The sequence below is a fragment of the Schistocerca serialis genome, chromosome 6 (assembly GCF_023864345.2).
Source record: "Schistocerca serialis cubense isolate TAMUIC-IGC-003099 chromosome 6, iqSchSeri2.2, whole genome shotgun sequence".
Lineage (NCBI taxonomy): Eukaryota > Metazoa > Arthropoda > Insecta > Orthoptera > Acrididae > Schistocerca > Schistocerca serialis.
The window spans coordinates 574,454,674-575,031,389 of record NC_064643.1 but is presented as its reverse complement, the minus strand read 5'-3'; the positions used below and the strand labels follow the sequence as shown (position 1 = coordinate 575,031,389).

The 576,716-nt window shown below is 41.9% G+C and overlaps 1 protein-coding gene and 1 pseudogene across 1 annotated transcript; one reads left to right on the top strand and one right to left on the bottom strand.

Annotated features, from left to right (window-relative positions):
- Positions 1-16,006: 16,006 nt before the first annotated feature.
- On the top strand, positions 16,007-16,124 carry LOC126485417 (5S ribosomal RNA; annotated as a pseudogene).
- Positions 16,125-134,848: 118,724 nt separating this feature from the next.
- On the bottom strand, positions 134,849-530,790 carry LOC126484111 (alpha-catulin). The gene is made up of 11 exons (XM_050107489.1): positions 530,704-530,790; positions 321,370-321,571; positions 254,728-255,293; positions 245,834-246,088; positions 244,814-245,062; positions 224,914-225,073; positions 205,092-205,213; positions 178,614-178,664; positions 173,567-173,845; positions 158,850-159,056; positions 134,849-135,746 (listed from the first exon to the last, which is right to left on the bottom strand). The coding sequence occupies exons 1-11, from the start codon at positions 530,788-530,790 to the stop codon at positions 135,609-135,611; spliced, it is 2,316 nt and encodes a 771-aa protein (XP_049963446.1). The 3' UTR covers positions 134,849-135,608.
- Positions 530,791-576,716: the final 45,926 nt, after the last annotated feature.

Genomic DNA, 576,716 nt, shown 5'->3' with positions numbered 1-576,716 from the left:
ATTTGGCACTGTCTGACGAATCCCTGAAGCAGATCTTAGGATCTCTTAATTCTATAAATTACAATCAAAACATAAATGAATGATGAAGGCAACAAATGCTACTAAATGATAAACGTTGTTCCTGCTTATATATTTATTTTAGATTAAAAAAACTGTATATTACACAGTTTACATTTACTAAGTAAAATTACTAATCAATTGCCCAACTCTGCCTCTTATAATGGCTGCACGGTCTAATATCAATAATGCGAAAGGACTGACGTCATCTATGTACCAAACACTAGAAGACACTACATTCAAAGATGATCTACGGTGGTGTGGAACCTCAGTGAAAATAAACTAACGCGATCACAGCTGTTTAGCTTTTATGGCCCTAATAAGCCGAAGGAATTTGCGATATCACCATATTTACTGCGTCCGGTGCATCGAAGTGATGGTTCTCGTACTCGTCTGCGACGATGGAAGAACTCCAGCCACAAATAAACTCTCTCACACACTAGGACGGCAGAAAGCGGTCCGTTGATTAATATACTCTAATGCTGTCTTCTCCTCTCTGTGTTCTACAGACGAGAAACGCGAACTCCCAACCACAAGGACGGAGTTCAGATAACGTCTCAACATAAGTATAGGCAGAGGAAGTGCTCTATATTACTGAACTCTGCGTACTAAACGACGACTTCCAACCCGGAGGTGCAGTCCAGAATCGTATAGGTTCTCAACAGTACAGTACCTAACTGTTCTAACTATAAACTCTCCGCCGCGCGGGATTAACCGAGCGGTCTCCGGCGCTGCAGTCATGGACTGTGCGGCTGGTCCCGGCGGAGGTTCGAGTCCTCCATCGGGCATGGGTGTGTATTAAAGCTGTGAGGACGGGGCGTGAGTCGTGATTGGGTAGTTCAGTTGGTAGAGAACTTGCCCGCGAAAGGCAAAGGTCCCGAGTTCGAGTCTCGGTCCGGCACAGGGAGGAAGGTTTATCTGTTTAGCAAGAGTAATAAAAGACAGATATCAGACTATCTAACAGATCAAAACGAAAATTTCTGTTCTGACACTGACAATGTTGGGTGTTTATGGAAAAAGTTCAAGGCAATCGTAAAATGCGTTCTAGACAGGTACGTACCGAGTAAAACTGTGAGGGACGGGAAAAACCCACCGTGGCTCAGCAACAAAGTTAGGAAACTACTGCGAAAGCAAAGAGAGCTTCACTGCAAGTTTAAACGCAGCCAAAACCTCGCAGACAAACAAAAGCTAAACGATGTCAAAGTTAGCGTAAGGAGGGCTATGCGTGAAGCGTTCAGTGGATTCGAAAGCAAAATTCTATGTACCGACTTGACAGAAAATCCTAGGAAGTTCTGGTCTTACGTTAAATCAGTAAGTGGCTAAAAACAGCATATCCAGACACTCCGGGATGATGACGGCATTGAAACAGAGGATGACACGCTTAAAGCTGAAATAGTAATCACCTTTTTCCAAAGCTGTTTCACAGAGGAAGACCGCACTGCAATTCCTTCTCTAAATCCTCGCACAAACGAAAAAATGGCTGACATCGAAATTAGTGTCCAAGGAATAGAAAAGCAACTGAAATCACTCAACAGAGGAAAGTCCACTGGACCTGACGGGATACCAGTTCGATTCTACACAGAGTACGCGAAAGAACTTGCCGCCCCCCCCCCCTTCTAACAGCCGTGTACCACAAGTCTCTAGAGGAACGGAAGGTTCCAAATGATTGGAAAAGAGCACAGGTAGTCCCAGTCTTCAAGAAGGGCCGCCGAGCAGATGCGCAAAACTATAGACCTATATCTCTGACGTCGATCTGTTGTAGAATTTTAGAACATGATTTTTGCTCGCTTATCATGTCGTTTCTGGAAACCCAGAATCTACTCTGTAGGAATCAACATGGATTCCGGAAACAGCGATCGTGTGAGACCCAACTCGCTTTATTTGTTCATGAGACCCAGAAAATATTAGATACTGGCTCCCAGGTAGATGCTATTTTCCTTGACTTCCAGAAGACGTTCGATACAGTTTCGCACTGTCGCCTGATAAACAAAGTAAGATCCTACGGAATATCAGACCAGCTGTGTGGCTGGATTGAAGAGTTTTTAGCAAACAGAACACAGCATGTTGTTCTCAATGGAGAGACGTCTACAGACGTTAAAGTAACATCTGGCGTGCCACAGGGGAGTGTTATGGGACCATTGCTTTTCACAATATATATAAATGACCTAGTAGATAGCGTCGGAAATTCCATGCGGCTTTTCGCGGATGATGCTGTAGTATACAAAGAAGTTGCAGCATTAGAAAATTGTAGCGAAATGCAGGAAGATCTGCAGCGGATAGGCACTTGGTGCAGGGAGTGGCAACTGACCCTTAACATAGACAAATGTAATGAATTGCGAATACATAGAAAGAAAGATCCTTTATTGTATGATTATATGATAGCGGAACAAACACTGGTAGCAGTTACTTCTGTAAAATATCTGGGAGTATGCGTGCGGAACGATTTGAAGTGGAATGATCATATAAAATTAATTGTTGGTAAGGCGGGTACCAGGTTGAGATTCATTGGGAGAGTTCTTAGAAAATGCAGTCCATCAACAAAGGTGGTGGCTTACAAAACACTCGTTCGACCTATACTTGAGTATTGCTCATCAGTGTGGGATCCGTACCAGATCGGGTTGACGGAGGGAGATAGAGAAGATCCAAAGAAGAGCGGCGCGTTTCGTCACAGGGTTATTTGGTAAACGTGATAGCGTTACGGAGATGTTTAACAAACTGAAGTGCAGACTCTGCAAGAGAGGCGCTCTGCATCGCGGTGTAGCTTGCTGTCCAGGTTTCGAGAGGGTGCGTTTCTGGATGAAGTATCGAATATATTGCTCCCCCCAACTTATACCTCCCGAGGAGATCACGAATGTAAAATTAGAGAGATTCGAGCGCGCACGGAGGCTTTCCGGCAGTCGTTCTTCCCGCGAACCATACGCGACTGGAACAGGAAAGGGAGGTAATGACAGTGGCACGTAAAGTGCCCTCCGCCACACACCGTTGGGTGGCTTGCGGAGTATAAATGTAGATGTAATCTGCCAGGAAGTTTCGTATCAGCCTACACTCTGCTGTAGAGTGAAAATTTCATTCTAAACTGAGTCATTTTTAAAAGAACGCCATGTGTATTTGGTACGTTATTTACAGATGTGAATGTAAATGAGATGTCGCCCTCGTTTCGCGTTAGAAATGCAACTTACAAATAATAATTGGTGTTTCAGCCACTGCCATCGCATGAGACTAGCAGAAAGCAAAGGGTAATCATTCCAGCGCGTGCAGACTGGCTTGCATCTAGTCTGTTTCGTAACCCGTGCTCTTTCTAGTGCATGCAGACATGTTGATGTTGGGTCTAGTCTGTTTCGTAACACATTAGAGCTTACCTAGTTCCCAGGCAATTAAGTGGTGACGAGCGGCCTTCACGGCATGGGATCGTTTTTCGTGTTCACAGCTTGTCATGTGACGCAGACCTTTGCCAATCACTTGTTTCTTCCGCTTGTTTTCTAATACGAGGGAACCTGTCTGGTTATTATATAATGAAATGGAGAAGAAGTGACATGTGACTATCCGCCTACTATATTATATCTCAAGAAACTGATAACTGTGACGCAACTGTTTTTCTGCGAACAGCTACACGGGGTGCAGGCAACGAATTGAGACTCTCCGGGTTGGCTACGCGGGCGCTCAGAATATAATGTCGTCATCGCAGCGTCACTGGTATGACGAAGCGTCCTTGTGCTCGAAACGCGCCGCTCTACGCGAGCGAACTTTCTCCTACGTTCCAGAACACCGCCCTGAATACCGAGCCTTCCTGATGTCATTCGGTTACGTGGCCCGCTGGGCGTTCATTAACCCCAAGTCACAAGTTTTACTGAACGACCAAGCACCGTTTTACATGCACAATACTGGCAATTGGGTAGAAGCCTCCTTCGCATGTACGGAGTGCCCTTCCTCAAGTAAGAGTCGTCAGGCGCACTTTCTCTTGTCTTTCGCCAGATACTTGCAGTTTCGGCTTTGCAATGTGTAGTTGGAGTCAACACAAACAAATACTGTTCATCAAGTGTTTCATACTATTGCCAGCGTCGACGAAAACCTCAGTTTATTTCCCGTTACAAAGAAAATGATTTTTAAAGAGATCCCAAATTACACTACTGACCATTAAAATTGCTACGCCACGAAGATGACGTGCTACAGACGCGAAATTTAACCGACAGGAAGAAGATGCTGTGATATGCAAATAATTAGCTTTTCAGAGCATTCACACAAGGCTGGCGCCGGTGGCGACACCTACAACGTGCTGACATGAGGAAAGTTTCCAACCGATTTCTCATACAGAAACAGCAGTTGACCGGCGTTGCCTGGTGAAACGTTGTTGTGATGCCTCGTGTAAGGAGGAGAAATGCGTACCATCATGTTTCCGACTTTGATAAAGGTCGGATTGAAGCCTATCGCGATTGCGGATTATCGTATCGAGGCATTGCTGCTCGCGTTGGTCGAGATCCAATGACTGTTAGCAGAATATGGAATCGGTGGGTTCAGGAAGGTAATATGGAACGCCGTGCTGGATCCCAACGGCCTCGTATCACTAGCAGTCGAGATGACAGCCATCTTATCCGCATGGCTGTAGCGGATCGTGCAGCCACGTCTCGATCCCTGAGTCAACAGATGCGGACGTTCGCAAGACAACAACCATCTGCACGAACAGTTCGACGATGTTTGCAGCAGCGTGGACTATCAGCTCGGAGACCATGGCTGCGGTTACCCTTGACGCTGCATCACAGACAGGAGCGCCTGCGACGGTGTACTCAACGACGAACCTGGGTGCACGAATGGCAAAACGTCATTTTTCGGATGAATCCAGGTTCTGTTTACAGCATCATGATGGTCGCATCCGCGTTTGTCGCCATCGCGGTGAACGCACATTGGAAGCGTGTATTCGTCATCACCATACTGGCGTATCACCCGGCGTGATGGTATGGGGTGCCATTGGTTACAAGTCTCGGTCACCTCTTGTTCGCATTGACGGCACTTTGAACAGTGGACGTTACATTTCAGATGTGTTACGACCCGTGGCTCTACCCTTCATTCGATCCCTGCGAAACCCTACATTTCAGCGGATAATGCACGACCGCAGGTTGCAGGTCCTCTACGGGCCTTTCTGGATACAGAAAATGTTCGACTGCTGCCCTGGCCAGCACATTCTCCAGATCTCTCACCAACTGAAAACGTCTGGTCAATGGTGGCCGAGCAACTGGCTCGTCACAATACGCCAGTCACTACTCTTGAAGAACTGTGGTATCGTGTTGAAGCTGCATGGGCTCCTGTACCTGTACACGCCATCCAAGCTCTGTTTGAGTCAATGCCCAGGCGTATCAAGGCCGTTATTACGGCCAGAGGTGTGATTTCTCAGGATCTATTTATTTATTTATTTATTGTTCCATGGGACCACATTTAGGAGAAGTCTCGATGGTCATGGAACGAGTCAATACATGAAATTATAACACGATTGTAGAAACAGATAAAATGAAATATAAGAAACATATTCAGGCGACAAGTCGTTAGTTTAAATAAAGAAAATCAAGAATGTAACACTGGAATTTGCTTAATTTTTTATCTCTTCCAGGAGCTCCTCGACAGAATAGAAGGAGTGAGCCATGAGGAAACTCTTCAGTTTAGACTTAAAAGTGTTTGGGCTACTGCTAAGATTTTTGAGTTCTTGTGATAGCTTATTGAAAATGGATGCAGCAGAATACTGCACTCCTTTCTGCACAAGAGTCAAGGAAGTGCATTCCACATGCAGATTTGATTTCTGCCTAGTATTAACTGAGTGAAAGCTGCTAACTCTTGGGAATAAGCTAATATTGCTAACAACAAACGACATTAAAGAAAATACATACTGTGAGGGCAATGTCAAAATTCCCAGACTATTGAATAGGGGTCGACAAGAGGTTTTCGAACTTACACCATACATAGCTCGAACAGCCCGTTTTTGAGCCAAAAATACCCTTTTTGAATCAGAAGAATTACCCCAAAAAATAATACCATATGACATAAGCGTATGAAAATATGCGAAGTATGCTACTTTTCGTGTTGAAATGTCACTTATTTCAGATACTGTTCTAATGGTAAATAAAGCGGCATTTAGTTTCTGAACAAGATCCTGAACATGGGCTTTCCACAACAGCTTACTATCTATCCGTACGCCTAGGAACTTGAACTGTTCCGTCTCGCTTATAACATGCCCATTCTGTCTGATTAAAATGTCAGTCCTTGTTGAATTGTGGGTTAGAAACTGTAAAAACTGAGTCTTACTGTGATTTAGCATCGAATTATTTTCCACAAGCCACGAACTTATATCATGAACTACATTATATGTTACTGTTTCAATATTACACACAAGATCCTTCACTACCAAGGTGGTGTCATCAGCAAACAGAAATATTTTTGAATCACCTGTAATACTAGAAGGCATATCATTTACATAAATAAGGAACAGCAGTGGCCCCAGCACCGACCCTTGGGGAACGCCCCATTTAACAGTGCCCCATTGGGACTGAACATCATTACCACTCTCAATATTGCGGAGGATTACCTTCTGCTTTCTGTTCCTAAAGTAGAAGGCGAACCAATTGTAAGCTACTCCCCTTACTCCATAATGTTCCAACTTCTACAGTAATATTTTGTGGTCAACACAGTCAAAAGCCTTCGTTAAATCAAAGAAAACACCTAACGTTCGCAACCTTTTATTTAATCCGTCCAAAACCTCACAGAGAAAAGAGACTATAGCATTTTCAGTTGTTAAGCCATTTCTGAAACCAAACTGTACATTTGACAGCAAATTATGTGAATTTAAATGCTGCAGTAACCTTGTATATACAACCCTCTCGATAACTTTAGCAAACACCGATGGCATAGAAATAGGTCTATAATTGTCAACATTATCCCTGTCTCCCTTTTTATAAATTGGCTTCACTAACGAGTACTTTAATCGGTCAGGAAACCGACCACTCCTAGAGGAAAAGTTACAGATATGGCTAAGTACTGAGCTAACATACGTGGAACAATACTTCAGTATTCTGCTAGATACCCCGTCATATCCATGAGAGTTCTTGGTCTTTAGTGATTTAATTATTAACTCAATCTCCCTCTTGTCAGTATCATGGAGGAGCATTTCAGGTAACAGTCTCGGAACACTTTTTTCTAAGAGCGCTATATGATTCCCTGTTGGGACTAGGTTTCTATTTAGTTCACCTGCTATATTCAGAAAGTGATTATTAAGTACTGTACATATATGCGACTTATCAGTAACACGGACATCCCCACTACGCACTGATTCTATATTCTCGACCTGTCTCTGCAGACCAGCCACTTCCTTTACGACTGACCATATGGTTTTAATTTTATCCTGAGACTTAGCTATTCTATCTGCATACCACATACTTTTTGCCTTCCTAATAACTTTTTTAAGCACCTTACAATACTGTTTGTAATGGGCTGCTGCATTTAGATTTTGACTGTTTCTAACGTTTTGATATAATTGCCACTTTGTTCTACAAGATATTCTTATCCCTTTAGTCAGCCACCCAGGCTGCCTGTTTGTGCTAGTACCCTGTTTTGAACGTTCTAACGGAAAGCAACTTTCAAAGAGCACGAGAAAAGTCTTGAGGAAAGCATTATATTTATCGTCTACTGTATCAGCACTATAAACATCTTGCCACTCTTGTTCCTTGATAAGGTTTACAAAAGTCTGTACAGCAACTGGATCAGCTTTCCTAAAAAGTTGGTAACTATATTTAACATGTGTTGCAGCACAAAAATCTTTTAGACTTAAAATTTGTGCATCATGATCTGAAAGGCCATTCACCTTTTTGCTAACAGAATGCCCTTTTAATAATGACGAATGAACAAAAATATTGTCTATGGTTGTTCTACTGTTCCCTTGCACTCTCGTTGGAAAGAATACGGTTTGCATAAGATTATATGAATTAAGGAGGTCTACCAGCATCCTTTCCCTTGCACAATCACTTATACAATTAATATTGAAGTCACCACATACAACTAACTTTTTGTATTTCCTATAAAGTGAACCAAGAACCTCCTCTAGCTTTAGCAAAAATGTTGTGAAATCGGAGTCTGGGGATCTACGAGGGCAGTTCAATAAGTAATGCAACACATTTTTTTCTGAAACAGGGGTTGTTTTATTCAGCATTGAAACACACCAGGTTATTCCCAAATCTTTTAGCTACACAACACTTCTTTTCAACGTAATCTCCATTCAATTCTACGGCTTTACGCCACCTTGAAATGAGGGCCTGTATGCCTGCACGGTACCATTCCACTGGTCGATGTCGGAGCCAACGTCGTACTGCATCAATAACTTCTTCATCATCCGCGCAGTGCCTCCCACGGATTGCGTCCTTCATTGGGCCAAACATATGGAAATCCGACGGTGCGAGATCGGGGCTGTAGGGTGCATGAGGAAGAACAGTCCACTGAAGTTTTGTGAGCTCCTCTCGGGTGCGAAGACTTGTGTGAGTTCTTGCGTTGTCATGAAGAAGGAGAAGTTCGTTCAGATTTTTGTGCCTACGAACACGCTGAAGTCGTTTCTTCAATTTCTGAAGAGTAGCACAATACACTTCAGAGTTGATCGTTTGACCATGGGGAAGGACATCGAACAGAATAACCCCTTCAGCGTCCCAGAAGACTGTAACCATGACTTTACCGGCTGAGGGTATGGCTTTAAACTTTTTCTTGGTAGGGGAGTGGGTGTGGCGCCACTCCATTGATTGCCGTTTTGTTTCAGGTTCGATGTGATGAACCCATGTTTCATCGCCTGTAACAATCTTTGACAAGAAATTGTCACCCTCAGCCACATGACGAGCAAGCAATTCCGCACAGATGGTTCTCCTTTGCTCTTTATGGTGTTTGGTTAGACAACGAGGGACCCAGCGGGAACAAACCTTTGAATATCCCAACTGGTGAACAATTGTGACAGCACTACCAACAGAGATGTCAAGTTGAACACTGAGTTGTTTGATGGTGATCATCTCGAACGAGTGTGTTCGCACGCTCCGCCATTGCAGGAGTCACAGCTGTGCACGGCCGGCCCGCACGCGGGAGATCAGACAGTCTTGCTTGACCTTGCGGCGATGATGGCACACGCTTTGCCCAACGACTCACCGTGCTTTTGTCCACTGTCAGATCACCGTAGACATTCTGCAAGCGCCTATGAATATCTGAGATGCCCTGGTTTTCCGCCAAAAGAAACGCGATCACTGCCCGTTGTTTGCAACGCACATCCGTTACAGACGCCATTTTAACAGCTCCGTACAGCGCTGCCACCTGTCGGAAGTCAATGAAACTATACGAGACGAAGCGGGAATGTTTGAAAATATTCCACAAGAAATTTCCGGTTTTTTCAACCAAAATTGGCCGAGAAAAAAAATGTGTTGCATTACTTATTGAACTGCCCTCGTATAAATAACAACAGTAAGAAGTTTAGCTCCACTAAATTTAACCACACCTGCACAACATTCAAACACCTTTTCAGTGCAGTACTTTGAAACATCAATTGACTCAAATGGGATACCGTTTTTCACATACATGGCTACTCCCCCACATCGCAAAGAGCTCCTAGAAAAGCTGCCAGCCAACCTGTATCCCTATCAGCTGACTTCAATCTAAAAAAGGTACAGCTCGAACACCCACAACTACCGCAATTTTCCCATGAGTGATCCCACCACCCCCACCTATGCTGTCACCTATAAGTTTTGCCAACCTCCCCTTCCCATACCTGTTGAGGTGCAGGCCATGTCTAGTGAAACCCGTCCTACTGATAGACTCCACCGACACCACTGAAATGTGACTCATGCCTTCTGTCATCAGCGCACCCCCAAGTCTCATGTTATTACGCCTGACAGATGTATTAAGATGAGGCCGATCGTGACGCTGAAACAGTTCCACGAAATGCACATTTGTGTTGCCAGTCTGAGTGGCTATCTTTTCCAGGTCACCATCTATGTCATACTCCCCATCCCTATCAATACTATTACCAGCCCCACCCACAATCACTACCTGATCCTCTTTAGTAAAATCCCTACATAACCCCCCTATGTTAAAAGTCACCTGAGCCAATCCTGCATTAGGCTTCACAATGCTGGTGACCTGGTACTCACTCCCCAAAACTTCCTGCAACTGCTGGCCTACACCTCTACCATGAGAACTACCTAACAGCAGAACCTTCTTCTTTCTCTTAGGCTTTGCAACTGTCCTAGCCACCGTAACTGCTGAGGTCTGCTGCATACTTCCTACATCTACAGCTACTAGAGATTCCTCTCCACTAGACTCTGACAGTTGGTCATATCTATTACAAACACCAATAGTAAAACTATCTGAAAATCTCCTTCTCCTAGCAGATCTCTTGCCAACAGCCAGCTCCCATTCCTCAACCCCCTTCTCCCTCCTCATCCTATCTAGCTCCTCCTGTGCGTTTTTCAACTGCACCTGAAGGGCACAGATCTTACGCTCCTGCTCCTCTATCAACTTACTCTTGCTACATAACCTGCAGTTCCAGGAGAGGATCTCACCAGAATGCCCACTGGCTTCCCCACTGCATTCTCCCCAGTGAAAATACTTCGAACAAGTCTCACACCGCAATCCACTACTCACGAACCTACGGCAAAGCCCACACTTCTCACTCATGGTAAAATTTTACAATTATTGAAACAAGAAAACAACTTTATCTAAGTTCCGCTACTACAATAAAAAGTGACTACAATTATCACAAACTTGCTCTACAAGGGAAGTAACTACTATTATTGACAGTATTAATCAACAACAAATGAGAATATAACAAAATAATAACACAGAAAGAAAATCAAACGTCTAATGACAGTAACGAAACTGAAAGCAGTTCGCAAAAATTTCTTCTGAAGTTATTTCACCGGAAAACACCAAGAACACCGGTTGAAGACTACTAAAGTTCCTAAATAAACTACTATACACAAACAATTAATTAGTACTTAGCTTTCGATGCGCCGCTACAGCTGCACCCAAATTGCGTGAAAATGTAATCACATGTCAGTTCTAGTATAATATATTTGTACAATGAATACCCGTTTATCATCTGCATTTCTTCTTGGTGTAGCAATTTTAATGGCCAGTAGTGTAGTCTATTCGTTTGATCGGTATGTATTAACTGTGAAAGACGCAAACAAATACTGCTCATCCGTCTTTCATACAACTCCCGGCGTCGAAGAAAAGTATCAATTTGTTTCCCGTTATAGACAACGTTATTTTTAAAGCAATCCCAAATTACTCCCGTGAGACATTCATTTTATTGGTACGTATTAACAGAGATAGTAAAACATGAAATATAACCAGCATTCCTGCTACCCACTGCAAAACTGAAATGACAAATATTTGTCGAAACATCAGACAAACGGGCCTGACGGCTCTTAGTAGGGGAACCGTGTATATGTAGCATTCAATCGCTTTCTCATTCCAGTTGCCCAACAGTCCTTAATTATACCTTGTTATCAGCCCGTTAAGACAAACAGTTGCCACAAGAGCTGAATTATACGTTGAAATTTAGACTGTTGCTCATATTGGAATGGTGCTCCTGTCAGCACTTTTTAAATTATTTTACTGCCCTATGACACGTTTCTGCGAGAATGTCAGTTTCCCATATCACTTAAACCCTATCGTTCCAGATAAATGTCGAAATAATTCGGACAGTTACTACTTCAGGTTAAAAGTTTGTTGCAGTTGTCACATTTTTGTGGTAGCTGACGGATGAAACTACAGGTAATTCAGTGAACGACAGAACAGTCAAGACATTCAACAAAAATGTGTCTCCTTCGTGCAGCGAGTAAAGAATGACGTGAATTGCAGATTCTTTTTAACATGCTGTTGCAGAATCTTCTGAATTTCATGATTCACACTTAATTAGCTGTACAGCAAATATTCATTTTAGAGCCAGTTTCAGTCTTGCAACTTGATGATCATTAGGTATTTGCGCAAAAATATCATCTAAAACAAGATCTTTCAGGTCTTCTCGGTTAACTGATCAATAGGGTGCTTTCGTGTGTTCAGTCAACTTGTTGATTCCATTTCATGCACAATATTCCGATGACCAGCGGAGAAATGTTCTTAAGGTGCTGCGAACTGCGTTTATATGCGTACTCGCTGTATTCAGTCCAACCAGACTGTGAAATATTGTAAGAACTGACATCATCGGGTGAGGAAGACATAGCCATCTATTTTACGGATTATAAATGTTTATGGTCGATCGCAAAAATATGTAAGCACAACTTGATGATTACCTATCTTTGCTAACTAGGAAGAATTCTCAGACGGTGCTTACACTACAATTACTACCTTAGCGGAGACCTTTTAATATTGACAAGTTATACTTAGTAATGATGTTGTCGTCAATACTGTTCGAACCAATTCTAGGGTAAGCATGATCTGATGATGGTTAAAGACAACTGAAACAGGAAATCATCAAGCTGTAATTACATTGTATTGCGATCAAGACTATTAAAATTTATAATATCTGTAAAATATTGATGGCGTCGTGCCGCTGGTTACAGCCGAATCCTGAGAGAGTGAGGGAGAAGGCGCTACAGGCTACATTGCTTTGAATCTGGTGCCGTCATGTTAGATGACCCAATACATTAGCAGACTAATGAGTACAATTGCTAATTGCACTAATTTTATGTCTCGTGCACGCAACTGTTTTTAAAAGGAAAATGCCACAGTGCTTTCGTGAACAAAACACCGTCAGGGAGGCGTTTTCAGACATTTTTGTAGTCTAAAACGCACATTTGATCCAATAATATGATAATATGACGCAGTTTGCCTCGTTAATGTAACTTTCCTTATGCTACATGTTTCGAATAACCAAGAAGAGAAGTATAGGTATGAAACAGTTGCTTTCGTATTCCAGAATTTTTCTCAATGCGGCCTGATGAAACTGACTTCTTCGCTAAACTTCTGAGAACATATTTCGCTCTATTTTGTCGGTTTCCACCCTTTTCCTCACACAGCGTTCACCCGGAGAGCTTTACGAGGTGTACTGACTGGAAATCTAAAGTCAAATGACAGAACCACTACAGCAAAAGTAAATAGAGCAATAAAAATTCATGTATATAAAAGATATTTCTCTTAAAAGAGTCGATTTAAAAATGAAATGTGGTACTTTTACGCTTCAGACTCTAATCAGAATGATCAGTACAATCGTAAATGACACAACCTGGCGATTTTGGTTAAAAAAAAAAAAAAAAAAAAAAAAAAAGAACACTCTGCCTCCATCGGAACAGAAAAGAATAGAAATTTTATTGTCACATAACATGTCATACATAATCAAATGATTGAGACATAGGTGACTCCTCAGTTTAAAGCTACTTTCTAATTGTAAGAATGCAGAATAATTTACAGCTGTTTTGTAATACTAAGTACTACAAAACCATTTAGTATAATCATGTTGAAAACAAAGAAAAATCAAAAATAAATATTTACTTAAAATACTTTTTAGCATGAAATGGAATAAAATCAGACATCAGGCAAAGTTATTTGTGACAGTCGGTTATAAATACTTCTACGCTGTAATAATATTTACTTGCTAGGCATTTTTTAAAATGAGGAACAAATTCGCCTGGCTTAAAATTTTTAAATTTTTCACGGATTTTATTTCACAGTCTCATACCCACATAGTAAGACGTCTTCTTCAGCAATCTTAGCCTATGAGTTGGTAACTTATGCTAAGATTGTTTCTTGTTTCATAATAATGCTTAAATAGGTTATTCTCATAAAGTTGTGGGTTTTGTTTAGAAAACTTAATTGTCTCATAAATGTAGAGGCCGGGAACAGCTATAAGATCAAGGGCCTTGAACAGAGGTTTGCATGATTGTCTTTTTTCTGCACCTGCTATGGCTCTAACGACTTTTTCTGTAGCCTAAAGATTCTGTGTAAGTTTGTTTTCTCTGATCCCCCAAAAAGTATACCATATCTAATCACAGACACAAAATATGCGTGATATATAACTTTTTCGACTGGTGCTTCTACGAGGGTAAGTCAATTATTATCTGCAATTTAGTTATATTTTTGTTTATTTTGGTAGTACTGTCGTTTTACGTTGATGACGCATGCTTTGTATATTTGTTGTTGCATCTTTGCAATTTTCAAGCGGCTAGGTTATTTTCGTTATCGCTGCAATGCTGTTAATCATGGCTACTCCGCTGTCTATTTGCACCTAAGAAGAGCAACGTGCAGTGATCCGTTTCTTTTTTTTTTTTTTTGTGGCCGGAAGGCCTATCAGGGGCCGAAATTCATCGAAGACTTTCGGTACAGTACGGGAACAGTGTTTTTTCACAACGGAGTGCCTGCGAATGGATTGAAAAATTCCGAAATGGTGGCACAAGTGTTACGCACGAAGAAGGAGCCGGACGACCGTTTACCCCCACAAATGAAGAAACCATTGAGCGTTCGCGTGAAATGATTCTCTTAGACAGACTGTTAACTATTGACAATGTGGCACATCGTCTGCAAATTAGTCACGGTTCTGCCTACGAATACATCCACAACAGACTTGGGTTTCATAAAGTTTGTGCAAGATGGGTCTGGAAACAACTCACACAATTGCATAAACAAACGCGCTTGGACATCTGCAAAAAACATTTGGATCGCTTTGGTAACGAAGAGGACAACTTCTTAGACAGGATCATTACTGGTGACGAAACATGGATCCATCATTGCGAGCTGGAGAGTAAACGGCAGAGTACGGAATGGAAACATCCAAATTCGTTGTGCAAAAAACAGTTCAAGACCCAACCGTCCGCAGGAAAACTGATGCTTACAGTTTTTTGGGACGCACAAGGTCCAGTATTAGAACATTGTGGGGAAAGGGGCACAACAATAAACAGTGTACATCACAGTGAGATGCTTACTCCCAGGCTAAAGCCTGCAATTCGAAGCAAACGTCGAGGATTGCTCCCAAAAGATGTTGTGTTGTTGCACGACAATGCCCGTCCGCATACTGCTGCCCACACTGCTGAAACGCTCCAGAAACTCAAATTTGAAGTATTATCTTCCATATAGTCCCGATCTTGCCCCTTTTATCACTTGTTTGGTCCACTCAAACAGGCATTAAGGGGCCGTCAATTTGCCCCGGACGAAGCAGTGAAAGAAGTGATGCATTCGTGGCTCGCAGCTCAACCGAGAACCTCCTTTTATGAGAGCATCAGGAAGCTTGTACAATGATGGACCAAGTGCGTTGAAACGCAAGGGGACTATGTCGAAAAATGATGTTCTTGTAAGTTTCATAATTAATTACAATAAAATTTTGTAACTACTTCGCACATAATAATTGACTTACCCTCGTATTATAGTACTTATAACATTAATTGCAAATTTTAAACTATTTAGATGGCGACACATGGCATCTACATTGTCTGATCACGATAAATTCTTGTTCAGCATTACACCTAGAAATTTGCTAAAGTGAGTGGTGGCAAGGTGATTGTCCTCATATGATATTTCAAGTAAATCCTGTACAGTTTGTTTTGTGGTAAAGTGAATGATTTGTGACTTTGTTAGATTTAGTTTCAGGCCATTATTTCTCATCCAGGTCTCGATTTCAGCAAAAGACTGCTGAAGATGGCTAATCAAATTTTCACTTTTCTTCTAATAGGCTATCGCTGTTTAGTAATCTGCTTAAAGAGTCATGTCTGATTTAATATTAGCCGGCATGTCATTTATATAATACAAGAACAGTATTGGCCCAAGGACAGACCCTTGTAGCACACATTGTTCTTTTTCCACCTTGACAAGAATCTCTTACCATTTTCTTCTGTTACAAAACTTTGTTTTCTGTTTAATAAGGAAGATGACAACCAACTCGGCGAATTTTCTCTAAAACCAATGCTTGTAGCTTACAAGTTAGTAATTTGTGTTCGACTACGTCAAAGGCTTTGGCAACGGCCTTGCCGCAGTGTATACACCGGTTCCCGTCAGATCACCGAAGTTAAGCGCTGTCGGGCGTCGCTGGCACTTGGATGGGTGACCAACCGGGCCGCCATGCGCTGTTGCCATTTTTTGGGGTGCACTCAGTCTCGTGATGCCCATTGAGGAGCTACTCGACCGAACAGTAGCGGCTCCGGTCAAAGAAAACCATCATAACGACCGGGAGAGCGGTGTGCTGACCACACGCCCCTCCTATCCGCATCCTCAGCTGAGGATGACACGGCGGTCGGATGGCCCGATTGGCCACTTGTGGTATGAAGACAGAGTGATTTTTATGTCAAAGGCTTTAGTTAGCTCACAAAAGATGCCCGATACATTCATTTTATTATCTAAACTACTTCTAATTTTTGTAATCAGTAAATTAATGGCTTGCACAGTGCAGTGTACTCTTTGGAAACCATGCTGATTGTTCTGGATAATATTATGCAGATTACGGTAGCTAACTATCTGGTTACATGCTACTTATCCAAAAATTTGGAAAATATCGATAACAATGAGATTGGTCGACAGTTAACCTCTTTTATGAATGGATCCTCTTTCAGCGAACTTCAGTCTATCGGGAAGACATCCTTCCTCGAAAGATTGACTGACTGTAAGGGACAGAGGATATACAATACTACGGGTGACTGCCTTTATTATTTTTGTAGGAATTTCATCCCAGCCTACAGAATTTAAATTCTTCAAGGACTACTTTATGATACCAGCTACTTCCAGATAGGATATGTGGGTGAATTTGAATTTAGTGTAGTTACATAAAGTGGAAACAGGACACACATTTGGAGGTGAAAGTTCATCAGTTTTACATGGATTTGTGAAGTGGTTGTTGAAAGCTGCATAGAATCTGTGTAGAGTCTAAAACAATCACACCTGCAACTACTAGGTTAGGTTTTGGTTGCCTGCCTTTTTTGATACCTATTTCATTCTTTACAGTGGACTATATTGCCTTAGACGTATTTTTAGCATTTTAAATGCAGTTATTATCCGCTTATTTAAGGCTTGTCCGACTAACTTATCAGAGATTTTAGGAATTATGGATCTGGACTGACTTTGACTCCATATGGAGTTATCTTTTCTACATGCTTGATATATGAATACTCCTTGTTATCGATAATCCGTTCCTAAGTATGTCAGATTTTTCAGTTATAAAAGGAAAACATTCATTGCACATCATCGAGTTATTGAAATTTTCATTTACTGAGGACTGGGAAGTAAACAGTCATGAGATGAGGCTGATTTTATTGACAATCATTTCTATATTTTCTTGTGTAAATTTTCTGGCCTGCCTATTTGTGTGCTTCGAGTTAACGCATGGTAATGGCACTAATAAAGCACCGTGGTCTGAGATCCCTAAGTTTATTATACATCTTTCTCATACTCTGTAATTTAAGCTACTAGCAATGTTATTTATGCAGGACGCAGACGAAGCAGTTACCATTGTCATTTCTACAAAATTTAGAATAAAACCACGTGTGGACATCAGCTCCTACATCTTAAAGGCAGATTTGTCGCTTTTTCTTACATCTATATCTATCACCACAGACAACAACTTTCTTACGAAACTTTTCAGTTTTGAGTTGGTGGAGTAAATTTGCAACTTTGACCACAAAACTGGAGGAGAGTGTGTAACTAGGGTACGATATATGCTGAATATCAGAATGTTATAATCCTTCAGTTCTATGCAGTAACTCACAAATGTGCGTTCATAATTCAAATCGTTAGAATTTGCCTAATTTGGTATTTTACTGATGAATGAACCAGAATACAAGAGCCACCATATCGATTATCTCTACAGAAGCTAGCTGCTACTTCATAATTTGTAAGTTTGTTCAGTAAATTTATATTTTCATCCCTGAGCCAATGTTCACTTAAGTAAATAACCTTTACAGACCATTTTGTTCTCTCTAGAAATATTTCTAAGTCATGAAGCTTACTGAGCAGATTACCTCATAAACCTCCAATATTTAAACGTATGATAAAATTATTATTTGCTATTCTAGATGTGATGTCATCAAAATTATCTATTCTAAACTGGCCAGGTACAACTTTTTGTAAGCTACTTATCTTACTATTTCTTTCATCCCAGTTTCTACTAAAAATCCTTAAGATGGGATGGTGATGGAATTTTTCTCTTGTTATGAGGATGAGTGGCTTGTATAGCTTCTTCTGCTGTTGTTTCTTCTGTTGATGTTATTGGTTCTTGTGTTGTTGTTGCTTCTTCCCTTGTTGCTCGTTCTTGCGATGATAATGGTCCTGATTCTGGCAATTCTGATAGTGCCGCCATTGGTGACAGTGGCTCTGTTACTGACATTGATGGTAGTGGTTCAGCTGTTGACTGAGATGATAATGCTTCATTTGTGGTTCCTCCCATTTCTGAAGAGGATTGTTTTGCTTCAGTTGATGGTGGTTTTTCTGCCACTGGTGATGGCTGCGCTGTATCAGCTGGTGGCGATGGTTTTGTTGCAGATATTAATAGTGCTCTTTTTTGTTGCTGTGATTTTTTATGGCTTCACTGCTGTAGTTGGTGGTAGTTGCTGTACTATTATTTATGGCTGGCATTGTAATATTGGTTCTGCTGTTTCCATCAACGTTTCCATAACTTAATGGCTGAGAAGTCTCTTTCTCTTTCCGTTTAAGTTCATTCCATGTCTTGTAAAACTGTCTCTCTCTAGGTAGTCAACGGGTAAAAACTGAGCGTTTTCATACATTTTGCAAATATTCTCGAACTGTTTGATTGCCTTCGTGATTTCTTTATTTAAGCACGAATCATTTGTGAGGTCACGTCTTCGTGGTATTCCAATGATGACCATTGTTTTGCTCTGATAGTATCCAGTATTAATTTCAAGTTTTCGACAGCAATCGATAATTCGTTTTTGTAAACATCGTAGGCTCTCCCCACTATTACTGTGCATTCACTTGCATCTGAAGAAGTTCCGGCTTTTATGTTTTTTGCAATTTCGTGTGTAGGTGCCTCTGGTTTCTCACAACTACATGCGTTTGCACCACGTTCATAACAAAATTTTTGCGAGTCCACGCCCGTAGCTATCCGAGTGTATGTTTACTTTGGAAAATTGCTTTCCTACCTTTCTCGTCGTAATAATAGACGCACTTTTAGTTGTGTTTTCATTTGCACTTGTTTCGTCTAGTCTTTTGTCTACTTCTAAAACACTGAAACTGTTTTTTAATGGCACCTCGCAAACGTTTTCACTTTGTTTTCCAAGAGTGAATTGTTTAGGCCTAACAGACTCGACACAGCTTTTGTTTGGCATAATATGCGTCTTATTTGCACTTTTATATGACTGTAAATACTTCAAATCCTGTTATAGTTCTACAATATCATCACACAGGACGTTAATATTTTGTCTTTTGCGTCTATTTCACAAAGTACTTCGTTTTTGTTTCTCCGCAAAAGTCGACGTTTTGTGAATTGGTCACTGTCACTTTTACTTACACGAGGATTTGCTTGTTCTTTTCTTCTAGTGTTTTTTTTTTTTTTTAGATATGACACAGCACACACATATTTTCATACACTGCACTATACTTTTCGCACAGAGAACATCTGCGCACGCGTTTTTACCATTATATGCAGAGCTCACAATCCGTACATCATCAACGACGTTAAAGTCCTGAAAGTCCTGTTGACAAACAGTTTGTTGGAGCGGAGCCACACAGTCTGGAGAAGGGCGGAGGAGGAAAACAGCTGTGCCCTTTCAGAGTAGACACCTCGACATTTGTCTTAAACGATTTTCGGGAATCCTCTGTCAGGATTGCCGGGCGAGAATTTTAACAGCCATCCACCCGAATATGAGTGAATGGTCCTACCACCGCGTCCCCTTACTCTGTGTCGGGAGTCGAACTCTTGTTATAAATAGCGGCGCGGCACGAATAATAATACTTCACAGTCTGGGTGGAGTCCGCGCAACGAGTGCGCTTACAGCACGACTCACAGCACGGAAAGCAGACGGCTGGGTCGGTCGTCGGATTATTGAGCAAACAAATGGAATCGACAAATGGGTGAACACTCGAGAGCAAACGATTAATCTTCTAAAATAAACTGTGGAATACTGCAGTACACAAAACAGAGGAATTGCCCTTACAAAGCATTTTTTATAAAGAGTGAATATTTACATCTGCTCTCGCAACAAAATGTTCCAAAGGTATATTCGACAACAAAGAGTCAAATAACAGCGCACATCAATTTACAATATCCCACGCGTCGATGTAACAATACGTTTCAACAATAATTATCCGAGGTTGGTTACATAGGTAATTTTAACTATTTAGATTACACACATTTATTCTTGTGTCTTTCATAAATCAATGACTTTCCTTAAATCTCACCCTGGGATACCTACAATGTAATCAACTGTCCCAGAAACCATGTATGGACAAATGTAGCACAGACAAGTGATTCATACATTCATATACATACATTTTCCATATACAGGACGCGGCATGGAAGTATCCCTACTTTCAAGATAGCGCTGTGAAGCGAGGGGAAGTGCTGAAAGGATGGTGATGGGCTCTAATGACGCAGTAGCTGTGGAAGTGTCCGTTAGAGCCACTTTCAGTTGTAAACATTGTTTGGTCGAATGAGGAGCGTGCTTTTGCCGTCGAAACGCACTTTTCCCCAAAACCATTCTATCGTCGTAGTACAGCGTGCAGTGCGTCCTCGTTATCAAATATCCCCTCGAAAAGTTGTTCCTGATCGGTAGTCGATTTTGATATGGGTGGAGAACTTTTGTGTGTGTGGTAGTGATGTAAAGAGAGTTGGAACATACAGGACCAGTTGAACAGACAGTGCTGTTACCATCAATTCTGAATGATGCATCAACAAGATCCAAAATTTTTTGAGCCATAACTCGGACAAATGGATTTTGGACTATCGTGGTTTCAGCAGAATGGTGGCGCGCGGCCCACACGAAAAAAAATTAGATTAATGTTTGAAGAGAAATCTTAAGCAGGTGCTTGATCTTGGAGTACTGTGACATGCCATGGCCCATGCGCTCGCCGTATTTGACCCCATGAGACTACTTTTTATGAGTCTATCTCAAGAGAGAGGTGTATAAGCATCCACCCACGATCCTACGCCCATTAAAGCGTGCAATACGCCTTGAATTGGACACATTCCACAACAGATGCTTCATAAAGTTATGCAGAGCTTCAGAAACGGCTGCAGGAGTGCATTAACAATGAGGGACGTAATTTGCAAGACCTTTTGTTTGAAACGTAATGAAATTGACTTCCAATTGTACCCTGCTGATGTCGAAATATAATTTTCTTCTATAATGTTTTTTTTATTAACCTTCAAACTGTAAAACAGAAGTTTTCTGTTAATGGATCAAATGGCCCTGAGCACTGTGGAACTTTACATCTGAGGTCATCAGTCCCCCAGAACTTAGAACTACTTAAACCTAACTAACCTAAAGACATCATACACATCCATGTCCGAGGCAGGAGTAGAACCTGCGACCGTAGCGGTCGCGCGGTTCCAGACTGAAGCGCCCAGAACCGATCGGCCACAGCAGCCGGCTTTCTGTTAATATAAATCGTTGTGCGTCATGGACGTTAGAAAGTTTATTAGAGCTGTTGATCATAGTTTTCTCCAAGAAATGGATACATTTCCAGTCAACACTTGTTGACCATGCGACCGCGAGAATTTTTTTTACCTCGAACAAGTTCGCTACGCTTTTTTTCTTCCATTGCGATGTATCTAGAGTTAACTGATCAATAGCTACGGCAAAAAAGACAGGGGAAGATGATTTCTCGGTTATGTTGCATATAAAGAAAGGCAGGGACCTGCAGGAACTAGGTAGTGCTATGTTTAGCAGTGTCCGCATTCTTTTCTTTTCTTTTCTTCGCAGACAGAGCGCATATGAATAATTCTCTGAGTCATCAGTCTTCTGACTGGTTTGATGACCGAGCGAGGTGGCACAGTGGTTACACACTGGACTCGCCTTCGGGAGGACGACGGTTCAATCCCGTCTCCGGCCATCCTGATTTAGGTTTTCCGTGATTTCCCTAAATCGCTTCAGGCAAATGCCGGGATGGTTCCTTTGAACGGGCACGGCCGATTTCCTTCCCCATCCTTCCCTCACCCGAGCTTGCGCTCCGTCTCTAATGACCTCGTTGTCGACGGGACGTTAAACACTAATCTCCTCCTCCTCCACTGGTTTGATGCGGCCCGCCCCGAATTCCTTTCCTGCGCCAATCCTTAATTTCGGTGTAACGCTTGCACCCTACGACTTCAATTATTTTCTGGATGTATTAAAATGGCATAATATTCATGAGAACGTAACGATAAAACAAATCCAAATTACATTGTAATCGTCAAAACCACAGTATTTCCTGTTGCACTTAATAGAATCGCAGACAATCATTCTATAAATCCGTGAGAATTTTGTAATAAATCAAAAGTGTATCCGCAGGTTCCGGGACGTGATAAGTGTCTCCTCTTGTTGTCTCTACCCCCCTGCCTCTCACCGCATTTGCGAACGCCTATACCAACCAACTATATCAACTAGATCAAAAAATATGTGAATAAGTCAGAAGGTGCATGGATTGAAAAAGAAGAAAATCAATGCAATGCTCTTCTTACAAAGGTGTTTTAGCTATGGGAAATCAAAGCATTAGATGTAAAAACTGTGAGAAGATCTGCCCTATTCAGTAAATTTGGTGTTTTCTGCCCATTCACAAGCCCAAATAAATTAGAAATTGCTAAATATTGCACTGTACGTCTTCAATTACTTGCTGGATGTATTCAAATGGCATAACATTCGTGAGGAGCGTAACAATTAAACAAATCCAAATTACCTAGTAATCGCCAAAACCACAGCATTTCCCGTTGCACTCACCAATGTTAATCTGCGGTTTAATAGCATCGCAGACAATCATTTGTATAAATCCGTGAGAATTTTGCAATAAATCAAAAGTGTATCCTCAGTTTCTGGGACGTGATAAGTGCCTCCTCTTGTTGTCTCCCCCCCCCCTCCCCCCTTCCTCATCACTTTTGCGGACGCCTGTATCAACCAACTATGTCAACTAGATAAAAAAATATGTAAATAAGTCAGAAGGTGATGGATTGAAAAAGAAGAAAACCAGTGCAATGCACTTCTCACAAAGGTGTTTTAGCTATGGGAAATCAAAGCATTAGATGCAAAAACTGTGAGAATATCTGTTCTATTCAGTAAATTTGCTGGTTTCTGCCCATTCACAAGCTCAAATAAATTAGAAATTGTTAAATATTTTGACTTCGATGAAGATGTTATGTTAGCCACAGGAGGATATTTTCAGATCTTCCATAATCGCAGTTCAGAGGTAGAATCTAATTGCGTAGATACCGTTAGGGCAAGCAACTTTCTCTAAAAGAAGACTACGTCGAGAAATGAACGCTTTTTTTTTTACCTTAAAAACAATTTTCCTCTGCCAGGCCAAGTAATTTTACACTTTGCACTCGTATATTATGAATGATGCTTTACACGAGTTAATTAACCACACAGATAGAACTGGGCTATAAAAACACAGCTCAAATTTTATTCTGCGTGGGAAATTAGACACAGAAAATACACAGCTCTACTTTTATTCTGCGTGGGAAATTACATACGAACAATATGTGAGAGGAGTTGAAGGCCGCAAAAATCCAATGCTACTTTCGCTGCTCAATCACTGGATTCTTTCTTCCGCTCTTCCATTTGCTATTACATAGGACAACGTAAACTGAAACTGAAGTACATTCCGCTAGCAAATGGAAGAAGCCCACATCTTTAATTTCTTAGCTTACAACTCCACCAGTTTAATTGAATAGTTAGTATGAACTGGACCATGCACATGCTATAAGCAATGGATTACACTGGATCGTTCAAACAGTACAAATTTTGAACTGGTTTTCAGTCACTACAACAAGTAGCAAACGTATTTCCGGAAGAAATACAACTGGATATTATAGAAAGCTGCGACTGCGACACAGATGGCTCTGACTTGATCGTACTGCACTATCTTATCAAGCTATTGGTAGATATTAATATGGGATGTCGCCTCCCTTCGCGTATATTATGGCCTGAAGCATGCTGAGGACACTTTCAATGAAGTCTCTGAATTTCTGTGACTGCATGTCAGCCCGTTCTTCCTTAAGATTCGATCCCAGAGAAAGCAGTGATGTTGGGCGCTGGGGTCTGGAGCGAAGACGAAGTTCCATTGGGTTCAAGTCGGGACTATGAGCAGGACACTCAATTTCAGAAATGTTATTGTTCACAAATGTTGTTTCACATATGCTGCTTTACGACAGGGTACATTGTCTTACGGATAAGATCATCTTCTCTGAACTGTTGTTCTACTGTACACATTGCTTGCATTACCAATTATGATAGGTAGTGTTCTCCGGGCATTCTCCATACCCGAATTCTTCCATCGGATTGCCACACGGTGTAGCGTGATTCATCACTCCAAATCTGTCATTTCCAGCTGTTCACACCGAGCGAGGTGGCGCAGTGGTTAGCTCACTGGGCTCGCCTTCGGGAGGACGACGGTTCAAACCCGCGTCCGCCCATCCTGATTCAGATTTTACGTGATTTCCTCCAAATCGCTTCAAGAAAATGCCGGGATGGTTCCTTTGAAAGGGCACGGCCGAATTCCTTCCCCATTCTTCCCTAATATGATGGGGCCGATGACCTCGCTGTTCGGTCCCCTCTCCCGAATCAATTGACCACTCAATCAATCTTTAACCGACTAGTGGCATCGCTCTTTACAGCACCTCGAGCGTCGCTTAACATTGACGACAAAAATGTGTGGCTTATCAGGATCTGCTCAACCGTTGTATCCCATTATTTTTAACCCCCTAGGTACAGTAATTTCCAACGGCCTTGCCGCAGTGGTAACACGGGTTCCCGTCAGAACACCGATGTTAAGCGCTGTCGGGCTGGGCCAACATTTGGATGGGTCTGCCGACCGCTGTTTCGCAAACGGGGTGCACTCAGCCCTTGTGAGGCAAACTGAGGAGTACTTTGACCACCGATGATAAAATAGTTGTCTGCCAAACTTGTGATAAACGTATAGGATGTACGATTAAATCTCAAACTGGTTACGTTTACGAAGCAATCTGCGTGTTGGGAACAAACAAAATATTTGTTCAATGAAACAGTTCTACTTACGCAGCTGCAGGAACAGCCTACATCATATAACAGTGAATTTTACAGAGCACTGTGCTTTACAACCGTTGCAGGGATCATACCCTGGAACAAATTTCAGGAGCAAGAATTTAAACAATTCTTACAGGAATATTACAACCGCAACATTCCCGACGAGTCCTCTCTCAGGAAGAATTACCTGAATTCTTCCTATGTTGACGTAACAGAAAAATCAGGGCTGACATTGGGGAAACACCTATAGTGATTTCTGCTGATGAGACGACGGATGCTGTAGGCTGTTTCAAGGTGCATCTAAACCCTGTTTAATTTATTGGAAGCCTTTGGGAGCAACAAATAGATCAACAATTGGCAGATTCATTAATGATGGACTTAAAGTACTACGGCCAGATGGCGCAAAAGAAGGCAGGGTCCTACTCATGTACACAGATGCAGCTTCAGACATGTTGAAAGTGGGGAGATCGCTTAATGTATTTTATCCAAACTTAGAGCACTTACGGGTAATGCAGTGCACCGAGTTTCAGAGACAACCATCAATTCGCAGAAGTAAATGCACTGACATCAGCAACGAAGAAGGTTTTCCTGAGCTGTCCTTATGGTGTACAACACTATAGGCAGCACCAGCAGCTACCTGATGTTCCTCTGCTTCCGGAGCCGGTGATAACAAGGTCGACAACATGAGCTGAAGCTGTTATTTTCTTCAGTAAACACTTCGAAGCTGTGAAGTCAGAGACGGAGGACTTTTATTCTGATCCTGCAGCCCATGAGTGAATACTTGTCAGCATTCAATAGTTCTAAAGTACTCAGTTCAGTTTCATACCTCGCTGGCTGGCTTCCCGAAAGTACCAGGAAACTGGAGGCTTCAAGTATTCCTGTCCAAGAGGCTGCTGGAATAATAGAAAGATGCAGATCGGTAGTTCAGTGTTGTACCAGGAGAAGCTGGAGTTGTAGATTCCAGTAAATTGCAACCTGTGCTGAATAAGAACCGTGGATACTCAAATCTTGTTAATTTGTCTCGCTTATTTAATAAAGTTGTGGAATCCTCTGAGAATATTATTCCTAGCACAATATCTCTGTATAAATATACATTGCTGACTTCTTGCGAAGAAGAGTGATCTCCCTCTATTTACGAAAATCTGTTGTCAGGAGACTATCCATGGCAACAGAAAATATGGAAAAGTATATTACAATTAATTGTGAATCTCGCTCCAGAATGACTTAAATGCTTGAGTAGGAGAAGCTTGTACTTCATAATTTTGTGGCATAAGCGAACTGATTAAGAATTAACACATACGAGTATTTGACTAGCCTACTTGTGAACCTACATACAGCGGTATAAAAAAAAACTGTGAGAGCTGTTAGTACTCAACGAAACAAGAAAAACGGGTACAATAAAAATGAGTCTGTAAACGCATACTTTCCGAAATACACAAATGTTTATAGGAAAGCTGCGCGACGCTTAGTTGCGTATATTAGCACTGCATTGGCGCTCCGTCAAGTGTGTCGGCAGGAACTGTGATGTCTTACGCACTGTACTCTACCTACCATTAGGTGGTGTGCTGTCAGTTGTGTGATTCAAGTCGTTTTGTAGGCTACGTTAGTTTTCGTCGTCTTTGAGTGCCGTATTATACAGTAACTGTCAACCCTGGGTACTTATTATGGTGTTTTACTTTCTTCAAAACGCGGATTCATTTATGTGTTTACTGTTATTTTGCTGTTTGTACGTGCAAATGGTGTGGTACATTTATATTTTCTCTCTTCCACCAGTTGTTAGCAGTAGGAGCCTAGTACTCGACAAGTGAAATGTCGGATATTATATTCTGCTATGGTTTAGCAAATGGATGTAGCGTGCGAGCCCGGGTCCTCTACGCTGAAAAATATCCACAGCGCAGAGTGCCGTGTGATAAGCTGTTCGGCAGACTTTTCCAGTGTCTGAGGGACACAGGTATCCCTGCACCTAGGAAGACTGACAGTGGATGGGCCCGCACGGTCAGCACGCCTGACGTGGAAGAACTCTTATGTGGGGAAGGAAAAGGGGAGGGGTGAGCTTCAGGAACAGTTGCTGTACTCATATCATCTACAGCGCGTTCAGGCCCTAAGGCCACAGGATCATCATGGCAGACAGCGGTTCTGTCAATGGCTGTTGCAGAAGTGTGCGCAGATCCAATGTTCACATCCAAGATTTTATTTACCGATGAAACAGGATTCACAAGATATGGTGTTGTGAATTTCCATAATGAGCATGTATGAACAGATGTAAATCCCCAAGTAATCATGGAAAGAAGACACAGCACCGATTCTGAATCAATGTATGGGTAGGCGTACTTGGCGATAGATTGATAGCGCCAGACGTACAACCATAAAGGTTGAAACTTATTTATTTAAATGTGTGTATCTGTACTTAAATTGCTCAATGACTGAGAAGATGAAACTTCTACGTTATTTGATTCTGAAACAGCTGAGTAAAACTGAACGTACTGAGCCTACTTTCTCTTTACTTTTTCTTATCATGTCAACACTGACCCACAATATTCTAGCGCAACGCAATCTGACTGCTCAAAAAAATTACAACCTGACTTTAAATAATTAATTCGAAAGAATGGCCCTGATTAAAAAGAAATCTTAACAATAACCCACACATTTCATTAAGCACTTACCTCACAAAAATCTTCATTACGCGAACTACTGCAATACACCGAGCGTCAATACTGCCAGCTAAATAAAAGATTCTAACTACTAAACCCACTAACTACTAGTAGGCATGTGGTTAGCAAAGGAAAGATTTTGTTGCAAACCAAGTAATGTATTTTTTACCCTAATAATGTGACATCCAGTTCAAACACGAATATAAATCGTCATTGACACCCAGTACAAAGATATATAACCATGAATAATTTTCAATCTCCAAGTCGGATAATACGTTAACACTTCAGACCTCTACCCTCCATCAATGCTAACTTCTTACATTCAACACCCATCACTGCTGGCTGTTCACCTCAAACTGCCCAACAGTACTTACATCACTGCTGGCGACTAACATCCAACTGCCAAACACTACTGACGATTAACTTCCAACTGCCCAACAGTACTTCCATCATTGCTGGCGACTAACTTCCAACAACGAGTCCAACAAGCCAGAGTCTCTAACAAAGAAAGCGCAGTCGGAGATCCAATGCAAAGCGCTACACACCGCTGCCAACACAGAAGCAGCCCACTTACATGGTTAAATGGGGCGCATTATCTGGACTTTCTCATTCATCTATTGTCTACTTTGCCGGAGACTGCGCCATTGCCATTGCAGCAATGAATACAAATATGGTTCATGCATGATGGCGCCCAAGCACACTTTCGTAAGAATGTGCGCGAACATGTGACGCAGACATTTCAGCGCCACTGGATTGGTGGAGGGTGGCGGCAGACCTTGACCTGCTCGTTACCCAGACCTCAACCCCCAAGACTTTTGGTTATGGTGACACTTAAAAGGAATTGGTCTACACCCTGCCAATCAACGATGTGCGAACACTACAGGGTCGCGCCTTCAGTGCGTGCCAGAAGATACAACAATCGGGTATATTTCAAAGAATGCGTCATTCCTTGCGCCAGACGGCAGAAGGATGCACTGTCATGAACGGATGCCACCTTGAACACCTCCTGTAAAAAAAAGTATACTTTTCCGGGCCCATGTTTGTTGGACTTATTTTTCTTGTTTCGATGAGTATTCGATGCTTTTTTGAGCACCCTGTATGTTTAGCAAAAACAAATAAAATTTTGGATTTTACATATAACTTCTTGAATATATATTTATTTAGCTATTCCACCAATTTGGTTTATAAGTTTGTGTACATATTTCTTATCTGATACTACATAAAATCCGGACTCTACATCCGACACATATCAACCCTCAGACTCCGTTGTTCGCCACGTCTGAAGCGTATTTTCTCATCACGTCATAAGCAAACTCTTGCGACAAAGCTGATGCGCAAAACATGCGTGTCAGAAGGCCAACTTCTGGAAATGTACAAACAGACTGTGCGTTATAGTCTCACGGCAACGGGCAAAAGTGAAGTAAGCCGTGGTCGGGACGATGTCTACATTCTCAGATAATCTTTTCTCCCACTTACAAACCTGAATAGCCTGATGGAAAGTTCAACAACGCATGTTTGCAGAGAAGTGGAACCACTTTTACTCAGTTCGTCTTCCTCGCAAGTCTCTTGGCCAAGAGTAATCCTCAGAATACACAAAAGGAGTTAACAATGCTCATACACTTCGCGTAAATGATGCTGTTAAATGTCATTGAGCAAAGGCTTTACAAGAAAGATTTCCGTGGGGCCGGCCGGGGTGGCCGAGCGGTTCTAGGCGCTAGAGTCTGGAACCGCGCGACCGCTACAGTCGCAGATTCGAATCCTGCCTCGGGCATGGATGTGTGTGATGTCCTTAGGTTAGTTAGGTTTAAGTAGTTCTAAGTTCTAGGGGACTGATGACCACAGATGTTAAGTCCCATAGTGCTCAGAGCCATTTGAACCATTTCCGTGGGACAATATCGTAGACAAATATTAAAATAAAAAACAAGTAATTTTCTTTTGTTTCGTAGCCTAACATTACCCACTTATATATTAACCGATGCAGAGTTTTGAATGTAGTGGAAAAGCAGGGTGGCGACTCTTCTGAAAAAGTTGGAATTCTCAGGGAATTACATTTTGCTTGGAAATCAATCAAGGAAACCTCAAGATATTTCATTAAGTCTCAGGGAATCCCGTGTTTTTAACATAGCATTGAAACTGAATTTTATTGAGTTTTATAAAGCACAAATTTTAAGATACTTCATCTCAGTGTGTTAATTAACGAACACAATGCCATATAAATTATCGATGTTTAAAAACAGCGGTTAAACTACTAGTTATGGCTGGTATACACTGATGAAATGGCTCTAAGCACTATGGGACTTAACATCTGAGGTCATCAGTCCCCTAGACTTAGAACTACTTGAACCTAACTAACCTAAGGACATCACACACATCCATGCCCGAGGCAGGATTCGAACCTGCGACCGTAGCAGCAGCGCGGTTCCGGACTGAAGCGCCTAGAACCGCTCGGTCACAACGGCTGGCTATACACTGATCAGCCAGAACATTATGACCACCAACGTACTATCGATATAAACCCGTCCAGGCGATTGCAGCATACTCTGGCGAGGACTGGCTGCACGTTAAACATACACACGATGCACGTAGCACCAGTGAGCGTGCTGTCCGTATGTATAACGGGGAAGGCGCGCGATTTGAATTGATTGTGATTGCACGAGCATTTCGGAAACTGCACGAATTGTCGGGTGTACAAAGGATGCTGTAGTGCGTATCTTCAACATTTGGCGAAACAAAGGCGAAACCACATCCAGACGTCGTGGGGTTAGGCGGTCACCCATCACTATAGATGCCGGACGTCGTAGGCTCGCAGACTGGTACAACAGGACAGGCGGCTAATTGTGGCGAACTTTCATCAGGCATTAATGCTGGAGAGAGTAGATGTATGTCTGAACACACACTGCACCGAACACTCCCAACGATGGACCTTCGCAGCCGCCGACACATGCTTTTTCCAATGTTAACACCACGACAACGGCAACTACGACCGAAATGGGCATGTGACCATCGGCATTGGACGGTGTCGCAGTGGCAAAGAGTTGCATGCTCTTATGAATCCCTATACCGTATTCATCATGCTGATGAAAGGGCACGAATCCATCATCTTCCAAGGGAAGAGCCTCTTGATGCCTGTTTCACGGGGTGGAGATAAGCTGGCGGCGGTTTCGTTATGCTCTGGGGAACATTCACTGGGGCATCCATGGGTCCAGTGGAGCTAGTGCAAGGCTTCTTGACGGCCAAAGAGAATCATAGACCTCTTCATGACGATCATGTTTCCTGATGGCAGTGGCATTTTTCAACAAGATAATGCGCCATGTCACAAGGCCAGGAGTGTAATGGAGTGGTTCGACGAACACAGTGGCGAGTTCCAATTGATGCGCTCAACCCTCAACTCGGCAGATCTGAACTTGATTTAACGCATCTTGAATGTGACTGAACGTGGCGTCAGAGTTCATCGCCCCCTTCCCGGAATTTATGGGAATTAGGTGATCTGTGTGTGTGGATGTGGTGCCAGCTTACTCCAGTGACCTACCAAGGCCTCACTGCCTCCATGCCGCGATGCGTTGCCGCTGCTGTCCGTGCCAAAGGTGGACATACCGGCTATTAGGTTGGTGGTCATAATGATCTGGTTGATCAATGTATAGATCAGCTGAAAGGAAAGAAAAATTGTTATTGAGGTATGCTGCCCCCCTCCCCCTCCCCCAATCCCGCTCATCGTTAATTTATCAGGGGCTTCTTGACACCATATTCCTCCTCACACCAGAAATTCACGGGGAATTTTTTTTCCAAATTTGAGTAACCACTCTGAAAAGTATGAATATAACTGAGACTCCAAATCATCTAATTGACCATACCTCAAAGATACGTACCAGAATACCACCAAGAAAATAAAATAAGAAAGAGAGAAAAGCATCGAGACACAAATACTTTTCTCTGAATAATTCGAAACCGAAGGAAGTCACGTAGGTAGAATGCGCCTTTCTCAGCTGTAGCGTGCAAATGAGTAATATACAATAATATTTAAAGAATAAATATTTTTTGTTTCACTTTGCGCAGCCTCTCGGTTTCGTTTCTGTGTGTGTGAAATCTTATAGGACTTAACTGCTAAGATCATCAGTCCCTAAGCTTACACACTACTTAACCTAAATTATCCTAAGCACAAACACACACACCCATGCCCGAAGGAGGACTGGAACCTCCGCCGGGACCAGCCGCACAGCCCATGACTGCAGCGCCTAAGACCGCTCGGCTAACCCCGCGCGGCGGTTTCGTTTCTGCCCTAGTCTCAAGTGTCTCTGTTATAGATAATGAAGTAAATAGGGGGAATATCGTTAAAGCCGGTCATTAATGTTGTTTTTACTTTGGATTGACAATAACGTGATTTCAAGAAAGTTAACAACATTGTCCTAGTTACCTGGGCTAAGACATTTGAAGCAATATTTTCTCGTCTATTTCGCAATTTTCCGAGCCGCTTAGGTTAATGTGGAATTAATGTCCTTTTTCGACGACAGTTCATGGAGGGGCTTCAAGAAATTTACGTAAACGCGGCTATGATTGTAAAGGAATACGACGACACTGCACATACTGAGTGTGATAAATAGACCGGTGGCGTTCGCGCGTGTCGTGTAAATACGTGCTTCTAATGTGTCATTTGAGTTTTCCGTTGTTTTAGTGTTTGTAGTGTGGTAGCAACAACGAGTAACACCGAAAATGATATGCCTCCGATATTTGACAAATCTGTGGTCTTCATTCTATAAAGTAAACGAACAGATAACAAGGCCTATTTTACACTAGATGAGTACAATGAACATATGATACTTACGAAACAATCTAAGGAAACGCTGGAAACTTTTGGAGCCAGGAGATTAATAAAATACTATGAAAGGATACAGAAATATGTTATGTCATTACAAGAGAGAAACTTATAAGACCAATGGAAAAGAATAACGATAAGGTGCTTTATTATACAAGAAATAACGGATTATTTGATATTCTTCATGCAACACATTCTTCTGTAGGTCATTACGGAAGAAATAGTATGCCACTTAAACCAAAGAACAAGTTTTGCAACATCACCTAAGATAGTGTCATGATTTGTGCGCACCGCCAAAAGAAATCGAGTAATTTGAGAAAAGGGACAGTAAGTAAATCTATTCTGCATTCATCGTTTAACTCTCGAACGCAGGTCGATCTGATTGATATGTAATCACAAAGCTGCAATGATTTTTCGATTTAATGCGGTTTATCAATATCATCTGACAAAATTCATTATTTTGAAACCATTAAAAAGTATGCGCGCAGAAGAAATGGCTATTGAATTGCTTGATATTTGTAGAACTTTAATAGCTCTCGTAATCTACCTTTCAATATTGACTGAATTAAGCACTATGCGGAATGAGATAAAAGTCGTCCATGTTAACCAAGAAACAGCCAGCCCATTCAGTTTCAGAAAAAAACGTGCTCTTAATTCGGGTAAGGATTGTAAGGCTAATATTTAAGAAGAATCCAGTTGTCTATAAACTTAACGGTGCTTTTTGTACAATGTAAAACCTTCTTATCTTTGTTAATTTGAAGGAAATGATCGATCACCGTATGAAGCTATGTTTGGATGTTCTCTTAGAGTTGGGTTGTTATCGGCTGGAATTTCTCATGAAGGAATTCCTCATGTACAAATAATAGAGGATATTGAGATTTCATCATGACAATCATGGAGATGAGAACGAGCAATCAGAAAACGAGAATGGAACAGACGTAAATGATTCACAGACTGTCATTAAAAATACTCTAGATGAGCTAATTTTTAATTGCCTTCATTTAATTTACGTTACGATGTATGCTGAAATATGTTGTCTCTCATTCATGACAGAAGAGAGAAAATTAACGTGGAATACGAAAAATCCAGAGAATGTTGGCAGAAACAAGCAACGAAAAATATGAGACTATTATCAAGCAAATTTCCACTAGTTACCAAAGGAACAACTGTACATGAATCCCGTGCCAGATGTGGATCGTGTTGGAGGCTCTGCTTGAAATCTGCTGGTTATGGTCATAGACGTTGTGAGGGGCATGTGTAAGTTCTGTAAGTATAAGTTGATTACAACTTTTTTAAAGATGCATAATGTATACAAAAAATATAAAATTACAGCACAATTTGACCTAACGTATATATGAAGTAAGTTTGAAAATAATTTTTTACTATAACACTTCCAGTTTACCATACGGATACTATCTCTGCAGAATCTTTGCGCTAGTGTAGGTAAGACTACACTCTGTTTAATTATTCAGGGCTCCTATAAAGCCTTGTAGATACCATCAATGGGAAACTCCCCATCGCAGCCCCCTAAGATTTAGTGCTGAAATGGCCAGTGGATAGCCCGTCGAAAACTGAACGCAGATCAAGCATGAAAACAGGAAGCAGGTGTACCGAATTGTGAAGAAGGAAGCAAAATCGAAGCAGTGTACCACGTTGAAGATGTGTAACGTTGAGCAGTTCCTAGCTGTAGTGCGTCGCCGTTCTGTGGTCAGGGTGTTGGACTATAAGGCGAAAGATCCATGTTCAAACCTCTGTCGTTGCCATTTTTTCACAAATTTATGAAGTTCACTGACTTGTCTGTTCTCCTTGTGTAGTCTTGGCAGTTGTCATGCTATATATTGGTTATGGAATATGAGTCACGTGATAAGAATATATTACCTTCGCAAGTACGAGGTGTGATTGGAAAGTTTTAAGAATGGACTTTAAATTGTACAATGGTCTTACTTACATGCTACTGTGAAGCATCTCCTTCAAAATAGTCTCCTTCTGACTGAACACACCGACTCCAACGGCGTTTCCACTTTTGGAAACATTCCTGGAATTTTTTTCCTGAAGTTTGTTAAAGACGCTCTCCATATTTGCCTGGATGTCTTCAGTCGAGTCAAATCGCTTCACTTTCCGTGAAAATTTCAGTTTAGGAAACAGGTAGAAGTCCGCAGCGCCAAATCAGAGGAATATGGCGGTTGTGGTAGCACATAAATTTTGAATTTGGTCAAAAATTCAACGATGCAGAAGGCATGATAAGCTGGAGCATTGTCATGGTGTAGCACCCAACTCCTGTCTTTCCACAATGTAGCCCTTTCCTTCCACACCTTTTCGCACAAACGCTCAAGGACACATATTTCGTATTCCTGGTTAATTGTCTGTCCTCCAGGGGTAAATTCATGGTGCACAATAACGGTAAAATCGAAAACAATCACCAACATTGTCTTCACCTTCGACCGACTTCCCCGTGCTTTTTTCGGTCGTGGTGAACCTGGAGTCTTTCACTGGGAAGACTGCACTTTGGTTTCAGGATCATATCTATATACACACGATTTGTCACCTTTAATTACTATATTTAACAAATCTGGGTCAATTTTAGTCCGAAAATCAGTTCTTGGCACACTTCAAATCGGTATTATCTCTGGTCGCTTGACAACACTTTTGGAATGAATTTTGCGGACACTCGACGCTTGTTCAGATCTTCAGTTAAAATTGACTGAAATGCATAGAAACTTAAGTTCATCAGCAATCTCCCTAATTGTAAGACTACAATCAGAGCGCACTAACTCGCGAACTTTCACATTTTCATTCGTTTTTGAGGCGGAGGGACGGCCGGACTGTGGTTCATCTTCAAGTGATTCGCGGCCATTTTTAAATCTGTTGAACCAGACAAAAACATTTGACTGGCTCATAAAATTATCTCCAAAAGCTGGTTTTAATAGTTCGTAAGTCTCAGAAGCTGATTTCTCAGTTTTAAAACAAAAGTTCGCTGCTCCGTTTTTACGTCCATTTTCATGCAGACAGAATCCGGTAACAAGCCCTAACAGACCCGCACTCAACCAGCTGCCACAACGAATTGAATAAAGGAAATGCAGTTTCCGGTCAAGATGGCGTTCAAGGACAAGGCAATGACTCACTCCCCACTCTCCGTGTACCTGCTCGCCAAATGAGTAAGCATTCTTAATAAACTTTCCAATCACACCTCGTAAATGTAATGAATAGTGAGAGCAGGCGAAATGCCTTATAGAACTCTCACAGAAATGAAAACAACAAATAAAAGGGTTGTTTGTTGCTAAAACAAAGGAATTAAGGAGTCAACAATTCCAAATCGAACCTGGGTATCCCTATGCGCAGTCCAACAGCGTGACCACATAACCACGACGCCAGAGTACTTCCAATTCGCTCAATGTTGCACATCTTGAGCTTGGAGTGTTGACTGTTTTGCTTCTTATTTCACAGTGCAGTACACCTTCTTCCTGTTTTCATGCTTGATCTGTGTTCAGTTTCTGAAGGACCCACTTACCACTAAATCTGAGAGGGCTAGATCCTTAGGTGTACACTCCATTTATTGTTATTGTATTGTTTTAGGTACTCCTTTAGGTATATTAAGGCATAGATATACCAGTTCAGAAAACACAACCTGTACTAACAAATTTCTAGAACTGGAGAAAACAGTGAAGTCGGCAAAAGGGAGAAACATAGGTGTAAGAGAGGCAGCTTCGGCTAAAAGTATGTCAGGATCACAGAGTTATCGGAGATGTCATTGCAAAAGCAGGTGTAAAAGCAATAAGTGTAAATGTAGTGCACTGAAAGGTTTGCGTAATTCAAAATATCATGGAAGTCTGTGTTGTGACAACAAATAAAAGTAATTGTCGTGGAAGACAGTGTTGAAAAATAGTTAAAATATGCTATATACCGAAAAAGAGGTCCGTCCCCGGTAACTGAGTGCCGTCTCCGGTAGCTGAGTGGTCAGCGCGTCAGAATGTCAATCCTTAAGGGCCCGGGTTCGACTCCCGGCTGGGTCGGAGATTTTCTCCGCTCAGGGACTGGGTGTTGTGTTGTCCTGATCATCATCATTTCATCCCCATCGACGAGCAAGTCGTCGAAGTGGCGTCAAATCGAAAGACTTGCAGCCGACGAACGGTCTACCCGACGGGAGGCACTAGTCACACGACATTTACATTTTACCGAAAAAGAGGACGTGTCGTTTTTTAAATACATGCTACATTTTGACATAACATTTTGGTGTTTCATTGTTCATATGTCCGCGAAATAATGTTGTTGCCCATTTTACTTTATTGGCTGTAACTATAACAACGAAATGAAATAGGGCCCAAGTCTAAAAATACAAAATCTCTACAGGTAAACTGCCGCATCATTCTAACATAAAACCAGTGAAGCACAATGCTACCACCCTGCAGCCAGTTTAGTAGTACTACATTTTATATTTTTTAAACAACATCCTTTCCCAGTTATTTGATACGCTATAGCTGGATCTGAGAATGACGCAAACGCCGAAACCGATCGGTGGTGAAAAACAAATTAAAAATCTAGTGCTCTTCCTTTTAAGAAACATAAACAGCCATGAATATTTCTATACACGAAAATGTACTATGAGTGGTCTTGTATTGCACAAATAATGTTTAATGAGTTGGGCCACCACTTAAATGTAGGTGTGCGGTACTACGTAGAGATTGACAGAGTCCGTTCATTTCTAAAGATAGAAGAAGCCATAAATGAATAAAGCTGTCGATTGATGTTGGTGGATGCAACAGCTGGAAATCTGACCTTTTTATTTCACTAACAAAATAGTCCAGTCAAATAGCAGATATACCTTGCAAAAGGTGGGGTAGAAGATTTTATTTTTTCAACTCGTTCATATGGTTGGAAAGATAAGAAAACCGAGTTTTGCCAACAAAATTTCTCATGGGAAAACATTCTGCAGTCAAAAAACTTGGAAAATTTCGACCTTTTTTCAGTTTTTTAAAAATATCTCAGTTTTTTTGCTCCTATCGCTTTAACGTCTAGTTTCTTTTTTAAAGAGCACAAAATTCTCTACAAATTTGATTCTTGTCATTTTTTCTACTCCCAATATCTAAGGCGCTACAGCACCTCAAAAAATACCAATTTTTCAAATTTTTAGCATAGTGGCAGGATACCTTATTTTTGAACACTATTTTTTCAGTTTCTGTTTGTGTAGTATAAATACATTATACATCATGTTATATGTTGGAATTTACCACCTCACTTTCAGGTATTCAATTTCTCTGTATGCAACATGAGGATTGCTGGGCATCCAGCTATTGTGATTCTTACATCACTACCTGAAGTTCACTATGGGCCACCTCAGCCCTGTTATTTGTAAAACTATAAATACAAAAATACATCAGTAAGACATACACACACACACACACACACACATATACACACGCACACAAAATAAATTGTCTCAGGAAAGTGAACTATTACTAGCTGCAATAGGCAACCTAATTAGGTAGGTAATTATTCTTGTGTATAAAAGCCACACAGTTGACATTAAAAATAAGTAGCTTTATTACAATTAAAATCCATTGTCAGTTACTAAAAAAATGTTGACAGTTCTGTGTGTGTAATACTTGTAATATCGCACTTTAGCGCACTTGAGACAGATATGAGCATCACTTCCAACGTTTTGATGGGTCAGGTTCCTCAGTGTGACCAGAAATACCTTGAGTTATGGATTCAGGGTCTGTACATAGAGTTGATCCCAGATTGGCCTCTTCTTTAAACAGCGAGTCAGCCTCAGCAAGTTCGTTCATTTCGTCAGCGGTTTCCTCAACATCCTCCATAACATCTTCTTCACTGTCTTCATATAAAAATTTTGGCACGTTTTCACAGTTGACCCCAATACATTTCTTGCAAATTGAAGAACATTTCAAACCCGCTTTTCTGCAGGAGCACGCTCCGCAACAGTTCAGCTTGCATGAGCATGAAACAATGTGAAGAAGTGCTTCAGGTGCTGGATCTTGGCTCATTATAACGGGTATTGGACCGTGGTCACTGTGATTCCAGCCCCATTTCTCAGGAGGTTTCCAGTTTCCCATCCAATTTTGGACTTGTTGGTAAGTCCGCAACGAATGATGTTGTGCAGCATCTTGTGTAGGTGACAACCGTGCAAGATTCAGTTTGCTTTTTGTGGCACACTTGGCGAATAGCTGGTACCGCAAATGGTCTAGTGTGTGGGAACTGCTGACACCTCCACTATACAATGCGATAGTAACCTGTTCTCCTGCTGTTATTATTTTTTCACGGGTAGCATGTGGTTTATTGAACTTGCAAAGCGCTGAGGTTAGGGGTTCATTTTTCGCAACAATATTGCAGCACTCAATTATTCCTTGACCAAAAAAAGCGGATGTTGAATCACATCCGCTAAAGGCGTGAGTGAACAGAATATATTCACTGTCACCACTTGTCTTCTGCATTTTCTCTTCCTGGCTTTAAGAAAAATAAGTTTTCAATGCCTTGCCCCAAACCGGTCATGAGCACAAGCACGTCAACATCTTCTCCTACAATGACAACACTTCCAAAATCTTTGGTTCTTGAAATGGTAGATGTTACAATCATAACGTCAGCGTCTTCTTATGCCTGGTGCACTTCAATGCAGCACTCCAGAAATTCCTTTTTAAGAAGTGTGATCAAATGCATCTTGTTTCGTTCGTTGTACAAGAACTTGTCCTGAGGGACTTGGTTCACCATCTCTGATTCAACCACAACGTCAACCGAAGAATGTTTTTTGGACCTACGAATCCTCTCAGCACTCTTTGTGCTACATTTTGATATTGAACTGACCTTTTTCCTGCGACCGACGTAGCACGCCTATTGGTTCCTGAGGATGTCGACGGCTAGCTGCTATCATTCTCTCATTAATGTACTTATTGTAGCATGCTTCATGCACCATCACTTCACTGAGCGTTTTCAAAAAACGGGTGTGAGCAGACTCCCTGCGTTTAGCACTACAATCGATAAGTGTGCTCAGTCCTTTCTTTTTCACATTGCGTCCACCACTCATCACAGTTTTTTCTCAAATAAAACACAAATTCATGTCAGACATACTCATTTTCAGCACCACAACATATACTGAATGGAAGCGACTCCAAACTGTAGGACCCTTATTGTTGTGTGCTAATAGCTGTCAGCGCGCTGAAAACAATCATAAGAGATAATCGCCTTCCGCCCACCAAAGAATAAATACGCTTTTGTCCTCTAAAGAACAATTCCTACATACTTTTTCTTATAACTGATCATTACCGTCAATCAACTGTAGAAAATTTACGGCACCTGCTGCACACATATTACATATTGTAACGCAAATAAACTTCACGCAATCCGACGTGAATGTGTTCATAGTTACTGAATATGATGCTGTTTGTCCTGGCCCTGCAGCAGAAAATCGAAAATACACGTCAAAGCGATAGGAGCAAATGAAACTGAGATATTTTGAAAAAACTGAAAAAAGTCCGAAATTTTCGAAATTTTTTGACTGCAGAAAGATTTCCCAAGAGTAATTTTGTTGGCAAAACTTGGTTTTCTAATCTTTCCAACAATATGAACGAGTTAAAAAAACAAAATCTTCTACCCTACCTTTTGCAAGATACAGGCTTTCTTTCTGACAGTTTCAGCGGACTAAAACTACCTTCCTTGTGGCAAGCTTTTACAAGATTATTAACGGAGGAAAGGGCCGTGCTGCTCCATGAAAGTAAACGATTGGTGACCGATGTAACTGAAAAGTAATCCGTACAGAAAAGAAGTGAGGGGCGTCCATACTGATTGCGAAATGCAAACTTGCTCGGAAGCGTGCGATCTCGTCCAACGCCGTCATGCACGGTGCTACATTAACATTGGACATGATTCAGCCAAGCGTTTATAAACCTTGCGTTCATTATCTAAAGGTAGGTCCTACACGAGCGATAGCAGTTACGGTGCTGATCTAAGCTCAGCTGAGCCCTTGCCAGATTCCTACCTCCACCAGCTCGGTAACTTGAAAGCTGCCGTGATCGCTGTTCTCAGAAACGCTTGGTGTCCTTGTAGCAGCAATGACTAGCTATTTATATACAGAGAGAGAACGTGTAAGCTATACGGAGACACCGATACTTTTGCTGTGGACCTTTTCCGGAGTGAGTCATTGTGATAAAAACCATGCAGATCTGGCGGGTGGGAGGGGGGGTGGGGGGGGGGGGGGAAGGGGAAGTAGAAACTTGCTTGTACTTAAGCAGTACTGACAGTGGAGTGCAAATATGTAAACATGCGCAAACGAAGATAAATTTAAAATCCGACGGCAGAGTAATGTGACGTACAAAACTTCAATGTAAGTTCAAACACGTCAACAATCTCGTGACAAACACCTTTGCATTTTAGATCAAAAAGACGCGAATGACGCACTTTGGGAAAATGACAAAACCGTTGCAGAGAGGCATATTGAACCTCGTTGAATTGCTACTCCATATACTTTGGATATACGTGGTTGTTTCTAGTTGTGTTTTGTTTAGGTCTTTTTTTTCTTTGTACTTGCATTAAGGAATGTTGAAGTTTGTATAGAATTAAGTTTTCAGCTTTGCACATTGTAAATATACGAGTACGAATACATTTAGTTCTCTCAACTTAGCTACATAGTGGCCACTTACGTAAGTGGATTTCTTTTTTAATCTACAACGTACAGATATTACCTGATCAAAAATTCATCTATAGAGTATAAGGAGTTATCAAAGCTGAAATTAATTCAATTTTCTCAAAGGTTTCATCGTTTGCCAGCACCTTCAATTCAGAAAGTGGTGATCAAATATTGTTATGACTGCATACTTTGCTGCTTTCCGTGCAAGCGCGAAGTTAAGTTGTGAATAGTGGATTTTGAGCTTTGATTACATTATTGTTTTGTAGAAGTGACTTATAGATTGAACGAATGAGTTTAGTTGCTATATTTAAGAAAGATATCTCCTGAAAAGAAATTTTTTAAATGAAAGAAGAAGTGGACTAAGGAAAAGCCATACAAAACTTTTTTTGTTGCAAAATTATATGACTCTCTAGTAAAAGTTTAAGGAAGGAAACAAATAAGGTGCAAGAAAAGCGTGCCACGATGGTTTAAAAATTTACTGCAGAAATGTAATATACAGTGTGTACATTAAGTTCGGGAACACTTCTAATTATTTATTGGAGAAGAAGTAAACGTTGTACAGATGTCATGCATATTGCATTTTGCAGAGAAACTCTGAAAGTTTTTTTTGCAAATATTCAATATGCGAACCATCAGTGACCCGGCAGACGTCAATACGGTAATCGAATTCGTCCAGGTATAATATTGTGCGGTGCCCGCAACGTAATATCATACTATTTCCCTTTCCTACCGAAATATCAAGAGTTAAAGATATAATTTAACCACTGAGTCAATGAACTGCGCTACAAGTCAGCGAATATGTACGCCTAGGATAATGAGAGCGGCGTAGCATTATCATCTGTATTTTGTTCTATATTAGAAAGCGCGCTCGTCTTTTCTTTCTCTTCTTTAGTCGCGGGCCTTTCCGACAGCATCTTATGTTATCAGACTCTTATTTTCTTCCATTTTGTTCAAATGAACTGAAATTGTATTCCTGTTAAGAATTTTTTAAATTGTGCCATTATTATCGCCAATTGCGAGTACTGATATGACTTTACTATGAATACCATTTTCTTTCGCTCCGGAGTCGGGCTAAGATTGTTGTAAATTTCCGGAATACGGCAAAAATTCTTTGTTATGTTCAAAACTGAGAGATTAATGCACGAGGTGTCAGATGTCTGTATAAAAAGCTTCTTTCGTTAAATAATAATTGTTTAATTTGGCATTTCTGCTTTCATTTCATAGTAACGATCATCAATCCCCAATTTATAAATGTTACTGATTGTGCTTTACTACATTTTTTCTTACGTTGTCAACGCGATACCCACGAAATTAAATTAAACTATTCTGAATTTTCTCGCGAGGCGAGAAGACAGTAATTTCCCTGAAATTATAGAAACCCAAATTAAACGTTTTTCAGCATGCCACGAGTCTACCGACCTTCACTTCAAACAAAAAAAGGTAAAAAAGAGTAGAATTGACTAAGGAGTGAAGTGATTTTTTTTACGCAGTTGATAATATCGTGTGCATTTTCTGACAAAAAATAATTTTCGTTATTGAGACTAAGAAAGTGGCATGTGTGTGCGTGTGAAAGATTTAGGTTCATTTTATTTTTCAGTTAGTAGATTTCCTTTTAATTAATTATTTATTAATTACTATCGATTATTATTATACGTACCTGTCCCAGCATGGCAACGTCTTCTGTGGCAGTCGCTTCCCGTATTCTGTCCGGAGCTCTGCTACATCACGTGGTAGGGGCGGTATATATACCAGATCTTTAACGTGTCGAGACAGAAAAAAGTCACTCGGAGTGAGCTCTGCCGTTTTTGTCGAATTCTCACAGAAAGCTCGCTCCGCACCTGAACTCGTCATGTTTGCCACTAGCGCTGACTATCGGCAAATTACCAAACAAAGTTGTGGCGGTATACATGAAAAAAAAACTTTCAGGGTTTCTCTTCAAAATGACATATGTATGATATCTGTACTATGTTTGGTTCTTGTACAATAAATAATTGAAAGTGTTGCGAACTTTATGTACAGCCTGTACTACTAATGCGGACATTCTTTCAAAGTAAACATCACGAAGATATTTGTCTTATAGTCCACATCGACCTGGTCTTGAATTCACCTACTTGTGTCAGTAGTTGCAGCCATAGGATCCAACTACTTTGGATCACAACTTCTCTAACTCTGCTTTCGCATGCCATACAGTAAATGAAAATGAAGAGAGGGTTGTTTGTGTTTCAAAGAGATATCAATGACTGAAGACGTTCAGTAGTGAAATAAGTTGTTAAAAATAAGTTTGAGATATTAAAAAAAGTGCATAATTTTTATTTGCAGTTTTCCCAAAGTGTTCACATATTTAGAACACAGATTTTGGCAACATTAACGTAATGCATATAGGCGATATGCTCGAATATTATCTAATTCCATAGAGGGGTAACAAATGAGAACAAACTGTAGCCCGTTGTGGTACTTCTAGAAAATGAAACTTTAAAAATTGATTAGGTATCCACAAGTCACTAGTGCGGAAATGTTTAAAAACCACAAAGAAAAGAATTAAAGCAAATCCCACGAAGGCGTGTTAAAGAACAAGCTATTTAAAACTCACTGAATACATGCTGCGGGTACATGTTTAACACTACATAATTTTAAAGGAGGAAATGTTCTTTTGGTATAGATTTATTTCAAGGTCAGTTGTGTTTGGTAGATGTGTGATGAAAAGAAGATACAAGATTTCCAGTAAGATTTGTAGTATTCTGAGAACTCTGAAGAGCCATGCATTGGAATTTTATAGAAAAAAAACGTGCCACTCAGAGGAAGAGTTTGGTTATGGTAATGTTTTTTTATAGTTAGTGCAAATGGTTTAAAACTTCGTAATCTTCACATGGAATTCAAATTAAAACCATGATAGTGTTGGTCATGTGGTCGACCAGATATGCGAATAATTAAATACTATTATTTGTGAATGACAAATGAATATGAATGTAGCAAGAATAGGACATATTACTCTCTGGTGCATCCGCAACTTTTAGTGCAGCAGCCCGGATGATTAATGATGAGGGTCAGTGTGTCGACTCGGTTGGATGTGATTTTTATGCTGTGTCCAACATCCGACTAGTTGAGCGCCTGGCTGATACCCACGTACTGTCTCGGTTACGCGATTCGCAAACGTTGTTCGCACGCTTTCCCATGGTTATATCTACATGCAGACAGATGATGTACAGATTCCATCGCTAGGGGGAAGGGGGGGGGGGGAGGGGGAAACGGAAGTGTCACCCTCTAACATGAACAAATCAGATAACAACCATGCCAACCCCATGTATGTACAGGATAAAGGGAAAAGAAGAAGAAGTGTAGTTCATATTCTTTCGTTTATATGAATGTGTGGTGGTTGTTCTTTTGGACATGTGTGAAAGGACATACACCAAGCATTCATATAATTGATTTGTCTCGATATGAAATGATTCTACAATCTTTAGTGTAGATGCATATCTATGTTCGACCTCCAGCGGGAATCTAAAAATTAGCGAGCACTGAGGACATGGTGTGTAGGTGGGGCAGCGTGCTAAGGTGTCCACGCAGTTGCAAGCCATGCGGCGTCCGGGTGGGGCAGTGGTTAACGCAACTCCCAACTAAGCACGAGATCCTGGGTTCGTGTCCCACTGTGGCACACATTTTCACTCATTGCCCCTGGATTCCGCATAACGTCCCGATGCAGCTGATTTCATTAGTTCGTCCCCTACCCTTTCCTTTATCCCTCCCCTCTACCTTCAATTTACATAACATATTCTTCCAATGGACATTTTACTTTCAAAAATTTATGCCTGTGTAATGTAAATTACTCGTTAAAACATCCATATCAATCTATTTCAGCTTTGTAGAAATACTGTCTGTTGCATACTTAAAAACAGAGGGGGTCATTACGAGTACACAGCAATATTGAAAAATATACAGTATATATATACCAGAATGAGATTTTCACTCTGCAGCGGAGTGTGCGCTGATATGAAACTTCCTGGCAGATTAAAACTGTGTGCCCGACCGAGACTCGAACTCGGGACCTTTGCCTTTCGCGGGCAAGTGCTCTACCAACTGAGCTACCGAAGCACGACTCACGCCCGGTACTCACAGCTTTACTTCTGCCAGTACCTCATCTCCTACCTTCCAAACTTTACAGAAGAGCTTCTGTAAAGTTTGGAAGGTACCTCATCTCCTACCTTCCAAACTTTACAGAAGCTCTTCTGTAAAGTTTGGAAGGTAGGAGATGAGGTACTGGCAGAAGTAAAGCTGTGAGTACCGGGCGTGAGTCGTGCTTCGGTAGCTCAGTTGGTAGAGCACTTGCCCGCGAAAGGCAAAGGTCCCGAGTTCAAGTCTCGGTCGGGCACACAGTTTTAATCTGCCAGAAAGTTTTATATATATATAGTTTCCTTCGAAGCAACATGTGTTTTTAACTTATTGAAATTAACGTTAGAGGTAAGTAACGACCGTTGAAATGTCTTCTTTGTAAGGCTTTTAGTTCACCGGTATTGTTTCATCTAACTTACAACACTCCCTGAAAACTAGCGTTACTGAAAAATGAAACAGCATTAAATTTACTTCACACCAAACAAATCGTGTTACAAACAAGCAATAGAAACTTCAAGCTGCTGCAGCCACATTTCTAATAGAAACATGGTACTTAATCAACTCACTATAATAAGCAATAAGAACTCCTAATTGCTGTGGTGTTAGACCAGATCCCTTTCCTGGTTAAGGGGTGAACCTTTTTCTGAAGTTTGTTCTAGCGAGATATTACACCCAAGTAGAAGATATTACTTCATTCTGGTCAGCGATGTTCACCCTAACTGACTCGTTACTCTCTCGCCATAAATTTTGCCAGATTTCTGACACGTTGTCGCCTTTACACACTTCCTGCTTTACGTCGAACACGCGTACCACACTCGTCGTTAAAGATTTTCACTTCCATTTAAAGGAAGGATGGAAGGAAAGAAGGAAGGAAGACAGGGTTTAACGTTCCGTCGACATCAGGGTCATTAGTGGCGGAGCAAAAGCTTGGATTGTGTCAAGGATGGGGAAAGAAATCGGCCGTGCTCTTTTCAAACTGAACCGTTTCGGCATTTGCCTGGAGCGATTTAGGGAAATCAAGAAAAACTTAAATCTGGATGGCTGTGCGTAGGTCTGAAACGTCGTGCTCCCGAACACGAGTCCAATGTGCTAAATCATTTTACAGGAAAGGGCAATACGAGCAGCTTCTGAGTTGTGCAATGAAAAGAGTAATCTTGTGCTGACTACTTTTATGGTTGTTGAAAGTCCATACATCTAATTCTATCTTGTTTTAATGTTTGTAATTCATACAAATCCACAGTTTTATTCCAATCTTGGTGAAATTTTGCACACTTTACCTTCAAAGCAAGTGGAAGATCACTGTCCACATAAGATTTCGATATTTGACTTGGTAAATATATGTATTTAATATGTAAAGGGTACAGGTTGTTACCAAAAGACTTTGAAAGTTCTTGGTCGATTAACTTCAGATTTCTAGACGATCCCCTAATGAATATTTGGACGGACATAGGTTATATACTTTTAATATACTTAATATATAAATAAATACACTCCTGGAAATGGAAAAAAGAACACATTGACACCGGTGTGTCAGACCCACCATACTTGCTCCGGACACTGCGAGAGGGCTGTACAAGCAATGATCACACGCACGGCACAGCGGACACACCAGGAACCGCGGTGTTGGCCGTCGAATGGCGCTAGCTGCGCAGCATTTGTGCACCGCCGCCGTCAGTGTCAGCGAGTTTGCCGTGGCATACGGAGCTCCATCGCAGTCTTTAACACTGGTAGCATGCCGCGACAGCGTGGACGTGAACCGTATGTGCAGTTGACGGACTTTGAGCGAGGGCGTATAGTGGGCATGCGGGAGGCCGGGTGGACGTACCGCCCAATTGCTCAACACGTGGGGCGTGAGGTCTCCACAGTACATCGATGTTGTCGCCAGTGGTCGGCGGAAGGTGCACGTGCCCGTCGACCTGGGACCGGACCGCAGCGACGCACGGATGCACGCCAAGACCGTAGGATCCTACGCAGTGCCGTAGGGGACCGCACCGCCACTTCCCAGCAAATTAGGGACACTGTTGCTCCTGGGGTATCGGCGAGGACTATTCGCAACCGTCTCCATGAAGCTGGGCTACGGTCTCGCACACCGTTAGGCCGTCTTCCGCTCACGCCCCAACATCGTGCAGCCCGCCTCCAGTGGTGTCGCGACCGGCGTGAATGGAGGGACGAATGGAGACGTGTCGTCTTCAGCGATGAGAGTCGCTTCTGCCTTGGTGCCAATGATGGTCGTATGCGTGTTTGGCGCCGTGCAGGTGAGCGCCACAATCAGGACTGCATACGACCGAGGCACACAGGGCCAACACCCGGCATCATGGTGTGGGGAGCGATCTCCTACACTGGCCGTACACCACTGGTGATCGTCGAGGGGACACTGAATAGTGCACGGTACATCCAAACCGTCATCGAACCCATCGTTCTACCATTCCTAGACCGGCAAGGGAACTTGCTGTTCCAACAGGACAATGCACGTCCGCATGTATCCCGTGCCACCCAACGTGCTCTAGAAGGTGTAAGTCAACTACCCTGGCCAGCAAGATCTCCGGATCTGTCCCCCATTGAGCATGTTTGGGACTGGATGAAGCGTCGTCTCACGCGGTCTGCACGTCCAGCACGAACGCTGGTCCAACTGAGGCGCCAGGTGGAAATGGCATGGCAAGCCGTTCCACAGGACTACATCCAGCATCTCTACGATCGTCTCCAAGGGAGAATAGCAGCCTGCATTGCTGCGAAAGGTGGATATACACTGTACTAGTGCCAACATTGTGCATGCTCTGTTGCCTGTGTGTATGTGCCTGTGGTTCTGTCAGTGTGATCATGTGATGTATCTGACCCCAGGAATGTATCAATAAAGTTTCCCCTTCCTGGGACAATGATTCCACGGTGTTCTTATTTCAATTTCCAGGAGTGTATATATGCAAAATATGTTCAGGAAAAACATTGTTACCAAATAACTCGAAAACTACCTGACCTATTTACTTCAGATTTCTACCTTCAGATGAAACAATGACGAAAATTAATGATACATCAAATGCCTAACGAACGGACTGTAATTCTTGTAACAAGCTGACTGTAATTCCTATTCTATCTCTTGAGCCTTGTCACGCAGTTACCCAGGGTCAGCCATCGTTAATCGGATTAGGCATATTAATGTTTAAGGGGTGGCCGGATACCCTTCCTGCCACCAACCCGTACCCCTTGGGAAAGAATTAGTGTAGCCCAATTGTCTGCGTTGAGCGCAATCTATGGAATAGGGCGAAAGTATTCAGTTGTCTGTGAGCCGTGTAACTAAGGCGGAACATGGGGACCAGCCCGCTATTCACCTAGCGAGATGTGGAAAACCGCCTAAAATCCACATTCAGGCTGGCTGGCACATCGGCCCTCGTCGTTAATCCAATGGGCGGATTCGATCCCGGGCCGTTGCGCCTACCCCGTGTAACCTCCCCACCCTATTATCGACCTTAATGACAGTGAAAAATTAAACTGCGTGTACCTAATGGAAATTTGGGAAAAGCAATCGTCACCAAAGTTAATTTGTCGGTAAAGAGGGAGGAAAGGATTACATCTAAATGAAAGGAAAAATGCACATGAAACTGGTGGAAATTAATTTTGAAAAGGGGTAAAGTTAATAAAGAAAGTAAATGTGCGGCCGTTACGTTAACAATTAACTAGCGGTAATTAGATATTTGAGATTTGGGGGAAATTACGGTCGCCAGTCCTATGGACAATTACTATAGTAACTGAAAAAGAAAGGTTATTGCACATACAACTAGCACTAAAAGCGTGGCAACTGAAGGTTGACACGTGTTGTGTGAAAACTGAATGTTTGTCAGAAGTAATAAATTTCGCTACCCTCTGACTTAATTTAGCAAAAGAATTAATAAAACCGGAAAACTGAAAGTTAATTTAGTGACTGAAATTAATAGTGAGATTTGTTTCTGAAGCATTACGAAATTCAGTATAAATAAGGTTAGTCTTGGGCTACCTCAACAATCATTTCAAAAGCTACTTAAATCTACGCAATTTAGAAATTTGAACTTGGATTAAATGATTCTGAAAAATTAACAATAGTAACATTTAGTACGTACCAAGCTGAGCTGCAGTCACAGGTAAGCTAAAATATGCTAACAAAACTCGCACTCTTAATTTGTGCTTGTGTAATCTAAACATTGTAGCCAGCTATGAATACCTTAACTGAACTTTGAAATTAAAGCAGTGAAATGGAATGATATTACTTTAATGCTGGCGTTTGAATTTCAGTGACACTCGGGTTCATTCCGGAAAAGGAAGGGACCCTGCTTGGTAATGCAATTGGGACAATGAGGAACAAATGTTCATGCTAAGTTGCTGTAATTATAGTTATGCAAATGGAACAGTTTGAAAAGCTGAGGTTTGCCATACAGTTCTAAAACTTTACGTGCTACTAGTCTTCCTTGTTGGTTGATTGAAGGTTTGAAGTCGTCGATCGAGGAGGTGGCGACAGTCACTCATTGTCGGCCGTCGCTGTTGCAGAAGCTGGATGTTGGCGCGCCTTCTTCTCGACACGGTCACCAGGCGAAACGGGCTCTTGATGCGTGCCAGCTAATGCTTCCCGTCTGCGACACCGTGTCAGAAACTATCATAGCAAGTCGAGCGCAATTACATGCTGCCAAACCCCGAAAGCGCGGCAACTAGCGGGAGCGTCACACAACACACCTGCTCCACTGCACTACTCCAGCCAGACTCTCCCTGCTCTACCCGCGCTTCACGCGGCAGAGTTAACGCTACCAAAGATCCTAAACACTTTTGTTCTCCACACGGCCTATCGATGTATTCGTTCGATAGCATAGTTTTCCCTAGGAAAGACCCAGCGTAAAAATACAAATAATATTTACAAAACAACCAATTATACATCGACATAAATGCATAAATATATATATCCAAATAGTAAAACAATTACAATATATAAAGACACAGAAATGTCATACCTTAACGTAACAAAACAAGGAAAAAAATTATAGTACAATATATGGAAATAGGAGGATATGCATTTCTGGCGTTACACGTGCCCCACGTTGTCTGAGGATATTCGTGTAACCTAAACAGACTCTGAAAATGTCCCAAAAAAGAAACAGCGGAAATGCATATGCTCAAAACAGCAACAAAATTTAGCATTTGTCTAATTAAGCATAAATCAATTTTTAGACCATAATAATTGAGTGGAGACACTCCTAATCTTATTCCACTCAGTCATCTTGCACAAAATAAAACAGGTTGACAACGTATTAAAATTCATAGAAAACATAGAAAATGGTTTAGCTATTCTAAAATCGTCAAAATTCCTAACAGTATCAAGAAATGGAATACTATTTACAAAATTAATCAGAGTACATGGTCATAAAAAACAGGTATATCAAAATATGCAAATTAATAATTAATTACATAGAATACACATTTTATATAACCTTTTCATAATTAATAGTCTCGCCATGAGAGTCCACTTAACGCTAAACAAGAAAATAATATACAGCAGATCGAAAAAAACACAAATATTGACAGCACAATTCTTTCACACTAGCTGTCCGGGAAGAAAAACAACTCCACCTTCCGTACCAGCAAGTACAAAGAATGCCGACAGCGGCACAAGAGCCGACAGCGGCACAAGAGTCGACAGCGGCTCCGCCTCGCCAGTATTGTTGCGCCCGCCTTTGCGGCACGCTTGATCTCACTCGCCCTTGTAACGGCATTTCCAGAACGTCCGTTTCACTGAATTCTTTCGGAAAAACTCACTCCCGAGTAATCTCAAGGAGTCCATTAACACTATCACAGTGGATAACTCAACACTGTCCATCATCGCACGCATGTACTAGCCTGAAACTTAAAACAGTGTCTAAGTACATCGGCAATGACTAGTAAAACACATATTCATGAAATCTTACAGCTAGTTACAAAATCATATTTACATTGCTTGATCTACTGTGACTCAGCTGAAAACTTAAACTAGCAGCTTGGATTTTTCAATTGATAAATAATCACTCTCTCTTAAATCATTTAGTAAAAATTAATTACTTATTAATTACAACTTCTTTAATGTCCTCTTGGTCAGGCAAAAGCATGGCAATCTAGCAAATCGTTAAATATTACACTCTATATTTACATACTGTACAAATTACCCATTCTGTGGTATTAATCAATCCTTGCTTGCTACAATTTCAAGTCTACAATGTTCCGTATATCTAATAGTTTTCCTGAGCTTGGATACTCCAAGCAATAAGCATTTGTGTGAGGTATACCAACGACTTCATATGGTCCATTATAAACAAACTTAAATTTAGAGATTTCATTGTCTATCTCGCTCGATTTCTCATGAGCTTTAACAAGTACTAAGTCTCCGATTGCAAACTTAGCAAAACGCGCTTTAGCGTCATGACGACGTATGCGAGCATCGGCTTTTAGCTTCATTATTTCTCGCAAACGATCTTTTTTCACACCAATACTAATGTCAATCCATGGAGGGAATTTGATTATATCTTCCACTAAACTTTTACTTCTGTCATCCAACAGGATTTCCTCTGGAGAAAATCCCGTAGACTCATGTCTCAAGGTGTTCACAATTCTCTCAAATTCTGCTACATATTTGCCCCATGCCCTACGGTTGTGGTGGCAGCAGGTACGGCAAAGTCGGTCTAGCTCGGGCATATACCTCTCAGCGGGATTTCCAGCCGGACAGTAAGCTGAAATATGGATCACTTCGACCCCATTACTTGCCATGCCTTCATTCCACAACTTAGAAGTAAATTGTGCCCCATTGTCTGATAGAATCGCCTTGGGCTTACCAATATGAACAAAATAATCGTTCACAAGCTTGCTATAGACCGCTTTGGCTGTAGCTTTCCTAATCGGATATAGTTTGATGAACTTGGAAAAAGCTTCTAGCACTACTAAAATGTAGGCAAAGTTTCCTGATGACTTGGGCAAAGGTCCGTACAAGTCCACGCACAGTAATTCAAAGGCGTCGTTAGGCCTTATACTTTGCATAGGACCACGACTCGTACAGTTGGTAACCTTCACCTTCTGACATAAATCGGAAGTTTTCACTCTGTCAATAACGCGTTTTAACATGTTGTTAAAATGCACTACTTCACTCAGCTTTTCCGTACATTTCTTTGGTCCACAGTGACCATACGCCAAATGGTAGTAGTCTATTATTTCCGTGACGTATTTGGTGGGCCAGCATATCCGCCAAATATTACTATCTTCATCCTTGCGTATGTACAAGATATGATCGTATATCTTGTAATACTTCCTTAGTGTCTCTCCTTCTGGACTCCTTTCGTCATATCGGGTTTTCACCATATTTAAACAACCGTCCTCGTTCTGATGACGACGTAGATTCTTACAGATGTTCATTATTAATTTACGTCCCTCAACTTCTTTAAAATAGTATAATTTGACCACTCCATCTGACTCATCTTTCAATACATCTTGATTAGACTCGGGCAACCGCGACAGCGCATCCGCTACACAATTGTCGGTCCCTTTTACGTAACAGATGTCATAGTTAAATTGCTGTAAATACAGCGACCACCTAGTCAGTCTTTCGTGAAGTAGTTTACAATCTTTCTGATAAGTGAGCGCCTTATGGTCCGTATGAATAATCACCTTACGGTCCCATAGGTAACCCTTGAACTTCTTGAATCCCCACACGATAGCGAGACACTCTTTCTCAGAAATCGTGTAGTTTCGCTCACTTTTTGATAAAGTTCGACTCGCGAACGCTATCGTCCGGTGTTCCTTATCCTCTCCTTTACCAACTTCTTGGAACAGTTCTACCCCCACCCCGGAATTCGACGAATCCGTTCCCAGGTGGAAGGGTAGCGATAAATCAGGATGAAATAGTATGTTAGATCTTAACAACTCGTCTTTTAATCTCTCGAAAGCGGCCTGACATCCGTCAGTCCACACAAACGGAACATTTTTGCGTAAGAGGTTATTCAAATTTTCATCATTAAACACTTGTCCTTTTACAAATTTACGGTAAAATCCTGTGAGCCCTAGAAAACTTTTAACTGTTTCCTAGACTTGGGTGGAGGACAATTCCTTATTGCCTCTAGTTTCTCTGGGTCCTTCGTAATACCAGCAGTGGTAATTACATGCCCTAAAAATTTCAGTCCCTGCTTCACAAATTCGCATTTCTTTAGCTTTAGAGTCGTTCTGCCACGGCGCAGTGCTCTAAGAACTTCATCTAACAGGTCACAATGGTCATGCCAAGTGGCATTGGCCAACAATAGGTCGTCAACATATACAGTTAATCTTGAACTCAAAGCCGGTCCTAGTACTTTATCTAGGACCCTGATGAATATGGACACAGATATATTAAGTCCAAACGGCAGTACTCTATACTGATAACACCTGCCCGCAAATAAGAAGGCGGTGTATGGCCTAGATTCTTCTTCGAGTTCTATTTGCCAGTAACTAGCCGTCAGATCGAGGCTAGTCATGAACTTAACGTCATGAAAACGTTGCAAAATCTCCTCCATACTCTCTGGTCTGTCTGTTTCGCGTTGAACGACCCTATTCAACGTGCGTGCGTCAATCACAATACGCACACTACCATCCCGTTTTGCTAAAGTGACCAAACCGTTATTGTATGGACTCGTACTTCTGTCAATCACTCCCCATTCGATCATCTTATCTATCTTCCGTTGCACTGCTTCCTTTTTGGACAGCGGTATAGCATACGGTCTCACGAAGAATGGTTCGTGCGGAATTACATGCAACTTGCATTTATACCCTTCCACAAGTCCCGGTTTGTCTGAAAACACACTCTTATTCCTCACTATCACTTCATACAGGCCTCGTCTTTGTTCGTGTGTTACGTTTGACACACCGTCTACAATACTTTCCAATTCACTTTCTACACTATTGTCAATGCCGAGATTCCTCACATTACAGTAGTTCAAATTCATACCTACGTCAATACCATCCGGTCAGTTAACAATGTGTATAGGCTGGTATTGCCTATGTACACCGTCCCCTGCCTCGTCAAAACTAACTACTATTGTTTTATCTTGTGACGTACATGTCAAAGTTTTGCATTCGCAATTAATCACTACACGGTACTTTAATAGCCAATCTAACCCGATAATTACTTCCGTAGTTAAGTCTGGCACGACGACAAACTCTTGTTCAAATCGTGCCCCACATATTTCGAAGTTGACAAAAATCTGTTTTGTGACCGGTTTACTGGCCTTCCCAGTAGCACCGATAATTTTCACTCCTGTTACTGGCATAACTACGATACCAGGTCTGTCTTTCAGTAACTCAAATATTTTCCCAGATACAGCACTCAATTCTGCACCGGTGTCAATCAACACGTTTAGTTGTGGGTCGTGCATATTAACAGACACTGCTATCTGTCTACACTTGTCCTCGACTGTTTCTTTATTTTCCCACAGTAAATCCTCGTCTATATCCAGGTCATTCCAGAAAAAACCATCCGGCTTTGATCCTAAATCCGGCTTATCTGGCGGCCTTTTCAGCCTCTGTTCACATACAGTGTTAATTTCAACACGTTTGTCCTGAGGCTCAGTCTGCAGCTTCGCCTCCAATACCGAAACCTTTTCCTGTAACTTGTCAACTAGTGAGTGTTGCTTTGCTATCAATTCACTAATTGTCACCTTCGTTGATTCCTTTTTGGTCAGATTGATCTCATCTGCCAATCTACCTGGAGGAATGTGCCCAGTAGTATCTGCAATTACTTCCTCTGGATCTGCGCAACCCACACTGCTACCGTCTGACCGTATAACGTCAGCTCTAACCTCATACACGCTGTAATCTGAGTGCTTTTCTACCAATCGTGTCCGGCTATCACTAAAATTCTCGTAATCTTTCTCCTTAATACTCTCGCAATGTTTAAACTGGAGTTTTGCGTCGGATGGGTCGGCTACTTCTACCACTATAACTTTCGGTAAGGTCTGCCGGTTAGGGCCAGAACTTGCCGTTACTACTTCAACATCCAACTTCTGCGGGACGAAACACGACAAATCTTGCTCGTGGTCCCCATTAACATCAACTATGTCTGGTAAAGTCTGCCGGTTAGGGCCAGAACTTTCTATCACTTCACAAACACTATCTTCCTGCGGGACGAGAAGCGGCAAATCCTGCCCACGCTCTCTATAAACACCTCTCCCGCACAGGCCCCCATAATCTCCTAGTTCGTCGTATAAGCGACCGAACTGCCTTAACCAGACCTCACCCCTCTCTGCATCCCCTCGCTCGATGACGGACGTGTTATCCGACATCTGATCTTCTCTCAACAATTGCGAATCATTCTTAAACTCAATCTCCCGTTCCGCTGTGGGTGTTACGGCTGCCACTTTATAATCGTTTTCGGGAACACTACTTAAATTGTTCTCACTGACAGTAAATGTATTTTCTACTGCCGTGTCTACAGCTGATCTACTACTTCTGGGCGCACTCCTTTCTCTTAACACTGGCAGACTCTCCCACCGTTGAATATTCCATACGGAATTTTCGTAACGACGACACCTGGGTTTTCTCCTGTTATTGGGCCTCCAAAATTTCTCCACGCCTGGTCGGCCCCTCACCGGCGCGGCTAATGGTTTCCCTGTCTCGTCCCAGCAGATCCGCTCCCCAGATTCCAACTTGTGGATCCAGCCCTCACAAGACTCCTTCATCGAGCAGCGCGAATTCGCATCGAAAGGCCTCGATACGACAAATTCGCGCCAGACACTTTGTTGTTTTTGCTTTGACCAGTATTCAGCCAGAAAGAAATTTTTAAACCGTCAAAAGTCAGGTTCGTGATGTTGAGGTTTAAGCCCCAACGCTTGGCATCACCAGCCAACACGTCAATAACCGCATTAATTTATCTCTCATTAGTCCATGATCTGGGTAAAATTTTATACTCGTCAAAAGTCAGATTCGTGATGTTGAGGTTTAAGCCCCAACGCTTGGCATCACCAGCCAACACGTCAATAACCGCATTAATTTATCTCTCATTAGTCCATGATCTGGGTAAAACTCTTTCACAATTTTTAATGAAATCCGTCGCGTGTATACTGCCTTTTTTCAAGGGGTGGAACCGCTCCTCTTTCGTCAACAATTCCGAACTATGTGCACAGATTGGCACATAGCTCTGTTTTTCGTCAAGTTTCTTTTCTAATTCCGAAACTCTCGTAATTACTTGGAAAGTGGTTGTCGCAAGCGTTTCCGCTTCCCTCTTTTTCTCTTCGCAGGTATTAGCCTGCTTCCTCACTTTAGTATCTACTTCGGATGCTAAAGCCTTTAAAGTTTCCACCTTCTGTTGATCCTCTTTTTCCACTAATTGAATTTGTTCCGTCACCTTATTCTCGATGATCGGAGCAACTGCTTCTCCTACACTTTTCTCGATTCTGCTAATTTCGGAATAAAAACGAGTATTTATGCTCGCAATTTCCGCCTGAACGCCTCTCATTTCCTGTTTAAGATTACCGATTTCGGTATTAATCACAACAATATCTTCTTTGATTTTATCAACTTTTGTGTTAACAACTCCAACATTGTTGTTAACAACACTAATAGCTTTGTTCTGATTGTCTAGCTTCCGTTCAATTTTTTCAGACTGAGCTTCTTGTTGGCAGACAGAGCTTCTTGCTTGGCAGCCTGAGCTTTAATTTCTGCCGATTGACTCTTGATTTCGTTAATCAAAACATTCAATAAATCAGTTAAATTCCCGGAAACTACCAGTTTTACTTCCGTAGCGGCTTCCTCTTTAATTGTCCCCCCGTATTCGTCATCAAGGGGTTCAGATTTGATTATCACTTCCGATTCCGAAACATTTTCTAAAGTTTGGAATTCCATTTCTGCTCTTTGTTGCATTTCGGCGGTCGCTTCTTTCATGCTAGCCGCCTGCCCCTGAACAATGGGTACCGCGGTGCGCGTTTCCCACTGTTCGACCGACTGTTCCGTATCCATGTCTACCAAATATTGGTAATTGTTGCCTTCACTCATTTTAATAATTTTCAATATAAATGCCAAATCTGAAATATAATTAGGATTACTCCCACTACTTATTCTCGCTGATGTAACGGCCTGTTCGTAACCAGTACTTCGTTACGAGATTTGCACAATGTAAAATTCGTGTCCAGAACAACCTCAAATTTGAAGATTGTCCTATCACCAGGTCGCCACGTGTAACCTCCTCCTCACTTATCGACCTTAATGACAGTGAAAAATTAAACTGCGTGTACCTAATGGAAACTTGGGAAAAGCAATCGTCACCGAAGTTAATTTGTCGGTAAAGAGGGAGGAAAGGATTACATCTAAATGAAAGGAAAAATGCACATGAAACTGGTGGAAATTAATTTTGAAAAGGGGTAAAGTTAATAAAGAAAGTAAATGTGCGGCCGTTACGTTAACAATTAACTAGCGGTAATTAGATATTTGAGATTTGGGGGAAATTACGGTCGCCAGTCCTATGGACAATTACTATAGTAACTGAAAAAGAAAGGTTATTGCACATACAACTAGCACTAAAAGCGTGGCAACTGAAGGTTGACACGTGTTGTGTGAAAACTGAATGTTTGTCAGAAGTAATAAATTTCGCTACCCTCTGACTTAATTTAGCAAAAGAATTAATAAAACCGGAAAACTGAAAGTTAATTTAGTGACTGAAATTAATAGTGAGATTTGTTTCTGAAGCATTACGAAATTCAGTATAAATAAGGTTAGTCTTGGGCTACCTCAACAATCATTTCAAAAGCTACTTAAATCTACGCAATTTAGAAATTTGAACTTGGATTAAATGATTCTGAAAAATTAACAATAGTAACATTTAGTACGTACCAAGCTGAGCTGCAGTCACAGGTAAGCTAAAATATGCTAACAAAACTCGCACTCTTAATTTGTGCTTGTGTAATCTAAACATTGTAGCCAGCTATGAATACCTTAACTGAACTTTGAAATTAAAGCAGTGAAATGGAATGATATTACTTTAATGCTGGCGTTTGAATTTCAGCGACACTCGGGTTCATTCCGGAAAAGGAAGGGACCCTGCTTGGTAATGCAATTGGGACAATGAGGAACAAATGTTCATGCTAAGTTGCTGTAATTATAGTTATGCAAATGGAACAGTTTGAAAAGCTGAGGTTTGCCATACAGTTCTAAAACTTTACGTGCTACTAGTCTTCCTTGTTGGTTGATTGAAGGTTTGAAGTCGTCGATCGAGGAGGTGGCGACAGTCACTCATTGTCGGCCGTCGCTGTTGCAGAAGCTGGATGTTGGCGCGCCTTCTTCTCGACACGGTCACCAGGCGAAACGGGCTCTTGATGTGCGCCAGCTAATGCTTCCCGTCTGCGACACCGTGTCAGAAACTATCATAGCAAGTCGAGCGCAATTACATGCTGCCAAACCCCGAAAGCGCGGCAACTAGCGGGAGCGTCACACAACACACCTGCTCCACTGCACTACTCCAGCCAGACTCTCCCTGCTCTGCCCGCGCTCCACGCGGCAGAGTTAACGCTACCAAAGATCCTAAACACTTTTGTTCTCCACACGGCCTATCGATGTATTCGTTCGATAGCATAGTTTTCCCTAGGAAAGACCCAGCGTAAAAATACAAATAATATTTACAAAACAACCAATTATACATCGACATAAATGCATAAATATATATATCCAAATAGTAAAACAATTACAATATATAAAGACACAGAAATGTCATACCTTGACGTAACAAAACAAGGAAAAAAATTATAGTACAATATATGGAAATAGGAGGATATGCATTTCTGGCGTTACACGTGCCCCACATTGTCTGAGGATATTCGTGTAACCTAAACAGACTCAGAAAATGCAGAAGTAGCACTCCTTGAAGAAAGGATATTGCGGAGACATGGCTTAGCCACAGCCTGGGGGATGTTTCTAGCTCTAGTTCTACAAGGTTCGCAGGAGAGCTTCTGTGAAGTTTGGAAGGTAGGAGACGAGGTACTGGCGGAATTAAAGCTGTGAGGACGGGGCATGAGTCGTGCTTGGGTAGCTCAGTTGGTAGAGCACTTACCCGCGAAAGGCAAACGTCCCGAGTTCGAGTCTCGGTCCGACATACAGTTTTAATCTGACAGGAAGTTTCATATCAGCGCACACTCCGCTGTAGATTGAAAATTTCATTCTATAGGCATAGGTTTGAGATTTGACACTATGGCCTGCTGCAGAATGAGATAATGAAAAGCGGATTACAAATCTGGAGGACTATCACTCATCATCATTAAGAGATACAATGAACAGAGTTGGTTTTTTTTCGCCAGAAAGTCACCCTAATGCTTGGCTATTATACGGGTATCTTCCTCCTAAGCGTCGTCAGGCACATTATCTCTGTTGTGTCAGCAGATAGTTGCAATTTCGTTGCCCTTACAAACTGCGCCTTACATGAGACGTCCCGTGTGAACGGAAAGCGTCTTGTTTGCATGGTCATTCAGTAGAGAGGTCCCAGATTATACTTGCGCAACATGTGTTTTATCGACATGTATTAATATAGGCAGCACATTACAAAGAGTAACCAATGCTCTAGCAAGGATTGAGCAGAGTTGCTGCATGACTGTAGCAGTCAGTGCAGGTCATGGCAGTGTTATTTCTGCTGGAGTACTGATTATTCTTCGTGTTTTGCTGTTCGTGTTAAGACATATTGATAAAAGGATATCGCACAAGACTAATCTGGAACCTTTCTGTCGAATGATCACGTAAAATTCCGCTTTAAAAATCATTTTTTACCGACGCTTTCAGCCGTTAATGGTCGCTGCAAATACACATGATCGGTATGTTTGGGGCCGGCCGTTGTGGCCGAGCGGTTCTAGGCGCTTCAATCTGGAACCGCACGACCACTACGGTCGCACGTTCGAATCCTGCCTCGGGCATGGATGTGTGTGATGTCCTTAGGTTAGTTAGGTTTAATTAGTTCTAAGTTCTAGGGGACTGATGACCTCAGATGTTAAGTCCCATAGTGCTCAGAGCCACTTGAACCTTTCGTTATGTTTGGGCTGTACACATCGAAAAAACGAAATTCTCAATATCCGTTAAAACATCAGAGAAAATGTGTCTGACGACTCTTAGGGGAGCACCCTGTACTTAGCTATTCTTGCTCCTAAATACTTAAATTTTGGAGGCCGCCTTTTCACTTAGAATGTTGCGCTAAGTGTGGCAACACCATGCCCAAATGAGTTTACAGAAGCCCATGTGTGGTTGCTTACCGCCTCAACTACGGATATGTATGAAATTAATCCTCTGAAATTGTATAGCCCTTACAAACTTCGCCGGCCGAAGTGGCCGTGCGGTTAAAGGCGCTGCAGTCTGGAACCGCAAGACCGCTACGGTACCAGGTTCGAATCCTGCCTCGGGCATGGATGTTTGTGATGTCCTTAGGTTAGTTAGGTTTAACTAGTTCTAAGTTCTAGGGGACTAATGACCTGAGCAGTTGAGTCCCATAGTGCTCAGAGCCAGCCTTACAAACTTCGACACAACGGCGGTTCTCCAAGCTGGTATTTAGACATACCAACAAAAAGCAAACTCAGGACAGCAAATACCTCTAAACGGGCAACACTATGAAGAAAAGGAATCTACTGCAAATGCATTTTTCCTGTAATTTGAATAATAAACAATTACTTTCTAAAAAGAAGGAAATGAAGAACTGAAACAACATGAAAAAATATTTCTATGAGAAAAAACAAATCTTTCACGTGCTCCTCTATGCCATGATATATTATGAGCGTAGCATGCTCACAATAGCTTGAACTTATTTTGTTTATTTCTTTGCCACTGTACACTTGTTACTATTTTGCAAGAGTAATGCTACGGAACAGCAATGTCCCCTTAAATCCGTAACCGCTGAGGACAATAGCTCCTATTTTTAGAGTCCAACAATGCTGGCTCTACCGGGAAAGGAGAAGCTATTTTCATCCGATTCTTAATGGGAATTAACATAAAAATGACCTTTGTTCCACAAAACTTGATACGAGCACGAAACTTTGTAACAGTTGACAAAGGATGAACTTCGTAGGTGCCAAATTTAATTTCGTTCTAATTCGTTGACTTCGTATTATAACTTTGCATCTCATAACAGCATGCCGTTTCAAGTTAATGCCATAATGAAACTTTGACACAATCACACCACTTTGGTAGGATTTGTTGTAATTAATTATCAGCTAATAACACATCGGCACTAAAATCGTTCAGGAGATCCCAAGATGAAAGACACTGATGGAGAAAGTTGTATGTGTCAGTGTAGCATAATGGTTAGACATTTGAAGTTACAAACTTCAAAGTAGTAGGCTCGGATCCTGCTATCATCAACTGTTTCTTTCTTTTTCTTATCGTTGCATTTGTAACACATTGTGGGCTTTCTTATTCGTGTAACAGAAGTAAATTCTACAATATGGGTAAGCACTGACGCAAAGTGAGAGATGGAGGATATTCCTAGCTAGCAGGCATTTGGGATGGCTCTCGCGTTCGTGAATGTAATTAAAGTTCATGTATGGTATTAATTAATCGTAGTACAGCATGCTGTATTGCCTTATATGTTGTTTTGAAAAAGGATAATTTTATTTAAATTCGTTTTAATTAAGTCTGCATGGCTAATATAAATTTGTGTTCACAATCCAAGCAGCAACATTTAAAAATTATCTATAAGCCACAATTAATATTGATTAGTATGGACACACAAATTTTGCAATGACAATGACACAAGCTACGATTTAGGACACATGAAAAATTAAACCTAGGCAAACGAGAGAGTTTACAACTCTAGTTGTAACGGACTTAGAAGATGACCTCACGTTACCTTTGATTTGGAAAATGTGTTACGAGTTCGGCTGGTGCGACAGTAAGATGAAGCAACTTGCGTAGTTTAGTAATATGAAATCACATTCGTAGCATCTGTAAAGTTCTGTCAGTGTAGCAGTGACACGAGTTTCAAATAAAACAAAATTTTAGTAAAACGTTTCTAAAATTTATATGACACTAATATGAAAGCTACTCAGCATAGCGCCTTGGAACCACCACCTTCATTAGCTTGTCAGACGGCGATAGCCATTAGAAAAATAATCAGATTGCTAATGACAATGTCATTGTAATTAATAATAAAAATTCATTATTCATGGCAGGAAAGTGAATGTAAATTCTCAGGTTTGTTCACAATTTGCCAAAATGTTGAATCTTATTTGATTTTTTGCTAGAATGTTCCACGATTTCTACCTGACCATTTATGGCCGTCCTATCCATATCACTCCTATCCTCAAATACCTTGGCCTCACCCTCGACCGCCATCTCACCTGGACTCCCCATCTCATTACAATCCAACACAAAGCCCACAACAGACTCCGCCTCCTGAAACTCCTGTCCAGCCAGGCATGGGGCTGCATCCTTCCACCATCCTTCACACCTACAAATCCTTGATCTGCCCCATCCTTTGTATTGTCAGCATTGCTTGAATTTCTGCCCCTCCCAGGTTCTACAATGCCCCCCAAATCCTCGAGCGCAAGCACTCCACCTTGCCTTCTGTATCAGTTTCCATCCCCCACACGCATCCTCTATGACCTGATCCCCTTCCCCCACTTACTCCTTTTCCTTGAACACATCTGCACCCTGTGTATTGCCTGGCGACTCGATCGCCGCCACCCCCTGATGTTCCCTTTCCTCTCTACCCCCAGCCCATTGCCATGCCTTTACTATCGTGTCCCAGCCTCTCTCCATCTCCACACCCTCCACCTCCACACCCTCCACCTCCTTTCCCAGTGCAACTTCCAGCACCTACCCCTCCCAGATGATGAACTTCGCCCTGATGTGTACCACTCCTACCAACTCTAACCCCACCTTCCTCCTGTCTCCTCCTCAGGGCTCCCTCTCCTCCCCCTCCCTTCTCCTGGATGGCTTTCCCCGTCCTACACTCCCTCCCTCTCCTGTGATCCCCTTCAGTGTCTCTGCACTCCCTTCTGCCTTGTCTTCCCTCTTCTTCTCTTGCCCCACCTGTTTCCTGTCTCTTGGTACACCCCTTGATTCCCCTATTCCTTTCATCCCACCCCCTCCCCCACTGCACCTTGCTCTCCCCTCTTTTTCCATACCCTCAGGCCTCTCCTGGCAGGTTTTATTCTTTGTCATGTATGCTTCATCTCTCAGAGTGGTTTAAAGGTGTCATTGTTCTGGAGTGTTTTAATACTGTGGCCAACTTTTAGCCTGTGCATGTGACTTCAGTGTCTTTTTTGTGCTCTACAAATCGCCAACTGTGATTTTTAACTTTATGTAGACTTTTTTAACTGTGCCCCCATGAACATCTCCATGTCAGTGTATATTTTCCCTCCAATGTCTCCCCTTGTTCTGTTTTTATGTTCCCCTTTTTATCGCCTTTATATGTATAATTTTCTCCTTTTATTAACTGTCATGTCACTCGGCTGAAGAGCGGCGGATTGTGCCGCTGCCAGCCCCCCCCCCCCCCCTCCCCCTGCACATATGGGCAGGGGAATGAAATCACAATAAAGCAAAAAAAAGCGCCATTATCGTCAGTCGCGCCTTGCTGGAGTGACAGCAGCAGCTACCGCCACCTGATGGTGTCGAACAGTTGCATCAATGAAATATTGTGTGAGTTACACAATACGATCTGACGGCAAACCCGAGTAGTGTATTTGCAACAGATCTGTCGGGAAAGCATGAAAAGTCACATCTGGTACCTCTATGGGGAGGAGATGGCCAAGGACGTATGTGAGTTTGACAAGTTACGGAATAAGAGAGGTAGACTGCTGTGCACTATGGCGTTTTTATTGAGATGCCGTGACAAGCAAACTGTCCCAACGTTTGCTAAATTTAAACGCCATATTGAATCTGCAGCCGCTGTTAGAATTAAATGACGGGCTAGTGCAGCCCTAGTGAGAGAGAAGGTACATTACACAAGATGGGAACTGCACATGGTGTCCACCAAATTGCTATCACTGCATCTGAAGATCTCTTCGAAACTCTCAGCGTTATCCTGGGATTGGATAGAGAGCGCTACCTGGACGCTAGCTGACTGGTTAAAACAACAAGCCAAGGTTTGCCAAATGCCCAAGTATTCTCGTCTCGAGGCCCAACAGCAAGAAGGGAATGCACCACGTCGACACACCGTGTTTAATCTCACAGATAGAATCCTAGTCGATGCAGCTGTTGCAGTGCTCGAGAAAGGTTTGAGCTATGCACCAACACGACGGACAGCTCCAATCCGAGACGTCACAGCTGGCATAGAACAGGCAATTTTGAAGCTTCCCAGTGACGTTGCAGAAGAGATTAGTAGAGACACCTGTCGAATTTTAACACGAGCCCAACGGGGCAAGTTCAATATCAGCTCAGCAGAAAGGACGGCTCTGCGAGACTTGAGAGTGGACAAAGAACTCGTCATTTTACCTGCCGACAGGGGGCAACTCTCACGAGTTGAATACAACAGTAATATGGAGGCCCTGCTCGACGATTCTGCCTATCGCAACCTAAGAGAGGATCTGACCGGCAAAATCCAGAGGAAAACATTAGATCTCAAGAAGAGTTCTATTCCTTCTAAAGTGACCAAAAGCCAGGCCAACAGGCTGCAGTTCCCCCAAGACTGTACAGCCTACCTAAGATACATAAGGATGGAACACCTCTTCGCCAAATAATGAGCATCATTGGAGCTCCTACTTATATTCTGGCCAAACGTCTTACTACACTGTTGGGACCTCTCATAGGCAAGTGTGATCACCATCTCCGGAATTCAGAGGACTTCATAGGACGCCTGAAGACACTTAAGCTACAAGCGTCGGATATTTTAGTTAGTTTTGACGTTATGTCTTTGTTTACGAAAGTACCTCTGCAGGGCTCGTTAGAGCTTATCAGCAGCCAGTTTGAGAGAGACATTGTGGTATTATTTAAACATGTGCTTACGTCAACTTTTTTCTTATTCAGTGACCAGCATTTTAAACAAGTGGACGGTGTCGCCATGGGAAGTCCTCAGTCTCCCAACGTGGCCAACTATTTTACGGAAGCTTTTGAGGAAAACGCACTACACTCGGCAAGTCTCAAACCTTCTTGTTTCTGGCGGTATGTAGACGATAGTTTTGTGGTGTGGCCCCACGGAATAGAGACATTACCTGTATTTCTCCGGCATCTGAACTCGCTCCATCCCAATATACAGTTCACAATGGAAGTGGAAAAGGATGGCATCTTACCATTCCTGGACGTCTTAGTCAGAAGAAAAACTGACGTTATACCGGGACACAGCGTCTATCGCAAATCAACTCATACGGAGCTATATTTGCAGGCTACAAGTTGCCATCATCCTGCGCAACGCGGTAGCGTCCTATGCTCTTTGGCGCACAGAGCACATGTAGTCTCTGATGCATACAGTCTACCTGGTGAGCTACAACACCTGAGAACGGTATTCCAACAGAAAGGCTATCCGATAGACAGATACGCCATTCATTACGTTCCAAGCAAACTCGAAGCAGGGATGTAAATGAAGATGCGGAGGCACTCACTGCAACAGCGTTCTTGCGCTATTTGGGTGGCATGTCTTCGAGAATAGAAAGAATCCTCAAAAAGCACGACAGCAAGTGAGTTTTTCGGCCACCAGCAAAATTGACGAATTTATTGCGCTTAGGAAACGTGGTGTGTATAAAATCCCACGCCAATGTGGGAAATCATATATTGGACAGACATGCCGAACCATGCAAGAATGTTGCGTCGATTCTCGCTTCCCACGCCCGGGTTCCCGGGTTCGATTCCCGGCGGGGTCAGGGATTTTCTCTGCCTCGTGATGGCTGGGTGTTGTGTGATGTCCTTAGGTTAGTTAGGTTTAAGTAGTTCTAAGTTCTAGGGGACTGATGACCATAGATGTTAAGTCCCATAGTGCTCAGAGCCATTTGAACCATTTTTTTGTTGCGTCGAACATCACCGTCATACACGCCTGGGGCAACCTGATAAATCAGCAGTAGCGGAGCATTGCCTGGACACGGGATATCGTATGCTTTACGAACAGACGGAAATTTTATCCACAGCGTCACCTTTCTGGGTCTGTGTTGTTAAGGAGGCCATACATATCCGTACGGCGGACAATCTTATCAATAGGGATGCAGGTTTTCAACCAAGCGCCGCCTGGAATCCAGCACTGGCTGCCATTAAATCAAAAACAGGGGAAACAAGAACTTCCGATTCATCAAGTGACGCAACGCGCAACTGAGGTTTAGTTCAGACTTTAACCGCAGGAGCGTCCGTCAGCACAGTCATTGCCCATAGCGCACGCGCGGATGGTCCATCTGGTGCTCCCGGCAGTGGGCACCAGGAATGTCACTTTCCTCCAACTACGAGCGTCTTCCCGCGCACGCGTATTGCCTGCTCCTGGCATGATAAATTGCGACGCCGCTGCGCGATAATCATCAGTCGCGCCTTGCAGCGGTGAGAGCAGCAGCTACCACCACCTGATGTGTCGAACAGTTGCACCGATGAAATACTGTGCGAGTTACGCAATACGATCCGGCGGAAAACCCGAGAAGCGTATTTGCAACAATCCATCGGGAAGACATGAAAAGTCACAGTTATCAGTTAGTTTCTTCTTAATGTGAGTTTGTATTTCATTGTTAAATGCCTTTTCAATGAAAAGAATTAAGAGAGACAGCTTGGACGCACAAATGTGACGCTATGTCATTGTTCTATTACTGTAAATAAATAATAAATCACTGAAATAAAGTAAAAGATTTAAGCTGTAATGAGAGGCATTAATATTTTTTGTATATACACTGGTAGATATACATAAGATTCTGCAGTTTCATAAACAGAGTCAAATATAAAGAAGGAAGTTGTATTTCTCAGATTTTAACGTCACCTATAACGTTGTATTCCAAGACATCTTGATCCAGTGGTCGTCAAACTTATTTGCTCAAGAGCCAACACTGACATTATGGAGCAGCAAGCAGCATCTAGGGCCGCAAAGTACCGATCTCATTATTAATTGGTAATTTACATAAATTAGTATGTGATGAGTCCCCAGTTACTTGTAGTGAGGCCACGGAAAAGTGGCCGCCGGTACCCAGGTACTTATCATTTAAACGGAACACTTCGTATCAACTGTTGTTTGTAGCTGGCTGCTTCCGCCCTCAGTAACCTCGAAGCTGTTAACACTGTAGCAGCCTGTCTAAGTGTTGTTGTGACGTCTGTGTGAGCGGATAATCAGTTGCTTAATAACATTATTTCTACTTACATTTAATGTGTTACGCAATAACTCAATTTTATATTACACTACTGGCCATTAAAATCGCTACACCAAGAAGAAATGCAGATGATAAACGGGTATTCATTGGACAAGTATATTATACTAGAACTGACATGTGATTACATTTTCACGCAATTTGGGTGCATTGATGCTGAGAAATCAGTATCCAGAATAACCACCTCTGGCCGTAATAACGGCCTTGATACGCCTGGGCATTGACTCAAACAGAGCTTGGATGGCGTGTACAGGTACAGCAGCCCATGCACCTTCAACACGATACCACAGTTCATCAAGAGTAGTGGCTGGCTTATTGTGACGAGCCAGTTGCTCGGCCACCCGCGACCCGACGTTTTCAATTGGTGAGAGATCTGGAGAATGTGCTGGCCAGGGCAGCAGTCGAACATTTTCTGTATCCAGAAAGGCCCGTACAGGACCTGTAACATGCGGTCGTGCATTATCCTGCTGAAATGTAGGGTTTCGCAGGGATCGAATGAAGGGTAGAGCCACGGGTCGTAACACATCTGAAATGTAGCGCCCACTGTTCAAAGTGCCGTCAATGCGAACGAGAGGTGACCAAAACGTGTAACCAATGGCACCCCATACCATCACGCAGGGTGATACGCCAGTATGGAGATGACGAGTACACGCTTCCAATGTGCGTTCACCGCGATGTCGGCAAACACGGATGCGACCATCATGATGCTGTAAACAGAACCTGGATTCATCCGAAAAAATGACGTTTTGCCATTCGTGCACCCAGGTTCGTCGTTGAGTACACCATCGCAGGCGCTCCTGTCTGTGATGCAGCGTCAAGGGTAACCGCAGCCATGGTCTCCGAGCTGATAGTCCATGCTGCTGCAAACGTCATCGAACTGTTCGTGCAGATGGTTGTTGTCTTGCGAACGTCCTCATCTGTTGACTCAGGGATCGAGACGTGGCTGCACGATCCGTTACAGCCATGCGGATAAGATGCCTGTCATCTCGTCTGCTAGTGATACGAGGCCGTTGGGATCCAGCACGGCGTTCCATATTACCCTCCTGAACCCATCAATTCCATATTCTGCTAACAGTCATTGGATCTCGACCAACGCGAGCAGCAATGTCTCGATACGATAAACCGCAATCGCGATAGGCTACAATCCAACCTTTATCAAAGTCGGAAACGTGATGGTACGCATTTCTCCTCCTTACACGAGGCATCACAACAACGTTTCACCAGGCAACGCCGGTCAACTGCTGTTTCTGTATGAGAAATCGGTTGGAAACTTTCCTCATGTCAGTACGTTGTAGGTGTCGCCACCGGCGCCAACTTTGTGTGAATGCTCTGAAAAGCTAATCATTTGCATGTCACAGTATCGTCTTCCTGTCGGTTAAATTTCGCGTCTGTAGCACGTCATCTTCGTGGTGTAACAATTTTAATGGCCAGTAGTGTAGTTGCCAAGACATGTACAAAACTTGAAAATGACTGTTTCTGTAATGAGCAGTTACGAATCCATAATATGTTTGATGTTTGAAATTTATACCATAGCAGCTGACAGGTACGGGTCGCGTACTCCCATGAGTTCTCAGTACAGGAAGACGAAGAATAAAGACTCCCCTCTCACTTCCTGTAACCCAACAGTGCTCCCGCTTCTTACCCCTCTGTCCCTAAGTGAGCAGCCAGCTGTATTTCGCTCTCGGTCGACTTCTCCAACGTCAGTTAAAATGAAAGACATTTTACAGTATTACTGTTTCTGTAAATACTGTTGTTTGTTACCGAGCAGAACAACTACAGTCTTAAGAAGTTCTTAAAGTTAGTGAAGTTTCCGGAGTCGGCTATTAGTTGCTAGATGTATATTTTTTGTAACATGTGGCTGAGAACCGTGGTCCACACAAATACTCAATTCAGGCCACAGTTTGTCGACCACTGTCTTGATCAAAAACTAAATAAATTCACTTAACGGTGAGAGATCTTTTCTTAACACTTTTTGTGAAGTTTATACCATTTGCTGTGTGAGATATCGGACATCGGACTTGCATATAACATGGGACAAGATAATCGTAGCCAGTATCTTTCCTACTGGGGCATGAAAGGAATTGTGAGTCATCAGAAGACACGCAGTTAATCTCAGCATCTTTAAATTCAAGTGACACCGATGAATATGTCCTAGGAACCAGTTTCCATTGTATTTGAAAACCACATACTGCACCACTTGCAGCTGTTGGAACGAAGCATTTTCTCGAGTTGCCACAGCAACATTGGTCTCATTTCATCTGTTGAAAGTCTCTTCATTGGAATAGCATTTGCAGCAGTGACTAGAAATGCATGGAGAAATCGTGTTCCTGGAACTATCCTCACTGTACTGTACCTATGTTTCAAGATACCTTCATAAGACTTGTTCTACTGCGAAGAAACAAAGAAACTATTGACACCCTGTATTTTGTGGGGCGCCCACGTGTACAGGTCTTCAGGAATCATGATGTATGGTGATGTAGTTTCCTAGCTGGCTCTTCCAGCTAGGCGCTGCTTCAGTCTCAACATCTTAGTGATGGTAAGTCAGGTTTGTGATATTCATGTAATATTTGTACTACTGTGCAGTACAATGAGGACACTTCCAGGAACATGACAGAACAAGCGTTTCTTATAACTGCTACTAACACCATTCCAATGAAGAGATTTTCGATAGATGCAAATGGGATCACTGCTGCTATGACAGATGGAGGAAATGCTTTGTTGGAAGTGTTACAAGTATAGCGATATGTGGTTTTCAAATACTATGAAAACTGATATGTAGGAAGTATTTCTCGGTTCACACGACTTTAAAGATTTTGAGATTAACTGCATATTTCCTGCTGAGCTCCTTTCATGGCTGAGTAGGAAAGATGCTGGCTAGGTTCTCTTCTCTAATGTTATATGCAAGGTCGATGTATCATCACTGCAAGGTTAGTATTGTGTGCTACTTTGTACTTAACGGTAAGGTGACGTAGGCTACAGAGCGGTGCAGCAGCTGTCTTCGTAGGGAAGTGGGAAAGGAGCAGATATGAATTGCGAACATGTAAATACAATGAACAGTAGGTTTGTTTAACTTATAGATTTTTCCAAGTGTTGCGAAGAAACTTTGCAAAAGAACAAACATCAATAAAGTCCAGTTATTACAAGAAGCAAGGAGCATCGCGCAGTGTGAGGCAACCGCTCTTAATGCAAGAGTGAACTGTGGATGGCTGACTCAGACTGAAGACTGGCGAAGACTGCGAATGAGACTCGGGCTGTTGCTTCCGTCATCCATCCTACACCGAAGAGCCAAAGAAACTGGTACACCTGCGTAATATCGCACGTAGAAGTGCCGCAACACGACCTGGCATGGACTGTACTCATCCCTGAAGTAGTGCTGGAGGGAACTGACACCAAGAATCCTCCAAGGCTGGCCATAAATCTGTAAGAGTACGAGGGGGTGGAGACCTTTTCCGAACAGCACGTTGCAAGGCATCCCAGGTATGCTCAGTAATGTTCATGCCTGGGGAAATGTTTAAACTCAGAAGAGTGTTCCTGGAGCCACTCTGTTGCAATTCTGGACGTGTGGGATGTCACATTGTCTTGTGTAATTGCCAGAGTCCGTCAGAAAGCACAATGGACATGCATGGACGCAGGTGGTCAGGCAGGATGCTTACGTATGTGTCACCTATCAGAGTCGTATCTAGACGTACCAGGGGTCCCAAATCATTCCAACTGCACACGCCTCACGCGATTACAGAGCCTCCACCAACTTGAACAGTTTCCTGCCAACATGCAGGGTCCATGGATTCAAGAGCTTGTCTCCACATCCGTGAACGTCCTTTCGCTCAATACAGTTTGAAACGAGAGACTCGTCCGATCAGGCAATATGTTTCTAGTCATCAACAGTCCAATGTCGGTGTTGACGGGCCCTGGCGGGGAGGGGGGGGGTTATTTGGGGGCGGGGGCAGACCAGACTGCGAGGTCATCGGTCTCATCGGATTAGGGAAGAATGGGGAAGGAAGTCGGCCGTGCCGTTTCGAAGGAACCATCCCGGCATTTGCCTGGAGCGATTTAGGGAAATAACGGAAAACCTAAATCAGGATGGCCGTACGCGGGAGCCCAGGCGAGGCGGAAAGCTTTGTGTCGTGCAGTCATCAAGTGTACACGAGTGGGCCTTCGGCTCCGAAAGCTCATATCGATGATACTTCGTTGAATGGTTCGCACGCTGACACTTGTTGATGACCCAGCATTGAAATTCGCAGCAATTTGCGGAAGGGTTGCACTTCCGTCATGGTGAACGATTCTCTTCAGTCGTCGTTGGTTCCGTTCTCGGAAGATCTTTTTCCGGCCACAGCCATGTCGAAGATTTGTTGTTATACCGGATTCCTGATATTCACGGTACTCTCTGATATGGTCGTATGGCAAAATCCCCACTTCATCGCTACCTCGGAGGTGCTGTGTCCCATCGCTCGTGCGGCGACTATAACACCACGTTCAAACTCGCTTAAATCTTGATAACCTGTCATTGTAACAGTAGTAGCCGATCTGACAACTGCGCAGAAAAACGGTTCAAATGGCTCTAAGCACGATGAGACTTAACATCTGAGGTCATCAGTCCCCTAGACTTAGAACTACTTAAACGTAACTAACCTAAGGATATCACACACACCCATGCCCGAGGGAGGATTCGAACCTGCGACCGTAGCAGCATCGCGGTTCCGGACTGAAGCACCTAGAACCGCTCGGTCACAGCAGCCAGCAGCTGCGCCAGACACTTGTTGTGTTATACAGGCGTTTCCAGCAGCAGTACCGTCTTCTGCCTGTTTGTATATCTCTGTATTGGAATACGGAAGTCTATACCAGTTTCTCTGGAGCTTCAGTGTATTAACTGCAATGCAAAATGATTCTCATTGTCGTATTAACTTATTACTACATACTTACGGTACACAGAGGTCTGCTCTGTTTCCTGGTAGAAATTCATTGTTTAAAAAATAATGAATTTAAAGAACAGCATGTAAAAAGCGCTTTTCCAACATTTTTCATAAAGAATCTGAGACATATCTTACTTTTATACATTATGTCATCTTAGTTGCTGAGCTTGCTTAAAATTTGAGGTCTGTAGATCTGAGAGAATCGAGTATTTGGTGCCTGTCTAATGGCTGGGAACACACTGCAAACGGTTTTACTGTTTAAGATACGTACGTCTCCATCTACGAAATGGGACTACATTTTTTAATGGTCACCTTATCACTTCCTGCGAGATTTCACGGAATGACCCTATGGTACACTCTAAGACAGAAGAAAAGTGTGCGCCTCGATTGAGTTATGCAAATTGGTCACAAAGTGATATCATTACAGCAATCGACGGGCAATGTAAAACTGAAAATTTTGGCGGTCGATGGATGAATGTCTGACGCTGGATTGCAATTTTACCGCACAGCTGTGAAGGATATCAAATACGGGACATGTCGATACCAGGGCATAAAGTCTTTATGGATTTCATCCCGTGTACTGAGTTGGACAGTAACTGGTCTCACAGACAGGCACGTGAACAATATACACAGACATCAGCATTTGAAAGAGGACGTGTAATTGGGCTCTAAGAAATCGGTTGAAGTAATCGGTAAACTGCTCGACATTTGAATAGGAGCGATGCTGCTGTTCGACGATGTTGGCAGGAATGGGAGAATCATGGCAGAACATAGCGTCAAGAAGGAAGCGACCGAGGAAGTCAGACATCACAACGAGAGGGCCGAGCATTTGTCAGAGAGGCTCTCTGATCCCCGGAGTCATCATCATCATCGATCCGATTAGCACCTGGTGCTCCAGCGACCACAAGGACTTGTAATTGGCGGTTCACAGAAAGTGAGCGGAGCACAGGGCGCCCCCTGCGTTGACTATCATTGACCACTGCAAATCAACAAGCCCGTCGAGGTTTGCCCAGAAAAAATGCACCGTATTTTTTTCTCAGCCGAAAACAAACGAGTGCTAAACGTTATATATGTATTATTTGAAGTCTGCTGAGTGAGCGCACCAAGTTTCCGTCACTTGCGACAGATAGCGTAACTGTAGGACAGTTTCAAAATGGCGTCTGTAAGTGATGTACGTTACAAACAACGTGCCGTCATTGAATTTCTCACTGCAGAGAGAAAGAAACTGTGTGGAATATTCCTAAGCGCTTGTGCAAAGTCCGTGGAACAACTGCTGTCGACAGGAGTACAGCTAGTCGCTGGGCACGGAGGGTGACGTCATCAGAAGGCGGTTCGGCGGAGCTCCTCGATTTTCAGCGGTCGGGGAGACAACCCACGGCTGTCCCATCTGGTATATTGCAGCGAGCTGATGTTGTCATTCTCGAGGACAGACGCATTACGACTCGGCAGTTGGCGCTGCATCTGTCAATCAGCAACGGAAGTGTTGATACAATTATCTGCCCTCTTGGATATTCAAAAATGTGTGCAAGATGGGTCCTGCAGTGTCTTACGGTGGATCACAAATCGCATAGAAAAACATTTGTTGTGATTTGTTGCAATGATTTGATGCTGAGGGGAAGGCCTTACCATCCCGGATTGTGACAGGTGATGAAACTTACGTTCGCCATTTTGAGCCCGAAACAAAACGACAGTCGATGGAATGGCGCCATTCCCACTGCCCACAGAAGAAAAAATTCAAAGCAACTGCTTCTGGAATGGAAGGTCATGATCATCGTGTTCTGTGAAGGTGTGATTCTCATGCCACAGCAACCCAGGAGATGTTTTGCTGCAACACGATACCGCTCGGCCCCACACAAGTCTGAGGACTGCTGAACACATCGCAAAAGAGGATTGGACAGTGTTACCCCATCCACCCTACAGCACTGACCTAACAAATGGTTCAAATGGCTCTAAGCACAAGGGGACTGAACATCTGAGGTTATCAGTCCCCAGACTTAGAACTACTTAAACCTAACTACCCTAAGGACATTACATACCCGAGGCAGGATTCGAACCTGAGACTGTAGCAGCAGCGCAGTTCCGGACTGAAGGGCCTAGAACCGCTCGGCCAGCACTGACCTAGCCCCCTCGGACTTCCACTTGTTTGGGCCATTAAAGGATGCCATTCGTGGAAGACATTCTGAGGACGATGAGGAGGTGATTCACACAGTAAAGCACTGACTCCGCCACCAGGACAAGGATTGGTACCGACAGGGCATACATGCCCTTGTTACACGCTGGAGGAAGGCCATAGAACGGGATGGCGATCAGGTGGAAAAATACAATGTGTAGATAAAACGCCATTATTTCGTGTGTGTAATTTTCATTATATTCAATAAAGAACTGTTGAAGAAAAAAAATGCGGTACATTACTTTCTGGGCAACTCTCGTATATATCAGCAAGATAATGCCCGCCCAAAAATGGCGAGAGTTTCTGCTGTTTGCGTTCGTGTTTGCCAAACCCTACCATGGCCAGTAAGGTCGCCGGATCTCCCCCCAGTTGAGAACGTTTGGGGCATTATGGGCAGGGCCCCCAACGCGCTCGGGATTTTGTCAATCTAATCCACCAATCGGACAGAATGTGCCAAAGTATCCCTCAGGAGGACATTCAACGACTGTGTCAGTCAATGCCAAGCCGAATAACTGCTTTCATAAGGGCCAGAGGTGGATCAACTGCTTGCATAAGGGCCAGAGGTGGATCAACGCGTGACTTGCTTAGTTTGTGAAGCTCTTTCTCTTGAGTAATCACTCAGTTTATCTGAAACTGCAATCATTTGTTTGTCTGCAGGTGAACATCACACGTACCGATTTCCGTCTTTTCAAATAATTTCTTCGTGGTGAGTCTTGTTTTTTGTCTTAACACACATCAAAAAAGGTTTTCTATCACCTCGATTCCGGAAGTTACCGAACCTGTACAGAGAATTGGAATAGAGATCAACATGAACATTATTTCCGCCCTTTTTATTGCACATGAAAACCATAGATTGCACATTGTACCACTATACAGCGAGACCTTCAGTGGTGGTGGTCCAGATTGTTGTAAACACCGGTACCTCTAATAACCAGTAGCACGTCATCTTGCAATGATGCATGCCTGTATTCGTTGTGGCATACTATCCACAAGTTCATCAAGGCACTGTTGGTCCAGATTGTCCCACTCCTCAACGGCGATTCGGCGTAGATCCCTCAGAGTGGTTGGTGGGTCACGTCGTCCATAAACGGCCCTTTTCTATCTCTCCCAAGCATTTTTGATAGGGTTCATGTCTGGAGAACATGCTGCCCACTCTAATCGAGCGATGTCGTTATCCTGAATGAAGACATTCACAAGATGTGCACGATGGAGGCGCGAATTGTTGTCCATGAAGACGAATGCCTCACCAATATGCTGCCGGTATGGTTGCACTATCGATCGGAGGAAGGCATTCACTTATCGAACACCCGTTACGGCGCCTTTCATGACCACTAGCGGCGTACGTCACCCCCCCCCCCCCCCCATAACGCCACCGCAAAACAGCAGGGAACCTCCACCTTGCTGCACTCGCTGGACAGTGTGTCTAAGGCGTTCAGCCTGACCGGGTTGTCTCGAAACACGTCTCTGACGATTGTCTGGTTGAAGGCATATGCGACACTCATCGGTGAAGAGAATGTGATGCCAGTTCTGAACGATCCATTCGGCATGTTGTTGGGCCCATCTGTACCGTGCTGCATGGTGTCGTGGTTGTGAGGATGGACATCGCCATGGACGTCGGGAGTGAAGCTGCGCATCATGCAGCCTATTGCGAACAGTTCGAATCGTAACACGACGTCCTGTGGCTGCACGAAAAGCATTATTCAACATGGTGGTGTTGCTGTCAGGGTTCTTCCGAGCCATAATCCGTAGGTAGGAGACATCCACTGCAGCAGTAGCCCTTGAGCGGCAAGAGCGAGGCATGTCATTGACATTTCCAGTCTCTCTGTATCTCCTCCATGTCCCAACAACATCGCTTTGGTTCACTCCGAGACGCATGGACACTTCCCTTGTTGAGAGCCCTTCCTGTCACAAAGTAACAATGCGGACGCGATCGAACTGCGGTATTGACCATCTAGGCATTGTTGAACTACAGACAACACGAGCTGTGTACCTCCTCCCTGGTGAAATGACTGGAACTGATCGACTGCCAGATCCCCTCCGTCTAATAGGTGCTGTTCATGTATGGTTGTTTACATTTTGGGCGGATTTAGTAACGTCTCTGAACAGTCAAAGGGCCTGTGCCTGTGATACAATATCCACAGTCAACGTCTATCCTCAGGAGTTCTGGGAACCGGGCTGATACCTTCTCCGGACTTGGCCACATCCTAAAATGCCTACGTGATGACGCAGCCTTCCCCAGACTCAACAGCATTGTGTGGCACCTGCTCAGTGCTGCAACCTTCTCCAGACTTAACTGCATCTTGCAACACCTGTATGGTGGTGTGACCTCTTCCATACTCGATAGCATCATGTAACACCTTGTTGGTGGCACAGCGTCCTCTGAACTTGACCACATTGTGCGACACCTGCTCACTGACGCAGACTCCTCAAGACTTGAAAGCACCGTGCGACACCTGCTCAGTGGTGCAATTCTACAGCCTCGACTGCATCCTGTGACGCCTACCTGGTGGCACAGCCTCCCTCAGACTCGGCATCATCGTGTAACACCTGCTCAGTGGTGCAGACTCCTCTAGACTTGAAAGCATCATGTGACACCCACTCGGTGGCGCAGCCTTCTCCAGACTCGACCCCATCCTGTGACACCTACATGATGGTGCAGCCTCACCCCAGACTCGACAGCATCTTGCGACACCTGTTTGGTGACACTGCCTTCTCGAGACTCGACTGCGTACTGTGACACCTATCTGGTGGCACAGCCTCCCCCAGACTCGGCAGCACTGTGTGACACCTGGTTGGCGGCACAGCCTCCTACAGATTCGGCCACATCGTGCAATGCCTGTTCAGTGGCGCAGCCTCCTCCAGACTTGACTGCATCCTGCGAGCCTACCTGGTGGCGCAACCTCCTCCATACTTGAAAGCATCATGCGTCACCTGCTCATTTGGGCAGCCTCCTACAGATTCGACTGCATTGTGTGACGCCTGCTGGGAGGTGCAGCCCTCTCCACACTCGACTGCATCCTCTGACTCCTACCTGGTGGCGCAATGTCCTCCCATCTCAGCAGCAACCAGTGACATCTATATGGAGGTGCAACCTCCTCCCACCTCAACAGCTTCCAGGAGCAACTGTCGTGCAGAACAGCCGTCAGACTCCGCATTCGACAATTCTACACTGCCACCAAGAACTTCTGCTGCACACGCCAAATCAGAGCATGTTATTTACGGTGATTTACCATCCTCACCAGTTCCTTGCTCCTCCAGAAGTTCAGATAATACGATCTGAAACCAATCTGAAACCAATAAAGCAGAATTTTCTGTTCCTGTTATGGCAATAAATAAATAAATAATTATGGAACATTAATATCAAGTTTTTAAATAACATAGTCTGAACATACTATATTAGAAGTAAGAAATGCTGGCTGGATATTACAAATAATAAATGCTGGAAGATTACTTATCTTAATTCACGCAATTAAGTTCGCACTTCCACAGCCTCTCGCTACGATTACCGCTGTAACAGTCTAAATTGATTGATATATTAACTCTCTTTTGAACAGAACGATATTTACCTCTTCTTTCTTGAAGAAGAAATTGCGGAGTCCAGCTCTGTGATAAAGAATGCACTTCATACAATCATTAATAATGTTGCCGTATGCAGGGAAGTTTGCACCCTGCGGTGTATGCAGGTATCATTTATAGGATGAAGCAATTTAGATATAAACGAAAGTGTCACCCTTTCCAGAAGATATACTGTGAAAACTTTTAGACGCATATATATATTGTTGTCTGATGTGCATGCAATACTTCCACCCAGAACCACGGATGGGAAGAGGCCGATAGTTAAATAGTGAAAACATTTGATATTGGCTTAAGGATACATTGGAATACAGATATACGTTCAGCCTTCTTTTCATACATATATCTTTTTGGCGCGGGCATGTTTATATTTCATATTTGCCCTGCACAGTGTTCAGATATACTCTATTGCTAAGCCAAAATAAGATCTCTCAATATCTACATATCTTAATAGCAAAATCACCAAATAGCACCGTCATAGGTGTAACAATGTTTCATAAATTAAGGTTTGAAGGCTCATTGGTGTGTTCCTGTGTCTAGCACCCATCCCCCTATTTTCATAGATCTAATACCATGTGATGAGTTGAACCTACAGACCTCAATTTTTTCATGCATTAAATACGTAGGCCACTTAGGTTATATAATGAATAAAATGTAGGTTACATGATTTAGTTTTTATGCAAAATGTTGAAAAGAAACTTTTTATATACTGTGGTTTATAGTTTTAAAGAGAAACACTATAGACCTCAGTTTGTGCACTGCAACTCCTAATCCTATTATTAGGTATAAACAACAATGAAAATAATTTTGCGTTGCAATTAATAGTTTATACATGCACTTAAAGATGACTTCATCGGAAAGAAATATAAAATTTCACGAACTTCAAAGTCCCGGGGGCGGGCAGGCGGTGATAGGTACATAGACGAATGAATTTCACCTTGATTTTGTTGTTGAAATGTTTACATACTTTTAGAAATCTTAAGTGCCAAGAAGAGTATCCTTACTCGCTTTATTCATAGGTAAAAAATAACGTGAAAATGCCACTTACACATACCACCCACATTCAACACTGCAGGGAATTGTCAAATTAAAGCCTTATGTTTTCCTTGAAAAATTGTTTCTAAAATATATGTGGTTGACCTGTAGGTTATAACTGTAAATGGGTGAGAGCTGAAAGCAGTTATCAACAGTTTTTTTCTTGACGTATGTTTTGTATTTCACTGCTAAATGTCTTTTTAATGCAAAGAATAAAAGGGACAGCTTGGATGCACAAATGCGTTGGTATATCATTATTCTGTTACAGTAAATAAGGCAGACGTCAGTGAAATAAAATAGAAGATGCAAGCAATAATGACAGACATTAATATTTTTTATGTATAGCCGTAGATACAGAAGCAAAGATTCTGGAGAGAACACTTCCATAACCAAATTCGAATATGAGGAAGAAAACTTGCTTATAACATTCTTTTCCTAGACGTCTTGATGTAAAAACGAAATAAGTTTACTTAAAAGAGAGAGATAAAATCTTTTTATATCTCTTATTGTCAAGTTTATACAACTGTGCACTGTGACTCTGTAACGGTGGGACATCAGCTTTGCACATAACAGTGGAGAAGAGGACCTAAACAGCGTCTTTCCTACTGGGCCATAAAAGGAAATGTGATTAGGGGGACACATGAAGTTAATCTCTGTACCTTTAAATTCACGTGATAACGAATAAGCTGCACGCTAGTTTTCATCATCTTTGGAAACCACGTACTGCCCCACTTGCAGCATTATCGATCTACTATAGCAGCAGTGGTCCCATTTGCATCTGTCGTAAATATCTTCATTGGAATACTGTCAGTTTCAGTGACTAGAAATGCACGGATCAGTCATGTTCCTGGAACTATCCCCACTATCCCCACTGCATCGCGTACAAAGCCTTACAAACGTGACCTACCATCACTAAGAGTTTGAGAGTGAAACAACGTCTGTAGCCAGCTAGGAAGCTACATCACCATACAGTTACAATTTGATTGCTGAAGAGCTGTAGACCTGGGCAGTCCACAGAATACAGGGACTTAATACGAGTATATTCTTTGTTTCTTCACAGTAGGACAAATCATATGAAGGTTCTTTGGAATGCAGGTGTAGTACAGCGAGAACAGTTCCAGGAACACGATTGCTCCACGCATTTCTAATCATTGCTACGAACACCATTCCAGTGAAGAGACTTTCAGCAGATGCAAACAGGGCCACTGTTGCTGCGGCAGATCGAGAAAATGCTTTGTTCGAAAATCTACAAGTGGGACAGTAAGTGGTTCTCAAATACGACGAAAACTAGTTCTTAGGACATATTTCTAGATATCACTTGAATTAAAGATGTTGAGATTAACTGCATGTCTCCTGCTGAATCACAATTCCTTTCATGGCCCACTAGGAAAGATGCTGATTAGGTCCATTTCTCCATTGTTATATGCAATGCCTCTGCCTCTGTCCCATCATTACAAAGCCACAGTGCAAGATTGCATAAATTTGACAATAAATGCTATCAAGACTGGTCGTCAATTTGGGGCTGCAGAATGCATGTGGCTCGAATTGTGTGTTAATGCGGCTTACGGGTTTCAGCCGTATGTTATAAAATTATGCATCTAGCAACTAACAGCTAAATCTGAACACATCAACTAACGTTAAGAGGTTCTTAAAAGTGTAGTTTTTCTCGTCAGTAATAAACAAAAATATTTACATAAACAGTAATATTTTAACATGTGCTTCATTTTAAATGACACTGGTGAAGTCGAAGTTGACCTTGAGCTAAGTAAAGGTGGGTACCTCAGTGATAGAGGGGAGGTAGCACGGCTGTAGGTGGGTTAGTGGAAGTGAGAGGGGGAGTATTTCATTGTTTGCCTTCCAGTACTGACAAGCGTGTCTGCCACTCATACTGATCGGGTGCTATGGTATAAATTTCATACGGAAGAAATATGTATTTGTAACTGCTCATTACAGAAATGGTCATCGTCAAATGTGGTACATATCTGTAGCAAGGTATATAGAATTAAGTTAGGCTATTGTAATACAACGCAGTGGGTACTAGACCACACACTGCCCGAGGTGCAGCTGTTGAAATGAAGCATTTTCTCGATACGCCATAGCAACAGTGGTCCAATTTGCATCTGTTGAAAGTCTCTTTATTGGAATGGTGTTTGTAGCAGTGGCTAGAATTCCATGTTCCAACCGTATTCCTGGAACTGCCCGAAATGTACTATACCTGCGTTCCAAGAAACCTTCATATGATTTGTTCTGCTGTGAAGAAAGAAGGAATATAATAACACCCTGTATTGTGTAGAGCTGTGCACCGGTCTTCAGGACTCAATTGTAACTGTATGTGACACACAAAGAAACTGGTATAGACATGCGTATCCAAATACAGAGATATGTAAACAGGCAGAATATGGAGCTGCGATCGGCAACGCCTATATAAGACTACAAGTGTCTAGCGCAGTTGTTAGATCGGTTACTGCGCCTGCAATGGCAGGTTATCAAGATTTAAGCGAGGTTGAACGTGGTGTTATAGTCGGCGCACGAGCGGTGGGATACGGCGTCTCCGAGAGAGCGATGAAGTGGGCATTTTTCCACGAGTGTACCGTGAATATGAGGAATCCAGTAAAACATCAAATCTCCGACATCGCTGCGGCCCGAAAAGGATCCAGCAAGAACAGGACCAACAAAGACTGAAGAGAATCGTTCGACGTGATAGAAGTGCAACCCTTCCACAAATTGCTGCAGATTTCAATACCGGGCCACCAGTAAGCGTCAGCGTGTGAACTATTCAACGAGACATAATCGATATGGGCTTTCGGAGCCGAAGGCCCTCTCGTGCGCCCCTGATGACTGCACGACACGAAGCTTTACGCCTCGCCTGCTACCGTCAACACCGACACTGCACTGTTGATGATTAGAAACATCTTTCCTGGTCGGACGAGTCTCGTTTCAAATTGTTCGAGCGGATGGTATGGATACAACCTCATGAAAACATAGACCCTGCATGTCAGCAGGGGACTGCTCAAGCAGGTGGAGGTTCTGTAATGATGAGGGGCGTCTGCAGTTGGAGTGATACGGGAACCTAGATACGTCTAGATACGACTCCGACAGATGACACATTTGTAAGCATCCTGTATGGTCACCTGCATCCATTCATGTCTATTGTGCATTCCGACGGAGTTGATCAATTCCAGCAGGACAATGCGACACCCCACACGTCCAGAATTGCAACAGAGTGGCTTCAGAAACGCTCATCTGAGTTTAAACACTTCCGCTAGCTACCAGACTCCCCAGACTTGATCATTATTGGGCGTATCTGGAATGCCTTGCAACGTGTTGTTCAGACGAGATGTCCACCCCCTCGTATTCTTACGGATTTATGGACAGCTCTGCAGGATTCATCGTATCAGATCCCTCTAGCACTGCTTCAGACATTAGTCGAGTACTTGCCATTTCGTGTTGCGGCATATCTGAGTGCTCGCTGGGGCCCTACACGATATTAGGCAGGTGTAGCAGTTTCTTAGGCTCTTCAGTGTTGCCACGCGACCGTTATGGGGCGACTGTCAGACTTGCATTTCCATTGCATATTGTGAGACGCCAGTGGGGATCATATTTATCTATTATACCACAGTCACGGTGCACACTTGTATAAATCTGACAATAAGTGCTGCGAAAAGATCTAATCTCTCACCTTTAAGCGAACTTATATCGTTTTTGGATCAAGACGTCAAGGTAAACAATGTTACATACCCGGTAGAACAGTCTGGAAAGTACATTTGTCTTCTGTACGTTTGAATTTGTATATGAAACTGTTCTTGTAGGGTATTTGTGTTTATATCTACCAGTATACATAGAAAAATATCGGTATCTCTCATTACTGCCTGTATATTTTATTTTATTTCACGGACATCTTATTAATTTACAGTATCAAAATAATTATATATCAGCACATTTGCGCAGCCAAACTGTCTCTTTTGATTCTTTGCACTGAAAAGATATTTAACAGTGAAACATAAAACATACATTAAAAAAATATGATTGATGATTGTTTTCAGCTCTCACCTGTTTACAGTTTTGATCTACAAGTGAATCATATGCATTTTAGGAACAATTTTTCAAGTTTACAAGTGGCTTTAAATTGACATTTCACTATAGTGTTGAATATGGATGGTGTAAGTGGCATTTTCATGTTGTTATTTGCCAACGAATAAAGTGAGTTACCTTTCTGCACCCAAGATTGTTACCAGGCATGTAAACATTTCAGCAAGAAATCAAGATGAGATCCAATTGTTTATGTAGCCCCCTCCTTCCCCCCCACTTTGAAGTTCGTCTAACTTGATGTTTTTTCCCGATGGAGTTATGTTTCAGTGAAAGTAAGAACCTTAACTGCATTACAAAGTGATTTTCATTCTTTTTTTAGCCCGCATCTCGTGGTCGTGCGGTAGCGTTCTCGCTTCCCACGCCCGGGTTCCCGGGTTCGATTCCCGACGGGGTCAGGGATTTTCTCTGCCTCGTGATGGCTGGGTATTGCGTGCTGTCCTTAGGTTAGTTAGGTTTAAGTAGTTCTAAGTTCTAGGGGACTGATGACCATAGATGTTAAGTCCCATAGTGCTCAGAGCCATTTGAACCATTCTTTTTTATACTTAATACTAGGTCTACAGAGTTGCGAATTTAACGCATAACACATAAAAAATATTTTCTCGAACATTTTTCATTAGAAATCTGAATGATGTATCCTACTTTTTATACATTAAATCCACTTTGTGGTCTAAGTATCTGATGATTCAAATTTTATTTCTGTAGGTTAATTCATTGCTAAGTAGCAGATCTCTGAGAATGGGGGAAATTTGTGCCTGACTAATAACCGGGTACACACTGCAAAAAGTGAAATTTGGCAGATTTACTATTAAGATATTTAGTTCTCCATGCAACTAAAACGACGACATTGAAAAAAGACCACCTTATCAGTGAGATTTCACGGAACGACCCTATGGTACACTCTACAACAAAAAACGACGCTTCACGAAGGAGTTATGCAAATTGGTCACAAACTGATATTCGTACAGGGAGCGATGGGCAACGCAAAATTGTAAACTTTGGCGGGAGAAGGATGAAAACGTGACGCTGCAGCGCAATTTCGCTGTGCATCCGGCAAGGATAGTAAACAGAGAACATGCCCGTACCAGGGTTAAAGTCCTTGAGAATTTCATTCCATGTTCTCATTTGGGCGGTAACTATCTCTGAGAGACAGGCGCGTGAACGCTATACGCAGATTTCAGCATTTGATAGGAAACTGGTAGTTGGGCTCAAGGAAGCCCTTTGGTGTAATCGGTGAATCGCTCAACATTTGAATAGGAGCGACGCCACTATTAGACGATATTGGCAGGAATTGGTCAACCACGGCCGAACACAGTGTCAAGAAGCAAGCTGTCAACCTACAGTGGAGTGTCGTCACAACGTGAGGACTGAGCAGTCGTCAGAGAGGCACTCAGGTCCCCGGATTCGTCATCATCATCACTTCGATGTGCAACTCGCGCTTCAGTGAGCACAAGGACCATTAATGAGCAGCTCACAGAAGGGCGCTTGTGACGACTCCCATTGACCTCTGAACACCGACAAGCCCATCTGAATTTGTGTTGGGCACATCCGGCCTGGAATCTCATTGACTGGAATATAGTTGTCTTCAGTGATGAGTCCCGCTTCGAAATGAGCGCGAACGACCAGCGAAGACGTATCAAATGGGTTCAAATGGCTCTGAACACTAGGGGACTCAACATCTGACGTCATCAGTCCCCTAGAACTTAGAACTACTTAAACCTATCCAACCTAAGGACATCACACATATCCATGCCCGAGGCAGGGTTCGAACCTACGACCGTAGCGGTCGCGCAGTTCCGGACTGAAGCGCCTAGAACCGCTCGGCCACTCCGGCCGGCGAAGACGTATCCAGAGACGCCCTGAACGGCGGAATACCAACTTGACTATCGCCTACCATACAACCCTGCAACCAGGAGTGACGATCTGGATGCCATTTTTATTTCACAGAAGGACCCCTTTGGTTGTCATCCGTGACCTCCTTACGGCACGATATTCTATGCCCCTTTTGATGTCCTTCATAGCAAGCAATCCTGGACTTACATTACAGCAACATAATGCCCACCTGCAAGCAACGAGAGTTTCAGCTGCCTGTCTTCGTGCTGGCCAAATTCTACCTTGGCCAGCAAGGTCGCCGGATCTATTCCCAGTTCAGAGCATTTGGGGCCTTATGAGTAGGGACCAACAAACAGTTCGGTAATTTGTCGATCTAACGCACCAGTTGGACAGTAGTTGGTACAATATCCCTCAGGAGGACATCCAACAACTGCATCAATCAATACCAAGCTGAATAACTGCTTGCATAAGGGCCAGAGGTGGACCGATGCGGTATTGATTTGCTCAGTTTGTCAAGCCATTTCTCTCGAATAAATCATCCAGTTTTCTTGCATTTCTAATGCCTCATTTGTTTGTACAGGGTGTACAACTTTGCTTCCACCGTTTTTTCCCCAACATTTGAGGCTTTAATGAAACAAATTGGTTACACATGTATCATTCAGAGTATTTTACTACTTTCTCCCATCTTTAGGGCAGTGTGCGAATCCCACGTCGAAAAAATTGTTCATCTTTTGAAGCGATCCACGAATCGATCCAATTTGTGACTTCTTCATGAGATCGGAACTGTTGGTCAGCCATACCTTGTGCCACTGATCTAAACAGGTGATAGTCATAGGGGGCAATGTCTGGAGAATACGGTGGGTGGGGTAGGACTTCCCATTTTAACGTTGCCAACTACGTTTTGACCTCTTTTGCAACGTGGGGTCGAGCGTTGTCGCGCTGCCAATCACTTAATCGTGCCTCTCGCTGTATTGTGGCCGTTTGTGTTTTAATGCTCTGCTCAAACGCATTAATTGCGTTCGATAACGAGCACCTGTGATTGTTTCACTTGGTTTTAACACCTCATAGTACACGGCCCCGAGCTGGTCCCACGTGGAAGCATGGCTGGGACATCCCCATGATCTTTTGCGTTTACGGTTATCGTAACGAACCCATTTTTCGTCCCCGGTCAAAATGCGATGCAGAAATCCCTTCCGTTGTTGCAATTATTCACGAATACACAAACGCCGTTCAACGTCTCTTGGTTTCAGCTCACACGGGACCCAAGTTTCTTCTTTCTGAATCATGCACATAGCCTTGAGACGTTTTGAAATGGCTTGCTGTGTCACTCCCACTAATCATGCCAGTTGTTCTTGAGTTTGATTGAGTCTTCACTCAGCAATGTCTCCAATTCTGCATCTTCGAAAACATTCTCTCTTCCACCACAATGCCGGTCTACGACGTTAAAATCACCGTTCTTGAAGCGTTGAAACCACTCATGACACGTTATAGCTTCCTTACCATGTGTACTTGAGAGCATTCGATGAGACTGAGCCGCTGTTTTTTCGTACTGAAACAAAACAGTAACACCTCCCGCAAATGACGAGAATTAGGCTCGTAAACTGACATTTTCAATCAAGAACAACTTTATTATGCAGACACAAATGTTTGAGGTCCAAGCTGACTGCCTGACGTCTGCGATCTGTTTCTTTCTACCGCTACTTACCGTTGTCGCCACCTATCGGAAAATGGCGGAAGCAAAGTTGTACACTTTGTACATGAACGTCACATCTTCCGATTACCGTCCCTTCGAGTAATTTAAAATCGTCTCTGTTCTCATACCTTCAGTACCTCACTGCGCGGTAACAATGACACAGATGACAGTGCTACTAACGCAGTTACTAAATACTGTTTTCCAAAGCTCTTCACCAAGAAGACGAAGTAAATAGTTCAGAATTCGAATCTAGAACAACTGTCAAGTAACTTAGAAGTAGATATCCTGGGTGTAGTGAAGCAGCTTAAATCCCTTAAAAAAGGCAATGCCTCCAGTTCAGACTGTATACCAGTCAGGTCCATTTCAGAGTATGCTGATACAAGAGCTTCATATTTAGCAATCATATACACTGCTCGCTCTTCGAAAGTTCCGTACCTAAGGACTGAAAAGTTGCACAAGTCACAACAGTACGCAAGAAACGAAATACAGTTGTAATCCGTTGAATTACAGACCCACATCACTAACGTCGATTTTTCAGTAGGATTTTGGAACATATACTATGTTAGAACGTTATGAATTACCCCGAAGAAAACGATTTGTTCACAAATAGTCAGCACGGTGTCAGAAAACTCTTGTGAAACTGGACTAGCTCTTTATTCTCTCGAAGCAATCTGTGCTATAGATAGGGTTGGTCAAATTGATTCCAAATTTTTAGATTTCCAAAGACTTTCGACGCCGTTTCTTACAAGCGTCTTCAAACCAAACTGTATGCCTATGGAGTATTGCCTCAGTTTTGTGACTGGAATCGTGATTTCCTGTCAGAAAGGTCAAAGTCCTTGCTAACTGACGGATAGTTATAGAGTAAAACAGAGTAATATGTGGCGTTCCGCAGTGAAGTGTTAAAGGCCTTCTGCTACACCTGATCTACATAAACGACATAGGAGACAATTTTAGCAGCCTTCTTAAACTGTTTATAGAGGATGGAGTCATTTACCGCAAAGTGATTTAGACAAGATATCTTATGGTACGAAAAGCGGCCATTGACTCTAAATAATGAAAAATGTGCAGTCACCCACACGAGTACTACAGTCAATGGGACCATAAAAATTGAATTGTTGTACCAGGGTTATTGTTAAAATGAGATTTTGTTATCGTGACTCGGAGCAAGGAGCCATGTGTTCGTGGCTGAGAAGTTCATTATTGTAGTACTTTCTGATGAAAAGTAACATTAAAAGACGAATAATACAACACATTTTGTTCACTTCATTTATTAATACTGTACCTGTAGAGTATCTTACTTTCGTGTACAGAAAAGTTCACGTATTTTCCTTTGTTTCTTTTTTCTTAAAGATTATCTTGTGAATATTGTCTTTATCACCTCTAACGCAATCAATTGCTCCGCTGAAACACTGGAGATTGAAGATGCTACTTGCTAACTGATTTCCAACTGACCTATAAGCCCCATCACAGGAGGGTGACTCGCAGTTATCACATCACTGTCATCTTCAACAAGCGAATTACTCTTTAACTCCTCGATGATAGATTCGTCGGTATATGCTTCAAACATCAACGCCTCATCATCCACTGACAAGTATTCAACTACTGAGGCATCTGTGGTTTTACCAGCGACTGCTAAATAATTCTCCAGATCGCTTTGAATATGATCCTGCGTTATTTCATCTACCACAGCATTCTCACCAACATCTTCACTTTCTGAAATTTTTGCATTTTTCCAGCAGTTCACAATCACATTCGGCTGTACACTGTTCCAGGAACTAGCAATCATGTCACAAGCCTGCTTCACATTGAAACTGTAGGGATTGCTCACCTTTCTTTCAATGTTTGCGATCACGTTTTGAACTAAACGTGAGCAGTATTTTGTTTTAAAGTTCTTAATTATCTCCATATCTAGTGCGGCTTACATTAGAGTAAATACAGTAAGCTGTAGTTAGCATTCCACTTATGCAAAAATTGACATCATTTAGTTCCAATATAATGTACGTAGAGGAATTACAAACATGGTTTACAGATTAATTGTATGATTGTAAATCATACCCTGGAGCCGTAACTGCTGAGCATGTGGACTACGGGTGGAAAAGACCCACTGTGGTTTAATAACAAAATTGGATAGTGCTGGGGAAGCAGACACTGTTACACCTTACACCTTCAGATAAAAAGACACCACGCAAATGTTGACGGCCAAAAGATAATACAAATTTGTGCACCTGTAAAAGATTGATGCATGAAGCATACAACAAGTATCACCATCATAACTTAACAAAAGGTCTTGCTGAGAAGTTGACAAAATTCTGGTCCCATCTAAAATCGCAAAGCATGTTGAAGGCTTCTGTCCAGTCACTCATTGGTCAATTTGGTGAGGTAGCAGAAGACGGCAAAAGGAAAGATGAAGTTTTAAATTTCACATTTAAAAAATCTTTCATGCAGGAGGATCATACAAACATACCGTTTTTGACTGTCACACAGACTCTAATATGGAGGGGATAGTAATAGGCATCCCTGGCATAGAGAAACAACTGAAAGGACTGAAAACAAGTAAGTTGTCAGATCCAGATGGAATTCCAATTTGGTTTTGCAGAAAGTACTCTACAGCATTGGCCCCTTACTGAGCTTGCATTTATCATGAATCTCTCACTCAGAGCCAAGTCCCAAGTGAATGGAAAAAATGCAGAAGGCTCCTTAATGTAAGAGAGGTAAAAAAAAGGGACCCACAAAATTACAGATCAACATCCTTAACATCAGTTTGCTGCAGAATTCTTGAGCATACTCTTAGTTTCGATATGATAAATTTCATGGAGGTGAAAGATCTTCTGTCCACAAATCAGCATGGATTTAGAAAGTGTCGCTTGTGTAGAACTCAATTTGCTCTTGTCTCACAAGATATCCTGTGAACCATGGACAATGGGAACATGTAGATTCCATGTTCCTAGACTTCTAGAAATCCTTTGATACAGTAGCCCATTGTACCCTTATTTATTTGTTTGCTGTTTTCTCTTAGTTTGTTATCTAGATAGAAGAACAGACCAAATGTTGCACATGAATTGCCATTAATAAACACATAATACTTCAACATAATTTCAAATGTGTTAGTATAACTAATCATTATGGTGTTATTGTGGAAAAGTCTACATTTAAAAAATTATAATTAAAAAAGTCTGCATTCCACCCTTTGTCCATCTGGTGCACAGATTTTAGAATTGAGAAGGCAAATCCTACTTGTCTACTGCACCTCTGGATCATATATTTTGTAATTTATAATTCTGGACTACACTACTATACAACACTACACTAAACTAAAAGAATACACTACTGTACTTGATATCAGAACCAAACTAGATTTTCTCATTTGTTTGGATGGTTAGTTTCTGGCACACTGGTGTGAGATTGGGAGATGGCTGTCATAGTCTTAGGAAATCCTTCCTGATTCTCCCTTTGGATCATTTCATCGCTTCTTCCAGAAGGTGGTTGTAGGTGGATGCTCTGCCATAGAGTGTCTTGCTGTTATGATGTATGTCATCTTCTTGGTTGTCTGTCAGCAATGTGGGCTTTCAGCTCATAAGCTAATATTTTAGTTGTCAGTGAGTTCAGCTTAAATCACAGTTTCTCATTCCTTGTTATGTTATAGAGTATTGTATTACCAAAGGTATTCCTGTCCTGAACTGAAATGTCTTGTCTAATGGCACACTCTCGATGTGGCTGTGGTGCATTGCCATATTGCCAGTAAGTAGCTGGTACATGGACCAAGTCCTAACAGGTAGTGTATACCTCCACTGGCTTGAAGAAAATATGACATTCTGGTTCTTTCTTTTTGTTAGGAACGAACTGGTAAGTCCTCCTCTCTGCTTCTGCATTGTCCCAAATCTCTTGCCATTCTCTATTAATGCATGCCTTTATTTCCTTATTTGATGTGGCTCTTATGCCCAGTATCTCCTTTACCTTCACCCATATTGAGCCAATGTTGTGCACTTCATGAGGTCCAGGGGCAGCAAGCCTAATATCAGCAGCAGTGCCTCAGTCAGTATATGTGCCTGTCAGGCTCACCATAGAAACTCTACTGTCATTACCTTTCTTGCTCTATAAGCACAAATGCTTTAACCCTAGCCAACGATAATGATTAAGATTATGTTGTTGGCCAATTTTTATTATTATGTTCATGATTTTAATGTGTCCCTGGCAGACAGTTTCTATACGTGCATGAAAGTTTTGCTTTTTATCAATATTTATACTAAGATGTCTATATACTTCTTTTCTTTTAACAGGTTGGTCATTTATTCTGATGGTGGGGTTTATGATCTTGGTAATCTTCCTTTTAGTAACACATAATCTTTTTTTTTTGTTTGTATCGTTAGTTTGTTTCCTACATGCCAGTTCCTTAGTCTTTCAAGAACTATCCTACTATTTTCCTCTAATGTAACCCTTCTGTTGACAGATATTGTAATTAGTAGATCATCTGCTTAAGTGATGCAGCCTCTTTTTTTCCTATTCTCTGAAGCTGGTTCATTAATGGTTCTGTGCCAATTTCCCAAACTCTGGACCACAAACAGAGCCCTGGAGGCTGCTTTTGGTGATATTTTTCAAAATTTTGTTTCTGGGACATTCTAATTGCATCTTCCTGTCTCTGCAATAATCTCATAGGCTGTTTTAAAGACACTGGGGGCAGTCCATCTATTTCAAGCTTTTGAACAGAGCAGACTACCATAAATTATTGAATGTCTCAGCTATATCAATCATTTTGTCCATAACATACTTATTGTCTGAGGTATTCTCCATGTTTGTTACATGACTTTTCACATCCTCAGCGTTTTCCCTTTCCTGAAACCATACTGCAGGAGGCTTATGCCTATAACATACCTGTGATCCCTCAGCTAGTGGCACAGAAGATTTCCCTATACTTTGGCTACAGCATTTGCTAAACAGACTGGCCTACAAAATTTGTCTCTTGTTTCTTTCTGTTCGCCATTTTTTTAGTATCATAATATGTGAGATTTTCCAGATTCTGGGCACTCGTCCCTGCAAAAGACATTGATTTAATAACACTAGAGGGTCATTCAATAAGTAATGCCCAACTTTTTTTTCTCAGAACATATTTATTGTTAGGAGTCAGAATTTGGTGACAATGTACATCCACATGTCTCATCCATGTCCTATTTTGCTATGTAGTCTCCATCACATTCTGATCTGCAGCTTGTGGTCTAGTTGCTTCCTCTGGATCACTGGGTCCTGGGTTCAATTCCTGGTTGGGTTGGGGATTTTTTCTGCCCGAGGACTGGGTGTTTGTGTTGTACTTATCATTTCATCATCATTCATGAAAGTGGTGAGATTGGACTGAGTAAAGACTGGGAACTTGTACAGGCGCTGATAACCATGCAGTTGAGTGCCCCACAAACCAAACATCATCATCATCATCATCCACCACATTCTATGGTCATTTGCCAATGGTGTGGAAGAGCATGTATTCCCTGCTAGTAAAAGTTCTTGTACTATAGGCATAGTCATGTTTTCACTGCATGACTGACACTCTCTTCATTTTCAAAGTATGTTTCCCACAGAGAATCATTAAGTGGCCCAAAGAGATGGAAGTCCGAGGGTGCCAGGTCTGGACTATAGGTAATGGCATCTGCACAATTCAGCATGTCTGGAGCAGTGGCTGTGACAGTGACATCAAGAGCATGGCTGATCACGGAGCTCTGTTCCTGCATTTCATGAGCCTGTAACTTTCTTTACCCCTCACTCAACTGTACTCCTATCAATGGCAGCATTGCCATACACTACACAAAAATGTTTATGGATGTTCACCACTGTTTCTTTTTCTGCATACAAGAATTCAATAACAGCATGCTGCTTGTAATGTGAGTCATCTGTAGATGCCATTTTCATGCTGTACTATGGCTCTGCCATCTGTCAGAATGGTTTGAAACTTCACCGGAGCACAGAACAAACATCAAATGTGAACCAGCAACAAAGATGTTTGCCTATGTTTAGCAACGGCTTTTTTAAAAAATATGGGGCATTACTTATTGAATGACCCTTGTATATGGTTCAATTAGGGTTGCTAGCTGATGTAACACTTCTGCCATAATTCTATCAGGTCCTGGTACTTTCTTTTTTTTAACTTCATTCTTGCCCACCTCACTGTGTCCTGAGCAAATGGAATCACAACAATATTATTCACATGCTGCTCTAGTAATTCAGAGTGAAGATGCTGATAGTACTTGTGTCTTCCATTGTCATACCATCCAGAAACAGAGTTCTGCATAGCTGTTGCCCTGATGTCTCCCAGTCTCTTCATTGTTCCAACTGATTGTTTTAGGATTGATAACTGCAACATTCACACTAATTTGTCTGCTTTGGTGTCAACATCAAATGTATGTCACTGCAGTGTTTGTAGCTTGAATTCTGCTTTTAACAGTTCTCAATTCACTTTGTGCTGATTGTATAGTCACTCAGGCTGGATGTTAGCATCTAAGTCATTATCTGCATCTGTAATTGTGAAATAAATGAGATTATGGCCACTTGCAAGTCCATCACAGATCTTCCAGTTTGTAATGTGGTCACCAATTTTCTAGTTTGTGATGGTGATTTCTATATTTGTTGTCACATCTGTGCAATTTTGGAAATTAGGGAGGTTGAGAAGTCTGTTTATGACATTTAGGCCAAGTTCTTGAACAGCATCCTGAAGACAGTGTCCTCTTTCATCAGTTACTATGCTATGCCACAATTCTGACTTCACATTTGCTTCCTTTGTGAAAATGTGTCTGTCATGACGACCTCATATTTATGCTGCTTTTAACTTTTCTGTATGTGGTTGTATCCTCTGACTGTATTGAAAATGTTGATTAGTTAAGTAAACTTTTGTAAGGCAGTCATTGTTTCTATTGTCACTGCATGTTCATCAAATGATGATGTATCTTCACCTCTATTAAATCTTTATCTGGCACCATAATGGCAGATGCTCGATGGTGACCTGATGTTATGATCTTTGCTGTAACTGGCATGTGGGGTAATGCCCCATTTGTAGAATATGGCTGTTATAAACATAGTGTGTGTAGGTCCAACTCCTCTAACACTTGCCCGAGTTCTTCCATCACCATGGCACTGTGTATCACATTTATCTAACTGATTTTAATAATTTATCTATTTTCCATGGCCATTGAAATATTTTTTATTTTATTGATTAATATTAATTAGATTACTATTTTGACAGATTAATGTGAGCTGATTGTATGTGAATGCTGTGGGAACCTAATGAGCACATAGCTATGGGGCCATGCACTGCAGACTTTTGAGGATGGTCTGAGCACGTGTATTACATTCCCAGATATGTGAGTGACTTGAAGACTTCTTAAGTTGGTTTGATGAATGTAAAAAGTATGTAAGTCAATGCAGGTGAGTGGGAAAAACAATTCCATAACATTCAAATACAGCATTATTAGTGTGCTGCTTGAGACAGTCAGATAGGTTACATGTCTAAGTGTAACATTATAAAGCAATACAAAATGGAACAAGCCTGTAAGGATGGTAGTAGGAAAGGTAATGGCTGACTTTGGTTTATTAAGAGAATTTTAAGAACGTTTAGATCAACTTTAAAGGCAACCAGATCTAGAACAATAGTGGGACCTATTTTCGAGTGCTGCTCTAGTGTTTTGGATCCCCACCAGGTCAGATTAAATGAAGACATTGAAGTAAATCAGGGGCATGCTGCTAGATTTGTTACTGTTAGGTTCAATCAACATGGGAATATTACTGAGATTTTTCATGAACTCAAGTGAGAATCCTTGGAGGGATGATGATATTCTTTTCACAAAACACTATTGAGAAAATTTAGAAGACCAGCATTTGAATTTGAGTGAAGAACAATTCTACTGCCACCACATACATTCCACATAAGGACCATGAAGACAAGATAAGATAGAAAAAAGTAGGGTTCGTACAGAGGCATACAGACAGTCTGTTTTCCCTTGATCTATTTATGAGTGAAATGGAAAGGGAAATGTTTAGTAGTGGTACAAGGCATCCTCCCACCATTCAAATCTCAGTGACTTTCAGAGTATGTATGTAGATGTAGAAGTAGATCTATGTTAGGAAGTCAGGAGGCTCTCTTTGTTCTGTGAAGATTTTAATCAAATTATTACAGCTCAAGTAGGCATCGAATATTATCTCTTGCCTTGTCCCAACGTTTTTCTAAACTTTAGGATGAAAACTTCTTTTTTAAAATTGTTCTAGTGGTGGTGGCTCTAGGAAGATTTTAGTCTTGACTACACTGCTGCAGCTGTATCTACATAATAGGCTGCCTTTTTATGTGGCTAGCAGCACCACCACATTCCACTGGCTTGTTAAACAGATGACTGCACTGATTTTGTATTGTATGAATTATGTAAATTATATTCTGGGAGTGATCACACAACAAAAGGACATTTGTGGTCCTTGGAAAGAAAGGCCTTAAGTGTAACTTTTCCATATCTGGCTTCTTTTGACCAGTGCTCACTAGATAAGGCTGTGCCAACAGAAACAAAGAATGTATAGAAGCTATTCAGAACATTCCTGTGCCTAAATCCATTAAGGTCCTTCAAGTATTTGTAGGAAAAGTGAATTATTACACACATTTTATTTCCCGGTGTGCCTCCATAGCCCACCTGCTAAACGGTATCCATAAAAAGGCATTCCCCTTTCAGTGGCCAGAAGAGTGCCATCATACTTCACAAAAGTTAAAATCTGCTCTCCAACTTGCACCTTGCCTTGTGACTTACCAATCTCACTTGCCTCTGGTATTGACAACAGATACAGTCCAATAAAACAACGGGGCTTTTCTGTTTCATCAGTTAGAGGATGGAATGGGATGTCAGTCATGTGTGTGTCAAAGACACATACTCCAGATCAAGAATATTATTTACTGATTGAAAAGGAAGCATTAGCCATCACCTTTGATGTCCATGAATCTTATGTTTTTTGGGTGGTAACGAATTTCATCTTTTCATTGGCCATAAACTACCCATCACTTACTGAAGATATGGCAAAATTGCCAAAACATACGGCACATTGTCATCAGCAGGCTCTCTGTTTGACAAATTTCCAAGAACCCATTCACTATCACACTTTTGCTCATCATTTTCATGTGGATGCACTTTCTCCCTTCTGGCAGGTCCATTTCCTGATTTTGGCTGCCCAGAGACAGTTCTTTTATTTTTAGTCATCAGTCTTCTGACAGATTTGATGTGGCCCACCATGAATTCCTCTCCTGTGGCAATCTCTTCGTCTCATAGTAGCAGATACTGTGCTGGCATAACCTGTTGCCAGCACACTGGTTGGCAAAGAGCTTGCAAGAAGATCGATAATAAGTGCTGAATCAATTGTGCCTATCAGGAGAGAGAGAGACCAAAGACAGACTTGCAAGCAATGTGCCACCAAAGCCCTCTTGACTGCCAGTATTTAGGTGACTGCCACAGACAGGAGGGCCCAGTTGGTCACAGACAGCCACCCAGTCAGTCACAAACAGTCAGCCCAGTTGCAAAGAGAGTCAGTCTCAGCTCAGTCACTATTCTAGTTGGCATCTGTCAGTACATTGTGACCAGATTTGAGTTTATAGTGGGACTTGTACTTCACCAGCAGATGATTAATGAATCCTGTTAATGCATGTGTGCAGTTATGTTATAGAAAGAGGATACCTTCCACCAAACAATATCCTTTCTTTTTTCCCCCTGATACAAGACTTTACAGTGGCAACAATGACACAAAACCTGACAAGAAAAAATCCGGGCAGATTGATATTAATCAACTTGTCCAATGTAACTGTGCTCCATTCTCTTGTGTTTAGCTTGCTGGGGTGACCATTTTACTAATATGTTGTTGTGTTCTTGCGTGTGTACCAGGAGGGGTGCTGTAGAACTAATCAGATTTGTCTTTTCAGAGTCATTGCTTGCTTTTTTGCTATATCGCATTTGTGTAAACCATAGCTACCTCGCTCCCTCCAACCCATTTGTCTTTTCAGAGACATTGCTTGCTTTTTTGCTATATCGCATTTGTGTAAACCATAGCTACCTCGCTCCCTCCAACCCATTTGTCTTTTCAGAGTCATTGCTTGCTTTTTTGCTATATCGCATTTGTGTAAACCATAGCTACCTCGCTCCCTCCAACCCATTTGTCTTTTCAGAGACATTGCTTGCTTTTTTGCTATATTGCATTTGTGTAAACCATAGCTACCTCGCTCCCTCCACCCCCTGCCGCCATGCCTCAGCCACAGATGACCAAAGTGATGGATCTAACACAAATTTTCAGTTTCAGAACCAACAAATTGCTGCCTTGCTGATGATAGTAAAACAACTATGAGATGCCCTAGCTGTGTCGGCTGCACAACAGACAAACAAATACGTCCAACAAGTGCTGCTGACCAGCATACCACTGTTCCAACAATTTAATGACACAGAAGAGCAATGGCTCGAATACCTGACACAGTTCCAAGCACATTGTCAAGTTCATTGTGTTAAATGTACTGTAAACTGCAATACTTTCTTTTGATTGAGGGATCCCCAGCGCTCAGGTTACTATAAGAACTATACCTATCTGCATCTCCTGACAAACTCAGCTATGATGAAGTAATTCGTGCATTAACTCAGTACTATGACCAGCAAGTTCAAGTAGCTGTAGGCAGGTATTGGTTTGCTCACCTGCAGAAAACGCTAGAACAGACGTACCATCAATGGTAGACCGAATGAACAGGCATGACTACGAAGTGTAAATTTAAGTGTCATTGTGGAAACGTTTATGGTGATTTAATGATTAGGGGTGCAATAACATTCGGTGTTCCAGGTGGTAGAATATGAGAACACATCCTAAATTACTCTGATCCATCACTTCCTCAAGTATTGCAAATGTTAAAGCAATATGATTTGGATGCCGCAGCGGCCGATATATTTGACCAGGCCCCGATTTATCGGGTCGTGTTGCCACTTACTTGTGACCACCCCAAGCAGAAACAACATTGAGTGTGTACACAGCCATCCAGACAGCCACATAGACACATAAACAGGCCTGTGAATTTAGTGAAGTCTTGCCCTAGATGTTTTGCTTGGCATTAGACAGGAGGGCCAGCACGTAATGCAACGTGTTATATGTGTGGGAAATATGGCCACGCCCAAGCAGTTTGTTTGCAATGGCACAAAAATGCCAATTTTGCTCACTCCCAGAAAAAACAGGCTTGTGCACTTGTAGTGAAAATTGTGTCTTCCAAACCTACAACAGGTTCTGACAAAAGTAAGATCAAGGTTGTCTCTCCTTCTAACCATAGTGCTGTGCAGTGACATTCTAACAAACCATTTGTCTCATTATGAATTGCTGGCCATTGTGTGAACTTTCAGTTCGACACAGGTGCCTCAGTAACTTTGCTTAATCATGCCACGTATGAACAGTTAGGCTCACCATGCCTTTCTAAATCATGCAAGCACCTTACTGCTTACAACAGACAGGAAATTCCAGTGCTTGGACAATGTAGTTTGCCTGCCACCTACAAATCTCTCTCTAGGACAGTGAATTTTGCTGTGTTGAAATCAAGAGACAGTGAGAACATTTTCATTTTAGATGTCTTTGATTTGTTTGGACTTAGCATCCACGAGAACGTACTTTCCATATCAGCTTTTGCACCAAAAGACAGTGTTGGTAGCTTGCTTGAAGAATTTCCTGAACTATTTTCAGTTTTTCTGCCCCCCCCCCCCATTCCAATTGCTTTAAGAGACAAAGTAGCCAGTGAATTGAAAGAATCACAAGATAATGGTGTAATTGCCCCCATTCAGGCTAGTCAGTGGGCAAGTTCACTCGTTTTATTGCCTAGGCCTTCTGATCACATTCACATTTGGGTTGAATTCAAGTCTACAGGCAACCCACAGATAGTAGTTGACACTTATTCATTACCTCGTTCTGAGGAAATCATGGACAGCCTAGTAGATGAGCTGATAATGTGTGATGATCTCAAAAATAAGAGTGAGATTGATATACTTTGTCTGTCTGAGCACCATGTAACTGTGGGGATGGAAAATGTCAATATAAATGGGTATAATTTAGCATCTTACACTTGTAGGTCTAGTATGGATAAAGGAAGAGTTGCCACTTTCATAAAACAAGGGTATAAATACAGAACTGTTGAGGTAAGCAAATCTTGTGTTGATCAGCACTTTGAGGTTTGTGCATGTGAACTTCAGCTAGATAATGTTGTGCTGATATTAGCAGCAGTGTACAGGTCCCCACTAGGAGATAGTGAGTTACTCATAAAAAGTTTGACTCCCTATTGTGCTGTCTGTCAGACAAAACGGAGAAGTTATTAATCTGTGGTGATTTCAGTGTTAACTTTCTAGCAATTCTGATAGGAAAAGTGAACTAGAAGTGTTGTTAACAACAAATAACTTAGAATCAGTGATCAATTTCCCTACACGTGTAGCTCAGGACAGTCTTACTCTAATAGATAATGTATTTGTACAGCAAGAGAATGTAGAACAAACATATGCTTTCCCTGTGCTAAATGGATTATCTGACCATGATGCACAACTGATCAACTTACAAAAGCTAACAGGGTGTACACTTCAGAAACCATCAAGTAAAAGTGTGAGGGTGTTCAACCTGGTATCTATAGATCACTTCAGAGAAAGTTTAGGAAATGTAAACTGGGAAGATGTACCGGTATATAATGACCAAAATGCTAATGATAAATGCAACATATTTCTTGATAAATTTATATTCCTTTTTGAACATTGTTTTCCAAAGAAAATTGCTAAATGTAACACCACAAACTTTTCAAATAAACCTTGGATTACTACAGGTATTAAAGTGTCTTCAGAAAGAAAAAGAAAACTATATGAGACAGCAATAACTAGTAAAGATCCAGAAGTAGTTTTACATTATAAAAATTATTGTAACATACTGAGAAAAGTTGTAAGGAAATCAAGAAATATGTATGTTAAAGAAGAAATTAACAACTCTAGCAATAAAATCAAATCAATATGGAATGTTGTTAGAAGGGAGACAGGAGAAGTAACCACTGGGGTAGGTAGTATTATTGTTAAAGAGAGTGGGACCATCCTAACCAACAGTAGACAGGTAGCCAATGTATTCAACAATCACTTCTTAAGTGTAAGAGAAAAAATTGATGAGATTAGTTCAAAAGAAAAAGCCAGGCAGTACATAGAAGAGTCAGTTTTGAAACATTTTAGTCAGATTAAGCTTCATCTAATAACCTCTAGTGAAATAAGGAAAATTATTAAATCTTTGAAAAATAAATGTTCTGTTGGAGTAGATGACATCTCCAACAAGTTATTAAAACAATGTGGAGCAATTACAGCTGATGTTTTGAGTCACATATGTAATGCATCACTGACCCAGGGTATTTTTCTAGACAAGACAGGTTAAAATATGCCATTGTCAGGCCTCTCTACAAAAAGGGGGAAACCACAGATGTCAATAATTACTGGCCAGGATCCTTGCTTACAGCATTTTCAAAAATCTTTGAGAAAGTAATGTACTCAAGAGTGGTTAGCCATCTCAACAGTAATGGGATACTTAGTAAATCACAGTTTGGATTTCAGAAATGCTGTTCCACTGAGACAGCAATATACAATTTCACTGTCCACATAATAGAGTCTTTAAATAGTAAAATGTCACCAGTAGGAATATTCTGTAACTTATCCAAAGCATTTGATTGTGTGAACCATGACATTATGTTAGAGAAATTACAATTCTATGGTATAAATGGAACAGCAAATGAGTGGTTTAAGTCATATCTACAGAACCGGAAGCACAAAGTCTCTTTATATGCTTCAAGTGATTCAAAGGAGTTTGCCAGTTCATCTAACTGGGGTGAAATTACATTAGGTGTTCCACAAGGTTCAATCATGGGTCTCCTCCTGTTCTTGATATATGTGAATGACCTCCCGTCTTATGTGAAACAAGATGCTGAACTGACACTGTTTGCTGATAATACAAGCATAATTATTAATCCAGTAAAAGAAAGTCCAATTGAAAATGATACAAATAAGGTCTTTGGAAAAGTTATTAATTGGTTTTCTGTGAATGGGCTTGCTCTGAAGATTGAAAAAACACAGTACATCCAATTTTCTGCTGCAAAAAGTATAATTCCTTCAATAAACATAACACATCAAAAGAAGTTAGTAGCCAGGGTAGAGTATACTAAGTTTTTGGGTGTACATATAGATGAGAATCTTAATTGGAAAATTCATATTTTGAATCTCCTAAAGCGAGTAGATTCAGCAACTTTTTCAAGCAGAATAATTGCCAATTTTGAGGATGTAGAAATTAGTAAGCTAACATACTTTGCATACTTGCACTCTCTGATGTCATACGGAATAATATTCTGGGGCAACTCAACACTTAGGCAAAAGGTATTCACTGCTCAAAAGAAAATAGAATAATGTGTGGGGTTCATAGTCGCACATCTTGTAGGCATCTGTTTAAAAGGTTAGGAATTCTTACAACTGCTTCACAGTACATTTACTCAGTAATGAAATTTTTTCTCAACTTGGACCAGTTTAAAATCAACAGTGACATTCAGGATTACAATACCAAAAAAAGAAAGACGTACACTATCCTTTACTTAACCTATCTTTGGCAGAGAAAGGGGTAAAATATGCTGTACTAAAACTTTTTGATAAATTACCAGATGAAATAAAATGTCTGACAGATGGCAGTAATAGTTTCAAAAACAAATTGAAATCATACCTCCTTGACAACTCCTCCTATACCATAGATGAATTCTTGAATATGAGTAAATAAATCTGGAGATATAATATATGCATTTTGTGCCATTTAAGGGAACAGGATAGATAAGAAATAGTTAGGGGTTAGGGGGTGGGGGGGTTGTTTGGGGGAAGAGATCAGACTGCGAAGTCATCGGTCTCAACGGATTAGGGAAGGACCGGGAAGGGATTTGGCCGTGCCCTTTCAAAGGAACCATCCCAGCATTTGCCTGGAGCGATTTAGGGAAATCAACAGAAAACCTGAATCAGGATGGCTGGACACAGGATTGAACCGTTGTCCTCCAGAATGCGAGTCCAGTGTGCTAGTCACTGCACCACCTCGCTCGGTAAATATTTAAACTTGGTACAGGACATTACTTTTCTAAAATAGATTTGCATGATGACTATTTGCAAATTACACTGGACGAAGAATCGCAGGAAGTATTTGTTGTAAATACACTCTTAGGAGTGTTCCAGTATTTGTGTTTGCCCTTCAGCAGTGCTTCAGCATCCACCATTTTTCAACATTACTTGGAAGAGCTGATTGCAAAAGTTCTACTGTGTTCAAACTACCTTGACAATATTGTCATCTCAGGTCATACACCAGAGGAACACATTGCCAATTTGCAAACTCTGTTTTCAGTGTTATCAGAAGCAGGACTCAATTGTCGTCTCAAAAAGTGTGACTTTTTTCAAACTGAACTACAGTTCTTAGGTCATGTGATAAACAGTCAGGGTGTGCACCTCTTCCAATCTCATTTGTTTGCCATCGGTGACCTCCTTGTTCCTCGCAATGTGTCAGAACTACAGTCAGTACTAGGCAAGGTGACATACTACATTCAGTTCATACCAAATGCAGCTCAGATCACGGCTCCATTGCATCACTTGCACTGCAAAAATGTGCCTTTTGTGTGAACTAAAGACTGTCAAGCTGCATTTCAGAAAGACGAAAATGCCTGCTCAGTGACAGATGATTAGTGCCTTTTGACCCTGCCAAGCTGGTAGTTTGCTTTTTCCTAAGGAACTGTTTCTGTGCTTTTGCACAAAATTGGTGCACAAGACAGACTTATTGCTTTTGCCTCAAAGTTGTTAACTCAAACTCAGTGCAATTATTCTCAAATAGAAAAAGAGGCTCTTGCTATTGTGTATGAAGTGACCAAATTCCATCACTATTTGTATGTTTGCAAGTTCTATTTAGTGACAGATCACAAGCCTTGGTAGTCCTTTTTTCATCCAATAAAGCCAGTTCCCACACACACTGCTCAAAAATTGCAATGCTGGGCTTTGTTCCTTTTGCAGTATCAGTATGAAATTGTATACAGACCTATGGCAAAGCTTGGCAATGCAGACGCCCTATCTTGCCTTCCGATTGGTCCAGCATCTGATTTTGATGCATCTGCAACATCTTGTTGCCAAATCAACACGCAGGACTCTGAATTGTTGGAATCTTTTCCCTTGCATTACAGAAAAATTGCACAGGTCATGGAAGCAGACCCAGACCTCATGATTTTGTTGCATTACATTTGAATGTCTTGGCCTCGTTCATTGAACAGTGCCCAGAACTCAGTTGTGTGCTGATATTTTTGCACATCAGCATAGCCTTCAGTTCAACAGGGTGTGATTCTAGTTCAAAATGACAGTGGACAATCATGTTTGCTTATTCCCAAAGTGTTGTGAAAGGCTGTGTTGCGATTGCTCCACCAAGGACATTGGGGAATTGTTCGCACTAAACAGTTAGTGTGACTACACTGTACTTGACAGGACACAGATGCCCGTATTGACCAGATGACATCACAGTCTCGTGCATGCACAGCGAACCAGTGTGCTCCACCACAGACATTCTCAGCTTGGTCTAAGACTCAATTGCCATGGCAATGAGTGCATGTAGACTTTGCAGGACCATTTTGGAAGACCCATTGGCTTGCAGTGGTAGATTCTTTTATCAAGTTCCCATTTGCAGTACCTGTGGCTTCTACCACATCACATAGCACTATTCAGGCATTGTCCTCCATACTGTCAGATAACAGACCACAGTTCACTTCACATGACTTTGAACAGCTTTCAGAACGAAATGGCATTCATCTTCTAACAAGTGCTCCATTTCACTCATACTCCAACAGAGAAGCAGAACACTTCATATGCACTTTTAAACAACAGATAGCCAAGCTTTGCACCACCCACTCACAGAAACAGGCACTGCAACTCTTTCTCGCCTCAAATTGCTCCAACCCATGGGACTGACCATCACTGGCAGAACTTCTGCATTTCAACTGCCATCGGACACTGCTATGCTTGCTACACCCACCATAGCATCATCACCACCCTGCAATTATTGCTTTGTGCTGTATGATCTTGTTCTTTTTTGGGTTTATAGCAACCATGGGCACAGGGAAAGAGGTGTTATCCAGGAACGTATTGAATCTTCTATGTATTTGATTGCAGGTCCCAATGGTTTGCAGTACTGCCACCAGAACCAGCTTTGCACATGTATTTGCCCCATGATTCTGCTGCTTTTCTTCCCCAAGATTCGCGACCTTATGGGAACATGCGGCCTTTTCAGCCATCCACTTGTGCTGCCAGGGCATTCCAGATGGAGCAAATGGGTGATGTGCCCTCGCCCCTGCTGTCCCACTCGCTAATCCATTGGACCTGTACCCCCCATTGCCATCACCCCCATCATCTAGGACACGCCCTCAAGCCGGACATGTGCCCTGGCAGCAGTTTTCCAGAGGATGTTGTTGTTGCCTCACAAGCCAGATGGTGGGGTACGCACGTCAGGAGTATGCCATCCTCCACAGTCATGGCTCCCAGCTCATCTCTACGTCCAGCATTCTGCCTCCCTCCCCATTGTCATTGACAGCCACCCTACATGACAACAGCGCAACATTTTTTTTGGAGGGGGGGGGGGGGGGGTGGGAGGGGTGAGAATGTGCTGGCATAAGTTGTCACCAGCACACCATTCAGTAAAGAGCTTGCAAGAAGATCGATAATAGGCATTGAATCAAGTGCGCCCTTCAGGAGAGAGGCCAAGGGTTTAGATCGCCGCCGTGGACCAGTTGGCCCCGTCAATCACAGACAGCCAGCCAGTCGGTCACAGACAGTCAGTCCAACCACAGATGGAGTCAGTCACAGTCAGAGTCATGGCTCAGCTCAGTCACTGTTCTAGTTGATATCTGTCTGTATATTGCAACCAGATTAAAGTTTGTAACGGGACTTGTTCCTCACCAGTAGAGAGGCTAACACAGACTACTACAGAAGAGCTTATACCACAACAACTTTTTTAAGATAAGTAGCTTCTTGTACTTATGATTAAAGAACCCTGTTAATACATGTGTGTAGTTGTGTTGTAGAAAGAGGAGACCGGCCACCAAACGACATTCTTTCCTTTCTTCCCCTGGTACAAGACTCTACAGTGGCAATGATGACACAAATCTATTTACATTATTTGCTGGCTGTGTTCTAATCTCTTTTTTCCTTTACAGTTTTTATCCTCAACAGTTCCCTCTAGTACTGTGGAAGTTATCCTGTGGTGTCTTAACAGAAATTCTACCATCCAGCAGGTCGCTGTAATTCTTCTTCACTTTCCCTGAGGATAGCAATGTCATCAGTGAATCTTATCATTGGCATTCTTTCACCTTCAGTTTTAAGTCCACTCTTGAACCTTCCTTATATTTCCATCATTGTTTCTTTGACGTATAGAGTGAAGAGAAATAATGAAAGACTACATCCCTGTCTTATACTCTTTCTAATCTGAGCACTTTGTCTTTGATCTTCCATTCTTATTGATCCCTGTTGGCTCTTGTACATATTGTACATTATTTGTCTTTCCTGTTGCTTACCCCAATCTTCCTCAGATCGAGATTGAAGGAGTATGATCTACACTCCGGAAAGAGATATTCGATTCTCATACGAGCCTTGTAGGGTGGAATACAGGAAATTTCAAGTCTCATTCTGCTCTACTTAATAAGATTGCTGAATTTAGGGAGACACATAGGAATCTTCCTGAAGTGGTTAGTAATTTACATGGTGAAGTGTCAGAATTAAGAAAGGTCATGAAGCCTTATCTGTTAGTGTTGCTGGTTTAACTAACCGAGCTTCATAGTTGTCTCATAAGCAAGACGAGGCTCCAAATGAAATACCTACTGCACAGAAAGAGAAATTAGATGATATTATACCTAGCTAAGAGGTGAGGATAATCAATTAATTGGCAAAGTGCAGGAGGAAGTCAACTGAGCTATAGAGACAATTATATTATGGAAAGATAATTTGAATAAAGAAATTACTGAGAGATTAAAGGAAGACAAAACACAGATAGGAGATGATTTTGGCCAATGGTGGAATGAAGCAAATCATTGTCTGGAAGCAGTGAGTCATGAGCTGGTTGGGCTAAATGGAAAGTTGTGTAATAACCGGTTTGCTGTCAATGATAATGAAAGAGGAAATGGACAACATTCCATAGCATTTTCTCCACAATATCAAACCACTTCTAGCAATCCAAATTTGTCAGTCCAATGACACACAGTGTGGAGAGCATGGACAAATTAGTTACTCTTATGATGGACAAATTAGTTACTCTTATGATGTAAGAGAAACTCATTAAACACCATCAGTTTTAAGTGTTCAACCCAGAACAGAAGACAATTCATCCCATCATTTTTATTTGTGCATGTAAAGTTGCACTGCCACACGTGTGACCTAAAGCACAGAAGACTGGTTACATGAGTGGATTTTTACATGGTGATAAAGGACATTGACTGTGGATGCAGCCAATTCCTGCAATACCTGTGAACAATTCAAGAAAGTGTTTATTGTGAAGTATTTGTCAAATGTGACACAGTAGCATTTGCTTAAAGAAGTATTTGATCACAAACCTTTTAATGTTCATCAAGGCAATTTACACAAGTGCTTTGAAAAATATGTTAATAAAACCAAATATTGGACAGAATCAATAGCAAATAAAGATTTTATATGGGTTCTCAAGGCCAAACTGTCCCTAGAAATCAAGGTAAAACTGATACGAATCTGGAAGAGTGCTTTTCTGTATTAGACACTCTTGATATGTTATATGAGGACCTGTAGGTGAATGGATCACAACCTCACCATCAAGTGAACTGTAGTAATCAGAACAACTATCACAGGACAATAGAAAGTAGCAAAAGAGGACTGGGGCAAGTTCACAAAATCCCACTGTAGGTAACATGTACAGCAATGGCAATAGTTAAGGAAATGGTAACTCGAACAACCATAACCACTTCCCAGGTAGGAGGCAAGAAAGGAGATTTAGCCCTGGTTATCAGACAAATCAAGGATGTAACAAGTGGCATCAAAACCAACCTACATCTGCTAACATCAACGATGACTTACGCAATAATCCACTGATCCTCACAGAAGTGGTGGTGGGCATTTGTCCTTGTGGACTACAATCAGTGTTAAACTAAATGCAACCACATCTTTCTCCAATATATTGGTTGACAATTGTTATAGAGGCTGTAGTAGTAGTAGTAGTAGTAGTTGTTGTTGTTTATTGATATTATGGTATAATGATGAGAATGACAAATCCGTAGAACCCTCAATCTGGCATTTGTATTGAAATAGATGGCTAAATTGTAAATGCTGTACTGGACATAGTATCAGTGGCATTATTCCAAAGGATAGATCTTGCATTACCATCCTTCCTACAGTGAACTGTCACATAGCTGGGGCCGTTGGAGAATGTTTTCGATCCGTAAAATTGCAGACATGACTGAAAATAATACTGGGTAATGTAGCAAAATTTTGCACATGCTTAGTGGTGCCGACTTTAGTTGTCGACAGTATACTGGGGCTAGAGTGGCTGCAAGAAAAGGAGTCAACAATAGACTTTTCTTCAGGCACACTGGCATTTGCAATTGAGGTAGTCACAGATGCAGTTAACCTGCTTGCAAATGAACACATCCATGGGAAATACTGCTAAGGATTTGTCATTAAATGGATTAGTCGAGTAACTGCAGATAAGTCTAAACAAATGCGTGGTCACAGAAACATTGTCACTACATGAGCAGATCAAAGCCAAGATTGATGAATCAATATGTTGTTATTAACAACATATAATTTAGAATTAGTGGTCAATTTCCATACACATAATAGCTTAAGACAGTAGCACTCTAATAATTAATGTATTTGTACCGAAAGAGGATGTAAAACAAACATATGCTTTCCCTGTGGTGAATGGATTGTCAGACCATGATGCACAACTGATTAACTTACAAAACCTAACAGGGTGTACAGTTCAGAAACCATTATGTAAAAGTGTGATGTTGCTCAACCTGGCATCTATGGAGCACTTCAGAGAAAGTTTAAGAAACGTTAATTGGGGAGATGTATATAAATGCAACATATTTATTGATGAATTTATATCACTTTTTGAACATTGTTTCCCAAAGAAAATTACTAAATGTAACACCACACACTTTTCAAAGAAACCTTGGATTACTACAGATATTAAAGTGTCTTCAGAAAGAAAAAGAAAACTGTATGAGACAGCAAGAACTAGTAAATTGTAACACACTGAGAAAAGTTGTAAGAAAATCAAAAAATATGTATGTTAGAGAAGAAATTAACAACTCCGGCAATAAAATCAAATCAAAATGGAATGTTGTTAGAAGGGAGACAGGAAAAGTAACCACTGGAGTAAGTAGTATTACTATTAAAGAGAATGAGACCATCCTAACCAACAGTACACAAGTAGCTAATATATTTAACAACCATTTCTTAAGTGTAGGAGAAAAAATTGGTGAGAATAGTTCAAAAGAAAAATCCAGACAGTATATAGAAGAGTCAGTTTTGAAAAATTTTAGTCAGATTAAGTTTCACCTAACAACCTCTTGTGAAATAAGTAAATTTATTAAATCTTTAACAAATAAATGTTCTGTTGGAGTAGATGATATCTCTAATAAGATATTAAAACAATGTTGAGCAAATACAGATGATGTTCTGAGTCACATACGCAAAGCATCACTAACTCAAGGCAGTTTCCCAGACAGTTTAAAATACTGTCACCGCTCTCCACAATAAGGGGGACACCACAGATGTCAATAACTATTGGCCAGTATCCTTGCTTACAACATTTTCAAAAATATTCAAGAAAGTAACGTACTCAAGATTGGTTAGCCATCTCAGCAGTAATGGGATACTTCTAGTAAATCACAGTTCAGATTTCAAAAATGCTGTTCCATTGAGATAGCAATATACAATTTCACTGTCCACATAATAGAGCATTTAAATAGTAAAATGTCACCAATAGGAATTTTCTGTGACTTGTCTAAAGCATTTGATTGTGTGAACCATGACATCATGTTACAAAAATTACAATTCTATGGTGTAAATGGAATAGCATATGAGTAGTTTAAGTCATATTTACAGAACAGGAAGCTAAAAGACTCTTTATATGTTTTAAGTGATTTAAGAAAGTTTCCCACTTCATCTATCTGGTGTGAAATTGCATAAGGCATTCCACAGGGTTCGATCATGGGTCCTCTTCTGTTCTCGGTATACGTGAATGATCTCCCTTCTTATCTGAAACAAGAAGCTGAAATGACATTGTTTGCTGATGATACAAGCATCATTATTCATCCAGTAAAAAAACTCCGACTGAAAATGATACAGGGTGTATACCTGGACAAGGAAAAAAACTTCCCGGATTTCCCGGTTAAAAATTCACTTTCTCCCAGATGAAAATACACTTTTTCCGTGACAGTATACTCTTCCTCGGCACTGTAAAACCCATCAATCCTTTGAATGTTTATGTTTTTATATGCGGGAGTAGAATATCCCGTCACTTTATAAAACGAAACTCAGAGGGGGGAAACACGTTTTGAAAGACCTTTGATGTGCAGCAACATGTAGGCCTACGCTGCATATTTTCATATTACGAAGGTATAAATTTGAATTCCACCAAACACCGCATGTTACTTTCCGAAACATTGAAATCGAGATTGCAATGCGCTTTTGTAAGACAGTTCCTGCCACGTGATCTCGCCAGCTGATGGCAGCATAGGACACATGATGTAGTGGGCCAATAGGAAGATCACTCTTAAGTAGCGCGAACACACAAATAATAAAAGTTAATGGTTTAAATTAATATACACAGCATTCACATATAATTTTGATTTCAAAGTTAAACTGGAAGAGAAGGTAAGCTTCCACATAAAACGTTGATCTTTTTTGTGCGTGTTACACTTTAAGATACATCACACAAATGTGCCAGTAAAACGACGTAAAAGTCCGATCTTTTGGGCTCAAAATTCTTCTAAATGGTCGTCCTTAAAGAGTTGATTTTTAAATGAGAGTCAAACACTTTGTGATTTAAGATATTCATCGTACATTTTCGCCCATAGGGGTCGACAGAAGCGTCTGATCCCACGCGTCGGCTTTGACCCGTGACGTAAGGGTGTTGTCGTGTGTGACGTCATGACGGCGTGGAGTTTGGTTTGTGTGTGGCTGTCTCCAGTTCTGTATTATCTTATTTTATTTACTTTTCTGATCTGTTCGTTCTATCCCATGAGATTTTTTTTTAAAAAGACAAAAAACACTAATCAGCTACTGAAGCATCTTTATCTTCTATGGGTTGCAGGGGTTACGACCCCTGGGTAGGTGGGTGGGTATTCATGCATGGCTGTCTTCACTTACACGTTGTAGCTACGCAAGGCGTCTAAATTTGTTTATATTTAGTTCCCCCCACCCAAAACACCCCATTTCCCGCGCTTGTCCCGTTAGTGTCATTAGGCTTTCTGTGGAAAGTGTATGTGTTTGTTTTTGTTTCCGCCATATGTGTGACGTCATGGGTCAAAGCAGACGGGTGGGATCGGACGCTTCCATATTTCCGCACATAGTTCATCTTGCGTAAAAGGAAATCTGCTTTGAAAGTAACACTTTTCAAACCACCATTCGCAATATTTTCCTGCGACCTGGTAGAAATAGGTTCGTCTCAGCAGTTGCAAGAGAACGACAAATAACAGGCGTCACCGCGCTTGCGCAGCTACGATGACGTAGGAACCCGACATGTTGTTACGTGTAAAACATTAAAAGATCTTACGTATGGCATAAAAGAAACAAGACATCAGATGATACTTCAAGAGCGTCGGAATTTCGTGAACCATACTAAAACGCATAATTCGGCTTAAAAAGTACATTCGTATGAGAATTTTCTTGGAGTACCAGTACTGTATTATCTCATGTTTGGTTCTTTATTATGGCATTATGCACGTGCACTTGAAATGCAGCGAAGAGCTGAAACTAGGCAATAGTGTGAAATTAAACACTTCGTTTCAAATAAATTGATTGCCTCAGCAGAAAAGATTAACTTTAAGCCAAATCTCATTACCAAAGCGGCAAAAATAACTTCATTGTCCTGTCAGAAAGATGGAAATAAAATCTGAAACTAATAACATATTTTAGCCTTCCGTAATTATGCGAACGTATTTTAATTCATTTGATAGCTCCCGGCCACAAAAATCCGTTTTGTTATTTAACGTGAGAGCAATAAATGAAGAGGAAACAACAAAATCACTGAACGTAAACACTGGTCACGTGGATGCTCCCCACCTCAACTCAGACTGCTCTGTGCATCAGCCCCAAATTTACTACCTTTCCGAACCGAGGCAATACTAAGTAGTGGCGCCCAGCCACACTTCTGTAACCAGAAGCGGGAGAAGGTACTACTCGTACGCGACTCAACTGCACATGCTCAAGAGCCCGCCCGCAACAGTTCAAACGAATCTAATTTAAACAGTTGTCACGTCACGCTCATCGGAGGCAGTTTGTTGTTGTAAAGCATTGCATAGTCTTCCTAAAGCCTTTGACACACTTTGCTGTTGGCAGACGCTTGTATAAGCACTGTTTTGTTTTTGTATATGGTGCATTTCCTTTGCAACTTAAGTTTTATTTTCGTTTTCTTTTTTCTCTCGTTCGTGTCTTGTTGCTACAGTATTATTCTGCAGTAGCGGGATACAGTAATATCCTTTGTTAGAGTATTGGTTCTTACCAGTCAAAATCACAAAAATTTAACTGAAAACTAAACAATTCCCGGGTTTTTCCCGGTTTTCTCCCGGATGAAAAAATTCCCGGGTTTTTCCCGGATCTCCCGGTTGTCCCGGGTCGTATACACCCTGTGATACAAATAAGGTCTTTGAAAAAGTCATTAATTGGTTTTCTGCAAATGGGCTTGCTTTAAACTTTGAAAATACACAGTACATTCAATTTTATGCTGCAAAAAGTACAGTTCCTTCAACAAATACAACATCAACAGAAGTCAGTAGACAGGCTAGAGCATACTAAGTTTTTGGGTGTACATATAGATGAGAATCTTAATTAGAAAATTCATATTTTGGACCTTCTAAAGCGACTAGGTTCAGCAACTTTTTCAAGCAGAATAATTGCCAATTTTGAGGTTATAGAAATTAGTAAGCCAACATATTTTGCATACTTTCACTCTCTGAAGTCATACGGAATAATATTTTGGGGTAACTCAACACTTAGACAAAAAGTATTCACTGCTCAGAAGAAATTGGTTAGAATAATGTGTGGGGTTCACAGTCGCACATCTTGTAGGCATCTTTTTAAAAGATTTGGAATTCTTACAACAGCCTCACAGTACATTTAATCACTAATGAAATTTGTTCTCAGCAACATGGACCAGTTTAGAAACAACAGCGACATTCATGATTATAACACCAGAAATAAGAAAGATTAACACTATCCTTTACTCAACCACTCTTTGGAACAGAAAGGGGTAAATATGCTGCTATAAAAATCTTTGACAAATTATCAGATGAAATAAAATGTCTGACAGACAACAATGAAATGAATTGATCATATGGTATTTATTGGTTGGGATATCCCCTTCGGGGTGTGGCCACTGTATTGCAAGTCTTTTTAGCTGACACCACTTCGGCAACTTGCTTGTCAATGATGATGAAGGACACACAACACCCAGTCCCCTGCTGGGAATTGAACCTGGGTTCCCTTGCATGGTAGGCAGTAACGCTACCGCTGTGCTATGGAGGCAGATACAGACAGCAGTAATAGCTTCAAAAATAAATTGAAATCACATCTTCTTGAACCCCCCCCCCTCCCCCCCTCCCCCCCCCCCCCCCCCCCATGAACCATAGACCTTGCTGTTGTTGGGGAGGCTTGCGTGCCTCAGTGATACAGATAGCCGTGCCGTAGGTGCAACCACAACAGATGGGTATCTGTTGAGAGGCCAGACAAATGTGTGGTTCCTGAAGAGGGGCAGCAGCCTTTTCAGTAGTTGCAGGGGCAACAGTCTGGATGATTGACTGATCTGGCCTTGGAACAGTAATCAAAACGGCCTTGCTGTGCCGGAACTGTGAATGGCTGAAAGCAAAGGGAAACTACAGCTGTAATTTTTCCCGGGGGCATGCAGCTTTACTGTATGGTTAAATGATGATGGCGTCCTCTTGGGTAAAATATTCCGGAGGTAAAATAGTCCCCCATTCAGATCTCCGGGTGGGGACTACTCAAGAGGACGTCGTTATCAGGAGAAAGAAAACTGGAGTTCTATGGATCGGAGTGTGGAATGTCAGATCCCTTAATCGGTCAGGTAGGTTAGAAAATTAAAAAGGGAAATGGATAGGTTAAAGTTAGATATAGTGGGAACTAGCGAAGTTCAGTGGCAGGTGGAACAACACTTTTGGTCAGGTGAATACAGGGTTATAAATACAAAATGAAATAGGGGTAATGCAGGAGTAGCTTTAATAATGAATAACAAAAATAGGAGTGCAGGTAAGCTACTACAAACAGCATATTGAACGCCTTATTGTGGCCAAGATAGACACGAAGCCCACGCCTACTACAGTAGTACAAGTTTATATGCCAACTAGCTCTGCAGATGATATAGGGGTAATGCAGGAGTAGCTTTAATAATGAATAAAAAAAATAGGAGTGCAGGTAAGCTACTACAAACAGCATATTGAATGCCTTATTGTGGCCAAGATAGACACGAAGCCTACGCCTACTACAGTAGTACAAGTTTATATGCCAACTATCTCTGCAGATGACGAAGAAATTGAAGAAATGTGTGATGAGATAAAAGAAATTATTCAGATAGGTTTTAAAATGTAAGACATTTCCAGGGGCGGATGTGAACTCTGACCACAATCTATTGGTTCTGAACTGTAGATCAAAACTGAAGAAACTGCCAAAAGGGGCAATTTAAGGAGATGGGACCTGGATAATCTGACTAAACCAGAGGTTGTACAGAGTTTCAGGGAGAGCATAAGGGAACAATTGACAAGAATGGGGGAAAGATATACAGTAGTAGAAGAATGGGTAACTTTGAGGGATGAAGTACTGAAGGCAGCAGAGGATCAAGTAGGTAAAAAGACGAGGGCTAGTAGAAATCCTTGGGTGACAGAAGAAATATTGAATGTAATTGATGAAAGGAGAAAATATAAAAATGCAGTAAATGAAGCAGGCAAAAAGGAATACAAACGTCTCAAAAATGAGATCGACAGGAAGAGCAAGCAGGGATGGCTATAGGACAAATGTAAGGCTATAGAGGTGCATATCACTAGGGGTAAGATAGATACTGCATACAGGGAAATTAAAGAGATCTTTGGAGAAAAGAGAACCACTTGTATGAATATCAAGAGCTCAGATGCAAACCCAGTTCTAAGCAAAGAAGGGAAAGCAGAAAGGTGGAAGGAGTATATAGGGGGTCTATACAAGGGCGATGTACTTGAGGGCAATATTATGAAAATGGAAGAGAATGTAAATGAAGATGAAATGGGAGATATGATACTGCGTGAAGAGTTTGACAGAACACTGAAAGACCTAAGTCGAAACAAGGCCCCGGGAGTAGACAACATTCCATTAGAACTACTGACAGCCTTGGGAGAGCCGGTCCTGACAAGACTCTACCATCTGGTGAGCAAGGTGTATGAGGCAGGCAAAATACCCTCAGACTTCAAGAAAAAATATAAAAACTCCAATCCCAAAGAAAGCAGGTGTTGATAGGTGTGAAAATTACTGAACTATTAGTTTAATAAGTCATGGCTGCAAAATACTAACGCGAATTATTTACAGACGAATGGAAAAACTGGTAGAAGCCGACCTCGGGGAAGATCAGTTTGGATTCCGTAGAAACGTTGGAACACGTGAGGCAATACTGACCTACGGCTTATCTCAGAAGCTAGATTAAGAAAAGGCAAACCTACGTTTCTAGCATTTAACTTAGAGAAAGCTTTTGACAGTGTTGATTGGAATACTCTCTTTCAAATTCTGAAGGTGGCAGGGGTAAAATACAGGGAGTGAAAAGCTATTAACAACTTGTACAGTAATCAGATGGCAGTTATAAGAGTCAAGGGACATGAAAGGGAAACAGTGGTTGGGAAGGGAGTGAGACAGGGTTGTAGCCTCTCCCCAATGTTATTCAGTCTGTATATTGAGCAAGCAACGAAAGAAACAAAAGAAAAATTCAGAGTAGGTATTAAAATCCATGGATAAGAAATAAAAACTTTAAGGTTCACTGATGACATTTTAATTCTGTCAGAGACAGCAAAGGACTTGGAAGAGCAGTTGAACGGAATGGACAGTGTGTTGAAAGGAGGATATAAGATGAACATCAACAAAAGCAAAACGAGGATAATGGAATGTAATTGAGTTAACTCAGGTGATGCTGAGGGAATTAGATTAGGAAATGAGACACTTAAAGTAGTAAAGGAGTGTTGCTATTTGGGGAGCAAAATATTTGATGAAGTGAAAGTTTCTGCATGTAGAATTTTTAGTTCATGTAATCTCTTCTGCTGCTTTACTACCTGATACCAAAAAGATTAGTGCAATCTAGAATGCACCTGTACTGAAGAACTGAAAATAATTTAAAGGATTCTTAGGACAGGCCTCATTTTTTTTGTCATTTTCTCTTAGATAAAGTTCTGAATGCGGAACCTCTGTTGAGTTTGCTCAGAAAGAATGTCCAGTGGCAGTGGACTACTAAGAGTCAATTGTTTGAAGGGACAAAAACAGCTTTAGTCAATTAACCATTGTTGCACTATCCAGTTGTGAATATTAAATTTGGACTAATAACTGATGTAGATGCAAGTTGCCAATTAATTGAGTTTCTTTATAGTAAGATTCAGGAATGACATAAACAATGTAAAGAAGAAAAATATTATGTATTATCTAGATAGGGTGTTGCAGCATACTAATCATAATGAAGTTTTATTAATTAATTTGTAAATTTCTATCAGCAACTAGAGTCTGTTTTTGTGTAGTTACATCATTAGTGATCCATACGTGAACTGTATAATAATAAATAATAATATAATAATGATGATGATGATGATGATGATGATGAACTACTGGCTGCAACATAGCCACGTGAAGGTGTTGATGAGGATATCTGGTTGAACGATTATAAATTTTTTGCAATTAGGTTTCAGAATCCAAACCTTGGTACTAGCAAACAGTCATGATCTGTGTGTGAAAATGTGCTTGTCTATATACTCAGCAAGCAGGTATGTAATGCTTAGGTTCCCAACTAATTCTTAAGTAATGTATCCTTAATATTGAGAAGATGACTGAGTGGTTGTGAACTAAATTCTTAAGTCCTACAGAATGAGAATCTAATTTGATCTTCAGTTGACTGGCTCATTGGTGCAATATGTTCGTGGATACATCTTCTAAGCCCTGAGGTGTGACATTTAGTTGAACAGTTAGCTAACAAGTGATTTATCTCAGAATTTGCTGAGCTGAATGATTAACATTTTGTGAGAAAGGTGAAGTATATACCGAATATCAAGTGTACCAAAATCACACTACGTGAACACTGTTGTAGTATTACGTGATGAGTAAACACTTGAACCATCAAACTGCTAACTGCCATTAAGGAGGAAGGAAGACATTACAAATTAATTGTACTAGTAGTTGATGTAGCAGTATCACCTTGAATCTGAATATCTTCCGACTGTAGTTGAAGTGAAAGGGAGTGAATGATTACCCATATTGCTAAACAAATGGTCTTTTCCACCTCCTCATCTAACTATTCAGTTGTTTCATGTCTGCTACCAACCTTGATGATGTTGCTGGATGGAGTCCACCCCTACCTGAAAGACAGTGCTGCCACCTCGCAGCGTCTTCCCACACTCAATCAGTTCCAAACTGGATCCATCCTCTTGGCTTCCTGACTCCTTGCTAATATCACCTCAAGTCAACACCTTGAGTTGCAAATTTACAATCAATTCAAAGCTAACTTCAAGAAGAATGATGAACTGTATGTTAAAAAACATGGTATAGTGTCTTTTTTTTCTTTAAGCCAACACACCTTCAACTCACACTCATTCTTAACAGTTCAAGTATAATGGATCAATATGACACTACAGCATGCATAGACATCTAATACAATTACGTCCCTCAGATCTGAAGGCCCTGCTTGGGTTTTTATCTTGCTTTCCTTGAGCTGTGCCAAGATGGAGAGGCAGATTTGTTAATTCATGGTTTATGAGCCTTTCCAATTCTAAGATATAAAATAGTGAGTGGGAATGGGCAATGAAAGATATACTATAGCTACACAACATTACAAGAAGTGAATACATATACACACCACTGTATGACTATAGGAATGATTAAGTAGGAGATCCTTCATTTCACTTTTGGTGTGAAATTTCATTGTGTATGTGAACTTTCTGCCATGCCAAACCTACTGAAATAACTGTTACATTCAACAGCTAAATAAAATGGTACACTCGACACATGTCATTTCATGCTTCAAGGATATGTTCCCATTGGGGAGGGGGGTGAGGCTGTATAGTATCCCCTTTCGTATCAGAAATGACAATTCAGCATGTGTGGGAGGATTTGTTAACTGTGGTAATTATGTGTATTGGCCAACAGTAGTCAACAAACAATTTTATATTTATTGCAAATGTACTAGATCCTCTATGCACACAGGTTATTCCATGAATGTTGAAACAGGTTGTGTACATGTATGGAATGTTGTTGATACTGAATTGTGAAGAAAAAGATGAATAAAATTCCAAATCATCATGATGAGAGATTCCAATTCAATTACATCATCTATTCATTTTATTAATCACAAAGTCAATTTTCAGGTGGTATGGATCCTATAGGAAGTTGGACACTGCAGACAAGCCTGCAGTACGGTTGATGTAGTGTGTTGAGGATGGAGCAGTGCTACAGGAACAGTCTAACTTCACTATTTGGGCCCACACTGCACATTGCGGAGTCCCTCTGACTGTAAATGCTCCTGGAGATTCTGTGGAGCATTATAGACTGCATTAGAAACTAAATCTAATATTCATGATAATAGGCAACATACTAAGAGATACTTCTCAATTTAAATCTGTTGTTTCAAAAAGTTGATTTTCATTTAATTAATGTTGTTGTGGCCCTAAAGTGTGAGTTACAATACATACCCAACTTGATTAAAAGAGTAGTGCCCTTACAGATACTGTATTCATACTAGGGATATGCAATGTTGGTAAATCATCTATGCTGATTTCAATTTCATCGTTGACATGTAAACATCTATGATTGATAAGAACTGACATCAGTGATCAGTTTTATTGCATGGCATAAAAACAACATACAAATACATCTAATATACTTATTAAATAATGAATACTGCAATTATTAAACAACATTTTGTCTACAAAACGAACAATTACATTTTTGAGAGGAGTTTCCCATTCAGTCTATTGCATTGTCAACAGAAAGCATATCCTACCTTCAAGAACATTCTTTCAGAAGCTGATGATATGACTATACATCTCAAATATTTATGTGCGTTTTTATGTAGCTTAGGGTAGGGAGCACCAATGCTGTGACTTCATCTTCTTAACAGATCTTGTTGAAGCTCTGGAAAGTGATCTTTAAGATAACTGAACGTAATGATACAGCCATTTCTGTTCCTTTTTTAAAATTATTTTTTTCTTGTTTTATTTTATAAAGTTCACTCCATAATTTATATTTAGTTGCACCATTTTCATGTAATGTGTTGAGGATTGAGCAGTGTTGATATGGCTAATTTGTTAATATGTCCCGTTGGTAGTAAGAACTTTTTCATTTCTAATTTTGTTCTTTAGTTTCTCGCAATGGTCTGTATTTCTTGCATGTTAGATGTTTTGGTATTCAGTATATTAGTTATAAGTATTACCTTACTGTTTGTAACATACTTTTCTACAAAAATTTCTATGGGCTGCAGAATGTCACAAAAATCTGCCAGATCTACAATATCTGGAGCTGGTGGTGCACTAGCATAACAATTGAGGATGTTATTAATCACTGGAGGCAGCTGCAAAACATTGTTCAGTCGTATAAAATGTTGAAATCAATCCAGCAGATACTTCTCAGATTAATTTGAAGTCTGATCCTTTTTGTGACTCATAACATGCTACTATTTTTGTTTAAGCCATAGTACAATCTTTTTCAAAGCAGTAATCAACTCAGGCATTTTATGTGGGCAAAATGTATGGTATAGGATTTCTTTCACGTGCTATTTGCATGCTTTTAACCATATTCCTCCTGTTGTGTTACACTGTTCATGTTTTGAATTTTATTTTGAAGTAGTTCTTAGTATGTTTAAATTTATTTTCCAGGATTGTCTTGAATGTGTGACTTCATGGTACTTTTACAAAAATGTGCAAAGATTTTCAGAGTATTAAAAAAGCCTTCATTTTCCAAATTTTGGAAAGGTCATGTATCTTTGCAAATCATGTACAAAATTGCACATTGTTGGTTGAAGAGTGTTTTTAAGACACTAAATGTGAATTACTACTTTTACCTGATACACATTTATGAAAAATATTCCCGATCACCCCCCCCCCCCCTCCCCTTCCCTGCTGCCCAGGTTTGACAAATCACAAATAATGTATAGTAGTAGTGTCATTATGAAATATATTCATTCAAATGATGAGAAAATTGAAAGTGGTAAAATCAGCCTGATTTTTTGCCAACATCAAATGTTGATATTTTGTCTTCAGAAGTAATTTTATTATGTTTCCAGGCTTCAGATTTTATATTGAAACAATGATGTTTAAACTCACAACATTAAAATTTTCTAAATATTAAACATTATCAAATGTCCTTAACTTATACGAGGGTTGTTTTTTAAGTAAGGGCCGTTCGCGTGTATAGTCCCGTAGTTCATGCGGACGCCGCGACAAGCCACCGTGCCACTTTCCAGCATCCTTCCCGTTCACACTGATGCAAGTTGCAGCTCTGTAGCTGACGTGTACGCATCACTGTGCTACTTTATAATGTTTACAATTATTGAATCGCCCGCCACGTGTGAGATACGGTCAGTGATATGTTTTTTGACCACGAGAAGCCTATCATCTGCAGAAATTCATCGTCAGTTAACAGAAGTTTATGGCTTGAATGCAATGAGTGAAGGTAAAGTGCGTCAATGGGTTAGAGAGTATAAAAATGGCCCTCAAAACGTCCATGACGAAGAACGCTCAGGCCGGCCCGCTGTGATCACTGATGATTTGGTGGCTGCAGTCGAAACAAAGATTCATGAGGACAGAAGATTCACAATTTCCACTCTTTCTTTGGAATTTCCACAAGTTTCAAGATCAGTTTTGTACAAAATTGTGTCTGAAAACCTAAACTTTAATAAACTGTGTTTTCGGTGGGTACCCAGACTCCTCACAGAGGACCACAAAGGGAAGAGATTTGCCACTTTATTGGACTTTTTGATTCATTACGTGGAAGAAGGGGATGACATGTTGAATCAAATTGTCACTGGAGAAGAAACATGGGTATCCCATATCACTCCCGAAAGCAAGCGACAATCGATGGAATGGCGACACACAATGTCACCCGTCAAGGTCAAAGCCAAACAGACGCTGTCAAAGTGCAAGATTATGGCAACTGTGTTCTGTGACCGGCACGGTGTTTTGCTAGTGGACTTTATGCCACGAGGAACGACAATCAACTCAGATGCCTACTGTGCAACTCTAAAGAAGCTCTGCAGAGCAATTCAAAACAAAAGGCACGGCATGCAGACAAAAGGAGTTTTGCTCCTGCACGATAACGCTAGGCCTCACACATCTCAAAAGACTCGGGATTTGATTGATTCTTTTGGCTGGGAAGTTTTGGACCATGCACCATACAGCCCCGACCTTGCTCCTAGCGATTTTCACCTTTCCCGGTACCTGAAACACCATCTTGGCGGGCAGCGCTTCAATGACGACGATGAAGTGAAAGCAGCTGTGAACTCTTGGCTGTCGGAGCAGGCGGCCGAATTCTTTAAAGAGGGAATTAAAAACTTAGTTGTACGGTATGACAAGTGCTTAAATAAACAAGGCAATTATGTAGAAAAATAGGTAAAAGTGTGTAGAATCAGAAAATAAAAGTTTTTTTTACATAAGTATTTGTATCTTTTAAAAAAAATAAAAACGGCCCTTAAAAAACAACCCTCGTACAAGTGGAAATCAAAGAAATAGTGCCTATCCTGAGATAAATGGACTATCAGATAACAGTGCATGGTCGGATACATTACATAACTTAACTACATGTACAGTTCAGAAACATCAAGGAAGACATTGAGGATTATTAATGACAATACAACTGAAGACTTTAAAGTAGTTTACAATGAGGCTCATGCCAGCTCTTAATTTGACATATTTCTTAATGTGTTTTGTACCCATTTTTGGAAGCATCTTTCTTGAAAATAAGAATGGAAGTTATTGAAGAAACCTTGGATTGCTAGGAATATCAGAGTTATCTTCACAATCGAAAAGGGACATGTACAAAACAGATACAGCAAATAATGCTCCAGAAATACTATCATATTGTAAACAATGTGGCTTCAGCTGCCAGAGGTTGCGGTCATATGTGTGAGAGTTGTGCTTGCATTTTGTGTGTGTGTGTGTGTGTGTGTGTGTGAAATCTGAATGGAATATTGTTCATAAAAAAGACAAGGAAAGCAGCAACAGAAATGAAATTATTTCTATTAATGGGAGTGCTGTAAAAGGCTCTTCATGTGTAGCAGATATTTTTAATAATTATTTTTTAAAAATAGGCAAGAACATTGGTGTAAACAGCTCAGAAGAGAAACTGAAATGGCACATGGAAGCTGTGGTACAGAGAACATCTAGTGAAGTAAAAAGTAATCTCATATTCTCGTCTAAAATAAAGAAGAGCTTTGTGACTCTCTAAAGTTAATGTTCAAATAGTGTGAATAATATTTCCAATAAAACATTCAAATGTTGTGGCCCTATAATATTTAATGCTTTTGATCACATGTGTATCACATCATTAATTCATCTACATCTACATGGATACTCTGCACATCACATTTAAGTGTCTGGCAGAGGGTTCATCGAACCATCTTCACAATTCTCTATTATTCCTATCTCGTATAGCGCATGGAAAGAACTAACACCTATATCTTTCCATACAAGCTCTAATTTCCCTTATTTTATCATGGTGATCATTTCTCCCTATGTATATCAGCGTCAATAAAATATTTTTACATTCAGAGGAGAAAGTTGGTGATTGGAATTTCATGAGAGGATTGCTCCACAACAAAAAACACCTTTGTTTTAATGATGTCCATACCAAACCCTGTATCATTTCAGTGACACTCTCTCCCATATTTTGTGATAATGCAAAATGTGCTGCCCTACTTTGAACTTTTCCAATGTTCACCTTCATAGATCTGTTACATTTTCTAAGTGGCCTACCAATAAAATGCAGTCTTTAGTAAGCCTTCCCCCACAACATTTTCTGTGTGTTCCTTCCAAATTAAATTGTTTGTAATTGTAATTCCTGGGTATTTAGTTGAATTTACGGCTTTTAGATTTGACTGATTTATTGTGCAACTGAAGTTTAACAGATTTCTTTTAGCACTCCTGTGGATGACCTCTCACTTTTCATTATTTTCACACCATACAGTTATCTTTCCTAAATCATTTTGCAATTTGTTTTGGTCTTGTGATGACTTTACTAGTCGACAAATGACAGTGTCATCCGCAAACAGCCTAAGACAGCTGCTCAGACTGTCTCCCAAATCATTTAGATAGATAAGAAACACCAAAGGCCCTATAACACTATCTTGGGGAATGCCATAAATTCAGGTTTTTGCCCAAGCATACTGGAATATGCCATTGTTAAGCCTCTCTGTACAAAGAATGACTCCACATCACTTCTGACCTCATTTTCTAAAGTTTTTTGAGAAGGCAATATACTCTAGGTTTGTCATCCATCTGTGTAGTAATGAGGTACTAAAGAATACACAGTTTTGATTTCAAATGGCCCACTCTACTGAGACAACTACTTCAGAATTTACTGAACACATAATAAATGAGGGCTATAGGAAAAGAGGCTATGTTGCATGAAGGCTTACCATCTGCACAATTCAGAAAAGCTGGTGTTGGTGGTAAGGATCCAGTGGCACAGGCTGTGAAGCTGTCACTGAAATGAAGGATGTCATGTTGGACAGTGTGCTGAGCAACAGGGTGCTCCAGATGTACTTCGCCACAGTTTGTCAATGGCTATTCATGTGGACAAAAAGCTTGTTGGATGTCATACCTATGTAGAATGCAGCACAGTGGTACCAGCTAAGCTTGTAGATCACATGACTGGTTTCACAGGTAGCCCTGCCTTTGATGGGATAGGAGATGTTTGTGACCAGACTGGCATTGGTGGAGGTGGGAGGATGTCTGGGACATGTCTTGCATCAATATACCTACATGCAAGACCTGTCCCATACATCCTTCCACCACCAGCTACTCCAGTCTTGTCACAAACATCTCCTATCTCATCAAAGGCAAGGCTACCTGTGAAACAAGTCATGTGATCTACAAGCTAAGCTGCAACCACCATGCTGCAGTCTATGTGGGCATAACAATCAACAAGCTGTCTGTCCTCATGAATGGCCACTGACAAACTGTGACCAAGAAACAACTGCGCCACCCTATTGCTGAGTACGCCATCCTTCCCATCAACACCAGCTTTTCTGAACTGTGCAGTTGGGAAATCTCCCTGCAATATATCCTATGTTCCCATAACCCTCCTGACCTCAGCCTTCATTAGTCATTGTTCTTACTTATCTAGCCCGTTCCCTGTTCCCATACCAGAACTACACAGTCCTGTATTCCACCAATGTATCCAGTCTTTTTACTTCTCTCCTTTTCCACTAATCTCGACCCGTCTCTACCCTGTCCTCTGTCTAACCTCCCAACTGCACTTAGCTGCCCCATCCTCCACCTCATCCCTGAACACTCCCAGCAGCACTTTATGGTACCCCACCCTTATCCTGCTATCCCTCCCCATCCCCACCCCAACTTACTCCTTACACTCAACTTGTTGTCTCTCCCACAATGCCATGCTGCTTGCAGTCTGACTCCAGTTGTCAGAGACTGTGTTCATGTGTGTGAGAGTTGCATTTGTGTGAGCCTGTGTATGTTGTCTATTTTTGACAGAGGCCTTGTTGGCTGAAAGCTAACTTTCTGACAGTCTTTTTGTTGTGCCTTTCTGTAACTCAGCATCTCCACTATATGGGGAGTAGCAACTATTATTTTCATTATACTATTACATTACATCCTGGATTTTCCATTGTTTCCTTCAGAAAGTACCTCGTTTAGTTCTTATTTAACAGACAAAATGCAAAATGTTTCCCAAGGATACAAGAATACAAAGAGGAACATCACATTATCTTCATGAGGAGAAATTGACTGAGAGTCTCACAGTGTTCAATCATTTGTCCACTACTAGCCTTGCCTTACGTTAACAATCTGCCATTTTATTTGAATCCGAAGGCAGAGGTAATCCTGTTTGTAGATGATACAAATTTTGCTCTGGAGCTGAGCAAAGAACCTTCAACAGAAAAAATAGCAAATGACATTTTTGTAGAAGTTATTGACTGGTTTTGCACAAATGGACTAGCTAGAAAGTTTCAAACACACAGCTAATTCAGTTCTGTAATGTCAAAAGTATCCCACGTCCTAGTAACTTAGTTTTTCATCAAGAAATAATAAAAGTGGCAGAAATTTCTAAGTTCTTAGGCGTGCAAAAAAAGTGAAAACTTAATTTGTAGAAATCATATAAAAGAACTGTTAAAACATTTAGATTCACCTACCTTTGCCATAAAAATAGTTTGCAATTACAAGGATACAGATGCCAGTAAATTAACACACTGTACATATTTTCTTTTGATGATGTCTTATGGGACAATATTCTGGTGTAACTCCTCACGCAGGCAAAAAGTATACATTGCCAAAAGAAAGTAATTAGAATTACGTGTGGGGTTCACACATGTCATCTTGCAGGCAAATCTTTGAGAAACTGGGAATATAAATCACAACTTCACAGTACATTTATTTACTTATGAAATTTGCTATCAGCAATCTGTCTCAGTGTTAGAGAAACAGAAATATTTACAAGTGCAATATTAGAAGGAAAAATTATCTGTAATGCCTCTTGATGAATCTAATTTGGGAACAGAAAGATGTGAAATATGTGGCTACCTTTGACAATCAACCAGTGGGTATAAAATGTCTGACAGACAAAGCCTTTTCAAATAAAGAATAAAAATGTTTCTCCTGAACTACTACTCCTGTACCATACAGGAATTCTTAAACAGAAATAACTATGCAAGAAGTAACATTTGGAATCTTGGTAACAGATATTCAACAGAGGAATGTCATGTTTCATCGATGTACACTGGCTATAAATTTGCAAAATTCTCACATAAGCAGGCTACTGTGGATATTAAGAGTTGAATCCTTTCTTGCATTCACTTAATCACACATCTTTGTCAACTAGATATTGGATGTCAGACAGAACACACATTCACAACATAGATTCATAAGTAGCAAAACACACATTTACTGTGTAACAAACTTGCCTCATTGCCTTTATTTCACTAATATATCATGGGAAGAGGCTAAACTCAGTTCCACAAATAAAACTGCATAAATAATGTAAGCCTGTATGTAATAAATAACAAATTTTTTCTTTAAATTAGACACCAGGTACAAATTTGTCAAATAATTAATTGGCAACATGTTGAATGTGTCGTATCCTTGTTCAGCATATGGCTACGACAAAACAATTCTGTTGTAATTCAAGATATGGATAACTACCCTGTACTTGTGCACATTAACAGTGGCAAATTTTGTGGACCCAAACATTTGTAGGACACAGCCAGTTAAGCTCTCTCATAGTATTAACAAATTTCCAAAACCTAAACTAAAGTTATTAATTCTCTTTCCCACAAGATATTATGTGCTGCATATTTACAATAAAAAATAATTTCTGCACGATCATACACATGGCTAGAGTAGATAACCAATGTGCAAGAATATTCATTCCCTGCACAGAGCACTGATGGCAGGACTACCACAAATACAGAAGCTCAATGCTTAGTCATACTACACAATATGATTGTAATACCTTTTCATATACATACATCTCACATATATTTAAATATTTCAGTCAAGATTGCACATTTTCTTCTGCAAGACATGTCTGCCGAATTAAAATAGACATTTATATTTTAATGAATTCTCAACAGTATCCTGTTAAGTAAACAACACGGACTCTCCTAAAGAAAAGTAAATGAGTTACTTAAAGTAGAAAAGATGTGTGTGTTGAAGGATTCAAACAGTGAAATACATGTGGCATGTTCACAGCCCAAGGGGCATTTACAGTATATGAAATATATAACACTTCACATAGAGAAGCAGCACTATGGTGAGATAGTGATACACAGACGACAGCAAAGCTCAGAGAATTAATTCTGCTTAGAAGATGTACTAGATCTGTGCAAAGACTTCTACCAGTTGGGAAACCTCTGTCCTTGTTCGTAATGCTCTTTGATATGCAGATGATAGCCTTTCAATGCCAATTTTTTTAATACCATGTTTAATTATTATCCAGGCTGTTTGTTAAATGTATTAGAAGTTGTATTTGATGAGTACAACTACAATATATGGATAAAAATAAAATGAAACAAACATTAGCAAATGAAAATTTAAATAGCTGCAATAAATGTTGTACACCTGGTACGGGTAATGAAACTTATTACAAGAAAGAATAAAACTGTCCATTTTAAATGGATATATTTTTTAGCTCTTTGCCTATGACTATATACAAAGTGTACAATAAAGTAAAAAATATACATAAATAATAACAACAGTAATAAATACATGGCTGAACATACAAAATACTAGAGTTTATTGGGGATACATACAGTTGATTCTGAGAGTTGAAAAAGTTTCCAGCATATTTACAGTTGACAACATTTATGGAACACAAATAGGGAACAGTACATATACATACATCACATGCATGGACAAATAAAAAATTACACCTATAGTAATGAGTATTGCTGTATCAAAATTCTACCCTGAGTTATACATGAGTACACAACAATATTGCACCAGTTCCACTGCTAACTCTTAATAAACCAATTGAAACATTTTCATAATTTTAGAATCTCCATGTATTCACCTTTGAGCATACATCCATATAAACTGTTTTCATAACAATGATAATTCTATCACAATATTTGCAAAATTTATAATGAGGATGTCATCCACAATCTGTGAGTATTACAATTAAGAACCTATGTGAGGAACTACCTTGCAAGAACTTAATATGCTAAATCTAAAAAAAATAATGGAAATTATTTTCCTTATTTGGCAAGTAGCTTGGTAAATGAAGGTAAATAAGTCGTTCTATGTCAACCTACAGGTGATGAACTTATTTTAACCAAAATAAGAGTTTCATTATGACTACCCTCCTTCTGAAATAATGTGTCATATCAATCTCAGTTCATTGCAGTTCAAAGCATTTAAATACTGATTGGTCTAAACATAAACAGGATACTGAAGGCTAAAGAGAGAGGCACAGCCTGATAAGCTAGTCAGCAAGGACAGTAATGTGACTCTGACTCCAGAGCACAATATTGAAAGTACACTGAAAGAATGGATGAAAGAAACAAATACCATATGGAAATAGCTAATTAATTGCATAAAAAGGAAGTAGAGAGAACATAAAGAAGGGGCAGTGGCAAAAGGAAGGAGAGGGAGGCAATGAGAAAGAGAAGCAAACCTGCTAATGTTGAAGATAAACGCACACAATGTTACAGAATTTCATCAAATTCTCTGATACCATTGTTCTACTACTGAACCTTAAAGTTTGATATGGTATTCCTTCACTGAGTTAAACTTATCAATACAGTATGTACTCATCACCATAAACAATGCTGCAAACAAAGCACCAGCAGCTTCTTATGGTTTAGCCATTGTTTGTGACTGATCTTAATAAACATTAGTTCATCTGTAATTTACTAGGATAATGTACCTAACAAAATAAGGAGTATAATCAGATGAAAAAAATAAGCAATATGCAATAAAAACAGCCACTGTTTCAGGAAGTTGAGTATTTTATTTCTATACACCAACACTCTGCATATTTTTAGGCCAAAAGATGACAACAATCTGCAGATAGAGGACTAATGGACCTCCAATCTCTGCATACTGACAGTGTACTTCAAGTGAGTTGAGCAAACAATAAATATGTGTAAGACAGTTTAGATAATAAAGAGATGGTATGAAACATCTAACACTATTGAGCTCATGCCTACAAAAAAACTTATGATAACATCACTTATTCCAAAACTACTTCGGTACACAGAGTAAGCTACAATTGAGTTACTTCATCAATAATCCATGCCATTAAACCAACAGTGATATGTTATAACTGACTATGGACATCCCCGTCCGTAGCTTGTGGTCTTGCGGTAGCGTTCTCGCTTCTCGCGCACGGGGTCCCGGGTTCAATTCCCAGCGGGGTCAGGGATTTTCTCTGCCTCGTGATGACTGGGTGTTGTGTGTTCTTCATCATCATTGATGTGCAACTCGCTGAAGTGGCGTCAACTAAAAAGGACTTGCAATACGGTGGATGAACTTCCCCGCATGGGGGTTCCCGGCCAACAATGCCATACGATCATTTCAGTTCATTTTCATGGACATCAGTGTAGAACCAGGTGTCAAGCAAAGGCAATTTGATAACACTCTAGATGATGATATTACGCAGAGTAGTGGAATTTACCTGGACTGAAATTTGTGCTATGGAACTTGATATTTATATACCAATGTACTATTTTGAAAAATGAATTAATTACTTTTTCCATGCAGTTTACTATTTCCTCTGATGATCAAAGTTAAAAAAGGTCTCAGTTTCATACTGGTAACACTTCACTATTTCCGTCCAAACAACATACTCACTTTCTAAGAGTGTGCAGACTATATAATAATTTCTGACCTTATTATGAAAAGGATGGATTACTACCCACCATATAGCAGAGATGCTTAGTCACAGACAGGCACAACAAAAAGACTGCCAAACAAAAAGGCCTTCATCAGATTTAAACAAAGTATCCAGACACACACTCATGCAAAAGCAACTCTCATATTCATGACCACAGTCTCTGGCTGCCGAGTCTGGCTTCTGTGAGACTGTGCTTGAGCGTGCATATGTGTGTTGTCTAACGCCAATGAAGGCCTTCTTGCCCAAAAGCTTTTGTTTGACGGTCTTTTTGTTGTGCCTACCTGTGACACAGCATCTCCACTATATGGTGAGTAGCAGTCTAACCTTTTCAAAATATTGTCATTATTCCATCCTGGATTTTCCGTTGTTAAATTTCTGAGCTCGTAATTTTGAACATGATTTAAGCCAAGAAGTATTCATGATTATTAGAAGTCCCCAGCAGTTTAGAAGGCTCTACAATGAGACTGGTCATCATGCATTTGATGTTTTTAGTTATAGTGATCATACATTTGATGGCATTTTATATAATGTCAGAATGGAAGAGAAAGCCAGGAATGTAAGAGGTGATGAAGTTATGCAGTCTTAACAGTCCTTGAGCAAAACATCCATTCACTTACAAAGAAACCTCAATGATTCAAACTTTGGCATTGTTAAACCATAATAGCATGTATCATAGGGCACAGGTAAAGACAAATCAAAATTTAAGCCTATTATGCATATGCTGTAAGGCTTCTCTAAGAAAGGAGAAGTAACTGTTTGAAGTTAGAAATGATCTTTCCTCAGCTTGCTAAGTCAGTTACTTTGAAAGGGCAACTATTAAATTAGCAGTTCATACGTGCAAGAAATTAATTGAAAAATGTTTTATCTAGAGATGTTATCACAGGGAATTACTGATTCAGTCAGTACTATATTTTTTTGTACTCATGGCATATCGTAACTGGTGAACACTGCAAAACCAGCACTAAAACTATGGTGTTATCCAAATATACACAACAATAATAGTGCCATATGTACAAAAGTTACTACAGTCAAGTTATAAAGTTGAAATTATATTCAGAAGAGCCTACTAAAACAAAGGTTTGCAAAAAAAATTAAAAATCCAAAATGTTTAATACTGTCACAAGAGCATCAGAATAAAGTTGGGTTGATATATGAGCATGAAGAAGTGAATGACAAATTTCTGAAGTACAAATTTTCAAAAGGCTTTTTGTTAATGTTCTGTTTTCAGTTGAATAAAAAACTATTCATCATTTATAAATCCTAAAGTTTTATCAAAATTACACAAAAATATAAAGAAGAAAATCACTAAACAATAAAAACATTTATAATTCAGAAAACAACAAAGATATCTGGAATGTAATGATGGAAACAAGAAAGGAGAATTAAATTATAACAAAAAATATATCAAAACAAGGGTAGAATCATGTCTGGTTCACTGAAGTTAATCTGTAGTACTGCAACATAGTTCCAAAAAGTCCCACATACAGACACAACACCTAGAAAAAATAAAGCAGCAAACAAGAGCTCATTATGAGAACATTAATCTGGCTGTGTGGACAGTCTGTGTGCTGGGTGAATTAATCAATAGATAGCATGGAAGATTATTTAGAGATATAACGATGAGCTGATTTTACCTACAGTGTGCAAATATGGTCTCATTTTTACTCGTGAAATACAGTGTTTAAGTCACAGAAAATTTAATCTCTGTCATCATCATTGTCCAAAATAACAGAATCAGTGGAACAATAAGTTTACTATTATCACTAACATTTTTCGTCTGATATCAATAACAGTAAGGGTAATGCATAACCAAAATGTTTGTCATTAAAGTAAAAGATGGACTAATTAACTTTTTAAATGAACATAACCATCTCTGTAAACTGATAGAGGCACAATACTAGTCATACTAGAATTATAAAGATTGTACTTGAGGCACTGAATATAACCGGCTGTATAAAGAATATGCTGCAGGTAATAAGAATATCTTATGTCTGCTAAATTAAGGATACTTGGTAACTCCCATAAATCTAATATCAGACAGTTTTTTTTTATTGTTTTTTTTTAAGGAGTCGGTGGTTCTTTAAATTGAGATGGTCAAATTAGAGTTGTACCAATGCAAATATCAACATTTTTGTGATTAGTATGTCTTGCATTTACACTATTTGTAGCTATGGGCTTATTTTTTTGGGATACCGTAAACAAAAGAAGAAGAAATTTTTTTAAGTGAGAGAAATGAATCTCACTGTAAGGACCCATTTAAAAAGTTATACACCAAAAAATTGGGATCAAACAATACTCAGCTGCAGATGAATGACCAGCTGCACAAGGGCACACTAAACAATCTCTCAAACTTTTGAGTCTTCCTTGTTATAGTGTAAACAAGGCCCTATCCTCCCCCCTCCTCACCATCAACACGCACACTTACTTCTGCAAAAGAAGTATTTGTGAGTGTTGTGTGGTTTTTCTCATTCTTTAAAGTATGCTTATTTGTCACACAATTGACCAACAAATGACCAGTTGCCTGTCCTTGATTTTTATTCATTATTTCCTGGTTTGTTATTAGAAATGTTAGGTACAGAATCTTAACTATATCAACCAAACTGCAATCTACATTAAGAAAAGAAAAACATATCAATGCATACAATTATACATGAATATAATAGAGGGAAACATGCCACGTGGGAAAAATATATCTAAAAACAAAGATGATGTGACTTACCAAAAGAAAGCGCTGGCAGGTCGATAGACACACAAACAAACACAAACATACACACAAAATTCAAGCTTTTGCAACCAACGGTTGCTTCGTCAGGAAAGAGCGAAGGAGAGGGGAAGACGAAAGGATGTGGGTTTTAAGGGAGAGGGTAAGGCAAATTGCCTTCGAATATGTCTGCTTGTGTCTGTATATGTGTGGATGGATATGTGTGTGTGTGCGCGAGTGTATACCCGTCCTTTTTTCCCCCTAAGGTGAGTCTTTCCGCTCTCGGGATTGGAATGACTCCTTACCCTCCCCCTTAAAACCCACATTCTTTCGTCTTTCCCTCTCCTTCCCTCTTTCCTGACGAAGCAACCGTTGGCTGCGAAAGCTTGAATTTTGTGTGTATGTTTGTGTTTGTTTGTGTGTGTATCGAACTGCCAGCGCTTTCTTTTGGTAAGTCACATCATCTTTGTTTTTAGACATAAAATTATACATATTTCCAAAACAGATTAAAGATGAATTAGGTTCCTTAAGAAAATTTTGTATTAAAACACCAAGGTATTGCAATGAATTACATATTACAGATGAAAACCACTCATCAAAATCCAGAATTACACTGATCTTTCATGTCCAGACACCAGCAGCCTAGTACACCCAGGATGTAACAGAAACATTGTGAACCTCATTTCCCTCTTGTTATGAAGAAATGGTGTAATATCTTAAATTTTTGTTCTGTCAATTTCATTACTTGAGTAAGAGAGAGTAGTTTTGATGCATACTCGGTACACAATGTGCTCAACCTGCAGAATGACTAAAATAACAATTTCAAACAATGGAAACACCAGGTAGGAATATCAACAATGTAGCAAAAGATAGATCGCTACCTACTGTAAAGACGACACATCAAGTTACAGACAGGGACAATTAAAATACACTTATGTAAAGCTTTCAGCCACAGCCTTTATTAGTAAAGAGAGACACACGTCATTTACACACACAAGCAGGCACACCTCACACACATATGATCGCCAAGTCAAGCATCTCCGGCTTTGGTGGAGTTAGTGGCCGTGTGTGCATGAGGTGTGCCTGCTTGTGTGTATGAATGGTGTGTGTCTCCCTTTATTGATGAAGGCTGTGGCCAAAAGCTTTATATAATTGTCTTTTAATTGTGCATGTCTGCAACTTGACGTGTCTTCTTTTTTGACGTGTCTTCTTTAAGGTATGTGGCAATCTGTCTTTTCCTACATTCTTAAAATAATAATTTTCTCTTTTGTTACTACAGTTTTGTTAATCTTCATTGAGGACACACAAACTAATCATATACACAGTACTGTACATCTCCATAAACAATACTGCCACATTTTGGTCAGACAGAAAAAATATATGATATGAGAAATGCAAGTCATTAATTTCTATGAAAATAAATTAAATACCTATACCTAATAAGTTTTTTATTATGTGAAATGACAGGCCTAATCTGATTTACTAGTTTCTCATTCAGATGATGTAGGAAACAGTAGTTAATCATTTAAAGGGAAATTCCATAAAAAATATGATGCTAAGTATGAGTATTAACAGCTAACTAAATAAAAAATTCACATCCAGTGAGAAACTGTGCAAACTCATAATGTTTCTGTTCCATTTGTATAGTTGTTAGTAAAAACTGTGTGTTTTCATTCCACTGTTGAATGTGTATGCCAGACTAGCAGATATGTCGAAATGTATTCAAAGAAATGGACATGACAACAGATGTATATTTAGCTACCATTGATTACCCAACATTACGGCATGAAAAACAAGGATGCAACAGATAGAAGTAATGAATATAGAAACAAGAGCATTGAGCCATGATAAAACTGCCAAACACAGCCATATGAACGAAAAGTGTGGTTAATACTATCCTGCAGATTTGTAATGAGGGGTGTGTTTGACAACACTACACAACTTACAGTAAAAATTGCAACATAAATTTTTCTTTTGAAGCCCTCATAATGCATTAGTTCACACAAAAGAGAATTTTTATCTATAAATTAATTCTGATGCTGCTGCTGGTGGTGGTAGTAATAATTATAGCAGTAGTGGATGTTCATATTCCTGAACTAATTCTGTTGGCAATAGCCTGTGTCTCTAAACAATTTGTATGTCAACACACTGTTATCTAGTGCACAACACTCACTCCTAAGCGCACAGCTATTTATTGTCTTTAAGGCATCATGTTTATACTTCACTGGTCAGCTAATTACTGTTATGAATACCACAAGGGTACACAAGATTGTAGATGACTTCCTCACCTGATATGTAAAAACAATTTAATGCTGACACTGACAGCTTGCTACAGTTAAAGCTATTGTGGTTGTGTATAAATTGAGAAAAAATGTTTATAAATTCAAATAAATCTCCCACACAAAAATGTCATAGTTTGCAGGCACAGTTATAACTTTTGTCAGCTGATATTCACAGAGACACATGAAAATGCTTGGTTCCTCTCCATATCAGCACACAATATCAAATAACGAACAACAGCAACTTCACATCCTGCTGCTGCACAAGTGGAATGTTAAGAAGCTCATGCTTTCTTAAACCTAAAACAGCCTCTGCAAGGTATCATGTAGAAGTAATACTTAACATCATTGCCCATCATGTAACAGCCAGATGAACTAACATGCTTGTGAGACTACTTCATTTCCTCACAATGTTACTGGCTTTCCATTGTTATATAATGATTCACTGATCTTATTGCATTGCCTTACACTTGCAGTCTGACTAGCAAATGTGTGCTGGAGATCATTTATTGCTTTACTGCTAGTTTTCTTTTTCGTTTTGTCGCATACCAGGTAAGAGAAATACTGCAAAGGATGAAATGCACTCACATGAGTAATAAAGCATTACCACAAGGAGCACATTACTAGCTATAACGTATAAATACAATGCATATATATAATTGAATACTCATACAATAACTGGATTACAACAGTCTAAAAACAACTGTACAATTCACTTACAATTCAGTCAAATAACCTCACTGCACACTTTGTGAAGTTCCCTATAGCAATGTAAATCTCATTCAATGAAGACAAAACTCCTAGTCTTTTATTTTTCACTTAATGTTATTTGATGTTTAGGAACAGGTCACCACACCAAATATATGATGGTGTAGCACAATATACGATTAAACACTGGTCTAGTATAAAAATACATTTACAACATTTAAATAATAAGACATAATAATCACAGTTACAAACTATGTAATGGTCAACAGATAACACGGTGAAAATGAAACCTATTTATTGCAGGGATTCATTAACAATACTGAAATTTATAGAAGAGGAGACTTATCACAGATGACTCATGTAATTTGTACAAAAAAATTTCTTTCTACTGGGCAAAACGAACAACAAAGTAAGAACTCACACACAAATTTCATTGGAGATTCCCTTAAAAGAACTAGAACTAGAGGTATGGGATACGGATAGGGATGGGCGTTGGGGGAAACAGAGAGGTACAGAGGGCTTGCTTATCAAAAACATAAGCAAATGAAGTCATCCTTGCATAAAAAAGTATACAAGTTTCAGGGGTGATACCAAACACTATATCAAAGGCAGAGAGATAGTTTCTGCCTTTAATGGAAGATGTCAAATGCCAAAACCTGAGAATGTAACATATACATTTTTGTCTCTTATCCTGATGTAAGCCCACAGAAACAAATGTTCTTCATAGTCTCATATGTTAGCAACACCTACAAGTGCTTGCCAAGAATTGGCAATTTGATAATATCAGCTGGCTTAGTATTTCATCTGAAGGAGCAGTGCTGGCAGCAGGCTCCAGTCTCAGCCTCTCTTACGTACTGCCTGCTGATTTCCTTGGCAGGCCGCAGCAGGGCCTCAGAACAAAAGGAAAGACACCCTGGTACGGCGCGCGTCGCCCTTGGCCCTTCGGGCCATCCCGAACTGTCAGATGGAGGGATCGGAGCCAGGGGCACCACCCATCTTGCCTCCCTCACCCCCAGCTCCGGCCCCTGTCCCATCCTCGTCGCGGAATGGAGACCCGGATGTGCCACGGGAAGACAGGCCTCGGAAATCCAAGTTGTACTGCAACAAGAAATGGTATCTTTGTACTTCTCCTCAAGCAAATGCAAAGACATCTCATTACATTAATCAAGTAATACCACATATATGCAGCATGAAAATATTTAAGGAATTGTAAAAGAGCAATTGTGACAGTTGGTCCAGGTTAAAAAACACTTTATGCTACTGCAACTACTTGCATGAATTTTAAGTAGTTTTTGCACAGTGTGTGTCAAGCAAATGTAAAGTATGAAAAAGATTAGAAGATATTAATGGCGAGAAACAGATCAAATTATAGCACGTCATTATTCCATATGATAGTTATTATGCTCAAAAACAGTCAATCTATAAATATGGGTTAAGTAAGCCAAATATTAGTTACAGGATCCTGAAGAAACACTGTATCTACAGTCTCTGACAATGAGACATGCAATTTATCATCCTCCACAACTTTCATATGAAGAACAATACTTTTTTGTGTCTGCCAATCACCTAACAAAAGGGTATGGAAACAACATAAATATGTTCTTCTTCTTAGGTATATACATCCTAATTGGCAACAAAGCACAGTAATCAATTTTCCTCTTAACTTCTTTCAACAAAACATTCACATATTTACTTGCATATGACAGCAGTGTGTTAGATTATCAGCATTCTCTGAAATTTTTTATTTGTTTTTCTATCTCCAACTTGACTGTCACATGAGACATCAGACCAATGATAGCAAAAGATGATTACCACATTTGTCACTGTGAACTTTTACAATATCCTTGTAGTGATGGAACTAAAAAGCTTGGAAAAACAATGTGTCATCTGCTAATGTAGAAATAAAAATGATATAGTGGCTCCATGTACGTGAGAATTGCAAGAAAAGATGTAGAAGTTGAACATTTAGTGAAAGGTGAGAGTGAAATATTTTTCTTGAAGCTCTAGGGACAGAGTGAACATAGAAGAGCACTAATTTTGGAAAGAATGTTCTTCTTTGTTGAGGCTCATCCTCTTGGCAAAAGAGTTTTTTTTTAGATTTCAGAGCACCAGTAGTCCACATGAGTATGATTTGCTCCACTTAACAGCAGAATTCACACATTATCATTCAAAATTTAAACACACTTGTTTGTCATATCCACAAATGTCTTCCTTTTCACTTCTGTCATCCCGCCAGAGTTCCACCTCCATATATTTATGCTTAATATATGTACTTTCATCTGTCAGTATCAAATATTATTCAGCAAGAGGTAAAGCTGCAATAACCTCAAATTTTGGGTTGAACACCACAGTGTTTTACTAGGCACAGTTCAATTATACACGGTATGCTATTGCTTTCCTATGACCTTTGAACTGACTTACCCAGATAGCATTATGGGGATCAAGAGTTTAATATGGATTCAGAATCGTGGAGAAAATTGGCATTTTTCACATGAACAAAAATTATCAGAGGTGAAAGAAGTGAAAAGTGACTAGGACTGAGTGGAGACTGAACTGGAGATCTTTCGCACTTTATCACTGTCAAAAATTTTACATCTGCTGAACTTCAAAATGTCAAATTATACAAAAACAAGGATTATTCATATAAAATGAAAAATGTAATTTAAAATTATACAAGCAAGCATAACATTTTTGTTAGTTTTCAAAAGACAGCTCTTTAAACACTTAGAAACACTTAGGAGATTTATGCTACGTGACTAAACACGCACACACTTCAAGCAATAAGGGAAGATTTACACTAAACTTTTCACAGACATTAACACTAGTCACACATTATTAAAACACACATACACACACACACACACACACACACACACACACACACACGTATGACAACACAGAAGACAGCAAGCAATTACACAAACAAGCATGCACTGTGGGCCGTACATGTTGTTCTTGTGTCCTGTCACCTGGGAAGAGAAGAATAAGGGTTCCCAATGAAACGCATCATAGCCTGAGGACTCAGGAATCCAGGAATGTGATGATCAGCTAGTGCCCAGCTGCTGATTTCAACTCGCTGTGGCATGTACAGAGAAAACTGAAAAGTAAAACTCTTCACTAAAGTGCTTACAAATCTACATCCATTCAAACAAAAAGTTGTAGAAATTTCTTGAGACATTACATTATCTTACCTGCAAAACAAAATATACTGATTTTAACTGTACAATATGTCCTAACTAACTTGCAATTACAGACTGAGATTTAATCAGTTAAAATAAGCTGGAACATCTTTCATTCATTTGCACTTCAAATGATGATGGTTCTGCACAGACTTTTAAGACAGTGACACTGCACCAGAAATCTGAATAATTTATAAGTCATGCGCAACAGATGGCTGTAAATTACTTGTATATTTTAAACATTGTTTTACGTAAAATCTGATATGGGAGAGATTAGCACACTACACACTATGAAAGGAAGTAAGAAGCAATAGATATACAATAAAATGTGCGCAAAGACACAGGAAGAATAGAAATAACAAGTCATGTGTATAGTATACTGTGGAACATGGTAAATGTGGATGAAAGGAAATGTTATTAGGTATCAAAGTAGGAGAAATATGGTTAAACGAAGAAGAAGAAGAATCCAGTATAATAACTATGACTTAATAACCTAAGAAGAAAGATATGACATAGTATCAGTATTAATATGGTTAGAACATAAGAAAGCAGGTAGCACAAATTTGTAGGTTAGTAAAGGCAAACTTTTACTTTGTTAATCAGCCTGTGGAAACATTCAAACAATGTTTGCACATGAGTGTAGTTCACTGCCTCTCTTGACAACTTCAGGCAAAAACAGTGTAGCCTCACTTGAAGAATTTCTTTGTAATGTCCATTTCAGACAGCACAGAATGTGAAACAACTGCCAGGTGAATAGGGATATAATACCTTCACCATCTTTGGCTTTTGCACATTATGATCTGACATCTTCTGCACAGCCCTCTTTAGTTCAGTGTAACACAGAATTAGTGCAAGCTAACAAAACTTACGGCACTGAATCTATTGACAAGGGAACCTGCCCATCGCACCCCCCTCAGATTTAGTTATAAGTTGGCACAGTGGATAGGCCTTGAAAAACTGAACACATATCAATCGAGAAAATAGGAAGAAGTTGTGTGGAACAGTGAAAAAAATTAGTAAAATATACAAACTGAGTAGTCCATGCACAAGGTATACAACATCAAGGAGATTGAGAGCTCAAGAGTGCTGTGGTCCCGTGGTTAGCGTGAGTAGCTACAAAACGAGAGGTCCTTGGTTCAAGTCTTCCCTCAAGTGAAAATTTTACTTTCTTTATTTTCCCAAAGTTATGATCTGTCCGTTCGTTCACTGACGTCTCTGTTCACTGCAATAAGTTTAGTGTCTGTGTTTTGCGACCGCACCGCAAAACCGTGCGATTAGTAGACGAAATGACGTGCCTCTCCCATGGGAACCGAAAACATTTGATTGCAAGGTCATAGGTCAACCGATTCCTCCACGGGAAAACACATCTGATATATTCTATACGACACTAGTGACGGCATGTGCGTCACATGACAGGAATATGTTGTCGACCCACCTAACTTGTACACTTGGCGAATGGGTAAAAAGAGTCTTCTACCTTGCCCGATTTAGGTTTTCTTGTGGATGTGATAATCACTCCCAAAAAAGTGATGAAAACATAAGAGTTTTTCACATAAACTGAAAACAAAAAATTAAAGTTTTCACTCGAGGGAAGACTTCAACCTAGGACCTCTCGTTCCGTAGCTGCTCTCGCTAACCACGGGACCACGATGCTCCTTGACTCCCAGTGTCCTTGATGTTGCCTATCTTCACATGGACTACTCAGTTTGTATATTTTACTAATTTTTTTCATAGTTCCACACAACTTCTTCCTGTTTTCTCGATTGATCTGTGTTCAGTTTTTCAAGGCCTATCCACTGTGCCAACTTATAACTAAATCTGAGGGGGGTGCGATGGGGAGGTTCCCTTGTGAGTGTAATAACTGGACTACTACATTTCTTTTGTCCTACAAGATAAACAGAGCATGCAAGGAATTATATCTCAATATTCTCTTTTTTTCATAACTCACATAATTTTACTTCTTTAGTTACAGGAGATACTGTAAGTCCAAATTAAAAAGAAACTGCCCCCTAAGTGTTGTTTCTTAAAGAAGTAATAAATATGTTTTATCTACATTATGAAAACATTTCCTTGAGTCTGCATTTGTATCGATGTACATTGCCAAAGGCGTCCTGCTTGTCCCAAAAATAGTCTGTTTAGTACCCACTCTGTTTCTTCTGTGGTTGTCTCACTATAGTAAGGTATACTAATAGAAGGCAATTGCCCTTACAAGACCTGACAATTATTTTGTTTTGATTCTGCAGCCTACACACCTCTGTCAACACAATTATCAGCTACATTAGATGTGGAAAGTCTCGTTAGCCACCTGTATGTGAATTATGAAGACTTTTTATGAATATATGTTGTAGGAAAATTATTGTTCAACGTAAATACTTTAATATTAAAGGAAACCACTCACCGAAAATCAGAAGCATTAAGCTGTTGATACACTCACACACACACACACACACAAAAGAAAGAAAACTTGCTAGTTTCTGGAGTTATCTTTTGACGAGTTAGTGTGAAATATGCAAACAAACACACACACACACACACACACACACACACACACACATATTCATAAACATGCCTACTCTCATATATTGTGCCAGCTAGACAACCTCACCGATACTGTTTTGCAGCATGTGGAGTGGTTGTGGTGTGGGTAGTGTCAGGTGGGAGTGGGAGGGGGAGGCAGGGGGAGATACTGAAGGTGGGTGGCTAGCGGTCTGGAGGGAGGCAGCTAGTTGCTGGCTAGGAATTCAGAGAAGAGAGGTGTGGCAAGTACATGGGCTGCCACAACTGTAGAGGACAGTGCAAAGTGGGACATGATAAAGGTAAGATGGGGACATGAACTGGGAGATGGAAACAGGATGGAAGAAGGGGAAACTGTTGCCTGGAGGGTGCAGGGACAGTGGGTCTCCTAAGACTGAGACCAGGACAATTGAGAGAGCAGAGGATTTCTTGTAAGGATAACTCTGATCTGCATAGTACAGAGAGGCTGGCGGTGGAAGGAACAATCCAGATGACTCAGGTTGTGAAGTAGCCATGGCTAGGTATTCAGGAAGGAAGGTGGCAGGTATGTGAACTGGCATGTCTGTATTGGCTGGTGGGAAGTGGCAAACACTGAAAGCAGTATGGGGTGAGAATTGGAACATCACATCCCAAGCCATCTGGATACTTCACTCTGCCACTAGCTTCTCTGAACTATGCTTATCCTTACAACACATTCTCCACTACTGTAATCACCCTGGTCTCAATCTTGGGTAACCCACTGTCATTGCAGCCTCCATCCAATGGTTTCCAATTCTTCTGTCCCGTCAACCCCTCCTAATTCAGGTCCACACATCGCCTTCAGTGTGTGACACTTTCCACTGACCGCTACAGTCATGCCAGCTCATGTATCTGCCACCCCTCCCTCTACATTCCTAACCAGCAAACCAGCCATCCCCTCCAAGTCACCCACCACCCAGTCCCTAGTCCCTCTCCCACCCCCCTCACCCCTTACCCACCCTATCTAAAACTAGCCCACCACAACCAATCCACCTACCACAAAATAGCATTGGCATGGTTAGTCTAGCTGGCACCATGCAGGAATAGAGGGAAACATTCCACACGGGAAAAATATATTTAAAAACAAAGATGATGTGACTTACCATACGAAAGCGCTGGCAGGTCGATAGAAACACAAACAGACACATACATACACACAAAATTCAAGCTTTCGCAACAAACTGTTGCCTCATCAGGAAAGAGGGAAGGAGAGGGAAAGACGAAAGGAAGTGGGTTTTAAGGGAAAGGGTAAGGAGTCATCCCAATCCCGGGAGCGGAAAGACTTACCTTAGGGGGAAAAAAGGACGGGTATACACTCGCACACACACACACACACACACACACACACACACACACACACACACACACACATATCCATCCACACATATACAGACACAAGCAGACATATATATATAAAAGCAGAAGTTTTGAGTTGTTGACTGGCACACATAAAAGAAAGAATACATGCTAGCTTTTGGAATTGTCCTTTGATGAGCTAGGAGCTAGAGTAAAACACACACACACACACACACACACACACACATATATATATATATATATATATATATATATATATATCTGTGTGTGTGTGTGTGTGTGTGTGTGTGTGTGTGTGTGTGTTTTTTACTCTAGCTCCTAGCTCATCAAAGGACAATTCCAAAAGCTAGCATGTATTCTTTCTTTTACGTGTGCCAGTCAACAACTCAAAACTTCTGCTTTTCAGTGAGTGGTCTTCTTTTTTGTGTATTCATGGTGTCTCAGATCCTTTTGGATCAAATTGAAACAGGTGATAGAAGGTCCAGAACTGATTATATTGATACAGAGAACCAACTAACAGAAATGCATATTTTGTGTGTTATGAGCATACACAGCATACACTGCATAACAACGACAATACTCTTAGTAATTGTTCAAGTGATGACCGCTAGACTAAAAGCATGTATTGCATTGGTGCATGTAGTTCTGCTGCACTCTTGCAAAGATCCCAGGTGTCTGTTGAGCACTGGAACAGGCAACAGGTGATAAACAGTGTACACCTCTGCCCACTAACCAGACACTGTGTGCAGAACTTAGCTCATAGCATGTGAGTCATATGAAGACCACATGCATCACATTGGTGCACACACACCACTATCACTGGTGTCAGTAGTCCATTGCATCAGACAGCTGGTGAACAAGGTGAGGTGTGTTACTGTGTTTGTATGTTCGTCATGAGAGATAGCAGACATACATTTAATGTATGGTGTGGCAGGATGATGTTCCTGTAAAGCAAATAAATGTACAGAGGACACTTTCCCAACAGCTGTTATCCTAACAGGAAGAAGTTTATCTCTGTGGATATCAACTTGCAAGAGACAGTGACATTCACACCACAGAGAGCTGGCCAAAGTCCCCACCAAAGACATATCTGAACATCAGATTTGAGTAGATGGTTTTGGGTCATCTGGCCGATCACCCAGCAATGAACACCTGTCAACTTGCTAGAGAAATGCACACTTCAAGGGATACAGTGTGGAGAGTATTTGTGGAACATGTGTTATATCACTATCATAAAGGGCAGGTGCAAACACAGGGACCAACAGATTTTGAGCCCCGCATTCACTTCTGTCAATGGATTATCCACTGCAGTGCTGCAGTGTCACACTTCATACAGTTTTGATTCGGAGTGTATACAACCCCAGAGATCCAGGAAAAACCTGGGAATTTTGTCATCCAGGAGAAAATTGGGAAAAACCCGGGAATTTTTTAGAATTATGGGAATTTTTTGTTGTTTTAGTTTTCAGTTAAATTTTTGTAATTTTGACTGGTAAGAACCAATACTCTAAAAAAAGATATTACTGTATCCACCTACTGCAGAATAATACTTTAGCATTAAAACATAAAAAAATAAATAAATAAATAAATGAAAATAAAACTTAAATTGCCAAGGAAATGCGCCATATACAATAACACAGTGCTCATGCAAGCGTCTGCCAACAGGAAAATGTGTTAAAGGCTTTCAGAAGACTATGCAATATTTCATAACAACAAATTGCCTCCGATGAGCATGATGTCACAACTGTTTGTATTAGACTCCTTTAATCAGTTATGAGTGGGCTCATGCACACACACAATTGAGTCGCATATGAGTAGTACCTTTGCCTGCTTCTGGTTACAGAAATGTGGCTGTTGGCTGTGTAGCAGCAGTAGCAGCAACCAACCAAACAGTACGCGGAAAAATTTTATTGTTGCGCCCAAGCCACCAGATTCACGTGTGCACAGCAGGCCCGGATCTACTGGGGTGTGGAGACAAACCGGGGTATCTGAACCACGCGGAAATTTCAGGAGGAGGGGGAAAATTCATATTCTTGAAAGAAAAAAACCTTGTTACACAAAGCACCTAGCATCCAGCTCACATCGGTCTATCGATTATTCATATGATTTTTTTAGCACGTTCTAAGTTGATTTCTGAGTGAATTACAAGTTGATTTTTGAATGCGTGGGGAATTCTCCGTCACATCTAGAAATAAACTTTCCTGTAGACAGAACAGGACGGGGCTATATGAGCTGAACAGAATAAAGCCAAACCGGTGAATGCCAACTACTTCTTGTTTATGTGGTTGATTTGGTTTGTGAATGTTCAGCATTGTTTTAATTACTTGTGAAATCCATAGATTCAGACTACCAGAGTGGAAATGAATGACTAACAGGAATAACAGATAAGAAAGATTACAAGTCATCTTCTCAGTGTATCCAAGAAAGTGAAATGTTGACAGAAAAGTTTTGGCGAGATTGCTACACTAGACAGGGCTAGTTGTAGTCCCTGGCTAGCAGCTGCTTAAGTTCCATTCTGGGAGTAGCACAGAAAACACATTGTACAAACATGTAATAACGCCTAACCGGAGAATAATCGCTGAACAACTAAACCGGTGATTGTGGCAGGTTTAGTAAAGTTAACCAGAGAATGGGTTTTGACAGTGGTACAAATAGTTACAGAATTAGTGATGACAAGACTGTTTGTTAGAACAAGGAAGGAGAAGAAATGGGGGCATCACACAAATTATGGAAGAATATGATGATTCCAAATTTATATAAAAATTTCAGTCTACTACTTTTTGGTCTTGTGCATGAGAAACTGGAGCATACGAATGAAATGTGAAACTATTTCCTAATTAAAGCTTTTTGCTTGTAGTAGGCTAAATAGGTATTTCATATTGGTACTTCGTGAATTATATTCTGTCGTATTATAAAAATGATCATTATTCCCAAAACAGTCTCACTTATTTGGTGTGTTCAATTTCTGCAATATTAGAAAGGCCTATTTTGTTTTATCCAGCACACAATGACAAAATAGATGTAATCAGATCAAGAAATCACACCAGACTTGGGTACTATTTGTATTAACAGCTTTTTCAGTATTAGACAATGACATTTCTATATTTCATGTAGCAAAACTTTTGACGAACTTCGACAAGGTAACAGTTCTTTCACAGAAAGAAAACCACGTCATGTAAAGCTGTAGCAAGATTAGAGAGAAAAATAGCTAGGACCTAAGGATTGAAGAAATGTGTACTGTCATACCTGTCTCTTGTCTTTACTGGTTTTAGGTATCCTATATTTAGTTTTATGTCACACAGAAGAGCAAGTTTTTTGCTTATAGGCAATAAAGAGTCCAGATTTTCTGAAGAGTTCTTGTTCTCCTGGTTGCAACCAATCCTATCTAGTATTAATTGCAAGGTTTGTGTCTTACATTTCCTTGAAGATATATGTTGTATGTATCAGACTCTTCAGAAAGATGTGTGCTACAAAGTGAACTTATTTTTGAAAAGTCTTTTAATGTTCTGATGCGCAGAGCAATCTGAGTCATAGTGGGATGGGGGTAGTCTCCATGTGACCCGTGTTTACATTTAGCAATTTTTCTGTTTCCTCTTCGTTTACTGCTCTCATGTCAAATGAAAACAAGACGGATTTCTGTGGCTGGGAGATACCAAGTGAATTAAAATACATTTACATAATTATGGAATGCTAAAGTATGTTACTAGTTTCAGATTTTATTTTATTTCCACCTTTCAGACAGTCAAGCATTAATCGCCTTGCAGAACAATAAAGTTATTTTTGTCGGTTTGCTAAAGAAATTTGGCTTTTATTAAGCTTTCCTGCTTAGGCAGTCAATTTATTTGAAACAAAGTGTTTTACTCCACACTATTGGCTAGTTTCAACTGTTCTCCGCATTCCAAGTGCATGTTTTCATCTTCTATCACGTATGGCATTATGCCATAATAAAGAACCAAACATGAAATAATACAGTACTGGTATTCCTGGAAAATTTACGGCCCAAAAACCACATCGAAAAGCTTCATATCAGGTCGAGGCCTACGTCATTGGGAATCTGGACATATGAATGTGCACTGTAAGGTGAACTATGCATTTTAGTATGGTTCATGAAATCCTGACACTCTTTGAGTATCCTATAATGTCTTGTTTCTTTTATGACATGATGTAAGATCTTTTAATACGGGCTTCCTACGTCACCGTTGCTGCGCAAGCATGGTGACGCCTCTTATCTGGTGCTCTCTGGCAACTGCTGAAATGAATCTATTTATAACAGGTCGCAGGAAAATATTGCAAATTGTTGTTCAAGAAGCATTATTTTCAAAGTAAACTTCCTTTTATGCAAGATGAACTATGTGAGAGAATGTACAATAAATTTCTTAAATCAGACAGCGTTTGCTCTCTTTTAAAAATCAACTCTTTGATGACGAGCCATTTAGAAGAATTTCAAGCCCAGAAGATCAGAGATTTATGTCGGTATTAAAAATTTTACTGGTTTATTTGTGTGATGTATCTTAAAATGTAACATGCACTAAACAGATCAACACTATATGTGAAAGCTTAGCTTCTCTTGTCGCTTATTAATCTTCAAGACAAATGTTATATGCAAAAGCTTTGCTTTTCTTGTAGCAACACTATGTATATTAATTTAAACCATTATATATAAAAAACAAAGATGAGGTGACTTACCGAACAAAAGCGCTGGCAGGTCGATAGACACACAAACAAACACAAACATACACACAAAATTCAAGCTTTCGCAACAAACTGTTGCCTCATCAGGAAAGAGGGAAGGAGAGGGGAAGACGAAAGGAAGTGGGTTTTAAGGGAGAGGGTAAGGAGTCATTCCAATCCCGGGAGCGGAAAGACTTACCTTAGGGGGAAAAAAGGACAGGTATACACTCGCACACACGCACATATCCATCCACACATACAGACACAAGCAGACATATTTAAAGACAAAGAGTTTTGGCAGAGATGTCAGTCGAGGCAGAAGTGTAGAGGCAAAGAAGTTGTTGAAAGACAGGTGAGGTATGAGTGGCGGCAACTTGAAATTAGCGGAGATTGAGGCCTGGCGGATGACGAGAAGAGAGGATATACTGAAGGGCAAGTTCCCATCTCCGGAGTTCGGATAGGTTGGTGTTGGTGGGAAGTATCCAGATAACCCGGACGGTGTAACACTGTGCCAAGATGTGCTGGCTGTGCGCCAAGGCATGTTTAGCCACAGGGTGATCCTCATTACCAACAAACACTGTCTGCCTGTGTCCATTCATGCGAATGGACAGTTTGTTGCTGGTCATTCCCACATAGAATGCATCACAGTGTAGGCAGGTCAGTTGGTAAATCACATGGGTGCTTTCACACGTGGCTCTGCCTCTGATCGTGTACACCTTCCGGGTTACAGGACTGGAGTAGGTGGTGGTGGGAGGGTGCATGGGACAGGTTTTGCATCGGGGGCGGTTACAAGGATAGGAGCCAGAGGGTAGGGAAGGTGGTTTGGGGATTTCATAGGGATGAACTAACAGGTTACGAAGGTTAGGTGGACGGCGGAAAGACACTCTTGGCGGAGTGGGGAGGATTTCATGAAGGATGGATCTCATTTCAGGGCAGGATTTGAGGAAGTCGTATCCCTGCTGGAGAGCCACATTCAGAGTCTGGTCCAGTCCCGGAAAGTATCCTGTCACAAGTGGGGCACTTTTGTGGTTCTTCTGTGGGGGATTCTGGGTTTGAGGGGACGAGGAAGTGGCTCTGGTTATTTGCTTCTGTACCAGGTCGGGAGGGTAGTTGCGGGATGCGAAAGCTGTTTTCAGGTTGTTGGTGTAATGATTCAGGGATTCCGGACTGGAGCAGATTCGTTTGCCACGAAGTCCTAGGCTGTAGGGAAGGGACCGTTTGATGTGGAATGGGTGGCAGCTGTCATAATGGAGGTACTGTTGCTTGTTGGTGGGTTTGATGTGGACGGACGTGTGAAGTTGACCATTGGACAGGTGGAGGTCAACGTCAAGGAAAGTGGCATGGCATTTGGAGTAGGACCAGGTGAAACTGATGGAACCAAAGGAGTTGAGGTTGGAGAGGAAATTCTGGAGTTCTTCTTCACTGTGAGTCCAGATCATGAAGATGTCATCAATAAATCTGTACCAAACTTTGGGTTGGCAGACTTGGGTAACCAAGAAGGCTTCCTCTAAGCGACCCATGAATAGGTTGGCGTACGAGGGGGCCATCCTGGTGCCCATGGCTGTTCCCTTTAATTGTTGGTATGTCTGGCTCTCAAAAGTGAAGAAGTTGTGGGTCAGGATGAAGCTGGCTAAGGTGATGAGGAAAGAGGTTTTAGGTAGGGTGGCAGGTGATCGGCGTGAAAGGAAATGCTCCATCGCAGCGAGGCCCTGGACGTGCGGAATATTTGTGTATAAGGACGTGGCATCAATGGTTACAAGGATGGTTTCCGGGGGTAACAGATTGGGTAAGGATTCCAGGCGTTCAAGGAAGTGGTTGGTGTCCTTGATGAAGGATGGGAGACTGCATGTAATGGGTTGAAGGTGTTGATCTACGTAGGCAGAGATACGCTCTGTGGGGGCTTGGTAACCAGCTACAATGGGGCGGCCGGGATGATTGGGTTTGTGGATTTTAGGAAGAAGGTAGAAGGTAGGGGTGCGGGGTGTCGGTGGGGTCAGGAGGTTGATGGAGTCAGGTGAAAGGTTTTGCAGGGGGCCTAAGGTTCTGAGGATTCCTTGAAGCTCCGCCTGGACATCGGGAATGGGGTTACCTTGGCAAACTTTGTATGTGGTGTTGTCTGAAAGCTGACGCAGTCCCTCAGCCACATACTCCCGACGATCAAGTACCACGGTTGTGGAACCCTTGTCCGCCGGAAGAATGACGATGGACCGGTCAGCCTTCAGATCACGGATCCACATCAAACGGTCCCTTCCCTACAGCCTAGGACTTCGTGGCAAACGAATCTGCTCCAGTCCGGAATCCCTGAATCATTACACCAACAACCTGAAAACAGCTTTCGCATCCCGCAACTACCCTCCCGACCTGGTACAGAAGCAAATAACCAGAGCCACTTCCTCGTCCCCTCAAACCCAGAATCCCCCACAGAAGAACCACAAAAGTGCCCCACTTGTGACAGGATACTTTCCGGGACTGGACCAGACTCTGAATGTGGCTCTCCAGCAGGGATACGACTTCCTCAAATCCTGCCCTGAAATGAGATCCATCCTTCATGAAATCCTCCCCACTCCGCCAAGAGTGTCTTTCCGCCGTCCACCTAACCTTCGTAACCTGTTAGTTCATCCCTATGAAATCCCCAAACCACCTTCCCTACCCTCTGGCTCCTATCCTTGTAACCGCCCCCGATGCAAAACCTGTCCCATGCACCCTCCCACCACCACCTACTCCAGTCCTGTAACCCGGAAGGTGTACACGATCAGAGGCAGAGCCACGTGTGAAAGCACCCATGTGATTTACCAACTGACCTGCCTACACTGTGATGCATTCTATGTGGGAATGACCAGCAACAAACTGTCCATTCGCATGAATGGACACAGGCAGACAGTGTTTGTTGGTAATGAGGATCACCCTGTGGCTAAACATGCCTTGGCGCACAGCCAGCACATCTTGGCACAGTGTTACACCGTCCGGGTTATCTGGATACTTCCCACCAACACCAACCTATCCGAACTCCGGAGATGGGAACTTGCCCTTCAGTATATCCTCTCTTCTCGTCATCCGCCAGGCCTCAATCTCCGCTAATTTCAAGTTGCCGCCACTCATACCTCACCTGTCTTTCAACAACTTCTTTGCCTCTACACTTCTGCCTCGACTGACATCTCTGCCAAAACTCTTTGTCTTTAAATATGTCTGCTTGTGTCTGTATGTGTGGATGGATATGTGCGTGTGTGCGAGTGTATACCTGTCCTTTTTTCCCCCTAAGGTAAGTCTTTCCGCTCCCGGGATTGGAATGACTCCTTACCCTCTCCCTTAAAACCCACTTCCTTTCGTCTTCCCCTCTCCTTCCCTCTTTCCTGATGAGGCAACAGTTTGTTGCGAAAGCTTGAATTTTGTGTGTATGTTTGTGTTTGTTTGTGTGTCTATCGACCTGCCAGCGCTTTTGTTCGGTAAGTCACCTCATCTTTGTTTTTTATATATAATTTTTCCCACGTGGAATGTTTCCTTCCATTATATTGATATCATTCAATTTAAACCATTAACTTTTCCTGTTGGTGGAATTAGATTTATACTTTCGTAATATGAAAATATGCAGTGTACATGTTGGTGCACATCAAAGACCTTTCCAAAACGTGTTTTCCCCCCCTGAGTTTCGTTTTCTAAAGCGCCGGGAAATTCTACGTTGCTGTATAAAATCATATCCATTCAAAGGATAAGTTTTACAATTCCAAGGGAAAGTATACTGTCAAAAAAATGGTTCAAATGGCTCTGAGCACTATGGGACTTAACGTCTGAGGTCATCAGTCCCCTAGAACTTAGAACTACTTAAACATAACTAACCTAAGGACAACACACACACACCCATGCCCGAGGCAGTATTCGAACCTGTGACCGTAGCAGTTGTGCCGTTCCAGACTGAAGCGCCTAGAACCTCTCGGCCACACCCGCCGGCAAAATATACTGTCACTTAACATGGAAAAAGTGTATTTTCACCAGAGAGAAAATGTTTTTTTAACCAGGAGATCCGGGAAAAATCCGGGAAATTTTTTTCCTTGTCCGCGTATACACTCTGTTATTGTTCACGGATGAGGCCTCATTCAACCATGATGGTGTTTTCAACACCTGCAACAGCCATGTCTGGAGTGGGGACAATCTCCACGCTACCCACACTGGTGGCCACCAGTAGTAATCTCTGTCATTGTAAGGATGGGCACTGTCCAAGATCAACTAAGAGAAACTTATTTGCTGCTTCCCCATTTGACTGTTCCACATTATATAGTGTTCCTGTGAGATGTACTGCCACAATTCTTGAAGATTGTATTCCTTGCAGTCTTCTAAAGGATGTAGTTTCAACATAATAGTGCACCAGCCCATTTCAATGTTGATGTCTGCAAGCACCTTGACATGTACCCTCATTGTTGGGTTGAAGGGAAGGTCCTGTCCCATGGCCAGCACAATCACCAGATCTCACACATCTGGACTTTTTCCTTTGGTGTTACATCAAGATGTTGGAGTACGAAATTTCTGTAGAAATGGATGAAGACCTTTGCCCTGGTCCAAGCTGCCTGTCTCCTGGTACAACAGACATGAGGGATCTTCGAGAGAATGCGGAGTACTTCATGCACCTTTGCCATGCCTGCATTGATACTGGCAGTCCCATTTGAACAATTACTAGGAATTATGTTGTTGTTATGCAGTTTATGCTGTGTATGTCTGTACCACAATGAATTTTCATTTCTGATCATTTGTTCCATATCTCAATATAACTGATTGTCAACCACTATCATCTGTTCAATTTGACCCAAAAGATTTGAGACACCCTGTATTTATTGTATAGTGTCTATGTATCAGATTTCTGGATCAGAGATGACGAAATAACTCTAAAATAGCCTAGAAAAGTGTGCAAAACTACCTAACAATCACATACGAGCTAGATATTATACTATACCAATGATCATCAATCCACCATATGGATTTTCTGGTTCAACTTCCTGTTGCACAAGCTGGTGTGCCATGCAAGGGGGCGGCCGATAACGGAGATGTATCAAGAATTACTATTTCCGAATATGTAAGTACCAGTAACAGCTCTCCCCCCCCTTCCCCCCCCCCCCATCCCCCCAACAGTTCCTTAAGAATCAAACTCTCATGTATAAAACAGCATTGATGATCTGATTACTTCAAAGATGAGTTAATTTGTTAAATATCTGCTGTTAAGAATGTAAAACCTTTATGGTTGAAGAAACAAAAGCCAAATCTTGTTGGTGTCTTCAGTGGTATACGTATTACTGTCTGCAAAATGGGCAGTGAATAGAGTTAGTAGTAAAGAAATAATGCTTGATGCTTAAGTTCTACTGCATGAACAATGAGCATTTAGTAACTGATAAAATGGTATCCTTTCATTATGTTGTGGGGCTGTAACCCAGAAAAAGCTTAGAAAAGATCTGGAATTATGTGTAAAGTTTGCTGGAATACTGGATAAATATAATGCTGTTAATTTGGGTGCCATGAGTTATGCTGCCTCAAGACAGGTACACAGATTCTGACTTCAATACCTGACTTAATGTGTTAACCTGCAATGCAAGATTATACCTCTTAATGAGAAGATTATGGCAGCATTTAAAATTTTTCAATTTCATCAATAATTATATGAAATACCAAAAATCACATTTTTGTGCCCCTGGAAATGATGATCTTCCGGCTATTCAGTAATACTGATTGCAAATAGGAGAAATAAAATAACTAACCTGTCATTCATTGTGAACAGGAAGAAAATTAAGAAATGAAAAGCTAATTGACATGATTTTCTGGGGTGAGATTGGATGATTGAGAAGCACTGTTACTGAGTGAGTCTCACACAAGGCAATGATTTTTTGAAAGACTACAATTGAGAACACTAACAGGAATGGTCATGGTGGACTCACCACACAAACATGCAGATCATGAGTCTGTGAGAGCTACAGCTGTGTAACCCATTAATGTGAAAGCTAGCAAACTCTTGCTGGAAATAAAGTAATGAAGTATTGTGAGATAGACAGTGTGACAGTGTGAGGTTGGGGATGTAGAAGATAAAAGGACACAGGAAAATAAATGAGAAACTATCTTATAAAATACGTATGCTACTTTTTTCATTACATCTTCTATATCTTTATAACTGAAATGTTGTCAGTGGAGCAGGAAGAACTGTCAGGAAGGCACATCTTCAATTTGCTTGTCAGACATTTTCCTTGTTTGGGGAAACAAAATTTAATGAAAGGTAATTACAGTTTTTGTCAGCAAGTTCTGCAATTGTGAATCTAACATTTGGCTAATGGAGCTTTATTTGCATAATATTTGATTGAAGAATATCTGTAGTTTAAAGACACAGTCCTTAACAGAATGAGATATCCTTTCTTTCAGGAGTGTTAGTTCTGCTATGTTCGCAGGAGAGCTGTAAGGTTTGGAAGGTAGGAGACGAGATACTGGCAGAAGTAAAGCTGTGAGGATGGGTTGTGAGTCAATCTTGGGTAGCTCAGATGTTAGAGCACTTGCCCGTGGAAGGCAAAGGTCCCGAGTTCGAGTCTCAGTCCAGCACACAGTTTTAATCTGCCAGGAAGTTTCACAGTCCTTAACACTTTTGCTTCTGTGGGCACACATACACATCCTGCTGTGCCATTTCCCTGGTGTTGTGGATGCGTATATGCACTCTTCTTGGTTTTTCTTGCAGTGCTATAGTTGTTTGAATGTGTCCCAAGCTGCTGATCTCTCACTGTTGTGGATGACATACTTCTCAATCTCCATGAATAAAATGTTTTTAAAGTATTTATCATACAATATATGTGGCGCACTGCATTCCATCATTTGTAGAAAACCTCACTTCAGTATCTTGAACCTTTTACAAGTTTTGTTATGACCATATGATTCATAATGCGCAAGGCCCTGGATGGGCACATGGTGCACAATCGTCCTTTGTATATAAAACCTAGTCACTCATGAACAAAATGAAATATCCTTCTGCTCTCAATTTTAAATAAAATTTTGATATCTTATCTACATTCCAGTCACTGCAATTTATGGGTTGAAATCAAGTGTATGCAAAGTTTACACAATGCGTTCTTACATTTGAGAACTCTTTAAAATTTTGTGGAATATTAATTTGATACAGCACAATAAGTTTGATAGATAAGAAAAAGAAATTCAGTTTTTTATTGAGTGAAGACATCAGACTGTAATATGTACAAAAATCAATTTTTTTCACCTAATAGCTTTCAAAAAATCTGATGATAAGTGTTTCATATCAGCCAGAATGTTGTTTCTCAGCACAGGCACCAGCATGTGGCTTGCAGTACAGCCATAACAAAAGCAACCTCAGCATAGGACACAAGGAGTTCATCTATTGCAGCGAAAGGTTTAAATGAAGTTTCCTATCCAATGGTGATAAGATATTACAAAGAAAATAATAACTGGGGACTATACTGTATTATTAAGTCAGGCATAACTAAACTGGACATGGACAGTGGCTGCTAGAGTTAGAAGCTTTGGAAGTACACTCCTCCAGTCAGAGTTCTCAACAACTGAGCACTGTCCACTATAAAAGATAGTTCACTTGCAGTATTCAAGAAACGATCTGTTCATTTGCAGTGTGGAATTGGGCCCTGCTCACAGCCTGTGTGACTATCACCAGGCACAGCAAACAACACCACATTTATGTACACTGGCAATCATCTCCCTGTTTGACAGAGCCTTAACCAAGTGGCAGCTAACAGCCTTTATTTAAAAGCTATACTGACATGTAACAAACATTATTTGACAAGTAATTTTAATGAAGATCTTAAGGAAATGCTTATAGAATAGTTCTGGGGAAATAATTTTTTGGTATGGACAGGTGAGTAATAATTTAAAATACTTGTAAAAAGTAAGCATTTACTCTACAGCCCACTATGATTTATTATTGCTTCTCCTGTGGTGATGTTAGTTATAATAGCTGCCTAACAAGTAAAACAGCATTAACTATTGCTTAGTGTGATATTCTATTACTTTTCATTAACTAACAATAAATTCCATTTTACTCGTTAAGCAGCTGTTAACTTTCCAATGCACATGGGAAAGTCATCTGCAGAAAGTACGTTTAAGTTGAAGGCAAAAATTCCTATTCCAGTTTTTTTGTCTGGCCAGCAGTTTAATCAATAATTAATGTCAAAGTTTGCTATTTATACAAATGGCCTCCAGAAATGGCCCTTTCCAGAACAGGCAGCTACAGATGAATGACAGAACAAGCACCTACACAGTTCTTGTTGAAAATACGTGGCAATACATAGGAAGAAAAGCATACCATAATTGCTCTGTGACATGCACCAAGTAGTTCTGCAGGTACTTGGAGGAAGTACTGCGATAACCATCATTCTATGAGATATAATAAGTTTTTGTGACACCTACTAAATTTAGTTCTTGTCTGAAGCTACATCTCATAACTGACCAACTCATTTATACAGGGTGTTACAAAAAGGTACGGCCAAACTTTTAGGAAACATTCCTCACGCACAAAGAAAGAAAATATGTTACGTGGACATGTGTCCAGAAATGCTTACTTTCCATGTTAGAGCTCATTTTATTACTTCTCTTCAAATCACATTCATCATGGAATGGAAACACACAACAACAGAACGTACCAGCGTGACTTCAAACACTTTGTTCCAGGAAATGTCCAAAATGTCCTCCGCTAGCGAGGATACATGCATCCATCTTCCATCACATGGAATTCCTGATGCACTGATGCAGCCCTGGAGAATGGTGTATTGCATCACAGCCGTCCACAATGCGAGCACGAAGAGTCTCTACATTTGGTACCGGGGTTGCGTAGACAAGAGCTTTCAAATGCCCCCATAAATGAAAGTCAAGAGGGTTGAGGTCAGGAGAGCGTGGAGGCCATGGAATTGGTCCGCCTCTACCAATCCATTGGTCACTGAATCTGTTGCTGAGAAGCGTACGAACACTTCGACTGATATGCGCAGGAGCTCCATCGTGCATGAACCACATGTTGTGTCGTAGTTGTAAAGGCACATGTTCTAGCAGCACAGGTAGAGTATCCCGTATGAAATCATGATAACGTGCTCCATTGAGCATAGGTGGAAGAACATGGGGACCAATCAAGACATCACCAACAATGCCTGCCCAAATGTTCACAGAAAATCTGTGTTGATGACGTGATTGCACAATTGCGTGCGGATTCTCGTCAGCCCACACATGTTGATTGTGAAAATTTACAATTTGATCACATTGGACTGAAGCCTCATCCGTAAAGAGAGCATTTGCACTGAAATGAGGATTGACACATTGTTGGATGAACTATTCACAGAAATGTACCCGTGGAGGCCAATCAGCTGCTGATAGTGCCTGCACATGCTGTACATGGTACGGAAACAACTGGTTCTCCCGTAGCACTCTCTATACAGTGACGTGGCCAATGTTACCTTGTACAGCAGCAACTTCTCTGACACTGACATTAGGGTTATCGTCAACTGCACGAAGAATTGCCTCGTCCATTGCAGGTGTCTTCGTCATTCTAGGTCTTCCACAGTCGCGAGTCATAGGCTGGAATGTTCCGTGCTCCCTAAGACGCTGATCAATTGCTTCGAACGTCTTCCTGTCGGGACACCGTTCTGGAAATCTGTCTTGATACAAATGTACCGTGCCATGGCTATTGCCCCATGCTAATCCATACATCAAATGGGCATCTGCCAACTCCGCATTTGTAAACATCGCACTGACTGCAAAACCATGTTCGTGATGAACACTAACCTGTTGATGCTACGTACTGATGTGCTTGATGCTAGTACTGTAGAGCAATGAGTCGCATGTCAACACAAGCACCGAAGTCAACACTACCTTCCTTCAATTGGGCCAACTGGCAGTGAATCGAGGAAGTACAGTACATACTGACGAAACTAAAACGAGCTCTAACATGGAAATTAAACGTTTCCAGACACATGTCCACATAACATCTTTTCTTTATTTGTGTGTGAGGAATGTTTCCTGAAAGTTTGGCCGTACCTTTTTGTAACGCCCTGTATTATAAATGCCAATTTCAGATTTTTGCTCATTGATTTATCACTAGTTATGACTCTCTTTTGCTTGGTTTGAAACTGAAACTTTTGTTCACTTGGAGAGTAACATGCTATGTTTGGCAAAGTATATCAATGAATTCTGTATAATAATCATTTCATGTATTAATTAGCTAGTTCTACTATGTTCGTCTAACTTTACAACAGAAAAGCAGCAATAGCTCAGTAAAAAGTACACACACACACACACACACACACACACACACACACACACACACCCCTCTACCTCTCTGCGTGTCTGTCTATATATGGCTATGGGTATGAAGCTATGAAAGCTTGCACAATTCCATAACATTTACATGTGTTTTCTCCTGTCATCAAGGGTTAGTAGATTTTTTTATCTATCCTAGAATATTAAGAAGTTCTACATTATATCAAAGAGCACAAAAATGATTATTATAGTGTCCATGCAACCAGTGAAATGTACATAACAATGTAGCACACCAAATTAGTCCAAATGTCAACATTACCTACAGGTTTCATTTGCAACTTCAGTTTAGCTAACTCTACCAAATTTAGTATAAAAGTTCTGGTAGAATGTAAATACTTTAGTAATAACATAGACCAATCACTGAACAGCAGAAGCATTGATTCAATGACAGGCACAGACAAAAAGAGAGAAAACTTTCTAGCTTTTGGTGTCATCCTTTCTTGAGTTAGGGTACAAATACACACAGAAAATGTGCCGCCAGTTGGCGCCATGTAGGGGCAGAGGTGGGTGTATGCATGTGAATGTATATGTATACGTACATGTATTGTGTGTGTGTGTGTGTGTGTGTGTGTGTTTTCTGTGTGTATTTGTACTCTAGCTTGAAAAAATGATTACTCAATGCTTCTGCTTTTCAGTGAGTGGTTTCCTTTAGTCCTAAAGTATCTACCAAATTTAATAAGTGCTGAAGCAACAAAATTTTTATCGCAATTCTGGTATTATAGGAATGTCTATTGTCTTACTGCAGAGAGATGGCCTTCTAATCCCAAGACCAAGGGGATTGTAACAAAGAAACCATCCTGAACACCCAAGCAGTCATGAGGTGTTTCTGGGGATCATACAAAATTGATTGAAACTGTCATTGGCACAAACTTACTCTTGAATTTCATCATTTGCAGTTCCACTGGTCCCAATTCACCAGTTACAGTCATAATCACTTCACCATTTTGTGGGAAACTCACAATAAAAGCACAGTCTGTCATCATTCATGATAATGTTTTGGACAAAAGAATTGGCTCCTTTTGCCATTTGAATGAAGATGTAGCAAATATTCAAAAGTTTTTTGTTTTTCAGGAACTGAAACAGTACTGTATGAATTTCACTAACACCTTTTTCCATCAGTAAACCTTTTTCGAGTGAACAGAGTTTTCAAAATATGAGTACCTAAAAACATTTTTATGCAACTGAAATTATGATAATTGATCACCAATTCTTTTGAAATTTGCTTTTATAAAAAGCATATTCTAATGATTCAGTTTTTCATAACTTTCAAATGACTCATTTTCTTTTTTGAATCTTTGTTCCATCAAATGCTTTTCGTAGAAAACACTTTTTAACGAGACAGGAACCAATAGGCAGTTTGAAAACACTTTTTACTTCAACTCACGCACTTCTTCTGTAGCTGCTTAATATATCTTAAAATTGGATTTCTTGATTACTACCAATTCCTTTCCTACTCCGTAACATAGAAAGTAATCAGATTTCACATTGTGATAACAAAAATGGTTGATCTATATGGGAGAAAAATTAGACTCTTTGCAAAAATAACTAAGCTAGAATGAACTGCACAGGTGAGATTATTACATTCCCTGAGTGGTGTAACTTTAAGGAACAGAGCAAGAAAGAAAACTTTAGAAAACAACAGCATGTAGAAGAAACTGTACATCATGCGCAAATGTGTCAGTCTAAATGGCATTGTCAACTTATTACCCAGAGAAAAGGTTGGCATGTAAAACACTCCAATATCAACACTGAGAATGGTAAGTTTAGGAATAGTATATTGTTGATGGATTGAACAGTTTGTGTCACTGCATAATGAAAGATGCTGAGGGAACTGATGACAAACAGAGCAACAAACTTTTGTATTAACTCAGTGACTCATATAGTTACAGTTGTAGGTAACAACAACATAATTCCTTAACTGTCTAACAAATAATGCAGCCTGTATTCTCAGGAAAAGAAAAAAAATCAGATGATCTCCTTAATTTCTGAGTAGGGCATATATATGTCCTATCTGTTATTCACATTAAAAAAACTGTACAGCACACTCAAACTTCGAGCAATTTGGCAACCCACATTCACTGTCAAAGAACAAATACTGATTATCTCAGACCATGTTAAATATTGTCATTAAATCCAAAAGTAATATGCTACAGAAATTACAAGATTAATAAAACTGAAATAGGGTGAAACATAGGTAGTTTACCTTTGTGGCACAAACAAAGCAAGTTGTCACCACTTTAGAAATGCAGTCCATAAGACTTTTTGTTTCTTGGATAACATTATCAACCTTTGTGAACGTAGCAGCTTTGCCCACAGTTGGGTTTTTCACCGTGAACTGAAGCTGCTGCACATAGGTTGGTACCTTGTCTAAATTTTCAAGTAGTTCCTTCTTATGAGGACCACCTGGAACCTAAGCAGAAAAAAGTACACATAAGTATTTCAGGCCGCATAAAACTTGGCACTTTAGGTGTTTCTGGAATGTAATGATAAAAGACAGACCTTAAACAACAAAGCACTCTTCAAAAATACACAGATCATCACTAATTCTTGGATATCAGTTGCAGTGACACTACTTTAGGATCTTATGACACATATGGTGCACACAGGGGTGATACTAGATAGGCACAGTGATTTCTAACATGCTCTAAATGAATCATCTTTATAGCTCAATGTATTTATGTGCTGTAGATTCAGTGAATCACATACTATGGAATCATCACTGCATTTGTTGGCCACGTATGAAGGCATCATATTATTTCGTATGTGAAATATCAGAAACGATTTTCAATTATTGTCTTGTAAATGCTGAGAGTTTTCTTGCCCAGCATTTTACTCAGTACTGCTATGGCATTTTGAAGGACAGATTATATTCATATCATGTTTATTACCATGTAGGATTATTAATTTATACATTGAATTAACTAACAATCCCAAATTCTGTTACATTCACCCCTCAAAATTGTGTATTAAACTTTTAGCAGAGTTTCTGTATGAAAAACAATTATTATAATCAATAAATACACATAAGTGGGCTAATTTATTAGTTATGATTTAATATTGCAATAATTAACTATTTTAATTAAAGCAACTGTGGGTTCTTGATAAAACATTGTGAATTAGCTAAACAAACATTGTTTTTTGCCTTGTTTCACAATTTTGTTATTAATGTTACTTATGCTATTTGATGTTTTCCCTAAAACAGGTAATCTGCACCATTTCTTTTCCAGTTTGTCTCTGTTTTTCATTGGGGACAGTAGAAACCTGGCTTGCTTCTTCATCTTTTTACCTAAAATTTTATCAGTGATGTTGGGGCTAAATTCACTATTTGTGGCTACTGTTTTTACTGTGTTAAGTTTCTGGTCAAAGTCTTCTTGGGACATAGGGATAGAAGTGGATCATATGGTGGATTGCTGCATGTTTGCAAGTTGTAGGATGATGGGGGGGAAGCCAGGATGAATGTGTGAGTGAAACAGTCTTTTCGGTAAATTTTAAATATTTATGGTTACTGTCTTTAAGCTAATGTCCAGGAAATTTATGCTCCCCCCCCCCCCCCCCCAACACCATGCTTGTGGAACAAGGCAAAAACAATGTTTGTTTAGTTAATTAACTATTTAAGAAATACATCTAGAAAATGATACTGAACCTAGGAATAGTGAAGGGAGGTTTATCTTTGGACATAGAAAAGACTTCAGTGCCCTCTACTCTGTCTTAGAATGCAGATGTGTGCATGTATTGTGTTTAATAAATAAATCATTTTTAAGTCCAGCTGTTCTGATTATGTTATCAGTATGCTTCCTATCACCCAGTAGGGAATTCTACTACAGTGATGACCCTGTATAAACGACAAAATGCGTCATGCAAGTTATCGTGATGATCAGCCTACTAAGCATTTACAATGCAGCCATCTGGAATTAATACGTGTAAGTGTATGAACAGCATAATCATTGTGAGGAACCAGTGATAAAACATTAGTGTACTTCAGCTACATGTGGAATGTTGCCAATCAACACAACACTTACTATGTTATGAGAAATGCGGTCAACAAACAACTTGTTATTGGACTTTGAACAAGAGTCTACAATGAATACACAACAGTGTGCACAAAATAAAAAACAAATACATCTTAGTTCAAATGGTGAAACATTTCACAAGTCACCTTTGCTGCATTGTGAGAATGGACATTTGCTCATTCTGCTCATTCTCATTCAAACATTTGAATACTATTCAGCAATACCAGCTTGGCTGATCATAGACATGCCATGTAATAGCCTTTATTTACCTTACAAGCTCAACCCACAATCAAAAGCGCTTCCGTTCAGACTTGAGCAGCCTACTCTATGGTTGGCCACCAATGAATGTGAAGACAGAACAGTCAGACTTAATCAGTGACAACATCTTGGCAACACTTCCCCACAACAAGTATGATGCAGCCAAACCAGCACTGCTTCACTTGCTCTCCAGGACATCTGAGCAACAGTTAAAGCAGGCTACCTATGATGAACAACTGGGTTATAGAATGCCATCTCACTTTTTGTAATGACTTTGATCTACACTGGACACTGACCTCATGTTTGGATGCTGACCTGCTGACTATCTGGATCATTAAACTCCCACCACAAGTACAACTATGAATGACGTCACATGAAGCCTAATCTTCTGCGAGATGTTTCACTTTAATGGACAGAGCGTTTACGCTACTACAAGATAGGTATCATAGAAAATTACAAAGGCACTGCACCTTTGCAGCACATCAGCACAAGGTCACCCACCTCAGGTGCCCACCACCCTGAGCAGAGCTGACGACAGCCCCCCTGACAGTGACGTCAGCACTCTGACTCAACACACTGCACACAGTACCACTTCTGCTGCAGGCAACACTATGATGAGCACCACCACCACTGACTCATGATCACAGCCCTGCTGGTACCATGCACAGTCTGGAGAAACCGCAAGCAACTTCTGCTCCCCTTATGGATTCCCAGACTTCAAACATGGGCTGCCATAGGCACACTAGCCTGTACAGAGAAGCAAAGACGCAGACAGACACTACACAGGACTCAAGTGCACGCCCCCCAACCGCACACCTGGGTGGCTGACTGTTCATCTTCAATTGTAATTTGAAAATGCGCTTTCTGGAGGACACTGGAACTGACATTAATCAATACCACTAGAGAGCAAACCGACATTTGACAAAACATCAATATTACTAGTTCATGGAGCAAACAATTCAAAGATCAAGATGCATGGATCCACCACACAAATATCACCTAAGTACCAACTCACATAGAACTTCATGTTACTAACATCATGGAACTGGTAATGGGAATAGACTTGCTTTGTCACTTCCACCTCTCACAAGTCATCTAACATGCTTCACTCCTACAGCACAATATGAGACATCACATCACACGGCTGCCCATCTGGGGAACTGTATGATGATATTAGGTTTGTAAATACACTTAAGATGTGTATCATGACAGCATAACAACTGTTATCTGCTCACAAGCTTTATGCTGTCAGCTGCGCAGCTTCCAACACACTCCATGCTGGAACGTGTATCTCCTACAAGGCTTCAAGGACACACTGGCTGCACTCGAGCTAGCAGAGGAGCAGCTCAAGGCCATCTCACACACTGCTACTCTGATGAACACAAAGGAACACAGACAACACCACTCTCATTGACTGAACACTTTTGCATGTGCAGGTGTTGGTGTTCCTTTAGATGTCTCGTAATTGAACACTCCTGCTAACAGCTTGCTTAATGACTGTGAATGCAAATTATTTACCAAAGCTAAGTAGCTGAATGCCTTAAATATCTTCTTCAATCCAGCATACAACACACATTTTGTTACTTCCATTTCTTGTATTTTCGTCTCTTGGTTCTCGGCTGCTTGATACATCTTATGCATGTTACATCAACTTCCTAATGTAGTATGGCCAAATCTCTAGCATTTCATGAACCTTAAAGTACTTGAATAAAAGGCCTTACCTCCAATTCAATGGAACCATTCTTAACATATTTAGGTAACACTGGCATACTTAAAGTTACAACAAAAGTAGCAGTTTTCTTTTGCTATCATCTACCTTTTCCGTTACATTGCATGATGTCTTCTAGTTCTCTCTCTCTCTCTCTCTCTCTCTTTTGTATAGATTAGCTGTGGCTATATCTATTATATCTTGGCAAGTAACAACATCTTTACTTGAATTACGTGATAATTCTTGGACTACTTCAGATGTGTGTGCCAAATACTGTCTAATCTGTCAAACTGCTCAGATATTTTTACCCACTACCAGATGATGAGCTACTCAAATGGTCTAACTTGTCCTGTGCTGAATATTTCTGGAGAACTTCAAGTAGTGGCTCTTGTCTGGGTTTTACCACTGTCAAAAAAAAAACTAAATATAGCAACAGCAAAAAATATTCAGATCATTAATTAATAACTTGGAAAAATCTCTATAAGTTTATTATTGTAAATGGAAAACCATAGAAGTGTTAAAATTGTACTTTTCTCTAAGAATTACATGTTTATTGGCAATTCTGCATACAATTTTTCTATGCCAAAAGTGATGTGCAGCTTCCAATTCATATACTCATTAACTGTTGCTTCCTCACTACCAAATCATAACAGCTGCTGTTCTGCATTTATTCCACAATGTACTAAAGAAACCAACAAATTTGTTAATAGTGATATGGATGGTTTTAGAAACACTCATCGTAGTCCACTGTTTGATGGATTGGAAATTATATGATTTACTATTTTGCTTGTGAGGGATAGGAACCACCCTTATCCAGGCAATCTTTAGAGGGTTTCTGTGGTGCAGAGCATCTTATTATGTCATACAGTGAATGATATGTTCTGAAATTTCTGTCACATCAGCATTCATTGTGATCTTCAATATTGACTTTTTTACTAATGAGACATGTTTAGTAGATTCACATGCAATTTGTCCTTAGTGATCACCTGAGTGTTTTGTCATGAGAGAAACATGCATTATTTACCTTCAACATGTACAGTATGTACACAGTGTGACACTGACAAAGATTTCAATGTCCTGCTTAGTAAAATATCAAAGGGTTTCTCAAGTGTCAAATAATTTCTTGTGCAACAAGGTTAGAAGGCTGTCTGCAAATGAGTTACTGAGCAGTATGTCTAGCCTTATTTTGAATGCTTGCTGCTATTCTTAACTGTTTGCAGTTTTCCTTAAGTTAAGAAATAAATGATGCAAAATCTGAAATGTCCAACTTTTCTGTTCATCTGCTATTGCAGCAATTCATCCATAGATAATCTTCAGAGTAAAGGTGTCTGTATTTTCACACAGTTAGGCCATTTGGAAGTGTACCGATAAATTTTGTGAGCATAAAAGCACATAACACTTCTGCTACAAGGAGATGTTCAAATTTTTCAAAAATATTCCTTAAATATTATTGTGCACCATCACTAAGGGGCACCAAGATGCCTGTGTTTAGTTTTTTGTTCAACATATACAGAAACAGTGAGGTGAGCTTCACTCAAAGCAACAAGAAACTTGCAACTGGTGGAAACTCTAGGACGTGAATTTAAACTGCAAACCTTTCTATTGTATTAAACCTCTACACTACGTACATATGATTATAATTTTTATTGATTTGAGTAAATAAATAACTTACTAATTTTTTGTAAGAATGTGAATCACAGAAGGGATTAATTTATTAAAGGAAAGTACCAATGCCAAAAGCCACCAATCAGAATGTTTCTCATTGGGTGCTGAGAGATGAAACTGATTCTGTCAAAGATACCTTTGTGAGAAGACTGAAGATAGCCAGAATGGTTGGATAGTGTGACAGACTTACAGGAACCAGTACCAGGATGCTGACCCTGCCGGAACAGCAGAGGAAGGCTGCTGTGTACAGCAAGTGATGTGGTGCATTCGCTAGCCTGCCTTCTCTGAGACTAGAATGAAAACTGTGAATTGTTGCAGCTCTTTAACACCTTAGGTCACAATAGTTAGACAGGTGTTAATCTCAGAGACTAAGCTGGCTGCCGTTTGCTACACTGTATAGATGAGATCTACCACAACAACCTTAAAAAATTGCCCAAGTAACTTCAAAGACATTCTGGGAGGGCATTTTTAATTGCTCATAAATTTATAGAGATGGTTCATCATTCTATTTCAGTACTTTATGGTGATGGTAAATTATAACTGACTTTGCACAAAAATGCATGGAACCTTAATTTATTAAAATGACCCCCCCCTCCTCCCCTAAAGCCAGCATGGAACCTTAATTTATTAAAATGATCCCCCCCCCCCTCCTCCCCTAAAGCCACTGAGCCATTGCTCACCCCACAGATTACACTCCTCTATGGACATTCTTCCCAGAAGCTTAGCTAGGCACAATTTCAGACTAGGCAGGGAGCTGTTGGAGTCAACTCACTGAAATCAGTATTAAGATTATGCCAATAGATTTACCTCTTTTTCCATTCTTTCTTGAAACATGGCAGTTGATATTTGCAGTAGAATGGCAGTTATTTCACATGGCTACAGTAGTATGTATGAGGGAGAGTCAAATGAAAACTTTAAATATTTTTTAAAATATTATTTATTGTGCAGAAGTGGTACAAAGCTGTATCACTTTTCAACATAATCTCCCCCATGCTCAATGCAAGTCCTCCAGTGCTTACAAAGAGCATAAATTCTTTTAGAAAAAAATTCTTTTGGTAGTCTGTACAACCACTCATGCATCGCGTGGCGTACCTCTTCATCAGAACGGAACTTTTTTCCTCCCATTGCGTCTTTGAGTGGTCCAAACATACAGAAATCACTTGGGGCAAGGTCTGGTGAGTATGGTGGATGAGGAAGACACTCAAAATGCAGGTCTGCGATTGTTGCAACTGTTGTACGGGCAGTGTGAGGCCTTGCATCGTCATGTTGCAAAAGGACACCTGATGACAGCAATCCATGCCACTCTGATTTAATTGCAGGCTGCAGATGATTTTTTAGGAGATCTATCTACGATGCACTGGTGACAGTGGTCCCTCTAGGCAAGTAATGCTCCAAAATGACGCCTTTTTCGTCCCAAAAGAGAGTCAGCTACCCTTCCCTGCTGATGGTTCTGTTCGAAACTTCTTTGGTTTTGGTGATAAGGAATGGCGCCATTCCTTGCTCATTTTCTTCGCTTCCGGTTGGTGGAAGTGAACCCAGGTTTTGTCCCCAGTAACGATTCTTGCAAGGAAGTCATCACCTTCTTGTTCAAAGCGCCGAAGAAGTTCTTCACAAGAATCAATGCGTAGTTCTCTCATTTCAGGAATCAGCTGCCATGGCACCCATCTTGCAGACACTTTGTAAAACTGGAGCACATCATGCACAATGTGGTGTGCTGACCCATGATAATCTGTAAACATGCTGCAATGTCATTCAGTGTCATTCGGCAGTTTTCCATCACTATGGCTTCAAGTGCTGCAACGTTCTGTGGAGTCACAACTTATTGTGCCTGACCTGGACGAGCAGCATCTTCCACTGAAGTCATTCCATTTGCGAACTTCCTACTCCATTCATAGACTTGATGCTGTGGCAAACATGCATCACCATATCGAACCTTCATTCATCAATGAATTTCAATAGCTTTCACACCTTCACTATGTAAAACCCGATTAACAGAACGCTATTCTTCTCTGGTGCAAGTTGCAAGTGGGGCGGCCATCTTTATACTGATACTGCGACGGTATGTGTGCATCTGCACTATGCTGCCAGCTACAGGCCATTCTGCACACTGTTTGTAGCACGCTTACCAACTTACAGGATAACAGAGCAAAATTTTGACTTGTTGTTAGAAATTTAAGGTTTTCATTTGACTCACCCTTGTAACAAGGTTCTATGTACTTCAGAAGAAGACATGATTGCATCTACATCTATACTCTGCAAACCACTGTGACATGCATGGAAGACTGCACGTCCTACTCCACAAGTTTTTTGGCTTATTCCTGTTCTATTCAGATATGCAGCATGGGAAGAATGATTGCCAAAATGCCACTTTATGTGCTACAATTAGGCTAATCTTCTCTTTGTGATCCCTATGGGAGTGGTACATAATGGTTGTAATACATTCTAAAGGTCTGCAAGTTGGGCATTTTGCTCACTTGTACTTCCTCAAGTGCACTGCGCAAGTACAAATGCTCAAAGTGGGGCAACCTTGGGTAGAACAAGATGCCACAGGGAAGGTAAAGACCAACTAGTCCGGCGCACTCACCCCACTGCTGTTGCGATGGTTATAGTGGTAGCTTGGTGTGTCTGCAGGCTGTCTTTGGTTGTGTCATACTCCCACCAGTTGATGGATTTACACCGACATGAGTTTAGTTAGAACATAACACTGTTCTTATTAACAACAAATGCATGTAGAAAAATGTAAGTTAATGTGGATGAGTAGGAAAAACAAACCCATAATGTTTGGATACAGCATCAGTACTGTCCCGCTTTACACAGTAATGTCGTTTAAATGTCTGGGCATGATGACTTGAAGCGATGTGAAACAGAATAAGCAAGTGAGGATTGTAGTGGTAGGGAAGGCGAATGGCCAACTTCAGTTTATTGGGAGAATTTTGGGAATGTGTGGTTCATCTGTAAAGGAGTCCACATACAGTACACTAGCATAACATATTCTTGAGTACACAACAGGGTTTAAAGAAGAAATCAAAGCAATTCAGAGGTAAGCTGCTAGATTTGTTAGCAGTATGTTCAGTCACCATGAAAGTGTTACAGATATGCTTCAGGAGCTCACGGAAATGCTTGGAGGGAAGAAGACATTCATTTCAAAGAACACTACAGAGAAAGTTTAAAGAACCAGCATTTTAAGCTGACCACAGAATGATCCTACTGCCATTTACATACATTTCACATAGGGACCATGAAGATAAGATACGATAAATCAGGGCTCATACGGGGGCAGACAGACAGTTGTTTTTCCCTTGCTCTATCTGTGAGTGGAACAGAAAAGGAAACTACTAGTTGTGGTACAAGGTACCCTCTGCCACACACCATATGATGACTTGTATGTAGATGTAGACATAGAACTGCATTTAATGGACATGTTTGCCTTTGCACATTACTCCCTCAAATTTTGGGAAAAAGTAAGTTATTGTAATTTTGTTCCAGCTTACCTGGAACCTAAATTTTATTACAGATTTGATGAACAGTTATGAAAGTCTCTTCTCTGTCAAAACATATGTCATATTTAGTAACTGTAAGGGTGATTACACAAATGTTACTATTCTTTGCAATGGCCAAATGTCAACTTTCTCCTGAATGAGATGGAGATAGTGCTATTCCAGTGCTTGTAGTATCCACAGTTAAAAGACGATAACACAACAGCTGTACCATACTGCCAAAATACCGGTGACACTGCAAATAGCATTCTGCAATTAATTGCAATTTTCATTTGCTGATTACACAGCATATATTAAACAAGAAAACTGGATCTACAGTAATCTGAAGGTACCTCTTTATCTTTGGGCACTGCATTACAATGGCATTGCTTTGTGCATTCATAATAAAATAAATTGAATTGTTGGATAATTCTCACTTTGGAGCACTTCTGTTGCATCTTTCAAAGGCTCTAAAAATGTAATGAGTTCTTTTGGAGTGGTGTTGTCATAAGCAGTTACCTTTCCATAATACGCCTTTTTCAAGAAGCATTTCCATGATTTTATTATACTGTCCAACCACAGACTGTTGTACTCTAAACAAGCTGTTCCATCTAATCTTGATTTCATGGTTCAAGTTTGTCTGTACTGAATTCACATCATCAGTTTTCTTCATGAAATGGACTCTATCTCAGGCAGCAGAAGCTCTGAAATAAACCACTTTGACCCCATTTTTCAAATAATTGTCATCAACAACGTGCGTCAGGGCTGTGTCCAAAACAAGTGTAAGGCATGCATAATGCTGAAAGAATTGCAATGCCCTGCATTTATTAACACCTCGGTAAGTGAGAAATGAAATATTATTAAAATGCTGGAGATTTACTCTCAAGCTAAATAAAGTTTTTCAGTGTAGTTTTTACAAATTCCCCAAATTTTTCTTCTCGAGAAAATGATTTATCACAAATACTATACTTCACAGTGCCCTGTCTTGATAAACAAATGCACAGTAATTGATAGGTATCATGTTTTCCAATATATATTAGTCGAAATATTCACTATATGTCCAAAGACATTCATGCCTATGGCCTAGTTAACGCTGTGTATCATACTCATCCATATTTGATCAGCTTGTCTTCCAGTGTTTCATATTTATATCATAGAGTGAGGCAAAATGTTAGAGACATCTATATGTCCCAATTCTGAATTGGCATTTACAAGCTCCAGACTTAAATGTGAAGTCCCACACCTGATATTAATGTAAATGGACAAAGATCTCTGGCACACATTTCTATGCACCTCCTAACGTGGTAAGCTGTCACCCACCCAACCTCCACAACATCCTAGTCCATCCGTACGCCACTCCCAATCCCAACCCCTTGCCACAATGATCATATCCCTGTAGAAGACCCAGGTGCAAAACCTGCCCAATCCACCCATCCAACATTTCCTATTCCAGTCCTATCACAGGTTTATCCTACCCCATCATGGGCTAAGTCACATGTGAAAGCAGCCATGTCATTTGCCAGCTCTGCTGCAATCAATGCACAGTTTTTTGTATTGGTGTGACTATCAATCAGCTGTCCACAAGGATGAATGGCCACTGCCAAATTGTGGTCAAAAGCAAAGTCTGCTGAACATAACACAGTTGATTCCAACTGCTGCTTCACTACCTGAGCCATCTGGATCTTTCCCTCCACTACCAGATTTTCTGCACTGGGCAGATGGGAGTTATCATTACAACACATTCTCCACTCCTGTAATTATCCCAGCCTCAGCCTATGGTAACATACTCTCCTAACAGCCTCCATCCAACAGTCACCCCCCCCCCCCCCCACCCCCCTCCCCCCTCTGTCCATCATCTCATCCCCATTCTCATCTCTCAAATGTTAAAATGTGTGTGAATTCCTAAGGGACCAAACTGCTGAGGTCATCGGTCCATCGGTCCCTAGACTAACACTCTACTTAAACTAACTTATGCTAAGACCAAAAGACTCACACACACACACACACACACACACACACACACACTCACACTCACACACACACACACACGTGTGCACGCCCGAGGGAGGAACTGAACCTCTGGCGGGAGGGGCCGCGCAATCCGTGACATGGCGCCTGATACCGCGTGGCCACTTTGCGTGGCTCTCACCTCTCACCCTGTGTATTTGCATCTCTCTGCCAATGCATCCGCCCATCTTTCCCAGCTCCTCTCCTTTTTTCCCACCTCCCTGCCTCATAATGTTCTGATGCTGTGCCTGTGGGCAGTTTAGTCCCTGCACACTCCATCAAAAAGCATTTGTCTCTCTCCCCACCTGTACACTACTATCCTTTCCCCTACTACATCCCCTTAAGATTGCTGCTTGCATCCCACGTGACGTTGTATACCAGCCTGAGATGCTGGGAGTTGGTGGTTGTGTGTGCGTGAGGTGTGCTTTTGTGTGTGTGTGTGTGTGTGTGTGTGTGTGTGTGTGTGTGTGTGTGTGCGTGTGTGTGTGTGTTTTTTACTTTTGACGGTTGTGGCTGAAAGCTATATGTGAGTGACTTTTAATTGTGCCTGTCTGCAACGTGATGTGTTTTCTTTATGGTAAGCAGCAACCTGTTTTTTACTACACTGATAATAGTCCTACCTGGAGTTTCCATTGTTTGATTAACCAACATGTGAGATAACTTTAACTCTGTCCCCTTATTGCTTAAGCAGGATTCCATGCAGAATTTAAGCAAAAACATCCATCTCAGTTTATAAGACTACGTACTAATTTAATTTCAACTGCTTCCTTAATAACACCACCCTAAAAGCTGGAAGTCCATGCCAGAATCTTCATGTTGTTATATTTCACAGGATAACTGGTGCCAAGGCAGTGTCCTCTAATAGGAGATTTGCTTGGCTGTTTCAAGTGTGTGTGACATTTATGTTCAGTACACCAATGGTCCTTATGGTCTGCCCAATATATGAAAGGCCACAACGGTGAGGAAGATGAGAGACACACAAACCAAGATCATTCTTTATGGATCCAAGAGTAAAACAACAGCTAAGAGGGCTGCTTTGTGGTGACTCAGTGTGGGCCCTGATATCATTATATTACCTGCAGGCAATGGCGGTGCCACAGCTGTGTTAGATAAGCCGGGTTATGTTCAAAAGATATATGTTTACAATCTGATTCGGTGTATTGTAAAATCAGTGCTGATCCAACAAAGAGTATTGAGAGAATGACAAACAACCACCTGAAAAAAAGTTGCTTGCTGCAGCAGACTATCAACAGTTTTACTATTATGCTACTGTGCCCCTAATATTGTATGGCCTTCTGAAGATTCACAACACAGGCGTGCCTCTTAGGCCTATTGTTAGCACCATTAGTGCTTTGACCTACCGTGCACCGAAACACTTTGTTATTCTGTGAGGCCCTAGCAGGTCGGTGTGTGCATCACATTAAGAACACACCAGATTTCTTACACTGATTACAGGGATTGTGTTGAATGACTCCAGTATTTTAGTAAGTTATGATGTGGTCTCTCTCTTCACTCATGTTCCTCTGTTGGATCCACTATGGTTAGCCGAGTTTAGGTTTCGTGTTGAATTAATGAAACTATTTTGACACTTGTTAACTTACACTTACTTTTTATTCAATGGCCAGTACTATGTCATCATCACTGAAAACTGTGTGTTTTTCCTGATATGTTGATGATACTTTTGTTGTGTGGCCCCATGAAGTGAGAATTTAAATTATTCTTAGAACATCTGAATTCAATATACCCACTTATTTACTTCACAATGGAAAAGGAAAAGTATGGCTGCCTTTCTTTCCTTGACGTGCCAGTTAACAGGAAGGCTGATGGTATCTCGGGACATGCCATTTTCAGGAAGACTGATAGTTATCACCCTCTGGCGCAGTGTGAAGGGATAATACATATGTCAGTTCACAGGCCCCCTGTAATCTAACAACCTCAAAGTTTGTCAGCTAAGCTAGCTCATCTTGAAGACCTTTCATCAGACTGGTTACTGTGAAGGACAGGTTATATGTGCATTGTGCTATGCACTAATCATGAACTGGCTGCGTGATGATGATGATAACGAAGTGGCACCAAAGTCTGTGGCTTTTTTGCCTCATACAGGGAGTATTTCCAACAGAATTGGAAATATGGAGTAACAAGTGTCTTTCGACCACCATCTAATATTAAGGCTGAAATTAGGATCTGTAAGAGATGATCATGGGTTGCGTAAGGTAGGTGTCTATAGTATTTCTTGCACTTATGGCATGCCATTTATTCATCAAACAATCACAACTGTGGAGGACCAGTATATTGACCATAAGCATAACACACACTTACACAGCCAAGCAAATCTCCTATTGCAGAACATTGCCTTGGTACTTGTCATTCTATGGAATATACAACACAGACTTTATGGCTTGCATTTCCAGATGTTGGGATACTGATATTAAGGAATCAGTTGAAATTAAAACAGCAAGTGACCTGATAATAAGGTTTTCACTTAAATTCTGCTTGGAATCCTGTTCTCTTGGTGCCACTGACAGCCTCCACATATGACTAAAATTTTGTCAGCTTTCACGAGTGGTCTTTCAATATGATTCTGCTGTAGTAGTCATCAAAGGATTAATACATTGCTCTTTTGATAGCTGTCTCATTCATCATTTCTCTATCTATAGTCCTGCGTTTTTTGTGCAATAGCCACTGTTTCTTTACAGAGACTGTATACTATGGAAGGTGTCTCGCCTCATATACCTATGCAGTATTGGCAACTATAATACTAAGCTTGAGCCACAGTTCCTCTACGTGCTTCTGCATTGAGCTACATGTTTGGAGATCCTCCTTGCGTTGTGACACTAATGTCTCTTTATCTAGTTAACTTACTTACACACACACACACTCCTCCACCCTCCCTCTCCCTCTCCCACTCTCTCTCTCTCTCTCTCTCTCTCTCTCTCTCTCTCTCTCTCGGAATTTAGTTTTTGAATAACCTATCCACAGTACCATCTTCATTAAACATCTGCAATGCAACAGAGATGAATTGGAAGCCACATGTAATGCTGTATTATCCAACAAGGCTGTTTGATGATTGGTTTGTACAGTACACTTTTGAGTTCATTGGTCTCTATCACTTAATTTATTAGGCCTACAAGAACAATGACTGAATTTAGTTACTACCCAATATTTCCATTTCACAATACCACTATTAAAAATAACCTTCAACACCTGTTAACTTGTGAAATATAGATGACATTATTCTTGAACCTGGATGCCCTTGCAGTCATGATCCATTTGATTTTACCCATTTTTCTTCATTGATTCATTCTTACAGAAAATGTGTCTATGGCAATGATAATAGCACTTACATGTGCATGTCCTCAATGCATAGCTCAATGATGTGCAAAATACATTCATTGGCGTGTCTGGGTGGTTTTGGCAAAATAGTATATGTCTAAAAAATTTAATAAATGACCTAGATGCTCTCTTGTTGGTTGTAATATTCTAATAGATGATTTATACAACAAAATAAAATTAATTAAGAATGAAAAATTTACCTGGTACAGTGAACCATTTTTATTACATGTCTTAACCATGAGCAGTAACTAAAGCAAATTTTGATATGGAAAATAGGAATTCATAATTTTTTAAAAATTCTATATTTTTTACTATACCTTCATTAACATTTACAGCACATTATTTATAGCCCTTAAACAGTGTTGCCTCATTAGATATTAATCAACATTCAATACATGTCTCAAAAGTTAATGAAAAACATGCAATAACTTACAAAATTAAATTAATTAAAAAAAGTTATTACCTGGTATGAAAACTGTCTTACAACTTTATACAAGCGATTTGCCTCCTCAGCAAAGTATTCTGCCTGTGTAAAGAGGTCTTGTGTTGTCTTTAACGCTCCTTCACCTCTTGTGAACTGATACATGGAAAATGCCATGGAAGACATATTTTTGGCACGCTTCACAATGTCGTTGTTCTCTTCCAGCGCTGATCCACTTTCCTGCCACTTGTCTGTCTCAGCATCCATCTCCGATGATATGAGTTTCATTTCCAAACCAGTTTTTGCTATCTTGGCCTGTTCCTGAAAAATTAAAAGGACATTTTAGTATTATGCTTTCCTATGCTATGTACAAATGGAGAACCACACTGAACAGCATCTGCATCATGGATAGCAAAAGCGAGGCTACATTTATCCTACTACACTGAAAGCTGGCATGCTATTGCTAGTCTACATTTCCTGCATTAACTAATGGCTCATGTACATAGTGTGAGAGAAACTGCTCCCTTGAAATAGTACCAGCATGTATATTTGGGAAAATGAATAGCTGTCGATTTCAGGAGACACTACACAAATGATTCTGACAGAAAAAAGGAGAGACAGGCTGAGAGATTTCTGAATATCTAAGCTATTGTGATAATACTGGAATTCAACAATATATGTTTTTAAAATGCCAGCTTCCTCCACTGTAGGTAATGTAATTCTCAAATTGCAATAACACTGGACTTACGACAAGAAATATATTTAATTGACTGTAGAAGAGAGTCCTGCAATCAATGAACTGACCATTGTATAATGGGCAGTCAGTATCTTAATAGCTGAATTTGGATTTTAATCCACTCTTCTTTTATCTGTTTTTTGTTATAACAAGATATGTTACCTAAAATTATGAAGGATAGATTGCTACTCACAATAAAGATGACACATTGAGTTGCAGACAGGCACAATGAAAAGATGGTAACACACTAAACCTTCGGTGAAGCCTGCATGAGAAAAGAGAAACACAAACACATTCACACCAGCAAGCACACCTCTCATATACATGACTGCTATTTCTAGCTACTCAGACCTGAGAAGCCAGAGATAGCAATCATGTGCTTAGCATGTAACAGCCTTTTTATTGTGCCTGTCTGCTATTCAGTGTGTCATCTTTATGGTCAGTAGCAGTCTATTCTTTATGTAATCATCGATATCCCGACCTGGTTGATTGGTTGGTTTAAAAGGGTGGGGGGGGTGGGGGGGGGGGGGGGGGGGAGGGGGAGGGCAAACTGCTAGGTCATTGACCCTTTGTTCCAATTGAAGTAATTCCACAAGGGTGGGAGTAAAATAATTGAGGCATACAAAACACAGTTGGAAGAAAGGAGAAAACCACAAGAATGACAGAAGGGCAACAAACACTAAAATGGACAAAATCAGACAAGAAAACCACAGAGAGATGCAAGAAACACGTAGAAGAGATCAAAACCAGAGAGCAGGTTACCATGGCTGGCTGACCATGAGAAAAAAAGGAGAAGCCAGCCACTCTGCAGCACATTAAAACCTCCACCCTAAAGACACTAGGGTGGAGGACACACAGGGACAAAGGACATGCGTTAAAACTTAGACCAAATGATAAAACTCACCCTCAAGAATAAAACGTAAAACTAAAGCTGCTGTTGGGGCATTGTCGCCCAACACCGAAGGCAGGGTGCTGGGAAAGGTAAAAGTCCGCCGCAGAGCAGCTAAAAGTGGGCAGTCCAGCAAGAGGTGGACGACTGTCATTTGTGAGCCACAGCAACACCAAGGTGGGTCCTTGCGACACAGGGGTAACCAAGCGTTAGCCACGTAAGGCCAATGCAGAGCCAGCAGAGGACAACTGATTCCCTGTGAGAGGATTGCATGGAAGACTTCCACACATTCATAGTGGAGGGACTCCAGCCTCCACCAGGACACTGGTCACCAGACTCGTTCTAAAAGCTCCCGTCGCTAGGCGAATGCCACTGTGCTGCACTGGGTTGAGGAAACGCAACGTTGAGGGTGCCACCGAACTGTAAACCAGACTCCCATAGTCAAGGCAGGATTGAACATGGGCTCTGTAGAGCTACAGCAGCTTAGAGCGATCTGCACCCCAGTCAGTGTCGCTCAGGCAGCAGAAGGCATTGGGGTGCTGCCAGCACTTTCGCTTAAGCTGACGAAGGTGAGGTAATCAAGTCAATCGGGTGTCGAAAACCAGTCCTAAGAATCGATATGTCTCCACTACAGTGAGTGGATCATCATTAAGGTAAAGTTCTGGTTCTGGATGAATGGTGCGATGCCGACAGAAATGCATGACACATGACTTTGCAGCTGAAAACTGGAAGCTGTGGGTTAGAGCCGATGACTGCGCCTTGTGAATGGTTCCCTGTAGGCACCCTCAGTACTGGAGGAGCAGTACAAAATGCAGAAGTCATCCACATACAGCGAAGGTGAGAGCGACAGCCCTACAGCAGCTGCTAGAGTGTTAATGGTCACTAAAAATAGAGACACACTCAATACAGAGCCCTGCTGGACCCCATTCTCCTGGATATGGGGGGCAATATGAGAAGCACCAACTTGGACATTGAAAGTACGAAGTGACATGAAGTTTTGGATAAAAATTGGGCGTGGGACCCAGAGAGCCCACTCATACAATAAGGCAAGGATATGATGTCGCCAGGTCATGTCATATGTTTTATGTAAGTCAAAAAAGGCAGCAACCAGATGTTGGCATCAGAAAAATGTTGTTCAGACGGCAGACTTGAGGGACACAAGACTATCAGTGATAGAGTGACCCTGTTGGAAGCCGCCCTGACATGGAGCCAGTAAGCCGCGTGACTCCAGCACCCAACCTAACCGCCAACACACCATATGTTACAGCAGCTTACAAAGAAAGTTGGTGAGCCTGATGGGCCGGTAGCTATCCACATCAAGTAGGTTTTGACTGAGTTTGAGCACTGGAATGATGGTACCATTTGAGGATGCGAGAGGCTGGGCGGTATGCCAAGCATAGTGCTCAGCAAAACGCTCGCCAACTGCGTGTGCATTGGTAGATAACACACCATTGACGTTAATGCCAGGGATGCCTGTTGGGGTCTGCTACAAAAAAGACATCTGATCTACGTCCAGACTTGGGAAGGTGACGTATGGCACCCAATGGTCAATAAGTACCTCTCCCAACACACCTGTTTCCATTGTTTTATAAGCTGGTGAACGCGAGCATGAAGCCGCTTAAAGGCTATTAGGTGCCGTAGGGAAGGGTGGTGCTTATACCACTGTTGAGCTCGATGATTTGGGGTCACATTTATTAGCACTGAAGTTTGACCTTGACCACTTAGAGACTGCTGGTGTTTGACTACCAGCAAGAGATGATGTACTACACTTCATGGCGTGTCATCCACACTGGTGCCACCCCATCCAACCAGGTTCCCTCGCCATGGGCATCACTCAGCCACAGCAAAGGCCACCTGGCAGGGTGTCTATTGCTGGGAGTCCCAATTCCCCAGGGTGACGGGCATCTACTCCTTGGCATACATGGTGAGTTAATGGTGCAGGCATCAGCAGAGTGATCCCTGTGAGCTACTACAACCAACAGGGTACATGGTGGCCCCACCACAATGGACTGGCTACCGTGCTGGACATCAGGCTCCAATGAGCTAAGAAGTCCATTATCGTCGGCAGTGCAGAAAGCGATATTGCAAGGAGGATGGAGGAAAACACATGCAGGAGGGTGACCTCGCCCAACAGTTGGAGAATGAATGGCAGTGCAGATCCATGTCAACAAAGGATGCGAGAGGTCTCAGCGCATGATGGACACTATGCACCATGTAAGGCACCCTTCCCCAATTGGCTTGCACTTTCGGAAAATTTTGAAAAATGGAGGTCAAATCCTACAGGGACCATCACATAAAGGCCAAAATGACTGAGACTTCTTTTATTTGCCTCTTACAACAGGCACGAATACCTCGGGCCTATTCTAAACCCCAGACCCGCAGGGGGGATTTCCGACCTGGACTTTCCATTATTTTAGCACATGGTTCTATCTTAGTTTTGGACAAGACCATTTATGCTACATTTGTACTTATTATTTTTCAGAACTTTTATATGAGAATGTATTTTACTTCACAGACACAATACTTTGATAATCTTTAGGAGAGACAATCAATGTTAAAGGTGCCCTAAGGTTAAGAAATTACAGAAGAATACAGAACTTTTGATACAAATGAAATTTCACTTACTTGAAAACAGAAACACTGCAATTATTTTCAAATTACACCAGATTCTATTTGGAAGTTTGATAGATAAATCTTAACACTGAGATTCCTGCACAGATATGAAGTACAAAACATTTTCGAGAGACTGAGTAGTGCACATTATTTTTTTGAAATTTTTTTAAAGCGCTATCAGCTACCTCTTGACATTGCTACACCATTATGATGTTCTTGAAATGTAGCAAGTTTAAAATTAATCAATTAATAATCTCAGGCAGCAATGTGCAGATCAGCAGGCACATCCTTCTACAAGCCATAGTTAAGATACCTTTAACACTGTAACTTCAAATGAAAATGATAACATAAAATAAAATCACTGAATTATTGAAACAGTGCTTAGCAAAGACCATAAAGCACCTAGTTATTGCTAAGCTGAAACAGTGATTATTTGTGCAAAAGAAGCTTTGTGCCGATCTGTGACTGCCAGCTGAGAAGACGCCATGGTGCTAACTAGAGCATGGAAGCAACATGCAAATGAAAGGTCAGATATGGAATGTAAGTGAGCTGTTAGCATTAGAAACTACCTGTAAGGCCAGACAAATCTCGAACTGAATACTTTTTCAGTCACCTCGTCTGGTAAGAAATCTGCAAATGTATATTTTTACGAACAGGTTGGTAAGCACAGAAGAAGATGATGGTGGTGATGAGAAATTCTATAAGTACTAATAGTGGTGGTAGTAGTGGCAGTGGTAACATCAGTAGTAGTAGTTGTAGTAGTAGTAGTAATAGTTGTAGTAGTAGTAGTAGCTAGGAAATGGCCAATGAGTGGACCATTTATCCTCTGAACACTATTATAAGTAACTTACCTCTGAATCTAACCTCACAGGTTTTAATGGTTTGCTGGTTGTACCATGTTTCTGCAAACAAATGAAGCACTGTTAGAAGCTGATACAATTTGTCATCACAACACAAAATGATGTAAAATGTGCACACTATTTACAAAATAGAGAGTGTAATATCATTTAGATATTTCAAAGCAATGCTTCCCACACGGCTGGACACAAACTGCTTCCAGTTAGTTTATAACGTGCAAATTCTCACACAATGGTAAGAAAATACTTAATATCAAATCACAGTTTAAGTTTTCCATAAATAAAAAATTTCTCAATTACCTGTGAGTAAATTCTTATGTTTTAAATTCACAGACATATTATCACAGACAACAAAATGTGGAAACAAATTATAATCTATAGACTATGGAGCTATACACTACAAAAAAATATGGTGCATTGTGCAGACATTCAGCATACCAAATTACAGTATGTGCAGTTACAAATAAGTCTATTAAACTGCCGTATCTGCTGATACATGGGAAGGTGTCAATGACTGAATTACTATTTGCTGTTGTCTGAATAGAAGAATCAGACTAAACATTTTAGTCAACAATGAAAGTCTAAGATACTTAAATTATAGTAGTCTCTATGCTGCATGTCAGTTGAAAGTATGACAAGGCATAGCAATATTGTTGTGAAGAATGTTACCTCAGGTGATGCTGAAAGTTAGTAAATTCTCTAAGGAGAATGATTTATTGCCTGTTAGTGAACAATTCCTCTCAAATTACCGATCTGAGAACACACATATAACCAATTTACAATTTTATAAAGTGGTAATGATCCTCAATGGGCAGCTGCTCTTCTGTAAAATCTGATAGCAAGAGCACCACTAAAAATGAATGTAACATGTACAAGAAGTAACAAAGATAAAGTGAATTTTGGGCACTAACAATGAACTTTACACAAGACATCCTTCTCTCTTCACACACATGACAAAGAGATAATTCTAACTAGACTGATGATTTCAAAATATGCAGGGTTATTAAAAAAACTGGACCCAATTTAATCATTTTATAAAACATATATTACAAACGCAAGTCACAAATTTGAAGCTTCCTGGCAGATTGAAATTGCGTGCCAGACTGGGACTCGAAACTGGGATTTTTGTCTTACATGGGTAAGTGCTCTACTGACTGAGCTATCCAAGCATGACTCACAACTTGCCCTCACAGCTTTACTTCAAGCAGTACCTTATCTCTTACTTTCCAAATTCCACAGAAGTTTGTCTCCATAAGATGTGGGACTAGCACTCATGTAAGAAATGATATTGTGGAGATACAGCTCATCCGCAGCCTGGGTGATTGTTTTCCCGAGTGAATTTTCATTCTGCAGTGGAGTGTGTGCTGATTTCAAACTCCCTAGCACTGTGTACCAAATTGGGACTTGAACCTGGGATCTTTGCCTGATACAGTTATGTGCTCTACCAAGTGAGCTATCCAGGTATGGCTCATGACTTGACCCCATAACTTTGATTTTGCTAGTACCTCCTCTCTGCAATATCCTTTCTTCCAGGGGTGCTAGTTCCACAAGTTACACAGGAGAACTTCCCTGAAGTCTGAATGATACAAGATGAGGTGCTGGTGGAAGTAAAGCTGTGAGGGTACCTTGTGACTCATGTTTGGACAGCTCAGTCAGTAGAGGTTTTTGCCCACATAAGGCATAGGTCTTAGGATGGAGTTCTGATCCAGTGCACAGTTTTAACCTTCCAGGATGTTTCAGACCAGTTCACAATCTGCTGCAGAGTGAAAATTCATTCTGGAAATCACAATCTGCTGCGGAGTGAAAATTCATTCTGGAAACTATCTCCTCAGGCTGTGACTGAGTCAGGTCTCCACAACATTCTTTCTCCCAGGAGTACCAGTCCTGCACGTATGCAGGAGAAAATCTGTGAAGATTGGAAGGCATGAGATGGGATGCTGGCAGAAATAAAGCTGTGAGGGTGGGTCACGAGTCATTTTTGAGTAGCTCAGATGGTAGAGCACTTGCTCATGTAAGGTAAAGGTCCCAGGTTAAAGTTCTTGTGTGGCACTGTTTTGATCAGCCAGAAAGATTCAAAACATGCAAACTTTGTTGCTGAGTAAAAGTAATTCTGGAGACATGTTTTAATGTTTAATGCATCTCCCTCTTGCTGCACAGCAAGCCAAACTCACCTGGTGTGAAGAATCACCTTTCACGTCACCAAGTTCACCACAGCTGTGATTTGATTCCACAAGCTGACCAAAATTGTTGGTAGAGGTGGGACACAAACTGCCTTTTTAAATAAATCCCCAAAAGAAAAAGTCACATGGCATGAGATCAAGAGAACTCAGTAGTCATAAGGTAACTGACAGGTCCTTTTTTTCCCATGCAACTTCTACATACATACTCTGCAAACCAATGTAGTGCATGTCAGAGAGTATCCTGGACTACTACTAGTCATTTCCCTTCCTGTCTCACTTGCAAATAAAGTGAGGGAAAAAAGCTGTCTATATGTCTCCTTATGAGCCCTAATTTCTTGTATCTTATATTTGTTGGCCTTATGTGAAATTTATATTGGTGGCAGTAGAATTGTTCTGCAGTCAGCTTCAAATAACTGTTCTCCAAATTTTCTCAATAGTATTCATCAAAAAGAATGTTGCTCCCTCCAGGGGTTCCCATTTGTATTCCTGAAGTATCTCTGCAACACTTGTGTGTTGTTCGAACTTACCAGTAACAAATCTAGCTGCCCTGAACTGCTTCAATGTCTTTCTTTAATCCAACCTGGTACAGATCCAAAACACTCAAGCAGAACTCAGGAATAGGTCACACTAGTGTCCTGTATGCAGTCTCCTTTACAGATAAACCAAAGACAACAATTTTCCTATGCTATCACAATCCTCAAAAGAACTTAACCACATCCCCAGCAAACCACAGCAGATAACTACCAACCCTATTTGCCTGACCAATTATGTTATAGAAAATAACAACAGTTCTATCACACTTCTCTGGGGCATTCCTGATGATTTCCTTGCCTCTGACGAACATTTGCCATCAAGGACCAGGTACTGGGTTCAGTTGCTTAAGAAGTTTTTTAGCCTTTCGCATGTCTGGGAACCTATTCCATATGCTCACACCTTCGTTCACAGTCTGCAGTAGGGCACTATATGAAATGCTTTCTGAAAATCTAGGAATATAGAATCTGCTGGTTGCCCTTAATCCATAGTTCATAGTATATCATGTGAGAAAAGGGTAAGCTGAGTCCAGCACAAGCAGTGCTTTCTAAAACTGTGCTGATTTGTGGAGAGAAGCTTTTTGACCTCAAGGAAATTTATGATAGTCATTCTTTATGATAGATTTATATAGGTCCAATAATTATGCAGCAAATTAATGTTAAGGACATTGCTCTGCAATTTTGCAGGTTCCTTCTATTACTCCTCTTATATACAGGATTCACCTGCACTTTTTACTAGTCATTTGGCACTCTGTGCTGGACAAGAGATTCACACGCAATCTAAGTGACGGACCAATGTCATAGATTACTCTCTGTAAAATGAAACTGGAATTCCATTTGGAGCTGGCAACTTATTTGTTTTCAAATCTTTTAACATTTTTGTGCACTAGGAATGCTTTTTAATATGTCATCCAGCAGGACTCTGTGTGATGGTCAGACAACGATATCTTTGTATGATTCTCCTGCATGAACAGTTTCTTAAATTCGAAATTTAAAACTTCAGTTTTCATTTTGCTACCTTCCACTGGCACATCAGACTGGCCCATAAGTGATTGGATAAAGCCTTAGACCTGCTCAGCAATTTTACATGGGACCAAAATATTCTCACATTCTTGGCCAGATCTCCTGCTGAGGCATGACAGTGGTAGTAGTCGTATGGTTTGTCATAGATCATTTCATAGACGCGCGAATCTCTACTAACTTTAGTCGGTCATCACTTGCACATTCTCTCTTGAACTGAAAGTGCAACAGCCTTTACTTCCTCAGCATTTTCTGGATTTTGTTGTTAAACTACAGTGGGTCTTTTCTATACATTATTCACTTAATAGTCACATACTTCTCCAGAGCACGATTTACAATCTGTTTAAACTTTGCCCATAATTCCTGTATGTCCATCATAACAGAACTAAATGATGTTACTTCATTGTCTAAGTGAGATGCTAACAACTGCTTATGTGATCTTTCTAGCAGAAGCACTCACCTAGCCTTCTCCATTGATTTATCAACTTTTGTAACTACAGTCACTATGACTACACCACATTCATTAATCACTATCTATATACTGATGCCATTGTTACGGTCCTGCCAATTTGTGGATACAAGGTCCAAGATATTTCCATTGTTTGTGGGTTTGCCGAACTAGCTGGTCAAGACAGTTTTTGGACCACGTGTTCAAAAGAACTTCACAAGACTGTCTGCCTGTATGTCCTGCAATGAATCCACTGATGCCTCTGTTTATGCTCAGTATATTGAAGTATTGCATGATATGGGCACAGACTTTCTTTGAATGATTCTAGCATTATCACAGCATTAATTTTCACTCATTAACTTTGTTTCGTGATGAGGCATAACACACATTTAGCTTCATCAAGTCAGTATCATGTTGCTATGTTTCACAGGCATTTTGTGAACCCCATATATAAACATGGGGATCTATTCAGCTTTCCACTAGCAAGACAAATAAATTTAGCACTAAAATTTATGTATAGGAGAAATGTTTCTTACCATGTCACCACAAAATTCAATATACTTTTGATTACAATTGTACATGGTACATCTTGTACAGCAAAATGGATCTCAAAATTCATCATAGAATTGGTTGCGGTTTTCTTGATTCTCTATTAGCTCTATTGATGGACTTATCTGGACTATGCAAGACACTTTCTTCAATTTGTCTCATGTTCTCATCTAAAACATGCAGTCATCTTGTGCTTCATACTTTGTAGAGACATCCTATATGTTGAAATTGCTTAAACAAATGGTTTAAAGTGTTCCTAGTTGGTGGTTCAAAGTATTGAAACTGTTGACTCACTTCTGAATTCAAGAATGCAGAAAACATTATGCTGCTTGGTAGTCATCTTACTCACAACTGCTGTGAACTGGCTGTCTGTTAGCAGAAGCACTCTAGTGATCATTAACACAACTGTCAGCACTCTAGCAGTAAGAAACAAAAACTTTAGATCCTCTTGATTCCAAAGGACTCAAGGTTTCACGAAATAAAAATTAATTAAATTGGATCCATCTTTTTGAATAACTATATATTACAGAGTACTTACAACACAAAATAAATTTCAAATAATCTCAACAACTGATCAAAAAAAAGAATGATATAACACATTTATGACAAAATAAACAAAATATCTATAAATGGTAAGTAAAAGAAATAAACAGGAAAACACAGTCAGGATAAGTCTGGCATGTTACGTAATATATCACTGTAGATAGGGAATTCCCCCCTGTGAGATGACTGTTATGTAACAGGAAAGGGGATATTCAAAGCATTGGTTTTATTCTGACTACTGTCAAACTGATGAACAGAGTAGAATACATACTTCCTGGTGTGCAGCCATTTTGAAAATTCCATTTTTCATCACAAATTTCAGTGTCTTTCCTAATTGTCTGCATGCTGCAAGCAAAGAATTTAGATATGCTTTCCATCTGGTGTGCAACTTGACAATTATTAGCGCATATCTCCATCACATATAGATTAGCGTGTGATGAAGCTTGACAGAGAGAGAAGCCATATGGAAGACAAACCAACAAAATGAAATTCATCCAGTGTTCCAATAACAACGCAGAATGGAAAGGCTGTGTTCGTGGAGAACATGGTGGCTTTCTACCACAAAAAGACAAAATCTGCTATCAACTATCTGCATATCTTGGCTGGGCAATGAAAGAAAAAAGATAAATTTGATGTGCACCTGTACAAAGTGTCCCCTGCCCTGTCTCTTGGAAAGATGCTACAGTGAATTAAAAGATTCCAGGAAACAACTATGTCAAATTATGATTTTGCACATAATATATATCATAAACACTAAAAAATGTGTATGTGCTGCTGCTCTAGAAGGCTTGAGATGTGAAGATATATTCCTTTCCTAATTCATCTCCTACATGGACTGCAGTTAGGATCTAAGTGCCACCAAAGCTTCTTCTTTTTCCTCCGTCACTACCTACTTGTTCTTCAATAATCTGTGGTTAACATTTCATCCTTTTTGTCATTCACTGCATTTTTAATGTTGCACAATTTTACATTTTTCCAATGGTGTCTACAAAAATAATTTAAAGCTACATTTCTCGTTTACAAATATCAATAACATTGCTAACCTTTAAAATTTGTAATAAGATGGCAGTACTACAAGAGGTGATCACAAATTTCTGTTTAAGGCTGTTTCTGCAGCATGTATGTAAAGTAGCACGACTCTCGTGTGGGTATATAAGCACCGACATGTAGGCAAGGTATTAGTATGGTATTCGTGTCTTTCCGATGTGCATATGGTAAATGTAGAATTGTGAACTATGGCTAAATTATTGCCAAATGCATCCAAACAGGATCAATGGGCTGTTATTCTTTTCTTGGCTGCTGAAGGGCGAACACCAGTAGACATCCACCAGTTTTAAATTGACCCCACTTTTAATGTGACCTTTTAGCGCAACTGCTGCTAGCTATTAATTGGCATATTACTTTCTGACAGTATACACTGTAAGGTTTCGCTCCTTTCCTTGTTGAACAAAAATGAGTTTGTAAATAGGAGTGGCACACGTGTATGTTCTTTTAACTGATGACTGTGACACGTTGTTCCACATTGCCACTTATATATCCCCACTAAATTTAAAACCTGTTTGCCACTCATGTAAAAGGAAAGTTTCATTGCCCTTTATAGTTTATATAATAATTTTATATCGCATCTTCCACTCAGTTTTACCACAGTTCTGTGCCGACCTGTTCAATATGCTTCTTTACTACACATAATGCACTTTTAACTTATTTCGCATATTTTTATGTAATTTTTTTGTTTTTTCTTCATTTTAAATGTAAATCACTAAATTCATATTGTGAACAGCTGGGCTAGTTGCCCCATGTTCTTCTCTCCGTCAATAGATGGCAGCACTTTTGCCACTTTGGTTTACCAATTTGCCTCCACTTTCGCATCCGCTACTCCCTGTTCTGTGGCCATAGGCAGCACACCGCGCCTGGTACAAACAATGCTCGGGGACCACAACACAGCGCAAGTGTAGTGATATCATTTGTATATTTCCCTACCCAGGCAGTTGTCCTTAGTACTGCCTGGTGCCACTTTTGCATTGACGTAGGTTTCACAGCACCTAGCCCGACCAGCGGTTTTGAAATGTTTTTTAAAAGTTTATAAAACTTTTTAGTAAATTTTTTGTTTGTGTTTATGTGCGTTGCGGCATGTGAAAATTATCTCCCGCCTTTTGCTATTTCCAGTACAACACCTGAAGATGGGCTAACAACAATCCGAAACTGGTCGTGTGAAAATAAAGAGGCCGGCCGGAGTGGCCATGCGGTTCTAGGCGCTACAGTCTGGAGGCGAGCGACCGCTACGGTCGCAGGTTCGAATCCTGCCTCGGGCATGGATGTGTGTGATGTCCTTAGGTTAGTTAGGTTTAATTAGTTCTAAGTTCTAGGCGACTGATGACTTCAGAAGTTAAGTCGTACAGGGCTCAGAGCCATTTGAAAATAAAGAAATTTACAACTGAAGCAGTATTTTCAACCTCTGAATGAAAAGTATGTCTCTTGAAAACCACCATCATGGAATGGTGCACCAAGGGATGCTGCTCATTCATGAAAATACATGTATCACAAATGTCATAATGCAGACCTTACACCAACTCAAGTGTGAGATACTTGAGTACCCGCTCTATAGTCCTGTTCATGCCTCACATGATTATCATGCTTTCAGTCCCTTAAAAAAGGCCTTGAAAATGATGATTCCTATTGGACGAGGACATGCATCAGGCAGTTACAGATATCTTTATGCAGCATTACATTGTGTTTTCCAAAACACGTATCTTCAAGCTGGTGTTTCAGTGGGCTGATTGGCTTAATGCTCATGGGGATTTTGCCTGATTGCATACCAATTCTGGACTGTACGGACTACAAATGGAAACTTTTTGATAGCCCTCATAACTATGGCATTTTTAATAACTGTCATCTGCTAAATTATGAATAATATATATAACTACAGCTCATTTAACTGAATATTAAACATTTACTGTAGTATTTATACAAAACAAATACTACATATTGTAAAATGCTTCTTAGTGCACAGAGTAAAAGAAGCTACAGTACCAAGTTAGCAAAAAAAGAGATGAAACTTTCCGTGGCAGCAGCAGCTTTTAAGCAGCTTTTAACAAGGATTGATAAACATTAACACAGACACACTTTGACAAAGGAACGAACATTAAGCATGCAAAATCAGTTACTGTCAGCAAATAACACTGCAGAAATCAAAACTCGCATCAGCATTCTTCAGGGAATACTATAGCATATGAAATATGCATAAAAGGGTAGTGTAGATATGATAAAATATAATTTGAGGAAATATGCACAAATTTGGTGTGGCAGTGTGTTGTACCTTCCCTTTTGCTAAACAGACAGAAGGCCTGAATCCGGTAAATCACTTGATTTTTAACTTCATACCTCTATATTCAATAAGCGACAAATTAGGGAACTAGATTCACCACAGGAGCATATAGATTTGGAACAAGTCATAGAAAGACTTTCGCGAATTTTGTTTCATGGGCATTAGGCCATGGTACAAGGCATATTTCTGAGCCTAATGTTTCATCTCCAAAAGCTCAGATAACAGTTTCAAATTTTAAAAAATCTCAGCAAAACAAATTGTTTATATGTACCCGTGCAATGGTCAGGTCACCACATCATCAGACTGCTGCCTACAACAGCAGAGTCATACCAACATATGTTATGGTGTAAATTAAAGGGGGAGGGGGGGAGGGAGGAAAGGAAAGGGATTCCATGTAACATCCTGATGCAGCTGACGGCAGCGATACCCTCCCTTTCCTTTCCTTTCCCCCCCTCTCCACCTTCAATTTACATATAATGTATCACACATGTGGATGCTGCATGGTGTCTGTTCTTTTGGACATGTCCGAACGAACATACACCACACATTCATATATATAATATGTTATGGTGCTTATAGTGCAAGAGAGCTGGTGCTGCTTGATTAATTTATCACTTAATCACTTCCTTTACCATTTTCATTATCACTTTTTCTTTATTTGTCACTTGTCTAATTTCAGTCCTCCTCCTTTTCTGTCAAAGTCATTTACGTGCATTTGAATTTTTATGGCCCCTCTGTGCATCTTAGCATAGTGATTGGATCTCTATAAAATCACAGTATCAGAGAAACAAATTTGGTAATTCCATTTTCCCAATGCATCATCTTCCGATTTATCTGTGTTTCCCAGATATCAATTGCTCTAGTGTTCCTTAAGCCAGGTGTTAATGCTTCTTTTTGTAGTTCCTCTGTAACTTGACACATATGCAAGAGATTTTACATATTGCCACTGAGGAAAGTGAGAGGAGTATATCATTTCAATTGTTCAAATGTTCATGCACCTTTAAACTAAACACTATGTCAGTATCTGTCTCCTCTTATTACTCTGTTGCCACAATCTCTATCTGCTTATACAAATGGGAGAAAATTTCCCTTTATTTGATTTTGTCCAATAAATGCTCCAGATCCTTTAGGATGCAGTGCCTTGTTTATCTCTTTGTCAGAGTAGCTGTTTCTTCTGAAAGTATGCATTAAATGATCGAGCTTTTCTTTCACATAGTATATTTCACAAATATTTTTATCTGCCTACAAAAATGTTTTAATCACTCCTCTTTTCTACTATGCAATTTATGTCAATGTGTCTATGTGTAAGAGTGGGCTTATGCAAGACAAAGTGCCCTAAAGTTTGATTTTTTTAAAGTACCTTTATATCCAAAAATGAAATTTTTGTGTCCTTTTACGGTGGCATGGGCAGTGGATCCCACTGACATCTATAATGGTTTATTGCAGAAAGTTAACAATAGCATGTCATATGGTATTACAATATAGAAGGCTCTTCTGGACTTGGGGTGGAGCTGGCATGGTGCTGTGGGTAGGGTGTGACTGGTGGCTGTTAATGCTTGGCATGCTACGGCAGGATCCTGGCAATTGGCCCTGTGGTGACACCAACACAACTGGCGACTGGCACCTGGCAAGGCTGGCAGTATCAGAAGCCCAACAAGTCAGCAGCAGAATTGGTGGGTGATGGAACTATTGGTGAGACACCACTCGATAAGTGCCAACCACCCTCGATGTGGAGAGGCCACTGGACTGGTGAGGGTGATGTCACTCTGGGCAATGGTGGTGTTGGCAACAGCTGGGTGGTGTGTGTGCAGTCGAGTGGAAAATGAGTGCCTCAGGAGAGGAAATGCCTGCATCCCAACCACTAGACAACATGTACCAACATCCAAAACCAACAAGGAGGTTCCTTCTGAGTCATCTCAAGGGCTCTTTCTTCTATTCCAAACAGAAATTTTATTTAACTGGTCCGAGTGCCCCCCCCCCTCCGCCTCCACCCCCCACCCGCCCTCCGCTTCCGCCCCCCCTCCCTGCCCCCCCCCCCCCCCCCCCATAGCCACACCATCAGTTTGCTCATATATGATTTTGTTCCATTGAAAGTAAGTTGATGTGACAGAACATTTAAGGAGACTTGCTATTTTCTTTCTGAAAATTCATTCCAACGGTGACTTCACCTCATTAAGAGGAACCACAGAAAACGGTGTTACAACATCAACACTGATCATATCATCTTGGACTCAATCTAAAAGTTTCTTTTTTTTTTTTTTTGATAAAATGATCTGAACATTTAATATATGTGTCCGTTTTTCCTAGAAATGGATATATGAGAGTGGCTAAGTGTTTTCAGTCCCATAGATCAGACAATCAGTAGTGATAACAATAGGCTTTTATGGAATGCTGGGTTTGTGAATTTTTAGTAAATCATATAATCTTGGTGACAGTGCTTCTGATTTGATGAGATACACATTGCATATGGGAGAAATTGAAGGGACTTTAATTTGATTCTTCATTAGTGTAAAACTAGAAATTGTTAGACCTCCCTTAAGCTACACATATCTTCCAGGTTCTATTAAGTCCTCAAGTTTACTACATTTGACATTTTTTATATTACTTATTATTGCCAGAATCTACTGTAAGAATTAGAATGTGTTTATCAGAATTTAAATCTCAGAGAGTTTTCTTCTCAATTTTCGCTAAGGTGATTTTCTCCTAAGCAACATCCTGGCTGATTCAATGCATGATTCCAGCTTTAATATCAGCAACAATGTCCTCGCTGGTAGTTCAAACAGAACTATGTCACACCTATAAATAACAATATAACCCAAATCTGAAAGTAGGAAAGTCACCCTCTTTTTCTGCAAACTATCCAATTTCTCCAGAAGTCTATTACTTGATACTGCTGAATCTACCTCTGTGGTCTGGTATATTCAACTCTCTATTTGTCTCAAATATCACTGCATAACTTATTACCAAGGAAAATACATAGCTCCAGTTGAGAAAGCCAAACTACATCATTTGTGCGATGGACGAGCTCTTAGTGCAGTGCTGACACTCTGCAATTACAGATTCAATGTACAGTGGCCAAAATGAAGTTTTTGCATCACCTCAGAAATTTTGGATAAGACACCATCACAAAATTTCAATCATCATTCAAAGCAGGACAGAGGAGTGATGAAAACATTTATCTAATGGGGTAAAAGAATGTGCGAAACACAGTATATGTAAGAAGAGCTCAATCATGTAAGAACAGCTTTCAAAAGATACATCTATTCTGACAAAGAGATAAAGAGGGCATTTCATCAAATAAGATCTGGGGCTGGAAGCAACAAAGGGAAAGTATTCCTCCTATTAAAAAAAATTACAGGTTGCATCAGCTGAGTAGACACAGTACTGACCCAGTCTTTCAACTAACAAGGAAGGTGCTTGAATATTTGACAAATGCAAAGGATTATACCTGTCATTTGCCACAATAGCAATATACAAAGCCACTTGTACATGTGTCAAGTGTACACAGAAACTACAAAAGAAGCATTAAGACCCAGTTTAAGGAAAAACAGATAAATTGCCAATAGCAGATGATGCACAGCAAAAAAGGGAACCTCCAAATTTGTTTCTCTAATACTATGGTTTTCCCAAGATCCAATCACAATGCCACGACAAACGGGGAGGCTACAGAAATTCAGAAGCACAAAAATAGGTTTAACAGAAAAGAAGGATTGAAATTTCACAAACTGTTGTCCTTAGTGATGAAGCAAACAGTTCCAGCTCTTCCCCTCTACAAGCTCCATAAAATATGCTGGCACTCCTTTGCAACCTTACACAGCAGTTTGACAACGTGACAACCATACCATTGCATGCATACATATAAACAGTTTGATTTGCTGAGCTTATTTAAATTTGAAACTGCTACTTGAGACAGTAGAGCCTTCGATGATACTCCAACATAAGGAGATGAAATATTAGGCACAGAAATATGCCTTGGACCACAGTCTAATGCCCACAAAACAAAGTTCACCAAGGACACAAAGCCAGTATTGTATGATCATTGTAACACTGTATCAGAGTGTTGACTTGATGGAGAAATATGCATAAGGTTAAACAACTGATTCAAGGCTATGGCTGCTGAGGCTAGCAAAATGCAGTCATCATATTGACATACAACGAAAACCAGAATAACATGTCTCCTATGAAATGCTGTTAAGAGTTTCATTTGTGCTTGACACTGAAACAAATGCACATCTTAGTTAACTATGAAATGCACATGCAAAATTGAACACTGGACATTATATAACATTTGATGTTAATCCTTGCCTCCCATATGTGAAAATACTTCTCTCTGTTTCAATATTACCAGCAGCCTTCTTGTGGAATAGAGAACACATAGCATGCACACACATTATGGGGCTCCATAACACATAATAAAGCATAATTCGCAAAGCATGCTGATTGCTTCCAAATGTTGGCTACTCAGTTTATTATCCGTGCCAACAACCAATATCAATAGTGGCTCAGAGACACTACAGATTGCCACAGGGTGTGTGCAGTGTGAAACATGGCCTGAGCTGCTGCAGGAATGGGACCAGGTAGGCTGTTGTGATTCTGCTTATTGGATTTTGACACTGCATTGTACTTGGATGTTCTTGTTCTTATTATTTGGTTTCATTTAATGTTCTGCTGTCAGTGAATTTAGCTCTGTTTATGCATTACGTGTTCATGTAGGTAGCCAACAGAAAACTTGCGCATATTCAAAGTGCACAAAAGCTGGCATAATTGTGCTTAGAACAATAAATAACCCATTACATAAATCAAACCAGCAAAATGTGATACTTCTTTTTGAGTGTTCAAATTGCAAAAATATCTGATTTCAAAGTTAAACATGTTAGAAACTGGTCTTTTCCCATTGTGGTAATATATGCACATCCATTACACAAAAAACTTTCTTTTCCTTTGAATTCATTCCTACATCATGACCCATAAATCTCTTTGTGAAGAAGAGCCTAAAGGATGTGGAATGAGTCAAGTCATAATCAATCATTATTCATTAACAGCCAGAAGCAACTGCTGTGGGCCACTTCTGTAAAGTATACAAACAATAAATCATGACTAGTGCTAATCTACTAACACTGATTATTATGAGCATTATTTCTACATTAGATTCAAATATATATTAGTACAAAAAATAGATACTTAAAAAAGCCACTGCTCCGTCTCTAGTACTTCTCGACTGTTGTAATACTACCCAGCTGTTGCTTTTTTTTTTTCTAGTCCCTTAAAAAGAAGCATTAATGCAACTCTATACAGATCACTATTAGCTCTCTATATACAGGCAAAAATAAAGATCTTTCTAACAGAAATATGAAAGTTATGCAAAATGTACATCCTCAAGTTAAAATAGTCTGTTAAATTGTAGTATGTGTGGTTTATGAGAAATTCTTTTACTTAGTTTTTTTAATATTTCACTATTTTCAGTTTTCTGCATAATGTCCACTACCTACAGTTAACAGACTTTTGTGCCAGAGTATAAAACTCCATTCTCAGTCCTAGGCAGGAATGCATGGTCTGCGTGAAAACTGTTTTATTTCAGATATTGATGTTGCGAATTATAGAGTTCAACCTAAATAAATTCCTGTCATTAAACACATACATCACAATGGAGTGTACATATTGGCATGTTAAGTGGAAAGAACCCCAAGTCCTTGAAGAAGCTTCTTCAAGATGTTTGGTTCTTTTAGCACACTTATGAACAATAAATAGTTTTAGCTCAGTTGTTCCAGAAAAGTATGCTACAGGTCAGTATGTATTGAAATTATGTGAAGTATGCTGGCAATCCCATCTTCCGGGGCCACTTCAGTTTATTATTCATTTGCATGCTCAAGAATTTCACACATGTAGTCTCGTCCAGCACATGCCCATTGATTTCTGAGGTTTTTGTATGTATAAGGGTTAAGCTCTTGGCTGTAAACCAGTTGGAAGCCTGTTCCATTACTCTCCTGGTCTGGATATGCTTGGGCCCTTTATCAATATACATGTGCCATCAGCAAACACTACAGTTTCTGAAGATTCCTCCAACACCCAACACCAAGAACGAGACAGGATCAAGCACCAAATCATGTGACACATAATCACTCTGAAATTAATATAATTTGTTACTGTGACACTTTGTTTTGTATTCTTATGATAAGACCCCATCTATGCAACAGGACGGCCCTTAATGACACACCATTTTAATTCACCAAGTAGGACTTTAAGACCTGCACAATCAAAGGCCTTGGTAATATCATAGAAAATGCCAATTCGTCTTTAGTTCTACTTGAATTAAGTTTGTGAGGTGATATTTTGCTTTCTCAGTTAAGAAACCTAAGTGAGTTGTTGTTAAAAAGTTATTATCAGACAGATGTTCAGATCACTATTCGGATCATCAGCTCCAGTAACAATTTTTATGACATCACCAAAACACAACTTTATAGAGAAGGAAGTGCAATTGAGAGCTCTTTTCAACACTACAAATGTTTACAAGTTTCCATTTTCAGTTCTGAAGTCAAGATCATTTTCTCCATTTTCCAATTACAGTTTGCCTGAAATGCATTTTACCAGAAAAATATTAGTAGCACCATTTCTGAGAAGAAATACCTGCAAGGGAGGTCTGAAGAACCATATATATAGATGTTCTTCTTTGATCTGTTTAGTTTAGGTAATCAGAATATTTATGACGAGTGAACACACTTTCGTATGCCCACTGCTTCCAACACAAGATACAGCATGAGTGATACAGTCCACAAACTGCACAGTATCCAGTCATCATACTATCTAAATATATGATACCTCACAAACACATGCAGCCCAACTCATCTCCAAAATATCTTTTATGTCTTTTGATATTCTTTTCAGCTGTCAATAACATCTGTTGACAAAGTGCCTAAGATGTCTTAATGTTATTTTCTACACATTACAAATGGAGATTGTCAACTTCTTTAAATGTTCTTATCAACTGAATTAAAGCAGTGCACAGTTTTTGAATCAGAATTTTTTCCTTTGCCTGATTAAATGGATGTAGTGCATTTTTGTTGTCATCCTATGGTGTCCATATGATTGTATTGCATTACATTATATCTTGCTATGTTGTTCATGCAGCATATGTCGCTTATGTGATGATGACGATAATTATTCCTGGCCAAAAGAGAATAAAATGAGTGCAATATTATAGACTGGATACTTATTTTAAGTAAAATCATTTACTCACATTTACTGTTCATTTGTCTCTGCTGGCACAAATAAATCACTGTTACACTAGCAAATTTCAGAGATGTTTATAATGAAGTAACTGGGTTTCATTAAAGTTCATAAAATTATAACGTAACTTCAACTAACTGCATACACTTGTACATAAACAGTTACACTGTGACACTCATTTTACAAATTTTTATTTTGGCTTTAGTGGAATATACTGAACATTGTACTGAATATACTACCTGTAAAATAATGTTTCGAATATATAGTGTTTCACAATCCATTTTCTTGTCTGTCATTTTTTTGTCACATATGAGAGATGTCTTAAAACATTCTCAAGCATTTCATTGCTACACCAAAATCTTTTGAGACAATTCTTGTAATGCACCATTAATCAAATTTTCATCTTTTAATAATAATCAATTTTATACTTTGTTCATCTGCAGATTCTAAGTAAAGGATGGCCTGATTGTTCTCTGTGAGTAGTTTGTGAGCTCCAGGATAGTCAATGCTGACTACCCTAACAACTCGCATAGAACTGTGCAGAAGTCAGTGATGAATGTGTATCCATTGACCTTGAATGAAATTCTTAAACATTGTTGCACACTTTTTCCACACTTCAGCACAACTTTTGACTCTGATGTGACATATATAGATTTTGCATTTGAACCAAATGCACCCTCCTCTGGTCAAAGGTAGTGCTGCTTTTATTACTTCACAAGTGAGTGACTAATATTCACAAAAAATTATTTTGTTTTCTTTCAGACTCTCAGTGTGGTAGATGTCTTGCAAAAACATTGTAGTAATAGTACTGAACCAGAATGCTTCTACAATTGATGTTGTCTTGTTGCTGTAGATTATACAGTAGCAATAGGCCTATTTCATCCCTATGGGCATCTTCAGGCTATCTGCAGGCAAATATGCTTTGTTAACAGATGGAAAATTATAAATAATAACAATTTTGTTTCTTTGTGTGTTGGTACTTACATCCATATTCCATCATGACATTATCGGTGTCTTATAATTTTATTGCTGTGTAAGGAACTCCAATTGCAGCCAATTTTTATTTCTTAATCATATACTTTACTTGTGACTACTTTTATTGATGGTATATAGTGTTGTAGTTTTGACAGCTACGACTGACAGCAAATCCAAAGATGCTGTATGGTTACAGTTTGATTATTTGTCTGCATATTGTAAAGATCTGTAGCATGGTAGTATTATCTTCGCTGTGTTTTCATACTGTATACATCTTTGTTTTTATTTTGTTTGAATTATTTAGAATCCAGCTGTACAAGTTCAATTAAGTTGCCTATATAACTTTTCTGTTTCAGGTCCATTTGTTCATTTAATATTTTATCAGGGTCTGTCCGTGAGATATACTGGTTTCAGTTTCTTCCACAACATTAATTTTGTGTTTGTTATGTGATCAGCCTAAGTTTTTAAGTAGTTGAAAAATGTGGATTAGTTTGTGTTGCTATTAATTGTGTGTTCAAAATATTCAAATGTGTGTGAATTCCTACGGGCCAAACTACTGAGGTCATTGGTCCCTGTGTGTTCTCTGTACCTAGTTTCAAAGCTTCTGCCTGTCTGTCCTCTACAGAATTTTTCACAGTCTTTACAACTGATGTTATATATGCCTGTTGGTGTGTGTAGTGGTGGTTTTGCTTTATCAGAATTGATCAGTGCTTTGTGGTTGTGTCCAGTTCTGTATATGAACTTAACTTTTGTTTTCTTTAGTAATGTGTTCGGTTCATTTGATATATGTCCTATGTAAGTTTGTGGTATGTATTTGAACTGTTGTTTTGTGGGTATTTCTTTTCTTAATTTTATGTCATTATGGATCTTAATGTGTTTAGATTTATTGCGTTTTTTGTATAGTTTTCTCTCTAAGCTTGGATTGAAGTCATTTTGTTGAGGTACATAAGTAAGGATTACTAATTCCTTTTGTTTGGCTGTATGTTCTCAAAATAGATTTATTAGTTGTTAATCATTGTGTCAAAATATGCATATTTATATGTTTTCAGGTGGCAAGAGTTTGTGTTGTTATTGGTTTGCTTGTGAATTTGATTTTAGCTTGTAGTTCAGTCAGCATTTTACGTAACAGTTGTAATATGATGTCAGATCTGTCTGTTAGTAGCAATCATCCACATACCAGAAATAATGTGATTTTCTTTATTAGTGGGTTGGTTAGATTGAAGAATTTTAACTAGAAACAGTTTAGCCAGATGTCAACTATTGTTCCTAAAATGCCACATCCCACAGTAACACCATCTTCCTGGGTGTAAATATCATTGTTAAGTTCAAAGTAATTTTGTTTTAGTAGATTTATGATCTCATGTATTCCATTCGTAGGTAGCTCCCTATATTGTACTAAGTTCTCTTCTATGATGTTATTGTTTCTTGGACTGCTGTGTTTGTAATAATGTTATAAATGTTGAAGGACATGAATTTTCTATTCTGTGAAATTTTTATGTTTTTCATTTGATTGGCTAGTGTTCTTGAATCCTTTATTGTGAATTGTTTGTTATTGAGCAATATTTTTTGAACCAGTTGTTCAGTTTTTATTAATTACATATGTGAGACTATCAACAGAGTTTACTACAAGATATATCAGTATTAAATTTTTATGTATCTTTGGTCGTCCGTGTAGTTTGGGTGTTTTTGGATTCATGTTTATTTATGCTCTTTTTTCAAAATCAGTTAGTACGATGTCACAGCTTTTTTTTTTTCCTTTTGTAGTTTGTGTTGTGTATTTGTTTGTTGGGCTCCTATTCATTTTGGTTATGTGGTTTGCTATAAAAAAATTCTTGTAGTTTGTTAATATAGTCATTTTGTATATTACCACTACATTATTACCAACGTCAAATTTGATTACTACCGCATTGTGTGTAAGCAGCCTGTAGGTTATGTTATTAAGTGTGGCATACTCTTTCTTTGCTAGTTTGTTAAGTATGCTTTTAGGTTAGAGCTGCGTGCACTATTAATTTTGTTATGTTGGTGAATAAACAATCTGACTGCGTCAATAGCTTGTTGCTATTAGGTTTTCCATTACTTTCATATGTGGTTTTAGTTGTACAATGTGCTTTATATAGTAACAGTTGTTCATAATTTCTAAAGTTAATATTTGTTAAACTTTTTGTTCTTATATGGAACTGGAACAGAGATGTGTATTTCTGTATTGGCTATGTGGCCAGGTAGATTGTGGAATTTCTTTTTATGGTTTAGACATATTTGTTTGATTGTGTACACAACTTTGTCTGTAAAACTGGACAACTGATGAAATATTGCCAGACTTCTATTAACACTAAGAGCAATAGTAATCAAATTAGACAAAGATAATAGTCTACTGGTAATAAACAAAAATGACTATATTAACGGTGTATAGGACATTCTTTATAGCAAACCACATTTCTTAGTTACTTACATGTTTCAGGGATAAATTTGCACGACAGATTGCAATGATGTGGAATGAGTCATTTTACACAATATTATAGTAACAGAAATTCTTCTACACAAGTTGCAGATAGGCACAATTAAAAGAAAAAAAAAAACACCAACTTCAGCAAATCGGGCCGGCATTCCGACTGAGATGCTGGAGTTAGTGGATGTGTGTGCATAGGGTTTTGTGTGTGTGTGTGTGTGTGTGTGTGTGTGTGTGTGTGTGTGTGTGTGTGTGTTTTACTGACGCAGGCTGTGGCCAAATGCTATATGTGAGTGTCTTTTAATTGTGCCTCTCTGCAATTTGGCATGTCTTCTTTATGATAAGTAGCAATCTGTCTTTTAGTTTATTGTTGATATTCCTATCTGTAGCTCCCATTGTTAGAAATGTTATATCACCAGATCAGTGATCAAAAATTTTTGTTGCAGCATTGTGCACCCTTATTGTTATAAAGACTGCTGACCAAACTGAATACAGACCCCACAAACAATTACACAGCAGAAACTACAAAAGTAATAAAAAGCTGTGACACTCTAATAACTAATTTTGAAAAAAAGAGCATATATAAACATGAATCCAAAAACACCCCAACTACACAGAAAACCAAAGATACTCGAAAATTTAATATCGGTATGTCTTGTAGTAAACTCTATTGATAGTCCCACATATCTGATTAGTAAAAAGGTGGGCAACTGTCTCAAAAAATATTACACATATATTAAACAATACACAACAAAAAATTCAAGAACACTAGCCAATCAAATAAAAGACATAAAAATTCCAAAGAATGCTAAATTCATATCCTTTAACATTACTAATTTCTACAAAAAGATACCAAACCAAGAAACAATAACCACCACAAAAGAAAACATATTACTATGTAGGAAGCTACCTATGACAGAAAGACAGGTGATCATAAATCTACTAAAACTGGTACTAAAACAATATTACTTTGAATTAACAATGATATATACACCCAAGAGGGTGGTGTTGCAATGGGACATAGCACAGCAGGAACCATAGCTGAAGTCTTGCTAAACACGTTAGAGCTAAAATTCTTCAGTCTAACCAAGCCACTAACAATGAAAATCACATACTATTTCTGGTTCACGGATGACATTCTACTACTAATAGATGCATCCAACACTGACTAACAACAGTTACATAAAATGCTGAATGAACTACACACTAAAATCTAATTCACAATTCAATCTGAAATCAATGAAACAATAAATTTTTTGGACCTGTCAATCAAAAATAGTAATAATGAGAACAAATCTGAAATCTACAGAAACACACTGTGTCAGGCAATAATGTTAATGCAATCTCTTACCACCCAAAAACATATGAACACACATTTTAACACAATGATTAAAAGACTAATAAATCTACCTTTAGAACATAGAGGTGTACAAAAAAAGTTGGAAATCTTAACTTATGTAGCTCAACAAAATGACTTCAGTTCAAGCACAGTGAAAAAACAATATGAAAACTGCAATAAACCTAAACACATTAAGATCCTTAATGACAAAAGTAACAAAAGAAATACCCACAAAACAAATAAAAACAAAGATACATTACAAAAACATAGCAAAGATTATACTCCCATGACCTGGACCATTACGATACACAGACAAATAAATGAACAAACTGCAACCATACAGCATTGCTGGATTTACTCACAAAACCACAACAGTATACAGGATGAATCACCTAAAACATGCCCCACAAATATTGCCAAAATGGAGAGTGCTATTGATGTGCAATTTTCACACAATGGATTGGTAATCAGGGCTCTTATTGTTAGTCAATAAGTAGATTATAGTAATACTTAGAAAGTGTACTTTTTGTGCAAACATACATCTTTTTAAATTGAGCAATGCCTATTGACATTAACAAACTAAAAGTAGGATAAATTAGAATGTCAGTGGTGTCTGTTGCAGGATTCCAGTGTGAGTCGTTTATGAGACATTGTATTTTGAAAAATTCCCATGCTGACACTTGTACAATAGCTGAGATAGCACTAACTAAAAAACAATACAAGTGCATGCACTAGATATGTGGGTTCTAACCAGTGACAAGACAACTGACCATCACAGGTTTTGCTCAAAATGACCACCAGCAGTGACAATACACACTTCCAGTCTGTTATGAAATGACTGCTGCACAATGACTGCTGCACACATGCTAGCATTTCAGCAGGGATGTTCATTGCTGTATCTCATCGGGTGCAATTGGTATGACCTTGTAGACAGCTTCCCTCAGCTTTCCTCACAGAAAAAAAGTCTGCAGGCATCAAATCTGGGGAATAGATCGGCCAAGCTACAGGTCCTCTGCATCCAATCCAATGATTTGGAAACAATTAGTGAAGACATGTTGTAGTACTTCATGCACTGTGGGCTGGACAGTAATCATGTTAGTACCACAGGTTCCTCCTAATCTGCAAATGAATGTATTCTAACATCCATGCAGGATGGTCTTTTAGGAGGCTCCCATACTTGTGTACATTCAGTGTTCTGTCTATGAAAAATGAGCCAATGAGCTGATGTTTCACTATCCCACACAGCACATTTATACTCCACTGACACTGACACTGACGTTCCACCTGAGGGATTGTCTTCAGACCAATAGTGCATGTTTCAGCAGTTTACCTGGCATGATTGGTAAATGTGGCTACATCTCTAAACAAGATACATAATATATCTTGAGTATTCTGTGTTGATGCCCATGTACAGAAGTTAACACGGTTCTCATAATATATTCGACGCAGTTCTTGATGGAGAGAGATGGGATAAAGATGGACCCTATGCTGATGGAGAACTCATAGGACACTTGCCTGAATTATGCCACTTCCTTGTGTTATTGCATGGGAGCTAACATGCAGATCAACTGAAACAGCAGTAAGAACATTACTTTTCTCCTCTTCTGTCATGACTTTTTTCCTCCTGTTATGTTATCTAGGTGTTACACTATCACTTTCCTGTAACTGGGTGCAGAGGTTGATAAATAATTGCCACAATGGTTGACATCTATTGGGATATCTTCCCGCACACACCGTATAAGACCGAACTTCATTCTTCATACACTCTCCATAAACCATGAGCATGTCAGATTTTTCTGCATCGGTAAATCCCATTGTCCACTCACAATCTACTGCTTGGACTGCCACACAGATTGCCCAGCAAGTCGCAATGAATTCTAGGAACATGTAAGCAAACTTAACATCATCATACTTTACAACTATGCAGGTTGAATGGCACACAGAAGTGCTGGTGTGGAGATTTTTTAAAATACAATATCTCATAAATGAATCACACTAGGATCCTGCAACAAATAGCACTGACATTCTGATGTACCCTACTTTTAGCTTGTCAATGTCAATAGGCATTGTTCCATTTAAAAAACGTATGTTTGAACAAAAAGTACACTAAGAATTATTAGACGCTACTTATTGGCTAACAATATAAGCCCCTGAATATAAAACCATTCTGTGAAAATCGCACATCAATAGTGTGCTCCATTTCTGCAATATCTGTGGTGCAATTTTTAGGTGATTCAGCCTGTGTACCATCAATAGATATTTTCCAAGAACAGCAATCATAAGTAAAGCAAATGATTAGCAATGATTAGCAAGTAAAATTAGGGTGCAATTATCATTCCTTATGAGCAATAAGATTATAATACAGAGACAGTGTCACAATGGAATACAGATGTAAGCAACACCATACAATTAAACAAAATTGTAATTAGTTATAATTTTGCAACTGTTAACAAAATGTACTTGCATGCAGATAGCCTGAGGATGGCCAAAGAGTTGAAATAGGCATACTGTTATACACAGCAAAACAGCATCTATAATAGTAGCATTCTGGTTCCACACTATTATTGCAATTCAAAAAATATCCACTTGTGTATTAGCCACCTGGTATTGGTACCTCATCCACTGTGGTCATTGTACATCATTATTTGAAATCGTTATGCTCTTTTCTACATTAAAAAATAGAGAAACTACAACTTACGCATATCGGAAGTGGAAAGGAAATTAATCTATATTGCCTCACAAGTTATTTCTGATTTCATCTGATTCATTGTGAAATAGCCACTAGTATGTTCAGGACAATGTTTGTCACATCTCTCACAACAGTGATACGCTGATCTCCACAGATAAGAGATTTTGCTGTATGTTGCTTCACAGTTAAGTGAACAACACATCATTCCTTTTGTGTGCTGGTTGTGTGGGGCCTTTGAGATCCTAAATGCAGCAGATATCACCCTCCTAAGCCCACCAGTCACAGGAGCCCATCCAAATCAATACCACAGAAGAATAAACAGTGATTTGATAGGCCACCATCCCATTGTTGTCGAATTCTAGAACAGGTTGGTAAATGTTACACATCTTACTCAAGGCATGACATGATATTCTCACAAACAACCAAAATTCACATGCAGTTTCCGAATATGGTTCCTGCTGTGTAATTTTTCAGACTGTTGATGGATTTACTCCAACCTACTTTGAGAGGTTGGGCTGAAATGCTAATCATTGACATATTTAACCCTTTCCACTCCAATGGTGAGTGGTGGTCGACATAGCGAATTTTGTTTTCCACTCCTATACTAAACCTCATACGACATAATTTCTTATAGCTCTCACATGCTCCAATTTCGAATCTGAGTGTACTGGGCATCAATGCTGCATAATGCTGGTATCTAGGGATGCCTGTGTTAACTTGATGGTAATTTGTACATTTAAGTTAGTGGGATAAAAATGGCTAGTTACTCATGCATCTTCCTTTCTGAGGAAGAGACAGTAGAGCTTTAAGAGGGAATTCTATGTGAAAATGAGTGTGACAATGATTTTGATAATAATGATTTTGACAATGGAAGTGACTCATTTGTCACAATTTCAAGTGAAGCGATGATGGAAACAATCCACCCTGAAGAGCTTCAAAAAATATACAATGAAAAGTCTTGTATTGAATGCTTACATAAATATATTTGAATGAAAGTACAATTTTTGTTTTAATATATACCATTATCGTTGGTCGGTGACCTCATTGTTTCCACAAAGGGACTCGCACAATTCCCTGTGGTGCACTCACCGCCCAGGCAGCAATGATTTAAATAAGAGCACATAGAAACACCCTGTGTCTGCATTACGGAGTGCAAAGGGTTAAGCATGTAGTACACTTGAAGCCAATTTTACATGTGTTGCATACTGCCTTTATGAGATCCCACTTTTAATGAACAGTAGCACATTTGTGATGATTTCCACACATTTTATGACCAGTGAAAGACAAATAGTAATTTAATTTTAATTTAATATTATAGAAAAATGTAAAACAATGACCCTGAAGAAAAATATCAAAAAAGTTATGTACATCATAGTCTTAAGATAGAAATCAGGCAGCTGACATGATTTATCCAAACTTGTATTGTGTTTACTACACTGTTATATCTATGACAATTTTGGAGTGAAATTGTAGTTAATTATCGTGTTCAATTTCATTTTTAACATTTTATTTCCTTCAACGTAATTATTACTTCAATTTAAACACTTTACTCCAGATCATCTTGACTGCGAGTGCTTCTATATTTATTTCAGTTGTTCAGTAGTTTTGTTTCTTAGGTTGTTTAACTAGTGATATAAGTTACTGGTGGTCATTACATGAATCTAATAAATAAAATAATTTATTACATCAAGAACTCTAATCCAAGCATAGCTTTCCAAGAAATTTTATAATTTACTTGCTTGTGACATAGCTTCTTATTTAACATTTTTTTTTTAGAACTATGTGGTATAAGTATTAGCAAAGTTCTTTCAACTTTTGCTACCAAACCAGCTACATACCTTTTATTAATGGATATACTATGAATGTTGACAGTATTTATTTGAACCCAAAAATTAAAAATTAACTTTAGCTGCATATGTTAACTGCCAGGAATACTAAATTTCTTTATTTACTTATTTTGTCACATATCGAATTCTGAGGTTGTGAGCATCTTTCATTAATCACATGAAATGAGTTGTGAGAAAGACTTGGGGTAAATAGATGGATGCAAACCTCATGCATATAAGAAACATTTTGCATTGCATACAAAACTATTTGTTTAGGTCTGACTGGGTGAGATTTCCCTGCATGTCATACAGAACACGGCAACAGCTGAATGACAAACACATACATTAAATAACCAATTGCTACTCATACCAAGCATACATGCCATCATTTCACTGATACTAACAATAATATCAAAACAATCCACAAAGATGGTAAAACTGAGTTTTATTATGAACTTATTTACATTTTATTGTACAATACATGTCTGAAAAATTATAAGAAATAAAACAGTAAATAGATGCCCAGAATTATTTTTGAAGTAATCATTTCTAACTGATTACTCACAAGCATACCTAATGCAACAATATTAATTTATTTGTAGGCTATTAGTATTTTTTGTTGTTGATGAATTAACAGTTGTTTACCAATATATCACCATCTTTTAAGAATCTTTAGACAAATGAAGCCACCCCATTGTAAACATTTCTGAAATTTTGCAGTGGGGAGAGGGATGCATGTGTCCCATTTGTCATAAGAAGCTAATGTACTTGTGCCACATGTAAATATATTATTTGAATTCATGTAGTTACCCAAGCAAGCACTAATTCATTTTATTATTTACACACTATGTTAGTTATGATCAGGGGGAAACATTATAAGTTCAAATAGACTAAGCATTACAAAGAGCAAAAGGACTGCAGTCAACAAAATTGATGACTTGCTAATGTTTAATATTATATTATGTATATATAAGCATGTGATCATGGCAGAATACTAGCACACAGTGTCATACTTATTTAAGTGACAAATAAAAATGCACATGTTAATGAAGAGAGTATTCTACACTGGTGCCAACACTTTAGACAGTTTCATGCTTCCAATAAGATAATGATACAGACTGGTAATGGCTAAGAAGACACTGGGATGGATATAAGCAATAGCATTAACACAGTCAAGAATAGTCTGACAAGTATAAGGTAAAAATATGTGATGAGAAGGAGAGTTAGAGGAAATAATATGAAAGGTAAAAGAAAACTGCAAGGAATAATACTAAATGACACCACCAGAATATCTCTTGCTGTAACTACAGAATCTGTTACACAGTACAAAGCCACGCATTTCTAATCTAAAGTAATCAGCTGAAGTAATAAGACTCACCCCTGGTCTTGGTAAGGACATATACACCTGTTTTCCAGATTGTCGCCCCTGGCACTGCTCCACAATTTCTTTTGAAACAGTCTGGACATCCGATGCTAAAGCCTGCCACATATCTGCAAACACTGTGGACAACATCATCATCTCAGAATACAACAGAGCAGCTGGATGAGAGTAAGTTGTGGATGCTAAAATGTGTTGAATACTAGATGACCAAGCACAATTAACTAATTCCACATCCTTGAGGGTTCTATCTTACGGTTAGGTGTACAAAATGCTGACACTGAATGAATGAATTATTGATTAGTTAATTAATTAATGCTGCCTCCTATTTTATTTGCTGGTAATAAAATACAATTTCTGCTTTGTTGTTGTTGTTGTGGTCTTCAGTCCTGAGACTGGTTTGATGCAGCTCTCCATGCTACTCTATCCTGTGCAAGCTTCTTCATCTCCCAGTACCTACTGCAACCTACATCCTTCTGAATCTGCTTAGTGTATTGATCTCTTGGTCTCCCTCTACGATTTTTACCCTCCACTCTGCCCTCCAATGCTAAATTTGTGATCCCTTGATGCCTCAAAACATGTCCTACCAACCGATCCATTCTTCTGCTTTATTCTCTTACAATGCACTTACAATATAAAAAAAAAAACAGTACACAATGACAGTAATATGCTAGCCTAGCAGCAGAGTGTTTCTCCATTGCATCAAATGATTTGGTTGCTGCATTCAACCAGATGAATTTCATAGCATAGATATCCCCTGCAAATGATGCCTGCAACTTCCATCCAACTGGTGAAAGAAATAGGCTGGGCTACCCCTATGAGCAGTATAATGTAACACACCCAGAATCACCAACTGAAGTATACGATATGTCATTTTAATAAACAGCACCGATACACTGTAACTTCATTGCATGAACAAATATACTGCCCAACAAAAATGTGAAGCATCCAAAAGACATGGTCAGATGTTAATGTAGCTTTGTACGCATACACAACATCAATGGGTATTCAAATTATTAAGAGCTGCAATTCTCTGTGACAGGTAGAATGGTCACCAGAGAGCATTTGTGTTCTCTGTGTTTAGTATTATTACCACACCTAGTAGAGTATACAAGGGGTGTGAACAGCTTTAGATTAGATTAGATTAATACTAGTTCCATGGATCATGAATACGATATTTCGTAATGATGTGGAACGAGTCGAATTTTCCAATACATGACATAATTAGGTTAATTTAACAACGTACTTAAGTTAATATAACAACTTTATTTTTTGTGTTTTTTTGTTTTTATTTATTTTTTATTTTATTTTATTTATTTTATTTTATTTTATTTTTTTTGTTTTTTTTTTCTTAATTTATATCTAAAAATTCCTCTATGGAGTAGAAGGAGTTGTCATTCAGAAATTCTTTTAATTTCTTCTTAAATACTTGTTGGTTATCTGTCAGACTTTTGATACTATTTGGTAAGTGACCAAAGACTTTAGTGCCAGCATAATTCACCCCTTTCTGTGCCAAAGTTAGATTTAATCTTGAATAGTGAAGATCGTCCTTTCTCCTAGTATTGTAGTTATGCACACTGCTATTACTTTTGAATTGGGTTTGGTTGTTAATAACAAATTTCATAAGAGAGTATATATACTGAGAAGCTACTGTGAATATCCCTAGATCCTTAAATAAATGTCTGCAGGATGATCTTGGGTGGACTCCAGCTATTATTCTGATTACACGCTTTTGTGCAATAAATACTTTATTCCTCAGTGATGAGTTACCCCAAAATATGATGCCATATGAAAGCAATGAGTGAAAATAGGCGTAGTAAGCTAATTTACTAAGATGTTTATCACCAAAATTTGCAATGACCCTTATTGCATAAGTAGCTGAACTCAAACGTTTCAGTAGATCATCAATGTGTTTCTTCCAATTTAATATCTCATCAATGGACATACCTAAAAATTTGGAATATTCTACCTTAGCTATATGCTTCTGATTAAGGTCTATATTTATTAATGGTGTCATACCATTCACTGTACGGAACTGTATGTACTGTGTCTTATCAAAATTCAGTGAGAGTCCGTTTACAAGGAACCACTTAGTAATTTTCTGAAAGACAGTATTGACAATTTCATCAGTTAATTCTTGTTTCTCAGGTGTGATTACTATACTTGTATCATCAGCAAAGAGAACTAACTTTGCCTCTTCATGAATATAGAATGGCAAGTCATTAATATATAATAAGAACAACAAAGGACCCAAGACTGACCCTTGTGGAACCCCATTCTTGATAGTTCCCCAGTTTGAGGAATGTGCTGATCTTTGCATGTTACGAGAACTACTTATTTCAACTTTCTGCACTCTTCCAGTTAGGTACGAATTAAACCATTTGTGCACTGTCCCACTCATGCCACAATACTTGAGCTTGTCTAGCAGAATGTCATGATTTACACAATCAAAAGCCTTTGAGAGATCACAAAAAATCCCAATGGGTGGTGTTCGGTTATTCAGATCATTCAAAATTTGACTGGTGAAAGCATATATGGCATTTTCTGTTGAAAAACCTTTCTGGAAACCAAACTGACATTTTGTTAGTACTTCATTTTTACAGATATGTGAAGCTACTCTTGAATACATTACTTTCTCAAAAATTTTGGATGCTGAATGATCACTGTGAAAGACACGGAGCTGTCAAGTACTCATGTCAGACAGAATTGTTATCAGTGCCTGACAGAGTTTGAAAGGGACCTCATTGTGGGTCTACATTTGGTCATCTGGCTGAATCATGCAATATCTAGATTTGTAGGGCATTCGGATATGGCAGTGGCTCAGTGTAGCACTGCATGGTGTAATGCCCCTCCCTTGATCTAGCAAACAGAAAACTGTTCTTTTTCTTCACAACATTGTGAAATAATGTGTACCACTTTTATGGGAATGTACTTACAATCTTAAGGAATGTAACATGACACATTCTATTAAAAGTTTTGCTTAACTTCCAGATGGCATTAGCGGCTCGAGTGCAGTTATAACATCAGTTGTTATGTCCAGGGTATTTAGTGAAAAGGCGTGAAGCAAATAGTTCTCATTATACAAAAAAATGTGACTTTATTGACAACTGTGTTGACCTGATCCACATTCACATTCACAAATTCAAAACACAAGAATAACACACACAGCTAAAGATCATTTACATTGTTCCATATTTCAAACAGCTTCATGCATCTGTACACAATCAACTCTAAAATTGCTCTGATGCAATTGGTGCCAGGGAACAATAATATAAGACATGCTATTTTTTATTGAACCTTCCTATAAGTGAATACAATGCAAGCATCACATCCAGTTATATATTATACATCAGGTTTAATTTATTAAGCATTTCTTGTGAATATGCATTCTTTAAATATTTTTAAGAATGGCAGTTGTTGATAACATATGTAATATGTTGGCAATATTCAGCCTCTAGACATCCTGTCATATTGGTCATGTCAGTTACATATCCATATTATAAAAATTAAAAATATGAATAGTAATACATGTTTTGTCTGCATTTAAAATTGCGTAATAAAATAATAACAAACAACATAGTTTTGCTTTTAGAGCATTTGCTGTTAGTTATTTGCAAACAAGTCTTAAAGTGTATTCTCACATTACGTGAACATATAAACACATTATATATATATATATTATGTGGATGGATATGTGTGTGTGTGTGTGTGTGTGTGCGCGAGTGTATACCCGTCCTTTTTTCCCCCTAAGGTAAGTCTTTCCGCTCCCGGGATTGGAATGACTCCTTACCCTCTCCCTTAAAACCCACATCCTTTCGTCTTTCCCTCTCCTTCCTTCTTTCCTGATGAGGCAACAGTTTGTTGCGAAAGCTTGAATTTTGTGTGTATGTTTGTGTTTGTTTGTGTGTCTGTCGACCTGCCAGCACTTTCATTTGGTAAGTCACATCATCTTTGTTCTTTTTTATATATATATATATATATATATATATATATATATATATATATATATATATATATATAATAGAGGGAAACATTCCACGTGGGAAAAATATATCTAAAAAGAAAGATGATGAAACTTACCAAACAAAAGCGCTGGCAGGTCGATAGACACACAAACAAACACAAACATACACACAAAATTCTAGCTTTCGCAACCAATGGTTGCCTCGTCAGGAAAGAGGGAAGGAGAAGGAAAGACAAAAGGATATGGGTTTTAAGGGAGAGGGTAAGGAGTCATTCCAGTCCCGGGAGCGGAAAGACTTCCTCAAATCCTGCCCTGAAATGAGATCCATCCTTCATGAAATCCTCCCCACTCCACCAAGAGTGTCTTTCCGCCGCCCACCTAACCTTCGCAACCTCTTAGTTCATCCCTATGAAATCCCCAAACCACCTTCCCTACCCTCTGGCTCCTACCCCTGTAACCGCCCCCGGTGTAAAACCTGTCCCATGCACCCTCCCACCACCACCTATTCCAGTCCTGTAACCCGGAAGGTGTACACGATCAAAGGCAGAGCCACGTGTGAAAGCACCCACGTGATTTACCAACTGACCTGCCTACACTGTGAAGCGTTCTATGTGGGAATGACCAGCAACAAACTGTCCATTCGCATGAATGGACACAGGCAGACAGTGTTTGTTGGTAATGAGGATCACCCTGTGGCTAAACATGCCTTGGTACACGGCCAGCACATCTTGGCACAGTGTTACACCGTCCGGGTTATCTGGATACTTCCCACTAACACCAACCTGTCAGAACTCCGGAGATGGGAACTTGCCCTTCAGCATATCCTTTCTTCTCGCTATCCGCCAGGCCTCAATCTCCGCTAATTTCTAATTTCAATTTGCCGCCGCTCATACCTCACCTGTCTTTCAACTTCATCTTTGCCTCTGTACATCTGCCCCGACTGACATCTCTGCCCAAACTCTTTGCCTTTACAAATGTCTGCTTGTGTCTGTGTATGTATGGATGGATATGTGTGTGTGTGTGCGAGTGTATACCTATCCTTTTTTCCCCCTAAGGTAAGTCTTTCCGCTCCCGGGATTGGAATGACTCCTTACCCTCTCCCTTAAAACCCATATCCTTTTGTCTTTCCTTCTCCTTCCCTCTTTCCTGACGAGGCAACCATTGGTTGCGAAAGCTAGAATTTTGTGTGTATGTTTGTGTTTGTTTGTGTGTCTATCGACCTGCCAGCGCTTATATATATATATATATATATATATATATGGCAAAATTGCACCCAATGACAGGAAAACTATATGAACATCCAGAGTTATGGATAATCAAATCACTGTATTGGAAGTGGTGCCATGATCAGGAAGCTTGGACTGCTGATTAATGGTGTCACATTGTGTTCAGTGATGAACTGCGTGTCTGCACTAATCTGAATGGCAAGAATGGTGGTGATACACAGAATGGTCCCACTCTTCCAATGTTTTCGAGAGGCCCAGCAGTGTTACTCCTCGCATGGAGGTGTGGGGAGTGGTCGGGTATAACTTCACATTGTGGCTGGTTGTGATTGAGGGAACTCTGATGGCACCACAGTACATCATTGATAATATGCATCATCATGTGTATTTAAGATTACTGTGGCGCAATTTTTCAACAGGACAATGCTCCTCCACACATAGCCTGTCTCTCTTCAAACTCTCTGCATAATGATAAGGTACTCCCATGGCCAGCAAGACCTCCAAGATCTATGCCCAATAAAACGTGTGGGACCAGCTCAGAAGTCAAATCCACCCCAGTACCAATATCTAGGATATCAAGGACCAGTTCCAAAAGTTGTTGGCCAGCTTGCATGAGGAGAGGACGCAATGGCTTTATGAGAACCTTCTCAAGTGAATCAGTGCAAGTATCCCGGCCAGTGGGGACATCATTCTGATAAGTGGGTTCATACTACAAAATTATTTGTAAATTTGACACAATTATTTGTATAAAATGATAAAAGTTAGGGATTCTAGGTAATTAGAAAGTCAATTTGTTTTTTATGTAATCTTACATATTTGTATATTAATTATTAAAAGGATTTACTTCACAAAATTTATTATATGAAAGATTTTTGCTTTATAAAACATTTCATTTAAAAATCTGTTATTTCTTCCTCCTGAATATGTTGTCATTTTTCAATGTATTTGAAACAACTTATTTTCATTGTAACTAGTGAAACATTGAAATTGTAATAGTAAAAAAATAATACATTTGTCATGACTGTATATAAGGGCTGGTGTTCGGCCAAAGCAATTTGTGCAGTTGTGAGTTTTAAGTTGTTGAAAACCAGAGGTTGTGACCACTATGTGAGATGCTCAAAGTTAAAACTAGTAGTAAAAGAAAATATTACCTAACATTGACATCAAAATTAATTTGAAAAGTATAAAACCTGTTCCACATCATGTATATAATTAACAAATTGAAGACTTTTGCCATGAAGCAGAACGAAGAACAATCACAATCAACAACTGTTGGCAGCTTAAGCCTTTTCCAGGCAAGTATACAAGTTACCATGGCATGTTTCCTACTTCTAAACTTTTAAGACATTACAATAACCTTATTTAATTACTTGGAAGAACAGCAGTTTAGAAGGGTAAATTTTTTGTGACAAGTTTTCATACATACATGGTGATTCAGAAGGAATTCCACATAACTTGTGAGGTGATTCTACATGTGAAAAACTAAAAAAGTCCTACAAACATGTGTCCAATTTTCCACTGTCATGGAACTGGCGAGGGAACAGGTTGAACACTACACACATCCATGAATGAATATTATGAAGACAAGTGCGAATATTACTTACTGAAATCCTGTGCAGGTGCTGTGGTGGACAGAATAATGGTGGGACAGATGACTGATCCATCCTACAACAGATGTGGGGGTTCTCCTATAGATGGCAGTACTGTAACGTTGCACTGAGGCAACATCTGCAAGTGTACCCAGTGTTCAATCGTGAGATGGATCAGTTAGCAGCCATGATGCCATGTGTGTGTTGTGCTCAAATGTTGTTTAATTGAGCAAAACCAATGTCTTATGCAGACCTATTGTTTGTGTATAGCTACTATAATGGCAGTGCTCATGATCTGTGACAGAATACCAGAGATGTTTCCCTCATCAATGTATCCCCTGGGCCAGGGGACTTCCCCGTGGTTTTTCGAACATAACATGAATCCATCCAGTGTGCACACAACATCAGAATATGAGGCCATCCAGTCAGTTGAGGAAAGGGAAGACACTATTGCAATAGTACAACAGAGACCTACCACCAATACACGGCGGATTAGCCATCAGCTCAATATTCCAGAAACGCAAGTGTGGCGTACACTACATTCCAAGGGTTGTACCCATTCCATGTGCAGCTTGTGCAACATTTGCATCCACGCGATTCAGGAAGCAGACAACAATTTTGTGAATGGTTGGCTGTACACAGAGAAACCATACAATACACTTTATTTACACATGAGGCTACATTTATATGCAATAGTATCATGAACACCTGCAATTCTCATACACTGGTGATGGAGAACCCACATGACACTAGGAAGACAAGATTCCAAGTTAGGTTCTGAGTGAATGACTGATGTGGTATGACCTAGTGACAGAGCCCGTGTACCTACCAAATCGCATGAAAGCCGCAGCAAACTCACATTTCCTGATAAAAGACCAACCTATACTTTAGGAAGAGATAATATTACAGTAATGATTGCATATGTACATGTAACATGGTGGATCAACAATTCACTGTACCTGACAGGTATACCATTATCTGGATAACACATTTCCTCAATGATGGATTGGCTAAGGCAGACCCATTAACTGGCATGCCATATCACCCAACCTAACCCCAGTAGACTTCTATTTACGAAGCTGGTTAAAGAGAGATGTATACGCTACAAATATGCATACACATGAGGAACTTTTAGCTCCCATCACCAATGCTGTTGGCCGCATTAAAACCTGGTGAGGTGAGGTTTGATGTGCAACACATCACACCCTCCAACACGTTGAGAGGTGCAATAGGTGGGTTGGGGTCTTTCTGAAGACCTTGTGTAGGGTGGATCAGTCTTCTGTCCCATCAGTATCTTCTTCTACATGGATTGTGTTTGAGTTCACAAGGCACCACATGTGGTGGTTACGTGATTGTCTCATGTAAATCATAAAAAGCTGAAGTAAAAATTTAATATTGTGTTATCTGTTGTGTTACAGAAGGAGTCCTGCAACAACAAGGAAATTCAGGTCAGGTCAGGTCAGGTCAGGTTACAGTCCCAAAGACACGTGACTGATGATACAACCCACCTGTAAATCACACCACACATTATGTCAAGACAGCATTGAGTCAGCTGACAGTGCATGCCTTCATTGCCAGGCAGCCAAACAGTTACTGGGGCATTATTTACATATGCTGGTCAAGCCACTAGTAGGTTGGAGCTGGTGACCATAATCAGACGGCAACCACACCAGCAGCCCTCCCAGCATCCATCAGACAGCTGAAATCATTGTCAGCCTGCCATTCAAATGTGGTGGCCCCAAGTTTGGGGTTCCAGCTGCTCCACATTCCCATTGCTGCCTTTGTCCAGCAATCACCGGCTGTGCTAAGCCAGTTGATATGGCCTGCAAGAATGCTGTTGGCCTCACCTGACCACCAGCTGTTTACTTGGGATATAATTTGTCGCTCCGCAGAGCCACGATGCTGCTGCCCTTGCCACATGTCACATCGTAGGTCACTTCACGTGAGCCAGAGACAGACACCTGACTACACCTGCAGGATGCCCTGGATTGATGCCAGGCTGCGACTGCTGGACAAAGGCATCCATCTGTATCTGATCTAGTTGATGAACAATAACAAGTTCTCCTGAACACTGTCAGTCTTGCTTCAGCCACCTGCACCTCCAAAGGATTCCTGTAATCCCTCTTCACACCACTGAGCCCACAATACTCAGGCGAGAGAGCTGAAAGCCATTCTGACAAATCTAAAGAACAGCTTCCCCACAATTCCTTCACTGCAGTCATTGCACACCAGACTGTTACATTTTGGGGTCAGCAGGGGGGTCAGTGTCATCATGAGTAAGCAGCAGCAGCAGGTGTGTTTTGCTACTGATCATGCATTCGTTGTGTGTGGATTGTCTCTGTCCTCCTATGTCTGTACTTGATTGTGTGCTGGAGAAGGGGGGGAGGAGGGGGGGGGGGGCGAATGCCAGGGTAGGCAAGTGTAAGTAGGAGTCAGTCATATAAATAATAGGTGAGTGTATACACAATGTAATTTATAAATTTAATTATAAATTTAAGAGCCTTTCAGGGATCACTAAGCGAGGTGGCGCAGTGGCTAGCACACTGAACTCGCGACAGCTCAAACCTGCGTCTGGCCATCCTGTTCCGCGATTTCCCTAAATCACTTCAGGCAAATGCTGGGGTGGTTCCTTTGACAGGGCACAGCTGATTTCCTTCCCTATCCTTCTCTAATCTGTGCTTGTACTCCATCTCTAATGACCTCGTTGTCAACGGGACATTAAACATTAATCTCCTCCTCCTCCTTTTGAGATGTATGCTAGTAGACATCTACAGAGGGCCTTAGTCGTATGGAGCTTTCCTCTTCCTTTCTGTTCTTGTGCTGTACCACTTTTGCTTCTATTGGCGGAAGGTCAGTTGGAATGATAAAACAGGATCTGCCCAAGACTGTTGTTGGGATCAGTGTAAGAAATAATGGGAGACATAATAGGAGAGGGTATTGGATTTCAGGCAAATATGATAAGGAGAAGCTATTATTTGAGTAACAGGAGTTGAAATATAGTTGCACAGGTTGTAGCTGGTAGACCCCCTATCATTAAAGGAATAGCCATATCACAGGGTTTAAGGAGCTTGTTAACCTCAAAAGGCCTCTCTAGTATGAGAGGTGAATTTTAAGATTAAAGCTATATTTTTCCAGGAGCTACAATAACTAATGTGACAGCAGTGGCTTTATCACAGACTCTTTTTGTGATCTGCTTATGTCTGTGTTGTTCCTAACAAATTATTGTGTTTGTACTTTAAGTACCAGATTTCACAATGTAGTGTGATGAAATGTAATGGGTTAATAGGATGATGTGTAGCATGGGGAATAGCACAAATATTTTGTTGAGGATGAGTGATATGAGTGAGTATGTATTTCTGCAATTTTCTGCAACTATAGATAGATCAAGTGGGTACTATGGGAATTTGTAGTAAACCACACAGAATTCCAAGACTCCATCCCTACAAAGTGCTTTAACCCTGCTGCCAAATGGACAGTGAATGTCATAGATTGTAAGTGTTTCTTGGACTAGATTTGCCTGGAGCCTCATTGAGAGAACCTAGAAGACAGTGCATGAATTACATAAAAGTGAACCCAATCAAGTAAAGCACGGTCATCGGTAACAACTGGAATCAAAGTGTAGTTATAGAGATCAGCTATCCTAGTGTCTGTTTGAAGGACTTGTGCAGTTTTCAGAAGAACCCAGTGACTAGAACTGTACAAATATAGACACACTTGTCATATCTGAGAGCCTGTTCTACCTAGCTCTCAACAGCACAACACCAATGTAAATTTGGGTACCGAATCTACATTGCAGTATGGATAGAGTACCACGGTGCCAAGGAAAATCAGGACAGTGTTGTAATTACCATCCCAAAGACACGTGGCTGATGAAAACGCATAACATATTATGTTAACAAGTGGCAAGATGCTCATAATGACTTATCAACACACCACTGTGGCAACAGATACAGGAATATGTCAATAGTATCATAGAAATTTTTGAGCTTGGTAACCTGAACAGGTTTGCCTTTACTAGCAAACAGCCAGAGAAACAGTCACTGGTGTGTTATTTATATGCACTGATTGAGCCATTAGACAGGCTCAAGCCAGCAACTGCAACCGGACATCCAATGCTCTATTGGATCTCCCAGCCTCTACCTCACAGCCATCATCATTATCAGCTCACTACTCATTCATCAAGGTCCAAAGTACAGGGGATTATACTGCCTTCACCCAGCCACTGCTCACCGTGCTAACCCTAGTCACTACATACTGTAGGAATGCTGCGCTGCCTCAGTTAACTGCTGGCCACCACCTCAGCACCTAGTGCATCAGCAACACATAGTCACAGTGCTGTTGGCCATGCCATGCACCACAACACAGTGTCACTTCATGTGAGCCAGTTATCAACATCTGACTATGCCCATGGAACATGAACACCATGAACTGATGCCACGTTGGGACCGTCAATCAAGGGTAGACATCTGTATCGGATATAGCTGATGAACAATAAAAAGTTCAGAATGTTGTCTGTCTTGTTGCAGCCACATTCACCTCCAGTGAATTTCTGTAGTCTCTTGTCAACCCCTCAAACCCACAACATACAAGTGGGATAGCTGAACGCTATCCTGACAAACATGAAGAATGACTCCTCCACCACCCTTTTGCATCAGTCATTGCATATCAGACCGGTATAAATCTATGATCTGCAGATGCACTAAACGCTATTCTTACACAAGGAGGTGGGCAAACCTGACAACAGACTTATGACATCATCCCCCCCCCCCTCCCACCCCTCCCCAATTGCAACCAACTGCACAGTATTTTGAGTGTCATCTGTCACCTACTCTGTTTAATTTATGCTGTATGTATATCCTAACAGACAATGCTGCATGTATTTCCTGACAGACATCTGGTGTCTCTGAAAATATTTTCAATTACGTGATTCTTGAGTTTCTCCCGGCGTATTTGATAGTCAAAATATCCACGGGTGTGCTGCCGGTCTATAGTGTCCAACGGGCACAATATTTCGGCGATCATACATGTCGCCATCATCAGGTGAACTGACGGACTGAGCTCCGGTGCACGTGCCGGCACGGAGATCCGTACGCTATAGCTGCTCAGAGGGAACTAGGTTCGGTCGCGGCGGCGGCTGATTTAAATACCCTCCGCCCGCGGCGCGCTCCCTCCGCCATCCGCGCCCCGCGCCACGGTCGCGCGGTGGAACAGATTGCGACGGCGTCTGAGATGACGTCGGAGTGATGGCTCTGTCCGCCGTGGTCGTCACAACTATACGTTTGCTCGATTTACTCTTGATTAACCCGATCGCTGGTTCCCAAGCCTTGCTAAGATTATAGCCACAGTCATGGTTTATGAGGTCGTCATTGGTGCGAATTTTGATGGCCTCTCTAACAACGCTGTCCCAGTATCTCGACGTCTGTACCAGAATCCTCGTGCGGTCATATTCCATGGCGTCATTTTCCGACAAACAATGTTCAGCGACCGCCGACTTGCTCGGATACATCAGACGAGTGTGCCTCTGGTGTTCACGGCATCGATCCTCGACGGTACGCATCGTCTGACCAATATACGACTTGCCACATTGACACGGAATCTGGTACACGCCGGCCTTCCTCAAACCGAGGTCATCTTTGGCGCTCCCCACCAGTGCACGAGTTTTATTTGGTGGACAAAACACAGTTCCGACCCAGTGTTTCTTCAGAATGCGAGCGATTTTCCCCGAGAGTGCGCCTGTGTATGGAATAAATGCAGTGCCTACCTCCTCCCTCGTGACTTCATCCATCTCAAGAGGCTGTACTGCAGTGGTTGGGTGGAGAGCACGTTGAATCTGCCACTCTGAGTACCCATTTTTTCGAAATACAGTTCTCAGATGTTCCAATTCCTGGGGTAGACTCTCTGCGTCAGAGATAGTGCGCGCCCTATGTACTAGAGTTTTAAGTACCCCATTCCTCTGTGAAGGGTGGTGGCAGCTGTCTGCGTGCAAATACAGATCAGTGTGCATAGTCTTCCGATACACCCCATGACCTAGGGTGCCGTCAGCCCTTCTCTTGACCAAGACGTCAAGGAAAGGTAATTTACCCTCCGTTTCAGTCTCCATAGTGAATTTGATGTTGGGATGTATGGAGTTTAGATGTGTAAGGAAGTCAAGGAGTTTATCCATACCATGTGGCCAGATGACGAACGTGTCGTCCACGTAACGGAAAAAGCAAGTAGGTTTCCATACGGATGACGACAGGGCTTCCTCCTCGAAGTTCTCCATGTACAAATTCGCTACCACCGGTGAGAGTGGGCTACCCATGGCGACTCCCTCCGTTTGTTCGTAGTATTCTCCATTAAAAAGAAAATACGTGGAAGTCAAGACATGCCTAAAAAGTTCAGTGGTCTTCTCGTCAAACTTCTGACTAATCAATTCTAGTGACTCTCGCAGGGGTACCCTCGTAAACAAGGAAACGACGTCAAAACTTACCATGATATCTGACTCATCCAACCTGAAGCTGTCAAGGCGTTTAACAAAATCCACGGAATTACGGATGTGATGAGGGCATTTACCCACATAAGGACTTAATATTCCCGTCAGGTATTTGGCCAACAAATATGTAGGTGCCCTGATGTTGCTGACAATGGGGCGTAATGGTATCCCCTCTTTGTGAACCTTCGGAAGTCCATATAGTGTAGGCGGTACCGGACCTTGGGGTAACAATTTCTTAGCGTCACCCTCCGGTAAATCTGCGTCCTTGAGAAGCGCCCTCGTCTTGTTCTCCACCTTCTTTGTAGGGTCAACGCTGATCTTCCGGTAGGAGTCGTCATTTGGCAGGCTCTGCATCTTATCAGTGTAGTCCTTATGGGAGAAAACAACTGTAGCATTGCCTTTGTCAGCCGGTAAGACAACAATTTCAGAGCGCTCCCTCAGATCACGAATGGCCGCCCTCTCTTTACTGCTGATATTTGACTTCATCGGCTTGGATTTCGTCAATGCACGACAAGTTTCACGACGTATTTCCTCGGCTGATTCTGGTGGAAGTCGAGCTGCAACCTGTTCAACAGCACTAACAATTTCTCCGACTGGAGTGAACTTGGGGGTGGGAGCGAAGTTGAGACCTTTCTGCAAAACCGAGACTGCATCATCACTCAACACCATGCCACTCAAATTGATGACAGTCTTGCACGGAACCTGCAGAGATGGTTTGTCAAGGAGACGTGAGAACTTAGCTGTTTGACGTCCCGTAGCCTTCTTATGGGCGGAATCAGCTGACACCCAGGTGACACCATCAATCCAATCCCAGGAACAAGAAGTAAACTTACTAGCCAGTTGCAAATGTAGTTTGAGTAATTCCTGTGAGATAAACTCAAGGCTCCGGCAGGTGAATTGCACTCTCTCACGTACCAATGAGAGTGCAATTCACCCGCCGGAGCCTTGAGTTTATCTCACAGGAATTACTCAAACTACATTTGCAACTGGCTAGTAAGTTTACTTCTTGTTCCTGGGATTGGATTGATGGTGTCACCTGGGTGTCAGCTGATTCCGCCCATAAGAAGGCTACGGGACGTCAAACAGCTAAGTTCTCACGTCTCCTTGACAAACCATCTCTGCAGGTTCCGTGCAAGACTGTCATCAATTTGAGTGGCATGGTGTTGAGTGATGATGCAGTCTCGGTTTTGCAGAAAGGTCTCAACTTCGCTCCCACCCCCAAGTTCACTCCAGTCGGAGAAATTGTTAGTGCTGTTGAACAGGTTGCAGCTCGACTTCCACCAGAATCAGCCGAGGAAATACGTCGTGAAACTTGTCGTGCATTGACGAAATCCAAGCCGATGAAGTCAAATATCAGCAGTAAAGAGAGGGCGGCCATTCGTGATCTGAGGGAGCGCTCTGAAATTGTTGTCTTACCGGCTGACAAAGGCAATGCTACAGTTGTTGTCTCCCATAAGGACTACACTGATAAGATGCAGAGCCTGCCAAATGACGACTCCTACCGGAAGATCAGCGTTGACCCTACAAAGAAGGTGGAGAACAAGACAAGGGCGCTTCTCAAGGACGCAGATTTACCGGAGGGTGACGCTAAGAAATTGTTACCCCAAGGTCCGGTACCGCCTACACTATATGGACTTCCGAAGGTTCACAAAGAGGGGATACCATTACGCCCCATTGTCAGCAACATCAGGGCACCTACATATTTGTTGGCCAAATACCTGACGGGAATATTAAGTCCTTATGTGGGTAAATGCCCTCATCACATCCGTAATTCCGTGGATTTTGTTAAACGCCTTGACAGCTTCAGGTTGGATGAGTCAGATATCATGGTAAGTTTTGACGTCGTTTCCTTGTTTACGAGGGTACCCCTGCGAGAGTCACTAGAATTGATTAGTCAGAAGTTTGACGGGAAGACCACTGAACTTTTTAGGCATGTCTTGACTTCCACGTATTTTCTTTTTAATGGAGAATACTACGAACAAACGGAGGGAGTCGCCATTGGTAGCCCACTCTCACCGGTGGTAGCGAATTTGTACATGGAGAACTTCGAGGAGGAAGCCCTGTCGTCATCCGTATGGAAACCTACTTGCTTTTTCTGTTACGTGGACGACACGTTCGTCATCTGGCCACATGGTATGGATAAACTCCTTGACTTCCTTACACATCTAAACTCCATACACCCCAACATCAAATTCACTATGGAGACTGAAACGGAGGGTAAATTACCTTTCCTTGACGTCTTGGTCAAGAGAAGGGCTGACGGCACCCTAGGTCATGGGGTGTATCGGAAGACTACGCACACTGATCTGTATTTGCACGCAGACAGCTGCCACCACCCTTCACAGAGGAATGGGGTACTTAAAACTCTAGTACATAGGGTGCGCACTATCTCTGACGCAGAGAGTCTACCCCAGGAATTGGAACATCTGAGAACTGTATTTCGAAAAAATGGGTACTCAGAGTGGCAGATTCAACGTGCTCTCCGCCCAACCACTGCATTACAACCTCTTGAGATGGATGAAGTCACGAGGGAGGAGGTAGGCACTGCATTTATTCCATACACAGGCGCACTCTCGGGGAAAATCGCTCGCATTCTGAAGAAACACCGGGTCGGAACTGTGTTTTGTCCTCCAAATAAAACTCGTGCACTGGTGGGGAGCGCCAAAGATGACCTCGGTTTGAGGAAGGCCGGCGTGTACCAGATTCCGTGTCAATGTGGCAAGTCGTATATTGGTCAGACGATGCGTACCATCGAGGATCGATGCCGTGAACACCAGAGGCACACTCGTCTGATGTATCCGAGCAAGTCGGCGGTCGCTGAACATTGTTTGTCGGAAAATGACGCCATGGAATATGACCGCACGAGGATTCTGGTACAGACGTCGAGATACTGGGACAGCGTTGTTAGAGAGGCCATCGAAATTCGCACCAATGACGACCTCATAAACCGTGACTGTGGCTATAATCTTAGCAAGGCTTGTGAACCAGCGATCGAGTTAATCAAGAGTAAATCGAGCAAACGTGTAGTTGTGACGACCACGGCGGACAGAGCCATCACTCCGACGTCATCTCAGACGCCGTCGCAATCTGTTCCACCGCGCGACCGTGGCGCGGGGCGCGGTCGGCGGAGGGAGCGCGCCGCGGGCGGAGGGTATTTAAATCGGCCGCCGCCGCGACCGAACCCAGTTCCCTCTGAGCAGCTATAGCGTACGGATCTCCGTGCCGGCACGTTCACCGGAGCTCAGTCCGTCAGTTCACCTGATGATGGCGACATGTATGATCGCCGAAATATTGTGCCCGTTGGACACTATAGACCGGCAGCACACCCGTGGATATTATGACGATTTTCAATTACGTTTTTGTGACATGTTAGTGGAATTAGCACAAACAATATTTTTCTGGTATTTTCATTCAGAGTTCAGCTGAAAGTATTGCTTGTACATAATTCCCAAGTGGTTTTACACGGTCTAGTCACATTAATGTGACAACTGCCTATGTTCAATGTCAATGAGCAATAAACGCTCACAGACAGATAGCAGCATTAGCACTGGAGAGCATATAAACTGTGTCGGGGAATGCAATAAACAGTGCAGTCGTTGTTGTAATGCTGAAACTGAGCAATTTATCTCACACCCTAAAGGGCATGATCATTGGCCTTTGGGCCCAGGGTGGAAGCATTTCTGAAATGACTATGTCTGCAACTGTTTGTGTACCACTGTAGTTAAAGTATTCTGTGCATGGCGAGTTGGTGCTAACCAAAACTGTTACTGAGGCAACTGTGGTGCACCATGGACCACAGATGACAGGGGTGAATTAAAGCTGCAGATATGTGTACAGGTGAATAGACATGCAATTGTTGAGCAACTGACCAACCAGATGAACCAAGGGGCTACCACCAGTGTCTCCTCAATGGTCTTTCAGCAAATGTTGCTGAGTATGAGCTCCTGCAGCAGGTGCCTAGTACATGCACCCATGCTGATTACTGTTCATCAACAATGAAAGCTGGAATGTGCATGCTAATATTGCAACTGTATATCCACTGAGAGGTCCATTGGACATATGGCCGTTGGTGTTATAGCATGAAATGTCCAGAAGTAGACACACTGCAATAATTGTTAGGAGGGTCCAGGATGGAGGAGGGAGCATTATGATCTGAGGAATGTTTTAGTGGCATTCCCGGGTGATGTCATACTCTGGAAGGCATAATGGATCAACACAAGTGCATCTATACTTGGGAACCATACCCAACCTTACATGCAGTTCGTTTTTCCTCAGCATGATGGTATCTATCAGCAGGACAATGCAACATTGCACACAGCTCACAGTGGACATGCATTGTTTGTTAACCATGATTCCTCAACTGAGAAACCTAGTACAACTGGCCATGGCACTAGAGTTGGTATTCCCTTTTGGTACCTTCCAGAACCTCACTGATTCTCTTCCTGCACATCTCACAGTGGTCCATGCTGCAAAGGGTGGTTATTCAAGCTTTTGACAGCTGGACACATTAATGTGAGCTTTTGACAGTTGGTCACATTTATGTGACTAGACAATGTATATTCAAATGTTATTTTTGCAGGGAATCAAAAGAGGAGAGTGGCTGTCAAGACACTTCAGAGACAAGCAGTGACATTATTTCTATAACTATCATGCTTGAACAGTGCAGGTGACAAAGGCCGAGGGTGAGGATCTCACACTGTTGGATTCTGATAAGGCTGGAACATCACTGTCTGTGTGGCAGATATGGCTATATTAACTGAATACAGCACTGTAATTTTGGATGCCAATGGTGCACATTTAGAACTTATTTGTGCTTTATTGTTGATTCTATCAAGAATACTACAAAAGAGCAAACTAATCTGTATGTCCACTGAAGCGTAAGGACAATACTAAACATGAATTGCTCTTCAACTGGTATACACTATGAAAGTGGAAGTAGCCCTTGCTAAAATCAGAATATATATTAATATGTACCAGATTTAACAATGTGAAACTTCATATATGATGGTTCCAATCCTGTTTCTACTACATGTAAATGATTTACATGTAAAAAATAGTGACAGAAAACTATACCATTTGCTGATGCCACCAGCATCTTAATTACAGGTAGTACCAAGGAAACCTTAGAGAAAAGATTAAAACTGTCACACTGAATATAGTAGAATACTTTATGCAAAGAGCTTTATTATTAATCTGGTAGAAACTCTTGCAATAGAAATATTCACCACCCAGTCCAGAAATGTACAAACAATTAGAAAAATGGAGAGTATACAATTTCACTGTGTAGGGCTACACTAGAACATGGAATGAGGTACACATGCAGACTACATAAACAGAAGGCTGAACAAAACATGTTAGACAATATAAATATAAGAAACTGTGTATGATAATCTCAGGACCATATATTTTATTTATGATCACTTGGTATTGAAATATGGTGTAGAATTTTGGGGAAACCTTCAGTAAAGTGAACAAATTTTTAGGTGTCAAGGGACTGTCTTAACACTGTGTTGGAATGATAAATGAAAGGTACACATTGATGAGCACAAGGCATAACACTGAAATGGTCATCTTTACTGATACTGAAATGGTCATCTTTACTGATAAGAGAGGCAGGCAGAATTCATGAGAGGAACACATCTACCAGCTCCTGGGTCTATGGCAATTGTCTGTGGAGGTCTTGATGGGAGCTGAAATTCAAAGCACAACCAGGTACATAAAAACTCTCCAAACTATTGATTAGCTATACTTTTTTGAAAGAAGTGAAGTGGTGTAAGAAGAAAACAATATCAGGCATAAATATGACTGGAAAAGAATGACACAAAGCTACCTGCTACCAGAGTAGTGAGTGCAAAAGATCCACACCACTGAAAACTGGACACACATTTACAACTAGGTAGCAATGATGTTAGCACAGAAGCATTGTATCTCACTTTAGGTTTGTAAACATGCAGAATGTACCTATTATGGAAGTATTCAATGCACAGAGAAATAATTAAGGGAAGCATACAATTGGTTCAAAGAAAGACCTCACTGTGAAACAGTTTCAAACATTCTCAATATAGGGTCAAGAGAGGGTATAATAACATATGAGTAAAACTTCAGTCTTCACCAGATCAGTTTTACTAGTCTTTATCACTAATTATAATTCAAATGACCAGTTTTTGGTTGTTTAGAAAGTCATCTTCAGGTCACATCAAAGACTGTAGTGATGTAGCATGTGCATACACCGTTTAAGATGTGTTACCAACTTTAATAAAGTATTTTGAATGACCTGAAGGCCATTGTCTAACATTAAAAACTGATAATCAGAATTATTATTTGTGATAAAGACTAAACACTTGTATTTGAATGATCAGATTACGTACTCAAAAGCTTAGCTACATCAAGCTCTATTCAATTATAAATGTGAAAGTAACTCATGTGTTCTAACCAACACAAAACATATATATAAATATAAATAAAAAAATTCAAAATACAGTTCAGAAAATAGACTGTCAGTTTGTTTGATCCCGTAACACTCATTTTACTACCAGCTGAACTATGTGGTAATTCAGCTAAAATGAAAAATTACCTTCAAGATTTTCCTTTGCTATTTTTGATGTTGGGTGCAAAGACAAAGTGTGAGCAGCTGTTATAACTTGTGGTCCATATATCCTCAAATTAATTTCTGTGTACTTGGCAGAAACTTGAAGAGTGTCGGTAACTGCTATATGTCTGAGAAGCTTGCACACCTAAAATGGAAGGTGAAAATTACAAACATTCTGAATGAAAAATTGTCCACAGTAAATGGTTCTAAATTTTTCATTTGAAGATGTGCATGCAACACGTAATTGCAGTTTTCAGTTCAATGTGAGCAAAATATTGGTCATTTCAAATATCGGTCTTATTAATGATACATATGGTAAATATGATTCACAACTATTGTTTGTTGCTTAAGTCGTCCTCTCAAGACAATCCATATAACTCCTAGAATAAGACACAAGCATAAGTTTCATGTACAATCAGAATCACGCCACATTTTGCCATGTTCTACATATACTATGCTTTACCAAAACTAAATCAAGAACCTTACTCAACATTCATTCTGAGCCATTCATTATAATGATGAAAATTTACAGTTTAATGATACTGAATGGAAAATGATTTACTTCTCTACTTCACTCAACTACAACTTCAATACCAATAGACAAACATAGACTCTTTTTGGAAATGATACTGTTTTAGAAGATATTAATACTTATTTTTCAAACAAGTCTAGAGATTTTTTTGGAGGTGGGAGGGAGGTACTGATAATCATCCTCAATTCAACTGGAAATTTAATTCATAGTTACAACAAATTTTTGGCAACTTTTAGCAGTGTGATAAGCAGTACGGTAAACTCCTGTTTATCTGAATCGTGTTTATCCAAAATCCGCTTTATCTGAAAAAAAAATTTCTGATTTTTGCGGTTCACATTGGTGCTGTAAGACTCATCGTACAGCTATGCTTTTGGCTAGCTAGATTGACACTTGACAAGTTTCAACTTGTCTGCACCTGGAGCCGTGCATTCCCCCCCCCCCCCCCCCCCCCCCCCCCGGTAGTCTACTGCTAATCAGTGCATTGGCATGTATAAAAAGTTCGAATGTCGCCAATTTACGTGTGTGTTGGTTGAAGTTTTAGGTTGGTTGGTGTGATTTTTAAAGGGACCAAACTATGTGGTCATGGGTCCCTTGTTCCATTGAATGAAGTCCACAGGATAAAATGGAAAACATATGGGACACACCACAGGAGTTTGAGAAGAAAACACAAAGCTGAACACACTAGGGACAACAGAAGACAAGAAAAGCACAGACATAAAAGAAACAGACAGAAGAGCTTAAGACAGTAGACCAGATGTCCTGAGCTGGCTGATCATGTGGAAGTTATAGCATGTTTTTTGTTCGTATTGTGTCGTTTCCTGCCATCGACATCTATTGGAACTCCTTGGAAGTGCAGTACGTACAGTATTGCTCTATGTAGCATGATGTAGCCCTGTTGAAACCGATGAGAGTACGGCGCCAAACACTTTCCGTCTGTTGTCAGTACATCAGATGAAGCTGAGCATTTGACAATTTAACAGTGAATGTACAACGCACTGTTGTGTTGCCGTGTGGGCTTGGGTAGGACAGGGGAGAGGGGATAGATGTATCCAATGTTTTCATTCCATTGCTGCCATAGCCTGGTTTCGTAAGTCAAAAGCTTTGTCTAGTGCATCTTGAGTGTTGTCAAGTCATGCATCTGTGTGTTTTCGATTTAATGTTTTGTGCTTGCACTATATGCTTTAAAATGTCCACAGATAAAAGTGGCCAAATGCCAAAAAAGAATCATTCAAGTGTCAGTAAAAAAATTCTGAATGTGACTACAGGTGCAAAACAAAGAAAGAGTGTGATCTCGCTGGAACAAAAGCTTCGCGCTTTGCAGAGATTTGATGCTGGTGAGCCACTTGCTCTATGCAGCATGATGTAGCCCTGTTGAAACCGATAATGAGAGTACGGCGCCAAACACTTTCTGTCTGTTGTCAGTACTTACATTGCTGCGGATTTGAATTTCGGTAGGAGTGTGATTACTGATTAGAAGACAAATCGATCAGAAACTCAAAAATTTTGATCCATCCAATTGTCAGGCAGCACAGTGAAATCTCCAAAAACAATGAGAAAAGGTGCACATCCTCAGTTAGAAGAGCCTTATTTTTGTGGCACGAACAAATAAGAGCTAAAGGTATGCCAGTTTAAGGTCCTCTACTTCATCAAAAAGCGATGACTTTATGTGAGCTTATTGAAGGAAAGGAGCAAGAATTCCTCGAAAGTAATGACTGGCTGCATTGGTTCAAGAAGCAGCATGGCATTTGGGAAATTGCCATCAGTGATGAATTCAGGGACGAAGCTGCTATCACTGATTTTAAGAAGAAACTGCACACACTCCTTGACAAAGGAGGTTATACTTGTGATCAACTTTATAACTGTGATGAAACTGTGTTGAATTACAAAATGTTGCCAACAAAAACTCTTGCCTCTATAGAAGAAAAAAAGGCATCCGGATAGAGAGAGAGAGAGAGAGAGAGAGAGAGAGAGAGAGAGAGAGAGACTGTCCTCACATGCAGTAAAGTCACTTGGAATCATAAATTGTGCCTTACTTATATTGGCAACTCCAAAAAACCAAGAGCATTTAGAAGGCAACCAGATAATAAATCTTTGACATTGTGGTACACGAATCAGTCTACGGCATGGATGAATGATGCTATCTTCAAAGAGTGGTTCCAGGCAGAGTTTGTTCCAGCTGTAGAAAAATACAGCAAGGAAAATGGACTTCCTTGAAAAGCACTACTTCTTGTGGACAATGATCCTTCTCACCCAGATGATCTACAAGATGGGGATACCAAAGTTGTATTTATCCCACCAAATGTCATGTCTCTATGTCAACCGATGGATCAAGGTGTTCTTGAGGCGATGAAAAAAAAATTACATATGCAAGCTGCTGGAATACTTAATCGGTGTGATTGATGCTGAAGATATTGTGCAAGATCTTAAAAAATTAATGTTTTAAGTGTCATTCATTGGATTGCAGACACTTGAAATCTAATTCCTCCAATTTCTTGTTAGGTCTTGGAAAAAACTCTTAGATCATAAGGGAACTCATCGGTCATGGGAAGAAGGAGGCAACACCGAAACTCAAGCTAATGTGCCAAAAGTAATTTTGGTGAATTTACTGAAGAAGGTATCAGGTTGTGAAGACGCGAACTTCAAAGACATTGAAGAGTGGCTGGAGAATGACTTTTTTGATTTGACTGAGAATAAATCGCCCTAATTGCAACCAATTAGGAAGCGTCGGAAGAATATGTTTCTGATGACGAAACACAGAAAAAGATTCCTCACACAGCCAGTTACGTAGCGATCCAAACTGTTCTGGAGTACATCAGCCAACGTAGGAAAGATATTGCCACAACAAAAGTATCTCAAACCCAAAAAACAAGAAACCATTACACACTTTTTTACCAAAAAAATAAATTCTAATCAAGCGTCCTAGAACTTCAACATCCATAAGGTAAAAGTTTTTTGTTTTTAACTTTAAAGTTCCTGTAGACAAACTTTTTGTTCCTTTGATTAATCTCTAGATTTGTTTCATAATTTTGTACAGCAGTTTATTTTTTATCCAAGAGAGTACATAATAAAATTAAAACTTCTGTTTTTTCCTGCTGCCAAATAAGGCAGATTTCTTTCTGTAAGAACATAAAATAAATGAGTTTTGCTATTCAGCACTTAAACCTTTTAGTTTTCAATCATACTTTGGCACCTTTTTAACACGTCAACACAATTTGTTTCAGTCAAAAACATGCAGGCTTATTCACAACCATATCAATAACATTCTATGCACTCTATGCATGTTTTATGATCATATTTCACAGTATTGACGCAATTAGGAGTGTTTCACACGTGAAAACAGAGGGACTTCAGTTTATCCAAAATTTTCATTATCCGAACCAGCCGCCGTCCCAATTATTTAGGATAATTGGGAGTTTATTATATTGTCTTTTCTTCCAATGTCACCCAAACTTTGAATTTACCTGTTTCACTAAAAGCTAAAAATAATTTATCTCTTTTTTTATAACAGTGCATTTAGCTTCGTAACAAAAGACTGATGCGACGACCTAATGGAATATAGGTCAATAATATCAAGGAGCAACATGGGTCCATATCGACGCTGACTTTTCATTTACAGTTTTCTAATTGGGCAGGTGGGTGCCTGCTTAGTGTTCTGTGTTTGCAAACAGTCTGTAAACATTTCAATTTCCAAGCACTCATCCATAACAGAGAGGTTTGCAGAATTATATTCACTGTAAGATCATTCATCATGCATTTTACCAAATGTGATGTAATGTATTCATTCAGTTGACTATTTCTAGATTTTAGCTTCTTTGTGAGCATCAAGCAGTTTGCTGCAGAATTCTAGAGCATATTCTGAGTTCTAATACAATAAATTTCCTAGAGACCGAATAGCTTATGTCCACTAAACAGCACAGTTTTAGAAAGTATCCCTCACGTGACATCCAGCTTGCTCTTTTTTCACATGATATACTGCAAACTACAGATGACAGGCAATGGATTTCTACATTTCCAAAAGGCATTCGATACATTACCCTACTGCAGACTGTTACCGCAGGTACAGGCATATGCAATAAGCTCTCGGATATGTGACTGGCTTGAAGACTTCCTAAGTAATAGAACCCAGTATGTTGTCCTCAAACATGAATGTTTATCGGAGACAGGGCTAACATCAGGGGTGCCCCAGGGAAGTGGGACCGGACCGATGCTATTTTCTGTACACACAAATTATCTGGCAGACTGGGTAGGCAGCAGTCTGTGGTTGTTTACTGATGATGTACTGGTTTACAATAAGGTGTAAAAGATCAATGACTGTAAGATGACACAAGATGACCTAGACAAAATTACTAGTTGATGTGATGAATGACAGCCCATTCCAAACATAGAAAAATGTAAGTTAATGCAGATGAGTAGGATAAACAAACCTGTAATGTTGCAGAGCAATATGAAATGGAACGAGCATGTGAGGATTGTGTTAGGGAAGGCAAATTATCAACTTTGATTTATTGGGAGAATTTTAGGAAATGATGGTTCATCTGTAAAGGAGACAACATATAGGATGCTAGTGTGACCTGTTCCTGAGTACTGCTCAAGTGTGTGGAATCTGAACCAGGTAGGATTTAAAGAAGACATCGAAGTAGTTCAGAGGCGAGCTGCTAGATTTGTTACCAGTAGGTTTGATCAGCATGCAAGTGTTACGGATATGCTTTGGGAACTCAAGTGGAAATGTTTGGAGGGAAAAAGACACTCATTTCGAAGAACACTATGAGAAGGCTGAGAGAACCAGCATGTGAAGCAGATACCTGTGTGTCCTTAATCCACTGCAGTCCTCCAACCATGGCAAGGGGCCTACAATTTTACATATAATCTGAACCATGTGTCATTCCAGCCAACTCTTCACATCATTGAGAAGTGAAGGCTAGATGAAAAGCAGACTAAAAATTTCCGTGGTCTCACTGCACTTTGATCCCATGACTTCTCTGTTGCCAGGCTTGTGCTTTACCACTAGATCACCAGGCCTGAACCTGAACTTGATATTAGCCTAGAATATTTTAACACCTTTCAAAATGCTCAGAACTGTAATTTAAAAAGTTTAATTTATCTGGCATCTAAGAAAACCAATATTGAGAAGAAAGATTATACATTATTTAATTTTACTTAAAATTACAAATATTAACAATAAAGCAAGAACACAGGACAATAATAAATTATAGCTTGTTCTGTACCTCAGTCAATAAAATCAAAGCAAACCAAAAAATAACAAATTATACACAGAATTGTATAAGACCTACCATACTGTCCATTTTTCTGGAAAACAATGTGCACAATTTTTCAGGTAAAATGTCTCTTAGGTAAACCAATAAAAATGAACTGAATGGTGAACATACATGCCCTGGAAGCTACTAGAAATTGGCAAAAAAGAATCCAGATTCAGAATTTTAAATGGCTGTAGTCCTTTTGCATAGTTTTTTCAAAACTGAAACTTCCTCTCCAAACTGTATTTTTGTGTTTTGTGTTGATTTTACGATATCATCAAAACCTTACTGACAGCATGCCAATTCAGCAAACATTTGGGACTGCTCACACTAGGTAGATGAGATAACTGGAATTTCTTCACCGCTACTGGCATTAACCCACATCTACTAAGAGGCATTTTGGTGGTATGTTATAAAGGGATTCTGTAGTGGTCTTTAATGAGCTTATTTCATTCATTCAGTAATGGGTCATTCAATTTCAAAGCACATCTTTACATGGAAGAATAGCACAGGATTCCGAGGAGAGATTAAGTACTATCTGAAAGATCCTACACTACAGTGGTTACATCCATATCTTTGTCATGCCCATTAGGAATTAATAAAAATTATATCCAGATAAGAATCACCTGATGCAACTGGCTCTTAACTCCAAATCTGGACTTCCCAGTTTATATACAATGGATTGATGAAGCTACTTTCAAATCCAATGGTGAGGCAAATATGTACAATGTGCACTACTGGCAAGAAGAAAATCCTCACTGGTTGTACCATGACAACCAACACAACTTGAGCACAAATACTGGACATTTTTATGAACTGCTCCAAAACGTAATGGGCAGTAAGAATGCAGTTGTTGATATGGTTGCAGTAAGTTGTATGCCTGGCATGTTTTTCTTTTTTGACTAGATGTATTTTATATCAAATAGGTCCTGATCAATATATTGGTAGAAGGCGGCCAGTGACTTGGCCATCACAGTTGCAAAATTTCATCAGCTTTGATTATATCTTTGGCACAACAAAGAAATGAATGGAAATATCAATTTTATGAAGCTTCTGGTCACTCCCAAATGCACTGTTATAATGGTTGTTATGTTTTTTCTATAAGTGATTGTATAACAATCCATTTTGGTAGGAACCCAAGAAATGGTGGTAAACCCCCATAGAAAGATGTGTTTGACTGTACTTAGAGGAAGGCATGAAGTGTTTTGAACACCAAAACAAGAATACACATTTCTTCTAATAATTTTTTTAAAGTATATTGTTAATATTTGCAGCCATTCTTCTCCAGTTGCTACTTCTATGCTATTTATCTAGTAGGTAAGAATAACTATTGCTTGTCCTTTGCAACAGATACACATGTAAAGTTTTTAACTGAACATGTGTCTCATAAATGTTTTAGGTATCTTGTTCTATATTGAAATAAAATCAATAACTACTTCTTTGTCAAAAACTTCTGTTTTTAAACAATGTGTGTGTGTGTGTGTGTGTGTGTGTGTGTGTGTGTGTGTGTGTGTGTGTGTGTGTGTGTGTGAGAGAGAGAGAGAGAGAGAGAGAGAGAGAGAGCACATGTGGGTATACACGCAATGAAACAACTGAAACAATTATTTCCTTTGTAAACCACTGAAGATCATTAAAACAGTTGGGAAAACATCTCCAGTTAAAAACAAAAATAAATTTCAGTTGCAAATAATGGGTAACTATTACTCTGATCTACAAGTTAATCAGCATTTTGTAAGAGTCAAAATTTCCTATCAAGTTTACTGAAAGTTGAAAGTACATAAAAAAGTTTGCTTCCTCACTTAAACATAAAAAGTAATTTTTTCTTCTTTCCTTACACCATTGGTCAGATTGTCATATCCACAAAGCTTTTTGAGCATATCAAAAAATCTGCAGACAAAAAATTAGTTTTCTCCATTTATGACGCCCTTATCAGAATGGCTAAAAAATTTATCTGAAAAATATTACAAGTACAATTTTCCAGAAAATGGCATGGTATGCTTGGTTTTAAGCACCCCCTACATGAAATAAAGCTGCAATTTGCTTGAATGTGAGCCTCATGTGTACTGAAGATTATATGTCCTGCCCTGTTTCAATTAAATGGGCTTAAAACTGACATTGTAAAATACACAAATTTTCAGTTAAGCTGAGTTGCACTTATGGGGTATGCCAAAAACAAAGTCCTCATTCAAGTCTACTACCTTAATTGACTTGTATGGATATACTACACTAGAGACAATGTTACTTTCTGGGGCACTTTCTATAAACTAAGATAGTGATACACCACATATGAAATTATAATTTTTTGGTCAACACACTCAGTTGTGTTTGCTATCATTTCTGAGAGGTAATGAAACAATCTGTTAATCATCCAAGTTAGTGTTCCAGTTATTGCCTCCACATCAGCTCACAATTATATAAATATTAACTACATTTTGCTTCTTACTCATTTTTTATTAGTTTCTCAGTTCAGTACTTTTATACATGCAACCATACTCTGCAAACCCCTGCGAAGAGCATGGCAGACAGTACTTCTCACTGTGCCATTTATTTGGACTTATTCCTGTTCCATTCACTTATGGAGCACAGAAAGAACGACTGCCTGAATGCAACTGCACGTGCTGTAATTGTCTTCATAATCGTTATGGGAGTGATACGTAGGGGGTCATAATATATACCTAGACTTGTCACCTGAAGTTGGTTCTAGAAACTTTCATGGGATAGTTTGCATATGTCTTCAAGCATCTGCTAGTTTAGTTCTTTCTGTATCTTCATGACACTCTCCCATGGGTTGAATGAACCTGTGATCATTCGTATTTCCCTTCTTTGTATCTGTTCAAACAGCCACTGTCAGTCCTATTTGTTTATGAGTGCCACATACTTCAACAGTATTCTAGTATGGGTCTCATAAGTGTTTTGTATACATTCTGCATTTCTGCAGTATTCTACAATTGAACCACGGTCTACCACCTGCTTTACCTATGAGTAAACCTACTTCATTGTTCCACTTCATATCCCTAACAATTGTTATGCCCATGTATTTGTATGAACTGACTGACTCCAACTGAGACTCATCCACGTTGTTGCCATAGGATACCATGTTTTTTTCATTTTGTGAGGTGCACAGTTTTACATTTCTGAACATTTAAAGCAAGATGTCAATATTTGCACCATTTGACTGAATGTTTGTGCAGCTTTTTTCAGACAATGCTTCACTGTAGATAATTGCATGATGTACAAAAAGCTCGAGGTTACTATTAATTTTGTCTGTCAGGACGTTAATATACAACTCAAACAGCAAGGGTCCCAACGCACTTCCCTAGGCTGCAATTGAATTACTCCTACATTTGCTGTTGATGCATCCTCCCTACCAAGAAATTCTCAATGCAGACAAAATTTCACTTGATAGCCTATGTAAATGTACTTTCACTAATAAATGTTGCTGTGATTCTAATTCAGCTGATATTCAGAAGTCATACCAAATTTACCTAACTGCCTTCACCGATGACTTTCAGGATGTCATGTGAGAAAAGGGCAAATTGTTTCTAATGCCTGATGGTTTCAGAATCTGTCCTGGTTGGCACAGAGACCAGTCTGATGAGATATCTCATGATGTTTGAGCCCAGAATATGTTCCAAGATTCTACGACAGATGGATGTCGATGGTACTGGGGGACAGTTTCATGGATTATTTCTGCTACCTTTCTTCCAACTAATGGCCATACTGCTCTAGCTCATGTGTCTGGTATATTACAGTTAAAAAGGGGATGATTCACTCACAAGTTCAATAGGGAAGCTTACAGGATTTCCATCAAGTCCTGGGGCTTAAATTTTTTAGTGATTTCAGCTGTTCCACAACAACCCTGACATTTATGGAACCCTTTACCCCTTTCTCAATTACAGAATTGAACTGTGGGGCTGTGCAGCTGATGTACATTTAAAAAGAATACTACTACTACTACTACTACTACTACTACTACATAAGACATATACATGGGATGGGACATAGAGATTCATGTCGTGAAATGTTTGTGCAGCACAAATATCTGTCAACATATTCTCTATATATCTTCAAAATAGTTGTATTTTTTATAAGTCAACCAACAGAAACTATCAAGGGCAGTGATGTACATGATCACAACACTAGAACAAAGTGTGACTATTTCCGTAACAGAACAACGGTAAAAATGACTGATAGAAGTCCATATATCAGTGGTTTGATTTGGTATAACAATCTACCAAACTCTCTAAGAATGTACACGGGAAATGTTTTTAAAACAAAATTAAAATCTTTTCTAATAGAAAAATGTTTATATTCCTTCAACAAATTTTAAGATAGTGATTGTAACATGAGGCATTAGCATATCAGTTGTAATGTGATAAATGTAAAAAATAGACATAAGAAGCAACAGCTAGAGAATATAGTGTATTTTATAAGTGTAAATATAACCATAGTATTAAGTATTATGATTGCAAAAGCCATCATTACGATGGCTCCGTGCAAAGAAAATGTAAATAAATAAACAGTATGTATATATTTCATCTCTGACATCTTACAAAAATGAAACCGGGGCTATTCCTGTAATTTACTTTCTAAAGAAAATTTGAAAACAGAGTTCAGCATTCCTGTTTTGCCTCGCTATCCTCAATTTCATTTTCTTTGTTATCTTCTCTATCCAGTTCATGGTCAAGTATTTTTCTAAACTCAAGCCACATGCTCCTCCTCAGAGCTAAATGTTTTGATGATCTTGAAATAAAACACTATTACTATTTTATCTAGTTCACTGAACACATAAATCTTTGTACTTGTTTTAGTTGGCCTTTGTACTTCAGTTATCATTCTTCTTACAACTGCCTCACAGTCATTGTACCAGTTCAATGTGCACAGCCCAGTTCAATGTGCACATCCTCAAAGAGGTTAGATGAAGTCTATTTGTTGCCATTAGATCCAATAAATTTTTGTTGTGAATATACTTTCAAACTTTGTGTCCTAAATAGTTTTCAGAGTATTGTTCCGCAGGTTGTCTTAGAAAGCCCACCTTTGGTAAATGTCAGAAGGCTCTGACTGGCAGTAATTTTTTTTATTGCAGCCAATGTTACCTAGCTAACAAATACTGTGTGAAAAGTATTCTCTCTGGTTGTTGCCAGCAGCGGATGTAACTTTCAGGAAGCTCATGACACTTGGCTGATTTGGAAAAAATTATTAATTTGCTACCAGTTTCTGTCAATGACCATCATATGGCACCTGAAGCCATGTTAGAAAACAGATATGAAAACAAAATCTCAATGAACAAAACGTCATAAAGACATAAAACACAAAGTGTAACATTTCCAGAGAAGTTTTAGCATTTTTCCCTGTCAAATTTTGAGATCTCAAGGGTAAGTAAATACACTCCTGGAAATGGAAAAAAGAACACATTGACACCGGTGTGTCAGACCCACCATACTTGCTCCGGACACTGCGAGAGGGCTGTACAAGCAATGAACACACGCACGGCACAGCGGACACACCAGGAACCGCGGTGTTGGCCGTCGAATGGCGCTAGCTGCGCAGCATTTGTGCACCGCCGCCGTCAGTGTCAGCCAGTTTGCCGTGGCATACGGAGCTCCATCGCAGTCTTTAACACTGGTAGCATGCCGTGACAGCGTGGACATGAACCGTATGTGCAATTGACGGACTTTGAGCGAGGGCGTATAGTGCGCATGCGGGAGGCCGGGTGGACGTACCGCCGAATTGCTCAACACGTGGGGCGTGAGGTCTCCACAGTACATCGATGTTGTCGCCAGTGGTCGGCGGAAGGTGCACGTGCCCGTCAACCTGGGACCGGACCGCAGCGACGCACGGATGCACGCCAAGACCGTGGGATCCTACGCAGTGCCGTAGGGGACCGCACCGCCACTTCCCAACAAATTAGGGACACTGTTGCTCCTGGGGTATCGGCGAGGACCATTCACAACCGTCTCCATGAAGCTGGGCTACGGTCCCACACACCGTTAGGCCGTCTTCCGCTCACGCCCCAACATCGTGCAGCCCGCCTCCAGTGGTGTCTCGACAGGCGTGAATGGAGGGACGAATGGAGACGTGTCGTCTTCAGCGATGAGAGCCGCTTCTGCCTTGGTGCCAATGATGGTCGTATGCGTGGTTGGCGCCGTGCAGGTGAGCGCCATAATCAGGACTGCATACGACCGAGGCACACAGGGCCAACACCCGGCATCATGGTGTGGGGAGCGATCTCCTACACTGGCCGTACACCACTGGTGATCGTCGAGGGGACACTGAATAGTGCACGGTACATCCAAACCGTCATCGAACCCATCGTTCTACCATTCCTAGGCCGGCAAGGGAACTTGCTGTTCCAACAGGACAATGCACGTCCGCATGTATCCCGTGCCACCCAACGTGCTCTAGAAGGTGTAAGTCAACTACCCTGGCCAGCAAGATCTCCGGATCTGTCCCCCATTGAGCATGTTTGGGACTGGATGAAGCGTCGTCTCACGCGGTCTGCACGTCCAGCACGAACGCTGGTCCAACTGAGGCGCCAGGTGGAAATGGCATGGCAAGTCGTTCCACAGGACTACATCCAGCATCTCTACGATTGTCTCCATGGGAGAATAGCAGCCTGCATTGCTGCGAAAGGTGGATATACACTGTACTAGTGCCGACATTGTGCATGCTCTGTTGCCTGTGTCTATGAGCTTGTGGTTCTGTCAGTGTGATCATGTGATGTATCTGACCCCAGGAATGTGTCAATAAAGTTTCCCCTTCCTGGGACAATGAATTCACGGTGTTCTTATTTCAATTTCCAGGAGTGTACATACAATGACAAAAAATGTAAGGACTTCTGTATTTCTCCCCTGTGTAAGCAAAACTCTTACGTACTAACATCAACATCTTTCATAATGAACTTTTTAGATGTAGAAAGGAAGCCAAATAATATATGTGTTTCATTAAGACCACTGTTGTTATTTTATTTCAATAAAAGAAAACACATTTTGGGACAAAAATATGCACTTTCTTCGAGTCACAATACAGATTTAAAATAACTTCAGTGATTCCAGAAATAACCTCAGAAAAATGTAGGCATCTGGAAATAAGTGAATAAGGCAGGGAAGTGTTGTGAAAACCAGCACTATAGGTGACCGCCAATAGAATGTTGGCTCTACCATGTTCATTATTGTTGGTTATTACCCACTGTTTTATGTCTATTATTTTACAGGTATGATGTGATTTTTCTTCTGAGAAATACATGAGTACACAGTGTACATACTACCAGGGACTGCCACAAATTTCTTCTTCTTATCACCCATACTTTCTGATGTATAAACTACTTTTGGGGTGCCAAAGTGTACAAGAATAAATAAAATGTCTGTAAAGCATCACACTGTACAATGTACTTGCTAGCCTCTGGCCTGCCAAGGAGCACTGCAGTCTTAGGTCTATGGATAAACCACAAAAGTCCGCCGCATTCTGCCACATAAAATAGATCCGGCCTGCGGTTAGATCAGTGAGACTAGATCCAACGGGCAAGCCCTGCACATTAGTGGGAAATGATGGGCTTCAGATCGGTCAGCTCAATCCATTAGAGATACCCACAGAAATTGCCGTCGATATTGGCCTGGTGTGGAAGTCCACTCGTGTGGCCAGCAATTCATGTGTCACAGACACCATGTTGATGAAATGAGATCGAAATGATCAATCCATGCAACAGACAACTTGCGCAAATACTCTGAGAATCAGTACTATTGAGGACAGGTTGCAGCTCACTGTAAAGATGATTGCAGAGCCATAGGCAGGCATGTAGAAAAGACAACCACATTCTCACAACTAAATTTTCAGCTATAGCCTTTGTCAGAAAACACCCATTCACACAATCACTCAGACAAAACCCATGCACACATGACTGCCACCTCCAACTGCTGCACCAACAGTCTCTTGAGAATCAGATCCAAACAAACCACTACTCACGCATCACTGCCTCTCATCGGCAGCTGCTAGGCTAGTGGCAAGAATTGGTGGCACTGACTGCAAGCTGAGGGGAATGGTAGAAAGGGGAGAAGCAGTAAGAATGAGGGAGTAGGGAAGTGGCGCCCAGCCAGTGATGATGCATGACATCTTAGTAAACAAACCATTTCATCTACTCAGACATAAATGAGATTTTTCATGTTTTTTTCAAATTTCTTTGATTTCCCTGACACGTTTAAAATTCCCTGATTTCCAGAACTTGTGGCAACCCTGGCATTATGAGACAATAACATAAAAAAATGTAACCTGTGACAAAAATCTTTCAAGCATTAATTAAAACAGATGTGGCAAATTCTGGGTACAATGCATAAGTCAGTGTATCACATGTCCCACAGGGACACAGGAACAAATGATTTAGATTAAGGTTTCCAGTATATTAATGGGAAGTTATGTCATCTCATGGATATAAGAAAAACTAACCACAGTTAAACGGTCCAAGGTACACAGTGTTAAACTCAGTAGCTTCATTATGGGTACCTTAGTATGCAGAGGACCTGTCAATAAAAGCATTAATTCATCTCCATAGGAGTGGCTAAAATGATGTAGACATGACACCTAACTCATAATCAAACAGATACAAACAATGGAAAACCAGGATGGAATAATGACAATATTATGAAAATGATAGATTGCTTCTCACTATATAGTGCAGATACTGAACTGCTGACAGACACAACAAGAGACTGCCAAACAAGTGAGCTTCAAAAAGGCCTTAAGTGGAAAAAAAACACCCACCCATCCACACCCCCCCCCCACACACACATATGCATGGTGTGGGGGGGGGGGGGGCAGCACGCATGCAGATGTGCATGTGCATGTGTTACGCTTGTTGCTTGTGCGGATGTATGTTCTCTACTTTAGAAGAAGACTTTTGGTTGCAAGCTCACTTGTTTGGAAGTCTTTTTGTTGTGCCTTTCTGTGACTCAACATCTCCACTATATGGTAAGTAGCAATCTACCCTTTTCATAACATTATAGTCAAACAGGAATTACGTGGTTCTCATTCATAAGTTATATTACCCTTTCTGCCATCCCCCTCCCCCATCCTGAGAACATTTGAGATTTTGTATAGTACTTTCTATAGGACTGCTTTGCGATTATTCAAACTTGTCTGTTATCCTTTATATATACTACCCTCTTTGTATTTCCAGATAACATTGTTGTTACATTTTATTTTGATACAATTATATGTGGTTCATATTGTTAATTTATGGGAGTCGAAGTATTTTTGTCTGTGCTGGGATATCGTTTCCCATCTTCATTGCACAACACAGTCTATTAGACATTTAAAAGTGTTAATGAGTTGCAATGGTCTAAAAAGATGTTTTTGGTAACATGCTTCACCCTATTCAATACAATGTTTAACTGCCAAAACCAGATGATCCTGAGTCTCTCTCTCTTTCTCTCTCTCTCTCTCTCTCTCTTCTTGGTTACCCAAGCCTGCCAGCCCAAAGTTTGGTACAGATTTATTGATGACATCTTAATGATCTGGACCCACAGTGAAGAAGAACTCCAGAATTTCTTCTCCAACCTCAACTCCCTTGGTTCCATCAGATTCACCTGGTCCTACTCCAAATCCCATGCCACTTTCCTTGACGTTGACCTCCACCTGTCCAATGGCCAGCTTCACACTTCCTCATCCCCTCAAACCCAGAACCTCCCACAGAAGAACCCCACAAGTGCCCCACTTGTGACAGGATACTTTCCAGGACTGGATCAGACTCTGAATGTGGCTCTCCAGCAGGGATACGACTTCCTCAAATCCTTCCCTGAAATGAGATCCATCCATCATGAAATCCTCCCCACTCCACCAAGAGTGTCTTTCCGCCATTCACCTAACCTTCGTAACCTTTTAGTTCATCCCTATGAAATCTCCGAACCACCTTCCCTACCCTCTGGCTCCTACCCTTGTAACCGCCCCCGGTGTAAAACCTGTCCCATGCACCCTCCCACCACCACCTACTCCAGTCCTGTAACCCGGAAGATGTACACGATCAAAGGCAGAGCCACGTGTGAAAGCACCCACGTGATTTACCAACTGACCTGCCTACACTGTGAAGCTTTCTATGTGGGAATGACCAGCAACAAACTGTCCATTCGCATGAATGGACACAGGCAGACAGTGTTTGTTGGTAATGAGGATCACCCTGTGGCTAAACATGCCTTGGTGCACGGCCAGCACATCTTGGCACAGTGTTACACCGTCTGGGTTATCTGGATACTTCCCACTAACACCAACCTGTCAGAACTCCAGAGATGGGAACTTGCCCTTCAGTATATCCTCTCTTCTCGTTACCCGCCAGGCCTCAACCTCCGCTAATTTCAAGTTGCCGCCGCTCATACTTCACCTGTCATTCAACAACATCTTTGCCTATGTACTTCCACCTTGACTGACATCTCTCCCAAACTCTTTGCCTTTACAAATGTCTGCTTGTGTCTGTGTATGTGCAGATGGATATGTGTGTGTATGCGAGTGTATACCTGTCCTTTATCCCCCCTAAGGACCGTTGGTTGCGAAAGCTTGAAATTTTGTGTGTGTGTTTGTGTGTTTTTTTATTGTGTCTATCTACCAGCACTTTCCCGTTTGGTAAGACATGGAATCTTTGTTTTATATATATATAAAACACATTTGCTGCCTGTCTGACATTTCATATTGATCTCACACATTTGGATATTGTGTACTGATTAATCTTGTTTGTCTATAAATAATATTAGGAAAACATCAAAGAGACTGTTACGCATTATAGCTTTCAGCCAACGCATCCTGCAGCAAAGAAAAAAGATAAAGATGAACACAAACAAGTACATCTCTCACACACATGACTGCTACCACTTGCAGCTTCAACCAGAATTTGGAGAGTGGGTGGGTAAGGGGGAGGGATAGCAGAGTACGGTTGGGGAGGCGAGAAAGGCACTGTCTGGTGGGGTCAGAAACTGCCAGGTGCAGCATCAAGATATGGGGTGTGTAGAAAAAACGAGGAGTGGAGAAGGAGAGAAGCAGAATAGGAGAGGAACAGGGAAGAGGAAAGATTGGGAGGGTAAACTGGGAGTGGGCGGCACACGGAGGATGCAGGAATGTGAGAAGGGAGGAGATGATGGGACAAGAGGATGAAAACTGTTGGGTGTAGGGTGTGGAGATAATAGGTTACCATACATTGTGGCCAGGATAATTTTGAGAATAGAAAACATGTTGCAAGGATAACTTCCATCTGCACATTTCAGAATAGCTGGTGGTGGAGGATAAGATCCAGATGGCCCGGGCTGTGAAGCAGCCATTGAAATTGAGCATGTTATGTTCAGCTGCATGTTGTGCCACTGGGTGGACTACTTTGCTCTTGGATCACAGTTTGGTGATGGTTGTTTACTCTCATGGACAAATGGTTGATACTCATAAAAAAATTAAAATTTGTGCAATGGTTGCAACAGAGCTGATGTACAACATAGCTGCTTTCACAAGTGGCTCGGCCTTTGAAGAGGGTAAGATAAGCCTGTGACAGGACTGGGATAGGAAATGCTGGGTGGGTGGATTGGGCAGGTCTTGCACCTGTGTCTTGGTTACGGATATGATTCCTGTGGCAAGGATTTGGGACTGGGAGAGGCATAGGGATGGGCTAGGATGTTGTAGAAGTTGGGTGTGTAAGCAAACTATACTTTAGGAGTGGTGGAAAGGTTCTTAGGTGGGATGTCTCTCATTTCAGAGCATAACAATATATAATCAAAGCCATGATGTAGGATGTGGTTCAGTTGTTCCAGTCCGGGGTGGTATTGAGTGATGAAGTGGGCACTCTTTTATAGCTGGCTCTCAAGGGTGATTAACATTAAGGTTATGTTGTAATTTTTCTTTTTTCTAATGTTAATTCAGGTGCCAGATGATGGTCATTGACTGAAACTGGTAGCAAATTACTAAACTGTTTAAAATCAGTAAAGTGTCATTAGTTTCCTGAAATACTGTGCGACATAGCCACTGTCTGTTGTGTTACTAATACGTGCTGCACTCTATTTCATACAGTTCCCTTTCTTTGAAGTGTGGATTATTGTTGCAGTTAAGATACACATTATGTCAAAACATGTGATGGTTACAGTTTTGATTATGAAAATAATTTATGTCACCTTAATGTTACATGCAGCTGCTGCTTTTGTGGAACCATGAGGCACAGATTAAGAGGCTTGACTGCAAGAAACAGGTGTGGTTTCTCTCCCCCCCCCCCCCCCCCCCCCCGCCCCCCCTCCCTTTCTCCTCTCTCCCCACATGCCTCCTTATCCTATCTCAATCCAAGGGAGGGAAGGGGGTGGGAAAGTTCACTTCCTCCACTCCCTACACCCCCATATGGCAATCGGCCAACTTACAGTCAATGTACTGTAAAAACTGTAATTATTCCAGTTTTTTGTGAGGTGATCAAAGTCTTTCTCAACCTCCAATGTTGAGAGTATGACTGGGGAATGTATCTGTCACTGAGCTGACTTCTCTATGATTATTTTGTTAGCATCTGGGTGTGAGTCTGGTGGTTGATAGAAGGGCCAATTACAAATGTGTTTGGTGGATATGAGTTTCCTGTCTATTGCAATGAATACACCAACTCCTTTTCCCATCAGGTATCCTTTTGATACACACTTAAATTCACTCCAAACATATCAACTCTGTATATTATGGCTTCTGAACAGCTTTCTGTACCTGGTATTATGTTACCCCCAATATTTTTAAAAGTGCCTTAAACTTTGGGCTACTGCATCAGTTAATCACTAGAATTTTAAGACTCATCTATGAGGGGCATTTCTTTGGCTCTTGAACTGTTTGGACCTTGTATAGCTATCACTACAAGACAAAGAATCACCTAAACTAGAACATCCTTTTGTGTACCCCACATATAGTCCACTACCGGGATGACAGCATTTATGTGTAGAGCAACCTGACCCATCTTGGGAGATCCTACAGTTCTCAAGTCTATGACTCAAGTCTAGGAAATTACAGGCTAGGTTGTCACAGAATCTTTGAAGTCTCTGGTTCAAGTAATTCATTGGCCTTAGAAACAGGGAGTTTCTACAAGTTCGGGGACAATGCTGTAGACTGTGAGATTATTGGAAGTGAGGCCAGTTTTCTCAGCCTTCTCTACCACTTGCTGAAATGGTGCAAGTATGATCTTCGAGCCCAGATTACTGGCTTCATTCATTTCAGTGTTCAATATGCAGTTGGCTGCATTGTGTTTCCTTAATGGCTGCTGGAACAACCTCTTCAACATGTTGAATGAGGCGTCAAACCATACACACCGATTGCGCAAGGTGCTCCTTCTTACACCACTGCTGCACATTCCCTTAGGAATATCATTATTTTCTACGTGTCTGAAATGGAGAACTCGAGTTATATTAGAGTAAGGAGTTAGATAGATAGATAGATGGATGGATGGATGGATGGATGGATGGATGGAGAGAGAGAGAGAGAGAGAGAGAGAGATCACCCTAAACTCTTGTAAGAGGACATCCTCCGCTAGCATTACTTTTCCTCAGCAGTACTTGTTGATACCAGTACTGTTTTTTCAAATTTTGGACACATCAGTATTATCTCAGTTGCTTTTCTGAAAAATTTCATATAATTTTATACACAGTACAGTATTTCAGCTAAAATTTATGAAAAGGAATTACTTTATAAAACATTTTAATTTGATGTTATAATCGATAAGTACTAGTTCTGAATGTACAGTTTTTTTTTTTTTTTTTTTTTTTTTTTTTTTTTTTTTTTTTTTGGCTGAAAGTCTGCAAGTAAATCGGCTTATTTTTCTGTCATATACTTAAGAAAAGTAATTGATATCTGCTGTGTGTTGATGTGTAGTTTATTCATGATCTGGATAGCACATCAGTATGAATAAAAGGATTCTACTTCTCTTTCTTTTCAAACCATCTGGCATTCTTGGTCTATTAAGTTTTCTTTATACTGGTTTGAGAGATCAGACTGCACATATATATTTTTTTCAATCAATATATTTTTGAGCACTTGATAGCCTTTGTGTATCACAACTCATCAGTTCAGTTCAAGTATGACTTTGTAGACATTGTTCAAGGCTTTCTTATACATGTTATGTACTCACCTCAAGAATGTGGTCAAGGCATTCAGTGAAGCGATCAGAGCAATCTTGTAGGCGGTCAGCATCAGCTGCAAGTGCAGCATTGCGTATCGCTGCAACTGTGTCGTGTGCACCCCGTAGTGCAGCTGGCAGTTCTGCTGCTTGTTCCAGAGTTGTCTGTCGCAACTGGTGTCCCATGTCACGTGCAGCACGAATTGCGCCACATACTGCACTCTCCATTTCACTTGTAGGTGAACTGCCTTCACATTGTTCCTGCAAGAGAGAAAGTATGAGAACCTGGTGCACACAAGACATTTAAGACAGTCATCAGGACAGACACTGTGACCATCAGTTTGTGCCTTCCTTTTGTACTTATATACTTTTTTGACAAAATGCAAGAATAATGGCCCATCAGAAGTTATCAGTTGCGGCTGTGCCCAACTTGTGCAACTTGTGGCCAACAATGACACAGAAGCAAGACCACAATCGACATCTGTGTGTATGATTTTATTATCCTCTTCTATCAACAGCACATTCTTCTACATAATGTTAGTTTTGCTTAAATTTGCAAGGAACAGATAACTATCTCTGTCTCCTTCATTATCGAATATCAGTAATACCATAAATATGCAGGGATTTTTGCAATTACTGTCTGTCCATTTCTGAAGCTACTTTACATTGCATCTGTGTAAATTTTATATAATTGTTATTTCTCCCATGAAACATCCATTAAAAACATCAAAATAATGTCTAAAAAGTAATTTTGCATTAATTTCATCTCACAGTGATACATTTCTTTACTGAGTGTAAATAAGAGTGATGGAACCCAGGAAATTTTCCATGAAAAGATGATTCAACTAGATGAGAGTTATGCTACTCCTCCACAATTTTTTGTTCCAGAAGTCAGAAGACTTCAGATTTATAGTATTTATACAAATTTACTGAATAAATTTTCCTCAGTTTTGCTAAGAAAACATCTGATATACGAGAAATCAGAAGCAGGTCTTCTCTCGGCTTTTAATATTTCGTGTTGAGAGTGCTTACCAGACTGACACCAACACGTAACAGCTGGTTGAGCTCAAGTTTCGCCCGATCACAGAGTAAGAGGATGCTCTCACGATGCTCGTGACTGGTGTACGCTGAGTCCGTGAAGTCTTGCGTACGTTCCACGACTGCATCGAGTGCCGCTGTAAGGCGCTCCTTGCAGCCAGGTCCAAGCAGTGTCAGTCGCGTCATTTCCACCAGGTCCTCGAAGTGTTTTAGCGCACCAGACACAGTCCGACTAGCATCCCAGTCCTCCTGCAACACACAAAATCTACCATGCTGTTGGCTGTCATCTTGTTCTGCAGCCCCCTACCTCTATTTGATTACTTTCACTTTGCACCATGTGAATTTCTTTATACTGATTTAATCTGTACATTGTTCATGACTTAATGATACTATTTTGGCTGCTATCACCACCACCACCACCACCACCACATCAAAACAAGTGCTTCACTGCCCAGCCATGTCGTGGACAGTTCCGGGAGACAGACACCAAAATGTAAAAAATTTATGAGTGCAACAGCATTTTGGGTTTCTCATGAATAAATAATATGTTACAATACTTAAAACAATTTAATTGTATCAAATTAACCTGTATTTAGCAAACTTCCCGAATTATGGCTTGTTTTAGACAACATGTCAAATAGAAAATAGCTCCTGAAACCCATTTTTCAGTGAGTAATGTGAGATTAATGTTCAATTTCGTTTCCAGTAATCATTAAGAGCTGACAAGAATGGCTGTGCTGCCTTCCTTACAAGTCAGTTGCAAAACGTTATGATCGCTCATTTATCTGTATATCTGCAGATATTTCAAACCATAAAAACATTAAGTGGGAGCAGGAGAAAACATATATGAATGTATTTAAAATTTGGAAGCTCTTGGAGCCAGTGGTTCTTTCTTCTGGCTGAAGGCTTGAAGGGGAAGGAAGAGGGGTGAAGAAAAAGGACTAGAGTTTGGAAAAGTTTCCTAGAACCTTGGGTCAGAAGAGACTTACCAGACGGGGTGAGAAAGAAAGACTAATTCTTGGGGACTGCACCAGATCAGATTTGAAAACCTGAGACCTTAAAGATGGAAGATAGGGTATTACATGAGACAGACATTATTGACAAAACATTGACATGTTAATAAAAGTGGAAAGCGAAATGCATTGTATGTTGTAGAGGTGGAAGGGGGGGGGGGGGGGAACAGACCATGAAAGAAATAGAAAACTAAAAGGGTGCGAAGAAAGAAATAATTACCGTGAAGAAATGCTGAGACCAAAGAAACTAACATAAATCAAGGTGAAGTGGCTGGTGGGAACCAAGAACATGTTGTAATGCCTGTTTCCACCTGTAGAGTTCTGAGAAACTGGGGTCTCGGTGAAGATCCAGATAGCACATGTGGTGAAACAGGCACCAAGGTCTCTCATGTTATACAGCATATTCTGCTACAGGATATTGTATGTTGTCAATATATACCCCCTGACTATGGCTACTCATCCTAACTGAGAACTTGGTGGTAGTCATGTCGATGTAAACAGCCAAACAGTGTTTACGTAACAGCCGGTACATAACAAAAACATTACATTTCCAAAAACTGGTTATTTTTGTTGACCACAAAATGTTAAAATATTTCCAATGCTAGTGCAGTACATTCAGCCTACAACTGAAATTAACATCAAAATATTAGCTCTTCCCATAATTTACATGATTCTTTAATTGATATTCTAGAAAGCACAAATGTAAATAGAAAGTGACTGGCTCTTGTGCAGATAAGGCCAATACAAATTTTGGCTCGGTCCACTTGAAGAACAGTGTAAAGCTTTATTAAAACTTCCATAGGGCTTCGGAAGAAAAATAGTTGATGTGGGCTTTGCAGCACATATTGATAATCAAACATTGGCTGACCTGTTACCAATGGGTGTCTAACATACTAAGTTATGAAACTTTATTTGTACTTTTAGACACACCATGTGTGTAGAAGCTCTCAACGATATTTGTGAAGAAACAGAAGATGCAATGTAAAATAAAGTTGAGTTACAGTAAAACATTATGACTTGCACTTTTATCTGCAGCTGAGAGAATCTTGCAAATTTATTTGCCATTGAAACCTTACTTCAGCGGCTTCTAATTATCTTTTTGTTAGGACAATCATTTAAAATAAAATAAAATGTCAATTTTATACATGAAAACACATTTCTTGTAAATTCATTGATATTGGATTGTAAAACTCCTACCTCAACTATTACAGGGGATCCTTTTTAATTAATATCAGGATTAGGTTTGAAAGCTATTCTTGAGAATGTGAACTATATACACAGTTTTTTTATCTTTTTTATGACTGAAAAGCTTTTCTCAATTAAGGCACTGGATGTATTAATAGTTAAAAATAAATTCAGAGTTTTACAATTTTACAGTGTACAGTCTGTAGCCCATTTAACAGTAATCTTCAACAAATCACAAATATTTTTAGGATCTATTTTTCTGTAAATACACCCAACCACTAGTTGTGGTCTTAAATAGGAAAAAATAAAACTAATCCATAGCAGTAGAGTAGCACTAAAACTAGTGACTGGAATGCAATTTCAGAGTAACACTGTTCATACTGATTCAAATTTTGTACACTTCAGAGTTCCAAAGTTATTGAATCTACCTTGTGACTCTGACCTTTAATTGTCCCATAACTATGTCCAAAATTTTACACTAGAGTCTTCACCAAAGGTTGTCTCCAAATTGACTGTAGTATTATTACAAGGATGTCTAGTTACTGGTTCATACATATGTTGCCCACAACGGACTCTTTCCTATATTATTTCAAATCTGTAACTTTTGTCTTTCAACATTTCTTCAAATTTTTTACGTTTGTTACACATTAGCAAATGTCATAAGCTCAAAGTATCATACAAAGTCTCAATGAGAGAGAAAATATCTGGAAAAGTCTGTAGAATGAAAGTGAAACAGACCACCTCCATCGTGATTTCAAATCCACAAAAAAAAAGTATAGGCCTCTTTGTCTCATTTATCTGGATCTATTATCTTTCTGGAAAGCGAGAACTGTTGACTGTGACGTAAGGTTTTCACCAAACAGGATGCAGAACTTCACCATGTAACACTTTCAGGCAGTAATTCTTTTACTTCCTCTTCTACAACCCTAGTTCTTTAGTCCAACTTGAGGGGGAAAAAAGTAGCACAACCATTCACAGTGAGGGAAACAATTCTGGATTCTTTGATCTTTGATATGTCTAGTAATAGGACTGAATTCAGTCGATGAGTGAAGTGGTGAATGAACACTGCATTATAAAACATGTTTATCACCCTTTATTGCAGTCCATTCAGATGACCAGCAAATTGCAGCTCCTACATAACTTTGAGCATCTTCATGAATTTTAGAAACATTTCATGGATGGACCAACAGCTGTGACATAGTGAAATACTGAGAGGACCTGCGAGAAACAATCCGTTGTTTCATGAAGAATAACCAAGACAAAAATTGAATCATTTTTCTCTTTCCTTACTTTATTAATGAGTGTGTTTGAAACATAAACATTCAAGTTGCTCTGTAATACATTTGAGACTCATGTAAATACAGAAGAATGAACTAAATGATGTTTCAGCTTTTTCTCATACTCACTGAGAATGTGTAGGAGATCAACATAACAGCATTCCTTCAGGTTTTACATATTAAGGCATACTTACAGCCACTTGTTGCTGTTGCAAAGCTGCGTATTGAAATGCTGTGTAGAAGATTTCTGGTTGTTATGTATGACTCAGTTGTAGATCTGCCCTCTTGTATTATGTCCTTGTCCTCTTAGAAACAGCAGGCAGAGAAGTTTGACAGCGGGGTCCCAGACACACACTCTGGTGCTGCCCTGCTCGAATCACCATGATTTTGCCACTCAGCAGTACTATAAGCAACTGGCTTGGTTGCTTACCATCTCTCTAACAGCAGCATACCTATGTGATTGTAGTTATAAACTCTTAAGACTTGCATTAAATTATATCCTACATATTTAATTAGTAATCTTCCTTAATGTCAAGCATGTTTTCCATAGCACTAGAAAAGAAATCACAGCTTTTGGTTGTTACAATCAAGGCCAACAGTTGATTTACTGCAACACCTGGGGTAGCAGGTAGCCACACATCTCCAAGTTCCAGCAATCGCTTGTACTGTGCACAAATATACAAATTATGTTGAGAATCATGAAAAATCAGCAGCTCTAATAAAAAATTATTGTATAATATCATATTAGTCAACCCATATCAGGAGTTACTTTGAACTCCAATGCTTTAATTAGCTTCATCATTGTTTCCAAGGTCATTCTGGGAAAGCAATGCCTATCTTGAGTGCATTAACTGCCTTACTTTTTGTTGCAAGAAATATATCTTGATGTACAACATGCATTCTTCTGTAATGAATGCTCACAGCTGTGGTTAAAATTTGTAAATGTTCAAGCTACAATATGTAGAGATTTTGTTCAGATAATGGAAAGAGATAAAAGTATCATATGGAATCTTCCTACTTATTTGTTGATTTTAAAAGACACATACCATGCAAAAACAATTTAGAAAATGATTATACACCTCTGAGCAATGGAATGAGTTTTAAAAAAGATACATTCATCTGTACAATTCCACACATAAAAATAGGAATCGGTTAAAATGAAGTCCAAAACAGGCTCATACAGAGCAGAATTACCAACTGTTAAAGGTGCAAATATCTATGACTTTGGTCAAAGTTAGAGTGTTTGACTATATAACATATGTATCAAATTACATTGACCACTATGTTCAGAAGAGATGAGAGGAGATTAGGAACAATGTGGAGCAACAATGGTTAGTGCCATTCAAATAACTGAATGAACAGCAAATATCACAGAAAAACTGCCTGGCCATTGTCCATAACCTTCTCTGTCACGGGTAAAGCACCTGCTAAATGAATATTTTTGTTAATGAGTGCCAAGTGGACATCAGAACAATTATTATTTAAAGTTGAAATGATACATACAATGGTAATTTTAAAATTCGATATTGGCAGTTGTGAAAATTTTGATGCAATTCTGGACCAAAACCCAGTATTAATTAAAAACAAATAAAAACACTCCTATGAAAAACACGATTTTAACAATCAACATACCAATGCTTAAATAACATAAATTTTTTACTAATTTTAACTAACTGAAAACCTCACCTACATCTACAACTACATAAATACAACACAATCCACCGTACGGTGCATGGTACCCCGTACCACTACTAGTCATTTCCTTTCCTCTTCCACTCGCAGATAGAGTGAAGGAAAAACAACTGTCTTTTATAACTCTGCATGAGCTCTAATTTCTTGTATCTTCTTTTTGTGATCCTTACATGCAATGCATGTTGGAGACAGTAGAATCGTTCTGCAGTTATCTTCAAATGCCAGTTCTCTAAATTTTCTCAGCAGCATTCCTCAAAAAGAATTGTACCTTCTCTTCAAGGATTCCCATTTGAGTTCCTGAAACATGCCCATCAAAGTTATGAGTTGTTCGAACTTACCAGTAACATATCAAGCAGTCGGCCTCTAAATTGCTTTGATGTCTTCCTTCAGTCTGAACTGGTACAGATGCCAAACACTCAAGCAGTACTCTACAATAGGCATCCTATATGGGGTCTCCTTTATAGACGAATCACACCTTCCTAGAATTCTGCTAAGAAACTGAAGTCAACCATTCACTTTCACAACCACAATGCTCATAAGCTCGTTCCATTTCATATTGCTTTGCAACATCACACCCAGATATTTAAACAATGTGACTGTGTCAAGCAGGACACTACTAATGCTGTATCTGAATATTACTTGTTCATTTTCCTATTCATCTTCATTAACTTACTTTTTTTCTACATTTAGAGCTAGCTGCCATTCACCACCACAACCAGAAATTTGGTCTAAGTCACTTTGTATCCTCCTATAGTCACTCAACTTCAACACCTTATCGTACACCACAACATCATCAGCTAATAACCACAGACTGCTGCCAAGCCATCTGCCAAATCATTTATGTAAATAGAGAATAACAGTGGTCCTATCACGCTTCCATGGGGCACTCCTGACGATACCCTTGTCTCTGATGAACACTTGCCTGTCACTTATAGTCAAATCAGTCCGCCCCAGTAGCTGAGTGGTCAGCGTGACGGATTGCCGTCCTCTGGGCCCGGGTTCGATTCCCGGCTGGGTCGGAGATTTTCTCCGCTCAGGGACTGGGTGTTGTGTTGTGTTCATCATCATTTCATCCCCATCCGGCGTGCAGGTCGCCCAATGTGGCGCCGAATGTAATAAGACCTGCGATATGGCGGCAGGACCTGCCCCGCGAGGGGCCTCCCGGCCAATGACGCCAAACGCTCATTTCCATTTCCATAGTCAAATCCCCACCCATAGCCACCAGAGAGGTCTGCTCTGACTTCTGAAGAAGCCAGCTGCCTTATGATACAGTTCAAAACACAAAACAATACAAGGTTGGAAGTCACATTGTTTGGAACAATAATGCAATTTGTTTTCTATTATGTAATGAAATCCAAATTGCTGCTATAGGAGTTTATTGTTTTATTGTAATGAATCCATTTTGGCTAGATTGTCATCTTCAGACCACATTAAAAAATTACTTAATATTTTTAATTTATTTTATTATATTGTTAGTTATCATATTTTCAGATATACAAATTTTGTACTTATATCCATATATTATCAGTGGTCACTGTCAATCTGCATCATAATACAGTGTGTTGAAGATTTAGGACTCTTACGTTATAAGTTGTTTTGTGGTTTGTTGCTGTTATTAAGGGCGATTAAACACTAAAACTCGTATAGCAGCAATTTCAATTTCATTACATAACATCTCTAAGAGATACCTTCAATTCTGCATGTGCACTGGATCGTAAATTGTTTTCAAAGGTTTTATTGATAGTTAATGAAAAGCCATAACAAATGAAAAAAAAACAGATACGAAATGTGTCTTTATATTTCTGATGTATTTGGTTCACTTAGCATGATGAGAGTGCCTGCATCTAGTGGTTTGCTTATCGATTTATTGTTTCAACTGCTTCCCAGTTCAGCAGTATCTGTGAAACAAATCACATCAATAATGTCAACAAAGTAGTGTATCATGTTCTGGAGAATCAAGTTGTTTTGCTGTAATACTAAAAACAGTTTTTTTTATTACAGCTTTTTTGGTAAATCTGCCTTTCTAATCTCCTTGGATTCTAATCTTATGTGTATTTCTTGAGATATTACTATTTTTCAATGGTATGTATCCCATTTTGAATTTTGTTGGCTACAGCTCCATCTACAATACAACAAAACAGAACTAGGTTAGCCTTTTTTTGAAAACCAATTCATTTGCCAAAATCACTATGTAAACACAGTTACTGGATCCACTAAATGTGTTTACATAGTGATTTTGGGAAATGAATTGGTTTCCAAAACAATACCACAATACAAAATTACATATGCCTCCTGCACTGACTGATCATGTCAGGTAACCGCAACTAAAAATTGTCAAATACAAAAGTTACGTAATTTTTCCCCCACAGGATTTGTACTTGCAATTAAAAATGGGGGTTCCTGTTTAAGATTTCAAAGTTCATCCCCTTCCACTCCCTGGGTGTGGGGCAGGGGAGTGAAGATAGGTGTCAAATTGGATGTCTGCCTTCAAGACAAACAACTTTTATTACAGAATTAGAAAATATTTTTTACTCTGCAGTGGAGGGTGCACTGATGTGAGACACCCTGGCAGATTAAAACTGTGTGCCATACCGAAACTCGAACTCGGGACCTTTGCCTTTCACGGGCAAGTGCTGTACCAACTGAGCTACCCAAGCACATCTCACGACCCATGCCAATAACTGTACTTCTGAAAACTTCCTGGCAGATTAAAACTGTGTGCCAGGCCGAGACTCGAACTCGGGACCTTTGCCTTTCGTGGGCAAGTGCTCTACTAACTGAGCTGCCCAAGCACGACTCATGCCCCGTCCTCACAGCTTCACTTCTGCCAGTACCTCGTCTCCTACCTTCCAAACTTTACAGAAGCTCACCTGCGATCTGTACTTCTGCAAGTACCTCATCTCCTACCTCCCAAACTTCACAGACGTTCTCCTGTAAATTTCACAGGGGATGTTCTGTAAAGTTTGGAAGATTTGGAGACGACATACCGGCAGAAGTAAAGCTATGACGATGGATTGGGAGGTGTGCTAGAGTGGCTCAGTCGGTAGAACAATGGCCCACCAAAAGGCTACAGTCTCGAGTTCTAGTCTCAGTCTGGCACACGGTTTTAATCCACCAAGAAGTTTCAACTATTATAGCCTCTGTTGTTAATCTGATTTGTTGTTTTCCAGATATTTCCAGAAACAATATTAAATGTCTCACCCTTACTTTAATTTCAGACATGTGTGGATTATTCTAAGATTGGAGACATCAGTTTTGTAATGTAAATGTAAATGTATGTGCGGCAAAGGCCTCCCGTCACATAGACTCTTCATGTGGTGTAAGTCCCAGACGACACCACTTTGGTGACTCGTGTGTCGGTGAAGGTGAAGGTGAAATGATGATGAAGACAAGACAACACAACACCCAGTTGCCGAGTGGAGAAAATCTCTGTCTCTGGCTACAGTGGCATATCGAGTGGGGCGGGGAATGGGCCAAGGGGGTCTATCGCGCTCTGGGCACCACTTGCAGAGGGCGCCAAATGGTCTGCAAGACAAACAAGAATCTCTGGAAAATCACAAAAATTCCAACCTTGTACAATGATATCTGCAGCCTTCACATTTTAGTATCCTTCAATCCATCCCATTCTTCTTTTTCTTCCTTTCCTTTGCGTTTCTCATTGTTTACCGCACTTCACAAAAAAAACGCCCCCACTGCAGGTTAGAGACGGCCGAGTGCTCACCTCGGAGGGAACGGGTGGCCCCACGGGCGAGGCGCCGGAGGCAGCTGCGCCGGCCCGCGCCAGCTGCGCCGCCGAGTCGAGCACGCCGTCCTTGACGACGTAGTGGATGAGGTCCATGGCGCGGCGCATCTGGCAGAAGACGGTGTCGCGGTTCTCGCGCGCCGAAGGGCAGTCGGGGTGCCGGAGGCACGCCTTGGACGAGGTGAGCAGCATCATGGTGGAGCGCTCGAGCACCTGCCGCGCGGCCGCCATCTGCGCGCGCCGCCTCTCGTCCTTGAGGTCGTTCTGGCGGTCGCCGGTGAGGTGCGCCAGCTCCACCATCTCGGCGCCGAACTGGCTGAACGCCTTGACGAACTCTGTGAAGTTGGTGACACCCTCGAGGCGGCCGAGGCTGCGCGCCACCTTGTCCTTGGCGAGCAGCAGCTGCTTGACCACCACCACGTCGGCCAGCAGCAGCACCCTCGTCACCGACGCCAGCAGCCCGCGCGCCGCCCGCACCACGGCGCCGCGGTCCGCCAGCGAGTCCTCCAACACCGCCGCCTCGCACAGCTTCTCGATCGCCGCTCCTGCAACACCGTCGCAGTTCGAGTAACACAACTCGGTCATTGATCCGTCGGTTCGAGTCCTTAACAAGTCGGCATCGTAGCAGGCGCAGATCCAGGTTTCAGTTCTGGGGAGTTCAGAGATTGTTGCTGTCTTTGTTTCCCCCTCTCCTCCACATGTAATTTGTCTTCATCCCCCATTTCTAAGGTGCCACCCGATGTGTACGATTTTAATAATAATGATAATAATAATAATAATTAAGAAGTTAGCATAAAATATGAGAAAAATTTAATGTAAAGGTGAAAGTTCACGGGCTTTCAGCCAGAAGGCAGCGATAACCCTCGCAATAAGAAGAAGAGAGGGGGAGGTTACGTCGTGTTCCTCTTTTGAAAATGTTGTAATCTAGTCAGTTACCTTATATTTTAAAATTCTGAAAATATATTTATTGTTTTTAACGATTTGCCGGGCGCGGTGGCCGGGCGGTTCTAGGCGCTTCAGTCCGGAACCACGCGACTGCTACGGTCGCAGGTTCGAATCCTGCCTCGGGCGTGGATGTGTGTGATGTCCTTAGGTTAGTTATGTTTATGTAGTTCTAAGTTTTAGGGGACTGATGACCTCCGATGTTAAGTACCGTAGCGCTCAGAGCCATTTTTTTAACGATTTATTCTACCACATTCTATAAATGTTTTAAATTTTACAGTTAAACCTAACGCTAACATTTAAGTTTAGTAGCAATTGTCGCATCCTACAATGAAAATTATAGTGTGTTGTGACTTAACGTCAACAACAATTAATCAAATTTGTATTATTTAAATTTTTATGGTCATGAAGTAGTCCAAGCTTGGTAACACACGTTACAGAAAATGTGGGATATTGCCAAGAGTGGCCGGCCGTTGTAGCCGAGCGGTTCTAAGCGCTTCAGTCCGGAACCGCGTTGCTGCTATGGTCGCAGGTTCGAATCCTGCCTCGGGCATGGATGTGTGTGATGTCCTTAGGTTAGTTAGGTTTAAGTAGATCTAAGTCTGGGGGACTGATGACCTCAGATGTTCTCCCATAGTACATAGAGACATTTGAACCATTTTTGCTAAGAGTGTGATACAAGGTACTTTCACGGTCTGGACCATACTTACACATCAATACCCCTTTAAAAAGTATGTTGTTAATGAAGTCAACAGGAATTAATGATTTATTTTTTATTTTTTTTAAGGGTGAGTATAAAGTACCCCCCCCCCCCCTCTTGGTAATGTGCGTTATGGAAAAATGCCTTGGTGTTGCTATGGTTAATATACTGCGACCTTTCGACGAGTGTCGTAGTCAGCTTCTGATGAATGTAACAATAACTATAATAATAATAATAATAATAATAATAATAATAATAATTACTATTATTATTATTATTTGTTCACATAAGTGAATAGTACATTGCATTCGCTTAACGTCCAAGAAATAGCAATTCACAAAAATAAAGCCTTTTGAAAAGCATAATCCGAAAATTTGAGAAGAATATACGTCACGCAATTAATTTAAGAGCCGTAACAGCAACAAACGTTCCCAGCTTTAATAACGTTATAATTTACCCAGTACAGATGATCCAGGAAGTATGGTCGATATTCCGGATACATGTTACTGGACCATCTTTCCTCCATTTTCGGTCAGGAATCCATCCCTGAAGTTTGTCGATTTTATTAATGTTCACCCTGTACAATGAATAAATACTGTGACAGACAGATGCTATATATTTACTATGAGAGACTCTTCGTGCATATTATTTATGTAGGTGCACAGAACATGTGATGGGGCGTCTGCTGTGTGTTATTATGGCTGTGTCAGCTCCTAGGCGCAATACTTGAACGAGCCGCAATACTTGAACGAGCCGCAATACTTGAACGAGCCGCCGTGATGGAGAAGAGAGAATTGAGTAAAAAATTCAAATAAAATGGCTGTGTCGACCACGTAGCTCGTTCACTACTGTAAACGCAGTGGCGTCGTTTAAGGAGGCAAGATTTTGCCTGCGATACAAGAGCCATTTGTAGCGGTCCTTTTGTAAACGATGGGCTGCTGATCCGGCTGTGCGATGCGTGCGTGTGTGTACACACACACACACACACACACACACACACACACACACACACACACACAAATTATAGTAATTAAGATACGGCTAAATATACGGCCTGTTACGATAGTGGTCAGAGCACAAGTTAATGGCTTGTTTACATTAAAGTCGTAAATTAGACTTGGTTGAATATAACTTACGAGCAAAAGTGAGCAGTTTGGAGACCTGGCAAGTGTGCAATCTGCGCCAGTTCTTCTGACGAGTATGATAACGTCTTTTACCGCCGTTTATAACTTACCCAACTGGCCGAGAGGTGGAGGAGGGACGATATCTTCAATTTGACAGAAGTATTTGTTTGCACATGGAGATGTGCCACAATCCATGCTGCGCCAGGACGCAGTCAGCCACACAACTTCTAAGAAGGTTTTGGGTTCCTTGCTGTTCACGTTGCATACTAACGACATAGTACACAATATTATTAGTAACCTCAGACGTTTCACAGATGATGCTGATATCTACAATGAAGTAATTTATGAAAAACCTGAACTAGTCAGAACTTGATAAGTATTCACAGTGGTGGCCAGACTGGTAACTCGCTTTAAATGCTCAGAAATTTAAAACTGTACACTTCACGAAACAAAGAAAAGCATAACATTCTACGAATGCAATATCAATGAACGCTAACTGGAATCAGGCGACTCATATAAAAATCTGGGTGTAAAAATTTGTTGGGATATGAGATGGAAGATCAAATAGGCTCAGGTTAGGTAACGCCGTTGGCAGAGGTCAGTAACTGAAGAGAATGGTTCAAATGGCTCTGAGCACTATGCGACTTCAATTCTGAGGTCATCAGTCTCCCAGAACTTAGAACTAATTAAACCTAATTAACCTAAGGACATTACACACATCCATGCCCGAGGCAGGTTCGAACCTGCGACCGTAGCGGTCGCTCGGTTCCAGACTGTAGCGCCTAGAACCGCACGGCCACTCCGGCCGGCTGACTGAAGAGATGCTGGGAAAATCCTACAAAGGACGTTGCTCACAAAACACTTAAGTGAACCATCCTAGAACACTACCCAAGGGTGTGGGGGCGCATAGCAGATAGTTGTAACACGGAATATTGAAAGTATGCAAACGTGTGCAAAAAAAAAAGGGGCAACATGAATGCTCATACACTTTTTTTAACTCCACTTAGAGCGTTTCTGACATCCCCAAAAACCCGAAGTGGCAGACGCTTGGAAGATAGTCGCCAACTATTCTGCGAAAGTCTATGTAAAAATTTTCCGGAACCAGCATTAAGTGTTGAATCTAGGAATGTACTACAACTCCCTATGTGCCGCTTCTGTAGCGACCGCAAGGATAAGACGAGACTAATTAAAGCCCGCACAGAGGCATTTAAGTGATCTTTCTTCCATATGCTTGCTGAAAAAGATGAGGCCCTAATGCATGGTACTGCTGGAAGTGCTCTCTGCCACGCACTTCACAGTTGTTCTTAGATTATAGATAAAGATGTAAATGTTAATTAAAACCATTTACATAGGACCAAACCGTGTTCAGAAAGTTGGTGGCGGAATGTTTATTGCTGTTAGAAGTAGTTTACCTTGTGGTGAAGGCGAAGTAGATAGTTTCTATGTGTTAGTACGGGTTCGGATTATACTTGACAACCGGAATAAATTAATAATTGATTCCTTTTACCGATCCTCCGACTTAATTGATACAGCTGCTGAACAGTTCAAAGAAAACTTGAGTCTCATTTCAAATAGGTACACCACTCTTACAATTACAGTTGGTGGCATGTTTGCGAAAATACACGTTTAAAATCGGTTGTAGGCATAAACCGTCATCCAAAATATCTTTGAACGCTTTCTCAGAAAATTATTTTGCACAGTTAGCCCAGGACACCACTATAAGTGTAAATGGCTGCGAAAGTATACTTTACCTCTTTGTAATAAATAAGCCTGAGCAACTATGAAGCATGACAGATACAGGGATTAGTGACCACAAGATTGTTGTAGCGAGATTAAATACCATAACCTCAAAATCCACCAAAAATAAACGCAAATGATATCTATTTAAAAATGCAGATAAAAATTCGTTGACGTCTTCCTAAGAGACAATCTCCACTCCTTCCAATCTATGTAAGTGTAGACCAGATGTGGTTTGCATTCAAAGAAATAGTATTGACGCCAATTGAGAGACATATACCAAATAACCTAATAAGGGATGATGTGGGTCCCCAAAGATGCACAAAACACATCGGAACACTGTTGCAGAAGCAACGAAAAAAGCATGCCAAATGTCAAAGAACGCAAAACGCCGAGATTGGCGATGTTTTATAGATGCTCGAAACCTACCACGAACTACAATGCGAGATGCTTTTAATAGTTTCCACAACGTAACTGTTTCTAAAAATCTGGCAAAAAATTCAACAACAGTTTGGTCGTATGTAAAGTACACTAGCAGAAAGACACAATCAGTACTCTCTCTTCGCGATAACAATGGCAGTATCGCAAATGACAGTGGCACTAAAACATAGTAAACACAGTTATCCGAAACTCCTTCACCAAACAAGATGAAGTAAATATTCCAGAAATCTAATCAAGAACAACTGTCAACATGGGTAACTTAGAAGTAGATATCCTGGGTGTAGCGAAGCAGGTTAAATCATTTAATAAAGGCAACGCCTCCAGTTCAGACTGTATACCAGTCAGGTTGCTTTCAGAGTATGTTGATAGAATAGCTTCTTAGAAATCATGTACAACTGCTCGCTCGTCGGAAGATCTGTATCTAAAGACAGGAAAGTTGAACAAGTCACACCAACACCAAAAAAAGAAAATCAGAGTAATCTGCTAAATTACAGACCCAATCGCTAACTCGATTCGCAGTAGGATTTTGGAACATATACTGTGTTCGAACATTATGGGTTACCTCGAAGGGAACGTTTTATTGATAAACAGCCAATAAGGATTCAGAAAATATCATTCTTGTGAAACTCAATTAGCTCGTTGTTCTCAGGAAGTAATGAGTGCTATCGACAGGGGATGTCAAATTGATTCCATATTTTTAGATTTCCACAAGGCTTTGGACACCGTACCTCACAAGCGATTTATAATCAAATTGCGTGCCTCAGTATCGTCTCAGTTACTCGATTTGTGATTCCGTGACAGACAGGTCACAGTTCGTCGTAACTGACAGAAAATCATCGGCTAAAACATGAGCAGATCTGGCGTTCGCCAAGGAAGTGTTATAAGCCTTCTGCTGATGTACATAAAAGATTTAGGAGACATTCTGAGCAGCCCTCTTACGACTGTTTGCTGATGAAGCCTTCATTCACCGTCTTGTAAAGACATCAGATGAACGATACCAATTGCAAAACGATTTAGACAAGATGTCTGTATGGTGCGGTAAGTGGCAATAGACTGTTAATAATGAAAAGTGTGAAGTCATTCACACGAGTACTAAAAGGAATCCGCTAAATTTCGGTTGCACGATAGATCACAGTAATCTGAATGATGTGACCTCAACTGAATCAGAAGGGATTACCATTACGAATAACTTAAACTGGAAAGATCACATAGATAATGTTGTGGGGAAAACAAATCAAATACTGCGATTTACTGGCAGAACACTGAGAAAATGTTACGGGGCTGCTAAAGAGACAGCTTACACTACGCTTGTCCGCCCTCTTCTAGATAACTGCTGCGCTGTGCGGGATCTGCATCAGGTAGATTCACGGAGAACATCGAAAAAGTTCGGGCAGCTCGTTTTGTATTATTGCGGAATAGGGAAGAGAGTGCCACGGATATGATATGCGAATTAGAATGGCAACCATTAAAGCAAAGGCTATTTTCGTTGTGCCAGGATCTTCTCATGAAATTTCGATCACCAACTTTGTCTCCAGAGCGTGAAAATATTTTGTTGGTGCCCAATTACATAGGCAGGAAAGACGTCATAATAATATAAGACAAATCATAGTTCGCATGGAGAAAGATTTAAGTGTTACAGACTGGAACAGTCGAGAAATAGTGGTCTCGCGGTCGCGTTCCCCCTTCCCGACCTCGGGGTCCCGGGTTCGATTCCCGGCGGGATCAGGGATTTTCACCTGCCTCGAGATGACTGGGTGTTCGTGTTGTCCTCATCATTTCATCATCGTTCATGAAAGTGTCGAGATTGGACTGAGCAAAGGTTGGGAATGTGTACGGGCGCTGATAACCGCGCAGTTGAGCGCCTTACAAACCAAACATCATCATCATCATCATCATCATCATCATCATCATCGAGAAATAGCTTGGCGATGAACCCTCTGCCAAGCACTTATTGTGAATTGCAGAGTAATATGTAGATGTAACAGAGTAAAATTATTTAACATTTAAGGTATTGTTCGAAGCAGGAGGTTGCACATTCAAAGACAAAGTGGCTTCCCTCACAAGGCTGGGATGATATGACGATTATGAGAATGAATTAAAACGTATTTCCTGAAGTCCATTTCGCCGTAATGGAATATTATAGAGACATTGTGGTCTGTATTAAAAAGACAATGAATTTACCCTCTTTAAGCATGTCTCAAGGAATTGGGTTTTTTTTTTTTTTTTTTTTTTTTTTTTTTGAGAAACGGAATAAAATTAGCCGATCTCCATTCAAGATTTCTAAACGTTGTCCCGGGGAGGATGCTGACTGGTTGGTGTGTCAAATGTGGAAACACGCGACAATTACGTTTTGTTCCATATTTGTTCTTCAGCCTCCATACCGATAAGAAAGTATTCTCCTAGTTTTCTTCTACATCTGACAGCGTCTTTTGTGACGATTCCTTTATGGGAAAGTTATTCTGGATCTGACATGCCTATGAAGAAAGTACTTCATTTTTAAATATCTGTTTACAGATTTATTAGGCATCCTTTAACTGGCACACTTTCGTTCATAGAATATTTTCTTTCAGACACAGAGTAAGAAGTAAGTTAGGATATTAATAATAATATTTGTTATTTCTCGAAGTATTACAAAACACTTATTGTTCCACAAGATTATAGACGACAAGATCAGAATAGTGACAAAAATCTACGGAAAACTGGAATGGATAATATTTCTATTTTCAGCATTTCTGCCTTCTAGACATTTGCGTGATATGACGGCGTTTAGTGAACGCAGTCCAAGCAATGTTACCCACAGTGCGTGCTTTAAATAACCGCGTTAATCTCTGATCTCGCCAAACGCAATCGATGAACTTCGGAGTAAATGTCAAGAAACATTCTTCGTGAAAAAGATGGGAGATAAATTAGTTACGGATAAGGAGTGCCGAGCACGGCAACACACAATCATGTTATGAAAATCAGGCAACTGTTATGGCGACCTTCCCTCGAGCGTCGAGGAGAAGACTGTTGGTCTGCGTTGTGACAAACTGCCACCCGCGTCTGATACTCATATCGGGTCTCCAGCCGGAACATAACGTCATCTTGTCACAATACTTCGGCGGCCCACGTGGCCGAAATATTATGTCAAGATGATATGTTCCGGCTGGAGACCCAATATGAATATTATCAATTACTTCGCCGAAAAGTTTACTTAGCCATGTCACACGCGTCTGTCTCGTCAGATGACTAAGAATCGGCAACTATCGATACACTGACTTAACAAATTTAAAAGCGGAGACACGTTGCGATACTATATAAAATTCTGCACTTCGTAAGATTATACAACTTCGCACAGTATTAAGGAAAAAATTTCACTTTAGCCAGGAAGAGAGTCTATTTCGTTTTAGAAACGGAGAGAATACAACGGACCACTTGCACGCCGTGATTATACTGTAGAAGGGAGCAATATGTATGGACTACCACCTTTCATAGGATTCAGAGATTTTGAGAAACCCTTTGACTCATAGAATATTGAACAACATACACGTCAGTTCTACAGCTTTCATTAGATTACATCACGATAGCAGTTACTTCATAACTGAAGAGAAGCCAGACAATGAAATTTCGTATCAACAGTACTGTTGTGGTGAGAAGAAGAAGAAGATGGAGGAGGAGGAGGAGGAGGAGGAGGAGGAGGAGGCGGCGGCGGAGAATAATACGTGTGATTCTCCAATTTCTTCTGGCGTTGATCATGAAAGAATAATTGTCGCGAGGAATACGTGTGCCTGGCAGAGGGTTCATCGAACCATTTTCATACTACTTCTCTACCATTCCACTCTCGAATGGCGCGTGGGAAAAAGGAACACCTAAATGTTTCCGTTCGAGATCTGATTTCTCTTATTTTATTATGATGATCATTTCTCCCTACGTAGGTGGGTGTCAGCAAAATATTTACGCGCGATAACACGAAACGAGTTGCCCTTCTGTGCACTTTTTCAATGTTCTCCGTCAATTCTGCCTGGTAAGGATCCCATACCGCGCAGCAATATTCCAGCAGAGGACGGACAAGTGTAATGTAGGCTGTCTCTTTAGTGAGTTTGTCGCATCTTCTAAGAATCTAAGTGGTCTGCCTAGAAAGCGCAGTCTTTGTTTCGCCTTCCCCACAATATTAGTTTTTGGTAAACTAAGCACGGTTTTCCAAATTAAGTTTCCTATGTGTACGAAACAGAAAGCGCACACTCCGTATGCGTCACATGTTTTGACGTGTGGCAGTGACGCACCGATTTTTAATGCGACAACCAATCAAAAATTTATAGTTTCTCAGCTAGAAATGGACAGTTGGAAATTACTAGTAGATTCAGGAACAGAAAGAAGAGACCTAAGTGGGAGGCGTGTTTAAGAGTGTAATGAAAGTGAAACGGAAACGGGTAGAAAATGTATCCAGGTGAAAAGAAATACCGAGACGACAAGCTAATGGCATGTTAGTAGATGATTTTAAACAACATGCAGCAGCAAGGAGTGTGTGCATAACTCAAGACTGTAATGTTGAAGAAAGCTGGAGGAGGTCTTTATCAAGTAATTAATGTCACACGACTCAAGATGATGATGATGATTTCGCCAAAACTTAAGTGCACATGTACTACGTCACTGTTTTGAAAGCATACTGAAATAAAACGCTTTACTATTACTTCTTTGAACATGAGCCGGCAATAGATTGATAGAGAGTATATCATTTTCATAACAGAGTGTACGTCATTTTCATAAATACCATAAGATATCACTACAATTGACACACCACAGAGATTTCAACACTTCTAAAGCTCGTTAAATCGACTGTTGGTGGTGTGACTGTAAAATGGAAACGCAAACAACAACAACAACAGTTAAACCAAGACCAGGCAGACATAATGGACTGGCGGTCAGGGACTTCCGAGCAATGTGGAGGGTGGTTGTGTGAGCTCGTGAGCTCCAGCCTCCGAGCAGAACGGAGGCCATCATCATCATCAGCAGCAGCAGCAGCAGCACGAGGAGGAGCTTATCTCTTCTTGTACACAGTTTGTATACATCGTTTATTTTAGTGGTATCCAAACTTATACTATTGAATCAAAAGTATCTGGACACCTGGCTTAAAATGACTTACAAGTTCGTGGCGCCATCCATCGGTAATATTGGAATTCAGTATGGTGTTGGCCGCCCTCAGTCTTGATGACACCTTCCACTCTCGCAGGCATACGTTCTGTCAGGTGCTGGAAGGTTTCATGCGGATTGGCAGCCAATTCTTCACGGAGTGCAGCACTGAGGAGAGGTATCGATGTCGATCGGTGAGGCCTGGCACGAAGTCGGCGTTCCAAAATATCCCAAAGGTATTCTATTGGATACTTAAAGTAGTAAAGGAGTTTTGCTATTTGGGGAGCAAAATAACTGATGATGGTCGAAGTAGAGAGGATATAAAATGTAGGCTGGCAATGGCAAGGAAAGCGTTTTTGAAGAAGAGAAATTTGTTAACATCCAGTATTGATTTAAGTGTCAGGAAGTCATTTCTGAAAGTATTCGTATGGAGTGTAGCCATGTATGGAAGTGAAACATGGACGGTAAATAGTTTGGACAAGAAGAGAATAGAAGCTTTCGAAATGTGGTGCTACAGAAGAATGCTGAAGATTAGATGGGTAGATCACATAACTAATGAGGCATCAAGGGATCACCAATTTAGTATTGGAGGGGAGCGTGGAGGGTAAAAATCGTAGAGGGAGACCAAGAGATGAATACACTAAGCAGATTCAGAAGGATGTAGGTTGCAGTAGGTACTGGGAGATGAAAAAGCTTGCACAGGATAGAGTAGCATGGTTTGATGCAGCTCTCCATGCTGCATCAAACCAGTCTCAGGACTGAAGACCACAACAACAACAACATTCTATTGGAATGTGCTCGATCGTATTGAAAGATACAATCGCACATCCCCGAATTGCTCTTCAACAGTGGGAAGCAAGAAGGTGCTTAAAACATCAATGTAGGCCTGTGCTGTGATAGTGACACGCAAAACAACAAGGGGTTCAAGTCCCCTCCATGGAAAAAAAAACCACGACACCATAAAACCAGCGCCTCCAAATTTTACTGTTGGCACTACACACGCTGGCACATGACGTTCACAGGGCATTCGCCATACCCACACCCTGCCATCGGATCGTTATATTGTGTACCGTGATTCGACACTCCACAAAACGTTCTTTCACTGTTTAATCGTCCACTGTTTACGTTCCTTACACCAAGCGAGGCGTCGTTTGTCATTTACGGGCGTGATGGGTGGCCTATGAGCAGCTGCTCGACCATGAAATCCAAGTTTTCTCACCTCCCGCCTAACTGTCATAGTACTTGTAGTGGATCCTGATGCAGTTTGGAATTCCTGTGTGATATTTGGATAGATGTCTGCCAATTACACATTACGACCCTCTTCAACTGTCGGCAGTCTCTGTCAGCCAACAGACCTGGTCGGCCTGTACGCTTTTGTGCTGTACGTGTCCCTTCACGTTTCCACTTCACTATCACATCGGAAACAGTGGACCTAGGGATGTTAAGGAGTGTGGAAATCACACGTACAGACGTATGACACAAGTGACACCCAATCACCTGACCACGTTCGAAGTTCGTGAGTTCCGCGGAGCGCCCAATTCTGCTCTCTCACGATGTCTAATGATTACTGAGGTCGCTGATATGGAGTACCTTGTAGCAGGTGGCAGCACAATGCACCTAATATGAAAAATGTTTTTGGGGGTGTCCGGATACTTTTGATCACATAGTGTACTTCTGAGTACAAGTGAACAGTATCTGATAATTTAACTGTTTTAGTGCTGCTGTTTATTTTTGTTGAATGAGTTAGTCTCGTTTACGATAGTTTGTGTTGAGTGAATTTACTTTGTGGTTTAGCTTTCCGCCGCAGAAGTCGCTAGTGTAGCTCGATTCCGTGACTGTTGCAAACAGTAAATATTCAGCAGAGCACCAGGCTCCTAGCAGAGTGGAGATCGACAGCAGCAGCTTATCGGTTGTTCACAGTTAGTTTAGTGGTATCCAACCTTACCTCTGAGCAGACTAGTGGTTATTCGTACTCCAAGTTTTTTGGGTAACAGCAACTTCCTCGGGCAGCTTCCTACCGCAAGAAGCGCCACGTCAAGTTACTCCGTTCAAATTTCTTGTTAATACACAGCGTGTAATTTAGATCAATGCTTTAGAGTTTGCGTAATTATTTCTTGCAGTAGCTTTCGTGTAAGCGGAGTTTCTACTAAAAAGGAACGGTTGATACATCCATTTTCAGTAGGGAAATTCATTTTTGTTTTAAGAGCTTGCGGATCTTGCGATCTTAGGCTATAGTGAGAACTCTGCAGCGCAGATTTTCGTGTTTTTTTTTTTTTTTCCTAATTCTCCGCGTTTATATTTTGCGTACATACCAACCTCAATAGCGGCATAATCGTGTGATTTTCTCTTTTGCTGAGGTCTGTTTGTAATTACAGTATGGGTAGGGACTGTACTTGTCGCGAGCGGAAACAAGGAGAATTGGCTCCTGTACGTAACCAGCTGAAAGTTGTGTTGGCCACGGCTGACAGGCTTCTGTTTATTGCTCAAAGCTGCGGCGAAATCGGGGCGCCATTGACGAGATTTGCGACATCTCTGGTGCTGTTGGAATCCTCTGGTGACCTGGTTGCTGCTGTATCTTCAGATATACAACATCTGACCAGACTGCCTTCTCTCGAGAGTGAATGGCGGACAGAGGTGGATTCGCATGTAGCTGGGCGAAATAGAGCACGGGCCGCACGACTGGTTCTTTATGCCTTAGCAACAGGTACGAGGTGATGCCTAGTGTTGAATGCTTCTCCTGTTGGGCCAGTGGCCGATTTTTCTGCCCAGTCAGGGCAAGTGCAGCGGGTAGCTATGCTAGTCATTGGGAGCTCCAACGTTAGGCGTGTAATGGAGCCCCTCAAGGAAATTGCACGCAGGGCGGGAAAGAGTGCGGTATGTTTGACGGGGAGGCCCTGTAGGCCGCTATGGGTGCAACCGGCTGCAAACAGTGGCACATGTCGGCACGAACGACGCCTGCCGCTTTGGTACTGTGGTCATCCTCAGTTTCTGTTGGCGGATGGCTAATTTGGAGAACACAACTAGCGTCACACATGAGGTAAAGGCTAAGCTGACTAACTGGAGCATCTAAGCCAAAGTCTGTCGCTGTCCTCTGGTTTGTAGCGCAGTGGAAATCTCAGACGATTCTGCTATCGTATCGGATGCAAATTTCTCGACCTTCTAGTACACCCTTTAATGGGTTACGCGTACACAACACGGAGGAAGCAGGTACTAAGGTAGCAGAGTACGTGTGGCGCGCACATGGTTTTTTTCCTTCTTTTACGTTAGAGGAACCCCCCCCCCTCACCCCCCACCCATTCCTTTGGGACCAGATACGAACTGCCAGCCAAAACTTAAGATGCATCAGCCACAATGTTCTCGGAGAATTCTCGTCCTCGTAGATCGGACATCGAAAAGATTATTATTATATTAGTAAATTGCAGGTGCATCCAAGGAAAGGTCTCAGAATTAATATCGCTTATTGAGAGATTTAATGCCTAGATAGTATTAGGAATAGAAAGTTGGTTGAAACCGCAAGTGAAGAGGAACGAAATCCTAAGTTCAGATTGAAATATTTATCTCAAGTATAGGTTAGTCGCCAATGTCGGCGGCGTATTTATTCCAGTAAAGAATTCGGTAATATCTGGAAAAGTTCTCGAGGACTCTGAATGTGAATTAATCTGGGTGAAGTCAAGTATCAAACGCCTGGAGTCGGATGTACTAACAGTGTGCTTCAGAGAGAACTTGCCCAATATCGTTAGTAACTTTTCTGATAATGCCGTTGTAATAGATAGCGACTCCAACTTGCAAGGCTTATTCGTCTGACAATATTCTGAAGGTCTTGTCCGATGATTACAGAACGACGCATGAAGATAATGTTTCAACCCAGCTAACAAGAAACAGTTCTGAACTTATCGAATCAGTTAACGCAGAGGAAGCTATTAGTGATCATAAGGCTGTGGTAGCGACTGTGACCACAGGTTTTACAAGGAATGTTAAGAAAGGTAGGAAAACAATTTTGCTCAGCAAGAGTCACAGAATACAAATTGCAGAATATATGAGTAATCAACATCAGATATTCAGTGCTGAGGACGAAGATGCGGACTACAAACGGAAAAAAAGCATCCTTTAATATACCTTAGACAACTATGTCCCGAACTAGGTGTTAGAGAACGGGAAAGGGTCACCGTGGCCTAATAACTTTGTTAGGAAACTGCTAAGTAAACAAAGAAAGCATCACAGATTCAAGCGAAGTCAAAACTTAGCAGACAAAAAAATGGTTCAAATGGCTCTGAGCACTATGGGGCTTAACATCTGAGGTCATCAGTCCCCTAGAATTTAGAACTACTTAAACCTAACTAACCTAAGGACATCACACACATCCATGCCCGCGGCAGGATTCGAACCTGCGACCGTAGCAGCCGCGCGGTTTCGGACTGCACCGCTTAGAACCGCTCGGCCACCACGGCCGGCCTGGCAGACAAACGGAAGATGCAAGAATCGAAAATGACCGTAATGGACCATGTTCGCAACGGCCGTCTGCACATCAACACCTTCCAACCAATGCAGCTGTTGCACAGTCCTGAATCAGCAGTCGGAGTGTGAAGACTATTTCCTGACCATGGCCGAATTAATCAAATTTGCTTATAAGATAATTATTGTGTCTAGTGCTATTATTTTTGAAGCTTTTGAAAGAAAACGATCAGTATGGAGAAGACGGACTAAAGAATGGCTTCTGAAAAGAATAACGCCTTCGCAACTTCTTTTGAAGGAGCTAAATTTTCGAAAAAGTAGTTATTTTTTGTTTGTTGCATTATATTACACAATAATTGACGATAAATGACATTGTAATGAGCAAATTGATAAATGCTTATGAAAGACTTATACTAACACTAGCAGAAGCTATGCTGATCTTGAATTTCCTTATGTGATATCAACTTCACTCCTGAGCTAGATTATTCTGGAAACATGTCGTGCCGTATATGAAGTACTACAGTTCTTCACCTGGTCTGATCATCTGGTCTGCATCAATTCAAGAGCCGCCAAGGCTTCTCACAGGCCGAACACAAACAGTAGTAGTAAGACCTACGAACTTTTCAGTCGGTGATTCATTCACACGCTACGATTTGTCTGTGCAAACACCTTCTGTACAGACGAGTCGCTGCAAATATTTGAGCGTGTCAAGAGCGCCTAAGAAGAGCAATGAGAGAAGAGTTCAATGACTTTGAAAATAAAATTTTGTCAGCTGATCTGATAAAAGTCCCAAAGAGGTATTGGTCTTTCGGAAAATCGGTAAGTAGTTCGAAATCATCTACTCAGTCACTCAGCTACCATACAGGTACAGAGACGGAAAAAAACAGAGAGAGGGCCGAAACGCTGAATTCGGTCTCCCGAAACTGTTTCACCACCGTAGATCGTAACACGGTCCCTGCTTTCAATTGTCATACGAACGTCGAAATGGCAGATATTGAAATAAATAATTGCGGAATAGAAATGCAACTACAGTCGCTTAGTAGTGGCAAGGCATCAGGACGAGATGAGATACATGTAAGATTCTACAGAGGTTATGCGAGAGAACTTGTTCCCTTTCTAGCAGCAGTTTATCGTAGTTCGCTGGAGCGACGAAGGGTACCTAGCGCCTGGAAAAAAGGGCACGTCATTCGCGTTTTCAAGTAGGATCCTACAACAGATGCACAGAATTGTAAACCAATATCGTTGACGTCAGTCCGTCGTACCATTATGGAACGTGTTCTATGCTAAAAAATTATGCCGTTCCTAGAGAATGAAAACCTCCTCTATAAAAACCAAAATGGATTCCGCAAAACAGAGATCCTGCGAAACTCGGCTCACTCTGTTCTCCACGAGATCAACAGCACCGCAGACAACGGCGCTCAGGCTGATACCGTGTTCATTGACTTGAGGAAGGCATTTCACACTGTCTCGCACTGCCGTTTAGTGAAAAAAATACGAGTTTACCTAGTATCTGATCAGATTTGCGACTGGATTCAAGACTTCCTTGCAAACAGAACCAGCGCGTCGCTCTTAACGGAGCAAAATCGACAGATGTAAATGCAATTTCCGGAGTACCCCAAGGAAGTGTGATAGGCCTGTTATGTTTGCAATGTTTATAAATGATCTAGTAGAAAGCATCGGAGGCTCCTAAGACTGTTCGCAGATGATGAGGTTGCCTATAATATAGTAGCAACGCCAGAAGACAGTATCGATTTGAAAAATGGCCTAAAGAAGATTTAATGACTGATGTATCTGGCAGTTGACGCTGACCGTAAATAAATGTAACATACTGCACATGTATGGGAAAGGAAATCCACTACTGTACAGCTAAACTATTGATAACAAAGTGCGAAACAACCACGTAAAAGATTTTTGACTCAAGTATCATTGACTACGTATGTCATCAAACAAATCTGTATTCGAAGAAGTGTGATGTGGCCAACACCTTCAGTGTTACCTCTACTGAAATTGAACAATTTATTGGTATTGCATTCTACATGTCACTGATTGCTATACCTGGGAACAGAAGATACTGGAACAAGAAATGTGGTGTGAAACAAGTGTCTGATGTAATGACGCTACGCAGATGGGAACAAATAAAGAGATATTTACATTTTGCTGACAATATTCAGCAACATTCTGCACCTGACAGACTGTTCAAGGTTAGAATGGTAAGCGAAATGCTGCGAAAAAATTTATCAAAAATACCAATTGAAGAACACCTTGCAGTGGACGAACAAATTGTGCCGTTCAAAGGTCACAGTAGCTTGAAACAGTATAATCCCAAGAAACCAAAGAAGTGGGGCTACAAAATATATTGCGTAGCAGGTGCCAGTGGTATTATTAATGATTTTGAAGTCTATTCTGGACCCGTCAATCAACCCAGTCATCTTCCTAATGTAAACGCCAGTGGAAATGTAGTGCTTAGATTGGCTGAAAGAATACCAAAGTACAAAAATCATAAACTGTTCTATGATAACTGATTCTGCAGTCCAGAGCTTCAAGTTGGGCTGGTAAAATGTGGTATTCACAGTCTGGGAACAGTACAGTTGAATAGAGTGAGAAACAATAAGATGCCATCTGATGCTAAAATGAAAAAGCAGGGGTCGCAGGTTCGAATCCTGCCTCGGGCATGGATGTTTGTGATGTCCTTAGGTTAGTTAGGTTTAACTAGTTCTAAGTTCTAGGGGACTAATGACCTCAGCAGTTGAGTCCCATAGTGCTCAGAGCCATTTGAACCATTTTTTGAAAAAGCAGGGAAGAGGCACATCTGTTGAATCCACTGCATCAGTTTCTGAATATGACCTGATTCTTGTGAAGTGGAAAGACAACAGGTGTGTCAGCCTTCTGGGCACCTTTTCAGGTACATACCCAGAAAGCCAGGTTGCAAGATATGACAAAAAAACAAAGAAACATATCCAAATACAATGCCCAAAGATTGTGAAGGAGTACAACAAGTTTATGGGAGTTGTTGACACTATTGACTCCTCATTAGCTCTATACAGAACGAAAATCAGGTCAAAGAAATATTACATGAGACTGTTCTTCCATTTACTGGACATGAGTTGTGTTGTTGCTTGGCTACTTTACAAGAGAGCCTCTCATGAAAATAGTATTGAACAGAAAACCCAGATGGCTTTGTTTGATTTCAAGCTTGATATTGCTGAATCCTTATGCTGGTCAGGAAAACCATCCAAGAGACAACCGCTGGATAGCTCACCAGGCAGTGGCACCAAAAAGAGAAGGCAGCCAAATACAGCAAATGTTGACATCAGGAAGGGCAGAATCGATCACTGGCCTAACTACTGTGAAAAATCTGCCAGATGTAAATATAATAAATGTCAAAAAATAACAAAAGTAATGTGTACCAAATGCGACACCTATTTGTGTTTTGTACCAGATAGAAATTGTTTCTACAATTTTCCAAATGTATAAATTCTGGAAATATGTAAATGCAAAGTAGTGACATTTTGCGAACTAATGTATACCCAACTTTTATAATGTTTTTTATTTTCATTTTTTTAATAAATAAAATTTCTTTTAAAGTCTTAGTTTATTGATATACCATCAATTTTGAACTCTGTTCTCCAAAAATTTAGTACCTTATACGAACTAATATGTACGTACTCATTACATCCGTATTGCACAGTGTATATTTGAACATACAGAGTGATATTTTCCAAAATATATATACTAGAAAGTTTATTATCATCTATTTTTCATTCATGAGCACTATGAAGCATAATTCCAAAGTTGTTACTGGAAAATTCTTAGTTTTACTGTTCTTGTGCAATAGAGGGATATACCGGGAGTAACAATCCAGAACGAACTTAAGTGGAATGACCACATAGAACAAATAATAGGACAAGCAGATTCCAGATAGAGATTCATTGGAAGAATCTTAAGGAAATGTAACTCGTCGACGAAAGAAGTGACTTACAAGGCGCTTGTTCGGTCGATTCTAGAGTATTGTTCATGAATCTGAGACACTTACCAGGCAGGATTGATAGAAGAAATATAGAAGATCTAACGAAGAGTGGCGTGTTGCGTAATGGGATCGTGAAGTCGGCACAAGAGCGTTACAGAGATGCTCAGCAAACTTCAGTAGCAGAAGCTACAAGAGAGATGTTGTGCATTACGGAGAGGTTTGCTAGTGAAATTTCGAGACAGTACTTTCCAGGAAGAGTCGGGCAACATGTTACTTCCTCCTACGTAAGTCTACGCTGAGAAAATTCGAAAATTGAAGCTAATACAGAGGCTTACCGACAATCATTCTTCCCATGTGCCACTGGCGAGTGGAACAGGGAAGGGGGGGATCAGTTAGTGGTAACAGAATAACTCTCCGCCACGCACCGTCAGGTAGCCTTCGGAGTACTGATGTAGACGAAAAAAAAAAAAAAAAAAAAGTCGCATATCCGCGGAGGGATTCACCTGTAAGTTCCAATGTGCTACCAGCAGTCCAGATAGCAAAATGACTGTGCACAGGGAGTTAAAAAGAATGGGTGCAATGGAAGAGGAGCTCGTCATATGCCACACTTTTCTGTAGTCTGTGTTAAAGAGGTGGTCTAAAGCGCGACGCTACTGGACAGTGGATGACTGGAAAGGAGTAACCTGGAGTGATGAATCACAGTCCTATAGCAACCCTGCAGGGGGGTTTGGGTTTGGCGAAAGTCTGGAGAATGTTAGCTGCCGTCATGTGTAGTGCCAGCAATGAAGTGTGGACGGATGTAAGGTAGGTACGTCAACAACGTGTGTTATCAGCGACAATAGTAGATGCCAATGCAAAATGCCTCCACAGCAGTGTTGCCGCTGTTTAAGTTCCAACCCATGTACTTTTGTAACGAACCCGACAAAGTAACTCGTCACCCTCATTACAGGTTTACGTGCACGAATTTTCTCAAAATTCCGATGTGTAAAACTTATACTAATAGGGGTGCACGTGTCGTCCTTAGCGTAGGTTAGTTTAAGTTAGATTAAGTAGTGTGTAAGCTCAGGGACCGATGACCTCAGCAGTTTGGTCCTATAAGACCTTACCACAAATTTCCAAATAATTTGACATCAAACCTTACGTGAAAAAAGGAAATGTACTGTGAAGTCTACGAATGCGTCATCTAATAAATAGCTCGGCCGACAATTTTTTTGCAGATTTCCGTACAAAAGAATGAAATGTGAAAGTGTTGTAATGTGTATAATTATATTTAAAGAGAGTTTGTTTTGTGTTATTATGTGAGACTGTTCAATGGTAAATAAATATCTTAAAAAATTTCTTCCGTGTTGGTTATCAATATGGGACCCTTACCATGTCGGACTAATTGACGATATAGAGAAGTCTCAAGCGCTCTACGTTAGACCAGAATGTGTTGAGCAAGATTGTGAGATATGTGAAAGACCCACCGTGAGTCAACAGCCACGTTAGAGAGCTACAACGAAAGTAAAGAGAGCATCACAGATTTAAGCGAAGTAGAAGTCTAGTTCGAAAACTAAAGCAGCCACGCGGTCTTGGGCGCCTTACCATGGTTCGTGCTGCTCCCCCCGTCGTAGGCTCGAGTCCTTCCTCGGGCATGGGCGTGTGTGTTGTCCTTAGCGTAAGTTAATTTAAGTCAGATTAACTAGTGTGTAAGTCTAGGGACCGATGACCTCAGCAGTTTGGTCCCTTAGAAATTCACACACATTTGAACAGTTTTTGAATTACAAAGTAATATTTTGCCTACCAATCTGATTAAAAATCCAACGAAATTTTGGTCATACGTAAAATCAGTAAACTGATCGAAATCATCCATTCAGTCGCTCACTGCCCGTGCTGACATCCAAACGAACATGACCGAAAGAAGACCGAAATATTGAATTCAGTTTTCCGAAATTGTTTCACCGCGGAAGATTGTAACAAAATTCTTCCTTTCAACCATCGCGAACGTCGAAACAGTAGATACGTGATCGTGGAATAGCGAATCAATTAAAATCGCCTAAATGCGTAACTGCATCTTGGCCAGATGAGATGCCTTTTAGATTCGACAGAGATTAGACGAAGAACTTGTTCTCGTTATGGAGATAGTTTATCTTAGAACCCTGGAGTATCGAGAGGTAGAGGTCTACAACGACTGGAGGAAAAAAAAAAAAAAAAAGCGCTGGCAATTCTTGATTTCAAGAAGAGTCGTCGGATGGGTGTATGAACGTACTTATATGAGGCGTTTCACATAACGCATTTTTCTCTGTAACTTAAAAAATAACGAGTGAAAGAAATATTCATTTATATAGGTAAACGTAAGAAACGTCATTCTTTCTACAGATGTACGAACATAATTTATTCAGTGAGTTTCAGCAACGAGTAATAATTTTTTTAAACAGAATTTTTGTTGATGTATCATTTAGCTGATGTATTTAAACCTACTGTGTGCAGATCGGTTTAAATTACACGTTTGTAAATAGTAGCTACGGAGACAGCAACGTTCAGAGTTTTATGGGTCACTGTTAGTATCATAGTAAGACGTGATACAAACAGGCAATGTTCCACGTACTGCGCGACCACTGTGTCACTTGTTGCGCGGAAACCAGGACCGGTGAGGCGAGGTTCGGTCGCCGTATACACGCTGTGGTCCGCGTTCCGAGGACTCTCGGCAGCTACTGTAGCTGTTTTCGCTGAACTAACAAGCTCACCCTCTTGACAACTCTGCCCTCTTCGATTTTCTTCGTACGTATAAAATTCGCAGGTAATTGCCACATCATCAATTTCCTAAAGCGGGACGACGCAATTCTAGTAAAATTCGGAAAAAACTGTCTTTAAAGATTAGAAGATATCCGAGAGCTGTTAAATACAAAACTTTTACAAGTAAGTAGCAGAATCGTCAGTAGCTAAGCACGTATCGTAAAGGTCTGATAATTGTGAAGTTGCTAGTTCCAATCTTGCCATTAGCAATATTTCTTTTCACTTTTATATAAATTCCATACTTATTAACAAATATAAATTTTAATTAAGAAATAATGAATCCTATTTTTAATAAAATATCGCCTTGTTATTTTTCATTAAATTAAAATTTGGTACTTATATGCAAAATGTCTTATTGATAAATAAAGTATTACCGGTGCGTGCGATACATATACTTCCCAGTTTTAACATCTTACAACGATTTCTCTAGTATTTAAATACGTTTGCATTCGCTGAGTAATCTTTGCGTCTTAGTAGCTGCCATAACTCGGTATGTCACATCGATGATTTAATTTCGTTCAAATGGCTCTGAGCACTATGGGACTTAACATCTTTAGGTCATCAGTCCCCTAGAACTTAGAACTACTTAAACCTAACTAACCTAACGACATCACACACATCCATGCCCGAGGCAGGATTCGAACCTGCGACCGTAGCAGTCGCGCGGCTCCGGACTGAGCGCCTAGAACCGCGAGACCACCGCGGCCGGCTTTAATTTCGTTCTCTTTTGTTGAACAGAATGACAGAAAGAAGAATATTTTTTCTGTAACTGTAATGACACTTGCTTTCTCTTTTGTTGGTCTGAATAACACAGAAAAGACTATCTTTTCTGTAACTATAATGTCATTTGGTTTCGATGAAGTAGAATGCGAGGGCGACGCCTTTGAATTTATTAAGCAATTTATAAACCGGGTGGTTATAACTGAACTTCCACTATTTAACACGTTATAACACGGAAACTAATTACCGTATGAGTACGGGGTGCACGATTTCCATGCGTCACAGCGCCACCGTCCAGTTCCAACTATGGCCATCGTGTCCCGTGTTCAGCCATCGTGATTCATAGTCTCATACACCTGACCAGTAGCAGTGCACTTGTTTATGTTTCATCATGGGCCTGGACAAAAGGAGCAGGGCATTATTGGTGAAGCTCTGTTATCAAAACAATAGTAATGCTGCAGCTGCAGTTCGAGAATATCGCCGGCTGAAAGCATTACGGAAAAGTCCTTTTCTCCACCTGCTGTGCGGATCACGATGATGTAATTCCAACACACTGGAGAACTGGGCGTCGCTCCGGGAAGAGGCCGACGACCGGATGCACCACAGGTGGTTGACGAAATCGCTGTTGCTATGGGAGACAACGCTGCGCGCATTTCTCGATCGTCAGGCAGTGTGCGTGCTGTGTCGCGGCAGTTGAACATCCCGTGCTTCGAACCATCCTCAAATGGTATCCGTACAAGATCCATATCGTACAGCAGCTTGCACACAGGACGCACAACGACGTGTTAACTGCGCTCCCCACTTCCTAGCGAGGACTGAAGTTCATGAGGGCTGGCCCTGGGCCATCCCACTGACAGATGAATCTCATTTTTCTCTGACGGGTGAGATGAACACACACAATTGCCGAGTGTGGGGATCTTCACCTCCAGACACAGTGCATGAAGTTCTTCTGTATGGTGAACGTGTCACCGTACTGAGTGGCTTCACGGCTACTTACACCATTGGCCCATTCTTTTTTGAATAGGTGGACCTGGCCAGTGTTATTGCGATATGCTTCGGCAGCATGTCACGCCCGCCCTGCACGAGAGAGTTGCATTGAACTCAACAGTTCTCATGCATGTTGGGGCCCACTGCACACCGCTCCCGAAGTTCACTTGCTTCTCCGAAACACATTTGGAAGCGAACGAATTATCAGCCGATCGTTTCCAAATGCTTGGCCGGCACGATAACCTGATCTCACTCCCTGTGATTTCTGGCTGGAGTTACCAGGGAAACATTCACACATGTGCTGATCTGAAACGCAGCATATCCAAAGAGGTAGCCAGCATACCTACGGACTTGCTTCGTTTTGCTGTGCAGAATGCAGTCCTCCGCTTTCAGGCTCTTCTTGACACTGATGGGCACCATACTGAGCCCCCTTGGTAGCAGTAATGGTACCGGCATGCAATGGTTCAAGATGACTCTGAGCACTATGGGACTTAACATATGAGGTCATCAGTCCCATAGAACTTAAAACTACTTAAACCTAACTAAGCTAAGGACATCACACACATCCATGCCCTAGGCAGGATTCTAACCTGCGACCGTAGCAGTCGCGCGGTTCCGGACCGAAGCGCCTACAACCGCTCGGCCACAGCGGCCGGCCATGTAATGGTATAATGTACCGCAGCAGCACATAAAAGTGTTTCAATTGAATAGATTCTGCGTTATTTCTCTTCCCCATGTCCTTGATATTAATGCTACCAAGTTTGGTGCTAGTACGGCAATTCGTTTCCGTGTTATAACGTGTTAATAGAGAAAGTTTATTTATAACCAGCCGGTACATGCAGGACTCCTGTGCTAAGAGTCTTCAGGCACATTTTCTCTGGTGTTTTCGGCAGATAAATGCGATTTGGTGTTGCAGTGCGTAGCTGGAGTCAGCCCAAACGAACACCACTCATCACGTGTTTCATGCGAAGCGTAGTATTGCCGGAAGTCTTCGGTTTGTTTCCCGTTACAAACAAAATCATTTTTAAAGTGGAAGTTTACGTGTCTATTCGACAGAGTGGTCCACAACGAGTGTAGTGCGATGTTCGTTTCATCGACATTTATCAAAACAGACAGTAAAATCAAGAAGAGTAACCAGTACTCCAGCAAAGGCTGAGCAATGCTTCTGCATGCCGCTAGCAGTCAGCATGTGCCACGGCGGTGATGTACACTCCTGGAAATTGAAATAAGAACACCGTGAATTCATTGTCCCAGGAAGGGGAAACTTTATTGACACATTCCTGGGGTCAGATACATCACATGATCACACTGACAGAACCACAGGCACATAGACACAGGCAACAGAGCATGCACAATGTCGGCACTAGTACAGTGTATATCCACCTTTCGCAGCAATGCAGGCTGCTATTCTCCCATAGAGACGATCGTAGAGATGCTGGATGTAGTCCTGTGGAACGGCTTGCCATGCCATTTCCACCTGGCGCCTCAGTTGGACCAGCGTTCGTGCTGGACGTGCAGACCGCGTGAGACGACGCTTCATCCAGTCCCAAACATGCTCAATGGGGGACAGATCCGGAGATCTTGCTGGCCAGGGTAGTTGACTTACACCTTCTAGAGCACGTTGGGTGGCACGGGATACATGCGGACGTGCATTGTCCTGTTGGAACAGCAAGTTCCCTTGCCGGTCTAGGAATGGTAGAACGATGGGTTCGATGACGGTTTGGATGTACCGTGCAGTATTCAGTGTCCCCTCGACGATCACCAGTGGTGTACGGCCAGTGTAGGAGATCGCTCTCCACACCATGATGCCGGGTGTTGGCCCTGTGTGCCTCGGTCGTATGCAGTCCTGATTGTGGCGCTCACCTGCACGGCGCCAAACACGCATACGACCATCATTGTCACCAAGGCAGAAGCGACTCTCATCGCTGAAGACGACACGTCTCCATTCGTCCCTCCATTCACGCCTGTCGCGACACCACTGGGGGCGGGCTGCACGATGTTGGGGCGTGAGCGGAAGACGGCCTAACGGTGTGCGGGACCGTAGCCCAGCTTCATGGAGACGGTTGCGAATGGTCCTCGCCGATACCCCAGAAGCAACAGTGTCCCTAATTTGTTGGGAAGCGGCGGTGCGGTCCCCTACGGCACTGCGTAGGATCCTACGGTCTTGGCGTGCATCCGTGCGTCGCTGCGGTCCGGTCCCAGGTCGACGGGCACGTGCACCTTCCGCCGACCACTGGCGACAACATCGATGTACTGTGGAGACCTCACGCCCCACGTGTTGAGCAATTCGGCGGTACGTCCACCCGGCCTCCCGCATGCCCACTATACGCCCTCGCTCAAAGTCCGTCAACTGCACATACGGTTCACGTCCACGCTGTCGCGGCATGCTACCGGTGTTAAAGACTGCGATGGAGCTCCGTATGCCACGGCAAACTGGCTGACACTGACGGCGGCGGTGCACAAATACTGCGCAGCTAGCGCCATTCGACGGCCAACACCGCGGTTCCTGGTGTGTCCGCTGTGCCGTGCGTGTGATCATTGCTTGTACAGCCCTCTCGCAGTGTCCGGAGCAAGTATGGTGGGTCTGACACACCGGTGTCAATGTGTTCTTTTTTCCATTTCCAGGAGTGTAGTTGCTGGAGTACCGGATTGATTGATTGATTGATTGATTGATCGATCGATTTTATCAGGGAAGCAAAAACAACAATGGTCAAGCCCGCTGCTGCCCTCACCGAAACAGAGCTTATTGTGCGGTATCGTTCCCTGTGTCTCTAGTAAAGCCAACAAATGCCCTTGTAACAGTTCAAGGAGATCCTTTACAAGTGTTTTGCTAGACACAATTTCTTCAGGTCTGGTTGATCCGAATATTCTGTGTATTTTTAATCCCCAATGCCTCGCATTCGAAGATCAAATGTGATGAAGTTTCCTAGCTCATACCACACATCCTGCATTTTGGGTCTCCTTTTACTATCCCCACTGTACAGTATGTAGGTGGGTTTTGAAATTCCCATGGCCTGTCATAATCTGTGATCTTGTTGTAGAGGCTGCCAGTGCTTTCAGGGCTGCTTGGCTGTCTGAATAAACGAAAATGCTACGACCTCTATAGCACCTCCGCAAATTCTCCTCCACGCACACCCTGATAGCGGATGTTTCTGCATTAAACACAGTGACCATCTTTCCTAGAGAGATTGCACTCTTCAGCCTTGGCTGCACCTCGTATACCCCGGCCCCATCACCTTGGTATGTTTTCGAAGCGTCAGTGAACCAGACTATGTCCCCAGTATGGTGTCGAAATTTGTTCTCCCAGAGCTCTCTACTTCCAATTACTACACTGAAAGACTTGTTGAAGCAGCTGGGAGTTATTACATAGTGAGCCGGCAATTCCCCAACCATACATACGTCTACCTCACTCAGTATTTTAGTGTTAAATCCTGGATACCTGAGTGAGTACCAGTTTTTTCCAGTCTTTAACCTGTGTGCTCCAGCTGCTGCCTCCATCTTTACCCACAGGTGTAAAGGGGGCATGTCCAGCATTATTTCCATCCCAGCTGTGGGTGTGCTGCTGCTAATTCCGCCAGCAACGGCTAAGCTGCACCTTGGCAAGCTCATTAGGAGCTGCCTTTTTCCACCACACTGTAGCCCCGTAAGTGATCATAGGTCTTACTACCGCGGTGTATATTTAGTACATGCTCTCCTGGTACTCATTAAGAGTACCTCTCGACTTGAAACAGGTGTTTCTTACATGAGGAGTCCACGACAGTTTCTCATTCAGGGTTACCCCTAGGTATTTCACTATCCCCTTCACTGGAATAGTTGCATCGAGAAGCTTGAGATTCCAATATGTGTGTTGGATCTGCTTCCTCATAAATGGCACTACAACAGTCTTCCTAGGACTGACCCTTAGATCCTGTTTCCTGCACCAATTTTGCACAATGTTCAATGCTCCTTATGCCATGGCTCTGAATGTACTTTAAAATTTGCCAAGTATTACAATGACAAGATCGTCTGCGTATCCAGAGTACCGGTTACTCTTCGTGTTTCACTGATCCTGTTAATACATATCGATAAAAGAGAATCGCACTAGACTAAATTGAGACTGCTCTGTTGAATGTGCATGTAAAATTCCGATTTAAAAATAATTTTGTTTGTAACGGGAAACAGACGCTTTCCGTCGACAGAAGCCGTCGCTTGAAAGAAGCGATGAGCAATATTTGTTTGGGGTGACTCCAGCTACACATTGCATAAACAAAATTGCAGATATCTCACGAAACACCGAGGGAAAAGTGCCTGACGACTCTTAGGAGAGACACCTGGTATGTACCGACGGGGATACATGCTGAAAATAGGTGTACATCGCCAAGTGGTGTAGCAACTGAGCTAATAGTACAATGTGAAATTTTTTCATTGAAGTAGACTTAAAAGCTAAAAGCGCAATCTACTCCATTCATTATTAAGTCTCCTTAACATTCTGTCATTATTATTATGTGCACATGATTTCTAAGTTAAAGAATTTACTTTGTTGTGCCGTGTAAATGCTAGAGTACAAATTGGCAACAGTACCGGTAATTAAAACCTCGCATTGTCAAGGGTTTGTTATACTTCAAACAAAGCGTGCCTGCTCAGTTTCACACGATGCTGCAACTGCTATGTATGTACATGAGCATACGACAGACGACCGACCGCCGGGCCACTATCAGTCACTCATGCGGCATGGAGTCACCACAAAGCACTCCCGTCCGTTGTCAACGTTTCGACATTGGAGCCGACAGCTCTCAATCCAGTAGCTACTCTACTGCCATCACGAGGCTGAGTGCACCCTGCTCCAGCCCTCCCACCGTAGGAAAACCCCTGGCAGTACCGGGAATCGAACCGGGGACCCCTGCATGGTGATGTCGACCACTCGGCCATAGAAGCCGACAGTGTCTGCGTACTTAAGTGCATTTATTTTGTACAACAAATTCTTATTATGCGGGTCATACGGTTCAAATACACCTATGAACGCTCATTTATTCAGTGGAAGCCACACAGTGACGTATAAAACCCTGTCAAAAGTTTTGCAAAAGAGATTAGAAAGTCAAGCGCAGGAGCAATTAGGAGAATACAGGGGAAGGTTTAGTGGAGAAAGATCATGTGTCGAACAGATATTAAACTTAAAGCTCTTAATCAGGTACAAGAAACTTTGAGCTCAAAATCGTTATGAAGTCATTGTTGATTCAAGCAAAAAGCCTACGATTCCGTCGATAGAGTTACACTATTCAGTGTCCTAGAAGAATTTGGAGCTGACAATAAAACAATAGCAGCCATTAAGCAAACTGAGTAATACAATTTCCAAAGTTAGATTTTTAGGTGAAATATGTATATCTTTCGAATTTGGAACAGGCGTGAGGGCGATGGGCTGTGTTCATTACTCAATCCGTTACTCAACTGCGATTTGGAGAAAGTAATGCGGTAACTGAGAAAAAGAGCAGACGCAGGAGTAAATCAAGTGAAACTTGGAAGAACGAGGGACTGACTATTTAGCTTTTGACAATGTATTTGCACTCTTACCAGAGAACCTGCAATATGCATTAAAGCACGTATCACATAAAACTCGAATATAAATTTCGTTTGAAAAAACATGTATACACGACTAACGTTAAAAGCGCATCACAACATACGGAAGCGAAATGTGGAAGATTAAAGACAGTCTCAGAATTAAAGCAGCTGAAAGAAATAATCCAGCAAAATGCTCTGTAAAAAGCAGCTAACGTAAATAGGACCATAAAATGGAAAATGGCATTCCATTTAACAAAGAAAACTTACGACATAACACTGAGGCATTACATGTGGTTTTAAAACTGGGTGTCCTTATGCTTTAGAATGCCTCGCCCTAAACAGAACCAAACAGTTAAATTATTAGGAGTAATTACGAAAACAGGGATTCAAAACTGAGGAACAACAATGCAGCCTACGAAAAAACTGAGGTTATAATAAATACTATGATAAAGCGGAGGATTATATTTTATGACCACTTACACAGAATGGATAACAAGAGGTGACAAAAATATTTAATTCTTGTGACAAAAAGCCAAAAACCCAAATTTCATAGGTTATAGAAGCTAAGAAAGATTTACATGAGTTGGGAACCACAGCCAAAAATACAGGAAACAGGCGAGAATTCAAGGAAAAAGTGCAAAAAGTCAAGAGTTTCTATAAGAGAAAACAAACGCAGAGAGGAAGAACATGGTTCAAATGGCTCTGAGCACTATGGGACTTAACATCTGAGAGCATCAGTCGCCTAGAACTTAGAACTACCCCCCAACCTAAGGACATCACACACATCCATGCCCGAGACAGGATTCGAACCTGCGACCGTAGCGATCGCGACGTTCCAGACTGAAGAGCCTAGAACCGCTCGGCCACAGCGGCCGGCGGAAGGACATGTACAGAAGAAAGAACAAGAGAGAGAAAAAAATGAAGTAGCAATGAGAAGCCACAACAAACGAAAAGTATATTATATCATAAATCAGATGTTTCACGTTGCCCTGGGTTGGCCAAATTCGAAAATTAATTACTGTTCACCCTCGAGAAATAGAAACGTTATTTTCTATTTAACGTTTTGCATTTTCCATCAAATTTTAATTTATTGTGAATACTGGCAGTTTCATGCAGTTAGTAACCAAAAATAAAATTAATATGTTATTTTATGTGCATATCTTTTAATATTTGTTAATTAAACTTTCTATTTGTTAATAAGTTTTAAATAAAAGTAAAAGAAATGCTTCTACTGAGAATTTTTCCGGGTTGTATGGCCATAGTCCATGGAACTCTTCAATCCCGGACGTTTCGTCCAAGGCTACGTTCGACATCTTCGGAGGTGCTCCTCGTTGTGCTGAGTCTTGCCGACTGACGACTCGGACGTCGAAGAACGGCCTAAATAACGTAACGTTAGCGACAGCCTCGGACAGTGCACAAGTCCCACCCAATTACCCCCCTCCACACCAATGCATATCCTAAGATCCGCCCATGGTCTGCCGCACGTTCCAACATCAAAGTTGTTCGTATCACAGATATGCCAGTCATAACAAGGGAGAAAATCAGTAGTTAGTACGAAATACAGTTTTTCCGGTACCATTGTGAAAAGAATTAGAAATATCTTCATTAATATGCGAGTTGAAAAATCATCAATAAGAAAGAAAAATAAAAATGGTATCCACACTGTCTTTTTTATTTCATGAGCTTTCATCTGCACTATATCAAAAAATCTGATATTTGTTAACTGCAGTGAGTGCAAATTTCCGTTACCTCGCGTAGTGTAAGAAATTCTGTTGAGAAATATTAATTGGTAGTATCGCCAAGGATGCTGTCCATTATCTCGATTGTCTAAAGTCAATGTTGCGCATAAACAAGGCAAAGTCGATGTCTTGGTTTGTTTCTGATTACCTCATTAAGAGTAAAGAATATAAGAGTGAGATAATGTAGAAATGCGTAATGCAAGCAGTCAGATATTTATACAGTGGCATTCTTCATTAATATTCGCCTGTGTAATGGGTGAATTTTTACTTGTGAACTCTTTATTACTGCTTGCTTATAGGAGACACGATTACTTTTGAGTTCTTCTTCAGTGTTTGAGAGCTTTAGAGCTGCCTATTGTTAAACATATGTACATAATTTTGTCAGTGTCATTCCAACACATCTTATCGTACTTTAATGTCCGTTAGATATCAGTTGTGACAGCACTTGGCCACAACAGTCAAGATTAGGTACCTTGAGTATGATAACTTTATTGAGAGTGCACATCTGTGTTTCATTCTGACAGTATTACACAAACTGCTAAGTAGTACTAACAGCACAACACTGCTAGTATGAACAACCGCGGTAAAAAAAGGCGAACAAAAACACGTCAGCGACGAGGACTACCAAAGATCATATTGATGCGTTCTTGGTTGGTGTGGCGGGGGGTAGGTGTGGAGGGGGGTAAATGGGCGGGGCTTGTGCAAATGTCCGGGGCTGTCGCTAACGTTTCCTGCCTAAATACTGTGGAAAGTGGGCATGGTCAGGATTTCACGTGATAGCAGATATAACCTTTTCAAAGATAAAATGTTTTTAACTATCGATTGTAGTACGTCAAAGATAAAAACTTCTCATCGATTCTATAGCCACATTCCATATATCACTGAGTTTCATGTCTTCTTCTTTTCTGTTAAAATTATCCCCATGTTTATATATTTCGATGGCTTCTCTACATAGCCGTGGATAATAGTTCGTCATAGTACATAAATCTTCAGTTTCCGAAAATTTCAGTACGTGATCACCTGATTGAAGAGCATGTTCCGCCCGGGCTGATTTTTCTGTTTTCCTAGTCGGCAAAGACTTTTATGTTCCTTCAATCGTGCATTCACACTTCTCTTTGTAGTTCCAATGTAGACCTTGCCACACGTACACGGAATCTTATATACACCACTTGCAGACAGAGGGGGACGTTTATCCTTAACGGAACGAAGTTCTTGGCCTATTTTCTTAGTTGGTCTGAAAATAGGTCGAACGTCATGTTTCCTTAGAATCTTGCCGATTTGATCCGTTACTTTTTTGATGAAGGATAGAGAAACCGTGTTCTTCCATCGCTATGTCCCATCGTTGTCCTTAGACCTCCTGTTATTCGGTCGCAAAACTCTGTTTATTTCCTTACTAGAGTACACATTCTTCTCAAAAGCCTACTTTAGATGTTTTAACTCGGCGTCCAGGTGTCCCGGCGACCAAATCCTTTTAGCTCTGTCCACTAGACTTTTAATTGCACCTCTTTTCTGTTGTGGATGATGATTGCATAAGGATTCCAATCATCATCCACAACACAAAAGAGGTGTAATGATGTAGAGAAGCCATCGAAATATATAAACATGAGGAGGAGAAGGCTTGAACCTAGTAACATATGGACTGTAGCGCTCGTGGTGTTACGGTAGCGTTCTCGCCTCCCGCGCACGGGGTCCTGGGTTCGATTCCACGCGGGGTCAGGGATTTTCTCTGCCTTGAGATGATTGGGTGTTGTGTGTATTCATCATCGACTCGCAAGTCGCCGAAGTGGCGTCAGCTCAAAAGGACTTGCAATTTCGGCGGTCGATCTCCGCATGGGGTCTCCCTGCCAACATTGCCGTACGATCATTTTCGTTTTTTGTGGCGCTACGGAGTCGATGAGAAGTTTTTATCTTTGACGTACTACAATCGACAGTTAAAATTTTTTATCTTTGACAAGGTTTATATTTGCTATCACGTAAAATCCAGACCACGCCCACTTTCCACAGTATTTAGGCCTTTCTTCGACGTCCGACTCGTCAGTCGGCAAGACTCAGCACAACGAGGGGCACCTCCGAAGATGTCCAACGTAGCCTTGGACGAAACGTCAGAGATTGAAGATTTCCATGGACCACGGCCATAGAACACGGAAAAATTCTCAGCAGCTGAAAAATCCGATCGTGAAAGTCTTCACTGTATAAAAATGCTTCTAACGAGACTGGAACCAACAGCTTTAAGATTGCCAGATTTTATCACCATGCACTTTGTTTTTAGTAACTTTTCGCAGTGGTTAGCACACTGGATTCGCATTCGGGAGGACGACGGTTCATTCCCGTCTCCGGTCATCCTGATTTAGGTTTTCCGTGATTTCCCTAAATCCTTTCAGGCAAATGCTGGAATGGTTCCTTTGAAAGGGCGCGGCTGATTTCCTTCCCCGTCCTTCCCTAACCCGAGCTTGCGCTCCGTCTCTAATGACCTCGTTGTCGACGGGACGTTAAACACCAATCTCCTCCTCCTCCTTTAATAACTTCATCAACCGGAAAGCTTTATTACAATCCAAAAGGTCTACAGTTCTCGTTTCAAAAACGTTTGCATTACATATGCAATATTCAGCACATCAGTAAATCATTACAACCTCCTCCTTTAATAACTTTATCAACCGGAAAGCTTTATTACAATCCAAAAGGTCTACAGTTCTTGTTTCAAAAACGTTTGCATTACATATGCAATATTCAGCACATCAGTAAATCATTACAATATCGGTACGCTACATTTATCGCATGATAAATAGTTCAGCAACACTTTATCTGACATCAATATAAATTCAAGCTCCAGTACCAGTGATTTTTATGAAATTTATCTTACTATTATCAGATGACATAAAGGAATCTGTCGTCAACATTGTTGTGTACTAAAACTTTTCCTCAAGACATTGAGTAAAAAGCTGGCAAATTCTTCTTTATGTAGTTTCTCGTCCGTTGACGAGGCTATGGTTGTTTTGTTGCGTGTGAAGTACCACTAGGGGTTTACGTGAAATTGAGGGATTGGGGTTGTGAGCGTGTTTTCTGTGTGTAAGCTTGTGTTTGGTGTTTTATGTATGTTTAATTGGTCCCTAAAAAGGCGTGTAAGGGTTAATTTTGAGCGTTTGTGAGAAGCTTCTGTGGGTTCGTTTCTTAAATTTTGAATGAGAAAATGGGGCGAAGTTTGTGTTGTTTCGTAAAATTTTGTGGATTTGTCTTGAATAAGTGTGTAAATGGTTGGCTGGCCTAGGAAGTCTCTTATGTGTTTGTTGGGGACGTGCCTGCCAGCGCCTGAGATGACACGGAAACTTTGTTCTGGGTCCGTTGAAGTTTATGGCGCTGTTTAGTGAAGTACACCCAAAAATTCTGTTCACTGTTTTCTTCGTCCGCCTTAACCTAAAATACAGTATGACGTTTTAGCCAGCTCACTGCGTTTTGAGGAAAGGGACGTGGTGTGGGTTGATTAAGTTCAATGTTGTTATGGCGTGATGTGCAGTCGTCTTGCACTGGCCAGCATGGTACTGATTGTGGTCCGTATTGCTCTCGCGTTTAGATATGTAAATCTGTATTCCTCACTGTCCATAAGAGCATATATGGAGCACATGAGTAAGTCACTGAGGTGTATTGTGTGTAGTTTTGTATTCGCTGGAATTTTCAGATTGACCGCGGTGCACCGCATGCGTCGGTAAATGACAGTAATGAATGTTGTTTCGTATCTCTTGCCAGTCTGTGTCCTTGTATATCTTCTATAATGTTCCTAGCATTGTGTTTCATTAGTTTACAGCACAATTGTGTTACGTCTGTCAGTTTGTTATAGGGTGTTGTCACTTGCATGTAACTGTATTCGACGAGAAAGCGCTTTAAATGATACGAGTCCGTTCGGTACGCGGTTGACATTGATTGGTGGAATAAGGTTAACCTGTGCTATTTCATTTACTAAATGTGCGGTGAGACTAGAAGGCATATTTTTCCACTGATTCAGCGAATTGCTGATGTACGAAGCCTGTGCTTTGTTGCAGACGATGGTGAGGCTGAGATCGTCTTTTTTGATTCCTACTTCAGTGTGTAATATTGGACTTGAAAAATGTGACCGCGGCTTATAAAATGACCTACCGCCGACACAACTCTTTTGACGATGTCGTGAGGTGGTGGGAGGACCTGGATCACGTAGTTCATTTTGGATATTAGCTATACGTTCACCAGGTGTATTTTTTTGCATTTTGTCGAGTTTTCTGATGCTGTGATTCTATATGCAAGTGGGTTATTTCCTATTCCACGAAGTTTCCGGATTGTGGCCGGCTAACGTCGACTTCTTGCCACGATATTTCGGCGGACAGCCATCTACCCATCTTACGGTGAGTGTAAAGCACTGGAGATTGCTAGCTCACATCGCTAGGAATCTACCAAGCAGAACACTCACCTAAAGATGGCTGAATGAATGGTTGTCAGCCGAAATATCGTGGTAGGAAGTCGATGTTAGCCGCTTGCAATCCCGAAACTTCTAGAAATACTCTTTACACAGGGAAAATCTCAAAAATCATAGGTGATTTCCTATTTATAATGGATATTAAAATGAGAACGAGACAGATGGAAATGGAAATTAAACTGTTAATTCTTTCGAAAGTAATCGCCTTCCTTTGGGAGGCAAGACCGTCAACGCCTTCATGGGAAAATTGTTTGCGGTTGCTTACCGAACAACGATAGTACCCAGGCGTGCACCTCTTCATCCGAAGCAAATCGACGGCCTCATGTTTCTACAACGTTTCAGAAGTTTCGCTGGGAAGCCCTTACACATCCTCCATACAGTCCTGACCCCTCCCCATGCTATTTACAAGTTTTTGGAGCCTGGATGAAAGACATTTGTGGCCGTCGATTTGCTTCGAAAGAAGAGGTGCACGGCTGGGTACTTATCACGGTTCGGTAAGCAACCGCAAACAATTTTCCGTGAAGGCACTGACCGTCTTGTCTCACAGTGGGATAGATTAATTAACGGTTATGCGATTACTTACGAGGGGCGTTTGAAAAGTTCGTGCAAAAATAAAAACTACTTACGTGTTTAGGGTAAACCTTTTTTATTTTTCGACATAGTTTGCTTTTAGACTTATACAATTCGGCCAACGCTGTACCAATTTGTTGATCCCTTCCGAATAACAGGAATTGTCGAAGTCTGCAAAACAGCTATTAGTTGCTGCAGTCATCTCCTCGTTTGAATAAAACCTATGTCCCACCAGCCATTTCTTCATATTGGGAAACAAATAGTAGTCCGAGGGAGAATCGGGGGGGTGGGGGATGTGAAACGAGTTGGAATCCTATTTCTATTAATTTTGCAACCACAACTGCTGATGTGTGTGCTGGTGCATTGTCTTGATGGAAATGAACTTTTTTGCGGTACAATCGCCGGCGTTTTCCTTGCAGCTCGGTTTTCAAACGGTCCAATAACGATGAATAATATGCACCTGTAATACTTTTACCCTTTTCCAGATAGTCTATGAGGATTATCCCTTGCGAATCCCAAAAAACAGTCACCTCCCAAAAGACAGTCGCCCTAACCCTTCAGGCCGGAGGAATGGTCTTCGCCTTTTTTGGCGCAGAGTCTCCCTTGGTCACCCATTGTTTAGATTGTTGTTTGGTCTCAGGAGTATAGGAATGTATCTGTGTTTAATGCACAGCGACGAAACGACGCTTAAAGTCCTGCGGATTCTTCCTCAACAGCTGCAAACCATCCTTGCAACAATTCAGACGATTCCGTTTTTGGTCAAGCGTGAGCAATCGCGGAACCCATCTAGCGGATAGCTTTCTCATGTCCAAATGTTTATGCAAAATATTATGTTCCCGTTCATTCGAGATGCCCACAGCACTAGCAATCCCACGCACCTTAACCCTTCTGTCATCCATCACCATATCATGGATTTTATCAATGATTTCTTGAGTCGTAACCTCCACAGGGTGTCCTGGGCGTTCAGCATCACTTGTGCCAATATGGCCACACCGAAAATTTTGTAACCACGTATAAACTGTTCTAATCGAAGGTGCAGAGTCACCGTAATGTTTATTAAGCTTCTCTTTAGTCTCCTGAGGCGTTTCGCCTTTCATAAAGTAATGTTTAATCACCGCATGAAATTATTTTTCGTCCTTGATTCACACGAATGCCTAACACAAAGAAATAAACCAATATGGCTGAAACTTGGTGTGAGTTCTTTCCAAATATGATACTAACTAAACATGACCTCGATACGCGCCGGTTGTGCCATCTCTCGGACTTTGGACGGACTTTCCAAACGCCCCTAGTATGAAAGAATAAACAGTTTGTTTTCTTTTTCCACGTGTCTCATTTTCATTCGACTGCCACTTGCATATTACTGGAACGCTGTCCCGGAAACGGGTACTAGTTCCAGCTTAGGGGCAAAAAAAAAATTCGATTTTAGAAGATTTCGCGTACTTAGAGATCGAATTTAAAAAGTTGTCATATTTTACTCATTAAGACGTCTAATGTTATGTTAAAAGTTTAAAACACTAACACAGGTATTACAGTTAGAAACTGTGGGCTTGTCTCGATGCAGCGTAACAAATGTTGCGCAAGTATACGGATTTACTTCAACCAGTATTTGAGAATGAGAGCACTTAGCGACTTCCAGCAAACTTTACACATAATTTCCAATCTTAACGATCTTTTTTTTTCTCGCAGATAACCAACCCTCCCTCCCCAAAATGATGAGAGGAAAAACATGTATCGCTTACTACATTTTCGCTTTCATGCAGTCGAACTTTAGCGTCAGCATGGCGTTTTAATTCATGACTTCTTTACTACCGGCTCTATTCGCAGCCTGCACCCATACATACCACTGAATGTACCCGCAAGATTATATCGTTGTACGACATACAGGTCAGGTGATATGAGGTAATGAACATTCAGACGCGTGAAAAACTAGATTTTGCTTAAAATGGCGCGCAGTGCAACTTCCAACATCACGCATGACGTTTCTATGTATTACTTCTATTTGCGACAAACTTTGCAGACACTAGCCACATCTTTATTGAATATACTTGCACAATTGTATCACAGTAAGACACGTACTTCAGGAGTTAATACGTCTTAAGCAACGAGATGCGTGAGGAGCTAGAGTAAATTACACAGTTTATGTTCATCCACTGTTTCATAATAAGAGAGTTAGCGAATTCCAAGAAACTTTAAGCATAACTTCAAACCGTTCCTAATTTTCGTCTCACTTGCATGCTTAAAGGTAAGTATTGACCACATTAACTCGTTCGTAAAGCAACAAGACGTTTGGGAGTTTGAGTCCTTAGAGCAACAGGATTTCTTGGTAATTTTCGGGAACCGTTTGGCGTACATTTCTTCTGACGTCATGCCCAGACACTGGATGCTGTTTATTTCTCTAAAACGTCCTTGTACTTGTGCGGTTTTTCATTTTCCCTGACTTCCTGTTATTAAATTTTGCGCCGGATGCTACCTCGTACTCCTTTAGTCCATCGCTGTATTGCTCGTCAAAACTAGGAAGCTTACCTCATCAGCAGAGCCTAAGTTACCGTACTGCAGTTGTTTTGGACTGAACAGCTCTCGGAAACGTTTTACTCTTAATATGCGATTTTTTCGAGGTCTTCTCTTTAGGACGTTGATCTCCTGGCACTGTCAGGTCTCCTTATAAAACGACTTATGAGCGGCCTTGGAAAGCAGGCCGACAAAGCCGTTCCGCCATTTAGACGTTTAGAGATTTGCGTCGGTATCGCCTGGTCACAGGGCTGTGCACAAACACAAAATTAAACTTTACAAACTAGCGGTAGCGCGTAGACTGGCCAGTACGTTGCGCAGTACCACAGCTGGCTGTTTCAGTATGTGAATGGTAGAGACGTTGTACATGAAATATTTTTTTCTGATGAAGCCTGGCTGGGTTTATCATGACTTATGAACTCGCTGAACAATTATGGTCGGAGTTCTGAAAATCGTTAACCGTACCAAGAACATCCGCGTGATGTGTAAGCTGGAGTATGGTGTGCAGTTTGTGAAACACGAATTGCTGACCCCATGTTATTCCACCAAACCCTACCTTCTAACAAAGTCTGAACAACACACTCCGGCATTTGCCAGCGAACTAACAAGTAACGAAAATAGCTGCGGATATTTCTTGCGAGGTAAAGCTAAATTCACATGATGGATATCTGACTCACGTTTTCAAATCGCGCATTTAGAATTCTAACATTCATCTTACAACATATCACATGACCGTGCTTTAACGCAAAGTTTACGCAAAAAGTCTCCAGACGTTGACAAATGCGTTACACGCGGTTGGAAAGATACAAGCCATTGCACTGTTCAGTTGACCAGGCGCTTCCGTCGTGACCGGACGTATTTTTTTTGTGGGTGTGTTTCTATTACTTTTGTTTATTGGACACTGCGAAAAATGAGTGAAACCGAAGGCGAGATTATTGACATCGAGTTACTAATTGACATAGCAGACGAAAAAGGCCAGCACTTTGGAATATGGCGTCGCAAGCGTATGAAAGTAAAATTTTGAGACGGCGAGCTTGGGAAGAATTAGTTTTGATTTTCTGTGAGGGAAATAACTCAAGAAAACTTTCTTGTTAACAAGTACACTTGCATTCATATCATACGGTCTGCATATTCAAAGCTACCTTCGTTAATAAAATAGCCCCAACGTTATCCAATGCGGAAGTGTGTCGTTAATTGAGGAAAGCATTTATGCGTTTGAGATTTCCTTCAAACGTCTTAGTGTTTAAACCCATCTCTCATTCCAACATACTTGTGAAGTATTGTAATTACTTTGACACTGTGTTCGGCACAATCCACACTGGTAACTAATGTGCAATGTAGTGTTCTCCAATTATTACACGCTACACCAAAAGTACACTCAACATACCTACATGCTAATATTAGACAATAGTTTAGTAACACTTCGTTCATTAGTCGGCTGCTTTCCGTGTAGAGTCCCACTAAATTTTCCACATGCCTGATGGTTCATCGCCTACGATCACGAAAGGGAGAGCCATGTCATGTTTTTCTATTGAAGGTCTTTGTTTCGTTATATTCTAAGATTTTCCAGCGAGTTTTTCATACAGAACGAAATCTCTGAAAATTTCTCATTAGCTGTCTTTCCCATAAGCAGGAATGTCTGCTCAGTTAAAGCGATAGTAGGAGTCATATAGCGCCAACAGTACTAGAGAAAAATGTGTTTATTAGGGACTGTACGTTGTGGGTTTGTGTTCTGAAACGTTTACCATTGACAGCTCCGATGGAATGAGAAAACATCGCGTATTGTCCAAATCCTTGAGATATTTCAATCCATTTTTCTTCATACGGCGTCAGCATCGCAAGTCTTGATGACTTTGCTCCCTTGATCAATTATCCCTGATGTAATAGATTTTCCAATTTTATATGAATATTGTAGCTCCGCCGCTAAACAACCGCTTGCAACATCCGAAACCGAAACACAATGCAAGAGAGTAACTGGAGTTACTAATGTGCTCTACCGCTCGTCATCTGAACTCCTTTGAAATGCTACTGCGCGACAGCATGCGTCAACGTGCGTTAGATCTGAACTTAGCCTTATGAAAGAGTACACACCGTCAATGTGTCTACGACATTATTAAGAGGTGTTTCTAATGTTGGAAACTATCGTCTTAGTGCTGAAGTACTAAATAGCCAAAATATTTTCTCGGACGTCTATTCATGGCTGCTCATACTCCACCTGCCAGAGCCTGACGGAGCGTATGAGGCGACCGGAGCCAGCCTGCCTGCCCACCCGCCCCAGCAACGTCGGGCACAACGCTTTCTTCTTATGAAGCACTCCGCGTTACATCTGATCAAAAGCATCCGGACACTTATTAGTGGACTTTAATATGGGCCATTACGATGGCTTGAATACTGCTGAGGACACTTTCAAGAGGTGACTGAATGTCTGCGGTGGAACTGGTGGAATGGCAGCCATTCTTCCCCAAGAGCCGCAACCACAGAAGATAGTCATTCAGGACGCTGGTTCTGGAGCGAAGTTGACGTTCTAAATCATTCCAAAGGCTTTCGATTAGGTTCAGGTTGCGACTCTAGACAGACCATTCTATTTAAGGAGTGTTATTTTCCGCAAACCATTGCCTCACAGTTGGTACTTTCTCACACGGTGCATTGTCATGCTCATACAGAGAAACAACGTCTCCGAACTGTTCCTCTGCTGTACACACAGTACACAATGCGGTAAAATGCTTTCATATTATTCTGTATTTAGCATTTTCTTAAGCGCAATAACGGAACCACACACTAACCACGGAAAACCACCACGCCGTAAAACCACCATATCTGTACGAGTGGGGATTGAAAAGTCCGTGCAAAGTCCGAGAGATGGCACCACCGGCGCGAATCGAGGTCATGTTTAGTTAGTAGCATCTTTCGAAAGAACTCACACCAAGTTTCAGCCATATTGGTCTGTTCCTTTGTGTTTGGCGTTCGTGTGAATCAAGGAAGTCGAGTGACTGTCAAAAAATGGACGAAAAAGAATTTCGTGTGGTGATTAAACATTACCTTATTAAAGGCAAAACGCCTCAGGAGACTAAAGAGAAGCTTGATAAACATTACGGAGACTCTGCACCTTCGATTAGAACAGTTTATAAGTGGTTTCAAAATTTTCGGAGTGGCCATATGAGCACAAGTGATGCTGAACGTTCTGGACACCCTGTGGAAGGTTACGACTCCAGAAATCATTGATAAAGTCCATGATATGGTGATGGATGACAGAAGAGTTAAGGTGCGTGGGATTGCTAGTGCTGTGGGCATCTCGAATGAACGGGAACATAATATTTTGCATAAACATTTGGACATAAGAAAGCTATCCGCTAGATGGGTTCCGCGATTGCTCACGCTTGACCAAAAACGGAATCGTCTGAAGTGTTGCAAGGATGGTTTGCAGCTGTTCAGGAAGAATCCGCAGGACTTTAAGCTCCGTTTCGTCACTGTGGATGAAACATGGATACATTGCTATACTCCTGAGACCAAACAACAATCTAAGCAATGGGTTACCAAGGGAGAGTCTGCACCAAAAAAGCGAAGACCATTCAATCGATCGGAAAGATTATGGCGACTGTCTTTTGGGATTCGGAAGGGATAATCCTCGTCGACTATCTGGAAAAGGGTAAAACTATTACAGGTGCATATTATTCATTTTATTTGACCGTTTGAAAATCGAGCTGCAACAAAAACGCCAGCGATTTGACCACAAAAAAGTCATTTTCCATCACGACAATGCACCAGCACACACCTCAGCAGTTGTGGTCGTAAAATTAGTGGAAATAGGATTCCAACTCGTTTCACATCCCCCCTATTATCCAGACTTGGCTCCCTCGGACTACCATTTGTTCCCCAATTTGAAGAAATGGCTGGTGGGACAAAGACGTTATTCAAACGACGTGGTGATTGTAGCAACTATTAACTATTTTGCAGACTTGGACAATTCCTATTATTTGGAAGGCACCATAAATTAGAACAGCGTTGGGCGAAGTGTATAAGCCTAAAAGGAGACTATGTCGAAAAATAAAAAAAAATGGTTTACCACAAGCAGGTAAATAGTTTTTATTTTTGCACGGACTTTTCAAACGCCCCTCGTACCACAATGTTGGCACTACACATGATGACAGGTAAAGTTCTCCCAAACCCTTCTGTCGGACTGCCGTGATGTACAGCGTGATTCATCACTCCGAATCACTCGTTTCCAGTCACTCACCCTACAGTGGCGCCGCTCTTTACATCACCTCAAGCATCGCTTAACAATGACTACAGAAATGCGGGGCTTACGAGGAACTGCTCACAGTCACTGTGCTAGCTGGACTGCTGTTGCCCCTTTCGAACTCACCAGTGACTGCTTCCGCTGATCCCAAGCTATTTTTTACAGCCACCCTCTGCTATGCTCGAAAGTCCATGTCCGGTCTTTGTTTAGCTCTGATTGTTTCTTCGCGTTCCGGCTTCACATTCCCATCGCCAACAGTCGATGTGGGCAGCTTTAGAAAGGCTGAAACGTCCGTGACGGATTTGTTACTCAGATGACATCCAATGACTCGTCCAACTTTGAAGTCGCTGAGCTCTCCTGACCGAGCCATCCTGCTGCTACTGGTTCTCTGCTTACAATGCCATACTCCCCGTCTCCTCCTGTACTGGCGGGTCCGTCTCTCGTGACATCTAGTGGTCAATTCCGCATTACATAGAGTGTCCGGATACTTTTGATCACATAATATATGCCTAAGAAAAAGTTGTATATTCCCAACGCTCAGAAAGAAACAAAAACTGCCAGATTCTCATACAATGATTCTTTGCAGTATTCTTGTGCAGCTTATCAAATATGTAAAGGAATAAAGTTGGAAATCAGAGATATTCAGAACTGCAGCTGGAATTTAACTATATCAAACTTTTACCTATTTTTAATATTAGTTTTGACATTAATTGGAGATGGCCTTACATCATACCTACACCACAGGTTGCATACCTTCTCTCGAATAGTGTTAGTTCATAACAGCACAAGCCAAGATACGCCTCCCGAAGAGTTCCGAGAGTTTGGAACTACACTACTGGCCACTAAAATTGCTGAACAAAGAAGAAATGCAGATGATAAACGGGTATTCATTGGACAAATATATTATACTAGAACTGACATGTGATTTCATTTTCACGCAATTTGGGTGCATAGATCCTGATAAATCAGTACTCAGAACAACCGCCTCTGGCCGTAATAACGGCCTTGATACACCTGGGCATTGAGTCAAACAGAGCTTGGATGGCATGTACAGGTACAGCTGCCCGTGCAGCTTCACCACGATACCACAGTTTATCAAGAGTAGTGACTGGCGTATTGTGACGAGTCAGTTGCTCGGCCACCATTGACCAGACGTTTTCAATTGGTGAGAGATCTGGAGAAAGTGCAGGCCAGGGCAGCTGTCGAACATTTTCTGTATCCAGAAAGGCCCGTACAGCACCTGCAACATGCGGTCGTGCATTATCCTGCTGAAATGTAGGGTTTCGCAGGGATCGAATGAAGGGTAGAGCCACGGGTCGTAACACATCTGAAATGTAACGTCCACTGTTCAAAGTGCCGCCAATGCGAACAATAGGTGACCGAGACGTGAAACCAATGACACCCCATACCATCACGCCGGGTGATACGCCAGTATGGCGATGACGAATACACGCTTCGAATGTGCGTTCACCACAACGTCGCCAAACACGGATGCGACCATCATGATTCTGTAAACAGAACCTGGATTCATCCGAAAAAATGACGTTTCGCCATTCGTGCACCCAAGTTCGTCGTTGAGTACACCAACGCAGGCGCTCCTGTCCGTAACGCAGCGTCAAGGGTAACCGCAGCCATGGTCTCTGAGCTGATAGTCCATGCTGCTGCCAACGTCGTCGAACTGTTCGTGCAGATGGTTGTTGTCTTGCAAACGTCCCCATCTGTTGACTCAGTGATCGAGACGTGGCTGCACGATCCGTTACAGCCATGCGGATAAGATGCCTGTCATCTCGACAGCTAGTGATACGAGGCCGTTGGGATCCAGCACGGCGTTCCGTATTACTCTCCTGAACCCATCGATTCCATATTCTGCTAACAGTCATTGGACCTCGACCAACGCGAGCAGCAGCGTCGCGATACGATAAACCGCAATCGCTATAGGCTACAATCCGACCTTTATCAAAGTCGGAAACATGATGGTACGCATTTCTCCTCCTTACACGAGGTATCACAACAGCGTTTCACCAGGCATCGCCGGTCAACAGCTGTTTCTGTATGCGAAATCGGTTGGGAACTTTCCTCATGTCAGCACGTTGTAGGTGTCGCCACCGGTGCCAACCTTGTGTGAATGCTCTGAAAAGTTGATCATTTGCATATCACAGCATCTTCTTCCTGTCGGTTAAATTTCGCGTCTGTAGCACGTCATCTTCGTGGTGTAGCAATTTTAATGGCCACTAGTGTATACTGAGAAATATATCATGTCTCAGAGCAGAAAAAATAATGGTATAAGAACTATTACGATTATAAACACCGGGAATTTTTATGCTAATTATTACGGAAATTCCCTGATGAAACCTAGTCCTTGGATTTTCTGCAGACTGTCTTGTGTGAGCGACAACCGCAGTCGAAAGTACACGTCTTGACAAATAGCCGCTTCGGTGTTCTTGCAAATAATTTTTTTATTGACCGTTTTCGTAGCCTAGAAGCCACATAATTAGGTTCAATATGATGCAGTTTTAATGCAATAATTCACCACATTTAACCTGATGACGTTGCATCTGGGCTACTAAACCGGTTGATAAATAATTTATTTACAGGAGTTGCCAAACGGTTATTATTCAAGTTGTTTTGGATTTTGATTTGCTGTGGGTCATTTTAATTTCATCCTCATTCAACAGTCCTCTATTTTACCACTTTGCTAACGACCTCTCATCAAAATTACAAATTATCGCAGCTGGAGAAATCATAATGCAGGGCGGAAAAGAAAATTAACCTGAAACGTGAACGGCAGCGTGAATGCGATGCGATCGAAGCATACTAAAAAGATAATTTGCATCAGAGGGAAACTTTCGTTGCTACAGATATCTTCGTTAACTAGGGAGAGAAAGATTACAGGGGAAATGCCCCTTAAATGTAATGAGTACAACGTCACTTTACTGGTCAGCACGGCATACGTCGCCGCTCCATCGACCACTGGTTGGTGCTTCAGCCCGACAATTTCTCTATCCAGAGTAACTCCGATTGTAGGCTTTAGCTGTTTTCTGATTTTAGACCTTAGGTAGTGTTCTCGTTTTTTTTCATTATTTCTTTATAAACTTACTCGACTTCTCTTCCCCGTTACGTAACACACATTTATGCTAATTTCCTGCTCTCCTCATGATTTCAAAACATGGTTCAAATGGCTCTAAGCACTATGGGACTTAACATCTGAGGTCATCATTCCCCTAGACTTAGAACTACTTAAACCTAACTAACCTAAGGACATCACACACATCCATCCCCGAGGCAGGATTCGAACCTGCGACCGTAGCAGCAGCGCGGTTCCGGACTGAAACGCCTAGAACCGCTCGTCCACAGCGGCCGGATCCTCATGATTTCCAGGAACAATTAATTTCACATTTTAGGTATGTTGTATAACGGGAATACAAGGTCGTTTGTACCTGTGGATATCTGTTGGTAACGTACTTATAAATTTAAGAATATCAAAGGACAAATCCATATGTGCACTATGTGATCAAAAGTATCCGGACAACCCCCAAACATATGTTTTTCATGTTAGGTGCACTGTGTTGCCACCTATTGCCAGGTGTTTATCTCAGCGACATCAGTAGTCATTAGACATCGTGAGAGAGCAGAATGGGGCGCTCCGCGGAACTCACGGGGTTCGAATGTGGTCAGGTGACCAGGTGTCACTTCTGTCGTACGTCTGTACGCAAGATTTCCACGCTCCTAACTATGCCTAGGGCCACTGTTTCCGATGTGGTAGTGAAGTGGAAACGTGAAGGGACAAGTACAGCTCAAAAGAGTACAGGCTGGCCACGTTTGTTGACTGACGGCGACCGCCGACAGTTGAAGACGGTCGTAATGTGTAATAGGCAGACATCTATCCAGAACATCACACAGGAATTCCAAACAGGATCAGGATCCACTGCAAGTACTATGACAATTAAGCGGGAGGTGAGAAAACTTGGATTTCATGTCGAGCGGCTGCTCATAAGCCACACATCTCACTCTGGTAAATGCCAAACGGTGCCTCGGACGATTAAACAGTGGAAAAATGTTGTGTGGAGTGATGAATCACGGTACACAATATGGCGAACCGATGGCAGGGTCTGAATATGGCGAATGCCCGGTGAATGTCATCTGCCAGTGTGTGTAGTGCCAACAGCAAAATTTAGAGGCGGTGGTGTTATGATGTGGTTGTGTTTTTTCAAGGAAGGAGCTTGCACCTCTTGTTGTTTTGCGTGGCACTACCACAGTACAGGTCTACATTGATGTTTTAAGCATCTTCTTGCTTCCCACTGTTGAAAAGCAATTCGGGGATGTGCGATTGCATCTTTCAACACGATCGAGTATATAATGCACGACCTGTGGCGCAGTGGTTACACGACAATAGCATCCCTGTAATGGATTGGCCTGCAGAGTCCTGACATGAATCTTTTTTTTTTTGGTCATCAGTCTACTGACTGGTTTGATGCGGCCCGCCACGAATTCCTTTCCTGTGCTAACCTCTTCATCTCAGGGTAGCACTTGCAACCTACGTCCTCAATTATTTGCTTGACGTATTCCAATCTCTGTCTTCCTCTACAGCTTTTGCCCTCTACAGCTCCCTCTAGTACCATGGAAGTCATTCCCTCATGTCTTAGCAGATGTCCTATCATCCTGTCCCTTCTCCTTATCAGTGTTTTCCACATATTCCTTTCCTCTCCGATTCTGCACAGAACCTCCTCATTCCTTACCTTATCAGTCCACCTAATTTTCAACATTCGTCTATAGCACCACATCTCAAATGCTTCGATTCTCTTCTGTTCCGGTTTTCCCACAGTCCATGTTTCACTACCATGCAATGCTGTACTCCAGACGTACATCCTCAGAAATTTCTTCCTCAAATTAAGGCCGGTATTTGATATTAGTAGACTTCTCTTGGCCAGAAATGCCTTTTTTGCCATAGTGAGTCTGCTTTTGATGTCATCCTTGCTCCGTCCGTCATTAGTTATTTTACTGCCTAGGTAGCAGAATTCCTTAACTTCATTGACTTCGTGACCATCAATCCTGATGTTAAGTTTCTCGCTGTTCTCATTTCTACTACTTCTCATTACCTTCGTCTTTCTCCGATTTACTCTCAAATCATACTGTGTACTCATTAGACTGTTCATTCCGTTCAGCAGATCATTTAATTCTTCTTCACTTTCACTCAGCATAACAATGTCATCAGCGAATCGTATCATTGATATCCTTTCACCTTGTATTTTAATTCCACTCCTGAACCTTTCTCTTATTTCCGTCATTGCTTCCTCGATGTACAGATTGAAGAGTAGGGGCGAAAGGCTACAGCCTTGTCTTACACCCTTCTTAATACGAGCACTTCGTTCTTGATCGTCCACTCTTATTATTCCCTCTTTGTTGTTGTACATATTGTATATGACCCGTCTCTCCCTATAGCTTACCCCTACTTTTTTCAGAATCTCGAACAGCTTGCACCATTTTATATTGTCGAACGCTTTTTCCAGGTCGACAAATACTATGAAAGTGTCTTGATTTTTCTTTAGCCTTGCTTCCATTATTAGCCGTAACGTCAGAATTGCCTCTCTCGTCCCTTTACTTTTCCTAAAGCCAAAGTGATCGTCACCTAGCGCATTCTCAATTTTCTTTTCCATTCTTCTGTATATTATTCTTGTAAGCAGCTTCGATGCATGAGCTGTTAAGCTGATTGTGCGATAATTCTCGCACTTGTCAGCTCTTGCCGTCTTCGGAATTGTGTGGATGATTCTTTTCCGAAAGTCAGATGATATATCGCCAGACTCATATATTCTACACACCAACGTGAATAGCTGTTTTGTTGCCACTTCCCCCAATTATTTTAGAAATTCTGATGGAATGTTATCTATCCCTTCTGCCTTATATGACCGTAAGTCCTCCAAAGCTCTTCTAAATCGACTCCTGTTTCTTCTTCTATCACATCAGACAAATGTTCACCCTCATAGAGGATTTCAATGTATTCTTTCCACCTATCTGCTCTCTCATCTGCATTTAACAGTGGAATTCCCGTTGCACTCTTAATGTTACCACCGTTGCTTTTAATGTCACCAAAGGTTGTTTTGACTTTCCTGTATGCTGAGTCTGTCCTTCCGACAATCATATCTTTTTCGATGTCTTCACATTTTTCCTGCAGCCATTTCGTCTTAGCTTCCCTGCACTTCCTATTTATTTCATTCCTCAGCGACTTGTATTTCTGTATTCCTGATTTTCCCGGAACATGTTTGTACTTCCTCCTTTCCCCAATCAACTGAAGTATTTCTTCTGTTACCCATAGTTTCTTCGCAGCTACCTTCTTTGTACCTATGTTTTCCTTCCCAACTTCTGTGATGGCCCTTTTTAGAGATGTCCATTCCTCTTCAACTGTACTGCCTACTGCGCTATTCCTTATTGCTGTATCTATAGCGTTAGAAAACTTCAAACGTATCTCGTCATTCCTTAGTACTTCCGTATCCCACTTCTTTGCGTATTGATTCTTCCTGATTAATGTCTTGAACTTCAGCCTACTCTTCATCGCTACTATATTGTGATCTGAGTCTATATCTGCTCCTGGGTACGCCTTACAATCCAGTATCTGATTTCGGAATCTCTGTCTGACCATGATGTAATCTAATTGAAATCTTCCCGTATCTCCCGGCCTTTTCCAAGTATACCTCCTCCTCTTGTGATTCTTGAAGAGGGTATTCGCTATTACTAGCTGAAACTTGTTACAGAACTCAATTAGTCTTTCTCCTCTTTCATTTCTTGTCCCAAGCCCATATTCTCCTGTAACCCTTTCTTCTACTCCTTCCCCTACAACTGCATTCCAGTCGCCCATGACTATTAGATTTTCGTCCCCGTTTACATACTGCATTACCCTTTCAATATCCTCATACACTTTCTCTATCTGTTCATCTTCAGCTTGCGACGTCGGCATGTATACCTGAACTATCGTTGTCGGTGTTGGTCTGCTGTCGATTCTGATTAGAACAACCCTGTCACTGAACTGTTCAAAGTAACACACCCTCTGCCCTACCTTCCTATTCATAACGAATCCTACACCTGTTATACCATTTTCTGCTGCTGTTGATATTACCCAATACTCATCTGACCAGAAATCCTTGTCTTCCTTCCACTTCACTTCACTGACCCCTACTATATCTAGATTGAGCCTTTGCATTTCCCTTTTCAGATTTTCTAGTTTCCCTACCACGTTCAAGCTTCTGACATTCCACGCCCCGACTCGTAGAACGTTATCCTTTCGTTGATTATTCAATCTTTTTCTCATGGTAACCTCCCCCTTGGCAGTCCCCTCCAGGAGATCCGAATGGGGGACTATTCCGGAATCTTTTGCCGATGGAGAGATCATCATGACACTTCTTCAATTACAGGCCACATGTCCTGTGGATACACGTTACGTGTCTTTAATGCAGTGGTTTCCATTGCCTTCTGCATCCTCATGTCGTTAATCATTGCTGATTCTTCCGCCTTTAGGGGCAATTTCCCCACCCCTAGGACAAGAGAGTTCCCTGAACCTCTATCCGCTCCTCCGCCCTCTTTGACAAGGCCGTTGACAGAATGAGGCTGATTTCTTATGCCGGAAGTCTTCGGCCGCCAATGCTGATTATTTATCAAAATTTAGGCAATGGCGGGGATCGAACCCGGGACCGAAGACGTTTTGATTATGACTCAAAGACGCTACCCCTAGACCACGGGTACCCCCTCATGATTCTTACAGAACGCCAACTTCGTGCCAGGCCTCACCGACCGACATCGATACCTCTCCTGAGTGCAGCACTCCGTGAAGAATGGGCTGCCATTCCCCAAGAAACCTTCCAGCACCTGACTGAAGGTATGCCTGCGAGAGTGGAAGCTGTCATCAAGGCTAAGGGTGGACCAACATCATATTGAATTCCAGCGGTAAGTCATTTTCAGCCAGGTGTCCGGATACTTTTGATCACATAGTGTACGTTATGAATAAACCATGAAATATAGTACTCCCCAACAGGCAAAGTTGACAAACAGAAATCACCAATTAAGCTTAAGTGCAAAATGGATATCGAAGGAGAGAAAGGAGCCGAGCGAAACATTTGTGAATTCACATTTACCATTTCTGCACAATTGTATCCTCTGTACACAGCAACAAATCATGGCTCTAGGGCCCGATGCAGACACTCCGTAATATAATCGTGCAACCGACAGAGCGAAATAAAAAAAATTAGGGCATAAACAAGTGGATTGAGCCCTGGAGATTATTCCCAGCAATTGAATGCAAAAAGAAGAAAAGACTGCAGTAACTCATTACAAACTAAAGTGGCAATCGACCTCAGTACAGCATATTCCTTTTCCGTGTTATAACACATCCTTGACTGGTTGCCGGTGGAAAAGGGGTATTCGAACTAGACCAAAAATCTTCTTCTAGAACTTTTCAGTGATCGAACGAGAGGGTGTACACCATAATATGTTAGCAATACATTTGAACAAAACGGAGCAAATGAAGCATACAGTGCACAATATGGATTGTCCCAATGATTACATCAATACACAGTGATTCACCCAGACAGCTCCGACGGCATACGTTATCGCAGCCAAATGATCGATAATACAAATGATGAATGTCATTCCACGATAAACTATCCTAGAAATCTTGCACCTGTAGTTACAGTTCGGCATGCGCAGCACTTGCACTGGGACAAGTTGTAAATGGAGCATTTCTATTTTTTTGCTGATATGACAGCAGATCTCGAGGAGACAAATCCAATGATATTACCCTTCCTCAGAGCTAACAAAAAGTCACCAAGTACAAATAACTGAATGTAGGAATTCCTGAGCTGTTGTTTCGATCGTTGAACGAGCCGCTCCCCGGAAGTTTCCACCACTGTCCAACGAAACTTCCGCCACTGAGCCAATAGGTACGGGATGTTTACGCTACTCTCGATGGAAACCTGCTTCGTCAAGACAAGGGGTGAACTGTATGTTGCCTTCGGAAATAGTTAACTGAAAAACTGGACAACTGTCTAAGTATCGTAAGAAAATGAAACGCCTACAGCTGCCCTTAAGATCTGATTTACAATTTCTTATTCACAATTTTCTGATTATATCTTATTTACCAGACCTCCAGTCAAAAGGGTGGGCATACAAAAACTGCCTAAGTAGATCACGTTTGTTATGAGATATGCTGCAGTTCATTTACAATACACTGCATGTAAAAATTTCACACAGCCGAATCGTTCGTAATGCATAAATCATTTTCAGGAATACAATGCCACTGACTAGTGAAGCATTAGTCGACATGCTTAACTTATGACGAATGTTCCAAAAATACATCAATAACAGCAGTACTGTATTGGCTCAAATGGCTCTGAGCACTGTGCGACTCAACTGCTGAGGTCATCAGTCGCCTAGAACTTAGAACTAATTAAACCTAACTAACCTAAGGACATGACACACATCCATGCCCGAGGCAGGATTCGAACCTGCGACCGTAGCCGTCACGCGGTTCCAGACTGAAGCGCCTTTAACCGCACGGCCACACCGGCCGGTAGTACTGTATTCAGAACGAACGATTCCCAAGCAATTGCCGTCCAACTCGTCCCATCTTAGTTAATTTCATCAAAAGACTTCGCGAGACTAAAGTTTTGCTCCAAGATAACGTATACGAAGGAAGGCTGTTACCAAAAATCTGCAGAAGTAGCAGTTGTTGCACTAAATCCCCGCATGCCAGTTTTCGTCAAATGTAAAAAGAGGTTGATATGTGTCAAAGATGTGTTTCTGTGTGTTAGTAATATACATAAATATCGACCGATAAATCAAGAGCAACAAGACAGTAATTTCCAATACTGTCAGTAGATTCTCCAGCTACACAATAATTTTATGGAGAACCCACACTGGCTTCGTCAGGTGTACAACCAACGATAGTTGAGTGCGAATGCGTGGCGTGGCATAATCGGGCAACAAGTGATCGACACTTATTTCGTTGATGGTACGTTGAACGGGGAAAAGTACACGGATATTTTGATAAATTCTTTACCTTTGCTATTGGAAAATGTGTTCTTGAGAACTCATCAAATGACTGAGGTCGCGAACATGAGAGAGGGAGTTCTGTCGCGTGTAAAGCGATACTCCAGATGTGTTGACAGCAGTGAGGTTATTTGTGATGCAGCGTGTACGATGCTGTCTTGATATAAATCGTTCCCTCTTTGAACACTCTCTTCAAAATACAAATCAACAACGCAAATGTGACGCCATATAATGATGTTTATTGTTTATGTTCACAATCCTAGTTTTAATTTATTTCATGCACTATTTCAATGCACGGCGTTTTACCAGTGTGTAAATGATACAGTATATGCCAAAAACGGAAGAAATAATTTGATTTACAGTGAAAATAATAAATTTCATGCTGCGAATTCTAATAATTTTGCCACTAGTAAACATTCCTTTGCAAGCATCAGACGTTTTTATAGATATTCTCGAATACTGTGGCAGGTATAAAAAAATTGTCTAGGTTCCTTCGAGAAATTCGTAAACTTCCGGGTGGTAGACCAGTCTATGGCCGCAACAACAGCACAAAAATCCTCATTTTCCGTTTCCTTGACTTTTTGTTAGCTTTACAAAAAAGTTATACCACTGAATTAGACTCATCAAAATCTTATAACCTGGCAGCAAAAAACAGGCATAGTCCCGTTTACAAAAATGATGCCTTTGGTTAATAACGAAACTACTAACACGCGCTGCTGTTTTTCATATGTTCCTGGAGTCCTGGTCACTATTCATCTTTAACAGGTGAAAAGTAAATTGAGGTGAAAAAATTGGGCATCTCGCCCTGTACATACTCACTCACTCTCACTCTCATACACACCACCACCACCACCACCACCACCACGCAACCTATGGATTCACCATCATGTCATAGGCGGCATTATTCTGGATGATGGTGCTCACTAAGTCAATACACAAACGACCTCCTTCTGGTTATAGGCTTATAAACTTTTGTCATAAAAAGTCATTCGCGCTACATCACAACAGATGCCCGAGCAAATTAATGGTGAAATACAAGGCGTCATTAGAGATATTTTGCAACCAATGGTCTGTGCTGAGAAATTACGTGTTTCATTTGTTCAAAAATTTTCCCTGCTCCCTGTCCCTACAGCTAGGGTTGGTCGCCCAACAAATCCTAACTTAGCGTGCTCTTCCTATACCTAATTAACTAGTGTAGGATCGCCGCTCCGAAGTGTTAACCCATAGAAGATCACTAGCAAGTACAGAAATCTGCTGATGGGTCAGTCCAGCTTCTCGTAAGCCTATAATATAACCACGCTCTCCATGTTCAGTTGAATCCTTTTGTCCTACACATAATTGCAGCATTTTAGCGCACACCGGGCTCGTTTGTTTGAGAACCAACTGCCAACCTTTGCACAAAACATCTATCCTCTGCAGGTTTCCTTGCACGTTTTTGCAATTTTCTATCGTTGCTGCCTCACGTACACAACTGAATCATTGGCATGATCGTCGCCATAATCATCAACATCTTCCGATTGTAGACTTTGACTGTTACACCAACTTATAGATATTCCATCTGGTTTTGGGTCTTGGTCTGAATTTAATTTTTAGTATTCTAACATTCTTCAAGAACCAGTTTCCCGCACACAGTGCTCTCCATGATAAGACTCAACGACATTAAATTGGTAGCACGATCTGTAAAGCAGAAGACATAGAGTTCCTTGGGACTAAAGGTTGGTAGTATACTCTCGTGTGCACCTTTCTTGAGGATTATACACTGCAGCGACAAAGAAACTGGTATAGACATGCGTATTCAAATACAGAGATATGTAAACTGACAAAATACGGCGCTGCGGTCGGCAACGCCTATTCTACCAAGTGCCTCGCGCAGTTGTTAGATCCGTTATATCTGCTGCAATGGTGGGTTATCGTGCTTTACGCGAGTTTGAACGTGGTGTTAGCGCAAGAGCGATGGGACATAGCATCTCCGAGGTAGCAAAGAAGTGGGGATTTTCCTGCACGACCATTTCACGAGTGTGCCGTGAATATAAGTAATCTGGCAAAACATCAAATCACCGACATCGCTGCGACCGGAAAAAGATCCTGCAAGAACGGGACCAACAACGACTGAAGAGAATCGTTCAACGTGACAGAAGTTCAGCCCTTCCGCAAATTGCTGCAGATTTAAATGCTGGGCCATCAACAAGTGTCAGCGTGCAAACCATTCAAGGAAACATCATCGATTGGGCTTTCGGAGCCGAAAGCCCACTCGTGTACCCTTGACTGTGCACGACACAACAGTTTACGCCTCGCCCGGGCCCGTCAACACCGACATTGGACTGTTGATGACTGGAAACATGCTGCCTGGCCGGACGAGTCTCGTTTCAAATTGTATCGAGCGGATGGACGTGTACGGGTATGGAGAAGATCTCATGAATCCAAGGACCCTGCATGTCAGCAGGGGACTGTTCAAGCTGGTGGAGGGTCTGTAATGGTGTGAGGCATGTGCAGTTGGAATGATGTGGGACCCCTGATACGTCTAGATACGACTCTGATGGGTGACACGTACGTAAGCATCCTGTCTGATCACCTGCATCCATTCACATCCATTGTGCATTCCGACGGACTTGGACAATTCCAACAGGACAATGAGACACCCCACGCGTCCAGAATTGCTACGGAGTGGCTCCAGGAACACTCTTCTGAGTTTAAACACTTCTGCTGGCCACCAAACTCCTCAGACATGAACATTACTGAGCATATCTGGGACGCCTTGCAATGTGCTGTTCAGAAGAGATCTCCACCCCTTCGTCCTCTTACGGATTTGTGGACAGCCCTGCAGGATTCATGGTGTCAGTTCCCTCCAACACTAGTTCGGACATTAGTCGCGTCCATGCCACATCGTGTTGCGGCACTTCTGCATACTCGGATGCCCTACACGACATTAGACAGGTGTACCAGTTTCTTTTACTCTTCAGTGTAATATGGCGTACAGCCAGCACTAATGATGCACTGAAAATTGTTTGCTTCACAGACTTTCCATATCCATCTGTTTTCGTCTGTTTTTCCATTTAGAGACATTAATCCTAACTCTTATCTTTGTATTTCACTTTCGATCTTGCCGTGTGTACCCTGCCACAGGTCAGATAAATTTCATTTCTGGTCTCTGGATTCTTAGTGTGTACGATTTTCTTGTTATTCAGGTTTCGCTTCCATACATCACAACTGGTCGGGACAGTATTTTTGAAAATTTCAGAAGCGTGTCTTTCTTTTGTTTCCCTTGTGACATCCGTCCAGTAGCATCACTCATTAATTTAAATTTCTGTGTATCTTATGCTGAATGCCAATTTCATCTTCCTGTGGTGTATTGCATCATAATATGGAGAACAGTAACAGCCCTATAACAGTCGGATACTCCGCAAGCTACTTTCACATGCCACGATTCCGCCGCGTTAAGAGTAAAGTGTTAAGTTCTATTAGCTAGGAAATCCTGAATCTAGCCACAACGCTGGTCCGATATTCCACAGACCTGCAATTTGGTCAAATGGGTGAAATGTCTCTAAGCACTATGCGATTTAACTTCTGAGGTCATCAGTCGCCTAGAACTTAGAACTAGTTAAACCTAACTAACCTAAGGACATCACACACATCCATGCCCGAGTCAGGATTCGAACCTGCGACCGTAGCGGTCGCTCGGCTCCAGACTGTAGCGCCTAGAACCGCACGGCCACTCAGGCCGGCCAATTGGTCATTACGCGACAGTGCGGAAGTGGACAAAATACCTTCCAGAAGCTTTGGTAGTCCTCATTAACATCCGCTCCATCATCTACTGGAATTTAGTTCCCTAGGACGAAAAGAGGGACATGAAATTAATAACATCACTATTAGCGGAATTAATACGGATTCTTATGGAGATGGTTTTTGTTTTTCAAAAAATAGTAAAATTTTTCCACAATTCTGTAACATACTGACTCCAGCGATATAGACTTCAATTATTTTCATCTGTCCGACAACTGTTATTGTCACGTGACAAGATTACGATCGATAGTTAAGTTTTATCTCTGACAAAGGTTATCTCTGCATATCACGTGTAACTCTGGTCACGCCCACTTTCTACGATACATAAGTCGCTCTCAGACGTCCGACCCGTCAGTCGGCAAGACTCACCGGAGGAGAAACACCCCTCTGAAGATGTCCAGCGAAGCACTGGACGAAACGTTAGGAGCTGAAGAGTTTCATGGACCACGACCTTACATCCCGCAAGGTTTACCAGAAGATATGTCATCCGGTCGTGAAAGCCTTCATACTATTAGTGTGATGTTGCGCTCTCTCCTGTCTGGATGCTTGCACTGACTCGGTTGGTAAGGGCGTTATAATGCCATTGTATCCTGGTACTTAATATCTCGGATACTGGCACTGGAACGGAGTTGCCGTCCGATCCGTTCTACCGGGAACAGATGTGGGGACCTTGCTGGTATCGGGAGTACCTCAACATTACGCAGACAGTCCGTAAAGGCGTGCGCCATGGGTGGGCGAGCGCTCTCTTCTTGAAAAATAAAGTGGTACCACCATACTGTCACTTCAGACGTAACATGCCAATGTCACTACCAGCCGTGACCTACGGTAATACGCTGTAGCTCCCCACACCACAATACCGAGAGTAGGCTAATACGCTGTACCTCTCCAAAACATTGGAAGAATAGGGCCTGTCTCTCTGGGCCGCTGACATACTCTCCAACGACGATCATCAGGGGTCGTGCAGAACGTTGATACAATCCTGAATACAATGCGTCGACATTAATCAGCAACCCATGCTTCCCGGTCCCGACATCACTTCAAACGCAGCATTCTGTGGGGTGATGTTAACGACAGCCTACTGAGGGACGGCAATTCCCTAGTCCGGCTGCTGCTAGTTTCCGACCAATGGTGGTAGATGACATAGACTATTGCACACAAGTACTCGCCTCCTACGTGTGGTTCAAAGCTATCACTCAACTTCTGACGCGGTTTATTCCCATTATGTAACCTACCCGACCTGATAACAAAACTAAAAACGAAAAGAAGTAATGCACTCTGGTGGCCATACTATCTCTCACCACGAGCGTCAGCAGGAATTTTTCCAAGGGAGAAAATTCCCAATTTTCATATAACCCATTCGGTACGTTTTAAAACTTGACATTCGCAAAAGCTAAACCTGACAAGAAATGCAAAAACTTATTGCATTTCCAAAGATCGATAGTTTTCTGCTTCATATTGTTAAGGTACATTACTTTAGAACCTGAACAGTAAGCATATTCGGATAGCGCATGCAAAATACATCTTTAATGTTGTTAATATGAATATGGATGCCAGTTTCGATTCAGCGATCTGAAATTGTATACTCATGTGATTAAATCCAAGGAATTCAGTGAGCTAAGGAATAAAGCTACAGAATATTCACAAAAAAATTATTCCCGTTCCCATTATGTTTGGTTAAAACAGAAAATTAAAAACTGAAAATGAGAAAAAACGTCAGCACGATTGAGAATATGCAAAGGCCTATTGAACCTTGATGCCATCTACAAAACTTACTTTGCTTACAAAACTTCACATTCAGTAACGTTACTGTATTAATGGCATTACTTAATTTTATTTATTTTAATTTATAAATTTTATTGTTAGTTATTTAACCAAAGTTAAACAAAATATATTTTGAAAGGCCCATCTCTTTTTGGTTGGTTAGGTAAAGTGTAGCACAGTGCCATTATACGGCAAGAAGAGTGCGGGAAATCTCCCTAGATGATCCTCAAATTGGCCTAGCAGCCTAGGACTGAACCAAGGAAACCCTCGCCTCTCCAGTTTCCCTCATTATTATGCAGCATGAGAACTGGAACGCAGGATTCAGCTCCGTGACTGCATGTGGCGCTGTGTGGCACTTACACACTTCCTGGACAGGGCTTATTTTCGACCTGCAAATTTCACAGTTTTTCTCTCTTTTAGCGAAGAAAATGATATTTTCTTTTTTTCGACTGATGTATATGGAATTACGTTTAACTGTACACACCTACAGTATAGCATGGCCATGTTGTCATAAGTGTACTATAATAGCTCTATCTTTTAAAAAAATGGAAAATCAGCAAGCCATCTTGGGTATTTCTTGCCTACAGACAAATGGTAAACTACTGCTGTGGAGGAAGGAGGGGGGCGTCCTTATGAAAACTGGGGAAGGATGTCTCCCATGTATATTGCTGTCAAGTTTATGATGTGTTGCGAAATACCGATGGAATCCACGCGACAGGGTGTCGGAACGGCTCCTTTCTGCAACTTGGTAGAGGCTGAATGAGGAAGCAACACAAAAAGACTGAAGACACTCTTTCCACATTGTTCTGTTCTGTTTGCACCCATCTTGACTACAGAACAGCGACGAAACCGCAGCCGCGCCATGGAATCAGGATAATTTCCCGTTAACTGAGTGGCAACTAAGGAAACCCAAGGTACGAGGAGTGTTCAATAAGTAATGCAACACATTATTTTTCTCCGCCAATTTAGATTGAAAAAAAAAAAGTGAAATTTGTTGCGGGACATCGTGGAATAATCCCGCTTCAGCCCCTATAGCTTCATAAAGTTCCGATAGGTGATGGTGCTATACGCAGCCTTCAAAATGGCGTCTGCAAGGGAGGTGCATTCCAAGGTGAGAGCTGTTATTTTCTTCTGACGGAAAACCAGAACAGCGCAGATATTTATAGGAACTTGCGGTATGTCTACGGAGACCTGGCAGTGAACTAAGCACGGTGAATAGTTGGGCAGGGCGTCTATCATTACCCCAACCAGGTAGCGCAAACCTGTCGTATCTCCCGCGTGCCTGCCGACCGCACACAGCTGTGGCTTCTGCAATGTTGGCACGGGCGGACACTCTCATTCGAGGTGATCAACGGGTCACAGACACCTCGCTGCTCAACTGGACGTGTCTGTGGTAGTGCTGACACACTCGTCTAACAGTTAAGATATTCAAAGTTGTGTGCCCACTGAGTTCCCCTCCGGCTAACACAAGACCATCAAGAACAACGAAGGACCATCTTTGCGGAATGGCTTGCGCGGTACGAGGCTGATTGTGACTTTTTTTGTCGAATATCATCACAAGCGATGAAAAATGGGTTCACCATCTCGAACCGGAAACAAAACAGCAATCCACGGAATGGCCACACCACCTCTCCTCCGGAGAAAAGGTTCAAAGCGTCACAGACGCAGCCTCAGTCGGTAAAGTCATGGCGATGGTCTTCTGGGACTTATGATGTATCATGCAGTGTAACTTGCTGTGACAGTGCGAGAGAGAGACAAAGATATTGTTTATTACTCTGTGGCGGTCAGCGCTCACATAATTATTCTTAGGATATAGAGTTCTTTTGTTCTTGTTAAGAGTAATTATTGAGGGGAGGAGAGCCATTCTTGTGATGTAAAAAATCGACGCCATTGCGAGTTTTTGGTTCACATTGTAAAATATAAGTGCATATGGCAGGAAATCAGTTAATAGAACAATAAAATATTGTTCATTTCAAGAAGGTACGTCTTATTATACACCCAGCGATGTACTGCTATTGTGATTTACTAATAAACACCAGTTGAGAACAGTTCCGACGGGAGCGTTCAGTTCTAGTGAAATAGTTCGATGTTTTATTCGGAAAAGAAGTCACTTCATGGATCATTCAAATCCACAATAGTAACTGGACATTTCTCAGAACTGAAAGCAATCTGATTGCTATGCAACAGAGCCCCGAAGAATATTTCTCCGTATTTTGGTTACCACTTTCAGCTCAACACGGTATCTGCAGCATCTGGAGCAGATTTCTACAACAGCGGAAGCGTGTAATCGCCATCAGTTTCACACACCGCCCTGTGTACGCTGTATGTATTTACCCACAACAGTGAACATACAGTTACTCACACAAATAGAAAGACAATACTAGGTGGTGCGGGGAAAGATTTCAGTATAATGGCCCTGTAGAGCTAAACAGTAATTAGCCTAGTAAGAAAAGGAGTCGTTATAGACTCTGAAAGGACTATTCTGTTTATTTAAAATGCTGCCGCGAGTAGTGAGTATAGTGGGCAGGGGCACTACAAACGTAGTGTGTGAACAGTAAGTTGGAAATGTGGGTCTCACGGGGAGCGTTCCACAGGTAAGTCGCTGCAGTCGCACTATCCTCTGTGTCCTCGATGACTCAGTCGGATAGTGTGTCTGCCATGTAAGCATGATATCCCGGGTTCGAGTCCCCGTTGGGGCAGTCATTTTCAAATGTCCCCGTTGATTTATATCAACGCCTGTACGCAGCTAACGGTCAGGATTTCATAGTAAATTATTCTGTCTGATGTCCTCACTCATGGTGCAACGATCATCTCTGAAGTGTATTGTGCTGCCGTCAGGAAACTGAAGAAACAACTTCAGTGTGTTTGTCACAAAAAAAAAAGCAAGCGAACTTCTCTTTCTCCATGACAACGAAAGGCCTCACCCAAAAGGAGATCACAAAACTTCATTGGGCTGCTCACCCGCCCAACGGCTCAGGTATCGTACCTTCCGACTTTCATCCGTCTGCCAAATGAAGAATGCACTCCGCGGGTATCGGTATGTAGATGATGAGAAGGTTACTGGTTTATCAAGACGTTGCCTCCGACGTCGACCAGTGGAGTGGTATCATAGGGGCCTTCCCAGTATGAAACCGTAAGACCGTGGAGATTACGTTGAAAAATAGGGTTTTGTTGCCAAAAAGAGAGGGGAATAATATGGTGCATTGGAATCCTGCATAAAACCGACCTGCTTTCAGAAAAGAAATGTGCTGCATTATTATCGAACACCCCACGTATATAGCGACTGCTGAAGTTCCAGTTTACCTCGTCGCGGTCGGCAATGTTGTATCTGCAGTTTAGTGGAGTCGCAGACAGTGACTGTTGCAATTTAGAGAGCATTCTGTTACGAATAAGACGCCTGTACGCAGATACCGGGGGGGGGGGGGGGGGGAGGCGCCAAGTGTTACCATATTTCCGCCGGTACCCCCCCCCCCCCCTCCCTGCTACTCGCGGACGTCCACGTATATCACAGAAAACTGCAATTGTAATTACAATTATTATTTACATGCCGTCGTGTATGAAGCTATCTGGGTGTTTCGCTTTTTTGTCACGCAGTGTAGAATCCTACAGGTATCACACATCACGTACAGCTGCCTCTTCTCTGCCGATCCATTACGGTTGATCTATAAAACATCATTTATCTCAATATTTGCTATTTCGGAGTTCGTGCGATCGAGTACAATATTAACAATTTTCGGAGTGAAATAATTTCAGGAGGCACATTGCACTGTATATGACTAGATTCTGTCTTCTGTTTCGGTATTAGTGGGTGAATAAATGATTTAGATTCGTTTAATGACTTGACGTAAGCCCAAAATTTCTTAAAATTTTACGTCACATCTGTAGGTAAAACCTTAGTTCAGAATTAATTTAACGCGTCTCGCATTATTCTCCTTCTGTTTATTGGTCTGTAGTGCTTGTTCTGCAACCAAAGCTGTTAAAAAAAATCTAGTAAAATATGTAAGTACGTGTAATTGTTCTTGTGCTGAAATCCTGACTGTAAAAATTTGAGGGTTAGTTAGAGCGGCGACTTTGATTGATTAAAACTTTTCCCTGCGATATCGATGTTGAAATTCCGTACCTCTCTGAACCAATTTTTGTTGTACGAGCAATTTTTGCTTTACTGGCTATCATGGCCTTAAAATTTTAATTGCCATGTCATTTTTACAACTGATTATTCCATGCTCAGTTAGTACTGAAAAACGTGGAGGGCGTTAAAAAATGTTTTCCATATTTTGAGAGGTCGAAGTATGAGCCAAAACAAGAAAAAAAGCTGCAGTAAATATGCGCTCTCAAACGCATATTTTACGAGTTTTTACCACAAGTTCATCTCGCTACTGTGAAACACATCTCTTCTACTGGAAAGTGCACATAGCCTTATTTATTTTTTTTATTTTTTTTTATTTATTTTTTTTTACATTCAGTATACACGAAATTGATGATTCTGTTGTTGTTCAAGAAATATTGTTCAGCTGTAATACTCTGTAAGACAAACACTGCAGTTATGCTTTAAGTGAAATGCCATCGTCACCGTTTCCCATCATTAATTCGTGCCACAACGTTTATTGTGCGATAACATTGAGTATACGACATATCTCTGCAGGAACATGCTTTTGATAACTTTCAATGGAATGCGATATCAAAAGACTTTGATAACAACGACGCATCATGTTTCGGATCACATTATAGTAATTACGAAGATGAAGCATGGTGTTACTGAGAAAGTAAAGTACAGAACCACTTTACACTGGAATTAGTAAAACAAGAACCGAAACGAGAATATTCAGGTTTGATCCACAAAACATTCGTATTGAAATACCGCTACGTATTCAATTCATATTTTTACGAAAATTAAGGAACGAATTCACACCGACGCAACAATTCCCAGGCGCACGGCAAAACTTTGTCGTACTTATAATCTTGCAATGGCAAACGGACCAGCAGCCCGGAAACCGCGGATAATAACGAAGATTTCCAAGGCTGGCAAGCGCCGGAGGCAGCTGCGATCGAGTAAGCCGTAATATAACAATTCAGTGTACACCATGTGATCAAAAGAATCAGGACACATAGCTGAAAATGACTTACAAGTTCGTGGTGCCCTCCATCGGTAATGCTGAAATTCAATATGGTGTCAGCCCACCCTTAGCCTTGATGACAGGCTCCACTCTCGCAGGCACACGTTCAATCAGGTGTTGGAAGGTTTCTTGGGGAATGGCAGCCCATTCTTCACGGAGTGCTGTACTGAGGAGAGGTATCGCGGTCGGTGAGCCCTGGCACGAAGTCGGCGTTCCAGAATATCCCAAAGGTGTTCTACAGGATTCAGGTCAGTACTCTGTACAGGTCAGTCCATTACAGAGATGTTACTGTCGTGTAACCACTCCGCCACAGGCCGTGCGTTATGAACAGGTACTCGAACGTGTTGAAAGATACAATCGCACATCCCGAATTGCTCTTCAACAGTGGGACGCAAGAAGGTGCTTAAAACATCAATGTAGGCCTCTGCTGTGACAGTGCCACGCAAAACAACAAGGGCTGCAAGCCTCCTCCATGAATAACACGACCACACCATAACACCACCGCCTCCGAATTTTACTGTTGGCACTACACACGCTGGCAGATTACGTTCATTGGGCATTCGCCATACTCACACCCTGCCATCGGATCGCCAGATTGTTTACCGTGATTCGTCACTCCACACAACGTTTTTCCACAGTTTAATTGTCTTATTTTTGCGCTCCTTATACCAAGCGAGACGTCGTTTGGCATTTACGGGCGTGATGTGTGGCCTATGAGCAGCTGCTCGACCATGAAATCCAAGTTTTCTCACCTAGCGCCTAACTGTCATAGTACTTGCAGTGGATTCTGATGCAGTCTGGAATTCCTGTGTGATGGTCTTCGATAGATGTCTGCCTAATACACATTACAATCCTCTGCAACTGTCGGCGCTCTGTCAGTCAGTCAACAGACGAGATCGGCATGTACGCTTTTGTGCTGTACGTGTCCCTTCACGTTACCACTTCACTATCACATCGGAAACAGTGGACCTAGGCATGTTTAGGAGTGTGGAAATCTCGCTTATAGACGTAAGAGACAAGTGAGACCCAGTCACCTGACCACGTTCGAAGTCCGTGAGTTCCGCGGAGCGCCGTACCCTGCTCTCTCACGATGTCTAATGGCCACTGATGTCGCTGATATGGAGTACGTGGCAGTAGGTGGCGGCAAAATGCACCTAATATGAAAAAGTATGTTTCTGGGGGTGACCGGATACTTCTGATCACATAGTGTACTTCACATTTCCTAACGCGACCTCGGAACCCTTTTCCGCTGGAGAATCTTACATTAGAGTGATTTGAAATCAAATGCCTTAGTATATTTCTTTCTGTCAACGAACAATTATGACCGCCCCCCTTTCCCTTCCTCCTCCCACCACAACAAAGCCACTCACAAGGAACCCCTTGAGTGCAAGTTTGCTAGTTCATTAGTAAGGCTCATTTGAAAGAGTTGTGTTAACAACTATGACAGGAAAAACATTAGCTGCTAATGACTCAAAATGTGCAACAGGAGGGCGACAGAAAATCAATGGCCAGGAGGTGCAGAGATCACCCTTATATGTGACGTATTTATTACTCTTCAGAAAATGGACGTTAACGCTCAATAAATGTTTGAAACAACTTGCACCATGAACGCTGAATTAAAAATGGCATGCCACAGTGATCACAAAAGTTCGCATCAGTAAGATCGACGGCAAACTCCTTGTAATTTAGAAATAGTGTAGGACATTCTGGTAGGTATCAACTCTTAAAAGATGCATATACAATCATACTGCTGTAACAGGGTGATCAAAACTGATGGAATGTGATGGCATGCAACCGAATGCAGAACAGTCTATCGCGGAGCTTATCGTGAAACTTGCTATCCTGTGAAACGTAGCTGCAGATAGTGTGGTAATATGTTTTATTGGCTCGGAAAAGGAAACAAACATCCAGAGGCTGAATTTGTCCAGTGGTTCCAGGTGGCATGAACTGCAATGTCACTTTTCAGGAGGGAATATGACTTTTATTCGCAGACCAAGAATGAAGCAAAAGTAAGTTATTTTGACCAGCTATTGGCCAAAAGCTGTGCTCGTACCATAGTTGTTCTCTTATGCCCATTATCCCACTAGTGCTAGCTGTGATGTAAATATTCCCTACTGCCCTTGCAAGATCACATACGCGAGAAATAATAGTAGACGGCCGGAGTGACCGAGCGGTTCTAGGCGCTACAGTCTGGAACCGCGCGACCGATACGGTCGCACGTTCGAATCCTGCCTAGGGCATGGATGTGTGTGATGTTCTTAGGTTAGTGAGGTTTAAGTAGTTCTAAGTTTTAGGGGACTGGTGACCTCAGAAGTTAAGTCCCATAGTGGTCAGAGCGGTTTGTAACTTGTCGCAGCACAATAAATAACTTTCTAGCCAATTTACCATCCTGATTAACAGTCGCTTAATTGTATACGAATGCCTTAAAGCATTGATGTCAGTCTTGATACAACTCTCTTGGTATCTCTCATTTCCAGGGATCGTTTTATGTGTATTTCATCTTCAAATCCCGACAATGTCAGAGTTGAAAACAATTTCTTTACAGAACGATGGAATAGGTTTGCTTATCTCATCTGCAATTTTTCAGGTCGATTCCGCAGTTTGCCCTGAAATTTCATTTTCTTATTTCCTGCACTTCTGTAGCACTGTTTAAAGTTTTGCAACCACCTACTGCTTTCCTTAAAATCTCTGTAATCTATGAAGCGGGGAAGTTCATGCACGCAACAAAGTAGGTCACTATCATGCACATTCTGTAAATTACATCGAGCATCCTTGAAATGCGCAAACACAAGTGCATCTTGTCCTCCATTACCATCTGTAGTTTTTCTTATGCACTGCACGGTCATATTGCTGCGGACTTATCCGAAATCTGTTTATGATTGTTTGTTTACTATGCTGTGGTGACCTTCCATGTACGTAACTGAGGAGTGCCGGAACAAAAACCGATAAATCCGCATTTGCTGTTAATAAGGAAAGTAACAAATAGTGATCTCTAAATGGCTCCACAAGCTAGAAAAAGAAGAAACACACCATAAAACACTTGATGTCGCGTTGTGCTGAAAATTGTTTTGTGGCAGCATGTATTATTACTCCAGTATCTCCGCCCTACAGCTCAAACACGCGAATACAGGAAAAGTTTATATATCGGGTTTTGTTCCGGCGCTCCCCAATTATGATTAGTACCCACTCCTTGGTCAATTATTGTGCTTTACAACATTTCACTGGAGACGGGATTTGTGGCTCCCTGTCCGACAAGGATAATTAACTACATGGCTGGACACCTGTTTCACTTTCACTGTTAGGCACGTATCGTCATCACTGTTGTACTCCTGTACATTGTCCGCACTGTCGAGCGTATAGGACACCACACATTCCACTGACTCATTTAGGCAGAAACGCTAATATTTCATCAGCCATTTCTTTCTCACTCTGCGGAATTCCTTGGGTTCCTTTCTGACGAAATGTCAACTTCGACAACTGTTGCTGTAGATGCAATGCAATGCAATGTTTTCTTTGTTTATCGTTGCCATTGCTCTACTTTGTAACAACATCTCTGGCACTCTTGTGAGTTTCTCGTCGACTAAGCAGTTCAACGACGCCCCAAAGCCTCAGGCTGTGCTCACCATTAGATACCTCCAGTCCCGCCCCCTGTTTCCATCAGCAGCCAATATTGTGGTTGCACGGTGTACAGTAGGCAGGGCGTCGAATGCCGTTAACACCATTGGCCTTCTGCGATCTAGAGCTCAATGAGTTCCTGGTCAGAACACCCCGAATCCTTCAGAATTCTCTGATCTCTTCAATAAATCAGTTCCCGTGAGAATTCCCAATTTTCCAGGTTTTCCAGACAAATTGCCAGCCTGTAAGTGACTAATGCTGTAAATGAAAGAAACGAACCGCTGCTGCATGCGTCAAATTCTTAACGAATGGGTTTGTTGCGGGTATCTCACCGGCGGCGCGCGCCTCCTTGCAGGCGTCGTACATGTCGGCCTTGATGTCGGGGTTGTCGTCAGCGATGGTCTCGCCGACGGTGACGAAGCGCTCGACCGCCAGGTTGACGGCCTGGCCGACGCGCGCCACGGCCCGCACGCTGCGCTCCGAGCATAGCGGCCGCTCGCGGTCGCGCTCCCGGTGCGCCACCAGCGTCGAGATCTGCAACAGGCGGGGAACGCGGTCCATGTAGCGAACTCCGTCACAAACTCACTTTGTACAACGGGGGGTGACGGGCTTCCTAATACGGTACTATAATGCGGTGTGTTCTTCAGGGTTCGGTACCAGGGTCACTTCTTTTCCTGAGACGCATCAACGACTGGCAGAATTTCCACTTACAAGGAGAACACAGCAAGTGCCATCACTTGATTTCCCAGGTACTTCACCCAATGGAAGAGGGGTCAAAATAAGCTAATTGGTGTCTCGGCTTATCTGTAGATAGTCGCCGGCCGAAGTGGCCGTGCGGTTCTAGGCGCTGCAGTCTGGAACCGCGAGACTGCTACGGTCGCAGGTTCGAATCCTGCCTCGGGCATGGATGTGTGTGATGTCCTTAGGTTAGTTAGGTTTAAGTAGTTCTAAGTTCTAGGGGACTCATGACCTCAGTCCCATAGTGTTCAGACCCATTTGAACCATTTTTTTTGTAGATAGTCGACTGTTTTTGAAAAATTGGCGGTCAAAGTTTTCGAGGAATTTTCCAGGTACTTGATGTCAGTTTTACTGCATCCTGCAATGATACGAAACGGCTAGCGTCGCTGCTTCTTATTTTGCGTCCCGTGTTCAAAACCCGAGTCTTTTTCATTTATATGCCTATATCTGTAGAAGACTACTAACCCGCCAGGGTAGCCGAGAGCGCTAACGTGCTGCTTCCTGGACTCGGGGAGGCGCGCCGGCCCCGGATCGAATCCGCCCGGCGGATTAACGACGAGGGCCGGAGGGCCGGTGTGCCGGCCTGCCTGGATATGGTTTTTAGGCGGTTTCCCACATCCCGCTAGGTGAATACAGAGTTGGTACCCACGTTCCGCCTCAGTTACACGCATCGCAGACATTTGAAACGTGTTCGCACTATTTCACAATTTACACTAGATACAGACAGCTGGGGCACACTGACTCCATCCCTGGGGGTATGGGGTGGCGGCAGGAAGGGCATCCGGCCACCCCTAAAACTAACCTTGCCAAATCCGTTCTCACCGCGCCGACCCTGCGATCGTTGCGGGACTATGGCGTAAGCGGAAGAAGAAGAAGAATCTGTAGAAGATTACTACGCGAATGTTTTCCAGTATACACTGACATGATTTTGTCTTTATCAACCTACAGACCGTACGTCATATGAATGAATTAAAAAAAAGTATGAGTAAATAATTTCGAATTGTTTTCGGTGAAACTGTTGTAGTGTAATAATCCAATGGAAGAGCTAGTTTTCATAAAAGTGATCCGTTATGCATGGTTTCTCGCGAAATTATTGCTAACCCGCGAAATCTTCACCAATGCTAACGACATTTCTTTCCCGAGTGAGATTCATGTCAAGAAATGTCACTGTGACAAATCTGTCTTCGCCGCGATGCTCGTAATGTTCGGATTATCTCTGTTTCGAATGTTTCTACGATCCGTTTCATGCAAGGGAATGCGCAAAATCTTTCTGAAGAATAGACATTTGAATAAAATATAAGAACTGATATGACAATGAAATATCAGAATACGAAAATTTAAAAGGATTCTAACCCCTCAACGTAGCACCCACGTGTATTATACAGGGGGATTGTAATCGAGGTTAAACTTCCAAAACGCTGTAGAAATAACACCACTGGTCAGAATTACGCCAAATTGCAACGGAATATTATCGGAGAAGGGGGAAAACGTATGGCAGAAGAAAAAGATTGTGTGAAAATTGATCAATAGATGGCGCAGTATGTGTCAGAATACGTAAATGAAAACACCTGTCATGCGCACGACATACTGAACTTGGTATAAACACTCCTGGTACACGGCTTTTCCTTCTTTCGCCTCTGCGCCGTTCGCCATGAGTGTCTCAATGCAGGATAGCACTCTGCTTGTAAAGCTGTATTACAACATTGATGACTGTGCACACGTCGCTGTGCAGGAGTTCCGGACACTGAAGGATTTGAAAAAAGGCGCTGGTCCGATGACTGCCAAGGGTCTAGAAAATGATTCGGAAATTCGAAAAGACGGGTCCTTTTGGTGTGCAACCTGAGAGGAAACGAATTGATACGACGTCAGTGGAAGCAGTGGCCACAGCAATGCAGGAGGAGACGAGTGGTAGTGTGCAAACGTGTAGTGCACGGAGAACTACCCGAACACTGGACATACCTGCGAGCACGGTGCATAAAACCCTACGAAACATCCTTCTTTGCTCTCCATTCAAAATTACCCGTGTGCACGAGTTGCTTCCTGTTGACCTGCCAGCAAGAGAGACCTTTGCTTTAGAATTTCTTGCTCGCATGAAAGTGGATAACGACTGGCCGTGGAAGATTTTGTAGACAGACGAAGTCCACTTCCATGTGCCAATACACAGAATTGTCGAATATGGGCAACGGAAAACACACACGCACTTCATCCTGAAAAGGTCACTATGTGGTGCGGGTTTACACCACGATTTATCATAGGGCCATATATTTTCGAAGAGACAGATGCTTCCGGTCCTGTTACCTATACCGTCACTGGTAAGTGCTACGAGTCTCTTTTGCGCAACTACGTAATTCCAGCTCTCCAACAGGGTGGACGTGTGGATGGGATGATTTTTATGCAAGATGGCGCACCTGCGAACATTGCAAATCCAGTTAAGCAGCTGCTGAAGCGCCATTTCGGAAATGCTAGAATTATCATCCGCCTTTTCCCTACAGCATGATCGTCCGAATCACCTGATCTTAATTTGTGTGACTTCTGGCTATGGGGCTATCTGAAAGATATTATGTTCAGTGTTCTGATTACAAACTTAGCTGCATTGAAGGTACGCATTGAGCAACACATTCTGAACCTGACCCCGGAAACAGTTCGATCAGTTGTGGTACATGCTGATTCTAGAATCCAACTTGTTTTAGAAAACGGTGGTTAAGTTATGATGCGAAGATTCTGAGAAATCAGGTGATGACATTAGCCGTGTTCTTCTCGTTAGTGTAGTGTGTGGCACCCTTCTTTAAAGGTGGACAAAGAGAAGGAACGTAACAGCACCCAATTAATGGTGAACATACTTTCAGAAACACTGGATGATTTATGCAAAAGAAAGAGCTTCACGAACTGAGGAAGTCAACAAGGTGTTGGTGAGCCTCTGGCCCTCTTGCAAGCAGGTATTCGGCTTGGCATTGATTGATAGAGTTGTTAGAGGTCCTCCTGAGTGATATCATGCCAAATTCTGTCCAACTGGCGTGTAACATCGTAAAAATTCCTAGATGGTTGGAGGGCCCTGCCCATAATGCTCCAAACGTTCTCAATAGTGGAGAGTTCCGGCAATCCTGCTGGGCAAAGTAGGGTTTGGCAAGCACAAAGACGAGCAGTAGAAACCCCCACCTGTGCGGGCGGGCATTATCTTGTTGTAATGTAATCCCAGGATGGCTTGCCATGAAGGGCAATAAACGGGGCGTAGAATGTCGTCGACGTACCGCTGTGCTGTAAGGGTGTCGCGGATGAACCAAAAGCCTGCTATGATAAGAAATAGCAGCCCAGACCACTATTCCTGGTTGTCGGGTCGTATGGCAGGCGACAGTTGGGCTGGTATCCTATCACTTTTCGGGGCGTCTCCAGACACTTCTTCGCTGGTTGGTTGGTTGGTTGGTTTTGGGGAAGGAGACCAGACAGCGTGGTCATCGGTCTCATCGGATTAGGGAAGGATGGGGAAGGAAGTCGGCCGTGCCCTTTCAGAGGAACCATCCCGGCATTTGCCTGGAGTGATTTAGGGAAATCACTTCTTCGCTGGTCATCGGGCTCAGTTCGAAGAGGGACTCGTCACTGAAGACAATTCTACTGCAGTAAATGAAATTCCAGGCCGAAGACGTGTCTGGACAGGCCTGAAGGTGGGTGATATTGCATGAAACCAATAATTTTGAAATAAAAAAAACAGCGTTCGTACTCATCGAATTACAGGAAAAAATTAAAATCTTTATTGCTGAAAAACCTTTTACTGTCGCCGTGTATGTAACGAAGAAAGAAAGGACGATTGGGGTTTAACGTTCCGTCGACGACGGACCCCGTATATCCGTGCGTGTTAAGGCGCCACTTCCGGGACGGGGAGACGCACCGACTCCAACCTACGGATTAACGACGAGGGTCTATGTGTCTGCCAGCATCTGTGTGTTTTTTTAGGCGGTTTCTCACATGTCTCTAGGTGAATACCGGCCTGGAACCGAAGTCCCGCTTCAGTTACACGTTTCGCAAATATTTATCAATTTCTCGCTCACTTTCGCATGACTTACACAACGCGCAGACATTTGGGTGCACAATCCGTCCTGGGGGATAATGGAGGGAGGGAGGAGGGAGGGAGGGATGGAGGGAGGAGGGAGGGATGGAGTGAGGAGGGAGGGATGGAGGAAGGAGGGAGGGATGGAGGAAGGAGGGAGGGATGGAGGAAGGAGGGATGGAGGAAGGAGGGAGGGAGGGATGGATGGAGGGAGGGATGGATGGAGGGAGGGAGGGAGGGAGGGAGGGAGGGAGGGAGGGAGGGAGGGAGGGAGGGAGGGATGAGGCGTGTTGACAGGAAGGGCATCCTGCCGTCGCTCAAACTAATCATTCCAAATCCGTACTGGATGTGTGTAGTGTCGTCCGACGAGTCGCAGTTTTGCCTTTTTCAAATGACGCAAGGGACGAGTGCACCGGGATGTTTAACCCGTGGTTTGTGGAAGGTGAAGTTCACGCCGGTAGTTGTTCAGTGATGTTTCGTAACATGACTCTCATTCAGGTTCCGGAATCATGAATGTTTTAACAGTGTCGGTGACTTAAGTGTTATCCTTTGTTTATGCGCTAGTGATGAGTATGCTGCGGGCACTAACGTCTTCCAAGCTGTGTTCAAAGGGCTGCACGCATATGTTACTGGTTTTATGAACACTCAGGCACCATTTTGCTCTTCGTCTTGCCAGCTATATCGCTCGATCTTAAACCTCTGCTTACCAGAGAATATATGTATATTTACCTACCTCTCGGACCCGTGTTGTTTAAACTGACACCATTTTGACTATTTATGACACGAACCACCTTTTAAAATAATTTTATTTATTTGAAGTTTATATTTTAAACAACACGATTTTATACTTCTACTGGTAGCTTCTTAGGTCCACAGGCAATAGCAGAATGTTCCGAGCATACGGGTTTTCTATCTTTGGTCTTTACACAATATTAAACTACTGACCTTTTCTTAGTTGTTGGTTTCGCAGCTCTTCTTCTTTACCTGTTAGTTGCTTTCCCAAATTGACAATGAAAGTCCGACGCCTCATTTTTTGTTGGTAGCCAGTATCAATCAAGTTATGTATTCATTCATTACACATACATCAATCATGTTGAAGAAAACCACCAATGGCCAGTGTCTTGTTTTTCTCTTCATACTGTATCATCTCGTCTTATGGTCCACGGTGTGGCACTGTACGTCATTATAACTTCAGGTTTTATTACTTCTGATGGTGATACCGTTGGCCGGTCATGAAGAGAGCTAAGGACGGTAACAACTTCATTCTTTTTAAGAACATAACTGGCTATCATCACATGTGGTTGAAATATAAATAATGTACACTATACTTCACATCTTTCAGATGTAGCAAAATCGGCGGGCAGTTCACCTTTGTTCTTTCACACAGTACCGACTACAGTCAGATCTCTTGACAACAAATAATGAGATGAATCCAGAGATGTAAAAGAAGTATCGCAGGTGATATTACGTCCAGACTTTTCAAGTTCAATCACCAGAGTTTCCACAATATTCTGTTCGAGACGCACGGATATGGTTTGTTCCTCTCCCTACAAATACCCTTTCATCTTCTTGCAGTAGCTTGTTCCACTGTCACAAATGGCACAGAACTTTGTTTCGTATCTACCAGGCTTTTATGGCATATGTTGTGATCAACTATTCATCCACGGCCATGCACAATCCTGGAATGTAGGTATATCTCAGGGGTAGTACCCCACATCTCAAAAACTTCTCTGACAGGTTCAAATTTGTCACTTGCCCTAAGCTCAAGTCGGGGTGCTACACTGCGAAAGCGCAACACCCTCGGAATAGCATGGGAGCGGTGCTGAGACAATTTTATGGAACCGTTATCGGACATTGTCTCCACTCAAAGCTGACTGATATCTTCATTTATTGACTTGTAAACACACTTAACGATCAGAACACTACGAAACTTTTTCATTTCGTTCAAATCTATATCCAGCCAATTCTTGTAAACGATTCGACCATCCTTGCTGGACCACAGACACACTTTTTCTCAATGTGGGGTACACGAAAGAACAACACAAAACAAGACTCTTGATTATCACAATTCCTAATCGAATACCTTTTAGGTTCTTCGTCTTCTTTTAATAAATACTTTTTGCTCCGGCTACCAGAAGTTCCAGATGAGAGGCCGTAGCCATATTTCATTTCCATTACGAGAAAACAGTGAGCCACACTCAACAGAATTTGCACTGAATTGTCCTCCTCCTTCGTAATGGGATTTTCATAATCATCAACATCATCATCATCATCTTGGTGTTGTCCTGAGTTTTCAGCGATGTCTGCATCATTATCACCATCATCGGAAAATTCAAATTCAGTAAATAGATTTCCAAAACCGGCATTCTGCTCCAACAATTCCCATGTCTAGTTATCTGACAGTCCTCTTCTCCGTAACATTTATAGTTTGTAGAACAGACAACTGCTATGAATAATGCACCACAATAAGTGCTTATCACAGTGTGGACTGCTGAACACTGAAAGAACAACGACGCGAGTCAACAATAGCAAATGACGTAACAGACGCTGCGCAAACATACATATGGTTTGAAACTTCCTGGCAGATTAAAACTGTGTGCCCGACCAAGACTCGAACTCGGGACCTTTGCCTTTCGCGTTCAAGTCTCGGTCGGGCACACAGTTTTAATCTGCCAGGAAGTTTCATATCAGCGCACACTCCGCTGCAGAGTGAAAATCTCATTCTGGATACATATGGTTGTATAAAAATTGATTCCAACCGCACGGGATTGCGAGGCCCATGCGGTAGGAAACGTAAATCAACACATCGCAACAAAGCCATAGGTAAATTTTTATGATTATTTTCCTAAATTATGACTAAAAAAACAATTAGTCCTAAAATTTCATTAAAACAAAATGTATAGTTTATAATAGGGAAGATAATAAAAATCGCAGACTGGCGTCAGAGAGGTAGTTAGAGCGTTAATTATAATAAAATTACTGGGCTGTTTGGATTAGTGTATGAAAAGCAGCGATGAACATACAAATTTTGTAATAGGTCCATCTATGGAATCTGGTACATCTACAGAATCTAATCATTAACGAGTGGGTCCTGCTGGACTTAGCGTACCTGAAGAAACTTGTGGTTTCTTCCTCGCCGAAATGAGACCATTACCAAGGCTATAATCCGTTCATTATAAGACTAAACCTGATTTAACCATTACACCATGTATTCTTCCGCGTTTGCTTGAATCTCATGCCGCGCGGGATTAGCCGAGCGGTCTTGGGCGCTGCAGTCATGGACTGTGCGGCTGGTTCCGGTGGAGGTTCGACTCCTCCCTCGGGCATGGGTGTGTGTGTTTGTCCTTAGGATAATTTAGGTTAAGTAGTGTGTAAGCTTAGGGACTGATGACCTTAGCAGTTAAGTCCCATAAGATTTCACACACATTTGAATTTTTGAATCTCATTGGATTTCGTTTCGCGTGGAGCAGAAGCCAAGCTTTGTCCACTACAATCAAGGACGATCATAAGAATACGTATTATGCTCTGTTACACGCACATAGATTTAGCGATAATGCAGGACAACAGCTTTACCGGCGCATATAACAGCTGCAGAGAAACAATATAGCTTCGAGTGTTCAAATGGCTCTGAGCACTATGGGACTCAACTGCTGAGGTCATTAGTCCCCTAGAACTTAGAACTAGTTAAACCTAACTAACCTAAGGACATCACAAACATCCATGCCCGAGGCAGGATTCGAACCTGCGACCGTAGCGGTCTTGCGTTTCCAGACTGCAGCGCCTTTAACCGCACGGCCACTTCGGCCGGCGCTTCGAGTGTCATTTAATTTTTAAAGAGAATGAAATAATATTCCAGCACTACCGAACGGTTCTTAAGTGACCAGACGGAAAGCGAAGAATGCTCTCGTTCTCACGTAACACAGTATTCTAATTACAAACAAGAGTGATGAAAATTATTAACTTTTTAAAGACAGGGTAATTTTTCTGAGCAAGCTCAGTGTGATGCAAAAGCACACTGGATGGATTTCACCATACTGTTTAACACTGAAGTCTCTGAAGGTATTGATCACAGTCAGTCGTCTGGTAATCTCTTAGCTCCTTCCTTATCCGAATCCGAGAAATACATTTCAGTTCTGGAACTGTCATCTGCTACGACGATAACGAGTCGATGAACAACAGAATCCACTAAGCCACCCAGGCGCCGCATTTTCTCCTTTTCTTTTATGATGAGCCGTTCTGTATCCCCCCGGCGTTTGGTAGTGACATGTGAAAAAGCTACGTGCGTTAGTTCAGGTATGTCTGGCTGCTTAAGTCTTGTTATTTCTCACGACATATTGCTTAACTTGGCTCCAGATCAGTTCTGTTGGGTTCATATTGTAATGATACAGTGGCAAATGTAAACATGCAGCATTTGTATAGTGTGCTTGCGGCTGTGAAACAGATTGTTTTTTCACATTTCTACTAGACTTATCACTCTGGTTCGTGTGAGACTAGATCTGTGGTGTAAAACAACGGACATATACCGAATAAAAAGTATTTGGTTTTTCATTTTGTCGTAAAAAATTAAATTCTTACGTTTTCTTAATTTAAGCAACTTTTATTAACAATCTTCCATAAAATATCGATAATTAAGAAATGAATTTTACAATGATGACATGTAGGTATTACAAATTGAACGAAAAAAAAAGCTTGTCCAAAGAGGGGTTCCAACCAGCGATCCGTGAAATGCACCCGCACATTAATCCATCACGCTACCGGCACCAGCACATCAATCTATCACGCCACCGGTTACGCTACACGTCCAACGCACCAGCAAAACTCTGCTGTATCAAATAGAGTACCTCGAAAAACTTCAAAGCCGAACTTTTTCTGCAAATTTATGAAAAACATTAAGAACAACCTATTTGTCGGCACTTTTTAACCATGTTCCACTCGGGTGTTTCACTGCGGAGCAGGAAGCAGCGTCAGCCATTTTCATAATGCGCATAACAGCGCGATAATCAGAGCACAACAGCACAGACAGTGACTGTACACGATTTTTGAAACAAGGATTACAAAGCTAAAGTGTGATTAAGAAAAACGTTGATCGCTGTTAATACACAAGAATATCTTAACGTTCCATTTAACATAACTTAGTAATAAGATATGCCTTTGATTGTGGCACCTTACACTATCATTAACGCGACTCCAGGGAGGCAGGGTCCCCTTCCCCATTCCTCCACTGGAGTCTGGCGCGTCCACGTCGCGGGGGTGGACATCCTACACTTCAGTAGGCCGGATTGGCAGGATATCTGAGTTCAGGCCCGGATCTAATCCCATGGGCTATAACACGCAACCCATGCCCAGGGTTACGGGTGAAGACCTTAATGGCAGCGACGGCGGAGAATAAAGACTTCGGAACGGCAAAGCTGGCAGAAGAGGCAACCCTCCTTTCTGGGGATTAAATGAGAAGGGAACTACTGGCTTGTGGTGGAGGAGAAACACGAAAGACTAAGGGAGACAAGCCCAGCAGAAAACCCGTCCTTGCGCTAGGCCTAGCAAGACAGTAGAAAAGTCTTCATATATTGCTTTCAAAACACAGACGAGCCTCGGAACGAACCACTCAGGATCTGACACCTCACTGCTTCAGGTACTGATGCGAATGATGGGAGACCTATGACATTCATCAGTACAAGAAAATGGCCAAATGGACTAAAAAATAACCTAAATAATGGCACCCTTAATATATCAACCCTCAATGGAAAAATGGAAGAAATGACAGATGTACTAACAGAGAGAAAGTTAGATTAAGTGTCAGATATATATCAGACAGAATCATAACCTTGAACCTGAGATTCCAAAAAGAAACACTAAAAATTATCGCCGGCCGCGGTGGTCTTGCGGTTCTTTATTTATTTATTGTTCCGTGGGACCACATTAAGGAGAAGTCTCCATGGTCATGGAACGAGTCAATACATGAAATTACAACACGATTGTAGAAACAGATAAAATGAAATATAAGAAACATATTCAGGCGACACGTCGTTAGTTTAAATAAAGAAAATCAAGGATGTAACACTGGAATTTGCTTAATTTTTTAGCTCTTCCAGGAGCTCCTCGACAGAGTAGAAGGAGTGAGCCATGAGGAAACTCTTCAGTTTAGACTTAAAAGCGTTTGGCCTACTGCTAAGATTTTTGAGTTCTTGTGGTAGCTTATTGAAAATGGATGCAGCAGAATACTGCACTCCTTTCTGCACAAGAGTCAAGGAAGTGCATTCCACATGCAGATTTGATTTCTGCCTAGTATTAACTGAGTGAAAGCTGCTAACTCTTGGGAATAAACTAATATTGCTAACAACAAACGACATTAAAGAAAATATATACTGTGAGGGCAATGTCAAAATTCCCAGACTATTGAATAGGGGTCGACAAGAGGTTTTCGAACTTACACCACACATAGCTCGAACAGCCCGTTTTTGAGCCAAAAATACCCTTTTTGAATCAGAAGAATTACCCCAAAAAATAATACCATATGACATAAGCGTATGAAAATATGCGAAGTAGACTACTTTTCGTGTTGAAATGTCACTTATTTCAGATACTGTTCTAATGGTAAATAAAGCGGCATTTAGTTTCTGAACAAGATCCTGAACATGGGCTTTCCACAACAGCTTACTATCTATCCGTACGCCTAGGAACTTGAACTGTTCCGTCTCGCTTGTAACATGCCCATTCTGTCTGATTAAAATATCAGTTCTTGTTGAATTGTGAGTTAGAAACTGTAAAAACTGAGTCTTACTGTGATTTAGCATCAAATTATTTTCCACAAACCACGAACTTATTTCATGAACTACATTATTTGATAATGTTTCAATATTACACACAAGATCCTTCACTACCAAGCTGGTGTCATCAGCAAACAGAAATGTTTTTGAATCACCTGTAATACTAGAAGTCATATCATTTATATAAATAAGAAACAGCAGTGGCCCCAGCACCGATCCTTGGGGAACGCTCCATTTAACAGTGCCCCATTGGGACTGAACATCATTACCACTCTCAATATTGCGGAGAATTACCTTCTGCTTTCTGTTCTTAAAGTAAGAGGCAAACCAATTGTAAGCTACTCCCCTTACTCCATAATGTTCCAACTTCTGCAGTAATATTTTGTGGTCAACACAGTCAAAAGCCTTCGTTAAGTCAAAGAAAACACCTAACGTTCGCAACCTTTTATTTAATCCGTCCAAAACCTCACAGAGAAAAGAGACTATAGCATTTTCAGTTGTTAAGCCATTTCTAAAACCAAACTGTACATTTGAAGCAAATTATGTGAATTTAAATGCTGCAGTAACCTTGTATATACAACCCTCTCGATAACTTTAGCAAACACCGATGGCATGGAAATAGGTCTATAATTATCAACATTATCCCTGTCTCCCTTTTTATAAAGTGGCTTCACTACCGAGTACTTTAATCGGTCAGGAAACCGACCACTCCTAAAGGAAAAGTTACAGATATGGCTAAGTACTGGGCTAACATACATGGAACAATACTTCAGTATTCTGATAGATACCCCGTCATATCCATGGGAGTTCTTCGTCTTTAGTGATTTAATTATTAACTCAATCTCCCTCTTGTCAGTATCATGGAGGAGCATTTCAGGTAACAGTCTCGGAACACTTTTTTCTACGAGCGCTATATGATTCCCTGTTGGGACTAGGTTTCTATTTAGTTCACCTGCTATATTCAGAAAGTGATTATTAAATACTGTACATATATGCGACTTATCAGTAACACGGACATTCCCACTACGCACTGATTCTATATCCTCGACCTGTCTCTGCAGACCAGCCACTTCCTTTACGACTGACCATATGGTTTTAATTTTATCCTGAGACTTAGCTATTCTATCTGCATACCACATACTTTTTGCCTTCCTAATAACTTTTTTAAGCACCTTACAATACTGTTTGTAATGGGCTATTGCATTTAGATTGTGACTGTTTCTAACGTTTTGATATAATTGCCACTTTGTTCTACAAGATATTCTTATACCTTTAGTCAGCCACCCAGGCTGCCTGTTTGTGCTAGTACCCTGCTTTGAACGTTCTAACGGAAAGCAACTTTCAAAGAACACGAGAAAAGTCTTGAGGAAAGCATTATATTTATCGTCTACTGTATCAGCACTATAAACATCTTGCCACTCTTGTTCCTTGATAAGGTTTACAAAAGTCTCTACAGCAACTGGATCAGCTTTCCTAAAAAGTTGGTAACTATATTTAACATGTGTTGCAGCACAAAAATCTTTTAGACTTAAAATTTGTGCATCATGACCTGAAAGGCCATTCACCATTTTGCTAACAGAATGCCCTTCTAGTAATGACGAATGAACAAAAATATTGTCTATGGTTGTTCTACTGTTCCCTTGCACTCTCGTTGGAAACAATACGGTTTGCATAAGATTATATGAATTAAGGAGGTCTACAGCATCCTTTTCCTTGCACAATCACTTATACAATTTATATTGAAGTCACCACATATAACTAAATTTTTGTATTTCCTATAAAGTGAACCAAGAACCACCTCTAGCTTTAGCAAAAATGTTGTGAAATCGGAGTCTGGGGATCTAGGCGCTCAGTCAAGAACCGCGCGACTGCTACGGTCGCAGGTTCGAATCCTACCTCGGGCATGGATGTGTGTGATGTCCTTAGGTTAGTTAGGTTTAAGTAGTTCTAAGTTCTAGGGGACTGATGACCACAGATGTTTAGTCCCATGGTGCTCAGAGCCATTTGAACCATTTGAACTAAAAATTATCCAGATTTATGCACCTCAAGTGGGATGTAGCGAAGAAGAGAAGATGGACTTTGAAAGTGAGTTAGAGAACCATATAGAGAGTGCTAACATAGTGATGGGTGTTTTTAATGCACAGATAGGTAAGGACAGCAAGGGATTTGAGCAAGTATTGGGATGTTTTGGATATGGAGGCAGAAATGAAGATGGGGAAAGACTCCTCGATTTGTGCCAGAGGAATAGAATGAAAATAGCAAACAGCTGGTTTATGAAGGGAGAAGGTCATGTTATCACCAGATACAGTTGGGATGGAAGAACCAAGAGTGTAATTGATTATATTCTAGTAGATAGGGAACGGGGAGAGTAAGTAACAAATGTGAAGGTAATTCCAAGTGTGAGTGCAGATGGAGACCATAGATTACTGGTGGGACAATGAAAAATGAATCAGTGTGTGAAAAATAGAAAACAGAAGAAAGTCATGAGGATACGGGATTGGAAACTGAAGGAGAGTGATAGTGCTGAGAAGTATAGAGAATTAATCACACAAAAATTTCTGCGATGTAAAAGAAGAATGGAGTTTATTGAAAGACACTTTAGTCGAAGCAGCACAAAAAGCATGTCGCAGAACATCTGGAAAGGAAAAAATAAGACAAGTTGGTGGGATGATACCACAATACAAGCAGTTTGAAGAAAAAATGGAGCGTGGAGAAAGTGGTAGGAAACATGTGTAAAGGAAAAGAAGAAGTGCAAAGAAATGTGGAAACAGCAAAGAAAAAGGCATGGGACGAGTTAAAAAAAAAAAAACTTGAACATTTGAATAGCAATAAGAAAACAATCTATAAAATGATGAAAAATAAAAGGAAGGCTTCTGGCCGGCCGTGGTGGCCGAGCGGTTCTAGGCGCTACAGCCTGGAACCGCGCAACTGCTTTGGTCGCAGGTTCGAATCCTGCCTCGGGCATGGATGTGTGTGATGTCCTTAGGTTACTTACATTTAAGTAGTTCTAAGTTCTAGGGGACTCATGACCTCAGAATTTGAGTCCCATAGTGCTCTGAGCCATTTGAACCATTTGAAGGCTTCTGAAGAACCAGTAAAGATGGAAACAGAGGATGGTACTGTGATTGAAGATCCAGGGGATATGAAAGATCTCTGGTGAGAACATTTTAAGAAACTGTTAAAAGCCGAGGAGAAGGCACACGAAGAAACAACAAATAATGGAGAAAATGAGAGAAGTTGGGAAGCAGAATTAGGACAAATTACACGGGAAGAAATGGAAATAGCTGTGAAGAAGATAATGGGGGGGGAGGGGGCGGGATAACCCTTATGAGTCATGCAGCCAAGATTTTTGAAAGAATTTTACTAAATCGAATAAGTGAAAAGATAGAAAAGGAGTTGAGTGGAGAACAGCATGGGTTTAGGTAAGGAAGAAGCACAATCGACCTGATATTTTCTATCCGTCAACTGATTAAAAAAAAGTTGGGAGTATAGCATGAAGGTGATAATGGTTTTTATAGACATAGAAAAGGCATATGACTCAGTTAACAGGGAAAGACTCTGGGAAGAAATGAAGTAGATAGATATAGAAGATGGATACATTAATGTAACAAAGACAATGTACAGAGGACAATTGTAGAATTAGAACACGACTGGGGAACTCTGCATACTTCGAAATACAAGGGCTTAAACAAGGAAGTATTCTATCTCCTGCACTTTTTAATGTTGTGATGGAGGGAATGAATAGGGCAGTTAGAGATATAGTAATTGACAAAGACAAAAAGATGATTTTTGCAGATTATATGGTAATATGGGGAGATAAAGAGGTAGATGTACTTGCGTGGAAGGAAACAATGAAAAGATATGGATTAAAAATAAAGATAAGAGTGAAGTAGTGGTATTTGGAAGAGAAAAAGGAATCAACGGGAATATTACTTTGAATGGAGAACCCCTCAAAGTGGCAGACAGTTTCACTTATTTAGGGAGTGAAACATCTATTGATAGAAGAATAACCAACGAAATTAATAGGTTACAGGAGGGAGGCAATTTCTACCAAACATTAAAACACCTGATTTGGAATAAAGAAGTTTCAGAAAAAGCAAAATTCCTTATGTATAAGAGTTATTACTTTCCTATTGTCAGCCGCGCGGTGTAGCCGTGCGGTCTAGGGCGTCTTGTCACCGTTCGCGTGGCTCCCCGCGTCGGAGGTTCGAGTCCTCCCTCGGGCATGGGTGTGTGTGTGTTGTCCTTAGTGTAAGTTAGTTTAAATTAGATTAAGTAGTGTGTAATCCTAGGGACCAATGACCTCAGCAGTTTGGTCCCATAGTCCTTACCACAAATTTCCAAAAATGTTTCCCTATTGTCACCTATGGAGGAGAAACATAGACAATGACAGAAAGGGACTGGAGCAGACTGCAAGCAGGGGAAATGAAATTTCTCAGAGCAATCAAGGGAAAAACAAGAATGAACAGAGTAAGGAATGTAGATATTAGAAATGACTTTAAACAAGAAAGTATGAGAGAAGAAATCGAAAAAAAAGAGACTAAGATGGTAAGGGCATATTAAGAGAATGCGTGTCCAGAGACTTCCCAAAATTATGGAAGAACTAAAAATGGATGGAAAAAGACCTAGACGGCGCCCAAGAACACGGTGGAAAACGGGAGTGAGTATATCTGTGCAAAGGAGAAGTGTGACCTGGCAGCAAGTGGAGGAAGAAAAGTGGTGGGAGGATCGAGCCAAATGGAGAGGACTCGTCAGCACCCAGACTCGGCAGTAGCTGGAGCGGGATCCGGATACAGCAACAATTAATAAGATATCTAATACATAAGTAAGACCTACTTCCAAGAGCGTAACAACCCCAGCATACGTGTGCTACGGCTTCTGGTCAATCATTGCGTTTTTGTTTGTTTACATCATGTTTATTCTTATGATAAACTGAGTATAGGTATTGACATGATGTCTCCTCTGGGTGTGCTTATAAACAAACACGTGACGGGACGCCTATGAGGTGGCGGTTACAGAGAGAGCCTAGGGAAGACGGCAGGGTAGCGACTGCCACGGCTGCTCGCTATTCGCTGCCCGCCTGTTTGCTCTGACAACCGGCCGACCCGGCCAGGTGGCAGGCGGCGCACAAGGAGCGTGACTGCGAGCAATTTTCCGGTGGGCAGACGAGGGGTATCGCACCCGGCACGGCGTCCCACGAGGGCTCTCTACACCCGCGAGGCCCTCTGGAATTTAATTAAACCTGACCTGCGGGAAAAGGCTTTCGGCGACGGCGCGCCGTAGCTGCAGACACAGCCCGCGACGACCCCCGCCTTCCACATCCCACTTGGTTGCCCACGGCCACTCGCCTACGTCACTCGATTATAAAATTAAAGTAGGTCTAAAATAGCCTTCCCTCTATAAGCGGGTCGTCGTTCCGGCATTGTTGCCAAGTCACGAACGATGCTGATACGGCATCCCGCGCCCGCGAACCGCCAGGGGTGACGTCTGGCCGCCAGGTGTTCGCCGCTCTGCCGGCACGAGTCGTCGACTTCGGCCGCCGAGACATTCACAGTCTTCACTGGTGCGCACTGACGTTTGTCAAAATTGGATCTCTCGCAAACACCAGCTGCCCGAATGAATACTCGCGGCACAGTAAGTGACTAAAAAGGGACCTTAATATTGGGCCTCCTCGAGTTTCTTGACAGTAGTAGGAGCCGCGGTTCAATGCGCTGACATCAATTTCCTAAGGTAGTAAGACGCAATTTAAAAAGAAATCTGGATGATCGTTAAACTGGAAACTGGCGACGGGACGGTGAACGGAATAAGATCTATTGTGACCATTTAAAGACAACAATGTCGGTATTTGTCACAGGAGTCTTAGGGAAACAATGATCAACCTAAATCATAATCCGATATTGCAGTACCTATGTTGTTCAGAAGTACGACGTAAAGTTCCTTGAAGGAACGGCTGCAGGCCGTGGCGGTGAATGGAGCGTGTGTTTTGACTCCACGAAACGCGAGCATGAGGGTCTGACGACAGTCAAAAACTGGCGAAACCGATTACCATCAAAATAAATATTTTTGCGGACGAGGCTGTTTGTGTCCACTTTTAAGTACTTTTTGCCAGACCGCAGTTCTCCACTAGAAATGTTCTCAAAAATTACATCAGCTGCATAATGGGGCACGACAATGAAAACTTGGGCCTGACCGGTACTGCAACGTGGATTTCCCGCTTATCGGGAGTATGCATGCATGTCCGATGGAACATTACATCGTACTTCTGAACAACACAGGCACTGCATCATTGTATTTATTCGCCGACATCGGACAAGCGACTTTCAATTAAAATGTCTCTTCTATGCGGGAATATACATAACGGATATACGAATGCAGGTTGTACACACATGGCTGACTACACATGAAAGTTTGGGTCTGGCCATGAAGCGTGCTCGGATATCCAAATAGTAAGGCAAGCGCTTGCTATAAGCGGGAAATCCGGATTCGAGACCCGGTCTGGCACAAATTTTCATTGTCGTCATTCCGTTAGAAAGATGACGGTTGCCACATTTGAAACTGTTAATACATTTCATGTACTACATCATAATGCTAGCACAGGAATTTGAATCTGGTAGACCCAAAAGCTCCTAGGCCGGTATCACACTATCAAATTTCTTTGTCAAAGTTGATATGTCAAAGACATTTGATGGTGTAATAGGGAACTTTATCAAATATATATGATCAAATTTAGGGCCTCGCCGTAGATTTGATCATAAAAGTCGTTTGTCTTCTTTTCACTGCAATGTGAAATGTAGCCGCTTGGAGCGCTGTTGTCGCTACAGCTATTTGACGTCTCTGTAGTGTGTTTGTAAATATGGCTTAAAAGTTGGGGTGTTCCTTCGACTCTTTTTTTATATTTTTAAAAAACTTGCCTCCTCAAGGTTGGGGGGGGGGGGGGGGAGCATGGGGCACAGTGCATGCTATTAATTGTGTGTTGATGGGCAAGTGGAATATGCTGCAGGCGACTTGATGTCCACAATCACACCTACAGGCATCCACCTCTACATCTGGAAACATCCAGGCAGCTTTTCAGTAAGCCGGAATAAAGAACAGAAAATAAAAAAGTCTTTCTTAGCTTTCCATTTTACTTTGTTTATCCTCGAACTCTAGATGCTACAAGTTAAAAAGCGCTTCTTCTGTTTCGTACTTATTAATTTTGTAGTTGTGGAACACTAATTCCATTATTCAAAAATAAAAATAGTTCTTATTGCCTATGTAGTGTACTAAAAATTTATTTACATCCACATATGGCCCATTCAGTGCTTTGTAAATCGCTTCACGCATCTCTGGAATTATTTTGGTTAATGTGCAATGTGATATTCGAGTGCTGTGTTATAAACTAGAGTAGCTCTCTTCTGTGTCAAGAAATCCTAGTGTCACAATTTGCCCGCCTTCTGCACGTAAAGTATTTCTCAAAAGAGTATTCCCTATTGTAATAAGAGAAGCCACTTGAATGAGCAAACACTGAAATACACTCTCACCCATTCGTAAGTAATTTACGTCCTCCATTAGCAGCTTTCGTAACACATTTTGCTGAATGCTTTTACTATCTCGACGTAATGCCTATGGCTTCATCCAAGTATGTTTCATCCAAATACACACACAGTGAGACGTCAAATATCTTTGACAAACACGAGACATCAAATATCTTTGTCAAACAAATTTGACGAATATTTGATCATATCTTTGATCAAATCTTTGCCAAACAAATATGATAGTGTAATGCCGGCCTTACCACTCCGCATGAAAGTGGGTACACTTTATAAATTTTCGCAAGTTTTGGATGAACTTCCGCCGGTGATAATATGTAAAAAACAAAGAATTTCGGTAAACTGATTTGAAAGAAACACGCCACCACTTTTAAAACCCAAATAATCAAAGTTCTTGCACAATAATGTTCACAACTCCGCAACACGTTGGGCAAATTTTCATCTAGTCCTTGTACAATGCTGCGTATCAGCACGTGCTCTGTGGGGGACAAATCAGCTATGTTGCGGCTCAACAGCTCTGAGTTCACGTGGCTTTGTACGGTTCAGTGCCGACAAGTTAAAATGGGCCGTAACACGGATTGTAGCAGATGTTAAACGTCTGTGTTACGGTAGTGATTGCAACGAACACAGCGTCTCCTCCACTACGCCAATCCGAAAGCTCTGTCTTGCTCTCACTACAGCTCTACCTCTCCGCTCGGCGCCCTCCTCCGGCGGTGTGTATGATCTCGTGCAAACACGCCACGGCTTACGCCAGCTTCTGTTTAGGTGTCGTCAGCAGCGAAACTATAAGGCGGCCGCCAGCGCAAGGCCCCGGCTTATGACGACCCGAAGGAAGAACACAGCGTTCATTTTCAAACAGTTTAGCTTCCTCATTCAAATCCTCTGTCAAGACGGATTGACTATCACTACCGCTTCTCCTGTCAGTACGAAGGCTACAAAGCGCAGCGCAATACGTCGCTTCTAAACGCTTGTTAAAAACTTCCACAAACAGATGTCTACAACAAATAACCAACCAGTTAAAAAAAAAGAGAATCAACTGCGTTTTGTTATATGTTACTGTAAAACGTATTTTAATATTAAAACCTTTTGGTTTTGAAGCTTGGCCAGCTCCGAATCCCAACAATAAGGACCGAGCGATTTGATGCAACGATTAGAAACGCGTTCGTGTGGTGGTGGTGGGAGGGGGGGGGGGGGGCGGGGGAAAGACGCGTCATGACGAATCCTTTGACGCCATAAGCAAATCTATTTGCTTTTTCTGTCATGATTTTGCATTCGTCATGCTAACAACGGGTCTGGTGGCATAACTACAAGTGACTGAAACTGCGGTTTCTAGAATTATGTGGAGGTGAACCAGTGTTGCATGACGCAAGCATGGAACATAACACATAGACGTACGAATGGGGCAAAGAAAATTTCCCAACACCTTTCAGCATCTGGTTTCGGACCAGAAGAATTGATTGTGAAATTTAAAAACTTGGCTTGTTATTCTCAGCAATTAAAGTAGACTGGTGATAGCACGCGCTATGGAAATAGCTCTGCTCATACTCTCAGGAGATTTTCGACACGCACTTCTAGTTATCCCCAAGTCAACACTAGCAGACGAGATCAGTTCATGCTTTAAAAAAAAAAATCACATCTCTGGCCGCACATAAAAATACTGCGACTAACAAAAAATATGTGAACTGAATTATCGAAAGATAAAACAACAGCACATTTTGCTCAACAACTACTGATTAGACGATTGGCCTCATTAAAATCAACGGTGATTCTCCAGCATAACCACTGCTGATACCGAACCCATCGACCAAATTCATCCACACATTGTTCACAACTATATCATTCCGGATTGGCTATCTGAAAGGGCAATTTTGGCAACTAAATATGATATTGTCGACGATATCAGCTTTAATATTGAAAAGAAAATTACCGGCGAAGGAAGAATATACAAATCGATCGACAGGCTAGTAAACGTTCAAGAAAGTGTGAACTTTCCTACAGAGTTTCGAAACTCTTTGCAAGTACCAGGAATGCCGTTAGACAGCCCTCGACTTAAACTGGAACTCCGATCGCCGGCCGTGGTGGCCGAGCGGTTCTAGGCGCTTCAGTCCGGAACCGCGCGACTGCTACGGTCGCAGGTTCGAATCCTGCCTCGGGTATGGATGTGTGTGATGTTCTTAGGTTAGTTAGGTTTAAGTAGTTCTAAGTTCTAGGGGACTGATGACCTCAGACGTTGGAAATTCAGTATTGGCCTCATAGTAAATGAAAAGAAAACAAAATGTATGGTAATGTCACCATCTGAGGCCAGAAGAAACCGTAAAGACCTAAACATTAATGGGAAACCCTTCAAGGAGTGTCGTCCTTTAACTGCTTGGGAACCATAATAACGAATGATAAGAGTACTGGAAAGGCTGTAAAGGAAAGAATACAAGCAGGAAACAGACCTTACTTTACAAATATGCAACTTTTCAGAAATAGCCTTGTTACAAGAAAAACAAAACTGCTTGTATGTAACTCCCTAAAACCCCCGTTATCACAAACTGGTCAGATGTATGGACGTTGACAGAACGTGACAAAAATGCATTAAGAACCATTGAGCAGAAAATACTACGCGAAATCTATGATCAAATAAGGGAGGAAGAAGGGTGCAACGCCGAATTACAAGTGTTGATACAAGGTAGGGACATAGTAAAATTTGTGGAATCACGGCGAATACGATGGTTCGGACACGCGGAGAGAATGGCAGACGATAAAATTCCAAAGAAAATCATAAAAGGTCTGATCCATTGACTATGCGAAAGGGAAGACCTACAAGAAGGTGGATTGACGACGTAATAGTGGATCTCACCAGTATGAGAGTCTGGAAACGAACACAACCGAGAATTGTGGAAGAAGCCAAGGCTCACCAAGGCCTGCAGCGCTACCGAAGAAGATGGCTGTACCATCGCGTACACAATATACAAAAGGGCAGTGCGTTGGTACGGCTGTCATGTGATTCATGTGAAAAGGTTTCCAATGTGATTATGGCCGCACGAGGGGAATTAACAGACGCTGAATGCGGAGTGGTAGTTGGAGTTAGACACATGGGACATTCCATTTCGGAAATCGTCAGAAAATCCAGTATTTCGAGATCCATACTGGCAAGAGAGTGCCGAGAATATCAAATTTCAGGCAATCCATCTCACGACGGACAACGTAATGGTCGACGGCCTGCACTTAATGACCAAGATCAGCGGCGTTTGCTTTTGCGTCAGTGCTAACAGACAAGCAACACTGCGTGGAATGGCCGCGGAAATTATTGTGGAACGTACGACGAACGCATTCGTTAGCATAGTACGGCGAAATATGACATCCTTGAGCTATGGCAACAGATTACTGACGCCAGTGCCTTTGCTAACAGCACGACATGGCCTGCAGCGGCTCTCCTTGGCTCATGACCATACCGGTTGGATCCTACACGGGTCCAAAACCGAGGCCACGATTTCAGTTGACAAGACCTGATGATAGGGTTAGAGAGTGAGGCAGATCCTACGAAGCTATGGACTTAAGTTATCAACAGGGCACTGTGGAATTTGGTGGTGGGTCCACAGTGGTGTGCGATGTGTCTACATGAAATGGACTGCGTTCTCTGGCTCAGCGGAACCCATATTTGACTGGAAATGTTCGGCTACTTAGAGAGCATTTGTAGCCATTCATAGACTTTATGTTCCCAAACAACGACGGAGTTTTTATGGATGACAGTGCGCCATGTCATCGGGTCACAATTGTTCACGATTGGTTAGAAGAACATTCTGGACAATTCGAGCCAATGGTTTGGCCAACCAGATCTCCTGATATGAAACACATCGAACATTAATTGGACACAATCGAGAGGTCATACAGTCGAGAAGTCCCGCACCGGCAACACTTTCGCAATTATGGACGGCTACACAGGCAGCATAGCTCAAATTTTCTGCAGGAGACTTCGAACGATGTGTTAAGTCCTCGCCACGTCGAGTTGCTGCACTACGAGGGGCAAAAGCAGGTCCGACTCGATAGTAGGAAGTATACCTTGACTTTTTCACCTCAGCGTAGGTGGCTTGTGATGTATGATGTAGATGTACAGAATTAGCGTTTCACGGAATATGAGCACGAACTCTGAACGACAAAGTGGCATTAAAGAGAGCAGTGAACGTTGAGAGTCGAACTCGGCTGTAATAGCGACGGAGAAAAACAACAGTTCACACTCTGGCTGGAGTCCATACAGCGAGTACGCGTAACAGCAAACTCGCAGAACTGAAGAAGAATACTGGGTCGGTCGTCGAAATATTGTTCATAAAATGGAAACAACTACTCCGCAGAACACGCGTAGTGGCAGCTGTCACGTTGTTGGGTTTAACAGGTAGATACGAACATTAGCACAAATTAGGAAGACGCAGGGGCCGCAATCAACCGAGTGGAAAGACAAATGACTTTTCTAAAAGCAGCCACTTCCACACAGCTAATCAAGACGCGGGGGGGACAGAAAATATGAAACAAGCTGGTGGAAGGTAATTACGCTGCCATTCAGCGGCGCCTTCCGCCGCCAGGGGACCGGGCCGGAGCGGCCGGCCGGCTGGCTGGCTGTTGCTGCGAGCAGCCCGGGGGCCGGCCGGAGCGGCGGGCCAGCTTATCGCGCGCCGGGCGCGGCCAGCGCAGCGCCGCGCATTCAGCCGCTGATCAGGCCGACACCTCAATGGCACGCACGCCTTTGTCGCGCGCGTAATGCTTGACTAGTCATTAGCAGAGTGCCGTGCAGCGCCGCTGCGGGCGGTGCGCAGCTGCGCAACGGGATGCAGCCGCTGCGTCTCCTGCCGCTTTGACTTCCACTCGTCACCGTCTGGCACGAGAAGGAGAACTGGAGGTGATGGGTGACCTACTCTTTAGTAGTATTTTTAAATAGAATTTAGCCACACAACTGGCCTTACGAGCAGTCCCTCTTCGGTTTTCTCGGTACTAGGGGGTACCCAAAAGAAACCGAACTAATTTTTCGATTGGCGGAGCTTTTGTAGTACCGCGTTTTGCCGCTAGGAGCGCATAGAGCGAACATTCCAAGAGTCAGTCAGCCGAGTGTCGTCCTGAAAGATGATGATAATTGGTTTGTGGCGCGCTCCACTGCGCGGTTATCAGCGCCCGTACAAATTCCCAACCTTTGCTCAGTCCAATCTTGTCACTTTCATGAATGATGATGAAATGATGAGGACAACACAAACACTAAGTCACTCGAGGCAGGTGAAAATCCCTGACCTCGCCGGGAATCGAACCCGGGACCCCGTGCTTGGGAAGAGAGAACGCGACCGCGAGACCACGAGCTGCGGACGTCCTGAAGGAGGTCAGTAGTAGTTTCGGCAGAGTTTATAGTGTCAACTTTTTGTGTGATCGTCGGTTTTGCAATGGCTGATTTTCGTGAACAGCGTGGGGTGGTTAAATTCTGATGTTTGCTCGGAAAAAATGGAACAGGAACTCTTAAAAATGTTAAAAACGGCATGCGAGGAATACTCGAATGCTTGAGTGGTTTTCCCCCTTCAAGAATGGTCAAACGTCAGTTGGCAACAAACATCGTTCTGCTCGTTTTTCCAAGGCCCAAACACATGAAAATGTTGAACTCGCTCGTGCAATCCTCAACGAAGATAGACAGCGGACCGTCGAAGAAATTTTGGAGCTGTCGGGAGTAACTTATAGTTCACTGCAGCGAATTTTGACAGATCTGTGAGTAAAATGGGCGGCTGCCAAATTCCAACCAGGACTGCTGACTGCTGAGCAAAATGGAGGTCGCTTGGAACCATTGTGATCTTTGGAGCAAGAGACCCGAAATTATCCAAACTTTGTTCAAAAATTATCGCAGATGACGAAACATGGGGCTATGATTGCGATCCAGAATCAGGAAAGCAATCAAGCCAGCGGAAGACTTAAAGTTCGAATCGCTCGTCAGATGAAATCAAACATTAACACAATGCTGATTTGTTGTATCGATGTGAGAGGAGCCGTCCATTCACAGTGTGATCACTACGGTCACACAGTTAACCAAGCTTTCTAATTGGAAGCTTTGAAAAGATTGCGCAACAGTCTGCGGCGGAAGCGGCCTGGTTGGTGGCAGTCGGGCGGTTGGTTTTTCCATCATAGCAATGCGCTGCACACACAGCCCTACCTGTACGAAATTCTTGACCAAAAATGGCATGACCTCTCCTCCTCACCCTCCCCCCCCCCCCATACTCACCAGACTGTGCCTCTTCGACTTCTTTTTTGTCTCCTAGGGTGAAAGCGTTGTTTCTGGGGTGAAGGGAAAAAAGAAAACGACGGAGGCTCTGTCAACCATCAGAAAAGATGGATTTAAACAATGTTTCGAAAAATGGTATAAAAGATTAGACATGTTTATTGGTGCAAGTGGACAGTACTTTGAAGGGGATTGAGGTTTTGTGCGTAAAATGTGAATAAATAACTTCACAAAAAGTCACTTTTCTTTCGGGTACTCCGTTGTACATAGAATCTGCCCTGAAGATCAGTGCCTGGACATCAGTTTCCTAAAGCAGAATGATACAAAGAAAACCGCCAAAAAATTGACTTTCAAAATGTACCACCGCAGTTGCGTAAAGGTAAACTCCGTCCACCGGCCCTGGGGGGGGGGTCATCGATACTGACCAGCTTCCGTGTCATCCACCGCCAATGACGTCAATGGATGCGGTATGGAGGGGCATGGGGTCAGCACACCGTTCACCGGACGCTGTTAATTTTCCGGACTTGCAACTGCTTCTACTCGGTCAGTAGCTCCTTAATTGGCATCACAAGACTGAGTGCATCCGGTTCTAGCCCTTGCAATAAGGAAAAATCCCTTACTGTACCGGGAACCAATCCCGGGTCCTCCGTATGGCAGTGAGCCTAACTGACCACTCAGCTACGGAGGCGGACAGGAGCTCTACTAAGTTCAACAAACTCCGAACATTTTGACAGAGTGACCGATGGCTGAGTGCGTAGAGTGTAGTCTTGGAATCACCAAGTCTCACTAAGCCAACTTCTTTTACTCCAGCATGAAAAATTCTCGGTTTACTTGCCGCGTCAGATTCTCATAACATACTAAGGTTTCTGTGATTGCTTCCATCATCGTCGTCTGGGGCTAAGTCCGTCTTGAGGTTCCCTCTTTTATACCCAGAGGGCAGCATCTGCTTGGCCGTATTAGGTCACGATAACATCACGGTAACGGCGTCTACTGAGATGGCGCCGTCTACGACCATAGATTTTGTTTGGCTCTGAGTACTATGAGACTTAACATCTGATGTCATCAGTCCCCTAGAACTTAGAACTACTTAAACCTAACTAACCAAAGGACTTAACACGCATCCATGCCCGAGGTAGGATTCGAACCTGCAACCGTAGCGGTCCGCGGTTCCAGACTGAAGCGTCTAGAACCGCTCGGCCACTTCGACCGGCTAGATTTTGTTTGCGCGCTCTATCCAGCGTCACTTGCAGTGCCATCCCTCGCGCACCAGGCGGTAAAATGCGAGAAGTCGTCCTCTGGGCACTCTCTTCATCAAGTGCAAGCTTCCATACATTGCTAAGTGCATAACAGGTGTGTCTGGTGAAGCTGTTTTCACATAATTTTATTGTTACTGCTTCCCTTATCACAGAGTCCCAAAAGCTTTAACCTTGAGCAACTATTCCCACTTGTTCAAAAAGAACCTTGGTTTATTCAATAGGCTGCTGGGCCACAGCTGATTTTTTTTCCCAAATACCTGTATGTTTAAGGGAGCGAAATACACTGTATGCCATATTTCCGCAGGAGTCTACGGATCTTCCTGTATATGTAATTTGTGATAGGCGATTAATATCTCCCTAACTATCACTACCTCCTGGGCTGCAAAACGCTGAGAGAATCTGCATTTCACGGAATATCAATGCGAGTACTACAAAAGAAAAGTGGACCCCGTTTGTCGAACTCCGGCATAAACAGCGGTGAGAGAGAAACAATAGGTGGTTCAAAGTGTGGGTGCAGGCAGCGAGTACACATAAGAGCAGAACTCGCAGCACCTGAAGAAGATGGCTGGGACGGTCACCGAAATATTGTGGATAAATTGGAAGTAACAGCTCTGAGGAATGCTCGGAAACACACTACCGATCAATCGCACCGACAAAATCTGAGAGATAACCCCAGTACTGTTGTAAGCAATCCGCACCAGTATAAACGGTGTTATCAATGCAAGATTAATAATGTCCTCACTCTGCACCGCACAGGCAGGCGACGGGAATGCAAAACTACCTGTAGCAGTCATCTACCTATAGTTCTATGGCGGGCTGCTACTTCCTCCGTGGCACTACCGATGCCGGAAATGCTGAAACGCTAAAGAAAAATTCAACAGTTCAACTTGGAAGGAATGGGCGTTACTCTACTAAAAATGGTCCAAATGGCTCTGAGCACTATGCGACTTAACTTCTGAGGTAATCAGTCGCCTAGAACTTAGAGCTAATTAAACCTAACTAACCTAAGGACATCACACACATCCATGCCCGAGGCAGGATTCGAACCTGCGACCGTAGCGGTCGCTCGGCTCCAGACTGTAGCGCCTAGAACCGCACGGCCACTCCGGCCGGCTACTCTACTATTCCAAATAACATAGCCCTGCTACAATCTTATTTCAATACTACGTTACATCACTTAGTTTCACCGTTTACATACTAATACTACACTGAGTTAACAAAAGTCACGGGATAGCGATATGCACGCATACTGATGGCTGTAGTATCGCGTACACTAGGTACAAAAAGGCAGTGCATTGGCAGGGGAGTCATTTGTACTCATGTGATTCACGTGAAAATGTTTCCAATGTGAATATGGTAGCACGACGGGAACTAACAGACGCTGAATGCGGAATGGTAGTTGGAGCTAGACGCATGGGGCACTCCACTGTTTCCTGGAGTTTCTCGTAAGTAGCGTAGTTGTTCAGTGGAGGGTTTCTTTTTCTATATGTGCTCAATATAGTGCATTTATTTACGTTCAGGGTCAACTGCCAGAGTATCCATCATCCATCAATCCTCTGGTCGTTCTGAAAATCGATACCGCCTTTGGACGTTGCTACTTTCTTATAAACAACCGCATCATCTGTGAATAGTTTTAATGAGCATCTAAAGCTTTGTAGAAGATCGTTTACATACATGGCAAGCAGTAGCCATCCTATCACACTTCTTTGGGGTACTCCGGAAATTACCTTTACATCTGTCGATTTTGTTCCGTTAATTTACAATTTGTACAGAAACCAGATGGCAGTTATAAGAGTCGAGGGGCATGAAAGGGAAGCAGTGGTTGGGAAGGGAATGAGACAGGGTTGTAGCCTCTCCCCAATGTTATTCAATCTGTATTTTGAGCAAGCAGTAAAGGAAACAAAAGAAAAATTCGGAGTAGGTATTAAAATCCATGGAGAAGAAATAAAAACTTTGAGGTTCGCCGATGACATTGTAATACTGTCAGAGACAGCAAAGGACTTGGAAGAGCAGTTGAACGGAATGGACAGTGTCTTGAAAGGAGGACATAAGATGAACATAAATAATAGCAAAACGAAGATAATGGAATGTAGTCGAATTAAGTCAGGTGATGCTGAGGGTATTAGATTAGGAAATGAGACACTTAAAGTAGTAAAGGAGTTTTGCTATTTGGGGAGCAAAATAACTGATCATGGTCGAAGTAGAGAAGATATAAAATGTAGACTGGCAATGGCAAGGAAAGCGTTTCTGAAGAAGAGAAATTTGTTAACATCGAGTGTAAATTTAAGTGTCAGGAAGTCGTTTCTGAAAGTATTTGTGTGGAGTGTAGCCATGTATGGAAGTGAAACATGGACGATAAATAGTTTGGACAGGAAGAGAATAGAAGATTTCGAAATGTGGTGCTACAGAAGAATGCTGAAGATTAGATGGGTAGATCACATAACTAATGAGGAGGTATTGAATAGAATTGGAGAGAAGAGGAGTCTGTGGCACAACTTGACGAGAAGAAGAGACCGGTTGGTAGGACATGTTCTGAGGCATCAAGGGATCACAAATTTAGCATTGGAGGGCAGCGTGGAGGGTAAAAATCGTAGAGGGAGACCAAGAGATGAATACACTAAGCAGATTCAGAAGGATGTAGGTTGCAGTAGGTACTGGGAGATGAAGAAACTTGCACAGGATAAGGTAGCATGGAGAGCTGCATCAAACCAGTCTCAGGACTGAACACCACAACAACAACAAGAGCGACATGTTGAGTTCTATCCGTTGTGAAGTCTTTTATATTGTCACAAATGTGATCCGATATTCCGTAAACTCTAATCTTTTCTCACCACACGGCAGTGCGAGATGGTGTCAAATGTATTCCTGAAGTCAAGGAACGTGGTATCAACCTGAGCGCTCTTGCTTGCAACGCTATGCATCTCAAGTAGTGAGAGAACCAACTGAGTTTCGGAAGATCCCTGTTTGCGGATTCCGTGTTAATTTTTATAGAAGAGATTTTCGTTTTGCAAAAAAGTCATAATTCTTGAGCATAACGCATATTCCATAATCAGGGTGTATACATGGACAAGGGAAAAAAATTCCCGGATTTTTCACGGATTTAGTGGTTAAAAATACACTTTTCCCCGGGTGAACATACACTTTCTCCGTGTTAAGTGACAGTATACTTTCCCCCAGAACTGTGAAACTTGTCAATTCTTCCCGGCAGTTTAGAAAACGACCCCCCCCCCCCCCCCACAAAAAAAAGAGTTTTGGAAAGATCTTTAATGTGCAGCAACATGTAATGCTGCAAATTTTCATATTACGAAAGTATAAATTCGAATTCTACCAAACACAGCACGTTACTTTCCGAAGCATTGAATTGGACATTGTGATGCGCTTTTTGGAGCCATTCACAGTCAATTTCACGTGACCTTGAAAGCCGATGACAACAGATATTCAGAGCATAAGACATGAGATGTAGCGAACCATAGTAACACCACTGTTAATAGTTTGCACACACAAATGGAAAAATCTAACGTTCAAATTAATATACATAGTGTAGCCAGATGAACAGCTAAGCTTTCACATATAATATTGATCTTGTTTTGGGTGTTTTACACTTTAAGATACATCATACAAAAGCCAGCAAAATTTTAAAAAATTAAATAAATGTCTGGTATTCTGGGCACGAAAATCTTCTAAAGTGGCTGGTCCTGAAAGTCCTAAGTTTTAAATTAGAGTCGAACGCTCTGTGATTTAGGAAATTCATCGCCCATCTCAGACGTATCATCACCTTGCGTAAAAGAACATTTACTTAGAAATTAACGCTCTTCGAACCACCATTCTCAGTATTTTCTCGCGCTCTGTTAGAAACAGGTTTGTTACAGCAGTTGCCAGAGAGCCAGAAAATTGGCTTTCTGCACGTGCGCAGTTACGATGACACTGCAAGCCTATACTTTCGTACGTATACAGCATTAATTGGTCTTACATTACACCATAAAAGAAACAGGACATCAGGGGATTCTCCAAGAGCATCGGACTTTCGTAAACGATACCGAAATGCATAATTCGACTTGAAGTGCACATTCATATGTCCAGATTCACAACGACGTAGGCCCCAACTTGATATTAAGTTTTTCAGTGTGGTTTTCGGGATGCAAAGTTTCTTGGTGTACCAATAATGTATTATATTATGTTCGGTTCTTTATTATGGCAAAATGCCATACAAGCCAGAAGACGAAAACGTGCACCTGAAATCCTGCGAACAGTTGAAAGTAGCAAGAAATGTGGAATGAAACAGTTCGTTTCAAATAAATTGACTGCTTATGCGGAAAAGATTAATAAAAGAAAATTTTTTTAGCAAACTGACAAAAATAAATAAAAAAATACAAGTAACTTCATTCTTCTGCAAGGCGATTAATGCTTAATTGCCGGAAACGTGGAAACCAGAAAAAGTGAAACCAATAACGTATTCCAGCCATCCGTAATTACGTGAATGTAATTTAATTCACTTCGTAGGAACATACGCGACTCAACTGCCCCCCTGGCAACCGCCCAAACAAGCCTAATGTAAGCAGTAGTGACTGCACGCTCATCGGAAGCAGTTTATTACGAAGTATTGCATTGTCTTCATCCTAAAGCCTTTGACACATTTTGCTTTCGGCAGACGCTTGTGTGTGCATTACGTTTTCTGTTGTTGTAAATGGCGCATTTCCTTTGCAACTCAAATTTTTTTTTTTATCTCGTTTATGTTTTATTGCTGCAGTATTATTCTGCACTTGCGAGACACAGCAAAATTCTTTGTTAGTTTCATTTCTTACCAGTCAAAATTACAAAAATTTAGCTGAAAACTAAAACAATGAAAAATTCCCAGAATCCCAAAAAATTTGTGCGTTTTTCCCGGTTTTCTTCCGGATGAAAAAATTTCCAAGTTTTTTCTCGGATTTCCCCGTTGTCCCGGGGCGTACAAACCCCGATAATGCAACGACAGATTGACGTCAACAGTACAGGTCTGTAATAGTGTGCATATGTCCTACGGCCCTTCTTGAAATCCAACTCTGTTGGATGTTATGGCCGACGAGATTTTAAAACATTTAATGCCGGACCCGAGGCCTTGTTTAAATGGAAATCTCTGTCCCTTTTTTTTTAAGGTCTTCTGACGGATTTATATCGATAGACTCCTTAATTATGCTTTCCCAGGAACTTAGTATCTGCACCGCGATACTGGTCTCGTCGTATTTCATGTCATGAGTATATTCGAGGCAGTGCTCGGCGACAGCTGATTTGCTCTGTTGTTTCAGTCGAGTGTGTGTCCCTGACGTGCCTTGCATCTCTTCTCGGCTGTTCTGATAGTCTGCCCCACGTACAACATGCCATATTCGCATGGTATGCGAAACATACCAGGCTTTCGGAGACCTAGATCGTATTTAACATTACGAAGAACGTCCATTCGCCAATGAACAGAAAGTACCATGGCGGCGCAGTGCGCTTAAACAAATCCACAACGCTATCGTCAAAGAACTGGGAGATTAGTCTTTGATAGGAACACGCGTAAATAATGAGATTATCAAATCTAATCATCATATCTCCTTCTCCAAGGTGCAAATATTTAATTCGGCTGATTTTTGATATGGTGCACACAGTGACCAAAATGTGGAGTAAGAAGGTTGGCCATGTGTTTCGTGAGACTGTAAATCGGCAATCCATTGTTGCTAATGTTGGGCCGTAGAGGTCTTACCTTTTTATGAACTTTTGGCATGCTATAAAACGTATCTAGTCTATTCTTAATGACACTTTTTTCCAGTGATGATGGCCTTCAAAGCTTTGACATTTTTCTCATTGTACTGGATATTGGGTCCAGGGACAATTTTTCGTATGTCTCCTCCTGCAGCAGCAACTGGATCTTATGATCGCAGTCGACTTCTTTCATTATGAGTCTTGCAATGCCCGTATCAGCTGGCAGACTAAAATATTAAACAGACTGCTCTTTTCAGCGGTAGGATTGACTGTCATTGTAAACGCCATTGCCTAGGTGTTTTTGTTCTTTTAGGTGTGAACTAGATGAAGACAGGTCCGTGGCAGTAAGTTCAAATGTTCTCTGAATCTAGTCTTTAGAATATTTTCTTATCTGCCCAATGTATATTTTCTCACACCTATTGCACTGAATCTTTCACGAATATTCGCGTAAATTGTTATTGATAACTTACATTCTTTTCTTTTATATACTACTTCACCGACATAAATCAAGTTAGAAATGAAAGTAGGTAATCAATAGTATCAACAAAACTCATTGATGATCTAAACATCATCCTTGCCAATAGAAGGACATTAAAATTTATACGCTTATTACCATAGTCATATGATGGGATAATTATACGGATGTTATCAAGAAGTACCTTTGGGGTGTTATAAGGAACAACAGTGGTGAGTGTTTTACATGGACGATGATGTACCCAGCTACACATGATGTTGCTTGGTCGATGTTTGAATCTACTGACTGATTTTAGCACCATATGAAGCAATGAGCACTAAGGACTGCCAGAGCAGTTTCCACCATTTTCTACAGTTTTTGGTATTGTGAGACACTGAAGTTGTGTTTTGCGCAGTGTTTGTAAATATGAGTTCTACATATTTAAGTGCTGTATAACATATAAACGCTATTTGGCGGACATTGTTAATTCTTCAGTTACAGAGGTTTTCGGTCAGTAAAATTATGGATTTTTCAAAACTAGTTACGTAACATGTGTACGCTTAAGACATATGCACTACTTGTACCTTAAACGGACGGTCTTTTCTACCATGAGACACTCGATATTTGGAAACGGATTGAGTTTCTTTACTGTATTAACAACTTCGCTTGTGTCGAAAATGGGAATATGTTAGTTTCCAAAGCTTCTATTTAAAAATGTTTTTGTCTTTTAACTGACTTTTGATAATAATCGATTTCTCTTACTGATTGTTACTAGGGTGTAGTAGAGTAATAAAGGAACACACAGACTATTAAATACACTACACAGTACTGACAATATTTTCTCGATTGCTGCAGGTTTTAAAACTTAACACAATATTTGTTCCTAGGTATATGAACATATTGTAAATTTGAGCAGTTTTTACGATTTGGAAAAAGCTTACTTCTCTGGAGCAATTTTTGTAATTTCGGAAAAAAACTGTAGCACACACAAAGTGAATACTTTTATGTCAAAATATATTAAACTTGTATTACAGGGCCGGTAGAGGCGAAACTCTGAAAAGTGTGTCAAGGGAAAACACAAACGTTGGGCAGACGCATTACGCCAAAACAAGAAAGCAATGTTTGGTCAATATGGGCTCCAAAATTCATGCCTTAGCAGATATGAGCACTCGTTCATCTGTTCCATTACACACAGCTCTTGACGTATGCCTTATGCATTTTGGAGCCCTGTTTACCAGACGTCTTTTTTTTGCATAAGGCACCTGTCCTCAAAGATTGTAAAAGTATTTTTGAAATACGCTGTATAAGGAAAGCAAAATAATAAACATACTGTAAAGCTATTTTGTATTATGTGATGCATATGACGCTGAAGAGAGGCATGTGTCGATACTAGTCCCCCGCAATATGAGACGTCGTATTTCCTGTAACCATGATACTACACAATGCCGGATGAAGTGCGATACGTGGTTCACCATTCACCTATTACAGATAGTGTTAAAATATAGCTCTGAATAATGAAGCATGGTTATCGATTAGTTTTGGGTAATTACTATTTTTAATAATCTGCCAATGACTACTACTCGCCACCTTCCTCATCCGAGTTTGCTGAATAACTTCAGCACATTTTCTTTGCTAAGAACGCGTTCTCATTGTCCATTAAGTTGGCGCTCCTTCCCTTAGCCAGTCAACGAAGGAACATTTGCGCAAAAAAATTGTGTAGTCTCAAAATTTTTAACACTAGTAGGGGGAGAAGGGGGGGGGGGGGTGAGGATCATGAGTAGCATACTAAAAAGCCTGACCGGTGGCATGTGAGCTTTGCGCGCTGGAGGGGGGTGGAGGGGGGGAGGAGGGAGAACGCTTAAAGGTCGTTTTTCTTATGATACTATTTCGATAACCGAGGCTTCTAGCGAAATTGTGTCCCAGTGTAAATTTAAACTACATTAAATTTCATACAAAAAAGATAGTATTCAGTTTATATCTAGGAGTAATAGTTTCTGCATTGCTGGGGATAAAAATATCGCAGATTTTAAAATTAGTGATTTAATGGTATAAAATTGATGTATATTGTTAAATAACGTGGGTTAAGACAAATATTAATGGTTTCTACCACATCCAAGTGCAGTAGAATCATATTAAGGGATAAACTGTGTTCTGAGCGTAAAACGAAGTGGAAAGCCAGAAGTGGAGGTAAGAAGCGTGAGGGAAATAGGTCGCCGCATTGTTGTCATGCACTTCCCTCCTTCATAGTTCTGCAAACATAAGAGCGAGGAGGTGGGTTCCCACTCTCTCTACTGCACTATGTCACAAAAAGAAAGTACAGGGTGTTTCACAATGTTATACCGACCATTTCGAAGTTCGCATCATGAATCTTTGGCGATGCAGAGTGCAGACAGGCACGGGAGTGTTTATTTTCCACACAGTGCGTTAACACTACATGGAGTACAGATACTAATTAATAATAATACTAACAAATGCATATGGATAGAATCTATGTAAATCTCTGCTCACAGTTCTACAATGCAAGAGGGAAATTGATACATAGTCATCCTGTGCAGAATCTGCAGCGTTCTTCCGGGAAAGGGAATTTCATCCACCACGAATGCTGCTCCTCCTTAGTTTACCGAAGTACTATATTTCCCCATAATTTTCTGTCCCCTTCTCTCATGTGAGAAGCCAAATTAAGTTCACTGAGCTCTTGGTTCTATAGTGGAGTTATTTTCAGTTTATTACGTGCGTATTTAATTGCAGTTGTTAAATGAGCTGTTACGTGAAAAAGCGTAACAGCTGGAGATGTTATCTGGATCTCACACTAAAGAGACTGTCCCAAGTTTACCGTGCTGTCAGTATGTATTCGACCTTCTGGCCATTCATTAATTCACCACCAAGTGACTACAACATGGTTAAACAGCTTTACAGTATGTTTTCAATTACAGTCAGCGGCAAGATGCCATATTTGCCAATCAAATTCCTTTCCCACCACCATCACATAGGTCGCTGACGATATCACGCTTACAAAGTACGTTCTTCACAGCCACTGTTTACAGGAACGTACTTAAAAAAAAAATTAAAAAAAATAAAATAAAATAAAATAAAAATAAAAATGCACTTAAAAACTGCAAACAAGTACTCAATAAACTGAAAATAACTACACTTGGGAGATACACTCCGCCAGTAAATGGAAAGTGAGCAACGCTCATGATGGAGGAAATCGCCCTTCTCGGAAGACCCTTACAAATGCCGTACAGTGTGACTAGGAACCAATTTTCCCTGTACCAGTGCAGAAAAGTCTGCAGAGACTTATGCACAATCCGTTCATAAGCTTTTCTTGCATTTGTATCATTAGCAACTCATATATCACGTAGTGTTAACGTATTTCGTGTACAAGAGTAACAGAATAGGTGTAAAATCATCTGAAGGAAGAAAAAAGGAGAAATGGTGAGAAGATAGAAGACTACTGGAGGGAAAGAAAAGAGAAATGAGAAGGAATTGAAATTGTCAGTTGGTCTCTAGTAGGGCAAAATAAAAGGAAAATACTACTACTACTACTAATAATAATAATAAATTTTTATTATAATGTATTATTATTATTATTATAAATTATTATCATCATCATAATCACCATCATCAAAGCTTTGCTATGAAGTGGTAATGTTTTCCTTCATGTATTCAGCAGTGTTAAGACGACCACCCGAGCGCATCTAGTTACAGCATCACCTTCTGTAACAGATGAGTAAACAAACCGAACTGTGTTACCTGGTGGTGCGGCTGCCCGCCACACGGCGCTGCCTTGCACTTCCGCCTACGGAAGGCGTACAACTCCAAGAGGATTTTCGCGCAACACGATTTAGACCTGGACGAATCCGTTGCGCTGCCGGATGCGGTGAAAACAGCAGGTCAACTGATACCTAGCTTCAGTCTTTCCTCTAACACCTGAGGATCTTCACGGGGCTTGACCGAATAGTGGTGGCAATCCCAGCACAGGCTCCAGTCAGACAATCTGAGGTTTTTTAAAGCATCAGTATTTTATTTGTAATATAGCTGTTTATCATGACATAAACGTCATCCCTCATGCTTAACACTTGCTCCACCATATAAGACTACACAGAGATAACCAAGTGGGCTGTTCCGTTCGAATTTTTCAGACTCTAAAGTAAAATGTGACCTGTCATAATAACCTAAATCTAGAAAACATGCAGCTAATGACTCATGTCAACAGCATTCGGTTCTTATAGAGATATGACACATTATTCTTGCCATTTCAACTGATAAACCTATTACAAATACATCACTTTCTGAAGAATAAGTTCTGCAATCTTAAGATCACTATCGACATAAAATAACTGAATAGTTGCCCTAATTTGGAAGATGTCATATGCCATACAAACTATACAATTCTTTAAAAGCCTTTTTTTTTGCTTTCATTCGTTTGGATTAAATGTTTTAATACAAATACTTTCCAAAAGGTTTGACAAGAAATCATTTCAATCAATATTACAGCTGTCTAAACTCGGAGTGAGCAGTACATAGTTACTCTTCAGTAAACACAATCCGAAAAATCAGTATTGAATCACAAACACCTGCACTCTTTTCATAATTAGGTACATTATTACTAAAATGATTTAAATGATTTCATCATTGTACCACAGCTGTGTTTTTGGCACTCTAGTAATATTGTGTAAGGATAGTCTGTTTTAATACATCCATTACAGCTTTTCTTCCAGCAGAATGCAAGATTTAAAAGGTTCCACAACTGGTGACAGTAGCTGAACAAGCTTCGTTGTGCTTGGATTCCATTGGCACAAGACTGTTAGAACAGTGTAACGCCTTACTGGGGTTTGTCACTACAAAGATGCACCAAATGACAACTCCGGGCGATAGCACAGGGTGATTCAGCTAAGCCGTTCACCTCAGGTATTTAATGCATCGTTTAAGACATCGTAATTCTGTTTATATGCAGATGAATTCTGAGGCAATTCTCATTGAACGACGTATAGTCTCAAAAATGGTTCAAATGGCTCTAAGCACTATGGGACTTAACATCTGAGGTCTTCAGTCCCCTAGACTTAGAACTACTTAAACCTAACTAACCTAAGAACATCACACACATCCATGCCCGAGGCAGGATTCGAACCTGCGACCGTAGTAGCAGCGCAGTTACGGAGTGAAGCACCTAGAACCGCTCAGCCACAGCGGCCGGCCGTATAGTCTCTTTCGACAGCTATATTACTTACAGAGATAACGGTACCAACTCCGCTTTTTAAAATGGAACTATAGAACGTTTACCGCTAGTCGCAGTTCTAAAACAGGCGTTTCACTCTTTAAATCCGATTAGTAAGTACTTGGTTATCACAATACCTAGAATTGTATTAGACAAGAGTTTGCTGTGTCACGCGGAAGTTCGCGATTTCATAACCAAATTCAGTGCGGAAATACGAGACGTCTGAAAAGGATGAAGCAAGGTGTTGCACCATTGTAATAACGCTGTGACAGGGGCACAAAGGAAATGAAGCTTTCATTCTGCCCATGTTGTTTACAGGTGTTCAGTGCTGGTTAGTTTGACAAAATAAATGTCTTTCACAAACCAAGAGAAACCAGATGTACTCTTCTTTCCGGGGAATGCAAAAGGAACACGAGGAGAACTGTTGAGCTGTGCGCACAAAGGTATCTCGACGTGCGATGTTCAGCGAGAATTAAATTTCAGTGAATGTGCAAAAAATTGTTACTGGAATACTACGGAAAGGATAGGGAGCAAACCTGCAAGGAGCGGAGCGAATGAAATAGATGTTCTGCCAGCTGTTGCTCGCAATTCATACATTTGTTGCGCAGAAACTGCAAGTGCCTCTGGAATAAGTCAGCTCAGCTTTGTTCATATTTTACGCGCAGACAGCTTTCACCTGTATCGTAAATCACATCACCAGTGGATTAACCACCGAGACTGGAGAAGAGGCATGAAATTTAGTCGCTCTGATCGGTTCTGATGTGTTTTCATGACAATAGGTTCTTTCTCCAAAGAATTATCTTAATCGATGAAGCCGCCTTCACAAACGATGAAAAGCTCAATGTAAGAAATATTTATTTGGCCACTGAGAATGCACTGGCTGAGGCATATTGGACAACAGAGACAGTGGAGTGTGAACGCTTGGTGCGAGTTTATTGGAGAATGCGTGGTTGGTCTTTCATTCTTTGATGAAGCCCTAACGGGTAAATAATATGCACAATTTCTTACCGATGTATTACCGGTCACCATAGATAAAGTACAATTTGAAATACGTAGATGTATGCGGCTCCGGTACAATGGGTGCCCGCCTCAGTTCGCCTGTGGGTAGGACCGCGCTCACTCAGCTCTTCTTGTCGCTGGATAGGACGCGAGAGCGTTACCATTTGGCTTCCACGTTTGCCTGACTTGATGCCACTACCCTTTCTCTCCTGGGATAAATTCCAAGATGATGTCTGGGCACAAGCTCCAACGATGCAACAGAAATTAAAATATCGTTACGTTGCAGTGTACGCAATGGTAACGAAGTAATCGTCTCAGGCTTTCCAGAAGTCCTTGCCCCAGCCAGTAAAACGTGTACTGCAGTAGATGGTGGGCATTTCTAATATTTGATGACATGCTCGTATATAGAATTTTCAGGAGATATATGTGATCACATAATTATATGATTTCCTTTTTGTTGCTGTTGCTGATGTAATTTTGTGTTTATATTGACCTCGGCTCCATGTTTTACAAACTCATTCAATTTTTGAAACGCACTTTCCTTCAACGCTTTGGCAGAAACAAGAGGAGAACTGTAATCGTAGTTAACTGTTGAATCATCCGTAGATGCCGCGTCGTTTGCCTTCCAGTTGGTGTGTCAGTTCAGCCACATGTAACCAAGTGTGATTGGAATCAGTTTATACTCAAATTTTTCTCCACTGTTCCGCATTCATAAGCAGACTCCCTTAGCTGCCTAAAGCTGGAATGGTCATCAGCTTGACGTAACAGTCCTTGTACGACAGCAATAGGTTTCATGTTCGAAACCGATAAATCGTAAGTTTTAAATATTGTAATTACTCAGAAAATTATTAACGCGATTTTGAAACGTGAAACGCCATTGAATTTGTCTGTTTTAGAACTGCGACACTAGTAGGAGGAATTGTTATTGAAAACGCAAAGTTGATCTCGATATTTCTGTAATTGCTACGCAAAGAAACTGTACGTTGTAAATGAGGACTACCTCAGAAATCATGAGAGTGAGAACAGAATTACAATATCCTAAACAATTGAGGAAATATCTGAAGTGAATAGCTTAGTTCAATCACCCTGTATGCACAGTTGACAACCAGCTTTCCATGTCGCCCGCAGACATCTAAGAAAACAGTACTCAGAGAAGAAAATTTTCACAAGCGCCCATTTGCAAGATCTTATACAAACAATTGCAGCAGAAGTCGCACCAACTGCAACTTCTAGACGATCAGACAGTCGACGACAAAGTGAATCGCTTTGAATTTGCTGTACGAATGCAACAGGATATGGAGGAGAGTGCCTTTAGTGAGGAAGCAAATGTTTCTGACTACGGTGAACAGACACAATGTTTCATTCTTGGACACAGAAAATCCCTGTAGTGTCGTATTACGCCCGTTACTCGCTAATGCTATCGGTACGATTCCTCAGTTCAAAGATTATGTCTGTTCTTCATCACGGAACAGACAGATACAGGACACGTGAATCTGGATATGCTGCTAACTTGGTCCGTTCGTAACTAGACTTACACAAGATGCTGCTGCACGCTATTGCCTTGTTGATGCTCGTGGTAAATCGCGGGATCGAACGCGGTGGAGATACCTCCCACGTGCTCAACTGATATATCGTTATGCTTTTTTGTAAGGCTATGTAGAAATACAATGTCTGGGTCACCTTCTTACAAGCAATCCTAAGCGAACTGTGGTCTTGTTAATAATGCTTTCAAACATGTTGATACGAAAACGCAATGTTTCGATAACGTAGCTCGTTGGCATTATCTGGTGATCCATAACACTGTTAAGCGTCAGAGGGCCCGTTCTTTCTTTTATGCCTGCGGATTAAACCTTCTCTTCGCCGTTAAAAGAAGAGACAAGAAGTCGGGAGCATACCAGTGAGAACGTTATACATCAACAACAGTAAACATTGGGATCTTACACTGATGAAAACGTTTCAGTCGTTTGTAATAGCTTTATAATGCATAGGAACTGCACGAAACAGGTCGTTAAATGCGAGCAATGAATGACTACAACGAGAGTAGATCTCAAAATTGGGTGGTACGTTTCGGGTTTTTCCAGATAGCAAATTTTATTTTACTAGTCTTGAAGACACAGATATAACTTTTTATTGTGCCATCTCATTATTAGTGAGTATTCAAAATTATATTTATTGCAATGACTGTGCAACTTATACGCTCTTGCCGCCCTTGGAAATTCCATTCTTATTGTCGCCCGTCTATTCTGTACCATGACATGCGAAAACCTCAAGCACAGCGCAGGTGACATAAAAAATATATTAAAAAAACGACGCACCACGAAGGAATTGTACGTATGGGACGGAGATTGTTAGATGTAATGTACATGTACAGACAAACAAATGATCGAAATTAAAAAAAAATTGGATTATTTATGATTTATTCCAGAGAGAGAGTTTCACAAACTGAGCAAGTCAATAAGCCGTCGGTCCACCTCTGCCGTTATGCAAGCAGTTATTCGGCTTGGCATTGATTGACAGAGTTGCTGGCTGTCGTCCTGAGTGACACTGTCCAAAAATTCTGTCCAACTGGGGCGTTTAATCGTAAAAATCCCGAGATGGTTGGAGGGCTCTGCCTATAATGCTGAATGGGGAGAGAGCCAGCGACTTCGCTTACTATGGTTGGATTTGGCAAGCACGAAGACAAACAGTATAATCTCTTGCTGTGTGCGGGCGGGCGTTACCTTGCTGAAATTAAGCCCAGGATAGTTTGTCATGAAGTGTAACGAAGTGGGGTGTAGAATATCGTCGACGTACCGCTGTGATGTTAGAGTGCCGCGAATGAAAATCAAAGGCGTCCTGCTATGAAATGAAATGGCATCCCTGGTTATCGCTGCTGGTTGTCGGGCCACGTGGACGGCGACAGTCAGTCAGGTATCCCATTGCAGTTTCGGGCGTCTCCAGACATGTCTTCGGCCTCAAATCTCACTGATTGGAGTAGAATTGTCTTCAGTGATGGGTATCGCTTCGAAATGAGCCCCTGTGAAGACGTGTCTCGACATGCCCAAGACTGCGGTGGGATACCAACCTGACTGTCGCCTGACAACCAAGAGTGATGGTCAGGGGTGCCACTTCACTTCACAGCAGGACCCCTGTGGTTGTCATTCGCGGCACTTTCACAGCACAGCGGTACATCGACGATATTCTACGCCCAGTTTTTTCCCCTTCATGGCAAGCCATCCTGCGCTTACATTTCAGCCAGGTAATGCCGCTCGCACACGGCAAGAGTTTACACTGTATGTCTTCGTGCTTGCCAAACCCTACTTTGGCCAGCAAGGTCGCCGGATCTCTGTCCAGTTGAGAACGTTTGGAGCATTATGGACAGATCCTCCCAACCAGCTGGGGATTTTGACGGCCTAAGGCGCCAATTAGACAAAATTTGGCACGTTATCCCTCAGGAGGACATCTAACAACTCTATCAATCAATGCCAAGCCGAGTAACTGCTTGGACCAACGCGTTACTGACTTGCTCAATCTATGAAACACTTTCTCTTGAATAAACCATTCAGTTTTTTTTGAAATTGTAATCCTTTGTTTCTCTGTAGATGTACACCACATCTATCAATTTCCGTCCTATTCGGCTAATTCCTTCGTGGTGCGTCTTTTCTTTTCTCACAGGGTACTTGTAAGACTCTCGTTAATGAGGATAATTCCCATCACAGGAATTGCTGGGAATGCATCCATTCCCAGCTGCACATTTCTATGCATGCGCATCTCCCCGATACTTTGTACCGAGTACTTCGCTGTGCCATTACGTTTGAGTGAGCCAAAGCAGCAAGTTTGTTCAGTAATCAGTCGAATACAACAAAAAATGGTGTTCACCGCAGAACAGCGTGTGTTCATTGACGAATGTTATGCAACGCATAATTCGTGGAAAAAGTGTGCGGAACTGTTTGCGCAAGAGCCCGAGACGAAGTGCTTTAGCAAAGCCTCCAGCAATATCTACAAGGCAAAACTTACTGGCAAAATGACGTGAACAGTCTCTACAGCGACTGAAAACCGTAACTGTCCGAAAGAGTGTTCGGACACCAGAAAACATTGCTTGCGTGAAGGAAACCGTGGAACAGAGTTCGACGAAATCTCAACGTTGTTTATCAGTACAAATGGAGATGAAGAGATTCTCATGTCAAAACATTATCAAAAAGGACGTGCATCTGTATCCTTACAAATTTACTGTTGTGAAGTGTGCTGACGAACTTCCGCTTGTTGAGTTCTGCCGGTGGTTTCTGACTGAAGTGGTGTCTGGACTTTTGGAAGCATAGTTTTTCATATCTTCGGATGACGCCTGGATCAGTCTGTCGTGGAATGTGAATTCACACAATATGCGTCACTAAGCTTCCGAAGATCCCCATTAGTATTCTGATGAGCCGCGGCATAATCTCAAGATTTGTGTCTGGTGCGCTGTGTGCCTAGAGTCCGCTTAGTAACACGAGTCTTTCACCAAACTGTTAATGCTACCTGGTACGTATCGAAACTGACTCATCAATATTTCGAGCAACTCATACAAGGTGAGTGACCGTACGAATATTTTCAGCAAGACCGAGTATTCAGACAATCCTCACACACTGGATACACTACTGCTGTTATCCCTCTGGCAGAGTTGCAACGTGCGTCTCACAGTTTGATAAATCAAGCACAGCGTTACATAAATGTTACGTTGGCCACTTTCCGAATCTTCTGTGGCGTTCATTCACGAGGGTCAATTCCGTGTGAGTTTTAAAGGTTTACAAAGCCTGAATAGGCCTATTCGTTGCTTACCTATACAACATGGTTGTTCAAATATGGATATGTAATTACACAGGGTTATTCTAAATGATAGACCCATTTTCAAAACTTCGTATTTATTCAAGTACAATTCCAAAATGAACAAGCTTTACAACAATGAAAAGAGGAAGTTTCAAAGTTTCTTTCATAATGTTTGATATAAATTTAATAATTTCTAATTAATTCGTTTTTAATATTTATTTAATAATTAAAAATGTGATAAATGTTATAAATGTTCAATGTGGCCACCGTTGCCTGCACGGCAAACATGGACACCGTAGCTAAACTCGTCCCACACACGCAAAAGCGTATCTGCTGTTACTGAGTGCACAGCAGCAGTGATCCGGTTCCGCAGATCGTTCAGAGTGATTGGTAGAGGGGGGACGTAAACAGATTCCTTCACATAACCCCATGAAAAATAGTCGCTGGGTGTGAGATTAGGAGATCTCGGTGCCCAGAAGCGAGGTCCTTAAGTCCCCTGCTACAGAGCCAGCGCTGAGAAAGGGAGCCATTCAACAAGCCTCGTTCATCACGGTGCCAATGAGGCGCAGCTCCATCTTGTTGGAAAATGAAGTCCTGGGAATCTTCCATAACTTGAGGGAACAGACACGTACTTCCCGTTACAGTTCTTTCCGCAAAGAAAACTGTTCCATAAACATTTTGTACGGTATATGGGACAGAACACGTTGATCTTCGGTGAGTATCTTTCGTGTTGCAATGGTGAATGTGGATTTTCCAAACCCTATATGCCACCAAAAACTTTGAAACTTCCTCTTTTCATTGGTATAAAGGTCGTTCATTTTGGATTTGTACTTTAATACATACGAATTTTTGAAAATGTATCCTACATTTAGAATAACCCTGTATATTTTTTAATTAAAGAAGAGCGATGTGCTCTGCATTTGAGCTAAAGACGAATTCACACCTACGTGACAAATCCTCACGCATACGTTACACTACGTAGCACTTACAATAATGAAATGGGAAACGGACCTGGAGCCCGAGAACACACGGGCATTAACGAAGAACCCCGAGGTTGGCGAGCGCGGCCGAGGTAGCCGCCTTCCACCATCAGACACTACAAAAATGCAATGAACATCTTCACATTTCCTCACTCGATAGCACAACCGATAGTTTTCGAAGCGAAATCTGTGAATGAATCGTATACGTCAACAAACAGTTCGACTCTTCCTGGACTTTTTCCAGAATCCCTCAGTCTTTCAGGGTCTCCAGAGCTTTTCTGAATTTTCCAGTAAATCCAGTTTCCCCGAGAATTTCGGATCTTCCAGGTGTTCCAATCATTTCGTCACCCTAAAGAACCCTCTTTTCCGAGAAGTGCTCCTCAAATCATTGTGACACATTTTGTCTGTATTCGGTACTGTCGAGATATATTCCGGTTACCAAGTATTCGTTCATCGTTACTTCCGTTACTGAGCGTCATTATTCGTGTAGCCACTAGATATACAAGTACATACTACTATCCTACTGAATTGTGGGTATAACAAGAGCTCGTGAATGTAACATTTAAGAGGGTCCTCTTATCTGAACAGATTTTTTTCTCCTATAAGCTGATGGAGTGCCTCGGTGGAGAAGTGCTGGACTAAGATCTCGGATTCGGTACCCGGTCAGGCCTAGGAATTCACTTCTTCCATCTCTTGGCAACGTTTGTTAATGTCAAAAATGCTGAGCAGAACCGTGATTCAGAGCCCACCTTAATCTGAAGGTCCCCAATAACTGGCTTGACAAGTGGTTCTAAGTTAGGAGGAAGGCATCAGCGTACCACTTCCAATAGGGTCATGCATATTAAAGCACTGCTGTGTTCAAACCAATCTTTGGACAGATACTGTTTTTATACTGATGGACAGTCTCCATAGTTGTACTAGCGTTAACGATAACAGCTGAAACTGCACGAACTGCACCCTCGTCATGGCAAAATAAATTCCAAATTGAATCGCCACGTGACAGCTTCACCTACGTCGCTAGAAGCAGGTACACCAATTCTGCCGTACGACTTCTGGTCTCGGCAGTGGCATGGCACAGCAGCACACGGTCGCTGGAAGGCAGCTGCTGTGTTCCCGCCACTTGCCGGTGCCCTATTGAAAATAAAAGACTCTGCCATCAGGCTCGCAGGACCGCGCGATGCCATCTGGCCGCTCTGACAACCCCTGCCAAACGGCGTCATTCCGATGCTGTATGGAGGGGCAGGAGTGGGTCACAGCACACCGCTCTCCCTGTCCTTGTCACTTTCCAGACCTCGGTGCCGCTACTTCTCTTTCAAGTACCTCCTCAGTTCGCATCACGAGGCTATATGGACTCTCTTCCAGTGCTTCCACCAACGAAATATCCCTGGCAGTATCGGGAATCGAACGCGGGTCTTTCAGGTGGCAGTCAGTCGCGCTTACCACTCACATAGGTCCGTGTCACGCTATGGGCTAACGAAATAGAGAATTCCTAATACTGCCGACTACGCCCTAGCCTGACACGAATTGCGTATGGGAACGAAATGAGAGTGGCGAAACTTTTCCTACGACAACACATTTTACAAACATCTGTCGTTAAAATGATTTATACGGCACACAGCGCGCTTGGTTCACAGCTGCTGCCCTAAACAGCTCGCTCATATCCACGAATGCTACTACTTCGGTACGGTATTTTAGGGTCTCAAACGTCGGTGAGCGGGAGCTGAAGGAACTATGCTATCTGACCCAAGGCATCCAGTTTTCCTCGATTTCTGCCGACTGAAGACTCGAAATAGACGCGATTGTGGAGCAAGCAAGCTAAAAAAAAGGTTGGAAGGTTATGTAATTTACATCTCCCCCTTGCCCGCGCTTTTTCAGTTGGTACGATCTGCGATGTAAATGAAAAATAATTCAGGAAGAAGCCTTCTGTGACTGATTCGTTTGTCAGTGCATAAGGTGATGGAAACGTGGTCGTTTGTGGAAGTACTAGTACTGTGCCCGATGGACACTGACATCCGGCAGTACGCGGCAGAAAGTTGAAGAATAACGTTACGTGAATTGTTAGTGGGTGTGCCTGTAGGCAGTTATACTCAGTCCATCTAATCTGAACCCTCAAGTATATTACCGTATGTTCCGACATTGGGCACTGCCAGCATTGCTCAAGTTTCTGATGTAGCGGGTGCGAAGGACAGTGCCTAAAACGACGCAGAGGTGGAGCATCCCATACACTGAGAGACCAGAATCTGGGAGCTGTCAGATGGGTTGACAACACCATGTGTCGATGGCCATTACAGATATGACAGTGTAATCACGTGATACGACGAACTATTTAATTTGCGTTAATACAGGATTTCTCTTTGTCCCTCCCAAAGACAGCTGCTGTATCTAATCCCATTCCTTATGAGTGGACACACTTTAAAAGCATTTCACCTCATACAGCTATTTCGTCATATACTTTTGAACTGGGCGGAAAGTGTGGCAATCAAAGTTCGACAGACCGGGGAAAAAAGTGGAAAGTGTGATAGTCTCCCACAGCCTGACTCTTTGCTTTGTTAAATTATCGCAGAACGAGCTTCGTGTAATTTTGCTTTCCGGACGTCGTCTTCGCGCATGAATTGTAGCCAGAAATTGTCTGTTATGTAGTCAGCCAACTTCAGCGCTAATGGTTCTATATCTGGGGAGCAATTTACAGTGCGCCAGACGATTGCTGTTTCACGCAATGTTTCATGTTGTATTGAATGAGATGCTTTTTTTCCCTTTAGAGCAGAAATTATATATGCTTTTCAGAAGGCAATAAAAGCCCTGAATTCCATAGTTACCGCTTAAAGTTTGCTGGCACCAGAACCCGAATTTTATGGCTTTTCTCATGAAATACAAATATCGTACAATGAGTAACTAGTCACAGTCCATCGTATGTGCCAATTCTGTGACTGGCTAATATTAAATGCCGTGAATCAGCGAGTTTACAAGTATTTTTCAAACATCAATGGTCTTTCCCAGAAAGTTAAAGGAGTTTCTCGCTGTAAGATACGTGCTGCTAAGCTCGTACACGATGCAAATGTTTCGCGCCATCATACTGCATGCGTTCTGCTGATAATCATTCAGTGTGGAGCAACATGTGTGCTCGCTTGAGATAAATATCCGTTTGGCATTAACGAACGTAATACAGTTTGAAACATACACGGAACAGCCAAACCATTACGACTACTGCCCACCGCGACGTTGGATGCTGCCTGGTGCTGGTGGTGTTGGGGGCACGTGACCCAGTAACACAAGTATGAAGCGGAGCAGACACGGACGGCGACGGGGGATCACTCTAACGAAGGTAAGGGCTGTAAACGGGGAAGTCCATTGAGATAAGCCTTCGACAAAGGGTAGAGCCTGTGAACGAGTATCTCGAAAACGGCAAAGCTGTTCGAATGTTAACATGCTACTGTTGTAAACATCTACTTAAAGAGGTAGGAGCACAGTGAAACTACCACTAGGCGCTAAATGGTTGAATGTCCAAGACTCTTCGGAGAACGTGGCGTTCAGAGGCTTATCTGCTCTGTACAGTTTGGACGGTGATCTATGGCATCTCTGCCGAAAGAGCATAATACTGTTGCACGCGCAAGTGTTTCGGAACACACCGTTCTACGTACATTGTTGAACATGGAGCTCCATAACAGACCACCCATACGTGTTCACATGTTGACCCAAGAACATGGCCAATTACGATTGCAGTGGACACGGGACCATCGGGCTTTGACCGTCGATCAGTGTAAACATGTCGGCTCTTCGGGTGAATCGCATTTTCGGTACACTAGGTCGGTGGTCGTCTCCACAAACGCCGTCATTGTGGTGAACGGTGGCACCAAACGGGTAACGCACCACGACGCAGGGAGATGGGAGCAGTATTATGCTATGGGAGACATTCACCTGCTGTTGTATGGGACCTGTGGTCATAATCGAAGACACACTAACAGCTGCGAACCAACTGCATCCTTTCATGCTAGGTGTATTCTTCGGCGGCAATGTCATCTTTCAGCAGTGTGTCTGTGTCTCGGAGCCAGAATCGTGCTACAGTGGTCTGAGGAACATTATAGTGAAATCACGTTGATGTCTCGGCGACTAAGTTTGTCTGATGTAAATCCTGTGAAACCCATTTGGGTCGCTAATGGGCGCCATCACCGCGTACGCAAATCAGCGGCGCGTTATTTACAGGAATGACATGACCTGTGCGTAGACATCTAATGCCACATACCTGCACAAACCTACCGACAAATTGTCGGATCCCTGATGCACAGAATCAGTGGCGTATTTCGTTCAAAAGACGCAGAAACAAGCTATTAAGCAGCCGGTCATAATGTTTCGGCTCATTAGTGTGCTGAGATGGATGAGTAAGTACTGGAGCGCAGTTGTTTATGCTTAGACGTAATTTATGTGCTTGCACTGAGTATGAAGCAGTTAAGAATTAGGTGCTTTTAAATTAATTTGTGAATATTGTGCTACACAGAATTTGATATCCTACGTCCGTTTTCTCTCTGTAAGTGTAGCCATTAATCAGGATGACGCTGAACACATGACGACAAAAGAAAATTTGGCGGTGTACACTTACTGATTACCAGACTGCGCCAGAAACAAAATCTATGGTTCAAATGGCTCTGAGCACTATGGGACTTAACATCTGAGGTCATCGGTCCCCTAAAACTTAGAACTACTTAAACCTAACTAACCTAAAAGGACATTACACGCGTCCATGCCCGAGGCAGGATTCGAACCTGCAACTGTAGCGGTCGCGCGGTTCCACACTGAAGCGCCTAGAATCGCTCGGCCACACGGCCGGCAAACAAAATCTAGATTGCATTTGTAACTAATGTACGGCGTTTGCGTTTCATAGAGTAAGAGCGCATGGTACACTTGATGGTAACGTGTAGTAATTAGCTAAACTTCTGAAGAGGAAACGCTCGATAAAATATTCATTTACTATTAATAATACATCCAGGGTTCATACTACAGGCATATTTAAAAGCGCAACTTTGTCGTTTCACATAACACACGATTTACTAATATGGACCTGCTTTTCTCAGGAGATGGTTGCATCGGAACCGAGGTCCATGTCAGACGCTGCGTAGTTATTTTGTCGGAGCTAACCTCGTTTTAAGCTTTGTCAAAAAAAAAAATTTCTTTAAAGTTACCCATTTCTGCGAAACACAGTTCTGTTCGTCCATGAAATCAAAAGCGCAGAGAATGGCGTTCCAGGTTGGTGTCATCTTTGTCTACTATCGCAAAGCATTCGATACACTTCCACGCCGTTGTTTACTGAACAAAGTACAAGTTTACCGAGTACCCGACCGGATTTGTGACTGAATTGAGAACTGAAACCATTTTTCTTACGGAATATTAAGTTCACAGATGTGAAGATAATTTTAGAAATATTCCCAGAGAGTTGTAGAGGTATTACTGTTTTACAATATACACTCCTGGAAATGGAAAACAGAACACATTGACACCGGTGTGTCAGACCCACCATACTTGCTCCGGACACTGCGAGAGGGCTGTACAAGCAATGATCACACGCACGGCACAGCGGACACACCAGGAACCGCGGTGTTGGCCGTCGAATGGCGCTAGCTGCGCAGCATTTGTGCACCGCCGCCGTCAGTGTCAGCCAGTTTGCCGTGGCATACGGAGCTCCATCGCAGTCTTTAACACTGGTAGCATGCCGCGACAGCGTGGACGTGAACCGTATGTGCAGTTGACGGACTTTGAGCGAGGGCGTATAGTGGGCATGCGGGAGGCCGGGTGGACGTACCGCCGAATTGCTCAACACGTGGGGCGTGAGGTCTCCACAGTACATCGATGTTGTCGCCAGTGGTCGGCGGAAGGTGCACGTGCCCGTCGACCTGGGACCGGACCGCAGCGACGCACGGATGCACGCCAAGACCGTAGGATCCTACGCAGTGCCGTAGGGGACCGCACCGCCACTTCCCAGCAAATTAGGGACACTGTTGCTCCTGGGGTATCGGCGAGGACCATTCGCAACCGTCTCCATGAAGCTGGGCTACGGTCCCGCACACCGTTAGGCCGTCTTCCGCTCACGCCCCAACATCGTGCAGCCCGCCTCCAGTGGTGTCGCGACAGGCGTGAATGGAGGGACGAATGGAGACGTGTCGTCTTCAGCGATGAGAGTCGCTTCTGCCTTGGTGCCAATGATGGTCGTATGCGTGTTTGGCGCCGTGCAGGTGAGCGCCACAATCAGGACTGCATACGACCGAGGCACACAGGGCCAACACCCGGCATCATGGTGTGGGGAGCGATCTCCTACACTGGCCGTACACCACTGGTGATCGTCGAGGGGACACTGAATAGTGCACGGTACATCCAAACCGTCATCGAACCCATCGTTCTACCATTCCTAGACCGGCAAGGGAACTTGCTGTTCCAACAGGACAATGCACGTCCGCATGTATCCCGTGCCACCCAACGTGCTCTAGAAGGTGTAAGTCAACTACCCTGGCCAGCAAGATCTCCGGATCTGTCCCCCATTGAGCATGTTTGGGACTGGATGAAGCGTCGTCTCACGCGGTCTGCACGTCCAGCACGAACGCTGGTCCAACTGAGGCGCCAGGTGGAAATGGCATGGCAAGCCGTTCCACAGGACTACATCCAGCATCTCTACGATCGTCTCCATGGGAGAATAGCAGCCTGCATTGCTGCGAAAGGTGGATATACACTGTACTAGTGCCGACATTGTGCATGCTCTGTTGCCTGTGTCTATGTGCCTGTGGTTCTGTCAGTGTGATCATGTGATGTATCTGACCCCAGGAATGTGTCAATAAAGTTTCCCCTTCCTGGGACAATGAATTCACGGTGTTCTTATTTCAATTTCCAGGAGTGTATATAAATGACCTAGTAGGTAACATCGAAGCTCCATAAGGCTGTTAGCAGACGATGATGTCGTCATTATAGAAAGGCTGAAATGTGAGAAGATTTTAGCAAAATGCAGGAGGACCTGCAGAGGAGCAACGATTGGTGCAGGAAAATGTGGTTGACTCTGAACACCAATAAATGTAACGCGTTGCGTACAAAGACGAAGAGAGCTGTTAATGTTCGATTAAGCTAGTGACTATAAACTATTGGAAACAGGAACAACCACGATGTACCTCGGAGTAGCCGTCCGGAATGACAGAATGTGGTGTGACCACATGAAGCTAATTGTGTGAAAAGCAGATACAATGCGAAAGCAATTTATCCACGAGAGAAAGTAGCTTACAAGATAATCGTTCGCCGGATTCTTGATGTTGCTCACAGGTGAGGGTCTCGTGCCAAGCACGATATCAAGAGGATGTTGAGGGTAGGGGGAGAGGGAGAGGGAGAGGGAGGGAGGGAGAGGGAGGGAGGGAGGGACGGGTAGGGGGAGGGGGAGGGAGGGGTAGGGGGAGGGGGAGGGGGAGGGAGAGAGAGAGAGAGAGAGAGAGAGAGAGAGAGAGAGAGAGAGAGAGAAGCAGAGTCTTTTGTCACGGGATAGTTTAGAAAGTGCTGTGGCACTACGGAGATGCTCAACAAATTCCAGTCGCAGATGTTACAAAAAAAGCGTTGTGCATCAAGAGGAAGTTGAAATTCCGAGACGACACGAACTAAGAAGTGTCGTCAAACGTACTACTTACTCCCCGCTCTCCTTACATGCGTCTCGTGAAATGGCTACGACGAGATACATCAGAGAAATTAGAATTCACACGACGGTTTTTCGACAGTCGTTCTCCCCACGCGCCAATCTCGAAAATAACAGTGAAGGGTAGAAAAGATGGTAGTTTAAGAAATATCTTCCGCCATACACTGTAAGGGAGCTTGTGGAGGACAGACAGACATAGATGTAAGTATAAATTTGGTAAAATTTCCGTTGCAGAATCTGTGAGTTGATGGCGGAGGGGCAATTTCAATTGTAAGCTCAGACAATTCGGAGTCGGAAGGTGAAGCTCCGTTATATCGCTAACAGTCACTATCGCCTGGTCCAAAACAAACACAATTAATTACCTTTTGGAACCTAGCCAACTGTATTTCTGCTACAGAAGTTATGCTCCTCTCCGGACTTCATGTAATTTGAAAATTTTGGTGCAGAACTCAATCTTACATCTACGAGAACATGTTGAAAAGTAATGCCCGCAATTTTTTTTGTGACGATTCTTAAACCTTTTTAAATAAAACAAACGTTATTAAGGTTGTACATCTTTATTCTTCATATCTAGATAGTTGTCACCCTCTGCCGCTAGAGGGTTCCGAGTTGTAGCGTGTAACATGGCGATGTGTAAAGTAACTATGTCGGTGCCTGAAAAACAGTGTGCTGTAATCGAGTTTCGAGTTCGAAGAGTTGTCCCCACGTGGAGGACTCTCTCCTTCAGAATTACGATACCAGACCACACACAAGCGCTGCGACATCTGCAACAATCCTACCCCTTGGGTCCGTCTTCATAGATTATCCTACGTACAGTCCCGACTTGGCTCCATCCGATTTTCATCTGTTTTCAGTACTTGAAGAACGCCGGGGTCTTCACTTTGATAGTGATGAAGCGGGGCAAGCAAAAGTTTGGTTGTGGCTCTTTCAAGAAAGTCAGACATTCTACACTGACGGTGTCAACAAGCTGGCCTCTCGTTGGGAGAAATGTGTTCGTCTTGAGGTTGACAATGTTGAGAAATAAATATGTAGACATGGAGAATATAAATGTGGAATGTCCATAACGTTTGTTTTCTTTAAAAAGGAGTAAGAGTTTTCACCAAAGAAATTCGGATGCATTACTTTTCAGCACGGCGTCGTACATCTACTACTCCGCATGCCACCATACGGTGTGTGGCGTAGAGTACTTTGTGTACGAATGTCCCTTACCTTCTTTCCTGTTCCAGTAGCGAATAGTTCGCCGACTGCCGGTAAGCCTCCGTATAGGCTCATACCTAATTTTATCTTCAAGGTCTTTACGCGAAATATACGTAGAAGGAAGCAATATATTGGTTGACTCTTCTAGGAACATGCCTTCTTAAACGTCTTTTAGCGCCTGATTCTTGGATTTGCTGAGCATCTCCGTGACTCTCTCGTGCTTACTAAATATGCTGCTTTTCTTTAGATCTCATCTGTTTTCTCTATCTATCCTGTCTGGCACGGATCTCAGACTGACGAACAATATTCAGGTATTGTAAGCTTTTTTCTTTACTTGATGAACTATATTTTCCGGCGATTGTTCCGACGAATTTCAGTGTGGCATCTTTCCTACATGTGATAAGTTTTATGTGGCCGTTCCACTTTAAATAGCTCCATACACAGACTCTTAGATATTTTATGGATGTGACTGCTTCCAGTGATTGTCCTGCAGTCCATAAAATAATTGGTCTTTCTGTGTATGCATAAGCAATACGTTACATTTACGTTGCGCGTCAACTGCACTCCTTGCAGTAAGTGTCGATCCACTGCAGATTTTCCTGCATTTGGCCACAATTTTGCGGCGTTGCGGTCTGTCTATACATAACAGCATCAGCCGAGAAAAGCCCCATCCAACTTCCAACATTATCTACTAGGTGATTTACATAGATTGTGAGAAATAATGGTCCTCTAATACTCCCTTGGGGTACGCCCGATGTTACTTTTACGTCTGAAGACTTCTCTCCGTTGCTGCCTTAAGGTGCGCGTCCACTAGCAAGTAAACTTCCGGAAGTCGCTTGCGGAAGCTACTTCTGCAAGTTAGTTGAGATGGAAACAAGCAAGTCGACTTCCGTCTACTTGCAGAAATAGCTTCCGAAAGTTGGTGGAAACCATTTCTTGCGTCTTGCTGTAAGTACTTGCCGGACTTTCCGATTGCTCGAAGTTTTTCCAAGACTTGCGGAAATCGCATTTTTTCAGCACCGGTACGAAAATATCATGCCAAAAAGGAGAATGGTGCAAAGACAGATGGCTCCAATCAAAATGTACCATTGGAACCCCTAAACATATAACTGGCCACCGTCAGCCAAGGAAGTGCGAAAAGAATTTACCGGTTAATTTATTTCACCGGAACGGAAAGGAGAATGGCAGGACTAATATCTTTAAAGTTTAGCTGTGTTTTTTTAATGTTAACGTTAACACGAACGCATAACATTTGTAATACAAGTAATAAACACTGTTTTCAAAAATCTAAGAGTAATTACAAGGCGATTTCTTGGTGATATACAGCTTGCGATATTTTTGTATCCTGATTTCGAATATACCGGGTGTTCAAAAAGTCAGTATAAATTTGAAAACAGAATAAATCACGGAATAATGTAGATAGAGAGGTACAAATTGACACACATACTTGGAATGACATGGGGTTTTATTAGAATCAAAAAAATACAAAAGTTCAAAAAACGTCCGACAGATGGCGCTTCATCTGATCAGAATAGCAATAATTAGCACAACAAAGTAATACAAAGCAAAGATGATGTTCTTTACAGGAAATGCTCAATATGTCCACCATCATTCCTCAACAATAGCCGTAGTCGAGGAATAATGTTGTGAACAGCACTGTAAAGCATGTCCGGAGTTATGGTGAGGTATTGGCGTCGGATGTTGTCTTTCAGCATCCCTAGAGATGTCGGTCGATCACGATACACTTGCGACTTCAGGTAACCCCAAAGCCAATAATCTCACAGACTGAAGTCTGGGGACCTGGGAGGCCAAGCATGACGAAAGTGGCGGCTGAGCACACGATCATCACCAAATGACGCGCGCAAGAGATCTTTCACGTGTCGAGGAATATGGGATAGTTCTAATGAAACCCCATGTCATTCCAAGCATGTGTGTCAGTTTTTACCTCTCTATATACATTATTCCGTGGTTTATTAAGTTTTCAAATTTATGCTGACTTTTTGATCACCCGGTATATTAGTGCATAATACACAAGAGAATTACGGAAATTGCCTACGACAACCTAAGCGAAGTCCTCTGATTTTAACTCATTCAGTTGTGTTTCTTGATAAATATGTTCAGCGTCTGTATCCATCTCTAGACACAGACATTTCCTTTTTCTCTACTTTTTCATTTTCTTTATTTTTTCCTCAATAATAAGAATAATGCAAGAACGATGGCGGCTGCAACGGTTTTTAGCACGATGCTGTGAACATCCAACTGCCTGTCTCACGACGCGCCTGTAGTTAAAACACTTAGGCAAGTACCGTACTTGCAGCAAGCGGCTGAAATTAACTTGCCCGAGAGATTCAAGAAGTAAACTTGCGCAAGTTTTTCTTCCAATGTAAACACCTCAGCAAGAGCTTACAGAAGTTACTTGCTAGTGGTTATGCGCTTTTACAAAGTAGGGAAAGAGCGAGACTTTGCATCGCCCTTGGTGTCGCCGTTGACAAGAGAGCCATAAGCGTTGCAGGCAGGCAGAGCAAGGCAAGGCAGCGGCAAATTCTGAGCGACGGGCCGTTCCGTTTCGCGTGCGGCCACGTGCACGCCGGATTAAGCGGCCCCGCGCATCGACCCGCGAAACCATACAGCGGCCGCCGCGCCGGTGGCGCCCGGGGCTGGGAGCTGCCAGGCTACCTGTTGCTGACTGGACGTACGTCGCCTGACCCCTAACCGTTAGCTTCCCTTACCTTACCTTCCTGCGTCCTAATCTCACCGTCCTACATGTTAACGCAGCGACTTGGGCGCGCCACGCAATATGCTTATTCGCCAGGTACACATAAGGAGCTTTCATATTACATAATTTTCCAAACAACCGGAACGGAGCGACTTAGCGACACGCTTAACGAAACTACGCTTCTTACCGAGTAATACGAAGGTAAATCTAAAGTATTGGGTGGGTCAAGTGCTGAGCTTGTCAAAGCACGTAAGTTCACAGAAGAAGGGAAAACGTCTTTAATTTGCCGTGTTGTATTAGTAGCTATGGTAATTAATTACAGATTTTCCAATACACAAATTGTTCAATTTTCATGTAGCCTTAGTTTTCTAAGTATATTCTACCTACGTAAAGGTACATGGCATTGGCTTTGCAAATGACAAACACCATCTGTCGTCTGGGATCTTCTAAGTCCTAACTTCAGAAGTTCATGTACTGCTCGGCTGGTAATATTCACTATCTCAAGTAGTGTGGCGTGGTAGTCTATTATACGCGACTAAAGTCCGAGTACAGCAAGTGTCAGGATGCATTCAGCGACCATTCCTAGTCCATGAGCCAGGACGGAGACTTTGAAAGTGACCAATGAAGTGTACGACACCTTCAGTTCAAATGGCTCTGAACACTATGGGACTTAACTTCTGAGGTCATCAGTCCCCTAGAACTTAGAACTACTTAAACCTAACTAACCTAAGGACATCACTCACATCCATGCCCGAGACAGGATTCGAACCTGCGACCGTAGCGGTCTCACGGCTCCAGACTGTAGCGCCTAGAGCCGCTCGGCCACTGCGGCCAGCGACACCTTCAGTATTCTCGAATTACTTCAACTATTGTTAATGTTGAATCTTACACGTTTGATTAATTAAATTTTCCAGACTCAAGGAGAGCGCAACTTCACCACTTACGTGTCACCGTTGTTGTTTTCATTCCGAATACTGGTTGGATACAGAACACCACAGCATGTCCTCTGCAAGCTCACAAACTACATACATTTGAACCTGCTTGCTGTCTTCAAGAATTGGTCTCCTTCTACAATTTTAACCCCTCCCCCACCTCCTTCCATTACCAAATTGACGATTCCTTGGTGCCTCAGGATATGTCATATCAACCGAGCTGCTCTGACTTAAATTTTGCCATTTTTTCTCCATCATTCGATTTACTACCCCATTTAGTCTTCAGCAATCTCCTGCAGCACTGCTTTTAAAAAGCTTCTCTTCTCTTCTTGTCTGAATTGTTTATCATCCATTTTTCACTTCCATACAAGCCACCAATCCAGACAAATACTTTCAAAAAAGACTTCCTAACATTTTGAAACTTGATTTTAACAAATTTCTCTTCTTCGCAAATGCTTTTCATGCATCATCACTATTTTAGCCAACGTAAGTTATTTTTCTGCCTCATCAACGAAATTCGTCTACTGCTTTTAAGAGCCTTATTTCATTACGTAATTTCCTCAGTATCACCCGATTTAATTCGACAACAATCCTTGTTTTACTTCTGTTGATGCTAATCTTACACTATCTGATCGAAAGTATCAGGATACATACTAATGGATACTAATATGGACTGTGTATTCCCATCAACTTTACGACGGCTTAAGCTCTGTCGGGGACACTTATAATGAGGTGTCTGAATGTCTGTGGAGGAGTGCAAGCCCGTTCTTCCTCAAGAGCCGAAACCCGAGAAAAATGGTTCAAATGGCTCTGAGCACTGTGGGACTTAAAATCTGAGGTCATTAGTCCCCTAGAACTCAGAACTACTTAAACCTAACTAACCTAAGGACATCACGCACATCCATGCCCGAGGCAGCATTCGAACCTGCGACCGTAGTGGTCGCGCAGTTCCAGACTGAAGCGCCTAGAACCACTCGGCCACAGCGGCCGGCAAAACCAGAGAAGGTAGTGACGTTGGAAGCTGGGGTCTGGAGCGAAGTCGTCGTTCTGACTCATCCCAAAGGTGTTCCATTGGGTTCAGGTCGGAGCTCTGGAGAGGTCATCCGTTTCACGAACGTTATTGACCAAAAGCCATTACCTTATTGATGCTGCTTTATTACAGAATGCATTGTCGTAATGACACAATCATTGTGTACGTAATACACAATGCTGTAAAATTAGTTCACGTCCTTCCGCATTTAGAGTTTTTTTTTGAGCGCAAGAAGGGGACACAACATAACCACGAAAAACACCACCACACATAACGCCACTCCCTCCGTGCCACTACACATGATGCCACGTAACGTTCTCCAGGCATCCGTCAATTCCCAAACCCTTCCATACAATAGACACAGGGTATAGCGTGGCGTCGCTCTTTGCAGCACCTCGAGCGTCGCCTATCATTGATTACAGAAATGTGTGGGTTCTGAGGTGCTGCTCGACCACTGTATCCTATTATTGTTAAGTCCCTGCGCACAGTCAATGGGCTACCTGGACTTGTGCTAGAACTTTGAAGCTCACAAGTGATTCGTTCCGCACTACTCGACAGTCTCTGCCCATTAGTACATGAAGTGTGCCTGCAGCTTTAGAAGGATTAAAAATGTCCCTGATGGATTTGTTATACATGTGACATCCAATGACTGGTTATCGTTCGAAGTCGCTGAACTCTCCAGAGCGACTCATTCTGCTGTTATCGGTTCTCTGGTGACAGAATGTATCTCGTCTCCCTTTATACTGGTAGATCTGCTCTCTTGAAAATGAAGCTACGTGCTCTTCTTACATATTTTTAAAGAACTGGTCTCAGTTTTATACGCAATTGCTGGAAACAGCTTCTATGTTTGTTGTCATTACACAGATCGTTAAGTGGCACATCATCACAGTTCCTCGCTATTGTTGTAAAACAGTTCTTACAGTTGATCACAGTCCCATTTAACGTCGATCTGTGAACTTACAAAAATTGCTCAAAGCAACAGTCAAATACTAAAATGATTACCATTCGTTATTGCTGTACTACAATAAGCGTCTTTCTGGCAACATTTTCACTTGAGTGATTTCACGTGTTTGTTTCCTTAAAATAATGTATTAAAATTAATAATTTTCTTCATTAGTAATTATTAAGTTTAACACATCAAGCACCGGAGTACCGAACTGATTAGAATGGTTTCAAGAAGTTTTCATCTTCGAGAAGGGGCATATAACAGGGATGTCATTTCTGTAGAGGAATGCTGAAGGTGACCGCGTGGCGGCAGCAGAACAACGTGCATCGCGAGGGGTCGAGCAGGGGCTACCAAAAGCAAACAGCATCATCAATTACTTTGTGCGCACTCTAGGGTACATGGCGGAAGCGCATCACATTTCGCCCTGAGGAATTGTCTATGCGGATGCCTCAAGCACCCTCCCCTACAGTTTACAGATAGGGCCAACCCTTCAACAATTAGTTTATCTCGGATGAAAAAAAGGAAATGCGGCGTGGGTCATCTGTTTTGACACTATTTTTTGAGTTAGTTAATGCACTATTTTTATGTTGTATGTTGCTACTGTAGAGTGAAGTAGTTCACTCCACATGGATCGATTGCCATTTTCTGGAATATCTTCAGCCAAACACAAATAGTCTGTTGTATCCTTCCCGTTACAGAAAGATTTTCATAATGCTTTGCTGTTTGAGAAAACGCTTTCTGCTAGTTTGTGCCTTGGACTCTGTATTGTGTCCAAATTTAATATTTGGGCAGGTGTACTTGGATGCCAGAATTTTTACATCTTGCATACACTATTTACATTTTATTTAACTCATTCGACATTTCTCATTACTCAAAATAAAAAGACGGAATTTGAATCAACGTGTGAGCTTTCCATGTGTTCGGGAATAGCTGCACTACGTTTCCATTTTGGCTTTATTTAGTGCGAAAAATATTTTCGACGTAATAAGAAAATTAAACGTAAATGCATTTCTTGATGACTCAGAGAATTTTCGACATACAATAAACTTCTGCAAATTAAATTCATACACTATGTGTAAGAAATATTTAGGTTAAACCATTTTTTCAGTTGTCCCAAACAGAAATTCTGTAGAGATCTCTACCTCGTAAACGTATGCAAGAGCTTGATGAAATACCTCCAGTAAAGTCTATTGCTCTGAAATGGCAATGTTAAAAGTGACAGCGAAAGACTTTATGTGCGGGTACACGTTTTTGCCAGCTCCTAAATTTCATATTGTGGGAAAGCAAGAATGGCCTCCCTCTTGCCTTAGTCGCTAATACAATAAAGCTCTTTCTATTCCGTCCGCACCGGCGAATGGCTTTGATTGCGAGAGAAACCGCTACCCCATTCCGTCCACGCCTAGCGCACCCTCATGACGACACTTTCACAGTCATTCTAAAGTAATAATAATTGTTTAGATAATAACTTTATTATCGTTCGTGTATCATATGAAAATGAGAGAACATCTGATACATTTTCAAGGAGGTGAAATAAATATTTTTGAGAGTACTGCAAATTTTTCGATGATTTTTATGAGCGGCAGGAAATAAAGATAGAAAATACAATTTTGGCAGGAAAGAGCAATTTGACATACAATATACTTTAATTAGAATAATTTTTCTCTATTCACAATATTGAATGAGTTAGTTTGGGTAAAACTAACGTTACGCAGAACTTGTGTATGAATAATGTGTATATTATGTGTCTTTTGTTATGAAATGCAATCTTAAAATTTTATCGTGATGTAAAATCCAGCATATAACGATATGGTGTGGCTTTTGGACATTGTGTCATAAATATTTCAGTCACAATCCACATTTTAAGGAACCTTCCAGGGCACGTAGAAGTTCGCCTCATGTCTGTTAAGAATTCCATTCGTTTTATTTTGCCAGACATTGTGATACTTTTTATAGGTAAATACTCCCTTTCAGTATAAAATTATTAGGTCCCTGCAACGCTCCAAAAGTGAATGATCGTTTCCATGATCAGAATGGGTATGGTTAAAACAGGAACCCAGATGCGATAGCTGCTCAGAACAAGATGTTACCTACATTGCCGCACAAATCAACGAAACCGGCCCTGTTGACGAAGAGATGATTCGGGTCGGTCACTTGACGCAGTCTCCCCAAGTCTCTGCAGTCTGCCTCGAAGTTGGAAGAACTTAAGCTCAATATTCGCTGTGAGCAGTACGGGATTTTGATTTCGGTACGTTGCTGCAAAAATCTGAAATTCCTGTTGCCTGTCTTCCGTAATGCAGTTCATACTACATATCATGTGAACAAATAGAATTATTTACGTATGTGCCACTAATCAAGATTATTATAAGTTTCCTTAAATTCACTTTAGGGCGAGCAATAATCACTGAACTTCGTCGATGGGCATACCAGGCCATTTTTACGATTTACTTAAACGGTGGCGGTAGTGAACTAGGGAAGACAATTATTAGAAACGAATTTTTATGTACTTTCAGTTTGAACACAATTGCTTTTATCGCAAAGGACTTGAAACTACTGTGACTGAAAGTTTCATAGAAAGTAGTTTTTCTTTCTTTGAAAAACTTACTTCGCAGAGCTGCTGCTACGGAGAAGTTGGAATTTTCAGATAAGACACCTGAAAGAAGTCTACTGTAGGAAATCATACAATGTTTTTCCACTAATTCGCAGGTGTCGCTTCCAACCGTATGTGAAGTCACTGTAGTGTGAGAAGGATTAGTGATTTCGTAGATACATGAGAAGTGAGCTGTCCACTTACAGATCAAATGAAAGCTGCGAACATCACTAGGCCGCGGAACTGGACGAAAAGTATTTCATCGTTAACAATTTCAGAACGCAAAACTGAATACGTATCTTTTCTTGATATGTATATGTGCAGTATCTGGGTCATAATTTCTTCAGCCTTGGACGCTCTTTTCTGCGACGCTAATTATAAACGTGAAGACATATCGCACCTCCAGAAAATTAATCTACATTAGTAATTCGCTGACGCATTCGAAGTTTTATTCCTTGGGCTTTCCATCTTAGATGATTTTCGATATTCCTCTTCGTACACGAAAACTGCCTTGCCCATCTGTACAACAGTAGTTTTGTTTACATTTCAAGCTGCAGCAGTTACTTTATTTCGATCATCTAATTAACAGAGAGAACGAGACCAGAATAAAGTTTTTTTTTTCGATTAGGTATGCAGATACCCTGTTCCTTTGAAGATGAAACGGAACACTCGCGTCACCCTCATAACGGTTTCCTCAAAAATTAATGTACGGGGGAACCCAAAAAAGTTACACTTTATTTTGGCTGGCCAAGTAAGTTTTATTGACTGCTTCACTATACTTCAAAGTGAGACAGGTGCACGACACTATTTTTCAACATAATCACCACGTCTCCGTAAATAACGATCGTTCAATTCCTTGACGATAAAAAACCGTTCCTGGTTCACGGAGTCATTCAAGAACCGCTGTATAAAAGGAACGTTTAAAGACCACTTTTTAATGTTTTTCTTGAATAACTCGAAAACCGCGCCTTCTAGAGATAATGTTTCGTAATCTACGTCAAATTTCCTACAAAAAAAAAAAAAAAAGGCATATTCAGTTTTTCTACAGAACTGGTTCCGCTTTGCATCCCCCCCCCCCAGATGTTCTTTCACCTTGTCATTAAGACGGAAATCGCATGTTACAAGTTGTGGACTGCATAGCGGATCAGTATCACGCACGTCTGTGCAGCCTTGCTCAAATTGTGGGCACCATTTCACTACGGCTGGAGGCGACACTGCGTTTGGTCCGTGTACGGTGAGCATTTCACAGTGAATCCGCGTACAATTTAGACATTTTGCCCACAAGAATCGTACTGTCCCGCGTACTTCAACTTTGGAGTACGTTTTCATTTGCCGCGCAATTTCATTCGCACGACGTGATGAGCTCGTTATCAGTACCGCAACAAACCTGTCTCTGCACGGAGCCTGGACCATGTACTCTCTTCTCAGAAAGCGCCGTTCTTGTTCCGCAATGGGATTACAGCGGGACGACTTGTGTAAATTACTTTGCGAGGTCAGTACGTACCTGTTCCCAGTTACGCTTCTTGCACTTTTCATTTCTCAGTAAGTCACCTCACTTTGTTTTCCCCTATTCATTAATTGTTTATATGAATGCGTGGTGTCTGTTCTTTGGGCCGGAGGAACAGACACCACGCATTCGTATAATAGATTAGCCTTGCTCTGCAATGGATCCACCTTCTTCAGTGCAGATGCACGCATACGTCCGACCTCCCGTGGGAATCTCAGGGTATCGAACATGGAGGAAATGGACAGGGGCTGTGGACAGGTGGCGCTCGATGGGAGTGTGGATCGGCCACGAGGCGTGCCGACATAGGCCACGCAGTTGCGATAATGCGCTTGGCGTAGTTGTTAACGCACCTGCCTAGTAAGCAGGAGATCCCAGGTTGAGTCCCGGTCGGGTACACATTTTCAGTCGTCGTCGCCGCTGATTTCACGTAATGTCCCTCTGCAGCTGACAGCAGTGATCCCCTCCCATTCCTTTCATTTCTCCATCCTTGCATCTTCAATTTACATAAAATTCATTAATTGTGTTTTATCACGTTTCTTTTTCTCTCTCAACTATCAAGTTCCCTGCTGCTAGCCCCCTGCCTTCACATAACTTGTCGCTATTGTTGTAACCGTTAACGAACGTGAACTACTTTAATTTTTCTCTATATGCGTTATAGTAATTACGAAGTGTTTTCCGTATGTTGCATATTACATGCAACCTATAACATCCTTATCGTAATGAATGTAAAGCGAAACAAGTAGAATGCATGTTTGGATGAAAGAGAGGCCTGATGGCCCTATCTCGTCTCATTAAATACATAAATAAAAATAAGGTGCACACATTCCACTCAAGAGCTTTCTCCTGACGTTATAAAAAACAACAACAGATAAATATAAACCCTGTGACGACACGTAATAACAACAAACTAAATTCCTGCAGGCAATGAACGAACGCTCACATAACACAACAAAGTGCCTCAAATTGAAGCATATCGCAAATCTGAAGTATTGAAGGAAGGAAGGAAGGAAGATTCTGTTTGATGTCCCGTCGAGATCGAGGTCATTAGAGAGGGGGCACAAGCTCGAATTGTGTCCAGGATGGAGAAGGAAAGCGGCCGTGCCCTTTCAAAGGAGCCATCCCAGCATCTGCCTGGAGCTATTTTGCGAAATCGCAGAGAAACTAAATCTGGATGACCGAACGCGGGTTTCAACCGTCGTCTTCCCGATGCGAGTCTAGTATGCTGAAGTACTGAATGGTTGTGGGTAGGGAGTAAGACATGGAAGGGAGGATATGAAGATTTTGCAACACTCCAATGCTTTTCTTTGTAGCTATCAATCCAAAACGAACTCTGGACTTACTGCAGACGGCAACGCTGCGAGTTCTGGCGGTAGGTAAATACAAAAACACAATCTGAGTCAAATGGTTCAAATGGCTCTGAGCACTATGGGACTTAACTGCTGAGGTCATCAGTCCCCTAGAACTTAGAAATACTTAAACCTAACTAACCTAAGGAGACCACACACATCCATGCCCGAGGCAGGATTCGAACCTGCGACCGTATCGGTCGCGCGGTTCCAGACTGAAGCGCCTAGAACCGCTCGGCAACTCAGGCCGGCCAATCTGAGTCACAAAAACATTCAGGTACTGTTCCTACTTAACCTAGACGGTAGCCACGCTGGATTGCTGCTCACCCATCATCCTGGGACTTAAGCTGCCTGCGAAAAGTCATGACGCCGTAGGGATAACATACACAACTGGAGAATCTTACGACAGCCTAGCAGTATTAAACAAGTCGCAAAAAATATAAAAAAGAAACAATAAAAAAAATTCAATTAAATAACGCACAGAAGTGCTGGTTGCTGTTCAGATCTTAAATTTAAAAATTATGTGTTCTTACTAAAATGCGTATCATTAACATTACATTCTCCGTGTACAGAACCAGGTGCTATGTTTGCATGACGCTCATTATTGCAAAAAAAAGAAAAAAAGAAGAAAAACGGTCATAATAATGGCAAAGTGAACTAACGACACTACAAAAATATAAGAAAAAGTATTATGCACTAAAAACATAGCATCGGAGTTCCGATAATTTTATAATACCGTGGCCTTCGAGGAAGTAATTTGAAAAGTGGAAACATTCTAAATGCCTTTTTTTTCATAAAAGGCGTTTTCGGTGATACTGTGTTCTCGTTACTCTGTTGCATGTTCATGGGCTTGTTCCAAGAGTCCAATCACGGAGAAAAAGTTTCATTCACTGCTAGATGGCACACGGTCTTTGTGCCAAGCAGTGTTTCGCAATGGAGTTCCAAGTGCTATTCTCCATTTAACCTGGGATGGTTTGAAGAGAGAAAACACACGTTTTTGGTGAGTGGGAACAGCTTTTTGACCAACTGAGATCCTGAATTACAGAGAAGCGAAGAAACGTTATCAAGGCCTCCGATCAGCAAGATTTACGAGTGACTATTGAACCACCTGAAGCTATGAACGATGCCCTGTATTTTCAATGAATGCAATTAACTTCTTGTATTTTAATTGCGCTGCTGCAATATTGTTATCAATGCGGGCGTGTAAGATCTCCAAATAATGTGTGATCAAAGACTCTCATACTCATCCATCTCAAACATCTATATCGAATTTCTAACTCTGACACAGAAGAATGGAAAGATGCCAGTGTATTTAAAACAGGAAAAACCATGTTAGATGCACGTCATGGCGCAACTATATGAACGACCAACACAGTTTATATGTTACAAAATAGGTAGACTTGTGGCGATGTTACCAAATGTTCAAATGTGCGTGAAATCTTATGGGACTTAACTGCTAAGGTCATCAGTCCCTAAGCTTACACACTACTTAACCTAAACTATCCTAAGGACAAACACACACACACCCATGCCCGAGGGAGGATTCGAATCTCAGCCTGGACCAGCCGCACAGTCCATGACTGCAGCGCCCTAGACCGCTCGGCTAATCCCTCGCGGCGGCGATGTTACCATTTCTCCCTCAACAGCAAAGGGAGATTTTACAGTAAGCTTTGCAACATCTGATTCCAAGAATGGGATAGTGTAAGGAACACAAGTAAATACTAAAATATTTTTTCCTGGACGTTAATTTTGTTATTCTCTTGTAAAAAATGTAAAAGAAACGAGAAATATTTTTTGTTGACCACAGTTCTAATAGTTCAAATACTACAGCTGTGTTTTTGTACTTGTATTATCCCAAATAAAATGTATCTGTATTAATGGCAGTTGAAACGAAAACCTTTTTACTGGTACTTAAAACATGTCAGTTTCCTGGTGTGACACTTAGAACGTTCTTAATAAATTATTTACTCTTTAATTAATTTTTTTTTGCAGTAATGAGATGAGCAGCACAGTTCTGTGGTATCAGAATACCTTCTCAGTTTTCTGATACAAGTAAGTTATGTACAAAAAGAGATTAACTGTTTTCTCCTTCTCCGGACGAATGTGAGGTTTAGCAGTTAGAAACGTTTTCATTCTCACTCCTCCTTTAATTTTCTACATTTAGAGTACTGAAATAATTGACTTTGGAATTGCACTACACGACAGGGGAACTGAGGTGGGGAGCAGGCGTATGAAGGCAACAGACAGCCAGTTATACGGTGTAACGATTAACGCACGTCGGTGGCTAGTATGACGAAGGCTTTGGGTTTCACACACACACACACACACACACACACACACACACACACACACACACTTGCAGACGTATATATATGTTAGGTCCGTGACTAAAAGACTAAGGTATAAATAATACTAAGTTATAATTAATACTCTTCCACTAAACTCCTACGAAGATACCTACCCTAAAGAGAAGACTCAATTCCTTCCTCTCATACTAGACCAAAACAGTCGGTTTTTCACAGGAAGAAGCGTCGAAGAACAACCGCTAAATATTGGGGGATAGACAGATGAAAATCACGCCATTTATTGTTTGTTTTCCACGAGAATCGCGGCAAGTTGCAGTAAAATGTAGCATACTAAACAACTTGTGTGCCTGACACCAGGATAGTCATTGTGAACAGAATGTTAGAGCATAAAAGAGTGATAGCCTCGATTGCTTGCTTTTAATGGTGAAATTGTCCTGACCGGTAGGCGTTACAAAAATGACGGACTGCTTCAATTATGAGATTATCGAATTTCTGTTAAGTAGCGACGCTGTTTTGTCTGAATTGCTATGGGTTAATTGGGAAATAATGTTAGATCTTGCAACGGTATGTGTAAATAATCAAAATAATCGTAGTTTATCAATATATTGTACAGAGTATATGTTTTGGAGGTATGTGAGTAGTCCTGGGAATTTTGCATCTCACTTCCACTCTAGGCAGGTGAAACAACTTTCTCTACTTAACCTTGAAGATTATGTAAAAGCTTCACATACCACAGTTGTAGAGGGGGAAAAAGCCAACTGGTACTGAACAACACGCTACCACGAGGCGCTTCAGATTAAGAGCGGGTTGACACGTACAGATACGGAAAAAAAATCTGGTGGGTCTTTGGACACAAAGTACAACTCTGAGAACAACACAGAAATGTTGAAATGTCTCTGACGAGAGAGGAGTGGGGAGAGGTGGGAGAGGAGAGGGAAGGAGAAGGAATTTCCACGAGCTAGAGGGAGACCCGGAAAAAGTGATTATGGCAGTACAACTAGCACAATAGAACAAAGAAAGAATAACAATGAAGGCCGTCTCCTTGTCTCTCGGATGAACACAAACGTCTGGATTAAGAAAGCCATGTTGACTGTCTACTTTGAATGATTTACTGATTAAGTGATTGATTAACTTACTGAATTACTTCAACAATGTGATACACTAAAAGGTTGGTGAAAGAAGGCAAGTTTCGTAACAAAATGCGTTTGAAGCAATGAAACTTCGAAAATTCTTTTACAGAGGTCTCAATCGTCGTTTTCCGCGTTCGTTTGTTTCCTTCAGTGTAACTCCTTTTATTAGCAGTCAACTTTACACTTTTAATAGGAGCTGCAGTATACCGACTAAGCAGTAGTTTTTGGCATCGGTTTCACCTTCCTGCTACAGCTGAACGGCAGGTGCTGTTCAGTATATTTCGCACAGTGACACGAGGTGGGGGCGGGGGGAGGAGCGGTAGGGGGGGGCGGCAGAGTTGACCCTTCCTGGCAGTTGCACGCCGCGAGCCGACCTGATTTCGCGCTGGTGTGGGTTACCCAACCTTCCACCACGGAGCTCGGCTTAGCGGGGTCACACGAGGCAGCTGGAGGGGAGCTGGCTGATCGATACAGACTATGAATAGACGCACTCGCTTACTGATCTTTCAGCACTCTCCAAAGAACCTAAAAAAAAAAAATCGGATAGTGCAAAAAGCAGAGTGGCAAGCTTCTATGACATATCAATCATGCGTATGAAGCGTGCTTCGTCTTTCAGTATATTCGACGCAGATATGTCATATTTACGTTTTTCATATGACTAACTGAATGAGGGAACAAGTTTAACTAACTAAAAGACAAAGCAAAATGCCGTATTCGAAAACTGATTTTGGTATGAAGTTAAAGCGCAAGAGGTAAAGATCATTAGCGGTTACATGCAAAATACGTAACACTTAACGAGTATAATTATAATAAAGAAAAATAAAACGGGTAAGACATTAATAGTGAATTAACGACATTGTGCAAACACACAGAACTTCAGCCTTCGGAATAACGGACAAGGACGAATATGTACTGCTGTATTGGATTCAAATGTTAAGTTTTTACAGCACGTGCAGTCAAGATTCTATTAATTCACTCAGATACAATACGTGCATGTGTTGTACAGAGGGGGGGGGGGGGGGGCATACACTTCATGGCTCACCGTCTCCCATTTCCGACTGTTCGAAAGATGCCAGCAGGGAACATTCCTTGCGACTGTTACACCATTTAACGTTATGAAAACTCCTTGTACGGCAGTCCAGCAAATCCATTCCTTCGAACTACAGTTTGTGCGGAAATACGGAACCTGTCGATACCAACAGTCTGCTTTGATCAAAGACGTTTTCAAAATTACTGACACAAATCACTCTAATAGAAATTCAATATACGTTAAATAACGCGCCATAACAATTTTAGTTATTTTCATAGCACGTTTAGTCAAATCACAAACACACTGTCACATTTGAACCTAAATTAGACCTCGGGTCACGCTAGAAGTCTGCCACGACGACCTAAGTTCAAGAAAATAATATAAAAGCGATATTGGCAGTGGCATTTTCTCTCTCTCGTTGCAAAGGTTTGACGTCACGCGCCACATCATTAGGTCATGGGTCAAAGCCGATGTTTGGTATCGGCAGATTAAATCCACCCAGTACACATGGTCTTTCCCACAATATTTGCATAGACATCTGTTACATTCTTTCGCCCCACGTAATTAATCGCCAGAATCCAGAAAAGGATGGAAACAATCCCAGACTATCCTAATACTTTACTCCAGATTTCACAGACAACATATGGCACACATGAGACTGTGATTCTCGAGCCACCTGAAATGTTCGTTCGCGCCCATCCGCTAGCCACACCACATATCGTGCCTCAACACCCAAAGCTTGCTCCTCCTGCTCAGAAAAGTAATTGTATCGTAACCAGCGCTTCTGAACTCTAGTAATATTGTAAAAACCGGAATCGTACCCGCCGTTGGCGTGACATGTTTCTCAGTTGATTGACGTACCACAGCTGCACCAAACAACTTCCCAGTTAAATACCGTGCAACAACAACCAGTCAGCATATTTACGATATTAGGACATACACACCATCCTCGCATACTTGTATCTCTTGTCGACTGCAAGTCGCGGACAACAGAGATCAGCATAGGTGTATGAAGATCGCCATTCGGTGTTGGCAGCAAGGAAACGTTAGTCTCGCACACTGTAACACGCCGATGGCAGGTTACGATTATGCTGCTGCACACATGCTGCTGCAACACATGACGCTTGCCAACAGGGCATCACTACCGCAGGTAGACTAGTTTAGGGATGTTGGGGGCTTTCGGTCGGATCCATACACCAGTTTATTCGCCTACAGCACACTCAGGCAACCTGTAGTATCAGTAAGGCAATACATCATTTCAACGCCTCGGAATTAACAAAACAGGTTTATGAACATGCCCAATCACTCATCCTGAATCCAACTGAGCACAGATCGGACGCTATTAAGCGAGATGTACTCGCCCCTTGAATCCAATTTTAAACAGTCTCACTGCGTGGTGTGAAGTGGATGAATTTTCATGGATTCAAATGACTCCCGAATGCTTTCGGTGTGTTGTGGAGTTAATGACACGACACGTCACTGGCATTATCAGGGCAAAATAGGCACTACACGCCACTACGGGGACGAGGGCTCATGAGTATGTCCCGACTTTTTTATGGTACACCATAACTACGATTTGCTACCATATCATATTCAGAGGGCAATTTACGATTGTGTATAGCGTTCAAAATTATACACAATTCTCCACGGTATATCTGCCATTGGTAATAACATTTTCAAATATAATTCCGGGGAACCATCATCAAAGATACTGCTTCGCACCACTTGCCCTGCATCCAATCCAGTGAGAATAAATAGATACGAAAATTCACAGTTTTACTCTTATTTTTACATATGACGGTATAACAGAAAACGGGATAAAGAAATCGTAGGTGCAAAATGGAGATCAGATTTTCATGTCATGTGTTATGTCTGATTAACTGGTGTATTCGGCGACTGAATATTAAGAATCTGTGTCGCTCTTGAGTGTTCTTTTTCAATGTATGCGCAATATTTATTTACGTTCAGGGTCAACTGCCAGTCTGAACCATTCATCAATTCTCTGCATGTCTTTCTGCAAATTTTTACCATCTTCTTGCGTTGCCACTTTGGTATAGACAACTGCATCATCTGTGAATAGCCTTAAAGAGCATCCGAAGCTTTCTATTAGATCATTTATATATACTTTAAACAGCAACGGTCCTATCACGCTTCCCTGTGGTACTTTGGATATTAGCTTTACATCTGTCGATTTAGTTCCGTTAAGAGCAACGTGTTGAGTTCTGACTGCAAGAAAGTCTTGAACCCAATCGCAAGTGTGCTCCAATACTCCGTAAACTCGTTTTTTTTTCTCATTTAACGGCAATGCAGGAGGGTGTCAAATGCCTTACTGAAAACAAGGAACACGGCATCAACCTGAGCGCCGTTGTCAACTGCACTGTGGATCTCATGAAGGAACAGAGCAAGCTGAGTTTCGCAGGATCTCTGTTTGCGGAATCCACGTTGATTTTTATACAGGAGATGTTCAATTTCTAAAAACGTCATCATTCTTGAGCACGCCATTCATTCGCAGTCCATGCTTCTCTGTCACAGCACCACTCCACACACAGCCGTATATGTTATGGTGTGGCCAGCCTCGACATGGGACAGTGATTCACTAGTCTGGCTGCTTCTGATCTCCGACCAACGATGCAGGCTGATACAAAATGTAGCAGGAAGTCCATTTATTGCTTGTTCTCAGGTGGCAGGCGCAGATGTGAAGGTATTTCGATGTGCCTGGTGTACGGTATAACAGTCTTCCCATGTGGTCATTAAATGTGGTCGACCTGAACCTAAACGGCGAGTATGCCCGCTCTCACGTTCCCATGTAGTCCTACATCAACCCACAGTCACCTACGAATTATATTGAATGATTCGAACAGCCAGCAAAATAGAGATCCACAACGAGGTACCTACCGAACTTTGTCAGTTGCTGACAATGCGGTTTCGCGCGAATACATGGCACCTAATTTTCCTTCGCACAGATCACTCAACGTCTGATGCTTTTTCACTGCCCTTATATATCCTGGAAGGTCTGGTAACAACACTAACGCACGTTTACATTACCATCGACGGTGTGTACATTTACAAAATTACATTGACATCCGAACATTTTTGTCAGGCATTACAAAAACCGTCGATCTCTTTAAAAGCTCCAACACCAGTGTAGCTTATCACATCGACAATAATCTTGAGCATGAAGAGATTGATTAGATGGTATTATAGGAGTAACATACGCAACGTATAACGATAGCACCGGCGTCCTACCCCCAGACAAAGCAAAACGGAATTAATTCATTGTTAGTTTCTGATGATGTTGCGACTGAAAATCAACAACAGATAATTATTTTTCCTCTGGGCAGCAGAAAACAATTGTTTACTATTTTAGAATACGTTTTCAAGGATAGCTACACAGTTGGTACGAAATAACGCAAAGCTTATTACAGGTTTTAAGCAGAACAACTTGAACCTCAGACATATTTATGATGGACTCGTCGGTAACAATATGCCTTTTAAAGACTAAGAGTATTTGCGCAGATAGTTGGAACCACAATTCAGTATCGGTTCATAGTTACTGATAAACTAGGAAAGTGAATGATGGTCGGTGTAACCACTCTTTTATTTTGGTGGGAGATGCGGCGCTAAGATTCTTATCGATTAGCAACACGGAAATAATATTCTAAAAATATATATTTCTACATCTACATGGATACTCTGCAAATCACACTGAACTGCCTGGCAGAGGGTTCATCGAACCACCTTCACAAAAATTCTCCTATTCTACATTCCAACAGCGTGAGGAAGAAACGAACACCTATATCTTTCCGTGCGAGCTCTCATTCCCCCCCCCCCCCCCCCCCCCCTCATTTTTTTTTCTGACGATCGTTTCTGCCTATGTAGGACGGCGCCAGCAAAATATTTTCGCAATCGGAGGAGAAAGTTGGTGATTGAAATTTCGTGAGAAGATTCTGATGCAATCAAAAACGCCTTTGTTTTAATGATTTCCATCACAAGTCCTGTATCATGTCCGTGACACTCTCTCTCTCCTATTTCGCGATAATACAAAACGTGCTACTCTTCATTGAGCTTTCTCAATGTATCCCGTTAATCTTACCTGGTAAGCATCCGAGACTGCGCAGCAGTATATCAGAAGTGGATGAAAAAGCGTAGTGCAGACAGTCTCTTTAGAAAATTTGATGTAACTGTTATGCCAATAAAATGCAGTCTTTGGTTTGCCTCCCCCACGACATTTTCTGTGTGTTCTTTCCAATTTAAATTGTTCGTAATTGTAGTTACTAGATACTTAGTTGAATTTACTGCCTTTAGATTAGACTGATTTATCGTGTAACCGAAGTTTAACAGATTTCTTTTAGCACTCACGTGGATGGCCTGTCACTTTTCATTATTTAGGATTAATTGCCAATTTTCGCACCATTCAGATACCTTTTCTAAATCGTTTTTCAATTTGTTTTGATCTTCTGATGAGTTTACTAGACGATAAACAACGGCAACATCTGCAAACAACATGAGATGGCTACTCACATTGTCTAATAAATCGTTTATATAGATACGAAACAGCAAAGGGCCTACAACACTATCTTGGGGAACGGCAGAAATCGCTTTTATTTTACTCGATGACTGTGATTTCTCTGAGAGGAAATCACGAATCCAATCACATAACTGTGACAATATTCCATAAACACGCAATTTCACTACAAGGCGTTTATGTGGTAGTGTCAAAAGCTTTTTGGAAATCTACAAATACGGAATCAATTTGGAATCCCTTGTCAATAGTACTCAACACTTCGTGTGTGTAAAGAGCTAAATAACACTGAAATCAAAAAGGTCAAAATAACCATGAATAATCTAGTATAAGGTACATAAAGCTATCCTTTGTGTATTGTTTTCAATACATACATACATACATATACAATATACATAACGCAATGTTTCACATCCCGTGTTCTGTTTTCGGCTGCTAAGATACGGCTCTCTTTTTGTTCAAATGTACGTTAATTTCTAAGGGACAAACTGTAGAGGTTATCGGCCCCTAAACTCAGACACTCCTTAAACTAACTTGCGCTAAGAACAGCACACACACAGACACACACACACACACACACACACACACACACACACACACACACACAAAGGGAGGACTCGAACCTCCGGCGGGAGCGGCCGCGCAGTCCGTAACATGGCGCCTCAACCCGCGCGTCCTCTTTTTGTTACGTTCGTGTATTATGATAAGAGAAGCTATTTTAAAGGAAAAGTTAATTTCTACCGTGATTTATCGAAACGAAAGCACTGGGAAAATAGTTACAGAAGAAGGAGTTCAGGGTATGAAGAAAGTTAACTGCTTCTGCGAGCAACAATTAATATTTCTAGTCGGCAATTTTAATTATAAACACTGGGCTTAAGACATTCTCGTTTAACTTATGGGAAACTAATGTGTTCACAATTACGAAAGTGCATCTTACTTTGAAAGATTCAGAAATTTTAAAAAAATATTTTGAAATTTAGTTGTGATTTTGGTATAGCTTCTTCCGTAGAACTGTTTTCGTGTGTTCCGTAACGAATACACGAAGGCTACGGAACTTTACCTTTCAGTGACAAATTCATTTAAAGGGCTAAATAATAGAAGATTGTACCATTGTTGTTCTCCTTATCGGATACCAGAGATACGCTCGCCTAAGAAATAATCGGCGTTATTAATTCGCACGCACGGACAACTACGAAGGTGAGGGCAAATCGGTTCAGGCGAAATTTGCAACAGTATTTAAAACAAATGGCACTTCAAGCGTTCCATTCCTTAACACAACATGGGTAAGTATATGCGAATAATTCACCCATGTAAACAAACCAGAGTCGAGTTAATACGCATAAACTGACTGACAAAATCAGTGTGATAAAAGCCCGTTAGCAATATTATTAGATGAAAGTAGTAAAATGAACGAACAGACAAACTCGAAGATAATAAACAGCTGCACAGGAACTGTAGTCGTATCAAAAAACGCGAACCTAATTTTCGCAGGCAGACGTATTATACGTATACCTTTCACACACAGCCCAATGTGCGACCGAATGTCATAGCGAATTTCGTAGGTACTCAGCTGCAAATATTCACTATAACGAGAAAGCATGGCAAAGTGTCACCTACAGAGAATCACAAAAACGTTGACATATCGCTAAGAATATTCGTTACAGAAAGCGAGTAGCAGCGTAGTTATGTCAAAATTTAGTGTGTCAAGTCACTGACGTAAATATGTCATTAAACATGACACTACGGACAAGTTTGTTAGAACATTTTATGTTAGACCCGAGAAAGTGGAGAGACAGTATACTCGTCTACATGTACAGGCAAAAATTCAATCCATTAATAAAAGTGTGAAAGATAAATACCCATAATAAAACTATTTTGAGGTTATACAATAGGTTGGCTGCGAAGGTTGATAACATTAAGAGGACAATCGGTACACTGAAACCATCGAAGAAATTGAATTCACATCGGAAAAGAAAAAATATCCCCCAATTAGTATGTATACGTATACACTGATGGAAAAAATCGCAACACAAAAAATAATGTAGATTAATGAAATTTTGGGAATACATTTGTCTAGGTAACACATTTAAGTGATTAACATAGGAAGATCGAGTGTCAATTCAAGCGCGAGATTTTTGGATTACGTTTAACTGAAAAACAGAAACAATTGAAGAGTCTGGTAGAAGGTTTCACTGAGAACAATAAACATTTTCTTTAAAAGTTTGACACACAAAGTACATTACAACATTTGCAAAAGTTGGGCATAAAGTAACCCCCCTGTTGGTACTGCTAGGATTATAGACGTTTGCGGATGTACTATGGATGAGCAAGGCACACAAGAATGGCTCTGAGCGCTATGGGACTCAACATCTGTGGTCATCAGTCCCCTAGAACTTAGAACTACTTAAACCTAACTAACCTAAGGACATCACAGGATTCGAACCTGCGACCGCAGCAGTCGCGCGGCTCCGGACTGAGCGCCTAGAACCGCTAGACCACCGCGGCCGGCGGCACACAAGAGAATTGATGAGAACATAAACGACAATTACAGTAGGAAATAATCTCGCACTATCGAACCCGCGTTGGATGGTAAATGTGGTAGTAAGGGTACCTCAATGAACATTCAGCATACGAAAATGAACAATCAATCTTAAGAGTTTATGCAAGGCCTTACTGCATAGTTATGGAGTACACCATTATTCCACTTTGTCACAGATGAAGTGTCCATCGCGAAATGACTGAACAGAGAAATAAAAGAACCCTATGTGGAAGCAAGTCGTTCTTCATAGGTCATACAACAGGTTGACATACATCCACAAATAATTGATCACTATTATCGAACAATAATCATCAAACGAGTTGATGTCCATGATAATAAGCTTCTCCAAAGAAAATGCCATAATTGCTGTGCAGGTGTCAAGGATGTTATATATAGAAAGGTGTGTAAAACAGCAAATAGCATAGTTGCATAGCACGAGTTGAAAGAAGTGCATCATACATCGGCGTGGAAATTTCCTCACCAAACTACCAGGAGAATTTAATATTCCAGCATGTAACTGTTGCGGTTCAGGTACAAAGCTACAGAAACGATTGAAGTGGCGTTATAAGAGGATTGACCTATTGAATGAGGCCTGTAAGAAGCATGACATAGTATATGCTGGAACTAAAGAAAGGATAGAACATCAAGTAGCAGACTGAATTTTGGCCAACACTGCCAAGGACATAAGCAAAAGATCGGATATTGGCATCAGGCAACATTTTACAGCTTTAGCGGTTGATAAAACAACGCGTGTCACAGTAAATTTGTGCCACAATAAGTTTTCGACAAGTTATGAATGCTGCTGGTTGTAAAAAAAAAAAAGTGCTTCACAACATGCAATCACTCATCTTTGGCGGTATCTCAATGAGTCGCAAAGCACAAACGAAGGAAAACGCAAGTTAAAACACGAGGGTTCTACCGATATCTAAAATATCCGGAGGATTTCTCCCATCCCAAATATCTGCATTAGCAGGTCTTTCAGTAACAGGGTACCTTGCAGGCGGAACCTCAGGAATGACACACACAGTTAAAAACGTCAAAAATGTGCATGAACTGCTTGACGAAGCCGAAAGACGTAACCCAGATAAACATTGCGAAAGGACTGTATTTAAAACCATAACTTCACATAATGGAATTGTTCATAAATTCAAAAAAATGATTTTCACTATTCTGCCAAATAGCCCACTCACAAATATAGGTCTGCTTAAATATGTCAAAAAGTTCCACACAGCCAGACTAATTGGAGCGGTCATGCGCAGTATATTGCCTAGAACTATATGGAAAATGAAAGAATGCGGATTGTAGATGTTGATGGAGGTTGAGGATCTCACTGGGTAGAGTATGGTCAGGAAAATCGAAATATCATCTATTACTTCGATTTGTTTGGATATTTACAGCTGCCTGAAGGATTACGTTACTATTTCACCAATAACTACATATTCTATTATTTTCAAAGTTAGCAAATCTTCGATACATATTTGTGTGGACACTTGCGTCTAATGTTTCTCCTGCCGCCGTTGGATAAGCAGCTGCCGCAGCAAGTCGTATACTCCTAGCTCACTCATTTGTTGCATAGTTTAATTCTTAATTTCTTTGCGTGTTTTTGGTTCTTGCATTGTTTAATTCATAAATTTCGGGCGTATTATAGTATTTGAGAGTTGTAGCATCACGTTTTAGTACCTGAATAGTGTAAATTCGCGTAGTCTCCTTCCGTCGCCGAGCAGTGTCAGCAGTGCGCAAGTAGCAGCATTACTGCATTTACTAGGCAATCTTGTATTTTAATAACCGTTTAAATTTTGTCGATTTGTTTGCGCTCTCTGTAGGTTAGTTCAGACGTTCTTTGCAAAACAGTTTTTAGCATGGATAGGGACTGAAACTGCTGTGTTTGGATGCAGGCTAAGTTGGCATCCCTTCGCTCCCAGCTTCAGGCAGTGTTGGCTTCGGTCACACAGCTTGAGGCTGTTGCCAATGGGCATCACTGTGGGGGTCCGGATGGGGGTTTGTCGGGGACGGCCAGCTCGTCCCACGCATCCCCCGATCGGACTACGACTGTGGTTGCCCGGGATACTGCCCGCATTGAGGCTGATCCCTCACCTGTGGTAGAGTGGGAGGTCGTCTCAAGGTGTGGCAGGAGGCGAAAGACATTCCAGAGGGCTGAACGGAAGGCCTCTCCAGTTTGTCTGACGAACCGGTTTCAGGCTCTGTCTCAGGCTGATACTGATCTTCGGCCTGACATGGCTGCTTGTCCTGTTCCAGAGGTTGCCCTCAGTCTGCAAGATCCGGGCGGTCGCAGAGGGTGGGCTTATTGGTAGTTGGGAGCTCCAACGTCAGGCGCGTAATGGGGCCCCTTAGGGAAATGGCAGCAAGAGAGGGGAAGAAAACCAATGTGCACTCCGTGTGCATACCGGGGGGAGTCATTCCAGATGTGGAAAGGGTCCTTCCGGATGCCATGAAGGGTACACGGTGCACCCATCTGCAGGTGGTCGCTCATGTCGGCACCAATGATGTGTGTCGCTATGGATCGGAGGAAATCCTCTCTGGCTTCCGGCGGCTATCTGATTTGGTGAAGACTGCCAGTCTCGCTAGCGGGATGAAAGCAGAGCTCACCATCTGCAGCATCGTCGACAGGGCTGACTGCGGACCTTTGGTACAGAGCCGAGTGGAGGGTCTGAATCAGAGGCTGAGACGGTTCTGCGACCGTGTGGGCTGCAGATTCCTCGACTTGCGCCATAGGGTGGTGGTGTTTCGGGTTCCGCTGGATAGGTCAGGAGTCCACTACACGCAACAAGCGGCTACACGGGTAGCAGGGGTTGTGTGGCGTGGGCTGGGCGGTTTTTTAGGTTAGATGGCCTTGGGCAAGTACAGAAAGGGCAACAGCCTCAACGGGTGCGGGGCAAAGTCAGGACATGCGGGGACCAAGCAGCAATCGGTATTGTAATTGTCAACTGTCGAAGCTGCGTTGGTAAAGTACCAGAACTTCAAGCGCTGATAGAAAGCACCGAAGCTGAAATCGTTATAGGTACAGAAAGCTGGCTTAAGCCAGAGATAAATTCTGTCGAAATTTTTACAAAGGTACAGACGGTGTTTAGAAAGGATAGATTGCATGCAACCGGTGGTGGAGTGTTCGTCGCTGTTAGTAGTAGTTTATCCTGTAGTGAAGTAGAAGTGGATAGTTCCTGTGAATTATTATGGGTGGAGGTTACACCCAACAACCGAGCTAGGTTAATAATTGGCTCCTTTTACCGACCTCCCGACTCAGCAGCATTAGTGGCAGAACAACTGAGAGAAAATTTGGAATACATTTCACATAAATTTTCTCAGCAGGTTATAGTCTTAGGTGGAGATTTCAATTTACCAGATATAGACTGGGACACTCAGATGTTTAGGACGGGTGGTAAGGACAGAGCATCGAGTGACATTATACTGAGTGCACTATCCGAAAATTACCTCGAGCAATTAAACAGAGAACCGACTCGTGGAGATAACATCTTGGACCTACTGATAACAAACAGACCCGAACTTTTCGACTCTTTAAGTGCAGAACAGGGAATCAGTGATCATAAGGCCGTTGCAGCATCCCTGAATATGGAAGTTAATAGGAATATAAAAAAAAGGGAGGAAGGTTTATCTGTTTAGCAAGAGTAATAGAAGGCAGATTTCAGACTACCTAACAGATCAAAACGAAAATTTCTGTTCCGACACTGACAATGTTGAGTGTTTATGGAAAAAGTTCAAGGCAATCGTAAAATGCGTTTTAGACAGGTACGTGCCGAGTAAAACTGTGAGGGACGGGAAAAACCCACCGTGGTACAACAACAAAGTTAGGAAACTACTGCGAAAGCAAAGAGAGCTTCACTCCAAGTTTAAACGCAGCCAAAACCTCTCAGACAAACAGAAGCTAAACGATGTCAAAGTTAGCGTAAGGAAGGCTATGCGTGAAGCGTTCAGTGAATTCGAAAGTAAAATTCTATGTACCGACTTGACAGAAAATCCTAGGAAGTTCTGGTCTTACGTTAAATCAGTAAGTGGCTCGAAACAGCATATGGAGACACTCCGGGATGATTATGGCATTGAAACAGAGGATGACACGCGTAAAGCTGAAATACTAAACACCTTTTACCAAAGCTGTTTCACAGAGGAAGACCGCACTGCAGTTCCTTCTCTAAATCCTCGCACAAACGAAAAAATGGCTGACATCGAAATAAGTGTCCAAGGAATAGAAAAGCAACTGGAATCACTCAATAGAGGAAAGTCCACTGGACCTGACGGGATACCAATTCGATTCTACACAGAGTACGCGAAAGAACTTGCCCCCCTTCTAACAGCCGTGTACCGCAAGTCTCTAGAGGAACGGAGGGTTCCAAATGATTGGAAAAGAGCACAGGAAGTCCCAGTCTTCAAGAAGGGTCGTCGAGCAGATGCGCAAAACTATAGACCTATATCTCTGACGTCGATCTGTTGTAGAATTTTAGAACATGTTTTTTGCTCGAGTATCATGTCGTTTTTGGAAACCTAGAATCTACTATGTAGGAATCAACATGGATTCCGGAAACAGCGATCGTGTGAGACCCAACTCGCTTTATTTGTTCATGAGACCCAGAAAATATTAGATACAGGCTCCCAGGTAGATGCTATTTTTCTTGACTTCCGGAAGGCGTTCGATACAGTTCCGCACTGTCGCCTGATAAACATAGTAAGAGCCTACGGAATATCAGACCAGCTGTGTGGCTGGATTGAAGAGTTTTTAGCAAACAGAACACAGCATGTTGTTATCAATGGAGAGACGTCTACAGACGTTAAAGTAACCTCTGGCGTGCCACAGGGGAGTGTTACAGGACCATTGCTTTTCACAATATACATAAATGACCTAGTAGATAGTGTCGGAAGTTCCATACGGCTTTTCGCGGATGATGCTGTAGTATACAGAGAAGTTGCAGCATTAGAAAATTGTAGCGAAATGCGGGAAGATCTGCAGCGGATAGGCACTTGGTGCAGGGAGTGGCAACTGACCCTTAACATAGACAAATGTAATGTATTGCGAATACATAGAAAGAAGGATCCTTTATTGTATGATTATATGATAGCGGAACAAACACTGGTAGCAGTTACTTCTGTAAAATATCTGGGAGTATGCATGCGGAACGATTTGAAGTGGAATGATCATATAAAATTAATTGTTGGTAAGGCGGGTACCAGGTTGAGATTCATTGGGAGAGTGCTTAGAAAATGTAGTCCATCAACAAAGGAGGTGGCTTACAAAACACTCGTTCGACCTATACTTGAGTATTGCTCATCAGTGTGGGATCCGTACCAGATCGGTTTGACGGAGGAGATAGAGAAGATCCAAAGAAGAGCGGTGCGTTTCGTCACAGGGTTATTTGGTAACCGTGATAGCGTTACGGAGACGTTTAATAAACTCAAGTGGCAGACTCTGCAAGAGAGGCGCTCTGCATCGCGGTGTAGATTGCTCGCCAGGTTTCGAGAGGGTGCGTTTCTGGATGAGGTATCGAATATATTGCTTCACCCTACTTATACCTCCCGAGGAGTTCACGAATGTAAAATTAGAGAGATTAGAGCGCGCACGGAGGCTTTCAGACAGTCGTTCTTCCCGCGAACCATACGCGACTGGAACAGGAAAGGGAGGTAATGACAGTGGCACGTAAAGTGCCCTCCGCCACACACCGTTGGGTGGCTTGCGGAGTATAAATGTAGATGTAGATGTAGATGACTGTAATGACGAAGAAGGATGTACATTACGAAACTGTGTTACACATCTACACACCTCAAAAAAAGTTTTGCATCACCTCGATTCCGAGATTTCCGCAACCTGTACAGAAAATTGGAATAGATATCAACGTAAACATCATTTCCGCGCTTTTTACTGCTCATGAAAACCACACATTGCACGTTGTACCACCAAACAGCGAGACCTTCAGGGGTGGTGGTCCAGACTGCTGTACACGCCGGTACCTCTAACACCCACTAGCACGTCCTCTTGCATCGGTGCATGCCTGTATACGTCGTGGCATACTATCGACAAGTTCATCAAGGCACTGTTGGTCCAGATTGTCCCACTCCTCAACGGCGATCCGGCATAAATCCCTCAGAGTGGTTGGTGGGTCACGTCGTCTACAAACAGCCCTTTTCAATCTATCAAAGGCGTGTTCGGTAGGGTTCATGTCTGGAGAACATGCTGGCTTCTCTAGTTGAGCGAAGTCGTTATCCTGAAGGAAGTGATTGACAAGATGTGCACGATGGGGACGCGAATTGACGTCCATGAAGACGAATGCCTCTGGAATATGCCTCCACAATATGGTTGCACTATCGGTCGGAGAATGGCATTCATGTATCGTACAGCCTTTACGGCGCCTTCCATGACCACCAGCGGCGTACATCGGCCCTACATAACGGCAGCCCGAAGCAGCAGTGAGCCTTCACCTTGCTGCACTCGCTGAGCAGTGTGTTTAAGGCGTTCAGCCTTATCGGGTTGCCTCCAAACACGTCTCCGACGACTGTCTGGTTGAAGGCATATGTGACACTCATCGGTGAAAAGAACGGGATGCCAGTTCTGAGCGGTCCATCAGCATGTTTTTGGGCCCATCTGTACCGCGCTGAATGGTGTCGTGGTCGCAAAGAAGGACCTCGCCAAGGACGACGGGAGTGAAGTTGCGCATCATGCAACGTATTGTGCGCAGTTTGAGTCGTAACCCCACGTCCTGTGGCTGCACGAAAAGCATTGTTCAACATGGTGGTGTTTCTGTCAGGGTTCCTCCGAGCCATAATCCGTAGGTAGCGGTGATCCACTGGAGTAGTAGTCCTTGGGCGGCCTGAGCGGGGCATGTCATCGACAGTTCCTGTCTCTCTGTATCTCCTCCATGCCCGAACAACATCGCTTTGGTTCATTCAGAGACGCCTGGACACTTGTTGAGAGCCCTTCCTGGCAGAAAGTAACAATGTGGACGCGATCGAACCGCGGTACTGACCGTCTAGGCGTGGGTGAACGACAGACAATGGTGGAATGACTGGAACTGACCGGCTGTCGGACCACCTCCGTCTAATAGGCGCTGCTCATGCTTGGTTGTTTACATCTTCGGGCGGGTTTAATGACATCTCTGAACAGTCAAAGGGATGGTGTCTGTGATGCAGTATCCATAGTCAAAGTCTATTTTAAGGAGTTCTGGGAACCAAGGTGATGGAAAACTTTTTTTGATGTGTGTATTATCTGCCTCTGCAGCCAAGTTGTCAGCATGGCTGACTGGCTTGTGGGTGATCCGGGTTCTATTCCTGACACTGCAAGGGATGTTTTTCCTTGGTGGGAGAACTGTTAACTCAACCCCAGGAGACCAAGTGAAGAGCTACTCGACCGATTAGTAGCAATTCCAAGATCAAGAAACCCAACACCTACCAGGATAGGGGTGCGCTGGCCACATGCTCCTCCATACTTCATCCACTGACGTCACCGGTGGGTGACGACACGACGGTCACACGGTGGATTTTTTTTTTTTTTTTTACTACACATCTGTTAATCACTTGAACTTTGGGTGTGTGGATTGTCATGTGCTCTGATGTTAAAAAGGGAGATCTTCAGTTTTACATGCAAATTATTTCCCACCATTAGTTTTAAATAAAGGATGCGTTAATAGGGCTTTAAACGTGCAACAGTATTTCGGAATATTATACAGGGTGTCCCAGCTATCTTGTCCACCCAAAATATCTCTGGAACAATAACAGCTATTGGAAAACGACTTTCACCGGTATCAATGTAGGGTTGGGGCCCATGAATGTACATATTTGGAAACATTCTAAAACGAAAGCATATGTGTTTAACACAAACTTATGTTTTTTTTAAATGGACTTCCTATATTTTTTCTTCAGCAATCCCTAGCATGACAAAGCACATACACAATGGCGTTGATTGCATCGCAATATTCCCATTACATCCCGAGATATTGAGACGCGAAGTTGACGCTTGAAACACCCGACATGCGCTGCTAGCGCACGTCCTGAGGCTCAGGCGTGAACCCCATGCTGCCCGTAATCCCGATGTGATTGACATGTGTAATCACACCTCCATACTTATCAAGAGGTCCGAAACGAATAATACGGTCTGCTGCCATCAACTCTCATAAGCACATAATGGTTTCCCTCTTGCACATTTTACGTATCTACGTACACAATATGAACCAGTGCCGATCGGTGTACACCCGTCAGATTGTCTTATTTCTCCTGCACATCGAAAATAAAGTTTATCTAATGCGTTATATGACCCATTGCGCCTGTCGCGCAGGGCCTGGCTCTACCTAGTCTAGTGTCCAACGTAATTCCCACTACTGCCACAGTTACCACTTTGCCTTGTTTATGATTTGCGACCCACGCAAACTCCTGTACTCCACCATCCTCCGAGCATCTCATTTGTTGTTGCTTTGGCGTGCAGTACACCGCTTTCCAGTGTAGTCGTGCATCAGAGTAATCACGGAGGTAGTACACATTGTGAAAAAACGTTGTGTTGTGGAACTTATACTGTACAGTATAATGTACACACATGAAGATATGGTAGAAATGCTGCTGATCTATGGAGAATGTACGTTGACGGGAAATACGTTATGAGATTGCTTGTTTGTTGATAGTACTGTTAGCGAACATTATGATTATTAAGTTAATATGTCTGTTTTCTACCTTACTCTACATACCTGTACTGTACCCTGTTGTAGGTGGACGAAATGCTGTTCAGGCAGAACGACTGTACAGAAGACGATTCCCTGACAAGCCATCGCCTTCGCGCCGGATGTTTGGTCGTCTCACATCTCGTCTACGTGAAACGGGAAGCTTAAATCCAAAACCTCGACATGGTCCTAGAACACGCACAGATGAACGTGCTGAAGTTGCTGTGCTCGCTACCATAGCTGTGAATCCTCAAATCAGCACACGTCAAATTGAACGTGAAGTTGGTGTGTCAAAATCAAGTGCACAGCGTATTCTTAAACGTCATAAATTTCATCCTTACCATGTTCATTTACACCAGGATCTTCATGGAAATGACTTCCGCAATAGGGTAACATTTTGTCGGTGGGCTCAGCAAAAACTTCTGACTAATCCAAATTTTTTTGCAGATGTTCTCTTTACCGATGAGGCATCATTCTCCAACAAAGGAATTGTCAATATGAGGAATATGCATTATTGGTCCGCAGACAATCCAAAATGGCTCCGTCAGGTAGAGCATCAACGTCCGTGGAAAGTTAATGTTTGGTGTGGGATTATTGGAGATACCACTATCGGACCTTTCTTTATAAATGGCATCCAAAATGGCGGACAAAACTCCAGATTTATACGACACAATCTTCCTGTTCTCTTGGACACCGTACCTCTGAACCGGAGAATGGCCATGTGGTATCAGCATGACGGATGCCCTGCACATAACGCTTTACGAGCACGACTACTTCTGAACCGTACGTTCCCTGGTACGTTCCCTGGATTGGACGAGGTGGCCCAGTTAGGTGGCCTGCCCGATCTCCGGACCTTACAGCGCTGGATTATTTTCTTTGGGGAGCAGTGAAGCATGCTGTTTACCAACATGAACCAACAACACCAGAGGACATGAAGCAACGCATTATTGATGCTTGTACAGCCATCAAAGAGGAAACAGTAGCACGAAGTAGGGTATCCTTCATCCGCAGAGTGACCCTATGTATGCAAGCCAATGGGCATCACTTTGAGCATGAGATGTGAACGCTATGTTTAGTATGTAGTGCTGGTATCATAGTGGAAGTTTCTAAAAAAAGGGCCATTTTACCCAGTGATGTTAAGAAACATTTGTTTGCAACAATTTGTCATTTAACGCATTAGATAAACATAACATTGATAATTATGTGATAATAAAACTAATTGGTTAAACATGTTTACATTCATCTTCTATGTCCTACCTGAACTTCCCAAATCAAAACATTTTTACCTAAACAACGGTAAAACTTTTAGTCCACTTGCTCGTTTCACTAAAACTATCAACATGAATTTTGCTATTACGAGTGAACGATTAACTGTCACAAGCGAAGTTAACTTTGTGACTAACGTTGCGGTACACAGATATGTTACAGAACCGCATCACCCCTAGCCTATGGGATAAATACCTGCCGGAATGTACGACGTTAATGCAGGATGGCAGCAGACCGTATTATTCGTTTCGGACCTCTTGATAAGTATGGAAGTGTGATTACGCATGTCAATCACATCGCGATTACGGGCAGCATGGGGTTCACGCCTGAGCCTCAGGACGTGCACTAGCAGCGCATGTCGGGTGTTTCAAGCGTCAACTTCGCGTCTTAATATCTCGGGATGTAATGGGAATATTGCGATGCAATCAACGCCATTGTGTATGTGCTTTGTCATGCTATGGATTGCTGAAGAAAAAATATAGGAGGTCCATTTAAAAAAAACATAAGTTTGTGTTAAAAAACACATATGCTTTCGTTTTAGACTGTTTCCAAATATGTACATTCATGGGCCCCAGCCCTACATTGATACCGGTGAAAGTCGTTTTCCAATAGCTGTTATTGTTCCAGAGATATTTTGGGTGGACAAGATAGCTGGGACACCCTGTATAATAAAATTACAAAAGACATCGAGCACGTCACAAGACCGTACAGATACCACACGAAGCATATGATATTGATGATTTAAACAAACACTTAAAAGAGTTTACAAGAGGGTTTGAGTTACGTGCAAACGTCAATATGCTTAAAATGGAGAAGCGAATGACAACTGAGACTATTTTAACTTTGAAAAGGAAGGCTCAGTAGGACAATTTTAAGGCTTTTTGAAGGGAATGCAACAGTCTCCAAGTGTTAAAGTTTATGAGTCACATAAGACAGTGGATATATTACCGAATAATACAATTCACATTGAGTGCAGTGTTCCGAGTAACACTTGTATTAACGGTAAAGAGATTCATACAGTTTATGGGTCTTGTTCCTCAGTAGTTCCTGGGTATAAGATTCTTGAGATTCCAGCAAACATAATTTACCTCCCAGCAATTGTTCCGTCATTGGAAAATTCTGAGTTGGATATTGTTGATCAAGAACACTGTCTCACAGACTTTTGAGGTGAAGCAATCATTATACTTCTACATCTGAGACAAAAAAATGGCTCTGAGCACTATGGGACTCAACTGATGAGGTCATTAGTCCCCTAGAACTTAGAACTAGTTAAACCTAACTAACCTAAGGACATCACAAACATCCATGCCCGAGGCGGGACTCGAACCTGCGACCGTAGCGGTCTTGCGGTTCCAGACTGCAGCGCCTTTAACCGCACGGCCACTTCGGCCGGCCATCTGAGACAGGGATACGGAAGTACTGTGTAAAACCAGAATACATAAGCATTCGAGTAACACTTGTACATCGCTATCTACATCAATAGAAACTCCACAAACCACCGTATGGTGCATGGCAGAGGGTGCCTTCTACCACTATTCATCATTTTCTTTCCTGTTCCATTCGCAGATAGATTGAGGGACAAACGATTGTCTATATGTCTCTGTACCAGCCCTAATTTGTCTTATCTCGTGGTCTTTACACAAAATGTACATTGGTGCACTAGACTCGTTATGCAGCCAGCTTCAAATGTCAGTTTTCTCAATTTTCGCAACAGTTTTTCACGAAAAAAATACCATTCTCTCTCTAGACATTCCCATTTGAGTTTACAAAGCATCTCTGTAATAATCGCGAGTTGAACGAACCTACTGGTAACAAATCTAGCAGCCCACCTTTGAACTGCTTCCGTGTTTTCTTTTAATCTGACCTGGTGGGGATCCCAAACACTCAAGTAGCACTCAAGAATGAGTCACGCGAGTGTTCTATATGTGGTCTCCTTGAGAGATGAAACACAGTTTCCCAAAATTTTGCCAATAAACTTAAGTCGACCATTTACCTTCTCTAGTTCCATTCTAAAGCGCTGGTTCCGTTTCAAATCACTTTCCAAACCTAGATGCTGAATCAAAGTGACTGTGTCATGTACCACAATACTGCACTGGAGCATTATGAGATTATATTTCACACTCATCTGCATTAACTTACACTGTTCTAGATTTAGAGCAAGCTGCTATTTATCACACCAACTACACTGTCCAGTCAAATTAATGTGACCACTTGTCAAAAGCTTGAATGACCACTTTTCACAGTGCAGACCACTGAGAGACACTCAGGAAGAGAGTCAGTGTGGTTCTGGAAGGTACCGGCAGGAATGGTGAGCCATGTAGACAATAGTGTCTGACCAGCTGTAGTGGGTTTCTTGGCTGAGGATCCACGGTGCGAACAGCCCGATCGAGGTGGACGGACAGATTCTCAATTATTAAGTTTAAATCTGTGGCGTTTGGTGGCGAGTGGAGTACGGTAATACCATCGTAGTGCTCTTCAAACTACGCACGCATACTGCGAGCTGCCTGACACGTTGGATTGTCGAGATGGTAGATGCCATCGCGCAAAGGAAAACCGAACAGGATATACGCGTGGCATGGTCCCCAAGGAGAGATGCATATTTGTGTTGATCCACTGCAGCTTCCAGAATGACTAGATCATTCAGACAATGCCACTTAAACATTCCCCAGACCAAAACACTTTCTTCTTGTTTGCTTTCGGACATTTCACGCCATGTATCTCAACAGCCATCTGTCCGATGGGGCAAAAAACATGATTCATCAGAAATGGCTACCCATCGTCACTCTGTGGACATCCAGTTGCGGTATGGCATGCAAATTCCAGTCTTTGTCGCCTATGAACAGCAGTCAGCATGTGTGCATAAAACAGATGCCTGCTGTAGAGACCCATATGCAATAACGTTCGGTGAACGGTCGTTGAGGAGACACTGCTGGTAGCCCTTGGTTCATCTGGGCAGCAAGTTGCATGTCTATTTGCCCTTACACATATCCACAGCCGTTGTTCGCCCCTGTAATCTATGGCCCGTGGAGAACCACAGTGGCTTCAGTTTTGGATAGCACCGGTTTGCATGCACAGTATACTTTAACCATAACAGCATTCAAATGCCATGGCAAAGGTCCCGAGTTCGAGTCTCTGTCGGGCACACAGTTTTAATCTGCCAGGAAGTTTCATATCAGCGCACACTCCGCTGCAGAGTGAAAATCTCATTCTGGAAACATCCCCCAGGCTGTGGCTAAGCCATGTCTCCGCAATATCCTTTCTTTCAGGAGTGCTAGTTCTGCAAGGTTCGCAGGAGAGCTTCTGTAAAGTTTGGAAGGTAGGAGACGAGGTACTGGCGGAAGTAAAGCTGTGAGCACCGGGCGTGAGTCGTGCTTCGGTAGCTCAGTTGGTATAGCACTTGCCCGCGAAAGGCAAAGGTCCCGAGTTCGAGTCTCGGTCGGGCACACAGTTTTAATCTGCCAGGAAGTTTCAGCACTCAAATAGTTTACTAACTTAGCCGTTTCAGAAATACTTCTATCCCTGGCCCGAAAGCGAATGATTATGCCCTTCTGGACGTCAGATAAATCACTCTGTTTCTGCATTACAACGACCACACTGTTTTCCGCGTACCTTGACATAACGTATACACCCTCCAGACCTAGTGCTGCCATCTGCCGACAGTGAGTAGTTATTGCATGCTGACGTCAAATATAGGTGGTGGTAACATTAATGTGACTGGGCTGCGTAGAAATTCTGTCTAAAATTTTTTCTGAAGACATGCAGCTTTACTGTGTGGTTAAATAATGATGGCATCCTCCTGGGTAAAATATTTCAGAGGTAAAATAGTCCCCCATTCGGATCTATGGGTGGGGACTAATCAGGACGACATAGTTATCAGGAGAAAGTAAACTGGCATTCTACAGAGCGGAATGTGAAATGTCCCTTAATCGGACAGGTAGGTTAGAAAATACACTGCGCCACCGAGAGAGATATGCTGTTCAATATGGCCACTGTGGACATAGGAGAAGCCAAGATTCCCCTCAGCATCGAGCCATCAGTGTAAACATCTTCAGAACCCTGCAACACGTCAAGAATCGAGAGGAAATGGCAGCGGAGAGCTGCGGGGTTAACTGAGTCCTTAGGGCCAGGTGAAAGGTCCAGGGAAAGCTGCGGCCTAGGTGTACACAGCGGACGTGTACGTGAATGGACCTCAAGTTTAGGTGGTAAAAGCAAGGACTCCAGTTCGGAAAGAAGGGATCAGACAAGAACTGCAAGTGGAAGGCCTTGACCTGGGCCGGCGATGTGGGAGATGAACCGCCGTGGGTGGGAAAAGGAAACGGTGATTCGGATGATCAGGAGACTTATGAATGTGTGCAACGTAACTGGCCAGCAGTTAAGCACGCCTAATCTGCAATGGAAGGACGCTGGCCTCCACAAAGACGTTGGTCACCGGATTCGTCCTAAAAACACCTGTCGCTAGGCGAACGCCACAGTAGTGCACTGGGTCGAGTAAACGCAACGCTAAGGGCGCCTCCGAACCATAAACCACACTCCCATAGTCAAGGCGGGACTGATATGCTGCCAGCACTTCCGCTTAAGATTACGAAACTGAGGAAGCCAAGTCAATCGGGTGTCGAAAACCAGTCCTAAGAATCGATGTGTCTCTACTACAGTGAGTGGATCGTCATTAAGGTGAAGTTATGGTTCTGGATGAATGGTACAATGACGACAGGAGTGCATGAGACACGACATTGCGGCCGAAAACTGGAAGCAGTGGGCTAGAGCCCATGATTGCGCCTTGTGGATGGATCCCTGTAGGCGACGCTCAGCAACACTAGTACTGGTAGAGCAGTACGAAATGCAGAAGTCGTCTGCATACAGAGAAGGTGAAATGGACAGCCCAACAGCTGCTGCTAGACCATTAACGGCTAGAGCCCTGCGTAACCCCCTTCTCCTGCATATGGGAAGAACTTGAGAAGCACCAATTTGGACATGGAAAGTACGAAGCGACAGGAATTTTTGGACAAAAATCGGTAGTGGGCCTTGGAGACCCCACTCGTATAAAGTTGTTTAGGATATGATGTCACCAGGTTGTATCATACACTTTTCGTAAATCAAAAAAGAGGGCAACCAGGTGTTGGCGTCTGGAAAAGGCTGTTCGCATGGCAGAATAGAGGTACACAAGATTATCAGTGGTAGAGCGACCCTGGCGGAAGCCGCCCTGACATGGAGCCAGTAGGGTACGCGACTCCAGGACCCAAACCAACTGCTGACACACTATACGTTCCAGCAGCTTACAGAGAACGTTGGTGAGGCTGATGGGCCGATAGCTATCCGCATCAAGCGGGTTGTTACCAGGTTTGAGCACCGGAATGATGGCGCTCTCCCGCCACTGTGACGGAAAGACGCCATCGCACCAGATCCCGGCCCAGAAGCTGTGTCAGGGCAATGTGCAAGGGCATTGAGGAGCTCCCACTCTGTAAATGGGGCGTTATAGGATTCACTATGGCGTGTATTGAACGAGAGGACTTTCCCTTCCAGACGCTTAGAGTGCAAAAGGCTGAGGTAATTCTCCGATGCAGAGGCTCGAGCATAGTGCCCAGCAAAGTTCTCGGCAATCGCGTTTGCGTTGGTAGGTAACACGCCATTTATGGTAACACTGGGTATACCTGTTGGGATCTGGTACCCAAAAACACGTTGGATCTTTGCCCAGACTTGGGAAGGTGACGTATGGCACCGAATGGTGAGACATACCTCTCACAACACTCCTGCTTCCATCGTCTGATAAGTTGGTGAACACGGGCACGGAGCCGTTTAAAGGCTATGAGCTGCTCCTGGGAAGGGTGCCGCTTATGCCGCTGTAGAGCTCGCCGACGCTCCTTAATTGCTTCAGCGACTTCTGGCGACCACCAAGGGACTGCCTTTCACCGGGGCCACCCTAAAGAGCGAGGGATCGAGTTTTTTGCCACTGAAACGATTGTGCTCGAGGAAGAGGTCGAACTGAGACAAAGTTTCGACATCTCTGCCTTGGCAGTAAGCACAGTGTCACCCCACAAGGGGTTATTGTCGTTAAAGTCGACCAAAAATAGGAAAGGTTTAGGGAGTTGCTCAATCAGTGCAGTTAATATATTCAGGGATACTACACCATCTGGAGGAAGATATACATGAGTTAGACATAAACACGAACTACTACTGACATTCGACTATAGTCGCTACGGTTCGTGTAGTATACCTTATAGCCGCGGATGGCAGGGGAGGGAAACGCAGAAAGCAGGTGCTAAGCTTAACAGTTGCTGTAGCTCAGCCAGGTGGTGGAAAAAGCCGCCGCAATTCCACTAGAGGATGATGTCATCGTGAGATTGGGAAGGCATGGAACATTCTGTGAGGTAGTTTACGCCTCAGGGTCACCTGCTGTCATCGACTTTTTGCCTGAGCCCTCTCCAATGTGTCTGAGGGTCCAGCGAGATCTAATTCCTCAGCGGGCGCCAGAATCTCCACCTCATCTGCAGACGCATAGCTTGTAGGTACTGGTGGTGTGGGTGCCACCGCAATTCCCTTGGCTTTGAGGACCTTCTTTTTGGATTTCTCTCGCTGCGCCTTGGGTTTCTCTGGCTAGAAGGAGCTGATTCAATCTACGGGACCGAGGACGAGTGTGAAGCCTTATGACTAACTGCTTTTGGGCACCTACGCCACTGGCGGGTGTCATCGTTCCGACTAGCAGAAACCTGGGAAGGGAGTGACCCAAGGGACACCTTGTTAGCGAGAGGAGCCGAAGAAGACTTACACTTCTCTGGCTCAGAAGTGGGGACTGATATACCTGATGGTTGGGGGGATGTTGCTCGCAAAGTAGGTGGTGTGCAAGTAACAGGGAGGGAAGCGTCCCCCACTATCAACAGGGTAGGTGTAGTCTTCTGGTGGTTCTGAGAGGCGACAGGAATGCGAGGAACTGATGGGGCGACAACTGTTCTCGTAGTGTTGGCGTAAGAAGTGGTCAAAGCCACAGGATGTAGGCGCTCATATTTCCTCTTAACTTCAGTGTAGGCCAGTCGGTCCAGGGTCTTATATTGCATGATTTTCCTCTCTTTCTGTAAAATCCTGCAGTCTGGCGAGCAGGGTGGATGATGCTCTCCACAGTTGACACAGATGGGAGGCGGAGCACATGGAGTATTGGACGTCCACAATCTAAACATCTGATGCTGGAAGTACAGTGGGAAGACATATGGCCAAATGTCCAGTACCTGAAGCACTGCATTGGGGAAGGGATATATGGCTTGACGTCACAGCAACAGACCATCATCTTGACCTCCTCAGGCAATGTGTCACCCTCAAAGGCCAAGATGAAGGCACTGGTGGCAACCTGATTATCCCTCGGACCCGGTGGACGCGCCAGATGAAATGGACTTCTCGCTGCTCTAAATTGGCCCGCAGCTCGTCATCAGACTGCAAAAGAAGGTCCCTGTGGAATATAATACCCTTGACTATATTTAAGCTCTTATGTGTCGTGATAGTAACAGAAACATCCACTAAGTTGTCACAAGCGAGTAATGCCCATGACTGGACATCGGATGCTGTTTTTATCAAGACTGACCCAGTGCACATTTGGGACAAGTCCTTCACCTCCCAAAACATGTCCTCCAAATGCTCCACAAAAAACTGAGGCTTCATTGACATGAAAGATTCCCCATCAACTCTCATACATATGAGGTACCGAGGTGAATAAGCTTCACTGCCAACCTTAGCCTGGCGTTCCTCCTATGATGTGGCCAGGCAGGGGAACGATTTGGGGCCATATGTCTTAGCATTGAAGTTAGACTTTGCCCGCTTAGAGACTGCTGGCGGCGGACCTCCAGCAAGAAATGATGTGATATGGTTCATGGTGTGTTATCCACCCTGATGCCGCCCACTCCAGGGGCCCTCCCCATGGGCGCCACCCAGCCTCACCAAGGGCCACCTGGCAGGATGCCAGGGAGATGGGCATCTACTCCATGGCATACATGGGGAGTTAACGGCGCAGGCATCAGCAGAATGATCCCTGTGTTGTCAGGGGGCTACAACCAACAGGCGGACCCACCACAACGGACTGGCTATCGTGCTGGATATGAGGTGCTAGGAAGTTCATGGTCATCGTCTGTGCAGAAAGTGACACTGCATAGTGTATGGTGGAAAATGCACCCAGGAAGGTGTCCTCGACCAAGAGATAGAGAATGAGTGGGACTGCAATGCGACGATGAGAAAGTGTGCTAAAGATCTCAATGCACAAAGGACTCAATGCACCATGTAGGGCACCCTTCCCCAGTTGGCTCGCTCTTCGGGAAAATTTAGAAAGATGGATGTCAAACCCGACAGGGGACCATCACATAAAGGCAGAAACTTATGAGACTCCTTTTAGCTGCCTCACGATTTTGACGATCTAACACGCCAACTGGACAGAATTTGGCACGACGGTCCTCAGACGGACACCCAACAATTCTACCAGTCAAAGGCAAGCCAAATAACTGCTAGCATAAGGGGCACAGGTGGACTAAGACGTTATTGACTTGCTCAATTAGTGACGTACATTCACTTCAACAAATCATCTAAGTTTTCTAAAACTGTAATCAGTCGAATTCCGTCCCATTAGAACAAAAAAATTAGTCAAGTGCGAGTGCGATTCGTGCACTGAGGGTTCCGTACACAGTTATGTTAATATGCAACTCATCCATCCTGGAAATCGAGAAAGTCAACTTTGTTTGATTGTCATTGATATCGATACTGGCAAAATATTGGTCCTGGGAATTCGAAGGCCGTATCACAATCTCTATGTTAGTTCCTCAGACTAACCCAGGCATTCAAAAAGAAGCGAGCAAGGGACTTCAGTTTGTGTATGTAGGGAGAGAAGATTTATTAAACCACTTTTGCTTACTTACTAAAACACGACTACAACTTAACTGCTATGCTTGCATGCAGTAATGTTCGTCTATTATGCTTTTGACGGATGATGAATACAATGTATATTCAAAGGGCAAAATATATTTTTACGCAATATAATTAGAATTTAATAAGTTTCAGATTTTTTACTTTACTTGTACAGAAAACCTTGCTTCTTGCCTAATTTCATGATTCCTGGTCAACGGGAGGTACCCCTATACGTTTTGATGAGTGAGTTTATGAGTATCAAAATATGTGACAGAAATGACCCAATATTTTTTTGCATTGACTTAGGAGTTTAAATTTTTTACACCACCTAGGGATCATAGACTGTAGAAGGTGAGAAATTTGAACTTGATAAGCAAAAGTGTTCCAGAGGAAAAGGGTCGTAAGAGACTGACTGACTGACAGGCGGATAAAAAATTCTTTTTACATAATTACAAGTTAACCATTTTCGAATCTTTTCCCTTTGCTTGTATTGTGAATCCTCGTTTCTTGACAAACTTCATGATTTTAGGTAAACAGGAAGATCCTATAGGTTTTGATGAATGAGTTTTTCAGTATCAAAATATGTGACAAACATCTTAAAAGTTTTACACCTCCAAGGGGCCATAGACCTTAATATGTGACATAATTTGAACATTATATATCTAACCCTTCCTGAGAAAATGGGTTCTTAAGTCACAAACAAGCAATCCTATAAGGGTCCCATTTTTACTGACTGAGGCATGGACCAAAAAATTATCTTTCGTCCGAAAAGTAACGTATTTTGTGTGTTTGTGATCTGAAGGGGCTGATATTCCATGCAAGTATCAATAACATTTTCCCAACGCGCGCGCGCGCGTGCATGTGAAACACAGAGATATTCCATGCATAAATATGCACTTATGTTATTCGATCTACATCTATATCTATCTACATCTATATCGATACTCTGCAAATCACATTTAAGTGCCTGGCAGAGGGTTCATCGACCACCTTCACAATTCTCTATTATTCTAATCTCGTAAAGCGCGCGGAAAGAACGAACACTTATATCTTTCCTTACGCGCTCTGATTTCCATTAGTTTATCGTGGTGATCGTTTCTCCCTTTGTAGGTAGGTTTCAACAAAATATTTTCGCATTGGGAGGAGAAAGCTGGTGATGGAATTTTGTGAAAGATTCCGTCGCAACGAAAAACGCCTTCCTTTTAATTATGTCCAGCCCAAATCCTGTATTATTTTTGTGACACTCTATCCCATATTTCGCGACAATACAAAACGTGCTGCCTTTCTTTGAACTTTTTCGATGTGCTCCGTCAGTCCTATCTGGAAGGATCCGACACTGCGCAGCAGTATTCTAAAAAGAGGACGGACAAGCGTAGTGTAGGCAGTCTCCTTAGTAGACCTGCTACATTTTCTAAATGTCCTGCCAATAAAACGCCGTCTTTGGTTAGCCTTCCCCGCAACATTTTCTGTGTGTTGCTTCTAATTTAAGTTGTTCGTAATTGTAATACCTAGGTATTTAGTTGAATTTACGGCTTATAGATTAGAGTGATTTATCGTGTAACCGAAGTTTAACGAGTTCCTTTTAGCACTCATGTGGGTGACCTCACACTTTTCGTTATTTAGGATCAACTGCCAATTTTCGCACCATTCAGAAATCTTTTCTAAATCGTTTTGCAATTTGTTTTGATCTTCTGATGACTTTATTAGTCGATAAACGACAGCGTCATCTCCAAACAAACGAAGACAGCTGCTCACATTGTCACCCAAATCGTTTATATAGATAAGGAGCAGCAAAGGGCCTGTAACACTACCTTGGGGAACGCCATAAATCACTTCTGTTTTACTCGATGACTTTCCGTCAGTTACTACGAACTGTGACCTCTCTGACAAGAAATCACAAATCCATTCACATAACTGAGTCGATATTACATAAGCACGCAATTTCACTACAAGCCATTGTGTGGTACAGTGTCAAAAGCCTTCCAGAAATTCAGAAATACGGAATCGATCTGACTTTGTTTATACGATACTATTTCATTCTTACATTCGTTTTTTTCAGAGAAGCAACAGCTGATATGATGATCCAGCCTGAGCCCAGGCTGCTCGTTTTAGTTCACCGCCACTGCCGCCTTTGATCCAACGCCACCACTACATCCAGTACAAGGATCCAGTCTGACACCCAGATGCCGGCCGCGGTGGTCTCGCGGTTCTAGGCGCGCAGTCCGGAATCGCGCGACTGCTACGGTCGCAGGTTCGAATCCTGCCTCGAGCATGGATGTGTGTGATGTTCTTAGGTTAGTTAGGTTTAAGTAGTTCTAAGTTCTAGGGGACTGATGCCCACAGCTGTTAAGTCCCATAGTGCTCAGAGCCATTTTTTTGACACCCAGATGTTCATTCAAAGAAAAAATTATACTATTTACGACTGTCTCCTCGACATTACGAACTGCAGGACACGGTTCTTAATGGAGTGTGTTACCACCACAGACAGCACTGCATCCTCTGCAATATGCTCCTATGCTGGCCACAGCTGTCAACTGCTGGATGGTAATTGGTGTGTGTGGTCATGTTACAATACATCTCCCCAATGTTTCCCCAGGTGTGCTCGATAGAATGGAAGTCAGAGGAACAGGTAGGCGAGTCCATTCGCCGAAAATGATCTTGTTTCAAGAGCTCCTCCACATGCACTGTTCAATGCGGTCACACATTACAATTCATAAAAATTACATCAGGACCATATGCACCCTGAAGAGAGACACTAACACTGACCAGTAAGTGACTATAATACATCGCAGTGACTTCAGTGTAATTATTATCTTTGAATAAAAGTATCGTTTCTGTTCGTCTCATTCTGCATTTCTTTCAGTTAATTTCTGGACTATACCACATCAGTTCTTTCTATGTATGGTCCTGGTTTCATTGAGCTACATTACATGGCACAGACACACCATGTCAAAGTTACCTTGTTCCTTAAGCTTTGCACAACTGCATGTGTGTGTAACACGTTTTTACAGGTACATACATTAAATAAATAGGTAGCACTGTGCATTCACATGCTTCAATACTTTGCTCATTTATATAAAGTATGGACTGAATACGCCTATTTTCCAATGTCACATGTAAATCCTTTCCATTCTTGGATGCATGAAAAAACTGAACTGAAACGTTTTTTCCTTAGAGCTAAGGTTATTTTGATGGAGAGACATGCATTCTATTTATGCTTTGACAGATGTTGAAGAAAACAAGAGATTTTTATATACAGCATTGTTGAGCACGTACTGAATATACCTCTGCGTTTACAATGTTACTTATAATCCGACTTGAGTGCATAAAATGTGAAGGTTGCGGGGTTCAAATGGTTCAAATGGCTCTGAGCACTATGCGACTTAACTTCTGAGGTCATCAGTCGCCTAGAACTTAGAACTACACTCCTGGAAATGGAAAAAAGAACACATTGACACCGGTGTGTCAGACCCACCATACTTGCTCCGGACACTGCGAGAGGGCTGTACAAGCAATGATCACACGCACGGCACAGCGGACACACCAGGAACCGCGGTGTTGGCCGTCGAATGGCGCTAGCTGCGCAGCATTTGTGCACCGCCGCCGTCAGTGTCAGCCAGTTTGCCGTGGCATACGGAGCTCCATCGCAGTCTTTAACACTGGTAGCATGCCGCGACAGCGTGGACGTGAACCGTATGTGCAGTTGACGGACTTTGAGCGAGGGTTTATAGTGGGCATGCGGGAGGCCGGGTGGACGTACCGCCGAATTGCTCAACACGTGGGGCGTGAGGTCTCCACAGTACATCGATGTTGTCGCCAGTGGTCGGCGGAAGGTGCACGTGCCCGTCGACCTGGGACCGGACCGCAGCGACGCACGGATGCACGCCAAGACCGTAAGATCCTACGCAGTGCCGTAGGGGACCGCACCGCCACTTCCCAGCAAATTAGGGACGCTGTTGCTCCTGGGGTATCGGCGAGGACCATTCGCAACCGTCTCCATGAAGCTGGGCTACGGTCCCGCACACCGTTAGGCCGTCTTCCGCTCACGCCCCAACATCGTGCAGCCCGCCTCCAGTGGTGTCGCGACAGGCGTGAATGGAGGGACGAATGGAGACGTGTCGTCTTCAGCGAAGAGAGTCGCTTCTGCCTTGGTGCCAATGATGGTCGTATGCGTGTTTGGCGCCGTGCAGGTGAGCGCCACAATCAGGACTGCATACGACCGAGGCACACAGGGCCAACACCCGGCATCATGGTGTGGGGAGTGATCTCCTACACTGGCCGTACACCACTGGTGATCGTCGAGGGGACACTGAATAGTGCACGGTACATCCAAACCGTCATCGAACCCATCGTTCTACCATTCCTAGACCGGCAAGGGAACTTGCTGTTCCAACAGGACAATGCACGTCCGCATGCATCCCGTGCCACCCAACGTGCTCTAGAAGGTGTAAGTCAACTACCCTGGCCAGCAAGATCTCCGGATCTGTCTCCCATTGAGCATGTTTGGGACTGGATGAAGCGTCGTCTCACGTGGTCTGCACGTCCAGCACGAACGCTGGTCCAACTGAGGCGCCAGGTGAAAATGGCATGGCAAGCCGTTCCACAGGACTACATCCAGCATCTCTACGATCGTCTCCATGGGAGAATAGCAGCCTGCATTGCTGCGAAAGGTGGATATACACTGTACTAGTGCCGACATTGTGCATGCTCTGTTGCCTGTGTCTATGTGCCTGTGGGTCTGTCAGTGTGATCATGTGATGTATCTGACCCCAGGAATGTGTCAATAAAGTTTCCCCTTCCTGGGACAATGAATTCATGGTGTTCTTATTTCAATTTCCAGGAGTGTAATTAAACCTAACTAACCTAAGGACATCGCACACATCCATGCCCGAAGCCGGATTCGAACCTGCGACCGTAGCGGTCACGCGGTTCCAGACTGAAGCGCCTTTAACCGCACGGCCACACCGGCCGGCCGGTTGCCGGGTGTGGACGGGTTACTCCTGTAACTGAAACTGCAGATCTGAAGATGGTTCTTTAGGAACCGAAACCGGTCATATGAATAAACATTTTATGCAGTCAAGACGGATTATAAGTAACATTTTAAAACCACTGATTGCGGTTATACCATCGGACATTATATCTGTTTTTGTAAAGAATATACCTCTGGGTTTCATGCTTTAAATCAGAACACTAAGTTCTCCTCACTCTGCAATAATAAGCAATTAGTCTCATATATAAAAGTATGAACTGAATATAGGGAAACATAGTAAAGGTATGAATGGAAATTAAACTTCTTTTAAAAACAATATTAATTTTATTACCTTCCATGTATAAAAACTTATTAATATCTGGCATTCTTCTTTCATCGAAACCATTCACCATGTAACAATAGTTAGCAAACAATTTTCTTCTGTACATATTAGATCCGACATGTATATGATCATGTTCACATGCAGCTATGCGGTCATTAAACTCAACACCCATATGAGTTCTAGGTTGCGTTATATATTTCACAACATAGCTGAACATATTTTTAGTACCATCGGTTAACAGATATAATCAATCTGTGGCAAAACACACTTCAATGTATACAGTCTGAATGTTTGTAATATTTCGCTTTTTTTTTTTTAAATATACGCAATGTGTAATCTCTCAGTCTTGTAGTTTCAGTGCTGTACCGCCAAACACTGCTACAATTGACATGGAACACGACCGCTGCTGGTGCTGCTGCTATTACCATAGCTGAAGAAAACACTGATGTTAACCTTGTGCGGATTATTTGACGGTGAATTGGTTCTACATGTGTGACAGATTTTCATAGAAGCATTTCCACTCCATTTAATCGGACCAGTTCCTAGCTCAATAACAGCTGCCAACTAGATGTATGGTGCTATGCCAATGTTGATGTGTTTCGACGACAGGTGGTCAAATAAAATGTACTTGTGAACAGAAACATTGTTTTGAAAACCAACCAGATGGTGAGAAGAGCTGGTGGGTTTATTTGCAGATGTAAAACTCTCCCTAGATGCTGCCTACTAATTATGATAGTCCATGTCAGTTAGGAGTGGTTGGAACGACTATTTTGAATTTCCCGCCAATTTTTATAATTCCCCGGATCTCGAGACAGTAGCCCATGTGGTAAAAATAGAACTGAAAGCAGACCATGACCCTGGGACGTAACACCCCATGCTGCTTTCATTGTGATTAAAATAGAATTAAAACTAGGTCGGAAGGGGGGGGGGGTGGTATCCCTGGAACGTTGGGTGTATATTAGTCACTGAGTGACAGTAAGAGGATACAGGATGACTTAGACCAAATTTCTGTTTTGTGTGATGACTGGCATCTCATTCTAGATGTAGAATATGGATAGCACACTGACTTCGCTTAAGGAGGTCGACAATTTAAATCTACACCCAGCCATACAGATTCAGGTTTTCTGCAATTTCCCTAAATCGCTCTAAGCTGGCATGGCTTCTTCTGGGGGACAGCCGATTTCCTTCCCCATACTTGAAATTTTCCGACCTCTAATGACCCCGATGTCTAAGGACTAGGAGACTGTAGCTTGTATAAAAATGAGATTGAATAGAACACTAGTGCAATCAGTTCTTTAATACTGCTCGAATATTTATCCTTACTACGTTGGATTAAAGGAAGCCATTAAAGCAATTCAGATGTGGTGCTGCATTTGTTACCGGAAGGTTTGATCAAAATATAAACGTTAAGGAGATGTATCGTGAACTGAAATGGGAGTGTCTGGAGATAAGACGACGTCCTTTTTGCGAATCACTACTGAGAAAGTTTCCAGAAGCAGCATTCGTGGCTCACTGAAGAGCGATCCAATTGCCAATGTACGTCTCGTGCAAGGACCGCGAAGAACTAATAAGAGTTTAGGGCTTCTACGGAGGTGTAAACGCAGCCATTTTTCCGACGCTCCATTCGAGAGTACAACAGGAAAGGGATGGGGTAGTAGTAGTAGTAGTAGTAGTACTACACGGTACCCTCAGCCATGCACCGTATGGTCGCTTGAGTAGTATGTACGTAGAAGTATGTGACAGGACTTATCTTTTTAAATGTGAGACTGACCAGTCAACAATTTAATCCTATTCATTCTGAGAGAAAAATGTTACTCATGGCCTCACATTGATTTAATTCCAGCTTACAGCGTTTGCAGCCTTTCCCACAGACACTCAGAATGACAGTGGAAACACACGAACGAACACCTATGGACCTATCTTCAGTCTTTCATACAGTTACTATGGACGTGAAAAGGATGGATAGAATGAACAGTTCCAAGATCCGCAACACTGCTATGCTGTAAAAGGCGTCCAACGATAGAGTGTTGAGTGTCGCAGAATGTATCATGACACCATCGCTATCGGCAAAAAGAGAGAAATTATCTTAACTGATTTAAGTTTTATTATAAATGACATTAAGCTTTCAAATTCAGATCTCGACATTTCCATGTTTCACCGAAAGCCAATTTTATGGTTTTCTGTGGTCTCCACATAAAAAATCTGTCTAGGTATTCGAATAACGATCATATGCCGAAATGCCGAAAGTTAGTCGTCAATTTGTTTTATGAAAAATCGCTGTTTAAATGCAATGTGAAGTGGCCCACATCGGGCTCGGCGCGGAAGAACTTACACTCAGGCAGGCAACAAGCAATAGGTTTATTAACAAAAACATAATGTCATTCTTCTCCGTTCTGGAGCTTTAATGAACAAGAACACACAACAGTTTAGTACTAAAACTAGCTGACCCAGTTTAACATTTCCGGTAGGATAAGCAAAGACGCGATAATTTGCCTAAAATGTCTGGTTTACTAACTATCTGACGGAGGCGGTGTCTTACAGAAAACAAGGTGAGACGATAGTCTCAGAGCACTATCACAGGAACAAGCCGAGATACCGAAGTCAAGGAGAGTGAGCATCATAAGATCAAGCCTCAGCGTAGCAAGGACGAAGACTGCTGGTAGCTACGCTAGCGGCGTTCCCTGGTTTGTGAGCTGGCTTCAACTGCAGGATTTGGTCGGCGCGAGGCGGGTGAATTGCTCGCAGACTATTTACGGCCACGTGATGTGGCGGAAGCAAATCGGTCCATGCTAGGTGCGCCTCATAGGAGCGATGTCACTGCCACTTACTGGTGAGTGAGCATTCTGAGTTACATTGAGGGTGTCCTCAATTATCCTCAACAACACGCCCGATATTACTGTTGCTGCCGTATGGGCGCGCTTTGTCGTGGCCCCTGCGCTCTCGTATGTATGCAACCCGTGACGCTTTACTGTTACGTTGGTGGGCTATATACCCACAGACACCACAAATCCTGAGAATTCCTTTGGCTTGTGAGGTTGGAACACGTACGTTTTCCAACATTTCCACAATCCCTTTCCGCTATAGTTTCCCATGCGTTCAGTCTGAATCTCCAAGACCCGCTATTTTACATCCGTATTTTTGTGTAGAAAATGTTCAATGGATATTACAGTAAGTCCAGCTGCTCCAAGTAGGGAAGAAACAATCAGAGATGAAGCTGCCACGAAAAGTGCTGAGTTAAAAGTATTGTTACGTAATTTGCAGCTAGGTTTGTTTGTTGCACCTTATATTTTCACACAAATATTATTGTACTATGTCACTGCACTTCCGCGGTTCCCCAAATGCAGCCGTCACACCAAGCTGGTTATTACTTACGACAGCTGTGCATTTTCAATTTTAAGCTCGTTCAACGACATTCTAGGCCCACCTTGCGAACTGAAAATACTTTTGTTCACACACAAACAGAAAATTAATGTCCGAAACCGTCTAATGAGATATCATAAGCTTTTGCTGTCTAATTTTCTTACAGATAAAGAAATAAGCTCATAACAGACGCCAGCAGAGGACAAAATGAAAACACCACTATGGCAATCATGTGGTTTATTTGGTTCTAACATGCTCTACAGCACACCAAGTGGCTTGAATTAATTTTTCCTGTTGCTGGTCGTGGCATAAGATAATGTTTTCTGGAATACTGAAAAACTCATAAAAAACGAGACGATGATAACCAATTTGAACATGTACACAGAAAATAACAAGGAATTTGGGACAGTAAAAAAACTTGGACGGACTTCACTATTCACCCCAGAAAATGACACGATAAATATATTATCGTACAGGACAGTGGTACTATAATTTTGACGATTGATGATCACTCGTTAAGGGGGGAAACCGTGAAGATAAGAGGTGAACCTTACTGAAATTCTGATGTTGGCTCAGAAAAGGATAGACTGCAATGCTATCTATCCTCGGGTGTTTTGCCTTTCTGTAAACCTTTCAAAAAGGCGAAGATTTCTGACCTTGACGTATTGCTTAAAACATTACGTTGTCGGTCTGAAAGAATATCATGATTTCGAGTGTTATCGTTGGATCGTTATGGCAGTTGCAGAACGTGATTACAGGGAGGAAGATGCTGAATATCTCTCGAAACCAAAGAAGAATGTCAAGTGTTGAGTATTTGATGTTTAAAAATTGTCTGTAGTCCATTTTGAGTGATTTAATACACGTTATTCAATCTGCAGAATATTCTTCACTTTTGCCGGTGCATTTAAAACACCTCTCTCACGTATATTTTGGATTAAGCTTCCAAATAATTAAATTTAACCAGCGTATCAAGTCGAATTACTGGAATACCCTCTTGGGTACATCAGTTAAATCGGCAGCAAATACAGACTTTTTCAAATTATAAGTTTTTTATTTTTCAAACTATTGTTTCTTGCCTACCGGATATCAGATTGCGCAGCTGAACATAGTGAGACCATGCGAAAAAAGCATCGATGGTACAGAGAATGAAGTTTTCATGGGCCGGCCGCGGTGGTCTAGCGGTTCTAGGCGCTCAGTCCGGAACCGCGCGACTGCTACGGTCGCAGGTTCGAATCCTGCCTCGGGCATGGATGTGTGTGATGTCCTTAGGTTAGTTAGGTTTAAGTAGTTCTAAGTTCTAGGGGACTGATGACCACAGATGTTAAGTCCCATAGTGCACAGAGGCATTTTGAAGTTTTCATGTAACACGATTTTCGGTTTTCCTGAAAATTCAGCAGGAGTGGAAATGTCGGGAATCGAATTTTAACGCCTTGTTTTTAATTTTTTGCTACACGTATAGGGAAAGAGTGTACCCTGCTTCGATTACGCGTATAGTCGAAAGACAATGAAAAGCAGAGCGTACGAACCACAGCGCCTCAGTCATGTGTGTACTTCTTGTGGACGGAGGGTAGAACAAAACAATGCCACATCACCATTTGCAATCTGTCATGCAGCGTAGAATCTTCGGATGGGCTGAATCAGATCAGTGACAGACTATGAAATATGCCTCGAAGTGTCAGTGAAGTCTTTCACGATTATTACGAGACATAGGAAATGTTCTTCGTAAGACACTTAAGGATCGACCACGAGAAGCTACTACATAACAAGCCTAATAGCTGGCTTTAACTGAACTGTCTACCCAGCGGTGTTTACAAGAGAAGTGTCTGCATAGATTACAGGAACCTCAGGAGCTGCAGTTTACCAGAAAACTGTTTGTCGGAGCCTCAGAGCAGTTGGCCTGTATCCCAGAGTTAAGTATGTGTGTAGGGAAGATTCAATACCTGAATCGATACGATAAAATTCGACCGAAAGTATCGATATGGACAGTACTACAAGGAATTGATTGCTTACGTTGATATACGCTTTTCTTGAAAATAATTATTTAGGACACAAAGCGAAGTATATAAATTATGCTCAGTTTGCAAGAATCAGCTTGAGTACAAAACGAAATATAAACGTTAGGAGTAAACGACAAATGTTACAACCGCAAGAAAATATAGGCATTGAGATAAATTTGATAGTTCCCATGCATGTCATTATTACAGGTCACAGTTACAAGCTTTCCTTTAAGACGAAAGTAATCGTTTGGAACGTGCCTTTTCAGGACAAAAGCACAGAGTCTGCAAAATACGAGCAAGTATGCTGTGTTTGCATACAATTATGCTGTGTTTGCATAAACCAAGTCGAGTATACAATTTTCTATCCACTTTTCCAAGATAGTATCCGTTAGTGAAATCTGCTACGTTAACTGGAGAAGGGCCATGCAATGAAGTTTCTGCTACCGCGCTTGGGTTTCCTGTGTACTACATAGAACTGCATTCAACTTTATTCTATTAATGTCGTTCTGAAAGTTTATTAATTACCCCAACGTCAATTGATACTTGCGACAGAACTGGTACGATGTTCCTTACGATACTGTGAAACCATATGATAAGCGTATCGATATTGTCACATGTGTCAAAAGTATCATTACTTAAAAATCTGTAACGTACCTAAGTGTTTGTAACACGCACGACAGCGCACAGACGAGTCGGTTAATTGTGTGAACAGAAGTATCGTGACTGCAGCATGAACGAATGGCCTCTTCACAGATGGATCCCCCTTCAGTCCGCAGAATTATTCTCGCCGTAAATTCGTTTGAAGAGAATGTTGTAGGTGAGACGATAACAGAAAAATGGCCTAGAGAACTTTTAGTGCGTGTCCTGGTGTGGGGAGGTATCATATCGAATGGGCTTTCGGATCTTCGCCTATTTGTTGGATATCTGAGGAATCTTGTTGACTCCAGATGTACAGAGATAAGGCACTGGAGCTACATGTGCGACTTTCTACATGTGTACTCGGTCCAGGTTCTCTCTTCATAGACAACAATATCCATTAGGTACAAGTTGATCAATTGGATGAGTATTAGCAAGTGAAGATATCCACTGAATAGAATGGTCAGCGAGGGCTCCGAAACTGAATCCTGTACGGCACGTCTGAGATGTATTGGAGAGGCGAACTGTAGTACGTCAGACGCAATAGGCTTCGGAACATAGAGCCTCTTTCGGGCCTTTACACAGGTTTTTATCAGAGACAAGCTTTTCACCTGTGACTCTGGCCACGTGCAAATTGTGTCATCTACATCTACATAGATACTCCGCAAGCCACTGTACATGCGTGGCGGAGGGCACCCTGTACCACTACTTGTCATTTCCCCTCCTGTTCCACACGCAAATGGAGTGAGGGAAAAAACGATTGTCTGTAAGCCTCCGTATGAGCCCTAATTTCTCATATCTAACCTTGGTGGTCCTTAAGCGCGATGTATGTGATGGCACTAGAATCGTTCAGCAGTCAGCTTCAAATGCCGGTTCAAAATGGTTCAAATGGCTCTGAGCACTATGGGACTTAACATCTGTGGTCATCAGTCCCCCAGAACTTAGAGCTACTTAAACCTAACTAACCTAAGGACATCACACACATCCATGCCCGAGGCAGGATTCGAACCTGCGACCGTAGCGGTCACGCGGTTCTAGACTGAAGCGCCTAGAACCGCACGGCCACACCGGCCGCCCAAATGCCGGTTCTCTAAATTTTCTCAACAGTGTTTCTCGAAAAGAACATCACTTTCCGTCCAGGGATTCCCATCTCAGTTCCCAAAGCGTCTCCGCAGCACTTAACGCGTTGTTTCAACTTACTGGTAAAAAGCCCAGCCGTCTATCTCTGAATTGCTTCGATGTATTCCTTCAATCCGACCTGGTACGGATGCCAAACAGTCTAGCAGTACTCAAGAATAGGTCGCACCAGTATCCCATATCCGGTCTCCTTTACACGTGAACCACTCTTTCCTAAAACTCTACTAATAAACCGAAATCGACAATTTGCCTTCCCTACCACAGTTTTCACATGCTCGTTGCACCTCTTACTGCTTTGTAACGTTACGCCTTGATGTTTAAACGACTTGACTGTGTCAAGCAGGACACGAGTAAAACTGTATCCAAACATTACAGAAATTCTTCTTGAAGATGCCTAAATAAGTCGAAACGCGTAGTCGATACATAAAAAAACTAAAGTTGCAACCGAGACTGTTTTCAACTAATACAAACATTACAGGTTTGTTCGTTCTACTTATCCGCATTAACTTACATTTTTCCACTTTTAGGGCCAGCTGCAATTCATCACACCAACTGGCAATTTTGTCTGAGTAGTCTTGTATCTTTCTACAATCACTGAACTTCGACATCTTACCGCACACCACGGCATCATCAGCAAACAGCCGCAAATTGCTGCCCACTCTGTCCGCCAAATCATTTACTTACACTCCTGGAAATTGAAATAAGAACACCGTGAATTCATTGTCCCAGGAAGGGGAAACTTTATTGACACATTCCTGGGGTCAGATACATCACATGATCACACTAACAGAACCACAGGCACATAGACACAGGCAACAGAGCATGCACAATGTCGGCACTAGTACAGTGTATATCCACCTTTCGCAGCAATGCAGGCTGCTATTCTCCCATGGAGACGATCGTAGAGATGCTGGATGTAGTCCTGTGGAACGGCTTGCCATGCCATTTCCACCTGGCGCCTCAGTTGGACCAGCGTTCGTGCTGGACGTGCAGACCGCGTGAGACGACGCTTCATCCAGTCCCAAACATGCTCAATGGGGGACAGATCCGGAGATCTTGCTGGCCAGAGTAGTTGACTTACACCTTCTAGAGCACGTTGGGTGGCACGGGATACATGCGGACGTGCATTGTCCTGTTGGAACAGCAAGTTCCCTTGCCGGTCTAGGAATGGTAGAACGATGGGTTCGATGACGGTTTGGATGTACCGTGCACTATTCAGTGTCCCCTCGACGATCACCAGTGGTGTACGGCCAGTGTAGGAGATCGCTCCCCACACCATGATGCCGGGTGTTGGCCCTGTGTGCCTCGGTCGTATGCAGTCCTGATTGTGGCGCTCACCTGCACGGCGCCAAACACGCATACGACCATCATTGGCGCCAAGGCAGAGGCGACTCTCATCGCTGAAGACGACACGTCTCCATTCGTCCCTCCATTCACGCCTGTCGCGACACCACTGGAGGCGGGCTGCACGATGTTGGGGCGTGAGCGGAAGACGGCCTAACGGTGTGCGGGACCGTAGCCCAGCTTCATGGAGACGGTTGCGAATGGTCCTCGCCGATACCCCAGGAGCAACAGTGTCCCTAATTTGCTGGGAAGTGGCGGTGCGGTCCCCTACGGCACTGCGTAGGATCCTACGGTCTTGGCGTGCATCCGTGCGTCGCTGCGGTCCGGTCCCAGGTCGACGGGCACGTGCACCTTCCGCCGACCACTGGCGACAACATCGATGTACTGTGGAGACCTCACGCCCCACGTGTTGAGCAATTCGGCGGTACGTCCACCCGGCCTCCCGCATGCCCACTATACGCCCTCGCTCAAAGTCCGTCAACTGCACATACGGTTCACGTCCACGCTGTCGCGGCATGCTACCAGTGTTAAAGACTGCGATGGAGCTCCGTATGCCACGGCAAACTGGCTGACACTGACGGCGGCGGTGCACAAATGCTGCGCAGCTAGCGCCATTCGACGGCCAACACCGCGGTTCCTGGTGTGTCCGCTGTGCCGTGCGTGTGATCATTGCTTGTACAGCCCTCTCGCAGTGTCCGGAGCAAGTATGGTGGGTCTGACACACCGGTGTCAATGTGTTCTTTTTTCCATTTCCAGGAGTGTATATAGAGAACAACAGTTTTCCTATCACACTTCTCTGGGGCACACCTGACGATACTCTTGTCCCTGGTGAACACTCGCCGTCGAGGACAACGTACTGGGTTCTATTATATAAGTAGTCGTCGAGCGACTCACATATCAGTGAACTTATTCCATATGCTCGTACTTTCGTTAGCGGTTTGCAATGGGACACCATGTCAAATGATTTCCGGAAATCTAAAAGTATGGAATCTGCCTGTTGCCCTTCATCCACAGTTCTCATTATATCAGGTGAAAAAAGGGAAAGCTGAGTTTCGCATGAGCGATGCTTTTTAAAACCATGCTGATGTGTGGACAAAAGCTTCTTAGTCTCATGAAAGTTTATTGTATTCGAAGTGAGAATATGTTCAAGGATTCTGCAGCAAAGAGAAGTTAGGGATATTGGTTTGTAATTTTGCGTGTCCGTTCTACAGTGGAGTCAGCTGCACTTTTTCCAGTCGCTTGGTACTTTTTGCTGGGCGAGAGCTTCATGATTAATGCAAGCGAGGTAAGAGGTCAATGCCGTAGAATTACACACACACACACACACACACACACACACACACACACACACACACACACACACACACACACACAATACAGGGTGGAGGTTCTTACTGATGTCTGAGAAACCCCGAAGCGTCGTAGATGACCCTGAGGCAAGTAATTTAATATAATGTTGGACATGTGACGTCACCACATGATGTACTTCGCCACAAGTGCAGTAACTGGGCCTGTCGATCCTGCCCTCGCCGGTATGGGCACTGATGTACATCTTTCCACTAGGCTACTCTGTTTTCGTTCTTGTATTATCCCGTGTGATATATGGTAGTGCTCGCGGTAGTAATAATACGAGACTAGGATTTGCGGCTTATATTTAACGAGATTGCAGACATGCATCTCTGTTATGAAGCTGCTAATTCCAATGCGCTATCAGCACGACATATTTACGCAAAACGTTTCCCACAGCATGTTTTACCTTCTCACGTATCGTTTTCTACTGTGGATCGTCTAATGCGTGAGACGTGGACCCTGCGCGTAAGTAAACACTGAAAGCAAGAAGTGTACTGAGAGAAGGTAACTCAGTGGTCGACAGACTGTGTTCTGAAATCAAGGTTAATTATGGGACAAGGTGCAACATGTGAAATGATTTCTACTTTGTAGCTATTCGTGAGCACTACCATATCGTATCGGCTAGTGTAACTAGAGTAGCCCAGCGAACCGATAAGTAAATTGTAAATTTGTAGTAAGGTCTTATGGGACCAAACTGCTTAGGTCATCGGTCCCCAAGCTTACAGACTACTTAATCTAACTTAAACTAACTTACGCTATGGACGACACACACACCCATGCCCGAGGGAGGACTCGAACCTCCAACGGTGTGGGGGGGGGGGCGGGGGGTGTGGGAGCCGCGCGGACCGTGACAAGACGTCCAAGACCGCGCGGCTAGATACGTAATTCTGCCCCATAACGGCGAGGGTAGGATCAACAAGTCATCCTATACATACACAGGGTGGTTCTTAATGAGCATTAAAAACCACCGAAGCGACGTAGATGGTGATGAGACAAACATCTGACAAATTTCACACATACCTATACACATTTTTCATTCGATTCTCTGGCGTATTTCGCCCTACTCATTTATCTGAATTCTGAGGAAACTTTTAATCCCCCCAGTGACTGATTCGTCGTTACGATGGAAGGTGCTGTCGCTGGCAACTGACGGGTTCTCCGCAGTTTCACACCACGCTACTCTAGGGAGGGCGTTCAATCTTTCTGTGGTACTCAACCCGTGACGCATGGTCTTCGGCCCCGAAACACGTTGGCAAAATTACTCCCTCGCAGCGCTGCTCATTCTCACGATGTGGTTGATGCAGTGAACCAAGCAAAAACAGACAGACAGATTGCGCTTCATACATTTAAAGTATTCCGAATCAACTACTTACAGAAAGAAATACCAACAAGTCGTTTTCGGACGTTTGTAAATGTCACCTCTTCCCATCAATACCTCCAGCCCAAGTGGTTGTAAGGGTACCTCATTCACACAATACTCTGATACAAATAATGAGTCATGTATAACATCAAATTTAGTTGAAATATCTTCCGAAGTGCCATGGGTGCTACGGGTGTCTTACTGTCAAAGGGAACTTCTCCGGATGACAAGTGACACGTGTGTCAGTATTGGTAGAAATGCTGACATGTCACTGTCATTACCCCCCCCCCCCCCGGTCAGAAATTCATTTTAACTTTTTTAAGTGCCTTTCCTGTATAAACAATTTTTATCATTAGCAAAAGGTGCTGAATAACATACACTACCGTTGGTCTGGCAGTGTGAAAAAACATCTGTACTCTTCACCAACATCGACCCGGTGAATAAACAAATCTCCAACTGAAGATCAGGGTGTAACCAGCGAAACGCGTAGTGGCAAAATAAACAAGTAACTGACGCAGGAACTGTTTTCAAATGGCTCTGAGCACTATGGGACTTAACATCTGAGGTCATCAGTCCCCTAGAACTTAGAACTACTTAAACCTAACTAACCTAAGGACATCACACACATCCATGCCCGAGGCAGGATTCGAACCTGCGACCGCAGCGGTCGCGCGGTTCCAGACTGAAGCGCCTAGAACTGCTCGGCCACACTGGCCGGCAGAAACTGTTTTACTTGTGTTTATGAATAGCTGCAGCCCTCATAATGCCGCCCATTAAGGACGAAATAGTCAATTCTTGTGAAGTTGTAAATATTCTACATCATGTTTTGCTTTGGAACAATGCCTCCGTACGGCACGAAGCCACTGAACATCAGCATACTAACGAGTTTAGTTACAAAGACAGCCGTAACTAACATATCAGTTATGGTACAAGATTTTTTTCCAGTGATGAACTTAGAATGGGCTGTACGTACTACACACAACGACTGCGCCATGTACTGCTCGTGAGAAATGTATAAGCAGGAAGACGGACTGTCGCAGAGAGGAACAAAATGTCGCGGAGGCGACACGCTGACAATGCAAGAGGAACACAAGTGCCACTTAGGAAGTCTCAGAATGAAAGGAGAGCCCTCACAGGGTGCTTTAACTAGCTTATTCTTCAAATTTGTAACTACTGCTGACGTCATAACTTCTTGTTCCTGATGCTAGAAAACTGTTCTCGCAGCTGAACTAACCACTACAATTAATTTGTGGCAAGTAATTCAATCTGAGAATATTTCCTGAAGTGCTGGAAATGAACAGAGTGAAATTGATCCTAAATCTTGATTTTGTTCGTGCATACATCAGATATCACAACATAAAGCTTTAGTTTTTCAATTGCAGAGCCTTCGGGATAATACTGCAAGTATTATTGTTATAAGATTTCTTAAAACATGTACACTTCACAAACTATTTTAATCATCTTTTAGCGATCAATGCAATCCTAAAGGATAAAATGTTAATGCAGTACATATATAGACGTAAATGGACCCCCCCACCCCATGAACGATTGCATAATTAGGTGTTTGTATTTGCTTATGAAGGATACTAAACATTTTCACGCTGTGGGCAGTAATTGCTTAGGCATAACCGAACTAAGGTCAAGCGTTCGAAATATTGGGGTTCCCACGTACAAAAAACAATCTGCTTGTTTACAGTTGGCAATCGTATTATTTCCGGGGTTATGGATTTTTCGACAATGAGGAAAAAATTCTTTCACACTAAATACTAATCCGATTAAAGTGAATGAGTTCACTGACATTTTCTGCTTGTAAAGGAAAGAGTAACTACTCGAATGTCGAGTCGCATTCTCCAGCGACTACTACTAACATACACTCCTGGAAATTGAAATAAGAACACCGTGAATTCATTGTCCCAGGAAGGGGAAACTTTATTGACACATTCCTGGGGTCAGATACATCACATGATCACACTGACAGAACCACAGGCACATAGACACTGGCAACAGAGCATGCACAATGTCGGCACTAGTACAGTGTATATCCACCTTTCGCAGCAATGCAGGCTGCTATTCTCCCATGGAGACGATCGTAGAGATGCTGGATGTAGTCCTGTGGAACGGCTTGCCATGCCATTTCCACCTGGCGCCTCAGTTGGACCAGCGTTCGTACTGGACGTGCAGACCGCGTGAGACGACGCTTCATCCAGTCCCAAACATGCTCAATGGGGGACAGATCCGGAGATCTTGCTGGCCAGGGTAGTCGACTTACACCTTCTAGAGCACGTTGGGTGGCACGGGATACATGCGGACGTGCATTGTCCTGTTGGAACAGCAAGTTCCCTTGCAGGTCTAGGAATGGTAGAACGATGGGTTCGATGACGGTTTGGATGTACCGTGCACTATTCAGTGTCCCCTCGACGATCACCAGTGGTGTACGGCCAGTGTAGGAGATCGCTCCCCACACCATGATGCCGGGTGTTGGCCCTGTGTGCCTCGGTCGTATGCAGTCCTGATTGTGGCGCTCACCTGCACGGCGCCAAACACGCATACGACCACCATTGGCACCAAGGCAGAAGCGACTCTCATCGCTGAAGACGACACGTCTCCATTCGTCCCTCCATTCACGCCTGTCGCGACACCACTGGAGGTGGGCTGCACGATGTTGGGGCGTGAGCGGAAGACGGCCTAACGGTGTGCGGGACCGTAGTCCAGCTTCATGGAGACGGTTGCGAATGGTCCTCGCCGATACCCCAGGAGCAACAGTGTCCCTAATTTGCTGGGAAGTGGCGGTGCGGTCCCCTACGGCACTGCGTAGGATCCTACGGTCTTGGCGTGCATCCGTGCGTCGCTGCGGTCCGGTCCCAGGTCGACGGGCACGTGCACCTTCCGCCGACCACTGGCGACAACATCGATGTACTGTGGAGACCTTACGCCCCACGTGTTGAGCAATTCGGCGGTACGTCCACCCGGCCTCCCGCATGCCCACTATACGCCCTCGCTCAAAGTCCGTCAACTGCACATACGGTTCACGTCCACGCTGTCGCGGCATGCTACCAGTGTTAAAGACTGCGATGGAGCTCCGTGTGCCACGGCAAACTGGCTGACACTGACGGCGGCGGTGCACAAATGCTGCGCAGCTAGCGCCATTCGACGGCCAACACCGCGGTTCCTGGTGTGTCCGCTGTGCCGTGCGTGTGATCATTGCTTGTACAGCCCTCTCGCAGTGTCCGGAGCAAGTATGGTGGGTCTGACACACCGGTGTCAATGTGTTCTTTTTTCCATTTCCAGGAGTGTATTATGCTGCGAGCCGCTTTCACACGTACAGAAAACTGACTAGAACAACAGATTATTCTTCTGTTGGACAACGTTCTTTTTCCTATGCTACATTCTACTTCGGAATCAATGACGCAAACAAAGGCGTCCTGCACAGTGATTTAACGGCGGGGCATGTCGGGAGAAGTTGTATGACAACGTTGATCAGGATGTCCTAATTTAGGTTTCCCGTTGTTTCTGCACATCAGCCAAAGCAGTTACTTCAGCAGGAGTATTCCTTCTATCCTTATCCGACATAGAAATGTCCCCTTCACAATGACATCGCCGTAGCCTGTATGCTCAACTAAAAAAAAAAATCTGTTCTCCAACTTTTCTTCCTGACCTTAAGATTGTTGCATGATTCTACACTCTCGCAATTTCTACTGGATTCGTACTGTAGCTGCTAAAATACAAGTAAAATGACAATGTGCAGTTGAAGTTTATTGGCAACTCTTGCTGACTAATAACAGAGAGAAAAGATAAGCATGAAATCCTAAAGAAACATTAAAATATTCGACCTTATGTTGTCAGAATGTAACACAATACGTTTCATATCTATCCCATCGACACCTAAAATAAAGGGTTGATCGGCTGGTAACTATGATACAAAACACTTCCTGTTAAGATTTGGATTATAGAAATCAGTCCGCCATTAGCATCGCAACTGGGTGATCATCTTGCGGAGCAGGAATCCATTCGTCGTCATACAGTGGCATATGTAGAGGTAGGTCTACATTTCTTGCTCTTGCGCTCGCTTCAGTTATGCGAAAGGGGGAGGCCACATTCAGCTATTTGTCAGCCTAGTCATTGTTGCTGTCACACAAGATCCCTTTAGAGGCTTTTCAGGTGTATTTTCCGACTTTTGGTGTAAAAGACCGTTACACCTTTGAGAGCTGGTGACAGAACAATATGATTTATTCGGTATTTTAACCCAATTACCTTTGTTTCAGAGAAAATACATTCAAAAAATTGTAAAAATAAATCACCAAAACGTACAGCCACACAACATACTGAAAAACTACTAGCTTCTGATGAAACACGTGTGGTCGCCGTCGCCAAGGAAACAGCTCAACAGAACTTCGCCGTACCGCTCGTCCATTGTATTCAGTGAACTCGTACATGAGCTGCATTTCGGAGAACTGTTCATTAGTGAACCAGTCAATAATGCTGTATATATGTATCTATTGACGTACAACTAACACTGATGGAGAAACAAACCAGACAGAACATTACTGATGTAAGCTTGTCAGGGTGAAGAGTAAAGGTGGCATCACCGTTATAAACAGCAAGTGCCGTGAAGTGAATGGAACAAGTTTGTTCCAAACAAGACACACAGCGCATGCCGTTGCCATTTGCATTGTGGTGCACACATATGCAGTGCAGTACGGATACGGAGATTAATGGGGTTGAGAAATCATACTAAATATGTTAACAGCTAGCTCCGGATTATCCGCCTACGAATTGCGTGGCCTGCGGATTACATGCGCATGGTTGCCCAATTTTAAAAAGCTAAAACACGTAGTCTCAACTCTTCTATTATATTTAGAACCAACACTTTCGTTTCGAATACACTATTATGGATGCAACTCACGTTTTATGAAGCAAACCGAGGCACTGAAATAAAATGAAATGTTACCAGAGTATGCAGGACAAAATTTTGACTCTCCCGAAAAACATCAGGCAAAAAAAATGAATGAAAGACAGAAAAAGAAAAACTGGAAGATTTTTTCTTGAAAGTGAACTGAAAGGAAATGAAAGGAAATGAAATACTGCTTTAAGTACAATTCAGTAAATAGTTTGTCAGTTTCTGGCGCGTAATGCGAAAATAAAACAGTGGAGTTTCAAATGTAACTTGTGGCAAGTCTTGTAAACACTGAAAATAACATTTCCGGTAAAAGTGTGTATTTTCGGTTATCTGTGTTTTTGGTTATCGGCACAATCTTCAGTTTGCGTTAACCGGATAATAGCCAACTGTACTCTGTAACGCGACGCTGGAGACCATGGGTCCCTTATAACAAAATAATCAGAAAACATTCTGGACAGCCTCCGAAATTTTGTTGCCAGTTTCCGGTTTACCAGGGGCAGCCTTATTTTTTTCCCACGGAGACATGCTTAGCTGTTGTTTCTCCAGTCTACTTTACGTACACAGTGAAGACTGTCTCCAGTTTCGCACTCTTACGGATATAGAGCAGGCACAGAAAACGACCAACTGAGCTGCTCTTAGACCATAGGTGACATAGATCGCGCAGCACGTCATTACAGTGAAAAAAACATCTCAATCACCTGACTAGAGGCGGCGCACATCTGCAGGAGGCTTTTGAAATACCGCTCAGTTAGTCTTAACTGTAATACTTTCAGTAAAGGATCCTTAATTACAACGGTGAAGTCTTATGCAGCGTTAGATCGTACAGAAAGCTATGTGAAAGGAAGTAAAATTTCGTTTCACAGGTACAGTTGTTTTAAAATTATAAAAAAGAATAAAAAAGTTGCAAACATTTCTTGGGAGCACATCAATTAATTTAAAGGCTGAAGCTAAAGAGAGAGATCCTTACCAAGCAGAAGCGACCGATCTACTACGAGAGAGTATTTTCGTGTCTGACTATTAAGACTAGGGTCGTCATACACTATGTGATCAAGAGTATTCGGACACCCCCAAAAACAAATGTTTTTCACATTAGGTGCATTGTGCTGCCAGCTACTCCATATCAGCGACGTCAGTAGTCATTAGACATCGTGAGAGAGCAGAATGGGGCGCTCCACGGAACTCACGGACTTCGAACGTGGTCAGGTGATTGGTTGTCAATTGCATCATACGTCTGCACGCGAGATTTCCACACTCCTGAACATCCATAGGTTCACTGTTTCCGAAGTAATAGTGAAGTGGAAACGTGAAGGGACACACACACCACAAAGGCATACAGGCCGACCTGGTCTGCTGACTGACAGAGACCGCCGACAGTTGAAGGGGGTCGTAATGTGTAATAGGCAGACATCATACAGGAATTCCAAACTGCAACAGGATCCACTGCAAGTACTATGACAATTAGGCGCGAGGTGAGGAAACTTGGATTTCATGATCGAACGGCTGCTCATAAGCCACGCATCACGCCGGTAATTGCCAAACGACGCCTCGCTTGGAGTAAGAAGCGTAAACATTGGGACGATTGCACAGTGGAAAAACGTTATGTGGAGCGACGAATCACGGTACACAACGTGGCGATCCAAAGGCAGGATGTGGGTTTGGCGAATGGCCAGTGAACGTCTTCTGCCAGCGTGTGTAGTGCCAACAGTAAAATTCGGAGGCGGTGGTGTTGTGGTGTGGTTATTTTTTTCATGGAGGGGGCTGCACCCCATTTTGTTTTGCGTGGCACTATCACAGCACATGCCTACATTGACGTTTTAAGCACCTTATTGCTTCCCACTGTTGAAGAGCAATCCGGGGATGGCGGTTCGACCTTTCAACACGATCGAGCACCTGTAATTGACTGGGCTGTACAGAGTCCTGACCTGAATCCTATAGAACACCTTTGGGATGCTTTTGAACGCAGACTTCGTGCCACGCCTCACCGACCGACATCGATACCTCTCCTCAGTGCAGCACTCCGTGAAGAATGGGCTGCCATTCCCAAGAAAGTTTCCAGCACCTGATTGAACGTATGCCTGCGAGAGTGGAAGTTATCATCAATGCTAAGGGTGGGCCAACACCATACTGAATTCCAGCATTACTAATGGAGGGCGCCACGAACTTTTAAGTCATTTTCAGCCAATGTCCGGATACTTTTGATCACAAAGTGTATATCTGTATCCTAAAAATACGATTGTCCACAGATCTGTAACTCCACGAATGACAAAGGTTTCTAGAGCACAAATCAAGTTTTTTGATATATGAGGTTGGTGTATAAGTTCGTAGCGTTCAATAAACACAACTCATGCACACAACAGAGACTCAAGTCATCAGTAATATAATCTCCTTCCATATTTACAACAGTCTGCCAACGCTGGGGTAACTTCTCGATTCGGCGACAGTAGAAACCACGTTGTTTTGAGACGAAGAAAGCACCCAGCCATGTGCGGAGCGGATTTTCGTCCGGAAAGGAAGTTCCTTGAGGGCTGCTCGATAGAGAGCGGAAATGGTGAAAATCTGTTGGCGCAAGATCAGGCAAATAAGGTGGGTGCGGTATGACTTCACAACCCAACACGTGTATAGTGCTTTTTGTCAGTCTAGCAGAATGCGGGGCGGGCTCATCGTGGAGTAGCATCACTTTACACAGTCTTCCTGGTCGTTGTTCTTGGATGGCATCTGCAAGACATCCCAGCTGTTGACAAATGTCGGCACTGATGATTATACCATTGCTGTTCCATCACATGCGTAACATATTTTGTGGCTGTGTGTAGATGTTTGTACGCGGAATTGCTGCTTGGTATGGTTCAACTATTCCTTTCTTATCCTTATGCTAGCGTAAAGACACCATTCCTCGTTAGCAGTAACTATACCGGTTAGGAACGGTCGGCTCTAGTCGCGAGCCAGATGACAGCAAGCATAGATGCACATTCGGCCACCCTCTGATTTTTATGATTTTGTCTTAGAGTATGCGGTACTCACTTGGTATGTGCATAATGACAGAGACTCGGCTTTTGGCCCTTAATCACGTGACTGAGCTGTTGCTTTCAAACCTTAACATGACAGGGGTGTGCGCAGTCTAAGACAGTGGCCGTCACACGTTTTTGCTCCAGAGCCAATACTGACAATGTGGGGCTGTACCTCGGGGCGCATATGTATCGATATTCTTACGGATTAGTAACCTACATGAATTAGTGCGTTACGTGGTCCCAGTAGACTAGCTGTAACTAAGAGCGCGATATGCTGGCCATTGGTCCCCAAGTACTGATCGTTGAACGTCGGCATAATTCCGAAGCCCGCGTGTCGAGTATCCTCTCGATTGTTGTCACTCTCAGCGACTCCGAAGTTATGACACTGCAATTGCCTGAAGAAGTGTTGTTGCGTTGTCTGTGAGAGCGGATGATTAACTGATCAGTCATAATAATGTTTGAATACGCTATGCAATATGAAACATGATCACAAATGTTTACTACATGTTTTGAATGTTACTTTTCTTCTACTCATTGTACTTGCGTTGCAGCAGCCTTAATTTTATTTCATATTATTTGCAACAAATGAGTACCGCATTTGAAGATGACCGTCTCAGTAACGCCAGGAATCTACTTTCCTTTTGTATCAAAATTTACACCAGCTGATCGGTAAACGTCGCGCACACCTGTGAGTTGCCGGTACTGGACGACAAGCAATAAAACATTCCCTTTTTCATATCCTCTAACACTGCAGTGGCAGATCTACTTATCCTTCTGTCCAAGTGGTCTACCTTACTTAACTCGCGCTCAAATGTATCCAACGGCAATTAAAATTCAACAAATTTAAGAATGTCACTGTTCCTGTAGGGTTTTTTTTTTTTTTCCTGAGCAGGGAAGCTACACTCTTAATACTCTCTTAACGTTAGATGGCGTTTTTGGATTCGGCCGTAGTTGTTAGACGCATATTACTATAAAAATAAAGTACGGCTGAGAATCAAGGACTGCACATATATTACTTCTGGCCGCAGTCTGACGACCACTGGTCTAAAAAAAATGAACACACTTCGTACGCCGCTATAGCTGACTAGACATAAAACCGAAGCATATAGGCACTCTGCACGTATGCATGTCTTACTAAAATTCCAGATTACTACACAGAGTTGATAAAATGCACACAAATGATAAAAAGCACACAGTTAAAATCCGCGTATCGTCCGTACACGATTCGCTGCCGGCAAAATGTGTTTTCTATTATCTGTGTACATTCTACCAACTGTGTGTATTTGTTCAACGGTGTTTTTCTCAACACATGTATACGTGGGAGTGCCTTTTGTGCTTTGACTTCATGTAATGTAACATATTAATTTTATACTAAGTTCCATACGATCAGATGATGGCAGCCCAAGACTGTTGAAACCGGTCAGCTCGCAGCAATGAAAGAGTCTGCACTGCGATCGCTGCGTACGAAGTGTGTTCATTTTCAACCATACCGACCGCCCCACAACACAGCAGGTGCACCTTGCAAATCTGGCCTAAGAGGATGTTTGATGCCGCCGAGTCGTGAGAAAGAAGGGCGCACGAGGCGCACTTGGCTCGTCTCGGCGCGGCGCGCGCGGGACGTATCGACGTGTGGTGGTGTGTCCGTGGGCGCGCAATAGCGGCCGCGTTGGGAAGGCCGCCAGCGGCAACGCTAGGCCCCCCGGCACCGCCGAGGCCGCCAGCGCGCTCCAGCGCTCCCCTCGTCGCGCCTCACCGCGTCCATTTCATCTCCGGAAAAATTTCCCCTCTCTGATGTGTAGTTCCGCAACCACCACCATCACCATTCCCGTGAGAAGGCACCGTACCGAAACTGGCAGCCTCTCATCAGCGACGGTTGTATCTGGGCTACAGCAACGTTCGCGACGCAGATTTTAAGTCTGGCGACATACGACAACAACGCGATAATGCAGAGTTGCAGTTCGAACATCATGACGCACCGTGGAAGAGAGTGGCTTGTCGCCCATATACATCGGCAGACGAGGCCAGTAGCGACAACACTGCTTAGCAATCTGACAGCGACACGGTACGCTGCAGAGTACCATTCCCGATACAGCAGAATAGCCTCGGAAGGTAAGACTCGGAATGGTACGACGGGCTATTTCCCTACCACATGAAGTGGTCAGGTTCGGCGTAAAATCCAAGTCGACAGCGGTGGTGTTTCAGACCCCCCGCTTGCGAGAAAACGACAGTCTCTTCTCTGAGTTGCGGTCGAGACGAGTCACTCAGTTCCCCAGCCAGCCCGGACACGTTTTCCTGCCCCGGCGGAGCAGCGACGGCAGAGCGAGAGGCGGTGCGGCGTGGCGCGGCGCACACCTGTGGACACGACGGCGCGCTTACCTCTCGGTGCCTGTCTGAGGAGAGCGTCGCCATGGCCGCCGGCCGACAAGAAAGCCGCTCCGGCACTCCCGGCAGAGCGCGACGTGCGCTCCGCGGACCCGCCGCCGGCGCCGCGCCTGCGCCACGCTGGCGATCAATACGCACGCAGGCCAGCCGCCGTCAACGGAGGGCAGATAAACCGCCGGCTGAGGAGGCGCACGCCGCCGTCGACGGCCACCCGCAGCACCGGCTGCTCGCGCCGCCGTGGCTAGAGCCCTTCAGAAGGAACGCGCTCGGCTGGACAGTAATCAGAAAGTCTACGAGTATCTGTATGTCCATCTTTATACAGATGCTTGCAGGACCTCGGCTTTTCAGTATAGAATGTCGGATCAAAACATCTATCAGCCGCCTAAATTTCCAATTGTTATTATGTTTGAGTAACTAGTTTCGGAGCAACATTACGCCATCTCTAGGCCCCCTGACCGACGTGTAGGAGGATTCTTACCTCCAATCTCTCCGACCTCTAAGCTTTGTCTAGTCTATCTCATTAAACGCACCCTAAATGTCTTATGCGAAGCAATCCCTTACTGGACATGCGACATATTTTGTAGTGAAATCCATACGCGTCTGTATGGTGTTTGGCAATTATCTTCACTGTCATCCTACTCTGTAGGAATCAGCATGGGTTTCGAAAAAGACGGTCTCTGAAACCCAGCTCGCGCTATTCGTCCACGAGACTCAGAGGGCCATAGACACGGGTTCACAGGTAGATGCCGTGTTTCTTGACTTCCGCAAGGCGTTCGATACAGTTCCCCACAGTCGTTTAATGAGCAAAGTAAGAGCATATGGACTATCAGGCCAATTGCGTGATTGGATTGAAGAGTTCCTAGATAACAGAACGCAGCATGTCATTCTCAATGGAGACAAGTCTTCCGAAGTAAGAGTGACTTCAGGTGTGCCGCAGGGGAGTGTCGTAGGACCGTTGCTATTCACAATATACATAAGTGTTCTTGTGGATAACATCGGAAGTTCACTGGGGCTTTCTGCGGATGATGCTGTGGTATTATCGAGAGATTGTAACAATGGAAAATTGTACCGAAATGCAGGAGGATCTGCAGCGAATTGACGCATGGTGCAGGGGACGGCAATTGAATCTCAATGTAGACAAGTGTAATGTGCTACGAATACGTAGAAAGAAAGAGCCCTTATCATTTAGCTACAATATAGGTCAGCAACTGGAAGCAGTTAATGCCATAAATTATCTGGTAGTACGCATTAGGAGTGATTTAAAATGGAATTATCATATAAAGTTGATCGTCGGTAAAGCAGATGCCAGACTGAGATTCATTGGAAGAATCCTAAGGAAATGCAATCCGAAAACAAAGGAATAGGTTACAGTACACTTGTTCGCCCACTGCTTGAATACTGCTCAGCAGTGTGGGATCCGTACCAGATAGGGTTGATAGAAGATATAGAGAAGATCCAACGGAGAGCAGCGCACTTCGTTACATGATCATTTAGTAATCGCGAAAGCGTTACGGAGATGATAGATAAACTCCAGTGGAAGACTCTGCAGGAGAGACGATCAGTAGCTCGGTACGGGCTTTTGAAGTTTCGAGAACATACCTTCACCGAAGAGTCAAGCAGTATATTTCTCCCTCCTACGTATATCTCGCGCAGAGACCATGAGGATAAAATCAGAGAGATTAGAGCCCACACAGAGGCATACCGACAATCCTTCTTTTCACGTACAATACGAGACTGGAATAGAAGGGAGAACTTAGAGGTACTCAAGGTACCCTCCGCCACACACCGTCAGGTGGCTTACGGAGTACGGATGTAGATGTAGAGTGTATTTCAGAGAAACCCCTGTGCAACAGCTTCCGCTGAACACGTCCCTTGCAGTCAAATATACTTCAACCGGAATTTTTGTTGAGTACGCGTGCCTCATAAGAACAACTACGACCAGATATATATGTTGTACTCAATGTCCCATCGAGACTGAGATTACTGTGGGTGACATTTTAGCAAAGTCGAACGAAAATTAGAAAATAGCCGGTAGCAACTTTGGTAAATGATCATCCTACACGTCGGTCAGGGGGCATGAAAGATGGCGTAATGTAGCGCCGAAACTGCTTGCTCAACTAAAACAAATGGAAATTCAGACCGCTGAATGGTGTTTTGATTCGACATTCTAGAAAGTCTACGATCGCCGATACGTGCCATATCCACAAGCGTACCAAGAACTCAATAAATTCTCAAATATTTTCGTATTTCGTTTGTATGAAATGATACGAAAACCCGCCTAAGGTGCTGTACGGCCACATTTCCCATGAACTTCAAATTCTCATCGACTATTAATTAGTGGTCAATGGGATAAAATTGAAAGTGCTGAAAAAGTATCCCACATTCCAAGAGGCTGTATTATGGACCACAATAATCAGAGAGATCCAGTATAAACATATGCTCTAAAATTCATTCCTTAAGAACCAAGAGCATTTGCTCATCTTTCCTACTGTCAAACACAGCTCTTCTACTACAAGCTCTTTGCTATTACGAAAGACCTTCGGAATACATAGAACATGGCTGAACACTGAGTTATTGTGAAACATCACAGGTTTGTGCATAAGCTCGTAGCGTTTTTGTTTCGCATGTTGGTATTTCGGTTGTTATGGGTTTCTCTATCGACTAACTTTTTATTTGTAGTCCACTGTCGCTATCTGAGTTTAAATACTGTCATTCGGAGGTAGAGTGGAGCTGTGGACGCTATAAAATGGAGTGCCCAGTGGAGAAATTGGACGTAATCTTCTATTTGAGTTCAATACAGGGATGACAGCAGCAGATGCAGCCAGAAACATTTTAGCCGTGTATAGGAATGATGCCATAGGCCAGCACGGGTTTCTCGTTTTAACTAGGATCGTTTTGACATGAGTGACTCCACATTCAGGAAGACCTTCAGGGTTTGATGAAGATCGTTTAAACGCTTTAATCCACAATGATCCACATAAGTGTACTCGAGAACTGGCACACGTGATGAACTGTGATCGTTCCACCATCGGCCGACATTTGTAAGCAGAGGGGAAGGGTCAAAAACAGGAAAAGAAAGGAATGGTTGAGCCCAAACACGGCAGCAACGCCCTTTACAAAGACCTGCGCGCACCCTCAAGAGATGATATGTATCTCGTGGAATAGTGACAGTGTAGTGTACGAGGAGTTGCATCCCCGAGGTGTAACCATCACTGCTGACGTTTATTGTCAACTAAGACGTCTTGCAGACGTAATCCAAGAACAATCATCATCAGGAAGACTGCACGAAGTGATGCTAGTCCACGATAACACCCACCTGCATTCTGCTCTGCTGACAGGAAACACTATACAGGAGTTGAGTGGGGCAGTCATTCCGCGCCCTTCTGATTCATCTGATTCTGCGCCCTCAGATTTTCACTTTTTCCGCTCTCTTTCGAACTTCCTTTTCGGGTGAAAATGCGCTCCGAACATGGTCTCAACGAGTTCTTCGCCTCAAAACCCACGTGATTTCTACAGTCACAGAATCGAAAAGTTAGCTCAGCGCTGGAGAACTTTTGTAAATAGCCAAGGAAAATATATTATTGATGACTAAAGTCTCTGTTATATGTATCTGTTGTGTTTAATAAACTTATGGAAAAACGCCAACAAACTTATGCACGAACTCAATAATTTGCTTGCTATTACGTACGACCTTCACTTGTGCTCTATCGTTAAGGACATACTCATTACAATGTCCATACAGCCCGATTCGGCACGTCTTACGGAATCACGCACTCTTTCAAAAACTCAAGTTTGGTCACGGATGTGTTGGCAGATACTAATGACGTGTTCCTGCACTGTTTGTGCATCATTAACCTGTAACTGGGGAGGTGCGCATTCATAACTAGGGACGTGGGGTGTTCAAAGAACCCTACATAAATACTATACTGAGGTTTCGATTTTTTTCTTAAATTATTTATTATACGATAAACATTGCAGCAATTGAAGAACGAGCAAGAAAAATGAAAATACCAGTCCAAATTCCAACACTACAGCACAGTCGTCAAACCTGAATGTTTACATGCATCTGATACAATAGCCAGGAACGGACTTTCAGACTTGGAAAAGATAGAAAGGAAATTCCTCGGAAAGATTCTTGGGCCCGGAAAAATATCCAATGAATTTACGTTCCGCCTAAGATCAAATCAAGAACTTCATCAACGATTTGAAAATATCACCACCACAATGAAGAAAAGAAGGCTGTATTTCTATGGAAATATTAAAAGAATGGAATCAGAGAGGATCGCCAACAAGATTCTTCTCTTCCAGGGGCACAAGAAGACCCAAGTTCCATGGGTGAAAGAAGTGCACAGGGATCGCGGCAGAAGAAATTGTGAACAGGCAGATCTTTAGGAAATAGGTTGCGAAGGTGAGGGATTTCTTCGAGGAGAAAACGAGGAAGAACAGAGTATTCTCAGCAGAAGAGCGTGCACGAGTGAACCAACGTATGAAGGAGTACTGGCGAAAGAAGAAGGAAGGAAACTTTAGAAAGTGAGGGAAGTTGTGTAAACGTAGCCCATAGACGGCTGTAACGAAAATAAATAAATAATAAACATTGCATCTAGTCTTTTATTAATTCATTTAAGTACAATTTTAATCACTAAGGTACTCGAATAATTATCCGTAACTGATAAATCAAAAACATGCGTGAAATTGTTTCAAATGTTCGTATACATACTATTTTTCAGATTAATCAAACAAAAAAAGCTTTAACCATTTTAAAATTATAGAGAGATATTAATAAAAAAAGATTTGACCATTTTAAAATTATAGAGAGATATTAGCAGACGAACAACAGACATTAATACAACTTAAAACAATCATTCATGTCAAAAGTCTAGAGAAAAATCACATTTCAGCACTGAACATTTTCATCATCACTGGCAGAAGAGTCTGAAGTGATATATTTACTGCAGATGTTTTTCATGTAATATAAACACACAAACTGGTTACACTTGCAAAGAGGTATTTCTTGGACAAACTGTGCATCTTCCTGATGTGCGTTTATTACTCTGAACTGCTGGAATAAACTCTTCCGTATTTGAGATCTTAGCTGCCTTCAGCCGGTTGGATCTTGGCACAGCCGAGTTTGAAGCTCTTTTTAAAACCTGAGGATGGACAAGCTCCTGCCCCACCTGTCTTATAAATTGCCTTCTTTCCACAGCAAAACTGGGGATGTTGCTGTTCATTATAAGTTGAGCATTAATGCAAGCAATATCTACCATCCGAAAGAACACCGCTAATGCCCACAGTTTTGTTGTTCTTCCTACGGTGTATGTTGCAAGCAATAGTGTCAACTCTGCCTTTTGTAAGGTTGTAGAAGGTAATGATCTCAGGTTTCTTTCTGTCACCTGTTGTGTCAATACCCTTGGAATTTGGATGCATTGTTGACAGCAGAATAACATTTTTACCTTTTTAGGTACGTATGAAAGGCAAGTGATGTCTGCTTTGTAAGCAAAATTTGTACTTGCAGTTTCTCTCCCTTTTATGACAGTCAATTCAGTAGGAAGCTGAGACATTTTTTTATCATTGTGCCAGCTTTTTCAGTAATTCTTCAGCAAGCAAGATACTAGTGTACCAGTTATCTGTTGTCATGTTTCGTCCAGTTCCTTGAATCCCCTCAGTAAGTCTCAAAATGACATCTTTGCCTGAATTACAAACATGGTAAGGCCCTTCAGGCTGTTTTCCCGCATACACTTACATTTGAAATGTATACCAAGCCCTTCCATTACATAATGTCTGTATTTTCATTCCGTGTTTAGCAGGTCTGCTAGGAATATGCACCAAAAAGGGGCATTTACTTCTAAAGGGAACCAGTTGTTCATCAATTCTGGTATAACTTCCAAGGCTGTATGCATTTCTGCAGTTTTCGTTGAAGGTGAATACTTCCCGTATTGCAGCCATTTTATCCAATTCCTTATGTCGCCCCGTATCATGAATATTATCAAATCACAAACACCTCGTAAGGAACAAAAATCTGTCCAGTGACGTAGTAGCGTGAAATATTTCTACTCGTAGTCCCTGTGAAGACAGATCCTGTAAATTCATTTTAGCTGCTGTAAAACAACCAGCAATTATAAGTAGTCCAATGAAACACAATAAGAGATCGACATAATGCAACGAACGCAGGCGTACTGGCAGCTCCCAACACCGGTTAAGGGTCTTCCACTACAGGAGGAAAACGAAATTTAGTATCGGTGCATTGACTAAAGATGATTCCTGTGTGCTGTCGTCATTCTGTCCAACTTCAGCAGCAGTTTCGCCAACACATACGACTTCTACTTTGGCGGAGGCGAGTGCAGCATAGCTACCTAGGAGGTACAATTATTCTAGAATCCAATGAACGCAAGCTGGCTGGCAAGTACTCTGCACAAGGCAAGAGAGCTATCTCAGCCACGGAAAGTAAAGCCTGAAAAGAAACCCTGGTTTTCCTGTTGTGGCCGTCACCACTGACATGTTAGCTACAAAAACCCCACGAACTCATTTGATTCATCCAAGCAACACGATTATTCTGGTGGAATGCCGTTATTCGTAAACACCTACAGGCGTCGCTCACTGTCATGTATATCTCTGGTCTTCACAACAAGACACAGCCTGAAACTTCTTACACCCAAAAATGTCGTTAATAAGACAGTATCTTAGCACCTTAAAAATGCACAATTCATCAAGCCGCATCACATGAAGTCTACCATCGTCTTGGGGCAAGACTTTTTCCTTTTTACAGTTACTTGATACCGAGTAACGGTAACATCACAAACAGTGCAAAGTCCTTCAAAACTAACAATAAGAACAGCCAGTAAGAAGTCATGCACCACAGGGAGTCTAATTCGAAGCCGGCACCATGACAAAACGAGTCCAATTAAAACTCACCTGTCCTTGCCAGAGCATCATGATATTACTGAGGGTGTTCGAAACAATATTTTTAGACATCTTTTACATCTGATTTCGTCTTCCTTACCTCATCCAGAAAAAAATATTACGTCTTTATAAACGCAGATTTAAAGATTTCCGTCATACAGAACAACTGAAACTGCTTTAATACTGTGTAGTTCAAACAAATGGACCGTATGGGGCCTTCTCTTCTGCATGAATTTACCTTCTTCTAAGCATTGCTAAATTTGATGTCTCCTATTTGATAAATTTACTTTCTACCATCTCTCATTAAACGCAGCCTACACGTCTTATGCGAGGCAACCCGACTGGAAATGCGACATGTTTGTCCATTTTGTAGTGAAAGCCTTAGATGGCTGTATGATGTTCGTCAGTTAACTTCCCTGTCATTATTAGTCTATTTCAAAGGAACATTTGGGCAGTGGCTTAGTGTATCAAAACTCCCTGGACACCCCCAAAAACATATGCTTTTCATATTAGGTGCATTGTGCTGCTACCTACTGCCACGTACTCAATATCAACGGCCTCAGTAGTCTTTCGACATCGTGAGAGAGCGGAATAGGCGCTCCGCGGAACTCACGGACTTGGAACATGGTCTGGTGATGGGGTGTCACTTGTGCCATACGTCTAGTACGCGGGATTTCCACACTCCTAAACACCACTAGGTCTACTGTTTCCACTGCGATAGCGGAGTGGAAACGTGAAGGGACACGTACAGCACAAAAGCGTACAGGCCGACCTCGTCTATTGACTGACAGACCGCCGACAGTTGAAGGAGGTCATAACATGTAATATGCAGACGTCTATCCAGACCCACACACTGAACTGCATCAGGATCCACTGCAAGTACTATGACAGTTAGGCGAGAGGTGAGAAAACTTGGATTTCATGGTCGAACAGCTGCTCATAAGCCACACATCACGCCGGCAAATGCCAAACGACGCCTCATTGGAGTAAGGAGCGTAAACATTGGACGATTGAACAGTGGGAAGAAGTAGTGTGGAGTGACGAATCACGGTACACAATGTGGCGATCCGATGGCACGGTGTGGGTATGGCGAATGCCTGGTGAACGTCATCTGCCAGCATGTGTAGTGGCAACAGTGAAATTCGGAGGCGCTGGTGTTATAGTGTGGTCGTGTTTTTAATGGAAGGGGCTCGCACCCCTTGTTGTTTTGCGTGACACTCTCACAGCACAGGCCTACATTGACGTTTTAAGCACCTTCTTGCTTCCCATTGTTTAAGAGCAATTCGGGAATGGCGACTGCATCTTTCAACACGATCGTGCGCCAATTAATAATGCACGGCCTGTGGCGGAGTGGTTATACGGCAATAACATCCCTATAATGGACTAACCTGAAACCTATAGAACACCTCTGGGATGTTTTGGAACGGCGCCGTGCAGGCGTCACCGACCGACATCGGTATCTCTCCTGAGTGCAACGCTCTGTGAAGAATGGGTTCCCATTCCCCAAGAAACCTTCCAGCACCTGACTGAACGTATGCCCGCAAAAGTGGAAGCTGTCATCGAGGCAAAAGGTGGGCCAACACCACATTGAATTCCAGCATTACCGATGGTGGGCTCCTCGAACTTTTAAGTAATTTTCAGCCAGGCGTCCGCATACTTTTGATCACATAGTGTACTACCAACGAATTTTTTGTCGAGTTCGCGTGCTTCGTAAGAACAACTACGGTCTGAGGTCTTTGTTGCAAGTACTCAGTGTAGCGTCGAGTTGGAGATAACCGTCAGCGGGACGCTAGCAAAGCCGAACGAAAATTAGAAAGTATCTTGTGGCGACTTCAGTGAATACTGATCCTGACACTTGCCATTCGTCATCTTCCTCGGTCATGTTCAAAGTTCATCGATAGTGAAACAATCAAAAGCCTTAGCACACTTTTAGTACCTAAAGAAGAAGACTTCGAGGATTCTTTTTGACAACGCTTTGGCTGTGTTATACACAAAAACGAAAATGGACTCCGAATTGACCGTTGCAACTATGATGTAAGGTCAAGTATCGGATAAACGGACCTGTTCATGTGCGACACATTCGTTCGTTGGTGCATGTGGGATCCGCGTGCTTGTGGAGCACTGCTTCATCTTGAAATGATTGCAGAGTGGTCTCCAGAATGCCATAAATACTGCACGTGTGGCAGCTACATGTATATTCATTTTCAAAGTAAACTAAAAAACAAGAAACCTTTAAGGCATATGTGTTGGTCGACAAACTTGTGTTTCTGAATAGAAGACGATAACCCAAGGCACTGGTATTCCAAACAGAGGAACACACCGTTAACGTTTTTTCAAAGTTCATTACCGTATTTCCAACATTTATCACGTAAAGAGTAAATAGAGTGAGCACCCACTTTTCCCCATGTCCAAAACATGTTCTTAAGCAAAAACAGTGCCTGAGATTTGTGGTGGTATGATTGAATTACTGAGAATTTGCATTAAAGTAACGAATCAAAATAAAACATTTACAGATTAAGCCATTTATTTCTAAAAACAATTACAAGTATTAATCATTAAGAAATAATAATACATCAAATTTTAAGTGGACGTTTATAAACATCGTTTGAAGAAAAACATTCATTTACACGATGGTGCGCTGGTAGGTCATGCCTCCGAATTTATGTGAAAACTTAAAAAGTTTTTACATAAAGCAAACTTTATTAACATTCTGCGACTGTATTCTTCATGTCTACATATTTATTTCTCAAAACAGTCATCCAGGCGACGAACAGTGTTCTCCCAACCAGAGACCAGTTTGTTGATAACGTCACTGTAGGATGTTTCACTTGGTTGACGGAGTCACAACCTCATCTCTGCTTGCATCGCTTCATCACTACGAAAGTGCTGGAAAGTGTTAAGTTTTAGAAACACTCCAAGCTCTGTTACACCCGCTGACGTTAGCACCACAGTTTCCTTGATTACAAGCATGAACAATGGTGTCCATACAATCGGCACAGTAAACATCTTTTATTCTTCTACCGATTTCTATGGGGGGGGGGGGCACTTTTTTGCGGTTATTACTGTTTCTTACGCACTGACATGGTTACGTTACAACTCAAGAGCGCTTTAGCAGCAGACGTTTGGAGCTTGCGTCAGCGACGCGGGACAGACGACCAAGTAACATGCATGATCCTAACACCTCAACCGATACTGACAGAACAAAATATTCGTAGGCATTACTTTTCAGCATGACCTTGTGTACCGAACTGCTGGGGTTTCAGCAGCTTCTTTGCAAGATTCTCTTATTCAATGAATTGTAAGAAATTATGAAAACTTTATTAGGTTGCTGCCTCCGCAACTGTAAAATTAGCCGAACATGTGAACTGCATTTACGAAACAACCGCTCCAATCCAATCGACGTGTCCGCACGGGTGATGGCAGGTCAGTTTATTCGAAACTCTTTTACATGAATCTCAAAACAGAAACAACGTCTCATCCTCTCCCCCAAGGAACGATTTCTTGTCTTATTTCACCCACCGTCGTGTACAAGATGGAGAGTAGCTGAAAGTAGTTATACTCTGTGGACATACACTCTAAGTATAAAAACACTGATAGTATGGTTTTGAAAAAAATTAATAAATTCTTAGGCATGTTTCTGTTTTCTCTCCAGTGATCGTCGATGATTTCATAACATAATCAGAGCGACCTGCACACATTGATTGGTCTTCACGTTCTAGTCTAATTTTCTATGCTGAGTCGTCATTTTGTTCATGAACTACTTCCGACTATCGTTGAGGTCACCTGTGCTTGCGTTTTTACAGTAGTTTCACAGAGTTACAGGCGTCGTCCATTTTGATTAACGGTCTGATTACCCCGTCTGCGGTTGGCTTTATTGTTCCAGTTTTTTCTCCATAGGTCTGGCCATCTAGGGTCTCCTAGACATCACAGTTTTTTCCCTCTCAAGGCGTGGGTTTTTCTCAAGCTGCTCTGTGGTGTTTTAGAATTTTGTTTTGCTACCTGTATTTAGTTCGCTACTAACGAAATGCAGTAGCAGTTTCCTGATAAATTTTAGGTTTGGTTGTTTCCGTTCGTTGAAGTTTGCTCTCAAAAGCAAGAATATTTCGCTTTGTTTTCAAAGATGTGTTGTCGACTACCGCGAGATCTCCTGTACTAGTACATCCAATCGTGTACCTATTTCTTCTCTTTAAACAATAGTGTACAGGTGTCAGTAGGACTGAGTGAATTTGTCTCCATGAGTATACACTGTATTTGAAACTGAATTCCACTTATATATGCGGCATCCCACAGTTAGGACGGCTGTATCTTCTGCATAGCTGAGGGGCTTACGATAACCTTGTCTATTGTAAGAAAATTACTCATATGGGGTGAAGGAAATTGGCGAGACGACATCCCTTTTGGAATAACAACTGCTGTGATATTAGCCCATTTCTCGTCAATTAATAAATAAACGTCCTTATAGAAAACATTCTGATTTTAACGAAGCGCTATGGGGTCTGTGCAAACTTGATTCGCTACAATTTACCATGAACATTCTCAATGTGTGAATTGGCCCCAGCAATGGATTTTTTTGCTTTAAAAGATGGGTAGGGACGAAACTGCGATGTCATCGGTACCTAGTTCCCAGTGGAACAATTACCCAAGTGAAAGAAGAAAACAAATAAGACGTACGGCACAATAATAGGAGAATAGAAGAACCAGAACAACGACAGAAGGACAACAAACACTATGATGGACCACACAGGACAAGAAAACCACAGAGAGACGCAAGAAACGGAGAGGAGATTAAAAACATGAAAGCAGATTACAATGGCTGGCTGACCATGAGAATAAAAAAGCCAGCCACTCTTCAACACACAAAACCTCCACCCTAAAAGCCCTAGGGTGAAGAACACAAAGGGATAAAGGACATGAACTAAAACTCAGATCAAATGATAAAACCCACCCTCACGAATAAAACGTAAAACTAAAGCTGCTGTTGAGACGTTGTTGCCCAACACCGAAGGTAGGGTGCTGGGAAAGTTAAAAGTTCGCCGCAGACCGGCTAAAAGTGGGCAGTCCAGCAAGAGGTGGACGATTGCCATCTGGAAGCCACAGTGACACTGATGTGGGTACTCGTGACGGAGGAGGTAACCATGTGAGAGTCACGTATGGCCAATTCAGAGTCAACAAAGGACAACTGATTCCCTGCCAGAAGCCTGCAGGGAAGACGTCCACACATTCACAGTCTCCTTAATGACAGGCAGTTTGTTGTGCATACTGTTATGCCACTATGTCTCCCAAAGCCGAAAAACTTTGCGGCATAAGACAGAACGCAGGTCAGTTTCAGAGATGCCCCTCTCCAGGAGCGGTTTCCGCGTAGCCTGTTTGGCCAGCTTGTCAGCAAGTTCGTTACCTGCGATTCCGACATGTCCTGGGGTTCGCACAAACACCGCTGAACGACTTGATCGTTCCAGGGCAGAGATGGACTCCTGGATATTCGCTACCAAAGGATGGCGAGGGTAGCATTGGGCAATAGCTTGTAAGCTGCTTAGGGAGTCAGAACAGAGAAGAAACGACTCACCAGAACAGGAGCCGATGTACTGAAGCGCACGAGATATGGCCACAAGGTCTGCAGTGAATACAACGCAGCCAACGGCCAAGAATGCTGTTCAATATGGACACTGTGGTCATAGGCGAAGCCTACATTACCATCAGCCATCGATCCGTCGGTGTAAACAGCTTCAGAGTCTCGGAACACGTCAAAAATCGAAGGGAAGTGAGACCAGTGAGCGGCGAGGTTAATTTAGTACTTAGGGCTATGCAAAAGCCACAGACGAAGCTTTAGCTGAGGTGTACACCATGGAGGTGTACGTAAATCGACCTCAAGTAGAAGTGGTAAAGGGAAGGACTCCAGTTAGGACAGAATGGGTGGCACGCGAACTGCAGTCTTGTGCCCTGACCTGGGCAGCTAATGCAGGAGATGAACTGCCGTGGGTGGAGAAAGGAGAAGGTGATTTGGACGGTCAGGAGAACTACGAATGTGTGCAACATAGCTGGCGAGCAGTTGTGCACGTCGGATCCGCAATGGAGGGACTCCAGCCTCCACCAGGACACTAGTCACTGGGCTCGTTCTAAAAGCTCCCGTCGCTAGGCGAACGCCACAGTGGTGCACTGGGGCGAGGAAAAGCAACGCTGAGGGCGCCGCCAAACCGTAAACCAAGGCGGGATTGAACAAGGGCTCTGTAGAGCTGCAGCAGCATAGAGCGATCTGCATCGCAGTTGGTGTTGCACAAGCAGTGGAAAGCACTGAGGTGCTGCCAGCACTCCCGCTTAAGCTGACGAACGTGAGGTAGCCAAGTCAATCTGGAGTCGAAAACCAGTCCTAAGAATTGATACGTCTCCACCGCAGTGAGTGGATCGTCATTAAGATAAAGTTCAGGTTCCGGATGAACGTTACGACGGCGACAGAAGTGCATGACATTGCGGCAGAAAACTGGAAGCCGTGGACCAGAGCTCAACACTGTGTCTTGTGAATGGCTCCCTGTAGGCGCTGCTCAGCAACGACAGTATTGGAGGAGCAATACGAAGTGCAGAAGTCATCCACATACAGAGAAGGGGAGACCGACGGCCCTACTGCTGCTGCTAGGCCATTGAAAGCCATTAAAAAAAGACACACACTCAATACAGAACCCTGCGGAACGCCATTCTGCTGAATACGGGGGAACTATGGGAGGCACCAAAAAATACAGAATGACAAAGTTTTGGATAAAAATCGGGAGCGGGCCCTGGAGACCCCACTGATACGATGTGGTAAGTATATGATGTCGCCAGGTCGTGTCGTATGCTTTACGGAAGTCAAAAAAGATGGCAACCAGATGTTATCAGTGGTAGAGCGACCGTGGCGGAAGCCGCCCTGACATGGAGCCAGAAGGCCACGTGACTCCAGGACCCAAACCAACCGCTGACACACCATACGTTCCAGCAGCTTACATAGAACGTTGGTGAGGCTGATGGTCCGATAGCTATCCACATCAAGCGGATTTTTACCGAGTTTGAGCACCGGAATGATGGTATTCTCCTGCCACTGCGACGGAAAGATGCCATCGCACCAGATCTGGTTGACTATGACGAGGAGATATCGCTTGTAGTAGGACTAGAGATGTTTAATCATCTGACTGTGGATCCCATCCGGCCCAGGAGTTGTGTCGGGGCAATGTGCAAGGGCACCTAGGAGCTCGCACTCTGTAAATGGAGCATTACAGGGTTCACTGTGGCGTGTACTGAACGAGAGGACTTTCCTTCCCATCCGCCGTTTAAGAGTGCGAAAGGCTGGGGTAATTCTCCAACGCAGAGGCGCGAGAATAGTACTCAGCAACGTGCTTGGCAAACACGTTTGCGCCGGTAGATAATACGCCTTTTGTAACACCGAGAGCACCTGTTGGGGTCTGGTACCCAGAAACTCATTTGATCTTTGCCCAGACTTGGGAAGGTGACGTATGGCACCCAATGGTCGAGACGTATCTCTCCCAACACTCCTGTTTCCGTCGTTTCATAAGCTGGCGAACGCGGGCACGGCCGTTTTAAGGCTATGAGGTGCTCCAGGGAAGGGTGCCGCTTATGCCGCTGTAGAGCTCGCCGACGCTCCTTAATTGCCTCAGCGACTTCCGGCGACCACCAAGGGACTGTCTTTCGCCGGGGGCACCCTATAGAACGAGGGATCGTGTTTTCGGCAACAGAAACGATCGTTGTAGTTACCTGCTCAACCACCACTTCAATGTTACCATGTGGGGGAGATTTAACAGTGACAGCAAAGGTGAAAGCTTCCTAGCCTGCCACGTTTAAAGCCCATCTGGGCAGCCGCACGTGGGCCTGATGCCGGGGCAGTGACAGGAATATGGGGAAGTGGTCACTACCACACAGGTCGTCATGTGCTATCCAGTGGGTAGATGGGATGAGTACTGGGCTGCAAATTGATAAATCTATGATGAGCAACTATCATGAGCCACACTGAAATGTGTGACGGCCCCAGTATTTAAGAGGCTGAGGTCGAGTTGGGATAGTAAATTTTCGACATCTCTGCCACAGCCACTAAGCATGGTGCTACCCCAGAAGGGGTTGTGGGCTTTAAAATCTCCCAAAAGTAGGAAAGGTTTAGGGAGTTGGTCAATCAGTGCAGCCAATACGTTCAGGGGCACCACACCATCTGGAGGGAGATATACTTCGCAGACTGTTATTTCCTGTGTCTTCTGTATCCTGACAGCCACAGCTTCAAGGGGAGGTTAAAAGGGCACAGGTTCACCACATACTGATTTCAGGACATAAACGGAAACTCCACCTGACACACTATTATATTCGCTACGGTTCTTGTAATATCCCCTGTAGCCACGAAGGGTAGGTGTCCGCATAGCCAGGAACTAGGTTTCCTGGAGGGCAATGCTGAAAGCAGGTGTAAAGCTTAACAGTTGCTGTAGCTCATCCAGGTGGTGGAAAAAAAAAAACCACTGAAACTCCACTGGAGGATGATGTCATCGTGAGACTGGAAAGGTATGAAACATTTAATGAGGTAGTCTACGCGTCAGGGTCACCAGCTGCCACCGAATTATTTCCTGAACAGGCTATATCCATTTTGATGGAGGGTCCGGCGAGATCTAGGTCCTCAGCAGTCGCCAGAATCTTCACTTCAGATGCAGAGCTTGTAAGCGGCGGTGGTGTGGGTGCCACTACAATTCCATTGAGTTTGGAGTCTTCTTTCTAGATTTCTCTTGCTGATCCTTGGGTTTCTCTGGGTGGGAGGGATTCACTGATTCAGTCCCCGGGACTGAGGATGATCACGAAGCCCTACAACCAGCTGCTTTTCGGCACTTCAGCCACTGGCAGGTGTCATCTTTCCCACTAGCAGATACCTGGGAAGCGAGTTACCCAAGGGACCCATTCCTAGCGAGAGGAGCCGAAGAAGACTTATGCTTCTCCGGCTGAGAAGTGGGGACTGGTGTCCCTGATGGTTGGGCAGACAGTGCTCCCGAGGTAGATGGTGCAGGAGCAACAGGAAGAGAAGTGTCCCCACCATTAGGGGGCAAGTGTGGGTCTTATACCTCTGAGAGCCAACTGGAACTCTCGGAACTGATGGGGCTACAACTGTTCTCATAGTGGCGGCTTAAGAGGTGGTCATAGCCACAGGATGTAGGCGAAAAAATTTCCTCATTAAATGGTCCCAGAAATGGAATAACTGCGATTGAAATGGTATAGATTATGTTTGGTGGTTCAACTTGGACGCAATTCTCATTTGACATGAAATAGATCAAGTTTGTCAGTGTCATTTTCCTTGTGGTGGCCCCGCATTCTCCTTAACAGCACACACTAGTATTTCTCCTGGGCGTTAGTGGACAACTAATGAGGTTTTATTGATAGCGAGGTCCTCTCCTCGTTTGCGAAGGGGCATCGATTTGGCAATCTTCCATGACGCTGTAACATATTCATTTCATAGAGCTATTTATTATTGGTTTTAAAAGTGCCACAGATTTTCATTTCCGTTTTACGAGTGTGATTCGGTCCTGATACAGTGCTGCTACTACGCCTTATTTTGCGGTTAAACGTTGCTCTTTTAGTGTACTGGACTCTGGGGTATAGACTTTTTTTGGTATTGTGATGAACGGCGCTGCCCTTACAGGTGATTTACGGATTAATCTGTAGGAACTTTTTATCACGTTTCTGGTTTCACGCTGATTCTATAAACGAGTTTCCACTCTTCACAAGTTCGGCATAGGAAGTTTATTAACTTATTTGCCCCGGTTCTCGTCGTTATTCTAGAACTTGTTTGTGTAACTGGTGTGATATCGATCCGTATCGAGTCGACTTACAAGGTTCTGTATTGTTGCCATTACCTCTGGTGTCTCACGCTCAGTAGTGGCAAGGAGGTTTACAAATTTACTTAAGCAAGAATGGTCACATTAGAGACCTAAATGCTCAGTTTTTCGCTGGTGGTGTCTGTAGTTTCTGGTCTAGCTACGGCTTGTGCTGGAAGTATATTGCTATTTTGGTGGGTTTTAAACTGTTCCGAATTTGGCTGTAGAAGTTTAGAGACATAGTGTTCCCTCTTAAATGTAAGAAGGCGATCTTCGTACTTAGTCATTAAAGTCATTATAGTACACGATAAAGTAAGTCTTTTAACTTCATATTTAGAATTAGGACGAAGAATAAACCAGTAACAGTTGCAGCATAAATATATCAGATTTAATTGCGAGGAGCACAATGTGACACATAGGAAAGGGAGACGAGGAGGAACGTGGGGAGATGCAAGAAATAAGTAACGAAAGAAAAGCAAAGTGAGAAAAGCAAAAATGGGGAACATCTAACGTAACTAAAAGAAGAAATGAGTATAACGTAACTAAAAGAAGAAATGAGTATACCGTAACTAAAAGAAGAAATGAGTATAACGTAACTAAAAGAAGAAATGAGTATGTGCTTCTTTGACTATCAGCGAGAAATGTCGACTATGTTAAGTATTGGGAGAGAAATCATGGTTATGTTTTCCTTAAAAGCAACATTGTGTCGAGTTTTATGTAGAGCGTAAGATGGTGTGTTTCAGATGCGGATAGCAGTAATGAAGAAATTTGAGAACTTTTGATGTTATGAATGGGCAAGCACTCTAAGAAACTGCTGAAGTAGCGAGAATTTGTGGCAATCATGTAACTTCACTGGTCGTAGTTATACAGAGTTATTTGTAAGCACCCACGGGGTTTCAGAAAACGACTGTACGAAATCTACAAGACAGAGGAAAACTACGCATCAGTTGGTAGACTATCCCTCCAAGATTTTTAACTCAGATGATATAAGCTCAGTATGGAAGAGTTTGCGACAGGGAAAACGTCAATACAACGTAAAACTCTGAATCACACACGTCTTGAAACCTCACGGTCGCTACAGCGGCTGCATTAGTTGTCCTTCCTTGCAGTTCTTCCAAACTATCAGTAGAGGCAGGAACACACAATCTTCGTCAATCCTATATGAAGTAATTACATGGAGCTAAGTCAAGCGACTGTGGCGGCCACTGAAGAGGAGGAGAGTAAGGATAGGAAGCACATCCAATCAGACTTGGGGCATTTCGGCTCTGAAGTAATCAAGAACATTCGCCACGTCATCTGCTGATAAAACAGCGTTATTCTAGTTGCTTGGTTTTACTATCATGTCGTTTGAAAATGGCTTTGAGCACTATGGGACTTAACTTCTGAGGTCATCAGTCCCCTAGAACTTAGAACTACTTAAACCTAACTAACCTAAGGACGTCACACACATCCATGCCCGAGGCAGGATTCGAACCTGCGACCGCAGCGGTCGCGCGGTTCCAGACTGTAGCGCCTACAACCGCTCGGCCACATGTCGTTTGAATTGGCAAACTTGAGCAGAGTTGAAGCTGCGCGTGTGTTCGTCACTCCACCGTCATTTGTGACAGAAAACATTTATTTTTCTGATAACTTGTTGTTGAAAATGTCTAAAAAAGCTTTCAGTGCAGCTTTCCTTCCTCTCAACGCGATATTTCACCATTTTATTCTAGAATATAGCCATTAAGCTGTCATTTATTTATGTCTTTAGCGTAGCATTAACTCTTACGTTATACAAAGACTGCTTTAAGAGGTTCTACCATACATTACGCTCAAAAAAGCGAAAGTATTTTGATCATTCACTGTTTTCTGTGGCTCGGCAGTGTTCGTTGAAGCTTTTGGTGCTGTGTCCTCCAGAGGAACTATTTATTCGGAGTAATGAACTATTTTCAATTTCTCTGCTGGTCCTTTTTTTTACGAGATATTAATTTCGTTTTGGGATGTCCTTTCTGCTGAAATGTGTATTCACTGTGTATTCCTTTTTTTCCATCTTCCCAGGAGTATCTACTTTTTCGTCGTCTTCGAACGAGATTAGATTTTCTTTTCTTTGTGGACCATCTAATTTTTAGTATTAGATGTTTTACTAGCGTTTTGGGCGATTTTATTTTGAGTACCTATTTCCCACACGGCATAGTGGTTGTCGCTGCATCGTAGCTGCTCCCCTTATGTTCGTCTGTATGCTGTGTCAGTGTCTAATATACAGTGTAACTGTGTCGCGTTTGTACGAGTAGTACATTATGGTGATTATTATGCGGCCAAATTCCTTTATTGACCCTATTGTAGGATAAGGATGGAGACAGATGGGTGGAAAACACAATTTTCCCTTCTTCTGCCGCCCAGAAGCTGAAAGCAAAAACTTTTATAGTTCGCTATCAAACTGTTTTTCTGGTGTTAACGTTTTCTGTCAAGTAGTGCCTATTGACTGTGCACTCCCACATGCCTTCAAATGATTGATACAGCACCGATCACGATCACTTCTCAACTGCACGTTATCGGTTATGGAAGAACAAGGGGCTGTCACCAAACTTGCCCTGGAGGCGGGGATACCACAGCCCTTCACTGGTATAGTTTATCATGTAGTCCTGACAGGCGCGTGATGTCTCAGTGACCCCATTACTGCAACGAGCTGGTCACGCTTCCAGGATACTACTTAGCATCATTCCTTTAACAGTAGTATTAGTACCTCTACTTCGATTTCCGAACTCTGAGGTACCATTTTATTTCATGTTCCACCCTCCTGAAAAACAAAACAAAAAAAAAAATAAAACTTTGTAATACGTTTTATACATGTTCACTGATTCCAAATTCAGTGAAAGAATATTTTGGAAAAATTAGGTCTTAGAAGATACTGTAGGTGCTATGGATGGGCAACATGTTATGAGAAATATGACCTACGATACTATATTTTTTCGGCACTTATATGTTCTAGCGGATGGCGACTATAATTTTCACTGTGTTGCAACTGGCTAGCGGCGTCATAAGTTAATCTCTTAAAAAATTATGAACAGTAGTTGAGTGCCACAGCAATGACAATACCATATTTTAGAAGGGCGGCATGCAACTGAACTAGTATAGTATATCTGAGGTGACAGAACAGTTACTCGAAATAAATTACACCGACAAGATTTAAAGTAAACTTTGGTAGATTTCTACTGGAACAGTGGTAGAATATACAGAGTGGGACAAATAAAAATGACCCAAACGAGTGGATACGACTGGACGTGAATGTCTGCTTACAACCACAACCCCGTGACGCGCACACCATGTGTACGCTCGCCACGTGATTCACAGCGGTTCAGAGTGTAGTGCGGGCTGTTGTCAGTGTGAGTGGAGCAGTGCAAAGGGGACAATGGTACTCACAGTGGGGCAGAGAATGTTCGTTGTGGAAAGTTACGTGACCACACGGTCGTGGAAACGGTGTAGTCAGATGTTTGGTGAGAAGTTTAATGGTGTGAAAGTGCCTGCAAAGAGTGCCATGCGACGCGTAGAGTGGAAATGGCATCAGACAGAATCTGTTTTGAACTAGTAAAAAACACTTCGAAACATGCCCGCACACCAGAAAATGTGGCTGCCGTTCACCAGAAAATGCTTCAGAGTGCTACCTAATCAACCCGACGCCTGTCGCAAGAGACTGGCATAGATAATGCGGACGAATACTCCACCTGGACCTGCACATGCATCCTTACCAAGTGTCTGTTGTTCATGCATTGAAACCAGAAGATGCTCCTCAGCGTCTCCAGTTTTGTGAGTGGCTGCTCACTGAGCTAACAATGAGTGGCTTCGATACTGATTAGTTCTTTATGTCTGATGAAGCCTGGTTTCATCTGAGTGATTATGTCAACCCACAAAATCACAGGCTCTGGGCAGCGAGAATCCACGTAACTTCCACGAAATATCATTGCATCATCAGAAGGTTGCTTTGGGTACAGTGTCTGCACGCCGCACTATTGGTTCCGAATCCGTTCATCAGACGCCGACTTCGGTGCGTTACATCAACATTTTGAAACCATTTGTAGCAACATTAACGGAGGAGGGAAAGACCTACAGTTACTTCCAACAGGATGGAGTAACTATCCATACAACAGGCCGAAACTTAGAGGGCATTCTTACAGAATCTTCACTCCTAAAAGAGTTGTTAAGAGGTCAGTCTGGTCGCGGCCCCAGCTGGCCACCCACTTAGTGTGGAGCGCCCTGAAGTCTAAGGTGTATCGCAACAACCCTCAGTCTTCAAGAGCTGCAGCAGAGCGTTTCGGATGAGACAGTAGCAATTTCAGCAGTCCAGCTTCGATCCGCCTTAGCAACTTGCTGAACAGGGCCCAACGGTGCCAAGAGATGAATGGTGGTGACTTTCAACTTCTGCTAGTCAGGTTAGTACTGTATTTCATTTCCTCTGCTATTATTCTTTGTACCACGGAACTATGTCCTCCGTATCACTTTCATCTGCCGTACCCTATAGATCGTCACAAGCACATATAAATTCTAGCATATCATTTGCTTTTCTCAATTTTGTATCCATAAAATAAAAATATACGCGAAAAAATGTAAAATGTTTTGTATACATGACATTTGCATAGCTTTCTGTGAACACAGCCAAGCTCACGTACATTTGACACCTCCAGATATAGTTACAATTTAGAGAGCAACGTATTTGTAATTCTAATTAGATGAAGAAACAAGCATGCACTACTGCACCCAACATTACGTGAAAAGAAGGGACAAAATACCAAGGACAACATTTGCATTTGGTAAGATAATTACTCACGAAGAATGCAGGTCTTTGGCAACATAATTATTATGCGTAACCAGATAAAAGTACAGTGGATTATCGATTTTTTTCTTGTATTACAACTGTGGTTGTGAAAAATACGTACATCAAATGTTGTATGTAGAGAGTTGTATGTCAACCACGGAATCGAATTCACTGAATGCAAACCACTGTAATAGGTTCAGAGATCTTGCATCTGTAAATACATAACTTATTTAATGTGTGTTTCATTATAGATAGCTGTTGACTATAGCATTTTAATAAACATGTACATACCCGAAAAAGCAACACTTCTTCATTGTGAACTTTTCTGTATTAAAACAACTGGGTTATTTTTCTTTAAGTCATGAATTGGTAAGTTAATTTTTCCACTGACGTCCTACCGAGTGTCAATGCATACAGTTTTTTTTTCAGGACGAATAGTACATTTCTAATTCCGAGCTAGGCATTTTTGAAGGTCACCTTTCAGATAAAATACAACAAATAAATCTGCTGAAAAAGAAAGACAATGCGATTTGGCCCTACGCAAGACAAGTTAGTGCGTAGCGGTGTCAGTTCGCAAGCACGCCACATGATACGAGTAGACACTGGATCATTCGGCTGTCACGAGCAACATGTAGGGCTACTCTGCGTAGCAGAGCAGCCAAGACTATGCTACAGTTCACACGTTTGCGAGGAACACTTCCGTGTAATTCAGCATTCCATCTAATGGTAAACTACTAAGGAAACAAATCTGACCAACGAGCATATATTACGAAACGCTTCGCAATGCTTCGTTTAGTATTGCATCATGAAACTGTTACTCAGATAAGGTGTAGTTGGGAAGTTTTGGCTATAAGCTCTATACAATCTGAGCCGCAATGTTAAACACAGCGGGTGGAAAAGTAGTTTTCGTGCTATGAAAATCACTGCAGTACATATTTTCTTGGAGCAAGCATCTGCTCGGTACTTCAGTGTAGTGATGAGAAAACCGCGAAGCCGTTGCCAACGTTGTACCGCCCGCCAGCTACCAGCTACAGCCAGCCAGCCAGCCAGCCAGCCAGCCAGCCAGCCAGCCAGCTTGAAGATCATCATAAGTACCAACCCTGAACATGCAAACTCTGGCAGTTCTGTGAGGACTTTCTTCAGAACTTACCACTTTTTTTTTTGCCTTTCACTTTCGCATCCTGCAAAAACGCTTGCTACTACCTTCCAATAGATTCTCTGCTCCGAACGAGTCAGTATCATGCTTTAGAACAAATACAAAGACGATACTGACAATAACCTCATCGTTAGTGTGAGGTGACTATTAGGCTGCCAGATAGTAATGAACGGAGTTTAATTTACCAAATGATTTTACAGCTACATCTATATTCCGCAAATGGTACTTTGAGTACTGTAGTCCGATCCACGAACGACGACGGTTGGCGCAGCCCGAGACACGACGGAGATTGTATTGTTGCCGGTTCCATATCCGTGTGCTCTGCGCTTGAAGAAAGCGTATACACTCCAAATTATTTCTCCCGCTTTCTTGTGGAAAATTTACCGCTTGCCACCACCGTCAGTCTGACATCTCGAAACAAACGGAATGAAATGCACTGTGCAACTAACTACGATGATGTTTAATGCTCACACTGTCTACCAGATTCACAGCAGAGCGCTGAGAACACTACTGAACGCTCACTGACTGTCGGAGAATGCGTGACGCAGATGCGTAGAACAAGCCTGAACTCGACCGCCAACGTTCGTTACTCCAGCTACAGTGTCACTTCCGTCTTTTCCTGTTCCAGTTGTGTATGGTTGGCGGGAAGAACGATTGCTGGTAAGCCTCGCTCTCTCTAACTTTGCCTTGATGAGATGTATGTAGGGGAAAGCAATATATTGGCTGACTCTTCTAGGAACGTACGCTCTCAGAACTTTAAATCGTCTGCCGCTGAAGTTAGGGACACAGTGGTTTCCCCAGACATCAAAAACTATCTACTTTATTTCCATTCCGCAAAGACATCGACCACTAATTAGACACTGAGAGATAAAATATATATCACTAACTTACTTTTTGTTTTTGCACGCATAGGCAACAGTATTTAAAGGAGAGTTCAAATAAGCTCCTTATCAACAGAAAGTACGAAAGGCTGCATCTCCTTTACCAGTGCGATGCCACAGCAATACGTAACAACTATGGGGCTGTGATCGAACTGATCTCGTCGGCGTCCCAACAAAAGGTGTTACAATAAAGGTTCTCCAGATGACGATCTTCGGGGATTGAAGCAAAAACGCACAGCTGCTGGGTTTATACAAAGAACAGTTTTGGTTAACTAAATAATTATTGTAGTGACTGCTCTCAAAAAACCTGAAAAAGACTTCCTGTTGCGTGATAGCACAACTCTTCTGTTCAAAGTGTGCGGTCTACTGCCTAGGTAATACAGAAACAATACGGAAAATGACGACGAAGGTGCGCGCGTAGCGTCTAGTTACGTTGAAAAAAATCTTAAAATTGATCACTTCCAGAATTCTACATGCTTTGAGTATAGGATGAAAGTGAACATCTTATTACCATGCGAATTTATACGTTTCATCCCTTCCCAGGCAACAAGGCATAAAAATAGTGCTTAATTCGTAATTCCTGGTGCTGAGGAATGCTACACCCCCCACATGGAGTCTCAATACTAAGTTAACTAAAATTTAAATGAAACTGAAGTCCTGCTATCAACAGGTGTAAAATGTTGACAGTCTTCCAAAAACTGTTATTTACGATTGCTGCTCGGCTACCACCCACCCCTCTCTCACATCTTTAAGGGACGGACACCCGAAAATGTAATTCGGCTGCCAGCTGGAATGGTTGGCGGTGCGCCAGTGGGAATATCATGATAGATGGACGCCCAGTTTCGCTACTTATGTTGACAGAGTGCCGGAAATTTTCACGTCTGAGTAGATCCTTCAAGCAGATGGTGTCTACGTTCTTAAAGGCTTCATTGCCTGCCTTTAGCGTTGAATTTAAGGTTTAATTATACACTATGACACTATGCTACAGATGACAAATTCGCTCCCATTCGCAAAATTATAACATGTTTCACAGTTTCACGCTCTTGTATAATGAATGGCAGCAACACTCATTTCTCCAAAATCCAGTTATCGTAAGAATCTCTCATCCGTCGGTCTAAGTAAGGTAATTCTTCTGCCTGCCTAACAGCATTTCTGTCTTTGAAACTCATTTCACATTAAAATGATTTCCTGTAGCACCGTGTGCTGTTGGGTCACAAATACAAGACTCCAGTTTTCCTTTAGTCCCTTGAGGGATATGCAGAACCTATTTGGCAAGAATGGAAAGTCTGCAGCTAAGTGGTAGGTAAATAAATTTCCACGGTGATGGTGAAATTGTCTTCTTGTTGCGTAACTTTCGTACATGTTGCGTACGTTAATGTTCTATAAACTTCGGTTCAGGTAATCAATATTTATTAACTGAACCAATAATTTCTCTATGATAACACGTATTTTATTTATTTTTTTATTATTTTTTAAGCGTTTACTACCTCAGAGAACGAAACTGTACACAAAATTTGTATCCAATGGGAATGTTGTTGTTGTTGTGGTCTTCAGTCCAATGGGAATATCAAGTGTTAAAACTTCACATTTTAGGAAGATACACGGAAATGAAACAAACTGAGGAAAACGGAAAATTTCAAGAACGACATGGAATTCCAGTGCCCCGAGAGAATACTTTGTTATTTCTGCACAACATAGCTGTACTAATTCCCATTGCCACTCGATAATAAGCGAAGAGGATAGCTCATGTTACCTCAACAAAATAAAAATCTGTAGTTATAGTAACATTCTGGGCGGAAAGTGTGTGGCACAGCGAAGGGATGAAACACCGACAGTTGTCCCATAATAATAGATTGGGTCTGGATTGAATACTTCAACGGTGACTTTTCTGCCCATTTTACCGTTTCCAAAGCACCCTTTATGCGTACGTCATTGAAAAATACGGGAAAATACTATAAAGACAAGATTTAGGAGTTAAAATTCAAGCATAGGCCTACACGCAACAAAAAACAACACTTATATGGGGGAACGAATGGCAGGGAAGAAAGGGTCTGCCTATACGTATAACTAGTCGTTATGAATATTGCAACTATTATTCTCTTCATTTGGGTCAGAATAATAAGTTGACAGATGCTTTCGCATGACACTCAAGAGACGGTTCCAAGAAAAAATAATTTAATAGCTATGACCACCATAAGAAAAACAAGCTGGTACATAGCTATGGAAACACTGAGGGTGGTGGGGGGGGTGGGAGATACAAGGAAATAAATTACACGACCGATTACACAAAATAAAATAAGTGTGTCTAAAACAAATCTAAATTCAACGATCCTGGAACAGACTATAACATTCACGCTCTGTAACCAACACGTGCAGACATTTCAGAACCACATCTACACAACATATAGCAACGCTGACGTGTAATAGCTTATATTTTACATTTCATGAAACAGTCCGCCTCCCAACAAGCATGAGACATTACCTACTGATAATTACGACTAGTAATGATCTACTTCACAAACTAATGATAGAAGATCTACACGAAAGGCATTAACAGAAGTTTAGAAACTAGTACGTGAACTACAACATTCCATGTGAGAGTAGAAATTAAAATCACTGTAACTTCATCAGTAGCTAAATAAGTTCTGCTAATAATATTTCGAACAAACCTCGTACTAAAAAGGCGGATCACGCTCTGGAAACAAAAACACAAATTTAAATTTAAATCAGAAACAACAGTACGACGTGTAGCTACTACATCATATGTGATTAAACTCAGTTCATTATTCGAACAACTATTGGACAAAGCAAATAAAAATGTACAAAGAAAAACTGAAGTTCAACCATCCCTGTGAATACACTGATTACTTAAGGGTAAGGCAGAATTCGAAACCAGACATTAAAATGTAAGTTGTTTCCAGGGACAGATGTGGACTGACCATAATTTAATGGTTATGTGCTGCAGATTAACACTCAAGAAACTGCTGAAACGTAGGAAATTAAGATGTGGAACCCGGATAAATTGGAGGAACCAGATGTTGTTGGGGAGGGGGAGGGGGAGGGGTGAGGGAGGGGGAGGGGGGAGGGAGGGGGAGGGGGGAGGGAGGGGGAGGGGGGAGGGAGGGGGGGAGAGAGAGAGAGCGAGGGAGTGTGTGTGTGTGTGTGTGTGTGTGTGTGTGTGTGTGTGTGTGTGGTTCGATGAGTGACGAGTCATGACCTCAGTCCCATTAGAGCACTTGCAGGAGAGGCATGTGTGGGGTCGTCCTTTTGCCTCACTGACATTCGAAGCATTCTTGCAAGCTTCTGAAGACTGGGAATGGATACTACAAAACAACCTCCGTAGACTTGTAGGGAGCATACCACTCACATGGCAAAAAATACAGTACCCCAGCATCTGATAAAAACTACCCTGGATGACAGAATGAGAGACTATTCATTTCAGCACTACAAGTTTGGCTCAGAAAATGAATAAGAATTGTTTTTGTGCAGGTAATTCGTACACAATAATACCCAATAGCACACGTTGTTGGTAAATCATTATTGTATTCATTAGAGTATACTATCAAATCCACGTTTCCCCAATTCGTTTGGGAAGTGTACACTTTGGTTACAGCCAGATTTAGTAAACAAAACTTCACTTTACATTTTTGTTCGAAGTAAGTTTTCAATAAATACACTAACATAGGATAGTCCCCTCGCGTACAGTATTCATTAGATGGCATTGCATCGGTTACAGTGGTTACGAGAAGCCTACTGGCAGCGACGATTAAACGCTGTGACTTCCCCCAGCCGAAGCAAGCAAAGGGGAAAATGCGGGTGGGTGGACGGACGGTGCCGAGTAGGGAGGGGGAGGAGTGGGGAGAGGGAGCAGGGGGTACTTCTGTGAGCGGATGGGCGAGAGCGAAAGCGTAGCAGGCGTGGCTGAGAGGCCTCGCACAGAGACGCAGCGTGGCGTGGCGTGGCGTGGCTCTGCCTGGAGAGGCCTGCGTCGACGCCGCCGCCTTCGTTCGCGCGCGCTGACGCTGACGTAGGAGCAGAGCAGCAGCCGGCGCCGCGCGATCGATGCCAGCCAGCCTCCCACCCGTCGAGGGACCACGTCTGCCGCGGGAGTCGATCCCGAAACGCCGAGGTCTCAACTGCTCCACACCTCTAAACCATATTCGCTTCCCCAAATTTAACCCACGACCTTCGCTTTCAACAACCGCCTTTAAAACTGCATTCGAAAGGCTAAAGATCCTCAGAAGTCCAAAAGATGTCACCACAAAGACTGCTCTGCTGAAATACATTTTTTTAAATTTTAGTGTGCATTAATATGTACATGTACACTCCATAAGACCCCTTACTGTGTGTGGTAAAAGGTACTTCTGGTACCACTATCCGCTCTCCCTCCCCTGGGCCTTCTGTGCCATTCGCGAATCTCAAGTGGGAAGAATGACTGTTGGTTAACCTTAGTACAGTAATATCCCGGACTTACGCGACCGGTGGAGGGGAGGGGGGGGGGACGGGGGAAATGATGACAGTAACTTGAACTCGCTTAAGTCGAGGTCCAGTTTTGAATATAAATAAATACAAATTATTACATTAAAAATAAAACAGTCACGGTTACAAAGTCATTTTTTACTTAAAGCAATGCGTTTCGCCTTGGTTAGGCATCGTCAGATTATGTAAAACTACAAGAATGAAATTCACTGCGCCGGCGACCAAAGCTCTACGTCAACCCCATACACACAAAACCGTCTGGACGAAAATCCGGTCGTCAGAATAACAAAGTAACTGTGTGAAACTTGGAACTGTTGTAGAAGCAAGTAGAACACAGCGTAGAGCCACGCATTTTGTTTGATGCACTGAAACAGTTCTGCTTCGTTTGGATGACATAGTTAGGATCTATCACTCAAACCAGCTTGGTGGATAGAGATTCCGCAAGAAACATGTATGAACCTGTTGTACGCCGAACACAATGTGGATTCTACAGCTCCTGTCTTGCAGCATCTGCTACTTGAGTTTGTTGAGCATTTCCATAATGCTCTCGCATCATGACGTAACGTGCAAGCATAATGTCAGAGCTGATTACATTTTTTAACAATCGATTACTTATTTCTTGTGTAATACGATACGGAAAAGTTGAAAAATTACGGAATACTATTCATGTTCCATTTCTCATCAGTATTTGGTGATCAAATGGGGTTTCCTAGACCACTTGATATGTAATCTGTCATTTATTACATTTGTTGCTTGTATGTACGTAACCTGCATTTTTTAACGTGTTTGAGGGAGTAACTTGCTTCACTCACAATTTAACTTCGTACTATAATGTAGAAAATGGCGTACTCAATCTCTCATGGAATCGATTCATAATAATAACACTTCTGCGAAATATAGTAAATACCTATGGGCGAAATAGTTTTGGTACTGTACATTATACTACATTAACGCGGATTCGCGAAAGTGCAAAATGGCACTAAGGACTGGGCATTTAACTGGCAGATTTAACAATTACGCAGCAACGTGTCGCTTAGAATTATAAACTAGCAGGATTAACGCGTCACGTCTACCCAACAACCTTTCCTTTCGGTTACTGCGCATGCGCATCTTCGCGGAATGCAGTTCTGCTTACGTTTAGATTACCATCTGAATCGGTCATTCTAAACTGCGAAATCATACACACAATACCGTAAGCCTACCCCCTCTCCGAAAAACAAACACTACGTATATAAAATCTCCTAAGCACATCTTTTTTATCCATCTTGTCGAGTACTATCTGTTTTTCAGGGAAGAGGATGAGAGAAAGGTATTCTTTCGCAGAGGCTGTTTAACAAACGGAAATGGGTGAACTATAATATGTTCTAGCAATATTTTTAAGACTCTGCGTGCAGTCACCGGGGGGAAGAACGATCTTCAAATCGATGTTTCGCTATCCAGCTTTACCCTAGGCTCAAACCACTGGAGCAACGGAAGACACTCCCTAGGCCAACGGCAATAAAGTTTTATAGCGTCTGCAGTAATCTCTCATATAGCTTCTTGCTGGTACAGAAGACTACTTCGCATTGAAAGAGCTTCCAACGGAAGGCTAAGACATTTACTCCCCTGAAATTAGGTTTTCGGAACGAAACTGCAATTCCTACAGGACTCGCACCATATACATGTACCGATCGCTGAGAGGAAGATAATGTAATGTGGTATTTCACCCAATAGCTAGTCACGCTGTACTATGAAAGAGGAGAGGCGAGGGGGAAGGGAGTGAAGTGACAACAGAACAGATTTCCCCTCGGACTTCGGCAATTGCTCCACAATCCAAGAATTTGCCTCTGATTAGCACGAAACTGACTTTATTTTTAATAACCACCAAGATTCCGTCCTATTTCTTCATCCATGTTCCGTCCCACTATGTCAGTGACGAATTAGATAATTTGAAACTACGTATTTCCTTCACAGAATTATTGAGCCAAACAATTTTTTTTCTTTTGCTTAAAACATACACTTTGAATCAAACTAAAACGTGTTATGTGATATAGTGTTATTTACACACACAGATTGTTTTTCAATAGGTCTAAGAGTGGTAGGATTGAAACTTCCTGATAGAATAATACTGTGTGCCGGACCGAGACTAACTCCGCTGAAGAGAGAAAATTTCATTCTGGAAACATCCCCCAGGCTGTGGCTAAGCCATGCCTCAGCAATATCCTTTCTTCCAGAAGCTCTATTTCTGCAGGGTCGCCGGGTGAGCTTCTTTGAAGTTTGGAGGGTAGGAGGCGAAGTACTGGCGGGATTAAAGCTGTGAGGTCGGGTCGTGAGTCGTGCTTGGGTAGCTCGGATGGTAAAGCACTTGCCCACGAAAGGCAAAAATCCCGAGTTCAAGTCTCGGTTCAGCACGCAGTTTTAATCTGCCAGGTAGTTTTAAAGACCATCTTGGTTCAGTCCTAGTGATGGCTGTCCCACCGCCAGACCGGAAGGCGTTAGGCGTGTGGCTCTGTAGTGGTTGCCAGCGGTCACAGTTTTGTTGTCACCGTCGGCGGGCACGCGGCAGCCCAGTCATTATTTTCTGAACGCCACGGAATACCACGAAACATTCTTGACCCGAAGAACCACTACACAATGGACAAAAATATTATGAATACAATACGTGGGATGGAAGCACTGAAACTGATGACAGATATACATAAAATTTGTCTTTTCCGATTTTGGCTGTTAACTGTATTGTGCTGTCGCAATTTTGGCTTTTGTGCCATTGTCAAGTACAAGATAAGATGTAATTTTACAGAATAGAAACAGGCTAAAAATAACAATGTTCGTGTAGGTTGTGTTTCTTTTGATGGTAACAGTCAATGACTCTTATAAATGACGTAACACGATATGTTACACTTGCATGCAGGCTGAAGTCACCCAAGGGGCCTTTACAAGACTCAGAGACACACACACACGCGCACACACACACACACACACACACACACACACACACACACACACACACACAGACAGACAGACAGAGAGAGAGACAGAGAGAGAGAGAGAGAGAGAGAGAGAGAGAGAGAGAGACGGGGGGGGGGGGGGGGTTTGGTTGGTTGGTTGGTTGGTTTGGTGTATAGGGGTTTAAAGGGACTAAACTATAGGGTCATCAGACCCTTTTTCCTGAAGCAAGCAAGACTCAAGATACAAAAACACCCGAAGTACGTTTGAGAAAGTAAAAGCGGGAAAAGGGATCGAGAACCACACCTAAAAAGAAAACTAAAGGAACGAACGAAAAACGGGGAACTTACACCACAAGGAAAAGTAGAAGAAGGTATTAAAACCACAGAGCAGATGGTCTGGACCGGCTTATCACATAATAAAAAGAGGATGAGCCAGCAACTCTGCAACCCATTAGAATGTCCACCCTTAAAAGACAAGGCGTGATGAACACAGGTAGGGAAAAGACGACCACCAAGATATACAAATGCAAAGAAAATGCGACAGAGTTAAAACGGAGGGGGGGTAGCGGCCTCTGAGAGAATACTAAATGCCCACCCTTAGATGGTACAATAAAAACACCCCTCACGAATAAAACGCAAAACTATATCTGCTGTTTAGGCAATGTCGCCCAACACCGAAGGTAGGGGGCTGGGAAGGTTAAACGTCCGCCGCAGACCGGCTAAAAGTGGGCAGTCCAGCAAGACGTGGACGACAGTCATATGTGAGCCACAGTGACACCGAGGTGGGTCTCGCGACGGAGGTGGTATCCATGTGTTAGCCACGTATGGCCAATGCGGAACCGGTAGAGAACCACACAGTCCCTACGAAAGGCCCGCATGGAGGTCTTTCACACATTCGTAGTCTGTTTAATGGCACACAGTTTGTTGCGCGTATTAACATGCCTTTCCATCTCCCAAAGCTGAAAAACCTTGAGCCGTAATAATGATCGCAGGTCAGTTACAGGGAAAGCGATCTCCAGAAGCGGTTTCCGTGTAGCTTGTTTCGCCAGCCTCTTGGCAAGTTCATTTCCTGGGATTCCGAAGTGGGAGCCTGGGATCCACACAAACACCACTGAACGACTGGACCCTTCCAGGACACAGATGTACTCCTGGATGGTCGCTACCAAAGGATGGCGGAGGTAGCACTGGTTGATAGCTTGTAGGCTGCTCAAGAAGTAGATACAGAGAAGTAACGACTCGCCAGGGCATGAGCGGATCCGCTCAAGAGCACGAGAAATGGCTGCCAGCTCTGCAGTGAAAACACTGCAGCGATTTGGCAAGGAGTGCTGTTCAATATGTCCTCCTTGAGCATACGCAAAGTCAATGTGACCATCAGCCATCGAGCAGTCGGTGTAAACCACTTCATGATCCCGGTACATGTCAAGAATCGAGATGAAGTGACAGCGGAGAGCCGCGGGATTAACTGAGTCCTGGGGACCATATGTAAGGTCCACGCAAAGTTTCGGCCTAGGTGTACACCACGGAGGTGTACGTGAATGGACCTCGGGTATAGGTGGTAAAGGCAAGGAATCCAGTTCAAACAGAAGAGATCGGCCACTTACTACAATCGTTGACCTGGGCCTCCAATACGGGAGATGAACTGCCGAGGATGGGAACAGGAGACTAATTTGGATGCTCAGGAGAACTACGAATGTGTGCAACGTAACTGACCAGCAGTTGTGTACGCCTAACCTTCAATGGAGGGACTCCGGCCTCCACCAGGACACTGGTCACCAGACTCGTTCTGAAAGCTCCAATTGCCAGTCAAACGCCGCAGTGGTGCACTGGGTCGAGTAAACGCAACGCTGAGGGCGCCGTCGAACCATAAACCAGACACCCATAATCAAGGCGGGATTGAACAAGGGTTCTGTAGAGCTGCTGAAGCGTAGAGCGATCTGCACCCCAGTTGGTGTTGCTCAGGCAGCAGAGGGCACGAGGTGCTGCCAGCACTTACGCTTCAGCCGACGAAGGTGAGGAAGCCACGTTAATCGGGCGTCGAAATGCAGTCGTAAGAATCGGTATGTGAGTGGACCGTCATTAAGGAAAAGTTCTGGTTCTGGATGAACGGTGCGACGCCGACGGAAGCGCATGACACACGACATCGCCGATGAAAACTGAAAGCTGTGGGCTAGAGCCCATGACTCTGCCTTGTGGATGGCTCCTTGTAGGCAACAACAGTACGAAATGCAGACATCGCCTGCATACAGAGAAGGTAAGACGGACGGCCCGACAGCTGCTGCTACACCGTTAATGGCCACTAAAAATAGAGATACACTCAATACAGAGCCCAGTGGGACCCCATTCTCTTGGATATGGGGGGAACTATGGGAGGCACCAACTTGGGCATGAAAAGTACAGAGGGATAGGAAATTTTGGATAAAAATCAGGAGCGGGCCCCAGAGAACCCACTTATATAAAGTGGCAAGAATATGATGTCGCCAGTTCGTGTCGTAAGCTATTCGTAAATCAAAAAAGACGGCAATCGTTTGCTGATGTCTGGAAAAGGCTGTTCGGATTGCAGACTCGAGGGAAACTAGATTATCAGTGGTAGAGCGACCCGGGCGGAAACCGCCCTGGCTTGGAGCCAGTAGGCCACGTGACCCCAGGACCTAACACAACCGCCGACTTACCATACGTTCTAACAGCTTACAAAGAACGTTGGTGAGGCTGATGGGCCGATAGCTATCCACATAAAGCGGGTTTTTACCGGGTTTAAGCACTGGAGTGATTGTGCTCACCCGCCATTGCGATGGAAAGAAGCCATCGCACCAGATCCGATTGAACATGACGAGGAGAGATCGCTTGTAGTCGCACGAGAGATGTTTGATCATCTGACTGTGGATCCGATCCTACCCAGGAGCTGTGTCGGGGCAATGTGCAAGGGCGCTGAGAATCTCCCACTCTGTAAACCGAGCATTATAGGGTTCACTGTGACGTTCAGTGAACGAGAGCGGTTTCCTTTCCATCCGCCCTTTGAGGGTGCGAAATACTGGGGGATAATTTTCCGACGCGGAGGCTCGAGCATAGTGCTCAGAAAAGTTCTCGGAAATTGCGTCGGCAAATAGCACGCCATTGATGTTAATGCCAGTAACACCTGTCGTGGTCTGGTACCCACCAAGACGTCTGATCTTCGTCCAGACTTGGGAAGGCGATGTATGGCACCCAATGGTCGAAACGTACTTCTCCCAACAACTCCTGTTTCCGTCTTTTTATAAGCTTGCGAACGCGGGCACGGAGCAGTTTAAAAGCTGTTAGGTGCTCTAGGGAAGGGTGCCGCTATGTCGCTGTAGAGCTCGCCGACGCTCTTTGATGGTCTCAGAGATTTCCGGCGCCCACCAAAATGCTGACTTTCGCCGGGGCACCCTAAAGAACAAGGGATCGTGTTTTCCGCCGCAGAAACGATCATTCTAGGGACCTGCTCAACTATCACATATATGGTACCATGTGGGGGAGATTCAACGGTGGCAGCAACGGTGAAAGCTTCCCAGTCTGCCTTATTTTAAGCCTACCTTGGTAGACGTCCAGGGAAATGGCCCTGGGGGAGTGATACGAAGATGGGAAAGTTGTCGCAACCACACAAGTCATCATGGGCTTTCCGGTGGGCAGATGGGAGACGTCATGGGCTACAAAGGGATAAATCAATGGCCGAGTATGCGCCATGAGCCACACTGAAATGTGTGGGGGGCCCAGTATTTAAGAGGCAGAGGTTGAGTTGAGACATTAAAGTTTCGACATCTCTACCTCAGCCAGTAAGCACGGTGCCACCCCACAAGGCGTCATGGGCGTTAAAATCTCCTAAAAGTAGGAATGGTTTAGGGAGTTGATGAATCAATGTGGCCAATGCGTTCAGGGGTACTGCACCATCTGGAAGAAGATATACGTTGCAGACAGTTATTTCCTGCGTCGTCCTTACCCCGACAGCTACAGCTTCAAGACGGGTTTGAAGGGGCGCAGGTTCACGATACTGAGTTCAGGACATACACGCAAACCCCACCTGACACACAATTGTGGTCGCTACGGTTCCTCTACTTTCCCCTATAGCTGCGGAGGACAGGGGTCCGCATTCCTGGGAACCAGGTTTCCTGGAGGGCAATACAGAAAGCAGGAGTATAACTTAACAGTTGCCATAGCTCGGCAAGGTGGTGGAAAAAACTGCAGCAATTCCACTGGAGGATGACGTTATCGTGAGGCTGGGAAGGCATGAAGCATGCAAGGAGGCAGGTTACGCCTCAGGGTAGCCTGCTGCTTCCTACTGTGGATGTGGCATCAGTGACATCCAGGTTCCCAGGGGACGCTGGGATCTCCAACTCATCTGCAGGTGCAGAATTCGTAGGGAGTGGTGGTGGTGGTGGTGGTGGTGCCACGAGACGGTCATTTCCCTTAGCAGACTTCTTTATTTGCTTGCCCTCTCGCTTCTCTTTAGGGGCTTGCTGGGAGGACATCTCTGAAGTAGTTTCAGGCATAGATGAAGACAGTGAAGCTCTTCATCCAGCAGCTTTTGGCTCCTTGAGCCACTGGCGAGTGTCCACTGTGGCATTAGTGGAGACCTTGGGACAGAGGGTCCCAAGGGACTTAGGTTTAAAGGAGAAAAAAGTTTATTTAATTAAATAAAATGTAATTGGCTGAAAATATAATGAATAGAGAGGAGTCAGAGGAGGGTGTTGCTTCTCCTGATTGGGGGGGGGGGGAGGGGGGGGACCGATGTCCCCTGCATTTCGGGGGGGGGGGCCTTGCTCACGAAGTAGGTACTTTGGGAGCAACAGAAGGAGATTTTACCCCTACCACCAATGGGGGCGGATATGTTCTGGAGGCTGGAGGGCCCACTGTTTGAGACACAGTGTATGGTACTACTGGTACTTGTGACAGCGATGGTAATGTAGATGCAGCATATGTGGACGTCAACCGAATGAGGTATAATCGTTCAAATTTACGTTTCGCCTCTTGGTAAGTCAACCGGTCCAGGGTCTTGTACTCCATGATTTTCCACTCCTTTTGGAGTACAGTGCAGTCTGGCGAGCAGGAGCAGTGCTGCTCTCTGCAGTTGATACAAGTGGGAGGAGGCACACATGGAGTATCTGGATGCAGTGGACGTCCGCAGTCTCAACATGTGGTGCTGGATTTGCAGCGGGAAAACATGTGCTCGAATTTCCAGCACTTAAGGCACCACATAGGGGGAGGGACGTATGGTTTAAGGTCACAGCGGTAAACCATCACCTTGAATTTTTCAGGCAATGAATCACCCTCAAAGGCCAAGATGATGGCACCAGTAGCAATCCTGTTGTCTTTGCGTCCCCTGTAAACATGCCAGATGAAATGAACACGCCGCCGTTCTAGATGGGCGCGGAGCTCGTCGTCACACTGCAAGAGGAGATCGCGATGGAAAATAATCCCTTGGACCACGTTGAGGCTTTTATGGGGAGTGACGGAAACAGGAATATCATCCAGCCGGTCACAAGCGAGTAACGTCCGGGATTGGGCTGGGGATGCTGTCTGAATCAAGGCTGCACCACTTCTCATCTTGGACAGCACTGTCACTTCCCTGAACTTATCCTCAAGATGTCCAATAAAAAATGGAGGCTTCGTAGGTAGAAAGGAGTCCCTGTTCGTTCTGCTACAGACAAAATACCGAGGCGAATATGGCTCTCGTCTTTCTGTAGCCTTACGTTCCTCCCATAGTGTAGCGAGGGAGGGAAACGATTTAGGGTCACATCTATCAGCATTGTACTCGATCTTGCCCTATTTGGAGACCGCTGGCGCCGTACCGTTACCAGCAAGAGATGACAGTCTGCTTCATTGTGGGTCATCTGCTCTGATTCTACTCACTACGATCAGGGGCTCTCCCCTTGGGTTCCACCCAGCCACTGCAAAGGCCACCTGGCATGATGGCCGTTGCTGGCAGTCCTGATGCCCCAAGAAAACAGACATCTACTCCTTGGCATACGTCGGGAGTTTACAGCTCAGTCATCAGTAGTGTGATCCCTGTGTTGTCAGCGGGACTACTAAAACCGAATGGGTACATGATGGCCCCACCATAACGGACTGGCTACCATGCTGGATACTGAGTGCAGAGAAATCAAATTTTGTCACGGGGGTGAAAGAGAACAGGAGATGACGGAAGAAGAAAACATACCCCGAAAAATATCCTCGCCCAAATAGTTTAATTGCAGGTGGAGATGCAAAGCCATCATAAGAGGTTAAGGAGATCGAATCTAAGGGCACTATGGGTAACTCATACACCACGTAATGCGTTCTTCCCCATATGGCCCGCACTTCTGTAGAATTTTGGAAGTGGCAGATCGAACCATGAAATGAGACCTGAATCTACAGGGCCGAAAAGTGTGAGACTCCTTTAAGTCGCCTCTTATGACAGGCAGGGATACCTCGGGCCTATTCGAACCCCCAGACCCGCAGTGGGGTGGGGACGTTAGTAGGGGGGGGGGGGGGAGTGGAGCAGGAGGAAAAAAAAGGCTATTTTCTGAGAGAATTCGACTTATTAAGATTTTAGGGGCAAGGATCTTACTATCAGTCAGGTCGTCTTGCACCTCGATAGTCTCACGTTACATGAGGTCGAAGCCTGTGGGTTTGGGGTCTAGATGGTCACACACTGCAGTCTGTTAAGCGTCCAGTTTCGCGATTATGGCTACTCAATTTGGCAATTACAGCCACTGAGGATTTATACGCAGTACTCCCGGAGCGCCGGTTTCATATGCATCCCGCGCCGCACGTAGTTCATGGCGCACTTCACAAGCGAACGACAGCACACTGCAATCGGTGGAAGAGCTTCAGTTAAAAGTTAATTGGAACCTCGTATGCCGACAACAGCTAGAAACGCAGTAACAGCAACGGGTATGTTTATGTACGCTCTACTTGTAGAATCGCCGGTAAACTGAACATTTAAATTGTACAGTGCTTGATCCAGGAAAATTAGGTAAGTAATAAGTGCATAGATCTGTTAAACTCTTCTGACAAATACTATACTACTGCCAGAGTCGGTGTTGGCAACCGTGTTCTCAGTTTGGTTTCCTAAAACCGAACGAGAAAGTGATACAAAAATTGGTTAAGGGGCGGTAGTAACGATTGAATCTGAGTCAAAGTCATAGTAACTGACACTAATTGTATCTGGCGTGCCGCTTGAACTTGCGCGCGCAACGATCTGATTGGCTACGCTAATTAACTCTGAAATGGCGCAACGTGTCGATTTTTTCCTTAACAATTATTTCTCAGTAATTCCTACCCTACAACGTCCTTACAAGCCTTTCAGACTCTTTCTGACCAATCTGTATATCAATTTCCTAGCAGATAACGTCGGAAGTTCCATGAGGCTTTTCGCGGATGATGCTGTCGTATACACAGAAGTCGTGGCGCCAAAAAAATTGTAGCGAAATGCAGGAAGATCTGCACAGGATCGACCTTTGTTGACCCTAAAAATAAACAAACATAGCGTATTGCGAATACAAAGGCAGAAAGGCCCTTTTTTGTACGATTATATAACTGCAGAACAATAACTGGAAGCAGTTACTTCCAAAAAATACCTAGGAATATGCGTACAGAGCTATTTGAATGGAACGACTACATAAAATTAACCGCTAGTAAGGCAGATGGCAGACAGATTCATTGGAAGAATCCTCAAGAAATCTAGTCCATCAACAAAGCAAGCAGTAAAACGTTCATTCGACCAATACTTTAATTTTACTCTTCAGTTTGGGATGCGTACCGGATAGGACTGGCAGCGGAAATAGAGAAGAACCAAAGAGTCGTGGTGTGTTTCATTACAGTTTCATTTAGCTAGTACAAGAGCGTCACACAAATGATCAACTCTGGTGGTAGACGTTGCAAAAAAGGCGTTCTGCATCGTGGTGTGTTTATTGTTAAAGTTCCAAAAGCATACGTTTCTTGAAGAATTAACAAATACAGGGTGAGTCACCAAAGACGTACACTCCTTTTATTTCGTGTATGGTACACATATCTAAACATGGTTTTCGGCAAATGTTACAACGTCAAGGGGCACGTACTTTTTTTTGTTTGGTTAACGTTTTTAGTGCTAATGTCAACGGAGATATTGAAGCAAGTAGGTTTTCTTAAACGGAACAACGTACTTTTTATAACTGAGTTCGATAGCTCTTGAAAACCCAATCACAGCTATATAGTGTTTGTAAATGATGACGTTGAAACCCTCCGTAAAATATTCGAGAAATGTCCTATAACGTGCGTTCACGGTGGCCGGAATCGGCATTATCAGTGCAAACGCCGCCAAGCAGAGCTGTCGTGCTACCCTGTGTCAATGTCGACACATTTGCTTGTTTACTTGCCTGCGCTGAAGACTGCTCATTTCTGAATCAACATCGGGCACTCGACGGAAGTCGTACAGAATTTTGTCGGTTTCCCATTCAGCAACTGAGAGACGATACTAAGTTTCTCCAACATGTACTCTTTACCGATGAAGCAACGTTTACTTACCACTCTAACGTAAATTTGTATAACATGCACTAGTGGGCAGCCGAAAATCCACACCTGCTTCGTTAGGTGCAACATCATCAACGGCCATGGAGCGTGAACGGCATCATAGGAAATTACACTGTGGGAGCTCAAGTTCATCTCAGGCGTTCTAAATGGACATTCGTACGCACCCTTTTTGAAGCCCATTCTGCTAGTTCTCCTACAAGAGGTACCACTGGATATTCGACAGTGTATGTGACAGCAACACGACGGTTGTCCAGCTCAACTCATCCCGTGTTGCAACGCAAATACTGAATGAGAACGTTCCTGGACGTTGGATAGGAGGAAATTCTGTTGTGAAATTGCCTGCGAGGTCCCTGGATTTTACTCTTCTTCATTTCTTTCTTTGGGGAGCACGCAAAGATGCATTCTATGATGAAGCCCCAACTACGCCAGACGACATGTGTCACTGAATCGCCAGTGCATGCTCAACCATCCGGCGATTACAGATGTGCTTTTCAGTCCATGGTCAACAGTTTAACACGCTTAAATAAAGGATAAAGTTATTTTTTTTTAAGACAAAATTTATTTTATGCGATTTGGGTTGTTACCAAATGATTGTCAGTAAACTGTTTATTTCATTTGTGTGTGTACGAAATTGCATTGCAATGTCAAATAAGTCGACAGCGGGTATTGCACGTATCTGGTAACACTGTCATTACGCGCTTACATTCAGCAGAAACTACGTTTCGTTAAGAACAATATTTTGCAGTATACAGGTGGTCACCAAAGTATTTTTAATAAAATATTTAGTTCAGGAAAAGATACGTCGAGTATTCCTTCCAACAGATGTTTAATACAGTAATTGCGTTTTGCGGCGTATAAAACCTCTTTATTTCCGAGGAATGAACAGTTGCTTTCTTTGTTTCAGCTCACGTAAATCTGGGAAGATACGCAAATGTGTTCACCTAAGGCCTTTATGATAAGCTAGATTCTAGCGTACGTCGTATTTCCATATACAACATTTGTAGGTGAACTTGCATCTAGGTCTTAAGTTGGTTCAAGGGGAAATAAAGCTTTATTTTCGTAGCTCAGACCTGCGTTATGGTATACAACTACGCAACCTGCTCCGAGACGCCTGCTTGGCAGTGTTTGCACCGCAAATGCTGTTTCCGGCCACCGTGTTCTCACATTCTAGGAAAATTCTCGATTTTTTTGCAACAGGTTTCAAAGTCGACATTAAGAAACGCTTTATCATTACAATTGTCTTCTAAAGCGCTATCGAATGCAGTTATAAAAAGTATACGGTTCCATAAAAAAAAACGTGCTTGCTGCAAATACCCGTTGATATCAGAGCTAAAAACATTACGTAACTAAACCATAACATACGTGCCCCCAGAAACTGCGCTTCGATATGTGTAATCATTCACGAAATAAAAGAGGCGTTACGTCTTACGTGACTCATCCTACATATTGCTTCCTCAAGGTATATCTCGCGAAAAAGACCATGAAAATAAAATTAAATAGATCGGAGCCCACACACAGGCTTACCGGCTTGCATTGTTCCCGCGAACTGGAAGTACTCTCCGCCACACACTTCAAGGTGGCCTGCTGTGTACAGATTCAGAATTTTCAGTGTGACGTACCCACAATGTATACAGCACGATGGAAACTTCCTACAAAATGTTGAATAATTCTCAAACGTCAGGGGACGCATTTGCCAAAACAGTACAAAATTATCAGTAAGAATTAGCCAAGGTAGCTAATCACATTAGGGTTACCCAAATCGCGCGCGCGAGCGTTATAAGTTAAGCTCTTCGTAACTAACAAACGTTTAACGGATCGCAAGCTCAAACACTTGGCTACGGAGCGTGTTACTTTTTAAAAAGCAGCTATATCGACATCATTTGTATAGGTATCCTGTCCGAGTTGAAATCATCGTCCTCGAACAGTGCTTTCCTCGAAAAACGAATGGCACGCTGCCACACGGGCCGAGGGTTATGGGAAGAAACTCATTACGCCTCAATTGCTGCGCGGTGTTGTACCGTGGATGAGTACCGTGGTCGGACGGAGTTATTACGTTCTACCTCCAGCCAGTTCATTTGCAGCACTATGATACTTTCCCACAAGCCGAGCTTCTGATTTAGACTTTGAATCTGATGATCCGCCTGCTTGTTTCGAGTTAGTTATCTGTCAGGTCCAGTTTCCGAACTGCAGAAACATGTCTTCTGAGTGACGTTTTGCTGCCATAGGAAGTTCCCTGCGGAAGTGATCACATAGCAATTCCTTCTACAGCCATCGTTGAAGAAAACACTATGGAGCACACTCGAACCTCACGGTTTAGACCCTTCAATAATATCGAAAAAACACTACAATTCATTACAGCACCGGAAAAAAAAATCCTCTTAACGCTATTGCTAGCCGTCTTTATTCATCAGAAATGAATAATACATATATTACATAATCATGGTGTAATACTAGGTAGGTGTGAGTAATTCGCCAATGTCCACCACCAGGGTGGGGACTTACAGGGCGACACCAAGTAATAACTTATGTAAATATATGAAGGAAGAAAACACGAATGAAAAGGTAAGAAAAAAACAAGAATAAAGACGGGTTATTCCTCCTGTGGATAGGCCCCAGGAGTCAAGGCGAAGAGATAACCAGCAGCCTATCCGACGCCGGCTCGTTCCATCGGGCGTGGTGCCGTCATGTGTTCGAAAATCCGATAGCTCGTGCAGCAGCTCTGCAGTACCCTTGTGCTAAGTACCGCCAGTTCTCGGGGTCGAAATCCAAGTGTAGAGAGGTCCCTCGCCGACGCTGGAGACCAAACACCCCTCCAGTTCAATGTTGCGGTGGACACAGTAACCTCCTCGACGTCTCGGCGCAGGTTGGAGATGGCACGCCTGATGGACGGCGTGTCGTAGTAGGCCGCCTTCTGTGAGTGACACCAGTCGAGCCGGAGATGGTCTCCGACTACCTGGGCGTCGATCACGCGGGCGATGCCGTCTTTAACCGCCACCACGTCAGGCTTGCGGATTCCCTCAGGTGTTCGGAAGTGGGGCTCCATAGAGACGTTGAAGCCCCGCTGCACGAGTCCACGAGCGACATAACGCACGATCGCGTCATGTTGTTTAACTCGGGACCCGTGCGTCCTGAAGCAAGCCTGTAGTACGTGGCTGGCGGTCTCCACGGCTTGGCAGCCCGCGCGACATCTGGTGTCCGCCTCCCGCCCCCGACTGCGCCGTGCCCTCGTCGGGAAGGCGTTGATGCCCAGATAGCAGGCGACTGGTGTCGGCGACCCATTGGTGTTGCCTCTTGACGGCGGCAGAGGATGACAGCGCCGCACCGTCAATGGCAACGTGCAGGCGCGCGGCCCACATCTCTCCAACCTGCGTCGACGATTTGAGGAGGTGGCCCTCCCACGTGAGGTGCCGCTCCAGCACCTCAATCTCACGCTGTACTCCGTCTAGGCCTGCACACCGTCGTAGGCTGGCCCTATCTTCTTCAACGCCAGGAGACGGGACCGGCGAAGGATTGGTCCCATCCATCGGCATGATGGGATGCCGAGGCCCCCCTGGGCAACAGGAGCGTGGAAGCAGCCCAGGGGAGTGTCCGCCGGAAGGCGGAACCATCTCCTGAAGGCGGCCCTGATGGTCACGTCGGCCGCTTTCAGGGCACCCACTCGGGTGCGACTGAGAGCCAGCCCATGGTACAGGCCAGGCAGAAGCACATTGGTGAGAGCGTAGAGGCGCTGTTGCGGCTTAAGCGGAATTCGGGAGATGACGTCAAGCTGCTCCCCCAGGTGGCGTCGGGGATTGAAGACGCAGCGACCGGCGGTGGAGAATTGCAGCCCCAGGTACCGGAAGGTTTCACCCACACGCAGGGCAGGCACGGTGGTGTTGCCTGCCTTGAAGGTAACGTCTGCGTCGACCTTCACCTTCTTGTCGCGTCCAGACGCGACCAAGGCGAGGGTGAAACACTTCTGGGCGTTCATTAATAGTATTTCACCATCAAATCCGTTATAAACAAAAATCTATTGTAACCCACCTCCTCTTAGCTATAAGCTGCACCTTGACCTGAAATATTTTATAATTATAAATCTTGAGAATTATAACTCTAAAAAGATTCTCTGATAACGGAGATATACAAACAAATAAATTAAGTAGAGTAAATCGTGTATTATCAATCACGGGGTAGGTTCCTCTGAATGGAATGAGATACCGCCAAATTCTTTGGGTTTAAAGACCTTAACTAACAGTACCCTGGTAAGTATAATTAACATTTAAAATAATAGGGTATCTAATCCTAGTTTATTATTTAAATTTCACAGATTCATAAAAAGAGCTATAAATAAATTTTAACATTTCACCTTACAAATCTATATTTTAACCCTAAAAATATAAACAACTATTTTAACCAATAATATTCACTTGTATCAATCGTATAACTGCGGCTGCTGGCACGAATTATGCCGATACTAAATAAATTGCTAAATCCAAAATCACTTGATAATTAAATCAAATTACTGCAAAAAGAACATTTAGTTCAACAAAACTTACATATAATACAAAGAAAAAGTGAATAAATAAGCAAGAATAAAACTTTTGGAAACAAAATAAGAAATTTGAAAATTTATAAAATTAAGAAAAAATAAAAGATTCAAATATTTAAAGAAAAAAAGAAAAAAAAACAAAAAATGACAAAAAAAGAAATGCACCCTCGAATGACCACAACAACTTCTCTATTATATATAAACAAAGATTAATATGGAACATGTATACCAATAAATGTATTATATTCTTTCTTATTTAATCTTTCTTTTCACTAATAATAAAGAAAGATTAAATAATATAATAAATATATTTTATACAATTATGTAAATTAATGTAATATGTTATTAATATAAAATTAACTTTATATTAAGTTAACTTAAATATTAATTAGTTAAATAATTTAATTATAGGAAATATATTTAATTATATTATTATAATTAATATAATTATTTATATTAATATAATGTTTTATATTTAATATTATTAATTATATATATATATATATATATATATATATATATATAAGTAAACGAGGACAATTTTCCTATCTTCCATGCAATGACTATCATCTATATAAATGGAGTATGTATGAAAATAACTTACACTACGCTTCACTTTTATATAAAAAAGTAAAATTCTGAGAATAATGATTGCCATGTTGGAAAGCCCTTTTACACAGAATAGTAACAGACATGAGAAATATGGTGCACATGTACAGAGGACAATTCTTCGCTGTTTTACGGGAATGTTGTTTGTTCACGAGACGTATAAAATGTCACTGTGCTGCTACTAATATTCCAGAAACCCGCATCAATTGAATGTAAGTCAGACTCAACCGAGATCCATTTTGTGTCCCATAATGTGTCCATCCTCATTCCAACAATTCATGCGAGGAAGCAACAGGTAAATTATCCACAATTTGAGTTTTCACTCAGACTCGACTTTTTCAGTGAACCAGTATGCAGAAGGTGTGTGTTACTCCTGTTCACATCGCGGATGAATTTCTTAACAGGACAACCATCTGTCGTCATCGCGTCGTAAACCAGGCGTATGTTTAACTTACTGAATGTCTCTTCCTTGCATTTCAGCTTTGGTACTTTTCCTCTCTAAGCACTGAAGTTCCCCAGTGTATTCCTGCTGCTGGCGCTTTCTGTAAGTCCTTTCAAGAGTCCTTTTAAAGAGTCCTTTTCTTCCTTATCACTGATTTATTCGTTCGGTGCAAGTGCGTTGACCATTGTAGTGACTCAGTATTTGTCTCCGACGGTACAAAATGTTGACTGCATAGAACTGCATCGCCCGAGTCACAATTCGGACACTGGCCGCAAACCCTGTTTCAAATTAAACAAATTAATGTCTTCTTTATTTCTGTACAGTCACTATATTATGAAGCTATTTTGTCATATCGCCCCCTCACCACTACATCTAACAAGTCCTGTACAGCGCTGTTGTCGCCGTCTCTAATAATAAGCGTGAAAATCTCATTTCTCTTATGGACGATGTCAATTGCGTCTTTCTTCGATCGAAACCATTCTCGCTGCTCCCAGTCGTACAGTCTTATATATACGACTTAGACTAGAAAAATTTGCTAAAAACAGTCTTGATCGAGTAAATACTTAAACTGGAGGCCAGTTTCGATCTATTGTACTTAGATCTTCTTCAGACTTTGTACTCAGCAAATGGAGTTGTAAACCAGCTTAGAGGTAGTAAAATCATTAGCCTAATCAAGCGAAATTGTTATAAAATTACTAAGAACACTATACCCACGATGGTGACATGAGCTGGGCTGGCTGAGTAGGCTGCTCTAGAGAGATGTAATCGAATGCTAACTTTGGCTCAGTTGCTCTTGGTTAAATAGTGATAGCCCCGTCCCCCGTCTCTGCACGGCGTGATTACTGTCCAATGGCTACGAATCGTCAGTATTAGTAATAAAAGCCACTCCTAAAATACACTGATTTTATCAACTAACATAAAAAACGAGAAACTAAAACTTCACAAACAACAGTTAAAATATGGAAACAAGCTTCGTTAATGATTCTATTGCCTTTAATAAGGTTTACTATTCTCTTTGCAGAATACAATGTGAGCGTTGGTTGCCCTCTACAGGTGACAGACAGATGGCGGTACGTCAGCTTGGTAGCTATGGAAACGACATATTACATCGATTCCTCTGTAGACCAAAGATGATGTGAAGGCTAGCGGTTGCAAAGTACGGCATCTAGTAACCATGGAGACGATGTCGATCATTCAGCGATCACTCGTGACATTAAAAAATTACACTCTAGTACGCAGCCAAGAAAAATGCCTTCATACACGTGAAATAATATACGTGCTCAGTCATAACTGTGCATAATTACATCGTTAAAATAAAATTAAAATACAGAATACATTGCCAGCAAAAGAGATGCGTGTACAAATTACACACACTAACGTCAATTATTACATAAAGGGCCGCTATATGACGATGAAAATGCTATCATGAGTATACTGTTCATAGTATTTATATTTTATAACTATTTGCTTTATTATTATTTTAATGATTCTATTACCGTTAAGCAGGTTTACTACTCTCTTTGCAGAGTACAAGGTCTGAAAATCTAAATACAATTGATTTAAAGTGGTCACAAGTTTAAATAAAATATTTATGCGATAAACACTGTTTAGCAAATTTTATTGATACACCTGAGACTGCTGTTTTCCTACAGCAATGCCCCAGAAAATTCTTAAATGAACACACCACCATTTGACTGTATTGGTGTTTATTTAATTACGACCCAGGTTTCGGCCTTTTACGACATCTTCAAGTGATTGAGTTTATGTCATTAACATATATTGCAGGACATCAAGCTCAAAAAATAGCCTTAAATTAAGAGAAATATTATTATTATTTTCTGATATTTATACAGCATGGAGATTCTACATCAGGCATTCCGTGGGTGGACAATATTTTTCTTAATGTATGGCCAGTTTTAAGCTTGCTGTCCAGCAACCTATGTCAATGACAAACTCAACCACTTGAAAATGGCATAAAAAGCGAAAACTTGGGTCGTAATTAAATAAACAATACAGTCAAATGGCGCTGTGTTCATTTAAGAATTGTATGACTGTTGCTTAGCAACATCAAAAACTGTTCCCGGAAATATTTAGACCAGTAAATTTCGCACTGTTAGTCTCGTGGGGTACAATTCTTTTTCGGGGCTTGCCGCGTTACGGGTGCCGCACAGGGTAAGCCATTAGTGAGGCTGGCCCATCACTGCCTCTGGGCCGACAGGATTTCTTTGCGGAACGTTTTCCATTCCACCTCCACATCAGATGGAAATGCAAACGTATATGAGGACGTCGTTTCCAGGGGAGTTGGGAGGTGCTCAGAAACGATGACACGGGGCATGCTAGCTGTGATCTGCGATTGTAGCGGTCCCTGGCGATAGTCGTCGGCTGAGTGTGGAGCGCCAAGCACAAATATTTCGCTTCGGCAAATTTACACTCAAGTTACAGCGGCCTTGACCTCATTAGCAGCTGTCTAAGAATGGTGGAGAAAATCCCAAAGGACATTCTGGAGACAGCAATGGATTCAAGGGAACTTAACATACTGAGAGTTTTAAACTTACGAAATTTATCTTACCCAAAATGTTACAATCAAGCTGACAGTTTCGAACATCTGTGGCCAATTGGAATTATAAGCATGGCTACGAAATGGACACGGATAACTGAATTTCGAAAGCAGCACGCTGAATCGTACCCTGTTCAAGCATATCACGTTTTGCTACTTAATATTTGTACTCACTTGCTTCCTTCCATACCTTCGAAGTTCACATTATACAACATATTCGCTTCTGAGTAATCAAATGCCAAAGCCCATAACAATTGATGGGGTGAAACGTCTTGAGTTGTTTTTATCTGGTCCCTAATTTTCTATTTAGAGGTATAGTAGCACTTTCAAGCACCGACGTGTCATTTCCTGCACTGTACGTTTTAACACATCATAACAAAGACGAAGTTTCGGTGCCTTTTCTTAGCACATAATTTTTTAAAGCAACTACCATCGAATACGACGCTTTTTAATCTCGAAGATTTATTCCATTACGGCATCTGCTCAGTTCGGCTATAATGCACAAAATGATATCACAGTGCATCGGCTGACACTTCGCAGAACGTTTAAAAAATCCGACGTACCTCATTCCGCAATTCACGCTTTGTAATGGTCTTCAATGAAATCCCTGTACTGCTTCGCTGCAGGTCTAGTCACCTCCTCAAAAATGGCTCTGAGCACTATGGGACTGAACATCTTAGGTCAGCAGTCCACTAGAACTTAGAACTACTTAAACCTAACTAACCTAAGGACACCACACACATCCATGCCCGAGACAGGATTCGAACCTGCGACCGTAGCGGTCGCGCGGTTCCAGACTGAAGCGCCTAGAACCGCTCGGCCACTACCGACCGGCCTATGCACCTCCTCCCCTAACGTTTGTAACGCGCAGGAATGCACTCCAACCTCGCCTGGTATACCACAGCAGGCATTACCAATTCCGGTCAGCTATAGAAGTACCTGCTGTGGTCCCGATAGGCCGCAGTTGTAAATGCATCCGCCAGGCAGCAGTAGCAGCTTCGCCGTGTGTCTATACGAAGTGGGTTGCATGTTTCGATCTGTCACATAACTTGCGGGTTCGTCCCACATGTGACCAAGCGACAGGAATTAGCAGGGGCTAGAAAATACCTATCGTCATCAGGGACCACACTCCGAGAGCAGTAGTGGAATATTCTAGCGGTTCTGAATGACGTATTGCATGTTGGTTTTTGTCTCGGCCATAGATCGCTAGAAAAAAAGCCAACATTCAATACGTCAAGTGGCCACCAAAGCCGCAACGACTTGGTTCTGAATGAGTCGTCGCTCCCGCTTTCAGACAGTCCGAGAGCACATGGACCGGCAACAAACCATCTCGTGTACAATAACTTCATTCCCTGGCGTCTGAACGATTAGGGACTATTCTCTTGCCCAGTTTCAGAGCTAACCACAGACTGTCACCGTCATCAAAGTTTGAATGATGTCAACAACGTACCCCGATTCTGTCTAGGAAGTACTGATCGACGCATTCGTGTGCAAAGGCAGTCAAAGCCAATTAACAGCGATGCTTTAAGATTTAGTGTTATGGATTAACATGAGATTTTTATGTCTTACTACGCTGGTGTTAACTCTGTCACGTTCATGGGTCTCTACAACATTGTGGATATCCTGCAGCCAACGTTCTTGGCGTCGTTCCCTGGGGCAATGTTCCAGCAAGTCAATTCCTGAGCTCATAGAGCTCTCGTATCGAGGGACTGAGTAACACCACAAGCTCCGCAGTATCCTCCTTTGCCTCCCGCATGAAATGTATGGCATGAAATTGGACGTGAAATACGGAACTTACATCTACTCTCCTTTGTTCGGGAACTGCATATCGCGATTCAAAAAGAAAAAAAAGTAATTTAAGGACCAGTCAACATTGCAGCCGTTAGAGACGGTACACTCACTCAAACACTTGGATAAATTGCTGAGACACGATATCGGACACCAGTTTGGGTGTGTTCCCGCCGCCTGGCAAAAGTTTACGACACGGAACGAGGAACACTTCGTTCCGGGAAGTGTTTGTTGACGATTTATGCAACAAATACTGAGAACAGATCCCCGGAATTGGAAGTCCTTTAATATCATCGATACTCTCGCTACTTCCGGCCAAGTTTCACATATGGCTACATCTGACGTGGAAAATTATGTTTAAAAGGCCGAAGCAAAGCATTTCGTCTCATCAGTTTCAATAAACTTCAATGCACTATTTTTAAACGCTGAAACAATGCTAATATGGACACTACTAAAAATATACATGTCACAGGTTTTGTGGTGATTAATTTACTTAATGATGCGTTTCAGTATAATCATGCAAAGACGTCTTAACTAGACAGTGTCATCCTAGAATGCGTGCAAGTTACATGACTATGTTTCTCGCATGCAGACCCTGTTAACGTTTGGTACGTACTTTCCTTTAGCTTGTGCGCCCGTTTGTGAAGTATTTATGTAATAACTTTTTCAGTTATTAATCTGGTTCCGCTTTGCTATTTGATGTTCTGTTATTTTTTCAGATTATCAAAAACGCACTCATTAAATGACTCATTCATAACAAAACCTGTGACTTCTGCATGTTTTTTTTTTGTAGTGTCCGTATTAGCACCGTTTCAACATTTCTAAAAACTAAAAATGGACACATACCTCTTACATGATTATGACACAGTTAATTAAACGTAAGAGCCATGAGCAAACTAAGAAGAGTAGTAAAAAACCGTTCACACCACTCAGCTCCTATAATAAAAGAAAACAACCGAGATAAAAGATTACGAAGCAGGATAGGTTTCAGACCACATTAAGCCGATGGAGTACTGTAAAATTAGCGAACTTATAACAAACTTTAAATATGATATCAAACTTTTTCTAAGCTTTTGTCGCTTATATGCTTAACGACAAAGGTGTAACTCATCTGTAATCAGCAGTTTGAAGCTGTTTGATACAAGGCAGTTCGATTCGTTAAAGACTCGGGGGTGGTGGGGGAAAGGTTTGTGGCGCCTGATGTCAACCAGATAGAACACATTCTGAACGCTATCGCGCCATCTCGGGTCCATAATTTACAGGAACTGCATGTTCTGGTGCCAGATACCTCCGGAAAACAACAAGGTCTTGACGAACCCATACTGCGCAGAATAGCTGATATATTGCGTTCCCAGGGAGGACAAACATGTTGTTGAATAGATTATCATAATCTTTTTAACTCCGAAGTGTAATTAATGGATTAGATCCGCCCTCGCAGACAGGCTGGTCTAAACTCCTAGGGTAACATACAGACGACAGAAGATTTCAAACTGGATTTTCGAGATAGGGAACCAGAAGACCTGAATGAATAATTCAGACGGAACTTCGATGTCCTAAGTGAGCAATGTGTTGGACTCCTCCCCCCGTCTCCTCCTTTAAGTCATTGGTGTAAGAAGCTCCAGGACAATCTGTTGTTAGTTTTTGTAAAGTTTTCATTATGTGTGACAATTTGTTCGTACGGTCCTAGCTGTCTCAGCGCAAACCGGAAAACGATATTTGTGAGAGTGGAGTAAAATGTTATGCGCCGTTGTAAAGCATGTACTGAGTTTGGCAATTGTTGCTTTGAAAGTGCTTTCAGCTTTCGTCGTTACAATCTGTACGCAGTTTTATGAAGCAAAGCATATACTATTTTCTCAACTAGTTCTCAATATACTCTGTTCAGGATCCCCCGTCGTCTGTATAACTTTTAACCCAAAGATTTGCGACAATCTGCTCATCGGTGCGATATTGCAGTGCCTGTGACGTTAACAAGAATGATGCAATGTTCCTTCGGACATGCTTGCATGCTGTTCTTAACACAGCCACTGCAGTATCGTATTTATCCGCCGATATCAAGCACCGACTTTCAACTTAAATGTCCTCCCCTGTACAGGAATTACATATTGTGTATACGAGTACAAGAATAGAACAGCTAAAGCTATTAAGGGGACTGCTAGCGTAAAGAGGGAAATCCGGTTTTGAGTCCCGATCCGGGACAGATTTTCATTGTCGTCACTCCCTTACACAACCTGATGTTTGGCTGTATTCGCAACTGCGAAAACATCTCATGTATCCAGAGTGATATTTTCACTCTGCAGCGGAGTGTGCGCTGATATGAAACTGCCCGGCAGATTAAAACGCAGGAGAGCTTCTGTAAAGTTTGGAAGGTGGGAGACGAGGTACTGGCGGAAGTAAAGCTGTGAGGACGGGGCGTGAGTCGTGCTTGGGAAGCTCAGTTGGTAGAGCACTTGTCCGCGAAAGGTAAAGGTCCCGAGTTCGTGTCTCGGTCCGGCACACAGTTTTAATCTGCCAGGATGTTTCATCGGGGCTGGTCACTATCCAACGTCTGTGCCTAACATCTTCGAAGAGAGCCTGCGTACCTCAAACTGTTGTTTCTGATTTTTCTTGCAAAGTTAATCACCTTTTGAAGGTGATTCCGCAAGGGAATTCTTTTGTACATACTGTTACACCCAAGCATACTTTCGTAAAACTGCTTTAGTAGATAACTAGTCTATTGCGGTCCACTGGTTGAAGTCTACTATATTTCATTTGTCCACTGCTTTCCCAATACGGTCTGTTGCAGGAGATACGGGAGATAGAACGCATGGGACAGAAAGGCGGCAAGGAAACCGGGATTGAGGGTAGGTGAGGGTGATGACTGAAGGATGGTGGGAAAGAATGGAGTAGGTGGACAATGGAGGTAAGTAGTGCTGCTGCTTCATCATAGAGTAACATTTTGTAATTATATGCATATGATTTGCACCATGAATTCCATAATCCTTCGATATCTGGGAAACTCTGGTTACGGAAGTCATAATAAGTGAAATTAGTCTACTTTTTAGCGTTCTGTCGGAATCACCATATCCGAAATTGAGCCTCTGATATGTATTGTTCAAAAGCTGAACCAAACTCTGTCACAGTATTTTTTATTAGCCCTCAACTAGTATGTAGCTGGCCGCTCGTTGTAAAACTGCAGTAACAACACCGCACCTAACAATGGGTGGTGATTGCAACAGGAACATTTTTACTTAGTGTATACGGATTTTGGATAATGGCTAGTAATGGCCACAGCCAACTTTCCATTCACTCGTGAAGAAGCCCTGACAGTAACTCTATTAAGTTTTTTAAGAATATTTCCAGCAGATGTTTCATGGAAGTTGTCAGACAAAAGTAGCTAGCCAACTGTAATTGGCTGTGAGTGGTGAGATGAGTCAGCAGGAGACGGCCGTCCCCTTTAACAGTGGGGCAGCAGGAGGCCGGCGCATCTCGGGCAGCGCCTGCGCCCCCAATTCGGGCCTGTACCGCTTCTGGCGGCCGGTAAAGATTTCTGCGCCGCGGGGGCGAGGGCGGCGGCGGCTACGGAGGGCCGATCGAAGAGCGGCGGCGGCCGGCAGACCCCTAACGACCTGCGACTAAAGACGCTCGCCGCCCGGTCCACGCTCAGACGCAGGCTCCGCCGTCACCTACAGGACAGCTCGACATCCGTGCCTTCAAGTGCACAGTCGCGACGTTTTGCCAGTGCAACTGACTTCCGCATCGTGCAGCTCACGAAGTACACAACTTATTGTTCATTACTCATTATTCAGAGTTTCGGGGAAAGCGATAAATATCTGGCAAAGGGGCTTTACAGACTGCTCAGTTTTCTTCCATTTTCTTCATACTTACCAGATTTGAAGGTCATTGTATAGACAACTTCCTAAACCAATACAACACTATTCTTACACCCACGCAATAACGCGTCATTAAAGGACAGCATACTTGAAGATCCTGTTAAGTACAAAATATTTGTTAAAACTTAACAAATAACGTTTATAGACGAGCAAACTGTTGGTTCGAATATAGGAAGGAACATTCTTTACTTTTTCAAATTCCATATTTAACAACTACAAATATTAACAATATAGGCCAATTGAATCACAATTTTAAATAAAAATAACAATGTTATTTTTAGCCACTGGCCATACGAAAATGCATTATCGGTAACACTGTTCAATCATTGATGTTTCGAATTTTTTCAACACATTTTAATTTATTGTAGATTCCGTAACGGCATTTTCATGCTACTAGGAATTAAAACTAAAATGAGTCGGCATTTGATAATAAACACGCAATTTAAATCAAAGAAATCATAAATGATACTAGCAGTATTTGAATCAGCAACTTAATGGTTACCATACTTCAACGCGACGCGCTCAGTTTCATTTTTTTACTAATCTTTTCCTTATCTGAAATGCACGAATTACATGGGTTTACAAATGAAAAGCGGGAATAAAGGCATTTAAACCAGCAACGATTTGTCTCTATTGTAGTCTCATACGTGATCTCAAAATAGCCTTCATTTTAAGTCTTTTTATTGGCAACTAAATGATTCTTTAAAACATTTTATCAGGTGATTTGACGTGGACTCTCGACCATTATATTAAGAGTGTTTTATAGTCAACAGCACTCGGGAATCATCGAAGGCGATATTTCGAGTTTGTTTGGGAACTGTGTTTTACTGTTTTAGGAAACTGACGTGCAAGCACTGAATGAGCTTCAAATCCCGTAAGTAGTGTGGGGATCGAAAAGGGTCTTTTGTTTTCAGTATACACAAGCAGCCCTTGGAGGCAGTCTTTAATTTTTAACTAGAAATGACAGTAAAACTCTTACGGAGGATGTTTTATTATGTGACGTGGCCTTTTTGGTGTTAAAATTGTATCACGAGAGCTGTTATGCTCAACTTTTTACGTATGTAACGTAAGTTCTGATGAAGACTCCCTTAGTTTAGGAGTCGAAACCATGGTCAATTCCACTATAAAATCCATTGCAACCAGTGGACTGTCTTTACTATAAAAAATATTTTCACGGTTGCTGCACACAGCTTAGTTTAAAGTTGTTTTACAAAAACTAACAATCGTGCATAAACTAATTAAGAATTAATCATTAATATGCCGGCCCCTCCGAAGAAGAAAAAGCAATATTAAGAATGAATCTTTCACTACGCTGAGGCTTTCTGGTAGGTGGAAATTGTCTGCCAACCTGAGATTCGAACATGGAATCTTCTCTTTTGAGGGTAATACTCTGAATTTCCGCGAAGGTTGTAAGGTAGGAGACAGATACTGGCAGAAACAGACTTGAGCGGAGGAGAAAGGGTGGGCATGGGGATGGGAGGGGCCCGCATCCTGGCTCGTGTATACCACAGCCGGTAAAGACAAAGTTCTGGGTTCGAGGCCGGTCCGACACAATTTTAATCTGCCAGAAAGTTTCAAAGGAGATTAAGTTTTAATGTTTGTCAGACTGAATTCGAGCTCGGAATAGATAAATGTACTGAAAATCTGCCGTGTCCTTTTAGAAGGAACACTCCCTGAAATAGCTGTAAACGATACAGGAAAATCGCGGGAACCTAAATCTCAAGCTCTGACATGGATCTGTATGGAGCCCCCTTTCTCGCCGGCTTACCATCACCCATGGCCGTCATTCTGTGCCGAACGTTGGTCTGTTCCATCGTGGAATATGCAACATTCGTCGGGGTAAATGGGGCCAAATCACACATTGGGCGAGTTCAGAACGTTCAAAAACTAGCACTGAAGTTTACCCTACATCTTCATTAACAGGAGTTAAACAAGCTGGCAAAGCTCCAAGTTCTATCCGAAGACCATCAACTGCATTCTATAATGCTCGACGAAAGCTGAACCCGAAAATCCGTGCACTACTACAGAAGTCGCAATCTATTGCAGACGGTGACCTGACCTGCTGATAACTGCTACGGCTGACAGCGAAATGGTAACGAGCTAAACGAAACGACAAAAGTAAGGCCAACACCACCACCAAACTACGATTTTTAACTCCAAATGGTTCAAATGGCTCTGAGCACTATGGGACTTAACATCTGAGGTCATCAGTCCCCTAGAACTAACTAACCTAAGGACATCACACACATCCATGCCCGAGGCAGGATTAGAACCTGCGACCGTAGCGGTAGCGCGGTTCCAGACTGAAGCGCCTAGAACCGTTCGGCCACATCGGCCGGCTTATAACTCCAAGTCACGGAAACAAGGAACCGTCAAAAGAACCTTGCAGCTGTGTCTTTCATACCTAACAGATGTCGCGATTCGTAAAATCTCGAAAACCGATGAACCAAGTGACCGTCGGCAACGACAATCCAACGAAGGAATGAAGATTATGGTTAACGTTACAGTCGGAGCACCGGGAAAAAGTTATCCGTGTCCTCCTCGAAGGAACCATCCCATCATTCACCTTAAGCGATTTTACGAACCACAGAAAATACACACTAGTGTGACAAATATCATGGCATATTTCCAAACATCGCGTCGGGCCTCATTTTGCCCGGCGTGGTGCAGAAACTTGACGTTACATGGATTTAACATGTCGTTGGAAGTTCCCTGCAGAAATACAGTGCCATGCTCCCTCTGTAGCCGACCACAATTGCGAAAGTGTTGCTGGTGCAGGATCTTGCGCACGAACTATATCCTATACGTTCGACGGGATTCGTGCCGGGCGACCTGAGTGGCGAAATTATTCGCTTGAATTTTCCAGAATGTTCTACAAACCTATGTCCAACAATTGCCGCCCAGCGGCACGACGCATTGTCATCCATAAAAACTCAATCGTCGTTTGGGAACAAAGTCCATGAACAGCTGCAAATGCTCTCCAAGTAGCCGAACATAACCATTTCCAATCAATGATCGGTTCACTTGGACCAGAGGACCCAGTTCATTGCATGTAAACACCACCTACACCACTATGAAGCTACCAACTTGCACAGTGCCTTGTTGACAACTGGTTAATTTGGGGGAGGGGGCCAAACAGGGAGGTCATCAGTCCCATCGGATTAGGGAAGGACGGGAAATGGAGTCGACGGTGCCCTTTCAAAGGAACCATCCCAACATTTGCCTGAAGCAAACTTAAATCAGGACCACCGGACGCAGGTTAGAACCGTCGTCCTCCCGTATGCGAATCCACTGTGTTAACCACTTCAACTCGCTCGGTGTTGACAACTTAGGTCCATGGCTTCGTGCCACACTCGAACCATACCATCAATTCTTAGCAACTCTCACCAGGCCATGGTTTTCCAGTCTAGGGTCCAAATGACATGGTCACGAGCCCAGGAGAGGCGCTGCAGGCGATGCCGTGCTGTTAGCAAAGACACTCGCGCCGGTCGTCTGCTTCCATAACCCACTAGCGCCAAATTTCGCCGCACGGTCCGAACGTATACGTTCGTCCTATGATCGACATTGATTTCTGCGGTTATTTTACACAGTGTTGCTTGTCTATTAGCACTGATAACTCTATGCGAAGACCGCAGCTCTCGGTCGTTAAGTGAAGGCCGTCGGTCACTGCGTTATCCGCGGTGAGAGCCGATGCCTGAAATTTGTATGCATGGCACACTCTTGACACTGTGGACCTCGGAATATTGAATTCCCTACCGATTTCCGACACGGAATGTCCCATGCGTTTAGCTCCAACTACCACTCCTCGTTCATAGATGTTCGACCATAATCAAGTGGGCCACCATTTCACATTAATCACCTGAGTACAAATGAGAGCTCCGCCTATGTATTGCTCTTTTATACCTTGTGTACGCGATACTACCGCCATCAGCCTATGTGTATATCGCTATCCCACGACTTCTGTCACCTCAGTGTAAATACGGGTGAACCCGTGTAGATCAGAATCGCTGTCGTTCCAAATACGAGTCCAGCGTTTTTATCGCTGCGACAACAGTCTTGGTGGAAACAAGGAAGCTGACTGATCCGGTTCTAAAAGCCGGTATAGAAATGACTGATTTTACGGATATTGCACAGTCAAAAGCTACTATAGTGACCTTTAACAATATGACTGTAAAACTTATCCATGACTAACGTGCGAGGCTCTCTCTACTAATTTTGTTATTGGGTCTATTCATTGGAGAGAGACGAAATAGATGTCGGTAACGATTGGCAGTATCTGGAAAGGTCAGACTTAAACTTCTGAAACATCGTCATTTGTCTAATTCTCGTCGCAGAAACCCAGTAAGGAATCAGTTGGACTGGAACTCTAATAGGCATCTGTTTATGCACGTGATCGGTCACACGTCATTTACTACCTTGCCTCTAACTGTCGTGGAAAATTGAAAATACGTTTTGCCTTTTGATTATCCACTAAATCACTTCCAGCGCTTCGAGTTATTGGCAGAAGTTACTCTGGGTAGTAGCGTGCTCGAGTGATAAGACTAAAAGAGGTAGTCAAAATTTTAACTATCACCTCGGAAAAAAATTACATAGATTTTCTGGTTGCAGGAATGTGTCTGCGGCCCTGGTACGTGCTAAAAAAAACCAAATCATATTACCGAGCGCTAGAGCAGCCGAAACAACATGGCGCAGCCCACTGATAAAGTTGAGTACCGCGCTGTAATTTGTTTTCTAGAGCAGCGGTAATGATGCAGCTGTGTCAAGATTAATCCAGATGATGTCTGTAGCCTTCTGAATTCGTCTGACAGCTGCAAAATATCCATCGCTGCAGAAGAGAACTCAAGGCGTAGGCTAAAGCATAGGAGATTTTCTTTCTTACTTTTTGATGAAATTAATCTCTATATATAAAAGACAATGTCTCGACTGGCTGACTCATCGTCGCCCAGCTCAAAACGCAAATGATGAAAACTTGAAATTTACAGATGGTGTTGATCTTATACTGTAGACGTTGTTTAAGAAGGGATTTTTGAAAATTCACCCATGAGAGGGTGAAATAGGGGACGAAAGTTTTTCTGATAATATGTCGCTATTAATGCAATTTTGTAGGTAGATATACGGAAATTGGTACTTGAGTTCTTCGACAGAAATGAAGAAATACATGTTTCAGCATTTTTGGAAATTTAACCCCTATGCATGTAAAATGGGTGAATTTTTAAATAATAAATCATTATTAAAGAACTAACGAAGTATTTTTAAAGCTACGTCTACAAAAATCAACATTTGACTTCTGTTAAAAATAAAGAAAAGGGTTTCAATGTTTTTGGAAATTCAACCCCTAGGAGGATTGAACAGGGAAAGACAATCACTTACTCACCATCGACCAGCCCAAACCAACGAGGATAGAAACTTGATATTTGGAGTGGGTGTGGATCTTCTACTGTAGGCATCGTTAAACAAGGGATTGTTTGAAATTCCGCTCCTAAGGGGATGAAAATTTTTCAGAAAATAGGGGATGAAATTTTTCGGAAAATAGGGAATGAAAATTTTCAGAAAATAGGGAATGAAAATTTTCAGAAAATAGGGGATGAAAATTTTTCAGAAAATATTTTGTAATTTTTAAAAATTTTAAGGCTAAATTTGTATATGTTTATATTTCACTTCACTGTTAGATATAAAGGAATATCCGTTAGGGGGTGAAAGTTTCTGAGCAAAATATCACCACACGAACATTAAAGGCAGGATTAAGAAAGACCTCCAGCTCCAGCTCCCAGATTCGCTTTTATGTTAGAACTACATTCGAGAAAGATCATACTTTATGGCCTTAGTCTGAAAACTTTAGATGTTGTTGCAGTCTGTGAAAAACAAAAATTCGAACACAAAAAAACGATAATTGAGTCTACTCGTTTAGTTACCACACGATATTCAACTTTATCAATGGGCTACGCTTCACTATTTTGCCTCCTCTAGCGGCATTCTACGGTACTGTGAGAGGGGCAGAGATTTCCAGTACTGCAGACGTATACCTTCAAAGAAACAAAAACTAATTACGTAAGTATATCTTTTTGAGGTGGTAAGTAAAACTTTATGACCATCTTTCGTAATATAGTGTCGATTCCGTGTCGTCGATATTGCAATTTTGTAGATTCTGCAGGGTTGTTAACTGCGCTGAAAGCCGAAATAGATGATGCTCGGCCTCAGACACATGCTATGTACAGAGACACTCAGTTCTCTGGCCACCACTAATTACCTTTAGAAAGTAAAGAAGCTGAATCCTACACCTACATGTCACAAACACTTCTGCGTCACACTAAGAATGCAAAGTTAACGTTCAGCTCATAAATTTTTACGTCCTACAGCACACTATAAGCGCTTGATAATTAATGCAATATACAGCTTTGCGAATTATTGCCGCGTATTTCGCCGCATCGTGATAGCACACAGCCGGCATCTCACTGTAATATCTACCAAACTAGCAGGACAACACCTGCGAGGAAAAAAAAGATTAAAGAAAAATAACTCTCCAACTGCGCGGCACATAAGTCACTGCATGTCGTTAAGAAGCGGGTACATGCAGTCAATGCAGCCCGTCTAAGTCCTACGCGGCCGGGCCGTCGCTAGGCGGGCAGCCAGCCACCACAGCCAGCAGAGAAGCGCGCCTGACCGCCGCGCCGCGCTGCTATGGGAGGGTGTGGTTACTTCATGCCAGAAGCAGCTTAGCTTCTACCAGCGCTAGGGAGCCGCTCGCGGCTCGCTATGTATACGTACATCGGCGTCCCCGTAGTGCGCCAGGCCGCGACGCGGAACCGGGGCGCGATCCGCCCTCGACCGACCTTCCACAAAATACCTCGAGGCGGACGTCGCCAGACCAGGCGACCGGCTAGAAGTATAAAACGCACTTAGTGTCTGCGCTGCAGCAAGCTGACCACCGCGGTGGGCCCTCGGCCGTGCAGTGTTAACCTCGTGCTAGAGCAGGCCCGGCCGGCCGCCGCCCGGCGGAGAAGGGGCTGCGCCGCCCGCTTTCGATCTGGAGCTGCCACCGGCAGTCGGCTGCACCGGCCGGGCCCGTTCTAGAACAAGGCTTGCAAGGTCGCTGCAAGGAAAACCTCTCAAGTCTATGATAAAAAAAGTTGGAATAAACGTAATTCAACAGGTTATCCGGAAAGTACTGTAGTTACCCGCCGACTGCAAGCAAAAACAGAACACAGATGCCTTGATAACATTTATTGGTACAGGTACAGAAATTTTGGCCGTTTCTCGGTGAGACTAAATGGTTTTCTGGTTTCCAACCAGGTTCACGATTTCCTTTTTGCGCACAACGTAGTGACGCCCAGTTTAATCCTCTTCTGCAGGTGCTGTGACTGCAGTTCTAAATATCATCTGCTCCGACTCCCTGAGAGCTCTTAAATATACATTCAGATAAACCCAGCACGCAACGTACAGAACTTCCTTCTCCGCCTACAACGGCTGGATAAGGTGGTGACAATTCTGGTGGGTCCCAGGACCCATAGGAATTTTTAGATATTAATTACTGGATATGGCAGCCGAGGCAGTGTGTACTCTATATTCTGTGGCTCATTGTGGCGTCCTCTGACATGCTATTGGGTTGGTGCGTAAGTTCGTAGAGTTTTTCCGTAAATTTAATACAACAGATACACATACCTGAAACTTAAATCATCAATAATATAGTCTCCTGCACTATTTGTAACAGTCTGCCAACGTTGGGGTAACTCATCGATTCAGCGACTGCAGAAATCACGTGGTTTTGAGATGAATAACACGTCGAATCACGTTAGGAGTGGACTTTTATCAGCAAAGGAAGTTTCTTGAAGGTTGTTAGATAGAGAGCTGAAGAGGTGAAACTCTGACGCGCACGATCAGGTGAACATAAGGTGGATGCGGAATGACTTCCCAACCCAACACCTGTACTCTTTTTTTGTCACTCTAGCAGAAAGCGGACGGGCGTTATCTTTGAGTACAATCAGTCACGCAGTCTTCCTGCTCGTTGTTCTTGCAGCGCTACTGCAAGACGTCTCAATCGTTGACAAATGCCAGCAATGGCTGTTAAACCTCAGGAAGTATTTCGTAGTACACCACGCCGCCGCTGTTCCGGCAAATACATAACATTATATTTTGTGGATGCACGCAGGTCTTTGTAACGGGAGTTGCTGCTCTGCTTGGGCTCAACCATTCCTTTCTTTTCCTCATGTTATGGTCGGTGTTGTTAATGAGCCAATGAGGCACATATGACCACCCTCATTTTTGTCATTTTGGCTTACAGCATGCGGTACAGATACAGTCGATTTTTGAACCTTCTCCATTGCATGCAAATGTCGCACATTTGCCAATTCTTGAGTATATTAATGTGAATCATTGTGGATTACTCATCTCAACGATCTTTATCAAACCCCGAAAGTCTTCCAGAACTTGGGGAGTCATTAATGTCAAAACTATCCTCCTTAAAACATGAAAATCATTTTGTTGCCGAACTTCGTTCAAGTGCACTATCCCCATGCGCAAATGTTTCTGGCTACCTCCGCTGTTGTCACATCTCTACTGAACTCAAACAGAAGAAAATTTCGGAAATGGTTAAGATTTCTGCTCCTGACATATTCTAGCGTCCACAGCTGCAGTCACTATCTACAAACGACAATACGTAAACTCGAATAGCACCAGTGAATTACAAATAAAAAATTACAACCGATAGACATACCCGTACCAACCAGTATATCAACACGCAAAACAGAAAACGCTAAGTACTTATGCACCAACCTAATACATCCTCGCTGTGCGTCGCTCAGATGAAGAGTGGATGTAAGTGATAGACAACATGTGGAGGTTGGTAGAAGTAACGCACGACTGTAGCGAGGGGATGAATTCCTTCTCACACGACTTCCGATAGCAGAATGTCCGATGAAGCTTTCTACGCCGGTTGGAGAACTCACCAATGTGGTTTACTAGTGGCGTACATAGCACAGTGCGCGAGCGTGCATTAATTAAATCTCTTATGTGAATATAAATCACGCACGCTCACGTATATTCGCGCTTTCGGCTTCGGACTGAACCAAACTGTGGGTCCAGTAAAATTTCCGGAGCCCGCTTCACTTTTTGATGATCAATCTTTCTGCGCTCGTTCCTTAATTTGTTAATAAGAACACCTTTTCCGTGATTTCCGTCTTTGACTGATGAGATAGCAAGCGAGATTTTTATAAACGAAGTACCGGGTTACAAGCCTTGCTTAAATTTAAGATCGAGTCAGTAAATATTTAAAGCGTTTACGCCTTAATGAATTTGGCACGGCGAAAGAAAAACAAATTTGGATCAAGGGACGTAGTGGGCACCAGGAATTATCTCTAAATGTGCCTCTAAACAAAATAGAGAGAAAAATTAGAAATCAACACAATCAAAATATAAAGGAGAAGACCTTGTAAGGGTTGCTCTGCAACAACACCAGTCTCGTTACAGCCTAGTAGACGAGCACACAGAGGGTGCAAGACAGTCATCAAAATAGCGTGCACAAAAACGGAATTATAAACTCGGACGAAAATGCGAAATGTACAATTAATTTTTGAGCTACTTCTCTACTCGAAACCATTGTGCGACGGCCGAAGGAAGCTTTTCTTCACTGTGACAACGTTTACCTGTTATAAATTTCTTCAGGTGTAAGTACTAGTGGCAATCAATCGAAGTAATATCATTACTGTGAAGTCGTTGTCGTCGTCGTCGTCGTTGTTGTCGTCGTCTGTCAAAGAGTAGACAGTCAAATGTTATAGTTACAGGAAGTTGTTGCCGACGTCTCTTACCATAAGGGGCATATGATGATATTTCTTTGCGTATTGTTTCTTCTTCAGTTCTAGTCAGATGCAGGCGTTAGACACCTTTACTTTCGCATACTTCAGCTCTCTCCGTACGTCGTCACCTTTAAAGGTATCCAGTCTCTGCCTCAGCTTTTTACCGATACCATAAATTTCTCTTTGTTCCGTGCGTCTTACTAACAGGAGGACCACGTCTACTCGTCATCATCGATTTCGTCCAAATTTGTGGTATATGTACGACTCAGCAAGAAATGTAAGTGATATTACTGGGTGCTCTAGACTGCTGAGCGTTTCGAACCAGGTAGCATTTTTGAGCTGGGGCGGGCGAGACTTGATCCACATATATTTGCGTAGTTTCCACGCAGCGGGTGGCGCAGCGGTAAAAATGCAGAACTGTAATCTGGGGTCGTGAGTTCGAGTTTCTCTGTTGTTGTTGTGGTCTTCACTCCTGAGACTGGTTTGATGCAGCTCTCCATGCTACTCTATCCTGTGCAAGCTTCATCTCCCAGTACCTACTGCAACCCACATACTTCTGAATCTGCTTAGTGTATTCATCTCTTGGTCTCCCTCTACGATTTTTACCCTCTACGCTGCCCTCCAATACTAAATTGGTGATCCCTTGATGCCTCAGATCGTGTCCTACCAACCGATCCCTTCTTCTGGTCAAGTTGTGCCACAAACTTCTCATCTCCCCAATCCTATTCAACTCATTAGTTATGTGATCTACCCATCTAATATTCAGCATTCTTCTGTAGCACCACATTTCAAAATCTTCTATTCTCTTCTTGTCCAAACTATTTATCGTCCATGTTTCACTTCCATACATGGCTACACTCCATACAAATAGTTTCAGAAATGACTTCCTGACACTTAAATCTATACCCGATGTAAACAAATTTCTCTTCTTCAGAAACGCTTTCCTTGCCATTGCCAGTCTACATTTTATATCCACTCTACTTCGACCATCATCAGTTATTTTGCTCCCCAAATAGCAAAACTCCTTTACTACTTTAAGTGTCTCATTTCCTAATCTAGTTCCCTCAGCATCACTCGACTTAATTCGACTACATTCCATTATCCTCGTTTTGCTTTTGTTGATGTTCATCTTATATCCTCCTTTCAAGACACTGTCCATTCCATTCAACTGCTCTTCCAAGTCCTTTGCTGTCTCTGACAGAATTACAATGTCATCGGTGAACCTCAAAGTTTTTATTTCTTCTCCATAGATTTTAATACCTACTCTGAATTTTTCTTTTGTTTCCTTTACTGCTTGCTCAATTTAAAGATTGAATAGCATCGGGGATAGGCTACAACCCTGTCTCACTCCCTTCCCAACCACTGCTTCCCTTTCGTGCCCCACGACTCTTATAACTGCCATCTGGTTTCTGTACCAATTGTAAATAGCCTTTCGCTCCCTGTATTTTACCCCTGCCACCTTCAGAATTTGAAAGAGAGTATTCCAGTCAACATTGTCAAAAGCTTTCTCTAAGTCTACAAATGCTAGAAACGTAGGTTTGCCTTTCCTTAATCTTTCTTCTAAGATAAGTCATAAGGTCAGTATTGCCTCACGTGTTCCAGTATTTCTACGGAATCCAAACTGATCTTCCCCGAGGTCGGCTTCTACTAGTTTTTCCATTCGTCTGTAAAGAATTAGGGTTAGTATTTTGCAGCTGCGGCTTATTAAACTGATTGTTCGGTAATTTTCACATCTGTCAACACCTGCTTTCTTTGGGATTGGAATAATTATATTCTTCTTGAAGTCTGAGGGTATTTCACCTGTTTCATACATCTTGCTCACCAGATGGTAGAGTTTTGTCAGGACTGGCTCTCCCAAGGCCGTCAGTAGTTCCAATGGAATGTTGTCTACTCCGGGGGTCTTGTTTCGACTCAGGTCTTTGAGTGCTCTGTCAAACTCTTCACGCAGTATCGTATCTCCCATTTCATCTTCATATACATCCTCTTCCATTTCCATAATATTGTCCTCAAGTACCTCGCCCTTGTATAGACCCTCTATATACTCCTTCCACCTTTCTGCTTTCCCTTCTTTGCTTAGAACTGGGTTTCCATCTGAGCTCTTGATGTTCATGCAAATGGTTCTCTTATCACCAAAGGTGTCTCTAATTTTCCTGTAGGCAGTATCTATCTTACCCCTAGTGAGATAAGCCTCTACATCCTTACATTTGTCCTCTAGCCATCCCTGCTTAGCCATTTTGCACTTCCTGTCGATCTCATTTTTGAGACGTTTGTATTCCTTTTTGCCTGCTTCATTTACTGCATTTTTATATTTTCTCCTTTCATCAATTAAATTCAATATTTCTTCTGTTACCCAAGGATTTCTACTAGCCCTCGTCTTTTTACCTACTTGATCCTCTGCTGCCTTCACTACTTCATCCCTCAAAGCCACCCATTCTTCTTCTACTGTATTTCTTTCCCCCATTCCTGTCAATTGTTCCCTTATGCTCTCCCTGAAACTCTGTACAACCTCTGGTTCTTTCAGTTTATCCAGGTCCCATCTCCTTAAAGTCCCACCTTTTTGCAGTTTTTTCAGTTTTAATCTACAGGTCATAACCAATAGATTGTGGTCAGAGTCCACATCTGATCCTGGAAATGTCTTACAATTTGAAACATGGTTCCTAAATCTCTGTCTTACCATTATATAATCTATCTGATACCTTTTAGTATCTCCAGGGTTCTTCCATGTATACAACCTTCTTTCATGATTCTTAAACCAAGTGTTAGTTATGATTAAGTTGTGCTCTGTGCAAAATTCTACCAGGCGGCTTCCTCTTTCATTTCTTAGCCCCAATCCATATTCACCTACTACGTTTCCTTCTCTCCCTATTCCTACTACCATATTCCAGTCACCCATGATTATTAAATTTTCGTCTCCCTTCACTATCTGAATAATTTCTTTTATTTCTTCATACATTTCTTCAATTTCTTCGTCATCTGCAGAGCTAGTTGGCATATAAACTTGTACTACTGTAGTAAGTGTGGGCTTCGTATCTATCTTGGCCACAATAATGCGTTCACTAGGCTGTTTGTAGTAGCTTAACCGCATTCTTATTTTCCTATTCATTATTAAACCTACTCCTGCATGACCCCCAATTGATTTTGTGTTTATAACCCTGTATTCACCTGGCCAGAAGTCTTGTTCCTCCTGCCACCGAACTTCACTAATTCCCACTATATCTAACTTTAACCTATCCATTTCCCTTTTTAAATTATCTAACCTACCTGCCCGATTAAGGGATCTGACATTCCACGCTCTGATCCGTACAACGCCAGTTTTCTTTCTCCTGATAACGACATCCTCTCGAGTAGTCCCCGCCCGGAGATCCGAATGGGGGACTATTTTACCTCCGGAATATTTTACCCAAGAGGACGCCATCATCATTTAATCATACAGTAAAGCTGCATGCCCTCGGGAAAAATTACGGCCGTAGTTTCCCCTTGCTTTCAGCCGTTCGCAGTACCAGAACAGCAAGGCTGTTTTGGTTATTGTTACAAGGCCAGATCAGTCAATCATCCAGACTGTTGCCCTTGCAGCTACTGAAAAGGCTGCTGCCCCTCTTCAGGAACCACACGTTTGTCTGGCCTCTCAACAGATACCCCTCCGTTGTGGTTGCACCTACGGTACGGCTGTCTGTATCGCTGAGGCACGCAAGCCTCCCCACCAACGGCAAGGTCCATGGTTCATGGGGGAACATTTTTTGATTTTTTACTGTATTTGCACTGCAAATAAACGGAAACAATGCTCAATATGCTGTATTATTAATATTTTTCATAACAGGCACTAAAAGGAAAGGCATACGAAAATGTGGCATCGCAAAAAAAGTTCCAGAAACGATCACGAGAACTTTGTTCAGCTTATAATTTACACGTGCTGGGATGATCGTAAAAAAAAAAAAAAAAAAAAAACAAAAAAAAAAAAAAACATGGAAGCATTAATTTTCCTGCCATCTTGCACACTTTATAAATGACGCATTTATACAATTATCTGGTCGTTTTAAACTCTCTACAGGAAAAAAACTTTTACTTTCATAAAAGGTTCTTCCTCACCGTACAGTTTGGCAGCAAACCACGCCAGACAGTGGGAATTCTTTCTCTCTTTCGATGATATAAAAGCATTTACACGACCATAAAAAATAGACATTGTAGGGTTCTCCTAACGGAAAGCTTTTTTTTTTGGGGGGGGGGGGGCAGGGGGGGTAGGGGGGGGGTGGAAATCATATGCGTACTGCACGATGGCTATCCTTCGACATCTCGAAATACCTCGTAGTATGATTGTCAATTTGATTGTCCTCCCCATGAGTCAATTAACAGTGGAACTTTGTTCGTCCGCACGTAGGGCTTCATCACACCAGCCTTTGGCTGTGTAACGCTGTTGTTAAGTTTCCCATATTTTGACGGAGTAATGACGACTTTCCTTATTTTGATATGCAATTATCCACCGTGTTTTTTTTATTTTTTATTCTTTTTTTTACTCCTCGGTCGAAGAGTCAATGCTCTCCTGTAAAACATACCTACGATAATGGCAATAATTTTGCAAGAAGGTTAACAGCATATCGTGCTGAATACGGGGGCTTACTTTGCTCGAATTTCGGTTTGTTTGCAATGTAAAAAAAGAAAATTAAAAAAATGATTTCCACAGGGCGACTTGAACCTACGACCCTCCGATTAGCGTTTTCCACACGTCACGCTGCGCCAACCGTTGCCTGGACATTATCATAAATAGCTCATGTCTAGCCCGGCGCGTACCAAAAATATTTTTTCTAAACGCTCAGCTATCTGAAGCTCCTACTTCTGTCACTTTCATGTCTGGCATATACAATAAATTTGGATGAAATCTTTGATGAGTGGATGCGACCCCCTTGTAAGATAGATATTATCCTTTACCCACGTCTCTGAGGCAAACAGAAAACTGACGCATCCACCGCTTTCTAATCTCTTATTCCTGTTTATTTTCTCATTTTCCGCCACCGCCAGTCCTAAGAGCAGAACCTCATTCAACAAGACACGGGGAAAGGGAAAAAAATGGTTCAAATGGCTCTGAGCACTGTGGGGCTTCTGAGGTCATCAGTCCTATAGAACTTAGAACTACTTAAACCTAAATAATCTAAGGACATCACACACACACACCCATGTCCGAGGCAGGATTCGAACCTGCGACCGTATCGGTCGCGCGGTTCCAGACTGTAGCGCCTAGAACCGCTCAGCCACCCAGGCCGGAACGGGGGGAAGGAAGATGAGTAGGAGTAGCAACTTCGTCAAAAAAACTTGGGTCCTTCTGGCACCGGATGGAATCAGGGTTACAAATGACGCCATGCAATGGTCTCGGCGGCGGCAAATAATGTCGCAACGGTGCTAAGAGCCTAAGATCCTAGGTGGCAGATCGCCGTAGGAAACCTGAGGAAATACCAGAGGCTCAAAGAAAGCAGCTGCAACACTTGCCACCCTGCAAGACGCTGGTAACGTGCTTGAAAATTTGATCTTATTCGAAAGTCATAAAGGGAAAGTAAATAGGAGGATATGCATCTTCATATTTTCGCGACGCAATGACAATTCCATAAACTTTCGGGCGTGCAGCCGCATAAATTTCACTATTCTTCTAAATGCGAAATTTATGCGGCTGCACATCCGAAATTTTATGGAACAAACTGGAGGATACTTTGGAGTCTATGGTCAAATACTTCCCCCCACGATTCAATGGAAAATGTTTCACATTGATGTACAGGGTTTACGAGACCTGACAGCGTCATGGAACACCTTAACATCTGCTTCTTGCGCCTCCGTCTGTGAATGGTCGGCTGCAGTTCACGGGACTGGAATATCCGCAGAAAGTGTCAGTCCAGTTCCGCAAGCGTAGTGCGACACTCCTTTACAGTACGCTACCATTCTACAACATCATAGTTACTGAGGGAGGGGATGGGATTACAGCATTCCAACTATGAAGAAGAGGTAAGGGTAATGTCTCACAACATTCTGTGTGCGAATTGTTTCTTACATTATCACCGCAGTTCAGTCGATTTAAACTCATGACGCATCAATTAGTTTAACCAAATTTTGTGCCCACCGTTGTGTTAGAGCACAGCATTTTAGCTTTCAGAATCACGCCGTCTTCATTAAAATTTTCTCTTTGCTTTCAGCCCAGATTCCGGTGCATTCAGAGGTTTTTCCATTCGTCTAGACACTGACGCAACTCGATTGCATTTATATGAGGACATTGTCACGCGCGGTCTTCCATAGTAACGACATTCTACAGGGTCAAAAGTATTTAAACCGACAAACTCTGGGAGGTTGTAGGGGACATCAAATCAAATATTTTTCCCTAATGTCATTTTTTCCAATGAGGAGTATTTAAACAGGTAGAGGAAGATTTCTCTGGCGGCAAATTAATTAAACCAACAAACACTTTTCCATTTTTATGACCAAGAGACAACACATTAACACAATTTCAATTACTGTAGATTTTCAAAAATGCCTCCATTGACACGTAAACAAAGGTTACACCATCGGATCATGTTCTGTCTGACACGGGCAAAATCCCCAGGAGTATCCTGAATTTTTCCTGCTGCTGCTACTATCCGGGCAACCAGATCCTCTTCCGATGCAACAGGAGTTGCGTAAACAAGTTGCGCATCTCTACCCACACAAAAAAAATCCAGAGGGGGCTTCTGCCAATCCATGTTTCTGGGAACCGTCGGTCCAGGCATCGACGCACTCTACGACAGAAATGTGCCGGCGCTCCGTCATGTTGGAACCACATGCGTTGTCTTGTAGGGAGCGGGACGTCTTCCAGCAATTCTGACAATGCTCTGGCGAGAAAATTGTAATAGTACCTGCCATTTAATGGCCTACGTAGCAGATACGGCCCAATTAAACAGTTCCCAACAACACCGACCCACACATTAACGAAGAACCGCACTTGATGTGCGCTAGTAACAGTGGCATGTGGGTTATCTTCATTCCAAACATGCGAATTGTGCATGTTGAAGACTCCATCACGCCTGAACGTTGCTTCATCGGTAAACAACACAGAGGGTGGAAATGTAGGATGCATTTCGCACTGTTCCAGGTACCACTGCGAAAACTGTGCTCTGGGTGGTTAATCAACTGGTTCCTGGTTGTGGACACGCTGTAAGTGAAATGGACGTAACAATTGCTCTCGAAGGACTGTTCTTACATTCGTCTGATTCGTCTCCATGTTAAGTGCAATTGCACGAGTGCTGACTGAGGGATCCCGCTCCACATGCTGCAAGACAACTTCCTCAAATTGCAGCGTTCTTACCGTGAGACGGTGTCCCTATCCGGGTAATCTGCTAAATGACCCGGTCTCACGCAGACGTTGATACACAGCTGCAAAAGTCGTATGATGCGGGATACGGCGATTAGGATATTGTTGTTGATAAACCCACTGTGCAGCTCGTCCGTTGTGGTGCGCTACGTAGTACGCACCAACCATATCAGTGTACTCACTCCAGGTGTATCGCTCCATTAGTAAACAGAGACAGTGCACTACTACACTGGTGGACAGCAGTGGCCTACAACTGAAGATCGTAATATGGCCTCCACCGGTTTAAATAATCCTCATAGGAAGAAATGACATAAGGGAAAAATATTTGTTTTGATGTCCCCTACAACCTCCCAGAGTTTGTCGGTTTAAATACTTTTCACCCTGTATGGTCTTCCCTTCCCATTAATGTATTTTTCCCAACTTACTTTGCTAATGGAGGTAGTACTCCGGACTTGTGGTGTGACCGTAGATTTAGTTTAGACAGGGTGGTACATTAGTAGACCACAATTTGAGTCACCTGAACGTCTAACAGAGGTAGGTTTTTCGACAGGTTTTATTTGCCATATACAGTAAATGCCTCATACTGCAGTGCTCTAAACTGTTCTGTTTTCTTAAGTTACGACCTGAACTTCTGAAATGGCTTCTGGCAGGTTCCTCTGGAGCAAAGAACACTGTGTCTACGCCTGTAATTAGCAGTTGAAGTGCAGAAAATTATTCACATTATGTCTCTTTCGAAAGGATGAGATGTATTCAAGCGCAGTCTGTTTCGTGTTTAAATAAACACTTTAGGGCGCCTTGCACTAGCCTGGATACGTCGCATTCAACACGAAAGAGAACATGGAGCTATTACAACAGATGTTAGCGTCGTCACTCCATGAATTCAAATCAGTACATCAGCTGTTTTCAGCACTGAAAGTTTCCAGAACATCATGTACAGTTAATGCTAAGCGATGTGTAGCTGCAGTCATTTCACCCATGACTCATCAAGTTGAGTGAAGACGATCCTGAGCGCCACCTGCAGTTTAAAGAATGTTGTGTGGATGTTTAAGCCAAATTTAATTTGTCCGATAGTACAGAGGGATATTATGATTTTTTTTCCCATGATTCGCACAGAAATGTGGTAGTTGCGTGCGATGATAAAAGTGTCAGCCTTATGGTCTCGATAGGTGTTTGTACTAAGGTGACGTTGGCCTTTTCTTCTTTGAAGGTGGTGTCCGTGGTGAGAATTTCCTGATGCTCTTTTTAGGAATACTTAACATTTCACTGCAACAGACACCACTTACAAGGGGAGACCACGACGATGGGATCACAGATTTACTGCAAACTTGTACACCTTTAGCAGGGAAATAAAACAACACAATGTGTGAGTAGTAAGGTGTCCATTATGTGGTTTATGTATCTGTGCGTAAGTGCCGGGCGTTAGTGTTCCTTGTGGTCAAGTGATTAGCGTTCAAGCTTCGTGAGACGAACGTGTATGAGGCGACGGTTCGACTCTCACTCAAAATTATTAATCTATTTTTTTATCACTGGTCATGTTACTAAAGTTATGCAACATTTGAGAGGAAATATAATTTTTTTAAAACCTCGTGTATTTGCATAAGTTTTAGTGACTTTCATGTTATTTGACTACTTACTATTTTAATTAAATTTATTGTAAACGAAGAAACGCATAGAGTTATCATGAAAATATGTGCCTGCCGTTATTTGCGAAATCCATTATACAAGCAATATGATAAGGTACCCGGAACTACTAGGCATCCCGACGCTTCGAGCTACAGACGCGGAGGCAGGTTCCATTTCGCAGTTAACCTGCGTAGCGGTAAGACGTTGCTAATGTAGCAAGAACGAATAGTGAAGGCGCAAAGTTTTTTAATATCATAGAATTTATACCTGTACTACAAAAATTAAGTGACTCCCTGTTCTTCGACTGCTGTAGATAACGAATATCATGATTAAATGCATAGTTCTGTTAAAAGATGCGTTCGTGTACTGTGAAAGTCTTCAAGGAACAGACTTTACTGATACAGAGCAATCACCGGTGATTTCTGCAGACGCAATGGTGATTGGAGAAGTACTTCATCATCCTGTTGTCGAAACGTTAGGAGAAAAGGGACTTATTGCTGACGAGGAACTCATTCATTCCGACGAAGTAGATGAACGTCTATTTCGTGAAGTTGACGATATTTCCGACAATTAGGATTCTGAACGAGTCGAAAAGAAGACAAAAGCCGAACGCATTCCGTAGGAGACGAAAATAAAACTAGTAACACTGGAAAAAGAACGCCCCACGTGGAATCTACAAATTCTCCAGAAGAAAATATCTCCAAATTTAAAAAGGAAGGATAATTTGAAGAGATAGGAAGAAAACATAAAAACTGGAGTATCAGCGATTGATAAATATGCACTAACTGGCTCGTGGACCAATGGCCGCTTCGCAGAGGGTAGCAAAAATCCTCAGTAAGTAAGTTTTGTTTCTGTCAACTTTTATCTAATTCTTTCTATCTTCAACAACAGTATTTTAACAACAGATTATGACAATGATATGCAACTTTGATTCTACGAGTTAGGTAACCAAGGATTTTACAGCAGTGGGCTTTGGCTCCTGCAGGCCAATGTCAATCCGAGGACTTCATCTTCAAAGCATCACTGTCGTGGGCTAAAAAATTCAAACGGCACAGAATTTGGCAGAGGATGATCACGACATATGTGAGTAATAGGGAATCTATGACCTGAGAAGGAACACTGGAAGCCTCATTAAAGCTTCAACTGCAGACGATGGCACTTATCCCTAATTTCGACTAAAATTTTGTGATTAAAACAGACCATACAGGTTGGCAGTACTAGTCAACTTACAACACAATTCTTCTTGAAAGAAATTCAAAAATTATGTCTGTTAAACGGCGCAATGTGAGCTAGGTAACGCAGGCACTCACGGCGCAATACGCGATAACAATGTCTGGTGAATCATTATCGGAAGTGTTTTTGTGTTTGCAAGAGGCCACGGAAAAGTTTGGATCAAAAGTTCTACGAACTGTTGAGAAATTAACGACAGCCTTTCCGAATGTCGTCGTAATTTGTTCGAGGTTTGGTAAACAACCACACAGGTGTAGAGTTCGTTTTTAACCAGCGTCATGCTTCCTTACATGGGAAAGGCGGGTGGGGTAATATAATTACAATTGGGGTGGGGGTTGTTAAACTTATACGATGACTTCTTTACCGATGTCGCAGGTCTTCCAGCTTGCCCAGTTAAAGTCATACACCCCCTCTCCCAAACGTACTTCGATTTGCCACCATGCGACGTTTATTTCTATCAGAAAGTAAAAAACTGTATCACGCGTCTTCAGAACTGTTTTATTTCTGATGGATAACGAACGAGAAATTGCTCCTCGTAAAGCTGCTTTTAAAATCCATTCCATCGTACATCACCATTTGTTAGCACCTATATTTGCCAAAACGTTGAGTTACGCATGTTTTGCGTCCAAGGTATCGGAAGAAAGAGAACTTTTTCAAAATGTCAAGGCGGTGTATTTTCCCTTAGAAACTCTGAACATTCCCTGCAAATGCCGGGAAACGGCACTCATTCGATGTAGTAGTTGCCGTTTCAATTTATGTTTTCTATGTCTGTATGACCAATACCATCCTGCAACGTGTGACGTCGAGCGCACCCCCGACGAGTAATTTTACATTACTCTTGTAGTCTGTCACATGGTGGCATACTGTATTACTGATTGTGAATAACGTCGTTCGCATCATTATCTATCGTCTTTCAAAAATTAAAACAGTACATAGTCAAACAACATAAATTCACTACAACTTCATGAAAATGTACGTAGTTTTTTATATTACCATTCAAATTTCATATAAATTAAATACTGTGACCAGTGAAGAAAAAACTATAGATTGCGAAATGTGTTAGCGCGGTTCGAGACATCGCATCGTCCACGACACTCTTGTTAAGTGCGAACGCTAATCACTTGACCACACTCACTTCTTACGGCCGCCACCTTCGCACAGACAAATCAGTTAGTAGACGTGTAAAACTTCTCTTGTGATTTTCTCGGAATTGCCAGAGTAATGCACCTTACTACATGCACATTAAGTTGATTTAATGGCCTGCTAAGGGCGTACAAAGTTTGAAGTAAATCCATGATTCCAACGTCGTGGCCTCCTCCTGTTAGTAGTGAACGCAAGATGGAGATCCTAGCAACACCTGTTGAAACAGTTCCCTTTTCTCGGCCGTGTCAACTGTTGGTTTGTCGAAACTTGTCTTGCGCTCTAAACTATCTCGTCCATATTTCAGACGCATACAGTGAAGAGCTTCCTGCACATTGTCGGTTGCTGATTACTAGCATAGGCACCGAATTTATTGCTCCAGAGGAATTCTGCTGGTCGTATCTGTAACTTCTAAGACGCTCGGCTGATCCCGCGCAGCTATGGATCTTTCTTTTTCGGGGAGGAAACTATGACAGGAATGTCATACTTCGACATGCTGCGAAACAGGTTGTTTCCTCAACTTAACGAAGATTCCAATGTCTCCATTTTTATGCATGACGGCGCCCCGCCTCACTTACACCTTGAGGTGCGGTGATACCTAAACAATACCATCCACAGCGTTGGACTCGAAGAGGTGGATAATTGGGGGTATATAAAAGCGTCTTCGTCTCGCCTATGGCAGCGACTCCTCAAGATCTGAGGAATCGAACTATTGAAACCGTCGTTTGTTTACATTCAGAAAAGGTTCTCTCTCTTTGCACAGAGTGGTAGCAAAACACGATTACGCATCATTTCACCAAGTACTGGCAATGAAACATTTTTATGCAGTCTTCTCGGAGTATGATTTTTTTTCTCTTGATATGATCAGTTTTTAAGCTCTTTGATCAAATTATTTACCGGAGGATAAAGACACACACATAGCAGGGTTACATTAGCGAGTGATTTGTGGGAGAATCACTTTAATACTGTATCATGGCAATCGTTTTTCGCCTTCAAGACCTCTTCGTATAAATACGAATTTGTTTGTCCTCACCATGCGTCAATTAACAGAAGAAATTTGCTCTCCTGAACGTTATCCTTCATCTTATCAAAAATTTTCTGTCTAAGGTCGTTGTAAGTTTCTCAGATTTTGATTCTATATTTTGTCGCATACTCCGTTGCACCAAGTTTTTCTTTCCCTTTCACGCATTTTATGAAAAATATCAATATAATATTCTGAGCATTCTTTCGGGTTATTTGTAGTGTAAGTAACGCAATAACTGAAAATTAAAAGTTTCGCATAGAGACTAGACTCCACGGTCCTCTGATTGTAACTGTATACTCTTTCCGTTGCTCGAGCCACTACATGAAAACGAACATGAATGGTTCATAACTTATCTGACCAACACCACAAGTGCCATTTTTCCTAAACACTTGGCCATCTGGAGCTTCCACTTCTGTCACTTTCATTTGTGGTCAATCCCTGCATATACTACACATTTTGGGTGATATCGGTGATGAGTATGCGAGGTCACACACCATGCTCTTTACTGGTACATTCCTGTGAAAAATCACTAACTTGCTTTGGTACACTACATCTACACTCAGCAAATCACTCAAGTGCCTGACAGAGCGTTCATCGAACCACTTTTACAATAATTCCCTATTATTCCACTCTCGAATAGCGCGGGAAAAAAGGAACCTCTATATCTTTCCGCTCGAGCTCTGATTTCCCTTCTTTTATTATGGAGATCGTTTCTTCCTACGTAGGTCGGCATCAATAAAATATTTTCGCATTCGGAGGAGAAAGTTGGTGATGGAAATTTCGTGAGGAAATTCCGCCGCAACGAAAAACGCCTTTGTTTTATTGGTGTCCATCTGAAATTCTGTATCATGTCCGTGAAACACTCTCGCCTGTTTCGCGATAGTACAAAACGTGCTGCTCTTCTCTGAACTTTCAACACAACTTTCCTGCACAACAACATTAAAACTAGCAACACTCAAAAATAAAACTTCTCGGTTATCCAGCCGCGTCAATTCGAATAAAATGCTCGAGCTTTCGCTGGCCATCTCCGCCATCGCCGTCAGGAGATGGCCATCGAAAGCTCGAGCATTTTATTCGAATTGACGCGGCTGGAAAACCGAGAACGTTTTATTTATGTATGCCGTCGCGAAAGACTCCGAGGAAACACTCAAAAACTCATTTTTACGTTATTTTGTAAGATAAGATGAACTATCGTACGCATTTCGGCTGAAAATGAGCCAATAAAGGTTAGAATACAGTTCTTCTGATGATTAATAAAATGTGTCCACACTACATAAGAGTTAAAAGCGTAAGTTCAATCTGATATTACTAAAGTTGTAAAGATGGCCTACTCAACAAAAATCATATTCATACATGCGCAATGTGTAATAAAACTTCACGGCTTTTCTAAATTCACGTTACTACGATTGCTACAAAGGTCACGGTGGAACGCGCCACCTCTCGTACCAACCACTGCTGCACGGCCCTGTGGGATGGACTTCCAGGTCACACATCAATGATTCCGCGAGAGGGCACAGTGACGATGGGTTCGATTAGGCAGTGAATCAGAGATTAGTGAAGCTCCAGACAGCAGACGCCTACAACAGGAATCGACAGTGGGAATACAAAATTTCTGCGTCGTATGTAAAGAAAAATACGTTATACAGCGTCTGCCGAAGTGTTGGATTAATACATGAACGACAAAAATTCATCAGTAGACATACAGTCTCCTAGCAACGCAGACGCAAACTGACAGGGAAGAGAATTACAGCAGTAAATAACTTAGAAGACCACAGACTGGGACGAAAAATACGATGGTTAACAGAGTATTTTATTCTGTTAATGTCGTGCCATTTTCCACCTCATTACAAACAAAAAATACGAAATCATACCATACTTTGTTCACAAACATTCCAAATTTTGATAGCTTATTTGCTAATCTAATTCTCTTATCTCTTTCAAAAATCAGAACAATTTCTTGTACGACGCCTGCTAGTCACCGGATAACGTACAACATATAAGATATAATACGTTGCACAACAAAATTAAGGATTACCTCTTCGAAACCCCGTGGTTGACTCCCAATGCGACGCGTAAGTTTGAAATTTTCCTCAAAGGTGTCTACAAACTTGCTATGTAATGGCGTACAAGCTTAACACGCTGCGACTTCACCCTAGGACTCGGCGTTGCTTCAAACAGCACGGTGTTGACACATGCCATAAAAAGGCAATAACTCAGTAGTTCATGTGAGCTGTAAGGTGAGTAAAGGATCCTGCATTGGCGCCGGGTTTCACCATAGTTCCGTCGAATGCCACCATGGACGTGTACCACGGTGCGAAAGTCGTCATAGCCACTCTTACCCACAGTTCACCTCTTCTTTTGACGTCTCTACAATGTAGATCAAAACCACGACACCCAGAGTCTTACAGGTGGCAGAGAAAAACATTTCAGACAAATTGCCACTAAAAATCGACACGAAAAGGCCTCAGGCATTGGAATAAAGAGCGTCATTAAATTTAACCCTTTTCCATGGGACGTGATTCCCAAACATTCCGTGGTCGAAAACGACAGTAATATGAGCAACACATACTGCGACACTGCTGACACCCTCGGGCGTTTCAACCCTTCTCTGAGGACAATGTGCGACTGTATCCCCATTTAACGTGATCCCACCCCTTTGGAGTGCAGCGCGACCGCCATTTTTGCTCTCGTGTACATGATGGAACCACTAGGGACCGTTCACAACTATTCAACGAAATCTGAACGTGATCCGAAGCAGTAAGGAGTAGTTATGCCTTTTGAACCCAACTGACGCGGGAATGGAACGTTAACATGCGCGTGAATGAAACGTCACAGCTTCCCTCTAAGATCATCTAGTTCGGCAACACCCTCGCACCTTTGCTGAGCTCGGCCTTTCAGAAATTTCCATACCAAATCCGACTGGCGGCTGTTCTATCGCCTGAATGTAGGCAAACAGCACTCATGAATATCAAAGGGATTGCCTAACTGTCAGGCGCCAGCAGCCGCCAGACTGATTTTGGGGGGGGGGGGGGGGGGCGTGTCTTTGAGGGACTCTGCTGTTTTATTCACACACATATTAACGTTGTACTCCCCCCATGATCATTTCAAGAAGAAGTACCTGTCACTGCTCCGGATCACGTTGAAATTGCGATCGCAGAATCGTCGAAAGAAGATGTGAAAGGAGGGCAAGAGGAGATATGAGAACTTTTTCATCGTGTGACACGTCAACGTTGGCGTTGGGCAGAATTGTGTTGAGATTTGGTGTTAATGTGACATCGTTAAATTCACCTTACAGCTCACATGAAATTTCTTAACTGTAGCCTTTCTATCGCATGTGTCGACACGTTGCTGTATGAAGCGTCGCCGAGCCCGAGGGTGACGTCGCAGGGTGTTAAGCTTTTAACTATTACAGAGGAAGGTCGTAGGCACCTTTGAGCGGAATTTCAAACTTACGCGCCGCAATGGAAGTCAGCTACGGGGTATCGAAAACGTACTTCTTTGACTCTGTTGCGAAGTTTTTTTTTTTTTTTTTTTTTTTTTTTTTTAACACTTTGCCGTCCGTACGTCTCGTACAAATGTATTCGCTTGGCGCCGGCAGTGCTAGTTCGGATTACATGGCTTGTCGCCGGCCGTTCTTGACATTATCGGGAGATTATAAATTGCTAAGTTTTACTAATCTCGTAGTTAGTTCTCATAAGTTCGCAACCCTATTCCCCTACTTTCATGAAATTTCGTAGATATACATACGTAAACAAATACAAAATTTGTTTCATATATTTATTTGCATTGTCTTTGGTACTTCTGTTTCGTATGATATGCAGCAAAACAGTCTCCAAGATGTAACGCAACTCCACAAGACTTGCACATTAAGTTTGTTGTTCTTTTTGTTTTTGGAGCATACATGGCAGTTCTTTCGTTTTCGTAACGGAAATGAGTATTAGCTGGTGTTGCTTTATGTGACCGGAAAGTGTGTCAGCCGAATCATGATGAGACGTACGCGATGTAGTGGCAACCCCCAAGTTTTGCTCAGAAGCAGGTACATGGTCTTTTATTCACGAATTACTTTCAATAAAACATCGTGAAATTTGAGACTCTTGTGGTCTGCATTGAAATATTGCCATGTACGGAACGCATTAAATAATGCACAATTAAAGAGGTACTGCAAACCTTTTTTGACCATTTTATAGTTTTTCTGTATATAGGGTAATAAATATTGGTCTGCCTGATCCACTCCTTTCATGTATTTGTTGTAGTCTAATACACTTTCAGTTTTTTTTCGTAATTGATTTTTATACGTTTTCTTTGAGTGTCAGTCAAAGTGGCATTATGTATTGTAGAGATCATTCGTATCGTTTTAGTTTTCGAAGCTCTACATACCTGTGCAAGTACTTCACCTTTCCGTTGATAAGTTTCAAACACATTGACTTTTGCGCGCTTTAATTTTTCCGGAAATCCTATATTTTGCCGTATCGTTCCACAAACTCTAATTTTCTTTTCAAGTAACTTCTCTGCAAGTTCTACACTGTTATAATAATTATCCATGTAGAGGTGATGCCACTTTCCATAAGAAGGTGTCAATAATTCCATCACTATTTTTGCTAAAGGCTGTCCAGCGCCGCTATATATCTTGAATGAGGAAATGTATCCCGTACTCGAATCTCACAGCTTCCGAATGAGTATGCCATATTTCGTAATTTTCGGCGGATTTTAAACTTTAAAATTTAACCGTCCACGCCACAGTATCCTTCCTTCATCAACTGAGATGTTTTGACTTGGATAAGAGTTTCTTTAAACTTTTTGGAAAAATAATGAATTACGAATTGCATTTTGAAAAGCAGGTCGGCATTATCCGGTTTATTGCTGTCGGAAAAATGATATTTGTCTGAATCCGTTGCGGGACATCGTTTTGCGAAGTATCGGTGTGTCTCTCAACGGATTCGTTGACCAATAATCATCGATCCTTGCTTTTTTTTTACAGTTTCTATAAGGATATAGCAAGCCTAAACCATTTTCTAAGTTCGGGTCGCGTAACGTCGACATATTTGGCACTTTTTTTTATCCAGTTCCCTTCTATTGCAATTTTGACTGTAGTACTTTTTGGTTTCGTTGCTAGTATATTCAGAGAGAGATTGTTCCCAATATACAATTCTACGATATCCTCGACACTCTGTGTATCTTTGGGAAATATGTTTGGACCGGGAGATCCTTCTAATTTATTATTGGTCCTCGGTAAATCAAAGTCTGACCACTGTGCACTGTCGTCTTCTTCTGATTCATCCGAATCAGTTGGCAACCGTAGCGTTCGCCGAATTCGTCTTGGACGTATTTCACTATCTTCCGACGATTCTGCTTCACTTTCTTTTTTTTATGTTCAGTGTCTTCTTCCCACTCGGCCAAGTCGTCCGAAACGTACGACAAGACGTCCGCGCATTCATCGTAAATAATCGTATCGTCTCTTTCGTCTCCCACGATGAAAGGGCACGTACTCGAAGTGTGTTAACTTATTGTTACCTAAACAAAACAGCAACAGAATGCAAAAGATAAAGTGCTGTCGCAAGCCACTGTGCGATACTAAGCACACGACACAGCTGTGGTGTCGCCGGCCGGCCGTTGACCGCTATTTCGCTCACGACACCACTGTGGTGTGGTGTAATATCGGAAGAACTGTGATGCGGGAACATATTTGGCCCCGACGGCCGTTGTTTTAGTGTAATAAATTTACAAAGCACCCAAGTGTAATGTTTCCACATGACAATAATAGCAGTCATAAAAATAGCAGATTGTTCGAAAGGCCTAGGTAAAACTCCTGGTGGCTAAAACAGTAACCGTTGTTCATAAAGCTGCTCTTCTTCAACGGGCAAAATAAATATTGAAACTGAATAAGTAGCTGAGTGGACCAGCGCAGTGCGGTTCGACGAGTCGCGATTTTTAAAAAAAGCAAGATTTCGTCTGCATCAATGGTCCAAAGAAACGTAATTTGCAGTACGGGGATGGCAACGTGTAGTTCAGGCCGGAGGCGGTTCTGTGATGTTTTTAAGGTGGGTTTCGTACCAGGCCGCGGGCTCGCTCATTCAGGATACCGATGGGGGGGCGGGGGAGGTGGTGCTGTGATGTTTTGAGGGTGTGTCGTACCACGACTTGAGCCCACAATTCAGATTATCGTGAACATGAACGGGAGGTATATTTTAACATACACTGTGTTGCTCTTCCTCTACATCTTTACGATGAGTATTCTGTGGACACGCCCGTTTTCGAAGATGACAAAAGCTGTGTTCACACGGCTGCATGCATACGTTCCTGGTCTGGCAATCACTCACTTGTTATGCAATCCATCGCACCCCTACTGGTACGAAAAAACAATCATCCAATCTTAATCACCCACAGACAATATCTGGAGCTATTTCGAACCGTAGATGAAAATGGGCCAATCAACGTACCCGCAATTTGGTAGCTCTATGGGTTCTAACCATCAATGAGTGGGTTCAGCTGGGTACAGCATACCTGAAGGTATTAGCGTCATGTCTCCTATAAGTGACTAATTTTTTGTCCGGTGTGCTTTATTTTCTTAGCATATATAACGCTACGCAAAACCAACACTATACATAACGTATGCAGACACTGATGCGATGAATATAACACTCATAACAATTTTTACTGTGACGCGGCTTGATAAGCTCAAGGGATCGAAATCTGGTAATGGCTAATAATGAAGTGTTATGTTCAAATAAAAGAATGTCTACTATCGAAATTGAGATCATTTAAGAAACAAGACTACAAAGAAAGAGTGGAAATTTCACTGCACGCTCCGTCACAAGACTTTCCGCAACGGCATCTGAGTAGATCTGGTCCTCTTTGCATCCTTATGGACTATGGTATGTTTCTACCAAATTATCCACTCGATAAACGCCTTACTGAATAACTCCACGTATTTTTAAAATATGAGCAAATTCGTCACTAACATACACTGAGGGTGTTATCAGAAAAACTGCCATTTTACCATATTTAACTATAGGCAGTTACTTTCTTTCGTAATGTTTGCAATTCACACTTTTCACGCTAATCATTTCGACTGTTCTGCAGTTCGTAGCACAGCTCTAAGAAAATTTTACACAACTGCAGAGAGATTTCATAACAATGTTTTTTTCATCCTTAGGGTTTACAGATTTTCAGTCAACTCACGAAAATGATTGGTAAAAAGGTTTCTCTTCCAAAAATGTCGGAGGAAGTTGTTCGACTTTAAGCCATTACAGCTCACTGTTGCGAGTGCAAAACACTACATATGGCGAAGCCACAGTAATGTAAGCACTTCAGGTAACCAATGTTCACTTACATTTCTCCTTTAACCGTTTTGTTATGCAACTTCTGTCAACCCAATGCTCGGAAATTACACTTAAGTAATACCACTGTCTCATCTACGTATCTCAAATGCTTACTCCACTCTCAGTTTACAACTGCTAGAACCACAGTTCCCTCCTTAAGCCAAAACTACAAAAAAGACAAATGTAATGAGTGCTGTATTGCCATGACCACATAGCAGAAGTGATGTTAATTAGTGCTCTGCTGCCATTCAGACAGAAAAAGACATTGTCAAATTTTAGGAGCACATATTCTGCTTGTCTGGCAGTTGGAACCAGTCATAAAATTGGTGTTAATATGGGTGTCAAAAGAAGCATATTAATCAACAAAAGATTTATGTGCAGCTTTGTTTAGACAGAGTGCCAAATCTCCATGTCCTCAAGTTCACATATTGCTGCAATTTTGCATCTAGTTCAACAGTTATTTAATGTGAGAATCACAAAAGTATAAATATATACCCTTTTTATAAACAACTGCTGCTTGTCTAGGCTCAGTCCTACTGAACATATTTTGCTACTTGCACCTACAGCTTTATATTATCTTTAGCACAGACTTGGTGTGTAAGAAACCACAGCATTACATAACAGTGCAGAGCAAGTACATGCCTGTCTTGTTTAATATAAAAAACTTAGATCTTACTTAGAAATAATTATAGGACTACTAAGTATTTGGGTATGCTGACTCCAACGCTTTCCCTTATTTTCACCAGTTATGTACTACCTGATGGAATCCATTAATTTTGCTGTGTCGATGACAGTGCATTTAAAAATAAGGTGTGTAATTGCTTGTTTAACTATTGTTTGTGTGTTTATCTGACGTGTTCCACACCCAGGACGATCCTCTCTTTTGAGGGTCTATGGAATGTATAATTAATCTAATCTTCTGTGACTGTTGTCTGTTCAAGATCCCAAGAGTCAATAAATTACACTGTAATGCACAGTTGGAACTTATCAGAAATAACAGGGGGAAAAAAAACAGTACCATATCTCCAACTGTGCCTTTGTGAAGTAGGTCTAAGGATAGCCAAAGCATAAAAAGCTAGTGAAGTATTTATTTTTGAAATAAATGCAGGCAATAACCGACACGATTTAACGTGGAGACTTCTCACGCTAACAGTGTTTCCAAAGAAAAAATTACACAGTAAGTAAGTAAGTAAGTAAGTAGAGTGCATGGAACATGGGCGTACATTAGTTGCTTGCCTTGTAACACAAAGTAGTATTTATTTAACAAGAGACACACATTTTCTACATGGTTCTTAAAGCAAATCACTGAAAAATTAATACACCAAAAATTCTGGGCCTTCCTTTATATGAACTCTCTCTCTCTCTCTCTCTCTCTCTCCACGTAGTCCCTGCTACGCTTAAACAGGACAAGCAATAAAGCAATATACCATTACCGATAACTACAAACTCACAAGCATATTTTGTGAGCCCAAAGGAGTTGTGTGTGCAACTAAACATACACAAAGCATCTAATTCCTGAAGAGATCCTACAATCTACACGGATAGCTGGAAGGTTAGAGCTCAATATCCTATGTATGCAGTACCACCGGGCCGTAGCAGTTGCCCAGTCTGGAATGTAACTGACCACGTTTTTGTTGAAGAAATAACCCCTGTGTTAGATTTGATCCCTGCTGTATCCAAAAATAGGTCCAGTTCTTTAATGAATGTGGCACCTGGCTTATTTTAATGTGTAATATGTTACTATGTAAATAATATTTACTTCATCTAGGAGGCTTGTATGTTTGTGTAAAGAGTGTCTTTGAGATGCTGGGAAAGGAAGATTAGCCTTTGAACATCCCACTAGTGATGACACCACTACAGGGGAAGCACATTCTTAATTGGGCAAACCAAATGGATCAAAAAAGTGTTTCATAGGTTGCCCTTTGCAGCACAACAATTGGTATACAGCTGTTTGAATAAAGTGAAAGTAGATGATATATATGTCTGCAATTTTCAGGTAGTATTGAGTAGCATCAGGATACAACTCAGTTGCAGAACAACAAAGGAATCATTACTGTGTGTGGCTAAGAGTTGTGAGCCCACAGTTCAGATGGCTGCCCAGCTGGTAAGCTGTATATTGAAGCTTCACACCTCAAGTTCTAAGAACAACAAAGGATTCAGATTCTTGAAACGGTGTAAGAAATAGTGCAGATACAATCAACACAATGAACAAGGACTAATATTGTTGAAGCAAGTGACTACAGTTACTTTGACAGTATTAACTACTGAATTAGAACCAAACGGTGCATACAGAGAATTGAGGTATATAATCATCTGCTTGGTAACTTACATAATGATGCATGGGTGATGTGTGTGCATCATCCACACTGAGGCCAACAGCAGGCACTTGAGATATACACAGTGTCAAAGCTGAACTACAATTGCTGTCAACCTTTAAGTTTAATAGTATTTAGTTGGTCACCTGAACATATTTATGAAACTGCAAAGACAAGTTTGATGCTAACATATCTGCAATCACAGGACATAGTACACACACACACACACTACTTGCAAAGGGACATTACTATGTGGCTGCAAGCTGTGTAAGTAATGAGAACACAGGGTTGCTGACATTCTGCATGATTCTACCATCTCTTACTGAACACAATTGGAATCTCCTACAGCGGTCTTTATAGCAACAATATTATGGGACAACTAACCAAGATTAAAGTCAACAAATATACAGCAGCTAGCAGCTACCAAGTGAATACAGAGTAGGGCATTGTAAAGCTTCCATCTCAGCTGTTGTTTGCATGGATTTAATCCTGCAAAATTAGTACAATATTAAATCAAGTAAATATGTTCAACATTAAATAAACTAAATACACATAAACAATAGTTGAGGTGGAATCATTAAATGTCTTTCAACAAATACACGGTTGTGGTAGATCACATGAAGAAAATCATCTATAAATAGACACCACACACCCTTGCTAGTAAACAATCTCAATATTTTTATATTGTGGAGCTGACATATTTGATGTATAATATGGTTATTTCTAGTCTATTATCTTGTGTATTTGTATATCAGGATAGTGCATCCATTACCGAAACAGAGACATACCTCCATGAACATATTTGTTTCCAAATTGCTTATGTGGCCAACAGGCATTCTTTTATAAACAACACTTTGAAATAAGATAATCAAGCCTCACTGCCTTAGTAGACAATTGGATTACACGAGTAACATTTCCACGTTGTGTGTCTTTACATGGCAATAGAGTTAAGTTTGGCAGTCCACCAATCAAAATATTTTTCCACCTGTTCCAATACTCCAGAATTAGATTTTCACTCTGCAGCAGATTGTACGCTGATATGAAACTTCCTGGAAGATTAAAACTGTGTGCTGGACCGAGACTGGAACTCGGGACCGAGTTGGAGTCTTGGTCTGGTGCACAGTTTTAATCTGCCAGGAAGTTTTGTTCCAATACTGTTACAGAAAATAACTTGACCAACAGGTCACACAGAAAATAGTGAAAGTATATGTAATCAATACACACAATTAAAGATAGCTTCCTTCAAACAGAACAAGATGAGACAGCATCGTGCTCTTCATTTGTGTAACAGTGGTGAACATATTCATCCCGAGAACTGTCTTTATAGGGTGCTTGTCATATACTGTTTATTGTTACTAATCATATATTTACACAACACTTAAATCCCACATCTTTCAGCTGTGTTGGGCAGAGAGAGAGAGAGAGAGAGAGAGAGAGAGAGAGAGAGAGAGAGAGAGAGAGAGGGGGTTACTGGTAAAATTTATTGCTGCTGCTGAGCTGTCCACTGGCTGGGAATGTTGGGGTTGTTAATAACTACTTATGATCAGCACTAACTCATCTTTTTCATTCCTGCGACTTCCACACTCAATAATAACATGTTCATTTATGGTCCAAACATGTGAATATACACAATAAACAAAGGTTGTGACTGAGACAATGGGAAATCTCTATGTTCAGATAATTTGCCCGTAATTGCACTGTTAAGTTGCACAATGCTGCCTCAACATCAAGCATCTTCTGTCATTACATCCTCTTATTGCTGGATGTTTACAGAGCTTATTTTCACAAAGACTGAGGATTAGAGACAGCCTCAATATTATATTAACTTGTCACAGGACTATCTTGTGTTTTCCTCGGTATAGAAGATAATTCGTATCTCTCACTTCACATACCATGATATACACCATTGGATTAAAAAATATCCACTATTTTAGGATGAAAGTTTCAAGCGAATCAGTTCATCATATTAGGACGCAATATGATTAAATGTCAGCTCCAACATGTTCCAGAAATTGTGGAGAAAGATGGTATATTTTATGTTACTCTAAAAATAGTATTGAGAGAAGAAAATATCATTACAAAATTCATATGTGAAACAATACTCCTAAATTCAATCTTGACTTATGGAACAGAACAGGTTTTAAGCATACATCCATCGACGTCAGTGTTGAACACGGAAACAAAATATTTTACCATCACTTAACGCAGATATTAAACGAGATGGTTGCCAAAAAGTATTGGCTTTAGAAGACAGAAAACTAGAATAGTGCTGATAAACACGGTTCCATATTGCCAAGTAACGCAGTCTACTATTTTGATGGAATAGATATATACGTAAACGCCGAAACGACGCGGGCTATCATTTGTGAGCCACATAATTATGCAACTATCAATAACGGTGAAATACTGTGGAATGAAATGGTGAAAGAAAGTTATATCGTGATTGTATGTAATAAAAAAAGCGGAAAAACAAATATCGAAGGAAAGCATTTTCTGCAATCGAAAACACCTACCCTGCAAACACACATGAATCATTTCAGTACACTGAAATTAAAACTACTTGCGTGCTTCACAATTTCAATCTTTTGGAAAATAAATTTACGTTCAGTAATAAGCATCTAGTAACCCAACTAAGAGAAAAAAAAAACATTAAACATCTGTTACTTCTGCGGCATATTTGTAAAAATTGATGTTTATTTCATGACATTCTAATAAATTAAATCGTTCATCAAGCACTGTCATAAAAGTTGTTGTTTTATTTCACGGTGCGTCACTGACAGCTAATAAAGCGTTGTCTATGCAAATATATATACACACACACACACCCACTTCTCATTTGATACACACAACACAGAAAGGCGATATATGGTATATACGCTGCGCAGGTCATTCGTAAAAGATGTATATAGGTGTGAAAAGTTATGCCCTACCTGTTTCACTAGCGGGATTAGAGTCTGTTCGATGCTTTTAGTTTTAATTTCCAAGTTATTCTGCTCTATCGGCTTCTGTGCGGCCATGTTTGGCCGAATGCACTACAAACCAAAGTTATTGTTTGCCGTTGTCAAGCTTGACGTTATCAAAGACATTACATGAATCACAACCTTGTCCAGAAGTTGGCGAAATGCTCAATGAACAGTGAGGAAGTAGCGATAATACGAGAAACTACACAAACACAGACGCCTTTTGGATGTGCATTCTGTATAAGTGTTACCAATACTTAAAACAACTGTCTAGTTGCCAATTCTCACGCAAATTCCAATCTCTTCAAAGAAAATATTCATCACACACATGCACGGAATTTATCAAATAAGAGCAGACGAACAATTACCAATACGCACACTTTCGATATAGCTGCTGAAGGGGGCAGCTTAATCGATATAAATCAATTAACATCGACCGATATTGATGGCTGCTAATATCGCTGCCAACGTTTGTAAGCAAACGAAGTTGCGTTAATGCGTCTTTATCTTCAGATTCGGTGGTGATACATGGAGTTAAATACCGCTAAAATTATGTAAATGAGTTTAAAATCGCATTATTTATTGCCGTTATATACTACCGTATGTTGTTGACAACCTACAACTTTAGCCAATGCAGTATACCAACGTATTTAGATTTCTATCGATTTTATTGTTACCAGTATTGCCAATTAACTTTTTAGGAGATAACCCTGTCCTACTAACACCATTCAGCTTTTAGCTGGTAAATGAGTGTTTTAGCTAGGTTCCCGATGAATGGACTATTTCACAATCATTTGTCTCCTTTTCCGCTTTTATGGACTGTGGGGAAGCATTAAAATCCTTGCTAGTCAAGGGAGAATTATCTCCATTGAACTAAGTTTCAAAACGCGCATCAGTACCAGTACCTGTATCCCACGAAAATATATTATTCAGGATAACAAAGGAAACTAAAACGGTGCTGGTGTGTGCTTTGGGCACGTCAGCCTACACATACACAAGACCAAAAGCATAAATACGACATATAAACAGGTGAGACTGGAAACGCTGTTGCAGCATAGCTGATATCAGGGAAGTTTCGCAACTACATAATAATGAAGGAAGCTGTACTAGCAAAGAGGACTTCCATTTATGCAGGATCAGTCAGAAGTCATACGCTTCACAATTACAACAAACGATTTGCCAGCGACTGAATTGAGGAGATGAACATCGAACTTCTGTTCAGTGCAGTAATATGCTAAATGTAAGACGTAATGTAACACTAGTGCACATTTATGAAGTTTGTTCTATAAATACCTACAAGCCTTATTTAGATTTTTAGTGTGAAAAAATAAAGTTATACATAAGAAATTGGCATGCAGATCTTTATTTAAATACACTTTTGTGTCAAAATATTAAGGATTTTTAAATGTGCTGATGTTTTATGTGCATATCATTGAAATAAAATCTCAGATTGTTATATGTGCATTTGTAGTACAAGTACATCCGAAAATCATTTCTCTAATAAGATGCACAAAGCACACTACTAAATCTTTAGCGCTTTTCGGAAGCTTTACATTTTTGAATACTGGTGTCCATACATTTCCTGACCAGCCATTAAAATAAAACTTTACATTGAAGATACGTTACAAAATCCTGTGGAACAACATTCCCTGAAGTTATTTTAAACAGCTTCATATACTTGTTTGAGTAAATGTGAGTAAATTATTTTTCAAAAGTATAAATTCAAAATAAAAAAGTCCCATGAAAGCAATATCAACGTTGATTACATTTTGGCTTGTATGTGTATAAAATTTGATCGAACTGTTCTTCTACAGTTGGAGTTGTCTAACAATATTGATCTTATTGCATTTTCGTATATGTCCATATCCTTCTTAAATACTTTTTCACTATACTATTATTATTGCAGAAGTATAACTATACAACAATAAAGTATGTTTTACGTCAGCTCTTTTCTGGCTTTTTTTATAGACACATTTAGATTATTTCGTTTTGGAGAGTTGGCAACTCTTATTGTTGCTCGTCTCTTGTCATTTCATAAGTCCCATATTACCGGTATGTGTTTTGTATGAAGTCATGAGAATCGGCAACAACTGAGAAGCAAACAGTTATTTAGGATAGAAGATACACTTATACAAATTTTCAGACCTTTATGAATATTCTTAGTAGAAGTAATGTGAAACTGAGAAGAACACAATGAAGACACATTTGTGGAAGTAAGCCGGCAGATGAAAGAAACCCTAATGTAAACATGTGAAATGCAATGATGACTGTGTGTGTCAAAAGGATAGATGTCAATCAGAATGAATTTTCAGTTATGAAGAAAAACATTATTTATTCGCATATTCATGAGTTATTTCCAAATTTTCCGTTCCAGAACACAGTTCTATAACTTTTAATAAGGATGGCTGAGTCAAAGTCTCTTACATCAAGCAGACTGATAATGTCATTGCCTTTCAAAAACTCTGGACTTTTACCCTTCTAACAAAAATTGGAAAAAAATGAGAAACACAGTGAAAATTTAAATAAACATATAAACTAAAAAATAACTAATTTATTGGCCTGTTAATGCTTGTACATGACCTCAATTTTTGCTATGCTTGGAAAAGGAAATTAAAATGAAAAACATATGTAACAAGTTCATATTATTCCACTAATCGACATTTTCTTCCACCAAAGCGTCCTCCAGAACGTCCACATAAAATTCATTGAAGTCATTGAAATGTTTCTTCCCATTTTGGTGATAGCTGTTGGTGCATAAAACAATTCATTAGTCTGTAGAATTTTCGTAAGTTAGTTCTTCAAAGCTCTTGCAAAATATTTATTGGACACTGTGTTTCTTATGCTGAAAAGTCTTGCTTATCAGTGTCCTTTTAACCGTGGATCAGCTCCTCTCAGTGGACTTCTTCTCCTTTTGCATCAAAAGGTGCTGTTTCCCGATGTATCCACTGGAATAACACACCAAGATTGTTTGAACTCCATGTTTTGCCTGTAATATACGATTCCTGATAATAACAGATCGACTACGTTTGCACATATTCCAGTCTCACAAGAGAATGTACATCTATCAGAGTCCATCAAGACAATAACAAATAGTACAAATGTATTTCAAGATAATTTGTTCTCTGGTGAGCATTTATTTGACGTCACGGAGGTCAGCAGCACCCACAGCAGCACAGAACAGACGACTTCATCCAGCTGATAGGAGCACCAGTTGGTGATGCACCTCAACGACAACATAGGATTGGTGCAACTCTGATCTGCACAGATCGTAAAACACCTCCTGAAAGTGGAGTGCTTCCTGCTTACTAACCACCTTAACTCTTGAACACCTTTCATCAGCCAGTGGGGAGCAGGAAAACGGGACATCTCATTCCCAGAATGACATTGTGGCAATTATCGACAGCCACATCATCAACAGCCATTCGTTCTTCAAGTTAGCTTCTTTGACTCTAAACTTAGCCAGTCACATATTGCTTGCTAGTATGCGCTTCCTGTTATTCTGGTCTGAGTTAAATGTAATAAAAGTGTACTTCAGTCACAAGTGTAGTTTCATTCTACTCTCCACTGGGTGTAGTGCATGAATACCCACAGATGTGACCATGTTTTTCCCTTGATTTCGTAATTTCACCATTCCACGCCGTTTGTCTTTGTGAGACTTCGGCATAAACAGTTACTAACAATGGATCAGCTTAAAACCAATGTTCCATTGACGTCACTTCTGCTGGATGTACCACGTGTGACAGAACAGTGCTCCTCTGTGCAACTGCAACCGCAAAATCATCTTGTCTTGCCGACAAACATGCCACTGTTTGAACTTAACCCTTTTGAGACTGCCACCTTGGCGAGAATGCCACGCAACGTTGCCAGCCAGCTACAGACATCACTTTCTCTAGCAGCTATGGATCTACATTCACTTTATCAGAAAGACTTGCACTTTCCCGACATTCCAGTTGGCATGTGATTAGTGTTTCTGTTAAGTGTTTAGACTGTTTGTAGTTGTGTTTTCAAACGGCTTTTGCCACTACACACTGCATCCGTGGCTTCCCCCCATCCTTCAGCGCTTGACGCAGTGTGCGTGTCATGAAGACAAACCCCTCCCACATCATCACTGAGACGTCGGGGGATGCCGTAACTTGGACATTGCCACTGCACTCTCCTCACTGCACTTCGCCACAATGGACTACTTCCATGCCTCCATTTGCTGCTCCTGTTGTGTAATACAAGAATGTCAGATAATTTCCGAATTTACCACAATCACTCAAGAACAAATCTTGACTTGGTTTGCACTGGTCGACAGTATTTTGTACATCCATGGGATCCACAATGATGATGCTAAATTCGTGTGCCTCATCGGCCAGTTGCTTGAACACACCAGCCTGGTTAATGACCTAAACTCTCGCCATCTGTCTAGCCTAAATACGCCAAGTGCTTCTAGACGTGGCCCTATGGACGTGTAGGTGAAGAAGTTACCTCAGGACCTGTAACTACAACTACTATCTCAAGTCGCTGACCCTTTGAGTGCCCAACTTTACCTCTCTGACCAATCACAATACACAGTAAGACATCACCAGTTCTTGCCCTCAACGAGTCGTCCTGTGGTGGTCACAATTAGCAACAGAACTTCACCCACTCCCTTTGCCTCTCGCCCATATAGCAGGGGCCAAGCGAAATCGCACTTGACACTAGACAGCACCATGCTGCCACTTGGGAGCCATCTATTAGTTCTGCCATTTCTGGATCCCCACACTGCTCCCTCCATTGACGATAGTCCGCTGCTAGTAACCAGCGTAGCACAGCAGATGGTGCGAGTGACTCTTATTGTGTACTCCACACCTTGTCTGCCCATTATCCTGGTTCCATGTGATGTTTGGTGATACCACAAGGAACTGTTAACCTCCTTGTGTGCAGCACCCAAACATGCAACATGGGCCAGTCTAGGCACCTTGTTCATTGTCACTGCAATAGGGCGCCACCTCCAAGATCAGTCATCATCCCCTGTATCTTCGTCCTCCAACAGACTTTGCATGCTCGATTGAACCACTTATATGCTGTTCCTTGTCGACAAAGGTGCCAATTCAAGTGTCATCCTTCCCTCCATAGCCCCTCTGAGCCTTATACCATCGTGAGTGGTTCCAGAGCAGCGAACAGCTCCAATATTACTGTCCACAGTGCCGCCAGTCTTCAGCTCCAGCTTACATCCAAGCTCAAATTCCACATCAACGACATGTATGGTGTGGTCCTCAGGTTGGATTTACTTAGACATTCATGCAATTGCCTTGCTTCACCACACTTTGGGCATTTGGATTCCTGCTTCCTTGGCCTCCACCACTACCTCACCTATGGCTCACTGTGACTTTCTCACCACATAGTGTTCTGAGTGCTCTCACCTATCAGCTTCTCTTGTCAGTTTCCTCACTGACCTTTTGACTCAACCACAAGACATAGATGCATTACACACCAACAACAACATCATCCATCAGCTGATCAGCCATGTGTCACCTAATTTGGTGCCTGCTCTCCACAAGGTCAAAGACCTCACTGCTTCAAGACCACCTTATGTTGAGCGTCCTGCCAACTCACTTGCTGGCTCCTGTTCACCAGGCACATTCCAAACATGCAAGGTCAGTGACTCTCATTCCCCTAGTGCTTCATTTGATGTTTCTTTTCCCCTCATGGGAAACCATAGAAACCATACATGCGTCCATCCAGCACCTGTGAACCACATGCTGACGTGATATCTAATGGTATCTGCCACTGATTAACTTCCACAGAAGGTTCTCCCATATGGTACAAAGCTAGACACCTTATTGCTACAAAACTATATCATGCAACGTCCACCTTGCAATAACTCTTAGATGCTGGCATCATAGGCCCATATGACAGCAGCTGGTCATCCACAGTCCACCTTGTTCCTAAGAAAGATGGTGGCTTTTGATTAAATGGACATTATTGTAAACTCAATGCACATACTGTTATTGACAACTATTCAATATATCACATTCAAGACTTCGCATAACATCTACATGCATTCAGTTCTTTAGTGTTACTGACTGTTGAAAGGCTTACCATACATTCTGATGCACAAAGACAATATTTCAAAGACTGACATTAACACACCATTTGGCCTGTTTCAATGTTGCTTTATGCCTATGGCCTGAAGAATGCTGCCAAACGTGGCAGTGGTTTATCGACTCCGTGGTGTTTTCATTACCATTTTGCTATGCTTACTTATATGATATCCTCATCTTCTCCAACTCCTCTGGGGAGCATGAGTGACACTTATCTTAGGTATTCATAGATCGTTTGGACAACAGTTTTGATATCAGCCACAGGAAGTCACAACTTTGGCACTGTAATGTTACCTTGCTCGGACACACTGTCACCCCAGTGGAGTACATCTGATGTTCAACCACATTGCTTTCATTAGTGAACTGGGTCTACTCGAAACTTATCTCGTATCAGATGCTTTCCTGCCATGGTGAACTTATTCCAGTGTCATATTCCTCATGCTGCTTCTCTACAGGCTCCCCTGACAGATGCCCTGATGGGTGAAAACACCTCCGGCACATGCAAGGTCTCCGCTATATCCTTTCTTTCAGGAGTGCTAGTTCTGCATGGTTCGCAGAAGAGCTTCTGTAAAGTTTGGAAGGTAGGAGACGAGATACTGGCAGAAGTAAAGCTGTGGGTGCCGGACGTGAGTCGTGCTTCGGTAGCTCAGTTGGTAGAGCACTTGCCCGCGAAAGGCAAAGGTCCCGAGTTCGAGTCTCGGTCGGGCACACAGTTTTAATCTGCCAGGAAGTTTCATGAGATAAGTTCATTTTATCATTGTTTATTAAACTAAGATTAAACTATGATTTTGTGCATTCATTTTTAAATTAACATTTCTTAAACGTTTACAATCTAGGACCCGTGGTCTAGGGGTACCGTCTTTGATTCATAATCAAAACGTCTTCGGTCCCGTGTTCGATCCCCGCCACTGCCTAAATTTTGATAAATAATCAGCATTGGCGACCGAAGACTTCCGGCATAAGAAGTCAGCCTCATTCTGCCAACGGCCTTGTCAAAGAGGGCAGAGGAGCAAATAGAGGTTCAGGGCACTCTCTTGTCCTAGGGGTGGGAAATTGCCCCTAAAGACGGAAGAATCAGCAATGATCAACGACATGAGGATGCAGAAGGCAATGGAAACCACTGCATTAAAGACACGTAGCGTGTATCCACAGGACATGTGGCCTGTAACTGAAGAAGTGTCATGATGATCTCTCCATTGGCAAAAGAATCCGGAATAGTCCCCCATTCGGATCTCCGGGAGGGGACTGCCAAGGGGGAGGTTACCATGAGAAAAAGACTGAATAATCAACGAAAGGATAACGTTCTACGAGTCGTGGCGTGGAATGTCAGAAGCTTGAACATGGTAGGGAAACTAGAAAATCTGAAAAGGGAAATGCAAAGGCTCAGTCTAGATATAGTAGGGGTCAGTGAAGTGAAGTGGAAGGAAGACAAGGATTTCTGGTCAGATGAGTAGCAGGTAATATCAACAGCAGCAGAAAATGGTATAACAGGTGTAGGATTCGTTATGAATAGGAAGGTAGGGCAGAGGGTGTGTTACTGTGAACAGTTCAGCGACCGGGTTGTTCTAATCAGAATCGACAGCAGACCAACACCGACAACGATAGTTCAGGTATACATGCCAACATCGCAAGCTGAAGGTGAACAGATAGAGAAAGTGCATGAGGATATTGAAAGGGTAATGCAGTATGTAAAGGAGGATGAAAATCTAATAGTCATGGGCGACTGGAATGCAGTTGTAGGGGAAGGAGTAGAAGAAAAGGTTACAGGAGAATATGGGCTTGGGACAAGGAATGAAAGAGGAGAAAGACTAATTGAGTTCTGTAACAAGTTTCGGCTAGTAATAGTGAATACCCTCTTCAAGAATCACAAGAGGAGGAGGTATACTTGGAAAAGGCCGGGAGATACGGGAAGATTTCAATTAGATTACATCATGGTCAGACAGAGATTCCGAAATCAGATACTGGATTGTAAGGCATACCCAGGAGCAGATATAGACTCAGATCACAATATAGTAGTGATGAAGAGTAGGCTGAAGTTCAAGACATTAGTCAGAAAGAATCATTACGCAAAGAAGTGGGATACGGAAGTACTAAGGAATGACGAGATACATTTGAAGTTCTCTAACGCTATAGATACAGCAATAAGGAATAGCGCAGTAGGCAGTACAGTTGAAGAGGAATGGACATATCTAAAAGGGCCATCACAGAAGTTGGGAAGGAAAACATAGGTACAAAGAAGGTGGCTGCGAAGAAACCATGGGTAACAGAAGAAATACTTCAGTTGATTGATAAAAGGAGGAAGTACAAACATGTTCCGGGAAAATCAGGAATACAGAAATACAAGTCGCTGAGGAATGAAATAAATAGGAATTGCAGGGAAGCTAAGATGAAATGGCTGCAGGAAATGTGAAGACATCGAAAAAGATATGATTGTCGGAAGGACAGACTCAGCATACAGGAATGTCAAAACAACCTTTGGTGACATTAAAAGCAACGGTGGTGACATTAAGAGTGCAACGGGAATTCCACTGTTAAATGCAGAGGAGGGAGCAGATAGGTGGAAAGAATACATTGAAAGCCTCTATGAGGGTGAAGATTTGTCTGATGTGATAGAAGAAGAAACAGGAGTCGATTTAGAAGAGTTAGGGGATCCAGTATTAGAATTGGAATTTAAAAGAGCTTTGGAGGACTTACGGTCAAATAAGGCAGAAGGAACAGATAAAATTCCATCAGAAGTTCTAAAATCATTGGGGGAAGTGGCAACAAAACGACTATTCACGTTGGTGTGTAGAATATATGAGTCTGGCGATATACCATCTGACTTTCGGAAAAGCATCATCCACACAATTCCGAAGATGGCAAGAGCTGACAAGTGCGAGAATTATCGCACAATCAGCTTAACAGCTCATGCATCAAAGCTGCTTACAAGAATAATATACAGAAGAATGGAAAAGAAAATTGAGAATGCGCTAGGTGACGATCAGTTTGGCTTTAGGAAAAGTAAAGGGACGAGAGAGGCAATTCTGATGTTATGGCTAATAATGGAAGCAAGGCTAAATAAAAATCAAGACAGTTTCATAGGATTTGTCGACCTGGAAAAAGCGTTCGACAATATAAAATGGTGCAAGCTGTTCGAGATTCTGAAAAAAGTAGGGATAAGCTATAGGGAGAGACGGGTCATATACAATATGTACAACAACCAAGAGGGAATAATAAGAGTGGACGATCAAGAACGAAGTGCTCGTATTAAGAAGGGTGTAAGACAAGGCTGTAGCCTTTCACCCCTACTCTTCAATCTGTACATCGAGGAAGCAATGATGGAAATAAAAGAAAGATTCAGGAGTGGAATTAAAATACAAGGTGAAAGGATATCAATGATACGATTCACTGATGACATTGCTATCCTGAGTGAAAGTGAAGAAGAATTAAATGATCTGCTGAATGGAATGAACAGTCTAATGAGTACGCAGTATGGTTTGAGAGTAAATCGAAGAAAGATGAAGGTAATGAGAAGTAGTAGAAATGAGAAGAGCGAGAAACTTAACATCAGGATTGATGGTCACGAAGTCAATGAAGTTAAGGAATTCTGCTACCTAGGCAGTAAAATAACCAATGACAGACGGAGCAAGGAGGACATCAAAAGCAGACTCGCTATGGCAAAAAAGGCATTTCTGGCCAAGATAAGTCTACTAATATCAAATACCAGCCTTAATTTGAGGGAGAAATTTCTGAGGATGTATATCTGGAGTACAGCATTGCATGGTAGTGAAACATGGACTGTGGGAAAACCGGAATAGAAGAGAATCGAAGCATTTGAGATGTGCTATAGACGAATGTTGAAAATTAGGTGGACTGATAAGGTAAGGAATGAGGAGGTTCTACGCAGAATCGGAGAGGAAAGGAATATGTGGAAAACACTGATAAGGGGAAGGGACAGGATGATAGGATATCTGCTAAGACATGAGGGAATGACTTCCCTGGTACTAGAGGGAGCTGTAGAGGGCAAAAACTGTAGAGGGAGACAGAGATTGGAATACGTCAAGCAAACAATTGAGGATGTAGGTTGCAAGTGCTGCTCTGAGATGAAGAGGTTAGCCCAGGAAAGGAATTCGTGGCAGGCCACATCAAACCAGTCAGTAGACTAATGAAAAAAAAAAAAAAAAAAAAAAAAAAAAAAAATTGTACAAAATGTGCCATGTGCCATGTGCCTACTCATGTTACAAATCATTGTGCCTGCTCAAGAGTTATCACTGCAGTTTTATGGTACAGTTGGAAAATTTATATCATAGAATGGGTGAGCTACTAATCAATCACACAGTGTTTGTTTGAATGTTTGTCATGGTAAATGGACAAAGCTTATGGAAGCTTATTAAATAATTTTTGTTCCATGAGTTTGTAGCTGTTAACCAGATCATGAGAATACTCTTTATTAAACTGAGGAATAGTACAAAACTTCTTATCCATCGCCTTGTCCAGCTCACACTCTAGTCGCATTGCTGTTTCCAAAAGTGCTTCTACACTGCACATGCCAAAGATGTTTGGTCACACTCTAAACTGGATTGTGTACAAATTGGTCTGTGTACAAATTGGAACTTTGTACAGGCACTGATGACCATGCAGTTGAACACCCCACAAACCAATCATCATCATCGGTCACTCTGGGATTAACATCCACATTGAGCACCCCACTAGGAGTGCTGGGCTCAATGGGGTGTGGCAACAAGTTTGTGTGTGGGCACCAGGCAAGGTGAGGCACCAGGTGAGGTTGGGTGTTGCAGTGACGTAGGTATGTGTGACCAGCCAGTCTGTGTGTGTGACATTTACAGAGAGCCTGTCCAGACTGTTTCTTGTGGAGTGTGTGTGGGAGCATATGTGAGTGATCATGTTGTGACTGGCACTAGTGTGAGGCATGACCAAATGATCTCTCACAGAGGAAGGAGCAGTGTGGCAGATGGTAAGGGTTGAGATATTGTGGTAGTCATCAGGTGCAGCCGCACTGTGACATCAGAGTTGCAGGTAGTTAGTTGGATTGTGTGGAGTTGTGACTGCATTGCATAGCGCTTGTGGTGGCTGAAGTGTTGTGTTGCATTTGTTGGTGTTGTGGTTGTCGAGGTGGGCATTGTTGTCATCCAGTAATGATGCAGGAGGTCCATGTCACAGTATCCACACTGACTTAAGACAGTCAAGGGAGACAGTAGTAGGTTTTTCATTAATCAAAATCTCGAAGTTATGGGTTCCACATTTGAGGACTTGGCAGAGCACCGAATAAGGAGGTTGCAATACAGGACGTATTATCTCATCATGTAACATCACCTGGTTACAGTGTTTGATATCTCTGTGAGTGAATACCTTTAACATGGAGTGTGGTGATGGTGGAGAGATCCATGTGTGGCGGATGTGATTTTTGATGTGTCATACCAATTGTGGAAGACTGAATTCACCGACGCTGGTTGCAGGCATAATATAATCTGATATGAAGGGAGTGCAAGTGAATCTCAAAAGTCCTTTTTATATGCAATTTGTGTGCTTAGTAGGACCCTTGGAAGTGCCTTGGTCCATGAACCCAGTTGCACATGAGTGTCACTTTCACTGTTCTATGTCACCCATCCATCAGGCTATTGCTTTGTGGGTGGTTAGCACTGGTGCATGTATGGTCAATCCCACAGGAGCAGCAAAGATCATTGAAAAGGGCTGACTCAAACAATTGACACTGATTAGTCATAATAGGGTCAAGTACACCATAGTGCACAATCTACAGTTTGACAAAAGTTTGTGCAGTATTTATTATGCGATGTGTGGTTCTGCCATGAACAGCACTGGCACAAGTGCGTATGCATGAGGTGGCAGTGTCAGGAGCACTGTTAACAGACACTGTGTGCTGTAGTTTACTGACATCAAGGTGGCTAAAGGTGGCCGATCATGTATGTATTGGCATGATGTATGCTGGAGGCTGGAGGCAGGAGGGGATGTTCCCATGCAAGAGAGGCAGGGCCATGTCCAACTGTTTGTTGTCTGTCATGTGGGGCTGTTCATGTGCTTCTGCACGGGTTGTAGTAGTGAGGCGATGTGGAGGATCATTGTTTTCTGTACAAAGTGGTTGCACCTGTGCATTCCAAATGGTATGGTGACAATGTGTGTGGAGAATGTCCTCTGAAAGTTTGATTTTTTCACAGATAATGTTGTGGACAGTACAGTTGAGGGCAGCATGATGGGTGCCAGTTGTGGAGGCATGGAAGAGTTGAGGATAGCATGCACTTGTGGTGGCCGTACCATTCAAACATGTGAAGGGCTGAACTATGGCACAGCTGACACAAGTAAGCGACGCCTGGCATTCACGAGTGAAGCTATACCGCTACGCCGAATTTTGGCAATGGTGTGTCGTGCACCGGACGCACGGAACAAAGCAAGTGGACAGTGTGAGCCAGTCAATGAAACGCAACACACATCTCCCCTCCACCGACATTGCTGTCGCGGACCACATCATCGAGTCAATGTGACTCCCACGCAAACAGGTATGCACAGTCTGAAACGCAGTTGCTCATTTTGCAGAGTGCACCCTTCCGTTTGACAGTGCCTTCCTCCCTTCCACAGACATTGCGGCACTTCCTCTCGTGCCAGGAGCTGGACATTCAGCAATGCGGCCTTTATGTTGCTCGGTCCATGCCGTTGCGCCATGGCTGATCACTGGAGTGCACACATTCCGGGATCTGTGATTGTGCCGTACCACTAGGACAACTCACCTGTACGGACGAACGTCAATGGTGCATTGCATTTGTAACGTAGTGTAAGTCTTCCAAAGAATAAATGTGTCACGACAAAACTGCTGTAGTCATTCCATCACCAAGCCTCTTCCTTGAACATAGTTCACCGCACGTTAATGACCGTAATCAGTGATACCACATGTCGCCACTTCACTGATGACCCCGACGTGATCCGAGGCTAAAAACACATGTTGATGAACATTCGCCGGTATGAGTGATGTGGAACCGTGAGTAGGCTGGTGCATACGCACTTGCACCCGAACAGTGCTACGTACATTTTTGTTTTTCTTTGAACGTACTTTTTTTGTTTTGTTTTTGTGCCCGTGTTTCGTTCCGAATGGTCCAGTATTATTTTATTGTGTTTTACTTTGGCGTGTTATTTTCACTGTGTGCTTTCCCCTTGTATGAGGACTCAACTCTAAGCTAAGATGGCGACATTAGAAGAGTTGTAAAAGACCATTGAAGACCTGCTCGCATGCAACAAGGGACTGGAGAGTGAGCTACAAGCACGGGTCACACGCACGGACACCGCACAGCCACAGACAGCTCAGGACAATTTTGGCGCTCAAATCCCTCCCACATCGATGCCTCCTACAATCGCTGGACCACCCACAAGCACTGGACGGGTGTTGATCAGGCTGCCTCCCTTTTGGCCACACGACCCTGTAATGTGATTCAGCCAAGTGGAGGCGGTCTTTATGAGCAACCACGTAGCCTGCGACCTGGCAAAATCTGGACACGTAGTGAGCCACCTCGATCAGAACTACGTGGCCGAAGTGTGGGATGTAATCACCGCCCTGCCGATGCAGTCATCCTACAAATGACTCAAGGAGGAGCTGATCCGGCGGATCTCTTCGTCTGAGGAACAACGAGCACACCAACTGCTGCGGCAAGAGGAATGCAGCGACCGCAGGCCCTCACAGTTCCTGCACCACTTTCAGAGCCTCTCACGGTCTGACATGGTGCCAGATTCTCTGTTATGCACTATCTGGTTGTGCAGTCTCCCAGCTCAGGTGCAGGCAGTGATAGCAGCACAGACGAAGATGCAGCTGGATGATGTCGCTAACTTTGCCGACTGGGTGCACGATGCGCTGACAACGCCGCCTAGCACTGTGGCCATGGCAGCTTACAACACCGCCCCCCCCCCCCCCCACCTCCGTGGCGGCACGTGCCTCCTGCAGCCGCATCGGAAGCCGACCTGCACCAGCTAGTGCAAAACTTGGCCACACAGGTGGCAGCTCTCTCCACTCAAGTCAAACGGTTGGTGTGCTCACAGCAAGAGGGCAGCATGCACCGCAGCAGCAGCAGAGCAGGCTACAGGTGGCACGGCTCAGGCAGCCAGCAATGCAGCAACAGCCGCTCCAACGGTACCCCACAGACGTCAGAGCCGGCACAAAGCGGCTACTGCTGGTATCACAGGCGCTTCGGCAATGAAGTAACCAGGTACTGTGCCCCTTGCTCGCACCCAAACGCCAGCTGAAACCAGGCCTAGGAACACCCGGCTGCAGTGCAATAACGTAGCATCTCTTTGTCGTGGAACGGGGTGTGGGTGTGAGGTATCTTTTCGATACGGGTTCGGACCTTTTGATATTCCTCCATCCTATGTTATGAGAATGCAGGTGGGTCGAGGCACTCTCCCTCACAGTGGCAAACAATTCAGCTATTAAAACTTACGGCACACACAGCCGCAATTTAGATCTAGCTCTACATCGTTATTAATCCAGAGAAATATGAATTCGGTGTGACGGAAATCTAGTTTCTTGGCCACTTAATTATCCCCAATGGATGGACGCCACTACCAGAGAAAGTGCAAGCGATACTGAACATGCCGTATCTGCAGACACACAAAGAATTACGCTGTTACCTCGGCATGTTGAACTTCTATCGTCGACACCTGCCCAACGTTGCCGCCGTGCAAGAGCCGTTGACTAAGGCGTTACACGGTCCTATCTCAATGGGAAAGACCCCTGTGAATTGGACGGACGCAATGGAGCAGTGCTTAACGGACTCAAATCGAAATATAGCAGAAGCGACTCTGCTCACGCGCCCAGTACTTGACGCGGGCTTGGCTGTAGTCGTGGACGCCAGCCAGGCTGCCATCAGTGCGGCGCTACAACAGCACGTCGGCGGGAGCTGGCAGCCTCTCGGTTTTTTCTCTAAAAAGCTGTCCGAATCGCAACGCGCTTGGAGCGCCTATGACCGAGAGTTGCTTGCAGTGTATGCAGCGGTGAAATACTTCCGACCGTCCGTAGAAGCCCGACAATTCGTAATTTTCACCGACCACAAACCGATTACCCACGCGTTCCAGAACAACGACACCAAGTGTTCACTGTGCCAACTCCAGAAATTGGAGTACGTGTCGCAATTCACGACAGACATTCGACACATTTCTGGGATAGACAATATCGTCGTCGATTGTTTGTCCCGAGCGTGTGGCGTCATCTCACCCCCTGTAAACTTTGAGGACGTCGCCCAAGTACAGAACAACGACACCAAGTGTTCACTGTGCCAACTCCAGGAATTGGAGTACGTGTCGCAATTCACGACAGACATTCGACACATTTCGGGGATAGACAATATCGTCGCCGATTGTTTGTCCCGAGCGTGTGGCGTCATCTCACCCCCTGTGAACTTTGAGGACGTCGCCCAAGTACAGGAGAATGATGAACAGCTGCACCGCTTCCGTCACGACACTTCCAGCGGCCTAAAACTGGAGCTGGTGCCTGTCCCCAGCTCTGCACGGAAGATTTGGTGTGACATCTCAACCGGCACGCACCGACCATTCACTTCTGGAGAAATTCCGGCGCAGTGCCTTTCGACAGCGTCCACGGACTGTCACACCCCAGCACCAACACCACTGCGACGCTCATGGCTGTGTGTTTTGTCTGGCCTGGGCTTTGGAAGGACTGCCGCGAATGGGCGCGCACTTGCACGGCATGTCAGTGGGCCAAAGTCGGGAGGCACACCCACACACCCGTGGGCACCTTCCCTGACACGAGACGCCGATTTGTGCACGTGCACATGGACCTCGTCGGCCTGCTTCCTCTCTTTCAAGGCAAGCGGTATCTGCTAACTACGGTGGACCGCTTCACTCACTGGTCGGAAGCAACGCCCGTCGCGAACATCACCGCTGAGACCGTCGCCACCGAATTAGTTGAAACCTGGGTGGCAGTCACGTGACAACTGACCGTGGCCGCCAGTTCGACTTCGCGTTGTTCACGCACGTCGCCAGACTATGTGGCATCTGGTTACACAGGACAACAAGCTACCATCCGGTGTCGAACGGTTCCACAGGACTCTGAAAGCCGCCCTAACTTGCCACGACACCTCGTGGCCAGAGGCACTCCCACTGGTGCTGCTCAGCCTGTGAGTAACGCCAAAGGAGGAGATCAATGCGTCACCTGCCGACCTTGTATATGGACAGCCTCTGACAATCCTGGGCGATTTCGTTGAGAAAGTACCACTCCCACACAATGCCACGGCACCCACTCTGGCAGAACGTTTGTGCACTCACATGGCCGTTCTCCGAGCGCACGCACCGATGTGGCACGGCACCGAGAAGGTATTTGTGCACGCCGACCTGCAGCGCTGTATGCACGGACACAGTACAGCCACCTCTCTGGCCGCCCTACGGCGGACCACATCGCGTGATCGCCTGAGGAGACAAAACGCTGGTAATCGAGTGCAACGAGAAGCCGTCTGCAGTGTCAATCGACCATGTAAAGTCAGCTTACATCTTGCCCGCTCCAGCAGCCACGCATTTCTTTGACCCAGTGGAAGATCTGGTTACAGACGACACTCCCTCTGCCAGCGATCAGACAGAGCGTGCACCCGTGGCCGCTGGTGACGCACAGCTGCAGCCTGCTGTCAATGCATCGCCAAGTGCGCCTCCCACCACCCCACCCAGGCAGCCGGCATGGCCGCCCGGACCGCACCCACCACAGGCACACCGGTCATTCCCACCACAGCCGCCAGTGGACTATGTCATGTCCGATCCAAATGGCTGTGCTGTGCCACCACCCAAAACAGCAAACACACGCCCGAGCCGCCGAACGCCATCAGAATCTGGCGTCCACGAGCTGCCATCCAAGGTAGAGATCTGGCTCCAGCTGCCTGCGGCCTCGGCCTGTACCTCCAGTCAAGCCCTGGACAATGCCTCCCATGTCCGTTGCAGCTCCTGGACCCGCGTTTGCATCCCTCTGCCTCCACCACGTCGGGCGTTGAGGCCGGTTTGGCATCCGCGTCAGTTTAACATATTCGCGTCGCAGTTGGTTCGAATGCTACGCTATGTTCCTGTGACCGAGTCACTCTGTGAACTTGTAGAATGTTGTAACATATGAACACTTGGACTTGCCACTCTGAACAATGTAAATAGTGAACTTTTTCTGTAGCTCTTGTGGATGCTGAGCATTATTATTAAGATGTCAGTGCATTCGAGATGTCATACCAAATGACTTGCAGCATGCATTTTTGCCGCGCATGCCACAGACAGTTGTAGCCGGTGCTTCATGCCGCTGTCACTAGCCGACTGCGCGAGGACACGCCCACCACACGCCCACTGGTCCGGCACGCTGACGTCACGGGCCGCCGCATTGTAGCAGATATGGAGCTCAACTCTCCAAGGGGAGATCTGTGTGGTGGCCGTACCATTCAAACACACGAAGGGCTGAACTACGGCACAGCCAATACAAGTAAGCAACGTCCGGCATTCACGAGTGCAGCTATACCGCTATGCCGAATTTTGGCAATGGTGTGTCGTGCACTGGACACACAGAACAAAGCAAGTGGACAGTATGAGCCGGTCAACAAAATGCGACACACGTCTCTGCTCCACCGACTTCGCCGTCGCAGACCACATACGTCGAGTCAACGCGACTCCCCCACAAACGCGTACGCACAGTCTGAAACGCAGTCGCTTATTTCGCAGAGTGCACTCTTGGGTGCATTGCATTTGTAATGTAGTGTAAGTCTTGCAAAGAATAAATGTGTCACGACAAAACTGCTATCGTCATTCCATCACCAAGCCTCTCCCTTGAACATAGTGTGTGGCCACGGCAATAAAGCCGATTCACCGCACGTGAATGACCGTAAGCGGTGATACCACACGTCCCTGCTTCACACTCATTTGCCTAAGATACAGTGAATGAGCGTGGACTGTAAAACATCAGGGGACAGCTGATGATATAGTAAAATGTTGATCTCAATCACTGGCTCTACCATGTCAGTTAACAAGGTGATCCATGGACACTAGATTGTGTCTGACACAGGCACAGTGTATGCAACTGTACTGTATACCACAGCCAGGAATGTGAGGGCAGTCAAAGGCTCAAAATTTGTAGTGGAGAAGTATGGAAATAAGCTAACATCAGAGCCTGTGTTGATTAACAGCTGAGGTGGGCATTTGTGTGTTAGATATTCTAGTGGGTTGGAATCAAATTAGAGAGGTGACACAGGCTTGCGGTGTTTGGGTACCTGCAAGGATCCCAATGTTTGTCTGCAATATCACCAAATTGCATATGATACCAGCAGAAGGAGGACCTGGAACTAGTGCTGGATGCATGACACTGTTACCTTGTGTATCATCTTTAGGCACTGATGTGCTTTGTTGTGCAGGTGACAAGGAGTGCTGCAGTCTGCCATGATCAACGCACTTCAAGACCAGTAGACTGCATCTGTATGACAAGGGGGTGGGGTTCACCACACACGTCGAATCTTGTGACACTGCTACTATTTGCCCATGGTAAATCACAGTGAACATTCTGTCAGCCATAGCCTAGTTCAGTCTGATTGGTTCTCTCATTCATGGCCATGAAGAGCTGTAGGTATGTTGGTAGCTTGATCAACCAAATGGCCCACAGTCTGGCTTCCGATATAAGAACTTGACTGGCTGAGGTGCAGAGGCAGAGCCAGAGGTGTGAAGGTTACAGTCATCCAGTTTCCTCTCATACATGACCTTCAGAAGTTGCTGTTCAATGCATGAGATTGTCTCTGTAACAGCACTGCCTTGGCCATCTCGTACCTGTTCTGCTCCGGAGGCAACTTTATGAGTTGTCCATCTGGTTCACCAGATGGCTGATCAGATTCATATGCTCTGATTGGTTATCAAAAATGCTGAACCATGAGCTTGGATTCTTGGTGTCTGAGTGTGGCCTAAACGTGTCAATTTACTGGTGGTTGCACTATATCTGTGTAGTGTGTGAGGTAAGATGGCTGCTGACTGATCATGCACAGTTGGTTTTGCATGGTGAATAGTGAATGTTGAAATATATTGCATGGTAGTGAAGACGCCAGTGATGTGAACATGGCATGGCAGATATAATTAGAATTGAGAAGACACTTGAAGGAGTCTGTGGAACCCACTGGATGTAACTAAGTTAACGGGTCCTGTTGACAAAACGTCAAATGTCATTTTGAAATAAAATACTTATTTGGAATCACAGAAGTATGACAATACTGATAATATGTCAAAACCATTAGAGCACAGCAAACACCATTACTGAACTGAAGCAAAGAAGTGGATATAAATACAGGTGACAACATTCAAAGATTAACAATGTACATATGTATAAGAACTAAGAGAAACCCTAATAAGTGCTTACTCTTTCGTAATGAATGGTGGACTCCATGTGGTTCCCAAGTTGTGCAGCAACCATAGACCATAAAACTACCAATGATTTTGCGACTGGTTGCTGCATATTTGGTAATCTTTTGTAATGGTTTATATATCACAAGGTAGGCACTATACCAACAAGGATCATGTCCATATCCTTGTAAATGGTAACCTTTTTGTGAGAATATCTGATGCCTGTCTATTGATTGGTGTGTAATTCACTGTAAACTTCTTCCCTTTACCTAGTTCATGAATATCACGATACTTTGTCTCTATGTGTTTTGATCATTTATAAAATCCTGATTGATAAATCCTGACAGATAAAAATCTACTCACCAAATGGCGGCAGAACAAACAGATAAAAGAGGGTTGTAATTAGGCATGCTTTTGGAGCCAGTGGCTCCTTCTTCAGGCAGAAGGGTTGAAGTGGAAGGCAGAAAGTTGAAGGAAAAGGACTGGAGAGATCTGGGAAAAGGGGTATATTTCAGGAAAGTCACACAGAACTGCGGGTCAGGGAAGACTTATTGCATGATATGAGAAGGAAAGAATGATTGTTGGGGTGTGCATAAGATGAGATTACTGCTTAAACATCACACATGAGTTAATAAGAGTGAAAAGCTACTTGCATTGTATGTAAGGGAGGTGGGAGGGGGGCAGTGAGAAATAGATAGGTAAGACAATGAAAGATGCAGAAAACTAAAAGAGTGAAGAAAAGAGTAGTTACTGTCAAGAAATGTTGACATAGAAGAAATTAATGTAAATTAAGGCCAGGTGGCTGGCGAGAACCAAGGGCATGTTGTAGCACTAATTCCCACCCGCGGAGTTCTGAGAAACTGGTGTCTGGGGGAAGAATCCAGATGGCGTGTATGGTGAAACAGGCACTGAGGTCACAATTGTCATGTTATAGAGCATGCACTGCAGCAGGATATTGCATGTTAGCAGTATAAAATCTCTGCCTATGCTCATTCATCCTAATTCACCAAATTATCAATCCATAGGATTTATGTCAGGCAAATTTGGTCACCAAGACATCAAACTGACTTTACTATAATGCTTCTCAAACCACTGTAGCATGGTTCTGGCTCCAAGATGTGGATGATTACACTGCTTAAACATGACATCACTGTCGGGGAAGACATCAAGCATGAAGGTATGCAGGTGGTTCACAGCTATCAGCATATCTTCGATTGCTACCACAGGCCCCAAGCAACTGCAGGAGAATGTCTCCAATAGCACAATACTGCTCCCACCAGCCTGTGTCCATGGTGAGCTGCACATTTTGAGCCATCATTCAGGTTGGTGATGGCATTTATGGAGACAACCATCCAACTAGTGTAGCAAAAATGTAATTCACTCAAAGAGTCAACATGTTTCCATTGATTGATGGTCATATCCTGATGGTTCCATGCCCATTGAAATCATAATTGATGATGTCATTGAGTCAACATGTGAACACTTAGGGATGGTGTGCTGTGGAGCTCCATGTTCAACAATGTACATTGAACAGTGTGCTTCAAAACACTTGTGCATATACTAGCATTGTCCTCTTTCACCAGAGATGCCATAGATTGCCATCTATCCTAATTTACAGAGAAGTCAAGCCTCCAAACCTCACTTTCCATGAAGAGTCATGGATGTCTGATCATTTAGTGCCTAGTGATAGTTTCACTGTTCTTCTACCTCTTTCTACACATGTTCATGACAGTAGCACATGGACATTCTACCAGCTTTTCTGTTTTTGAGGTACTCATTCATAGGCTCTGTTTAATGATAATCTGCTCTTCAATCAACGCCACTTATCTCAATGGAGCTCCCCATTTGCAATCCACATCTTTGCTAGGGTGATCCTACATCCATGTCTACTTCACTCATATAATTTTGTTACCACATCACACGCCCACAACACCACCAGGCAGCATCCAGCATCATGGTGGGCAGCGAGCAGTGTATTTCCTCCTTCAAATTACCATTGAGAAATGCTGTTCTTACAAGCTACCTCAAACACTAATTATGTTGAATAATGGCACTCAACAGGGTTCTCATCATCTCAAATCTTGCAACAGGGCCAAATTTGTCAACATAATCTGTTCCAAAACCTTGAGCATACATGTCAGTGATCTCAGAGTCAGAACCATGCCACAGCAGTTTGAGGAGCATTACAGTAAACTCAAATCGATGTCTTGATGACCAAATTTGCCTGATGTAAATCCCATGGAACCCACCTGGGTCACTATTGGGCCATCACTGTGTATGCACATCAATGGCCCATTACTTACAACAGTTATGTGACCTGTGTGTGTAGACATCTAGTGTCACATATCTCGACCAGTACAGTTTTATGTAGAACCACTTCATTATTTGCATTTAATTTTGTAGCAAAGATCCATTGATATTCAATTACTTTGTTTGTTTTAGTTTTGTAAACTAGCTACCATTTTGTATTTTTTCCAGGGCATTCATTTCTTCCTCCATTGCTTTCTCCCATTTCTCAGAGTTTTCTGACTGCACTGCTTCTTCATAGTTTCTTGGTGTCTTGTAAAGTAGCATCGTGTTTGTTTGATTGATTGAATCTTGACAGTAACTTGATGGTTTCTTCAAATTTTGCCATTGATGTGAATTGAGGCTTCTTATGTCAGACCATTTCTTGCTTCAGAATTGCTCTCAACTTGTCACCTAGTGTCATACAATTGGTTTCTAACCCTTTTGTTACATCTTAGTTCATACATTCCCACTGTCTATCAACATTTTTATCTTCCTTTTCTGACACCTTTTTATTTTCATCTATATCTGACATCAACAACCTCCTTGTTCTCTTGAGTACGTGTTTTGTGGAATTGTTTGCAGCTGAATTTTACATCTCTGCATACATACATACATTTTTTTTCAAGAAAATAAACACAGCATTCACAGTCACCATTACCAAACACACACCCTTTTGAAGATTTAGCATCAAACTTCTTGCATTTTTATGCATGAATCCAAGCATATCATTGTGTTCCAGTCATCACCAATTTATCAAAATGACCTTCTTTCTTCAAAAACATTTCAGTTAGAGTTTTACCTTTAATTTTTGTGGGACCACTTTGATTCAGAGTGTTATGCTGCAGCCAGAACAGCCTCACCCCATAGTGCTTTTGGTAGATAACCAATGGAGCAGAGCCAAGAACGTGCCATCTCACGAAAGATGTAATTCTTTCACAGCAACATCAGCTTCAGTCTTTATCATTTTAACGAACAGTAGTAATTTTCTTTTAATTTCATCTTTGTATCTAGAAGCATATGTTGCTCTAAAACTGTGAAAATCATGCTTAAAAACAGCAACGTATCAGTGACCTTACAAATCATTTTCTTCTATTGGTCCACAAACATCTGCTTAAAGCAAATTCTCCAGGATTAGTGGGTTTGTGCACTCTTTCACCGAATGCTAGCTGATGATAGTTACCAGAGATGCACCCTTCACAAAAGCTATTATCATTCATCTCTATGCCATGATACTTCAAAAACTGGTGCACATAAAGTTTACTACAATGACTCACTTTTTCATACCATCTCTGTAAAGTGTCATCAATTTCAGCAACAGCATAAGACCTGTCTTGGAAAACAACCTTCACAGCTAAACAATAAAGTCCATTTTTGCCAATGGATGTAGCAACAGCAATAAAATATTACTTTTGAAAAATTCCCATGAGTTGCCATCATTTTCAGTTACTTGATTAGTGCAACTTTTTTGACAAAAAATAAGTTACAGTATCCATCAGGGCAGAATGAAATAAACATCTTCAAAATATCATTCTGTCCATTCCTGTCCATTGAAAACCTGTACATCAATTTGACATGTACCAAATGCTTCAATTTGTACATCATTCTTGGCACTATCCATCTTTGTTGGAGTTTCAAATGATTCATAGTAGTGTACCAATCACTTTTATTTGTTACATGATCCCCTGAATCATTGTCAGTGTACCACTCAGTCCAGTGAATTTACATTTACAGAAAAATTGTTGCATCTTGCTGTTAAAACTTTCTTCTCAGTTTCCAAAGTATCTACATGACTACAATTTCTTAAATCTTCCACTGATATTACACTAGTTGACAACATAGCACAGTCTTCTCTTTTGTATGTGCTATTACATTAATTTGATCAATGGCCTTTTTTCTTTCACTTAAAACAAACCCTGTTTTACACTGTTTCAATAAGTGACCTTCTTTACTACATGAGAAGCATTTACTATCTTCATTACTTTTTAATGTATCTGTTTCAGATGAAGTTTAATTGAGCCATTGTCTCTGTTTGTTCATCTTCATTTTTGACATCATTGCTGTGGCAGCACTTACATCATCACAATCTGTTATTCTAAGTTCACATTTTAAACACCAATTTTGTAACTTATTCCATATCTTCTCTTTAGCAGGTAAATCATGCTCTGCAATATAAATGCAATCAAATCCTTTGGGTAAAGTTTGCAAAAGTCACACACAAAGATCACCATCATCAGTTGGCTTGCCTAAAAGTGAAAGCTCAGCTTGTACTTCATCAAATTTGGCAAGATGGCCTTGCATTGTACCAGATTTCTCACAAAATGTTAAGAAATTTGTGAAGCAGATCTATATTTTCAGCTAACTAAACATCATAAATCTTATGTAGCCTATCCCAAATCTATTTATCAGTCTTGCATTAGCCAATATAAAGTAAAGGCTTGGTGTCAAGTGATAGAACTGGCCATTTCCTTGCTTTTGTGTTAGCCCTGTCCATTTAGCAAGTTCAGTTTCATAATTTTTTTCTATTTCTTCTGGCTTGATCAGATCACCACTTAAAGATTTCATCATACACACAAATAGTTCTTATTATGATTTTCTAAGTCCCCCAACTTTCTTCACGAGTGAATTTTTTAATTTACGTCTTTTATCTGCCATTATCTCAACTTTAGCACTTCTATTAACATTGAGTTATCATTGAGTTATCATTGAAAGCGGCTACAACAGTCTCTCTTCATGAAAACTTCATCAATTGTGCACACCTGCTACCATGCTGACAAAACATTAAATGCTGTTTTAAAACAAAACATGTATTCCAAACCAGAAAAGCATGATAATGCTGAAAATACATCAAAGCCATTACAGCACAGCAAACACCATTATTGAACTGAAGCAAAGGAGTTTATACAAAGACAAGTGAAAACCTTCAAAGGTTAATAATATATTTGCATATATATATATATATATATATATAAAAATAAACAAAGATGATGTGACTGACCAAATGAAAGTGCTGGAAGGTCGACAGACACACAAACAAACACAAACACACACAGAAAACTCAAGCTTTCGCAACCAACTGTTGCCTCATGAGGAAAGAGAGAAGGAGAGGGAAAGACGAAAGGATGTGGGTTTTAAGGGAGAGGGTAAGGAGTCGTTCCAATCCCGGGAGCGGAAAGACTTACCTTAGGGGGAAAAAAGGATGGGTATACACTCACACACACGCACACATATCCATCCACAAATATACAGACACAAGCAGACATATTTAAATATGTGTGTGTGTGTGTGAGTGTATACCCGTCCTTTTTTCCCCCTAAGGTAAGTCTTTCCGCTCCCGGGATTGGAATGACTCCTTACCCTCTCCCTTAAAACCCACATCCTTTCGTCTTTCCCTCCCCTTCTCTCTTTCCTGATGAGGCAACAGTTTGTTGTGAAAGATTGAATTTTGTGTGTATGTTTGTGTTTGTTTGTGTGTCTATCGACCTGCCAGTGCTTTCGTTCGGTAAGTCACCTCATCTTTGTTTTTATATATAATTTTTCCCACGTGGAATGTTTCCAGTTTCATCATATGCTGCCATTGTTGGTACAATGTTATGCCACTATTGGGTAGTGGTAATAAATATGGGTAATCTGTGCACTCTGTTTTCACAGTCAGATTTGTGCCCTGTTCACATTGATCCTGCACTGCATTTCTGTGAGTGTCACCCATTAATGTGGAGTATGACAGCCACCTTGTGACTACAAATTAAGCATGATTCAGTTTGAAGATAAATTTGTGTATATTCATGGTTGGTGCAGGGTCACTAGTGGAGGAAGTGGGATACTATGGCAGTAGTAAGTCACTGATAGAAATGACACATCCAGATTATGAGGATACTGTTTATTAAACTTAGCACAAGTACAGAGTGTCTGGTCCATTTAATTGCCCGGATGGCACTCTAGTCATGTTGTACTATCCTAAAGAGCTTTCACACTGCTCAGGCCAAAGATGTTCAATCACTCTAGGACAAATTTTCAACCCCCCACCCCATGCCTCCCCCCTCCCCATCCCCCTGCCCACACACAGGATGAACATTAATAAAACTGACAAACTCCAGGGATGGATTCATGAGTGGAAATGGAGGAAAAAAGGCCCTATGAATGTGTATCGGGAAACACATCATTGCCACAGTAGATGGAGCTGATGAATAGAAGTTGCTTTGACCACTTGCCCTGTGTTCCTTATGTGTTGTAGGCTGTGTGATTGATGCAGCATACCGTAAGCAGCATAATGGTCTAGTTAGTATTCATGTCAGGAACAAGCCAAAAAGGGGTTATGTTCCTCCAAGCAGATGGAAACTGTTGAGAGGCAGTACAACTAATCCAAAATGTGTCCCCTCACAGACACCAACCACACAATATTTAAGCCATTTTTAGGCATCTGCATGATCATAAGTCCTTTCAGACAGATGAACATGCATGGAGGCAGTGGAAAGTGTGTACTTCAGATCTGGAGAATTGGGTTCTGCAGGAATGCTGGCTCTTGACCATTTCCATCAGCTTTGCTGTACACCATCTTGACTTGTTCCTGATGTGAATACTAGACCATTATGCTACTTACAGTATACTGCGTCAGTCACACAGCCTGCAGCACACAATCAACACGCGGTATGTGGTCATAGAAACTATCATTCATAGTGCTATACACGGTGTCAATGATGCATTTCTGTACATATGTTCATAGGAGCTTTTTTCCTCCATTTCCAGTCAGAGATCTGTTCCTGTAAATTGTCAGTTTCATTAATGTTCACCCTGTAGACTGTCTGGACTTCCATAAATGTAGACACAGAAGAAGTAAGTAGCACAAACAATGGAATTGTACCAATAAAAAAAATGGTGTAAAGGATTTTTTGGACCCACATGAAGTAATTTACATTTTAAATTAGTGCTACGCCACTGTGTAGATAAATTCATAGGGTAAAATGCCTCAAAAGGTAAAATAACAGTATATAATGTAAATCGGAGAGAATTTTTATTCCTTTTTCCTAAAGATAAGAAGGTGAAGGGTTGGATGATATGTCTACCAGAATAGTTAGGTATGGCTCATAGTATTTCACAGTCACTGACATTTTTAATAAACAAATCTATGGAAGTATGAAGATTTCTGGGATCCCTCAAAGCCAGTAAAGTGATTCCTTTACAGAACTGTGAATTGTGATTTACTCGTCTCATAACACACATATGTTAATCATTTGACTGGACTACAGGAGACATGTCAAAACATAGATAATACAATTTAACTGATATAAAGCTGTAGTTAATAAGATGGAGTTGTATTTCAACATTAATGCAACCTTTTTATGAATGATATCTTTACATATTCACATAACAAGACAAATTATAAACTACATCCTACTCATATACACATTTCATCATTCATAAAATCTTCAACTGAGTGTTAGCACTACTGAAGCAGAGTATCATGTAGCTCTCTTTCCAGTGAATTTAAGTTCATACTCAAACTGTTCTTGGCTTGTAATTTGTTATACATTTTCATTCCATATTCTAGGGTATCTGGCATATAAGTTTAAACAATGAGCAGGGAGCATAAAATTTTCTTTATTTCTCATATTATAAGTGTGATTAAAGCAGTTCTCCTGCATAATTCTAACTGGTATATAAAAAATGATATCACAGATATACAGAGAGGGTACTGTTAATAATTTCAAGATTTCAAACAATGGGTGACATGATTTCCTTGGATGCACAGCACACATGTTTCTAATAATCTTCCGTATGAGCAATAAGTTACTCAAATTGCCCCAAGAAACAACACTATACTTTATAACTGATTGGAAGTAGCTATGGTATTCAATTTTCCTTGTGCCCATGTCAGTGGCATTTGATAGTATTTGCACCGAAAATGCAAAACTAAATAGTTTATTTACTAAATACACTCTAGTTTCAATTCTTGTCTAGGTTTAACCCTAAAAATTTCACAGAATCCAGTTCTTCTAGATTTTGATTTATATGGTTTATTTTAATTTCCTGGGATGCTGACTGTTTTGTTCTGAACTGGATCACATGGTTTTTTGGATGTTTAGGGTTAATCCATTGAGATTAAACATGTTTCTAAATGACCTATTGTACTGATAACGCAGGCAGGGATAGTTTCTGGTCACACTCCCGAATGAATACAGGCATGTCATTTGCAAATAAAACTGATGGAGCATTTATATTGATTGATAGGTCATTAATGCAGAATAGAAACAAAATAGGTCATAGGATAGAACATTATGGGTACTTGTGTTACTGTTGTCATTTGGAAGAATAATTTGCTGCATCTGTAAAGACAACCACTCTTATTTCCTACTGCACAGGTATGAAGTAAGCCATTGTAGAACACTACTCCAATTTCATATCTGTGAAATTTATGGATAAGAAGTGTGTGATTTACTTAGTAAAAGGCTTTTGTGAGGTCACTTTAAGACCCCTGCAACTTTATTTTTATTGTCTAATGATGTGTTAATCTTGTCAACAAACATTTTAATTGCATCAATCATGCTTTTTCCATGATGAAAGCCAAACTAATTTTTCGAAATAATATCATATTTTTCAGTAAAATTTTAATCTGGGTGGCAGCTACTTTTTCGAATACTGGACTGGAAGGAGAGGTATGATATTATAATTTCCCATATCCTCTCTTGACCCTTTTTAGAACAGCAGTTTTACTTCTGCATACTTTAACAGTTCTGGGAAACATCCATAAACAAAAGTTTGGTTTACCATTTTAGACAGTGGGTGTTCTATTATTTTAAACACAAATTTGAGAAGTTTTGTGGGTATCCCATCCCAACCTGCAGAGTTTTTGTTTTTCGATGTTAATATAGTATTTTCTACTTCTAGTGCTGACACTGTTTTAGATTTTGTGAGACATTCAGTCATATGATCTAGTCTGAAGGCACAAACTTTGTTGTCATAATCAGCAACATTGTCATCTGACTTTGGTTCTGGTGTATAACTGCTTTTTGAGTGAGATCCTCTGCAGTCCTTGTAAATCATTCTGGACTGACATGCTCTTTTTTTTTTAAACTAACTATGTTCAAAAATGCTCCACTGTCACCAATTATCCTTAAAAAGCACAACTTGCAAGAACTGATTTTCAGGCTTCATAGTCAATTTGGTATTTCACCTGAACTTCTCTAGATCAGTTATTTTCATTTTTCATTCTAAGCTGTGGTGTTTCAAATAACTTTAACAAACCAGCAACATAATCTACTCTTTAGTTGTAGTCAATCATGTTTCAGTTTGCATTAAATATTTTCTGACAAGCTTCATCAAGATATTTTCAAATTACAGTCTTCATTACCTCTTCACCAGCTCACAGCCAAACTGTCACCTTTCAGACTAATGTAGAACTCAGGCTATGCAACACATCAGTATGTCATCACAACTAAGATTTCCACTTAATATTCATTGCATTCACCAACTCACAACCAAACAGCCACATTTCAATCTAACCTATACCTCGGACTTTGCTCCAGTCAGTTTGTCACTACAACCTACATTCCAAAAAATGATAGAGGCACAAAACAAATTCCTTCACTCTCTCTTTCTCTCTCTCTCCCACTCACTCTCTCCCTCTTTTACTCACCCCTGTGTTCTTCTTTTTCTTTCTGTCTTCAACCACTGGTATAAACTTTTGAACTGACACAACTGTTTCCTCTCTTGTTTCATATTTTTAATCTGCACTGTACAGTAGCTTTTGCTCCAGTTTCCTTTCTCTTCCTTCAAAACACATTTTCTTGTCTTCCTTCTTTTGGAAATGTATTTTGCTGCAGATCTGTGACTGCTCTGCATATATTACTAGCAATGTCTGAATAAAAACTATTAATTTCATATTATGTTGTAAAGTTTTTGGCAGGCCACTTCTAGTTCACAGCTTATATCAGCATTGTGTAATATTGATGAAAGTGCTTCACTGTACAGTTGTTTGGTACTGCCTCTGTTTCTTCTCTTTTTAGCACTAGATAATCAGAATGGTAACTATAACTCATATCTTGAGGAGTAAATAACTTGAATTAAAAATGCCCTAAACTTCTTTAGCGTCTAGTTATCAAGACTGTAATTCTATGGAAGAAAAAGGAATGTACACTGAACTGCATATCGTGTTAAGAAGAAAGCAATTATTCACAGTTATTTTCTTTTTTCAACTGAACTGGTATCAGTGTCTTCCTTCTGCTCATATGCTGTTTCTTTCTTGTATAGGAAACTTGTTCATGTGTTGATCAAATTATGTAATTAACATACTATATTTAGTAAGACTCACACTGACAAAAATCTGTCCTGGTCTGAACAGGTTACATTCCAGGTCTTTATTTTTACTGGGTAGTCATACCACAGAATGCAGGCACACAGTAGTCAGAACTACAGTTCTCTTTTAGATTGTTTAGTCACATGTGTGATGCTATTCACACTGCCAGTGCTGTTTTATTGCAGGATCTAGTGAATCAACTCTAATCAGAAAGGTCATAACCCTCTAAAACAAACTGATCATTCTTGCCACTGTAGTGGGAAGTGTTTTGAGATGCTGGTGACAGGATACAAGTCACTATAACCTGCACAAGGCCTAAATTTGTGAGCTAAAGTGTCACAGAAGCACATCTCTTTAAAGATTGGCAACCTATGAGGGTCATTTTTTAAAAAAAGAAGTGATAGCGCATCGAGTCCATGCAACCTGTCATGTTATGTCTGTTCATTGTTGTCACTTTTGGACAGTTTCTCACTAAGCTTCCAATATGTTTCATGCCTCTGCCAGTATTGGTTGTATGGTTGTACTGCTTCATTTATTATCATGTGAATTAATAATCTTGCTGATTGTGAAGTGCACTCAGTTATTCATTTCTTAAATTCGAAATCAGTTAATCCTGCTGAAATTCACTGGCAACTTGTTGAATTTCATGGTGCAGCTGTAATGAATGATGGAAATGTGCATAAGTGGTACAGGCTGTTTAATGAATGGAGAACAAATGTTCATGATGAAGAATGATCTGGACAGCCAACTGTCATGAATGAAGACTAGGACACAAAAAGTTGATGAGGCAGTTCACCAAAACAGGTGCTTAATTATTGATGAACTGCATCAGAAATTTCCACAAGTTTCAATACCAGAAGTCTGTCACACTGTTACTGACAAACTTCACTAAAAAAAAAAAAAAAAAAAGTGAATGGCACATTCTTTGTACATTTTGGAGCAGAGCACTATCACAAGGATGGTGACAAGTTCTTGAGTCACATGACACATAGACTGCACACTACACTTTCAGAGAATAAATGTCAATCCAGAGAATGGCATCATTCAAATTCCCCAACAAAACCATGAAAGTTCAAAACAAAAACCTTCAATATGGAAAATCATGGCTACAATTTTTTGTGACCAGAAAGGTTTTCTTCTGTTCATCTTTTTGGCATGAGGATTGACAATAAATGCTGAGAGGTGCTGTGAAACATTATTAAAGCTTAGGCATGCTATTCAAAATCACCATGGGGACTGCTCTCTGGCAGCATTGTTCTGCTTCACGACAATGCTTGGCCTCATGTTGCTGCAAGAACAAAGATGTAACTGTTCAAAGGCCATTGTTGAACATGGAGCTCCATATCACAAGACCACTATGTGTTCCTATGGTGCCCCAATGACATTGTCAGTTAGTATTGCAGTGGACACAGCGTCACTGAGTTTGCACCATGGATCAATAAGAATGTGCTGCCTGATGAATCACATTTGTTGCTACACAAGGTCGACAGTTGGGACCTTACATGCCATCATGCAGGAGAATGGTTTCATGAAACATGCACTGCACTACAGATTCGGGCTGGTGAGGGCAGAATTATTCTGTGGGATACACTGAGTGGGGCTTCCATGGGTTCTGTGGTGGTAATCAAAGGCAACTGTGAACTACACGAACATTATTGTGTACCACTGCTTCATGCTTCAAGTCTCCCCCTATGGAACTGATATTATCCAGCAGGATAACTGTTCGTATTACAAAGAATTCTGCTCAGTGGTTTGAGGGGCATTATAGTGAACTCACATTCATGTCTTGGCCAGCAAATGTGCTTGATCTGTACCCACTGGAACACATACCTGGCATCAGTTGTGTGCCTGTAAACTACCATCCCATAATTTGTGGGAATTACTTGAGCTGTGCATAGACGTCTGGTGCCACATACTTCTTGAATCCTGTCAAGGACATGTGGAATACATGCCAAGCAGAATCTCTGTTCTACTGTGTTTGAAAAGCAGAACAACACAATATTAAACAGGTGGTCATAATGTTGAGGCTCATTGACATGTCCCTGGTTTGAAACATTGTGTAGCATGCTGTTTTATACAAAGGATTACTTTGTGTCAAATATTTGAGTTTTGCATATTCAGAATTTTTTGCATATTCAGAATTACATCACTGTTAAGATTTTCCTTTGACTGAGCTACAGAGATTGCTGGTTTGTCACTCTTGTATGTGATAACTTCCTGAATTAATTTATATATAATGTAAACAGTATTGGCTTGTATACTGAATCTATTGACAAATGATGCTTTCTGATCTGTGATTGATCACATTTCTCTTTCATTGTTAATATGATACCAGTATGCAAAAATTTTATGTGAAAAAAAAATATTTAAAATAAACAAATCTGGAGCTACAAACATCTTGGTTCTTGTAAAACATTGGAATGTTTAATGGATTAGTGGATTTAATGGATTGAACTATCACATTTGTTACATTGCTGACCTCAGCAAATTATTGTAATGTAGCAACTACTGAATGCTTTGTGTTCTCTGCTTTGCTCTGTTGTGCATTGCTCATTGTTTTCTTTTCTTCTTCCAAAATGAGTGAAGAAATTAACTGTAGTCCATTACAGGTCTCAAGTATGAACCTCACAACACCAGAAGGTATTGGCAATCCTTATGATCAAGCAATAATTCTGCACAGAAATACTAAAATATTAGGTCATGGTACCTGCACTCTATAAAAATGAATCAAACATTACTCTAACCACTATATCAAAACCATTGAACATTTAGCAACACAGATACTTGAGCAAAGTCCTTATATTTTAATGCAAAAAACAAACTAAAAATGCACACCTACAAAGATTTTACACAGGTGTTGATGCAAACAGAAAACTATAAGGTAAATTATCATTAGTTTATGGATTTGAAACTGATATTTGTTTGAAAAAGGAAACTGCAAATTTATTTTCTTCTTCTCAAACAAGTCAATTACTTTGTCCTCAAAAACAGGGTGTTTCACACTTTTCCTGTGGACGCCAAAAAGGCTCCTCAGCCATGTCTTCACTCTATAGTGTGCTGACAGAATGCTCTATGGTGCAAGTTATGGCAGGTATGGTTTGGCAGAATATAAGCAATCTTCTTAATGCTGAGTAAAACTTTGTTTATGAAAGTATGTCATGGAGCTTTATTTTCCCAAAACATTCCTTATTGGTCCAGAAATCGTACAATAATCTGGTTCCTGCTTCCAAGTTCTCAGCTTAAAAAATTTTGCAAACCTTTTGTTTATCTTATGTAATATTCTCTCCTTTCCATTTTCATTAAATGTGAGTAAAGAAGTCACCTTTGGAAAATATGTCTTTCTCTTTTACAAATCTTGTGATAAGTGACATGATTATCAAATCCATGTACAGACTATATATTGTCACTTTGAAATAGTCTTTGTGTCTGTGAGTTTGCCTCCCTAATGTTGGGATTTTTATACCTATGTCATGTTCCTCACAATCTTCAGTCACTGCTCAAAAATATTTTTGGTGAATTCATCATTACTCTCCACCTGCTTGTGAAAATTGGCTAGCAGGTCAGTGTTGATGTATCTGTAGACTGAATGGAGGTTCACATCAGTATACTGGAGTTTGTTCACTATTGGTTCTATGTATGAAAAATACTTTGAAGTAACATGTAGGCAAATGATAAATGTAATTGATGATGTTGTGCTATCTAGTCGGCTGGCATTTGCAAGTGTCTTGATTGTTTTTGCTGTTATTTGAATGGTGATTGAGACTATTCTTTATAGCCAAGAAGTTATATTTGAATACCCTGACTGTTGCATGTTTGTGTGACCATGTAGTTTCACAGAACACTGGAATGTTAAATATTCTTTTCCTACACAATAGTTTCCATAAAGAGCCTAATAATTTCTTTTATTTTATCACTTGGAATCTGTTAAGGTCATTGACAATTAAGTTTAGTCTGTGTGCAATGGAAATAAATAGCTGAAGGATACTTTTGTCTAACCCTTGCTTCCATTGTAGTTACATGTCCTGTCACTGTTGAATAGGTATAAAAGCCCTAGCCAATCAACTTATTCATATCAAGGCACAAATTTTCAACAAATTTTAAAATACATGAAGAAATCCTCTCAGAATCCAACACAGTTAGCTCTGAAAACCCTAAAAATTCTTCTCTTACTGTAAGGTTCATTTTCTCATCTACAAATCATACTCCCATTGACAGTTGCTCTTTCCTACTAATGTCAGCCATTTCATCAGCCAATAATGAAAATTATGGTGTCTGTTTACCTCCTCAACAATCTTGTGTTGTAACACACAAGCATAAGTATGTTGTAAATGATACTCCAACACTTTCTTGCCCACTATTACTCAAAACAAAAGTAAATCTTGAAAATTTCCTTCGCTCAAGTTCTTTCCTCTGATAGATATGTCCTGAGTGCCACAAAATATTCTAGTGGCAAGAACTGATTTTACTTTTATTCTGTTGATATTTACAAGCTCTGTGATTCACACAAGCACAGGTCACACCTGTCTACAAGAAGGGTAGTAGAAGTGATCCACAAAACTACCATCCAATATCCTTGACATCAATTTGTTGTAGAATCTTAGAACATATTCTGAGCTCAAACATAATGAGCTATTTTGAACAGAATGACCTCCTCAATGCCAACCAGCATGGTTTTCGAAAACATCAATCATGTGAAACCCAACTCACACTTTTCTCACATGACATACTGAAAGCTTTGGATCAAGGCAACCAGGTAGACCCAGCGTTTCTTGATTTCCATAAAGGATTTGACCCAGTACCACACCTATGCTTATTGTCAAAAGTATGATCATATGTGGTATCAAGTGAAATTTGTGACTGATTGAGAACTTTTTGGTAGGGAGGATGCAGCATATTATCGTGGATGGAGAGTCATCATTAGTTGTAGAAGTAACTTTGGATGTGCCCCAGGGAAGTGTGTTGGGGCCCTTGCTCTTATTAATGACCTTGAGAAAATATTAATAGTAAAATCAGGCCTTTTGGAGATGATGCAGTTATCTATACTCACATACTATCTGAAAGAAGCTGCATAAATATTCAGTCAGATCTTGATAAGATTTCAGTATGGTGCAGAGATTGGAAAATTGCTCTAAACATTCAAAAATGTAAAATTTTGCACTTCACAAAATGAAAAAAATGTAGAGTCCTATGACTATAATATTGATGAGTCACTCTTGGAATTGGCCAACTCATACAAATATCTGGGTGTAACACTCTGCAGGGATATGAAATGGAATGATCACATAGATTTAGTCATGGGTAATGCAGGTTGTAGACTTCAGTTTATTGGTGGAATATTGGGGAACTGCAATCACATTCAAAAGAGACTACTTACAAATCACTCATGTGACTCATCCTAGAATATTATTCAAATGTGTGGGACTCATACCAAATAGGACTAATAGGGCACATTGAATGTAAAAAAGAGAAGGGCAGCACATATGGTCACAGATTTGTTTAATCCATTACAGAGCGTCACAGAGATACTGAAGGAACTGAAATGCAGAATCCTGAAGACATGTATGACCTATACCAAGTAAGTCTATTAACAAAGTTTCAAAAATAAGCTTTAAATGATTACTCTAGAAATATACTACAATCTCCTATGTATTACTCACATAGGGATCATGAAGATAAGATTAGAATAATTAAACACATACAGAGGTATTCAAACAATTGTTCTTCCCACACTCCATATGTGAATGGAACAGGAAGAAACCCTAATAACTGGTACAATGGGATGTACCCTCTTCCATGCACCTGGCGGTGGTTTGCAGGGTATAGATGCTGATGTAGAGTCAAGATGCTAATTGACCACCTTCATGAAAGCATTTGTAAACTTGGCAAGCCTTTATCACAAAAGCACCAGAGATTCCTCTTTTAAAAATTAGTTTGAAAAGAAAACAGAACTTACAAATCCTTGAACTTGGCTGAGTATACTAGACATGAGTACTTTTCTAGCCAAGTTTTTTGAAAAGGCTTTTTTATAGTTTTTCTCATTAATGTCCTTTTTGAAACCATGAGACAAATTCAGAGTGCATATCTTTGTTAGTAACCAATACTTGAATCATTCTGATGCTGAATGGTTTACACCTTCATGTAAATCAAAGATGTGATTAAGTGCTAATGCATGTAGTTCCTCCGGCTTGTTGACACTGGAAATTGAAGCTGATGGGTTGATGTCATCCCACTGAGTAGCATCAGTAGTAGTGATACCAGCAGGCTGAGTACTAATGGTGGAAGAAGATTGGGGTAATGAAACTTCTAATGATGACAATGATAAGAGATTTTGCTCAGCAAATAGCATGAAGTTAAAAGCTTGTGTTGAGAATAAATTAGAAGTTGTTTTGGGATGCACTTTCAATGTATTGGACTTGGAAATTTTAATGAGTCATAGTGGTTCCTTTTTCTGTGTATCAGAAACACCTTTTTGTCCAGAGAAATACATATCCACCTCTGAAATAAATACAATGAAACTTGGTTTCATTTAAGAGTACTCGCCTTGTAAGGATATCTAACCTACCAGTGTATACTGGCTTAAGAATTTAGTACCTTTTTATTAGACACAATAACACTAGAATGCATCATTTATAAAGATGTATGCTGAAGCATTCCTCCTTCCCTCTAAAGACTGAGCCACTTCAATAACAATTTTTCTAAACATGTCATGATATGAGGATACTATGTATACTAAGAAGTTTTGCGTAACTTGAATGTTGTGATGAGAAAGAGAAAGCTCCAGTGATGGGGAATAAAAGTTAATCCCTTTATAGACAATATGCTGTAAAATCCTGAATGATTAGAGCATACATTTATGAAACAATTCATTGTCAAAATTAGACTGCGGGACTGTGGACATCAGACCAATGAGGCGATTGATGATATCCTTATTTAGTGATAGTTTACAAACCAATTTCACAAAATTTTTACATAAAAATGTACATGAGAATGAGGAAATGATCAACAAATAAAGCATTTTTAAATAATTGTAATCTGTATTAAGATTTCATTTATCAAAAAAAAAAAAAACATTGTTAGTATCACTGTTGAATACTCCTGGAAGTGTGGCTCATTAATTACAGTCTCTGGTCATGACTTGTGTGTGATCAAAACATGTGATGTTTTAATGCTCACTTGAAAAACTGCAAATAATCTGAGGTGATGTGACAAAAGAGGAACACTAAGAAACGCTATGTATAATAATTATGCTTTTGGTATTTATACTCTTTGGCAATTTATTTACACTTATTTAAAATATATTTGCAATGTCTGAATACATTAAACTAAGTCCAGACCAGATGTGGAAAATTACAGAACCATTCTCAAAAATTCGGTTCTGACAAATTAACATTGAAAATATACATTGTTGTGTTGATGTATGGGCTTGGGTGGGATATGGAAGTAGGGATGACTTGTCAAGAATATTGCACTTGTGTGCTCTTTGTTGCTGTACACTGTGACTTGAGACCACTCGAACTTACATGAAAATGAAGTATACAGGGTGAGTCACCTAACATTACCGCTGGATATATTTCATAAACCACATCAAATACTGACAAACCGATTCCACAGACCGAATGTGAGGAGAGGGGCTAGTGTAACTGTTTAATACAAACCATACAAAAATGCACGGAAGTATGTTTTTTAACACAAACCTATGTTTTTTAAATGGAACCATGTTAGCTTTGTAAGCACATCTGAACATATAAACAAATATGTAATCAGTGCCATTTGTTGCATTGTAAAATGTTAATTACATCCGGAGATATTGTAACCTAAAGTTGATGCTTGAAACCTCTGACGTTCAGTTGCGTGTTGTAACAAACATGGGCCACGGTCGGTGAGCAGCATCTGCAGGGACGTGTTTACGATGACGACCGTGTTTACGAGTGTGGCTGTAATGCACTGTTGTGGTTTGGTCTAGCTGTCGCAGTGTCCGCATGTAGCGCTTGCTGCTATTGTTATTCTGCATTTGTCTCCGCACGCTGACCAACTGTAGTACACCATGTTACCAGACGTCTGTGATAGTGGAGTGTTGTAGGAACTGTGACCATGGTGTATTTGAACTCTGAAAAGGTGGAGATGATACTCATCTATGGCGAGTGTCGACGAAATGCAGCTGAAGCCTGCAGGGTGTATGCAGAATGGTACTCGGACAGAGAGCATCCAACGTGCTGCACATTGCAAAACATCTACCGCCAACTGTATGCAACAGGTATGATCGTAGCATGCAAACGGGTCTGTAACAGGCCCGTCACAGGAGAAGTGGGTGCAGTTGGTGTGTTAGCTGCTGTTGCCATGAACCCACACATGAGTACACGGGACATCGCGAGAGCCGGTGGACTGAGTCAAAGTAGTGTCATGCGCATACTGCATCGTCACCGCTTTCACCCGTTTCATGTGTCGCTACATCAGCAATTACATAGTGATGACTTTAATCATCGAGTGCAATTCGTCAATGGGCATTAACAGAGAATGCGTTGCAATTCTAACTGTTTACCGATGAAGCAGGTTTCACAAACCATGGGGCAGTGAATCTACGGAACATGCATTACTGGTCCATGGACAATCCTCGCTAGCTCAGACAGGTAGAGCGACAGCGACTGTGGACTGTAAATGTATGGTGCGGAATCAAGGGCGACCACCTCATTGGTCCTCACTTCATTGCAGGGGCCCAAACAGCTGCAACATACATCGCATTTCTACAGAATGATCTGCCAAAGTTGCTCAAAAATGTCCCACTGGAAACACGTCGACGTATGTGGTATCAGCAAGATGGTGCACCTGCACATTCCGCAATTAACACTAGGCTGACCCTTGACAGGATGTTCGACGGGTGTTTCATAGGACGTGGAGGACGCATAAATGGGCCAGCCCGTTCTCCTGATCTTACACCTCTGGACTTCTTTCTGTGGGGTACGTTAAAGGAGAATGTGTACCATCATGTGCCTACAACCCCAGAGGATATGAAACAACGTATTGTGGCAGCCTGTGGCGACATTACACCAGATGTACTGCGGTGTGTACGACATTTATTACGCCAGAGATTGCAATTGTGTGCAGCAAATGATGGCCACCACATTGAACATCTATTGGCCTGACATGTCGGGACACACTCTATTCCACTCCATAATTGAAAACGGAAACCACGTGTGTACATGTACCTCATCCCTCATGGTAATGTACATGTGCATCAATGAAAAAGACCAATAAAAAGGTGTTAGCATGTGGACATAATGTGCTGTTCCAGTCTCTTCTGTACTTAAGGTCCATCACCGTTCCCTTTGGATCCCTACGTAATTCGGTGCTCTCCGATACACATGATTGAACAGCGGAGGATTGGTACTCAAGCGTCAACTTTAGGTTACAATATCTCCGGATGAAATTAACATGTTACAATGCAACAAATGGCACTGATTACGTATTTGTTTATATATTCAGATGTGCTAACAAAACTAATGGGGTTCCATTTAAAAAATCGTAGGTTTGTGTTAAAAAACATACTTCCGTGAATTTTTGTATGGTTTGTATTAACCAATTACACTAGCCCCTCTCCTCATGTTCGGTCTGTGGAATCGATTCGTCAGTATTTGATGTGGTTTACAAAATATATCCAGCGGTAATGTTAGGTGACTCACCCAGTATATGTAAAAAACGCTGTATAAAATATTTCATTGTTAAACCATTCCAACATAATAATGACTTTTGAATCATTTTCTTGAAAGGAAAACATCCGACTACACTATATATTTTTTTCCTTTCCCTGAGAAACGTGCAGGGTGGGGTGTGGTTGGGGGGTGGGGTCGGGGGAGGGTGGGGGGTGGGGGAGGGGGCTACTGCCCCTCCCCAACCCCCCCCCCCCCCCCCCAAAATAATACTAATGAAGTTTCTGGATCTCAAATTGTATGAAGGGCACAAAATTAATGAGGCTTACATAGCTACCTGTTGACAAACTGCCTGTTAGCTTATGTCTTGGGTTCTTCAGCTGACATTTGTTTGGTGATTTTTCTGACGTTTCACCAGCACAAGTGGCTAGCATTCTCAAAACTTCACCCTTCATTGCTGGTAGTGGACTGGAGTCGTGCTCATGTCTGCACGTTATATGCACTTGTCATGTCAATATCCAAGGACTTTTCCCCAGACATTATGCTGTAATTCTCTCCTTGCTACCTGCAACGGCTATTTGCTGCAGCATGGCAGTCCAGCAGGACCCATTCACATTGACATTTTCCACTTTCGTTTTGAAGCTCTTTTCATGTTTGTGGATCTCAATGGTTTTCCTGAACAAGTTGGTGTGGTAGCTATTTTCCATACCAAGAATTTTTTTGCCAGCAAATTTTATTGTGTGGTCAGTCTCAAAGAGCACATGCCCTGCCATGGTCAATTTATCCATGTGCCTCAACCTGTAATACTGTTCATGTTCAGTGACCCTAGTGTTGATGGATCATCCAGTCATTCCGATATAGACTCTTTTATGTTTAAAGAGATTGTGATATTTTCCCAACATTGCAAGTGGATCCCTTTTGTCATCTGTTGATCTGAGACACTCTTTGATCTTCTTGGTTAGTTTGCAAGTAGTCTTTACACTGTGTTTGGACAGTACATGGCCATTGCAGCCCATCACACTGGAGATGTATGACAGAAAGGCTATGCCTGACATTTCTCCTTCTGATGTGTGACTGCCATGTGTTAGATTATGTGATGCTTCCAGATATTAAATCTCACATTTGGGGTGCTACAGGTCACATATTCATCTTGTGCTATGAGTGTATTAATCATCCCTCTTTTCTGGCTTTGGTGACAGTTTGACAATTTATGCAGGTATCAGAACATTTGTGTTGGTTTTTGATACACATTGTGTCCCAGGTTCTCACTTTTCCTTTTAACCAGCATGTCTAGAAAGGGTAGCTGTTGATCCTTTTCTACCTGTATGGTAAATTTTATGTTGGTATACAGACTGTTCAGACGTCTAAGAAAGTCACCAAGCTGTTCCTCACTTTGGATCCACATGACAAAGGTGTCATCAGTGTACCTGTATACTGTGCCACATCTTAGGTTTACAAGGTGTCAAGACCAGTATCTGTATCTTGAAATGTTCCATGAAGAAATTATCCACCAGTGGACTGAGTGGACTACCCATAGCCTTGCAGCTGTTTGTAGAAAATGACTTTCCACGAAGTAGCTCATGGTAAGACATGCACAAAAGAGCTTGGTGATGAAAAAAAAGGAGGATTATAAGCTATCAAAAGCCTTTATGCTGGCAGGAGTGTATTGTACTGCCTGTTGACAAGGGAAATGTGACCACTGTAATGAAGATCAAAGATTATGAGCAGAAGATCTGGGACCTATTAGACCAAATGATGTACCAGAAGTTAAACACAGATCTGACACAGAGGATCACACAAAATGCAAACCATTTATCAAACTGTCTTCTCTCTTGACAGAGTACAGAGGACTCTGTGCATCATAGAAGCCCTACAATGACTTCTGAATTGATTACCAAAAATTCATAAAGGTAATGTTCATAAGTGGCTCACTGATTTATAAACTGGCAAAACACCTGGGTTCTCTGTTCTAGACATATGTGGAAAAGACTGACACACACATAAAAGACTAAGGACATTTTACTGAGATGTAGAGAAAAGTGAAACCTGCAACAAATGACATACTGGTCAGCTTTGATGTTTCTTTTGTTTGCCAAAGTGACAATAATTGGTTCTCTGGAACATGTCAGTTACATTTTCCCACATGACATCAAAAAGTCCTTTGATGCCTATTTTACCGTGAGCTATTTCAAGTGGAATAGCGATTTCTGCAAACAGCTGAAAGGCATTGTCATGGGTAGCCCACTGAGTCCAGGAAAAAGTCCTTTCATGCCTGTCTTATCATGAGCTATTTCATGTGGAATAACAATTTCTGCAAACAGTTGCAAGGTGTTGCCATGGGTAGCCTACTGAGTTCAGTGGTGGGTAATTTCTTCATGGAACACTTCAAAACACAGACACCTTGTAAACCTTCAGGTACATTAATAGTGTACAAGTACATTGATGATACATTTGCCTTGTGGACCTGTGGAGAGGAACAGATCAGTGACTTTTTTTCACCCTGAGCACTCTCCATGCCAACATAAAACTTACCACGCTGTTAGAAAAGGATCAACAGGTAACTTTTCAGGATGTGCTGGTTTCAAGGGATGGTGAAAACCTGGGACACTGCATGTATTGTAAACCAACACACATGGACCAATACCTGCTCAAATTTTCAAATCATGAACCAAGCCAGAGAAGAGCAATGATTAATATGCTCATAATACACACAAGATGAGTATGTGAGTGATAGCACCTCAAACATGAGAGTCAACTCCTGGAAAGCATTTGGATGAGCGATGGGTATTCCAGTAGTTGCATAACAAGCATCACAAAATCTAACACAAAACAAAGTGACACATCAGAAGGAGAAATGTCAGGTATAGCATTTCTATCATACATCCCAAGTGTGAGGGCAGAGCTAGCCATATATTGTGCAACCACAGTGTAAATACTATTTACAAACTTACCAAAAAGATCAAAGAGTTTCTCAGATTGACAAATGTAGAAAGGGATTCACTTGCAATGTCAGGAAAATACCTCACACCCTGTAAATGTGGAAATGCCTATGTTGGAATGACTGGATGCTTAATCAACTGCAGGATCACTGAACAAGACCAGTATTGCAGATTGAGGAAGATGGAAAAATCAGCCATCTAAGGGCATGTGCTTGTTTGAGACTGACCATACAATTAAATTGCTGAAATGGAAGCTCTTGCTGTGGAGAAGAGCTATCACGTCACTTGTGTTCAGTGAATGCAAAGAGATCCACATACATGACAATAGTTTCAAGAAGAATGAGGAAAGCCTCAAGGTGAATGGATCCTGGATTCCTGTGCTGCAGCAAATGACCATTGCAGGTGGCAAGGAGAGAACCGCAGTGGAAATGATCAGGGAAAAGCCCTCAGACATGAATGACAGGTATAGATAATATGCAGATGCAGTCTTGATTCCAGTCTACCACCAGCAATGGAGGGTGTATGTTTGACAATGCCAGCCACTTATGTTGGTGAAACAACAGAAAAGTCGTCAAAGAAATGGCCAAGGAACCTAAGTCACAAGCCAACAGTCAGTCTGTTTACCAAAAGTGGAAATATGCTCAAGGTCAGTCTTGTTCAGTGAATGGGGCCTTTGCCTAATATTGTTCCACATTACCACATCACAGATCAGAATCCGCAGTATGATGCTCACCAGTACAACCCCAAAGTGTCCCCACCCTTGGCTATGCCATGGTAAGAGGTGTAACAAAGTTGACATGGGGAATCCCAGCCAACACAGTTTCTAATCTGTAGTAGAATGAATGGCAAGATGTTTCTAATAACTGAACCTCATTTCTTTCTTGAACACATTGATGACAAGTTGCAGAGTTGGCATCATTGTACAATCTTGGGCTTTATTTTGTGTGCTTCTTCGGGTGAAATTTAAGGTCCTTCTACTTCCATGGAAATTTCAATGAAATACATGGGCATTATCTTTCACCAGGAGTTATGTGGTGCAGAACTATGTGCAACCAGGAATTTGTAATCTTATTATCCCTCACATCAGCAGTCGATTTTCATTCTCCTAAATAATTGATTCATTTCATAAGCTCTGAGAGGAGTAAGATGTACAAATAACTTTTTTACTTATCTTCATTTTTTCATTGTTGGCTGCAGTTTGTCACATCTAGGGGTAAATTCTTGAGACTGAATTTTTTTAACTTTGTAGGTTCCAGATGACTTGATAACAATTAAGTAAGTATGCTGTGTTATTTCTGTTTCTATGACTTTTTTTTATTTTATCCCATTCTTCTATGTCATGCTGTCTTTACAATCTCCACTTTAAAACAGAAATTTACATTGTTATTGCCAAACATAAAAACATGTCTGATTCCATCAGAGGCATGCCCACTACTCCTACATTCTGCGGTACTAACAATATTGCAAATAGTTTACAAAACAAAAGAGTTTACAGAGTTTCTTGACAAAAGAAGAATCTTCACCAAGTTATATCATTATTTTTGTAAATGACTTCAGAAATAAATTTAATAATTAGCATCCGAATGCATAATTAGCAACAGGAATTTTAAGTAGGCCAGATATTTCAGAATTTCAAATATTTCTAAAAGAAGAGTAATTTTAACTGTACATACAGAGTTAGTACATAGCAATTGTAACTAAGTAATTTATTTTTAAACATTTTAGCCTGAAATATAATACATTATACACAAAATCATATGAAATTCACCTAGTGAAATATCTGAGATAATTTTAACCTATACAAAATTCGAAAATATTTTTGATATTGACTATTTTTGTTAAAGAAAGGCGAGGCTAGTGAGTGGTGTACCTTTACTAATGGTGAGGGGAGAAGTTCATATGCCATATTCAGAAAGGGGTGAAGAGCAATCGAATTGACATAGAAGAATGTATTCTAGCATTTGACAGGGTTATGCTCTCAGAAAGGTGAAGATCGTTATTCACTGCTATGTTGTTGTGCCCTGCAGACATCACTTATGCACAATATCATCTCAGTGTCCCAATAAAATCACCTGTGGGAATTGTGGACATTTCGACATGATGGAATACCTTTAACACTATAATGAACTGTGTATTCACGCTGTTATTATGATGACCTACTTCATGACAACTGTGGAAAAATCCTTGCTGTGACTTACCAGTACTTATTCCTTTCTGGTATATAAATCCCTGTGACACTATTTAGCAATAGACATGGTGGGGTGTTGTACAGCTCTATCTGAATGTGTGGATTGATATAGTCATTGGGTCACAAGCCATACAAGTCTGCTTTCATGCCCATTAGCTAAGATAGCTGAAGAAATAATTGTAGTTGTTGATTCTATGGTCAAATAGCTTATGCTCTGGCAAGTTAAGTGAATTTTAAATAATAACATATTAAAAAGAAATGAAATAATATCAAAATAACTAAAAGAGAGAAGGAAAGTTGCTACTCACCATTTAGTGGAGATGCTGAGTTGTGATAGGCACAATAAAAATATTCACACAATCATAGTTTTGGCCATTAAGGCCTTTGTCAGCAGTAGACACACATACAAACATGCACACACACACTCATGCTAGTGCAACTTGCACACACATCTGCATTCTCAGAAAGCTGAAACTACACTGCACTTTTATTGTGCCAATCGCGACTCAGCATCTCCGCTATATGGTGAGTAGCAACTTTCCTTCTCTCGTATTGTTACATTCCATCCTGGATTTTCCATTGTTTGAAAATAAATAAAAGAGTTGTTATCTACTGATGAATTGATGTAGATGGCATCAGAAGATTTGAGTTGAACAAATTGATAATCCAATCAGTTAATCATTTGAAAGGAAACATAGAAATGGTGGTCCTGCAATAATCCAGTGTAACAATAAATAAATTAATAAAATATTCAATGCAGCTAAGCCTGCATGAATGTATAATTTGAACAGTAGTAGACTCCTCAGTTATCACTGAATCATCATGGTTTGTGAAAAGAACAGAATTCCATACTTTTAAATAGGTACAAATAATTCCAGAACAGCAAGTAAATAACATTAAAGTTATACAGTGCACATCCTATGTTGGTTGCAGATTGGTAAATCTACTGCTAATTAACGGAGTCAATAGTCCTACTTGGTGCAGACTTTAACTATCAGTAAATTTTGGAATACCGGGTGATCAAAAAGTCAGTATAAAATTGGAAACTTAATAAATCATGGAATAATGTAGATAGAGAGGTACAAATTGACACACATGCTTGGAATGACATAGGGTTTTATTAGAACCAAAAAAATATAAAAGTTCAAAAAATGTCCAACAGATGGCGCTTCATCTGATCAGAATAGCAATAATTAGCATAACAAAGTAAGACAAAGCAAA

Excerpts from the sequence above, each read along its gene's own strand:
- LOC126484111 (XM_050107489.1), bottom strand. The coding sequence starts at position 530,790 with ATGGCCGCACAGAAGCCGATAGAGCAGAATAACTTGGAAATTAAAACT. Across the intron at positions 255,294-321,369 it reads CAAGGAGGCGCGCGCCGCCG|GAGCGGCGATCGAGAAGCTG; the intron begins GTGAGATACCCG and ends ACGGTGTTGCAG. Across the intron at positions 178,665-205,091 it reads TGTCCTTACCAAGACCAGGG|AAACATGGTACAACCAGCAA; the intron begins GTGAGTCTTATT and ends ATTTGTTTGCAG.